At 38.7% G+C, this 576,716-nt stretch overlaps 3 protein-coding genes and 1 pseudogene across 4 annotated transcripts; 3 read left to right on the plus strand and 1 right to left on the minus strand.

The window, feature by feature from the left end:
* Window positions 1-125,142: 125,142 nt before the first annotated feature.
* On the plus strand, window positions 125,143-404,253 carry LOC149209136 (importin subunit alpha-9-like). 2 transcript variants are annotated; one of them, XM_089396297.1, is made up of 11 exons: window positions 125,143-125,453; window positions 125,918-126,137; window positions 189,197-189,350; window positions 189,484-189,586; window positions 244,976-245,160; window positions 260,186-260,265; window positions 285,396-285,546; window positions 360,705-360,786; window positions 360,967-361,025; window positions 361,145-361,450; window positions 403,637-404,253. In XM_089396297.1, the coding sequence occupies exons 1-11, from the start codon at window positions 125,390-125,392 to the stop codon at window positions 403,802-403,804; spliced, it is 1,572 nt and encodes a 523-aa protein (XP_089252423.1). In that variant the 5' UTR covers window positions 125,143-125,389; the 3' UTR covers window positions 403,805-404,253. The 2 variants fall into 2 exon arrangements, with proteins under 2 accessions (XP_089252423.1, XP_089252425.1); XM_089396299.1 differs by lacking the exon at window positions 125,143-125,453 and adding an exon at window positions 175,805-175,903 and having other exon boundaries at window positions 126,001-126,137.
* LOC149209137 (malate dehydrogenase, glyoxysomal pseudogene) lies at window positions 200,705-202,220 on the minus strand (annotated as a pseudogene).
* Window positions 385,534-386,476, plus strand: LOC149209138 (uncharacterized). The gene is made up of 3 exons (XM_089396743.1): window positions 385,534-386,042; window positions 386,147-386,317; window positions 386,458-386,476. The coding sequence occupies exons 1-3, from the start codon at window positions 385,534-385,536 to the stop codon at window positions 386,474-386,476; spliced, it is 699 nt and encodes a 232-aa protein (XP_089252869.1).
* Window positions 386,287-387,187, plus strand: LOC149209139 (uncharacterized). The gene is made up of 2 exons (XM_089396750.1): window positions 386,287-386,898; window positions 387,018-387,187. The coding sequence occupies exons 1-2, from the start codon at window positions 386,712-386,714 to the stop codon at window positions 387,185-387,187; spliced, it is 357 nt and encodes a 118-aa protein (XP_089252876.1). The 5' UTR covers window positions 386,287-386,711.
* Window positions 404,254-576,716: the final 172,463 nt, after the last annotated feature.

Consider the following 576,716-nt stretch of genomic DNA (forward strand, 5'->3'; position numbering starts at 1 on the left):
GTTTATATTTGGCTTATATGGTTGTTATATCCTTGATATTTCTGTTGGTTATATGTTGGTTATGAATGAGTTTTATGACAATGAATATGTGGCTTAATAGATGGTAATGCAATTATTGTGATGAGGCAACAATGCTTCTTAGTGATTTTACTATAAGCTTGAGACCCCCTATTCACATATATGTTGTTTAAACCTGTAGGATGCATATTTGTGACATGTTTGACGAAATCCCTGTCATGTTTAGTAGGGGTCCAGTTAAGTCCTTATTCAAGTATTTGCATACGTATCATTGTTTCGATGTTATTTTTAATTTCTGGAAGTTTCATGGAGTTTTGGGTAGTGGCCTGAGTCCTGGCCTTGAAAACGTGGCACAAAACTACTTGGAAAAGTCCCTAGTCACATGCATGCCTTGTTTTGGGAGTGATTGGAGGGTCCCAGTCGCATGCATGCCCATGTCAAGGGAGAAACAAAGGCTTTAATGCAAAAAAAAAGTCAGTTTGTCTCAGTGGTTGGTCACCTGGAAGGGTTGAATGTCTCTTGGGGGTTTTGTTGCATATGTGGAAACTTAAACTGTCCATGTTTCATCGGTTCCATTTCCTTAACTACTACATAGGAGGTTGAATCATATCATAAGTAACTATTCATCACATGTTTACCTAGTTGGTCGATTACTTGGGTAGATGTGGGAGGAGAGTGTTACAAAGTGATATCAGAGCATGGTTCACCCCTTGGACTGGATGGGCAGTGTGTTGGTCATGCATTCATGTCGGTTGCATATATGTGTTCCTTATGCTTGTGGTTTATGTTCTTGTTGCATATGCATGGTGTTGGTTATGATTGCAGTGATGTCACCATGTGAAGTTAATGGTGTTGTTGTTGGATGTGGTTGCCATGAGTGTATGTCGGTTATGCATTAGTTACGCATGTCAGTGCTTATATATCGTTGTGCATACATTGATGTGATTGTAGTTGTCATGCATGAGGTAATAGCAAGTGGTTGGTATGGTCATGCATTGATGACTGGATAATGATTGAAATGATGAATACATGTTGATACGATTATGTTATGCACATATGAAATGATGAATACATGTTGATATGATTATGTTATGCATATATAAAGTGATGAATAAATGAATGAAATGATATGTGTGTGCGTGTGTGTTGTGCTAATCTTGTTGGTCATGTAGACGAGGTGTCCTTCCCTGAAATACACTGAGGTACGTTCATTTATTTATATTTTGGTTTAGCTGACATGATATACCTTAGGGGAAGAAAAACAACAAAGATGACTAGCAAGATGGTAGACTATAGTTCTCGAGACTCTCCCCATGGATCAGGTGAGCAGCGTGATGTTGGACATTCTTCTGACTTAGCAGACACATTGAGGAGTTTGAAGGAATAACTAATTAGTTGCAGAGTAGATAATGATAAAATCACGCAGGCACATGAGAATCAAGTACAGGTTAATACAGTAATCCTTCAGAGTTTGTCAAAACTGTAGAGGTAGGGACCACTTCGGATCAATCATGGGCGGGAGGAAAAAACTAATGGGGCATATGGCAGTAGGTCTCCTAGTGGGTACATCTCAGATAGAGATGACACGATCAAATATGGAAGGTTCTTGGATACTCCGGATAGGAGAGGTGATGGAGACAGGTACTATTCTAGTTCTGGTTCTGACAGGTATCATGGTCATCACTGTTATCATCCTTACATGAGGAGTGATAGGGGATATTTTCCAGATGAATTCAAGAAAGCAAAGGCACCTACATTCGATGGGGAAATGAAGAAAACACAGGATGCAGAAGCATGGTTTCTTGGAATGAATAAGTTCTTCAGATTGCATGATTACTCAAAGAACATGAAGGCTAAAATAACTACATTCAATCTTAAAGGTAAAGCATATATCTGGTGGGAAGATGTAAAAAACATCAGAGATATTTATGAGGCGGAGTTGACTTTGAGTGAATTTCATAGATTATTCAGGAAGAAGTATCTATTGGAGAGGTACTATGACGATAGGGAAAAGGAGTTTTATGAGCCAAAGATGGGCTCTATGACTGATGAGGAGTACACTAGCAAATTTTAGAGTTGTTGAGGTATATGCCTTACCTCGAGGAGGAGAAGGCCAAGATTCAGAGATTCATCAATAGGTTGTCGATAACATTCAAAGACATGATTGATTTTGATGAGTTTGGATCATTGGAGGCGGCCATCCTAATGCTAAAGCATTGGTGTGAGCAATCAAAGTGTAAATCTGAGACTAAACTAGACTGAAAAGGTAATGATAAGAATAAAATGAAATGGGATAAGAAGTGAGCAAGTCCTTAGGCCACAGGGAACAAAGATAATGTATCACCGCACAAGAAGTTCAATACATCTGACAAAGGGCATGGATTTAGTTTGAGGAGCAGAACAAGGATGCAAGGTGGAAGCCTATACAGTGTTGGACTTGTGGCAAAGATAATTGCATGAGAGATTGTCCAAAACATCAAGGTGGTGGACCGCAGATCTATAGTGCTCAGGAAGTGCAGACAGTGGGGGATGTTAGACAGAGTTTCCTAGGATCTATGCAGCATTAGATAACAGGCAGGCAGATCACTAGGTGTCTATTATTGAGATGGACGGTAAGCTTTGTGATCAAGTTGTTTCTATTTTGATTGAACCTGGATCTAATTATAGTTATGTTAATCCTGACTTGGTGGATAAGTGTGGTTTGAATAAAGAAGTACATGCAGAGTCTTAGTTAGTGTAGTTGACTACGGGTACAAAGAAGCGAGTTCATCATTGGGTAAGAATTTGTGCATTTGAGTTGAATGGTATACCTACATCAACACATTTGAATCTATTGCCGTTGGGATCATATAATATGACTTTGGGTATGGATTGAATGTATCGCCATAGGACCAAGGTGGTGTGGGTTTTAACCTTGTACATAAATTACCTACAAATGAATTGTTAAAAAACATAAAATATACAATGGTGAGAAACACAAACCAAATACACAAATATTTTCCCCTGGATCCCAAAATTGAGACTACTAGATTAATTTTTCATTTATATTCCTTTCAATGTTACAACACATATATATACATGTTGAAGCATTCATAAACCCCAATCCATTAACCCTAGATTAGAACATAACCATAGTTCCCTTAAACGAATCTACAAAATACCATGGGTAGAAAACCATCATGCCTAAAACCATGTGCGAAACCCATGCACAAAACCATAGGGGTTTTTATTTTTGTTTTTGTCTTTTTGTTTTTGTTTGTTCCCCCTCCCCCCCCCCCCACTTTGCGCATCGAGCTAGTCATGCAAAGAATATAACACACACCCAACATTCTTCCACTTGTTGTTTTATTTCAATACATGGGGTCACAGGAGAGCTTAGTCATTGGTCCAGCCCTGCAACGCCCATTGTTTCTCTACACTAAGGAAACTTCTCAGTGCTGTACAATGATGTATGGTTTGACGGTAAGTCACATGGGCGAAGCGCAGGCAGATTGAAGTTCAAATCTCATTGAGTACAATGGCCTACTGTGGTGGCAGCTAGAGGGGCGGATTCCCCTTTCCCGTGAGTCTGCTCTTGCTAGGAACTTAGTATACCCGACTTGCAGGTGGTTGGTTATGCTCTTGGTGTTATGGTGGCAGCTATGAGGTTTGATCCTTGGTCTCCCATAGATTAGGCCTGGTAGTTACCGATTCACCATGTGGTTAAAAAAAAGAAAACTTCTTAGTGCTCACAGACTTTGTTAATGAATCTGCAACATTCTTCAAATTGTCCACCTTTACCAAGATCCTTCATGTCAAATTTGGAGGACAATTGGGTCTTCAAATCCCAGATAATTTCATTGTCATTTCTAATCAACAACATATCATCCACATATAAGACCAAATAAATAACACAATCACCAATTAATTTAAAGTACACACAATGATTTGCTTTGGTTCTCGTGAAGCCAAGTCCTTGTATAAATGCATCAAATTTCTGATACCACATCCTTGGTGATTGTTTTAACACATACAGAGACTTTTTTAACCTACATACCAATTCTTTCTTTCCCTTCACTGCAAAGCCTTCAAGTTGCTTCATGTAGATCTCTTCTTCCAAATCCTTGTGAAGAAATGTTGTCTTGATATCCATATGTTCTACCTTAAAATCAAAAGCAACAACAACAGATAAAAGTAATCTAATAGAAGCTAACTTAGCAATAGGAACAAAAATATCACCAAAATCAATTCCTGGCACCTGGGAATAACCTTTCTTCTACCAACCGAGCTTTGCATTTCTCCACCTTGCCTTTTGCATTCATCTTCTTCTTAAACACCCATTTGCTTCCAATGGGTTTCCTTCCAGCCGACAACTCCACCGGATCCCAAGCCTCATTTTTGTCCAAATATGTCATTTGATCAACATGGCCTCTTTCTAGAGTGTTCCATCCTCTGAATCTACTACCTCCCTGACAGTTCTAGGATCATCATCAGTAAGAGATAAGGAAAATTTGAACATAAAGTAGCTGGACTATACCTTTCTGGCTGCCTTCTTTCTCGAATTGATCTTCTCAAAGTTGGAGTTTGTGGCTCTTCATCTTTTGATTATTGTTTTGTTGTCGAGTTTGATTCTTCCTCCTTTAGCTCAAACTCTATCTTCTCAGGTTCCTTTAGTAGGACTTCATTTTTAAAAACATCTTTCACCTCTCAAAACACAACATCTCGGTTGTACACAACCTTCCTTGTTTATGGGTTCCAAAGCTTATAACCTTTTAAACCATCCTTATTCCCAATAAAGACGCACCTTTCATATTTACTATCCAACTTGGTTCTTTTCTCCTTTCGAACATGTACATATGGATCACATCCAAATACTCTCAGATGTGAAAGAGAGGGTTTCTTACCAGTCCATGTCTCATGTAGAGACTTATCCTCAAACATTGACGAAGGTGATATATTAACTAGGTAACATGCAGTCTCGACCGCCTTTGCCCATAATTATTGTCCTAACCTGGCACCACTGAGCATGCTTCTTTCCTTTTCCATCAACGTCCCATTGATTCTTTCTACAACTCCGTTTTGTTGAGGTGTGTATGGAGTAGTCTTCTGTCATGCTATATCACACTTCTTACAAAACTCTTAAAATTCCTTCTTGCAGAATTCTCTACCATTATCTCTCCTCAACACCTTTATCTTTTTATTTGTCTCATTTTCCACAATAGCCTTAAATTCTTTAAACCTGTCAAATACTTCAGATTTCTTCCTGAGGAAATATATCCATGTATTCCTTGAGAAGTCATCTATAAATGATACATAGTACACAAACTTACCCAGTGATGGAACCGACATAGGTCCAAACACATCACTATGCACAAGCTCTAATATCCCTTTCACCCTCTTAGCACCAGAGGGGAAACTCACCTGATTCTGCTTCCCATATACACAATGTTCACAGAAATCAAAATCCAGAGAGAAATTAGACATACCTTCTACCATACCATTACCATGTAGTATTCAAAGGCCCTTCTCTCCAATATGTCCAAGCCTTTGATGCCATAGCATGGTCTTTTCTCTAGATACCACAATGTTTTCTGCTCCACTTTCAGGAACCACAAAACTGTTGCACCCATCAATAACAGTGCTACCTAGAAGCTTGTACAAAGTTTTAATCCGAACTCCCTGCATCAATACCAATACTCCTCGAACCATCTTCCATATATCTTTCTTGAACACTGTTTTTATACCTACATCATCCATCTTGCTTACAAATTTCAGATTTTTGGCCAATGCAGGAATATGCAGAACACCCGAAAGTGTTATAATCCTTCCACCTTGAACCTTCAACTTGACTTTTCCACGACCTCTGATTCTATCCTTCCTGTCATCCCCTAAGAAGACATCACCACGATCATATTTCTCATACTCATAGAACCACTCCCTATGGGGAGTGAAGTGAAAGGATGCACCTGAGTCAATCAAGCATGCCTCATGATCTACATGTGTACCTGAAGAAGAAGCCAAGTACACATCCCCACCTTCATCTAAGGTGGTTTTTGCCTCTACAAAAGGAGCATCATCAGATCCCTTTCCTTTCCTAGGAACTTTAGATCTACAATCGTTTTTGAAGTGCACTTCCTTTCCGCATTTCTAACAGACCTTTAGAGGTTTTCCTGGAGAGTTAGATCTCCCTCTAGATTTAGATCTCCCACTCGAGTACTTAATTTTATTTTGGTTTTTGGACTATCCTCATACGGATAAGGCATCTCCATTTTGTCCCTCCATATTTCTGTCTCATCTCCTCCAACAACAAGGATGAGACTATTTCACCAAACTTCAAGGTAGTTGTATTACTACCTATTGCAACAACCATACTATCCTACGAATCTGGTAGAGAACAAAACAAACTGATGCACTTATCTTCATCTGAAATTTTAATATCAACAAATAACAACTGACTTACCACAGTATTAAAGGCGTTCAAGTGCTCTGTCACCGAATCTCCATCTTTCATCCTCAGGTTATACAAATTTTTTCAATCGGAACAATTTGTTCACTAGAGACTTCGATTGGTACAAAGTCCCTAACTTGTCACACAAAGCCTTCGTCGTAGCTTCCCCTGATACATTCAACAATACTCAAAACTCTGACCATTAAATTTCTCGATCTCTATCTTTGTACTGCTTGTCATCTTCTTTCATCACAAGAATCAGTCCCACATATCTCCCATTGAACAGGGTCTACCACAGGCCCGAGCAAAACCCCTCAACAGTAAAGGCGTCCCCTTGAAGTCGAAAAAAATCCGATACCAAATGTAGGTTTTAACCTTGTAAATAAATTACCTGCAAACGAATTCTTAAAAAGTAGAAAATATACAACGGTGAGAAACACAAACCAAATGCACAAATATAAATGTATAAAATTTATGACACCACATCCTTGGTGATTGTTCTAAACCATACAAATACTTTTTTAACCTGCATACCAATTCTTTCTTTTGCTTCACCGCAAAGCCTTCAGGTTGCTTCATGTAGATCTCTTCTTCCAGATCCACATGAATAAATGTTGTCTTCACATTCATCTATTCTACCTCAAAATAGAAAACAAAAACAACACATAAAAGTAATCTAATAAAAGCTACCTTAGCAACATGAGAACAAATATCACTAAAATCAATTCTAGGCACCCGGGCATAACCTTTTTCTACCAACCGGGCTTTGTATTTCTCCACCTTGCCTTTTGCATTCATCTTCTTCTTAAACAACCATTTTCTTCCAATGGGTTTCCTTCTAGTTGTAGGTTTTAACCCCATACAAAAATTACCTGTATGCGAATTCTAAAATACAAAAAATAAACAATGCGAGAGCATAACACATAAAACACATATACACAAAGATTTTCCCCTGGATCCGAAAACCGGGACTACCAGCTAGATTTTTCATTATATTCCTTTCAATGTTACAATATATCTATATATATATATATATATATATATATATATATATATATATATATATATATACATGTCGAAGCATCCAATACCATGGTCCAAAAACCACCGCGTCCAAAACCATGGACAGAAAACCAAAGGTAGGTTCCCCTAACCTAATACAGGGTCCAATTTGTTTTCTCCCAGGGCGCTACCCTGGACCTCGTAGAGGGGGCTACCCGCCCCCCTCAAACCGCCCAGACAGGGGGGTTTGCTGGCCCCCCAGTGACCCCCCCCCCTCCCCCCCCCGCGCTGCGTAATCGGCACAACAAAGGGGGGGATTCGCCCCCCCTCTAACTCCCCAAGTCCACTACATAGGTTAGTCGTGGAAAGAATATAACACAACCCAACATTCTCCCACTTGTTGTTTTCTTTCCACAAGGGGCCATAGGAGAGCTTAGTCATTTTTCTAACCCTGAAATGCCCATTGTTTCTCTACACCAGGAGAACTTCTCAGAGCTCACAGATTTTGTCAACGCATCTGCAATATTCTTCAAAGTGTCCACCTTTACTAGCAACACCTTTTTGTCTTCTATCATATCCCTCACAAAGTGATACTGAACATCAATGTGCTTTGTCTTTGAATGATAAGCAGGGTTCTTTGCCAAGAAAATTTCACTTTGGCTGTCATAGTCTATCCTTATAGCTCCCTGTACTAACGCCATACTTTAACACAATGTCTGTTACCAAACTGCTTCATTGCTTGCATGAGTGGCTGCCATGTATTCTGCCTCTGTAGTTGATAGTGCCACTACAGATTGTTTCTTACTCATCCAACTGACTGCACGTCCAAATAGGTTAAACACATACCCACTTGTAGATCTTCTCTGATCCAGATCTCTAGCCTAGTCTGCATCAACAAAGCCACGGATATCCAACACTCTGTCCAATCCTGATCTTCCTTGGTAGCACAAACCATAATCACTAGTGCCACGCAAATACCTGAAAACTCGCTTCACTGCTGTCCAGTGCTCCTTCCCTGGTTTTGACATAAACCTGCTCAATACTCCCACTGCATGTGCAATGTCTGGTCTAGTACAGACCATTGCATACATCAGGCTACCGACTGCACTTGCATATGGAACACGAGACATATCCTCTTCCTCTTCTTATGTCTTGGGACACTGTTCAACAGATAACTTTACACCTACAGGAATAGGAACCTTCACTGGTTTACTATCCTACATATTAAACCTCTACAGTATTGTCTTGACATACTTCCTCTGGTTTAACCAGAGCTTCCTCTTTGCCCGATCTCTTTTAATCTCCATGCCCAAAATGTAGTTTGTAGCACCAAGATCTTTCATGTCGAATTTGGAGGACAATTGGGTCTTCAAATCTTGGATAATTTCTTTATCATTTCCAACAAGCAACATATCATCCACATACAAGACCATATAAATAACACGGTCACCAATTAATTTAAAATACACACAGTGATCTGCTTTGCTTCTAGTGAAGCCAAGTCCCCGTATAAATGTATCAAATTTCTGATATCACATCCTTGGTGACTGTTTTAACCTATACAGAGACTTCTCTAACTTGCATACCAGTTCTTTCTTACCCTTAACTGCAAAGCCTTCAGGTTGCTTCAATTAGATCTCCTCTTCCAGATCCCCGTGAAGAAATGTTGTCTTCACATCCATCTGTTCTACCTCAAAATCAAAAGCAGTAGCAATAGATAAAAGTAACCTAATAGAAGTTACCTTGGCAACTGGAGAAAAAACATCACCAAAATCAGTTCCCGGCACCTGGGAATAACCTTTTGCTACCAACTGAGCTTTGTATTTCTCCACCTTTCCTTCTTCATTTGTCTTCTTCTTGAACACCCATTTGCTGCCAATGGGTTTCCTTCCAGCCAGCAACTCCACCAGATCCCAAGTCTCATTTTTGTGCAAAGATGCCATTTCATTAACCATGGCCTCTTTCTAGAGTTTTCCATCCTTTGAATCTACTGCTTCCTTCACAGTTCTGGGATCATCATCAGTAATAGATAAAGCAAAATTTGAACAAAAAGCAGATGGACTATACCTTTCTAGCTGCCTTCTTTCTCGAACTGATCTTCTTACACCCGGAGTTTGTGGCTCTTCATCTTCTGATTCCTCCTCTACTGTAGAGTCTGATTCTCCCTCCTTTAGCTCAAACTCTTCTCAGGTTCCTTTCGTTGGCTTCATGTTTAATAACATCTTTCACCTCTCTGAACACCACATCTCGGCTGTACACAACCTTCCTTGTTGATGGGTTCCAAAGCTTATAACCCTTTAAACCATCCTTATACCCAATAAAGATGCCCTTTTCAGATTCACTATCCAACTTGGTTCATTTCTCCTTTGGAACATGTACATATGCATCACATCCAAATACCCTCAGATGTGAAAGAGAGGGTTTCTTACCAGTCCATACCTCTTGTGGAGTCTTATCCTCCAACGCTGATGAAGGTGATCTATTGGCCAGGTAACATGCTGTCTCCACTGCCTTTGCCCAGAATTCATGTCCTAACCCGGCACCGCTGAGCATGCTTCTTGCCCTTTCGATCAACGTCTTGTTCATTCTTTCTGAAACTCCATTTTGCTGAGGTGTATATGGAGTAGTCTTTTGTCGTGCTATACCACACTTCTTACAGAATTCTTCAAATTCCTTACTGCAAAACTCTTCACCGTTATCTGTCCTCAGCACCTTTATCTTCTTCTCTATCTGGTTTTCCACCAAAGCCTTAAATTCTTTAAACCTGTCAAGGACTTCAGATTTCTTCTTAAGGAAATATATCCATGTATTCCTTGAGAAGTCATCTATAAATTATACATAGTACGCAGACTCACCCAGTGATGGAACATTCACAGGTCCAAATACATCACTGTGCACAAGCTCTAATATCTTTTTCGCCCTCTTACCACCAAAGGGGAAACTCACCCGATTCTACTTCCCATATACACAATTTTCACAGAAATCAAAGTCCAAAGAGCTATTACTCATACCTTCTACCATACCTTTATCATGAAGTATTCGAAGGCCCTTCTCTCCGATATGTACAAGCCTTTGATGCCACAACATGGTCTTCTCTCCAGAGACCACTAGATTTTCTGCTCCACTTTCAGGAACCACAGAGCTATTGCACCCATCAACAATAGTGCTACCTTGCAGCTTGTACAGAGTTCCAGTCCAAGCTCCCCGCATCAATACCAGTGCTCCCCGGACCATCTTGTTTGTATCCTTCTCGAACACTATTTTTACACTTGCATCATCCAACTTGCTTACAGAAATCAGATTTCTAGCCAATGCAAGAATATGCAGAACACTTGGAAGTGTTCTAACCATTCCACCTTGCAACTTCAACTTTACTTTTCCGCGACCAACGATTCTAGCTTTCCTGTCATCCCCCAGAATACATCACCACCATCGTATTTCTCATACTCGCAGAACCACTCTCTATGGGGAGTGAAGTAAAAGGATGCACCTGAGTCAATCAACCATGCCTCATGATCTACATGTGTACTTGAAGAAGCCAAGTACACATCCCCACCTTCATCTGAGGTGGTTTTCGCCTCTATAGAAGGAACATCATCAAATCCCTTTCCTTTATCAGGGGCTTTAGGTTTACAATCCCTTTTAAAGTGCCCTTCCTTTCCGCATTTCCAGCACACCACCTTTACAGGTTTTCTTGGAGATTTAGATCTCCTCCTAGATTTAGATCTCCTCCTAGATTTAGATCTCCCACTCGATGACTTATTTTTGTTTCTGTTATGGGACCATCCTCGTACAGACAAGGCATCACCATTCTGGCTCTCCATATTTTTCCGTCTCATCTCCTCCATCAGCAAGGATGAAACTATTTCATCAAAATGCAAGGCAGTTGCATTGCTACCTATTGCAATAACCAGACTATCCAACGAATCTGGTAGAGAACACAACAAACTGATGCACTTATCTTCATCTGAAATTTTAATATCAAAAGATGCTAACTGACTTACCACAGTATTAAATGCGTTCAGATGCTTTGTCACCAAGTCTCCATTTTTCATCCTCAGGTTATACAACTTTTTCCACAAGAACAGTTTATTCACCAGAGACTTAGATTGGTACAAAGTCCCTAACTTGTCCCACAAAACCTTTGTCGTAGCTTCCCCTGATACATTCAACAATACTTAACCTGAGACACATAATCGTATTGTGCTCTTTGCCTTCCGATCCAACTTCTTCCATTCTTCATCAGACACTCTTGTTGGTTTAGTACCCGGATCTACCGCGATCCACTGATCTTTATCCACCAACAGATCCTCCATCTTGAGTTTCCACAACTCAAAACTCTGACCATTAAATTTATCCATCTCTATCTTTCCACTGCTCGCCATCTTCTTTCACCACCAGAATCGATCTCGCAAATATTCCAGTGAACAGGGTCTACCACAGGCCTGAGTGAAACCCCTCAGCAACAAAGGCGTCCCCTTGAAGCTAAAACAACTCTGATACCAAATGTAGGTTTTAACCCCGTACAAAAATTACTTGCATACGAATTCTAAAACATAAAAAATAAACAATGCAAGAGCATAACACATAAAACACATATACACAGAGATTTCCCTTGGATCCCAAAACCGGGACTACCAACTTGATTTTTCATTATATTCCTTTCAATGTTACAATACATATATATATACATGCCGAAGCATCCAATACCATGGACCGAAAACCATAGGTAGGTTTGCCCAACTTAATATAGGGTCCAAAATTATTTTTTCCCAGGGCAACAAAGGGGGGCTGCCGCTAGTTGTGGAAAGCATATAACACACACTCGATAGGTGGACCATTATGACAAAGCTATTGAGTGTTTGGATGATAATGGAGAACATAGAATCTTACTTGGTAAGAAGAAAGCAACATCAGTTAGAATGGTGACAATTATGCAGGCGAAGCATAGTCGTAGAAAAGGGTGTGTGTTATTTGCAGTGCACATTTTTAGTGAAAAAGGTAAGGAAGTTGAGGATGTAGATGTCTTAAGCAGGTACAGGGTTTTACAACATTTTCAGGATGTATTTCCCACAGAGATTTCAGAGTTGTCACCCCACATGGAAGTGGATTTTTCTATTGAGTTGGTACCAGGGGCAACACCAACATCAAAAGCACCATACAGGATGAGAACTCCAAAGTTGGTAGAGCTAAAGTTGCAGTTGAAAGAAATACTTGACAAGGGATACATTAGTCCAAGTGTATCACCATGGGGGTGCACCAGTACTATTTGTGAAGAAGAAGGATGGTACTCTCAAATCATGCATTGATTACAGGAAGTTGAACAAAGTGACCATTAGGAATAGGTATTCATTGTTGATGATTGATGATTTGTTCGACTAGTTAAAGGGAGTAGCAGTTCTCGAAGATTGATCTGAGATCATGATATCATCAAGTAGGCATTAAAGAAGATGACATTCACAAGACAACTTTCTGGACCAGGTACGGAAATTATGATTTTGTTGTAGTTCCATTTGGTTTGTCTAATGCTCCAGCTACTTTTATGTGCTTGATGAATAGTGTGTTACATCCTTATCTGGACAATTTTATTATTGTGTTCATTGATGACATCTTGATATATTCTGAAAATGAAGAATAACATGCCGAACATTTAGCAACAACGTTGAGATGGCTAAGAGAGCATCAGTTGTATGTTAAGCTTACCAAATGCAATTTCTTTTAGACAAAGGTACATTACTTATAACATTTTGTTTCCAAGGAAGGTATAACAATAGATCCGGAGAAGATAAGGGCTATCATTGAATGGACATCTCCTAGGAATGTGGACAAGGTAAGATCATTTATGCAATTAGCAGGTTACTACAGGAGGTTCATCAGGAAATTCTCTCGCATTACATACCCTATCACGTAATTCTAGTGAAAAGGTAAGAAGTTTGAATAGATAGAAGAATGTGCAACAATTTTTTAGCAGTTGAAACAATTGTTGACAAATGCTCCAATGCTAAAGATTGCAGATCCGGACAAAGAGTTTATGATATGCACATATACTTGTAAGAGAGGACTTGGTGGAGTTCTTATTCAGGAAGGATATGTAGTATGCTATGAATCACAAAAACTAAATGAGCACGGGCAAAATTATTTGACACATGATCTTGAGTTGGCAGCAATAATCCATTCATTGAATATGTGCACGCATTATCTTCTTGGCAAGAGATTTGTACTAATGAGCGATCACAGTGGATTGAGGTATCTATTTGACCAACCAAATTTGAATGTCATGCAAGCCAGATGGTTGGCCACGATCAGTGAGTTCGACTTTGAGATCATCTATATTAAAGGTAAAGAGAACATGGTTACAAATGCTCTTAGTAGATGGATACAGGTGAATCACATAACAACTATGAGTTCTTATGGGATAGGTTTACAGGCTCGGATCTTACAGGCGGGTCAGCAAGATAACAGGTACATGGAGCTCAAGCACATGTCACAACAATTATAAGTATAGGAACAAGTACAAGTGTAGGTACAGGTGCACAAGATGTGGACTATTGTCTCACAACAGATGGCTTGATCAGATTTAGGGATAGGATATATGTGCTAGATGACAACGAGCTCAAGATGCTTATCTTGAGAGAGTTTCATGCGAAATCGTATTAAGGTCACCCAAGATATCAAAAGACATTGAAAGCGGTGAAGAAGTTCTACTATTGGCCGAACTTGAAGAAAGAAGTGGCAGAATTTGTGACTAGATGCTTGGATTTTCAATAGGTAAAGGCATAGTGTAAGCATCCAGGTGGGTTGCTACAGTTGATCTCAATTCTAGAGTGGAAATGATTGGTCATTTCCATGGACTTGATCACAAGTTTGTCAAGGACATCTAGACAACATCTCGATTATGGTTGTTGTGGGCATGTTGACTAAGGTAGCGCACCTCCTTCCAGTGAAGTCTACTTATTCAGCTAGTGATGTAGCACATTTATTCATCAAGGATATAGTGAGGTTGCATGGTGTACCAAAGAATGTCATATTAGATAGGGATGCCAAGTTCACTTCTAGGTTTTAGAAAGAGTTATTTACAAGTTTGGGTATAGATTTGGCCTTTAGCACAACTTATCATCCACATAAAGATGGACAGACAGAGAGGGTCGACAGGATATTATAGGATATGTTGAGGATGTATGTGATGCATCAACAACGAAAGTGGGAAGAATATCTTCCACTAGTAGAGTTTTCTTACAAAAACATGTATTAGGAGTCTTTGAGGATGAGTTTGTTTGAGGCATTTTATGGGCGGAGTTGTAATACTTCTATTAGTTGGAGTGATCTAGTTAACAGGGTATTGATAGGACCGGATATGTTGGCAAAAATGGAATAGGAAATGCACGTAATAAAAAAGAATCTAAAGGCAACACAAGATAGACATAAAAGTTATGCATATTAGAACAAGTTGTTTAAGGAGTTTTAGGTTGGAGAACAGGTGTACTTGTGCATCAAGCCCAAGAAGAGCTCCTTGTTGATTGGATCATGTGCCAAGTTGGTGCCATGTTCTGTGGACCTTTCAAAATTCTTGAAAGGATTGGACTAGTAGCCTATCGACTTGCACTTCCTCCGATAGTGACAATCCATGATGTTTTCCATGTGTCATTGCTTAAGAAATATGCTAAATATGTTGATCATATAATTGACTGGTTTGTATTGCAGATGGAGGCAGAAGGAAAATTCTAGTCGAAACCTCAGTGTATATTGCAGAGAAAGATGTTCATGCTCCGGAACCAAGCAATTGAGTAGGTTGAAGTGTAGAGGAAGCACTTTGGGCTTGATGAAGCTACATGGGAGAAGGAAGATCAGATGCGGGCTATGTATCATTCTATATTCGTTGGTTGAGTGAATTTTTGGCATATGTTTAGTATAATATTTGGTATATGTTTTTGGTATATATACGTATGTGTATGGATTTAAATACCACCATGAGTTATGTTATAAAACTCCAATAAGCGGTCTGGGTGTCATGTCGTTATTGTTGTCATGTTGGTTTAATTCTCAGCAGGTTGGTCATTGTAAATACTGCAAAGAGCTAAGTTATAAATCTCCATGAGAAATATATTTTGTTTACAACAGTTGTGTTGTTGTAGGTGTCATTGAACACCGAGGATAGTGTTCCCCCAAGGGGGAGGGTTTTGTAACAAACTTGGTAAAAAATCCATGTAAAAATTAATAAAGGTATAATAAGGCCTTGGTCACATGACACATATTCCAAGTTGAATGTTAGGAAAAAACAAAGTGATGGGGATCACTTGTAATTAATTGATGGCTATGGAAATTGGCAAAGGCAATGGCTAAGGTTTTGGAAAGGCAAAATGGAATTTATTGACATTTATTTATCAAAATAATGAAAATTAGGATGAAAGGAAGGTGAAAGGTCACATGTTGCACATGAGGAGGAAATTGAAGGAAAATAATGGGAAAATGAAGAAAATAAAGGCCTCATTAATAAAAACTCTTATGAGGATCAGTTCATGGCTTTTGATCAGTTTAATTTTGGAGCTCTCATTTCCTCTCTCTCTCTCTCTCTCATACTCTTGGACACTTAGATTTTGCTAGGAGCTCTCTTAGAGGAGTGTGCCATACTTGGGATTTGGGGCAAGAAGGAAAAAGAAAAGCAGGAAAGTGCCATAGGACATCGGGATCAACAGCTACAACAAATTTTGCTTGCAAGTACCGAGTTGCATCTACGATTTCCTTGCTAGTTTTGGCATGCATGGCATATGCATGTGGTTATTTGGTTATGATATATCATTGACATGGAGGATTTCTTGGATTGATAACAGTTTTGCCTAGCCTTGCCATTTCTTGGATAACCATGGTGTTGTGGCTTTTACTTTTGTTTTATGGTTGGTTTTCTTGTTCCTTTAGTTGTGGTTTGACTTATTAGTTCATGGAAGCCATGTAACAACTTGGGTTGAGTTACTTGTCCTCGAAGCCTTGGTTGAACAAACACTTTGGAAGCGCTTGGTGGGTTTAGTTACTAGTCCTGGAAGCGCTAGTTGGACAAACGTTCAGGAAGCCTAATGACATTTGTGGGTTGAGTTACTAGTCTTGAAAGCCCTGGTTGGACAAACATTCTGGAAGCCCGACGACAGTTGTGGGTTGATTTACTAGTCTTGAAAGCCCTGGTTGGAATAAACGCTCTAAAGCCCTGGATAACTTGAGTAGAGACCAATTTGGTGATGGTTAGTGATGTCCGACCGTGAGGTGGAATCACTGGTTGAGGGTTGAGGTGCTTTGGCCTCGGGAAGCCCTAGATAGTTTTGATTTATTTTTTTATGAGATCCCACATTCATGCTTGGAGTATGGCATGGAGTGGTTGGCTGAAAGAAAGGAAGATTTGGTTCAACCTAGTCTATGGTTGGGTGGTTCATGGAAGTCCCATACCTGGTCAGCTTATGCAATCATCAATAAGAGCTCTCTTTCTCCTTGGTATTCTATGGGTAAATATACTTGTTTATATGTGGCTTATATGGATGTTATATCCTTGATATTTCCGTTGGTTATATGTTGGCTATGAATGAGTTTTATGAAAATGAAAATGTATGCATGTCATCATGTTTTGGTTAATCATTGAATGTACAATGAATATGTGGCTTAATAGATGGTAATGTAGTTATTGTGATGATGCAACAATGCTTCTTAGTGATTTTCATATAAGCTTGAGACCCCCTATCCACAAATCTGTTGTTTAAACCTATAGGATGCATATTTGTGACATGTTTGACGAAATGTTTGTCATGGCTAATAGGGGTCCAGTCAAGTCCTTACTCATGTATTTGCATTTGTATCATTGTTTCGATGTTATTTTTCATTTCTGGAAGTTTCATGGAGTTTGCTAAAATTCCTTTTCAGAATATATTAAATGTGCATGAGGATTCATGAGATTATTTGCAAGTTTATATGTAAATTTTATGTGTAAAATAACATAAACAAATGACTGAACAACAACATATAATAGACATAAACATCACCATAAACAGTATCACAATAGCACATGATGAAGGAGTTCACCCTTCCTGTGCTACGTCTCTTTGGTCCAGCTTCCAATGGCTTGGCCCTCTCTATTATGCTTAAAAGTGTGAATACATCAGTTTACAATGCTCGAAAATCTCTTAAACATGTTCCAATGGCTCGAGAATGCCCAAAGATTCCAGTGTAGCCTCTTTCTACTCCTTATTTGGTAAAAAAACTGAAGAAGTTATGGCCTTTCCCAATATTTTGCTAATTGCACTGCAGATTCCCCAAAATCCGGCACCATCCTATAAATTTGCCGCAAAATGTGCTAATGGAGCGACAATTTCGCCGTATTTCATGCGAATTTGTTGGACGCGTTAAATGTCCTCTAACGCCTTATATCCAAAAAATGTGGCCATATGGGGGCTATGTGCCCCAGACTAAGGCCAACAACTTGCCCCGTCAGTCAAGCCCCCCGCTTCTCTCCGCCAATGGTCATGTGCTGGTGGTGCGACCAAGGGCTGGCCCAGCCCTCGAATGGCCCATTTATAATATTAAAATGTATGTTGACGACATATATAGTTTAGAACCATGGTGATAATGTATTAGTGGAAGGCTTTGGACTGTGTTGTGAGGTCACGGGTTCAAATCCTGTTGCTGCTGCTCGGACTTTGACCCATAATTTTGGTGGCCCATGGGCTACCACGTGGAGGCCTTCGGCTAGGCCATGTGTCAGCTTGTGGCAGGCCATCACCAACCAATCAAAAATTACCAAATTACACCCAATAAAAATGTGCCACTTGGCACAATACGATTCATTGAGCCCATTGACCAGTCAACCTGCCACATACACCTGCCCAGTCAGTGCCATGTCAGCAGTATGAACTGCTGACTGGGTTATCAATTTTTTTACCAAAAATTCACGTGTTTGGGAAAGTGAATAAAACATGATTCTGGGAGCATACGGTGTTCATTTTACGCAAAACGAGTTGCACTAGATTCAAGATGATGAGCACTACGCAATCATCTAGGTTCCACATTGATCCCACAACTTTGAATTTTGAGCTATTTTTGAGCACCTGATCATTCCTCCCTATTGGAAGCCTTTTGGACCCCAAAATATCACTTTCAATTGTCTAACAGGTGAGGGTACATTTCCCTCACCTTTCCAATCTCGATTCATTTGGCCTTTGAAATATTTGTTCCCCTGAGCCCCAGTCGAAGCTAATCCACATTCCCTCGTTTTGAAGACCTTGTTCATTTGTTAGGAATGGTATCTTGTTGTATTTCTTCAAGGTATTCAAGAGAAAAATCCTCAATGGAAGGAATTTGGACATTTCTCCTTGATTTTCAATCAAAGGAGGCTCGTACAACCTTAAGTTCTCAACATTAACAACAACATAAATTTGCATATATGAAGCAAATCCAACCTAACGACATTGTTACCAATCTTTTCCAAAATTTTGAATGGACCATATCTAGTTGGTTTTACTTTTTTACCTTCTCCTTGGAGCCTCTCTTTGCTAATATGGAGCCAAATTTCATCACCGACTTGGAACTTGTGATCTACACGATGCTTTTCATGCCTTGCTTTGTACTTTCCTTGGCTCTTTTCAAGCTGTTCTTGAACTCTTTGGTGTACCAATTGGATTTGTTCAATGAACCTTCTTGCTTTGTCTATGTAACTACGTCCATCAATAACAACATCTTTCTCAAAAATGAAATCCGAAGGAGACTTATGCAAGTATCCCAAAAATTCTTCAAATGACGATGTTTGTGTTGAAGAGTGCGGCCCGGTTGTAAGCATGTTGAATATAGTGCAAATGTTCATCCCACAACTTAGGATGCTTGCTGCAATACCCACGAAGAAGATGTATCACTGTCCTATTCACCACCTCTGTTTGACCATCTGTTTATGGATGAAATTTTGTACTCTTTTTCAATTTGGTGTCCATGAATCCCCACAATCTTGACCAAAAATTCCCAACAAAGCGAGAATATCGATCACTAACAATGGATGTGGGCAATCCAAAATGCACCCATACATTCTGAAAGAATAACTAAGTAGTTTGTTCAACTGTAACTTTCTTTTTACATGACACCAAAATACACATTTTGTTGAACCTATCCACAACTACATACAAATAATCATGACCTCTTTTTGACAATGGAAGAGCTCTTACAAAATCCATAGAAACAATCTCCCATGGTCGTGAAGGAATTGGGAGTGGTGTGTACAATCCTAACTTCCTGTTGCTAGGCTTACTGGCTTCACATAATGAACATCCTTTGATAAAACGTGACACAATTTGAAGCATACGAGGCCAATAACAATACCTTTGTAGATGAGCTATCGTCTTACTTACACCGAAATGACCAACGATAAGAGAAGTATGTGCCTCTCTTATGATGTTGATTCTTTCTCCTTGTGGAATACAAAGCTTGCCAGGATGGTACAACAAGTTATCATGTAAATGATAATTGAATTCCTCTACTTGGTTACCTTGACTCAAGCTTGCATAAACATCCTGAAAGTCATTGTCTAATGCATTTTGCTCAATATAAATTTCATGCAAAACAGAATTATGCTTGAGTAAAGTAGTTGCACTAATAATAGGCCTAGAAAGCGTATCAACAACTTTATTGTCGATACCTTTCTTATACATTATTACCAAGTGCAATTGTTGAAGAAAACCCATCCATCGAAAGTGCCTTGATTGTTGCAACTTAGATTGAGATTGCAAGTATTGCAATGGCTGATGATCAGTGTGAATGATTATTTCCTTACCCATCAAGTAGTGTCTCCACTTTTTCATACTTTGCACCAATGCACACAATTCCTTGTCAGATGTAGGATAATTAATCACTGCACCATTGAAAGTTTCCGAATGAAAATAGATAGGCTTACCATGTTGCATGAGGACTGCACCCATGGCATAGTCACTAGCATTAGCCTGGATCTCAAATGACTCTCTCAAGTCCTAAAGAGCAAGTAATGGAGTTGAACTGATATTTTCCTTCAATGCATCAAAGGCCTTTTGTTGTTTGCCTCCCACTGAAATACCCTTTTCACACTTGTTAATGCATGCAAAGGAGCTGCTATAGAATAAAAGTTAGCAATGAATTTCCTCCAATATTGGGCTGCTCCCAAAAAAATTCTTACCTTAGTAACTGTTTTGGGCCTTGGCCAATTCAAAATGAAATCAACCTTGAAAGGATCTATTTTCAACTCACCGCCTCCAACAATATGATCAAATTAAACTAAAGAAGTTTTTACAAACTCATACTTTGACATCTTTAGATACAATTGTTCTTTCTTTAAGACATCAAGTACCTTTCTCACATGCATAACATGTTCATCACGAGATTTACTGAAAATTAAGATGTGATCTAAGTAGACCATAACAAACTCATCAAGAAATGGCCTCAACACATCATTCATCACACACATGAAGGTAGCACGAGCATTACATAAATGAAAAGGCATAACTAGCCATTCAAACAAACCTTGTTTTGTTTTGAATGTTGTCTTCCAAATGTCTCCTTCAGCAATTCTAATTTGATGCTAGCCACTCCTTAAGTCCAACTTAGTAAAATACTTTGCATCTTTCAATTGATCAAGTAAATCATCTATTCTAGGCAGTGGGTAACGATTCTTTACCGTAATCTTGTTCAATGCACGGAAGTCCACACACATGCACCATGTTCCATCCTTCTTTAGCACAAAAATAATAGATGAACCACATGGCAAAGAACTTGGCCTGATGATCCCTTTATCCAACAACTCTTGAATTTGCTTTTTAATTTTTGCACTTTCCATCACTGACATCCTGTACATGCCAATGTTAGGAAGAGGACTATCTTGCTGCAACTGTATCTCATGTTGGATTCCTCTCTTGGGAGGCAATCCTTTTGGTTCCTGAAAAATCTCATCATATTGGTTAAAAACATCAACCAATTCAGATTTCATTCTTGTATCACAACCTTGAAAAGCTTCATTATCAACATCATTCTTGGGTTTGATCATTAGAAGCATAAAATTCTTACTTGAATTCACTAGTCTTTTAATGTGCCCGTCATTAACAAGTGAAAGATTTAGTTTCTTGATATGAGCTCTCACAATATATTCTACTCCATCTTTGAACAAATGATAATTGTTTTCATGTCTATGGAAGATAGCATTTCTATCATAGAGATAGGGGCTGCCCAAAACTATATCACATATGTCTAATGGCACAACATCAAGCTCCACTTCATCTATGAAATTTGTAGTAATGGCGAATTTCACTTTACACTTTCCAGTTACTTGCAATTGTGCATTGTCGCACACCCATCCTAGTGGATATGGTTTATGATGTGGAGTGGTTTCCAAGTTTAAACTCTTGACAATGTTTTCAAAGACGAGATTGGCTTGAGAGCCACTATAAAAAAGAGTATCAATTTTGCTATGTTTTGAGATTATCCTTATCTCAAAAAGTTCTATCCTCTTCTTCTTCTTCTTCTTCTTTTGTTAATTGAGTATATTTTGGGTTCTTATTTTTTTATTTTTTATTTTTTTATTTTTAATCTTGATTTTAATAGTTTGTTTGTTTGTTTTTTTTAAATCTAATTTTTATTTTTAAATACTTTTTTAAAAATTTCCTATTTTTAGTTACTTAATTTTATAGTTATTATTTTATTTTTTCCAAAAAAAAATTATGGTTTACGATATATATACATATAGATATATTTTTAAATGTCAAAAAAAAATTGACATAAAAAATTTTAAAGTGTTAAAAATGTAACAATTAAAAAAAATATCCATACTTAATACATTAAAAAATTTAAAGTGTAAAAAATTGTTAAATTTAGAAAATAATTATTTACATTTCATATGTTAGGGAACGGCCTTCTGTTTTATGTCTCCACGGAGACAACTTATGTATTTCGACAAATTATATCACCTTAATATAATTATATCATGCTTTTTTCTGTTGAAAAAAAAAAAAAAAATGTTAGAAAATTTAAAGTAAAAAAAATAGGTATTAAAAAAAAAGGTCTGATGCAGAATCACCACTTTTTTAATTAGCATGCAGATCACTAGCATTCTAAAACGTAATGTACATAAAAAAATTTAAAGTGCTAAAAACTATGTTCTAAAAAAAGTATGTGTGTTCTGCGTCGCCCCTTTTCAAAATCAGGTCACTTTTTTGCTATCTCTACGAAATATGTAACAGTATCAGTTCCCGTTTCAAAATTACATTGTTTCTTTTGGGATATTATTGGCCATCCATTTTCAAGGATGCCAAAAAATATGTTAAAACATGTGATAGTTGTCAAAGAGTGGGGAAACCCATTCCATCAAATGAGATGCCTCTACAACCACGGGTACTTGTAGAACCATTTGAAAAATGGGCTCTAGATTTTTTTTAGACCCACAAATCCTCCATCTAAACAGAAAAGGTACATACTTGTTTGCACGAATTATGTTACAAAATGGATAGAAGCTAAACCTCTTTTCTTTGCAACTGAAAATGTTGTAGCTACATTTATTTTTTAGGATATCTTTACTCGTTTTGGTGTCCAAAGAGAATTTGTAATAGATCAAGGTACCCAATTCACATCAAATTTGGTGCAGAAGATCATGGAGCAGTAAAAAATCAAGCATCAAAAGTCTACTCCATATCATCCACAAGCCAATGGACAAGTGGAATCTACCAACAAAGTTCTTGAAGCAATTCTTACCAAAACTACGCATTTGCATAGAAAGGATTAGGCAACAAATATTCCACGAACTACATGGAGGAATACAATTGGACATACTATTTATGAGCTTGTCTATGGAAAGCAAGTGTTGGTTCCAATTGAATTCCAAGTGGATACCTTGAGAAACATAGCTAAATTGGGCCTTGATCTATCAGAAGCTCAGAAGTAAAGACTGGCACAATTGAATGAGCTAGATGAGATCCGACAAGATGTCATTCAAAGAACCAACATAGTTCAGCAACAAAGATTTAAGTGGCATGACAACTTTATGAAAGCTGAAAAATTAAAGCAAGGTGATTGGGATCTTCTTTTTTATTCCAACTTCAAAGATTTTCAAGGAAAATTTCAAACTCATTGGCTTGGTCTTTATGAGAATGACATTATTTTTTTATAATGGAGCAATCAAAATGAAAACTATTGATGATGAACAAATTACTTTCCTTGTTAATGGTCATAGATTAAGGTTGTATCATAAACCACTAACAAGGGAAGAATTTGTCAAATATTTGCAAAAGAATTCTTAATTCAAATTGGTTAAGGAAGGGGATTCTTCTCCTCACTCTTCGACTTTATTGTAACACACACACACACACACACACACATACACACACATATATTTAAAGAGTATAAATATGAAAACCAATTATGTTGCCATTTTTTATACATAAAATTTTAGTTGAAAACCAAGATCTCTTGGGAGTTTAGATTTTCAAAAAATATTTTTCTTGTCCCTATTACAATTTGTCCTTCTCTTTCTTTTGAGGTGCCAAGCTATATTCATAAGGATCAGTACTTTTACTCATCATCATCATCAGCAGCAGAAACAATAAACAAGTCTTCTTTTGATCAAATAAAGAAAGTTCAAGAATAAAAAGTAGAAATGAAATTTCTATCTTTCTGCAGTCGATCTTCAATTTGTAATCAAATCCAATTTCTAGAGAAAAATATGAGGGAACACCAAAATAAAGGTATGTAGGAATGTTTGAATTAGATTTCATATAAGAGCTTAGGTTTTGATTCATGGATGATTACAATAATAAGTTGAAGACCTTATACATTTGTCATCACATTCATAACCATTATACCATATCATCTCATCATTACATCGTTGGTCACATCAAATCTTATTGGAATTAAAACACGACATCGATCCTTTGAAATAAGGTCTCGAAATTGTGAAGTACAATCTGGACGAAACACCACCTCTCCCATCAACACCTTACTTCGTCATCATTTAATCTTGTGTCATATCCATTCCGCTCACTCCTAATTTTCATTTCATTCTCTCTCGAAACTTCCATCTTCCTGATTGTCTAACTGGTTTGGCATTTTCTTGAATATAAATGTGATGCATACAAGTTTTAGGATCAATCCCTTTCATGTCAGTGTACTCCCATGCATAAGCAAAAGAGTGTTTTTGTAGCATCTATATCAATTTTCTCTTTTGAAATTCTTCCAAATTATTGTTAATATTCAATGTTTTATTTGGAAAAATTTCTACTTGAGAATTGCCAAAATTTTCCATAGAATGTAAAGCAATTTGGTGAGATGATAAATATTCAATATTGCATTGTTCCTGAAAAGTTTGATCTTGCTTACAGTATGAAAAAGAATAATTATTATTCATTGAATTTATGAATTGATCTTCTTCATCTAATTGCGGAAAAGTATAAACTGGTTGCAAATCATTAAAGTCTTCATTATCATCATCTATCTAAATCTCACTTTCTACTTCAGTTATTGTTTTTGCAGGAGGATACAAGGTAAACTTCTTAATGGAATTTCCATTAGAGATATACATATCACCAAATCTACAACTTATGAATGCATTAATTGTAGCTAGCCATGGTCTACCAAGGATCAATGGATGGCATCCTAAATTATCATTGGGAGTTAAAATCATGAAATCTACAGGATATTCCTAAGAATTTAGAGAAATAGACACATATTCTAATACTCCATCTGGTTTGATAACAAATCTATCTGCTAATTGTAATAATGTAGGAGTATATTGAATATTAAGAAGCTTAAGTTGCTCCATTGTTTGTTTGCTCATGATGTTAATGGTTGCTCCTAGATCAATTAAAGTTTTTGGAATATCACCACCATTAATATGAATTTTCACAATGGGACTACCACGATCTAGATATTTTTGAACAATAGGTTTTCCCATCATGATATCAACAATTTTCCCTACCAATTGAATTTTTTTAATATATTTTCTTTTTCTTCTTGGTTTTCTAATGCATAGCTCCTTTATAGTTTTTGCAAATATTGTTATTCCCTTTCTAGACTGTAATAAAGGAATTTTAATGTAAATATTCTTAAGTTCATCTAGCATATCATAATATGGTAAAACAATTTTCCTTTCTATTCCTTTATCAATTTTTAGCCTTTCAAGAAAAGGTGGATCTTGCAAAGAAATCAAAAGTTATTCTACTAGAAACAATGTAAACTTTGAAACGGGAACTATAAACTCAAAACGAGAACTCTCGCCAAAAAACTCCGTAAAAACATCAAAAACAGTGCTAAAAACGAAAAGTGTTGACGCTGGAATAACACCTTTTTTTTTTCTAGGGTAAATTTTCAACATGTTTTAAAACGAAAAGTGTTGACGCTGGGATAACACTTTTTTTTTTCAAGGGTAGAATTTCAACATTTCGAAATAATGACGTAAAATATTTTATCATGACCTCGAAAAACATTAAAGTTAATATATATATATATATATATACTAAAAAAATAAAAATCAAATCAAATATATAAAAAAAGACAAAAAAAATTCAATCACAAAAATGTTAAAAATAAATAAAATAATTTATAAACAAACAAATAGTAAAAAAGACATGTTTAAAAAAAATATTTTGTAAACCATAAAAAAAATTGGCAAAAAAAAAACATTAAAAAAATGGGTAAAAAAGAAAAATTAAAAAAACATTAACAAAAAAAACTAAAAAAAAAATTGAAAATTAAAAACAAACTAGATTTAAAAAAATAGAAAATTAACTTAAAAAAAATTAAAAACTACTGAAGTTAAGATTAAAATGTTGATTACTTAAAAAAAACAAATATAAATATATATAAATAAAAGACAAAAAAATATTAATTAATTATATATATATATATATAATATTATAATAATAATTTTATTTTATTTTATTATTATTATTATTATTTAACCATAAAAGAATTTGAAAAAAAAATAAAAATTAAGTAAAAATAGAAAAATTAAGCCTGCAGAGGTTTGGTCTCATGGTCAGCGGACAATCTGTTAAGTCGTCCGTGTTGCTGTGTAGGTCACGAGTTCGAGCCTTGTCTTATCCAAGGGCCGTCCTTGGGGTTGGGCGGTTCCTCCTAGAGGTTATAGTGGCAGTCGGTGGGATTCGACCCCTTGTAACGCGAGTACGATACCACTGCCGTTGTCGATTCCGCTAGTCAAAAAATAAAATAAAATAAAAAAACACTAACAAAAACTAGGAAAAAAATTTAAAAACAAACTAGATTTAAAAAAAAAAAAAAAAAAAAAAGAAGAAGAAGAAGAAGAAGAAGAAGAAAAAAGAAGAAGAAGAAGAAAAAGAAGAAGAAAGAAAAGAAAAGAGAAGAAGAAGAAGAAGAGAAAAGAAAAAAAAAAGAATAAGAAGAAGAAAAGAAAAAGAAAAAAAAAAAAGGAATAAGAAAAGAAAAAGAAAAAAAAAAATAATATATATATATATATATATATGAAAATGGCGTAAAAAATGTCTTTTCTATATATATATATATATATATAGAAATATGTATTTTTGATTAAAAAAAATTAATTAATTAATTATTTTTATTTTTTTAAATTAAACTTAATTTTTTATTTAAAAAAAAAAATTATTTAAAATATTTTTTTAAACAATTTTTAATTTTTTTTAATTTTTTTTTAAACGTTTCTTAAAAAAAATCATTAAAAATTTTATTTTTATTTTTTTAATTTAAAATTTAAAAAATTATTTATTCATTTATTTTTTAATTATTAAAAAATTTGATTTTTTTCTTAACGATTTAAAAAAAAAAAAGGCCCATGGCCCCTCCGCCCGCTCGTGGTGGCGCGGGCGGCAGGCGGGCAGAGGGGCGATTTACGCAGGCCCTTCGCCCAGGGCTGCGCCACCACGGGCAGTGGACAGGCGGAGGGGTGATTCACGCAGGCCCTCTGCTCAAGGCCGCACCACCACGGGTGTCACAACGCCGGAGCCACGGTAGTCTTTCAACCGCTCTTGGCGAGGTGCGGCACCACCTAACATTTTCTTTTCACCAATACTTATGTTCGTGGACTACGCCTAACCACTTATCCTACTTAGTTTGTGTTTTGCAACCAAGTAATTATTATGTTTCCTTTATACCAATGAACACCCATACACATTCATTATCAACAACAATTATACAAGAGAACACAATTGCACGATATAAAGGGAGGGGCAACTCCCTGGACAATGAGTCTGCCCGAATAACATATTATATAGTCTTTCAATATTACAAAGTTGTACAAGTATACTTGGAAACACCAAGTTTCATACTTAGCCAATTTTACAACTTCATTAAACCTTCGTGTGATAACCAAGATCCTTTGCCCAAGTCGGGCGGGCACGCCCTCACACGAGCTACCTTTCGCACTTCACAACCGAACCTTGCTTTCGTGCACGACGGGCGGGTGACTCCACCAAGTCACCAAGACACCCTCTTCGCACAACCGGCTTCACCAACGTTCCACCGTGCACCAACTTCGCACCGACGGGTGACTCCACCAAGTCCCCACTGTTTATCCTTGCACGAAGGGTGGGCGCTCACCCGAGCCACCCGAGACACCCGTGTCAAGTCTCGGCGCCTTCACCATGCCCTCCTTCACCAAACAACGGGCACTTCTTGCCCACGCCTTCCACCCGATACACTTTTATGGGATGTTCTTGTGCGGCCTCGCCCAAGTTTGGGCGCATAGAGCTGTGCCACCCTTGCTACGACTTCACTTTTCTTTTCTCACCGTTCTTGTATCCTTGATGAATGATCGAGTTTGTTGTGTGAATATCGAAGTTCAAATGATCCATCCATGCGCATAATATATACGCTCCATAAGTGGTCATGTCATTGATGGCCGACCTGCATTTTGTTTACCAAGCCGACGTCCTCATTTGTCTTCCCATTCAGTCGGCTCATTGCCAACGCCCAAACTAACAAACCTTCCACCATCGGTTTATTTCGATGAACGCCCTTGCTCACCTCTTATAAACATGTGACTTGCTCAACACTTGTACGCACGCACGCTCCAAGTGTTTGCTCATCCCTTTTGCAAGCTCGTGCGCACTTTGCCTTTAGCCAACCTTCGCACTTTGCATCAGCGGACGAGTCAAGGACTTGAACTCCTTACATCCTCCACCTGAAGTCGTTGTCGTCCTCGACAACATGCCGTCCACCAAGATCAAGATTTCCATATCCGAACAGTCTTATCCATGATATCAACTCCTCCACATACTGTAAACATCCCTGCAACATATGTAGAACTACCATCTCCATCATGTGTCGTCCCTCCGTAGGCTGCCTGTCAAGATACTCCACCTGATACGGACATCTGTCTGCACACTGGTACCCCTCATGACTCGAACTAGTTGGGTAACTAATCCAACCATACGCTGAAACCACAAGAATGCACATCCTTATGCCACCATAAGTCTTTCCCTGACTCCTGCTACATCTCGGACTCATCAAGAATCTGTCCAATTCCCATGCTCAGGTCCATGGAAACTCCATCCCATCTGCAACATGTTCAGCTCATGGCCTTGTTGCACAAGAGTGTACAAGCTCTCCACCAGCTCATATGTCTCTATGTCGCAACAGCATCTGCACAACATCCTTTGCTTCGGCATTCCCCGTAGATTGTCCATGAATGACACCTCTACGCATGCTCCTGCATAATGTCCCTGCATAACTGTCATGCTCCATGTCTCCAACCTAATGTCCATGACTCTAGTTGTCCATGATGTCCAACCCATGTAGACTTCATCCCAACATCTGGCCATCTACATCCAAGTATGTAATCTGTCATAAAGAAGCCTCCTCCCAAGGCCCCTTGTAAAGGTGGTGCAGGCCCTTCCAATCAAGGTCCCTGCACCAACCCATCTCCAAGGTTGTCTATAGAGAAAGGAGGGCCACGAAGTTTCCTCCCTGACTCTCATCTACCCATGTATCAGATTGATGTTGTGTCCTCAAATATCTATGCACAGCCTCAATCTCCTCACATGTACACCCAAGCTCCCTAAGCTTGTCCTTTGTCAACTGAAAGTCATATATGCCCATAGCATACCTGCAAAAACCACTGTACGAGCAAGATCTCTACCTCCATAATCTTCTCCAACGACTGGCTCTGAAGTAGTACTCAGACTCCCTTCTTTCACAACTCCATTGTGAAGATCATTAGTAGAAGATGTCTTTGTCAAGTGCTCCAAGGTTCGTGAGATTGGCCTCTCACTTACTTCATCCTTCCTCGCTCTTGCAACGAAGTTAATCAACTTCCCTTCCTTCGTTGTTTGAGTCATACTCCCAAGTCCTCTTTGCTCCACATCCTCATGCTTCACATTCAGATCTTTGAGATACAAAATCATAGAATTCATCCTCGGTCTATACCCCAAGCAACTCCTTCTATTCATCGGAACCATCATGGTTCTTCCCTCAGCTGTGATCAAGAGAATGTCCCGGTCCACCATTGGTATGGCTCGTGCAAGCCTCATGAAATCTTGCCCCAGCACCATAGAATGATCATTCATGTCCACGATCCTCAAGTCCAACTTTCCAAACCACGATCCCACTCTCACCTGAGTGTTTTCCATCACACCAATAACAACTTTCATGGTAGAGTTGACTGCTTTGAAAGCAAAAGACTTTGCTGCTTTCCCGCTTAAGAAGCTATGAGTAGCTCCCGTATCCACCAAAGCTGCAAATCTCTTGCCCTTCACGGTCACCTGTACAAAACTCAGCTTCAAGGAATTACCTCCTTCTGTCCGCTTTATCTTGTGTCTTACATCAGCAACCTTCTTCAAGAATTTGGCCTCAGAAGTGTCAATTGGCTTGTGCTCCTTGCTTGGCTCTTCTAAGCAACTCGATCCTGGTCTAGCTTGATTTCCCTCAAGCTTGTCCTCCATCGCATTCTGCTCAAGTGCACCAACCAAGTGTCCATTGACTACCTTCATAGAACTAAGCTTTCGAACATCCTCTAGATTGTCTCGGTAGTGAGTTCCTAGCCTGTTAATGTAGTCGAGCTCTTCCTGCTCAATTACAACGATCTTCTTACCAAGAAGCTTCTTTTTTATTTCCTCCTCAATTTGCTTGATTTCGGCTTCCACCATGGCACTTTTCTTCCTTAACCGGGCTCTTTCATCCAAGAACTCTTGAAGACCAAGACCACTTTGTCGGATCTCCTCATCAAGTTCCTTGAGTTCACCATCTGTCGTACTTTCGCATTGGCTTTTGAGTTCTTCAAGTTCCTTCCTTAGTTCCGAACAACCTTCCTGAATCTTCATGTTCTCAGCCTTCATCGAAACCCAGTTAGAACTCCATCGACCCATTTGTTCCAACACTTTGTACCGGAAGACCTCACCTGCATTATGGCTAGATTCACCCATCGTAGGTTCATCCACCATCTTTGCCTTTCAGCCTTCTCCAAGTTCCCTGAAAGAAATGAACCAGCTCTTGTTCCACTTGTATGTGAAATCAGCGTCCTTCACCTGCAAGTACCTGTCACCAACTTCCAAGTGTTTACACACTTGCTTCACCCAGCTTCCTGCAAGACTCCTCCAAGTCTTCAGACTAGCTCTGATACCACTTGTCATGACGCCAGAGCCACGGTAGTCTTTCAACCGCTCTTGGCGAGGTGCGGCACCACCGAACACTTTCTTTTCACCAATACTTATGTTCGTGGACTACGCCTAACCACTTATCCTACTTAGTTTGTGTTTTGCAACTAAGTAATTATTATGTTTCCTTTATACCAATGAACACCCATACACATTCATTATCAACAACAATTATACAAGAGAACACAATTGCACAGTATAAAGGGAGGGGCAACTCCTTGAACAATGAGTCTGCCCGAATAATATATTATACATTCTTTCAATATTACAAAGCTTTACAAGTATACTTGGAAACACCAAGTTTCATACTTAGCCAATTTTACAACTTCATCACACCTCTGTGTGATAACCAAAATCATTTTCCCAAGTCGGGTGGGCGCGCTCTCACACGAGTTGCCTTCTGCACTTCACAACCGAACCTTGTTTTCGTGCACGACGGGCGGGTGACTCCACCAAGTCACCAAGACACCCTATTCGCACAACCGGCTTCACCAACGTTCCACCGTGCACCAACTTCGCACCGGCGGGTGACTCCACCCAGTCCCCACTGTTTATCCTTCCACGACGAGCGGGCGCTCACCTGGGCCAATCGAGACACCCGTGTCAAGTCTCGGCGCCTTCACCGCGCGCTCCTTCACCAAACAACGGGCACTCCTTGCCCACGCCTTCCACCCGATACACTTTTATGCGATGTTCTTGTGCGGCCTCGCCCAAGTTTGGGCGCATAGAGCTATGCCACCCCTGCTACGGCTTCACTTTTCTTTTCGCACCTTTCTTGTATCCTTGATGAATGACTGAGTTTGTTGTCTGAAGATCGAAGTTCAAATGATCCATCCATGCGCATAATATATACGCTCCATAAGTGGTTGTGTCATTGATGGCCGACCTGCATTTTGTTTACCAAGCCGATGCCCTCATTTGTCTTCCCATTCGGTCAACTCATTTGCCAACGCCCAAACTAACAAACCTTCCACCGTCGGCTTATTTCAATGAACACCCTCACTCACCTCTTATAAACATGTGACTCGCTCAACACTTGTACGCACGCACGCTCCAAGTGTTTGCTCATCCTTTTTGCAAGCTCGTGCGCACTTTGCCTTTAGCCAACCTTCGCACTCTGCATCGACGGACGAGTCAAGCACTGCAGGTCCTTACAACGGGTGGTGGGTAGGCGGAGGGGCGATTCTTTGCATCGGCAGACGAGTCAAGGACTGCATGTCCTTACAACGGGTGGCGGGCAGGCGGAGGGGCGATTCTGAGAATTGCCCCTCCGCCCGTGGTGGCGCAGCCCTGGGTGGAGGGTCTGCGTGCAGGCCCTCCATCCAGGGTCGCACCGCCACGGGTGGCGGGCGAGTGGAGGGGCCACGAGCTTTTTTTTTCTTTTAATAAAATAAAATTCGTTAAAAAAATCATTTTTTTAATAATTTTTAAATTTTAAATGTTTTAATTTCTAATAAAAAATTACATATATATATATATATATATATATATATATATAAAAAAATTTGTTTAAAAAAATGTGTTAAATTTTATTTATTTATTTATTTTTTAATAATTAAAAAAAATTATTATTATTTTTTTTAAAATTTTTGTTATTAAATAAAAAATGTAAGCTTAATAAAAAAGTTTTTTGTTTTTGTTTTTGTTTGTTTGTTTGTTGTTGTTTGGTTTTTTTTTTTTTTTTTTAATTAAAAATACATATTTTTTTAAAACTTTAAATGTTTTTTGTTTTTGTTTTTGTTTTTGTTTTTTTTGTTTTTTTTTTTTTGTTTTAATTTGAAAAGAAATATATATTAAAGAGTTTAGACTTCTGTGATCCATACTTGATTGTTAGAGATTTCAGCAAAATCACATAGAGAATCATTTGTCGACGCGTTTCGAACCAACTTGTCCTGACGATGAACCACACTAGTTGGTTCGAAACGCGTCGACAAATGATTCTCTATGTGATTTTGTTGAAATCTCTAACAAAGAAATATATATTTTTAAAATTTTCCTATATATATATATATATCTATTTTTTTTTTTTTTTTTTTTTAATTTGAGTTAGTTTTGTTTTTTTTGTTTTTGTTTTTGTTTTTTGTTTTTTGTTTTTTTTAATATTAATTTTACCAGTATTTTTTTGGGGTTAATTTTCTATTTATTTTAATCTAGTTTGTTTTTAATTTATTTATTTTTACTTAATTTTATATATATTTTTAAATTTGTTTTGTTTTTGTTTTTTTCGGATTCTTTTATGGTTTATGAGACAATTTTAGCTTCTTCTTTTATATATATATATATATATTTTTATATTTGTTTTTTTTAAGTAATCAACATTTAAAAAAAAAAAGAAAAATAAAACAACTTGAAAATTCGTTAAGTAATCATAATTTTAAAAAAAATTGACATAATAAATTTTAAAGTGTGAAAAATAAGTCCTCTAAAAAAAGGTATGTTGCATCGACACATTGCATCACCAGGTTTCAAAATCAACATAAAAATCACTAACATTTAAAACCAAATATTTATATTTGATACATAAGAAAATTTAAAGTGTCAAAAAATATGCTAAAAAGAAAAAGAATTATACTCTTCATTACCACGTTTCAAAATCGGGTCACGTTTTTACTACCCCTACGAAACGGGTAATCGTATTGGGTATTTAAAGTGCCAAAAACCATGCTCTAAAAAAATATGTGTTCTGCATCGCCCTTTTTCAAAATCGAGTCAATTTTTTGCTATCTCTACGAAATGGGTAACAGTATCAATTCATCGAGCGCGCGCTCCTCTCTGCGATTAGGTCAAGCTGCGTGCTGTGCCGACGCCGCCATGGGAGCTCCAGGGGGCGGAGAGTCCTCTCCCCCCCCGCCAAACTCATCAACAGCCGCATTTCGGAACTTGCTGTCTCAGAAAGGGAGAAAACGACCTCCTCCTGAAGTACCGACATTCATTAAAAAACTCGAAGAAATACCAGAGATTGCTCTGCCTGAAGAACAGCCGATCAAAATAGCTCTTGCCTTGGCTGACAGAGGGCTGGTCGGGCAATTTATGGGTAGATGGCCTTCAACAAAATCGACAGATGAATGGGTCCAACGAAATTGGAGGCCTTTACTGTCGAACAACGTGATTTGTTATGCTGTCGGTAGAGGATTCTTCATTTTCGAATTCACTACCAAGGATGATCGTGACCTGGTGTTCAGAAACGGACCGTATTTCATGGGAAACCAAGGCCTCTTCCTGAACAAATGGACCCCTGACTTCGACCCTTCAGTCGATGTACCAAAAGAGGTTCCTGTTTGGGTCCGGCTCCCCAACCTGCCAATCCACTGCTGGAGTTATCAATCCCTTCAAAAGATTGGAAACGGGCTGGGTCGATTCATAGACAAAGCTGACAATAGAGGCCAATACACCTGCGCAAGAATCTGCGTGGAAGTCGACTTGGAAGCTGGTCTACCGGAAGCCGTTAAACTCTCAGTTGGAGATTGGCATCACTACCAGAAACTGGACTACGAGCAACTGCCCTTTAAGTGCAGAATCTGTCATGAGCATGGTCATTTCCAACGAAACTGTCCTAAAGCCCCATCAAAGGACAAGGTGGAAGAAGAAGGATGGAAAGAGATAAAAAAAGGCAAGGTAGTCTCAAAGCCTGCTGTTCAGACAAAAACTGGAACAATGGGGAAACCCCAGCCCATCTCTCAGACCAAACCAATCACAAAAGAAGGCCCCCCATCAGTTGAAAAGGTGATTGTAACAGAGAGTCACGAAGAAACTGAAGACCAATCGAATAAGCTGAAAGAAACCGAAGAAAATCCAACCGATCCTCTAGCTGCTGCTGATCAAAGGGGAAACGAAGGTACTGAGGAGCATATTAGCCTAGCCTCTGACTCGGGTGAAGAGTCAGAAGAGAGAGACACCGAATCAGATGGCTCTCAAATCACCCCTATCAAGTCGGCTAGGGGTCGGAAATCTAAGAAGAAACAGAGAGAGGAGAAAACTTATCTGGACGTCCTGCAAGGATCCCAGAAAACCCTCAAAGGAATGATGAACACCAGATCCGGACGAAAGCAGAGCAGAGCTCCAAAAGGAGCCACCACCTCCCAAATCAGTAAATAATGAAGTACGTCTCCTGGAACTGCAGAGGGTTAGGCAGCAAACTGAAAGAAGAAGCCCTGAAAGATATTGTCAGGATCCATTCGCCTGAAATCCTGCTCATCCAGGAGACAAAGATGGAGGATAATCTGCTCCTCCAAACTAGTAAGACATTCTGGCGCAAAGGTCCCGGAAGTGCTGTCAGTGCTAAGGGCGCCTCTGGCGGGCTTGCCTCCTTCTGGGACAGCTCCAAATATGAATTGATTCAAGAAGAAAACTGCTCTCATTGGATCTTCACCCAGCTCCTTCACAAAGACTCTGGTCAACAAGTAAGTATGTTCAATATTTATGCTCCGGTCCTTCCAACGGAGAAAAAACTTTGCTGGAACTCGATTCAGTCCTTTCTATTATTGCACAATCTAGAAAATATCATTATTGCAGGTGATCTGAATGTCACTTTAGCCATTGATGAGAAAAAGGGGGGTTCCCCAGTAAGGGACCCAGCTAGAGAATGGGTGGAAGACATTATGCTAGACTGGGATCTTGAGGATATCAAGCCCACTGCAGGGAAATATACCTGGACTAACAAAAGATTAGGGCCTAACCACATAGCTGCTCGCCTGGACAGATTCCTTGTCCAATCCTCTTTCCTTACTTGTGGTCTTTCAGCCTCTTCTAAAATCCTCCCAAACTGCACCTCTGATCATAAACCTATTAGCCTCGAGCTCTCCCTGGATGGAAACCTTGGCCCAATACCTTTTAGATTCAGTCCTATGTGGATCCAGCAAGATGGGTTTCATGAAGTGGTTTCAGAAGCTTGGAATCGGCAGATCTTGGGATCCCCATTCTACGTATGGGAAGAAAAATTGAGGGGCCTTAAAAGAAGACTCAAGGAGTGGGCCAAAACTCTGAAAACACCCGCTGCCAAGAGAAAAGAATCCTTAGAAAACCTTGCTGCCCACCAATCTGCAATGGAGAACTCTGTTGTTTCTCAAAGTCTGATTCAAAGAGAAGTTGAGTTGCAAAAAACTCTCCATAGAGCCAGCAGGGATGAAGAGGAATACTGGAGACAAAAATCCAGAAACTTATGGTTACAAGCCGGCGACAAGAATACCAGTTTTTTCCATAAGCAAGCCGAAGCTCGCAAGCAATTCAAATCTATTTCAGAAATTCGGTCCCACGATGCCATGGTCAAAGATCCTGAAGGCATCAAAAGAGCTGCCTTCACCTTCTTCAAAGAGCTTTATACGGCTCCTGATAATCCTCCTTTAGACTCCCAAGCCTATCCCTTCGATCTAATTCCTCATTGTGTTCAAGACTCTGTTAACTCTATGCTTACCGCTCCGATCAGCATGGATGAGCTCAAGAAGGCCTTGGACTGCATGGAGCCGGATAAAGCTCCTGGGCCTGATGGGTTCAATGCCAGATTTTTTCAGACCTGCTGGCCTATAATTAATAAAGATCTTTTGAGAATGGTCAGGAAGTCGCAATCATGTTCCAAGATTGGAGGCAGCACCAACTCGGCCTTCCTTGCCCTGATACCGAAGGAGAAAGGAGCTTCTGAATTTGGTAGATTCCGGCCCATTTCACTGTGTAATACAAGTTATAAGCTGATCACCAAAACAATCGCCAATCGTCTCAAGAATGTTTTGCCGGACATCATTCCGGAAAATCAAGGTGGCTTCATCAAAGGGCGAAAGATTCTGGACAATATTGTGCTGGTGCAAGAAGCAGTTCATTCAAGTTGCCAACGAAAAGAGAAAGGAATGGTGATAAAGCTCGATCTGGCAAACGCCTTTGACAGGGTGAAACATGATTTCCTCTATGTTGTTATGAAGAAACTGGGCTTCTCCATAATCTTCATTAATTGGGTGAAAGCCTGCATTGCCTCCCCTTGGATTGCGCCGCTGGTTAATGGCCGATCAACAAAGTTCTTCAATGCCTCAAGGGGCTTAAGACAAGGTTGCCCGCTCTCCCCGCTCCTCTACGCTATTCAAGCCTCGGTGCTCAGCTTCCAACTTGACTGCTGTCAACAAATCCAATCTCTGCCAGGACTCAGAATGGTTCCCAATGTTAAAGACATTAACCATGCCCAATTCGCCGATGATACTCTTCTGCTTGGAGGAGCGAGCATAAATTCTGCAAGATCTTTTAAGAAGGAGTTGGACATCTACAAGGAGGTCTCGGGCAGCAAGATAAACTATCTAAAAAGCACTATCTACAGCTGGAACTGCTCGGTCAAGGAACTTGCTGATATTGCCAGGCTTCTAGAGATGAAAGGAATTCAGACCTGGGAGTTTTTTAAATATCTGGGGATCCCAATCTTCAAAACCATTCCTAAAGTGGCCCACTGGATGCCTATGCTTGACAAAATAAAACTCAGAATTCAAGCTTGGGGAGCCACTTGGCTGAATAATGCGGGGAAGGTTATCCTGATGAAATCTGTCCTCACAAGTATGCCTCTTTATCAGCATTCCATTCTGCTTGCTCCCAAAACCTTCCTCAGTAAATTGGACAGTCTGCTGAGAAGATTCCTCTGGGAAGGGGGGAAAAACAATGAAAAAAGACTTCATTTAGTCAGATGGGACACTATTAAAAAGCCAACTCTGGAAGGAGGTCTTCATTTAAGAGATCTGGGTGCCCAGAATCTCTCCCTGGGCTCCAAAATTCTATGGAGTCTTGTTGCTGGGAAGGCTAGCTGGAGTAAGAAAGTGTTGTGGAAGAAATACTTCAATGGACAGCGGCTGAGATGCTTGGACCAGCCCCCAAAAACCAGTAAAGGCTCTCCGATTTTCAAACTCTGTCTCTCAGCTATGGAGCATTTCAGTCACAATCTATACTGGATACCAGGTAATGGGAAAAAAATCAGAATTTGGGATGACCCAATCCTTGGTGAACAGCCACTGAACCATGTTGAAGGTCTGACAAATATTAAAATCTGGCTACAGTCCAACAATCTGAATACCCTGTGGGACATCTCAACCTGGACGGAAGATACTGGAAGACGTTGGGCTAGTTGGAATCTGGGAGAGGTTCCCCAACAGCTGCAGGTTGAAGCTTCGCTTCTGTTAGATAAGCTTCAAGGAAAATCTCCAATCAAAGCAACAACCAAGGACAAAAGAGGGTGGGGCTCCCTCTCTGGCAATTTCACAGTTTCTGAAGGTTACAAAAGCAGGACAACGATTCCTAATGTTCCCCCTGATCCTACTCAATGGAGATTTATCTGGGCTTTTCCTTCGCTGCCCAAAATTGACTTCTTCTGCTGGACATTAGCTCATAACAGCATTCTCACTAGAGATAACCTGAGAAAACGTGGAATGGAAGGACCTTCCAGATGTCCTCTGTGTGTGTCAGAGGAAGAGTCCGCTAATCATCTGTTATTGCTCTGCCCTTTTGCCCGTGATGTCTGGAGGGGGGTCCTGAGATCAGGGGCTGACAAAGTCGAGATTCCTGGTAATATTCCTACCCTGCTTCACAACTGGGCCTCATTATCTCCGTTCGATCTCTCTAAAAAATGCCTCCTCAAGACAGCCTGGATGTGGATCCCTAAATTCACCTGCTGGAAGCTGTGGTTGGAGAGGAACAATAGAATTTTCAGGGATGAAAAATGTACTCCTGGCAAAATTATAACTAAAATCCAAGCTTTATTGGGAGAAACTCTGGATACCAAACATGCAATAAAAAATGAAGCAGCTTTGGACAGCGAGGAGGAGCTATGGCTCAAAGAACTGGTTCCAAACTACGATTCCAAGCCCTTGTCCCTTGCAGTCCCCCATGCGAATTGGGAAATCCGCCTGGAAGAACAGATGTTTATCAAATGGCGTTCTGCCTTGGAGGAACACTGCCTCTTCTTCGACGGGGCCTCTAAGGGTAACCCCGGAGCTGCGGGTGGAGGTGGGGTTCTACTGAATCCGGATGGATCTACTGAGTTTCGATATCAATGGGGGCTGGGCATCGAATCTAATAACAGAGCTGAGGCTTTGGCTCTGTGGCAAGGGCTTAATCTGGCCATCAAAAGGAACATTCTGACTCTGTCAGTCTTTGGAGACTCCAGGCTGATCATCCAGGCGCTGAATCTCAACACAAACCCCTCTCAGATCCACTTAGCTTCCATTTTCAAGAAAATCAGGCTTACTCTGGTCCTGTTCCGGAAAATATCCTTTTTCCATATTCTGAGGCATCTGAACGATCAAGCTGACCTTGAAGCCAATCTGGGCTCTACCCGTAGCAGAAGATCCCTGTTAGTCAACTCTGTTGAGGATTGCTGCACCATTCCTTAATCCCCTGTTGGTCGATATGCTCTCATTTTGACTTCAAAACCAATCCTGTTCCCCCTCTTGCAGTCAATGTTCCCGGTCTCTATATGGTCAATAAGCCATCATCTATCTAGAAAAGGGAAGTCTGATTCACAGAGAATTAAAATGGCTGAAGCAGATCAATCAGATTCCCAAAGTCTGCCTCTCTGCAAAGAACAAGAGGATGAAGGCACTGTTTTTCAGAACAGCCTGCTGGATCCATGCTCCTGAATGCGCTCTATCCGCCGATACTCTGCCTTCTGCTCGGATGTTAAAGCGCCGACCATAGATTTTAAAAGCAATGGTTCCTTACTCTGAGGATTCCTTGTTAGCGCTTCCATCTCATGAAATTCTGTATGAACCTATCTCGTTCCATTCCTCTCAATTCGTTGTGTTGAAGATTGGACGGGGAAGCTGAAGGACCTGTACAGCCTCTCTTTTGATGGAAGGGGGTTCTGTGAAAGTTAAGGCGGACTTTGGTTTAAAGGAGGTTTGCCACCAATCCATGCCAGAGCAAGGAACGAAAAGGTTAAGCTAGGTGTTTTGCAACTCTGTCATCAGACAATCCGGGGCTTGATCTCTGCTGGAAATGTTTCAAAAGCGAGATCCGCTTCTATGTAATAGGAATTTCAATCTCAGAGCTTGTTGTAATGCTCAAGCACGCGGCAGCTGGTTTGCCGCCTTTAATTCCAATAACCGTTATAGTCTAAAAAAAACAGTATCAGTTCTCGTTTCAAAGTTTACGTTGTTTAGAGGAATGGTAGGAGATTGCTTTATTTTCTCATCCTTTGATAGTATAGGAACATCTTCCTTTAGGGGAATGTTTTCTTGATCAAGACTCACATCTTTCTCAGGAACTTCATCCCCTTTAGATTTTTGAATGGTCGTTGTTGGTGACTTTTTTGGTAAAACCCTACGAAATTTAAGTTGAACATCATTTAGACCTAATGGGGTAATCTTACAAGCTTGAAATTTCTTTCTTTCAACATTTTAAATAGCTTGTTGAATTTTATTGTTTAGAATTAGAAGTAGTAGGGCAGGTAGTTGATTGGGTTTTTGAGGAAATGGTAATGAAATTGGTTGATTTGGATTTTGAAATCGAGAAAGTTGAGTTGGTTGAGGAGGATAATATTGTGGTGGAAAAGAAGGATATGGTTGTTGGAATTGAGGATATTTTCCATAAGGACTTTTTTAACCTTGAGCCCAAGATGGATTTTGAGATTGTGGGGGCCAAGGTTGACATGGCATGGGTGTAGTCCAATTGTTTTGTGGTTGTGCATATGATTGGGTATTGAAACCTTGAGTCATATTTGATTGTTGATTTTTACATGGTCTTTTAGCAATAAAACAAAGACATTCAACTTGGCTTGTCCCTGCTTCATCTTGAAAAACAACTTTAAGACGAGGTATTGAAGGGCATTCCTTTGTGTTATGATTTTCAACACATATGACACAAATTTCTATACTATCAAGGGGACATTTTCTTAAGGCATGTTACTTTCTACACTTTAGACAAAAAATAGATAATGCAACATTCTCTGCGTTTTGCTTATTTTGTATCTTAAGGGTATATATTTGTTTGCTAAGGCTCCCTAGGATATATGTTTTGAAATTATCAAGCAAATTGCCTATTTCAGATTTATTAATTTTAGACATCACAAGATCTCTAAGATTTTTGCTAGTTCTAACCTTGCCCCTTGAGATATGTTTATATAAATCACAAATTTCTCAAAATGAAGGTTGTGAAACATCTCCTTTGCTCATTAAATTAAGAAGATCAATCCATTCATCTTTGATGGAATTTAACTATATAGCTTTTAGTGTTTCACCATCCAAATTATACATCTTAGCTCTTTTGATGTTGTAAGCAAATATTTCAATTAGATCTTCAAGGCTTTCTTCCTCTTTTTGCATCATCTTAAAGACTTCATCCTTGAGGTTATGGGGCATACAGTAATCCTTGTATTTTTCTAAAACACATTTTCCATTTCATCCCATGTTCCAATTGTATGTGTTCCTAATCCCATAAACCATTTAAGTGCTCCATCTTTAAGAGTTGCTGGAAACAATTTCAACTTTTGAGGATCAAGTAAGTAGTCATAAGTTCTACATAGAAGTTCAAATTCAAAAAGAAATATTTAGGGTTCTCATGTCTTAAACCATGGAAATTAGAGATGATGGAGGGTGAGATGTTCTTCATTGTGGTTGTGGTGTCTTCATCAAAAATGGGAAATGCATAAGGATAGACAGATAGGGAGGGTCAAAAGGATATCAGATGATATGTTGAGGATGTACGTGATGCATCAGCAATGAAAGTGGGAAGAGTATCTTCCACTGGTAGAGTTCGCTTACAACATTGGGTATCATGAGTCTTAGAGAATGAGTATTATTGACCCTCATTTTCTATCAAATTTTGCTTATTAAAAAACACCTAATTTCCATCATTTTCAACCATATACCGTCCATATACACCTCATTTTGACCAATATATGCATATTCAAGTATATAAATTATTTTTTTCAATTTTTAGATATTTTTTGCAAAAATTGACTTTTTAGTGTATTTTTTTACATGACTAAAAATTCCCGTAATGGCTCCATTGAAGTCATACGTGCACGATACCTGTGCACGAGCTAAGCATAGATATGGAAAGCTTGGGAACCCAGGATGGATGTGTACCTATTGGTTCGGTCAAACTGAGCTAAAACAAGCCTGGTCAACTCTGGTCAAACATGACCTGTTGTTCAGAAAATCCCTAGGAATAGGCAAAATTTAGTATTTTTTGGGATTTTCCAAATTTTGTAGAACTTAATGGATGGATTCGACCAGGATAGATGGGATTATGATAGATAGGACTATTAGAGACATTTTAGTCAAGTTTGTTTATTATTTCTCTATTTAAGCGAAGACTATTGAAGGCTTATGCATGTAGAATTTTATGTAATCTGATTTTGAGACTCTTTGAAGACTGGAAGTTAATTGAAGAACCTGTTTCATTTCATTTGTTGTTCATGATTGAGAGAGTAACTAAGTTTTTGGTAGTTGATATCTCTTCAAGTGTGCAAGGCAAGGGTGGAGGGCCCCCACACCAAGCTAAGTGCACTTCTAGGTTAATTTAGCATAATTTTCATAAACTAGTTTTTGTTTCAGGTTTATTTAGATGTATGAAGATTTATTTTGATTGTTGAATGAATATTGATTTAATTATAATCTGCATATGAAGGGACAAACAAGAATTCAAGTTAAATTCTCCCTCTAGTTGATTATGAGTTATAATTGAAATTCATCATTATTTCCTTGTTGAGTTATTTTTGAGTTCTAGTTTAAATGCAATAATAATAATGATGAAATAAAATTGTAAGGATGGACAATTTGAACCTCCTTAGTTAGGAACCACTTCTCTCTACATTTTATGCATCATAAACTATTGTTAATTAGTTAACTTTTGTTTCTCTTCATGAAAGTGATATTGTAGGAAAGGATAACTTGGCTCTCCTTAGTTAGGAGCCTCTTTCCTCATCTATTGAATATTGAATCATAAACTATTAAGTTAGATTTTATATTGGTAATATGCACTTCCATCAATCTTTATATTTCATCTTCTAAAATTGACTGCAACTAAAATCCTTATACTTTGGACATGCTTCTAAGCTTACAAGCTCAGATTGATAATTAAATACTTGTGTTAATTTGCATAGTAAATTGACCAAACATTTTGGCACCGTTGCCGGGGAAGCATACTTAGCCAGAGTCAAGTAGGAAGATCATTAAAATATATATATATATATATATATATATATATATATATATATATATATATATATATATATATATATATATATATATATATATATATATATATATATAACAAAAACAACAAAAATTAAGTTTTTTTTAGTTATGTTTCTTTATGCCTAGATATAGAGATGAAAAGGGTAGATACATTAAGCAAGACCCCCCAACAACTAAACCATTGGCAAGAGCAGGACTACTTCCATTAGAAATAACTACACCAATTAATGGAAGACCAACTTTGGAACAATTAGAGGAAAAACAACAGGACAAAGGTGAACTCTTGTCGAAATACAAACTTTGTTAGCTTATGAAGTGAAGAAAAAACAAACACAAGAAGGAACATCTTCCATAAGAAAACAAAAAGAGACAAGAAAACAATTTGATCAGCCCATTCTTGAACAAATAGATCAACCTATTTTTGAAAACAAACAAGAAGTTGAATCTCAAATTGCTATTGAAATAGTTGAAACTACTAAAAAAGATATGACAGAAGAAGGGCAAGGATCTACCATCCTCACTCCTGAACAAAGGCTTCAATATGAAAGACAACAAAAAGAATGGCAAAGACAAAGAGAAGAAGAGCCAAGGAGAAAAGCAGAAAGAAAAAGAGAAGATGCTAGAAGAGAATATAATCACAAAATAAGAGAATATGAAGAGAATGATGAAGAAACTACTTTTGGATTTCTAATTATAGATACTCAAGCAATTCTGGGAGAAGAAGTAAAAACGAAGAATATTCCTCCTTTAATTTTACCAAATTTTCATGGAATGTCTTCTGAAGATCCTAATTCCTTCATGTTCGAATTTGACATCTTATGTAGAACTTATGGTTATACTGATGATATTCATAAACTTCATCTTTTTCTGCTACTCTTAAAGCAACTGCCTTGAAATGGTTTATGGGATTACAACAACACTCTATCACTTCTTGGGAAGAGATGAAGAATTTTTTTCTGAAGAAATATCAAGCCTATTGCAGGCCTAGAGATTCAAAAGAAGATATTTTCTGAATGTCTCAACAAGAAGATGAGAGTTTGGAAGAGTACTTGGAATGATTTTTGTATAACCTGCAAAAATCCAAACAACATTCTCTAAATCTAGATACCATTAGAACACTTTTTCTTAAAGGAATAAAAGATGAATATCTTGATATTCTAAATGTAATGGGTAAAGGAGACATTTCATATATACCATTTGATGAAATAACTGAATGATGTCAAAAATACTCTAGAGGTATATCTAAAACAGGAAAAACAGAAATAACTTCTAGAGCTTATAAATCAGCAGGAGGAGGAGTAACAAGAGAAGAAATAGGGAGGCCATTAGAAAACTTTAAAACATACCTTTTGAGCACTTTAGGAACACAAGTTGATGTGTTAAACGCAAATAAGAAACAACAATAAGAAAAACAAACAATGTCAATCTTTTGTCCTAAGTGTATGAAGAAACATCTTTTACGAGAATGTCCTTTGGATAACATTCAAGTGTGTGGACTTTGTACAGAAAATCATTCAACAGACATTTGTCCAAAGCTTAAATAATTGCAAATGGATCTAATAGAAGAATTACATGGAATAAATTCTCTTTACTATATGGCACTAAGGAGACCTTGGCAAAAAATGATTCCTCAACAATTCTTTCAACAAACTCCCCAAAATTATCAATATCCTCCTCAAAATTCATAGAATGCTCCAATGCCATGGCAAGCATGGCCTCCACAACAATACCATAACCAACCTGCACAAAGTTGGCGTTGATATAGTTATGGAACTCAACCATCTCAACAAATGTATCCTCAACAATATCAATATCCTCAACAACCATTTCAATATCAACAATTCCAGCAAAATCCGCAACCAATATCATTTCCACAACAAAATCCTACATTAACTCAACCACAACAGCTTCAGCTGCCTTCTAACCAACCCCCACCTAGACCAACTCAATTACCAGTTCAACCTGTAGCAAATCTGAGTAACAAAATGGAAAGATCAACTTATGATGTGGAAGAAGCAACATATTTTCCTACATATTCTATCCTTCCTATACAATTTGTTCACTTAAGGTCTGGGAAAGTATTACACAAAGATTCTCCACCGATCATAGAAGAACAAACTGAAAAAGGAGAACAATTTGAAAAATCTCATCAAGAAAATCAAATTCAGAAAGGAAAAGTTATTATGACTCAAACACCACCCTATCCAGAGAGGTTAATAGAGAAAAAAATAAAAATTCCAATTTATCTTCCTGAATTCGATATTTTAGATGAATTAAAGAACTCTTATGTCAAAATTCCTTTGCTGCAAGCTATAAAAGATATACCAATCTATGCAAAAACAATTAAGGAATTATGCATTAAGAAATCTAGTAAAAAGAAATGAGATCCACCCACAATCCAAGTCATTGGCCAATTAGCTAGTTTCATGTCTGCAAAGACCACAATTGAAAAATATATTGACCCTGGGATACCTATGGTTACAATTTCAATTAATGATTTTTCAGTTCCAAATACTCTAATAGATTGGGAGCAGCTATAAATGTCATGACAACGAAAACTATGAAATATTTGAAACTACCTAATATTCGACCTACTACTACAATTTTAGAGCTAGCAGAAAGATCTAAAGTAGTACCAGAGGGAATATTAGAAGACATCATTGTTTCTTTAGATTCATGAGAATATCCTGTCGAATTTTTGATCTTGCAACCAAAAACAAATTTGGGAAGCCATCTTTTAATTCTGGCAGACCTTGGTTAGCCACAGTAGATGCCTTCATTGGATGCAGATCATGAAGTATGGTCATATCACATGGAGATGAAAGGAAAAAGATTAAACTCTATCCTCCTGCACAATCTCCTTCTTTATTATCATGGCATGACAACAAATAAGAAAACACTCAGCCTATTTTAAGCATTATTCAAGCCTTCAATTTTAGAGAAGAGGAAGAAGATGAGGGTTTAATAGATCTTTTTTTCTTATAACCTAATATTTCTGAACAATTAAGAATAACACAATATGAAACTACAAATCATCTTTTAAATCAATGCTTTCAAGAAAATTGTATTATTCAATCATTGCAAAATTTATTTGAAAGCATTTTTCCTGTCAATTCCATTACCAATTCTGAAAGAAAAATCATTCAAATTGAACTTGGAAAGAGATTAAATATTGGTCATAATCTAGAATCATCACAAGAAAAACAGGTAATTGCATTATTACAAAAATATTCAAAAGCTTTTGCCTAGGATTATACAGACATGTAAGGAATTCATCCGAAAACATGTATTCACCATATCTATATTCATGATCATATCAAACCAGTAAGACAACCATAAAGAAGAATGGATCCTATGTTGAAAAAAATAGTGAAAGAGGAACTACAAAAACTGTTAGAAGTAAGATTCATCTTTCCTATTTCAGATAGTCAACGGGTTTCACTTCTAGTTGTTGTACCAAAGAAGAATGGAAAATGGAGAATATGTGTAGATTATAAGGAACTAAATAAAGCCACTTTGAAAGACCACTCTCCCCTACCATTCATTGATCAAGTACTAGATTCATTAGCTGGAAAGAAATACTTTTATTTTCTTGATGGGTTTAGTGGATACAATTAGATTGAGATAGCATTAGCGGCCCAAGATAAAACACTATTGACTTGTCCATGGGGAACATATGCATACAATGTTTTTCCCTTTGGGTTATGTAATGCAACTGCTACTTTCAAAGAGCAGCCCTTGCAATCTTTGCTGATCTAATTCATGAATGTGTAGAAGTTTATATGGATGATTTCACTGTATATAAAAATATATTTGATGATTGTTTGAAGAATCTTGAAAAAGTTTTAAAGAGATGCATAGAAACAAACATATCCCTCAACAATGAGAAATGTTTTATGATGTTAACTGAGGGGATAGTGTTGGGACACCACATTTCTTCTTCCAGAATCAAGGTGGACCCAGCAAAAATAGAAGTCATTGAAAATTTAATGCCACCATCAACTTAGAAAGATGTAAGGAGCTTCTTAGGATATGCAGGCTATTATAGAAGATTCATAAAAAAATTTAGTAAAATATCTCTCCCTCTATTTAAGTTACTCGCAAAAGACATTGAATTTCGATGGACTACTGATTGTCAAAATGCATTTCAAAAATTGAAGGAAAAATTGTCAATAACTCCCATTCTTCATGGACCGAACTGGTCATTGCCATTTCATATCTCCATTGATGCATCTGACACAGCAATAGGAGCATCACTTAGAAAAAAAGAAAATCAATTTAATTATGCCATATACTTCATAAGTAAAAACCTAACACTGACGGAATTAAATTACACAGTTACAGAAAAATAAATGCTAGAAGTAGTGCATGCAGTTAACAAATTTTGACATTATATAACAGGCTATCAAGTATTTATTCATACAGATCATTTAACCATTAGACACTTAATGAACAAAGCAATTACTAATGGCAGAATTACTAGATGGCTATTATTGATGCAAGAATTTAATATTACTGTTCTAGATCGACCAGGCAAAGATAATCAAGTGGCAGATTTTCTGTCAAGACTTCATTCACCTGGTGATCAAATCCCTGTTTCAGACAATTTTCCAGATGAACATTTATTTGCTATTACTACTAAAACCCCATGGTTTGCAGACATAGCCAACTATTTATCATCTGGAACATTACCATCCCATTTCACCAATAAACAAAAAAGAAAAATAATTAGAGAAAGTGCTAGATATAGTTGGGTCAATGGTGACCTCTTCTATACTAGTTCTGATCTATTGATAAGAAAATGTGTTAGAGAAGACGAAATTTTTGATATTTTGAAAGCATGTCATGACGAACCATGTGGTGGCCATTTTGCAGACAAGCGGACAACATACAAGGTACTCAAACTTGGCTACTACTGGCCAACCATCTTCAAGGACTCAAAGGCCTATGTTAAAAGATGTGACAGTTGCCAAAGAACAGGAAGACCTACAATATCAGATGAAATGCCATTAAAACCACAGGTACTGATAGAGCCATTTGAACAATGGGCTCTTGACTTTGTGGGACCAATTAACCCACCTTCAAATGGAAAGAAGTACATTCTAGTGTGTACATATTATGTTACCAAGTGGGCAGAAGCAAAGGCAGTGGCAAGAGCAACAAAAGACACAATGGTTTCATTCCTTTTTGAGGAAATCTTTGTCAGATTTGGAGTTCCCAGACAAATTGTTACAAATCAGGGAACACAGTTCACATCCAAACTTGTCCTGGATCTTACGGAAAGGTATAAAATTAAACACAAAAATTATACTCCATATCATCCTCAAGAAAATGGACAAGTAGAGTCCACAAACAAAGTTCTGGAAAATATCATGACAAAAATAGTCCATATGAACAGGAGGGATTGGTCAAAAAAGTTAAAGGATGCACTATCGGCATACAGAATTACATGGAGGAATACAACTGGATTCAATCCATATCAGTTAGTATATGGTAAGGAAGTTTTGTTACCCATAGAATTTCAAATTCAAACATTTAAACTTGCAGTAAAATTGGAAATGGATTTAATAGAGACACAACAACAAAGAGTCATGCAATTGAATGAATTAGATGAAATAAGATAGCAAGCAGTAGAACACACAACACTAGTGCAACAACAAAGAATTAAATGGCATGATTGATTTATTAAGAGTAAAACTTTTCACAAAGGAGACTGGGCACTACTCTTTGACTCCAAGTTCAAGGATTTCAAAGCAAAGTTTACAACTCATTAGCTTGGGCCATATGAGATAGAATAAATTTGTGATAATGGAGCAGTTAAAATCAAAACAATTGATGAACAAGAAATTTCATTTATAGTCAATGGACATAGGTTTAAGATCTATAATAAGCCTATCAATAAGGAAGAATTTTTTAAAAGAGTCTCAACAGATAACAATATGGAAATAATGGAACAACATAGTGATATGCCTTCCTTAGTTCCATAAGAATAAAAAATAAAATAATAAAGGAGTTTGGTTGTGAAAATCCAGGAAACTAGCACAATACAAACTCAAATTCATATTAGAAAACCAACTAGTTTGGCCAATATGAATTCCCCAATTTCTTTTACCATTTTCATTAGTTTATTTTGTAGAAATCATCCTCCATCATTCCAAGACTTGAAGACAAGACTTAAAATAATCAAGGGGGAAGATTCATATTAAAACTATGCAAATACTTTGAAGCAGTTGTATTGCAGAAGGGACCTGAAACAACATTCAAAATAACATTGCAGAAGGGACCTGAAACAACATTCAAAATAATATTGCAGAAGGAACTTGAACAATCAAAACTCAACAGAAGGGACCTAAGTCAATATCAGATGTGGAAACATAAAACAAAGAAGCAAATATTAGTGTTTACATTCCATCAAAAAATATTTTTGAAGAACCATCATTATGAGTCAACAATGAATCAACAAAGAACATCATCAGTCAGTATTGACATCAAGCTATTATGGAAGTACAAGTACAGTAAGTGTAAAAAAAAAATGTACCCTTAGAACCTTTGATTTTTGAATTTTTTTCTAGAAATTGATAAAACTAGTTTAACTTGATATGCATTCTATTACACTACCATTCTACATTTCATATTTACCCTACTCCATTACCTTCATCATAATAATCCTACCATACAATAATCCTATCCATCGTGACATATCCATTATCACACAATCCTATCCATCCCTACATATTTTATAAGCAATTTTGATTGAGAAATAAGGACTCAATGTTTCTCCCCTTCAATTTTTTTTGGTTGATCTATACACACTATACAAAGGTTAATGTCATAATAATACTAATTTGATTTTTAAAAATGACCTATCCTATGGTCATTTTAAAAACAAATTAAAGCGATAAAATGAAATGACAAACCATATTGTATGACATAAGGAGCGCAATATAAAAAATGCATGATTATAAAACAAATGATATATGCCTACGATATATGCAAAGAAACGAAATCAAATAAATGGAAATGGAAAGGTGGGCATAAAAAACAATGAAGACAAACATATGAACTAATGAAGGTGGCCATGAACGATATGATACGGTGTAGTAGTGATTTGACAAGCATGTACACCGTGGAGCCTGGAGAACGCAACCACAGGGAGGACATAGTCATGGAGGTACAAAACACAGGTCAGAAGGTGATTCGGCATAACTAAACGGTCAAACAAGTTCAAAACTTTGAGATTAGACATTTGCAAAAGCCCTGTATTATGTTTCTAACTCATACATTTGCAAAAGCTCTGTGTCACATTTCTTTCACCATCACAGTCGATTGAATCTCGGGGAAAGGGTGATAATGTTGTGCAACCAAGAGCACGCATTCAACAACTTGTGAAAGAAGATGGAGCCATATAAAACCCAAGAGAAGTGTTAAGAGAAAGAAGCCGTAGCCATAAAAAACACAGAGAGAAGTGCTAAGATAAAAAAGCCAGAGCTAAGCAACGCAACATAGAAATAAGTGAGGAAGTCGTGGAGAAATAATGCGATAAGGCATAGGACTTAACGCTAAGTTGAAGACCAAGTCCTCTATTTGCCGAGTAGAGTGAAACGCTCCAACAAATGCCACATATTGCGTAAGATAATCAGGTAATGATCAATTCCGGATTTCGCTGAGTCTTGAACGAATTTAGAGGATAAATGAACTCAGAATTGTTTTAAAGAGGTGTCACAAACTGGGTCTATGTCATTAGTTAAAAACATTGCCACCTTCAAGTCCAAAGTGAGCCTCTATTCAAATGATTTTTCTACCTATGAGAAGAACGAATCCTTGGTAAAGATTCAACAGGAGTTCTAATTGAATTTTTGTTGTGTCAACACAAGAAAAATTATTAACTCAAGTCATCACAAGATCACTCAGAGATCAGGTATCCTCATTAGAATTCAAAATCTCTCCATATAGATTCGATTCTTCATTAAAATTCGAAATATCTCCATGTATGAAAAAGTGGGTATATTTTTATACACAATAACATGATTTCCATACACGATGAGCACATCTGTGAAAATTACGATGCACAATGGACACATGTGAAGGATTTTCGAAGAGAAAAAACAAAGCATGAATTCATGAGCATTGTAAAATGATTTTACACAGTGATTTTTTAAAAAGGAGACAGAGAATTAGTTTTTTTAGGACAAAGAACTTGTTTTTTCGAAACAAAAAATGATTTTGACAAAACAGAGATAAAACATAGGGATTGGAGAGCAATAAAAACATTTGTTAAAATGTTTTTATGATCTTTGGATAAGAAGAATTCATTTTGACAAATAGATAATTCATCTTTACAGTGGAACAAAGAAAGTTGAGAAAGATTCGAGCAAGGAAATCATTTCGTTTTTATTCAAAAGATCAGGTAAGCCTCTTGACAATATCTATAAATCAAAACTACTTGAATAAGAAGGCATATATATGTGTGTGTGTGTGTGTGATTTTGTTTATAATGAGGATGTTGACTGTACAAGGGTACATAAAATGGTATACAGAGAACATGTCCACCGGATTAGAGCCAAGTGAATTCAAGGTGGAAAATTGGGGAAAAGAGACCATAGAAAAGCTATATTAGGTAGGGTTGATAGGATTCCTTCAGAAGTTCAAAGGGTGTAATGACAGGGTAACAAAGGAGTTCATAAACAATTATAGTCAAGGTCAAACAACAGTGCGTAACCTATCTATTCCACTAAGCCCATAATTCATTTCCGAAGCTCTAGATCTTCCATTAGAAGGTGAAGAATACCATAAAGGATTGCATTTTAAAGACAAATGGTGGACTTTCTTTTTGGAAAAACATAGAAAAGGATCATTTGATAGGACAAAAGGCATTATAAGGGAGTGGTTGAATGAACCTTGGGCAGAGCTGATGTTAAACATTCAGAGGTACTTTACATGTGATAACAGGTTCAATATAGTCTACCCCTTTCATATTAGATTACTTCAACATATCAAGGGAGAATAAAAAATCAATCTACCCTACTTCTTCTCTAAAACTTTAATCAAAATGATAGAGAGTGTGAAGGGTAAAATTGAAACTAAGGAGACACACATCTACCATCAGGGGCTTATTAGAATACTGGTAGAATATCAATAAAAAGTAAAGGTTTGACATGGAAGGAATTTTTAGCCCATCATCATATTGAAGAACAAAGAGTAGAGGAAAAATTTGAACTTAAGACAAGAAGCATAGTGAATTCTCCTTTGAACATGAGGACTAGGTCCAAGAAAAAGCAATATAGTATCATGATTGAGAAGGAAAAGTATTTTAAATATATTCCTAGGAGGCCTAGGAGGAAAAGCCAAGAAGAAACAAGTAGTAAAGGAAAGGAACCTGAAGTGCAAATTGTTGAACCTCCTGCCACTTCAAAAGAAGTTGATGAAATCTTTGAGAGATTGCAAAAGGGAGTCTATGAGGAACCTCAGGAGAGAGATTTATATTTTGACAATGTTGAGGTAAGAGCTACCTCATCACACTCAATTGCCAAAGATACAAAAGAGGAGGAAAGAGAGCTGCACCTCAAGAGAATCAAAGAGCTAACAGAGGAGTTGGAGGATATAAAAATTCTAGAAAGATATTTGAAGAAGGAAAAAAAATGTACAAGAAAAATAACAAAAAGATTATTGAAGATAATAAAGAGTTGACCACAAAAGTTAACAAACTTGAAACTAAAAACTCCCTCATAGCTAAACATGCTTACAGATGGCTGAAAGAGAAAAACACATGGCAATATAAGTATGAAAGGGAGAAAGTCAAGACCATCATTTACAAGGAATGGAAGTGTGAAGGCATTGATTATATTTTACAGCTTGCACAAACAGAGGCTTCAGGATCAAGGTCAATAGAGACAACAACACTCAGAAGGTCAAAAAGGAGAAAGCAAGCATGAGGACATGCTTGCACATCAACAAGGGGGAGATGTTGGCCCTCATTTTCTATCAATTTTTGCTTATTAAAATACACCTAATTTCCAAGATTTTCAACCATATACACCTCATTTTGACCAATTTATGCATATTCATGTATATAAATTATGTTTTCCAATTTTTAGATATTTTTGCAAAAATTGGGTTTTTAGTGTATTTTTGGACATGACTAAAAACTCTCGTAATGGCTCCATTAAAGTCATACTTGCAGGACACCTAGGCACAAGCTGAGAATAGATATGGAAAGCTTGAGAACAAAGGATGGATGTGTACCTATTGGTTCGGTCAAACTGAGCTAAAACAGGCCCGATCAACTCTGGTCAAACATGACCTGTTGTTCAGAAAATCCCTAGGAAATAGGCCAAATTTAGTAGTTTTTGGGATTTTCCAAATTTTTTGGAACTGAATGGATGGATTCGACCAAGACAGATGGGATTAGGATAGATAGGACCATTAGAGACATTTCAGTCAAGTTTGTTTATTATTTCTCTATTTAAGCCAAGACTATTGAAGGCCTATGAATGTAGAATTTATGTAATGTGACTTTGAGACTCTTTGAAGACTGGAAGTTAATTGAAGAACCTGTTTCATTTCATTTTTTGTTCATGTTTGAGCGAGTAACTAATTTTGTTGTAGCTGATATCTCTTCAAGTGTGCAAGGCAAGGGTGGAGGACCCCCACACCAAGCTAAGTGCACTTCTTGGTTAATTTGGCCAATTTTCATAAACTAGTTTTTGCTTCAGATTTCTTTAGATGTATGAAGATTTCTTTTGATTGTTGAATGAATATTGATTTAATTATAATCTGCATATGAAGGGACAAACAAGAATTCAAGTTAAATTCTCCTTCTATTTGATTATGAGCTATAAATGAAATTCATTCTTATTTCCTTGTTGAGTTATTTATGAATTCTAGTTTAAATGTAATAGTAACAATGATGAAATAAGATTGTAAGGACAATCTGGACCTCCTTAGTTAGGAGCCACTTCTCTCTACATTTTATGCATCATAAACTATTGTTAATTAGTTAACTTTTGTTTCTCTTCATGAAAGTAATATTGTAGGAAAGGACAACCTCGATCTCCTTAATTAGGAGCCTCTTCCCTCATTTACTGAATATTGAATCATAAACTATTAAGAAGCTTTCTATGGCAAGGAGGGAAACAAGAAAACAAAAAATTCAGTTTGGTCAGGTGGGAACAAGTAATATTACCATATGAACAAGGAGGCTTATCAATAAGGCTACCTGGCCTCATGAATGCTACTCTGGGAATGAAAATAATATGGAGAATGGTAACAGGAATGAAGAGCTGGTGGACAAAACCTCTCGCCTCAAAATACATGGACAAATCTAGAATAAGTTTGCTGAACGAAAATATCCCAATAAGGTTGTGCGCACAAGTCTGGAAACTTGTGAAAAAGACAATCCCTCTATTCAAAAATCATATATCTAAAATCCCAGGCAATGGGAAATCAATATTGATTTGGGATGATAGAATTATGGGGGAAGAGCCTTTAAAAACTCACTTGGAACTTGAGGGCATTAAAAAATGGATGACAGATAGAGGCCTCAACACTCTACACTCAATATCTGTTTGGAACCAGAGAGATTGGCAAGAATGGAAAAATATAAAAACTCCTTCAAATTTGAAAGTGCAGTGGGTAAAATAAAGGCAGTACCTTAAAGGAGCAACGCCCACAAGCTATGAGGAAGAAGATGACTTCCTTTGGGACCAAAGTGGAGGAAGATACACAGTCAAAATTGGTTACAAAGTCTTACAAGATCATCCAAATCAACATGATTGGGGCCTCTGGAAGACAGTTTGGAAGTCTGAAAGTTTACCCAAGATTAAAATATTCATTTGGACACTCTTAAAAGGAAAGATCCTAACTAGTGAAAACTTAAAAAAAAGGTTTCAAAGGCCCTTCTAGATGCTCAATGTGTTTGCAGGCAGAAGAGACCATTCAACATTTATTCTAGGATTGCATGCTAGCCAAAGAGTGCTGGAAATAGCTCTCAAGTCCCCTTGAAATCAACCTAAATTTCACAAAGCCTTTGCCGGAATTTTTCCAAGCCTAGGAGAAGGCTTACCCCTACACAACAAAGAAAAAGGTGACAATTCAGAGGTTCTGGAAATGCATCCCAACAGTCCTGTGTTGGCAAATATGGTTGAAAAGAAACAAAAAACAATGTATACTTTGAAACGGGAACTATAAACTCAAAATGGGAACTCTAGCCAAAAAACCCCGAAAAAAACATCAAAAACAGTGCTAAAAACGAAAAGTGTGTATATTGGAACGATGATTTTATTTTTTAGGGGTCAATTTTGAACATGTTTTAAAAATGGCAGTGACTACGAAATTTACTACGAAATTTTCATGCAAAATATAGCTTCAAAACGAAAAAGTGATGATACTGGAATGATGATTTTTTTTTAGGGTCAATTTTCAAACTTTTTAAAAAATGCTAGTAAAACCAAATTTTTATGTGCCAAACAAAGTTGTTTATGAGGAAAAAAACACATTAATGTTTTTGGTAGAATATCATTTTTTTTCCTAAGTATAAATTCAACATGTTCTCAACCATAACATGCTAGATACAAAAGAAATTGAAATTTTTTCAACTATAAAATTAAAAAACCATGACATGATGATCTGGAATGAACTTCAAAAATTGCAAACCTGATGACGGTGCCCATTCTGCAGTAGTTGAATACTTCTTGCCCCATATTAGTGTTTTCCCATCAATTTTTTTGATACAAAATTGATGTTGGAAGCTAATGTCATTAAGTTGTTCAATGCATTTCCCCTCACCATATGATCCCAGAATAAACCTTCGCATGTCAACAGTTTCTTCCAACACATCAAAAGTAGGCTCTCGCATGTATGATTTCTTAATACATTCAATTAGTGATGGCAAGCTCCCGACTTCCTTCCTCCTCAATGTGATTGAAAGACGACTGAACATCTGATCAATATGGTCATGAGTGTGCCGAACAAGAAGGAAACCAACCTTTACCTTTTGAAAAATTCTCAATTCAACAAGCATGTTTAGATATCCAAAAAAACCTAATTTTTGTTTTCACGGGAAGTGTTGTGACCCAATTATAGATACAAAACTTCATGAAGATTACCAGACCAATGAGAAATCACATCATGAATTATGGTTATGGTCAGATTTGCATCATTATGAATATTTGGAGTTGTGAAGTACACCCTTGGCAACATTTTACCATTGAAGACCATACAACCGACCAAGTGAAACTGAATAAATTTTCCTCCTGTAAATTTTTGGGTGTGCGAACAAAATGTGGTAAAAGTGTTTTCTTTTGGTCCATACCATCAATTATCAAACCCACACCCACCCTCCCACACCCGCCATACCATGGTAAAGGTGGCCGCACTGAACTTGAGATGCCTCTTCCTCCAATTTAAAATCGAATTTGCCTTGTGATTAGATTCTGCCCACAATTAGAGCGTTTACCTCACGATTAGATTCATGCATTGCTGCAAATTTTCATCGAACGGGACAATTTGGTGGCTCCATATTGTCTGATGAGCTAACGTCGACATAAATATGTTGGGAGGCAGCCACATGGCTCAGCTGCCCTGAAAATGAGCAAGAAGGAAGGTCAGCTTATTGTGGGCTCTGGCAACCCACTTATGGATATAGATTTTGATCTGCCAACCAGTACAAACATTCTCAGCGACAAACATCTATTAATTACCAGTTCACTTCTGAATATAAATTTTGATCTATATGCACAGTTCGATATACAGGTATTAGTCTCTGAGGAGGAAGAGGAACTCCTGTTCTGGAATTTCTCCGCTCAATGTCGTATTGGATGCTCAATAAGCATTGTTTGGGGCGATTCTTAGAATCGCCAAGCCACCTGGCGATCCTCAGAATCGCCCCATGTGCGCATGACGTAGCAACTTTTGCTCTGAAAGGGAACTCTACTATTCTTAGAATTCCCCATTTTGTATTAAATGTACCCATTCTATATTAAATGTACATACAATTGCTTTCAACAATTATTGGATTATGATGAGATAGACACAAATATTTTAATTCAGGCGAAATGATTCAAAATTTGAACATTTCAATCTGGCAATTTCATGTTTAATGACTCGTTATTTGCACAGTTACTTCACTCCAAAAGATCTCATTGTCTCTACAAACATTTCACTGTGGTTTATGTGTGCAGAAGTAGCTTTACGTTGTAGGTGGAGCTTAAAAATCTAGAAAATTGCCAACATTTTGAAAATTAATTGGGGGTTTTTGAATGTGTAACAGGCGGTGTAACATCCATGGACAATTTCCTCGAGAAGTTTTTTCCACATGTCTACCGACGAAAGCAGCATCACTTGCGTGAAACAGACTACTGCATACTATACATTATATATTCTCATATTTAGTGCAACTTCACGTTTTTGGAGTTGTTTTGTTGACATTATAACTTTGATATATATCGTACGGTGGTATATACATTACAATGCGTTGATAGGGTCGTCTGTGGAAACAACTTTCAAGAACGCTTTTGAATTTGTGCGAGAATCAAAACATACTATGGACAATACAATTGTGGAAACAACATTTATATTCATTCAACATATCAACGTTATATAAAGTGGCAGTGATGATATATGGACGACATTGATATTATTTTATAGCTTACACTCTACACATTTCTCTATTGTAACATTTCTAATACATCGCACCATTTTTCATTCATCGCATGAGGGTGTTGGCGCTCATTTCCACATTCGATTCCAACAACTGAACAGGAAACACAATCATCGACGTTGTTTATTCTCTTCGTGGATTTGGAGGCCTGAAGAGATAGGAAAAATGATGGTTAGTATCAATTGCACATGTCGTGATGCTAAAATTTCCAAAGACTATGGATGTTTTTCTCAGACATCCTTAAACGAAGAATACAATCGTTATGTTAATTTTTCCTAGATCCTAGGAATTTCTTTTGCCCCGATTCAATCCTAAAATGGTCCTTACATGGTCATTTATTGCTATTCTACCAACAAACAATGCCATCTGAGCTCGTTCACCCATCTGATCCCTAGCATCATATTTAAATAATCTTTCAATTGTATCAAAGTCTGTAAGGCATTCAGGTGGTACAATGGTAATGTATTTGAATATAACGCTAATAGTCTCATCGTTATATTGTTCGAAAGAATGATAATTTTCCTTTCGAATTATGGTCAAAAAAGCAATGTTATATATCCATTCGGCATGACATCTTTGCTGGTGCCTTTAACTTCCCCAATTTTCTTTTACATTGCGAAGAAGAATGCGTTTGGGGTGTCGTGGAGGCAACGAAACTCTCCAATCCTTTCAATACTTGTCATGTTTATATGCAGTATTGGTGGTTGATAGTGCAAATACAACAACCAGCTGCTCACTTTGTTGACTTCGTCTCTTTATCTTGCTGGCCTGGTTGCCACATTCGAGGCCTAGCATGTAACGCGAAGCAAGGGGCGAAGAGTAAGCATAATCGTCTGAGGCCTCAGTTTCCTCCTAGGAGCGATCTTGAATGTTGGAGCTGCGAATCTCGCCATGCTTATAGTCGACCGCATTCTTCTCGGCGTCGGCGTTGGATTCAGCAATCAGGTAAGTGATCTTCGGGTTGTGAAAATAGTGCTCAAATCAAACCCTATTTTTTTCTTGTGCTGCATTTCTATTTGCATCAAACCCTAATAAATATCTTATTTTCATGCATTGCTGCAAATTTTACCTCACGAAGAGGAACTCCTGTTATGGGATTTCTCCGCTTAATATCATATTAGATGCCCAATAAGCATTGTTTGGGGTGATTCGTAGCAGATGGGGCGATTCTGAGAATCGTCGGGTGGCGAGGCGATTCTGAGAATCGCCCCACCACCTGGCGATTCTCCGAATCGCCCCATGTGCGCATGACGTAGCAGCTTTTGCTCTGAAAGGGAACTCTGCTATTCTCAATTTTCCCCATTTGATTCAGTACCTGCCTCGACCTCCTACCTCTTCGCCCAAAGACATTAAAGCTATTGTTACAGCAGCAGCAACAAAAATTAGTTTAATTTTTCTGTAGAGAGAGCTGCGGGATGGCATTTCGTTTTATCGTATGGAGTTGACAATTCTGTTGTGAGATGGGTTCCCACGTGAAAAGATTGAAATGCATCTGCAAATTCCTTCACTGAAACGTATCGGTATGCTTGGCTCATGTTACACCAATACCGTTCTTGGTCTTTAAGCGAAGTTACCTATCCGCCCAAAAGAAAAAAGTTGAGCAGATTTTATCAGTTGTAGCTCAACTGTTTTATGAATATCCTACACAGACATGAATTTCTAAACAAATAAATGCACAGGAATTCATTTGTGGACGTAAAGATTAATACAAAATGAATGTACTGGAATTCAATTAGACCTATGCCAAAAGAAGGTTTTGGTAACAAGAGCTATGTACAAATCTAAATAAAGATATAACTTTTTAGGTGTAAGTCTACTGACCCCGTAGCATTATAATGTTACTGCAATTGCCATATTATCGTTACTAGGTTTATAAAATATTTTATTATTAAAAATTAGTTTAATATTCTGTCAATCGTTTGCACAGAGTAGAAACCCTCGTGGCATAATCAACGAAGGTGCTGGAGATAATGGAAACGATGAATATTCATGCATCGCTGCAAATTTTCATCGAACGGGACAATTTGGTGGCTCCATATTGTCTGATGAGCTAATGCCGAAGCAATATGTCGAGAGGCAGCCCAAGATGGATGGATTCCACCAACGTGTGATGGTTTTAAACCTGGCTAATTCCTCCTACCATGAACCTAGCTAATTGCTCCTTCAAATCCTACCTAGTTGTAGAAAGAATAGAACCCGGCCTCCTAGCACAGTGAGTGGGGTCTGCCCTCGAACGACTGACTGCACTTTTTGCAATGAATTGATAAATGCTACTCCTCTATGATTCAAGAGATAGAGAAGTCCAAGATATAGAAGTAGTTCCCACGATTGAAGGCATGGTTCCCACCATTGAAGCGACCAGGTAATTAGTAATTCAACCATGAAACCAAGCTGCTAATTAATTCCTTGTTCAAGGAGCAAGAATATTTGTGCTTATGACTAATTCAATTCCTTTCTAGGATTGGTGATTAATGACTTATATAAAATATCTAGGATATGCTATAGAGTTGTCGGACATGGCTCAACTGCCCTGAAAATGAGCGAGAAGGAAGGTTAGCTTATTGTGGGCTCTGGCAGCCCACTTATGGATATAGATTTTGATCTGCCAACCAGTACAAACACTCTCAGCGACAAACAGCTATTAATTACCAGTTCGCTTATGAATATAGATTTTGATCTATATGCACAGTTCGATATGTAGGTATTAGTCTCTGAGGAGGAAGAGGAACTCCTGTTCTAGGATTTCTTTGCTTAATAACGTATTGGATGCCTAGTAAGCATTGTTTGGGGCAATTCGTAGTAGATGGGGCGATTCTGAGAATCACTGGGTGGTGGGGCGATTCTGAGAATTGCCAGGTGGTGGGGCGATTCTGAGAATCGCCAGGTGGTGGGGCGATTCTGAGAATCGCTAGGTGGTGGGGCGATTCTCAGAATCGCCCCGCCACCTGCCGCCGGGTGGCAGGGCGATTCTGAGAATCGCCCCACCACCCGACGATTCTCAGAATCGCCCCATGTGCGCATGACGTATAACTCCACATTACTTTGCTATATATTCGTCTTAAGTGGTTGATAGGGAAGGAGTCTTCTAAAGAATGCGCCATTATCTATACAGTTTTTAAATGGATTTCTTTTAAATCCTATAATAAAGATTTTTTTAATTTGATTACGAATCAAATAAATGAGACTGCACACGAATTTCCTTTAGGAAATAACATTAACTTTTAATCCTTTCACTCTTGAATGACCTTCTATGGCATTTTGAAAATAACTCTAACTTTTAAAACATCTAATTCTTAAGTCAACTTCACTGTTAACGAATATGATGTGGGACAAATCGTATTTAATTCGAGGGAGAAAGATTTTGCATCCATCTACGAAATGTAATAGAGAAAGGTTAACACTACTCAAAAGAAATGTAAGAGAGAAAGTTCAACACTACTCCCAATATTGATTAAATGATCAACATAAAGTGTCACCATGAAAATGTAATGATATTGTGTACGGCTTCTTCAAGTGAACCCACTGAACACAATTCACATCACATTGCGAGACAGATGTTGAATATATGAAGTGAAGCAACATATCTCCCCATTATATAATATTGAATTGTTGATCACATGCAGCTTTTGCTCTAAAAGGGAACTCTGCTATTCTTAATTTTTCCCATTTGATTCAGTACGTGCCTTGACCTCCTACCTCTTTGCCCAAAGACATTAAAGCTACTGCTGTAGCAACAACAACAAAAATTAGTTTAATATTCCGACAATCGTTTGCACAAAGCAACATCAATGAAAATATTTTCTTAAAATGGTATTTGAAACATTTATTCAAGAAAATTTCTAAACATTTCAGCCTTTCATGATAAAATGTTCATTTTTACATTCTCTTGTATGTTTGTTTTGATTAGGTGTATTGAATCAAATTGGTTTTCAATAGGTTTGTTTGAGTATGTGAGGTTTCTAGTGTCTTATTAATTCAAGTGGAAGTGATCTTTCTTACATATCATTAGATTATGAAGTGACATTGGACATAATTAAGCTTTGGGCCATACCCTTTTAGAAACAACAACCCAAACTAAATGATTAGTTATTAGACCTTTTTATTTAGTCGATCTAAACTAGAAGATTATAAAAAAAAATCCTTTCATTGCTGCTCATAAACCAAGATAGATTGATTCATCCCTCCTTTTTAGTGTACAAAGAGGAGTGCTTGATTTTTACTCAAAAAGATGGGGTGTTGATGTATCTATATATGGGTGCTTAGATTTTTATATTAAAAATTTTATCCAGTGCTTGATTTGTAGTCAAAGAGATGCGGTGATAATGTATCTAGATATGGGTGTTGAGTTTTTTATATTGAAATTTTCTCTTTGTTTCAATTAGAATTAGAAGGGTTTGTTCTTTTTGTTTTCCTTATAATAAACTATTGTTCTCAATTGAAATTGGATCATTTGTATTAATGTTTCTTTTCAATGTAAGTTTGAGGTGCAAGTTACTTATTTTATTTTTAGACTATGATATTTAACACATAGTGACCTATGCTTAATAAACTAAAATTAGGAAGGTTTAATAACTTGCTTAGTTTTTTTTTTATGGTTTTGGTGTAGCTTGTTTGTAGAGAGACTAGAGATTTGTCCCTTAGGCAATAACATTCTCTTGCATCTTTGAAATCTTATTTATTGGTTCTATGTGCTTGCATTACCATCTTTTCTTAAATGGTATTTGAAATAGTTATTCAAGAAAATTTCTAAACATTTCAGCCTTTCATGATAAAATGTTCATTTTTACATTCTCTTGTATGTTTGTTTTGATTAGGTCTATTGAATCAAATTGGTTTTCAATAGGTTTGTTTTGAGTATGTGAGGTTCCTAGTGTCTTATTAATTCAAGCAGAAGAAATCTTTCTCACATATCATTAGATTATGAAGTGACATTGGACATAATTAAGCTTTGGGCCATACCCTTTTAGAAACAACAACCCAAACTAAATGATTAGTTATAAAGAATTAGAAATTTCACAAATATAGTAAACCAATATTAAGTGTGATTTATGGCCTTAAATGAGTTTTGGAGGGTAAACGTTGAAATGCCACAGAACTGAAATTAGAGGTCAATAGAGTGTGTGAGGTCCAATTATTGGGTAGAGTTCTTGAGAAAAAGCTCCTATAACATTAGAGTTAAACATGAGCCATCTCAGGTCAAGTGCCTAATGGTTAAGAGCATGTGTTTTCTCCTAAGAGGTCATAGGTTCAAAAACCAGAAGGGGTTAGAGTAGGTATGCCTTTGTAGACAGTAATCAAATCGTTGCATGGAGGTGGGTCTCTTGTCCCACAAACAAGGGGGTTTCATACACCAATTTGGTGTCTGGCTTGGCTATGACCTTAAAATTGGATAATAATAATACTTAGGATATAGATTGTTAGAAATTCATAATCTATAAGGGTGAAAGCATGGAGCTGGGTTACACTTTTTGGCAAGAGATGGCATGTTTGGGTGGAAAAAATGATTGCTCAATTGAGCCCTTTTTAAGCGCTCGATCGAGCCGTTTGAGCATTTAAACAATGTAACCCAATGTTATTTAGGAGCTCGATTTAGCCATGTCTTTGCGGTAATCAAATGAAGGAGATTGGGTTTTGGATCTATTTTTTGGCTCAGGTAAGTATTATTATATGGAATTAAATTTCAATATGTTATTTATTAATTTATATGTCATTGTACTAATTTACTTCATTATTTCTTTTGTGCTTAATAATTAGGTACAACACTAGCATGTTGCCTTCAAAAAGGAAAAAATTGCATTGCAATTGAAAAAGATCCAATACAGTGCAATTTGATTCAACAAAGAATTAATGCTCTTCAATTTCTTCCAGATGCAATGCAAGAAATTGGGTTGAAGAAAGGGGACTTTAGTAAATCACGTGTGGCAAAAAAGGCAAAGGAACCCCAACCACCATTACACGGAATGTTTGGAAAGACATACATTGAGAGATTCGCAGACATCAAAGATCCATTAGAAGAGGAAAATGAGCAAAAGGAAGCAGAAAATATTGTGGAAGAAGACAATGATGAAACTCTAGAGGACAAAGAGTTTGGATTACGTGACATTGTTTATTAAATTTAAGCTATGCTTGGAAATCAAGCTTTGCAATGTTTTGACTTTGACATTTTATGAGAAGAATAAACACTCAATTAAGGTTGTTATGCGTTCAATAATTGTAATATGTGATTTTCACATTAATTTTCAAGTTAAACATTATTTTTTGAAGAAAAAAAAATGATTATTATTATTTTTTTGACATGAAATTCATAAATATATATATATATATATATATATTATTTAACCATTTTTAGTTAAAATTTTCGTATAAAAATTGTGATTTTGACATGTCAATTCTAGCAAAAAATTATCAAAACGTGTAGTTTTTTTATGTTAAAAATGGTTATTTTTATGTCCATTGTTAAAAAATATTGTTTTTTAGAAACAATTATTTCATGTGGATTGAAAAATTAATTAAGCATGTATAAATATGTAGAATATCGAAAATTCAAAATATCGACCTTCTAATTTAAAAATGCAAAACAATAAAACCTCACTACAAAAAAATTAAAATTTAAAATATATATATATATATGAAGAAAATGACCACTTCAAAAATTATTAAATTTACAAAATAAATATTTACATTTCATACATTAGAAAATTTAAAGTCAAAAAATAGGTCTTTTAAAAAAGGGTCTGATGCAGAATATCCAATTTTTTAAATCAGCATGAAAATCAATACCATTCTAAAACGTAATGTACATAAAAAAATTAAAGTACCAAACACTATGATTTAAAAAAACATGTGTGTTCTGCATCACTATTTTCAAAATCAGGTCACTTTTTTGCTATCTCTACGAAACAGGGAACAGTATCAGTTCCCGTTTCAAAGTTTACATTGTTCAAAAGTATTTTCAAAATCCAAACCCCAAGAATAGGGAAAATTATTTCTAAAACTTGGGGCTTAACTTCTGAAATCCTAAATGCAAAAGGAACAACAGCAATAGACTACAACATCCTTCAATAAGAAGAGAAAGACTCGTGCAATAAAGCCATAATAAATAGTGCAGTGATGTGTGGTTTAACGGTAAGTCAAACGGGCGAAGCTCGGGAGACCAAAGTTCAAATCTCATGGAGTACAGTGACCTGCTGTGGTGGCGGCTAGAGGGCGGACACCCCTGACCGCTGGGTCTGCTCTTGCTAAAATCATAGGATCTTAGCATACCCGACTTGCAGGTGGTTGGTTATGCTCTTGGTGTTATAGTGGCAGCAATGAGGTTTGATCTTGGGTCTCCCGTGGATTAAACTTGATAGTTACCGATTCACCATGTGGTTAAAAAAAATAAAAATAAAGCCATAATAAATAACAATGGACAAACTGACATAAGAAAAAACCTTCAGCTCATAGTTGGAAAATTAGACAGAGTGAAGAAGAATTTGCAATTTGGAAAAAAAAAAACAAAAAAGACATTGTCTTTTCTTTGATGGGGCATAAAAAAATAACCCCGGAAAGCAGGGGCAGGAGGAATCTTACTTGATCCTGATGGGAAAGAAATAGTTTCATATGAATGGGGCCTCAGAGAAGTTTCAAACAATAAAGCTGAAGCTTACAGTTTGCTAATGGGGACAATAATAATTAAAACAAATATTGATTTGAGACCCAATTATAATAGGAGATTCAGCCATAATAATAGAGGCAATGGCTAGAGATAAAAATCCCAACAATGTATTCATAAACAGAGTATATAAGAGGATCAGAAAGAATTTAGAAGGCTCAGGAGTTGTGACTTTTAAACATGTATTGAGAAATCACAATAAACTGGCAGATCAATACGCAAATCAAGTAGTCAAAAGAGCAGAAGGGAACACACAGGAGAATGAAGAGATATATCACACCTCAGTTCCATAAGTCCACATCACATGTCATGAAGCATGAATCTGTTCAAATAAGAAACAACGAACATTCCGAAAAAAATTCAAAAGGATAGCAAGGAATCAACAGAAAGATATCACTGCAGAAGAATCACGAGATTTCAAAGGAAAAAGCAGGGGGAATCCAAAACCATCACTCAGTCTGAAAGGCAAGGACGATCGCGATCAAGCTCTCATGGATTTCGCAGCAAAACATCTCATCAGGGACAGGTATCATATCAATCCTTTTCTTTTAAAGCATCACTCGGTCTGCACTAACCCTTGCAGTGTTAATCTCAGACAAATCTGCTCCCATCATCTGCTCCACACCACCTTTGCATTGCCTCTTGCAATTTCGCCCTCTCTGAGCCTCCATTTGATTCTCTTCCTGCTCATCTGGCATCATAACAATCCTCATCTGGAGGCTAACATTAGACAACAAACAAGCAGTCCCTTGGGAAGCTCAGCTCACCAGCTTCAACTTTGCTCTCCTTCACTCCATTACGCTCTCATCTATCCTATAATCTCAGCTAGTTCGAGGCCCGTCGCAGGCTTGCCAATGCACAGGTCACCCAATCTCTCTCGCTCCTCCATTAGAACACACCTGAGTCCTCTACTCATCAACTCCCATTCAGTTATACTCCACTCTATTTTTTATACATCTTTTCAGGAACATCAGTATACAACTTCTTCAGCAGACAACATAGTCCCTCATTGCAAAAGAAAAGCATGCAGTCATAGTAGCAAAAGGACAATTTCAGGCAACAAAAGGCATAGGAACACCAACAGCAAAAGGAATAGCAAGTATTTCAAAAAGTCAGAGAAGGAAGGGAATCAAATAGAATTCAATCCCATAGAAAAAGCAACAAGGAATGATGCATGTCCAGCGTGCAATGCGAATAAATTCATGATTAGCAGACTCCAAGAATCGCTGAAAGACCTCAGGGCTGAAATGAGAATGGAGTATAGTTATCAAAAGAGAAGCATGGAAGGTCAAAAAGAAGAGATCATGGCTCTCAAAAACAAAGGCGTGCATTCAGAGGAGGCAGTGGCATATTTCAAAACCACCACCATGAGCCAAGAAGGCGAAAACTCTGTCCATTATGGCAAGAAGAAGCAGCCCTCTCAAGAACATTCAGTGCATAAGCCGTGAAAAACATCAAGAAAATCAATGTTATGTAAATTTACTCTACTTGCAGGTCAATTTGTAAGACAATACACTAGGATAGTTATAGAAATCTATAAAATTTTGGAATCAAGCACAGGAGAAGGGACTGCGTTCCCAGCACATTCTCAATGCTTGGTTTTCATTATCGCCGAATGTAATAGGAGCTTGCTCCATCTCATATTTTGGTAATATATCCACTACCTGACCTTCTTATATATATATATATATATATATATATATATGAAAATACGAGTTGAAAAAATAGTTTTATTATTTTATAGTCTTTTTACTTTTTTACTCCAAAAATGGTGAATCATCCCCCATGGTTGACATAATCATTTTGAATCCTATTGGCCCTTATAGAGTTTATTTTGGTTGTACAATTTTCTTAGGAGGCTTATTTTAGACCTCAAAATTCCCCTAATGCTCTTCATCCATCCTAACATGTGGTCGAACGGTCGATTCCCATTACAAGGATTAATATTATCTTTATGGGATCGTTAATGGTAGTCGCCTTTGCGCAAGTTATACAAATGCAAAAAAAAATTAAGACCAATGTTGCCCATTTGGCCATGTCCTTGCAACTCTTGGTGTTTAACTCCTACTACTATGGAACTAACTATGTGAACCTAGAGTGGGAGTAGCCTCGCCCATGGCAACTGCAACTACAGAATGTTGCATTATGCACTCCTCAAGCTCTGTGAAGTGGATGTGAGAGTTCAGTGGAGACGTTACGCAAGTCTCATGCAATGGAGGCCCTTGCATGAGGTCTAGATATATATTATTTGTTTTACTTTCTACTTTTAATTATTTATCTGCTATCTCATTTTCCGCCAAAATGGAACCTACGAGCCTTTGGTTGCATATGAAAGCTACTCAACTCCACAAAAAACTACAACAACAAAGGATTGATATGTTAAGAAGAAGAGGAATTGAATGAGGTGGAAGAAGACGCTTATTGTCGATAAAATCTGCATGAACTACAAAGACAAAGGAGGTGTATGGTGGTGAAGAACATGAATGGTACAACAAGTATATGAAACCATTATACGGAGGGCCTACATAAATATCTCTCATTGGATTCTATTGGCACTCTTGTTCTCCCATCCCAACCAACAACTCAAGTAGGTATTTCTCTTTAACTTTGATGTTTGATTTTTGTCTTTCTAGAAATCAAGGTTCCACCAACTAAGTAGGTATTAAAAGAGAAAATATAACCTAGGACACCATCTTTCTCACCTTTAAATTCCTTTGTATCTTCACGTTTATGTGTATATTGGGAATATAAGATTTGAGGAAACATGATGTTGATTTTGGATCAAGTTTTGAAGAGATATATTGGCAAGGACTGACTCAGGGATGGTCAAAATGGATGATAGATATCTTGCAGATGAATGGTTTATTTGAACTGTTCTCTTGAACACATAACAACACTGCAGATGGTTTGGTGACAATTGACTCAAAGCTAATACCCAGAAACCGGCTGAAGACTTTCAATATGGTTTGATTAATTGTCAGGCAAAGGATTTCCCCAACCCAGGTGAACAAAAAGTGTCGTGTTCAAGAGTGGTTGACAGCTTTTTACAAAACAAAGTGTAACAAACAAGTTTATTTTTCTCTCTTTTCCCCCACCATTTCTGGCAAGTACCTCTTTATTTTTGACAAGCTTGAGGAGGATAACATTTTCTTGTTTATAATCTCATCCTTCGGATGAGTCCAACTTAGTTTAAAATTTTAACGCTAAGAAGGAGCGGTTCGTTCCTGTTTAAAATTGAATAGGTCCTTTACTGTTAAATTTTAACGAGTCCAATATAGGAAAAACTCGGTGTTTTTCAATTTTAGGGAGTCAGAAGAAAAACTTAAGAAACTCCATGGGGGTAAATTTTCGTAAAATAATCCCTCAGATCCGAAAAAGGATAAAATAATACAGGAGGGATGACATTTCCAATACTTTAACGAGCTGGAAAAGACAAGCGCTCGACAATGTTTTCATATTTAATGAGTCTAAAAAGGGTTTAAAGAGGACTCTATTGACCGTAATTAGTCAACGTGTACCTTTTTCGTAAATAGTCCATTTCAGTCCGTAAAAGGGGTAAACTTATACTGAAGGGACAATTATTCATTTATTTTAACGAGTTTGAACAATCAAGTGCTCGGCAATCTTTTCAATTTTCAAGAGTCTGAAAAGAGCTTAAAGAGGACTCCAATATTTCACTTTTTCGTCAATTTTTTAGAGAGTCCGAAAAAGTGATAAAAGTATGCTCTTTGTTGAAAAATGAGCAATTTTCCGAAAAATCCAATATTCTGCACAAAAACACAAAACATTACACATACCTGTTTAAGATAAATAAAAATGATTTTAAAGTGAAAAATAAATAAATTAAAAATTCATTTATTCGAAAAAACTTATAAAAAGGGCTTTTCTAACTTCATTTTTAGCATTTGAGTTCAAAGTGAAAAGTGAGAGCTTTTGGGTAAAAAAGTTCCTGTGAAGATTTTGGAAAATCCGTCCGTCGGAATCGAAAACCGTCAGCTTCAGGTAATCCACATCCTCTTTAACTTGCATTTCATCTATTCACATTTCATTTTTAGGCTTTAAATTTGATTTTTGAAGAAAAATAGGTTTAGAAAGTTATTCGTGGGGGTCTGCGGGTGCAACACGCGTCCCTTGCAGACCTCGAATTTTTCTATAAAGAAAAAAGACGTGGGTCCGCACCTATTGCTCACAACCTATGCGGACCTATGCATTGTTTGTAAGCAACAGGTGTGGACCCCGCGCAACGAATTTTAAAATTCAAATTTCTCCATTTTCGCCCAAATTTTTTTGAACTAACTTGTTCTAATATGTCTTTTTATGCATTGTAGGACACTCAAAATGCTTATTTGGCGAGAACGCGAGCATGAGGATGTAGATTTTTCCGCATTGAATCATATGCCCACATTGCAGGCATTGAGAGCATGTGGATTGCTTAAGTTCTGGGGCATACAGGGCATGAGGGCCCAAGTAGACCTCTTGCAATGGCTGGTAGACAGATGGAACACACAGGACCAGTGCTTCGTGATCGGTGGCCACCGGCTCGAAATCGAGCTAAAGGACATATATTCTTTGACTGGTTTATCCAAGAGGGACGAACAATTATCTCTTTTCGGGACTAGGCCAGGTGGCCAGTCTGTCGCTAGTCTCCGATTGGAGTTTTGCGATGATCAAACAAAGGACAAGCGGATTGATATTAAAACTATCAATTGTCCTGAGCTTAAGGTTATTGCATTCACTGTTACCAGGCTATGCGAGAGTGCAACATTGCATGTGGCTACTGGATCCCAGATGCAGATGGTTGTAGACTGTTTTCGAGGCACCATATTCAACTGGTGCAAGGCTGTGTTGGAAAATGTGAAAGGCCAACTAACCAGAGCAAAGAATGGACAGCTAAAGAACTTTGGATATGGATTTATCGTAGTCAACTTTGCTCTAGAGAGGATCCCCATGTTAACCCCACAGCATATTCCTGTTGATGTTGGTCTTCCTCGAGAGCCTAGAATAGTTCGCTGGGTTGCTTTGATGGCCCGTCACCTTGAGGAGGGTACAGAGGTTGTTCGATTTCCGCCTGAGTATTTTCGTTGGTTGAACAACCAACTTTTTGTGATTCAGGATTTTCCATATGTCGGGATGGATTATCGCGGTGACCCAGACATGATTCTTCCACCAGGAGAGCAATGGGATGATTTAGGTAAAATCATTTTCAACACTTTCTAAGTTTTAATTTTTATTTTTATTTTAAATCGTCCAAAACTGATAATCAAAAGTTTAAATGCAGATGTGGGTCCATGACGACCGACCGCTCTCCAGCCTTACGAGAGGAGACACTCAGCTATAGCAGCACCAGCCCCACAGGACCAATCAACAGAGATCCTGACCGACTTGGAGCATCATCTAGAGCGCTTGACACTAGATATTCTAGAGACTAGCATAGATGATATTCCACTTAGGTTACAGAGATATGTGATTGGGGTTCCAGGACCTTTTAGGAGCTTCCTATGTAAGGTGGCCCGTGCAGTAGTTTCTTATCGTGATCATCACCAGGGATAGGATGATCGATTTTGTAGACTCACGACATTTTATCTTTTTGTATTGTCATTTTTGCAGATCATAAGGTGTTTTTCAACCTATGATCAAAGACGATGTATATTTTGAAACACACTTCTATGCTATGATATATCATTATTACCGGCTATCTCATGGAACATGTTATCGAATGTTATTAAATTTACTGTTTTGAATATTGCAAATGTCTATTTATCATACTAGAAGCAACTGCATCTGCTAATGTATTTAAATGTCTTGGAATATGCTGATATTCAATGTAGTCAAATTCACGTTCCAAGAGACGAACTCTCAAAAATAACCTTAATAACACTGGATTTCTAATGGCATAAACCCTGTTAAGCTATAATACAACGAGCTCAGAATCTAACCTAACAATCAAACTCCGAATCCCAAATGAGATGGATTTAGATAATAACTCAATCACTGCACTATACTCTACAATGTTATTCGTTGTTTGTCTGAGGCTTACCCCATGCATAGATACTAACTCATCAGAGGGTGAATAGATAACCCAAGCTGCGGAAGAAATGTTCCGTGTACTACGACAAGCACCATCAGCAAAACCAATGTATGTTTGAAGAGACATCGACATCTGCAATATCAAGAGTAAAATCAAGATAAGCAGGAATAATGATAAGAGAACTCTCTAAACTAGGCACACTTTTCTAATATAAAACACACCAGCTGTAAAGAAACTAATCTAACAAAAAATCTCCACCCAAAATTTAAGCATAATATCTCTTCAGATAAAGTCCATTTTTGGGTTTACCCAAAGAGACACTGTCAAAATCTATCAATTCATAAGCCCCTTTTGCCAGCTTTCGCTTAACAATGTAAGGACCATGCCACATAGGTACAAATTTTCCAGCCCCTAGCTTATCGTTTGCTTGATCATATAGTAAAACTAGGTCTCCTTCTGAAAAATTACGAGGTGTAACACTTCTGTCGTACTGAGCTTTCATTCGTTTCGCATGAGTCTCGTTTTCTATTGCAGTAGTGCGTCGATTCTCATCTAGCTAAGCTAAGTACAAAAAACATTTCTCCTCTTCAAAAGTAGCTGGGAGTAATTCTATGGCTAATTGTAATGACGGAATTTCGCATTCAATAGGTAGCACTGCTTCCAAACCGTAGACCATTTGAAAAGGAGTGAAACCAGTCGATGTTTTTACAGAGGTCCGATATGCCCAAAGTGATGAAAATAGCATGGTATGCCAATTTGATTTATGAATGCCAATGATTCGTTGGATCATAGTGACTAAAACTTTATTGATAGCTTCAACCAGATCATTAGCCTGCGGGTAATATGGAGTAGAACTATTGTGGTGTAGGCCAAGTTGATCTGTCAGTTCAGTCATCATGATGTTTCGAAAGTGACTTCCATGATCAGTAATAATAGCTTGAAGAACACTGAATCTAGCAATTATATGATTGAATACAAAAGTTGCAGCAGTCTAGTCGTCTGTCGAAAATGTAGGCATTGCCTCGGCCCACTTAGTAAAATAATCTACCGCTAGGATAATATATGCATGCCCCCCGGCCGAGTGAGGGTTACATGTAATAAAGTTAATACCCCACTTTGCGAAAGGACCGATAACAACTATAGGGTGAAGAGGAGTGGGTGGAGCACGCATCTTACGATAAAATTTTTGACAATTGTGGCATTTCCGGAATGCATAGATACAATCTTTGAATAAGGATGGCCATAAATAACCAACGCGCAATATCTTTTGGGTTGTGGCATACCCAGACATATGACGGCCACATGCTCCAGAGTGACAGTCATTCAAAACCTTTTCAGCTTCTTCATGAGATAAACAACGTCAGAAAACAGAATCCGCTCCATGACAATAAAGTGTATCACCAATAATATTGTATTGTTGGGATTGGAAACGTATTTTCCGTCGCTGAGATCATGAGATTTCAGGCCGAAAAGATTGGGTTTGGAGATAAACAATAATATCTCCATACCAAGGATCAAGAGTACTGATAAGAAACAAGGATTCATCTGCAATGGGTTCTTCCGCCACAGTTTCAGTATCAGTACGCGGGAAATCACACAGCCGTTTGGCAAAAACCAAAAATTTCTTTGCCTTGGATTTTTCAATTTCCAAGTCAAATTCCTGCAGGATAACTATCCATTTGGAATACTTGCCCCCTAGCAATTGTTTGGTCAAGATATATATCATAGGGTTACAGTCAGAAATTACTGTGGTTTTGTGTAATAAGATGTAGTGACGAAATCTTTGGACAGCTTGAACAGCTGCCAAGGCCGATTTCTCGACATGCGAATATTTAAGCTCAGTCAGATGCAAAGTTAGACTAAGATAGTAAATCACATGTTCATTGTTGAATTCATCTTCTTGAACTAAAACCATGCCAATGGTGGAATGAGAAGCGGCGAGATACAAAAAGTAATCCTGGTTGTAATTGGGAGGATGCAGTAACGGTGCATGGGTTAATGCATGTTTAAGTGCATCAAAAGATTTATCAGCGATCTCATCCCAAAAGAATGGAGTATTCTGTTTTAACAACCTGGTAAAACCTTTCATTATCTCGGCGTAGTTAGGAATGAAACGACATAAAAAGTTTGCTTTCCCTTGCAAACTTTGGAGTTGGCGAAGAGTCGAAGGAGGAGGTAGATTGATGATAGCTTCAACCTTCGAGGGATCGACATGAATGCCAGCCTTTGAAACGACAAATCCTAGTAAGCGACTCATTTCTACATAGAAAACACATTTTTGTGGATTCATCTCATAAAGATAGCTCATAGATGAGTGAGATGATCAGCTCTATGTAATGAATGTGCATGTAAATCATTGAGATAAGGCTGCACAATGCGCTTAATGTCATGAAATGCGTAAGGCATAGCCCTTTGAAAAGTTGCTCCAGCTTTCTTCAATCCAAAAGGTAATTTGCAATAAGCAAATGACCCCCATGGACAAATGAAAGTTGTTTTAGGTTGATCAGCAGGGAGTATGTTGATTTGATTGTAACCGGAAAAACCATCCATAAAGGAGAACATTTCACTGCCGGCACAATCGTCAATAATTTGATCGATATAGGGGGTTGGATAATTGTCTTTAGGACAAGCTCTATTAATATCCCTATAGTCGATACATATTCTTATCGTTCCTTGTTTTTTGTTAACAAGAACAATATTTGAAACCCAATCGGTTAAAGGAATTGGATAAATGAAACCTGTGCGAAGTAATTTCTCAACTTCAGCTTTGATAACAATGGCTTTTCTCGGATGTATCTGACGTAAACGTTGCCAGACAGGTTTAGCATCCGAGTATGTTTTAATTTCATGGACAACAATTGATGGATCAATTCCTGACATTTCTTCATATGACCAGGAAAACACGTCACGGAATACTTGAAATAGGGCTTTATAAGTTTGATTTCATCGTCCGTACAGGAAGCACCTATATGAATGTTTTCAATAATTCCGGGCTTAACTGAAATGTCAATAGGAACCGTTCGAGAGATATTTCCCAAATTTAACTCAAAATCAGAATGTTGCAATGGATTTTGTGGTTCTTTGACATAATCAGTAGTAAAAATAGAAGAAAAATCATTTTCAAAATGATCAAGCTCAGGTAAAAATGAAGATCGGTGATGAAGATCTTCCCATGGTAAATCATCAACAGACAAAAGTTCACGAATCTGCTCATCAGTATGAACAGGATCAGAAAGTGTTGTTGTAGCTGAGGTTGATATTGAAAGTGATTCCCCATGGACCACATTCATTGGATCAGTTTCAGTTGAACAAGAATCAGAAAACGACTGTACAACCTGATATGCAATTTCAAAGGGACTCAAAGGCATCGTGCCATCAAATGAATCCACCTCAGAATCGGAAGGTACGATCCAAGGATCATCAAAAGCAATAGTGTTCGATGAAATCATATGAATAGTTGCAATAGAAGGCGATACGTTAGGAGGAGGGAAGGAAAAAGTTCCCAGTAAACCAGAATCTTTAAACAAACCTACGCCAACATCCTTGTAAGGGATAGTTGTTTTACCGATGTGCTGAATACTATTTGTAGAGGTTGGGTTAGATGAAAAATAAGTCAGCTAGTCTATCGTAATGATATTTCCGTTATGAGGAAACTTGATAAGCTGAAAGACTGATGAAACAATAGCAGTCATAGCATAAGACCAACTGCGACCCAGGAGAAGGTTGTAATCTAGAGGTGCATCAACCACTTCCACATCTAGATTTACGGTTTTGCCTTCAACCCCTATAGGTAAATCTTGAAAAATAACAAAAATATGGAACCCTCAGCCATCAAAAGCCTTTAGAATTGTCGGAGACTGATTGAGTGTGGGAGAACCAAGCGATCTTCAACACTGGATTGACATAATACACGTAGAATCCCCTTCATCAATCACAGTCTGAAAGCAAGGTCTGTTTTTTATTAAAACTGGAATCTGGAAAGCCATATGATGAGGTAGGCGGGGTGTACTATTCTCTAAATCGAAGATTATTAGGTTTGAATCCTGAATATCAACAGCTCCTATAGCAGACAATAGTAATTTACGCTTTGCTAAGCATGATTGCAACACTTCCAAAGGCGACATTGTTGAAGGGGAATAGCTAAATCTTCAACAATGTTATAATTCTGAGCAGCTCTCGCATGTGGATTGAAAGTTGATTTACAAAGTATACCTTTAGTAGGCGTTTTGATTACTAAGTCAGGGTTGGGTTTCTTGATCTGTAGCGGATCAAAACCATGAGGAGTTGTAGTTGATGTGTTTGAATTAGAAGATTCTGCTTCTTTACCACCAACAGGATTTTTACTACCATAATCTTGTGATCGTGTCACAATCCTGACATGAGACATCATCATAATGGCTTCTTCTAAGGCATTTGAGGAAGAACCAATCATCTTACTATCTTGAGTAGGAAAAGGATCCTTCAAGACATCAGGCATTTGAGAACCTTTAATGATTTTCGAAACCTCTTCTCGATGTGGGCAGTCTTTGGTAAAATGATCCTCGTCGCAAATGAAACAAGGATAGCGAGGTTTATGTTTTTCGTCAATAGATTCATTTTTATCAGTTTCATCTTTTGAATTTTGTTTGTTTTTCTTCTTTCCCTTCTTTTTACTACTGGATTTTAATTTGGTCGTAGATGAGTCTACGACATGGATGTTGGCAAAAAATTTAGCGGAAGAATCTCCTTTCGAGGAATCAGATAAAGTTATTATAGCAGAAGATTTTTTTGAAGATTTCTTCTTACTTTTAGTACTAATCGAACCAATCATACCATCAGCGGCATGAGACCTTGAAGGAGCTGCAATTATTTGACCGTGTTTTGGAAGATCAGGGATTTTTTCATGTAAAGTACCTGATTGTGTATAGACGAGGTCAAAGTACTGAGCCTCAGCAATGACTTGCTACTCCTCCCTTAGCTACATCTTTAGTGATTTTAGGTAGCAATGATTTAATGAACAATTCCGCTAAAATTTGATCCGGAATGAAAACTTTCACTAAACGCCTTCTACGTCGCCATTCATGAATATGATCATAAATATATGTGGACGTGGATTGTTTCAGTGAAGTTAACAGTTCCGTGCTATTATCGTATTTGACAGGGAACTGAAAATGAGTTAAGAAAGCAATGGCTAGCTGATTGAAATTATAAAAAGAGGCTCGTGGTAACTCAATGTACCATTTGGTGGTAAGACCAATAAGAGTTCATTGAAAAAGAAACAATCTAATTGAATCAGCAATGATTGAATTAGATGCACACCAGAGGTGATAAGTCATAACGTGATTTGACGAATCCTCTCTTGACTTACCCTCGAATTTCGGGATATCACTGGGCAACTTACTAGGCATTGGCGGCCAATACGGAAGATAGTAAATCAGATCGTTCATAAGGCGCGACAAATTAGGTAAATCCAAAGTTGCAATAAATGGTAACTAACGGTTAGGGTCGCGAAAACCTTGAGTAATGAGACTAGTTCCAGGAGGAGGATATCCAGGATAACCTGGAATCGGATTTGCATTAGGAATGTTATAACCTCCTGGAAAACTAGGATTAACCGGACCAAACTGAGGTTGTTGAGGCTGTTGATAAGTATAGCCAGGATACGGTTGATACTGATAAACTAGGTTTTATACAATAGGACCGAATTGATACTGTCCCTGGTATGGATGATAGGTGAATTGTGGTTGACTTGTGACAATCGTACTTGGACCAGCTTGTCCTGCAGGCATCTAAACCGAAGTTTAAACTGTAGGTCATGACTGTGGCACAGAGGCTTGAGGAGTTTGCACTAATGCAGGGATAGTAGAAACAGAAGCTACAGATACTCTAGAAATAGGTGTGGTAGGTTGAACAGAAGTTGCAACAGTTTGAGGTGGAGTCTGAGGTGAGCTAGGCCCAGGCTGCTGAACTAAACCAGGTGCGGGGGTTTGAACAGTAGGTTGGACAGGTTGCTGGGTTGGACCAGAAACCAAAGGTTGTCCAGGTTGATTAGATAACTGCACATTAGGTTGCATAGTCTGTTGAGTTTGAGGCGGATTCCACACCATGTTCATTCCAGGGTATGGGCCCATAAAAGGTTGTGCATATGGAGGACCATAACCTGGTTGAACGTAGGGATGATAATTAAGCGGTACATTTCCAGCTCCTTGTAAAAATGGTTGACCAGGAGGCGGTTGGAAACCTTGAGTTGGGTACTGACGTTGAGGTTGATAACCCTGAGGCACATACTGAAACTGCGGTTGATAAGCATCCTGAGGAATATATTGAGTCTGGGGTTGACCTTCGAGTATGTACTGTCCTTGAGGTTGCCCCCCAGGCGGTAACTGACTACCTTGAGGTTGCCCCCCAGGCGGTAACTGACTTCCTTGAGGTTGGCCCCCAGGCGGTAACTGACTCCCCCCAGGCGGTAACTAACTACCTTGAGGTTGAAGATTTGGAATACTACCAGACATCATAAGGATTTGTTCTGCGTTCAACGCTTGAGTTCCATTACTACCAATTAATAACTCATGTTCAGTCGGTAGAGGAATTTCTCCTGAAAAAGTACTAGTGAGTGACTGGTACCCTGAAGGAATAGAAGGAAAGCCGTATAAAAATGTTTCCGGTGATTGGGAAAACATAGATGATTGTATTGACATGATCAATGAAGGATAATAACCTCTTGGTGTAGGATGAAAATGAATTCGAGGTGGTGAAAAACTAAGACCCAGGTTTTCTAAAAAAATATCAATGATACATACCAAGCGTCACTCCTAAAAGGACTGTAGAATATTGATTCACGCTCCCTAAGATTTAAAGTCTGTTGGCTTTCAGGAAGAGTTACATCTTTGTCTGGACTGACAAGTTCTTCAATAGAAATGAGGCCAGAAGGAAGATTTTGAGTAATGATATTTCCTACCCTAGGTGAACCAAGACCACTAGAAGTTGGAGAAGCAAATCCTGAAGTTGGAGTAACAGCAGGTTCAGTGTCAGGCTCAGAAATTTCAGGTTCTTCAGCTAATTCACTGGAAGGAGAAATACTACCAGTAACTTCGGAAAATGAAATTGGCTCTTGAATATACTCTGTTGTTTGTATTTGATAATCAGGATGAACAATTAAAGATGATTATTCAGCTTCTGGTGATCCAAGTCTACTGTCACTAGGTGATACAAGAGCTCGTAGCCCTTCAAGTTGGCTCGGTGTATACTCAGGAGGTTTCCCCTGAAGTCTACGAGATTGTCTTGGTAATTCAGCCACGATTAAATATTAATTAATCACACGCAAAAAAATAAAAATTTCAATAAAAACACCTAAAGTCTCTAAAGAAACAAACAGTTGAATCACACGCCTAAAAATCTAAGAATTCAAACCACACATAAACAGTAACTTCCTGTACTAAAAACACTAGTTGCTGATGAAATCCAACTTAGTAGAAGTTTAATACAGAAAAGGCGGTTGGAACAGTTACCCCGACAATCTGCTTAATGAAACAGATTGGCACAAGTTTCTTCACAAAACCATCTCGAGTGAAGAGAACCCCCAGAGAGTCCAAGTGAGTCTAGTCGACGTCTGCTCCAGGTACAGTGAGATCCTTCCTTCACCATCACCTTAGGAAATAATCTTAAGTTTATGGACACTAAGGTTACCAACAACAACAAATACAACTGGGGGAACAGTCTACGATCCGATCTACGCACAAGGGCAGAGTAACAAAGCTCAATCCCCTTGAAGGCTCCTCAACATGGTCAATTCAAGGTTTACCAACAAGTGACCCTAGGCTCCTCGACAATGATTAATCCGAGGTTTACCGTTTATAATACGTGCAAATCTTCTATCTTTCCCAATGAAACAGAATTGATTGTCTCAAAGGTTCAGACATGATCTCGTGATTGACTCCTTTAAGAGAAGCTTCCTAGAATGTATCAATTACAATTGGATTTATTTCCTACCGCAAGATGTATCTACTTGTTTGTTTTAACTATCTTGGAGAGTTAATTACTCCCTACTCCAAGATGCTAGCCTAAGCTATATAGGTAATAAGAGCCCTAGAAATAGAAAAGATTAGTAGATCAATTTTAATTAAGCGTTGCTTTTATGGGTTGTTCTTTAAGTCAATCGGTATGGAAATGAAACTTTGATGGTGTGAAGACTCGACTCCAAACACACTAAAAGAAATGCACCTAAAATGATAAGCAATTCGTTTTTCTTTCAATGAAATTCTAACTAAAAGAAAGAGTTCGAGAATGCAATTCTTTAAGAAACAATTCTTTCTTTCAATGTGGAAATGGAAAGAAAATCTTTTTGTCTCTTTTAATAAGAACTCAAAACGAGACTAATAATTAATGCTCACAATTAATCCCTTTCCCTTTTCAAAACTCGAAACTACAAAAAACAATTTGCTTCAAAAGAGATCTACAAGTTCTGGAAAAACACTCAAAACTACAAAAACTAATTTTGAGATCTAAAAACTTTTAAAAATCTAATTAAATAAAAGCTTCAATTCTTTTTGAGGACGTTTTGCTTAGTTGTTTAGTAAACTAAGGATTCATTTGTTCATAATAACAAACAAATCAAAAAACATCCAGATATGTTTTCTTTTGTAAAAATGAAATTCAGAACTTATAACAAAGTTTGTTCAAAGATTTGCAAGGAGAAAACTAAATCTATTTCTCACAAAGGATAGATTTCACAACCAAGTCAGACTCATCAAGAAGACGAAAAGACACCAGGGTGATATAAGGTTTCTCAAGCTTCTGATCTTTGAATCACTACAGAGACAAAGTGAAAACTACTCCAAGCATGCAAAACTTCTAGAAAATCATCTAAAACAAAAATACTATCGAAACTCACTCACAAGAGATTTTTGACAGGAAAAATACAGATCTGGGTAGACACTAAATATCTTAAATCAAAGCTAAACCTAAATGGAAGAATATATTTTTGGTTTTTCAAAAAAAATTACAGGGTCTGCAAACTCCAAAAGCAAAAGGTGTGGTTTCGCTCTGTTTACTAAAGGAAAAGTGCGGATATGCCCGCACTATCTATAAAGAGAAAGTGCGGTCCCCTGAAAACTTCGAAAAAAACAAAAAATACTTCCAGATTTAAAAACTACCCAAGCCAGTATATATCAATCAAAAACCAGAAAACAAAACAATTTTCTCAAGTCAAAACAAAGGAAAACCAAAAAGCAAATTCATCTCCCAAGCGGAGTCGCCAATTTGTTGCCCGGATAAATCGATCTTATAGACAAGACCAATCTCCCTAGTATTAGAAGATAGTCTAGCAACAAACAGATTTATCTTTCTCTAGACATATGAGATTTATAAATAAATACTACAAAGGTGTTAAGATCCTACCTTAGGTCCAGTGCTTGTTCGTAGTAGTCATCCTTCAATCGTTCGAAAGAGTTACCCTCCAATCGTTCAAAAGAGTTACCTTTGAGGACCTGCAATCACAAACAAGCAAACATTAAATAGCACCTGCATAGCAAATATCATAAATCATGTCTATTATGGTGATCAAGGAATCCATAAAATAAACCATGAATCAACGGCTTATTGAGAAAAACAAATTTATTTGTATTAACTTTGAAGTAGAAGAACCTTACAACCTTTTCAGCTTTGATGTTGAACAAGCTCTTCCTGGGGTTCGAAACAGGAATTTCCTTTACTTTGACAAGCCTTGCACTCTTCCAAATGAGATCATAGAGGTATGTAATCTCTCCTCATAAAAACTCAACTAAGAAGACTAAGTTCCAACAACATTTCACTTCAAAAATATTCAACTTTTAACCTCCACAGTAACCAGCCCAATGCTTCTTTTTATAATGCAGAGGAGGAGGCTACAGGTCCACCTATGAAGGGATAGAATCCTCCTTCAAAAGGATAAGCTCCTCACATCAAGGGGTTAGCTCCTTAAGGTATGGGATGCATGAAACTTAATAAAGCGAACTTGCCACCTCAAGATTCCTTCCAGAAGCTTCTAGAAATGACCGAAAGTGAGTTTTTTAAAATATGCTCGCGCCTTTTAACTTTTACAGGGGTCCGCACCTTTAGCACAGAGACAGAGCGGTCAAGTGCGCAGGAGACATGACAATTAGGTGCGGGACCGCAGGTAATACAAAGAGAAAGTGTGGAACCAGAGTTTTAAAGACTTTGAGGGCCTTTCTCTTACTTTCAAGGCTTGATATGAGGAACTGATGGAGGGGGAAAATATGAGTGGTAATGAACTCACACAGATAGCAGAATGTCAAGGTGACAATTTTTAGTGCAACAGATTGCCCCCTAAAGTGCGAAGTCTGTAATAGATGAAGATAGAGTCTGTCATTTATGAAGAGTGAAGTACTTTATCATTTCAAGGATCATCCTGTGGACACCCCAATCAGAACTTGTAAAAAAATTCAATGCAAAATATATATATGTAGACATATCATCGCTGAGGTAGGCATTCCCATACTTAGATCAAAACTGACTAGAAAATTGATTAAACTGTTCTGATACAGGAATGATTTTGTAATACATCAAGAGTATCGACACATGTAGATATAGTATGGACACAGCCATCTGTTTATGAATAGTCCACTATATAATGAATAACAAAATTCCTCGCAGCCTAGATGGTAGAAACTAGATCCAGGGTCTTGATTTCTGCTTCCTGAACTAGTACAATTCTATCCATGTGAATGAATGTGTCGAAGTCGAACATGGTAGAAATCACTTGATTACCAGCCAATGATGTGGACTGTTAACAAGTGTGAGAGAAACCACCAGTAATGCCAATTGCTCTCAAAGTACTCAGTACAATCAATGAAATGTGAATAAATGAGCTGAAGTTGAACATGTCATAGAATCATTTGATCGAAGGTCAATGATGCAGCCTATCGTCGAAGGTGAGAAACCTGCCATTAGGGCATGCAGATTTCAAGGTACTGACAATTTCTAGATCAACTTCCTAGATAATGAGCTGAAGTTGATAGAAAGAGATCCGTCGTAGGCAAGCCCACAATACGAAATCATAGATCAAGTTTTGAAGAAATATATTGGCAAGGACTAACTCAGGGATGGTCAAAATGGATGACAGATATCTTGCAAATGAATGGTTTGTTTGAATTGTTCTCTTGAACACATAATGACACTACAGATGGTTTGTTGACAATTGATCCAAAGCTAGTACCTAGAAACCGTTGAAGACTTTCAATATGGTTTGATTAACTGTTAGGCAAAGGATTTCCCCAACCCAGGTGAACAAAAAGTGCGTGTTCAAGAGTGGTTGACGGCTTTTTACAAAACAAGGTGTAACAAACAGGTTTATTTTTCTCTCTTTTCCCCCACCATTTCTGGCAAGTATCTCTTTATTTTTTACATGCTTGAGGAGGATAACATTTGCTTGTTTATAAACTCATTCTTCGGATGAGTCCAACTTAGTTTAAAATTCGAACCCTAAGAAGGAGTGGTTCGTTCCTATTTAAAATTGAATAGGTCCTTTACTGTTAAATTTTAACGAGTCCAGTATAGGAAAAACTCGGTGTTTTTCAATTTTAGGGAGTTAGAAGAAAAACTTAAGAAAACTCCATGGGGGTACTTTTTCGTAAAATAATCCCTCAGGTCCGAATTAGGATAAAATAATACAGGAGGGATGACATTTCCAATACTTTAACGAGCTGGAAAAGACAAGCGATCGACAATCTTTTCATATTTAATGAGTCTGAAAATGGTTTAAAGAGGACTCTATTGACCGTAATTAGTCAATGTGTACCTTTTTCGTAAATAGTCCATTTCAGTCCATAAAAGAGGTAAACTTATACTGAAGGGATGATTATTCATTTATTTTAATGAGTTCGAACAATCAAGTGCTCGACAATCTTTTCAATTTTCGAGAGTCTGAAAAGAGCTTAAAGAGGACTCCAATATTTCGCTTTTTCGTCAATTTTTGAGAGAGTCTGAAAAAGTGATAAAAGTATGCTCTTTGTTGAAAAATGAGCAATTTTCCGAAAAATCCAATATTCTGCACAAAAACTCAAAACATTACACATACCTATTTAAGATAAATAAAAATGATTTTAAAAATTTACCTTTTGAAAGTGAAAAATAAATAAATTAAAAATTCATTTATTCGAAAAAACTTATAAAAAGGGCTTTTCTAACTTCATTTTTACCATTCGAGTTTATAGTGAAAAGTGAGAGCTTTTGGGTAAAAAAGTTCCTGTGAAGATTCTGGAAAATCCATCCGTTGGAATCGAAAACCGTCAGCTCCAGGTAATCCACATCCTCCTTAACTTGCATTTCATTTGTTTACATTTCGTTTTTAGGCTTTAAATTTGATTTTTGAAGAAAAATAGGTTTAGAAAGTCGCTCGCGGGGGTCCGCAGGTGCAACACGCGGCCCCTGCGGACCCCGACTTTTTCTATAAAGAAAAAAGTCGTGGGTCCGCACCTATTTCTCACAACCCGTGTGGACCTATGCACTGTTTGTAAGCAGCAGGTGCGAACCCCGCGCAACGAAATTTAAAATTCAAATTTCTCCATTTTCACCCAAAATTTTTAGAATTAGCTTGTTCTAATATGTCTTTTTATGCATTGTAGGACACTCAAAATGCTTATTTGGCGAGAATGCGAGCATGAGGATGTAGATTTTGCCGCATTGAATCATATGTCCACATTGTAGGCATTGAGAGCATGCAAATTGCTTAAGTTTTGGGGCATACAAGGCATGAGGGCCCAAGTAGACCTCTTGCAATGGCTGGTAGACAAATGGAACACACAAGACCAGTGCTTCATGATTGGTGGCCACCAACTCGAAATCGAGCTAGAGGACATATACTTTTTGACTGGTTTGTCCAAGAGGGGCGAACAATTATCTCTTTTCGGGACTAGGCCAAGTGGCCAGTCTGTCGCTAGTCTCCGATTGGAGTTTTGCGATGATCAAACAAAGGACAAACGGATTGATATTAAAACTATCAACTGTCTTGAGCTTAAGGTTATTGCATTCACTGTTACCAAGCTATGCGGGCGTGCAGCATTGCACGTGGCTACTGAATCCCAGATGCAGATGGTTGTACACTGTTTTCGAGGCACCATATTCAACCGCTGTGAGGCTGTGTTGGAAAATGTGAAAGGCCAATTAACCATAGCAAAGAATGGATAGTTGAAGAACTTTGGATATGGATTTATCGTAGTCAGCTTTGCTCTAGAGAGGATCCCCATGTTAGCCCCGCAGCATATTCCTGTTGATGTTGGTCTTCCTCGAGAGCCTAGAATAGTTCGCTGGGTTACTTTGATGGCCCGTCACCCTGAGGAGGGTACAGAGGTTGTTCGATTTCTGCCTAAGTATTTTCGTTGGTTGAACAACCAACTTTTTGTGATTCAGTATTTTCCATATGTCGGGATGGATTATCGTGGTGACCTAGACATGATTCTTCCACCAAGACAGCAATGGGATGATTCAGGGAAAATCATTTTTTTTTTTATTTTTTTTTTTATTTTTTATTTTTTATTTTATTTTTCTATATTAAGACTAACCTACATACCCACGGGAGATTTGAACCGGTGACCTATCGCAAGGAGTGCCTTAACAGCGCACCCATTCACCGTCAATCCAAACCCCCGTGGGCCAGGGAAAATCATTTTCAACACTTTCTAAGTTTTAAATTTTTTTATTTTTTAAATCGTCCAAAACTGATAATCAAAAGTTTAAATGCAAATGTGGGTCCACGATGACCAGCCGCTCTCCAGCCTTACGAGAGGAGACACCAGCTGCAGCAGCACCAACCCCACAGGACCAATCAACAGAGATCCTGACCGACTTGGAGCATCATCTAGAGTGCTTGACACTAGATATTCAAGATACCGGCATAGATGATATTCCAATTAGGTTACAGAGATATGTGATTGGGGTCCCAGGACCTTTTAGGAGGTTCCTATGTAGGGTGGCCCAAGCAGTAGTTTCTTATCGTGATCATCACCAGGGATAGGATGATCGATTTTGTAGACTCACGACATTTTATCTTTTTGTATTATCAATTTTGTCGATCATAAGGTGTTTTTCAACCTATGATCGAAGACGATGTATATTTTGAAACACACTTCTATGCTATGATATATCATTATTAACGGCTATCTCGTGGAACATGTTATTGAATGTTATTAAATTTACTATTTTGATTATTGCAAATGTCTATTTATCATACTAGAAGCAACTGCATCTGCTAATGTATTTAAATGTCTTGGAATATGCTAATATTCAATGTAGTCAAATTCACGTTCCAAGAGACGAACTCTCAAAAATAACCTTAATAACACTGGATTTCTAATGGCATAAACCCTGTTAAGCTATAATACAACGAGTTTAGAATCCAACCTAACAATCAAACTCTGAATCCCAAATGAGATGGATTCAGATAATAACTCAATCACTGCACTATACTCTACAATGTTATTCGTTGTTTGACCGAGGCTTACCCCATGCATAGATACTAACTCATCAGAGGGTGAATAGATAACCCAAGCTGCGGAAGAAATGTTCCGTGTACTACGACAAGCACCATTAGCAAAACCAATGTATGTTTGAAGAGACGTCGACATCTGCAATATCAAGAGTAAAATCAAGATAAGCAAGAATAATGATAAGAGCACTCTCTAAACTAGGCACATTTTTCTAATCTAAAACACACCAGCTGTAAAGAAACTAATCTAACAAAAAATCTCCACCCAAAATTTAAGCATAATATCTCTTAAGATAAAGTCCATTTCTAGGTTTAGCCAAAGAGACACCGTCAAAATCTATCAATTCATAAGCCCCTTTTGCCAGCTTTCGCTTAACAATGTAAGGACCATGCCACATAGGTACAAATTTTCCAGCCCCTAGCTTATTGTTTGCTTGATCATATAGTAAAACTAGGTCTCCTTCTGAAAAATTACGAGGTGTAACACTTCTGTCGTACTGAGCTTTCATTCATTTCGCATGAGTCTCGTTTGCTATTGCAGCACTGCGTTGATTCTCATCTAGCTGAGCTAAGTACAAAAAACGTTTCTCCTCTTCAGAAGTAGCTGGGAGTAATTCTATGGCTAATTGTAATGACGGAATTTCGCATTTAATAGGTAGCACTGCTTCCAAATCGTAGACCAGTTGAAAAGGAGTGAAACCAGTCGATGTTTTTACTGAGGTTCGATATGCCCAAAGTGCTAAAAATAGCATGGTATGCCAATTTGATTTATGAATACCAATGATTCGTTGGATCATAGTGACTAAAACTTTATTGATAGCTTCAACCAGACCATTAGCCTGCGGGTAATACGGAGTAGAACTATCGTGGCGCAGGCCAAGTTGATCTGTCAGTTCAGTCATCATGATGTTTCGAAAGTGACTTCCATGATTAGTAATAATAGCTTGAGGAACACCGAATCTAGCAATTATATGATTGAATACGAAAGTTGCAACAGTCTTGCCGTTTGCCGAAAATGTAGGCATCGCCTCGGCCCACTTAGTAAAATAATCTACCGCTAGGATAATATACGCATGCCCCCCGGCCGAGTGAGGGTTACATGTAATAAAGTCAATACCCCACTTTGCGAAAGGACTGACAACAATTATAGGGTGAAGAGGAGCGGGTGGAGCATGCATCTTACGATAAAAAATTTGACAATTGTGGCATTTCCGGACTGCATAGATACAATCTTTGAATAAGGATGGCCAGAAGTAACCAGCGTGCAATATCTTTTGGGCTGTAGCATACCCAGACATATGACGGCCACATGCTCCAGAGTGACAGTCATTCAAAACCTTTTCAGCTTCTTCATGAGATAAACAACGTCGAAAAACAGAATCTGCTCCACAACGATAAAGTGGTATCACCAGTAATATTATATTGTTGGGATTGGAAACGTATTTTCCATCGCTGAGATCGTGAGATTTCAGGCCGAAAAGATTGGGTTTGTAGATAAACAATAATAACTCCATACCAAGGATCAAGAGTACTGATAAGAAACAAGGATTCATCCGTGATGGGCTTTTCCACCACAATTTAAGTATCAGTACGCGAGAAATCACACAGCAGTTCAGCAAAAACCAAAGATTTATTTGCCTTGGATTTTTCAAATTCCAAGTCAAATTCCTGCAGGATAACTATCCATTTGGAATACTTACCCCCTAGCAATTGTTTGGTCAAGATATACATCATAGGGTTACAGTCAGAAATTACCGTGGTTTTGCGTAATAAGATGTAGTGACGAAATATTTTGACAGCTTGAACAGCTGCGAAGGCCAATTTCTCCACATGCAAAGATTTAAGCTCAGTTGGATGCAGAGTTCGACTAAGATAGTAAATCACATGTTCATTGTTGAATTCATCTTCCTGAACTAAAACCATGCCAATGGTGGAATGAGAAGCGGTGAGGTACAAAAAGTAATATTGGTTGTAATTGGGAGGATGCAGTAACGGTGTACGGGTTAACACATGTTTAAGTGCATCAAAAGATTTATCAGCGATCTCATCCCAAAAGAATGGAGTATTCTGTTTCAACAACCTGGTAAAACCTTTCGTTATCTCGGCGTAGTTAGGAATGAAATGACGTAAAAAGTTTGCTTTCCCTTGCAAACTTTGGAGTTGGCGAAGAATCGAAGGAGGAGGTAGATTGATGATAGCTTCAACCTTTGAGGGATCGACACGAATGCCAGCCTTTGAAATGACAAATCCCAGTAGGCGACCCGTTTCTACATAGAAAACACATTTGTGTGGATTCAACCGAATTCGATAATCCCTACATCTCATAAAGATAGCTCGTAGATGAGTGAGATGATCAGCTCTATGTGATGAATGGGTAGGTAAATCATCGAGATAAGGTTGCACAATGTGCTTGATGTCATGAAAAGTGTAAGACATAGCCCTTTGAAAAGTTGTTCCAACGTTCTTCAATCCAAAAGGTAATTTGCAATAAGCAAATGTCCCCCATGGACAAATGAAAGTTGTTTTAGGTTGATCAGCAGGGAGTATGTTGATTTGATTGTAATCGGAAAAACCATCCATAAAGGAGAACATTTCACTATCGGCACAATCGTCAATAATTTGATCGATATAGGGGGTTGGATAATTGTCTTTAGGACAAGCTCGATTAATATCCCTATAGTCGATACATATTCTTATCGTTCCTTGTTTTTTGTTAACAGGAAAAATATTTGATACCCAATCGGTTAAAGGAATTGGATAAATGAAACATGCGCGAAGTAATTTCTCAACTTCAGCTTTGATAGCAGCGGCTTTTCTCGGATGTATCTGACGTAAACGTTGCCGGACAGGTTTAGCATCCGGGTATGTTTTAATTTCATGGACAACAATTAATGGATCGATTCTTGGCATTTCTTCATACGACGAGGCAAACACGTCACATAATTCTTGAAATAGGGCTTATAAGTTTGGATTTCATCGTCCATACAAGAAGCACCTATATGAATGTTTTCAATAATTCCGGGCTTAAATGAAATGTCAATAGGAACCGTTCGAGAGATATTTCCCAAATTCAACTCAAAATCAGAATGTTGCAATGGATTCTATGGTTCTTTGAAATAATAAGTAGTAAAAATAGAAGAAAAATCATTTTCAAAATGATCAAGCTCAGGTAAAAATGAAGATCGTGATGAAGAGCTTCCCATGGTAAATCATCAACACACAAAAGTTCACGAATCTGCTCATCAGTATGAACAGGTTCAGAAAGTGTTGTTGTAGCTGAGGTTGATATTGAAAGTGATTCCCCATGAACCACATTCATTAGATCAGTTTCGGTCGAACAAGAATCAGAAAACGACTGTATAGCCTGATATGCAATTTCAAAGGAACTCAAAGGCATCACGCCATCAAATGAATCTACCTCATAATCGGAAGGTACGATCGAAGGATCATCAAAAGCAATATTGTTCGATGAAATCATATGAATAGTTGCAATAGAAGGCGATACATTAGGAGGAGGGAAGGAAAAATTTCCCAGTAAACCAGAATCTTTAATCAAACCTACGCCAACATCCTTGTAAGGGATAGTCGTTTTACCGATATGCTGAATACTCTCTGTAGAGGTTGGGTCGGATGAAAAATAAGTCAGTTGGTCTATCGTAATGATCTTTCTGTTATGAGGAAACTTGATAAGCCAAAATATCGATGAAACAATAGCAGTCATAGCATAAGACCAACTACGACCCAGGAGAAGGTTGTAATCTAGAGGGGCATCAACCACTTCCACATCTAGATTTACGGTTTTGCCTTCGACCCCTATAGGTAAATCCTGCAAAATACCAAAAGGGTGGAACCCTCGGCCATCAAAAGCCTTTAGAATTGTCAGAGACTGGTTGAGTGTGGGAGAACAAAGCGATCTCCAACACTGGATTGACATAATACATGTAGAAGCCCTTTCATCAATCACAATCCGAAAGCAAGGTCTCTTTTTGACTAAAACTAGATTCTGGAAAGCCATATGATGAGGTAAGCAGGGTGTACTATTCTCTAAATCGAAGATTATTAGGTTCGAATCCTGAATATCGATAGCTCCTATAGCAGACAATAGTAATTTACGCTGTGTTGGGCACGATTGCAGCACTTCCAAAGCCGACATTGCTGAAGGGGAAATAGCTAAGTCTTCAACAATGTTATAATTCTGAGCAGCTCTCGCATGTGGATTGAAAGCTGATTTACGAAGTATACCTTTAGCAGGCGGTTTGATTACTAAGTCAGGGTTGGGTTTCTCGATCTGTAGCGGATCAGAACCAGGAGGAGTTGTAGTGCGGCGGCGCAGATCACTGTTCCAGAAACCCTAGCCATGGTCTCCAATTCTCTCTTGAGGAGGATTTTCATTCCATTAATCGGTTATATATATATATAGAGATATATATATATATATATATATATATATATATATATATATATATATATATATATATATATATATATATATATATATATGCTTTAATGTGGGTTATAAATCAAATATTTTAATATGTATCCATGTAGAGTAAAGATTTTAACATCAAAACACATATAGAAAGAGAAAGAGAGAGAGAATTCTTATTCCATTAATTGGTTATATATATATATATATAGAGAGAGAGAGAGAGAGAGAGAGGGTCATATGAATGTATCTTTTCTAGTTTTGATTATGAGGGGGTATGTATTAACATTTTATATATTATATAAAACAAGTGAAAATAAAAAAATTCTTATAGTTAAAACATTTTATTAGTGTGTTCAAATCCAACATAAATACATCTTAACTCTACATTTTCAAAGAGTTGAGAGGAAACAAATCCCTTCAGGTGCAAACCTTTCCTCAAGTTTTGCACTGTAACAACCCTTGGCCGATTTTATATGTAAATAAAATATAGGACCAAGGTAATGAGACACATATTTCAAGTTGAATGTTGGGAAAAACATAGTGATGGGGATCACTTGCGATTAATTAATTGCTATGGAAATTGGCAAAGGCATTGACAAAGGCAAAGTGGCAATAATTGGCATATTATTTATGAAATAAAGGAAAATAAGATAAAAGGGAGATGCAAGGTCACAAATTTGCATGAGAGGGAAATTGAAGGAAAAATGAAGGGAAATGAAGAAAATAGAGGCCTCGATAGTAAAAAGGCTTCTGAGGATTAGTTCACAACATTTTGTCAGTTTAGCTTTGGAGCTCTCTTTTATTCTCTCATTCTCTCATACCCTTGCACATTTACAACATTCTTGAAGCATGCTTGGAGCACTCTAGTATTCACTTGGATTTGGAGAAAGAAGGCAAAAGGAAAGCAGGAAAGTGCAAGGGAATAGTTGGATCAATAGCTACAACTGGATTGCTTTGCAGGTAATAGGTTGCATGTGTGATTTCCTTTCTGATTTATGGATGCATGGTACATGCATGTGATTTTTTGATTATGTGTTGTCACTGGAATGGAGGATTGGTTGTATTGACAATGGTTTTAGCCTTGCCTTGCCATTCCCTAAATAGCCATGGTGTTGTGGAGTTTTCCACTTGATTGTTTTTCTGACTGGTGCTCATGTTCGTTATGGTTGTGGGTTGGAACAAACACTCTAGAAGCCCTGGAACAACTTGGGTTAAGTTACTACTCCTGGAGCCTAGGTTGGGACAAGCACTTTGGAGCCTTGGTGGGTTGAGTTACTAGTCCCTGGAGCAGGGTTGGACAAACGCTCTAGAGCCCTGGAAGGTTATGGGTTGAGTTACTAGCTCCTGGAGCCCTGGATAGCTTGGGTAGAGACCGATCTAGTTGGTATTAGTGATGTCGAATTGTAGAGGTGGAATCACTATGGTTGAGGGTTGAGGTGGTTTGGCTTATGCAAGCTTTGGTTTGGTTTTGTCTTGGTTTATTCCATGAAATCTCACATTCATGCTTGGAATATGGCGCGGGGGTGATTGACTGAAAGAGGGACTTGGTTCAACCTAATCTATGGTCAGGTGGTACGTGGAATTCCTTGACTTGGTTAGCATTTTCATATATTACTAAGAGTTATTATTCTAATGTCATTCATTATATTTATATCGAATATGTTGGTGATATTATGGCAGAGTTGCCATGGTTCCTATGTTGGTTATATACTAGTTATTTGTTGGTTACATGTTGTATGTTATTTATGGCTCTGTTGAAGCCTTGGATTTCTGCTGCTCCAACATGGGGGATAACCACCCGGTCCAGACCTTAAAGACAACTCCTTTTCCATTTGAAGTGGTGGCTCCGACTGGGGATGATGGGACCAGTTTCCTGATGTGGGTTTTAAAATGAGAGTGGGTGGTTTTCAAGCGATTGCAATAAGAATAATGATAACTAAATAACCTATTCTAGCATGCAAATCCCTAGCTCACTTAATCTAATATAAACCCGCATATTCTGTGTGATATGTGATCTAAAAATATATATGTTTGACATGTGATAATAAAGAGCATTCACGCGTTAAACATAGATAATAACGTGTAAATATAATTTCTTTGACTAAATAGTTAGTCAAAGAAATGTATAAACTATATCGCATATATTAATGATCATATATGAAAATAAACACTTTCAACTAGGCATCATATAGTAGTGCAATTAACACATAACAAAAAGAACATATTCCATATATAATTCATGAAAACGAAATGTTATCACTAATTAAACAAAAACATAACTAATCATACAAGATAAAAGTACCATATGTGTGAGGTTCTGCTCATTTGACTAATGACATAGATGAACTCCTTTCTTCAAATCAAATTATTCTCCAAGTATACAATAGTGCATCAACAAAAGAAAGTAGTTTGATATTCAAAAGAAATGACCATGTTCCATAATTTCATCAAGGCATTCACAAACTTATATAAGTGCATCCTTTACAAATGTTTTTGATAAAATTCTGGACCCTTCTCTAAATGCATGAGAAGGGTATAAATACTATCTACTTAAAGTTCAAAAATAGATTATACAAAATATTCGAGGAGGTTTCAAACAACCTTCCTCTTAACTAGCAACTAACTCTAAAAATAAAAATAATTTGATAAGCAGAGGATAAAGATGACTTGTTCTTAGCCAGATTCTCCTTTAGATTGCATATATCATACATCGGTTTCACTTGAGGTTATAAAACAAGCTTGAACATTTTGATTTCTTTAATAGAGGGGTGGCCTGACAAGATAGTGTCATCTACAAATTGTTGATGAGTGGGCATCAACTTGATGGAGCTTACTGCCCTTTAGTTTTCCTTTGTTGATTGCGTTTTTGAGGTCATAACCCAATCCTTCATCCATTGAGCGGAATATGAAGGGGGATAGTGGGTACCCCTATCTTATTCCTCTAAATGGGGTAACAATTTTGTGGAGAACCATTGACTAGAATAGCAAAAAGGGATTTTGAAACAAGGGGCATGATCCAATGAACCCATTTTTCCAATTTTATGAGAATGCCACGCGTCTTGGTGACCTTTATAGAGTGTATTAATTCATGGCTAAGGAGAATGTTGTCAAGAATTTGTATGCATGTAACATATCCCATTTGATCAGGGAAGATGATTTTGGGAAGAATATGTTTAAATCTATTAGCTATGACTTTTGAGCCTATTTTGTAAATTACATTACATAGAGTTATGTATCTAAAGGACACTAGGAACTAGCTTTTTTTATCCTTTGGGATCAACACTATGAATGTGGCATCTAGAGCAGAGTGAATTGAGGTAGTTCTTCTTGAGTTTTCCACTACCTCTTAAATGACTTCTCCTATTACTAACCAACAAACCTAGAAGAAATTAACTACAAATATGTCAGGTCTTGACGATTTCCCTTTACTCATTTCCATTACCACTTATTAACCCCCTATTTTTAATATTCGTTTAGTAGAAATGTGTTTTGTTTAGGTGTAATAGAGTTGTAATGTGTTGAATAATTTTTTTTATGGAAAGCCACCTATAAGGGGTTGGTTCAATCAATAATTATTTGTAGAAAGAAACAAAATTTTGTTATGGCATGTCTTATGAGTTTCTACTCTATTGCCACATGAATATTTGATTAAAATGATTATGTTTTGATGTCAACTTTGAATCATTGATCTATGGAAAAACCTTGTGTTTTTCCCCTTCTATAAGCCACTAAACCCATGATTTTTGTTTCCATAGAATCTCTTATTGCTTATATCTTTCTTTTAATTGTGTTTGACTTTCTATCTCTTTTTTTAATAAGGTTTTTATCCGTCTTCCTACATTATTTATTGTTGAACACCAATGGTTTCCTTATTGAGAAGATCTTTGGCCTCTTGAGTTATTGCAGTAGTTGTTGAAAGCTATACTTAATTGTTCCATGGATGATCAGAGCTTCACTCCACAATATGAGAGATGCCTAAACCAAAAAGCTTCAAACCTAAAAATTTTATACTTATGGCCATTTTTCTAGTCTATTGATAAACTTAAGGGCCAATTATTTGACCAATAGCTTGGTAGTACCAATGATTCCATCTGTATGCCTTTTACAACTAACGATTTTGATATGAGAAACATGTTTGGACTCGAAGCAATTTGATATTCACCCCCTTTTTTGTTATTCCAAGTATAGTTATAATTTGGTGCTTCTATGTCTACCAAATTCAGTTCATCAATTAATTCTTTGAAATGTTGTGATTCCTCATCCATCTTAAAAAAAATGCAAATAAAATAAGTCAGCAAAATACTAGTTCTAAATGCTTTTAAACCATCAACCTGTAAAGGTTTCTTATCATAAGATGATCACATAATCATTCTAATCAATAATTCAATTAATCATAAGTTATTGAATCAAGTCAAACAATTCTTTAAACAATTTAATAGTTCGTGCATATAGCCTTTACTATGTATCCACACACAAGCTGTAAACAACATGCAATTAAAGGAATTAAATTAATACACATTTAATCGACTGAAATTGAAAGGAATTCATAACTAAAAATGAGTAGTGCACTCCTCACTCAAGGAGCCCTCCTAGCTCAGTGAATGCTAATGAGAAAGTCTTATAAGATTGAACGCGTAAAATTTAGTCTCAAGTCATAAACATATGCTTAACACTCAACCTGTCTATAGTCGATGCTTTCCTCTAGCTCTAGCTCTCCAAATGACTGATATCCTCTCATATTTATACATATAATTGATCCTTCATAAAATGAAATAAGTTACAACAAGGTAGAACTAATCCCTAAATAAGTGGATCTACAAACAACTTATCTTAGATGTAGGATAATGGATATCATGTGAATATCTTATGAAGGTTATGTGGAGATCATATGCATATCATGTGGAGATCCTAAGAAGGTGAAATGACATCAAACCTCCTAAATTCAATGTGTTCAAGTTGTACACAAGACTTGTTAGTCAGATAGGGAAGTGCATATTTTAGGGAACAAATTTAACAAATCCCTTTTGAAACCTCATCCAAACATCCCCTATTTTGTTCTTTATGAGGATTTTTATCTTGCACAATACCCATGTTTTAGATTTTCTTGTTTCATCTTCATCAATTTATAAATGATGTGGAAAAACAAGCTCTCCAACTGTCTATTATAGGTTTTCGTAGCTACATAAAATCTAGAAAACACCAAACCTTTTAAAAGAAAGTTAGGAAAAGACAAAAAACCATTATAGGTAACCATCAAATCATGTAAATCATCCATATTAATTTCATATGTTTTATGAAGTTTATATGTGATGAGAATGGAAAAATATATGGTAACAAAGGTAATAATGAATGAGGAAGAAAGAGAAATTATAAAATATTAGCTAAAATGACTTTTGAAATCATGTCAAAATAGAAGCCTAAGATCTCCCTCACGCCAAAGATTTTGCATGTCCTCATGCAAAATAGAGAGGTAGCTACCATTCCCAAAATTGAAGTTAATTGATCCATGTATTCACCTTTGTTTGGCTTATGGTATTTTGATCAATGTCTTATTAACAAAGCTAACAAGTTAGCTTTCTTATACCATTTATTGGCAAACTTGAACAATTGTTTGTTCTGAGATGGTAGTTTTGTATTGTTTTTGTATAGTTAAAAGTATTGTCCCCTTAAGAAATCATGTTTAGCCAAGATAATGAAAAATTTCAAACTTTGTTTTTTATCATTTCAAATTAGAGGACTCCACTTGATGGATTGATCATCTTTTGCATGTCCTCATGCAACAAAGGTATATGAAAGTTTATCGGGTCATGGTGCAGTGGATGATGATGGATGGAAACTGGGGTATGAAAGGCAAGGAAGTGGGATTATGAAGGGAGAAAAAACTTCAAAATCGTTATGTGCATGAAATCCATGATATATGACTGCTTAGAAAGAGAGATTGCTTACCGAACTTTACCTCTTTGCATAATGCTTTGAGAGACAAGCATTGAACTCTAGTTGCATGGTATGGAAGGAAAAACTCTGGAAACCAGCCAAAGATAAATCATTAAATAAAGCTTGGAAATTTTGGTAGTGGTTAACCATGTTGTCCATGAAAATATGAGAATGTTGAAACCAATTCTATACTTGATGACATGTTGATGGATGGTTGAAATAACTCTGTTGATGATATACATTGTGGTATCAAAATTCTTGTAGAAAACTTGTTTAGCTACTATATCCCAAACTACAAATTGATTTCTCATGAAATTTGGTGAGGTTGTTACCATTGCCTTTATGCATCTTCTGGAAAAAAATCACAACCAATGGATGCACGAATCTCGAGCAAAAATGAGAAATGGTTATAGGTGATGATGGCCAAATTCTTGAAAAATATAAACAAGAATTTCTTTGTAACTTATTGTATTTATTTAACATACCATGGTGCATTCATCCTACAAATTTTGAGACCAACAGATGCAAAATCTGTATCTTATAGTTAAATAAATTTATGTCATGTTTCATCTTTCATGTTGTCCAATGTTGCACAAAAATTTACTCCATGAACTCATTTAAAGCCCAAATTGGGTTCTTCAAAAAAGATACTGTGCATTTCTACCTATTTTACCATAGTATACCTTCAGAGTTTAATTTTGACGAAGAAAAGATACTGTTGTGCACAAATATTGAATTATAGTTTTATTTGTGCACAATGGTAAAAAGTAAAAAACTACCTTAAAAACTTGCTCACATTTGCTTAAATTTGTATTTTTTTTTAGTTTTGCTTGTGTTTCACTGAAATTGTTTTATAAAAAAAAAAAAAACATATCATATATTTTTCCAATTTGGTCCCTTCGATTGGCAAATGGCGTCGAAAGTTTCCCTTGTAAATAGGTTTCTAAGAATTTTTTGTGGCTACAATAGACTGCTAGTAGGTACTAAATTTATGATTTTGACTTTTGCTTTGACCACTTTCCCTTGAACACCAAATTTGAATTTGTTGTAGTCTAAAAGGCACCAAATCATGGCATTATCATGTAAAGCATCCTCCTACCATTGAATTTTAATTCAGAATTGTGCACATATTCAAATCAATAAGGGTGTTGCTTTCCTCAGGTTTACTTTTGTGTGGAGGTCAATATTGTATTATATGTTGAAACAAGATCCATGGAACATGATATATGTTGATTGAGGTCTAAATATGAGTTTTATTGCGTTGTTGCTTAAATTTATATTTATATCAAGATAGTACCCATCATTTACATAATGAAATTCCTTCCTCATTAAGGCACAATATCCTTCACTACCTCTAGTTTGCTATCTAACTTTGAATGCTACATGATCATGTTTTACCTTCATAGAGTATTGGACTGATAATGTGTGTTGAAGCAGGAACAAGAACATGATCTGGAAACTATGAGAATAAGCAAGGCCGATATAGATCCTGATAAATATATAGGGGAGTTGGATAAGTTGGGAGTCTTTATCCAATTTCTAATCTAAGGTTTTAGATCCACCTTTGATGGAAGGATGGGATCAAAAGATAAGGGATGGAAACTCCAAAGTAGGGTGGGATAGGATTCAGATGTTTTATCTGAGGTAAATGGTTGTAACAAATTATGGAAGCTTTTGGAATAGGAGGCTTCCAGAATTTATCTCTTTTTCCCGAATTTCTAGAACCAACATAGGTGCAAAGGGGAGAAACATGTAGGTGATCAACGCAGGCCATAGTGGAGCAACCTGTAGGTGAACGTTGTCCAACAAGAGGCCAGGGTGTGTTGGTCCTAAAACTGGCTCAGATGATGCAGTTTCAGGCAGAAACTATGGGGAATGAAAAAGGCATGCTTAGGGATTTGTGTAATGATAATGACAAGCGGGAATATGATGTCGATTGATCCCATTAGGAGGCCTATTGATCGAACATGACAAAATTTCCTATAACACTTGTATCCTGCAATTTCCCACACATACTTCAAAGAAAAATTGCTTTTATACTAATATGATCTGTAAATTGCCATGGGTATTCCATTATAAAAATTCATCACAATACATCTTACAATATTCTAAAATCTTAGATTTATGTAGGTTATTTCCTTAGACCCAACTTTATAATTTTCTAACTTTTTTTGAGTGTATGAAATAACTATGTAAGAAATGGAAAGAGCAGGGGCATACAAACACCATCACACAAATGAACACAAGATTTATCCTGGGAAACCCAATAGAGGAGAAAACATAGATCGAAGGTGAGACCTATCCTCTTCTCTCTTTGCTTCAATTATAAAAGTGCACATATAAAGTAATGGGCACTACTATAGAGTTACCTTTGACACAGTGGCATGAATGACTACTACATAATCCCCCTCTATTATGCTTTGAAAATGCCATTCCCATATGTTTTTCTTAGCTACGGAAAAATTACAATGCAAATGATTAGAACCTTGTCCTCCTAACAACCTGACATATAACATAACTTGATAACCATATAGGGTTAGGGGTTTAATATTCCCAACCCTCAATGTGACAAGGCTTTATACCTTCTAGAATATTCTTGGAAGTCCTCATTTGTCTAGCCCCACATGCTTATGTAATGGGGGTTGATGTGGCATCCACTCATACCATGGTGGTCAGCTAAGTAAATTAACTTGCATGAGGCATAACTTGTTAGAAAATCGATAATGGAAACTTATTATACTTATTTTATTTATCCTTGGTACTTGCATGTGAATATTAATATCTTATTTATGTTCTATAGTTAGATATATTCATCAAACAATATCAAGAAACAATAACAATAAAAGAGGACACACACATAGGCTCTCAGCCAGGGAAAAACCCCTCCAAGGGGAAACCCAAAAAATCTTCTCTTCTTAGAATCTGCTTCAAATGAGATACAAAGACCCAATCCCTAGTACCAAGTCAACCCTTTCTGAAGTCCTTCTTGAATCTGCACCAAACTTCTACACACTGCAACTTCGACTTGCCAGCTATAACACTGGTACTCGACCTGCAACTTTGACCTAGCTTCTTCGTCCTTACAACTTCTTGGAAACCCTAATACAACCTCCTCCTGAGACCTACTTAGAGTAAGACAACTCTCCTAAGGTCAATGAGGCCAAGACAAGGGTTTTCCCTCTTTTAGCTACAGATTCTGGACTTTTTTTCTCTTGCAACTCGAATATGCAATTTCGGCCTATTACTGCAACCCAAAAACCCTATAATTTCACATGTTTGAGAGAGATAGAGCCCAAAGACAAGATATTTCAGCCTTCCAACTTCTTATAGACATTTGCTCTCCTTTTCTGCTCCTTCCCAGCTACAGAACGAACTCTTTCTCGATCATCAAACTTATGAGTGTGTATATCTCCAAATGAAGTCGAAACTACTCTTCATATAGCCCTCTCAAGGGGGTGGAATTCTCTCCTTTAGGTCGACTTGAGGATCCTAGGGCCGACTTGTACTTTACTTCTAAGACTTTCTAGACTAAAAAATAATTCATTTTACAATTAAAAATTGCCCAAAAAGGTCTTATAAACATGATGTTGACTCCATTAACTCAAGACAATAAATCCTAAGACTTAACAAACCCTAAAAGAATGAAGAACATGCTTTTGCCTAGAAGATCATCAATAATGAACATGAAACTCATGCTTTATAATAATATTTTTTTCTTTCTCCTTTTCTTGTTTGTTACATGAGATACATATTGAAATGAGTACAACAATTATGAACATTGAAACTAGTTACGTTTCTCAACATAACTTTCATATATGAGCTTTGATTGAGGTTATCTTTGGACAATTGGAAAGGTATTAGAGTGTATAATAGCGTTGTGGGGATGGGAGCAATGCTCACAAAATTTTTGATTGCAAAAGATGACATTTGATGCCTAAATATGGCTCTAGAATGTTCCAAACCCCAAATTTTCAAACAAGGGTTTTCATTAAAATGGACCATGCAAGCCAATTCCTCCAATTTTTACACCTAAGAAGCACCGAGATAGATGTCGAATTATATGATGATCTAATCAAGATCAGAGATTCAAACATAAAAAATATAAAACTTCTATTTCTTTTCCTTTTATGCTAAAAAGTAGATGAAAACAAACATCTTAATCAAGAAACAACTAAAAAAGCAAGCTAAAATGATTTTGATATTATTTCTTTCATTTTTTTTTTATTTATAACAAAAAAACATCATATTGAAATTGTGAAACAAGTAACTATATAACTATGCAATTGTATAACCATAAAACAATGAAAAATGTATTGGTCAATAGCTTCAAGCTATGAGCAAACAAATCAACAAATGTGTAACCCTACACTAAATTAACCTATATAAGTACAAATGTGTAGAGAAATTGGAGATAGAGGTGTGTGAGTTTAAAGATAGGTTTCATGTGAGCTTTTGGTTGTTTTTGTGCAAGTATGTAGGATTTTGAAGGAAACTTAGATGGGCCAAACATAAAAGAAAAGGAAACCCGTGCTACAACAAACAAAAGAGAAAATCATGTACACATATATACACAAGGATTAAAAAGATATAGAGCATGCCTATGATAGATATAGGATGAATCTTGCACTCACATAAGCAATGGACAAAAATAAATGAGTGAAACCACCTAGAATTAAATTGAACGAGTGTAAAATAAATAATCTTTAAAAATTCCTCACTTTTGGAGTCATCATTACGTGGATGAAATAATTGAATACAAATGTAACATGACACTTCCACTATAGTGGATTGGGTCATGACATCACATATACAATTGGAAATACACTATGTAATCCCTCAACTAGTTAAATGTTCATGGAAGTAAATAAAAGGAAATATGAGATGAAAGAGTAAACAACATGAGTAGATGTGAATTTCTTCCAACAAAGGTCTTAAGTTATAGGAGTAGGACGAGGAGCTCATGAATACTACGATCTCTCAAAGCCTACACACTTGACAATGACAAACTAGAGCATATTTTGGTAAAAAAAAATCTAAATCCAAACTTGCTTGATATAAAAATGCTTAATAGACTTAATATTAAGTGCACGATTGCAAGTAAAATTGAATTGAAAGGATATTATTGGGGGAACGAACACAAATATCTATATTACTTGAATGGAAAAACATTATAGTGGAGGTCACATTCAATGTTATGTGGTAGCATTGAATCCACTCTTCTTCCATCCTCATTTGGGCTCTCTCCAATTCAACAACATCTCAATGGATTTTCTTAAGAAGTGAAGAATCTCGCATCATAATCTCTGTCTTTATCTTTAGAAAAGGATAATGGCACTAGGTCCAAAATGGACACTCAAGGAGAAGAATTTTTTTACATGATACAACTAGAATGATTAATTAAGGATTAAAATGGACGTGATAACTACATTTTCATAGATGATTTAGGGTTATATAAAATCATTCTTCTGCTTATTTTGGTAGAGTAATGATGGTAACTTCCAAAATGTATGCATTGATGGAACTATATGTTGATTATTTTCATATGTTATTAGCTTGAGCAGATTTGCATGATTGTTACACTTTTTTTTATGTATAGGCACACCAATTTCGAAGAAAAAGTCATAGATGCACTTTTGAGGGAATGATTAAGAGAACCCGCGTTATGGTTTGTTTGGACCAAGTTTGGATTTTTTGGCAGGTGAACATTTTGTGTTGTATGATGATTAATTTGGGTGTTAACACCCTTACATTTTATTTTATATAACTCCACGCTATTTGTGGAAGAAGACATTATTTTCTATATTAGTTATATTATGCAAGGACTGGCTTTGATCAATTTGAGGACTTAAGTATTGAGCTTCAAGATGAGTAAATTTGTCTAACCCCACTATATGACACATGGATATGTGATTTTGCAATATTAAATTATTTTTTAGAATTGATCACATTAATTTAATATTAACTTTACAGGTTATTGTTTACTTAATATATTTATATTAAATGAATTTATGCCACTATTCTGTATTTTATTATTATTAGTCTTTACAACACACAAAATATAGTTTTGTTTTTTCATCAAATGAATGTTGACTCTATATTACCATGCACTTTGTGTCGATTTTTTTATAATTTTTTATAAAAATTGTAAAATTGATATGAAACTTGATTTTTTAAAATTTAAAATAATTTTGCAGTTTTGTTTGTTTGTTTGTTCGCGAGGTAAATGTTTTATTTCCTTCTAAACATGAATGTATATGGATAGGAAAAATACTTTTAGGTCAATCTTTCATTGGGAAGACCGAACCATAAACAAAATTTCACTCTTCATAGAGAGGCATGGGATAACATAGTGTTAAAAAAACTAAATAAAATTATGCATATACTGAAAAGTAGGTCGAACTGGCCACTGGGATAGATTGTAATGCTAGAAAAAAAAGCTTGAGCATGACATAGGATTAAGCAGAGGGAGTTGAGTCCATGGCTACAACCTGAATGCGGTCCTCAGTGTTGCCAGGGGAGGAATACCAACGTGTTTCTCTATGCGATCAAGGCGTTGATCTAGGTCTCTCATATGACGATGCAAATGCTCTAAAGAGTGATGGATGTTTGCTCAATGATTAAAATGATCCATCAGGATTTTGCTAAGGAGAAACTTCATATGTTGGTATATTCAATGGTGTACATGTATTGGTTGAGACAAACACATGTGTGTCCAACATCCCACACCCATTCTGTCAGTTCCGTAAGAACCTCTATGTCCAAGAGCTAATGCCACTAGGAGGATCCTTCTCACTCCATATGGGTGAGCTCCTCCTGGATGGGGCCTAAGGTGAGATTCTAAAACTTGGCAGTTGTTTCCTCTAGATAGTGGTGAAGACATGAGTGTCCCTGAGAGGCTTGGTCTTAGTAATAGGCTGCTCCCTGATGAACACATGTATGCTAATAAGACATGTTGAGAAAACCAATATGGATTTGAAAAAAGACTGGAAAAGGGGAAAAGTTACAAGAGAAATACATAACATGAGGGCCACATGTAGAAAGGAGAGTCGGGAGGTTGGGCGACAAGGGAGGTCTAGTGAAGGAGAAAACAACTAGTGGTCCATGAAAATGATGACCTCACTTGCTCGAGAGAGAAAATAAAGACACAATTCCAACTAGAGAAAATTACAGAGGGAGACAAACAACCATGGGGGATAAACAAGAGAGAGAACACAGAAGCACAAGAGCTAGCAGAGAAGTGCAAGAAGAGAAACAAGTAAAAATACTACCACAAAGATACCAGTAAAGAATTTAAAAATGAAAACAATGACCAGGCTAAGGAAGTTATTCAAACCAAAAACTGTCAAGGGCACTCCCATAAGAAGTGTCCCACGTCTAGATAAACATTTATCATTCATGCACGGGGAGTCAAAATCGATGGCAATGCCTTAAACATCAAACCTACAAGGAGAGGGAAACAATCGAGCCAATCCTCTACCCTAGACCAAGAATTGGAAATTGCTTCTGAGACTCCATATTGAGAGGGAAAGCTACATAATTTTAAAGTGGAAATTACATGCCAAGGACAAAAGGGTAAGGCTCGAGAAGGTGGGTCGGCTAGTGATCCCAATTTAGAATAGTGAGAGTTGAGACTGGAGTAACAGGTTGGGAGGTTTGGTACCCAACGTCACTAAGTGAGGATTACATCATGAGAGAGAGCACGATAAGCAACATTCGAGTAGGAGTGGTTGTCACATGAACAAAGGCCCGACAAGCAGCTTAGCAAGACGATAGACATTCAAGACAATTGATATAACTAAACATTCATGATAAATGCAATCAACTTGCATGAAGTGAGGCATCAGGATAAAGAGCACCATAAAACTCCTTATGGGGGCATGTTACCACGTCCCCTACCTGTTTGGCTAGGTGGGGTGGTCCTCCCCCATCCCTCCCCCCCGCCTTTGCACCATAAACACCCCATCTGAGAAATCAAATTTATAAAATTATTAAAATTTGATATTCTCTTTTTTTTTATTGGTTGATAAATTAATTTGACAATATACTCTTTCTTTAAGGAAAATTGTCATAAATTAAAATTAAAATAAATTTTAAAAATCAAGAAATTGCCACTTAGATCTTAACTACACTTGGTGGAGAAAATGACAATGACGACCATTATGTAAAATAATTGGATGTTACCATTCACTTCCATGTAGACTAGCTAAACTACTCTACAAAGCCCACTACATTGATAAAGATGTTTGTGATAGCGTCTATCAAAATAAAATAATTACACATTATCATTTATTTTCGCACAAACAAGCTACACCACACAACGTTGTGAATATATGTATATTTCTCATATGGAATATATAACATTTTACCCGTGAAAAAAAGAAGTTACACTACCATAGGCATTAACATAAGCAATGCATTACATTACCCACTATACCAAATAACATTTATTCACACATGAACATGATTACGATTATATATAATAGACTTTGTTGTTGGAATTCATACCTATTTGAAAAAGTGTAATTTAATTATTTGACATTTTTCATGTTTTTTGGACATATTTTTTATTATCTATTATGTCCATAATTTGACAGGGATTTCATTGAATCGTAAGTCTGAGCTATGTAATTTACACAATTTGAGTGCTCTACGAGTTTTTCAAGGTGTTGAATCTATTTATGCATTCAAAAACACATTTTAAATAATGAAAAATCATAATCTCTTTAAAAAATTACCAGATTTTCACAGAAAAACCAAAATATTGAATAATTAACCTTAATATAAAATTTCCCTATTTCTTCCACATGATTCTTTTTGCAAACAACCCAAACTTCGTAGAAATAAATTAAATTGTTTGAAAAAATATGGGTCCGAAAATTGTATTGAATAGTATTCCAAGTGAAGAAGTAGCAGATATCTTAGTTCACAAGAAGAATTCATGTTCATGTTGGAGAAAAAAGAATGAAGAGATATTATTGCTATATGAATTTGACAAATGAAATGAGTTAGAGTAAAATTGAACTGATTTTAAGCTAGTGAATGCATATTGATATGATTTGTCAGTCATCTCCCTTTTCATTTCTCTCCCTTTGCAAAACAACAAACCACTCTATTATATAAACAACTAAACCGGGGAGATACCCCCTCTATAGGACTTCCGTTGAAAATAACTTTCATACATTCTTAGAATGTCAGTTTGCATCCCGTGTCTGGAGTGGCATATGTATTGCACTAAAATTCCTTACAGACACTTTGGAAACATGGTTGATTGTTATTTATGGTGGCTACAACACAACACAAAAGTAAGAGTTATTCCCTTTCTCATCACCTGGGAAATATGGCGTGCTAGAAACAAGCTTATCTTTGAAGGGATTCTGGTAAACTCTCATCTTATTATACACAAAGTTCTACTTAGTCTACAGGAGGTCAGAATCCCAATCCACACGATAAAGGATAGATCTCACATATTTGCTCCCAATGCAATTCATTTTCCAGCCAGTTACTTTGACGACATTGCTCATAATTCAAATTGTGGTTGTGGTGTTTGGCTTCAGGTGGACCATATTTGCCAGTACAGGTTCCATTGGAATGGTGGATATGGTACAAACATGAGGGCAGAAACTTTGGCTCTCTGGGGCCTATTGTGGATTTCCAGGCAGTTGTGTATTGATACTTTATTTATGTATGGGGACTCACAAGTCCTCATCAATGGCTTATGAAAAACTCGGATTTCTCCCTGTCACATCTTTCAACGTGGATCACCTAGATCAAATTTCTTAGCGGTACCTTTACATCAATCACTTTCCAACACATATATCACGAGAAGAACCAGGTTGCAGACTTGCTGTCAAAGCATGGGATTGTTGATTATTTTGGTACCATACATTACACTTATCTGGAGGGAGAGACAATTTCGGCTGAGGGATCCTTTCCCCTCCCATAGCTCCTAGTTTTGAATTTTCTTATTATATCTATGCTAAGTTTATATGGTTATGCTCTTTCTTTTTGACACAGTCAATTATGGCAGATGCCACTATCTCAATCATGGCAGTTATTGATGTTGATAACATATTTTTAAATATGAAAGGATATGTATATATCTATTACTTGGTCACCTGATAGAAACATTTTGAATATGAAAGTTTATATGAACCGATGCTTTTTTCATCTATATATATATATATATAATAGAACAACAAGATCCAAGTCAAAGAATTCCCAGTCCTCCGACATACACTGAAAAGAAACCTTTCAATCACATGACACACTAGCATTTATTATGGTACTTAGCACATGACAGTCAATTAAAGTTTTTTTTGAGTGACAGCCACATGTCCATGTGCCATATGTAAAAACCTAGAAAATCCGTTAATGTCAATGTAATAAGAAATGCAAAAAACCTACATATAAGTTGATTTGAACTACAACAAATTCATCATCACATTGAATTTGAAATTAATCAAGAAGTAAGATAACGATAAATCCAATTGTTGGGTTGGTGGATTAACAATAAGATGAATAATCCAATTGCTAACTTTTTGTTACCCAACATTCATATTAAAAAAATTCTGATTATCTCAATATTTAGATTAAAATAAATATAGGTTAAATTATTAGTTTTAATTTGTGATATGTATTTTTAAAATAATATAAATAATTAAAGAAGAATTCTAATGAGTTATTATTGTTATGGTTTGTAAAAAAAAGATTTGTATAGAGTATGAATTGAACTAAAACAAATTTGCATCTTGAATTTGAAATCTAATTTAGAGATAAATGATAAATCTGGTTGTTAGTTTGGATTGAAAATAGATGAAGAATCCAATCGCTCACTATATGTTAACTCAATATTTAGGTTAAAATAAATGTAGATTAGATTAATTTTTTAATTTGTGATATATATTTTAAAATAATATAAACAATTAAGAGAACTATCTTGATTATTATTAATATGGTTTATAAAAGTGAATTTTGGATATTAGTTTTTTTAAAGTCATAATGTAAGTAATCCTTGTTGCTACAAAGATTTTATGTAGTGTTTTTATGGACATTTTAGTTAATGGTCATTAAGGTAGTTTGATTATTTTAGGTTGAACTTGTCTTATTTAATTTCAAAAACAAAATCCAAAGATAATTCACACCCTACAACGATGAGGGACATAATTATGCAGGTCGTGGCATCAGTAGTAGTGAAACCTGCAAATAAGGACAAATACACTAGAATATTGATTCATCTAGTAATTGTGCACTTAAATTAAGATGGAGCTAAATTGTACTTGCATGACTTGTAGCTAAGCATTTTGTGGTTTGAGGTAGTTCGTGGCTTCAAAAATCGACCTATAACTAAGGGTTGAATTATCTTAGCCAGATTGTGGGCTTGAAACATTGATGGGAACAATAAAGACTAAAGTTGACTAAATAATTGAGATTAGAGTTGATAGGATATGGTCATGAGTCAAGCGAAATGGAGAGGGACTAAAATGAATGCAATCCAATAGGATTTAGAGCAAGCGACACCGACTGAGGTAGAACAACAAGACTTAAAGGAAATGAGAAAAAGTGAATACTCAAAAATAACCTATAAGATTTATATCAAAGATCGAGAGAACTCATAACTTGTAGTGGGGAGGGACATAAATTGTTATGAAACCAGCTCAAGAAAAGATAGAAAAGATAGATCAATGCCTTAGAATTCAGCCTCTTCGAGGGGGTAACCTCCTTTACATTACATAAATGAACAATTCTTGGATCATAGAAATGAAAAGACCTCCTTTCTATATATAGGAGTCTAAGGGGTCATAACATAATCAGAGCCGACATAACAATAATAATGTAAGGGCACAATAATAACACTAGTGGGCTTCTATGGGGCACAATAGTAACAATATGGACACTACATGGGTACATCAATATAATAAATGGGTTGTACTAATAACAATAAGGGGTTACACTAGTATTATAAGGGCCTAACATGCCCCTCTCCTTCAAAAAGCATTGTCCTCAACGCTTGAGTAGTTCTTGATGCTTTTGTATAAAATTCTTGTCCTCCCATGTGGAATCTTCAGCGGGTAAGTTCTTCCACTTGATGAGATACTCTGAAATTGATCGATTTCGTAACTGTCAGGTTCTTTTTTCTGTGACTGCTCCAGGTTCCAATATGATTTTTCCTTCTTCTTCAATTTCTGGCAATATTGTTTGAATTGGGATCTTTTGCAACTTTTGAATAAGTGGCCATACTTCTTCGTCCTTCTTCCATTCATCCCTTGCTTCGTTTACCCAATTTGGTTGGATAATGGAAATAGCACAAAACAATGCCTCCACATCCTCATCCTTGAAGAGTCTCCCCATTCGGTAAGGTTGCCATTTTTTAAGTGCATGTAGTATTGCCAACATTTCATTCTCATAAATATCTTGCTTGAGATGTAGCAGTAAAAATACCCAATCACCTACATCAAAACATTTTTCACTACGATGTTGATCTACATGTGGTTTCATTTGATTTTGCACCGAAGTGGCATTATTCTTTAAAAGTTGGAGAACTTGTTGTTGATGCTCGATGTGATCTTTCACTGCTTGAACCTTTTTCTTCTTGATATGTCCTTCTATCTCTAGAGTTTGAGGAGTGGTAATTTCTTCCAATCCTTTACAAGATATGGTCAGATTCATTTCTTGATGCTCGATGTGATCTTTCACTTCTTGAACATTTTTCTTCTTGATATGTCCTTCTATCTTGATAGTTTGAGGAGTGGTAATTTCGACCAATGAATTACAAGATATGGTTGGATTGATTTCTTCTTTCTCGATGTGATCTTTCACTTCTTGCAATTTTTTCTTCTTGATGTGTCCTTCTATCTTGAGAGTTTGAGGAGTGGTAATTCTTGCCAATGGTTTACAAGATATGGTCTGATTCATTGCTTCTTTCTCTGGGGTGGGGTCCTAGTGTATATCTTCTTCTTTTGATATTTCTTGATCATTTTCTTCCTCCTCTTCATATTCTATGTAAAATAATTTCTTCTCAGCACACTTATGACCTTTAGTGCATTTGCTATCATAATTGTAACAAAGCCCTTTTTCTCTTTTTTCTTCCAATTGTTGTGGTGTAACCCTTGCAGGTTGTGGAAGGCTAGGAGAAACAACACTTCCATCTTTATAGTTGTGAGGGGTATGCTTGCTGGTTTCCATAATTTTGCTTTCCACTATGTCACAAAGCCCTTTTACTCTTTCCAATTGTTGTGGTGTTGCTCTAAAGAAGGTGTTGCTCTTTGTATCCTCATAATGTGTTATCATTTTCTCCGTGAAAATTGACCACGTAACAAGTTGTTTACGAGAACGAAGCCCTTCATACCATAAAAATTGATCTGGTTTAAATATGAAGATGCAATACATACCTTTTGTAACAATGGTGCACCATGTAGATCAAAATATTGCTCCATCTGAAGTATCCAATTTACCGGATCCTTGCCATCAAACTTCTTCATCTTGCTTTTTCTTGATTTTAGGAGCTCGATCTTGAAACGACTGTAACTCTGTACTTTCGGATCTTTAAGTTATAAAATTGTGACTTGTAGTAGCCCTTGTGTCCTCTTTCCAATGCCACTAGTCTGATCCAAATTGGATTCTCCAAGGAAGAGTTATGCACAATCTCCCAAGATGACCTGATTATAGACTTGTTCAGTAGAGCGAACTTGTACGACGTGCCACGAGTCACTGCTTCGACCTTTGGATCTGAAAAATATATACAAGAAACTACAGTCCGTCCTCTTTCTATACCTTCTTATGAAATTTCAATCTAATACTCAGAGAGAAAGTTATGATGATTTTCCCCAGGTCACCTGTTTGGAATGTAATTCAGGAGTCCGCAAAAAGACCAACTTCCTTAGATCATATCTCCGCAAGTATAGCGCGAAAAGCTCTGAAATTGGGACCCGAGATTCAGCGCGATCTCTTCTCAAATGGGTTTTGTTTTTAGCTTCTGAAACGTCGCAAAAAAAAAGTTATAGTGAAAATGACACGATGACCTGTTTGGAGCAGCGAAACCCTAGAATCCAAAGCTCTGATACCAAATGTTATGAAACCAGCTCAAGAAAAGATAGAAAAGATAGATCAACGCCTTAGAATTCAACCTCTTCGAGGGGGCAACCTCCTTTACATTACATAAATGAACAATTCTTGGATCATACAAATGAAAATACCTCCTTTCTATATATAGGAGTCTAAGGGGTCATAACATAATCAGAGCCGACATAACAATAATAATGTAAGGGCACAATAATAACAATAGTGGACTTCTATGGGGCACAATAGTAAAAATATGGACACTACATGGATACATCAATATAATAAGTGGGTTGTACTAATAACAATAAGGGGTTACACTAGTAGTATAGGGGCCTAACATAAATATTCAGGTCATGTCATGAATAATAGTGAAACTTCCAAAGAAGGAATCCACAAACACATTAGATCATTGATTTGGCTAGTATTTATACACTTGAACTAGGATGAAGATGAATTTTACTCATGTGATCTGTAGTAAAGCATTTTGTGGCTTGAGGTAGTTCATGATTCGAGTAGTTGACTTCATGTCTCGAGGAGTTGACCTATAGCTAAGGGTTGAATTACCCTAGGAAAATTGTGGGATTATAGCCTCAATGGGAATAATAGAGATTCAAGCTAACTCAAATAATAGAGATCAAGACCAATGGGATATGGCCACAAGCCGGGAGAAATAGGGATGTGATCCAAGTGAAGGTGGGTTGATGGGATTCAATGTAGATGATGCCAATGGAGGTATAATACCGAGACATAGAACATATATAAAAGATCGAATACTTAGAGTTGACATGACTCAGAGCCAACATTCAAGATTTAGAGTATATATAAAGCTTATTTTGAAAGGAAAATATAGCTTGATGTATTTTCTAGCATGTTTCAAGTTGGTTTCCATGTTTCATGAAGTATTAACACATTCCCTCTTACAACAATTTAAATTTAGACCTTGATCGATTTCGCTTCTAATATAGGTTACAGGTTAAGTAGAATTATAATTGTCCACATTAGAAAGCAAGATTATAAGAGTAGAAATAGTATTAAGATTTTTTTGACATGAGAGGTAATAAGAGTTCCCATTCTAAATTTCAAATATTTAATTTATACATAGAAATGAAACAATTTATTTTCCACAACTCATGAACGTTGAAGTAAATAAGTTCCTTATGCTCCACACATGTTTCATATACATTTGTTTTGTCTTTATTGAGGACTAGGAGGTGACATGGACTTCACATGGTAGATCCACATGTAAATAATCTAGGTATCACACATTTGGTAAACATCAATATTGGGTGGATCGTGCACACATAAGTGGATCAAAACCCACCTCCATGTCCTCCTTTTCTAAGTGTCACTATTCGCTTGGTTAGTTGCAATGGTTGTGTGTAGAGTGCTTCAATCTTTGTGGTAGGTCAGTAGTTTATGTTGTTGATTTGGGGTTTTTGCTGCCTTGGCTTACTATTAGATTGACTAATCTATTCTCTTATCCAATTCTGTTGAGTACATTTCTTGTAAAATGGGTGGACTTTCCAACCCCGATGTGAATGGTCATGGCTCTTTTCCCCATGGTAGATTCGTAAAAAGGGAAAATGCAATGCATTCTCTTGATTTGGAACCTCCCATCTCTGCAAAGAAGAACATTAATACCCTTAAGGAAAGAGGGTTAATTGGTAAGTTCATTGATATTTTCCCCAGTTATCACTCTATTTTGAAATGGACCTCTAAAAATTGGGAAAATCATGAGCCCGTTCACATTTTATATTGTGGAAATGGTTATTTTGCTTCTCTTTTGAAAGTAAAGAGGGCAAGGAAGTTATCTTCTTAGTGGAGTTGGACTGAGCCCACGTCCCTAAACTACTACTCCCACTACTGAGACAACTTCTACTGGGCATGGAACTACTTTTCTTGCTTACGGTAACTATGACTCTGTTCCCTTTACCTATGCTTACTTTCTTGCTACCTACACCTCCCCCTCCTACATTCCCTTTACATCGTTTATACCAAGTCATATAAAAGATGTAAACACAATACTTAAATACCCATGTTGCCTTGATCTATAGATATGGGCCTTATATCATGGGCTCTGGGGGAATGTTTGTAGCCCACTGGATTGGAGTTTAACCATACAATAACAATTTTCTTCTACTCCTGTTTGGATTATATTATCATATCTTCCCCTTATTTTCTACGGTGATGGCATTTTCAAAGCCATATGTGACAAATTGGACTGATACATTACTAAAGGACAATAGCTTCTCTTGTGTTAGAATTTGTGTTGAAATGGATTTTGCAAAAGGACTCCTTGAGGCGATTTGGCTGAACTTCGAGGGGTGGTCCCATCTTCAAGTTTTGGATTATGAGCATATTCCTTTTAAATGCAATGTCTAACATGAGTATGGGCACTTTGCAAAAATTTGTCCAAAAGCTCCAACATCTCAGTCTCCACCTATCCCTTTTCCATATTCTCAAAGTAATGATGACCAAGGAGCATTGAAAACAATTTTAAGGAAGCCTGAGAATAATTCATCTAAGAGGCCTCATTCTAGTGTGTTTGAATCTAATCAACATACTCCCTCCAATAATAGATATGAAGCTTTGATGTCCTTAGAGTTTGTAGACATATATGAAGAAGATCAATCAAATCTAGATCAAGTGCCTTTAACGAACATTATTTCACCTATTGAGGAAGATACTTCTTCTAAGCATATTAACAAAATCCCTCCTTGATATAAAAAGGAAGAAGAAGATGGTTCAAAGTAAGCGAAGGAGGTCAATCCCTCCTCTTCTTCTCCTTCATATTCAAATGTTCTAAAAAGAAAACAACGATCTCCCCCCTTCCCCCCACCACCCAACCCCCCCATTAAAAAGAAGCTAAAAATATCAAAGTAAGAAACCCCCAAAATCTAGTACCTCTCATGGTCTCAGTGGAGTTCATTTTGGTTAAATCTTAGAAATGTTTTGTTTTTTTATCATCTTCAACAAGCAATTTGTAAAAAATCTACTCATGCTCTCAAGAAGCAATAGGATCAAGTCTCATAAGGTTTAGTATTGAATCTCCCATTCTTCTTTTTTTTGTTGGAAGAAGGATGTTTATTTAGAAACATTGAAGAAATTATCCCTAGTATTCATTTTGTTGTACTTCAATTGTGTGTTCTGATCATAGATTTTTTATTAATATAAAAATCTTGTTATGGTTAAAGGAAAAAAAAAACACCAATATTCATTAATATTGTTAACAAAGTTTTATCATTGCTTCTTTACTCCTAGTGCAACAATCCATTACTACTTATCCTCAAACTATTGGAATGATCTAGGTCGATATTGGTGGCCACCCACCTATCCCACCTAGACCTCCATTTAGTTACATTTGTTTCCTTGTTTATTTCAACATTTATTGTTTTTAGAAGTTTTTCAGGTCCTGAACTTCCTGAGTAGTTTTGACCCCCTAAATGACCTTTTTTTGAGGTCCGCAGCAGGCCCATAACCACAGGCAAGGGCCTGTAGTACTCAAAGAGACCTTTCCAACAAGGTATTGTACGCACCAAATGAAGATAATATGACCAAGTTATGACCCCGGGAAGTTGGTTGCCCAACTAACCCCAACGGGGCCCACAAAATCTTGGTGTTACATCTCCTGGGGTTAAGGTTTTGGTTGTTTAGGGTTTTCTCATGTTTTCCAATAATAAATAGGCCCCTGAGTCTCATCAATTCAGAGGCATGTAGCCACCACATCTCTTCTCGGAGATAAGCTACCATTGCCTGAGCTAGTCTTATTTCCATTTTGTTTGTAAGCATATTTCAGTATTTGATATTAATGAAATGAAGTGTTATTTTTGCTGCATCTTTGTGTTTATGGTTATATCTGTAATTTGTTGTGTTCCTGTTTAAATTCAAATCGGTGGTATCAAAGCGGTATGCTTGTTCTTTGTTTTTCTTTGCATGTCCCCAACGAGGTCGGGATATAAGAAGTAAGGGCTTGAACCAATCGAACCTTTGCAAGACCATCCTCACAAATCTTGACAAACTCCCAGGGCGGAAGAAAAGAAAGACGAGGGGCAGGAGATCCTATCAAAATCTTGCTCGAAGAAGACCTCGAGTGAAGAAGGAACGTGATGATGGACAACTTTGCCCAGATCCTTCAGTGACTACCCAGGGCGACATATCTCCTTCCAACAACTACTCTGGAAGTGCGACACCCTTTAAGGTAGAAGTTAACTTTGACATTCCTATATTTGAGGGTCAGATAGATGCAGATGCCGTAGATAAATAGTTAAATCTGCTAGAAGGATATTTTTCTGTTCATGACTTTTCCACTCGGAAAAAAAGATTACTTTTGCTCTTCTCAAAGCTGCCCCCCACATCAAGGACTGGTGGGAAACCTACTGCGAGTAGAAGGATGAAAGTACGCCCTCACTATTTTCGACCGCACCCACTTGGGATTCGTTCCGGGACGCCATCAAGGAGCAGTAATACCGCATTGGGAGCTATGAGGATAAATACATAAAGTGGACCACACTTCAACAAGGAAGGGACCAATACATGCCAGATTTTACCAATGTTTTTCATACACTTCGCACGAAGTTGGGTATCAAGGATTCTAAGAAGCATTTGATACTCAAGTATTGCAGTTGCGTACACAAGTACATCCAAGATGAGATGGAGTTCCTGGACATCTCCTCGTTTGGCACGACATACCTATATGCCGTCAAGATTGAGCAGAAGCTTAAACAGAAAAAGCGAGACTTTGGATCTATGAATCTGAAGCAAGGAAAAGGTGCCCCAAAACCGCAAAGCAAAGGGAAAAGCCAAGGTGAGGCGACCCAGGATAACTTGTCGAAGCCACAAGAAAAGAACAACACCACGAAGACAAAGAAGGACATGGGAAAGTGGTGTGAGTTCCATAAGAGCTCCACTCACAACACAAGTGAGTGTTGGGCCAAGCAATCACTGGTGGCCGAGCTAAAGGCTTCTGAGTCCGATGCATGTTCCAACTCTGAGTCAAAACTCGACATGGGGAATGACAAAGGGAAGCAGATCATTGACGCGGAGCCCAATGCCACTCTGGCCACCACCAAGATCTAGAATATTGAACCTGGAGATCTAGAAGAGGGGGAGTGCCTGTTCCACTCACAAATGTGGGTGAAGGGTTCTCCGCTGCAATTCATTGTCGACAACGAGAGCCAAAATAACCTCATTTCAGTAGAGTTCATGAAGAATCTGGGCCTACTGAATACAACACATCCACAATCGTACGCCATTGGGTGGCTTCACCAAGGATGATATCTTTGTGTCAACCAGTACTGATGCATTCCCTACAACATCAAGCCCTTCACAGATGAGGTACTGTGTGATTTTGCTCCTCTTGAAGTTTGTGATGCATTATTAGGACAACCATACTTATGGAAGCGACATTTTTATATGATTCTATACCTCGCTATGTTATTGTTTCTTTGGGTACTCAATTATATAGGATATCAAAGGTAGCCCCACCTATGACCATCTCTTTGATCTTTTCTAAGCTATGCAGTAATGTCATCTCCCATACTGGGAAAATTGTTTTCTTTCTTATTCGCTCTCAAAGTAAGGGGAAGGTCGTAGCCACGTCCATGGCCCCCGGGAAGGGTTCCTCCAAGTAGCAAAACCAGGTGGATGCGGTTGTGGAAGAACATAGGGACATCTTCTCCTCACCCACAGGGGTACCCTTGCATTGTCAAGTCAAGCACTCACTCGATTTGACTCTTGGAGCACCTCTGCCTAATTGGTCGATATATTGCCACTCCATTATGGTAAATGAAGAGATCAAGCGAAAAATCCAGGAGTTGCTACAAAAAGGGCACATTCGACCAAGTTCCTCACCTTATGCGAGCTCGATTGTACTGGTACAAAAGAAAGACAAAACTTGGAGGCTCTGCATTGATTATTGGGCCTTAAATAAAATCACTATCAGGAACAAGTATCCAATCCCACAGATTCATGACTTGCTGGGCCAACTCAAGGGGGCCAAGTATTTCAGCAAGATCAATATGAAGTCTGGTTATCACCAGGTTCAAATAGAGCCCACAAATGTATGGAAGACTGCCTTTAAATCCAAGGAAGGCATTTTTGAATGGTTGGTTATGCCCTTCGATTTTACAAATTCCCCCGCTACTTTTATGAGGCTAATGGATGACATCTTGTGCCCCTTCACCAACTCATTCGTGGTGGTTTATTTGGACGACATCCTCATCTTCAACAAGAGTTGGGAAGAACACTTGCAACACGTTTGGTAGGTCCTTCAAACCCTTCTGCAGCACAAACTGTGTGCCAAATTGAAACTGCACCTTTGGCATGAGTAAGGTCCAATACTTGGGGTACATAATAAATGAGCATGGCGTGCATGTGGACCCGACCAAGATCCAAGTCATTCGGGATTGGCCAACCCTGACCACTCTAACGGAGCTTCGTAGTTTTTTTGGGTCTTGCAAATTTTTATCGGAGGTTCGTGTTGGGATTCTCCCATATCACTTGGCCTTTGAGTCAAATTACTAAGGGCAGGGCGAAAGTAAAGTTTTCCTGGTTCTGGTCCTAACAGAAGACGTTCGTTGAGTTGAAGTGCCGCCTCTGCTCTTCACCTGTACTCACACTGCCAGACCTGAAACAACCATTTGAAATTGAGACAGATGCCTAGGACTATGATATTGATACAGTCCTTATCCAACATGGGCATCCAGTGTCCTATCATAGTGAGACACTTTCCGATACAATTCAGAAGTACCCCACCTATGATAAAGAAATGTATTCCATCGTGCAGGCTTGCCGACAGTAGAAGCACTACATTCTGGGGAAGGAGACGATCATTCACACCGATCGCTGACCTCTTCAGTTTATACAGACACAAGGGAAGTTGCAAAATGATTGCCATCAGAAGCCATCTACATATCTGTAATAATTCCACTTGAACATTAAATACAAAAGGGCAGCACCAATCATGTTGCAGATTGCCTTAGCCGATCCCTAGTTGCAACACTAACTACTGTTCTCAACTCTTGTGATCATGAGACCTCTGGATGGCTGCAACTATACAAAAATGATCCAGAGTTCACCTCCACATACCAGATGCTAGTATATGGGAGAAAGTTCCTGATTTTCACCTCTACGACGCATTATTATGCTACCTGGGCCACATTTGTGTTCCTTCAAGCGAGCATGCGAAACTGATTTGGGAGGCACACTACAGTCAGATTGCAAGACACTTTGGGGTGAAGAAAACTGTGGCTATACTACAAAAGTACTTCTATTGGCCCAAACCTCGATTGGATGTTGGGAAGTATATCAGGCCCTGCACTACCTCTGCCATTGCTAAGCCATCCATCAAGAAGCAAGGCCTATACACTCCTTTGCTTACTCCCAGCCAACCGTGGGAATCCATCTCCGTGGACTATATGTCTGGCATCCCTTCTAATAAATATGGTAATGACTGTGTAATTGTGGTCGTGGACAGATTTTCTAAGATGGCTATATTGGCAGCCTGCAAGAAGAGTATCACAACAGAGGACACTACCAAACTCTTCTTTGAATGAGTATGGGTACATTTTGGGATCCCGCAGACCATTATATCAGATCGGGATAGTAGGTTCCTAAGCACATTCTGGTAAAGTCTCTGGACACTATTGGACACCAAGCTCACCAAGTCGATTGCCTTCCATCCCTAGACTGATGGCTAAATGGAGGTTGTTAACAGGATGATAGAGCACATACTCCGCATGTACAACTCCAAGAATCCTTGAACCTGGGATGAGAGTCTTCTATATGTGCAACACAGTTATAATAGAGCTCTACGTAGCTCGACTGATTGCAGTCCCTTTCAAGTGGGTCTAGGATTTCAACTGTTGCGTCCAATTGATGTTGTCATGCCTCAGGCAACTACACAGACAAAATTCACACATGTATCGTCTGAGGCGGATAAAGTGACCAGATTTATTGAATGCATCCAACACATCCGCCAACAGGTTCATGACATTCTGGAGAAGTCAAATGCCAAGTACAAGCAACGACATGGTCAACATCGAGTGCCACACAAGTTTCAGGTGGGCGACAAAGGCTAGTTTCATTTTCAGAAAGAATGCCTTACCGAAGCCCATTAGAAGCTCAAACCACTTTGATATGGTCCTTACACCATTACTAAGATTGTTGGAGACAATGCATTTGAGCTCAACATTCCCCCATTCCTTGGTCTGCACCCAGTGTTCAATGTGGACTGCCTTTGATCATACTTCCCACCATTACTGGACACATCAGACATTGCAGAACAACTCACACCAACAAAGTTAAATCCAGAATGCATGGAACATGCCACAACCTCTGAAACCAGATTTGTCCAAGACAGGCCACGTGTCCGAATCCCACGAATTCGACACAATGCCATTGGAATTCGAATCCAAAAATGGGACACGATCGAATCCTAGTCGTGCCCCGATTTTGGGATTTGAATCCCAAAAAAGTGAAACTCGTGGCATAAAAACAACATTGTTCTTTTCATTATTTACCATTTCTCTCATTCATTTTTGCAAATAGTGAGTTGTGGGCAAGGAGCTAAGGGTTTGGAGTGTTCGGCAAGGAGATTCAAGAACCAGGTAAGTGTATTTCATCTCTATTTTTTTGCATTTCTATTACAACAATTTGTATATGATTTTTTTTACAAATTTGTGCATGTTTTGTTTATATTTTTTTACAGTATTCATGGCTCAATCAAGGGCAGCAGGTAGGGGGCAAAAGAAAGGGAAGAATGTCTCCATTGGAGATGCCCCTCCTCCCCCAATATCATCAGAGTCTACTGCAAGTAATGTTGAGGGAAGACTTCCTCCTAAAGACAGCCTTGAGAAATATCCCTTGTGGAAACATGTCACAAGAGAGGATGGGACAAGCACTAAGGGGAAGGGAGGAGGCAATGTAAATTGGAGATGCAACTTTTGCCATAGTTCTTTCAAAAGCACATATTACTGTGTGAAAGGCCATTTGTTGGCTTTACTAGGCTGTGGAGTTGGAACTTGTAAAGTTGTTCCTTTACAAAAGAGGAAAGAAATGGAGAAAAAGTTCATTGTTGGTATGACAAATGTGGCTGCAAAATCAAGAAAAACAAAGAATGAAGACCCCCTTCCATTTTTGAAGAAAGGCACCACCAAATTTCCATTTGAGAGTTCTGTTGGGGGAAAAGCAGCAAAAACAAAAGCAATTTCACTTGGTCCAATGGACAAGATTTTTCAAAAAGAGAAAAGGGAAGATCTTGATCTCACCATTGCCTTCTTTTTCTATCAAAACTTCATATCATTTAATGTTGCCTGCTCACCTCTATTTATTGAGATGTTTCAAGCTCTAACTCACGGGTCTCCATCATGGTATGTGTCTCCTAGTTTAGAGAAGATTAGAACCACATTGTTGACGAAGGCAAAAAAGAGGTGCAAAAAATGCTTGAGCCTATTAAAACATCATGGCCAACATTTGGGGTTAGCATCGTTTCTGATGGATGGACAGATCCATCATGACACCCACTCATCAACTTCATGGTGTCTTCCTTGAATGGTCCATTTTTCTTGAAAGTAGTGGAATACACTTGGAGAATACAAGGATGCACAATTTACGAGTGAGTTATTTATTAAAGTTATTGAAGATGTAGGTGTTGATTCTTGTGTGCAAATCATTACAGATAATGCACCTGTTTGCAAGGCTGCTGGCATGATTATGGAAGCTAAATATCCACAAGTGTTTTGGACACCTTTCATTGTCCATTCATTGAACTTAGCACTGAAATCCAATGTTTCTGATGTGCTTTGGATTGGTAACATTATTGAGGATTCACGATATATCCGTAACTTTGTGCAAAATCATACAAATGCCCTCACTATCTACAAGGAGTACAACAATCTATCATTATTGAAGATTGTTGATACACGGTTTGCCTCTTCATTCATCATGTTGAAGAGGTTGAGGGAGGTCAAGACCGCTCTTGGGGCCATGGTTATTTCTGAGTTTTGGTCTTTTTGGAGAAAGACAAATCAAGTAGTCTCTAAAAGAGTGAAGGACACAGTGCTAGATGATGCTTGGTGGGAGAGGGTAGATCTTATTATTCAGATCATGGACCCTATAATTTCTTTTCTTCGATTTGCAGATACAGACAAACCCATCCTAGGAGAGGTTTATGAGGGATGGGATTCCATGATTGAGTATGTGAGGAGCATTATTATATAGAGTTAGTGCCCCGAGTATGAGACCTCACTAGAGGCCTTCCGTGGTACTATACAAGAAATTCTTGTCAACAGATGGGACAAGAATTGCACACCTTTACATTGTTTGGCTCACTCGTTGAACCCAAAATACTAAAGCCATGAGTGGCTAAATGGTGGACCTTCCCGCAGATTCCCTCCTCACATGGATGATGAAATCTCACAGGGGAGGAAAGATGCATTCAGGCGGGTTTTCCAGGATAGAGCATTGCTTGATGAGGTGGAGGATGCCTTTGCAGAGTTTTCCACTGGCACTGGTCGATTTGCAGGATATGATGTGATTAGAGACAGGGGGGCTAAGAAGCCCTATTATTGGTGGGAAAATCACGGGGCAACAAGCCCTCCTCTTTAGTAGTTAGCCATGAGGCTCCTCTCTCAAGTGACTTCATCTTCTTGTTAAGAGAGGAATTGGAGCACATATGGGAATTTGTATAGTGTGAAGAAGAGCAGGCTTGAGCAGTCTAGGGGAGAGACAATGGTGTATGTGCACACCAACCTTCGTCTTATTTACAGGCAGAGGGTAGAGTGGTTGAGGGGAAAGACAAAGATGTGGGATGTCTTTCCTGATGATATGGGTCTAGACAACAGTGTTGAGTTGACATGGGCTAACATGGATCTCAATGATCCAGTGCTAGAGCCTGTTAATTTGATGACGATGATATTTTAGAGGGGTCATCCTCCACACCAGTAGATGCAGAGGTGACTATGGATACATGGGAGGAGGAGGACGCAGAGGAGAGCAGTGGTGACCATGATGATGAGGACACTGACGCTAATTCTGATGATGACTATGAGGATTGATGACTCATGAGTCATGGGCTACCTATTGCCTTGAGGCTTGTATACCTATAGTTGTTTTATATTTTCTATTTCTATTTGCCATTGGCATTGCACTACCTATGTAACACATTTTTATTTGATGACTTAATGAGAAAACTACAACTGTCAACGTTTTTATCCTACTATCTTGTAAGTTGTCTTTCATTTATGAATCATGTTTTATGTGACATGTATTTGAATTTTGTATGTACTATGCATGCTATAAGGTTACTAACTTACTTTGTAAACAGTAAAACTAACATCTAGATGAAGATCTATGTTTGAAATCAATGTATTTGTATCATTAATGAGAATTTGTGTAAGAAATATCTAAATTTTAATTTTAATATTAATATATATATATATATATATATAGGTTCACGGACACCTTCGGTCAATCGGTGGCGCTACGTCCACTAGAAAAATCTAGGCTTGACGCCTCGCGACCTACTGCAAGACCTGACCCCAAGAGCTTTCGGGAATTGATCTTGTGACCTCCCTCCCGGTTAGCCCAATCGGTCAAGCCGGGGCCTCGCCAGATGGGAGGTCACAAGATCAATTCCCAAAAGCTCTTGGGGTCAGGTCTTGCAGTAGGCCGCGGGGTGTCAAGCCTAGATTTTTCCAGTGGATGTAGCGCCACCCATTGACCGAAGGTGTCCGTGAACCCATATATATATATATATATATATATATATATATATATAGATATATAGACATGTAGGATTCGTTATATATATATATATATATAACGAATCCTACATGTCTATATATATATATATATATATATATATAAAACGAATCCTACATGTCTATATATATATATATATATATATATATAGACATGTAGGATTCGTTATAACGAATCCTACATGTCTATATATATATATATATATATATATATATATATATATCCTACATGTCTATATATATATATATATATATATATATAGACATGTAGGATTCGTTATAACGAATCCTACATGTCTATATATATATATATATATATATATATATATATATATATATATAGACATGTAGGATTCGTTTTATATATATATATATATATATATATAGACATGTAGGATTCGTTATATATATATATATATATATATATAACGAATCCTACATATATATATATATATATATATATATATATATATAGACATGTAGGATTCGTTATATATATATATATATATATAGACATGTAGGATTCGTTATATATATATATATATATATATAACGAATCCTACATGTCCTGTTCCGGGGGGTCAACGTGTCCGAATCCGACACTCGAATTCCCGTACCCTACAAATCCTGAATCCCCGTGTCAGGTTACTTAGGCCACAACTGATCGAATTATGGACACATAGGTCAAGAACACTCTCTAGTAGAAGATCCAACTATATTGGGTTGTCAAAGCTGGGCAACTCCTGCACCAAGGCAAGTGGCTCACCAGGGACCAGGTTCAACAGAAATTTCTTCACCTCATGGAGGCTTTGCACGCAATGGGGACCATTGCTTCCTAAGGGGGAGGAATGATCCAGGTGGATATTGGTGGCCACCCACCTATCCCACCTAGACCTCCAGTCAGTTTCATTTGTTTCCTTGTTTATTTCAGCATTTACTATTTTTAACAGTTTTTCGGAACCTAAACTTCCGGAGTAGTTTTGACCTCATAAACGACGTTTTTTTGATGTCCGCAGTAGGCCCATAGTTGTAGGTAGGGGTCTGCAGCAAAACCTATAGTACTTGGAGAGACCTTTCCAACAAGGTATCGTACACGCCAAACAAAGATAATATGACCAAGTTATGACCCCGGGAAGTTGGCTGCCCAACTAACCCCAATGGGGCCCACAAACTCTTGGCGTTACATCTCTTGGGGTTAGGGTTTTGGTTGTTTAGGGTTTTCTCATGTTTTCCAATAATAAATAGGCCCTTGAGCCTCATTGTAACACAGTTCAGAGGCATGTAACTGCCACATCTCTTCTCAGAGATAAGGTTCCATCGCCCGAGCTAGTCTTATTTCCATTATGTTTGTAAGCATATTTTAGTATTTGATATTAATGAAATGAAGTGTTATTTCTGTTGCATCTTTGTGTTTACGGTTATATCTGTAATTTGTTGTGTTCTTGTTTAAATTCGGATCACAGAATGTAGAAAAATTAGATGGAAACTTGGTGAAAGTTACTCAAAAGTTATTGAAATTGATCATACATCATCAATTTCAAGTAGTCTACAAGTGATGAAAGCATCATCATTTTCTTGAAAAATTGTTTTTAAAGTTTTTACTAAATGACCAACACATGTAATCTCTTTTGTGGCCATATGTACATTTGAAAGCCCCACACCTAGCTCTTGACCATATTCTTTCATCAAGGACAAATAACACATGACTATCATGTGTGTTTAACTTATAATTAGTGTTACTTGAAAATGGAAACATGGTTTCTCTTGGAAAAATCTTCTATATTTATTTAGAAATTAGTTATGAAAATGCTTAACCATAAAAAAAAAAAAAAACATTTTAATACATTATTCATGAACCATATTCAATAGATTCTCTATTAGGTAAATATTATCAAGAAACTTATTCAATGGATTCTTTATTTATTATCCATAAATCTTAAACACATTTTTCTTCTATTGGGACAACTTATCATTCTATTTTACTTCAATATTCCCTTTCCTCACTTCAAGAATATGCTAGTTACTTTAAAATAATGTATAAATATTAGACATTCTTGCTTTTGGGCTTTACATTTTTTTGGCAAGATTGTGAATTTTAGTTTTTAAATAATTTTAATAGCTTTATGGAGACATCAAAGATAGTTATGACAATATGTTAACATTGGTTCCTGGACATTGTCTTTTCAGTGAGGGGACTGTTAGAAGGTTGGGTCAAATAAATCATTATTTTGAATAAGAAAAGGATTGAATTGCAAAAGGCGAAAAGCAGGAGGCTCGTGGTCCCATAGACTATATTTAGTCTTGTGGACGTTAAAATTTCATTCATTCATTTCATTCAATACACATATTGATTTAATGCCATGAAAAACTCCTAAAACACTCAAATTCTACCAATTAGATACCAAAAATTCCTATCAAATTTATTCAAAATTAACAAAAAATAATGCAAAAAACTTCTTATTTTGTTTTTTGTTTTTTGTTTTTGTGGTTCACGGATCTCGACGATCACTATGTCCACAAAATATTTGCACCAAATAGATGCACCTAAAGAGATCACTGGAGCCTAATCATGAGGATGTTGAGAGAATTAAACCCATAACCTCTTGGTAGCAAAAGTGCATAACCATAAAAATGTTGAAAGAATTAAACCCATAACTTCTCCGTAGCAAAATTGTTACAATAAACTATAACCAATTAAACTTACCCTAATAACTAAAAGTTATAATAATTACTTTACACTACCTAAAATTAATTTAAAATTACTCTGCAACTTACGTGTAGTATCGGGTAATAATTTTTATCTCGTGGACCTACAGATGGGTGTGGCCGTCACGGTGTGTTTCCATAAGGAACACCACATTACATTTTCTAAAAGGCGTGAAAAATACATGTTTTTCATTTGGTTTTGAGTTTAAATTAATTTGTAAATTAAAAGGGTAAAGGATCAACTTCATGGTTTTTGGAATGGCCGCAGCTCCCTGCAAGGATTTTTTTAAACACACAGCATATTCATTAGAGGCATTTGATAGACGACAACTACGTCTCTGTATATATAAAACAGCTATTGGGGAATATCAAGCATCACTTAAGGGAGGCCTTCTCCTGAGAATTGAGAGAAATTGAGAGAACAGTGCACTGACCTGCACAAAAACCTACTTGAAAGCAACGGGACTTGGCAATTGGGTATATCTAAACTATGTCACACATGGCAGGGGAGACTGGTTTGCCTGCACACAAGCGCGATTCTATCAAGACACCAGGTGGGTATGCTATGTTTGAAAAGATAGCTTGTTTCTTTTTAAGAATTTATATTCTTTTAAATTTCACTGGTTTTGGTTTTTTGGTCTGCGGTCTATGTAACTACAATTGTTGGAAATCTATGATTAATTAATGTTGATGATCAGAATCTACATTTTTTTGTGGTCACGGGTCTCTCTCGAGAAATTCTTATATGGGTAGGATTTTTTTCAATGTCCTTGGAGTTCCTGGGGATTTTGTGTTATGGCTAGCTGCGTGTGCACTGTAAATTAGGTGAATAAAGCCATATTCCATAAAGCAATATAAGACTAACAGATAATGTGAATATCAGGTTCTCTGTGATTTGTTTTCCATTATTGGTGTTGGCAGTCCCTTAAAATGATATTCTATCTAGCATATATTTAACAACTTTTTATTATCTGTAGTACATATTTTCCTAGAAATTTGACCGTGTTTTGATACACAGTTGGGAATATTGCTGGACAAAGGAGGCGGCAGCAGGCACTTTCAGTCGGCAAGGAGAGAAGAGATGCAATGGTTCGGGCAAAGCGTCTTTGCAGGGTTGATGATAATGATGAAAGTACAAACATAGCCGACACTGATGTCGCTATGGATGATGAAATAGGAGCCTTGGAGGAACAAACTGTTCGTGCTGTCGAGGAATTGAAAAGAACGGCTTCATCTCTGTATGGCTTTTTCCTCTCATGTCGAGGATGAATTCTCTTCTATTTTTCGCTTTTTTGTCTATTTTTTATCAATAGTGACTCCATTTGGTTTTGAATTAAATTTGTTCTCAACTGTTAAAATATTTGGCCAACTTTGATCTCAAATGAAATACCTCCCTCTTAGTCGGTTACTAACATAAAGGAGGTTTTTTATTTAGTGATTAAAGGAAGGAGTTACTTCACTGAATAAGCAAGGTCGTGGTAGGATAGTAAGTGACCTGAAGGGGGTTTGTTGCTTCTGGTTAAAACAAGGAGTTTATACATTGAATAAGCAAGGTCCTTGTCGAATAACTTGGCAGTTAGAGTCACACACTCTGAGTGTCGACTTGAGTTTGGACCTTCAATAAGTAACTTATTCTGTTCTCATGGTTAAGCTCCTGTGGAGACTAGTTCCTAATGGATATGATCTTTATGTTCAGCCCTTTTGTTGATGAAGAAGAAATGATTGAGCTCCATTCTAATCTGTGCATCCATATGCGTCTGTGTTTGTTTCAATCTCTAGCTTGGCACGTGTGCTAGGAATGCCTACTTCAGTAATATTATCCTCCCTTATGGAGATAGGTTTGGTTCGGCCATAAACAACGGTATCAGAGTGAAAACAGATCTGTTCTGTAAATTGTAGAAATGTAGATCACCACTATAAGTGGAAACAACAGGCGATGGTAGGCAAAGTATGGATATGAAGATTAAGCGTAAGGATTTGCAAAGGAAGGTTTAGAAAAATGATTCATCACAAGTTTGAGGGAGTTGAAATAACAAGGAAAACTTATCTATAATGGTGAGTATTTGTTATTCTTGATCTTTTTATTTTTGCAAGTTGAGCTTTGCATTTAGATGCAAAGGATTGTAAAATATCATGAATACATTAGAAAGCTTCTACTAAAAATTGTATGACATGAAGTTAAACCGCATCATCTTCATAGACATTAATGTGTCCAAGACATAAAAGGATGCTCACCGCATCATCTTGATTGCACCGCTGCTCTCTGTCTTTCGACTGCTCCTGATGACGGGTGAAGAATTCAGTTGAAACTTTGGGGCGAAAAGATCTTTATGCAATGAAATCCATAAAGCATACAAACAAGGATACTCACAAGAAACAATGACTTTTATGATCTTGTTGGAAATTGATTTTAATGCAAATGATGATCTTTCCTATATGTGTGATAATCTTTCCTATATGTGTGTGTGTGTAGGGAATATGTATATATATGTGTGGGGGTGTGGGTGGGTAGGTTGGTTGGAGGGGAAGGGGGATACTAAAAACCTATGGATGTCATGAATACTTAAATACAACTTTAATTGAAAATGTATGACATGATATTATACTCGTGTGAGCTTGAGAAGCAAATGGTTTTAATGTTTTCTTACATAACAAGGATACCTACAGGAAGCAAAAGCTTGCCTGATATTGATGGAAAATTAGTTTTGGTGAAATGAGTATTGACCTTAGTGGTTGGTGGGAAAGGAAGGTGATGAAACCAAAATTCATATGAGAAGTTGAAACCCTCAAAGAATATGAAAATCAAAATCACTTGAGAGATGAAGAAGTGCTTGTGGAATTATGTACTAGCTAAGATTATGAAGAAGTGTTTGTGGAATTACGCACTAGCTAAGATAAAATCTGAAAATCATGTCCTGATTTTTCTCGTATTCATTGGAGAAATCTCTGCAAGAACACCCAAACTTTTTTGGAAATCATCGGAAAAGTGTGCAGCTACAGGAATTTTGGAGCACAGGTTTGCAGGTTGAGCACACATGGGGAGGGCCGAGACTTGTGAGGTCGAGTCCTAGCAAGTAGGACGTGAGTTTGGGGAGGTTGTGAGGGTTTATGCCAGATTTGGGAGGTGGCTGAGTTGCTAGAGGACCAGCACAGCTGCAAGCCAAATTTCTGAGGAGCCGAGTTGCCAAGTTCCATTGCTGTAATTTTTGTGTATTCTCTGTGTGTCGATTTCAATGTTGAAGGAGGCCCTAATCTTTCTGAGTAATAGAAAAGCGAAAAAGAATTTGTTGGGCATATTTTTTGCTATGTTTTGTGAGCGATTTTCCATTTATTTTCAGCTACAAATTTTATTTAAATTTAATACTAGTGCATTCATTTTCAATAGCTTTTAGAAAAAGATTTTACTGGGTGAAACATCTCCGAGCATAAAATAAATTGCTAGGAAAATCAAATCAGATATGGTATTAGAAAATTAACACTTCATTCACTTGATCCACAAATCAGGGGCTGTATTAGACCTTGACAATTATTAGAGAATCATGACGGACCACACTTTCTCCAAGCTCTATGCTACAACTCTTCATCTTATGTTATACGAAGAGCTTGAAGTGGACACCTTCTAGATAGAGGGTAGGCAGGATTTAGATCCGGCACTGTTGCCCACCACCCACCAAAATTGGTAACCCTATAGGAGAAATATTTTATAGCCAGCCAGACAACAACCCTACACATTTGCTCATTAATGATTACATGCTGGTTTTCTCCACCATCTGCACCAGTCATACACCTCTCACCATCCGACATTCCTCTTGGATAAAAGTGGGCTACCACAACAGTTACTTTGATCATTTTGCAATCAAATGTTTTTACTTTAAGTTTCGAGCATTGAGTATGGATAAAGGGGTGATCTAGATGATTGACTGATCTTGACTATAAACTCATTCTCTCACCTTACCAGCGGGGTTAATCTTTAGCCCTTGTCTAGGGGGGCCTCCCCTAAGGCCTTAGGGTTATAGGAGAGACACTACTTGGAAAACTTGGATTGAAGTAGCGTGTGCATTCTCCTTTTGCATACTTAACATTTTCCATGTCACATCATTTCCTTTGATATCATCTCCATTATTTGGGTAAACTGTCATTGGTTCATTGGGATTTGGCACTCACATATCCACACACTGGTGTTGGGCCAGAAAACATCACCATGGAGGTTGATGTAGCTAAAAGTATGAAAAAGTATAAGATGGCCACAATGAAAGAAAAATAAGTCAAAATGCAAAAGATGGCTAGGACATAAGTTAGCACATGGGAAAAAGCCTAGCATAAGCTCAACCCCCCTTCTTAGCAATCATCTGGTTCTTGAGCACTTGCTGCTCCATCTCTCCAAACGGAACCCTTGCATGTCCCAACCTTGATGAGCGAGAAATTGCCTCATCTTCAGGGACAAAACAAATGCTATAGAACAAGCTTTGATCCTTGAGCTATGCATCAATTAAAAAGCATTATCAAGAAGAAATAAAAGGCTCACCAAAGGGGTGGAAAAACTAGGCAGAGAGGGGTAACTCATGCCTCCACGATTGCTCCCTCCATTACATCTATACACTTAGGATGTGGACTCTCATTAGCTAGTCCCTTGACCATGGCACTTGGCCATGAAGTCCTTCCCCTCCATTGACACATATTCTCACTAATATGGATTGAAGGGTTAACCTTGGAAATGCTACCTCCCCTTGGGGGCTGGAAGCACCTAATAGGGTTGAGTACATAGCCACCCCTACAAAGATAGGGAACACTTTTACGGGACTTGGTCTAATTAGATATTTGAAGGTTATGCTGGTTTGAAGTATTAATACGGCCTTAACACTTAAGTATGGTCCATCTAGATGCATTTATGATCTTAATTTATAATGAATGGTTTCTTTCACTTGAGTTTGAGATGGCTTTGTCAGGTGGTCCAAAGTAGCCGAGTCTTGAGGGCACCCTACTTGTAGTGTCCCTGGCCTCTAGGCGGGCAACACTACGCCCCTTCTACCCAAACTTTGTCTAGTATTCATCAACATTTTTGCGGAACTTTATTTATTCACAAAATTTATTGGCAGTCTTCATACATATAATTATAACTCAAATAACACATAATCGTTAATTATTGCACAACAGAATAATAACAGACATTTGTACAAGGAACACGATTATTTATCATATGAAATTCATAATCATAGTTGAGAGTAGAATTATCAGAAACCCAGAATTAACAAAAATAACAACAACGAATTACATAACCGAAAAGCCAGAGTTTATGGCCATTTTACACATAAATTGTATAGACATAATAAGCAACGGAAATAAAAGAACGTTAACAACCATTAAGCCTGAACCTATGAACTAGGGTTTAACAATAAAAATAGTAAATAAACGTGGCATGCGATACTCAACAACCACAACAAATACTTGAGTTGCTGAAAATTGGTAGCTAAGGGATGAATTTCCTTGAATAAAATCTCATTTCTGACTATTCTAGAGTAACTTTCTAAAAATAGAAAGTCATGTCTATCATTTCAAGCATGACTTTCGAAAAATATTAAATCACCTTGCTTCAATTGGTAATCAAGTATAGATGATGGAAAATCACCTAAGTTACCAGGATTTGGATACGGATACGGATACGGATACGGATCCGGATCCGGATCCGGATTCGCTAGTTTTTTGAAAATCCAGGATCCGGATACGGCAAGGATACGGCAAGTACAAAAAATATAATAATATTAAAAATATAATAAAATTAATAATAGACACAAAATCATCCATTTATATATATATATTAAAGCTAAATCATTGTCATTCATTTTGTGCTTTTACCATATATTCAAGTTCATCTTTAATTATCTCTTCAAATTAACAAATTGTTGTTTTTTAAGTTTGCATTCATAAAACACCATCATTAGTTTATGCCCACACACCATACAAGAGCCATTAAATTCAAATATATATATAATTATAATTATTAAATTTGTAATCCTTTATATACACATAAACATTATTATATTTAACATAAAATTTAATTGAACTTAATATGCATATTAATATGATATTTTTTAATATATATAAATAAAGAAAATAAATTATTTATAAAACAATTTTAATGAGAAAATATATTCAAATAAAATTTAATATATAATTCGTTATTATGAATATATTATTGTTTTTAATATGTATAAAAGAATATGTATCTCAAAGAAAATTATAAAACCATATGAATTAAAAGAAAATTATAAAACCATATGAATTCAAATTAAAAAAAAGGGGTAAAAATGAAAAAGTTAAAAGCTTGTTGACTGAATTACCATCGTGTCTTTCGAGGGCATAACCTACCGAAGTTTGCAGTGGCGTCTCTATGCGACTGTAGTTCCGTCAATCATAGTTTTTACATTTTTGATCTACAAATCGTCAAAGGCCAATACATTGAAGGCTCTCTTATGATAGCCAGCATTTTTTGGGAAAACCGCCCGATGGCTTCTGAAACTGCCGGAGTTTTTTGGGAAAACCGCCCGATGGCTTCTGAAAACCGCCCGATGGCTTCTGAAACTGGCTTAGATGTATGCGCACATTTTACGCGGATTCGAATGACGCGGATATATGCGATGTATGCGATGTATGCGCACATGTTCCCGGTTCTTGGGCGTATTTACGCGGATCCGGATCCGAATCCGGATCAGATCCGTGGATCCGTGGATCCTGTACCCCAGAGGGCCGGATCCGGTAACTTAGAAAATCACTTAACTTATCCTTAATCAATCTCATTTGTTCAATTTTTATTTAATCATCAATATTGTCATTATTATTATCCTTATGATACAATAATATTACTACTTTTAAAATGGAAATACATTTCATCTTTCCTACTTGGCACTCAATCATGCCACTTTGTACCTCTCTCTCTCCTTGATGGCACTCGTACCCCTCTCTCTCACTTAATGGATTCATTGCACTCCTCTTACACTCTCTTATGCGCATTAAAAACTCGTCATAGCACTCCTCTTACTCGCATTAAAGTCTCGTCATAAAAGATTCCTCTTATGCTCTCTTCAATGCATTAGTTACACTCTCTCCTTCAAGGCATGCATACTCCTCTTTATGGCATGAGTTACAAAGGCATGCGTGCTTCCTTAATGGCATGAGTTACAAAGGCATGTGTACCTCCTTAATGGCATGAGTTACAAAGGCATGTGTATTTTCCTAAATGGCATATATAACTCCCTCGTAAGGCATGCGAGTTACTCCTCTCCTTCATGGCTCGAACTCCTTGCTCCTATATATATGTGCCTCTCATCTTCACTCTTACTCACTTGTGCATTGTGAAAGGAGACTTCGAACTTGTGAAAGAGAGAGTTGGAGAGACTAGTGAAGGATTGAGAGAGTGAGAGAGAGACTTGGAGAGTAAGAGCAAAACTTGGTGAGCCAAAGTGATTCAGTGTTTGCATCAACTGCAACTATCAAAGATCTTCTTCAAATTTGGGTGAACTTCTTCATTCTCTCATTGTATTCTGTTTCTTTGTTGAACAATTGATTTCTAATAGAAGAAGAATCTGGTTGGGTTTTCCCCTTATGGGGTTTGCCCTGGTCATTGGACCTAAATTTCTGTGTTTCTTTGTGTTCTTGGATGTCTTCTGTTTTACATATGGTTTATATGATGTATGTTCTATCTACAATTGTTTAACTGAATTTGCAATTGGAAGAAGTTTTATTTTAAGTAATTGTTTCAGCATAGAACATTAAGCTTTCAACATAGTATCAGAGCTTTGGTGAAGACAAGTCCAAGAAGTTGAGAGCTTCTCCTAGCTCATTTTCTGCTGAAATATCTCTTGTTGTCCCTTCTAGTTGCAACTTATTTTTTGCTGAAATATTACTTGATGTCCCTCCATATTTGCTGTTGAAATATCTGATTTGCTACTGAAATATCTCTTCTTATTTGCTGCTGAAATATTTCATTTACTATTGAAATATCTCTTGCTGTCCCTTCCTATATGCTGCTGAAATATTACCTGCTGCTCCTTCTACTTGTTGCTAAAATTTGTTGAGCAGATCAAGATGTCTTTCTCTTACTTTAAGAATGAAGAGAAGTTGGTTGATGCTTCAAATTTCTTCCCTTGGAAGGCCAAATTGGATATTACTCTTGAGGAACATGATGTACTGGAGTATGTTGAAGGAGAGGTAGTAGAACCAACAAATAACTCTAATGCTGCCATCAAGGCCATATACAAGAAAGATGATGTCAAGGCTAAAAAGATTATCCTTAATTCTCTTGGAGACCATCTCAACATATGTCTCTAACTTGAAGAAATCCAAAGAAATGTATGATAAGCTAATTGGAATGTATCAAGTGAATAACTTGAGCCAAATTCTTGCTTTGAAGAATCAACTCAAGGATATGAAGATGAATAGAGGAGAGACCATTCAAGCATACTTTATGAGGATCTCTAAAATTAAAGATCAACTGTCTACAATTGGTGAAATTGTATCTGATAAGGATATTGTGCTTATTACACTTGGAGGTCTTTCTCCATCTTGGGAAACTTTTATTACCACCATCAACAACAATGACAAGTTTCCTACATTTGATGAGCTCTTGGGAAAGTGTAGTCAAGAAGAGGCTCGAATGATTTCCAGAGGAAGAATCCCCAAGCATGAGGAGGGAGAACCTACTGCCTTTGCTGTCCAAGGCAAGAAGCAGAAAGGAAGAAGAGGCCATCATTGTTCGGGAAAGTCTGCTCCTAGATCCAACAATTCCTTCAAATGGAACAAAGACTTATCAAAAGTCCAATTCTACAATTGCCATAAGCATGGTCACTATGCTTGTGACTATCTAGAAAGCAGAAGAGCACCAAGATCCAACTGCAACAATCGTTCCAAAAAATCTGATTATAGAAGAAGAAGAAGAGAAGCTCCTTCTGCTCATAAAGAAAGCTACCATTCCTCAAGGAACCTCAGGTATGATAACAATGCAATTGAAACTCAATCAACATACTTTCTTGTTTCTGCTCTTTCTAGTTCCCCTCTAGCACATTCTTGAGACAGTTGGTTGGCTGATAATGGTGCCTCGAGGCACTTTACTGGTTATAAAGAAGTGCTCTCAAATGTGGTTGAGAGGGAGACAGATTTGAAAATCATTCTTGGAGATACCTCTACATATCCTATAAAGGGATCTAGTTCTATTTCTTTCCATCTGGATCAAGGTTCAAGAAATTTTTCATGTACCTAGTTTGAAAAAGAATATTGTATCCATATCTTCTTTAGAAGATAAGGGAATGAAAGTTGCTTTCATAAATGGTAAAGTTCTCACTTGGCCAATGAGATCTAGCATGAGAGATGCCTTCACTCTGGGATCAAGATGTGAAGGTTTGTATAAAGTCAATGGAAGACCAATCCATGCACTGATCCATGATACAATCATCAAAGTGAACTTTGGCACTGAAGGTTTGCTCATTTGCACTATAAAGCATTACCTCATGTGAGAAAGATGGTTTCCGGAATGCCAGAGATTAGAGCAAATCATGATGGAGTTTGCCAAGGATGTGTTAGTGGAAAGCAAGTCAAAGGACCATTTCCTCCAAGCAAAAGCAGAACCAATCAGGTACTTCATCTTGTACATTCTAATTTATGTGGACCTATGCATATAACTTCTCTTGGTGGCTACTTGTATTATATAATCTTTGTAGATGATTTTTCTCGCAAGACAAGGATTTATTTTTTGAAAAATAAAAGTCAAGCATTTAACATGTTTAAAGACTGTAAAGCTCTAGTAGAAAAACAAACTGGAACGCAGATCAAAATCTTTAGATCTAACAATGTAGGAGAGTTCACTTCCAATGATTTCTGTAAAGAAGTTGGAATCAGGAAAGAGACCAATGTGCCATATAACCCAGAACAAAATGGTGTGGCCGAAAGGAAGAATAGAACTATCATGGAAGCAATTAAAGCTATGTTGCATGGTAAGAAATTACTAAAATTCCTATGGGGAGAAGTTCCTAACACAATTGTCTATGTCCAACTAGATTCCCTCACCGTGCCTTAAACAACAAGACTCTTGAAGAAGCCGTCACTGGTGAAAAGCCCAAGGTTGGGCATCCAAAGATCTTTGGCTGCCCTGTCTACTTCCACGTGCCAAAAGAAAAGAGGAACAAGCTGGAAGCTTCATGTAAGAAAGGTATGTTTGTTGGTTATTGTGAGAATTCTAAAGGTTACAAAATATATGTACCTGGTCAAAGAAATATAGAGTTTAGCAGGGATGTAACATTTGATGAAGATGCAGCTCTTGGAAAGGCAAGAGTCACTCTTCTTCTTCCTGCTAATGTTGATAGACAAGATGATGATGTATTTGAAATATAAGAAGATCCTGAAGCTAAAACTGATCCTGCTGATGAAATCATGGAGACCATGGACCCCTTGGATTCTCCTCCATGTGATCCTCTTGCTAAAAAGAGGCCATTATGGCTTCGCGACACTCTTCAAGATGCTGATAAACATGTTCCCTAAGTAACCTTTAGAGAAAGCAAGAAACCATGCTGGTTCCAGGGATATGTTTTAGCCATGAGCAACATTATTCAATTTGAACCATGCACTTTTGAAGAAGCTGTGAAAGATCAAGTGTGGAAAGATGCAATGGCTAAAGAATATGATTCCATCATTCATAATGATATATGGGAAGTAGTTCCCAGACCCCAAGTAAGTCTGTTGTGTCTTCTAAATGGCTTTATAAAATTAAGCATGGTGCTGATGGTTGTATTGAAAAATATAAAGCTAGATTTATGGCCAGAGGTTTCTCTCAGAAAGAGGGAATAAACAATGATGAGATTTTAGCACCTGTTGCCCGATACACCACCATCCGATCTATTGTGGCTCTAGCTTCTAGCTAGGATGGAATATTCAACAAATGGATGTGAAGATTGCTTTTTTGCATGACTTCCTTAAGGAAGAAGTATTTGTGGAGGCCACAAGGATTTGAAGTACATGACCGAAAAACTCATGTGTGTAGACTGGAGAAATCCCTCTATGGTTTGAAGCAAGCTCCAAGAGCTTGGAATGCTTGCATTGATAACTTCTTGATGAAACTTGGCTTTACTAGAAGCAATGCTGATCCCAATCTTTACTTCAAAACAATCCAAGGTATGCCTTTGATTTTGGTATTATATGTTGATGATTTATTTTTGACCGGTGGTGAACCTCTTATCCTCTAGTGTAAGAGGGAGTTAGCTTCTGAATTTGAAATGAAAGATCTTCATTTGATGCACTACTTTTTGGGTCTAGAAGTATGGCAGAGACTTGGTGAGATTTTCCTTTCTCAAGGAAAATATGTTGTTAAACTACTAGAAAGATTTGGCATGACAGAATGTAAGTCCATGAATACTCCAATGGAGATGAATTTCAAGAAGCTATGTGGTGAAGCTGCAAGACTTGATTTGGCTAATCCTTCAGAGTATCATCAACTGATTGGGGCACTGATGTTCTTAGTGAACACTAGACTAGACATATGTTTTGCAGTCAATACTCTGAGCCAATATATGATTAAGCCATCACATGCACACTAGATTGCTGCAAAGCATGTGTTGAGATACCTACATGGGACCATCAATCTTGGATTGAAATATATTGTTGGAGATGTAAGACTACATGGGTACTTTGATGTTGATTGGGCTGGTAACTCTACTGATAGAAAAAGCACATCTGGGTGCTGCTTCAACTTGGATCTGCTATGATATCTTGGATGAGTAGAAAACAAAAGTCTATAGCCCTTAGCATAGCTGAAGTTGAGTACATTGCTGCTAGCATGGCTAGCTGTGAGGCAATATGGCTAAGGAAGCTCTTTGGAGAGCTGTTTGAGCATGTATTAGATACGACAGTAATTTATTGTGACAATAAGAGTGGGATTCAACTTGCTGAAAATCCTGTGTTCCATGACAAGTCCAAGCACATTGAGATCAAATATCACTATATCCAGGATATGGTGTAGAGAGGAGCAATGAGACTCCATCATATTGCGACTAATGATCAAATAGCTGACATACTTACCAAGCCTTTGCCTAAAGGAAAGTTCTTAGTTTTTAGAGAGCAACTTGGACTGACAAATGTGACCTTTCCTAAAGGGGGCAATCATGGATGACAAAGATAAGACTTGGTTGTGTGTGATCCTTGTCAAGTGGTAATCCCCCCAAGCAAAGACTTGGTTGTGCGTGATCCTTGACAAGTGGTAATCCCCCCAAGCAGAGATGAGACTTGGTTGTGCGTGATCCTTGTCAAGTGGTAATCCCCCCAAGCAGAGACTTGGTTGTGTGTGATCCTTGACAAGTGGTAATCCCCCCAAGCAGAGATCAAACTTGGTTGTGCGAGATCCTTGTCATGTGTTGGCAAGTGGTAATCCCCCCAAGTGAATATAGGGTGATGGATGAATCTCCCCTATGATGATTCTTCTTCATTAGATTGTAACATCATTGTTCCAAAGCAAAGATCCTTGTTTCATAAAGAAATTCCTCCCTAGCTGAGAGGGAGTGTTGAAAATTGGCAGCTAAGGGATGAATTTACTCGCATAAAATTTCAATTGACTATTCTAGAGTGACTTTCTAAAAATAGAAAGTCATATTTATCATTTCAAGCTTGACTTTCCAAAAATAGTAAATCACCTTGCTTCAATTGGTAATCAAGTATAGATGATGGAAAATCACTTATCCTTAGTCAATCTCAATTGTTCAACTTTCATTTAATCATTAATATTATCATTATTACTATCCTTATGATACTATAATAATATTATTATTAAAATGGAAATACATGTCATCACTCCTACTTGGCACTTGGCACTCAATCATGCCACTTTGTACCTCTCTCTCCTTGATGACACTTGTATCCCTCTATTTCTCACTTAATGGATTCGTTGCACTCCTCTTACACTCTCTTACATGTATTAAAAACTCATCATAACATTCCTCTTACTTGCATTAATGTCTCGTCTTAAAAGATTCCTCTTACGCTCTCTTCAATGCATAAGTTACACTCTCTCCTTCAAGGGATGCACACTCCTCTTTATGGCATGAGTTACAAAGGCACGCATACCTCCCTAATGGTATGAGTTAAAAAGGCATGCATACTTCCCTAAATGGCATATGTAACTCTCAAGGCATGCGAGTTACTCCTCTCCTTCATGGCTCGAACTCCTTGCTCCTCCTATATATATGTGCCTCACGTCTTCACTCTTACTTGTGCATTGTGAAAGGAGACTTCGAACTTGTGAAAGAGAGAGTTGGAGAGACTAGCGAAGGATTCAGAGAGTGAGAGAGAGACTTGGAGGGTAAGAGTAGAACTTGGTGAGCTAAAGTGATTCAGTGTTTTCATCAGTTGTAGCTATCAAATATCTTCTTCAGATTTGGGTGAACTTCTTCATTCTCTCATTATATTCTGTTTCTCTTCTGAACAATTGATTTCTAACAGAAGAAGAATCTGGTTGGGTTCTCTCCTTGTGGGTTTTTCCCTGGTCATTAGACCTAAATTTCTGTGTTTCTCTGCGTTCTTGGTTGTCTTCTATTTTGCATATGGTTTATATGGTGTGTGTTCTATCTACAATTGCTTAACTAAATTTGCAGCTGGAAGAAGTTTTATTTTTGAGTTGGGGTTCAACATAGAACATCAAGTTTTCAACATGAATAAGGCTTTATAACTAGAACCATAAATTTACATAAAAATATGCAGAAAGATATCATAGAATAGGGTCCTAAGTTGTATTAATAGAGCCGATTGGCTACGGGCTCTCCACGTTCCTCCCAACCATAGGCCTACTGGTTCATAAGCTCAACCATTGGGTCACCCTCGAGTTGGGACAACAACTCCAAAGGCAACAATCGTAAAACCAATGCAAACTCTGGTTGAGGTCCAATATGCCAACCCAATAGCCATGTTTCTCCAAGGCTCCAAGCATCCCCTTCGGCCAACAAACCGACACCGAGTTCCAACCAAAACTCCATGACACTAGGTCATAACAGAGCCAACAAACCCTTGGAGCTCTAGGCTCCCTAGAGTTAGCATAGGGGCTCAAATCATAATAGGATGCATCCATACGACACAATTAACTTAATAACTGCACGTCGGCTAGTCCAAAGTCCAACCTTAGGACTCACTGACCATTAGTGAGTCTGAGAGTCCACCCGAGGACTCATTAACTAATCAATAACCCCTTGAAGGATTAATTGAATGAATGATCCCCATAACATGAACCTACACTCCTTTTTATATGCATGGCTCCAACTGGCCATGTGGCACTTCCTTGAAGCCACGCGGGCCCTAGAGTGCACTATTAACCGAAAACCCAATTGTTGCCTTTTTTCTCTGGAGTTGCCCCCCCATACTCTTTTTGTGGAGTGGGCTCCATAACCAACCTTATCCAACCTTATTTTAGTATTATATTATTTAATTACGATATAATTAGAAATCTAGGCTCAAGGCCTAATAGCCTTTACATGCATATCCATCCAGGCACACTGGCCCCACAACCCATTTATTATCGCTACATGGGCACGCAAGCCCCATAATATCATTTCGGCTCACTAGCCTATTAGTTAGAAACATTTAAGCTCACTAGCCTAAATATCAATGTATATCTTATTACATCATGAACGGTGGGGGTATTACATTCCTCCCCCCCTTATTTTATGCACTATCCTCAGTGCATGATATGTCCACAATGTGAGTCTGCTGTAGTAGACTCTCGCAATCCATGTCCTCTTCCTTGGCTTCCTCCTGGGCTTCCTGACACTTTTGGTGCCCTCTGCACAACACTAGATCAGGAGGTTCTTGCCCCATGCCAATGAGCGTGCACTTGCAGCTCCACCAACATGATACCTAGAGGACAACAATCAAATAACATTAATATCAACAACAATTAACCTTGATTCATATACCCATGTTCTTTAATTTCAAAGAACAACATCAACCATATGTAGGCAAACATTCATCTAAATACTCAAACATAAATTGCAATTTCTCATGTAATATAGCAATGATGCACAAATTCATGCCATGCTGGCATTCTTGTGCCCCAACCATGAGGAAGCGTTGTTCTTGCATGCCAACAATGTATACCATCCCTGTATACAATTTTTTGCATTTGACTCTTGCATACAATCATCTTGTAGTTTCACTAACTGAGGTTATTGTTCTCAAATCCTGTATGCAAATAATCTCTCTGCTCACTACTCCAACCTTTCTGTTTGTCATTATATTTGTTGCTTTTCCTTAATTTCAAATGATAATTAATTTGCTCAGCTGACACAACTGTTGCAGATCCTTCTTGTTACTTGATTGCTAAATCGTCCACAATCTGTTAAAATCATTTTGAGCTTCACATTGCTCTAATTCTTGGCATTTCTACTCAAGTTTAAGCATTTCTTTCTCCAAATCCCTACTAAGCTGCTTATTTTCTTCATTGCGGTGATTAATCAGAGCTTGGACTTCTAGTCGAACTCTATTCAGGTCAGTTGCCAAAGCTGCATCAAACTTGCTATGACCAGTGACAAAATCCTGTCATAACCTGTCATTCGTTTTTGCCATACACCTAGCATGGTCCTGTGACTTGTCAAGACCTGTCAAGAGGCCTATTACAATTTGCATACAAAACTTGTCATGGCTTGTTAAAGGTCTATCTTAACCTGTGGCATACCTGTCACCATCGTGTGATAACATCTGTCACGATCTTGTGTAACCTGTTATACCTCTATCACATACCTGTGACCACTTGGCATAACTCGTTACCTACTGTCATCCGATTCAATTGTAGGAGATCTAGGAGTGTATTTGGTTACATCACTTACATCCCTGCAACAAAACCTATATAGGACTCTGTTGCATAATTTGTCATTAAAATTCTTGTGACAACTTGTTATGCACTGATTAAAATTCTTTTATAGTCCATTGTAACCTGTCATATATTTATCAGGATTTTATCATAGCCTTGCAAGTATAGACCTGTTGTATATAACCTATCTTGCAGCCAAAAATGCTGTTTTTTCAATGCATAGGCTGTGCTATTGCACAACCACATTCATATCCTTGCAATAAAACCTATGCACAATCCCTGCATATCTATACTATTTCACTATGGACCATCCAACAACAGTTTGACTAACATCTTTACCAGAACCAATCCTAAGTTATGTGATAATAATAAGCTCCTGTCCATGAAACCAATAATCGGTATGCAAATATTCTATTCTTACAAATTCGATTCACATATCATACATCCCAATATACAAGAATAAACTATGTTGCTGAATCAATACTTATCTTGTAAGAGTCAATGGAATGTTGACTCCATGGCTATTCAAGCCATAAACTAGAGCCATCAAGTTGTCAAATATCCTAGATATAGTGATATTTGATCTCAATGTGCTTGGACTTGTCATGGAACATAGGATTTTCTGCAAGACGAATCCCACTCTTATTGTCACAATATATAACTGTTGTGTTTGGAACTTGCTCAAATAGCTCTTCAAAGCAATGTTGCACGATTCGTACTCGTATAAGACTCGTTTGGCTATTGACTCGGCGACTCATATAAGACTCAGGAACGACCCGTATAAGACTCGCCAAAATTTTCCCACCATTTTCCTTTCCCTCCACATGATCTCCAAAAAAAAAAATCGAATTTTGAGGGTCTCCACGGGTCTTATGCGGGTCTTCACGGGTTCAATGTGGGTAGTCGAGTTTTATGCAGGTTTTGGCGAGTACGGGTAGAAACCGCGGGTTCTATTTGAGTGACCCGTCTCGCTATAAAACCCGTCAAGACCCGCGGGTCCTCGCGAGTCTTAAAAGAGTCGTGCTACACTGCTCCAAAGAGCTTCCTCAACCATATTGCATCACAACTATCCATGTTAGTAGCAATGTACTCTGCTTTAGCCGTACTTAGTGCAACAAACTTCTTCTTTTTGCTCATGCAAGAGATCATGGCAGATCCTAAGCTAAAGCATCACCTAGAAGCGTTCTTTCTTTTAACAAAGTTACCAGCCCAATCAACATCAGTATATCCATGAAGTCTTACATTTTTAATAGTATATCTCAATCCAAGATTGATGGTCCCATGCAGGGATATCATCAAATGCTTTGCAACAATCTAATGTGCATGTGATGGCTTAATCGCATATTGGCTCAAAGTATTGACTGCAAAACATATGTCTGGTCTAGCGTTCACTAAGAACATCAATGCCCCAATCAGTTGACGATACTTAAAAGGATTTGCGAAATCAGGACCGACAACTTCACCACATAGCTTCTTGAAATTCATTTCCATTGGAGAATTCATGGACTTGCATTATGTCATACCAAATCATTCCAGTAGCTTGACAATGTGTTTTCCTTGAGAAAGGAAAATCTCACTAGGTCTCTGCCATACTTCAAGACCCAAAAAGTAGTGCATCAAATGAAGATCTTTCATTTCAAATTCAGAAGCTAACTCCCTCTTACACGAGAGGATAAGAGGTAAACCACCAGTCAGAAATAAATCATAAACATATAATACCAAAATCAAAAAGCATACCGTGGACTATCTTGAAGTAAATATTTGGATCAACATTATTTCTAGTAAAACCAAGTTTCATAAAGAAGCTACCAATGTAGGCATACCAAGCTCTTGGAGCTTGCTTCAAACCATAAAGGGCTTTCTTCAGTTTTAACACATGAGTTTTTCGGTCATGTACTTCAAAGCCTAGTGGTTGTTCCACAAATACTTCTTCCTTGAGGAAGCCATGCAGAAAAGAAATCTTCACATTCATTTGGTGAAAGAACCATCCTTGGCTAGCAGCTAGAGCCACAATAGATCAGATGGTTGTATAATGGGCAATGGGTGCAAACATTTCATCATAGTATATTCCCTCTTTCTGAGAGAACCCTCTGGCCACAAATCTAGCATTATATTTTTTAATACTGCCATCAATGCCATGTTTAATATTATATAGCCATTTAAAAGACATAACAAATTTATCTTGTCGTCTTGGAACCACTTCCCATACATCATTATGAATGATGGACTCATATTCTTCAACCATTGCATCTTTCCACATTTGATCTTTTGACTGCTTCTTCAAAAGTGTATGGTTCAACGTGAATAATGTTGCTCATGGCTACCACATATTCCTAGAACTGACAAGGTTTCTTGCTTTCTTTGAAGGTTCCTTGGGGAGCAGCATGTCTATCAGCATCCTGTAAAGTGTCATGAAACCATAATCATCTTTTTCTAGCTCATGGAGAAGGATCCAAGGAGTCCATGGGATCCATGGGTTCATCAACAAGATCAGGCTCAAGCTTGGGATCTTCTTGTGCATCAAAGGCATCATCCTGTCTTTCAACATTAGCATAAGTAGGAGTGTTTATAGCTTTTCAAAGCGCTGCATCTTCATCAAATGTTATATCTCTGCTAAAATCTATATTTCTTTGTCCAAGTACATATATTTTATAAGCTTTAGAATTTTCACAATAACCAACAATCATAGCTTTCTTACCTGAAGCTTCCAGCTTGGTACTCTTTTCCTTTGGCACATGAAAGTAGATAGGGCAGTGAAAGATCCTTAAGTGCCCATTTTGTTTTGGGTTATATTGTACGGTGGCCTCTTTCCCGATTCCAACTTCTTTGCATAAGTCTTGAGCTCATGTCCACTTCATGTCCACTCAATTCATGGGATGGCTCGACACCTTCCTCAATCCGATACAAAGGACTTGGTTATCAAATGTACATGTTGATCCTAGAACAAGAGCAAGGGCAATAATAGCAAAGTAAATAAAGATAATGAAAGTATACCTGGTGATGAGGCAAGTATTTCTTTCTTTTCTAGATGTGAGAGGTTTTTTTCATTATCCTTGCACCGACTTCCTCTTGGAGTTTACTCTTCCTGCACTATTTTGCACCCTGACGATCTTCAGGATTTGTTTTTCTTGATTGCATCCTCATCAAACAGTTAGTGAAAAAATCATTCAAATACTCATGCAGGAAGAATAATCAATGATCTATAAAGATAAATATAAACAAGAGCAGTGACACAAAGAAACAACATAAGACTTGAAAATACTTATTTTTTAATGTTAGCTCCCTCTTGATCCGACCTCTATAAGTTACCATTGTCCATTAGTCATATGTCATTGGTAGAAGAAATGCATCTTCTTGAACACCACTTGGCAAACTCCATCATGATCCACTCTAATCTTAGGCATTTCAGAAACCATCTTTTTCACATGAGGTAATGCTTTATAGTGAAGATGAGTGAACTTTTGGTGCCACAGTTTATATTGATGATTACTTATCATGAATCAATGCATGGATAGGTCTTCCATTAATTTTATAAAGATCTTCAAATCTTGATCCCATAGTGAAGGCATGTAATAATAATTATACATATTGACTTCATTGTCTGCAATGATATTAGATATAATCCATCTTTGATCGCTGCAAAAGAGCTTAGTTTAGAAAACTATCATTCCATCTTTTGCAAAAGTCATGATCCTTACCTACAACCACTATTGTTAGTAAACTCTAATATCAAAATTACCAAAACCCATAAGATTATGTCCTTTCTCATATAATGTGAGAGAATCAAAATCAATCTATCTTCAACATTCAATTTCTATCAGTTATTCTTTCATAACCTTCTATGCATTATACTTCTTTTCAAGGCAACACTTTCTTGCACATGCATAAACAGAAGTAAAACTATTTTTTACTTTTACATGCATCAACAAATACCAAAACCATAATTATCAAACACATGCAACACCTTAATTTTAAACCAGGTACATACAAAACTTCTTGATCTAGATAAAAAGAAACAGAACCAGATCCCTTTATAGGATATGTAGTATAATTTTCAGATCTATCTCCCTCTCAACTAGATTTGAGAGAACTTCTTTATAACCAGTAAAGTGCCTTGAAGCACCACTATCAACCAACCAGTTTCACAAAAATCTGTGGGAGAGGAACTAGAAAGAGTAGAAACAAGAAAGTACTCTAATTTTGGTTCTGTTTTCAGTAGCAAATAGGACAACAAATAAGATCTTATTTCAACAGCAAGCAAGGAGCAACAAATAAGATTTCAGCAGCAAGGAAGGAGCAACAAATAAGATTTCAGCAGTAAGAAATAAGGGGCAACAAGTGATATTTTAGCAGCAAATGAGAAGGGATATTCCAACAGAAAATGAGTAGCAAGTAAAAGGAACAACAAGAGATATTTCAATAGAAAGAGAGCTGCAAATGGAGTGGACATTAAAATATATTCCAGTAGAAAGAGAGCTGGAAGTGGAGTGGACAACAAGAAATATTCCAGCAGAAATAAAGCTGCAAATGGAGCGGATAACAAGAGATATTTTAGCAAAAAGAGAATTGGAAATGGAGTTTGTCTTCTTGAGCTTTTCTTCACCAAAGCTCTAATACCATGTTTAAATTCTGATTTTCTACACTGTTACAATCACTTAAATCCAGAACTTCTTTATGCTGCAAAATAAGTTAAGTAATTATAGATAGAACATAAACCATATAAACCATATGCACAATGGAAAACAACCAAGAACTCAATGAGACACAGAGAAGTTAAGTCGATGACCAGCGAGAAACCCACAAGGGGAAAACCCAACCAGATTCCTCTTCTATTAGAAATCAATTGTTCAACAAAGATACAAAGTACAATGAGAGAATGAAGTTCACCCAAATCTAAAGAATATCTCTGATGGCAGTAGTTGATGTAAACACTGAATCACTTTGGTTCTCCAAGATCTGCTCTTGCTCTTCAAGACTCTCTCTCTCAATCTTCTTCTAGACTCTCCAACTCTCTCTTTTTCAAGTTCGAATTCTCTTTTCTCAAGCACAAGTAAGTGTATCAAGTGAGGATAAGAGACACAAATATATAGGAAGAGCAAGGAGGTTGAATTCATGAGGGAGTAACTCTTATGCCTTGAGGAGGAGTTACATATGCCAAAATAGGAGTGTAAATTATGCCATAAAGGAGAGCAGTGTAACTTATGCATTTAGGAGAGAAGTGTAACTTATGCATTTAGGAGAGAAGTGTAACTTATGCAGTAAAGAAGTGTAAGATGAATCTTTTTATGACGAGTCATTAAAGTGTGTAAGAGAGTGTAAGAGGTGCGTAAGAGCATTAAAGAGAGAGAGGAATGAATCCATTAAAAGAGAGTACCATATGCATTAATTGAGGGGAGTTACATATGACATGATTGGGTCTCATGATTAAGAGACTTGGATTTTTTTTGATAATAATAATAATAATAATAATAATGATGATGATAATTAAGTTGAAATTGAACTATTAGGATTGATTGATGATTAGAAGGGATTTTCCATCAACGGTACTTGATTACTAATCAATGCAAGGTGATTTACTATTTTGGAAAGTCATACTTGAGACTTTCTATTTTTAGAAATTCTATTTGTAGACTTTCTATTTTAGAAATTCATCCTTGAGATGCCAATTTTCAATAGTTTCTCAAATACTCAAGCTTCTTATTGCGAAGAGATTTAATCAAAATATTAACTACCTGTTCATCTGTTGAGATATATTGTAGCTTTACGACCCATCTTGTACCAAACTTCTAATATAATGGTACTTATTATTAATATGCTTTGTTCTAGCATGAAACATAGGGTCCTCAATTAACCTTATGCTACTCTGGTTGTCACAAAATATCACGGTGGGATCCATTGGTCCTCCAAATAGGTTTGTAAGAAGCTTCCTGAGCCAAACAACTTCTTTTCCAACCTCACAAGTTGCAACATATTCAGCTTCAACACTACTCAAAGCAACAGAATCTTGTTTTTGACTCATCCATGAGATCATAACAGATCCCAAACTAAAGCAACCACTGGTAGTGCTTCTTCCATCTGTCTCACTGCCACCCCAATTAGAGTCTGTAAAGCTTGACAATAGTATCTCATTGCCATCATATTTTAGGCAACGATGAATCGTCCCACGTAGATATCTCAAGATATGTTTGGCAGCTACCCAATGTTCATGACATGGCTCCAACTGAAACTAACTGAGGACATTTATTGCATAACATATGTTAGGTCTAGTATTCACTAGGTACATTAGGGAGCCAACCAACTGACGATAGCTTGTGGGATCAACAAGGCTAGAATTTGAACTCTTCAATTTCTTCAAATTTGTGATCATGGGAGTTGTCATGGGCTTACTATCCATCATGCCAAACTTTTGCAAAATCTTGATCACATATTTTCCTTGACCAAGATATATTTCGCCTGGTTTCTGCCAAACTTCCAAGCCCAAATAATAATGCATAAGCCCAAGGTCCTTCATTTCGAACTCAACTGCCAACTTCTTACATTCTTGAATTCGATGCTCTACACCTGTAATGAGTAAGTCATCCACATACAATAGTATGATGACAGGTTCATTCTTGACTACCTTGATGTAGAGATTTGCATCTGCAAAGCTCTTGACAAATCCAATTCTTAATAAATAGGCATCCATTCTTGCATACCAAGCTCTAGGAGCTTGTTTCAAGCCATATAGTGCCTTCTTCAATCTGCAAACGTGAGTTTCCCTACTATGGATCTCAAATCCTTGAGGCTGCTCAATATATACTTCTTCATCTATAGTCCCATTCAAGAATGTTGTTTTGACATCCATTTGATGGATATTCCATCCCATAGTGGCAGCTAAAGAAATCAAAGATCTAATAGTAGTGTACCTGGCGGTAGGAGCAAAAGTTTCTTCATAATCAATTCCTTCCTTTTGAGAGAAGCCTCTAGCTACAAATCTTGCCTTGTATTTATCAATGCTCCCATCCACTGCATGTTTGATTTTATAAATCCATTTGGAAGTGACAATTGATTTGTCACTAGGTCTAGGAACAATTTCCCAAACTCCATTCTTCATAATAGATTGGTACTCTTCTTGCATTGCTTTCCTCCATTCTGCATGTTTAGTGACTTGTTCATAGGTGGAGGGTTCATCTTCAATAAGCTTCGTCATATACATTGCATAACTAGAATACCTTTTAGGTCTTTTACTTTCTTTGAAGGTTCCTTTTGCTGCTCCATGACCTTCAACTTCTTGTAAAGTTGCTCTTAACCAAGTTGGCCTTTTTCGAACTTCTAGAATGATAGTTTGTTGAATAGGTTCACTTGGTCCTTCAACTTCTTGATTGATTGTAGGTACTTCATTGTTGTCATGATCTTCTTCTTCTTCAAAGAGGGGTACTTCTTCTTCATCAGAGTCAACAGGAATGTCCTTGGACTTTTTGTATGCAATGTTTTCATTGAAAATGACATCTTTGCTGACTTCAATATGACAATCTTCCTTAATATAGATTTTGTAGGCCTTTGATGACAAGCTATAGCCAACAAAGATTCCCTTCATACTGGTGGAGTCCAACTTCTTCCTCTTGTCTTTTGGAATGTGAATGTAAACGGGGCATCCAAAGATTCGAAGATGATCTACATTAGGCTTCCTTCCTGAAAATGCTTCTTCCAGAGTCATATTTTCAAGAATTCTATGTGGGCTTCTATTTTGGATGTATACTGCTGTCATTGCTGCTTCTCCCCATAAGAATTTAGGAAGATCTTGATCATGGATCATGGCTCTAACACATTCTTCAATTGTTCTATTCTTTCTCTTAGCCACTCCATTTTGTTGAGGATTATAGGGAACTATGAGCTCCCTCTTAATACTTGCTTCCTTGCAAAAAGCTATAAGTTCCTTGGAGGTGTATTCCCCACCATTGTCAGATCTTAGAGTCTTTATCTTCCTTTCTGTCAAGATCTCCACTTCTGCCTTGAATTCTTGGAATTTTTCAAAAACTTCATCCTTAGATTTGAGGAGATAAATCCATGTTTTCCTTGAATGATCATCAATGAATGTCACATAATATTGATGACCTCCAAGATATTTTTCTGCCATAGGTCCACATACATCAAAATGAATGAGGTCTAATATTTCTTTAGACCTGGTATCACTGCTTGTAAATGGCTTCTTCACATTTTTGCCTAAAGCACATCCCTTGCAAACTCCTTCATGGTCTTCTTTCAAATTGGGGATGCCTTTCACCATTTGACTTAAAGAGGGCAATATTTTATAGTGAAGGTGGCCATACCTTCTATGCCATAGTTTAGAAGGGCTAATATCCAAATGTACAAGAGCTTGAGGAAGAGGTGTTAATAGCCTATACAACCTCCCCTCACAAATCCCAATAACCTTAGCTTTATCAATGCTAGAATCCTTTCCCCAAACAAGAACCTTGCCATCTATAAAAACAATTCTATCCCCTTTATCTTCTAGACAAGAAATAGAAAGTAAATTTTTCTTCAAACCTGGAATGAAGAGTATGTTATTGAGATGAATGTTTCCACCACCTTCTAGCTCCAAAGATGTAGACCCAACGCCCTTGACCAAATAACTCTTTTTGTCTCCAAGCTCCACTAAATGAGAGGTGGTTCCCTTTGATATAGTTTGTAGTTGTCCACATTCTCCTGTCATGTGTCTTGAGGCTCCACTGTCAATTATCCACATGTTGTCATCTTCAAAAGTACCTGGAAAATAATCCTCCATCTTTGACACCTTTTGATAGTTTGGAGATGACCTTGATAACATATTCCTTTGCAACTTCCAAGAGACTCCAAAGAGTCTTGAGACCCTTCTTCATGTAGCTTTCCATTGATGAGAGATGCTAAAGTGATCTTCCTTCAAGGATGTATTCCTTTAAGAGAGTGCCAACAAAGTGATCTTCAAGTAGTCCTTCCTTCACCTTAGCTTTGATACCATGTTGAGAAATCAATTTGGGTAGAAATTAGGGTTTTGATTCCTCTTTTCTTGATAATTACTTGTGATTTTGTGTTGGCCTTTAATTCTTTATTATTTCTTCTTTCATCAAGCAATTACCAAATCATAAATGTATGAAGATCACAAGAACAAAAGACATAAGATGTAGGCTCTTAGCGAGGGAAATGCCTCTGCTAGGGGAAAACCCAGTCAAACTCTTCTTCTTCTTATAGAACCAAGTCAAAATGAGACATCCAAGACCTCTAGACCAAGACCAAGACCTTCTCCAATCACCAAGTCAACCCTCCAAAAGATCCTCCTTCAAATGAGTCAAAGTCTCCCAAAGTCAACGAAGGTCAACTCTATCAAAATCTGATCCAGTCAAGGTTTCGACCCTCTTGAACAGGTTTGCAACTCAGCCTGCAGTTCTCAGCCCTACAACTCGCACAATAACCCTAGAAACTTCGCTCGCGTGAGAGAGAGGAGGCTCAAAAAGTCAGATTTCTTCTTCTCCTTGACTTTTCCTCTTTTTCTTCATCTTCGCACTTGTCTTTTTATTCTTCTTGTTGTAGATTGAACTTGTGATGGATGGATGCCAAAGAGGTCAAAGTCATCATCAATATATAACCTTTTCATGGGGTCGAATAGCCCTCCATAGGGCCGACTTCACATAGGTAGGGCCAACTTGGTGATGGAGGTCTTTTTGAATTTCTTGACTCAATAATTTTTTCTTTCATGATACAAATGCCCAAGAAGGGTCTTATACATATGATAAGGACTCTTTTGACTCATGTAAACCCTAGAAGCATGAAGAACATGCTTGACCTAGTTGATAAATAAAAGGAGCATGAAACCCATGCTTTAGAAATAATTTTTCTTTTTCTTCTTTTTATCTTTTACAATAAATATATAATGATATAAGTACAATAACAATTATGAAGACCGAGCATAGTTACATTTTCAACACTAGAAAAGTTTCTAAGTGATCTTAGCCATTGATTAGATGAAGATCATTTCAAATCTAGATCTTGGCTGCTAATTTCTCAATTAGAGATTATAAAGGAAATCGATGGGCAACCTTGGAGATCATGATCATGGTTATTGAGTTTGACACCAACGAGGATTTCAACAATAGTAGAAGCAATGCATATTTTCTATGGTTTTCTTTCATCAATTTTCTTTCTGTTTCCGAGATCCGAAGCAGGAATTCTCCTAGAGTTCTTCTGCAGAGAGGGAGGCCAAGTTATTGAGGCAGTGAGGATTCTAGGAGGGTAGTGTTTTCTTTGAGAGAGGTCAAGATTCTTTGTGGACGTCGTATTTTTTAGGAGGAGGTTGTACGAGATTGCCAGGAGGGTCGTATGAGTTGCCAGAAGAGCCGAGAGGCTGATTCCATCCAAGCTGTGAGCATTAGAGGGTCTAGGAGCCGCGCGTGTGAGGCCGTACAGGCTGTATTTTCCAATGTGAGGCTGTGTCAGGTTGTAGAGGGAGGCCGTGAGCCTTCCAGGGGTTAGATCGACTTGTGGAGGTGAAGAAATATTTTTCCGGAGCTTTGCTGGGGTTTGGCAAGCAATATTGTAATATTTATCAATTGTAGAATTTGTTGAAGATTAATAAAACCCTCAGATTTGAAGAACTGGTTTTCCCTTCGAGGTTTTTCTAGGGATGTTTTGTCCAAAATATTGTTGTCCATTTTGTGATTGGTTTTTCCTCAGAGTTTCCATAGTTTATTTTTTGGTGAATATTGCAATCGTGTTTTATTCAATATTTGCAGTAAAATAATTTTGCTCAGGAATCAGGATTAAATACATTGGATGGCTATTGGTTGATTGCAATTAGGATATTATTATTGATTTTTCTCATAACTGGGAAAGTAGACAATTGTAATTGAAACATGTCTTGCTGCAAATTTTGTTTTTTTGCTAGGCAATGTCTGTAGAATCTACACCTTCACGAATGCACTGAATTTTGCTATAATATGTAGTCTCGTAAGAGTGCTAATAGAAGATGTCAGGCTCGGGGATTACATTGTAAAACTTCTCGTGTATATGCTGTGACCAGGCACAAATTTAAGACAAATTATACTCATTCCCATTTTTTTTTAAATATCATAAAGTTACTTTATTAAATTATAAAGTTACTTTATTAATTTTATAAAGTTGCTTTATTAATATATAATTAAAAATAATAATAATTAATTAACAAAATAATATTTTATTGAAAATAAATGAGGTGGGTCCCCGAAGAAAAAGACTAACCCCGATTCTATTACATGTCGAATTACAACAAATTATATATGTCGAAGCGACGTGCGCAACTGGAGAAAATCCTTTTCATTATGCTTTGAGGACAAAGCATCCCTGAAGAGGGTGGCAATGTAACAAATATAAATATATTTTAAATAATAATTAGTTATTGAAGAGACATGTCCCAAAGGACATGACTATTTGTGAAGGGGCACCTTGCCTAGTATATAAGCAGGCCCTGGTTGTACCATTCAAGGATTCTATTCATTCTATCAAAGATTTAATATATATTTTTATGATACATTTATCTACAATACAATCTAAATACAAACAAGGCATTGTTTGTTTACTACACAAAACCTCTAAAAACTCATCTTTTACCTCTCTTTCTCCTATTTTCAGACTTCAAGGCAAGTTGCAAGGGCTAGGGCGAGGGACAAATTCAACTAGGGCTTGCTTTAAGACAACGATGGAGCTAATTTGGCTGATTTTCACCTTGCTTGACTTTGTGAATTCAAAGTATAGCCTTTCCCTTGGTGGTTTTTGCCTATTTAGGGCAAAATTTTGTTCTCTTTGAAACCCTAGTTCAGCAAAAGGCTTCAACTTAGGGCTATTTGAAGGATCGTCACTCCATTGGTTGATCATATCTTTCTAAGCAAACCTTTTCTTTGTGCTTGCATGCATAGATGTATGGTGTACCATTGCGGAACTACATATTGAAACTCTAGGCTTCAAGCCCTATTTCCTAAACTTCTTCTTAGGTATGCTATTCCTTTATACAAAGAATTGTGCCTGGTTCCAAGTAAGAAGTATCTTGGTCAAGCCTCTTAAATATCACCTTGATCCTATTAGCATAGAATATTCTTAGGTGATCTCTTTTGGGAAGTCTCCCTTGTGGTGAAATTCCACTAAACATCAGGAGGTTTAGTGCTAAGGTGACAGTGGCAACCACCTCATTGTTCCATTAGGGTCTAGCCCTCGCTTTGTGAGGCCTCTCACAAGGCCTGCTAGATTTTGAGGCAACAGACACTAGACCATTGATGATATCCTCACACTCTAAGCCATTTGTTAGGAGGTTAGGGACTAATCTTAAAGTCTTTTGTTGCTTTGTTGACTTTTGAAGGCGTTTGACTTGGTTTTGAGAGATGCTATTTTCCAGGAACTTAGAGACATTGGCATCTCAAAGGGCCTCATCATGACGATTATGTGCCTTTATGGGTTCGTGCTTGGTAGACTCCACATAGCTTATGAAGTTTAAAACTTTATCAGGATCAAGAAAGGGGTAAAGGTAGGGATGCCCTCTTTACCCTACATTGTTTAGGATTTACATCGATGAGTTGGAGTCTTCTGTTTAGGAGCATATACAACTAAGGATGGGTGCCTTCCCAACTAGGTGCTGTTAATCTTCATTCTCCTTTTTACTGATAAAATGATCCTCTTGTCCTCCACCTCAGAAGGGTTACAGAGATAGCTTGACGCTAGCTAGTTTTTGCGCTCTTCGTTAGTTGACTATCAACTGTGGTAAAGCCAAGGTAATGGTCTTCAATGGGATGAAGAATGTTCTCTCATATTACCATTTCTACTTCTAGGGGTGGAGGTCGAGATCACAACTGCACAATACATACACATACTTAGGGGTTTAGTTCTCTAGGTTCAACTTGAGGAAAACTCTCTATCTTCAAATCAACAAAGGATATGACTCCCTTGCTCTCTTCAAGTGCCAATGCTTTTAGAACCACTTTTTGGACATCTCATCCAACATGGATCTCATGGACAACATTACGTTCTCTACTTTCTAGAGGCATGGGGACCTAGTTTACTTGAGTTGGATTGGGCCATCATAGAGAGTTTAAATCCTCATGCCTTGTTGCATTATTAGAGGTGAAAGGATTGTTGTTAAAATTGGCAACTAGGGCCAAACTCCATGTGGGTCATCTTATTTATAACAACTGATATTTTTCTTGGATTCCTCTCGTCGAGAGGTGTAGGATTGATCTAACGATCATCCGATTCCAACATGTATTCATGGAGATATGAATTTATTTGTATTCTTGACAATTTGTCAAGGTCGTCTAGCAAGCAAAACAGTCAGTTTTGCCCCTCAACTTAATCTCAACGTTGCATATAAAAGGAGACATTGTGTCTCATTTCACCATGACTCAGCACATAATTTTCTCTCTCCTAATTTGATTGGGCAAGCGTAGGAGCAACTCATCTCTCACACGTGTGAAGAAGAGGACGAATTCTCTGTTAAGGCAAGCGTTCACTGAAGTTTGACCGAGCTGTAGGATCGTTGACCAAGCTACAGGGTGATGCGTTGACCTAGTGTTGACCAGATCTTGATTGCGGATTTTTGTTTTGGCATAGCATTGACCAGTGTTGACCAAGCATTGACCAACGTTGACTGGTTAGGGCTGGCCGCAGTCTTTGACTTTCGTTGATTGCTGTTTGACTGTTGACCAAGGAACGTTTTGGGCTGCATATACTTGTTGTTGGAGGCCGAGTTGACCAAGTTTGACTTGAGGTCATTTGTGAGCTGTTTGACCAACGTTGACTTTGTTGGTTAGGGTTTTGTTGCCACTATCATAAAATTACAGATTTGTGTAATTGTACTATCTCTCTCTCTTTGTTGAATTGTTGAAGAATATAAGAAGAATTGATCAAAGGGTTTCCCCACATTGTGTTCTCTTGTCTTGGCTTGTCTTCTGTGATTTATGTTTATGTTCTATCTGCACTTTACTATCATGCTGATGTGATTGCTAATTTGGAAACTGATATTGGGCTAATAAGAAATTTGAAGTAAATTGCACTCAAGCATAGAACATACCATTGTTTGCTAAAATTAACATGGTATCAGAGCTGAGGTGAAGACAAAGCCCAAGCAAGAGCAAGAGCAATCACCGAAGATATTTGGAAAAAGTCAAAAGGCTTCATGGGTTCCTCAATGCACTTCCCCATCGAAGACAAGCTCCGTGAGAAGTTTGACTATCACGGATGTAAGATGTCTCTTGATTTGACATTGGAGGAGCAGGAAATGTTGGACTATGTGAGGGGCAGAATTACAGAGCCTCCATCAAATGCACCCGCTGCTACAAGGAACAAGTACACTAAGGGTGAAGTCAAAGCAAAGAAGATCATCCGGGATTCTATTGACAAGCGTCTGGTTAGGGCTGGCCGCAGTCTTTGACTTTCGTTGATTGCTGTTTGACCGTTGACCAAGGACTGTTCTGGGCTGCATATACTTGTTGTTGGAGGCCAAGTTGACCAAGGTTGACTTGAGGTCATTTGTGAGCTATTTGACCAACGTTGACTTTGCTGGTTAGGGTTTTGTTGCTATTGTCATAAAAGTACAGATTTGTGTAATTGTACTGTCTCTCTCTCTTTGCTGAATTATTGAAGAATATAAGAAGAATTGATCAAAGGGTTTCCCCACATTGGGGTTTGTCCCTCGCTGGTGCCACATCTTGTGTACTCTTGTCTTGGCTTGTCTTCTGCGATTTATGTTTATGTTTTATCTGCACTTTACTATCATGATGATGTGATTGCTAATTTGGAAACTGATATTGGGCTAATAAGAAATTTGAAGTAAATTGCACTCAAGCATAGAACATACCATTGTTTGCTAAAATTAACATGGTATTAGAGCTGAGGTGAAGACAAAGCCCAAGCAAGAGCAAGAGCAATCACCAAAGACAGTTGGAAAAAGTCAAAAGGCTTCATGGGTTCCTTAACGCACTTCCCCGCCGAAGACAAGCTCCGTGAGAAGTCTGACTATCACAGATGTAAGATGTCTCTTGATCTGACATTGGAAGAGCAGGAAATGTTGGACTATGTGAGGGGCAAAATTATAGAGCCTCCATCAAATGCACCGGCTGCTACAAGGAATAAGTACACTAAGGGTGAAGTCAAAGCAAAGAAGATCATCTGGGATTCTATTGACAAGCGTCTGGTGGCCTACATTTCTAAGTTGAACACCTCCAAGGAGATCTACGATAGACTTGTAAGCTTGTTTAAAGTTAGTGATGCAAATCAAGTTTTGTTCCTCAAAAATAAGCTGAAGGATATTAAGAAGGGCAAGGATGAGGATATTCGATCCTACTTCTTAAGGATCACTGGGATCAAGAATGATCTCCTATCGATTGGAGAAGTGATTTCTGACAGGGAAGTAACTATCACTACCCTTGGAGGTCTCCCATCCGAATGGTATGTATTTAGAACCACTCTTCTCAACAATGATCGAATTTTGAGATTTGAGGAATTGATGGCGAGATGCATTCAAGAAGAGACAAGGATGGTAGAGCAAGAAATGCCTTCAAGCAAAGGCAATCCCACTGCTTTCTTCTCTCATGCCAAAAGGAGAAATTATTTTGGGTCTAAGGTAATACCAAAGGTAAACATCAAGTGCTATACTTGCAACAAATTTGGCCACTATGCGAGGGAGTGTCCTAATAGGAAGGACACATCACATGATGATGATCACAATCAAAGGAATGGCAGGTTCAATGGTAAACGAAAGAGGAATGCGGGAAATCAAGGCAATGATCAACCCTCCAAGAAAGCAAGAAACTCCAGGTATGAATCAAATGTTGTTAACAATAAGCAAGATGATTATTATTTGATATCGGCCCTCTCCACTACCTCTCCTCCGGATTCATTGGGCATTTGGCTTATTGATAGTGGTGCCTCAAGGCACTTCACTGGTTACAAGGAAGCTCTCCCTAATCTAATAGAGAAGGAGACAAACTTGGAGATTATTCTTGGAGACTGTTAATTTATGGTATGTTCTATGCTTAGTGCAGTTTACTTCAATTTCTTCTTATTAGCCACTGTTTAACAATCACATAAACATAAAGTAAAATGCAGATAGAACATTAATAGATTGATAGAAAACAAGCCAAGACAAGAGACACCAGATGTAGCGGCTAGCCAGGGACAAACCCCAATGCGGGGAAACCCTTTGATCAATTCTTCTTTAATCTTCAATAGTTCAACATATAGAGAAATAGTACAATTGTAAAGATCTGTAATTTTTATGACAACAGTAATAGAAACCCTAACCAGCACTTGCAAAGTAGATCAAATGGTCCACAAATGACCTTGAGTCAACCTTGGTCAGCTCAACTTTGAACAACAATGAAGGGCAACCCAAAACAACCGAAAAGAAATAGTCTAAACAGGTCAACGTATTGGCAGCCCTGCAATTTGCTCTAACCAGTTAGCGCTGGTCACTTTGTTGGTCAAATCAGGTCCTCGGATGGCAGATCAGGATTGTGGCTTGCTTGAGGGAGACTCCCCACACTAGGCTGTAGACAAAATGCCTCCCTCGCTGGTCAACACAGTCCTCCCTTGCTTGCTGCACCCAGGTCAATGAAAGTCAACGCAGAACAGACTTGCGTCCTCCTCCTACTACGTCTTCCTTGCTTCCTTGCTGTGTCCTTCTTCTCCCACGTGAGCTGCTCCTTGTTAACCCAAACAAGTAAGGAGAGAGAGAGAAGAAGATAAGATGAGATGAGATGATGGAATAATGCCTCCACCTATCTTGAATTTATATGAGACGTTGAACATGTGTGCCACACATTTAGCTGCTGGCCGACCTTGACAATTTGTCAAGTAATTACAAATAAATTCATATCTCCATAAATACTTGTCGGAATCGGATGATCGTTAGATCAATCCTACTCCTCTCGACAAGAGGAATCCAAGAAAAATATCAACTGCCATAAATAAGGTGACCCACATGGAGTTTGGCCCTAGTTGCCAAATTTAACACTCCCTCTCAACTAGGGAGAACTCCATCTGCTAATCCATCTGACTGTCGGTACTATCTCTGCCATCAAATGCACTGCCCTGCATTGCTCGGCTCTGCTCTGCTCTGCTGAACTATGAAGAAGAAGAAATGATCGAGGATGTATCATACCATCCTCCACTGACCCGAAGTTAATCCCAGAGAGTGTGTCAAACCACTCTTACTGATCCCAGATCAATGGAGGTCATCCTAGCATAGGGAGTATGGTAGATACAACGATGCGTCTATCGATAGTACTACTATGGTCCCTAACCCCATTTCCCTACTTATTGATCAGATGAGAGGTACTTCCTATGAGTCCTAGACTACATGGGTAGGATGCCTCGATAGGGGAACTAATCATCCTATCCATAAGTCGCCACAGGGTATCCTAGGGGAAGGTTGAACCTTTCACCTTGTACATAGCGCACCACTAGGAGAGGGTGAGTCACCCTGTGGTCACATTTCACTCCAAGAAGTACCCCAAGCCCCCCGGAGCTCCCAGAGCTCAGTGTATGCATCATACACGACCCTCATAAGAGGGACTCTCAACGACACGAAGTCATTCTCGGAAAGTCAAGAATTTGACCTTTCCTAGGGGCTTCGTCAAAATGTCGGCGACTTGCTCATTTGTACCGATATGTTGGAGCCTTATTTCTCCCTGCTGCACCATATCCCGGATATAGTGGTACCTGATATCGATATGCTTGGAGCAATCATGAAATATGAGATTCTCTGATAAACGAATCTCGCTTTGGTTGTCACACAGGGTCACGGTAGTATCCAATGTAAATCCAAACAACTCACTGAAGAGCTTCCGCAATCAGACAGCCTCACAAGAGGCCATACTCGCAGCAATGTACTTTGCCTCAGCGGTGTTCAAAGCCACCGACTTCTGCTTCGAGGCAGATCCCAAAGAGAAACAACACTTAGAAGTGCTCTTTCGGTCCACCACACTGCCTGCCCAATCAGCGTCAGTGTATCCATGTAGTCTCACATCTTCAACAGTTTATCTCAACCCATGAGTGATTGTGCCACAAAGGTATCTCAACAGATTCTTGGCACCAATCCAATGTGTGTGGTGAGGCTCAACCATATGTTGACTGCAAAACATATATCCGAATGGGAGTTCACCAAGAACATCAATGCTCCGATGAGTTGACAATACTCGGTAGCATTTTGCAAAATAGGTTCGGCAACACTACCGCTTAACTTCTTGAAGTCAAGCTCCATCGAGGTAGTCGCGGGCTTGCAGTCCACCATACCAAATCTCTCCAATATCTTCACCACATATTTTCCTTGAGATAGGAAAATCTCCCCTACCTTCTGCCAGAATTCTAGTACTAGGAAATAGTGCATCAGTCCCAGGGCCTTCATCTCAAACTCAAAAGCCAACTCTCTCTTACATTTGTGAATGAGAGGGTCTGTACCTGTCAGAAAGAGGTCGTCAATGTACAACACCAGTATGAGAGGTTTGTCATCTTCAACCTTAAAGTAAAGGTTAGGGTCGGCTTCACTCCTAGTGAATCCCGACTTCATCAAGTAACTATCTATCCTTTCATACCAAGCTCGGGGTGCTTGCTTTAGCCCATAGAGGGCTTTCTTCAACCTGCACACGTGAGATTCCTGATCATGAATCTCAAATCCTTCGGGTTGTTCCACATAGACTTCTTCTTTGATTGAACTATGCAAGAAAGTAGTCTTGACATCCATCTGATGTAGGTTCCATCCCTGCAAAGCAGTAAGGGCTATCGAGCGAATGGTGGTGTATCGGGCAACAGTTGCAAATATCTTGTGATAGTCTATACCTTCCTTCTGAGAGAAGCCACGAGCGACAAAACAAGTCTTATACTTTTCAACACTTCCATAAGCTCCATGCTTTATCTTGTAAAGCCATTTCGAAGTGACAACTGTTTTGTCCTGGGGTCTGGGGACCACATCCTAGATTTTGTTCTTCATGGTGGACTCATATTCCTCTGTCATATCATCCTTCCATACTTGATGCTTGACAGCTTCTGCGAACGATGAAGGCTCATTTTGAATGATCGTGCTCATGATGGTCAAGTGTCCCTGATACTTGGCCGGCTTCTTACTTTCTCGGAAAGTCCCTCTGGGTGCAATGTGTCCTTCGGCATCATCAAGTGTCCCCCTAAGCCATGAAGGCCTCTTCCTAGGTTCTTCTACATTGGGCATCGTCTCATCTTCCTTTTTCTCTGGTTTCCTGGTGTAAGCTTCTCCAACTTTCCTTAGTATAGGAAGATTGTCAACTTTGCTAAGAGCCATATCTTCGTCAAAGGTGACATCATGGCTAATCTTGACTTCCCTTTGACCAGCCACATAGATTCTATAGCCCTTAGTGTTTTTGCTATAGCCCACGAAGATTTCTTTCTTTCTAGATGCACCCAATTTATTTCTTTTCTCTTTCAGCACATGAAAATATACAGGGCTCCAAAAATTCTAAAATGAGATACGTCAGGTTTCTTACCAGTGAACATTTCTTCGGGAGCTTTGGAACCCAATGCTTGATGAGGGCATCAGTTTTGAACATATACGGTGGTATTCGCAGCTTCGACCCATAGAAACTTCGGAAGCCTTTGATCATGGAGCATAGCACGAACAACTTCCACAATCATACGATTCTTCCTTTCCGCCACACCATTCTGCTCAGGAGTATATGGTGTTGTAGTCTCCCTCTTAATGCCAGCCTCTTTGCAAAAGTCATGGAACTCATTGGATTCATACTCAATCCCATTATCAGTCCTTAAGATCTTGATCTTCTTTTTGGTTTGATTCTCGATCAAGGCTTTGAAGTGACGAAACTAGGAGAACACTTCATCCTTCTTTTTCAAGAAGTATATCCAAGTCTTGCGAAAATAATCATCTTTAAAGGTGAGGTAATATAGATATCCTCCCAAAGAATTCACAGGTACCAGATATGTCGGAGTGAACCAACTGCAATATATCGGAGGTCTTGCCATGGCTTGAGGGGAATGGTCCCCTTTTGAGCTTTCCTTCGGCACATCCCGGACATACACCTCTTTGCTCTAATTTGTACTCGGGCATCCCGGTCACCATTTGTCTCACATCGGGTAAATCTTTATAATGAAGGTGGGCAAACCTCCGGTGCCATAGTTCGCACTGAAGAGATGTGTCACAAGTCATGACACCCAATGGACTTCCTCCGACATGCTATAAAGAGTCAACCCGAAACCTAAGAGTGAAAGCATTTTTTTAATTTTTTTTCCATACACGTACCTTGCCATCAATGAAAGCCACCTTGTAGCCTTTGTCTTCCATTGTCAAAATGGACACCAAGTTCTTTTTGAGATCAGGTACATATAGGACTTCTTGCAAATGAATTGTATTACCTTGATTCAATTGAAGAGAGACATTCCCTACGCCTTTCACGGGATATTTGGAGTTGTCCCCAAGAATAATTTCCAGGTTGGTCTCCTTCTCTATCAGAGTAGAGAGAGCTTTTTTGTAACCAGTGAAGTGCCTTGAGGCACCACTATCAATAAGCCAATTTCCCAGCGAGTCCGGGGGAGTAGTAGAGAGGGCTGCTGGTAGATAATATTCATCTTGCTTATTGTTAACAACGTTAGATTCATACCTGGAGTTTCTTGCCTTCTTGGAGGGTTGACCACTTCCTTGATTTCCGACATTCCTCTTTCCTTTGCCATTGAACTTACCCTTCCTTTGATTATTGTTGGAATTACCCCGAGAGTGATTTTGGTCATCGTCATGAGATGTGTCCTTTCTATCAGGGCACTCCCTCGCATAGTGGCCAATTTTGTTGCAAATGTAATATCTACCTTTCCTTCCACCTTTCGGTTCAGCCTTTCCCTTAGATTTCGCCCCAGAATTATTTCTCCTTTTAGCATGAGAGGAGAATGCAACGGGATTGCCTCTAAGTGCAAGCATTTCCTGCTCTTCCATCCTTGTTTCTTCTTGAATGCATCTCGCCATCAATTCCTCAAATCTTGGAATTACATTATTGTTGAGAAGAGTGGTTCTGAATATATACCATTCAGATGGGAGCCCTCCGAGAGTAGTGATGGTCAGTTCCCTGTCAGGAATGACTTCCCCAATTGATAGGAGATCATTCTTGATCTCGGTGATCCTTAAGAAGTAGGCTTGCATACTCTCATCTTTGCCCTTCTTAATTTCCTTCAGCTTATTCTTAAGGAACAAAACTTGATTTGCATCATTAACTTTAAATAAGCTTACCAGTCTATCGTAGATTTCCTTGGAGGTGGTCAGCTCGGAAACATAGGCCACCAGGCGCTTGTCGATAGAGTCCCGGATGATCTTCTTTGCTTTGAATTCTCCCCTGGTCCACTTGTTCCTTGCAGCAATAGATGCATTTGATGGAGGCTCAATGATTTTGCCTCTCACATGGTCCAACACTTCCTGCTCTTCCAATGTCAGATCAAGAGACATCTTCCATCCGTGATAGTCGGACTTCTCATGGAGCTTGTCTTTGGCGGGGAAGTGTGATGAGGACCCCATCAAGTCTTTAGGATTGCTTCAACAACCTTCGGTGATTGCTTGTGCTCTTGCTCTTGCTTGGGCTTTGTCTTCACCTCAGCTCTGATACCATTTTAATTTATGGTATGTTCTATGCTCAGTGCAATTTACTTCAATTTCTTCTTATTAGCCACTGTTTAGCTATCACATAAACATAAAGTAAAATGCAGATAGAACATTAATAGATCGACAAAAAACGAGCCAAGACAAGAGACACTAGATGTGGCGACTAGCCAGTGACAAACCCCAATGCGGGGAAACCCTTTGATCAATTCTTCTTTAATCTTCAATAGTTCAGCAGAGAGAGAAATAATACAATTGTACAGATCTGTAATTTTTATGACAACAGTAATAGAAACCCTAACCAACACTTGCAAAGTAGATCAAATGGTCCACAAATGACCTTGAGTCAACCTTGGTCAACTCAGCTTTGAACAACAATGAAGGGCAGCCCAAAACAGCCCAAAAGAAATGGTCAAAACAGGTCAATGTATTGGCAGCCCTGCAGTTTGCCCTAACCAGTCAGCGCTGGTCACTTTGTTGGTCAAATCAGGTCCTCGGATGGCAGATCAGGATTGCGGCTTGCTTGAGGGAGACTCCCCACACTAGGCTGTAGACAAAATGCCTCCCTCGCTGGTCAACACAGTCCTCCCTTGCTTGCTGCACCCAGGTCAATGAAAGTCAACACAGAATAGACCTACGTCCTCCTCTTGTTGCATCTTCCTTGCTTCCTTGCTGCATCCTTCTTCTCCCACGTGAGCTACTCCTTGTTAACCCAAACAAGTAAGGAGAGTGAGAGAGAAGAAGATAAGATGAGATGAGATGATGGAATAATGCCTCCACCTATCTTGAATTTATATGAGACATTGAACATGTGTGCCACACATTTAGTTGCTGGCCGACCTTGACAATTTGTCAAGTAATTACAAATAAATTCATATCTCCAAAAATACTTGTCGGAATCGGATGATCGTTAGATCAATCCTACACCTCTCGACGAGAGGAATCCAAGAAAAATATCAGTTGCCATAAATAAGGTGACCCACATGGAGTTTGGCCCTAGTTGCCAAATTTAACAGAGACAATTCCACCTATCCTGTAAATGGTGTAGGGAATGTTACTCTTCAATTAAATTAGGGTAACACAATTCATTTGCAAGAAGTCTTATATGTACCTGATCTCAAGAAGAACCTGGTGTCCATTTCGGAAATGGAAGACAAAGGCTACAAGGTGGCTTTCATCGATGGCAAGTTATGTGTATGGAAAAAGAATTTTAAAGATGCTTTTACTCTTGGGTTTCGGGTTGACTCTTTATATCAAGTTGGAGGAAGTCCAATGGGAGTCATGTCTTGCGACACATCTTCACAATCTGAACTATGGCACCGGAGGTTTGCCCACCTTCATTATAAGGCTCTACCCGATATAAGACAAATGGTGACAGGGATGCCCGAGTTCAAAGTAGAGCATGAAGGTGTATGTCTTTGATGTGCCGAAGGGAAACTTAAAAGGGGACCATTCCCCTCAAGCAATAGCAATATTTCTGATATATTGTAGTTGGTTCACTCCGACATATCTGGTATGATGCCCGTGAATTCTTTGGGAGGATATCTATATTATCTCACTTTTACATATGATTATTCTCGCAAAACTTGGATATATTTCTTGAAGAAGAAGGATGAAGTGTTGACCTGGTTCTGACACTTCAAAGCCTTGATCGAGAATCAAACCGAGAAGAGAATCAAGATCTTAAGGACTGATAATGGGATCGAGTATGAATCCAATTATGATTTTTGCAAAGACGCTAGCATTAAGAGGGAGACCACAACACCATACACTCCTGAGCAGAATGGTGTGGTGGAAAGGAAGGATCGTACGATTGTGGAAGCTGTTCGTGCCATGCTCCATGATCAAAGGCTTCCAAAGTTTCTATGGGCTGAAGCTGTGAACACTACCGTATATGTTCAAAACTGATGCCCTCATCAAGCGTTGGATTCCAAGACTCCTGAATAAATGTTCACTAGTGAGAAACCCGATGTCTCTCATTTTAGAATTTTTGGAAGTCCCATATATTTTCATGTGCCGAAAGAGAAAAGAAGCAAATTGGGTGCATTTGGAAAGAAGGGAATCTTCGTGGGCTATAGCGAAAATTCTAACGGCTATAGAATCTATGTGGCTGGAAAAGGGAAGTGGAGATAAGTCATGATGTCACCTTTGATGAAGATATGGCTTTTAGCAAGGTTGACAATCTTCCTATTCTAAGGAAAGATAAAGAAGTTGTCACCAGGAAGCTGGATGAAAAGGAAGATGAGACGATGCCCAATTTGGAAGAACCTATGGATCCTATTGATCCCCCTCCGCAAGAGCCTTCCTCTTCTAGGAAGAGGCCCTCATGGCTTAGGGGGACACTTGAAGATGCTGAGAGACATATTGCACCCAGAGGGACTTTCCGTGAAAGTAAGAAGCCGACCAGGTATCACGGATACTTGACTATCATGAGCACCATCATTCAAAATGAGCCTTCATCATTCGAAGAAGCCGTGAAGCATTAAGTATGGAAGGATGCTATGAATGAGGAATACGAGTCCATCATGAAGAATGATGTCTAGGATGTGGTCCCTAGACCCCAAGACAAGACAGTTGTCACCTTGAAGTGGCTTTAAAAAATCAAGCATGGAGCTGACGAGAGTGCAGAAAAGTACAAGGCTCGCTTTGTTGCTCGAGGCTTCTCTCAAAAGGAAGGTGTAGACTATGACGAGATATTTGCCCCTGTTGCACGATATAACACCATTCGCTCCATCATTGCCCTTGCTGCTTTGCAAGGATGGAACCTACATCAGATGGATGTGAAGACTACTTTCTTACATGGTTCAATCAAAGAAGAAGTCTATGTGGAGCAACTGGAAGGGTTTGAAATTCATAATCGGGAATCCCATGTATGTAGGTTGAAGAAAGCTCTCTATGGGTTGAAGCAGGCACCCTGAGCTTGGTATGAGAGGATCGATAGCTACTTGATGAAGTTGGGATTCACTAGGAGTGAAGCCGATCCAAACCTTTACTTCAAGGTTGAGGATGACAAGCCTCTCATACTGGTGTTGTATGTTGATGACCTCTTTCTGACTAGTGCAGACCCTCTCATTCACAAATGTAAGAGGGAGTTGGCTTCCGAATTTGAGATGAAGGACCTAGTACTGATGCACTACTTCCTAGGGTTGGAGGTCTGACAAAATCCAGGCGAAATTTTCTATCTCAAGGAAAATACGTGGTGAAGATATTGGAGAGATTTGGGATGGTGGACTACAAACCCGTGACTACCCCGATGGAGCTTAACTTCAAGAAGTTATGCTGTTGGACCTGAATTGGGGAATGCCTTTGAGTATCGTCAACTCATAGGAGCACTAATGTTCTTGGTGAACACTCGTCCGGATATATGTTTTGCAGTCAACACATTGAGCCAATATATGGTTGAGCCTCATCACTCACATTGGATTGGTGCCAAGAATCTTTTGAGATATCTTTGGGGCACAATCACTCATGGGTTGAGATACACTGCCGGAGATGTGAGGCTGTAGGGTTATTTCGATGCTGATTGGGCAGGCAGTGTGGTGGACCAAAAGAGCACTTCTGGGTGCTGTTTCTCTTTGGGTTCTGCTTCGATTTCCTGGATGAGTAGGAAGCAAAAGTCGGTGGCTTTGAGCACCGCTAAGGCCGAGTACATTGTTGCGAGTATGGCCTCTTGTGAAGCTGTCTGGTTGCGAAAGCTCTTTAGTGAGCTGTTTGGTCATACATTGGATACTACCGTGATCCTCTGTGACAACCAGAGTGGGATTCGTTTATCAGAGAATCCCGTATTTCATGATCGCTCCAAGCAAATCGATATTAGGTGCCACTTTATCTGGGATATGGTACAATGAGGAGCAATAAGGTTCCATCATATTGGCACTGATGAGCAGGTTGTCGACATTCTGACGAAGCCCCTGGGAAGGGTCAAATTCTTGACTTTCCGAGAACGACTAGGAGTCATTGAGAGACCCGCTTATGAGGATCCTTTATGATGCATACATTGAGCTTTGGGAGCTCCGGGGGGCTTAGGGTACTTCTTGGAGCGACAAGCAACCATAGGGTGACCCACCCTCTCCTAGTGGTGTCCTTTGTACAAGGTGAATGATTCAGCCTTCCCCTGTGATACCCCGTGGCGACATGTAGGCAGGATGAGTGGTTCATCCTTCTCCTGCTAAGAGTAGCCTGAGACATCCTACCCATGCAGTTTGGGACTAATGGGAAGTACCTCTCATCTGGCCAATGAGTAGGGAAATGAGGATAGGTACCATAGTAGAGTGATTGACGCATCGTGTATCTATCGTACTCCCTATGCTAGAATGATATTGATCTAGGATCAATGAAATTGACTTCGGGTCAGTATGAGTGGTTTGAGACACTCCTTATTTGAAACTAACTTCGGGTCAGTAAGAGTGATATAACTCACTCTCTTTTGGAACTAATTTCGGATAAGTAAGAGTGTTATTAGACACTCTCTTTTGGGATTGACTTCGGGTTGGTAGAGGATGGTATGATACATTCTCGATCACTTCTTCTTCTTAATAGTTCAACAGAGCAGAGTAGAGCATAACAGAGTTGAGCAATGCAGGGCAGGGCATTTGATGGCAAAGATAGTACCGATAGACAGATGGATTAGCAGATGGAGTTCTCTCTAGTTGAGAGGGAGTGTTAAAATTGGCAACTAGGGCCAAACTCCATGCGGGTCATCTTATTTATAGCAATTGATATTTTTCTTGGATTCCTCTCGTCGAGAGATGTAGGATTGATCTAACGATCATCCGATTCCGACATGTATTCATGGAGATATGAATTTATTTGTATTCTTGACAATTTGTCAAGGTCGGCCAGCAAGCAAAACAGTCAGTTTTGCCCCCAACTTAGTCTCAACGTTGCATATAAAAGGAGACATTGTGTTTCATTTCACCATCACTCAACACATCATTTTCTCTCTCCTAATCTGATTGGGCAAGCGTAGGAGCAGCTGATCTCTCACACGTGTGAAGAAGAGGACGGATTTTCTGTTAGGGCAAGCGTTGACTGTGTTGACTGAAGTTTGACCGAGCTGCAGGACCGTTGACCATTGACTGAGCTGCAGGGTGATGCGTTGACCCAATGTTATTTGGGAGCGAGAGCAAAAGCGGGGAGCGGGAGTGACATTTTCAAAAGCTCCCGGTATGGGAGCGAATCCCGGAGCGTTTTTTATATAATATATATATTTTTTATATTTTGATACATATATGTCAACAAAAACATGTAGAATAATGAATTAGATATAAAAAACATAAAAAAATATAGATTGAACCATACAACAACAATCATCTAGAAGTTATAATCTTCATCAACCACGTCCACAAGTTAGTTACATAGTAACATACAACATATTGAGTCTCATGATTCATCAATCATAAAGTTTCAAGCTTTCAAAATTCAATATATAACATTTATCATCATTGATCACCAAAGTTGTACTTGTAAGCTAAGTGTAACCATTACAACAAATAATATCTAACATGAAATGAAATGTTATAAAATGAAATGAAATGAAACAACTTTCAACTTTCATGAAGCATCATATTCATAATTCATTACTAATGAGTTATAATTGCCAACTTCAAACTTAAATTGTCATATATTGTTAAAAAAAATATCATAATAAATATGAAAGAGTCAATAGTTATAAAAGTTACTAGAAACTAGAAAAGAGAAGTAAATCTATTATCTATTTCTTATGCTTGGGCCTCTTGCCACCACGAGAAATGTCTAATTAGGCCGATAGGCCTTTCCTATTGAAACAGACTTTCGTCGTCCTTTTCAATCTCACGTTGACACCTGGACCGTCTACACTTTTGATCTCCGTCTGACATTTGTGCACAGTTTTTTAGCGCGACCCGTCTGCTTTCCACTGACATCTGTAACGCATTTTCAGGTTTTTAGCGCCACCCGTCTCGTCATGGTCTTCATCATCCTGTCTCGTCATGCTCTTCATCATCCTTCAGACGAAATGGTAGGAATTTCTGTTACGACCTTCATCCTTCATAGGTATTTCTGTTATGGTCTTCGTCCTTCATGCAAAATGATATCCATTTGTGTTATGGGCACCAAAAACCGATGGATTCCTTCCTCTCAATGCAGAGATGGTAAATTGCCCTTCTCTCTCAAAATCCAGTCACTTCAGCTGCGGAGATCTTGAAACACGCACAACCTTACCCCTAACACAGAAGCCTAATTCGATGCATTCGAGCAGTGAGCAGGAGCCTTATTCTAGCGGGGAAGAGCCGAGCATATACATACAGTGCGCGTAGGCAGTAGGTATAGGTATGGTTTCTTGAAAGATAAGAGAGCAGTTCTTCTATTAGTTTGTATTTGAGTAGTTTTTCCATTAGAAGAGCCTACTGACAAGGAGACAGTACAGATGGAGTCACGCTCCAACCACTACTCTTCGAAAGGCATGCGAATTCGAATAACTGCCCAAGAAGCTGCTGGTATGGTGCGGGGACTTTTCTGAAGAAGCTGAGTTTGCATTGCATGCCACAATCGCCTCGCTTTAAAGGCAAAGCGTAGAGATCAACGTTTCAAGGAAAAGCGTAGAGATTAGTTGCCATTACCTTTTAACCCTCTCAATTCAGGTAATTCTCGTCTGCTTCAGATATGCATGTTTTTAATGTTTAAAGAACACGTTCTTGCTAAAGGAAAATTGACAGAATTCATTGTATTTAGTTAAGTTGCAGTAACAGCTTTAGTTTCTCCAATTCGGATTAATTTGATAATATTTGGTTCAAATGTTGGTGCGTGAGCATTTCTGTGTTTAGTATTTGGGGAATCATCTGCTGAAAGAAAGCTCTAGGGAAAGGCAATCTGTTCAGCACATTCGTAGAAAATTTTCTTGAACGTTGTGGTCTTGATGTACACTGCAATAATCCGTAGGTTCTGTTTGTTCGTAGATTTAGGTTTATTTCTAAGAACGAATATCCAGTAGTGTTTTTGAATTTTTCGTTAGGTAAAGAAATTAAGAATTTGCGGATTCTTTTTTTCTGTTCTGGTCAATTTGCTCATGCTACATTCGACCTGACTGACGGGTTTTTGTATAAAGACTCTTATTCAGGGTAAATATATTGGAATTTGCCACAGCATAGGAATCTGCGCACGCGTTTGGAGCCTCATTTTTTCGGTATCTGTGTGGGTCTATTTTTCTTTTAGTCATGAATCAAAATTTTCTATTTGAACGAGTCGAACTGTCCGCTACAAAAATTAGTGACAAAATCGGTATAAATTTAGGTTTGCAACTGTGGAGTTGTTGTTAATCTCGTTCAGAAAGAAATCTTGCAAAGTGCGTCGACTGAGAAGTTCGGCTCTGTTAGCTTTTCAGATGGTAGAATTTTATAAAGCTTCTTGTTGTCCCATGTGTTGAAATTGGATCCCCAAAAGCCACTCGAACCGTGTTTCTGCAAAATAACCATCATATTTTGATTGATTGAGCGGTTGTAGAATTAGGTTTATAAAATGAACCCAGATTGTCAAAATATCAATCATAGTACTGAATTGTGAACTCTGACACTTTGTATCCTCGGATTTTGGCAACTTTAGAGGGATTTGTTGCAAAACTTCAGTTCTTCATGGAACTATGACTAACACATCATTTCCGCCCAAATTTTACCGTATTAATCAAAAACTTGTTAGTTCGGGATGATAGTTAGTGCACACCTCCTGTGTGTGCTTGTTGTCACGTTTAACTGCAATGGCATACCTAACAAACATCTTCTCACAAGGTAGAGCCAATATATTTGACTATTATATTTTTGAGTAAGTAGATAAATTCAACTTCTTTTGGCAGAAATTATTCTTCAAATTTAGTAAGAATTCTGTTTCATGTTGGAGCTCTAGATGATTGATGGGAATTTTGATCTCGAAACTCTTCCTTCCAGGGTTTTGGTCTATTTTAAGATGATCTATATTGTTTTTTGTGAAATCAGAATATTTATATTATGATTAAAAACATGAGCATACATTACCAAATGTTTCTATTGGTCTGTCACTCGGAAACCAGACCAATAGCATAGACCCAATATTTTGAAATTGTTCATATCGTTCATAATTTGAGGATTTGATAGTGCAAAAGCTGCTAGGAGTGCTACATAGAAAACATAATAATATAATGCTCCTCCTCTGCACCGCTGCCCCTCGAAGAACGTAATGCTCTTTGAGAGGGCATCTTTGTAGTCAAAATTGCCATTGCCAGGGAAAGAAGAGTCTAGCACCTCTCTGAATCTACTCGTTGCTTCTATTTTGTTCATTTCTATAGATAGAACAAATAATAATATATCGAATTTATTCATCTTTCTTGGCTGGGTAGACACGGTACTGAGCACTAACCTATAATGACTATGAATTTGTAGAGCCATTTCAGGAAAGTTCATCCGAGGGAGGGACATGAATTTGAATAGGAATGAGCTATGTGCTAAACTAATGGAAAATTGAGGTTAGTGTAAAATGTGAATCCCTTCAATTTGAATAGGAATGAGCTATGTGCTAAACTAATGGAAAATTGAGGTTAGTGTAAAATGTGAATCCCTTCACCCCTCTCGTAACAGGTGAGGCGATAAATCGTGACAGGGTGGTTGTGGCCGAAGACATTCCACGTGCATGTAGCATTTTGGTGCCAACAGAAAAAGATTGCTTTCAATACTTATACCAATGGTAACTCTATATATGCAGAAACTTACAGCTTCTTTATCTAATCTGCTGGGATCAACCCACTTACACCCCAATTTCCACTACAAAATATCAATAAAATACCTAATAAATTTAGTGAAATCTTGATGGTTTTTATAAATTTGATCTTCTTCGCCTCCGTTTGTCAGTACATAATACGAATTTACTGCATTTTCATCAGTTTCTTTTACTATTAATGAATTGTCTCGCAAAGTGGTTAAACTTTACACTATATTTGAATGTATGAACTTTTCGATAGGGTTTGGAGAGTATCAAATGGTCTTTTACAAATTTAATATAACTTTGCCTAATATTGTCGGTTTGTTAGATAATCTGAATTTTGCAGAAGGTTCATTAAAACTGATGGTTATATTTAAGAACAACTTAATTTTAGAAAAGTTGTAAACACAGAGTATGAAATTACTCTGCGTCGTGGATTTCTATGGACCTTGGGTTCATAGGGCAGAATCTTGGAATTTTTTAACATTTGTCGTTTGTTTTTGCAATATTTTTGCCAAATCTTTATAGTGAATATTTTTGGAATTACAAAAATTTATCAAAGTTTCTACATTTACAACAAAAATATGGTTCCTAAGGTTTTCTCTGACCTCATTTTACTGGGAAAGCGAAGTTGACCACAAACACCAGTTTGTGATTTCATTGTACATGAAATTTTGATCATATAGACCAGTTGGACAGTTCTTGTTTTGGGTATCTTAAATAACGGGGAATTTGTAGCTCAAACCTCACGGATTTTGGACATATTTGACTCGCTTTGCATTGGATTAGTGTTCATGAATGTTGAACGAAATTATATGCAGGGACCATATATAGCTGGGGAGAGGCCTACGGATTCAGCTTTTGTGTTGGCACCTAAGCTTCGCCACGCCCGAGTGGCCTTCGCCCACTTCATGGAATTTCAATTTCCCTAGGAGCTCAGCGCACTGCAGAACTACATGAACGTATGTATATGTACAGAGAATCATCCTTGCTCGTGCAAAATCATCGTTGTCGATGAATATTCTCAATCCGAATTTGGAAAAAGTTGTCCACCCGTGTTCCCGTGGCTTGTCAATAAAGTGTCTTACTCGTGAAGATAATAAAGATCCTCATACGAGGAGATATCGTTGTCTTAATGAAATTGGTGTTTCATTGATCTGACGGTAATGCAATTATTTAATATTCTTAGTTTGAATATTTGTGATTATTTCACCCTTCAGTTACTGGCGGAACTCGTCTTGGCCTTCATTTCTGTTATGGGGTCCTTCATTTTTATGGGCTGAATACATATGATATACATATCTATAATGCATTTTTTGTACCATTTTTTCAATTTTCATACTATTCTTTTAATTTAAAAAATCTATTGTCTTAATGAAATTGGTGTTTCATTGATCTGAGGGTAATGCAATTGAGAATTTGTAATTATTTAATATTTTTAGTTTGAATATTTGTGATTATTTCACCCTTCAATTACTAGCCAAACTCATCCTCGCCTTCATTTTTGTTATGGGGGTCCTTCATTTTTATGAGCTGAATACATATCTATAAATGCATTTTTTTATCATTTTTCCAATTTTCATACTATTTATGCAATTGAGAATTTGTGATTATTTAATATTCTTAGTTTGAATATTTGTGATTGAGAATTTGTAATTATTTAATATTCTTAGTTTGAATATTTGTGATTATTTCACCCTTCAATTACTAGCCAAACTCATCCTGGCCTTCATTTTTGTTATGGGGGTCCTTCATTTTTATGAGCTGAATACATATCTATAAATGCATTTTTTTTATCATTTTTCCAATTTCCATACTATTTTTCTAATTTAAAAAATCTATCGGCCTCTTTTTGCACTTTTTAGGGCAATTGCTAGTTTTTTAGTCTTGTTGGAAAATCAGGGTCTTTGTCATTAATATCACCCTCTAAGCATTAACATAAGATAGAACAAGCATAGCATGTCAAGTCAAGATTTTGTTTGAGTGATGCGTACATTTTTAGGAGGGTCATGATAGAGGAGTTCGACAACCAATGTCACTAACATCAAGGTATATAGAGGGATTGGTGCTCTTGATTAAATACGAGTTCCATACCCTAATACATGACAAAATTCAATGGAAACATTGCAATCCCCCAAATCCTGAAATCCTGAAAAACTGATAAGTCTGCTGGATTTTGAATGAAATCTAAAATTCTACTTTCTCCATATGAAATCCAATGAGGCCGGAACCACTTTCAAACATCCTGAGTCATTTCATGGTAATGTTAAAAATTTAAGTAAAAGGATGAATGTCACTTTTACTTTAAGAATTTAACATTACCATGAATAGCATATCAATACTAGGGCTTAGAATTGATCATTAAGCTGCCCCACTCAAAAATTATTTGTTTCCTTCAAAAAAAATTGCATTTCAAACATTACTACAAAAAAAAATTGCAAAAAAGGCAAAACGCTCCCGAAAAGGTAGGGAGCGGAATTTTTTTTAGGGAGTGCGCTCCCGACCCGCTCCCGAGTCGCTCCCGCCCGGAGCGCGGATTGGGAGCGGGAGCGAGGGGGGGGGGGAGCGCTCCCCTGCAACTCTGCGTTGACCAGATCTTGACTGCAGATTTCTGTTTTGTCATAGCGTTGACCAGCGTTGATTGGTTGGGGCTGACCGCAGCCTTTGACTTTTGTTGACTACTGTTTGACCATTGAAAGAGGACTGTTTTGGGCTGCATATACTTGCTGTTGGAGGCCGAGTTGACCAAGGTTGACTGAGGTCATTTGTGAGCTGTTTGACTAGCTTTGACTTTGCTGGTCAGGGTTTTGTTGCTTCTGTCATAAAGTTACAGATTTGACTAGCTTTGACTATCTCTCTCTCTGCTGAATTATTGAAGAATATAAGAAGAATTGATCAAAGGGTTTCCCCACATTGGGGTTTGTCTTTGGCTGGTGCCACATCATGTTTACTCTTGTCTTGGCTTGTCTTCTGCAATTTATGTTTATGTTCTATCTGCACTTTACTATCATGCTGATGTGATTGCTAATCTGGAAACTGATATTGGGCTAATAAGAAATTTGAAGTAAATTGCACTCAAGCATAGAACATACCATTGATTGCTAAAATTAACAATAGCTCCATAGGCCATTGTTTAAGCATAGTTTGTAACTCTTCAAGATTAAAACTATTTTTGGTTTGGTCTCCCTCTTGCATCAGGTTTGGTGCTATGCTCACTCATCCAGTGATAGAGCTTGCTATCCTTACCTTTCTTATTTCCCTTTGGAGGCTGTAGACATTTCTTGCACTTTTGGCCAGGCTCACAGTTGGTTTGCGGATGTCACTTGTGTACTTAGTTAGTTGGGATCTTGATGGGTTATGCCCCTTTAAAATATTTTGTTAAGTCCCTCAACCAACTCTTATCGATTAAGCAGGAGTCGAATAAGATTATTAGAGAGAACATCTTTAGACTATATATCGAGCTGAACTGGGTAGATCCTCTTGGTGGGTTAAGCCCCAAGATGTCCTTTTATGCAGAGCACTCCATGGCGCTAAGGGATGGCCTTATTGGTTGGCCCCCTTATGCACTTAGATGCTGGATTCATGCTCTTAGTATTCTGCGCTGGCAATTTCGAATGGGCTGTCATAGGCATCTCATCTAGACATATCATCAGATCACATGGGATGCCAAGATATGCTAAATTTGCTGTCTTCAAGAGATCTAGATTGAGGAACCCTTTAACTTCAAGTGTGCCATATATTATGAGATTAGAGGGCAGTTTCACTATTGTTTTGGGGAGTCTTGGAACTCTTTTTCCATCTTCTTTTGGTTCCTGTACCAAAGATGTCTAGCTGTATACATGTGGGAGGCCGTTGGCCTTAGATCTCACTCTATCTGACCACTCTTGTCTACGTTGAACACTTTTAGGCCAATCGCTTTATTCTTTTTGGTGCCTCACATTAGACAAGGCACCGGGAGGTAGACGATAGTAGCACTTTATTAGGCATTACTAATTAGATCCGTGACAACCAGGGAGATTATTCGGTTGCAGACAGTGAGGACCTTACGAAGGTGGTTTTAGATCCTGGGACAGTTGGCAACACAGGTAGATAGGTGGCTTCTTCCATAACTTGGCTTGGGGCTACCTCAATAGTGCAGACCTGATTTTCTAGCTCTCGCTGATCTTTTGACCAGTCTTCTATATTACTTTGTTCACTTTCACCTCAAATGTTAGGAGTGAGAGCATCAGGGGTGGTTGAGTAGCTCACCTCACCTAAGACATTATCTCCACCCCCTTATTGGAGGAGTTATTCTTGGGTTCTCTACGGTATTTTCATGTTTCTGCGTCGTGGATCTGCTCTCCCATTTCATTGTACTAGAGTACATCTTATCTAGTATAGCATAGTTTAGATCTGCTTTTACCTTGCTGCTATATATACATTTTATAACAGCAGACTTTGTGCTCCTACTTTGTATTCCAGACTATTGTACTTAGCAGTCCCTTTGACCTATTTGTGATCATCTTGTTGGACATTAATAAGGTTGTCTTATCTATCAACCAACAATCATAGTGATGTATCCAGGAACTCCATTAATAAACAATACATTCTTCCTATATTTCTTGTGTCTCATGTTTATGGTAACGTGTCTCTAACAACCAACGATTATAGCGATGTGTTTGGGAATTCCATTAATAAACCTATGTTCTTCGTATATTTTTTTTGTCTCATGTTTATGGTTGTGTGTCTCTGTCTCATGTTTATGGTCATGTGCCTCTAACATCCAGCTATTGTGTCAGAGACATGCACATGCTCAGGCTGTGATCAAGGGTTCATGCGGGGCTAAGTATGAGAAATTAGGAAGGCTTGAGGAAAGGAGAGCATTCTCGAATGAAAAGGCAAGTTATTCGATAAGTTTATTTTTTTCGCAAAAGGGCAAAAAATGTGTTCCCAACCTTATAATATATAAATCTTATTTCAAAGAAAGACATCATGTGCTATTGATATACTCCACATGATGGAGGAGCAGATGAAAACTGGTTTAAGACTCAGACCTGTTGACCCAATGGAGAAGACAAACAAAAACCATATGGTTTAGCAATGTGAACAGTAGATCTCCTTTTGAGGCAAAGTTAATAAAAATTAAAAGACAAACTATTAAATAAGGAGGCAGAGGATGACAGTATTTTGCATCCAACATTGATAACTGTGGAGAATGAATTAGTGGCTTGGAATATGAAAAGACTACAAAAAGCCCAAGGCTATGACATATCCATATGCAGAATATTATTAAAGTGCCAATTGAACCAACAGTGGCATTATACAGTTTGATCCAACAATAGACAGTGGCATATCAACAAGCATATTTATTCTCTGTAGAAGAGTGGTAACATTCCATTTAGAGGCAAATAATTATTCCATGTCAGTGGTTTTGCTTGAAGAGCATAAAAAGGCAATAACATAAACGACTAACATTCTTCCAGAATCAATCAATTTGCCACCAAATGAAAACAAATTATAATACTAGCCAGTGAGAATATAATATATGTAGAACCCAATTAGTGACTTAAATTTCCTCATTGTGAGAATGCTTCAATTCAGTATATATAAATGATATTCAGCAGGTCGAAAATTTAAGGCATATGTGCTATTTGTGAAATTGTCCTGCAACAGTGATGATGATGTTAAGTAGAAGCAGACGCTTTTATAGCAGAATCAGGTAGACGCAGACCCAGAATTTCCAGGCATTGCAGATCGTATTTTGAGAGATTTATATGATTCACAGTCAACATTCAAAGAAGTCTGCAGTTATAGACAGTAAGTTTTTAAGTTACTTAAGTTTTAAGAGGTTGAGCAGACAACCTGGAGGATATTCTTTTAATTGAAATGGAAGCCCCTCTTTAAAAAGCTATGTTATAATTTCCATAACTGGAAGGTCAAAACTCAATTGCTTATAATGGATAAAAATATTTTGGGAATAGTTAGTGGGACAGGGTCAAAACCTACAGAACAAGATAAAATCATAGCATGAAAGAATAGGGACGGCAAAGCCAAATCCACCATTGCGTTTGGTATAATTGACTCTGAGTTGCACCATCTTTACTTATTAAAGTATCAAAAGAACTTTGGGATGCGTTGAAACTTGAATGGACCTTTTGGATTAAAAAAATAGAATGCTAAAGTTTCTTTGAAACAACGGATTTTTAGGTTGAATTGCTAGTGGCATAGCTATGTCAAATAACATAATGAGTTGAGATCCCTAATGAAAATATTAGCATAGATAAGATAGGTTAAGATAATTTTATTATTGTCCATATGTGACCAATAGGGTAGGTCAATGGGACTAGAAAACACGGCAAGTCAAATACAAAATGTGGGAGTGCCAAGGCTACCGCTGCAATGTAAAAGATAAAGAGATACAAGGTATAACTGAAAGTGAAAGAAAATTGACTAAGAAGGGGTAGCTGTAAATGTTGAAGAAGAAAGCCCCAAAGCGATATACTTAAACAATTTACCCCCAAATGTGACATTCACATTCACTCAGTTGCCTTCACAGTCCTCGGAAACAATGATATCAACCCTTATTGCAGAAGAAAAACAATTGAGTGGCGAGGATAATAACTCCAGAAAATTCCATTCTTGTTATAAGCAAAGTGAAGCAAAGCAAGAAAACACGTGAAGTCAAAGTTAGCAACAAAGAGGAAGAGGGACACTTCACTTACTGTGGAAAACCAGGCTGGATAGCCTGGAATTGTAAAATGAGAGCAATTGATCTTCTCAAAGTAGAGATTAAAGAAAAGAGAGGAATACTGTTGTCATTGATAACACTACTCCCAGAACGAGGATGATGACACTGATGTGACAAAGCTGATAATGATTTCTTGTCTTGAATGATTGTGTATGTGTAGGTGGGTCTCTAGACAGTGGGAACAATAAAGGGATTGCTTGATATGGATGACTGTTAAGGGAATTCAATGGCATGGCAGGATTCTACTTTTATAAGGGCGACAACAACCTGATGGAGCACCCATGGGAGTGCCAGATTGGTTGGAGGAAAAGAGCAACTAGCAATCAAGATTTTGTAAATCATCATCTTGTCAGTAAAAATTTGACCTTCTGATTTTTTGTTTGGGGTAACACAATAAAATATTTTCAGAGGGTCACAATAAATGTTAAGGACCCAACATTAAATATAAGTTAGTTGAGGAGGTGATTAAATAACTCATCACTTTGATGTATAAAAATAAGCTTATGTGATAGATTTAGTAACTAATTCATAATAAAAGATACATTCTTTGTGTATTTGTTTCTCCTATGTTCATGGTTGCTAGTCTCGAAAAGCTAACACACACAGATAACTCAAGATAATATTTCTTAATTATGAAGAAGGATTGCAATGACAATTCCTGGTAGCTATTCATCACCATGGTAAGCTCTCAACAATATTTGTTAAATGCCTATTCATTGCTGAAAATGTAATGAGTAAAGGTTTTCTGTCTTGTGCCTTAGCCAGTGAAGACCTCGATTTGTCTTTCTCTTAGTATGAGTGCGAGCTCATGAGTTAGACTTCAGTTAGGATGAGGTTATTTCCAGTTTATAGGAATAATCATCAAGATGGCATGCGTAGAGTTGGAGCTTCAGTTGAGTGGAGTCTTCATCAGTTTGACTACAGAACGAGGTGGTAGTGACAAGTTCAATTAGTGCGAGTTAGTCTTCAATCTTGATTGAAGGGAGAATGAGTTGAGACTCCAAGTTTTGATAGGAGAGAGAATCAGTTGGACTCTTAGTTAACTCGCAATCAAAACTCGAGCTTCTAAATTGAGTTAGGCACCTTGCACGCTCAAATTGGGCCTATAAAGAGGAGGGCGAAGGCACAAGTAATCACACAACAGTTCACGAGTTTGTGAGATCATCTTTGATTATGGAGAGTGCAAATTTTAGAGCTCGTGTCCTAGGAAATAGGACATCACAAGTGCACAAGGATTTAGGAGATTTGTGTAGAATTTAGAGCTTGTGTCCTAAGAAATAGGAAGTCACAAGTGTGCAAGAGAATAGAAGCCTCAAATGCATAAGAAAATATGGATTTGTGCGCTAGGAAATAGGGGCAGTTGTGCACTAGAATTTAGGAGCCTCTTGTGCACTAGGAAATATGGACCTAGTGCGCAAGGAAATAGGGGCTTCAATGTGCAAAGATTGTTATGTAAAAATTAGTTAGGATTATGTAAAATTAGATTAGCTGTAGTATTTAGGCAAAAGGGCATGACCAAAGATCATGCCCTTTCACCAAGAGGCACCTAAGGTTGTATATAACCGGGCCTCTCTCTAAAAATGTAATCATCAATTCAGTATTCATTTTATTAATAAAGATATTTATATATATATTTCTGTTGCCATTGAAGTCTGTTACTTCATCTGGTATCAGAGCGGTTCTTTTCTTGGTAGATCGCTGCACAACTCACTGTGCCTATCATACTAGGCTCACTCGTTTTCCCGATTCACTGTACATCAATTCCTTGTCCCCCGCATTCACTCACGCCCCACACTGCCCCTGCGCTCTAGTCACGTTCCACCCTCTGCGTTGCCTGCTCATTCTCTGCTTGTCGTCGCTGATCTTCCATTCCTTGTTCGAGTGACATGTAATCACCAATCGACTCTCTTCGACCCTACCCGCAATCAACTTTTGCTTCATTCCCTCGACCCTATCTGCCATCGTGCCACTGCCTACGTCCATCCGCTCTTCGAATTCTGCTGTCCCTTTTGCGCGTTGTTCGTGCTTCCGCCGTTCCCTGTCATTACACCGTGTCCATTTAATTGCCGTTCGAATTACCATCATATTTTGCCATTGACCACGTTTGCGGTAATATTCCCTAAGTTTTTGAACCGTCAAAAAGTCCATCAATCAATGTGACTGTTCCAATTAATTATATATAATATATATTTATATTATTAATTTATATATATGACATTAATTTATATATGTAAGTTATATAAATTATATAACTTAATCTAATATAAGTTATATATGTAACGTCAATTTAATTAATTAATTTTTTAATTGAAAAAAAAAAAAAATTTAAGCTGGCAGATAAATACACGCCCCCACATACTCGCTCAATGTCAATGACAATGGCTGATTTCCAGAAAAAATTGATTGACACAGAGCATAAGGTAAATAACAACCACGATGAGGTCAATAAAAGATTAGATGAATTCCAGATCAAGCTTGAGGGGCAGGCTGACAATATAAAAAATCTTCAGGATACGACAAATCGAATAGAAATAAAGATGGAAAATCAACATGTCCAAACAGAAGTAGATCTCAAAGAGTCCTTAACATTGCTGAAACTTCTGTGTAAAAAGATGAATTGTACACCCGCACAACTACTACAAGAAAATGAAGAGAATCAAGAGCACAACTCATCAGATTCAACAAAGTCAACAGACTCATGAAAAAGCTGAATCCCCAAAAAAATCAACGACACCCCACCAAGAAGTGAGTAACGCGACTCTTACAAACAAGCAACTCTGGGATACCTTTACCAATCAACACCCTTTTTTCGCTCAACCATTAGCGACATACCAGCAAAGGGCAAAAGTCGAGATGCCTAAATTTGACGGAAACGAAAAAAACAATGTTGCATGGATAAATAAAGCAGAAGAATACTTTGAGATATATGACATCAATGATGATGACGAAAAGCTCAGGCACGCATCCATGAAAATGGAAGGGGAAGCATATAATTGGTATATGTGGTGGAAAAAGACAACACACGTCATTAGCTGGAGAAAATTTAAGGATGCATTCTTTAAAAGATTCCAAGGTGTAAAGGAAGAAGAATTCTTTTCAAAACTCATCAAATTACAACAAAAAGGAAGTGTGGATGAATACACTCAAGAATGGGAGACGTTAGTAACACGACTACCTGGGTTATCAGAATCTCTTCTAATTCAATCATACATCTCGGGACTCAAAACCCATTAAGTAGAACTTGAGATGCATGACATGTCATCAATAGAAGTAGCAAGACGAAAAGCAAAAATAGCCGAAAAGAAATTCGAACAAATATTTTGGTCAAAATCCGAAAAAACATATTCAAGATGAAGAATACCCCAGTATGCGGACGCAAACAATACAAGATATGTTCCACCACATCGTCATGAAGATGAAAAATCTAATGTGGAAACGCAAAGGATAAAAGAGGGTAAATGCAAACGCTGTGGTGAGAAGTGGGACCCCAAACATAGGTGTGCTAAAGGAAAAGAACCAAAGAACCTATATAATTGTGAAGCAACCAATGATTCAAATAGTGAAGATTCTGACATAGAAGAAACAGAAGATGCCCCAAAATTCTCACCAAAATTAGATGACGAAAGTATTCCGCAAGTGTCATTATCAGCTATGACAGGTATATCACAACCTCAGACTTTAAAGTTAAAAGGACACATAAAGAAGAACAACGTAGTGGTTCTCATCGACTCGGGTAGCACACACAATTTTTTAGATGCAACCGTGGCAAAGAGACTCAATATTTTTTCATTTCCCTTACCAAACATGAAGGTGATGGTAGCTGACGGTAAGAAGATTGAAAAGGTGGGGAAATGCCATAAGGTTAAATTGCAGATTCAAGACTTCAGTTTAGAGTCTCCGTTCTTCACGGTACTGTTAGGAGGAGTAGATGTAGTCTTAGGTATCCAATGGCTATGAACTTTAGGTACTTATGTCGCCAACCACCAAGTACAATTTATAAAATTCAAATGGGGAGGTCATAAATACAAATTGCACGGATTCCAAGCACCAGAGAATCAAATTGTATCATCATCTCAGATGATGAAGACGATTCGAAAAGGAGCACCTGCTTATGTAGTACAATGTCACCAATTAGAAATGTTATCTACAAATATGACCAGTGAAGAGTCACCAAAGATACAAGATCTAATTTGGAAGCATAAAAAAGTATTTCAAGACCTACCTATGAAGATGCCGCCTAATAGAGAAATTGAGCATACAATAGAAGTCAAGGCATGATCAGGCCCTGTCAACATCAAGCCATATCGATATCCACATCACCAAAAAGCGAAAATTGAGAGATTAATCGAAGACCTCTTAAAGTGTGGGATCATCTCGAAAAGTAAAAGTCCTTACGCTGCTCCAGTGGTATTGGTAAGGAAGAAAGATGGTTCATTCAGGCTATGCATTGATTATAGAGGATTAAACAAAATAACAATCAAAAACAAGTTCCCAATCCCCTTTATCGACGAAATGTTGGATGAGCTGCATGGTGCAAAAGATTTCTCAAAATTGGACTTAAGATTAGGCTACTATCAAATTAGAATCAGGTTAGAGGACATACCAAAAATGACATTCCGAACACATGAAGGTCACTATGAATTTAAAGTAATGCCGTTTGGATTAACCAATGCTCCAACAACGTTTCAAGCAAACCATGAACGAATTATTTTGTCCACATCTTAGGAATTTTGTATTAGTATTCTTTGACGATATTCTAATTTACAGTAAAAATTGGAAGGAGCACTTGCAACATTTGGACAAAGTTCTTACACTACTTAAAGAACACCAATTTTACGCAAAAATATCCAAATGCACCTTCGGAAAGGAAGAAGTAGAATACCTTGGATACATTATATCCCATGAAGGCGTAAAGGTGGACCCTAATAAAATCAAAGCTATAAAAGAATGGACCAAACCTGCTAATATATCCAAGCTAAGAGGGTTCTTAGGTTTGACTGGATATTACCGAAGATTTATTAAAAAATATGCACATATAACTGCACCTCTAACAAATCTTTTAAAGAAGAATTCGTTTCTATGGGATGAGGAAGCAGGAAGGTGTTTTGAAAAATTAAAGGAAATTATGTCTAATGCTCCCGTATTAGCAACACCAGATTTTTTTAAACCATTTATCATTGAGTGTGATGCTTCTGGATTCGGTATAGGTGCAGTATTAATGCAACAAGGACATCCAATAGCTTTTGAAAGTAGGAAGCTCAACAAAAGAGAACGCCTCAAATCCACATACAACAAAGAAATGCACGCTATCATGCATGCACTAGCTAAGTGGAGGCAATATCTTTTGGGCAATAAGTTTTCTATTCGAACAGACCACAACACTGTCCAGCATCTCCTTCAACAAAAAACACTTTCCGAAGAACAACAAAAATGGATTGAAAAAATTACCGCTTTTGGCTTGGAAATACTACATAAAAGAGGTAAAGACAATGTAGTAGCAAATGCCCTATCTAGGAAAGATGAAGAACCAACACTACTTGCAATTTCGGTTGTTGTCCCTAAGTGGCTTAACGAAATTCGAAGTGAGTATGCCAAGGATCCAGAAATAACGGCAATAATCAATAACCTTCCCAACAACTCAAAATTTGAGTGGAAGAATGATATCCTATGGTACAAGGGAAGAATCTATCTAAATACAAATTCCAAGTTTAAGTTTAAGATACTCAAGGAATCACATGACTCACCGTCAGCTAGACATGTAGGATTCTTTAAGACTTACTACAATGCACGTCAATCCTTCTTTTGGAAGGGAATGAATCGTGATATTCAGAAGTATGTAGCAGAATGTGACACATGTCAAAGGAATAAAAGTGAAAATATTACGACACCAGGATTACTTCACCCTTTAAACATTCCAAATCAGAAATGGGAAGAAATCTCGATGGACTTTATCGAAGGATTACCAGTATCTAAAGGCAAGGACAAGATTTTTGTAGTAGTCGACAGACTCACCAAATATGCTCACTTTATGGCAATAAAGAAATCATACTCAGCAAAAGAAATCGCTGAAATATTTTGCAAAAATATATATAAGTTACACGGTTTTCCGAAAGTCATTGTGAGTGATGGAGATGCCAAGTTCAAAGGTAATTTCTGGAAGGAATTGTTCAATCATATAGGAACCTACCTAAATATGAGTTTCGCTTATCATCCTCAGACAAATGTCCAAACAGAGGTTGTCAATAAATGTTTGGAGGCCTACCTACGTTGCTACACTACAGAAAAACAAAATAAGTGGGCTCAATGGTTACATCTTGCTGAGTGGTGGTATAATTCCACTTATCATACGTTAGCAAAAATGATGCCATTTCAAGCTTTATATGGGTATGAACCCCCGAAATGGAAGGATCTAGCTATTGTCCAGACAAATCTACTTGCCGTTAAAGATCAACTAGAAGAAACCCAAAAAATCATCCAAATATTAAAAGAAAACTTGAATAATGCAAGGAATCGTATGAAGCAACAAGCAGACCGTAACAAAACCGAAAGAGAGTTTGAAGTCGGAGAATGGGTGTTTGTCAAGCTCCAACCATACAAATAATTATCCTTAAAACAGAAAGGAAAAAACATATGGCACCAAAGCTTTATGGACCTTATTAGATCAACAAAAAGATTAGCCAAGTTGCGTATGGTTTAAGCCTTCCAGAGACAAGTCGTGTTCACAACGTCTTCCACGTATCTTGCCTTAAAAGGGCACTAGGTAACAATCAAACAATGCAAACAATGCTTCCATCCTTAGATGATGAGGGAAGAGTCATTCTAGAACCAGAAGGTGTTTTGTCTACTAGAGAAAGAAAGCTTCAATATCGTACTATCAAGGAATATCTTATCAAGTGGAAGGACTTACCCGAAGAAGAAGCTTCTTGGGAGAATGAATCATTTTGTCAACAACATCTGTCGTTACATATGCTTTGAGGACAAAGCATTCTTTCGAGAGGAAGGCAATGTTATGTAAAAATTAGTTAGGATTATGTAAAATTAGATTAGTTGTAGTATTTAGGCAGAAAGGCATGACCAAAGATCATGCCCTTTCACCAAGAGGCACCTAAGGTTGTATATAACTGGGCCTCTCTCTAAGAATGTAATCATCAATTCAGTATTCATTTTATTAATAAAGATATTTATATATATATTTCTGTTGCCATTGAAGTCTGTTACTTCAAAGATCAAGGAGCAAGATGCGGGGATTTGCAGGGCAAGTCAAGACTATTCAGCAGATGAACAATTGCGTGCTAGAGGGCTGAGATCAAGCAGTGATCAAGGCAAGCCGAGATCAATTGTATGAACTGAGATTTGTGAGAAGAAACAAAACGATTTCTCAGAGACAAATTACTTTGTAATAGATCAATTGCTCAAAGAAAAAATAATGAAATACCACAACAAAGAAAACAGGTTTTCCTGTTTGGGTTACCTATGTAAATAATCATGTCAATTTGTGTGCATATGTTTTTATCTTTCGATTATTTTCCGTTGCTTATAAATTGTTAAGAAACTTTATATCTTTGTGAAAGTAAATTTGGTTTTAGTTTTCAATTGCCGCCTTGTTTCTAGTAATTCATCTATGTAGTTGCAGAGTTGCAAGGAAATTTAACATGGTATCAGAGCAGAGATCAACATAAAGACCACACCAAATTGATCAGTCAGTGAAGAGTGGATATCAGGTAGAAGGCTTGTGCTAGAGTTTTGAAGACCATTCTTTGGATAACAATATGGCATTCCAAGGACAAAGACATATCATAGTTTAGAGGGAGCCTCAAACTTCTGCTCATGGAAGGAGCAGATCTTAGTGGTGTTGGAAGATAATGGGGTGCTAGAAATTGTGGTGAATCAAATAAATCCGCCTCAAGATGCCCAACAATTGATCCAACATAATAAGAATGACACCAAGGCGAGGATAATCATTCTTGAGGGGTTCAACAATCATATTATCCCTCATCTCCATGGGAAGAATACAACATATGAGATGTGGAAAGCCATCTGAGATTTGTATTAGGGTTCCAGTGATGTCAGGAATCTTGCCTTGAAGGAGAAGCTAAGAAGTATCCAAATGAGCAAAGGAGAGCCCATCATTACGTATCTTTCGAAGTTCACTCATGTTCTGGATGACCTAGCTGGAGTGGGCGATACTGTAGCAAATAATAACCTTGTGAGTCTTGCATTACTGGGACTTCATAAGTCTTAGGAGAATTTTCAGGATACAGTCAATGGCAGAGAGAATCTTCCTAGCTGGGAAAGGCTGTGGTCAGATTGCTTCCAAGAAGAAATCTAGAGGAGAACAAGAGCTGGTAGATCAACTACAACAAAGGACAAGGATAACTTTGCCCTGACAGGCAAAGATAGCAAAGCTAAGGGCAAGAAGGGCCAAGGAGAGGTCGAGTCCAGTTAGAACAACGAGAAGAAGAAGAAAGATCTGAGAAAGATCATGTGCTTCCATTGCCATGAGTTCGGGCACTATGCCACTAAGTGTCCTAATTAGGAGTCCAGTAAGGATCATGTGGCTGCATCAACTGAGATAGATGTGTTTTCTTCTCAGTTCGAGAAAGATTTCTCATTGATAGATTTCATGGCAAGCTTAGCAAGCAATAATGTATGGTATATTAATTCGGGAGCATCCCTCCATATGACCAGAAACAAGGAGAATTTCAGCAAGCTGGAGGAGAAGGACATGCAGTTTCACATAGAGCTAGGAGTCAGCTAGCTCTCTCCATCTCAAAGATGTCCTCTATGTTCCAAGCTTGAAGAAGAATCTTGTTTCAATGGCTACCCTAGAGGATAAGGGTTATGATGTCATCTTCAACAGAGGTAACACTTACCTCAAGCACTTAGCTTCTGGATGTATGAAACAGATAGGTGTGAGGATGAAGAATCTGTACAGGCTACAGGTTGAGATAGGCGCACCCTTGAGTAACAAGGTAGGAAATGCACATAGTAAAGACGTGAGGTTTGAGGAAAGTAGAGCTTTGAGGGAGTCCTTAGAGTGAGAGCATGTTGGAGTACCTGAGGAGGAGCTTCACGCTCCCAAGAAGGAGGCTTAGCCCGTTTCACAGATTGAGTCTCAGCTAGGTGGCAAGAGGACCGCTCAGGAGGAGAGACGAAGACGAGCGGAGGCAACCACTCATTCAGTGACGCCCAGTACAGGGAGAGTTCGAGTCAGGTGGGCAGAAGAGTTGTTTAGGGAGGATCAAGAGAGAGTTGGACCTCTCAATACCACATTCAGACAGAGCAAAAAACCACATAGATACACCAAGTATATGGCATTGATGACTGAGTTGGTAGACTCGGAGCCTTCTAGTTTTGAGGAGGAAACGTCTTAACAGGTTTGGCAAGATGCCATGGTGGAGGAAGCTTCCTCCATCACGAAGAACGATTTTTTGGGAGATTGTGCCACGACCAGAGGGAAAATCAGTAGCAGGCTCAGATGTGGTGTGAAAAGTGAAGCATGGAGTAGAGGGAAGTGTGAAGAAGTACAAGGTTAGCGTCTTGGATACAGGAACAATGTCAGTTGCCAAGGGGGGCAGGTGGCAAGGAAGAGTGATTCTTCAGGTACTACTAAGAGCCTCAACTTGTATGATATGACATTGTTAGATGCCCGAGATTAGGATCCTAGGAGCATCGTTGGAAGGAACAATTCTTCAGATCAGGTTCCACAGTAGGAAGTAGAGAAGTCTTCTAGTTTAGAGGGAGAAACTACAACAGTGGATAACGTGGTGGTGTTGGAGACAGATCTAGGTGGAGGAGGTTCTTCCAAATGTTGTGAGTAAAGGTCTTTTGGCTTGTGCCTTAGCCAATGAAGACCTTGATTTGTCTTTCTCTCAGTATGAGTGCAAGCTCATGAGTTAGACTTCAGTTAGGATGAGTTTATTTCCAGTTTATTGGAATAATCATCAAGATGGCATGCATAGAGTTGGAGCTTCAGTTAAGTGGAGTCTTCATCAGTTTGACTACAGAACGAGGTGGCAGTTACAAGTTCAGTTAGAGTGAGTTAGTCTTTAGTCTTGATTGAAGGGAGAACGAGTTAAGACTCCAAGTGTTGATTGGAGAGAGAATCAGTTGGACTCTCAGTTAACTTGCAGAGGAGCAGTTGCATGCTAGAGGGCTGAGATCAAGGAGTGATCAAGGCAAGCCGAGATTAATTGTATCAACTGAGATTTGTGAGAAGAAGCAAAACACTTTCTCAGAGACAGATTGCTTTGTAATAGATCATTCGCTCAAAGAACAATCAATAAGATACCACAACAAAGAAAACAGGTTTTCCATTTTGGGTTTTGTGGGTAAACAAGCGTGTCAATTTGTGTGCATGTGTTTTTACCTCTTGATTATTTTCCTCTGCTTATAAATTATTAAGAGACTCTGTATCTTGGTGAAAGTAAATCTGGTTTCAGTTTTCAGTAATTCATCTAAGTAGTTGCAGTGTTTCAAGGAAATTTAACATTCATTACTGAGATGAGCTGGCAATGGCAACTGTCCATCCATTGTACCAAATAAGTGACCTAGACATGGTAAGTTGGTGCAGCAACAGATTGGTCAGTTTAATCATGTGAGTTTTGCTGGCAGGAGAGAAGGCAATGGACAGCAATGCTGGCACTGACCATATGAGTTTTGACCATATGGGAGGGATGTTGATGGCCATATTCTAACACCTTATTCAAGGTATGTAGTTTTAGGATTGATCACTGTTGCTTTTCCCCATGGAGTTTGAGTAGGTTGCTTTGCATGCTAATTTCTTTTCATTGTTTGGGTTTTTCTCTCATGGCAACATGGAGACTGGTCTGTAACAGTGATATCAGAACTTTAGTGAAATTGCATCATTTCCCCTAAAACTCATCCTTCTACGCAAATCTGCCTCTGTAAAAAAACCCACCCTTTTCAAAATCCTTTATTCCATTAAATTCCTTAACTTTCTAACACATGACTTTATTATGAACAATAAGTTCCCTCGAGGTCAGAGAGATGCTATGGTTCAGATTGCTCAGAGAAGAAATCATAACTGTGTCTCAATTAATATGAGAGTAGGCTGACAGATACTCAGAATTGCAGCACATCACACATGCAAACAGGTGGACTTGCATTATATCGTACGGATCCTCGGGTCCACTGTCGTGAATATAAAACAAAGACATGATATCAAACATCAGTATGAAGTGCATTTTAGATAATCAGATTTCACATTGGAGAGATATAGGGTTGGTCTCATAGATTCTGATCATATTTTACCATTCATTTTTTACTGGTTGCGATTGTGCATTTGATTTATGTTTCACATACCATCCATTTTTTACTGGTTGCAAGTGTGCATTTAATTTTTGTTTCACAATCATATATTCTAGTGTTTCTGTTTGTAAATTTTGTTTCGATGTCTTTATTTGTCTGTTCTTTGACACAGAGGCAAGGGTTCGTTCAAGAAGAAGATGGAAGTCCTCCGGAGCTTGAGAAGGCTGCTTTCACAGACTGTAGTACCTCCAGTGGATGCTGCTGTACGTGCTGGTGTTGTCCCTGTACTGGTTCAATGCATTTCGTTTGGCTCCTCAGATGAGCAGGTCAGGGATTGAGATACATTTCAACATTTACAATTCCCTTTTTTGGTTGATTGATTGGGAAATTTGGAATTAGTTCATGGATAACCATGATGAAAGAATTTGGAACATATGTTGATTATTTATTGTGGTGCAGTTATTGGAGGCAGCTTGGTGCCTCACAAATATTGCAACAGGTGACTCGGAACAAACAAGAGCCCTTTTACCTGCCTTCCCATTGCTGATTGCGCACCTTGGTGGTGAGTTGCATGAGTTTTTCCTAGTGTATCCCTGATCTTGTGTTAAACCTTCAATTTTCTTTTGTGCTTTGAAGAGTATTTTTCCTCACCTATGGGATGTCTTAGGGGAATGCTTTTGCCATTTGCGATTCCAAGACATATTACTTCTACCTACCTACTGTTAGTGAGTATTCATCAGGTCAAAGACAAGGAATAAGTGAGTAGCAATCAGGATTTGGTACCTTATTGACATGACATTCTTGGGACCTTAATTGTAGACTATGTCACAGGGTTTTCCAAATTCAAACCTTGAGGTTCAAAATTCGGTGAACCTCAAAAAAAATTGAAATTCGTTCAGATTCGCTGAACCTCAAGGACAATTCTCAAAGCCAAACCTAAACAAATTCGAATCAGCTTCAATTGAAGCCTCAGCCTGACTTTAAATATGAATTTTTCTATGGGTTCAAGATTTAAGGTTTCATTGTTTTCTGGTTTAAGTAAATAATAATTGGGCCATGGACATAATTGTCCATTCCTGCCGTGACGCACACAGACTTCCCATTCCTGCCACACTACATAGACTCTTTCATTTTGCTGTGCCCTATCCAGCTCGAACCTTGCTGGACTGTTTTTCATTTCCTCATTTCTACTTCTTCTTTAAATTGATTTCGCTGGACTGTGGATAGGTATTTTATGTTGAAAAGTGTAACTAGGTTTGGTCTTCATAATGACATGTAATTGTGATTTTTGTAAATGATGAAAAGAAAAAAAATAAAATTATTATTGTAATACTTGCTTCATGGGTTTCATGAGCAAGATATATTATTTTTAGATGGCTCCCATTGAGAGCCTTTAGGATTTGTCATTAAAGTCAATGTCATGTATGAAGAATCCTTCTTGGGCATGTTACAAATGTATAGGAGTCAATAGAATGGTCTAGTAGCCCACCAAAGACAAGCACAAGTTCTCCTCTTCAAGTCGGCCTTTAGATGAAGTGAAGAACTCATGTCGGCCTCACCTTATGGAGACACACCTATTCATATGCACATGTCAGCTTATTTATATAGACAAACCACTATATATATGTGGGAAGGGTCTTCTCATTTCCACAGAAGACAAGTTCGGATATGTCTCTGAAATTCGGGTGGATAATTACAGTGACTAGTTCGGATGTCATTACAGTCAAGGACCTTAGATATCATTACAATCAAGGAGTTCGGATGTCATTACAGTCAACAGTTCGGATATCATTACAGTCATGAAGTTCAGATTTCTGTGAGAGAGTCTTGGTGCTATGAAGAAGCCACAGATCAGTGCTATAATGGAGACCACAGATTCGGTGCTATGAAGAAACTACAGTTCAGTTATATATCACAGAGATTCGGTGCTATCTTGGCTTCGATGCTGCTAAGTAATCACAGTTCGGTGACATTACAGTGATGTGTTTCTGTGCCATCTCAGTTCGTGTTAATTCTATGTCTTGGAGCTAAGAAGGTCGAAGTGGAAGAGGAGTCAAGAAGAAGGTTGACTGTCTAGAGAACTTGTGTCTTGGTCTTGGAGTGGCAGATAGGTCAAGGGTCTTGGTCTTGGTATTCGTCAATTGGAATCTCTATAAGAAGAATTTGTGTTGGTTTTCCTCTCAAAGAGTGAGAGGTTTTGGCCCTGGCTTATAGCCTACATTCTGTATCTCTTGTCTATTTATGTTCATGCATTGGTAGCTGTTTGATGAAGAAGAACACTAATAACTTAAGTAAAGAAGATCCTAATCTAAAGAAGTAGATAGCACTCACAAGAAGTTACTAATAGAAGAGAAATCACCTAAGTATCGATGCCCTAGATTTCTCAACATGGTTTCAGAGCTAAGGTGACAGTTAAGGAAGGGCATCTTATCAAAGAGACACTCAAGGACCGAGTTTCAAGAAAAGCATCAAAGCAAGTCGTAGTATATCAAAGTGAAGCTGAGATCTACATCAAAGAAGAAGTCTACACCAACAAAACCTTTTGATCGTCTAGTCATCATCAAAACGACCACAAAGACCCTCATCAAGTTGAAGAGATCTACAAAGCAAGGTAGCCCAAAGTATAGACATCCAAGAGAAGCACTTCAAGGACAAAGATCATATCATCTTGGAAAAAGTTGAAACCCTAGAAGCATTTCTGGATCTGCACTCATTCACCACCGAAGAAGTTGAAGTATCTTGAAGGTTAGTTATCCAAAGAAGGCTAAAGGCATTATCATCATCTTCAAAAGGCTATAAGGCAAGTTCCCTCTCATTGAAGCAAGGACCCCTCCCTTATCCTTAAAGAAGATCATTCGAGGAAGCATCAAGACATCCTCATCAATCACCATCAACAAAGGGAGCTAGATCAAAAGGCATTGTCATCATAAAAGGGGCAATCTCCTTTTTATTGAAGAAGGGATTTCATTTGGAAGAAGATCATCCAAAAGGGCACTAATACATCTTCGTCAACCACCATCAAAGGGATCAAGTTGAAGATTTCATCTTCACTTGTCAAGTAAGTATCTTTTATTCTATAATCTAATCTAGTAAAATGACTTCATTTTGCAAGGAGATCTATAAGTTGGCTGGGTCATTGAACTTCCTTGCATGAAAAAGGAGGATAGACATAGTCCTCAAAGAAAGTGAAGTCATTGATCATATCTATGGAAAAGCCTCCAATCCCTCCGAAGCTCAAGCATTATCTGAATACATTGAAAGGGATCAAAGGGCTCAAGCGATTCTCATGAAATCAGTCAAAGGTACCCTCATTCCCTATAGAGCACGATTGGAGACATCAAAGGAGATATATGATAAGCTGGTAAAACTATTATCTGAAGATACGATAAAGAAGGTCATATTACTTAGAGCTATTGAAGGTATCAAAGGATAAAGGATTATCTTCATAAGATCTCAACTACAAGATCTGGGAGAGATGATTTCAGATATGGAAATGATCTCCTTTGTTCTAAATACACTAACTGAGAACAAGGTAAAGAAAGCTATTTCATTCAACAACTTGTGGTTTCTATGCAAGATAGGAGAAGACAAGTCGAGGGCAATAGGGTGTTCAAACATTTGCCGGAAGGAAGGAGAAGTTTAATTTTGTCCTCGGAAAGGAAAGAAGAACATAGCTAAGATTCAATGCTATGTGCATTACAAGAAAGATTGTCCTAAGCTTAAGAAGGGAAATAACAAGAAAGATAGAGAAGAAGCCCATTTCACCGAAGAAGTGGAGGAAGCTGAAAAGAAGAAATCCTAGGAAGAGGAAAAGCATTAGAAGTAAGAGCTCGTGACATCATCATAGGAAACATGAAGGATGTCTGGAACAAAATCTATGGTAGTCAAATATGAAGGATATAGCTCTTGGGAACCTCATTGAAAGCTCAAGTAACACTTATGGGAAAAAGGAAGAAGTCATCCAAGACAAGGCTCATCATACATCAGTCAAAAGGTAACATCTGTTGGATAGGGATATGCAAGATCCTCAAGATTCTCTGATGGAATCTTCATCGGAAGGTTCACCAATCTAGAGAGGAAGCAAGTGTTTCATCAAGAACTCCAACTTATGGAATTCATGGGATGATGTTATGATGACATAAGAGATGAAGCAGATCAAGGGGTTGAAGTTCTTTTCAATCAAGGAAGCTGCTGAAAGAAGCCTAGATGACCTAAAGGTAAATGAGGTATGTATGCTTGTATTCAATATTATAAAGTCATGTTGTATGGTTGCAGGTAACATGGATCACTGCTCTATCTTGAGAAGCATGATCAAAGGAAAGGAATCTCCTCCTATGAAAGGATGCCGGAAGGCATGGGTCACACTAGATGAAATCAACATAATATGTCCTCATATGAAGTATGAGGTGGTTGACTACAATTGAGGAGCTCTGATTGGAAGCTCTTGGGAATGAAATGTGTGAAGAAACAAAGGAAGAGATCGTGAGATATGCAACCTTGGTAAAGGCAATCAACATTTGGAAGACCAAGAAGATTTGACTAGGATATCTCCATGAAAGATATGAAGACTCTAATGGAGTCTGAAAAAGAAAGAGACCCTTAACAACATATATCTTTGGGAGATGTGTCGATATGTATGCAGGATGCCGATGCAAACTTGTAGATGTCATGATGAAAGACCATCAGAAAGGTAATGCTGATTTTAAAGTTCATTCCTTTATTTTTGAACAAATATCTGCAGGGCTTCCAAGGGAAGGTCTATGGATGTCTTCCACCACGGATGCACATGTAGTAGGATGAAAGATCCTCAAGTAAACATGGCATGAAGGAAGGCCAGATATGGACTGATGGATCACATTCTGGTGATGACATGGCTGACTCAGGGATGAAAGCAATGGATGGTCGGTGCCCTATGTAGAAGTCCCAAACATGAAGATGTGAAAATTCCTACACTCGAAGGAACCCCTACTGTTGCAAATCTGAATCTACTTCACCTACTTGATTTTTAAATTACATTTATCAAGTTATTCTTCTGAATACTGAAAGAAATTACTTATGCAGCCTACACTAATTAAATATTTGATCTCATGAAACAAAAACTAGAGCAAAGAACAAGATATATAGGACACACTTATTTTTGGATACAATAGTCCCCGGAAAAGCCCAATGCGGGAAAACCGATGCAACAGTTCTGAGGGTTTATTATTATGTAGGAGAAATATTTGAATACAAATCTAGGATGATCATCCAGTAATCCTTTACAGAGAAAAATACTGGTGGAAAATCTTAGTGAGTTTTACCTCACTTCACCCTACAGAATTTCGGCTGATTCGGCACAAGACTGGCTAACTCCGGTTATTTTTGCGTTGGCTCTGTGTCAGCCCTACATCAGCTTCTCTGCCCTTTGCGTCAACTCTCCCGACTATTCCGACAGTTTCGACAGTTCCTGACAATTCTGGCAGTTCTGGATTTTGCTTTTTGCGTTGGCTCTGCGTCAACTCTCCTGGCTACTGCGTTGCCTTTGTGTCAACTCTCCCGACTGTTTCGACAGTTCTCGACAGTTTCGGCAGTTCCTGGTAGTTTCGGCTGTTATGTCAGTTCTGGATTCTGTGTGACAGGCAGTTTTTCTGCGTCAGCTCTCCCGGCTACTGCGTTGCCTCTTTGCAAGCTCTCTCCGCCTCCCTGTTCTATATTCTCCGGAAAGTCCTCTTGTATTCTCTCTGCCCCTCAGCTGTAAGATCTCCCTAATCGATTTTCCTCCTGAGAACTTCTCACCTCAGAAAATTGATTTCCTAAATCTCTCTGTGTGTCTTTCCAAATGAACTCAAGCCTCCATTTTATACTTTTCCTGTTGAGTCTTCAACGGCTGAGATTAAGTCTCTAATCAACGACTAAGATTAAAACATGACTTGATCTGCTTTCTAGATCATTCTCACCCATATTTTGATTAATACCCATTAATATTTTAATTTCCCTACGTTTAGACTTAGGAACTTCATTAAAAATATTAATTATTTTAATAAAATACAATTCGGGTGGAATTTCACCAAACGATTACGGGTTATTTAGAACTCATGTGCCTCAACCTTTCCACCAATTTTCAAGGCTAGAGCACTTCTGATGCTACCAAAAACTAACACTCCCTCTTAGCGAGGAAAGTGCTCTAGCAACAATGTTCACCTGCATGCTGCTTTGTTTCTGAAGCACTTCCTTTTTGCACTTCTATTGCCACCAACACTGTGCTGCTACTGCTACTGTATTGTTGCCCATGACACTGCCATTGCCGCTACTTCATCTGTACTACAACTCCCTCTCAAACGCTGCATCTGCTATGCTTCTAGCATTGCCACTGCTAACACTGCATTCGTATTGCAACTCAGTTGCTGAGAGAAGCAATTGAAAAACATCCAAAATTAACTGAACTTAACTGTGTTCAGCATAATACAATGAATGTTGGAATCTGACTGCTACTAGTCTCTGACCCTCTGAATCTTCTGTGTTGTTGCTGACTTCTGCATTGTGCCAACTGCACTGCTGCCAACCTTGCTTTGCGCTGATCAGTCTCTGGTCCCAAGCTACTGCATCTGTCCTCCAAACACTCCACTGCATCATCTGACACTAAGTCCATCTCGATACTGCTGAATCTTGGGATCCCGTAGCAAGGAATTGATCCAAGAGGTGGAATCCTCAAGGATCTTGCCCACATGTAGTCCTCCCGACTACAACTCAATATTGCTCCATCTCCCTCCTGGAGATGTGTGGGCACTCATGGCAACTCATCCTTGTCAATCTTTGCTTAAGAAACCTTAGGATCATGTTTCTCATCCTTGTCCTTTTTCTTCAAAGGACACTGGGATGCATAGTGGCCCATCTCACCACAACTGAAACATTTCACCTTCGAAATGTCCTCCTTTTGTTTCGGCTTCTGTTGTCCCTTCGATGCTAGAGCTACGTTGTCCTCCTCCTCCTTCGTCTTTGTGCCACTCCCACTGCTGCCACTGAGGCTGACCTTCTCTAGGTCCCTCCTTAACTCCTTTTGAAGAGCCGCCCACATCTCCTCCCATGAAGGTAGTTTTTTCTCTGCCCGAAATGCTTTGGATGAAAACTTGCCATTCATCAGAGACTCCATTCAGGGCTATCCTCACCATTGCGGTTGGTTGAGGAGTGGACCCCACTGTAGCAAGCTGGGCTCTAGTGTCCTGAAGACGTTGAAGATAGAGGTTCACCCCTTCTCCTTTCTGCATCAAAGTCTATTGTAACTTCTGCTCCAAATACATCTTTCACTGTTCGGAAGAGCCTTCATACAGAGAAGAAAAGGCTTCTCACATTTCTCGAGCTGTATCCTTGACCTGCAAGTGTGAGACCACATGATCTCAAACTCCATCGAGGATGAGCCTCTTCGCCTTCCACAATACTCTTGACGTAGGCTTCGAGATCATGTTCCTCCAAAAGAACTAGGATTTTGGCCTTCCATATGACATAGTTGGAGGCTCCTTCCAACCTGTCCTGATCTCTGAGCCCATGCGATGCCATTTCACCCAACTGCCGAACTAACTCTTCTAGTCACTGCTTAGCACTGCTCAACAAGTGAGAAATTCGAACTTTTTGGCAGAAAGTTCTCTGCGGAGAAAATTCCCCTTCTACGTGTCTTCGTTCTTTTCCAGACTACGCCCTTGAAACACTGTGTTGAGGCTCTGCGTCACTCCCTTTGCCTCTGCAAACTCATGAATTGGAAATTGTACCTCTCTGCCATCTCACTCAGAGAGAAATTTCCTCAGATCTGCTTCTTGGCAAGGATTGCGCAATCCCTTTAAGGGGATTCGAATTGCTGCCAAGTGCAACTTTCGGCCTCACTGCTCAACACTGGATCTACTCTTCCTGTTTCAAAATCAATCCTCTGATACCATGTTAAAATTCCTACACTCGAAGGAACCCCTTCTGCAACAAATATGAATCTACTTCACCTACTTGATTTTTAAATTACATTCATCAAGTTATTCTTCTAAACATTGAAGCAAATTACTTCGATAGCTTACACTAATTAAATATTTGATCTCATGAAACAAAAACTAGAGCAAAGAACAAGATACATATGACGCTTATTTTTGGATACAATAGTCCCCGGAAAAACCCAATGCGGGAAAACCGGTGTAGCAGTTTTGAGGGCTTATTATTATGAAGGAGAAATATCTGAATACAAATCTAGGATGCTCATCCAACAATCCTTCACAGAGAAAAATACTGGCGGAAAATTTGAGTGAGTTTTACCTCACTTCACCTGGCAGAATTTCGGCTGATCCGACACAAGACTGGATAACCCTGGCTATTTCTGCGCTGGCTCTGCGTCAGCCTTGCGTCACCTTCTCTGCCCTCTGCGTCAGCTCTCCCGACTGTTCCGACAGTTCTCGACAATTCCGACAGTTCCCGACAGTTCCGTCAGTTTTGGATTTTGCGTTCTGTGCTGGATCTGCGTTAGCTCTCCCAGTGGTTCTGACAGTTCTCAGCAGTTCCGACAGTTCCTGACAGTTCTGGATTCTGTGTGACAGACAACTTTTTTGCTTTAGCTCTCTCGGCTACTGCGCTGCCTCTTTGCAAGCTCTCTCCACCTCTCTGTTCTATATTCTATGGAAAGTCCTTCTCCCAGAGTCTCTCTGCCCCTCAGCTGCAAGATCTCCCCAATTGATTTTCCTCCTGAGAACTTCTCACTTGAGAAAATTGATTTCCCTAATCTTTCTGTGTGTCTTTCCAAATGAACCCCAAGCCTCCATTTTATACTTTTCCTCTTTAGTCTTCAACGACCGAGATGAAGTCTCTAATCAACAACTAAGATTAAAACATGACTTGATCCGCATTCTAGATTATTCTCACCCATATTTTGATTAATACCCTTTAATATTTTAATTTCCCTAAGTTTAGACTTAGGAACTCTATTAAAAATATTAATTATTTTAATAAAATACAATCCGGGTGGAATTTCACTAAATAGGTTCTGGGTTCTTTAGAACTCATGTGCCTTAGCCTTTCCACCAATTTTCAAGTCTAGAGCACTTCCGATGCTACCAAAAACTAACAGAAGACTCCTAGATAATGAAAAGGAGTTCATGACATAGTGAGGAGGAGGTCTTCAAGCAGCTAGTTGTCCCATCATCTCCACCCAAGCAGCTGCTGTAGGTCCCTAATTAAGAGGGAGCCTGGAAACAAGTTTCTTACTTGGAAGAAACTTGGAAATTCCTAAGCCAAGAGGGAGCTTAGGTACATTCCTTCTGTAGGAATGAGTACATTTCTTTATTGGAATAGATATGTCCTCCCTAATTAAGAGGGAGAGAGATACATCATTCTGGTCTTCATCGGGAAGACAGAATGGAGGATTGGGTAAACAACTGGCATCCGATGCTCTTTGAGGATGAGATAGGGCATCCAAGATAAGAGTAGTCGTAGAGGACTGATGTTCTTTGAGGACTGGGAATCCAAGATAAGAATAGTGCTGATCGAACACACCCTGAGAACTCGAGTGGGGTATGTTCCAGGAGAGACAATGATTAGGGTGTCTATAAATCATTGGTCTCGCCAACATTGAGCTCAGATCTTGTGGAGAGATAGAACTGTTAGTCAAGGGCTTGTTATGTGACAATGCTAGTTGATATGATGCTATACAGATGGGTTACCAATCCGATTCTTCTTATGAGAAATTCTATAGATTCAGAATGACCAAGTACCATAATGAATACCTCCCTAGTTAAGAGGGAGTGTTGAAAAGTGTAACTAGGTTTGGTCTTCATAATGACATGTAATTGTGATTTTTGTAAATGATGAAAAGAAGAAAAATAAAATTATTATTGTAATAGTTGCTTCATGGGTTTCATAAGCAAGAGATTTTATTTTTAGATGGGTCCCATTGAGAGGCTTTAGGATTGTCATTAAAGTCAATGTCATGTATGAAGAACCCTTCTTGGGCATGTTACAAATGTATATGAGTCAATAAAATGGTCTAGTAGCCCTCCAAAGACAAGCACAAGTTCTCCTCTTCAAGTCGGCCTCTAGATGAAGTGAAGAACTCATGTTGGCCTCACCTTATGGAGACACACCTATTCATATACACATGTCGACTTATTTATATAGACAAACCACTATATATATGTGGGAAGGGTCTTCGCATTTCCACAGAAGACAAGTTCGGATATCTCTCTGAAATTCAGGTGGATAATTACAGTGACTAGTTCGGATATCATTACAATCAAGGAGCTTGAATATCATTACAATCAAGGAGTTCAGATATCATTACTGTCAACAGTTTGGATATCATTACAGTCATGAAGTTCAGATTTCTGTGAGAGTCTCGGTACTATGAAGAAGCCATAGATCAGTGCTATAATGGAGACCACAGATTCGGTGCTATGAAGAAACTACAGTTTAGTTATATATCATAGAGATTTGGTGCTATCTTGGCTTCAGTGCTGCTAAGTGATCACGGTTTGGTGACATTACAGTAATGTGTTTCTATGCCATCTCAGTTCGTGTTAATTCTATGTCTCGAACCTAAGAAGGTCGAAGTGGAAGAGAAGTCAAGAAGAAGGTTGAGTGTCAAGAGAACTTGTGTCTTGGTCTTGGAGTGGAAAATAGGTCAAGGGGCTTGGCCTTGGTATTCGTCAATTGGAATCTCTATAAGAAGAATTTGTGTGTGTTTTCCTTTCAAAGAGAGAGGTTTTGGCCCTGGCTTATAGCCTACATTCTGTGTCTCTTGTCTATTTTTTTTTTCCAGTGGAAAAATCGGTAACTTTTTATTTAAAAAATGAAAAGTTACACTAGTAGATGCTTGAAGCATTTCCATAAGACGCCCATTGGGCTCGAGTGCTTTTGCACCCCACGCAACGTTACAAAGCTAACGTGCAGATGAAGAAGAAGAAAGGGAAAAAAAGAGAAAAAAAAAGGAGGAGGCAAGAAAAACTGAGTTCGGTCACACTTCAAGTTTTTCTTCCCTTTTTCTTTTCGACCTTGCGCCACTCTCCTTGGGTGGGCTCGATCGAAGCTATGACTAACTGTGTTTCTGCTTTCTGAGATCCTGCTTCCTTGTCTGAATCCGAGGTATCTGAGTGGTGATGTCGTTTGATCCCTCCCATGCTCTGATCCTCGTTTGCCTTCTCTGCCTGATTTGGATGACGCTGTAAAGCCTTGTTGTCTGATGTAGTTTCCTTCTGTGTCTCCATTTCTTGGGATACCTCAGCATTCCCTGCGGGGGTATCTTCCTCTTCTGCTTCTGATTCTTCGTCTTCTGAGTTATGGGGAGAAAATTGCCATCCTTTCCTCTGCTTCCCTTTCTGCTTTCTTTTACTGTTTGCTTTCTTGGCTTCTGGACATGTGCTTTGCAAGTGCCCTGTTTGCCTGCATCTGAAAGCTGTGTTTTCGTAGTCTAGTGCTTGCAGCCAATTTTGTTGTTTGTAGATCAGCCTTATGTTGTCTGGCAGCCCTTTACTTAGATCTACTTCCACACAAATGCGTGCAAAAGTGTAGACCCTTTCATCAATCCTCTCCAGATCTGTTTTGATGTATTTCCCTATGCTGTTCCCAATTCCTTCCAAAACTCGTTCACTCCAAAAGTGAAGGGGAAGGTTGTATAGACCGACCCAGACCGGCACTTTGGACACAGTCATTTTGTTTGGATCAAAATCTGGAAACCATGGAGTCATGAACAACCCTGACGTTCCCCAGAACCAAGGTCCAGCACTGATGATTGTGTCTCTGACTTCCCTGGATGCAAATCTAACTATGAAAAACCCCTTGGAGCATAAATGTATATCACATTCCATGGTCCAACTGGTGAAAATCCAGTGAAATAGATCCGATGGTTTTGGCCAAAAACTGTTGAAGCGACAGATTAGAGCTTGCGTTTCATAAGACTTAACGAAATCATCAAGCCCTGTAGAATCAAGGTTAAGGGCTGGAGTTTGCCCTAGCTGATCTACTATGTATGGCCTGGATATATATCCGCCTTGATCTGGAGAGGACCCTGAATCTCTGTTACCTTGTAGAATGTTCTTGTAGGAGAACCCTCCCTTGGGTTGATGCTGAGATGCTGTCTTTTTCCCCTTGTCTCCTCCTGAGAAGCTTGGCTGTCCCTGAGGCAGAGCTCCTCCTCTCAGCCTGAGGTTTAAAACAATGGTTTTTTCTGGACTAATCTCGTAGCTTCCCAAAGTTCTACTGTCCTGGAGAGACCACCTACCACTGACCAAATGTTGGATCTGAACAGGATATCCGGTCAAAGCCCAAATTTGCTGTTTCAGCTGCATGATAGTGCTTCCTGCATGTACCCATACTATACAGGATTTCCCTTCAGGGGTTTTAATAAAAATCTGAAAACGAGTTGTTGTTACCTGAAGTCTGGGTTTTGGCAGAGTTCCTGATCTGCCTAAGCCGATGTCGCTGCTGATTGCCATGTGCTCTGGCTGTAGGCAATCTTCCAGATCTAACCTCTTATTGGGTCGAACTTCCATTTGCATGTCAAGATCTGCATCCCCTCTGCTCGATTGATGCATATTTCCACCGATCTGCTGCCTGGGTTCTGGTTGTCTTCTAATATTGGTCAGATCGGATGGATCCTGCCCGGATCTGCAGTATTTGTGCCAATCCATTGTGAGAGGGAGCAGATCTGCAACATGCAGATAGACATCGGCTCTTTTGAAAACCTCGGCTGCAGTTGGCACAGTGGAATTGACTGGATTGCTAATAATATTCACAATTGCATTGGGACAACATTTGGCTACCCCTACGCACAGGGTGCGGACGATTCCCGCATTAATATTGAACAAATCGTCCCTAGTCATCCCGGGTTTCCGTGGAATTCCTGCAGGGATGATCACTAGATCCATTCCCACCAACGCTGCTTCCAGCTGCTCTTTGCCCACAAATCCACGCACAACGGCGGTGGTGTCCATATGGCTGATATCTGCAGTGACGCCGGGGGTATTGACGACATCATAGAGGTGAAGGACTGAGACCAACGGATTCATTTTCATGAGCATGGAAAGGGGTTGTCTGATGCCGCCTGAGGCTCCGAGGACAACCACCTTGAATCCAGACGCCCTGCCTTTCGATCTGCAATCGATGCGCCCGAGTACTCCTTCATTCTGCAGCTGTGAATGCCCTGGATGGACGAGGTGAGCAGCAATTCGAGAAATTCGATCTCTGGTCCTGTGATCCATGGCGTGAGATTCTCTCGACAAAAAATCATCTCTTGTCTATTTATGTTCATGCATTGGTAGCTATTTGATGAAAAAGAACACAAATAACTTAAGTAAAGAAGACCCTAATATAAAGAAGTAGAAAGCACTCACAAGCAATTATTCATAGAAGAGAAATCACCTGACTATCGATGACCTAGATTTCTCAACATTTTACAGTTGTTTTCACGTGTATTTTGTTTAATTTCTTAGCAAGAATAAAATATGTAATTTGCTGAGAGATTAATGTGATAATAATATTATTTTTAAAACATGAAAAAATATAAATTAAAATTATGAACAAATCATTACATGTTATAGTTTAAATTTTATTACATATTATAATATTGATCTATTCTAAAGTTAATTTTGAAAATTTTAAAATTCTATTAACAATCGAAAATGAATTATTTTTATAATGACAACGAGAATATTGTTTTTAAGATTAATTTTGATTCAAAATTTTAAAATAAATGAAATTTTAAATTTTGATATACTCCTCTTCCTCAATCACCTGATTGAGGAAGGCAATCTTCACATCCATCTGATGTATCTTCCACCCCATCTCTGAAGCAATAGAAATGACTGCCCTAATAGATGCATATCTGGCGACAAGAGCAAATGTCTCCTCATAGTCTACTCCCTCCTTATGGAAGAACCCTCTCGCCACGAACCTTGCTTTATATTTCAAAACACCGCCTTTAACTGCATGCTTGATCTTATAGATCTATCGAGAAATAAACAGTAACTTCCCCTCAGGCCTTGGCACCATGTCCCAAACATCGTTCCTCATGATGGAACTATACTCTTCCACCATGGCATCTCTCCAAACTTGCTGGTTTACTGCCTCCTCAAAGGTAGAAGGCTCGAACTCACTGATGCGGCCAAATAACTGGAAAATCTGGATGGTGGTCTACTTGTTAATTTTGAGGGCTAGATTGTTCTTTGCTTTAGATAATTGCATTTACAACCTTTTTCATTATTTACATATTGGATTCACAGTTCACCCCATAACATCATAACATCATTAGCAATTATGTACAAAGAACAATAACATCAATAGTGTAACAAAACAATAAAGAACAGTAGAAGAAAAGCATACACAATAGGGACACTAGGATTTAGGTCAGAGACCAGGGTAAAACCCCACAAGAGGGAAAATCCAACCAGATTCTTCTTTTATTAGATACTCACAATTGTTCAAATGAGATACAAATTACATTCATAATGAGATACGTCAATGTTACGTGGGAGTGGGAGCGAAAGCGGGGAGCGGGAGCGACATTTTCAGAAGCTCCCGGTTTGGGAGCGAATCCCGGAGCGATTTTTTAAAATATATATATATTAATTTTTGATACATATATGTCAACAAAAACATGTAGAATGATGAATTAGATATAAAAAACATAAAAAAACATAGATTGATCATTGAACCATATCACATCAATCATCTAGAGGTTATAATCTTCATCAACCATGTCGACAAGTTAGTAAAATACATATTACAACTGCAACATATTGAGTCTCGTGAATCATGATTCATCAAATTCAATCTTAAAGTTTCAACTTCAAGCTTTCAAAATTGAAAATTCAATATATAACATTTATCATCATTGATCACCAAAGTTGTACTTGTAAGCTAAGTTTAACCATTACAAGAAATAATATCTTAGATATTTCTAAGTCCTAACTTCTAACTGTTAACATGAAATGAAATTTTATAAAATGAAACATGAATAATGAAATGAAATGAAACAACTTTAGTCTTTCACGAAGCATCATATACATAATTCACAATCATTACCAATGAGTTATAATTGCCAACTTCAAACTTCAAATTTTCATTGTCACAGTCATATATTGTTTACAAAAAATATCATTATGATATGAAAGAGTCAAGAGTCAAGAGTCAAGGACTCAAGACTCAACAGTTATGAAAACTAATAGAAACTAGAAAAGACAAGTAAATTGTAAATCTACATGTGGCCCTTGCCACGAGAGTCTCCAGGAGTATAAGCAGGTCGTGGTGGTCTTCTAGGAGTCTCCCACACAGACCGACGACTAGAACTAGAAGGCACATGCCCTCCACGTGAGGGTGTAGATGGAGGTGGCGACAGCAAAGGAACAAGACTCGGAACTCGAGCACTGCTACTGGATGGTGGAGGTGGCATGGCTGTTGTAGCTGCTTCATCTTCATCCCTTATAAGTTCCTCTTCCAGTTCTTCAAGATGTATAGTGCCATCCTCCAAATTTTCATCCTCTGGGCGATTGTCCCAAATTTTATATGTGGAATCCTCATAAGCCCGATCACAGTAATGACTCAACAACCTCAAGTTGTAGTGCACATAAACCAAGCTTTCTGCTCGGTTTTCATTGAGTCTGTTTCTTTTCACATTATGTATGAAGCTGTAGGTGCTCCAACACCTCTCTGCAGAAGAAGTATTTACAACCTGTGATAGAACTTTTTTTGCCAATTTTGGCAAAAGTCCCTGGCCGCCATATGTTTCCCACCATGTGAGAGAATCAAATCTGTCTCTGTCTTCCATTGCATGGAAGTTACCAAACAAACCAGTGCCACTGAAGTATTTGCCTATTTCAAGGCGCACAACTGCACATTCCTCCCTGTCAGGTATCAACTTTTCTAATGCTTGCAAATATCCACTAGTTACCTCTGCATCTAAATGGGGTTTGGTCTTAATCCCACCCCCTGCTGCAGGTTGGCCCAACCAAGATGTAGAGTAGTATTTTGGTGTAAGGATATACGCCAAGCAATGTAGTGGAAGATTAAGTTTATTCCACCATTCACACACACAATCATGAATCAGTTTGTACAAGTCGGGATCTCTGTTATGAACAATATCTTTTATTTGCCCCAACATGGTATCCATCTGCTCATACACCTCGCCAATCACTGGTTTATCTGTATCTGCAAACCGAATCATGTGATAAATGGGCTTGGTGAAATCCAATACTTGCCTCACACTTGTCCAAAACTGACCATCAAGAGCGGCCTCCTCCACCAGTTCAAAACCTCGCCTGTCAACTGCATTTGTAGCCCTTTCCTTTAATACCTGCCAATGTGGACTTGGTACCATGCTAGCCAATGACTCTCTTACCTTCAAAAGGCGCTTGAAGGTGAGGTAATAGCTATCAAATCTGGTCTTTGCAATCTTCAACAACTCCAATCTCGACTGACTGCGGAAAAGGCCATGGGTATTGCTATGATTTGTAATAAATTTTATCATTTGTTTGCCTTTCTTGTACAAATCACCAATCCATTTGTATTGTGCATTTTTGTTCTTGACAACATCATGCATCAGAAGGTTCAATGTGTGAACCAAACATCCAGACCAAAATATGTTGGGGTATCTATCCTCAATAATTGCTCCGGTTGCCTTACAATTAGGAGCATTATCAGTGATGACTTGGATGACATTGTATGGCCCAATACGGCCAATTGTTTCAAGTAATGATTCTGCAATGTTGATGGCAGTCCTAAACTTGTCTGAGTAATCATGTGCAGTTAGAAAGATGGCACCACTAATAGACACAGCAAGAACACTGATCAATGGCTTGCCTTTTACATTTGTACATCCATCAGATACAATGGACACCCCATGGTCAGTCCAAGAACTTGTCATTCTATTCAAAGAATGTGATATTTTTTCTTTTTCATGATCAAGTCCAACGGTTCTTGCCTTGTCATACCCAGGGCTCTTGTATCCTTTAGGGGCATCATTTATGGCAAAAACCATTTCGTGCCAATAAGGTGAGCGAAGAACATTGAATGGTATCCCACATGCATAGAGAAACCTGTAAACCTTTGAATCCACATCATTCCTACACCCCTCATCAAGGAAATCTGATATGGTTCTACGCCTTAAAGCTGATGACCCTGTGCCTCCATATCCACTGCCTTGGGAGGATGCTGAAGGAGTTCTTTGTGCTTGTGATTGTGAGCTTGGTTCAAAGAAACCCCTTGATTTTTTAGATTTGTATTGGGCTTCCTCCTCTTCCCTTATGTATTTGGCTCTATCCGCTGTTGACACCGCTGGACAAGTTTTGATTCCTATTTGTTTATCTCCATCCCATGGCCTTTTCCCGCAGAGGTGTTTTCTGGCACGGGTGTATGAACCTGTGTAATTATTGTTGCAATGGGGGCAATGAAATTTAGTGGTTCCACCCCCTCTCCCTGCTTCAGGCCTGTTAACATATTTCCACAATGGGGTTTGGTCTTGTTTAGTTTTTTGAGAGTCATGTTCACCCTCCTCCAACTCCTCCTCACCGGGGTTTTCATCAAATCCACTTTCTCCAGCTTCTTCATCCCCCTCTTCATTTTGCCGCTCCGTTTCCTACTCTCCAGCACCATAATAACCATAAAAGGGACCAAGAAGAGGAAAATGCCAAGAAATATAGCCAGGTCCATGATGTTTGATATTTGTAGGCTTTTGAATCTGCAAAATTTAATGGGAATGGGAATGGGAATATGAATGAGAAAATTAATTTAATTTATTTAGATTAATTAATTTAATTTAGATTCATGATTTTTTTACTAAATAAAGTTAATAAACTAAACTAAACTAAATTAAACTAACTAAACTAAACTAAATTACTACCTAACTAAGGTTTAAAATACTAAATTACTAAGTTACTAACCTCTTTGCAGGCTTGCTCCTTGCTCCTCGACGCTTGCTCCTTGCTCCTTTGCTCTTGCTCTCCAGCTTCTACTTAACGCATTCAAGTGACAATGATATTTTTTTTGCCCCCAAGTCATTTTAAAACATAATTTTTTTTTTTTTTTTAATTTTTTTTGGTCGTTTGCGCGGAACGCCCCCAGCGTCACTCGAATTGCTCCCGGAGCGAAAAGTAAATGCTCGGGAGCGATCGCTCCCTGATTGCTCCTGAGCTGTAATTTTCGCTCCGGGAGTGACGCTCCCGATTTTAGCAGGGAGCGCAAATTTTTTTATCGGCAGTGCGCTCCCGAACCGCTCCCGCCCGGAGCGCGGATTGGGAGTGGGTTCGAGGGGGGGGGGGAGCACTCCCCCGCAACTCTGAGATATGTTAATCACATGAGGCCTCCTAGGGCTAACCCACGTCAGTTCACAACTATGTTTGTGAACTGAACGATCTGATCTTATGAGAGCTGCTACCATATCTCTGTCACAAATCAAAACTGTCAAATGACATCAAATGCTATCAAGAATCATCTTTGTCAAGAGTCACAAGAATAGGTGCCAACACTGATATATACACTAAAGGGCTTCTGCCAAGTCGCTGCATCAAGCACACTGACAAGATCACTGACGTATCATTGCCTTCCATCATTATCATACTACTACCAAATCACTGTCATGACGTTGTCACATCAAGACATACTTCACTGTAATATCAAGTTATACTGTTATGTAACAAAGTCGCTGCAACAGGGTCACGGTTATGGATGCTGTCAAACTAGGTCACTGCCATATCTTAAGTTACTGTTATATCAGATCTCCACTATCATTAGAACACTGTTAGACATCCCTGTCATATGTCATATACATATCCATACACTCATGAGGATTTCCAACATGCTCAATGTATACATATATATATATATATACCATATCAGATGACATTGTCATACAAAACACTGTTACACTTCGAAGGCACTGTTGCACAATTTACAGCCATGCCTCTAACACATAGATCACTATCATAAATTATAATAGATCACTGTCATAATAGATTAATGTCATATCTTGTCAACTGTCATTCATCAAGGTCAAGGGTCTATAGTCAAGTCAATGTAATATAGATTGTTGTCCTTCATCGAATTGCTAGCCATAGGAATATATAGCCAACCGCAGAGATACAATGCGAAACTAAGCTATATATTGATACCACAATAGCTATGTCACTGTAAAGTAATACATATCACAGAGTATAATGATAGTAGCGATGCCACTGCAAAGATAAATGCAGGTCACTGTATGCGGACCACTATAATACATAACACGAACCATAAAATGATCCCTGTATGGAATGCGAGCCACAAGTCATAGGGATAATACACAATCTATAGTGAAAGTAGTGAGATTTAGATAATACATATACGAGTCTTAAAGATTAGTGCGAGCCTCATATATGCACCACTGAGATGAGAGTGAACCATTGCTATACAAAGAATGCGAGCCTCAACAAAATGCTCTCCACTGTATTATATAGCGTGAGCCTTAACAGGATGAGAGCCACTGCGGAGATAAGTATGCTGAGCCTCCACAGGAGTAAATATGCCAAGCCTCCACAAAAGTAAATATGCTGAGCTTGCACAGAAGTAAATATGTCGAGCCTCCACAGAAGTAAATTTGCCAAGCCTCCACAGAATATTATTGAGATCTATCACTGAATATCCATCAGAGAGGCTGAAAATGTTGCACCAAAATGATGGAGGATTAGCGCCAATATATAGTTGAATGATCATACGAAAGGTCACCTCTTGTGGATGAGCCGACTTGTTCTATTTGAGGGCTGAAATATAATTTTGGAGGGAAATAATTGAATTCAGATTACTCATAATAATATTTTCTTGGACCATATTAAATAATAATCCTTTTGTGCAAATTCAATTCTTCTTTTGACCAAATTTGAATTTTGCTTGGGGTATACTAGATTTCCTTTGGGGCAGTGGGGTTTTCCAAGGGAAATTCATCCCGAAGCTGCCCAATTTTCAACACTCCCTCTCAGCTAGGGACGAATTTCCATTCACATCATAAGTCTCTGTGAAATTTTCACTATTGTAACTACTTGAAATTATTCTTCTAACTGAATATTATTATGTGTAGTTTATTTGCTATTTCGACAAACAACGAATAAAATCACTACTGCAATTTTCACCAAAAATAAAAACACTGCAGTTAAAACTGGAACTGAAAAAATAGAGCAACATAATAAAATTGACACCGTTATTTTTGGACAAAAGTCCCCAAAAAAACCCAATGTGGGAAAATCAGTGCAACAGATGAGGGTTTTATTATTATTATGTAGCCGTGAAATCTGAGTACCATATCAGGATGCCCAAACTAGCAATCCTCGACAAAATAATCTGGGCAAAAATTAGTGAGACAATTTTTGTCTCACTCAACTCGCTCAAACTGACTCAAACTCGCTGCTCAAACAGCCCTGCATAAGTCTCTGCGTAGGCCAATTTGTACTGCCTCTGGAACTGCTCTGATGTTGTCATTCTACCCAACTCAGCCTTTGAGAATGACTCGCTTGGCCTTCTAGAATTTTTCTCGGCCACCAACAACTGAATCCACCCTCCCTCTTGCTAAATCGAACCGTCCTCTGAAGTTGCCTACGCAGTCCCTGCGCAACCTCACTGAGGAAAACTTGGCCCTCTTGCTGCTGATTCTCCGGCACTAGAAAACTCCACCAAAATCACTGTCTCTACTCCCTCTCAGTCTTTGCGTCCCTTCTGGCTCGAACTCTTCTTCCTTGCATGACCTCTGCAACTGGATAGCTCAATCTGCCAAGGAACACTCTCTTTGATGTGTCTTCTCCATCCCCTTTGTCCTACTCTTATATGTTGAAGAATGTAACTAGTATTAATCTTTATAATTATATTTGAAAAATACGGAAACAAATAAAAATTATTATTAAATAAATTAACTTATTAAAGCATGGGTTTCATGCTTGGATCAATTGTTTATAGGTCAGAGTCTCCATTGCAGGCTTCTAGGGTTTATGTCAAGTGTACTTGTCCATGTCATAACGTAAAGAACCCTTATTCGAATTTATCTGTCAAAATAGAAATTTATTTTATTGCAAAATAGGTGTTCTAGGCCTCCTCCACCAAATCAGCCAAAAACTGGACAAGTCGGCCTAAACAGAGGGGCAAAATCTCTTATATAAAGGCAACAACTCGACCTCATTTGTCACTTACGCTCACAAGTTCGATCTACAACTTTTGGGGCCAGAAAAGTGTGAATTTCAAGGAAAGAAAAGTAAAGGGCTAGTGAAGAAGAAGGAGATCTCTCTCAAGCATAAGAAGTCGAAATTATTTCTCTCTCTCCTGCACGTGTGAAGTTGCTGGAGGAGCCGAAAACTATAGTGCCGAAGCTAGGCCGAAATTTTGTAGCTGGGGGTCGAAATTTTGTAGCTGGAAAGTCAAATTTTTGGGTTGTTGCTGGGTTGAAGCAGTGATGATAATATTGGCAATATATCGCTGAATATTGGAAATATCGTGATATTTTGGCTCTGGAAAATATCGGAGATGACAGAAAATATCGCCGGGCGTGTTATGCCGCGGCTAGAAAAAGGGAAAATCGTTTTTTTTCTTCATTTTTGTTTCTGAGTGTTGGAGAAGGAAGGGGAAGAGTTTTGTGGTGGTTGTCAAGGAGGGTTTGAGGATCAAACAACGATTATCACCAGTACCACCAACTAAGATTTTTTTGTGGATCAAAGATTGAAGAACACTGAGACAAACTTCATGTCTTCCATTAACAACTATGTTCTTAAAAACCCCTATGTTAATGATTTTTTCATAGATTTAAGGTTATGCTTGCTTGCCTCTTTGCCTACCAACATTTTGTTTCTTTGTTTTTTTTCCATTTGCTATGATTTTCATGCCCATGAGCCAATGCAAGGGTTTTCTCCATATTTGGACAGCAAGCTTCATTTTTTTTTTTCAACTTTCTTATGCACCCTCTTATTTCCATTTTTCATTCACATTGCAAAATGCAAATAATATAGTAATTTTTTTTAAATGAGGTGGTTATTACTTATTATTTTTTGTGTTGGGGGGTTTAATGCCATTTTTTTGTTTTTTTTCTGCGCTAGGTTTGAATTAGTTCATTACAAATGTCAAATATGCCAAAAGCCTTGGACCCATTTTGGGAGTATAGGGAGGCTGTTGGTGGGGCAAATCGGGCATATATATCATGCAAATTGTGTGGGACCAAGATGTCAGGAGGGGTTACACGATTGAAATACCATCTGGCTAGACTCCCTGCACATGACGCAGATGTAATGCCTAGTATGGTTTCTAGTGCGGAGGTTATACAAAAAGCTTTTGAAGCAATTGCTGAACAAGACAGAAAGAAAGCTGCTAGGGAGAGGCCAATGGTCTCAGATAGATGGCTGCTAGTTTTATTTGTTTTGCAACTTTTGCTACATATAAGTTTATAACTCATGATGATGAAATACTTTTAAAGTTTTATATATGTGATTTTATTTTGTTTGAGTCCTTGATTGGACAATTATCAGGGATCAACAGGATATGTGATGTTATTTTGTTTGAGTCCTTGATTGGACAATTATCAGGGATCAACAGGATTTGGTATCGCTTTTGAGTTTGATGTATCATTTCTATTTGGCATCACATATATCAGTGCTTTCTTCATATTTATGTGCCAGTGTGTTTAGTTCATGTTGTTATTGCTTTATATGTTTAGAAATCTGAAAAAAATGAATATATTATGCGTTTTTTATGCTTGCCAATATTTGTCGATATTTTTGCCGATATTGCGAATAAGATGTTTTCTAGACCCTCGCCAATATTTTGCCGATACTGATATTTTCAACACTGGGTTGAAGCTGCTGGATAAGAAGAGACTACTAAATCATCTTGGAAGGTTGACTTGGTGGGGGAGGAAGGTCTTTTGGTCTAAGATCTTTGTCAATCTCATTTTTGTATCTATTGAAGGAAGAGTTTCCGACTATGTTTTCCCCTATATAGGGGTTTTAGCACTGGTTGAGTGCCTATTTCTGGTGTCCCTGATCTTCATGTTTTTGCTTTGATGATTGCTTGATGAGAAGAAGATAACGAAAGAACATAAAGAAGTTAATAAGAACATAATAATATCACAAGTATTTATCAACATAAGAAAATCTTGCAGCCTTTTCGATTTTCTAACATGGTATCAGAGCTAAGGTGAAGAAGAAAGAAAAAGGAAGGTTGAAGATCTATTGAGGAAATGGGAATCGAAGGAAGGTTATTAAGGAAAAAAGATCATATATGGAGAGAAGCCTACTATCTACAAGAACTATGTTGAAATCAATGAAGGGAGAAAACAAACTAGAAGGTTCCTCCAATTACAGGGTTTGGAAAAAGAGAATAGATCTCATTCTTGAGAAGAACAAAGTTTTGGATCTTGTTCAAGGAAAAATCAAGAAACCTACAGATGAATCAAGTGAAGTAGAAAAAGCAAAGTTTAGAGAAATTGAAACCTTAGCTATGAACCTAATAGTGGATGGAGTTAAGGACAACCTAATACCATACATATCCAACATAAATTCTGCTAAAGAAATGTATGAGACTGTTCAATTTTGGTATGTTCTATGCTTTGAGCAAATTAACTTCAATTTTCCATATTAGCTCAATATCAATCCCAGATTAGCAATCACATTTAGCACTAAGTTGCAGGAAACGCAGGTACAGGGTCCGTTTCCGTACGGAAACGAAACGGAAACGCGTTTCCGCGTACCGTACGGCTTGGAAACGCGTTTCCGGCCGTACGGCCACGTTTCCCGAAACGGAAACTTGGCCGTACGGCCGGAAACGCGTTTCCAGGCTGTCTGTGCCACGTTTCCCCCAAAAAAACACTCTTTTTTTAATTTGTTTTTTTTTTTTTTTAATTTGTTTTTAATTTTTTTTAGGGTTTCCAGGTAGTAAATGTGATGTAAATTTAATCTTAATGTTTAAATGTTTATGTAAGTAAATGTATCATTCATGCTTTATGATTGCACATATATATAATAATAATTTTTAAATATTTTTAATATATATATATATATATATATATATATATTATTATATATATTTGCGTTTCCCCGTTTCCAAAATTTGGGGAGGTCGCGTTTCGTTTCGCTTCCCCGTTTCGTTTCGCTTCCGCGTTTCCCCGTTTCGTGCAACTTAGATTTAGCATGATAGTAAAATGCAGATAGAACATAAACATAAATAGCAGAAAACAAGCCAAGACAAGAGGACACAAGATGTGGCGCCAGCCAGGGACAAACCCTAATGTGGTGAAACCCTTGATCAAATCTTCTTATGATCTTCAATAGTTCAACAGAGAGAGATAGTACAAATACATTTGAAGTCAACACTTTGACTTGCCAAAATGAGAGATCAGACATCAGAGATCTTCACCATGAAGATGACACAATGAGGTTGTAGATCTGATGACAAGGACTGCAGTTCTGAACTCAGGTGAAGGCATACTTATCAGTCCTCATTCTTCAACTGATTCTCCAAGGTGATTCCATCACCATGCTGCACCTTGCTAGCTGACTAATCTTCAATGCAATAATACCAACCCATGACAATAGCTCTGTCCATCTCATATTGCAGCAGCATCATACAACCCTCTAATGGCTTCAGCAGTATGACAACTCCATGTATTATGCTAATGATCTGAGCCCTCAAATACCCATACGAAATATTGACTGTGGTGTTATGGCCTGCGGCCTAACACACAGTTTTCCTGTAGCAGCATAAACCTCTGCTGCTCACAAGGAAGTCTGCACCTTCATATTCTCTTACACGATCAGCTCATCAATCTACCTTCTATCAATGACGAAGCTCCACCAAGGTCACTAAACATAGGCCTATATTAATCTGCTCTCTAATAGTCCCCTTTGTTGCTCCAAAGGTAACTGTACTTAGAGTTTCCAACTGAGGTCTTCAACACAGTGATTTCTCTTCCACAGAATTCACTGTTCATAGCCTTCATCAAGTTCAGGATCTCACACCCCTTGCTCCATCCAAGTGACTGTACATAGCTTCTAAATCAAGGTCTACAACATACAACAATTATGCTCTTGCATTTATTGTCAACATAGCCCTAACATATGCTATCTAAGCATGCCTTGTTGGATAGACTTCAATGCATACCCTTCAACACTCTTCTCCACGTCATACAAGCCGCTCACACTGATTTTCAGACCTTCCTTATCTGCCTGAAGCTTGATGCTGTCCCTGTCCAAGTTTGAGGTCAGATTAGGCATCATTTTGCTGTGGTAAGACTCCTCTTTTCTCTGTGGCAAGGGCATAGCTTGACCCTTCATTCTCTGCAGCCATATTACTCCTTGTTGGACTGCGGATGAGGGCTTTTGAGGGCCTCCCCTTGCTACATACAAACCCTCAATGACTGCGGCCTAGGACATTGTATTAGGGCTAAAGCTTTGCTGTAGTTAGATCTCCTTTAGGGCTGAGATTAGGGCTTCTCCTTACCTGCGTTTAGGGTACTTTAGAATAGCGTCATAGGGTCTCTTCTAGACTTGCGTTAAAGCCTCTCCTAGCTGCATTAAAGCCTTTCCTCTATGACTGCGTTAGAGTCCCTATGACCGTGATAAGGTCTCTCCTCCATGACTGCGTTAGAGGGCTAGGGCATCTCCTCTAGGGCAGCGTTAGACCTTCTCCTAAGGACAACGTATTCTCTTAGAGACTTCTCCTTCCACCAAAACCCAAACAAGTGGAGAGGAAGAGATCACAAGAGGTGTGTCTAAAATGACTTGCAAGCCACCTCTATTTATAGTGCAATGTTGAGGATAGATGGGGGTAATTTGGTTGCTGGCTGACCTTGACGAATTGTCACATAACACAAAATAAATTCATATCTCCATGAATACATGTCGGAATCGGATGACTTTTAGATCAATCCTACACCTCTCGATGAGAGGAATCCAAGAAAAATATCAGCTGCCATAAATAAGGTGACCCACATGGAGTTTGGCCCTAGTTTCCAATTTTAACAGAGAATCTTTCCAAGTTATTCACAATCAAGAACGTCGGTCAAATAACAAGTCTCAAGAGTGAATTAAGTACTATTAAGATGACAAAAGACGACACTGTATCATCCTACTTTATAAGGATATATAGAATCAGAGATGAACTCCAAGCAATAGATGAAGTTGTCCTAGAAAAGGAGCTCATAGTTACTGCTCTTCTAGGACTGTTACACACCATTTTGTGGGTGATATCCCTGGGAGAAATTTTTTCTCCAAGATGGTCCTCAGCCGACAACCAACAACCCCTTGTAGCCACCAACTAGTTTGGTGTGCCATTTCTCCGCCACCTGAAACAACCATGTGGTCCCTCACCCATCTGTCATGATCGTATGTTTCAATGTGGGCCTCTCGAACCTAAAGGTATGCCTTGTCATTTGGTAATTGAGTATTGTAGTTTGCTTATCATGGATACTTTTGGGCATGGATTAATGGGGGGATTCGGCAGAAAGCGTGGGCTAGGTCTATGCTGTTGTCCCCTAGACCTCTTTTTGATGTTAAACTTGGACCCTAGTCATGTGGAATCTCTTTTACTGACCTTTGGGCTTTAGGGATGGTACTACATGGGAAACCCTGATTTTGGTTGCGTGGTCCCACTCCCTCATCCACATATAACACTCCCCTTCTGCACATTATAACCCTATTCATCATTTCTCCCGTCTGGGTCCACATTCCTCTATTGGGTCCACATAGGGTTAGGCTTCCCCCTCCCCTTGCCTTAGCTGAAAAGAAAAGTAAAAGCATAATTGGCCACATTCGATAGGAGCAAAAGATGGCCAGGACAAACACATTTAGCACATGGGCAAAAGCTAATACATGAGCTCTACCCCGTCATCATGGCCATCACCTTGGTTTCTATAAGCCCTAGATGAGCCTCCTTTATCATTCACGAACCCATCATTGTCCCAACCCCTAGTAGGCAATGAACCACCCTAACTTAAAGGGGTTATCCACTGCTATACCATACACATCATGCTCTTATCCCTTGAGCCCTGAGCAGTTAATTAAAGAAAAATCATAAAAGGCAAAATGCATATAAAGAAGGGTGGAAAAATCAAGACTGGGGCACCTCATACACCACGATTGCTCCCTCCTATACATTATATACCCAAGTGTTGGCTTCCCTTTTATTAGCTAACCTTGTACTATAGCATGTGGCCCAGGGCTGCCCCTTTCACTCCCTACTTTGTTCATCTCTTTATCACAGGCCACCACCCTTTGAAGGATGTACCTTGGACATACCATCGCCTTTAAAGGTAGAAACCACCTAATAAGACACTGGGTTAACCCCATTTGGAGCTTGGAGACCTTAGCACATGCAAAAACCCATTATGGAAGGGCATGCCATTATGAAGTGCCCACCTGTTGTCCATGGTTTGTAAGCTTTTTAACTCAATTTCCTTTGATGACTTGTTATACTAGAAGGTTAGGGGACGCATTGGATCTTATGTAGGATTGCAAATGGTTTCCATTTTGAGTTTGGTCTCCCTATATGGGGTCCTAAACCTCCAGAGGGCTACTTTGGCACATATAGCGTGTGTGTTGAGAGCCACGGGCCTCAACAACAGTAGACAACACTCCATGGATCCCTAGAGATGTTCATAGATTGCTCGAGATTCACCTATTGGACGAGGAAGATGCACTTGGTTCACCATGCCTAGCTGACCCCACAATTGTACCATGCACTTGGTAGATGACCCAGGACTTGTATGCTGATGTGGCATCGCTTATACCATCATCTAAGCCCTTACAGATGGTCTACAAACATCTTCGATCTACTTGGAGACCCATGAGGTTACTTGTGCGCCCTCACACCCATTGGGCGCACCACATGTTTATTATTTGGAGAACAAGTGGCCAACCCCTTGTCCACTACTTTTGGGAGTCCTATTCATCATTGTGGCACTTATGGACTTCATCAAGCTTCTTAGAAAGGCTCAACGACATGTATTATTGATCATTCGACCTCTTGAGAGGCTTATTCTTTTGTTTATGAGTTAGTTTGGTGGGCTTGTCACCAAAAGATTAGTTGTTTTGCATATTATTTTATTTTAGGGGCTAATGTAGGCCCAAGTAGCTAAATCGAACTCATTAGAAGTGTATAAATAGAAGCGATGAGGATTCATTTTAGCATCATCACTTGGATTTGGAATTTGTGTCTCTTTAGAGATTTTTGCTATCCTTCTTGGAGGACAAATTTTTGGAGCATGGCATGAATTTTGATGTTTGGATAATTTTCGTATGTCTTGGAGCTTCTTGATGGCAAGTTTTTTTGGATGGTTGGATATATTCTTATACATGTAAGTGCATTTTAATGCTATTCTTTGTTTCTAATTTTGTTACATACAGCATTGCTGGGATTTCACTATATTAGGGCTTATTTGTTGCATCTCTTATGCGAAGTTGTGGAAATTTTGTTTCTGGATAGTAAATGCTTCATGTATGGGCCATGTAAAATGTGTTAGTTTTTGTAGCATCGAATGTGTTCTAGCCACGAAATTCTGTGGAGAGGCTAGAATACATGAGATCTCCAAAACCCATAAATCATTTATGGAAATTCATCCTAGAAATGACTTAATTAGATTATTAACCAACTTTTAAATATTTCCTAAGTCTAAACTTTTAGGGAATATGGTTAATTAATTGGTATTAATTAAGTCAAGGCGAGAATCATCTAGAAACTCACACGGATCGAGCCAGAGATGATTCTAGCCATCGATTATGTTTTAATATTGGTCGTTGGTGCTCCAACAGAGGATTATAAGAGGAGGTCGATGTGGTGATGGAGAAAACACTTAAACAGTTCGATTTCTAAAGTAGTAGAAGTCAGTTGCCAGAGAGAGAGCTAGAGGTCGGAGCAGTGAGAGAGGGGCAGAGATAGTGATGTTGGAGGAGGCATTCCAAATCCAGCGAGTGCATTTGTAGAGAGGCAGAAGAGCCACAGAGAGGCTCATGCTGAGGCAACACAACAACTTCTAGAGGCAAAGTCGAATTGCTAAGAGGGATTGACGTTTTTAGTTCCAGAGGCATCCCAAAGTTCCAGAGAAGCATATTTCCAACAAACTGAGAGCAGAACGACTTCATCAGAGACCAGTCAGAGGATTGACGTCAAGCAGGCTACGCAGAGGCTGATGCAGAGGGTTAGAGGGCCGAGTTTCTAAAGGCAAGTTGTTAAAATTGGCAACTAGGGCCAAACTCCATGTGGGTCATCTTATTTATGGAAACTGATATTTTTCTTGGATCCCTCTCATCGAGAGGTGTAGGATTGATCTAAAGATCATCTGATTCCGATAAGTATTCATGGAGTTATGAATTTATTTGTGTTATAAGACAATTCTTCAAGGTCTGCCAATAATCAAATAAACCCCACATGTGCTCAACGTTTTAGTATAAAAGGAGATGACTTGAGAGTAATTTCACATACACTTCTCACTTGATTTCTCTCCACTTGTCTTAGGTTTTAGTGTTAAAGAAATCTAGGAGGAAGAAGCCCTAGACGTTGGAGGAAAGGAGGCTGCCCTAGCCACAGCAAAGATGACAAGCCAACAAAGCCATGGAAGGAACCTCTACGCTAACCTAAAGTTGCCCCAACGCTGTCCTGAGAATGCCCTTGCTGCAGTCCTAAGGATGCCCTAGTGCAACGCATACCTTGGAGAAAGCTCATTGAAGGAGGATAAGTCGCAGCGAGAAGAGGCCAAGGTAATGAGGGATGTTCAACAATCCCTTACACTGTCCTAACACTACAATTCTGGATAACGTGATGTGGAGGAGATTAAGGAGGCTGAAGGAGGCCTTAGAAAGCCCTAGCCGCAGTCCTAGCAAGAGCAAGAAGAGGCCAAGACAGCGAGGAGATCAGGGACTGTTTTAAGGGCTAAAACAAGGCACCAAGCTGCCGGAAGGAGGCTGAGGTTACTTGCTGGGTAGGTCGAGCTGGAGACCCCTACTAATATTTGTATGGTGCAGGCCGCAAGCTACATAAGTACTGTGTGCTAGGCCGCAAGCCATAACATCACAATGAGGACTTGCGTAAGGTGAATTGAGGGCTCAAATATGCCCAGAACAACAACGTGCTAGGGGAGGTATGTTGCAGTCCTTGAGCGTTGTTTGTGGACTGATAGATGGGTGTGTAAGGGCTGCCAGATGCCCTAAGAAGTCTCAATATAAGCAACAGTAAAGGTAGACTTGGAACAACAGTGTTGAAGGGACAACAATGCTAGTAAATGGGACAACTAGGCAATGGAGCTTGGTGTAGCCATGATACATGGGACAACGAGGTGATTAGTGCAGCAAGATACATGGGACAGTTGGGCTACATAGTGCTGCAAAGATACATGGGACAATTGGGCTACATAGTGCTGCAAAGATGCATGGGACAACAAGGTCACATGGTGGATAATATTGATGAAGCATTATGGTTGGCTACAACAGTTGATGCAACATGTTAGTATAGTGCTGCATAATGATCGAGTGCAGCCTGGTGATGGGAGCATGTGATGAAGAGCAACTTAATGACAGTGGTGCAGCGTGATGATACTTTGCAATATACATTGAGCACAGTGATGGGTACAACCATGACTAGTGAAGCATGATGAGATGCAACATAGTAATGATGGGTGCAGCATGGTGCAGCACAATGAGGTGTAGCATGATGATGAGGAGCAACACAATGATGGGTATAGCAAGGTGATGGAGAATTAGTTGAAGCAATCCGTCTTCAACTGAGTTCAAGAGTTCAACTACCTCATGTATCATCTTCTTAGAGATGATCTATGCTCTTATTTAGATAAGTCAAAGTGTTGACTTCTATTGTAAATGTACTATCTCTCTCTCTCTATTGAACTATTGAAGAACATATAAGAAGAATTGATCAAGGGTTTCCCCACATTGGGGTTTGTTCCTGGCTAGCGCCACATCTTGTGTCCTCTTGTCTTGGCTTGTCATCTGCGATCTATGTTTATGTTCTATCTGCTATTTACTTTAATGCTGATGTGATTGCTAATTTAGAAATGATATTGAGTTAACTGTGAAAATTGAAATAAATTGCTCTAAGCATAGAACATACCTAAAAATAACACAAGTTGTGTCGGGGATTGCCTGTGGGGTGAGGAAATTCCTCACTAGATTTTTTGCGAATATTTTTCTCTGTAAGATTGCCAGATTTCGGCATCCAGTTTTACTTAGAATTTCTCCTTGTTGCATAATAATAAAACCCTCATTTGCTGCACCGGTTTTCCCATGTTGGGTTTTTCCGAGGACTTTTGTCCAAAAACAATTGTGTTATTTTTATGTGTGCGTACTAGCATTTCTCAGTTTCGAGCGCATTATTTTTTCCGCAGTATTTATTTGTGAAGGTTGTAGTGTAATTATTTTGATATTTGCCGTAGTAGATAAATTGTTAACTAATTAACAATTAGGAGAAATAATATCAGTGGCTGCAATAAGATTCCAGTTTGGAATTTTCACATATTAAATGAATGTTCCTAGGGATGTATCATTATTGAAATTCATCTTGATAGCCATCTATCTTGCAAAACGAAGTACAAAGTCTTTGAAGCTGCTTTTGTTGTTGCCTTAGTGCCAAGCGAAGTTGTCTTTGAGGCCTCTTTGACCTAGAAAATTCGAAGGTCCATAGTCATAATTCTACCTTACTCCAATCTCCCCAAACGATTAGGCACTAGTCCACCCAAAGGTGATCACCTTAAACCTATTTTCCTTCTCCCCTGTCCTCTTCTCTTGGTTTAGTCCTCTAGGTCACCTAGGGCATCAATTATCTCACTATCTAACCATCCAAATACTTTGATTTTTGGTCCACAATTGCGCTGGTGTGTCCTCAAGAAGCGCTCCAAATTTCACTAGATTCCGACAGTGGGATCTTGAGATATTGCAAGCCCTAGATCGAAGACCAATTCTTGCCCCTGATTTCCCTTAGGCTAGAAACCTCACTGAGGTCCTTGCATTGCCTTTCATTGAAAATTCATTCCTTGATCTCTTTCCCCTCCCTAATTAGGTCAAGCATATCATTGGTTGCTAAATCCTATCCCCGTGACCTAACCTCGGGTCCACTTGGTCCCGTGTGGTTCCATACACTATCAAGGTTAATTCTTTGAAGATCACCTAGAACCCAAGTTTCCACAAGAATTCTAGGTTTAGGGATCTCCTTTTAAGACACATAATCAAAACCTAACCCTTGAAATTCTCCCCAATCCCTTCCTTGAGAGCCTTCCATCTTGTCTTCCAAGACAAGCAAGCCACATATTTGAGCCTCTCTTGTGAATAGGCTTCCAGGATGACCCCTCGCCCTATCATAGGTCCATCCATTTTGTGATCCTTATCATAACGAGTCTCCTCCTATCAGTGAAAGTCCGTAAAGAGTAGGGAGCCTTAGTCCAGGTGATAGTGGGCTATCACTCCATTGTTGCCCTTAACTTTGTAGTAGCCCTTCAAGGATCCCCGTTTAGGACCCCTGCTAGTTTGAGCGGTGACAAGGACTACCAAAATCTTGGAGTGCCTTTGCATCAGGACTTAACAGTTGGAAGGATACACCAACATTTGAGCAAATGTGGAATGCATGCAATCAAGAAGAAGCTCGAGTATCATTAGTAAACAACAAGGAGGATGAAGAAGAAAACATCTCTAATGCCTATTCTGCTCATCACAAGAAGAAGGGAACCTTCAAGAAGTTCAAAGGACCAAAGAAGAAGGTTGACCTATCCAAGATCGAATGTTACAATTGTCATAAGATGGGTCACTACAAAAATCAATGTCCAGAGAATCTAAGGAATTAGAAGAGAGATAGGGATCAAGCAAATGTTACCGATGAAGCTCCACCAAAGAAGAACAAGATCGAAGAATTATAAGTCAAGGACTTATACTACTAAGTCCTCTCTCTCTCACATATCCCTCTTAGTCTTCTTTTTTTGTTTTGAATTGTTTTCCTTTATTTTTTGATTTCTAGAGTTTATAGGTCTAACATGTCTTGTTAGAACATTTTAAAATTATTTCGATAAGGTTGTAGGTATCCCTCAAAAGGATTGGGTTAAGAGGGAGCCTCCACCATTTTACCAAAAGATAAGTATCCTATTCTTTGTTTCATCTTTTCATGTTTGGTTTCCTCCTCACATCAAGACTTGTTTGTATTGTATGCTAATAACCTTTCTCCTTATATTTTCCTTAGTTAGGAAAGCTTGCTGAATGCTCAAGGGTTATGGAGGGGAATTCAAAGGATAGATTCGAAGCATGGAAGAAGTTTTACCCTTTAAAGAACTGGTGTCCTACAAGGTTTGCTAAGAAACAACTCAAGGTATGTCTTAGACTATAAGCTTTGTTATAAAAGTTCTCTTCATGTAAAAGGTACCATCATTCTTCTTTTGAAATTTACTTTACATCATTGACATTGTTTTGTCTAGGGTTTTGAATCACAAAGATTCTTGTTAGGTTGATTAATCATTAGATTGAATCTACCACCTCGATCTCTGGGTTAATGGTTAGCAAGTAAGCCTGATGATACCTAGACTAGCTAAAAGCTTGAGTCCATCTTACTCGGATAGATTACCGTGGTTAGATATATAGTCTGCATCACTGGTTGTGCTAGAACTCTTCATAGTTCATTTTGAGATCTTCGATGTACCCTATATATATGTAATTATGAATACGCCCCTAGTTAAGAGGGAGTGTTGAAGAATGTAACTAGTATCGATCTTCATAATTATATTTGAGTCATTATGAAATGTATTTGTCAAAAGAAAAAAGAAAAAAATATTATTAAAGAAATTGACTTATTAAACCATGGGTTTCATGCTTGGGTCAATTGTTTATAGGTCAAAGTCTCCATTGCAGGGTTCTAGGCTTTATGTCAAGTGTCCTTATCCATGTCATAATGTAAAGAACCCTTCTTGGGATTATTTGTCAAGAAAGAAATTTATTTTATTGTAAAATAGGTCTTCTAGGCCGCCTCCACCAAATCAACGAAAAACTGGACAAGTCGGCCTAAATAGAGGGGCATAAACTCCTATATAAAGGCAACAACTCGACTTCATTTGTCACTCACACTCACAAGTTCGATTTGCGACTTCTGGGGCCAGAAAAGGGGAGAATTTCAAGGAAAGAAGAGTAAAGGGCTAGTGAAGAAGAAGGAGATCTCTCTCAAGTATAAGAAGTCGAAATTATTTCTCCCTCTCTCGCACGAGTGAAGTTGTGAAGCTACTGGAGGGGCCGAAAACTGCAGTGCTGAAGCTGGGTTGAAATTTTGTAGCTAGGTGTCGAAGTTTTGTAGCGGGGAAGTCGAATTTCTGGGTTGTCATTGGGTTGAAGATGTTGGATAAGAAGAGACTACTAAATCGTCTTGGTAGATTGACTTGGTGGAGGAGGAAGGTCTTTTGGTCTAAGGTCTTGGTCTATCTCATTTTTGAATCTACTTAAGGAAGAGTTTCTGACTAAGTTTTCCCCTATATAGGGGTTTTAGCCCTAGTTGAGTGCCTACTTCTGGCGTCTCTAATCTTCATGTTTTTGCTTTGATGATTGCTTGATGAGAAGAAGATAAAGAAAGAACATAAATAACTTAATAAGAACATAATAATATCATAAGTATTTGTCAACATAAGAAAATCTTTTTGCCTTTTCGATTTTCTAACATTATAATCTCTCATTGGTGAACCAACGACCATGATTAGATCTTCATCAATGACTAAGATCATCTCAAACTCAATCTGTGTGAGTTTCTAGAGCATTCTCACATTTCCTTAATTAATTCCTATTAATTAATTAGTTTTCCTAAGTTATACCTAGGATAAATTTAAATGATGGTTAATTAATTTAATTAAGGCATTTCGCAAGCTTATCTCGCGAAACCTTTTCTGGGTTTTGAAGATCTTGTGTTCTTAGCCTCTCTGACACAAGTCGAGACTAGAACACTTGTTTGATGCTACAAAAACTAACACTCCCTCTTAGCGAGGAAGGTGTTCTCTCCCATAACATCTTCCCTCATGCTGCTGATGTGTGACATTTGCGACACCAGGCCATTGCCCACCAAGCCACTGTGGATACTTTGATTCATCTGCCAACTTTGTAGCCGAACGATTCTACATCTGTGCTGTTGCTGACACTACATTGTACGCTTCCGTACTGCTGCCAACACTGCTTTGCGCCGCCACTGATCTCATGCTGTTGCTTTTGCTGCAACTACTGCAACTGAGAACTATACTCTGAATCAACTGTGTCCTTGAATTGGCTTTGCAACTGTCTCCTGAGTCTCTGATTGTAACTAGTATTTGCACTAAGAACTGAGTAACTGTTTGCGCCCTAACTGGTTCAGCGCTCCTCAATAACTGATTGCAACTAATTCTGCAACTGTCCCTCAAGATCTGACTGTGCCATCTCACACTGATCCATCTGCTATTGAAACGGGTTCTCCACTATACCCATATGTTCTTTGAAATAGACAAACTTAGCTCGTCCTAGAGCTTTCATGAGTGTATCAACAACCTGCTCTTCTGTGGAAACGTGTTGTAGTTGAACTGCTGCACGCTGAACAAAATCTCTGATGAAGTGATATCGGATGTCTATGTGTTTCGACCTATCATGAAACACTGGATTCTCAAAGAGCCTGACACAACTTTGATTATCATAGTAGATACTGGTCGCTTCCAACCTTTGACTGAACAAGCTTACTAACAACTTTTTCCCTTCCTCCCAATGCTAATATGCTGTTGAAAAATGTGTTGCAAAATCACTGCACCTAGATCTGATCAACGAAATCTCTGATCTGCTCACTGAAACTGCTTCTCGGAAACACCCCTGCTTGCAAATCACGACAACAGAGGCTTTTCAAATTTTCTGCTGCCTGCAAACTGAAAATCGAATCTTGCATTTGCTAATTCACATTCCTAGGCTAGCTTCTGCACATATACATAAATTTTGCCCAGAGACTCCTTCTGAATTTGCAAAATTTATCCCTCGTTACTGAGTCATTGAACTGTCTTCAAACACGCTTTGATAACATGTGAAATTTTCACTATTGCAGCTACTGGAAATTATTCTTCTAACTGAATATTATTATGTGAAGTTTATTTGCTATTACGACAAACAACGAATAAAATCACTATTGCAATTTTCACCAAAAATAAATACACCGTGGAAATAAAACTGGAACTGAGAAAATAAAGCACACAATAAAATTGACATTGCTATTTTTGGACAAAAGTCCTTGAAAAAACCCAATGTGGGAACACTAATGCGACAAATGAGGGTTTTATTATTATTATGCAGCAGTGAAATCTAAGTACAATATCCGGATGCCCAAACTGGCAATTGTCAACAAAATAATTTGGCCAAAAATTAGGACAATTTTATTCTCACCCGACATTGATCTCAGCTTCGAAACTGGCTACTCTAACATCCCTGCGTCAACCTCTCCGCATGCCAATTCGTATTGCCTTTGGAACTGCTAAGATGTTGTCGTTCTTCCCAACTTAGCCTCTGAGAATGACTCACTTGACCTTATGGAATTTTTCTCAGACACCATCCACTGAATCAACCCTCTCTCTAACTAAATCGAACCCTCCTCTGAAGCTGCCTACATAGTCCCTGCGTAACCTCATTGAGGAAAACTTGGTCCTCTTATTGCTGATTATCTAGTACTGGAAAACTCTACCAGAATCATTGTCTCTACTCCCTCTTAGTCTCTACGTCCCTTCTGGCTCAAACTCTTCTTCCCTGCTCAACCTCTACAGCTGGATAGTTCGATCTGCCAAGGAACTCGCTCTCCTGATGTGTCTTCTCCATCCCCTTTGTCTCGCTCTTATAATCTCTCGTTGGTGAACCAACGACCATGATTAGATCTCCATCAACGACTAAGATCATCTCAAGCCCAATCTGCGTGAGTTTCTAGAGCATTCTCACCTTTCCTTAATTAATTCCTATTAGTTAACCAACTTTCCTAAGTTAGGAAAAAACTAAATTATGGTTAATTAATTTAATTAATGCTTTCACAGCTTTTCTGGGTTTTGAAGATCTTGTGTTCTTAGCCTCTTTGACACAAGTCAAGACTAGAATACCTGTTTGATGCTACAAGAACTAACAGTCTCATCATGGATGAGATGTCTCAATATAATAAGGTAGGCAACTGCATCATCATTGCATCTAGACTCATCTCATAGAAGAAGAATAATTCACAATCAATGGTAGGGGAGATTGATCCTCCAAACCCTACTAGTCTCCAGGTCAGGTTTCATGACCTTCATCTCAGCTGCATCAACAAGATAACCATCTCATCACATATTGTCTCAACTTGTCTCTCCTCTGATCATCATCTAAACAATGATGTCTCTATCTAAAGAAGAAGAATCATCACAAAGGAGCTCCGACTTACACCCTATATCCATGGATAACAAGGGAGATTAATTTGCCACCCTATATATCCGATTGACAATAGGCGAGATACAACTTGCCAGACAAGGATCACAACCATCCTGTTGTCTAATGACAATAGGCGAGATACCACTTGCCATGAGAGGTAAGGATCATATCCATCCTATTGTCCAATGACGATGAGCGAGATACAGCTTACCATGAGAGGTAAGGATCCTATCGTCCAATGACAGTGGGTGAGATACAACTTACCATGAGAGGTAAGGATCACATCCATCCCAATGTCCGCTGATCTTCCGACCTTGATCCTCAAGAATCAAGTGGTAGAACACCAAGCATCCTAGACTTAGGGAGCTCAGTTTACCAGATGCACCCATCATGGGTAAAGAAGCAAGCTACTCCAACCTAAGACCCTTCCCTACTAATTGGCCAGATGAGTCTTACTCCCCACAAGCCTAACTTGTGGGTAAGATGCATACTGCAGTATACTTTGTCAAGTCCAATTTGATGGTAGGGATGATTGCCCAATTTGTCATAAATGCGAAGGATCACACCTTAGAGTGAGAATAGGCATGATAGCCCAACTTGCCATAAATGACAAGGATTGCACATCCTATTATCCAAAGATCCCTCAACCCCAGGAGCCCTCCGTGCTCCATTCCCTCCTTGGAAGCTCAGACAAGGGGGAAGAGCATAACTCAGTGTTCTTGATCAGTCGTGACCTCTTCCTCTCATCAGTGCCTTCACTAGGCTTACAATTGTTAGTCCTAGCCATAGTGCATGACACCTAGAGAATATCGGGTCAACCACAAGCTTACATGCTGCAACACAAGGATCCAATTGTCTGCCTACTCATCAATCAAAATGTGATGGAGTCTCATTGCTCCTTTCTGCACCATATCCTAGATATAGTGATATCTGATCTCAATGTGCTTGAACCTGTCATGGAACACATGATTCTCTGCATGTTGGATCCCATAATATGTCACAATATATCATAGTCATGCCCAACATATGCTCAAACAACTCTCCAAAGAGCTTTCTCAACCATGCTTGTGAAAATTTCAAGTCTGAAATCCTATTGCAACAATTGGTATTATTTCTTCTAACTGTTAATTAAATTCACAACTTATTGCTACGACAACAACGAAATAAACACACTGCAATCTTTACAAAAATATTGCGGAAATAATAGTGCTGGAAACTCAGAAGTATTCTAGCACACACATAAAAATTGACAATTATTTTTGGACAAATGTCCTCAGAAAAACCCATCTTGGGAAAACCGGTGCAACAGCTGAGGGTTTTTATTATTATGCAGCAGTGAAATGATCATAGTACAATTTGGATGTTGAAAACTAGCAATCTTGCAGAGAAAATACTGGCAAAAATTATATGAGGGAAATTACCCTCTACCCGAGCAATCTCGATATTTGACTGCCTTTGAAAAACTAGTTGTGCAACTGGGCCTGCACAGGTTCTGCGTCACTCTGGAGCTGCTTGTGACACGTGCTGCCTGAATCGACTGTCAATCAAGCCATCCTCCCTGCTGTTGACTAGGAAAATGCTTCTTTGACCCTCTAGAAACTCTTCTCGATCCCTGGAACTAAAAACATCTTCTCCTCCAGCAAAATCGAACTGCTCACTTGAGGGTTTGCGCTGCCTATGTGCAGCCTCTTGGAGAAAATATCGACCTCTCTACAAAGTATTCACCGGATCTAAAAAAGCTTCCTCCGACCTCACTGTCCCTGCACGTCTCTGTCTCTGCTTCCCTTCTGAAGCTCAAACTCTTTCGACAACTGCTGTTGCTCTCTGGAAAATTGAACTCTCTAAGGAAATCGATCTCTTGTGTGTATTCTCCATATACCCATCGAATTCTTCTTATAATCTTCTTTTGGACCTCCAACGACCAAGATTAAAACTTAATCAAGGGCTAAGATTATTTCCCAGTCGATCCGTGTGAGTTTCTAGATAATTTTCACCTTTCTCAATTAATTCTGATTAATTAACCCCTTTTCCTAAGTTTAGACTTAGGAAATATTTAAAAATGGGCTAATAATCTAATTGAGACACTTCTAGATGGAACACTTCTAGGTGGAATTTCCAGAAACGAGTTTTGGGTTATGGAGAACTCCTGTGTTTTAGCCTCTCCACAAAGTTTCGAGACTAGAACACCTCCAATGCTATAAAAGCTAACACTCTCTCTTAGCGAGGAAGGTGTTCTAGTGTTGCACGACTACTACAACACCCTGTCTCTGTATCACCCTTTGTCATGCCGCTAATGTTTGGCCATTGTGGCTGCCTGCCACTTCCCATCAACCATTGCACAACTCTGATGCTGTTGCTGACACTGCTATACTGCTGCCAACTCTGCATCTGCACTACAACTCACTCTCATCTGTTGCTGCAACAACTGCAACTGAGAAGCATCCTAAATACCGAATCAACTGTGTCTGCTACATCTGTCTCTCGAGTATCTGGCTAGTACTAGCCACTGCACTGCCCACTGAAGAATCTGGGTTGCTGCTGACTCTGCTATTGAGCCTCCTGCTCTGTTGCCAACATTGCATTGTGCTCCTTAACACCTGACTATAACTAGTCTGCAAATGTCACTCCAGAATCTGATTACATCACAGGCAGTGGCCCATCCTACTAATGAATATTGTGGGCCCCTGTAGTCAGATAAAGATCCATGAGGAGGACACCTCAAGGGACCCTGCCCAAGTCTGTGCTACTTTGGGACTATAGCTCCATATCGCCCCACCTCTCTCCTGGAGGTATAACTGCAAACATGGCAAAATCTTCCTCCAACCTGGAGGAGAAGTTATCTATCTTTGTGGATGCTGTCACCTGGACTTGCTTCTCCCACTTGTCCTTCTTCTTGAGAGGACACTGGGTACTGTAGTGGCCAAGCTCACCACACCTAAAGCACTTGACCTTAGATAGGTCCTTTTTCTTTTTCTTCTCCCCCTATCCTTGGCTGGGACCCTTTGATGCTAGGGCCACATTCTCCTCTTCACCCTTCACGCCCTTGCTGCTGCTCCTGCTGATGGTACTCTTCAATAGATCACGCCTCAACTCCTCCTGTTGTAAGTCAAACCACATCCTGTCCCATCTGGGCAATGTATCTTTGCCCAATATACTTTGGACAAACACTTGCCACTCCTTTGAGACACTGTTCAGTGCCAGACGGACAAGCTCTATTGGTTGAGGTGCCTCCGCAAAGGCCGCAAGCTGATCTCGGACCTCCTGAATCCTGGTGAGGAAGGAGTCTATGCCTTCACCCTTCATCGTCCTGATGCTTCTCAACTTCTTCTGCAGGAACATCTTTCGCTGCTCGGAAGTGTTTTGATATAGCTGGACGAGGGTATCCCGCATTTCCTTGGTCATTCTTTTTTCTGTCACATGTGAGACTACATGGTCTTGGAATCCATCTAGGATCAATCTCTTTGCCTTCACCATCACCTTCCTGTACTCCTTTAGCTGATCTGGATCCTGAGGGATTGATACCACATTGTCCACATAGGCTTTCAGGCCATGTTCATCCAACATGAAGGTCATCCTTCCCTTCTAGATGACAAAGTTGGAGGCTCCCTCCAACTTATCCTGATCTAAGACCAACTGTGGCCATTTTTGAATCTGGTCGAAAATCTCCCTCTTTCCTTTTGCTCGATTGCTGGATCTGCTATTCGCACTCCTTTCCGCAGTGAGGAAATTTGCCCACAACTCTTGCCAATTTGCATCAGGAAAATCAGATTTCTAAAACTTGAAACCCCCTGAGAGAAATTTTCCTCTGTCTTCCTTTCTCTTCCACCCAGTGTTGATTCTGCTGATGCAAAACCTTTCTGCGCCCAAGCAAGGAATATGCTCAGGGAAAATCCGATCTGCTTCACTGGAATTGCTTTTCGACTTTGCTACTACCCGCTGGAATCAGTCCTAGGCTCTGTGAATTTTTTCTGCCACTTGCGTTGGAAAATCGAACACTTTGCACAACAGTTCGATCTCCTAAGCCAACTTCTGCGCAAATTTGGAAATTGTGTTGCCAGACTTCCTCTGAATTTGAACGATTTCTTGCTTTCACTTTTGAGCTTCCCGCTTGATTAAAATCACTCTGATACCATGTGAAAATTTCAAGTTTGAAATCCTATTGCAGCAACTGGTATTATTTCTTCTAACTGTTAATTAAATTGTTAGTTTATTGCCACGGCAACAACTAAATGAACACACTGCAATCTTCACAAAAATACTGCAGAAATAATAGCGCTCGAAACTGAGAAATATTCTAGCACACAAAAAATGACAATTATTCTTGGACAAATGTCCCCGGAAAAACCCAACTTGGGAAAACAAGTGCAACAACTGAGGGTTTTTATTATTATGTAGCAGTGAAATGATCTGAGTATAATTTGGACGCCGAAAACTGGCAATCCTACACAGAAAATACTGGCAAAAATTATCCGAGGGAAATTACCCTCTCTCCTAGCAATTCCAACACTTGACTACCTTTGAAAAACTAGCTGTCCAACTGGGCCTGCGCAAGCTCTGCGTCACTCTAGAGCTATTTGCCCCACGTGTTGCCTAAATCGACTGTCAATCAAGCCATTTTGCCTGCAACCATATTTTTAAAAACCAGAACCGGTGACCAGACTGGTCCACCTAATAAATTGGGTTTCAAACCGAAACCGATCAAACCGGGACTGGTCAGGTCTAAATGAACCGGTTTTTAAAAAAATACATTAAATAATTACTTTTTAATGAAAACTATTTTAAGATTTAAAACCATGGTTCCAAGCCAATAGAGACAAAATATGCAAAGTTTGCTCATTTATATACCATGTAAAGGTGAATATATCAAAATGGCATCGAGTGCAAGACATATCATCGACAAAATACATAAGCAATGAGGCTCTAAATGGCCTATAAAGTCCAAAAACAATGCTACAAGCTATGAGGCTATTGGCTACAAGTCTAGACTCTAGACTTTAGAGTCTACACATGATCAATCATCAAATTCATCACCACTACTAGATCTGGGAAAATAATTCTAGAAGCTTCATCTCTTTGCTTCGGCCCTGCTGCTTCTATTCACACTACTTGAGGAATGCACAAATTTGCTCCTACTTGCCTCAAGATTGTTGAGAAATATAACTAGTATCGGTCTTCATAATTGTATTTGAGTCATGATTTAATGTATTTATCAAAAGGAAGAAAAAGAAAAAATATTTATAAGCATGCATTTCATGCTTTATTTATTTTGTTTCTAGGTCAAGCCTCCATTGAAGGCTTCTAGGATTGAGTTATATGTCATTGTCATTGTCATGTTAAAGAAAGAAAATTTATTTCATGTATTTTGGTCATTCATGCCTCCTCCACCAAGTCGGCCTGCCCTCTCTACAAGTCGGCCTCATTGAAGGGAGTTGACCTCCTCAAAGACTATATATAAGCAAGCATTCGACCTATTATGGTATTGATTGAAGAATAAGTTCGATCTGAGTTAAGATGGAAAAGAAAAGGAACAAATGTCTAAGAGGAATCAAGAAGACAAAAGAAGAGTCCGAGATTTAAAGTTTACATCCATCTCTCACACGTGGGAGCATTTTCTAGGGTTGTTTTTCACATACCCTACTTTCCAACTATCTTTTTCATATAAAAGGACATTTAAAATTTTTCCCGCCTATTAGTACATTTAGCACAATGTTTATATATTTCTCTATTGTAATTCATGTTGTCTGCAAATCAACATTATAATTCACCTTTCTACCATGAGGGTAACAACACTTGGCATTTTCACTTCTTACTCATGGTAGGTAAATTTACCCAATCACACATATGTCAACTTTAGCTATGAATTATTCAACTTTCCATTGACTCTGGTCATACTCATAAGTCTATCTCATTGGCCTTGACAACTAACTAGATGGTTTATGATGGAACAGGTGGGATTGACCATAAACCGGCTGGTTCTGCCCTAAACCGGTCGATTAGCACCAATTTCTCTGTTTTCTAAGCCAAGGGAGGGGTCGAACCCAGTTTTTCTGCCAGTTTGACCTCATCGGCTATTGAACCGCCCGGTTTGACTGGTTACCAGTTCAAATTGGCCGGTTTATAAAACATTGCCTACAGTTGACTGGGAAAATGCTTCTCGAGCCCTCTGGAAACTCTTCCTAGCCTTTGGAACTGAAAACATCTTCTCTTCTGGCAAAATTGAACTTCTCACTTGAGGGTCTGCGTTGCCTCTATGCAGTGTGTTGTAGAAAATCTCGGCCTCTTTGCAAAGTACTCACCGGATTTGGAAAATCTTCTTCCGGCCTCACTGCTCTTGGCCATCTTTGTCTTTGCTTCCCTAATGCTCGAACTCTTCTGACAACTGCTGCTGCTCTTTGGAAAATCAAACTCTCCAACGAAATCGATCTCTTGTGTGTATTCTCCATCTACCCATCGACTTTTTCTTATAATTTTCTATTGGACCTCCAATGGCCAAGATTAAAACTTAATCAAGGGCCAAAATTATTTCTCAGTCGATCCATGTGAGTTTCTAGATAATTTTCACTGTTATGAACATAAATGATGTAAAAATAGATAATAAATAATAATCATAATACTATAAATATAATAATAAATAATAAGTAAATTAACTAATGGTTAGTTAATAATGAAAAGGTTTCTCAGTCGATCCATGTGAGTTTCTAGATAATTTTCACTGTTATGAACATAAATGATGTAAAAATAGATAATAAATAATAATCATAATACTATAAATATAATAATAAATAATAAGTAAATTAACTAATGGTTAGTTAATAATGAAAAGGCATGTCTTAGAGACATGCCTGTTCGTGAAAGGGTACTTACCTGGCTATATATGCAAGACCCTCATTCTCAATTGTACTCATCCTACATCAATTCTTTTATACAATATACAATTTACAATTATTATCCTACAATGGATGTCTTTGTCTACGAAGTATTTTAATATTTCCGCTGTGTATACGACTAGTGGTCTTTACATTAGTATCAGCGCTGTACGATCCTTTGGATGCTCACCGCTGAAGAGAACCAGTCTGATCCATCATTTGGCCATTAATCCTTCGTCAACCTTGTTTTTGTCACAATTGAAACAATTTGCTACACAAAGTTGGAGTTTCTCTGTTTCGCCAGTTTCGTCATTCAGAGCTTTGGCCATTAAACAAAAAAAATAAAGAAAAAAGAAGATTGTCAAAAAAAAGCAAAGAAAAGAAAGTACATATAAAGATTTAAAAATAAAAATAAAAATAAATTAAAGAAAAAAATCATATAAAAATATATACTATTAAAAAAAGAAGATATATATAGTCTGGTGCAAATTTTGAAGGAGAAAATTCATATATATATTATAAGTGCATGATAAAGTTAAAAAGGAATACAAAATCTCTTTATGGGAATGGTAATTTTTTATGTGGTAAGAGAAGGAAGAGTAGATAATATTATCTTGATTCTTCATTAAGTGGTTTACAAGCCCGTGGTTTTAGCAACCCATGGTAATTGCCCATGGTATTTTCAAGGTAAAAGAAAAACAAAAGGAATACAAAAACTCTTTATGTGAATGATAAGTTTTACTTTTTACGTAGAGAAAATTAACTGAGTCAAAAGCACATAAGTGGACATATATTTTATATTATACCCCAAAGAGGTGAATAGCCACGTTTCACTAGGGTTGTAACTTTTCAAAAAGAAAAAGAAAAGATTATAAATAAAATATATGTAAAGAGAAGTTTTATATTATAAAGGGGTATTTTAAAGAAAATTTCAAGTCATAAAATTATTGAAAATATATATAAGTACAAAGCGGGTATTATTATAGAAGGTTACTTAAAAGATCCATATATTAAAGTATATAAAGGGTTAAATCTAGAACTATAAAGAGACATAAGGATAACAAGTTATAACAAAGGAAGAATACTTTTTAAAAGCATTATAATAAATATAAGGTGTGGTTTATATAAATAGTGGGAGCTATATTAACTTATTTTAAAGTGGAAAAATATATATAATTGAGGAAAATAAAAGTTAAAGGAATTTATAAAGGTGTTCAAGTTTATCAAATAAAAGAGCACTTATTTTAAAGAAGAGGTCTATTTTTGAAGAAAAAAGCAAATGGAGCCTAATTCTAAAATGATGAAGGAAGGGCAATTTTCCTATAAAAGTGTTTTAATCACACGTCACAAGTTAACTACATTAAGAGGGATTATCCAAAGGAAAAAAGTTAATATCGCTATTAGTACAAGCAATGACGAAAATTACATAAATATTAATCTGACGAATTGACTGTTAATTTCAGATGCCAATGTAGGCGAAACAACAGATCTTTTTGGAAAAAAATATGAAATTAATGATTTACAAATAACAGTAGATCATTATGAGTGCATATCCCAATTTTGTGTTGTAAAAATGTATGACATGGAGGTTGACATAATTCTTGGTCAACCTTGGTTTAGAGAATTGGGTGCGTTCATGTTAAACATAGAGAAAAAAATGTTGATGTTTTCTTATAAGGGAAGGATGATCACATTTCGAGACATGACAATGAAGTCAAAATCGATAATGTCCTCGTCAGAAGACTTTAAAGATGTTACGAAATTAATACCTCAAAGGAATCAAAACTCAATATTGGAGAAGCAAAAAGAGCTTGAGGAGGCCATATCCAATAAAAACGACGAAAATTCTTGTTTAAAAGATCATATCCAGAAACTACTTGCACAAGTCAAAAAGTGTAAAACTAAGAAGCAAAAGTTAGAACAAGAAAAAGAAAGTTTTAATGAGAAGCTCAACGAAAGTTTATCAAAGAAGGAAGAGGAAAATTTACACTTAAAGAACCTTAATAAAAAATTATTAGAACAAATTAAAAAATTAAAAGATCAAGAGAAGGATAATAGCGACAAGATTAACGATTCAGAGAAAGAACTTTTACGTCTAAAAAAACATAACCAAAATCTTCTTAACTAGATTAAAAAACTTAAGATTGAGAAGAAATCATTGACGAATAGATACAAAGAACTTATCGCAAAGGGAGCATCAAAATCTCCAGATGTAGCAGCCCAAGCTGAAGAAACAAACATCGATCCCACTAATCTCACAGTTCGGGCAAATCCAAATCCTACTGAAGTAAAGACGTACTCAAAGGTTGCAGTTCAAATGATGGACACCCCAAATGAGGATTCAGTGGTCAAGTCAAAAACAACAATGCCTGAATTAAATCGGGAAACTGCCATAAAAATGTTTAAGGAAGTACAAACAAGAAAAATTCCTTATCTACATCTGAATCACAAGGGTAGACACCTTAATCAATCTACAAATCTATATCACGCAAAACATAAACAAACTTATGTTCTGAAGAATATTGAAGTGAGTTCAATTCGGTCTTACGATAACTATTCACCACACATCTCCAAGGATTAGAAGATTCCCCAAAAGATTAATCTAGGATGGTCCGATCCGTTTTCAATACGACAATTTTGTCTATCGCTCAGAACATCATATCGTCTTGTATCAACAAAGATAAAAGCTCAGAAACAAGAAGATATTCTGAATGACAGAAGAGATCCGATCCTTCATCAGTAAGCTTTGAGGACAAATCTTTTTGAAGGAGAAGGCAATGTTATGAACATAAATTATGTAAAAATAGATAATAAATAATAATATAAATATAATAATAAATAATAAGTAAATTAACTAATGGTTAGTTAGTTAATAATGAAAATGCATGTCTTAGAGACATGCATGTTCGTGAAAGGGTACTTACGTGGCTATATATACAAGACCCTCATTCTCAATTGTACTCATCCTACATCAATTCTTTTATACAATATACAATTTACAATTACTATCCTACGATGGATGTCTTTGTCTACGAAGTATTTCAATATTTCTTTTGCGTATATGACTAGTGGTCGTTACACTCACCTTTCTCAATTAATTTTGATTAATTAACCCCTTTTCCTAAGTTTAGACTTAGGAAATATTTAAAAATGGAATGATAATCTAATTGAGATACTTTTAGGTGGAATTTCTTGAAACGATTTTTGGGTTATGGAGAACCCCTGTGTAGTGATGATAATATCGGCGATATATCGCCGAATATTGGAAATATCGCGATATTTTCTCGGCCGAAATATCGCCAAGAAAATATCGCGATATTTTGGCTCCCGAAAATATTGCGATATTTTCGAGATATTAACGATATCTCGGCAAAATATCGCGAGACGACAGAAAATATCGCCGAGCATGTTATGCCCTGACTAGAAAAAGGGAAAACTGTTTTTTTCTTTCTTCATTTTTGTTTCTGAGTGTTGGAGAAGGAAGGGGAAGAGTTTTGTGGTGGTTGTTAAGGAGGGTTTGAGGATCAAACAACAATTATCACCACCAACTAAGATTTTTTTGTGGATCAAAGATTGAAGAACAATGAGACAAACTTCATTTCTTCCATTAACAGGCATGTTCTTAAAAACCCCTAAGTTAATGATTTTTTCATAGATTTAGGGTTATGCTTGCTTGCCTCTTTGCCTACCAACATTTTGTTTCTTTGATTTTTTTTTTCCATTTGCTATGATTTTCATGCCCATGAGCCAATGCAAGGGTTTTCTCCATATTTGGACAGCAAGCTTCATTTTTTTTTCAACTTTCTTATGCACCCTCTTATTGCCATTTTTCATTCACATTGCAAAATGCAAATAATGTAGTAATTTTTTTTAAATGAGGTGGTTATTACTTATTAGTTTTTGTGTTGGGGGGTTTAATGCCAATTTTTTGTGCCCTAGGTTTGAATTAGTTCACTACAAATGTCAAATATGCCAAAAGCCTTGGACCCATTTTGGGAGTATGGGGAAGCCGTTGGTGGGGCAAATCGGGCATATATATCATGCAAATTGTGTGGGACCAAGATGTTAGGAGGGGTTACACGATTGAAATACCATCTGGCTAGACTCCTTGCACATGATGCAGATGTAATGCCTTGTATGGTTTCTAGTGCGAAGGTTATACAAAAAGCTCTTGAAGCAATCGCTGAACAAGACAGAAAGAAAGCTGCTAGGGAGAGGCCAATGGTCTCAAATAGATAGTTGCTAGTTTTATTTGTTTTGCAACTTTTGCTACATATAAGTTTATAACTCATGATGATGAAATACTTTTAAAGTTTTATATATGTGATGTTGTTTTGTTTGAATCCTTGATTGGACAATTATCAGGGATCAACAGGATATGTGATGTTATTTTGTTTGAGTCCTTGATTGGACAATTATCAGGGATCAACAGGATTTGGTATTGCCTTTGAAGTTTGATGTATCATTTCTATTTGACATCACATATATTAGTGCTTTCTTCATATTTATGTGCCAATGTGTTTAGTTCATGTTGTTATTGCTTTATATGTTTAGAAATCTGAAAAAAATGAATATATTATGCATTTTTTATGATTGCCAATATTTGCCGATATTTTGCTGATATTTTCGCCAATATTTCCGATAAGAGGTTTTCTGGACCCTCGTCGATATTTTGCCGATACCGATATTTTCAACACTGCTCCTGTGTTTTAGCCTCCCCATAAAGTTTCGAGACTAGAGCACCTTCGATGCGACGAAAACTAACAATGCACGCTGCCTCTCAAAGCAACAAATTTCTATGTGAGGAAATCATACAGGAAATTAGGGCATACCTAAGGCAACACTCAGATTTGCTCTTCCGGTCAACAACATTCTCAACATCAGTGTATTCATAAAGTCTCAAGCATCGACAATGTTTCTCAGTTCATGAATGACGACATTGTCTAGGTATCCCAATACCAACACCAATATGTTAGTTTTTGTAGCATCAGACAGGTGTTCTAGTCTCGATTTGTGTCAGAAAAGCTAAGAACACTAGATCTTCAAAACCGAGAAAAGGTTTCACGAGATAAGCTTTTGAAATGCCTTTATTGAATTAATTAACCATCATTTAAATTTTTCCTAAATCTGAATTAAGAAAACTGGTTAGTTAATAGTAATTAATTGAGGAAAGGTGAAAAAGCTCTAGAGACTCACACAGGTTGAGTTTGATATAATCTTAGCCGTTGATGAGGATTTAATCATGGTTGTTGAAGCTCCAATGGGAGATTATAAGAGTAGGTCGATGTGGATGAAGAGAATACACTTTAGCACAATTGTGAAACACAGAGAGAGCGAGTTCCTTGGCAGATCGAACTATCCAGTTGCAGAGTTCGAGCGAGAAGGAAAGTAGAAGCGAGAGGGAGTAGTCGCAGTGATTTCCGGTGGAGTTCCAGTGCCGGAGAGTCAGCAACAAGTGGGCCGCATTATTTCCTTAGTGAGGCTGCGCATAAGTTTCAAAGGGCAAATCATTCCAGCTGACGAGGAGGTCTATTCAGGTGCTGGTGGTGAGGAAAATTTCTAGGAGGCCAAGCAAGTCATCTCTAGAGGCAAATTCAGGCGAAATGACAGTTTCTGGTTAGCTCCTCAGGTAGTGCAAGTAGAGGCTGTGCTAGGCTTGTACAAAGGCTGACACAGGGGCATTCGAGTGGCCTAGATAGAGCTAATTGTAGGAGTTGGATTAGTTGCCGAGTGAGACAAATTGTCTCACAAATATTTTGGCTAGATTATTTTGTTGGAGGATTGCGAGTTTGGGCATCCGGATTTATGTACTCAGATTTTGCTGCTGCATAATAAAAAAAAACCTTCATTTGATGCACCGATTTTCCCTTCGAGGTTTTTCCGAGGACTATTGTCCAAAAATTTTGGTGTCATTTTTATTGTGTGTGTGTGTGCATCTATTTTCTCAGTTCTAGTTTATTTTTTGCGGTGTAATTTTATTGTGGATAATTGCAATGTGATTATCAAATTAAGAGAAATCGTTGACACTTGTTGCCCCCTAGATTTTTCACCATATGGTTGGGGAATCCAGGGATCTGAGTGACGAGTGGATTACTCCACTTCTCGTTGAGCAAGGTTACGATGGAGAATGATCCCATTCTTTCCCAGCCTGACACATGGGGAATCACTGAGATCATCATCATATGGCGAGGCAAGTGGCTGCTTAGGATTGAGGCTAGCCGTAGAGTTGTGGACTCAAGCATTGTTGAGTTGCCCTACCAGGTTGGGTATAGCGCTGATCATGATAGATATAGTGGTTGAGCGTTACCAGAGAGGAGAATCCGGTACGAGTATGTTGAGGAGTTAGGCATGAGTGGAGTGTCATGATGCTAACATAATAGGTTCATTCTGCGATGGTAGGGGATTCTGGCATAGCAGGACTTAGTAGTTTAGCTACCTGTAGAGGTGAGCTGGTTTCTATAGGTGAAGGTCATCCTGATTTTCCATTGGGTTTTAGTGATTCATTGATGGTGTGGGGGACTACACCAGTGTGGCAAGGTGATCAACAGGGGGAGATTAGGGGAAGCTCATGTGGATGAGGGTTCAATCCCATAGGGATTGGATTGCATCTGTGGGGTTCTACTCCTAAAGTGCACGAGAGGGACTATTTAGTAGAACAGTGTCACGAGGAGATGATCAAGATTTTATTCTACCATGATGCTTTACTTAGTGGCAGTATGCAGAGGATGTTTAGTGCCCATGCTAGGTTGGGCAATGAGTGGAGCGAGGGATGCTTCATGGTGATCCGAGTGGCTTGGGATCCTGTTATCAAGGGATTTCCCCATGGCCGGATAATGCAGAGATCAGGGATGACTCAGTGGCACATTTGGGACCCCGGTATTGTTTGCAGTGATTGATCAGCTGATCGAGAGGGTGCTTGTTCAGGCATTGCTTGAGGACAAGCAATTTTGGTGCGGAGGACCGTAATATCCCCACTTAATTAATTGTGTTAAGAAGAATCTCCATTATACAATTTGGCAATTGGGAGATATTTTGGCCTTAAAACTTAGGAAAGTGGATAAATCAAAAGAAGATATAATTTTTGGGTAAAGAGGGGGACCCACTTAGAGAAAAAAGGAAAATCATGGAGCTAGTGGAAGGTGGGGGTCACTCCATGACGGAATACGCACCCCTTGGAGAGAGAAGGGGGAAAAAGGAAATTCATTGGGTGAGGAAAGAGAGGGGGCAAAAATTATAAATGGGAGGTGGAGCACTCATTTTGGGGACTTTTTGCTAATTTGATATCCGAATCGTTGTTTGCTCAAGTTGGCTAGCTGGGTCAACAGAGTGCTTTTGAGCACACGAGATTTCCGACGGGAAATCTCAACTCCTACTTCAGTGGACTTCGAGTGCCACCCTAAGGGAGCCTTGTTGCACTCTTGGAGTTGTTCCAAAGGGTTTACCTAGTAAATTCGAGCTATTGAGGAGCAGGCTGGGTGCAGTAAAGGACCACGCACATCTCAGGGGAGTGAGCTTCATGTTAGTGTTGGTTCTGAAAATTTAGAGGCCCATTTGCATGGCACATAACAACATTTTTGCAGTGGTTTGAGGGGTAGGTTGAGTGGACTACATACAGGCCAAAATTCTTCTTCTTGGGCCAACGCAGAAGTGCTATTGACTGGGCCTGTGCAGTCATTAGAGGAGCACCTTGGTTGTGCGAGCTTGAGCCAGAGTTGGGTGTGAGGATTTTCATGGCGGACACAAGGAGAATTCTTGGAGGAGTTCTCAGCTAGGCTTTGGCAGTTGTTTCTTAGGCAGTATGACTACTATGAATTACCCATCTAAAGAGGGAGCTCACACAATTTGGGGGTAATTTAAGAAGGTTGGAACGAGGTCCAACCCTTTCTGGGTTTTTATGGGTGTTTGAAGGAGAGTTTTCAATTAGATTTACAGAATTTTCAGGGTAGTATTCAGGCCAAAAATCCCCTTTTGTTCAACAATGCGTTTTGCTAATCATTGACTCAGCTGGTATTTTGCACCATTTTGTGAGTTTTCCAGTGTGAAGGATTGGGACCAATTCCTTTCTGAGTTCTGTGGAGAAAATTAAGAGGAGGCTACAACAACAATTTCAAACCATTTCGGGCATTCGAGTGGGAGGTTCGAGCTATTCTCTAGCAGTAGTAGCAACTAATTTCCTGGTTCAACGTAGAGGCCATCTGGGGTCAAAGTTTCTACTCATTGGAGACATTTATCTCACCTGGGTTTGCTTCAGCTTGCTTATTCAAGCCCAAGTGCACTTATTGCTTGCTATTGTACTCCAATATATTCTAGATTTTAATAGAATGTCTTAGCTGTTGTTCTGAAATTGTGTTGGGTGCTTCTCCTTGGTGTTGTTTATAACTTCTCTGCTATTGTCTAGTGCATGCTTCTGTTTACACTTAATATTTCCATTTAGGAATATTACAAAGACAATGGGCAAGATCAAACCTACCTCAATGCGTAGGGATGGGAACACCAGGGTCCTTCATCCCAAATACAAAAAAGAGGTTTTTGACATTTTCCTACTAGAAGAAAAAAGTAACACTATAGGACATTACATTGAAACCGAATTCTGTAACACCAAAAGACATAAAATATATCTCAAATATAATCCTCCAAGAAGGTCAAGTCTATGCAAAATATGCAGAAGGAAGTTGACAAGATTATCACAGACAAAATTAAGAAGTTTCCCATGTAAAAAACCATAGCGAAAAAATACTTGCACAGACCAAGAAATACAAGGCTAAGAAGCAAAAACTAAAACAAGAAAAGGAATGTTTTGGAAGAAACTTAACGAGACTCTATTAGAGAAAGAAGAAGAAAATTTGCACTTAAAAAACCTTAATCAAAGTTATTAGAACAAATAAGAGATTTAAAAGATGAAAAGCTTGAATGTCAAAATAAAGTTGACTCAGAAAATGAAGAACTCTTACGTCTCAGAAATCACAATAAAAATCTACTCACTCAAATTAAGAAACTTAAAAATGATAAGAAATCATTGAAAAACAAACTAGAAGAACTTATCATGAAATAAGCATCGAAGTCTTCAAATGTAACAATCCAAGTTGAAGAAAAAGGAATGAATATTGATCTAGTCAATATCACAACTCAAGATGATGACAAACCAGTGGAAGTAAAAACATATTCAGATGTTGCAGTTCAAACGACAAAGATTTCAAGTGAAGATCTAGCGATTAACCAAGCGACTTCCACACCTAAAGGAAATCAAATACTTCAAGTAAATCAAGAAATCGACACAAACAAGATAAGGGGATATGAGATCACAAGAACTCCTTATCTACACTCAAATCATAAAAGCAAACATCTCAGCCAATCTACAAATCCATATCACTTAGACCATAGACAAGTGACTTATGTCCCGAAAAATGCCGGTGTCACTACAATTCTGCCTTATGATAAAAAGTCATTTGAAATAACCACTAACTGCAAGATTCCATAGAAGATTGATTTAAGATGGTCAGATCCCTTCTCAGTTCGACAATTTTATTTATCATCAAAGATGACAACTTGAAGAACTCCTGAAGATTACAAGACAAAGAAACATATGACATGCCTTGTCAACAATAAGCTTTGAGGGCAATGCTTTTTTGAAGAGGAAGACAATGTTATAAATATTATATATATAAAAATAATATAAATAATGATAATCATATATAATGATTAATTAACTAACAATTAGTTACTAAAGGGGCATGTCCCTAAGGACATGTCCATTCATGAAGGGGCACCTGCCTAGGTATGTAAGCGGGCCCTCATTTGTAATCAATATCATATTTCATCAATTATTTTAAACACTATTCAAATATATATTTCTATCGTCAATGGATGTCTTTGTATTCCAAGTGTTCTGAAGATTATTGTGAAGTATGAATTTTGTTCGTTACATTGGTATCAGAGCGAATTGAACTTTGTTTGTTACACTAATTCCTAGTCTTATTTGAAGAATAGGAGCATTTATTCTTCTTTTTGTTCAATGAAGAGAAACCACTTGGGACACACAAAGACAAAAGACTTAGTGAAAGTTTATCCACGCATTCTAGTAAAAGATCCAAGAGCAGATGAAAATGCATTGTTTACCCTGAATAAAGAGAGTAAGTTGTAGCCTAGAATTACACAATAAGGAGCTTGAGTTTCTCGAATAGTATGATTCACTCACACATTCATTTGGAGGACAGGAACAACTTTGTTAGTGTTGGAAAATTGGGAGGCTTTATGATTAGATTAGATTTTCCTTTCTTTGGTAACTGCTTGTGAAATCTGTTGGCTCTTTATTCATTTAATTATGTTTTTATTCATCAAACAATTATCAAAACGTAAATATGAAGATCACAAGAAACAGAGAACATAAGATATAGGCTCCAAGCAAGGGCAAAACCCCTCCAAGGGGAAAACCTAGAAAATTCTCTTCTTATAGAATCAGATCAAAATGAGATATCCAAGACCCATAAACCTCTAGATGCCAATTCAAACCTTTCTATCTGCACAACAAAATCCCCCATCAAGAGACTAGCAATATATCTTCAACAAGAGCTGTAATAAGGCAGAACTTCCATATATTTCACTTCAAGAGAAAACCCTTCTTTTCCTCAAACTTTTGGCTCTCCTTGCTTCTGCGAAATTTCATATCAAATCCAGTGAAATTGTATATGTCCAAATGAGCTCCAACTTCTTTATTTATACTTGTCTAGAGGGGTGCGAATGGACATGTCCTTTGGAGCAGGGTTGACTTGACAAGTAGGCCGACTTGGCATCTAGAGGGTTTTTGACCCAAAAATACATAGTTAAAATTCTTTTTGTTTTTCTTTTACAATAGGTCCAAATAGGACTTTGACTCTTTGAGTCATAAACCTATAAGCATGAAGAACATGCTTGTTTAGAAGAATAATAATAATTTCCTTTTTTTTTCTTTTTCTTTTTACATAAAATACATAATGGTACAAATTATGAAGACCAAAACTAGTTACATTTTCCAACAGTTAGAGCCTGTTCAAGAGTCAGTTCCAGATCTAGCAAGATCTAGGATACAAGGTGGGCCCTTCCAGGATATGGGATGAACACACAAATGATGCCATGGGTCTGGACAAGGAGATTGAACCACATGGGCTTTTACCTGTGATTCCAAATTAGAATCCCTATAGATGAGCCAGTGCTTGAGAGCAATGATTATCTGGAGAACCTCTTGACCGAGGTTATAGAAGATGAAGATGATGCATATGGCTTAGAGGTCTTGACTGAGGCTATTTGGTATTTATAAATTTTCATTGTTGGCTGGTTCAGGGATTAACAAATGCCATTGGACTTTTTTTCATTTTATTTTATGTTTTAAGTTTTCCGTCTCACATAAATATCAATTCTGTTTTATAAAATATTAAATAATTTTCACATATAAAAGAGTTTATATGTGATGCACCTGAACTTAATCTCACGCCCTGATTCCCAAAAGTAATGTCCCAGTTCCTGTTCCAGCGAACCCTGGTAACTTCATGCTTTGCTTTTCTCTTGCAAACAGCATATACATTTATTCCTTGTCCTAAGATTTGGCTTTTATATTTTCTGAGTATCTGGATTCTGACTGCAACAGAGAGTATATTGATGGTGTTTTCTATGTGGGATCTGTTCCTAAAGATTATTCACAAAAACTAGCTTTTAAATGTTAGTGCTTGCATTCCCGTGATTAATGATTATTAATGAGTTTCACATTCATTGGAACAGAAAAGAGTTCAGTACCTGTGGCTGAACAGTGTGCATGGGCTTTGGGAAATGTTGCTGGAGAAGGAGAGGAGTTTAGAGACATTTTATTAGCACAAGGAGCATTGCTGCCTCTTGCACGGCTAATGTTATCTAACAAGGCTTCAACAGCAAGAACTGCAGCTTGGGCTTTGTCTAATCTCATTAAGGTTTTACTCTGCTCTAGCCTCGGTGTGGATGGATAGATCTGTTTTTGGGTACATTTCATATGGAATTTTCCAGAATAACCTGTTTTTCAAGTAAATTGCATGGAAAGTTGCTCATTCCATAACATGGGTACTTTTCTTTCCAAGTTAGTTCATTATCAGTTGTTTTGCTTACGTTATATCTTTTGTGCATGCTCTCCAAGCTTCCGTGGTATCTTTTGATAAACCTTCTGGTAAGGAGCTTTTCATCATGATGTTATTTTGCAGTTGTACTTCTGCCATCATTGATTCATTTAGTTTTGCGACTTCACCTATTATATTTGTGTACAGACACAATTTCTGTTTGTCCACTTTTTTGAGAATGATATAATGGCTAATTATTATTTGGACATACACATCTCAACATATATTGCATAATATCATCGAAGCCATTGATCTCCTTTCTTGATGCACCTCACCCTTCAATACCTTGTATTTAGTTGAATGCAATTTTTGTTTCATATGAGGAATCCTTGGCATTCAAAAACTCATCTTGTAATTCTGTGGGGTTGTTTTGGTTCTCTAAGGACTTATGGCCTAATATGAGAGCATGGATTCCGTGTTATCCTTTCAGCAAAGCAAAAATACAGTTTCATTACAGCTAGCCAACAAGAGGCATTTCCAATTATGTCATTGCCATTGAACATATCATAGGTTTTTCCTGCATTATTGACATTCTTGTTGTAGAAAACATGTATGTAAAAACAAAACATATTTTCCTTGGTTGAATAAATAAGCAGCAAAAGAAAAACCTATGCTCATCTCATGATTATTATTTTCACACACAAATTAGAAAATTATAATGTAGATGGCAGAGAAGAGGAAAAAGGTGCAAACCATCAGAGAAAAATTTGCCTCGTGTTTGAAACTTGCAGCAATTGTAGTTTAGTCTTTTATGTTGATGTTTGTAGCATGGGAAGGTCTTCTGCAAAGCCTAAGTGTCTAGCATGCAGGAGAGTCCTCTTTAGGTGCTTGCTCGAGAGGAGAAAGTATTATGATTTCTTTCCTAAGTTTTAACTTAGAAAAAACAAATTAATTAATTTATTGATTAATGTTGGCTGTTGGGCTAAAGTTTCTATGGATAAATAATCTGTTAGTTTTAGATAACAATGGTATGTGCTATGCTTAAGAGCGATTTACTTTAATTTTTCTTATTAGCCCGATATCAATTTCCAGATTAGCAATCGTATTAACATGACAGTAAATGCAGATAGAACGTAAATAAAACGCAGAAGACAAGCCAAGACAAGAGGACACAATATTTGGTGGATGCCAAGGAAAAACCCCAATGTGGGGAAACCCTTTGATCAAGTCTTCTTATTATTCTTCAAAAGTTCAGCGCAGAGAGAGAGTACAATAGACAAAATTCACATGCCCAAACATAGTCAAATCTGTCCAGTGAAACTGCAGTCAAAAAGATGCCCTAACCAGAAAGTCAACGCTGGTCAACTTAGCAGAATTACTCTTCCAAATCAGCTCAGTCAAACCTAGTCAATTCGGCCTCCAAGAACAGTCCGAATTAGCCCAAAACAGTCCAAAAAAGGTCAGGCAAACTTGGTCAATGCAGAGTCAAACTTGCGGTCAACGTTGGTCAAACAGCCTAGAAAACCTCGAATTCTGTGCCAAAAAATGCGGCCTGCCCAAACAGAATTTCTCCCAAGAAAAATGCAGTCAAACAAGGTCAATTGCTGCCCGGTCAACATTGGTCAAACTTTCTGCAACTTGGTCAACGCAGAAAACAGAAAAGTATAGTCAGCCCTTCGCACATGTGGAGGAAAGAAGCTGCCCATAAATCCGTACGACCCAATTAGATGAGGAGAGAGAGAGATATGTGAGTGATAATGCGTGTCCAAATGAGGTAGATGCTCCTATTTATATGCAACGTTGAGGGTGAAGAGAAATGACTTTTGGGCTTCTGAGCCTACATTAGATTGCGAGCCGACCTTGACAATTTGTCCATAAAAGAAATAAATTCATAATTCCATTTGTACATGTCATAATGAGATGATCTTTAGATCAATCCTACACCTCTCGGAAAGAGGAATCGAATAGAAATATCAGCTTCATCATATGAGCTGTCTAAGGTGGAGTTTGGCTCTAGTTGCCAAATTTAATACTCCCTCTCAACTTGGGAGAACTCCATCTGCCAAATCATCGGTCAATCTGTACCATCTCTGACATCCCTGTTATACTCTGCTCTGCTCAACCATGGAGAAATAATGAAGAAGAAATGATTGAGAGTTTGTCATTTCTCTCTCCACTAACTCGAAGTCGGTCTTCATTGATCCTAGATCAATATCAAACATCCTAGCATAGGCAGTACGGTAGTACATGATGTATCCATTGGTACTACTATGGTCCATATCCTCATTTCCCTACTCATTGGCCAGATGAGAGGTACTTCCCATGAGTCCCAGACTACATGGGTAGGATGTATCGATAGTAGATGGTGAACCACTCATCTTGCTTATATGCCATAGGAGAAGGTGAACCACTCATCCTATGCATATCTCAACCATCATGGGGTATCACGGGCGAAGGTGAACCACTCACCCTATACACAACGCACCACTAGGGGAAGGTGAACCACTCACCCTATGGTCGCTCATCGCTCCAAGAAGTACCCCAAGCCCCCCGGAGCTTCCAAAGCTCAACATCCAACTCAAACGGGACCCTCATAAGAGGGTCTCTCCATGACTTCAAGTCATTCACAAAAGTTTAAGAATTTGACCTTCCCCAGGGGCTTTGTAAGAATATCTGCGACTTGATCATCAGTCCCAATGTGATGGAGCCTTATTGCTCCCCATTGTACCATATCTTCGATAAAGTGGTACCTGATATCAATATGCTTGGAGCGGTCATGAAACATGGGATTCTCAGAAAGACGAATCCCACTTTGGTTGTCGCAGAAGATCACGGTGGTATTTAGCACATGTCCAAACAACTCACTAAAGAGCTTCCTCGACCAAACAACTTCACAAGAGGCCATACTAGCAGCAATATATTCGGCCTCGATGGTGCTCAAAGCAATCGATTTCTGCTTCCTGCTCTTCCAGGATATCGAAGCAGAACCTAGAGAGAAGCAACATCCCAATGTGCTCTTACAATCCACCACACTTGCCAACCCAGTCAGCATTAGAATAACCATGGAGCCTTACATTCCCGACATTGTATCTCAGCCCATAGGTGATTGTGCCCCGAAGATATTTCAAAAGATTCTTGGCAACAATTCAATGTATGTGATGAGGCTCGACCATAAACTGACTCAATGTATTCACTGCAAAGCATATGTCCAGACGGGGTTCATCAAGAACATCAAGCCCCCCACGAGTTGATGATACTCAGAAGGATTTCCCAAATCGGGCGCAGCAACACTTCCGCATAACTTCTTGAAGTTAAGTTCCATTGGAGTAGTCACAGACTTACAATCCACCATCCCAAATCTTTCAAGTAACTTCACAATGTATTTTTTTTGAGAAAGGAAAATCTATCTCACCTGACTTTTGCCAGACTTCCAATCCTAGGAAATAATGCATCAGTCCTAGGTCCGTCATCTCGAACTCGAAAGCCAACTCCCTCTTACATTGATGAATAAAAGGGTCTGCACCTGTTAGAAAGAGATCGTCCACATAAAGTACCAAGAGGAGAGGTTTGCCATTCTCAACCTTAAAGTAAAGGTTCATATCAACTTCACTTCTTGTAAATCCAAGCTTCATCAAATAACTGTCAATCCTCTCATACCAAGCCCAGGGAGCTTGGTTCAACCCATAGAGGGCTTTCTTCAGCTTGCATACATGTGTTTGACGATCTTGAACTTCGAACCCCTCAGGTTGTTCTACATAGACTTCCTCCTTAATTGAACCATGCAAGAAGGTGGTTTTGACATCCATCTGGTGTAGATTCCATCTTTGTGAGGCAACAAGGGCTATAATCGAATAGATGGTGGTATATCGAGCAACTGGTGCAAATATCTCATCGTAGTCCACACCTTCCTTTTGAGGGAAGCCTTGAGCAACAAATTTGGCCTTGAACTTTTCAGCACTTCCATCAGCTCCATGCTTGATCTTGTAGAGCCATTTCGAGGTGACAATGGATTTGTCCTTCGGTCTAGGAACCACATCCCAGACATCATTCTTCGTAGTTGACTCATACTCTTTGTTCATAGCATCTTTCCAAACTTTGTGCCTTACAACTTCTTCGAATGTGCAAGACTTAAATTGAACAATGGCGTTCATGGAAACTAAGTACCCTTGGTACCTATTTGGCTTCTTACTTTCATGAAAAGTTCCCCTTGGAGCAATATGATTCTCGGCATCTTCGAGTTTCCCTTAGACATGAGGGTCTCCTTTTTGAGGAGGAGGGCTCATGAGGAGGCGGATCAATGGGATCCATTGGTCCTTCAACATCGGGCATTGGCTCATCCTGCGGTTCTCCCTGCATTCCTGTATCCGCTTCTTTGTCCTTCCTTGGAATATGAAGGTTACTAATCTTCCCAAGGGTAACATATTCATCAAAGGTGATATCATGACTTATCTCTACTTCTCTTTGACCAGGCACATAGATTCTATATGCCTTAGAAGTTTCACTGTAGCCCACAAATGTTCCTTTCTTCCCAGATGCATCCAATTTGCTTCTCTTTTCTTCCGGCACATGAAAATACACAGGGCTACCAAAAATTTTAAAGTGAGAAACATCAAGTTTCTTAGCAGTGAAAACTTCTTCGGGAGTTTTGTAGTCGAACGCTTGATGAGGGCATCTATTTTGAACTTACACAACAGTGTTGGCAACTTTTGCCCATAGGAACTTCAGAAGGCTTTGATCATGAAGCATGGCATGAGTGGCTTCTATAATGGAACGATTCTTACTTTCATCAACTCCATTTTGCTCGGGAGTATATGCGGTAGTAGTCTCGCTCTTAATGCCACCTTCTCTACAATAGTCATTGAACTCATTTGATTCATATTCGGTTCCATTATTGGTCCTCAATATTTAGATCTTCTTCCTTGTTTGATTTTCGACCAAGGTTTTGAAAGAACGAAACCATGTGAACACTTCGTCCTTCTTTTTCAAGAAATAAATCCAAGTTTTGCGAGAGAAGTCATCCACAAAGATAACATAATATAAATATCCTCCTAGTGATGTCACAAGCAACATACCAGATAGATTAGAATGAACCAATTGCAAAATGTCAGTAGTCTTGCTATCACTTGAGGGGAATGTTCCCCTTGTATGTTTTCCTTCGGCACATCCCTAACAAACACCTTCATGTTCTACTTTAAATTCGGGCATACTTGTCACCATCTTCCTCACATCGGGTAGAGCCTTATAATGTAGATGAGAAAACCTCTGGTGCCATAATTCGGATTGAAGAGATGTGTCGCAATACATAGCTCCCAATGGACTTCCTCCAACTTGATATAGGCTATTAACCCTGAATCCAAGAGTACATGCTTCTTTGAAATTTCTTTTCCAAACACGTACCTTTCCATCGATGAATGCCACCTTGAATTCTTTGTCTTCCATCGCCGAGATAGATACCAGGTTCTTCTTTAGATCAGGTACATATAGTACTTCTTGTAGATGAATGGTGTTACCTTGATTCAATTGAAGAGTAACATTCCCAACTCCCTTCACGGGATAGGTGACATTGTCCCCAAGAATGATTTCCAAATTTGTATCTTTTTCTATCAGATTTGAAAGAGCTTTTTTATACCCAGTGAAGTCCCTTGAGGCACCACTCTTAATCAACCAATTTCCCAAGGTATTCGGAGGAGAGGCAGTAGAGAGGGCAGATATAAGATAAAATTCTTTTTGTTTGTTGTCTACAACATTAGATTCATCACTTGGGGTAGCATCGAATGTGCTCTAGCCACGAAATTTGGTGGAGAGGTTGGCGCATATGAGATTTCCAATACCCAGAAAGGGTTTGGATAGATTCTAAACAGTTCAAGAGATATTAAAATAATTAATATTTTTAATGGAGTCCCTAAGTCTAAACTTAGGGAAAATAAAATATTAATATGTATTAATATGAAACTGTGTTAGAATGGTCCAAAAGACATGGATCAAGCTAGATCTAATCTTAGCCATTGATTAGGGACTTAATCTTGGCCGTTGATATGTCAACAGGAAAAGTATAAGAGGAGGCTTGAGGGTTACTTGGAGAGTACACTAGAGTGATTAGTCATTCTATTCTCTAGAGTGGGGTTTGCTAAGAGAGATAGAATTAGTGGTCGGGGGATGCAGCTGAGGAGCATTTGAGTACAGAGAGACAGAGAGGCAGAGATAGTGCCGGGAGAGCAGTGCAATAGTCGGTGAGAGTGACGCAGAGCCAGCCAAGGTTCACACAGGGCCATGCAGAGGCAGCCGGGAGCTACGCAGGGCCTCAGAGAGGCTGACGCTGGGGTTTCTGGGGCAGATTTGTGTTGAGTTGGTGCTAGAAGGATTATTCGGGGTTTCAGCTAGGAGATTTGTCAGAAACTGAGGTATTACTACCAAGGAAATTCTCTGTTGGGTAGGCCAGTTTTGACACCTAGATTGTATTCTGATATTGCTTAATAAGAAACGCTCAGATAGCTGCACTGGTTTTCCCACATTGGGTTTTTTTGGGGACATTAGTCCAAAAATAATGGTGTCATATGGTGTGTTTGTTTCTGTTTCTTTTAGTTGCTGATCTGTAATATGTTGAGCATGCACTAGTGTTTATTTTCAGTATTTAAATTGTAAATAACTTGTTAAGTAAAATAACAAGCAGGTAGGAATAAATCAGATAAAGTGCATGGAGGGTTTCTAACTAAGTAAACTTATAAACTTCAACACATCATACGTGGAGTTTCTTGATCTTTTAGGAGGTCGACCATTTCCATGTTGAGTAGCGGGAGTGTTGAAATTTCTAAGTCTGACACGTTAGAAATCCCTACTGCATTATCTGGTTTATTTTCTCCCACTTGTTCTTTTCCTTAACAAATTATTTATAAATATAAACACTGAAAATAAACACAAATGCAGCCTTAACTCATATACAGATTAACCACTGAAATAACTAAGACACACACACCGGACAATCGTCCCCGAAAAAATCCAATGTAGGAAAGCCGGTGCAACAGATATGAGGGTTTTATTATTATGCAGTTTCTGAATACATCTAGGGTGTTAGAAATGGCTCACCCAACAGACAATGCCCTCGGCAGTAGTACCTCTCCTCAGAGACAGATATTCCCACTGATCAATCACCAGATGAACAATCCCACAACAACTATGGCAGCTTCCACTGCTCTACGTTACTCTGCAGGAACTACGTCACCCTTTCCGTCTCACTAGCACTCAGTTTTCCCCACGAAAATTCTTTCAGTGTTGCCTCTTGGCCCTGCATCAGCTCTGCTAGCCTCTGCGCAGCTACTGAAGCCTCTACGTCAGCTCTCAGACCCTTTGCGTCAACCACGCTGGCCTCTTTAGCCTCTGCGTAGCTCCCAGTTGCCTCTGCGTAGCACTCAACTGCCTCTGCATCAACCTCTCCAGGCTCTGCGCTGTCTCTCTGGTACTATCTCTGCCTCTCTGCTATGTATTCTCGGCCTCGTGCCGAACTGCCCCTCGCTGCAACAGATCACTAGCTCGATTCTCTCAGCAAAACCCCGCTTCAGAAAATCGAACTTACTGATCAATCTTGGTGTGTCTCCAACTGACCCTCAAGCCTCCTCTTATACTTTTCCTGTCGAGTCTTCAATGGCCAAGATTAAATCTCTAATCAACGACCGAGATTAACTCTCTAATCAACGGCTAAGATTAGATTTGGCTTGATCCATGTCATTTAGAACATTCTCACTCAGTTTTATATTAATATCCATTAATATTTTAATTTTCCTATGTTTAGATTTAGGAACCATTAAAAATATTAATTATTTTAATATCTCTCCAACCGGGTGGAATTTCCCCAAACTATTTCTGGGTCTTGGAGATCTTATGTGCCTTAGCCTCTCCACCAATTTTCAAGGTTAGAGCACATCCGACGTACCACAAATCAACAGGGAACATTCGTTTTTCCTTTGTTGTTGAATTTGCCATTCCTTTGATTGTTGTTGCCCCTGAAATTGTTGTGGTTGTTGTCATCATCCTGAGGTGTATCCCTTCTATTAGGACACTCCCTAGCATAGTGGCCAAACCTGTTACAAATGAAGCATCTTCCCTTCCATCTTCGAATCCCGGTCTTCCTTGACATTGCTTCTTTGAACCTGCATTGTTCTTCCTTTTAGCACGAGTGGAGAATGCAATAGGTTCATTCCTATTTGAAGGCATGTCTCTCTCCATCATCCTTGTTTCTTCTTGAGTGCATCCAGTCAACAATTTATCAAAACCTGGAATCCTGTCATTGTTGAGGATAATAGTGTTGAACATATGCCATTCACGAGGGAGACGTCCAAGGGCAATGAGAGTGAGCTCCCTATCAGCAATAACTTCTCCAATTGAAAGAATATCATTTTTGATCTCGGTAATCCTCATCAAGTAGGATTGGATATCTTCACCTCTTCCCTTCTTTATGCCCTTCAACTTGTTTTTGAGAAAGAGGACTTGGTTTGCATTGTTAACCTTGAACATGCCAACCAACCTGTCATACATCTCCTTAGATGAGTTCAAATCGGAGATGTAAGCAACCAAATGCTTGTTAATAGAATCCCTGATAATCTTCTTAGCTTTGACTTCACCTTTCTTGTACTTTGTCTTAGCAGCAAACAGTGCATTTGAAGGAGGTTCAATAATCTTTCCCTGCACATAGTCCATAACATCCTTTTCTTCCAAAGTCAAATCAAGAGACATCTTCCATGCATGATAATCAGATTGAATCTTGTCCTTGTCCAACAAATTTCAGTGATTGCTCTTTTCACTCTTGCTTGGGCTTTGTCTTCACCTCAACTCCGATACCATGTTAGTTTTAGATAACAATGGTATGTTCTATGCTTAAGAGCAATTTACTTCAATTTTTCTTATTAGCCCAATGTCAATTTTTAGATTAGCAATCACATTAACATGACAGTAAATGCAGATAGAACATAAATAAAAAGCAGAAGACAAGCCAAGACAAGAGGACACAATATTTGGCGGATGCTAGGGAAAAACCCCAATGTGGGGAAACCCTTTGATCAAGTCTTCTTATTATTCTTCAAAAGTTCAGCAGAGAGAGAGAGTACAATATACAAAATTCACTTGCCCAAACATAGTCAAATCTGTCCAGTCAAACTATAGTCAACAGGATGCCCTAACCAGAAAGTCAATGTTGGTCAACTTAGCGGAATTACTCCTCCAAATCAGATCGGTCAAATCCAGTCAATTTGGCCTCCAAGAACAGTCCGAATTAGCCCAAAACGGTCTAGAAGAAGTCGGTCAAACTCGGTTAACACGGAGTCAAACCTGCGGTCAATTTTCCTGCAGTCAACGCTGGTCAAACAGCCCAGTAAACCTCGAAATTTGTGCCAAGAAATGTGGCTTGCCCAAACAGAATTTCTCCCAAGAAAAATGCAGTCAAACAAGGTCAACTGCTGCCTGGTCAACGCTGGTCAAACTTGCTGCAACTTGGTCAACACAGAAAACAGAAAAGTACAGTCAGCCCTTCGCACATGTGGAGGAGAGAAGCTGCCCAGAAATCCGTACGACCCAATCAGATGAGGAGAGAGAGAGATATGTGAGTGATGATGAGTGTCCAAATGAGGTAGATGCTCCTATTTATATGCAACGTTGAGGGTGAAGAGACATGACTTTTGGGCTTCTGAGCCTACATTAGATTGCTGGCCAACCTTGGCAATTTGTCCATAAAAGAAGTAATTTCATAATTCCATTTGTACATGTCAAAATGAGATGATCTTTAGATCAATCCTACACCTCTCGGAAAGAGGAATCGAATAGAAATATCAACTTCATCATATGAGCTGTCCAAGGTGGAGTTTGGCCCTAGTTGCCAAATTTAACATAATTTAACTATTTAAGTGACTTAGATATAATCTCCACCGCTAGAACTAAGTGGGTTAGAATTTAATCCTAGCCCTTATCACTTTGGAGATTAGGGGTTTGGCTCAAGTGAAATTGTAAGGAGAACCTAAGGAAGAGGTTGGAGATACATTATTTTGAGGAAGCAATTTTCTCATGAGTGAGAGGCTCTAGTAATTGAGGAGGAGGAAGAGTGTTCAGCAGATTTTTGGAAGAAGTTGTGTGAGTGCCGAGAATCTTGAAGGGAGCCAAGAATTGGAAGGGGAGAGAGGGTGAAAAATCTGAGCAGACCAAGACAATGAGAGAGGGCTGAAATTTCCCGCTGGTGGGCCGAGACTCGGAGATCGAATTTCCTTGAGCAGGCCGAGAATTCCAGTGCGTACACTTACATCTAGGAGCGCCAAATTTTTGCAGGTACAGGCTGAGATCTGTCAGGGCCAATTCATCTTCGAAAGCAGCCATCTTTGAGGGGCTGAATGCTTCCTTGGGTCAAAGTATTAGGGCCGAATTTCAGGTTCTAATATTGCTGTATTTTCTGTGAATAGGCCTTTAAAATTTCCAGATTTAATAGAAAGTGAAGGGAAATTTATTGGGCAGAATTTCTGCTCTCTTGTGGTAATTTCCTATTTAATTTTCCGCTGCATATTTTATTTCTGAAGTTGAGAACACCAGTGTATTTATTTTTTCACAGTTTCAGAATTAATTTGAGCATAAATTATTTGGGTGATAAAACAATTGTGAGAGAAATAAATCAGAGCTGGTGTTAAAAGTGCAACATTTTATCTGTATTACTTGGTTGGTAAAAGCCTGGAACAACTTTTGGCATATCACTAAGAAGAGACATGTTCCAAAATGCAATCTTCAAATTTAATTAGTCTACAGGTGAGGTCGGAATGTGTAATTTTTTCTGAGTGAATTAGTAATAGGTTCAGTGTCATAAGTAGAATACCATAGTCATTCAAGCTCAAATGTTATAATAGGTTTTAAAATGTTGAATTGTCATAGCTCATATTGTTGATCATACATAAATGTTTATTATAGACCAAGTTAATAATAAAGTGTTCTCAATGGATGAATTCTAAAATTAAAGGCTGTATCTTGAAAATTCTACAAGAATGGAGGTTGAACTATTTTGAAAACATAAATGCAACTTTAGTTGTACTCACAGAGACAAGTGCAATTCAGTTTACTAAATATTAGTTTTGTTCTATACTAGGGCTATATCTTGAAAATTCTAGAACAATGAAGGTTGAACTATTTGAAAACATAAATGCAACTTTAGTTGTACTCACAGAGACAAGTGCAATTCAGTTCACTAAATATTAGTTTTGCTCTATACTAGTTGAAAAGTTTAGAAATTGTGATGATGGATTGCTAAAATGACTTCCTGATGCGAGCAATAACAGAAATGTCAGAAAATATACTCACAGACAAGAAAAATACACAACAAAAAGTATGAGAAGAGATTTTTGGTATTGCACACATGCTGTACACTCATTTCTATTGATATATATATATATATATATAGTGTACAAAAATGTGGGGAGAGTTACCAAAGTTGACCAAGCCTCCAATAACATACAAATAAGGATAAAAAGAGAAGGATAAAGTGCAAAATAGAAAAATACAAATATAAAACATGTTCAATCAATTAAATCTCATCAATTTATTTCTGTTGAGAGGACATTTTTCCTGACTACAAAACAGCTGTGGCTTAAGAAAACTGCTTGTTTGGCTTGGGATGAACAAGGATCAATTGCTTATATGTGTCAAATTATCTTGCATGTTAGAAAGTAAATATGGCATCGACATCCTTCAGGATCAATACAACTGCTAGTTGGAAGTGGGAAGTGATTGCCATGATTTCCATCATTGGTCTTCCCGTCAACATAAAGAATCATGAGTTTATCATGGTTGTGATGGTCAGTTAACTAAAGCAACTCACTTAATACCTATCTGACCCACCCACGCATGAAGCTTCTAACATTGCAAAATTCTCTATGAAAGATGCTGCAAGCTTGCATGGATTGCCAAAAATAATGTTTCAAACACAGACATCTATTCTGCATTGAACTTCTGTAAAGGCTTTCCAGAGAAAGCACTCAACCAAACTTTAGCATGAATTTTCAATTATAGACAAATGGACAGACTGATTAAACCAAGCAATTGAAGACATGTTGATATATGCTAAGTACAAGTTGTTCAAGTGGGAGAAATAACTTCATCTTGTGGAGTTCTCTTATGATAATGGTTACCATGTGTCACACCTCATATTATATGAGGTTCCACTTTGTTATTTTCTTCATATTGATGGAGATCTGCTGCTGGTTCCTTGTAGCTCTTTGGATTTGGGGAGTCTCGCTTCTCCTTGGTTGAACAATTGTGCTTGCTGCTTGTTGGCCTGCTCACCGGTTCTTGCATTGTTGATCATCCCTTAGTTGCAACTTTTGGATGGTTGTGGAGCATCCTATATCACTATGGTATTGTATATTTGCTCAACTTGTCATTTGTGGGAGTTGAATGTGGGCGGGGAGGATAAGACTCATTCTTCCCAGCCACCTGAAATAAGCCAAATTGACTATATATATATATATATATGGATAAAATTTTCCCCAAATTGTGCAATGGAGTGGTTTTGGATGGTGTTTGGAATTTTTTTACTTCATCTATTTTGTTTTCCCAAATTATGTAATGTAGTGATTGTGGCAATGTTTGTAAAAACTTAGGCACAACAGAAAAGTAATAATTGAAATGGCCAAATGTTGTGTTGTGGCGAAGGGCCGAGTTCAAAGAAGCTCTGAAAATATGTGGCCAAAGGTCTAGTTCAGATAGGCTTTGATATCACTATTATGGACAAACTTGTTTGATGACTATAAAAGCATCCAATCCAAATATAAGAGGAGAATGAAATTGATGTGTGTGTGTGTGTATTATAATGATAAATGCCATGAACTACAAGAGCTCTCGTTGCAAGACAAGTACTCGTTGATTGGTCAAGAGGTTGAAGTGTAATGGCCTTTGGGGGTTGATTTGATATATTATTAATATGTATATAATGACCATGTAATGTGTATTTATGTACATTACAGTGTCGCTTATGATTTTGATAGACCAAGTTTCATTGGCGTATTGAGTCATGTCAAATATGGGCAACTTTCACGCAGGGCTAACCAACATAGTCAATGAACAAGTTTCCCAAGTGATTATTATGTTTTCTTATTATAGTTCATACTATCTAATATGGGTCATTTATTGATTCCCATATCAATAGGTTTATTAAACCCTATCCTCATCGTCTTGTACAAATATGAGCCTTGTGAATCTTTGCAACCATGGTTTTAAGAAACGGCCGTTTCGAAACCGAAACGGCCGGGTTGATCCGAGCCGGCACCTCAAACATTGAAACGGCCTTTGGAACGGTCCGGTCGGCCGAGTCAGCCATGACTCGGCCGAGTCATTGAATGACTCGGCCGAGTCATGGCTGACTCGGCCAACTCGGCCGAGTCACAAATAGTGGCCTGTAACACTAGTAAAACAGCAATTTAACAATTTTTTAGTGATTTTTTAAGGTGTTTGCTGATTGGTTTGGACTCCAATGTGTTGTATGAATTAGTTAAATGCTATTTAGGGTCCATTTCCCCCTCCAAAACCTATTTAACACACTGAAATGCTCTGTACTATTGATATGCTATTCAAATTTCATGGTAATGTTAAATTCTTAAAGTAAAAGTGACATTCTCCTTAATCTTCATTTTCATCCTTTTACTTAAATTTTTAACATTACCATGAAATGACTCAGGATGTTTGAGAGTGGTTTCGGCCTCATTGGATTTCATACGGAGAAAGTAGAATTTTAGATTTCATTCAAAATCCAGCATACTTATCAATTTTTCAGGATTTCAGGATTGCAATGTTTCCATTGACTTTTGTCATGTATTAGGGTATGGAACTTGTATTTAATCAAGAGCACCAATCCCTCTATGTACTTTTATGTTAGTGACATTGGTTGTCGAACTCCTCTGGGATTCGCTCCCAAACCAGGAGCTTCTTAAAATGTCGCTCCCGCTCCCGTTTTCGCTCTCGCTCCCCACTTTCGCTCCTACTCCCAAGTAATACTGAGGCAATTGATGTTGGCAACTCTAGCAGTAGCCAATAGTACTAGTCACAGACTTTTGTTGTAGAGGCCATTTATAGCCTCCTTGGTTATGTGTTTTTGTTTTGATCTCTATATCATCATCGTGTATGTATTGGACAATGCACTGGGTGCCATTTTGATATAATGGATATATTCATGAGCCTACTTTGATCATATGTTGTCTTCTATCTATATTCTAATGCTGTGTGTTTGGAAACATGAATGAAAATCTTTAAAATTATATGTTTTTATAAAAAATAAATATTTAATGTATTTTTTACAATGACCGAGTCATTGAAATCGAGCCGGCCGAGTCGGAGTCGGAGTCGGAGTCGACCCTCGGCCGAGTCGGAATCGGAGTCGGAGTTTTAAAACATTGTTTGCAACATGATGAAGCCCCTATTGATATGAAAAGTAATTTAAAGATATAATTTTTCACGTACATTAAGTATTAAATCGTTATAATTATTTGTCATGAGACTGTACTAGTATATACATTGTTTCTTGTATGGATTATTTACATGCAACAACCTTGCTAACATGTTATACACTATCTGTGGAATATGTACATAAAACAATTGATTGATAGCAAGGGAACATTGTATGGAAAGTAGCTAGCTTCTCTTGGATGGTTACTTTATAAAATTTGTTTGTTTTTGAACAAGTTCCTCATAACTTTTGTCTGCAATATCGATAAGTTGAAATTTGGTTAGAAAGAAATTATATCTAGCTTTGATTGCTTTGAAACTCATTGGATGTGCCTTGCTTGTATGTTAGAGATTCTTTCAATCATTGCAAATTGATTCTTTTGCGAGATCATGTTACCAATGCTGTGTTTCTTTTTGTGTCTTTGTAAATGTGTATGCCTTGTTTGTGTAGGGGCCAAAGCCTAAGGCTGCGACCGAGCTGATCAAAATGGATGGCATCCCTGAAGCTATTGTCCGACATATGCAAAAGGGGTAAATGAAAATAGTAGGATATCATTTGGTTTTGATGAGTTCATGTCATACAAACACATTCCGTTATTACATTTCTGATCTACTAGCCTCTCTCACTAATATATTATACTTATAGTTTTGTTACCTCTAAGCCTTGAGAAAATTCTAAAATATTATCTCCCAAGTAAATGTTAGAAAAATGGATTTGAATTACAATTGATTGATAAAAATAATAAGGTATCTCCTTGGCAGAAAGACATCTTTTTGAGAATAAAATGAAAATTAAGTGAAGCAAGACAAGATATTAAAATGATTTGTCTATTTGTTGATTTATATGAAAGTGATATGCCCTATCTATGGGTATATGTCACATCCTTTCGTAGCAATGGTTTCGAATATAGAGGTAACTGATCATACATAGATCAACTGGTAGCCTTGGGTCTAGAGCTGACACAGCTACGCCTAGATCAAGAATCTGCTCTATGAAAAATACTGATATGCTAGAATCACTTTTGGACAAATTCGAACTTTTCCGACCACCTGTCTCTGGAAATCGAACCCCTGTCCAGTGTTTTGCCTGGAAATCAAACTGCTAGACTCCCTTTGAATTTGGACGTTTTCTTCCTTCCACTTCTGAGCTTCTTGTCTGATCAAATTTGCTCTCATACCATGTGAAAATTCGGTTGAAAAAGTAGCAACTGAAAATTATTTTTTAAACTGATATTATTATTATGTAGTTTATTTTGTTACTTGCAAAATAACAAATAATTCATATTGCTAATTCTTCGCAATAAAACACTGCAGAAAGTAAATTAGAAACTGAGAAATAATATGCACATACACAATAAAGTTTGGCACAGTTATTTTTGGACAAATGTCCTCAAATAAACCCAATGCGGGAAAACCTATGCAACATATGAGGGTTTTATTATTATGCAGCAACATTATTTGAGTACAAATCTTGATGCCCGATTGGCAATCCTCCAACAAAATACGTTGCCAAAATATATGGGTGCATTTCCTCCCTCTCCCAAAATAATTCGGCTTTGTTTTGGCCTGCTCGCACTGCATGACTAGCTGCTTGCACTCTTGGCCTGGGCAAGTCATACAGCCAATGGAACTTCTCCAACTGGGGTTTCTAGATTCCCTCTGTCACTGAAAATAAGTCGCTCTGCCTTTTGGGTGATCTCTCGGCCTCCGACAACTGAAACGACCCTCTTCTGACACTTTTTTTGGGTTTTTGGCTTACTTGCTCTTCCTGGATGGCTTTCTTGCAGAATAATTTGGCCTCCCGACTACAACTGCTCTGCTGCTCCCTCAATCCTCCTTGTCTGGCCCAAACCTTCTTCCAACACTGAATCTTGCACTAGATAGCTCGATCTGCCCATGGAACTCGCTCCCCTAGCTTTCATTGGCTCTCATAAATGTGATTCGATGTGTTTTCACTCCAACCCCATTGACATCCTCTTATAATCTCTAGTTGACCAATGACCATGATTAAGTCCTCATCAATGGCTGAGATCATTTCTGAGTTGATCCATGTGAGTTTGTAGAGAAATCTCACCTCTCTCAATCAATTTCTGGTAATTAATCATTTTCCCTAAGCTAGACTTAGGAAAAATTTAATTACTGACTAATTAACTTAATTGAGCTAGTTCTAGGTGGATTTTCTAGAAATGATTTATGGGTTTTGGAGGCCTAGTGTTTCTTAGCCTCTTTGACCAAAGTCAAGGCTAGAACACCATATGATGCTACAAAAGCTAACACTCCCCACTAGCAAGGAAGGTTTTCACTCGGTCTCCATAACATCCTCCACACACGTCGCTGATGACTGACAACTGTGACCACTGCCACTGCCCACCAGCTACTGTGCAACTCTGATTCATTTGCCACAACTGTAGCTGAACCACCTTGCATTTGTGCTACTGCTAACACTGCACTCTACAAATGAATCGTCGCCAACTCTGCCACTGCATTGCAACTGATCTCATGCTGTTGTTGCTGCAACTATTGTAAATGAAATCATGAATACTGAATCAACTGTGTCCATATGCTACAACTGTCTCTTGAGTCTTTGACTGCTACTAGCCTCTGCGTTGGCCACTGGGTTTGTCTGCGCTGGCCATTGGGTTTGTCTACGCTGCAATTGCACTGCGCTCCTTAGCTTTTGACTGCAATTGCCCGTCAAGAACTAACCATTGATTCAACATGCTACTGAATACTGCGGGCCCCTATAACAAAGGTAATGATCCAAGAGGAAATACCTGTCTGATGCTCACCTCAATGAACCCTGCCCAACTCTTTTCAACTCTGGAGTCTAGAGCTCAATGTCTCCCCACTTCTCTCCTGGAGGTATAGCTATATACAAGGTGAAATCTTCCTCCAACCTAGAGGACAACTAGTCAATCTCTGCTGAAGCTGCTGCCTACTCTTGCTTCTCCTTCTTGTGCTTCTTCCTCTGAGGACACTGAGTGCTATAGTGTTTGAACTCACCACTGTGAAAATTCTGAAACCTGAAATCCTATTGCTATAATTGGAAATTATTAACCTAATTGTTAATTAATTTTAACAATCTATTTACCGTTTCCTATAACAAACACTGAATAACTCACACTGCAATCTACACAAATAAAATTGCGGAAGAATAAATGCTGGAAGAAGTGCTATCACACACACATAAAGTAACACAGTTATTTTTGGACCAATGTCCTCGGAAAAACCCATCTTGTGAAACCCGATGCAGCAGTGAGGGTTTTATTTTATTATGTAACGGTGAAATCTGATTACATCTATGGATGCCCAACTGACAATCAAAACAACAAAAAAATCTGAGCAAATTACTGAAGGGAATTACCCTCCTCCCACATGCAATCTCTGACTCGACTTTCCCTATTACAACTCGGCCTTACGGAGCACTGTGTTAGCCTCTGCGCTGCTTTGCATAGCTGGCTGGATGGCTTGCCTCTGACTGGGCTCTGATGAAGTCGTTTTGCCTCTGGGCGCTCAGAAAATCTTCTCTCCGGTTCTTTGGGACTCCTTCCCTGCCTCTGGAACTGAGAACGATTTTTCTTTTCTCCAAATCGAATTGCCTAACTGAAGCAACTACGCTGCCTCTCTGGGATAATTCGGCTCACTTGTTGCTGCCTCTCTGGATTTGGAAAATCTTTCCTCCGGATCACTGTATCTGCCCCTCACTCACTGCTTCTATCTCACTGGCTCTGTCTCTGGCAACCCACTGCCGCTACTCTGGAAATCGATCTGCTCATGAAATCGAACCTCTCAGGTGTATTCTCCAAGTTCCCATCTACTTCTTCTTATAATCCTCTGTTGGGACTCCAATGACAAAGATTAGCTCTTAATTGATGGCTAGCATTAACATGAAGTCGATCCGTGGGAGTTTCTAGAACATTCACACCTTGACTTAATTAGTTATGATTAATTATTCATATTTCCTATGTTTAGACTTATGAAATATTTAAAAACTGACTAATAATCTAATTAAGTCACTTCTAGGCAGAATTTTCAGAAATGATTTTTGGGTTTTGTAGATCTCATGTATTCTAGCCTCTCCACAAAATTTTGTGGCTAGAACACATTCGATGTTACAAAAACTAACACTCCCTCTTAGCGAGGAATGTGTTCTAGTGCTCTATTGCACATCCTGTGTCGGCACCCTACCTCTGCATCATCCCTGTCACGCTGCTGATGTCTGGCTGTTACTGCCCACCAACCACTGCACAAATTTGATATACGTTGCATTTGTGTTGCTGCTGACCCTGTTGAACTACTGCCAACATTGCATCTGCACTGCAATTCCCTCTCATCTGTTGCGGCTGCCACTGCAACAACTGCAATTGAGAAGCATCCTAAATGCTGAATCAGTTGTGATCAACATGATGCATTTGTCTCCCGAGTCCTAACTACTACTAACATCTTTGCATTGTCATTGAAGAATCTACACTGCTGTTAACTCTGCATTGTGCCAACTGGCACTGCTGCCAACTTTGCAATGCACTCCCCAACATCTGACTGCTACTAGTCTGCAACTGTCACTCGGCCTCTGACTGCATCTACTGTCACTGATCTATCCTGCTACTGAATACTGTGGACCCACTAGCAATGTATTGATCCAAGAGGTGGACTCCTCAAGGATCCTGCCCATTTGTAGTGCTCTGGGGCTATAGAACCAAATCTGCCCACCTCACTCCTGGAGGAATGCTAGCAAACATGGCGAAGTCTTCCTCCAGCCTGGAGGAAAGCCTATTGATCTCTGCTGATGCTGCCTGCTGGTCCTGCATCTCCTCCTTGTCCTTCTTCCTGAGAAGACACTAGGTATTGTAGTGACCAAGCTCACCACATCTGAAGCACTTGACCTTCGACAGGTCCTTCTTCTTTCTCTACTCCCCTTGTCCCTGATTGGGACCCTTAGATGATAGAGCCACATTCTCCTCCTCCTTCACCTGGTTTGATCCTCTGCTGCCACTGATGGAGCTCGTTTCAACTCCTCCTACTGTGAATCGCCCCACATCCTGTCCCAACTTGGCAAGGTATCTCTGCCCAAAATACTTTGGACGAATACCTGCCACTCCTCGAAGACACTGTTTAGTGCCAATCGCATTAGCTCTGTGGGTTGAGGCGCTGCCCCAACAACTAACAATTGATCTCAGACCTCCTGAATCCTAGTGAGGAAGGGGTCTATGCTTTCCCCCTTCTGCATCTTGATGCATCTCAGCTTCTCCTCTAAGTACATCTTCCACTACTCAAAAGTGCCTTGGTATAGCGTGGAGAGAGTCTCCCACATCTCTCTGGCAATACCTTTACCAACTATTTGTGAAACAATGTCATCCCGAACTGCATCTAGGATCAACCTCTTCGCACGCGCCATCTCCTTTCTGTATTCCTTAAGCTGATTTGCATCTGTGGGAATCACTACCACTACATCTATAAATGTCTTCAGGCCATATTCATCTAGAAGGAAGGACATCCTTGCCTTCAGATGACATAGTTGGAAGCTCCATCCAACCTATCTTGATCTCGAAGCCTAGTAGTGGCCATCTCAACAAATGTCGAAAATCTCCTCTTCCCTTTTGATCAACCGCTGCAAGGCTATTCGCACTCCCTTCAGGAGTGAGAAACTTTGCTCACAATGACTACTGATTTGCAAGGGAAATCAAACTTCTTGAGACTAGAAGTTCCCCGAGGAAAATTTTCTCTTAGTGTGTGCTCTTCTTCCACTCGACGCTAGCTCTTCTCTAGTAGCTGCTGCAAAACTACTGCGTCCAGCTAGAGATCTTCTCTCCAAAAATACTGGGTTCCTCCCTCCGCCTCAGGAATCCCTCGATCTGGAGAGATCAAATTTTTTCTGTCCCTCACTCAGAAAAGTCGAATCTCCTCAAGAAACTCAGCCTCTTGACAAAGTGATTGCACTGCTTATGGGATTTCGATCTGCTGCCCAAACTGAACAACAAAACTCCCTCTTTCTTCATTACTGAGCTCTTCGGTTGATCATCTGCGCTCCGATACCATGTGAAAATTCTGAAACCAGAATCGTATTGCAGCAACTGGAAATTATTCTCCTAATTGTTAATTAATTTTAACAATCTATTTACTGTTTCCTACAACAAATACTGAATAACTCACACTGCAATCTACACAAATAAAATTGCAGAAGAATAAACACTGGAAGAAATGCTATCACACACATAAAATAACACAATTATTTTTGCACCAATGTCCTTGGAAAAACACAACTTGGGAAAACCGGTGTAGTAGTGAGGGTTTTATTTTATTATGTAGCAGTGAAATCTGAGTACAACTATTTATGCCCAACTGGCAATCCAAAAAGCAAGCAAATCTGAGCAAAATACTGAAGGGAATTACCCTTCTCCCATAGGCAATCTTTGGCTTGACTTTCCCTATCAAAACTCAGTCTTCTGGAGCACTTCATCAACCTCTGCGTAGCTGGCTAGACGACTTGCCTCTGATTGGGCTTTGATGAAGTCGTTCTGCCTCTGGATGCTGAGAAAATCGTCTCTCCGGCTCTCTAGGACTCCTTCTTGGCCTCAAGAACTGAGCGATTTTTCTTCTCTCCAAATCAAACTGCTTGACTGAAGCAACTGCGCTGCCCCTCAGTGTTGCCTCTCTGGGATAACTCGGCTCACTTGCTGCTGCCTCTCTGGATTTGGAAAATCTTTCCTCCGGATCACTGTCTCTGCCCCTCACTCACTGCTTCGATCTCACTGGCTCTCTCTCCGACAACTGACTGTTGCTACTCTGGAAATCGATTTACTCATGAAATTGAACCTCTCAAGTGTATTCTCCAAGTGCCCATCAACTTCTTATAATCCTCTGTTGGGACTCCAACTACCAAGATTAGATCTTAATCGATGACTAGGATTAACTTGAAGTCGATTCGTGTGAGTTTCTAGAACATTCACACCTTGACTTAATTAATTCTGATTAATTAGTCATATTTCCTAAGTTTAGACTTAGGAAATATTTAAAAACTCTCTAATAATCTAATTAAGTCATTTATAGGCAGAATTTCTAGAAACAATTTCTGGGTTTTGGATATCTCATGTATTCTAGCCTCTCCACAAAATTTCGTGGCTTGAACATATCTGATGTTACAAAATCTAACAACCACACATGAAGCACTTGACCTTTGGCAGTTGTTTCTTCTTCTTGTCTCCTCCCTGTGAGACTTGTCCCTGACTAGGACCTTTCTTTGCCTTTCCCTTCGATGCAAAGGCTATGTTCTCCTCCTCCTTCACACTCATCGATACTCTATTGTTGCCATCGAGACTACTCTTGACTAGAGCAAGTCGCATCTCCTCATCCATGAAATCTGCCCACAATCGATACCATCCAGGTAGCTGATCTCGTACTGTGATGCGTTGGACGAAAGTAGCCCACTCCTCGGTGAAACCATTGATAGCCATACGCATAAGTTCAACTTCTTGTGGTGCCTCTCCTACTGCGGCAAGCTCATTCTGGATATCCTGAATTTTGGTCAGATAGGGGGTAACTCCTTTTCCCTTTTGGATACTAGTGGTTCTCAGCGTCTCCTTCAGTAACATCTTTTGATTCTCGGAAGGATTTTGTAATTGTGTTGCGAGAGCATCCCACATTTCTTTGGCTGTCTTCTTTGCTGCTAAGTGTGAGACTCTATGATCTTGAACTCCATCAAGGATCCACTGCTTTGCCTTGGCCATATCTTTATTATAGTTGTCTAGCTGTTGTGGATTTGTAAGTATGACTATAACTCATTTTGTGTACGTCTTCAGACCAAACTCATCTAGAAGAAAGCGCATCCTTGCCTTCCAAATTATGTAGTTGGATGCACTATCCAATCTGTTTTGATCTCTAATCCCTGCTTAGGCCATTTTCTGCAAAACTCATAACTGGGATAAAAACAAGAATCTCCTCCTTTCCCTGCTAGTGTGCCTGCTCTGCTACACGCATTTCCTCTAGGAAATGCACAAATCTACTTTGCTGCTGTCCTCTGTTTCTGGAAATTTCAGATTTCCTTCAAGGCTGAAGTTGGAAACCCTCTGAGCAAAATCCCTGACTGTGTGCAATTTCTCTTCACCTTGGCGCTGATTCTGCTATTGCAAAAACAACTACACCTAGATCAAGAATCTGCTCTACGAAAAATACTGATCTTCTCACTTACTGTCTGCTGGAATCACTTGTGGATAAATTCAAACTTTTCTGGCCACCCGCATCTGGAAATCGAATCCTTGTCCAGTAATTCACACTGCTTGGCAAGGCCCTGTGCAGACCTGGAAATCGAATTGCCAGACTACTTCTAAATCTGGACGATTTATTCCTTCCTCTTCTGTGCTTCTTGTCTGATCAAAGTTGCTCCGATGCCATGCGAAAATAGTGAGAGAATAACTTTTTAAATTTTTTGCAAAGCCCTCTTGCATAAGATTTTAATTAGATCAAGACCCGGAGCCAAACAAGGGTGTGATCCCCTCACAATTTCTGTACTTGGAGGCCAAGGGTTGGAGCAACCTATAACTCAATGCACTTCAAATGATAGATTACTAAACAATAGGGGTTTGATTCATACAATAGATCTATAATCCTAGAGATACCTAGTAGACTTTGCTATATCTAGAGTATTTACTCTCACCCAACACCTAAGGCAAGATACTTGTACCAATAGATGTTCCTACTACTGGCAATTGAAATGATAATCAACATTATAGTTCAAATATATCAATCAAACATCCAACACATACCACAAATCAGCAAATGAGAGACACCTTGAATTGAATCCCAAAGACTTTTTATTATGTGCAAAAAAATTCTAGCATAGCCTTGCTTAGTACTTCAAATAATTGTTACATCATCCAAAGATGAAATGAGGAGCTTCATAACTTCCTTATATAGAAAATGAGAGAAGAAAACCCATCCAAGTGGAAAATAACAACTAGTTGGTTTGATCCTCGTCAAAATAATCTCATCCATTGATCTTCAATTGAAATAAGTTGATTTCCAGTGTCGATTGGATTTTTGTTTTTTTATTTTGAGGAAAATTTAAAATTTTCTTAAAACCCCTTTTCTATTAATAGAAAAAATAATATTTTGGAATAATATCCTCCAAAAACTTACTAGTTAACCACCAAGGTCCAAGGGCCCAATTTCTCTTAAAAAATCCATTTTTTCTTTGGTGGAGGACCTTCAAAATTTAATTCTTTTTTGACCCACGAACTTTTGATGGTTTTCCACTTGGAGAGAATTTAATTTCTCTCAAATTATTTTTTTGACTCACAAATAATTAATTTTTTGGCTAACTATTTCTTTTTATTTTTTTCTAGAAAAATTAATTAAATGACTCGAGGTGAATAATATTTTTCAACCCTGCAAGTGTGTCTATAATAAAATAATTTAGCCATGGTGTCTAAATATGAGTAACCATGCACAAATGATTCCTAAACACACTTTTACATCAAATATTACATTCAGCCCTTAGAAGGGGAAATACACATTGACACAGACCCTAAAGACTTTACCCAATTCAGCGACAAGACATATGATCTGGTATGAAAATACATAGACTCGATAAACACTATGACTAGACTAAGACGCTGTCAAAGAATTCCACCCTAGCTTTGGGATACATCTGGGACAAAAACTCTACCGATTATCCGTGTTTACAAACACATAATTCAGAGAGGTTAAAAAAATCCATAGGATGAAACCATTTGAGAAGAATCATAGGGTTACCTATGTGTTATTACATGGCTTAATAGTCATACTAGAATCATTGACAATATGAACTTGTGGAAATTGGGTTTACAATGATGAAACTGATGTTGAATGATGATGATGATCTTTGAAAAAAATTGTCCACTACTTTGTACTTCGCTTCTCGGACTTTTGACATGTACATGGTCTACAAGACCTTAAGGAGTTGGAAGTGTATGAAGAACTGGATATGAAGGCAAAGTTGATCATCTTAGACATGGTCAAGGATTCCCTAATTCCTCATCTGTCCTAGAAGAACATTGCCCATGAGAATCGGGTATTGGTATTGGAGGATAAGTTGAAGGCCACCAAGATGATACTGGGTGAAGGGGTGACTTCGTATTTGATGAGGTTGTCTCGGGTTCGAGATGAGCTTGCCATCGTCGGTGTGACTTGTAGATTCTGAGATGGTGAGGATTACCTTGAAAGGTCACCTCCGCACGATAAAAACAGATGGACAGGGTTGTGGAGGAGTACGAGGGCATTTTTACCTCCCCTGCAGGGGTGCCTCTGCACTTTCAAGTCAAGGGTTTACTCCAGAGTGGAAGCCGTTCATCAAGGAAATCATTGCGACGGACGAGTTGCCAAACTAGAATAGGCTGTGGGACGACTTCATTTAGGAAGAGTTGTGAGACAAGGATATTCATACGAACAAGAAGGCTTCAGATGATGTGGCACTTGCAGCGAGAATGAAGGGCAAATAGAAGAAGGACTTGAGTAAGATCAAGTGTTTCAACTGTGGTGAGATGGGTCATTTTTCAATGAAATGTCCGATGAAGAAGAAGGGAGATGACGAGAAGAAGAAAGGGAAGCAAGTCACAGGTGTCACCACTTTTGTCGAGATAGATGATCTCTCCAGGAGGTTGGAGAAGGAGGACTTTGCTTTGATCTCTCATTTCTTGCAGGGTACCATCGACGAGGTTGCATGGTACGTGGACAGTGGAGCGTTGAAGCATATGATAGGGTCACAAGAGGTGTTCGAGACTCTAGTTGAGTGGGACTCGAAGTTGCACATGGTGTTGGGTGATAAGAGTCGAAAAGAGATTAGAGGATTAGGGGTTGTTCCATTCAGGATGAAGTCAGGTTAGATGATGCAATTTTAGGATGTACTATTTGTACCAAGGCTCAAATATAACGTGATATTTGTCTTAGTGATAGAGCAGAAGGGGTTTGAGATGTTGTTCCAGGATGGGTAGGTGAGATGCAGGCCGAAAGGCTCTAGCTCTGCAGGTTTAGTGATTGGAGTTAGAGAGCATGGTCTATACAAGTTGACGAGTAGGCCTATAGATCATGGGAAGAAGAAGCAGAACCAGGGACAAGTTCCACAGAAGCAGGTGCAGGTTTTAGAGGAGCAAGTACAGGTTCCAGAGGCTCAGAGGGAGTTGTGTTCTAGAGAGAGTTTGCAGGTTTAGAGGGAGAATGTGCAAGCCAAGAAGAGTGCGTGGTCAGTGTGGAGCAAGGGTGCTTCTACATCTGCCAAGAGGGAATCATGGAGAGATTGGAAGACATTTCAGGAAAAGAAGAAGGAGGAGGCTTCCAGTGACATTGACACTTCAAAGAGAAGCGTAGTCCATGCTACAGGGATTGCTGCAGTGATGGGTGCCAAGAGTTGGGCAAGTGTTTCGAGCAATGACAGTGATGATGACAAGCTACTTCCTAGTCTTGGAAGTACCTCCTTCGCTAAGAGTGAATGTTGAGATTTGGTAGCTTGTGAGGTACTCCAAGCCCTAGGGTTTGGGGTTTGAAGGTTGGAGCGTCACAAAAGTACTTTGTGGGCTTTGCACCTAAGCTGGTGGTTGTGGAACCACGAGGCATTTGAGTGATTTGACACATGGAGGTGTTAGATGACCCTTAGAGCAGAAAGGGGCAAGGTAAATCACTTAAATCTGAGGTGTCTATGATGACATATTAATTTTTATGTGTGGTTATAGGTTAATGTGGCATACAAGTCAGGTTGGCTTGAGGTTTATGTGTGCCACATGGGCAGTTTGATGAAGCCACATGAAAGTGTATAAATAGAAGTGATTGTGTGAGGCATTTTCACATCATCCAAGTGCATCTTCTCATAAGATAACACAACTGAGGCAACCGAGCTTAAGAAGTGGACATGATGTGTAGGAAGAGGGACTATTTTGGGTGAGTTTGACATTCACAACAAGGCCGAGTAGCTGTAGAAGGACAACCGCTGTCTTGAGGTCAAATCTGGGCAGATTTATGTGGTGGTTTATGTCTATTGTAGGTCCAAATTGAGTGTAGGAGGCAACCACTTGCTTGAGGGTGAGTTGTGACTTGGTTTTTCGAGTTAATTGTGTGGTAGATCTCTTGTTTGGTGGGTCACAGGCTTCCTGTAGCATTTTAGGAAGGTCGAGCCTTGTTTAGGTAGCCTTAAGGGAGGCCATAACCCTGTCTTAAGGAGCAGACCAACACACAATTGAAATAGAAGGTAGGTAACAAATAGTAGAGGGCAGCTGGAGCAATTTTTGAGGGTTGCAATAGGGTTGTTGGGTGCCCTAACTCGTGAACAGTCATCTACAACAATTTATGACAACCCAACAAGAGTCAAGGTCTATATAGTTTGGTGTGCATATGTTGAGTGGATGCTAAGTGGATGTAGTAGTCCTAGGAGAGGACATTTGTATTGGACACTTATGATTTGTTGGAGGGCAGCGTGAGAGTGGACCAAGTTTTGCCTAGAATAGCACCTTGATGGACTAAGGTGGCTATTAAGAGAGGCAGAGAAGTGGAGCTCAAGGATTGGCCAACCAAGAGAAATTTGGTATAGCTTGTGTTCATTGTTGGAGAAGTAAGATTTGATAGTGATAGGTGGAAGCTCTCCTGCCCTATGTTAGTCTTCATTGGAGCAGCGCAAGAAGACTATAGTGGGAAGAAGTCCCTGAGTAGTTGAGGAGCAACAGTGGGCAAGAAGTCTCAAAGTGTTGTGGCCTTGAAGGACGAAGGAGCAGCTAGTGAGCGTGAAGTTCCTATATGTGGGCTGTAGATGGACTTATGATCAGCTAGAGGGAAGATTTGAGAGCTGAGTTCATTGGCTTAAAGGAGTTGGTGCATTGATAAAGGCAGGTGCTATAGAATGGAAGCCAAGGACCCATAGTGTATAGGATACGACAAAGCAGATTTGATTTTGCACTACATCTTGCTAGACCGTTAGTGTATCTTGTATCTTGTACTAGTGGATGTATGAGGGCCATTATCCCTGGTATGGGAGCTCTAGACTGTTGTATTATTAGTCGATTAATATAACAAAGTTGGGTTGTTGATTAAATTTGTAAAATGTTGTGTTTATTTTGTGCACTAGTAGATTTACTGCTGTATATTGTTCCTTTTTGCAAAGTAGTCTTGTTGTGATACTTGGATATGTAGTGTCATTGATTGTAAGATTCTAATCTAGACTCTAGTATCGTGGAAAAACAAAACTCCCTAGGATAAGATTGCTAGGGTTTTGGTAATTCCAAAATCTAAGTTCAAAGGAAAATCCACCAAACTAACACAATCAAGGGATTACTAGGTGATCTTAAAGAGAAAACCCTAGAAAAATGATTTAACGGATTTTAAGGGAAATAAGGTTATGGAAAATAGAAGATAAGTGCCTTGGCTTGCCAATATATATTTTTTTTGGCGAGGCATATGTAGTCAAGGAGCAAGACAATTGGGGAGTAATGGAGATGCATATGGGTGCAAGGAACCAAGGGAGACAAACTTGTGTCCCTTAGATCTCCAACCCTAGCATGCTTCAATCTTCAAAGATGGGATAAGGGAGTGAGCTTAGCTTAGGCCATCTCAAAGGATTTGGTAAGAGGTTCAAAGAGGCTTAGAGCAGATTTAGCCTCGAGGACTAGGGCACACTAACCTATGTACCCTAGGCACCTTGCAATTTTCGAAGATAAAATAAGGGAGGTAGCTTAGCCAAGGTCACCTCAAAAGAACTTGAAGAAAATCTTGCCCAAAGAGAATAAAGAGATAAAATTACCAACAAAATTATGGTCAATATTTAATAACCCTTTTCCATTAATGAGAGACAAGATTGCAGAAAGATAACTTTCTCAATTTTATCATGCATCCATCAAAATTCACCAATAATCATCCATGAAAAGAAGTCTATCCACCGCATTAAGTCCGCCCCATCAAGATCTACCAATATCCATGAATAACAGTGAACTATCCGCATCAACATGTACTCCCCAAAAAGTTGTTCAACTCAACCATCCATCGCCAAAATCAAGACGTAAGAGAAAATTTCAGAAATTTCATACCTGTTAAGGGATTTCTCCCCCCATGAGAAAATGAGAGGAAGTGCACCTTTATTTATGGAGGAGGTGCTCAACTACCCTCACAATAAAATATTAATTTCTTAGACTACAATCCCCTATTCTAGCCTATGGAGGGGCAAAATTAACCCCTCTTCAACAATTAAATGATCAAAACTAATACAATCTAGGGGCATTCATGCTACATGTACAAAGATAAAGGGCACAAACCTTAAAAAGGTGACCCTTCTCCATAATGGAAGGGAAATAGGGGGTGTTAGTGTAGCATCCAACCTCCAAAGGTGTTTCAAAGTTTTTTTTTTCTTCCACCAAATGAGAAAGTACAATTCAAGTGTGGACAAGAAGAGTTCAAAATGCTTCTTCCACCCTCCTTTTCATCCCCATTGTTGGAATTTTCACACACCTTAGGTATGGTCTATGCCTTAGCTAAGAGCATAAACACACTAAGATGCCCAACTTTAAACAACTTTGCACAACAGAATATAACAACAATGAGATCAGTAATAATACACAATGTTTATGGCCCAAAACATGTTCCTTATTAGTCCTTTAATAAGAAAACTGTAGGGCTCCTGTACCAGGGATCATGGTCCTTTACAAACCCCAATACATTCATATAATACATGTCTATTGTTTTACCAATACAATTAAGGATGGGACTAATTCCTTTAGGTCCTCTTCTTCCCAAAATACAAATGCACCTACATTTATCACATCATATAGCTGTAGCACTACTAGGGCTTATTACCCACCACCTATGGGTAGTACACATAGGAGAAATTTTTTCTCCTAGATGGTCCTCAAATGACAGCCAACAACCACCAAATAGCTTGATGTGCCACTATCTCCGCACCTGAGCCAACCATATGCTCCCTCGCCCATCTATCATGATTGTATGTTTGAAGGTGGGCCTTCCAACCCCGAAGGTATGGCTTTTCATTATGTAGTTGGGTATTTTTGTTTATTTATCATGGACACTTTTGGGGATGGATTAGTGGGAGGATTAGGCGGAAAGAATGAGCTTGGTTTGTACTCCTGTTTCCTATGTCCAATTGATGGTTAACCTTGTATCCTAGTTTTTTGGGATCTCCTTTATTGGCTACTAGCTTTAGGGTTGACACTACATGGGACACCTTGATTTTGGTTGCGTGGTCCCACTCTCGAAACCATATACATCACTCTCCTCCGCTCATTATAACCCCATTCATCATATTTCCCATCCAGGTCCACATTTGTCCATTGGGTCCCCCAGGAGTTAGCTTCCTCCTCCCCTTGTCCACACCTTGGGTTGGGCCTAAAGTGATGCCCCAAGGGTTGATGCAGCTAAAAAGAAAGAAAAAAACATAATTTGTTCACTCTCAACAGGAAATGTACCATAAAATGCAAAAAGATGGCCGGGACATACAAATTTAGCACGTGATCAAAAGCCAAACATGAGCTCTACCCATATCATTATGGCCATCACCCTGGTTCCTAGGGCCCCCTATATTGGCCCCTTTCATCAGTAAGGAACCCATGATTGTCCCAACCCTTGGCGGGCGATGAATTCCCTGACCTTAATGGGGTATTCACTGATATATCTCATGCATCATGCTCTCATCCCCTGGAGCCCTGAGTAGTTATAAAAGAAAAATCAATAAAAGACAAAAGGCATATGAAGAAGGGTGGAAAAACAAAGGCCGGGGTAACTCATGTACCATGATTACTCCCTCCTATATTCATACACCCAAGTGTGGACTTCCCTTGTACTGTGGCATGTGGCTTGGAGCCTTCCCTTGATGCCCCACTCCATTCTATCATTATATCACATCCCACCTGCCATTTGGTGGATGTACCATGGACATATCACTGCCCTTAGAGGCTAAAACCACCTAATAGGGTCCTTGGTTAGCCTTCTTCTTGAACTTAGAGACACTTGTACATTCTAAAGCCCACTATGGAAGGGCATGCCACTATGAAGTGTCCACTTGGATCCATGATTTGTAAGCTCATTTACTCAATTGCACTAATGTTTGGTTGTATTGGAAGGTGAGGGGATACATTAGATCTTATATAGGATTGCAGGTGGGTCTTCATCTTGGGTTTGGTCTCCCTATACGGGGTTTAAGCCCTGCAGAAAGTCATATGGGAATTTGTAAGGTGAGCGTTGAGAGCCATGGGCCTCCACCATAGTAGAGAGCATATTGCCACTTCATGGGATCCTTCAGTTCCACTCATTGGTTGCTCGTGTTCCACCTAGTTGACAATGATGATACACCTGGACCACCTTGCTCAGCTGGCTACACTCTTGCACCACACACTTGGAAGTTGATCGAGGGCTTAGATTAGGATGTGTCTCATCACGAGAGACAGTAGGAGGGATTTCATCATTCTTCCAGGCCTTATAGATGGGATACATGCTTGTTCGATCCATTTGGAGACCCATGAGGATGTTTTGTGCCCCCATAGCCACTTGGGGGCACCACAGGTCATTTGCTTGGATATCAAGGGGCCACCCCCTTTATCACTATGTTTGGAGCTCATTCATTCATCTTGGCACACATTGGACTCCACTAGGCCTCTTCAATGGCCCTTCGACCTATTGTATCTATTATTTTGCCCTCTTGGGAGGCTTATTTTTGTATTATGGAGCTATCTTGGTGGGCTTGTCACCAAGGAATGTTATTTTTGCACATTATTTTATTAGTTGGGGCATTATTAGGCCTTATTAGGCAAATCGAACCCCTTAGGGAGGATATATATTGATGTGATGATCATTTCATTTGATCATCACTTGGATTTGGATCATTATCTCTTGAGAATTTTGCTAGACCTATTGATGGACGAATTGGAATCTTGATGCATTTTGATGTTTGGAAAAGCTTGTCTTTAATCTTGGAGCTTCGATTTTTGTCTCTATTGATGATTGGAAGATTTCACTATACTTGTGTCTTTTTATGGTCTATTTCCCATTTCTTGCACTTGTATAATGTATGAAGAATTTTTGCTCATGAAGTTGGTGTAGCTACCTTAATGAAATGCGAATTTGTTGATCTTGTCTTTGTGAGGGTTTTTCATATGTTTCATGCAAAGTATAGTGAATGAATGTCCTAGGGGTATATGATTATTCATAATTGCCTTGATAAGTCATCAATTGCAGCATCAAAGAAGTATAAATTTTCCTAGTAACCTAGTTGCTGCCTCTAGGGCCATGCAAAGTTGTTGGGGAACTCCTTGATTGGGTATAAGAATCTCTAAACATTGAATCTCATTGACTCCATTCTCCCAATAGGCTAGGCATTGGTCTAGTCCTAGGTGATCACCAAAACGAAGATTTTTCTCACCTCCTTTTCTCTTTTCCAAGCCCTAACCCTAGTAGGCTTCCTAGGGCATCATGCAAAATTGATTGTAGCCATCCAAACTTGGTGAATTTTGGTCTAGAGCTGCGCTGGTGTGTCCTTGAGAGGTCTGTTAAATTATGCAACTACTGTCAAATTCCACTTTGGACAACTTATTTGATGGAGATGATGATTGCATTGAATTCCTCTTTTTGAGAGGACCAAAATCGACCTAAAGATCACTCAAATCGTATAAGGGGAAGTGTACTTATGAAGGAAAACCCACACATGCACATTTGGACAAGGTCGACCCTAAAGCAAATTGGTCACCCATGGAAGCCTATAAATACAAGTGACGTCAAGCTCATTTGGATATCACTGAGAATCTTCTTCTTCTCTTCTTCATTGATTGGTTCACACAGGTCTGAGGCAGGGACGACAACAAAAGTTCGCAAAAGTCTGAAATTACAGGGTTCGAGGCTCACATCTGTTTTAGGGTTTTTGAATTACAATCACAGGCACGTGACAGGGAAAATTCGACCACAATTGCTGGCTTGCAGGAATCAAGGGTGCAACTAGATGCCTCCAGTCGCTCACAAAACTACTACATGCGACCATAAGTTTGACTCAGATTTGATCGAAGACTGAAGTTGACCGTAAGTGACCGCAGATAGGAAAAATTTGTCTATGATATATTTTGATGCTGGAAACATATTTCTGAATGTTGTTGGGTTTTTTTGCTGGATGATATTGTATTGGGCTCATTGTACTCTCTGCTGAACATTTTATGACAATCTAATAGAAGAAGAATTTCAAAGGGTTTTCCCCCTTGTGGGGTTTTCCCCTAGTCTTTGACCAAACCTGGTGTCTCTTGTTGATGTGTTGATTGTCTTCTTTGTCATTGCATTTATTGTTCTATCTTCAATTACTGTTGATGAATGGAAAGACTAATTGTAATTGGAAAGATTGCTAATTGAAGTATTGAATTGGGCTAAAGTAATTGATATAGCATAGAACAATCTAAAAATTTAACATGGTATCAGAGCTAAGGTGAAGGACAAGCCCAAAAGGAGACAAGCATTGAAGCAATCATCTTTGGAAAGTTGAAAGAGCCAATCTAGCCAAGTCAAGATGACTTCCTTCTTCAAAGAAAATGAGAAGTTGGGTGACTCATCCAATTTTGCTGCATGGAAAGTCAGGTTGGAAATCATAGTTAACAACTTAACAACAATGATGTTCTGGACTACATTCAAAGAAATGTACCTGAGCCTTCGACGAATGATTCTGCTGTTGCCAAGAACAAGCACAAGAAAGGTGAGTTAAAAGCAAAGCAAATTATAACTGATGGTTTGCAAGATAATTTACTTGCATATGTTGGAAACTTGAGAAGGTCTAAGGATATGTATGATAAGATAGAGGGCATGCATGAAGTCAACAATTTGAATGAAATCATCTCCTTGAAAGATCAACTCAAAGACACAAAGATGAACAAAGGAGAGTCTATGCAATCCTACATAATGAGGACATCTCGTCTTAGAGATCAATTGCAAAGAGTTGGGGAATTTGTGCTTGACAGGGAATTGGTGGTCGTGACTTTGAGAGGTCTCCCTCCTATTTGGGAAACCTTCATTACTACTATAAGCAACAACAATGTCCTCTGTCATTCATTGAAATTGTTGGAAAGCTCACTCAAGAATAATTAAGGATGACATCGAGAGGAAGGATTCAAAAGCATGAAGAAGGAGAGCCCGCTACATTCATCACTCATGACAAGAAGAAGAAGAAAGGAAAAGGAGGTCCAAATTCAAGAAAGCCTCCTCCTCGAAATCTAGGAAAATAATACTTGCACATTGAATGCTACAATTGTCACAAGAAAGGCCACTATGCTTGAGATTGCCCCAAGAAGAAAAATGGACCATGCTACAATACTAGAAGCAATGACCACAGGTTCAATGATCAAAGAAGAAGAGATGGCCGAAGGAATGACTGTAATGGAAGAGATGAAAGAAGAAGAAGAGATGCTCCAAGTGATCATGAAGAAGATTGTTGTCAAAAGAGGTCAAGATTCTCCAAGTATGAAAGTCATGTTGCAAATCAATCTGAATATATTCTTATTTCTTCCCTTAATAGTTCTGTTGATTTGGGGTATCATCGGATGTGCTCTAGGCCTCAAATTTTGCAGGGAGGCTTGGGCACATGTATTCCAAATAACCCAAGAAGTGTTTTTGGAAATTCCACCCATAGACAATTTTATTAAAATAATTAATATTTTTTAATGGGACCCTAAGTCTAAACTTAGGAAATTAAAAATATTAATGGGTATTAATCTAATTGTGGGTGTAACTTCTAGAAGAAAACGAAGATCAAGCCAAAATGATCTGAGCCTTTGATTAGGAGTTAATCTAGGCTGTTGGTTGTCTAACAAAAAGATATAAGAAGGGGCTTGAGGGTCATTTGGAAAACACATGGAGAGATCAAGAGATAGAATTCCTGAAGTGAGAAGTTCTCAGGAGGAAATTTTGATTGAGGAGATTTCTTGCAGTTGAGGGTTAGGGATAGCATCCAGAGAGAGATTTTCTTAGCCGAAGAATCATTAGCAGAGAGGCAGAGAGTGATCCAGAAGCCCAGACTCAGAGGCTGACGCAGGGCCACGAGGGCCACGCAGAGGCAGCGTAGAGGGTCTGGAATTTTGTTGAGGAGAGTCAGTTTCAGAAGTCAAGAGCTGGGGTGTGAGACCCAGGAGGTTGAGAGTAGAGACTCTGGGCAAAAAATCGATCAACAGACTGGGTGACACAGACCCTAGAGAGTTTGACGTAGAGCAACATAGGGCCTCCCAGAGGCACTTCATTCAGTATCCGGATCAGCGGGGATTTTCTTAGTGATTGTGTGAGGTAATCTCACAAATCTTTTTGCCAGTATTTCTCTCTATATCTGAATATCCTGAGAGGTATTCAGAGGTATTCAAAATTTGCTACTGCTTAATAATAATAAACCCTCAGATCTGCTGCACCGGTTTTCCCGCATTCGTTTTTTCCGGGGACATTTGTCCAAAAATAACGGTGTCTATTGTATTGTATTTTCTTTCTTGCTCAGTCTCTTGTTTTCGCATAATATTTAATTAAGTGAAGGCTGTAGTGTATGCATTACGATATTTTTCGTAGCAAACTACAAGTAATTTGTTTAAAGGAATTTAACAAATAGGAGTAATATCATCAATGGCTGCAATAGGGGTTCCTGTTGAGGAATTTTGACAAGTTCATCTCCTCCGGACTCGTGGGATAGTTGGTTGGTTGATAGTGGGGCCACTCATTACTTTCTAGTTATAAGGAAGTTCTCTCTAAGTTGGTAGAGAGGGAGTTAAATTTGAAAATGATTCATGGAGACAACTGCACTCATCCCGTTAAAGGTTTTGGATTTGTCGAATTTCATTTGAATTCGGGAGAATTTATTTTGCTCCATGATGTGATGTATGTGCCAGGGTTGAAGAAAAATTTGGTATCAATATCCGCTTTGGAAGACAAAGGGATGAGGGTTTCCTTCATCAAGGGAAAGGTTCTTACTTAGCATGTTGGATCACCTATGAGAAATGCATTCACATTGGGATCTAGATATGAAGGACTCTACAGGGTTACTAGAAGACCACTTCTAGCATTGGTCCATGAAACTAAGCATCTAAGCGAGCTATGGCACTAAAGATTGGCCCATCTACATTATGATGCTCTTCCGAAATCAGAGAAATTAGTCTCAAGGATTCCCAAGGTTCAAGCTCAACATGATGGAATATGTCCAGGTTGTGCCAGTGGAAAGAAGACAAGGGGACCATTCCCCTCTAGCGAGAATAAGACAAATGACATCCTCCATCTCATTTATTCCGACATATGTGGTCCAATGCCCATGCATTCTATTGGTGGCCATCTCTACATCACCTTCATTGATGACTTCTCAACAAAGACATGGATATACTATTTGAAGCACAAGGATGAAGCCTTCGAAATGTTCAAGGAGTTCAAATCTTCGATCAAAATCAAATAGGGAAGAAAATCAAAATATTAAGGTCCGACAATGGTGGAGAGTACACATCAAAGGAGTTCATTGATTTTTGGAAGAAGGAAGGTATCAAGAAAGAAACAATTGTGCCCTATCTCCCAAACAAAATAGAGTAGCTAAAAGAAAGAATAGGTCCATTATATAAGCTGCCCGTGCCATGCTCCATGATCAATGGTTGCCGAAGTTCCTTTGGGGAGAAGCAACAAATGTGCTGTACATGTTCAAAACAGGGTACCTCATCAAGCATTTAACAACAAGACCCCTGAAGAAGTGTTGACAGGTGTCAAGCCTAATGTTGGTCATCTCCGTATCTTTGGCTGCCCTGTATACTTTCATGTGCCGAATGACAAAAAGAACAAGTTGGAAGCCTCCGAAAGAAAAGGTATATTTGTTGGATATTGTGAAAATTCTAAAGCATTTAGATATATATTCTTGGTCAAAGGAAGGTTGAAATTAGTAGGCATGTTACATTCGATGAAGATGCTGCCCTTGGAAAAGCAAGGGACCTTCCTTTGCCTCCTCCTCCTGAGAAGAATGATGATATGGATATTTTAGATGGTCCTTTCGTGCCCAAATCTGAGACAGATATTGTTGATGATCCCATGGAGCCCATGGATCCCTTAGATTGTCCTCCATGTGATCCTCCTGCCAGGAAGAGGCCACTTTGGCTTTGTGATACTTTACAGGATGATGAGAGACGTGTTCTCGTTTGAAGATCATTTAGAGAAAGGAAGAAGCCATGCAGGTACGAGGGATATGTTGCAGCCATGAGCACTATGATTCAAGCTGAACCTCCCACATTCGAAGAAGCCGTGAAGGAACAACTTTGGAAGGATGCTATGGCTTAAGAATATGAATCAATTATGAAGAATGATGTATGGGATATTGTGCCGAGATCGAAAGGGAAATTCGTGGTGACTTCAAAGTGGCTATTCAAGATCAAACATGGAGTTGATGGTAGCATTGAGAAACACAAGGCAAGGTTCGTGGCCCAAGGTTTCTCCCAGAAAGAGGGAGAAGATTATGATGATATATTTGCACCCGTGGCTTGATATAAAACCATTCGTTCGATAGTTACCCTTGTCGCAAGTCAAGGATGGACCCTTCATCAGATGGACATGAAGACTGCATTCCTCCATGGCATGTTATAAGAAGAAGTGTATGTTAATCAACCACAGGGATTTGGAGTAGAGGATCGAAAGACACATGTTTTCAGGTTGAAGAAGGCATTGTATGGTTTGAAGCAAGCCCCAAGAGCATCATACGTCCGCATAGACAGTTATTTGGTGAAGCTGGGATTCACAAGAAGCAATGCCGATCCCAACCTCTACTTCAAGGTAGTCCAAGGCATGCCGTTGATTTTGGTTTTATATGTTGACGATCTATTCTTGATAGGTAGTGAGCCTCTGATGATCGAGTGTAAGATGGAGCTAGCCCCTGAATTTCGAGATGAAGGACCTTGGACTCATGCACTACTTTATAGGCCTTGAGGTGTACCATGTGGCAAAGGCTCGGTGAGATTTTCCTTCCCAAAGAAAATATGTTGTGAAGTTGTTGGAACGATTTGGAATGATAGAATGCAAGTCACTACCCACATCGATGGAAATGAACTTCAAGAAGCTATGTGGAGAAGCTGCAGGACCCGATTTGGCGAATCCATCCGAGTATAGATAGTTGATTGGGGTTCTAATGTTCCTAGTGAACACCCATCCAGACATATGCTATGCAGTGAATACGTTGAGTCAATTCATGACTAAGCCTCTCCATGCACACTGGATCGCTGCCAAACACATTTTGAGATATTTGCAAGGAACGACAGTTCGACTTCATGGATACACCGATGCTAATTGGGCAGGAAACATTGTCGACAAGAAGAGTACGTCTGGATGTTGTTTTAGCCTTGGATCTACCATGATATCTTGGATGAGTAGGAAGTAGAAGTCCGTAGCATTGAGTATCGCTGAAGTATAGTATATTGCCGCTAGCATGGCTAGCTGCAAAGCAGTTTGGTTGAGGAAGCTCTTTAGAGAGCTATTTGAGCAGGTCCTAGATACTACAGTGATATATTGCGACAACAAGAGTGGGATCCGTCTAGCAGAGAATCTTGTATTTCATGACAAGTCCAAGCACATAGAGATCTGATATCACTTCATTCGAGACATGGTGTAGAGAGGAGCCATTAGACTCCATCACATATCGACAGATGAGCAGATTGCAGATATTCTCACCAAGGCTTTACCGAAAGGGAAGTTCTTGGTCTTCAGAGAGTAGCTTGGACTAATGGATGTGACCCCTCTTGATAAGGGGCATCGCTGATCGAGGACACTGAGCTAGCTCTTCCCCCCTGTTTGAGCTCCCAGGGTGTGGAATTGAGATAGAGGGCTCCTGGGGTTGAGGGATCTCTGGACAATAGGGTATCACCCCTATTTGTTACCCATAGGGTTGGAGTAGTAGCTCCCCTATCTTGGTCTTTGCAGAGTATACCCCAGTTGGCATCATACCCACAAGCTGGGCTTGTTGGGATTGTCCCTCCTCGTCTGGCCAACGGGTTGAGGAGGCTTGGGGGCGTGTGATCCTTACCTTTTGGTAAGTCGGGTATCTCGCCCAAGCTCGGATTATGATGCAGGTGTTCTACCACATGACTCTTGAGGGTCATTGTTGGGAAGATTGGTAGGCAATAGGATGGGTTGAGTAGTAGCTCCCCTATATCACCTATTGCTCGATATGGGGTCGGAGATATTTAGCTCCCCCATGAGATTCCAGGTTGAGATGTACTCCTTGATGTGGTTTCGGATTGAGATATGCTCTTTGATGATGTAGAGGGTGGAAGCATTAGCTCCCTAATGATTCTTCTTCGTTAGATTCGGGAATGTTTCAGCAGATAGAGTTGAGTAGAGATAGGACATGATATGACGACAAAATATACATGACAGATTGATCAGATGGAACTCTCCCTAGTTGAGAGGGAGTGTTAAATTATGCAACTACGTTCAAATTCCACTTTGGACAACTTATTTGATGGGGATGATGATTGCATTGAATTCCTCTTTTCGAGAAGACCAAAATCGACCTAAAGATCACTCAAATCGGATAAGGTAAAGTGTAATGGCATCATAGCGACAGGGCATTGCTCAAACTTTGCCTTGGCTTCTGACTCTTCCTTTATATCCCTTATTTTTTCCTTTGCATTTTGTCTTTTACATTTTGCTCTTTCCTTTTTTTATTTAGCTGCATCAACCTAGAGCTATGAAGCATGAACCTTTCTGCGGCATTTGACATTTTGTGAAGCTTATAACTGATCTCTGTAATATGGATCATAGAAAACAAATTCTCCTCGAGTTACCCCTAGAAGTGAGGGGGTAATAGGGTGGATTGCACCTGAAAATTCAGATAAACGAGGATGATTTATTTAAATAAACTTGTTTGATTGTATTGACATGATGATCAGAGTTAGAGTCTAATTCTTTTTTTTGAAAAATAAATATGTGACACTTCGAATCTAAATGAAATCCTACAAAACCAATCCGAGGACATACACTTCTGACATGTCTTCCTCCTACACCTTTTGTCCACTATCACAGATTAATTCATCACCTAAAGCAATTAAACAGTCTATGCTCAATTGAAACCCCAATTGTATTGCTATCTTTTAGAAAGCACTTTGACGAAAATGTGTAAAAAAGAATCCCTTGTAGTAGATGATCAACAATCGACAAACTAGTTTTAAAATGCAGCTGTGGTTCTTATCCAACATCTGATATTTTATGTGGCAACTTTCAATGATAGAGTTATCATGTATACTCAGGTCAATATTTGACCAACTTTAAGAACAGTAACTGAAAGGTTATGCACTCACGTGTAAATGAATTATGAGAGGCTTGTTATTACAAATTTACATGTAAGATATTTTCTGTCAATAAAAATGCTTTGAAAATTAATATTGGGGTCTTCACTCTATTACACTGCAATTTCCAATTAGCCTAGCTTTGTGAGAGTGGTCAATAATTTCTTAGCAGCATTTTGTGATAAACAATAACAGGTCCTTGATCTAATTTGTAAATGTTTCCTTATTACATGGTATATTTTACCTGTGTTTTTCCCCATTATCTGGTAAATTTTGTTATACACCTTCAATTTTACGGCACATACACATGCATCGACACACACAAAGAGTGGAAACACATGCATCGATACACACAAAGAGTGGACCAAACCTTGAGACATTCATCTTTTTTTTTGAATACAGGGATGAAGAATTGGCCACAGAAATAGCATGGGTAGTTGTTTATCTTACTGCTCTTTCAGAGATGCATTCTGGACTAATGATAAAAGCTGGGCTACTTCCACCATTTATTGGAAGACTTACTTCTTCTGACCAACTGTCATTGCTAACTCCTGTAAGAAAAATGTTGATATTCTTGATTTATAATGCATTAGTTATATTTCTCTTTCAAAATCAAGACAATTTCTCGGTTTATGTAGTACTTACACGCAAAATGTCCCTCATCAGGACTTTGCCACTAACTCTCTATTTTTATTTTTCTTTTTAACACACACACATTGTTAGCTACTTTGGGTTTAGAAATATTCCTCGTATTCAATGAATATATCTTGATCCTCTAGAAGACTTTGTTAATGTTTTTCCATGCTTTTAATTCTAAGCTCAAGTTTATATAAATGTAGTTTTTTCAAATTGGACAGGCCAAAGTGCAACTTGTAGAGAAGCAAAATAGTTGCTTAATGCTTTCGAGCCATAAACAAAAAGAGTGTTTGGGCTGATTGATTCTAGATGTGTTAGTATATGGTTGCTAATTTGGAAGCTCAGGGACAAATTCCCTCTTTCGGACAGCCTTCCTCATCCGGAGAAGACCACCTTTGCTCTTGGAAGAATTTAATTTGGTCAAGGAAAAATATATTTTTAATGTGAAAACCCACGTGCTCAAAAGTACAGGTCGGCCTAAAGACAAAATTGGGTCTTCAAAATCACATATAAATACAACTCAATGGCACCTCATTTGGACACACATCTCACACATCCTCTTCTTCTCTTCAGAGGTTTGTACAATCTGAAATTGCAGGTCTTCTTTTCACACGTGCGAGAAGGAGAGAGAGAATCTCAGGAGGGCAGAAATTTGTCTTGGATAAGCCTTTGGCCGGCGTTGACTTTTTTGGCGTTTGGGCATACTTTGACTTGGTTTGACTTCTGATTTGGATCTGTTCTTGGAGGCCCCATTCTTTGGCAAAGAGATCGAGGTTTTTTGGGCACTTTGACTGTAGTTGACTGCAGACTTTGACCACAGGTTTGACCGTGGACTTTGTCTCTCCATTGGCCAAGTTTGATTGAGTTGTTTGGGCTATGTTACCGGATCCAGCAGCCGCTGGTCAGAGATCTCCGTATCCTCGGATCTGATACGGATCCGGATCCGGATACGGAGAAATACCTGGAAAAAACGGCACGTGGCGGATGGCAGATTTTGGAAACGGCTCGTCCTTCCCGGAAACGTATAGCTAGTCAAATGTCGGAACCCGCATACCTTAAAACCGAAAAAGTAAAACAACTATATGCGTTGGAGTTTAGTTTAGGGTTTTTGCTTTGATGTATGCGTAAAAGGTTGGTGGTCCCCCATTGGTCGGCAGTCAGGCGGAACAGAATAGAACAGCGGAACAGCGTTTGGCGTTTTGCTTTGAATTTCTTGGCATTTAGCTTCAGGGGGCCCAGCGTTCCATTTCAGGTTTCAAAGTGTGTCGGCTGGACCAGAAACCGCGGAAGGTATTTTAAATTTTTAATATTATCGCCATTGGAATGTGCCGCATTGTTTTTATCGAGGGTTCCAAACTTCCAAGTGACTGTGATATATATTATAACCATTGTTACAGTTCCGGGTTTACCACAGTTGCGCTAATTTTTTTTAATTTATCAGCGTTTACATTACAACTTTACCCATCGATATATATTTTCCGTGTTTACCACAGCTACGTTAATTTTTTTTAATCCGACGTGTTCCCAAGACAAGTCCACAGGCAGAAGCATAGAACGGGTCCCTCTATCCGCATCTGTGTGTGGCTGTCGAGTATGATATGGTCTAAATTTTAAAACTTGTTCCAATGTCATGTCCCTACCGGTGGTGACCTTGGGGATGGGCACATTTGTGAGCTGCCCTTTCATCGAATTAGCGTAGAGACCATAGGGGTTTTGAACCGTATATATAAATTTATTAAATTATAATAGCAATACCCTTAAGCATATAAATATTACATGCTTTTGGATTTAATTGATAGCGTCTTCTACTTTTAATTCTTTACTTTTTGCTATAGATTCTATAGATCCATTTAGTATAATTAGGTGAATTAGGTGAAACGCTCAAGTACATGCTATTTCTAGATTTTTTTGACCATACTCTAATAGGTTCAAGTGGTATTAGAGGATTGTTTTCTGTCAGGCCAGGGTAACTCCACATTGAACAAAGGAAAACTGAGATATTATTTCATAAGAGAACAATTGTTTATATACACAAAGTGGACGGAACAGTTCATCTTCTTGATGACTGTTCACGTTCCAGTTTACCCAACCGCCTTCGGATTAGGTGTCAACATTCCCCCCCTTAATCTGAAGGGATGGTGGTGAGTCCAAGCATCGTTCTGAATCTTTCAAGCTTTTCTCTTCCAAGCGCTTTGGTGAAGATGTCTGCAATTTGCTCATTTGTGGAACAATGACGGAGATGGATTGTTTTGGCCTCAACATGATGTCGGATCAGATGATATTTAGTATTGATGTGCTTAGTACGATCATGAAACTTTGGGTTCTTGGCCAACTTTATTGCAGAGGTGTTATCAATCATGAGTGGAGTTGATTGTACTTGTTTTACCTGCAAATCTTCAAGAATTTTCCTGAGCCACACAATTTCTTTCGTTGCTTCAGCTGCTGCCACGTATTCTGCTTCTGTTGTGGAATCTGCTGGTACTGATTGTTTGCGTGATCTCCAGGAGACAGCTCCTGATCCAAGACTCATAGCATATCCTGAAGTAGATACCCCAGTTTCTTTGTCTCCATCGAAGTCTGAATCAGAGTATCCAATCAAGTTGAAGTCGTCCACCTGTGTATACTTGATTCCAAGGTCTTGAGTTCCCTTCAAGTACCTTAGAACTCTTTTTGCAGCAGACCAATGTCCCTCACAAGGCTTTTGCATAAACCTGGAGAGGATTCCAACAACAAATGAAATGTCTGGTCTGGTAGTAGTGAGGTAGATGAGACTTCCTACAAGCTGTCTATACTTTGTTGCATCTTCAAATTCCTTTCCTTCAATAGATGTGAGCTTCAAGTTTTGTTCCATTGGAGTAGAAAGAGGATTGCACTCTGTCATGCCAAATCTGTTTAACAAATCTCCAATGTATTTCTTTTGAGAAAGAAATATGGACTTTGGATGTTGGGTTACTTCAATGCCAAGATAGTAATGAACATAGCCCAAATCAGTCATTTCAAAATTTTTTCCTAATTCTTTCTTTATGGATGCAATATAGCTTTCATTGTTCCCTGTCATTAAAAGATCATCTACATATACCACAAGATATACAACTGTTTTGCCAACTTTCTTGACAAATAAAGTTGCATCATCAAGATCAAAATGATTGAAGTTGAGTTTCAGAAGATGCTCAGTTAGTTTTTCATACCAGGCTCGTGGTGCTTGTTTGAGGCCATACGAGGACTTCACAAGTTTGCATACTTTGTGTTCATGTCCTTTCACAGCAAATCCTTCAGGCTGGGACATAAAAACATTTTCTTTTAGATCTCCATTCAAGAATGCAGTTTTTACATCCATTTGATGGACTTTCCAACCGTTCTGAGCAGCTATTGCAAAGAGTGTCCGGATGGTGGCCCATTTTGCTGTGGGAGCAAAAGTTTCCTCATAATCGACCCCTTCCTTCTGTGCAAAACCTTTTGCCACAAGCCTAGTTTTGTGCTTGTCAAGTGAGCCATCAGCTTTGTACTTGTTCTTGTAGACCCACTTGCAGCCAATTGGTTTGGTTCCAAATGGAGGATCAACCAGCTTCCAAGTGCCATTCTTTATGAGGGCATCATACTCCTTCTGCATCGCTTCTTTCCATTCATCATGAGAAGCAGCTTCTTTGAAGGAAGTTGGTTCAAAATCTGTAGACAAGTTCAATTCACAATCATAAGTAACATCCATATCAACAGGTGAATTAGAGTTATCTACATCACCTCCATCTTGTCGGTTTGTATTTCTGGTTCCTGTTTTTCCAATTTCATCAGGATGAACACTTTCAAGTGTCTTTGTCAGCCATTTTGGGGGACCTTTTTGAGATGGTCCAGGCTGCTTTGTTGATTGAGTTGGGTCTGAATCAAGATTGAGTCTCCCAATTCTATCAATTACATCACTTAAAGCATCATCCGTTGTTGGAGTGTCATGCAGGGGAGATTGTTCTTCAGAAGGAGATTCCACATGTTGATCTAGTATAGGAATCCCCCCTTCAAGATGTGGAATCTGATTATCAAACTCTTGGAATGATTTCGGTTTTGTGAATCTATCCAAGCGATCAAGTTGCCGCTCAACAACACTGTCAGATTTGGATGATTCAAGAAAAATGACATCTCTAGATAAAACAAACTTTTTATCTACTTCATCATAGAGGCGGTATGCTTTAGATGTGTTTGAATACCCCAAGAAGATACACTTACGACTTCTAGCACCAAGTTTGTTTCTATGTACCTTTGGTATTAAAGCATAACAGGTGGAACCGAAAATCCTGAGATGTTTTACCGAAGGAACATGTCCATACCACAATTCATAAGGAGTCTTGTTTCTTATAGCACTAGATGGACATCTATTCTTTATATATGCAGCACATAGAACAGTATCAGCCCAAAACATTGTCTTTACATTTTTGAAGAAAAGCATGGATCGTACCATATTCAAAATTGTTCTGTTCATTCTTTCAGCTACACCATTCTGTTGAGGATTATAAGGCACAGTTGTTTGATGTTTAATCCCATGTTGGCGAAGATAGTGTTCAAATTCATTTGATGTATATTCTTTTCCATTATCAGTGCGAATAGACCCAATATGAGATTGTGCATCATTTTCAATCCACTTATGAAAATTCTTGAATGTTTGAAAAGCATCAGATTTGTTCTTCAATAAATAAACCCAACACATTCTGGTGTAATCATCAATAAATGTCATGATATACTTATTTCCATTTGCAGAAGAAACAGGCATTGGACCACATAAATCTGAATGAATGAGTTCAAGTTTCCTATGTGCTCTTGAATGTGAATCATGAAAAGACTGTTTGCTATGCTTTCCTAGAATGCAAGCATCACATTGCTTATGTTTTCTAGGAATTGTAGGCAAACCAGCAACACCATTTTTCTTTAATAAGCGAAGACTGTCATAGTTTAAATGTCCAAATCTAGCATGCCATAATAAACTTGATGGAAGTGTACCTTCTTCATGATGAGAAATATATGAGAAATATTGTGCATGAGCAGAAGTTCCTTGCAGTTTAAGAAGTCTTTCTTCTTCTATACCCCTCATGACAAGTGAGTGGTCAGATGCCTTTCTTACCTCAAGCTTGCCATCAAACATATGAATGGAGTGACCTTGCTGGCGAATGTGGACCAGGGACAGCAAGTTTCTCTTGAGCTGTGGGAGATATAGAATATGATCCAGAAGAAAGTCTGGAAGACCAGGCAGTTTAAGCCTGATTGTGCCAAGCTCTGATGGCTTGATTTTTGACTGATCTGCAAAGTATACTGCTCCATCAACATTGTCAGTGAAATCTTCAAAAAAATCTTTCCTATGAGTCATATGACAGGTTGCTCCTGAATCAAGCAACCAGTCATTTTTCGAAGAAGCAAGTGAAGCATTAAACAAGTCTTCATTTACTCCAATGTTACATTGTGCCTCAATATAGTGAGCGGATTCAGGTGCTTTACCTTTGTCTGTGTCATCAGTTTTACCTTTCTGCTGATTTCTTCTCCGCTCAATCTTTTCCCATGGTAGCTTGCATGTAGAAGCATCATGAGATCCATTTCGTTTGCAGCGAATGCAATGTAAGTCTGCCTTTTCTTCTTGAGAATGTCTGCCCCCTCTGCCTCTGAAATATCTTTCTCTTTCTTTTGAATGCATACTATAACAAAAATTATTTTTGCTGATAGAAAAATAATTTTGCTGATAAAAAGAACTTCTACTGATGTACAGTGAAACTATACTCAAAAGATTTCTGTGGGAAATAACTTTGCATTAGCGTCTACAATATAAATCCCTTTGATTCTCTAGACCAGCTGTTCATCCATACCCATATCATAACTTCAATATCTGAATACTTAAAAATTACAATGATGCAAACTCGGAAATGTTTGTCAATATTTGAACAGTTTGTTAAAAAAATGCTAAAGAGCTGCTGCATCGCATCTCATTCATTCCCGAATGAATCAAGCAACCAGTCATCGAATGCTTTGACCACGCTCATCGAATGCTCTGATGATTGGGGTTTAGGTTAAAAAAAATGCTAAAGAGCCGCTGCATCGAATACGAATGGGTTGGTCTTAACAATTTGGGGCTTCTTAGACTCCCGCAATTGTTAGCCGACAGGTAATGCGGAGATGCATTAGCGTCTACAATATAATATTTGTGCTTGTTTTTACACCATTGTTAGCATTTTTTTTTTAATGTCAGACATCGATATTGATATGAAAATTCAATGACATCAATAGGAAGTTCGAGTTCTGCTTAGAAAAACACCGATATTCTTAAAACACTTGAAGCATATACAGCCAACCTTATGTAGCTTCTTTCTGCGTCTTTTAGACTCAATTGGAAACCGCCTCAGCATTAAAAATATCCTTCCTCCATATAGCAGGAAACCCAATGCTGCAAAAAATGATATAACTGCAACAAACAGTTTTGCAATTGCCTCCGCAACATGCTGTCATCAATCCAAAGTTATATCTAAATGCAAATCTGAATAAATTACACAGCTCGCTGACTCATTGCTAGACAGATGGATCATGAAAAAATTAACAATTCGGAGATCGTGACGGCAATTAAATTCATGTTGCAGAGTCAGCCTAAGAATTCGACCATTAAACACAGCTCGGGCTTCCAGTTCCGCGTGCATTAAATGAGCACCGGCGGAGGCATTGAACCTTGTCAAACATGTTCTATACCTCTCCCACAGCGACACTGCTTCGTCGATGACAATGGCGAAGAGAGACTACGACAGCATCACAACAATGGCGGTGTACATACTGTTACTGGGATGTCTATGCGCAAGTGCGGAGGCTTCTACTCCCAGTGGAGGGATCCACGACATTCCGGGGTTTGAACACAAGAAAGAGATTCAAGACCTCGGACGCTTTGCTGTCGATGAATACAACAGGCAACAGAATGCCAGTATATCTTAAAGGAATTTGAAGCGTCAGGTATTCATGCGCAGAGAGGTGTATTCATGCGTAGAGAGGCAGCAAAAAGGTATAACAACGCTTCTATGCATTCAATATAAAAAACGCATCAACGCTCAGGTGTATTGCACATTCAGCAGGGCAGAGGGCGCAGTGTCAGGATAGAGGCAGCGCTGGTGCGCCAGAGAACATTATGGGCAGATGCGTTGGCAGTGCTCAGGGCAGAGAATGAAACGCATGACAGAGGCAGCGCTTAGGTATGAGCAGCTCTCAGGACAGCAGGAGTTACAGCTATTTCTGGGACCTGTGCTCTGATACCATGTCAGGCCAGGGTAACTCCACATTGAACAAAGGAAAACTGAGATATTATTTCATAAGAGAACAATTGTTTATATACACAAAGTGGACGGAACAGTTCATCTTCTTGATGACTGTTCACGTTCCAGTTTACCCAACCGCCTTCGGATTAGGTGTCAACATTTTCTGTTCCTAGTTGTTAGTTTCTATATTCAAATGATGGAATTTTCTAACTATTTGTTAAATAGTGTAAGCAGCAATTTCTTGTTATTCTTTGTGTGCTTTTCTAACCATATTAAAATATTTTCTTCCCTGCTTCATCTACTCCTTACCACTAAATGTCTTTGTTCACTGGTGATCTAGAAATTTACCGTCTCAACAAATACAAAAAATTATCAGCGTTTATAAATTATTAAATTATTAATTTATTACTACCAGTTTGATAAATCATAAATTATCAGTTTTATAAATTATCACTATCAGTTTGATATATATATATAATATATATGTAGCTTTCAAATGAATATTTAATTTTTTAAAATCTCATATATATTTTAGTTTTTGTTTATAATATATATATATATTAGTTATTTAATTCAAATTGTGTATGGATAATTAATATTATTAAATTTTAATATGTTATATTTTGAATTTTATATGCAGTTGTGAGTAACGTAATTTATATATCATTATGGAGCCATCACAGCGCGAGCAGAGTGAAGGGGAAATCATCAAGACAGACCCAAAATCTCCTCTATGGTAGTATGTGGAGATTATTGGAAAAAATCCCGGAGGTGGTTCATTTAAATGGAAGTGCAATGAATGCCAAGATATAAAAAATGGCTCATATACTAGAGTGAAGGCCCATCTCACTGGTCAAACTAACACAGGGGTGCAAGTATGCACCGGACCAAAAGATGCAAATGGCAAACTTGGCAAAGGTTTGAGTCCTGGAAAAATGCAATTCTATGCATCTTTGCAAGACGTTGCTGATAGGAAGCATGCTAAGGGGAAGTACCCTGTGCAAAGCTCTACAACTAGGCCTCCATTGCCATCTAGGCCTATTGCCACAACTAATAAAAGGCCCACTCTAGGCCCTCTTGAAGCATCATTCAATAATCAAGGTAGAGAGATAGCTGATGAACATGTAGCTCGTTGCATCTATGCAAATGGGCTAGCATTCAATTTGGTGCGTTCCCCTTATTGGCAACAAATGATCAAAGCAGTGAATGAAGTGCCGAAAGGGTACAAAAGCCCTGGATATGAAAAGGTCCGCACTACTTTGTTGGCATCAGAAAGACAATCTGTGGATAGACAACTACAGGCAATCCGGGATACATGGGCAGAAACAGGGGTGTCCATCATTTCTGATGGATGGAGAGATCAAAGAAACCGTCCATTAATTAACGTTGTTGCAGTATGCCCCCAAGGGGCAATGTTTTTGAAGGCTATTGATTGCAGTGGAATAGAGAAAGATGCATCTTTCATATCCACAATTCTTATTGAGGCAATAGAAAGTGTGGGGCCACATAATGTTGTCCAAGTCATTACGGACAATGCACAAGTTTGTAAAGCTGCAGGTTTGATTGTGGAGAGTCAATATGATCACATCTTTTGGACTCCATGTGCAGTACATTCACTGAACCTTATGCTTGCCAAGATTGGTGAGATTGAATGGATTAATGAAATATATGTAGCAGCAAAGGAAATCCAAATGTTCATAACCAATCATTCAATGTCCCAGGCCATTTATAGAGGTTTTGCAAAGTTGGAGCTACTAAAGGTATTCTCTTTTAATCAATATTATTTGTATTGGAAATTCTTTTAATTGCAAATTTATATATGATTTCTCATTTCAATTTGAGATTTGACTTTTGTACTTTTTGAAACTTGTAGGTTGCTGAAACTCGTTTTGCCTCCCACACTCTTGTCATAAAGAGGCTTGTGGAGGTGAGACAAGCATTACAAGCAATGGTCATTGACCCTCTTTGGGAATCATGGAGGACTTCCACTTCTGATAGAGGGCAAAAAATCAAGTCCATCATTCTTGATGATGCATGGTGGGACAAGGTCCAATATCTTCTACGGTTCACTGAACCAATCTTGACCTTGATCAGGGCATTTGATACAGATACACCTTGCTTGGGGGAAGTTTATGAAAACATTGATAGTATGTTAGAGAGGATAAGGGAAATTATCAGGGCAAGTGAAAATGACCTTGATGAAACATTCTATTATTTAGTGAAAGACATAGTTACAGAAAGGTGGAACAAAATGACCACACCATTACACCTTCTGGCATATGCATTGCACCCTAAATACTATCATTCCAAAGTTTTGTCTTTACCAGGTAGAACAACACCAAACAAGGATTCTGAAGTGGTACAAGGATACAAAACAGCTTTGAGGAAAATTTATAGAGATATGGGAGTTGCAATGGAAGTCCGCAAGAATTTGGAGGGTTTGTACCAGTGTTGCGAAAATCTCGATAACATCCCGATATTTCCCGAAATCACGATTTTTTAGCTTAGCCGATGTTTGCAGATTTTTAAAGAAATTTTTATGGTATCTTAATTTTGCCGATGTTTGCCGATTTTTATCGATATTTTCTCGATTTTTACGATTTTTTGGTTTTCTGGACCCTTGCCGATTTTATCCCGATGCCGATGTTCGCAACATTGGTTTGTACAGTCTACAGGTAGCTTTTCAGATCCAGTAGCTATGGACGATCGAGGACATCTTGATCCTATTACTTGGTGGGGCTTCCATGGTGGGGATAGCATTCATCTCTCTACTTTAGCCACCAAGTTATTATCACAGGTTGCTAGTTCCTCATCAGCTGAGAGGAATTGGAGTACATATGGCTTCATCCATTCAGTGAAGCGAAACAGGTTGGGAGCGGCAAAGGCTGAGGATCTTGTTTATGTTCATTCCAACCTCCGTCTTCTATCACATGTTGAACCAGAGTATAAAAAAGGTCCGAATAGGATGTGGGATGTGGAGCCTGAGATCTCTGACTTGAACCTGACACTAAATGCCATGACTCACCTCAACCCACTTGAGGACATTGTTCCACCACCAGTCCAGCCTACTGATGCAACTTCCTACATTCCAGGACCCCCATCATCTATTCATGATGTAGAGTTGCAATATGCAGAAGATAGAGATCCATTTGAAGATATGTAAATGTATTTACTGTTAACATTTATGATATTATGATCTTTTTTGTTACTTTGTATGACGGATGATGCATCATTTCAGTGTTTCAGTCTTCCTATTCATAATATATCTAATGGTTTCGGTTCTAAAAGTGTTTGATGGTTCAATGGAGTAATTGATTTTTGAACTCTAAAGTGTTTTTTAAAATTTTAAAAATATTATTATATTTTATTTTTTTGTACGTGACGTATCCTTGCCGTATCCGGATCTTGCATTTTCAAAAAACTAGCGGATCCGGATCCGTATCCGTATCCTGGTAACTTAGTGTTTGGGACTGTTTTGACTGAATTTTGACCTGCTTGGAAGGCTGAATATTTTGACCAATGACCTTTGACTGTTGACTTCTGACTGGTTAGGGCATCTTTGACTGCTGTTGACTTTGGCTATGTTTGATAGTTTGACCAGATTTGACTTTTGGGCTCATCTCTTGGATTCTTGGATAATGGTTGATTGGAAAGTCAAAGCTGTTGACCTTTGACTCTTGGTTGATGAATTGGATAATTTTATTGTTGGAAAATTTGGAGACTTGCATATTATAACTTATTTTCCTTAACTTGATAATTACTTGTGATGTTAGATGTTTTTAATTACTTCTTTAATTCTGTTCGTCAAGCAATTACCAAAACAAGAAGATGACCAAGAGACAGAGTACATGAGATATAGGCTCCAAGCAAGGGCAAAACCCCTCCAAGGGGAAAACCCAGAAAATGATTCTCTTCTTCTTTAGGATCTGCTTACAAAATAGACTTCCACGACCCAAAGGCACAAGCCAACAAACCCTCCAAGACCCAAGGCAACCCCTAACAAGATCTTCCTTGAGAAAACTTCCGATACTTCGATACTGCTACATTGCCATTGCAACTTCGACCCTTGCAACTGAATTTCGACCTCTTATAGTTGGCAACTTCACAAACCCTAGCGAGATAGAGAGAAAGATAATCCTTGACAAAATTCTAGTTCAACTCTTCTTCTTTGTCCTCTAGCTTCTCTTCTTTCCGTTGTTTTTCCATGATCCTTGTGTCTACGATAAAATTTTAGATCACTGACGCTACCAAACCAAGAATCACAATGAAGCCACTTTACACAATGGAATATAAACAATAGTAAATCTACTAGTGCACAAAATATACACAACTTTTTACACAATATTGTACAATAACCCAGTCTTGTGATATGTACCAGGGATTATGGCCCTCAAATATCCAATGGTACAAGAATACAAATACATGATAATTTGATGGTCTAACTGATATAGTCGATGATCACAGCTTCTTTATCTTATCCTATAAACTTGCAGGTCCTTTCGTTGCCAATCTGCAACACCTGCCTCTATTAATGCTCCAAGTCCATTTGGGCGCTGAATCTTGACTATCCAATTTACTCTCACGTTGATCGTTTGTCCATCAACGCATCAACACATCGAGACTCTTGTTGAGTTGTTCACAACTCCGTTTGTGAACAACTCACAACTGCGCACTGCTGCTCCTCAACTTCTTAGGGTCGTCTTCCCACTATATGTTGATTTCTGGTAGCATCGGATGTGCTTTAAGTCTCAAATTTTGCAGGGAGGCTTCGACACATGTATTCCAAACAACCCAGAAAGCATTTTGGGAAATTACACCCAGAGATAGTTTTATTAAAATAATTAATTATTTTTAATGGGTCCTTAAGTTTAAACCTAGGAAATTAAAATAATTAATAGGTATTAATATAACTGTGGGTGTAACTTCTAGAAGAAGATGAGGATCAAGCAGAAATGATCTTAGCCATTGATTAGCTTCTAATATGGGCCGTTTAATGTCAACGAGAAGATTATTTAAGGAGGCTTGAGGGTCATTTGGAAGACACACAAATAGTTGATCAGTTAGATCGAATTGCTGAAGCTAGAGGCAGCGCAATGATTTGTATTGATTACGCAGAGAGGGGTAGTGGGAGTTTTGGTTGGAGGATCTTCTCCGGAGCCAAGAATACTCAGTAGAGAGGCAGAGAGACACACATAGGAGGCAATGCAGCGGGCAGAGAGGGTGACGCAGAGCCAGGGATTGCTCCTGAAAACATGGTCTTGTCCCCTCCTTAATGCTGCCCAAACAGACTTGCGACTTCCTGAAATCTACAACCACCCTGCAGCTCCTTGAAAGAAAGAAGAAACAACCCTTAGGTCACTCCAAATCAGCCCAAAATTCACCTAGGAGCTGCGTCCTACCTACTCCTCTACTCGGACCTGCATAAGTGACAAATCTAACCCAAAACAGTCCTATTTACCTCCATGCCTTGCCCTCATGTGGCTGCAACTACTCCTATAGTTGTATCTCTACGAAATGTTGCTCATGGGATGCTCAAAATCATTCACAATTACCTCATATTTATATCCAACATGAGGGCTCCAACAAATCACATGTGTGGGCTTGACAACTTTTCAAGTGACATAAAATAACTCTCGTTGACTTGAACAATTCCTGTACAAACCCAACAACTACAATAAAAAATTCATTTCTCCATGGAGATGAGTACTTCTAGAGCTACTCAGGGTACTTGTTAAAATTGGTAACTAGGGCTAAACTCCATATGGGTCACCTTATTTATGACAGCTAATATTTTTCTTGGATTCCTCTCTCCGAGAGGTGTAGGATTGCTCTAAAGATCACCCGATTCCGACATGTAAAAATGAAGATATGAATTTATTTGTATTATTGACAAATTGTCAAAGTCGACCAGCAATCAAAACATGCATTTTTACCCCCAGTTCATCCTCAACATTGCATATAAAAGGAAGAGACCTCAAGTCATTATTTTATCATCTCATCTTCACTCATATCTCTCTCCTCACTTGATTAGGTACACAAATATGGCAACTTTCTCTCACACGTGCGAAGGAATGAGGACTTTTCTGTTTGACTGCATTGACCAGGTTTGATAGAGCTGTAGGAAGATTGTTTTGGGTTGCGTTGACAAGCGTTGACCTCTCTTTGGCTGTGGCTGCTTCTCCTTGGCAAACCACAGATTTCGACACAGAAACCGAGGTGATCTGACCTCTGGTTTGTCCAACATTGATTGCCCTAGTTGCTGGCTGTAGTTTGACTTTTGTTGACCAGCATTTGACTCGACTTTTCAGGGCTGTTTTGGATTGTTTGGGTTGTTGTTGGAGGTCGAAGTTGATTGGGTTTGACTAAGCTGCTTGAAGGAAAAAGTCTGCCCTGTTTGACTAACGTTGACTTTTCTGGTTAGGGCTTTACTGCTGTTGTCATAAATTATTAGATTTGTAAATTTGTACTATCTCTCTCTGCTGAACTATTGAAGAATATAAGAAGAATTGATCAAGCGTTTCCCCACATTGGGGTTTGTCCCTGGTTGGTGCCACATCTTGTGTCCATTTGTCTTGGCTTGTATTCTACTGTTTATGTTTATGTTCTATCTGCATTTTACTATCATGCTGATGTGATTTCTAATATGTATATTGATATTGGGCTAATTAAGATATTGAAGTAAATTGCTCTTAAGCATAGAACATACCATAATTAACATGGTATCGGAGCTGATGTGAAGACAAAGCCCAAGCAAGAGTGAAAGAGCAATCATCGAAGATAGTTGGACAAGGACAAAGGCTCAATGGGTTCCTCATCCTATTTCCCGGTTGAAGACAAGCTCCATGATAAATTTGACTATCATGGATGGAAGATGTCTCTTGATTTGACCTTGGAAGAAAAAGAAGTGATGGATTATGTGCAGGGTAAAATCCCTGAGCCTGCTTCAAATGCATCGGTTGCTGCAAAGACCAAGTACAAAAGGGCTGAAGTCAAAGCGAAGAAGATTATCAGGGATTCCATTGACAAGCATCTGGTGGCCTATATCTCCGAATTGAAGACCTCCAAGGAGATCTATGATAAGTTGGTTGACATGTTCAAGGTTAGTAATGCTAACCAAATTCTATTTCTCAAGAATAAGTTGAAGGATATTAAGAAGGGAAAGGAGGAGGACATTCAATCCTATTTCTTGAGGATTACTGAGATCAAGAATGATCTACTCTCGATTGGAGAGGTCATTCCCGATAGGGAACTTACTCTCACCACACTTGGAGGACTCCCACCTGAGTGGTATGTATTTTACTATTTAGAACCACCATACTCAACAATGATCGAATTCTAGGGTTCGAAGAATTGATGTCGAGATGCATTCAAGAAGAAGCAAGAATGGCGGAACAAGAAATGCCTTCTAATAGAAGCAACCCCACTGCATTCTCTGCTCATGCCAAGATGAAGAACAATGCAGGTTCAAAGAAGCAAAGTCAAGGAAGACCAGGATTCAAAAATGGAAGGAAGGGAAGATGCTTTGTTTGCCATAAGTTTGGCCACCATGCAAGGGAGTGTACAAATAGAAGGAACACATCGCATGATGATGATCACAATCATTCCAGTGGGAACTTCAACAACAATGATCAAAGGAATGGCAGGTCTGATGGCAAAGGAAAAAGGAATGCGGGACATCAAGGAAATGGTCGACCCTCCAAGAAATCAAGGAACTCCAGGTATGAAGAATCAAATGTTGTTAACAATAAGCAAAAAGAGTACTATCTTCTATCGGCCCTCTCCACTGCCTCTCCTCCGGACACTTCGAGAAATTCGCTGATTGATAGTGGTGCCTCAAGGCACTTCACCGGATACAAGGAAGCCCTCTTTAATCTAATAGAAAAGGAGATAAACTTGGAGATCATCCTTGGAGACGATGCCACCTATCCTGTGAAGGGTGTAGGGAATGTTACCCTTCAATTGAATCAAGGTAACACTATTCATTTGCAAGAAATACTATATGTACCTGATCTCAAGAAGAACTTGGTGTCTATTTCAGCCATGGAGGACAAAGGATTCAAGGTGGCATTCATCGATGGAAAGGTACGTGTTTGGAAAAGAAATTTTAAAGATGCTTTTACTCTTGGGTTCAGGGTTGACACTTTGTATCAAGTTGGAGGAAGTCCATTGGGAGCCATGTCTTGTGACACATCTCTACAATCTAAACCATGGCACCGGAGGTTTGCGCATCTTCATTATAAGGCCGTACCCAATGTGAGACAGATGGTGGCAGGTATGTGCGAGTTCAAAGTAGAGCATGAAGGTGTATGTCTGGGATGTGTCGAAGGAAAACTTACAAGGGGACCATTCCCCTCAAGTAATAGCAAGACCACAAATATATTGCAATTGATCCACTCCGACATATCTGGTATGATGCCCGTAAACTCTTTGGGAGGATACTTATATTATCTCACCTTTACAGATGATTATTCTCACAAGACTTGGATCTACTTCTTGAAGAAGAAGGATGAAGTGTTCACCTGGTTCCGACACTTTAAAGCCTTGATCGAAAACCAATTCGAGAAGAAAATCAAGATATTGAGGATTAATAATGGGACTGTGTATGAATCCAATGAATTCCATGACTATTGCAGAGAAGCTGGCATTAAGAGGGAGTCCACAACACCAATACACTCTCGAACAGAATGGTGTGGCTGAAAGAAAGAATCGTACTATTGTGGAAGCTATTCGTGCCATGCTTCATGATCAAGGGCTTCCGAAGTTTCTATGGGCCGAAGCTGCAAATATCGCCGTATATGTTCAAAACCGATGCCCTCATCAAGCATTGGACTCCAAGACTCTCGAAGAAATGTTCACTGGTAAGAAACCCGATGTCTCTCACTTTAGAATTTTTGGAAGTCCCATATATTTTCATGTGTCGGAAGAGAAAATAAGCAAATTGGGTGCATTTGGGAAGAAAAGAATCTTTGTGGTTATGGTGAAAATTCTAAGGGATATAGAATTTATGTGGCTGGTCAAAAGGAAGTTGAGATAAGTCGATGTCACCTTCGACGAAGATATGGCCCTCTCGAAGATCAACAACCTTCCGATCCTAAGGAAGGACAAAGAAGCAGACATCGGAAGACAGGGTGAAAAAGAATATGAGATGATGCCGGATGTTGATGAACCTATGGATCCTATTGATCCTCCTCCTCATGAACCCTTCTCCTCGAAAAGGATACCCTCATGGCTTAGGGAGACTCTTGAAGATGCCGAGAGACACATTGCACCAAGGGGGACTTTCCGTGAAAGCAAGAAGCCGAACATGTATCAAGGATATTTGACCGCCATGAGCACTATCATTCAAAATGAGCCTTCATCATTCGAAGAAGTCGTGAAGCATCAAGTATGGAAGGATGCTATGAATGAAGAATACGAGTCAATTATGAAGAATGATGTCTGGGATGTGGTCCCTAGACCCCAGGACAAATTGGTTGTCACCTCTAAGTGGCTCTACAAAATCAAGCATGAAGCTGAGATTCACTAGAAGTGAAGCCGATTCAAACCTTTACTTTAAGGTTGAAAATGATAAACCTCTCATACTGGTACTTTATGTGGACGACCTCTTTTTGACAGGTGCAGACCCTCTCATTCACAAATGTAAGAGGGAGTTGGCTTCCGAATTTGAGATGAAGGACCTAGGACTGATGCACTACTTCTTAGGGTTAGAGGTTTGGCAAAAGCTAGGAGAAATTTTCCTATCTCAAGGAAAATATGTTGTGAAGATATTGGAAAGATTTGGGATGGTAGACTGCAAGCCTGTGACTACCCCGATAGAACTTAACTTCAAGAAGTTATGTGGTAGTGCTGCCGGACTTGAATTGGGAAATGCTTCTGAGTATCGTCAACTCATAGGAGCACTGATGTTCTTGGTGAACTCCCATCCTTATACATGTTTTGCAGTTAATACGTTGAGCCAATATATGGTTGAGCCTCATCATTTACAAGAATCTTCTGAGATATTTTCTGGGCACAATCACTCATGTACTAAGATACACTGCCGGAGATTTGAGGCTGCATGGTTATTCAGAGGCTGATTGGGCCGACAGTGTGGTGCATGACAAGAGCACTTCTGGATGTTTTTTTTGGGTTCTGCTTCGATATCTTGGATGAGCAGGAAGCATAAATCTGTTGCCTTGAGCACCGTCGAGGTCGAATACATAGCTGCTAGTATGGCCTCCTGTGAAGCTGTCTGGTTGAGGAAGCTCTTCAGTGAGTTGTTTGGACATTTGCTGGATACCACCGTGATCCTCTGTGACAACCAGAGTGGGATTCGATTATCAGAGAATCCCGTATTTCATGATCGCTCCAAGCACATAGATATCAGGTACCACTTTATCCGGGATATGGTACAACGAGGAGCAATAAAGCTCCATCACATTGGGATTGATGAGCAGGTCACCAACATTCTGACAAAGCCCCTGGGAAAGGTCAAATTCTTGACTTTCCGAGAACGATTAGGAGTCGTGGAGAGACCCTCTTATGAGGGTCCTGTATGATATGGACATTGAGCTCTGGGAGCTCCGGGGGGCTTGGGGTACTTCTTGGAGCGATGAGAAACCATAGGGTGAGTGGTTCAGCCTTCCCCTAGTGGTTTTCTGTGTACAAGGTGAGTGGTTCAGCCTTCCCCTGTGATACCCCATGGCGACATGTAGGCAGGATGAGTGGTTCATCCTTCTCCTGCTAAGACATCCTACCCATGCAGTCTGGGACTCATGGGAAGTACCTCTCATTTGGCCAATGAGTAGGGAAATGAGGATAGGGACCATAATCATTGAGCTCTGGGAGCTCCAGGGGGCTTGGGGTACTTCTTGGAGCGATGAGCAACCATAGGGTGAGTGGTTTAGCCTTCCCCTAGTGGTTTTCTGTGTACAGGGTGAGTAGTTCAGCCTTCCCCTGTGATACCCCAAGGCAACATGTAGGCAGGATGAGTGGTTCATCCTTATCCTGCTGAGACATCCTACCCATGCAGTCTGGGACTCATGGGAAGTACCTCTCATTTGGCCAATGAGTAGGGAAATGAGGATAGGGACCATAGTACTACCAATGGATGCATCGTGTACTACCGTACTCCTTATGCTAGGATGATATTGATTTGGGATCAATTGGAACTGACTTCTGGTCAGTAAGAGTGGTATGACACACTCTCTTTTGATTGGAACTGACTTCGGGCCATTGAGAGTGGTATGAGACACACTCTTTTATCTGGGACTGACTTCGGGTCAGTAGAGAATGGTATGATACATTCTCAATCACTTCTTCTTCTTCATAGTTCAGTAGAGCAGAGCAGTGTAGTTCAAGGCAGTGCATTGATGGCAGAGATAGTACTGACTGGCAGATGGATTAGCAGATGGAGTTCTCCCTAGTTGAGAGGGAGTGTTAAAATTGGCAACTAGGGCCAAAGTCCATATGGGTCACCTTATTTATGACAACTGACATTTTTCTTGGATTCCTCTTTCCTAGAGGTGTAGGATTGATCCAAAGATCATCCGATTCCAACATGTAAAAATGAAGATATGAATTTATTTATATTATTGACAAATTGTCAAAGTCGGCCAGCAATCAAAATAGGCATTTTTACCCCTAGTTCATCCTCAACGTTGCATATAAAAGGAGGAGACCTCAAGTCATTATTCCATCATCTCATCTTCACTCATCTCTCTCTCCTCACTTGATTGGGTACGCAAATCTGGCAGGTTTCTCTCACACATGCGAAGGAAGGAGGACTTTTCTGTTTGATTGCGTTGACCAGGTTTGACTGAGCTACAAGAAGACTGTTTTGGGCTGTGTTGACCAGCATTGACCTCTCTTTGACTGCGCTTTGGGTGTGGCTGCTTCTCCTTGGCAGGCCGCAGATTTTGGCACAAAAACCGAGGTGATCTGACCTTTGGTTTGACTAGCGTTGACTACCCTAGTTGCTGGCTGCAGTTTGACTTTCGTTGACCAGCATTTGACTAGACTTTTCGGGGCTGTTTTGGACTGTTTGGGTTTGTTGTTGGAGGCCGAAGTTGATTGGGTTTGACCGAGCTGCTTGAAGGAAGAATTCTGCCCTGTTTGACCAACGTTGACTTTTCTGGTTAGGGCTTTACTGTTGCTGTCATAAATTATCAGATTTGTAAATTTGTACTATCTCTCTCTGCTGAACTATTGAAGAATATAAGAAGAATTGATCAAGGGTTTCCCTACATTGGGGTTTGTCCCTGGCTAGTGCCACATCTTGTGTCCTCTTGTCTTGGCTTGTCTTCTACTGTTTATGTTTATGTTCTATCTGCATTTTACTATCATGCTGATGTGATTGCTAATTTGGATATTGATATTGGGCTAATTAAGAAATTGAAGTAAATTTCTCTGAAGCATAGAACATACCAAAATTAACTGTACTTCTAGAGCTTGGAGTACTTGCGCTCCAAATACCTCCCAAGCTACAAAAAATCAACACTTTCACCTTCACTATTGCAGATCGAACTAGCTGGAGATGAGTGTACAAATGAGGTAAAGCTCCCTTCTATTTATAGCCTTTCTTGAGGGTCGAATAACCCTCCCTTAGGTCGACTTGTCCTTGCTGTTGGGCTAACTTGGTCTTGGGCTTATCCATGGCTTTTACAAGATATAATAAATATTTTCCTGCATTGCAATGTGTCCAAATGGGACTATATTATTCTTTATCTTAGAAAGACCTAGAAGACCTAAAAGCACGAAGAACATGCTTTTGACTCAAACTAGAGTATGAAACCCATACTCCAAAATAAAATATAATTTCTCTTTCTTTCATTTTTCTTTGTTTCTAAAGAATATACAGTGTCATCAATTACATCATAATGAAAACTGAACACAGTTAAAATTTTCAACATTTATCTCTTTGCTGAACATTTTATGACAATCAAATAAGAAGAAGAATTTGAAAGGGTTTCCCCCCTTGTGGGGTTTTTCCTTGGTCTTTGACCAAATTTGGTCTCTCTTGTTATTGCTCTTGATTGTCTTCTACTGTACATTGCATTTACTGTTCTATCTACAATTGCTATTTGTTACTGGAAGATTAAATTGATTTGTAATTGAAGAAAAGAATTGGGCTAAAGTGATTGTAACAACATAGAATAATGGAAAATTAACATGGTATCAAAGTTAAGGTGAAGACAAGCCCAAAAGAGACAAGAGACTAAAGCAATCATCTTTGGAAGAAGTTGAAGGAGCCTATCTGATTTGATCAAGATGTTTACCTCTTTCTTCAAGGATAATGAGAAGTTGGGTGACTCATCAAATTTTGCAGCTTGGAAGATCAGGTTGGAAGTGATATTGGATGAAAATGATGTACTGGAATATGTGGAAGGAAAAGTTCCTGAGCCTCTGGAGAATGCTCCTGCTGCCACCAAATCCAAATATAAGAAAGGTGAGATCAAGGCTAAGAAAATTCTTATTGATTCCTTGCAAGATCATTTTCTTGTTTATGTTTGAAAATTGAAGAAGTCTAAGGAAATCTATGATAAGCTGGTTGGGATGTATGAGGTCAACAACTTGAATCATATTCTCTCCTTGAAGAATAAACTCAAGGAATTGAAGATGAACAAAGGGGGATCTTTTCAATCCTATGTCATGAGGGTATTACCAACTAAAGGATCAATTGCAAATTGCTGGAGAGCATATATTTGATAGAGAGTTGGTGATGGTCATTCTTCAAGGTCTTCCTCCTATTTCGAAAACCTTCATTACTACTATAAGCAACAACAATATACTCTCGACATTTGATGAGCTCGTTGGTAAATGCACTCAAGAAGAGACTAGGATGATTGCAAGAGGGAGGATTCAAAAGCATGAAGAAGGAGAACCCTCTGCATTTGCTGCCCAAGACAAGAAGAAGAAAGGAAGAGGGAGACCATCTAAAAGACCTCCCCCAGATTCCAAGGACTCCAATAGAAGACTCAAAAAGGAATTGTCAAAAGTTGAGTGCTACCACTGCCACAAGCATGGTCATTATGCCCGAAAATCACTGGAAAAGAGAAATTCTCCAAGGTCCAATCATCGCTTCAACAACAACAGGTTCAATTATAGAAGAAAAGTGGATGATAGAAGAAGGAAAGATGATAGAAGGAGAGATGCCCTTGATGATTAAGAAGGTTATCGTCCGCAAAAGATATCAAGGAACTCGAGGTATGAAATCAATGTTGCTGCTTCTCAATCTGAATATATTCTTATTTCTGCCCTTTCTAGTTTCTCTCCTCCATATTCTTGTGATAATTGGTTGGTAGATAGTGGGGCTTCGAGGCATTTCTCTGGGTACAAGGAAGTCCTCTCAAATCTAGTTGAGAGACAGACAAATCCAAAGATCATTCTTGGGGACAACTCTACATATCCTATGAAGGGCTTTAGTTTTGTTAAATTTCATTTAGACTTTGGTGAATTTGTTCTTTGTCGTGAAGTAATGTATGTTCCAGGTGTTGACCACTACGTATCAACGACCCATAGCAGTACACCCCCTTTTCCGCAAAAGGGATAATGCTTGATCGATGTGTTTGTGCCGTCCAGCTATCATCATCAACTTGATCATCATCTTATAATGTAAAACCATTATGCATGTGTATAATGTAAATAATCTCAATAGATCCATGTCGTGTATGTAATTACCTACGTAAACCTATTTTTCTGGTGACGATCTACATTCTGGGAGATTTTTTGTCTCACTGATCCATTTTCAGATGGTCGGCAGAGTTTTCTTTCAGCCTTACCCCAAAGCCGGAATGGATTTTGTCACTGGGATCTTAGGGGAGTTCTACTGTTTTAGATCAAATCTATGTAAAAGTGATTTGGGAATAATCCTAACTATTTGATTAGGTTATTTTATTACAAATTGTTTGATTTGCTAGATTATATTTGTGTCGCAGAACTGGGTAGTCTGTGAGGGTTTTTTGTAAATGAGTTTTTCCCCTTGAGATGTAAAAAATGTAAAAAATCATGATGTAAAGTGTCTTGAGGGTTAGAAAAATAATTTATCCCCTCATAAGTTAATTAATTAAATTTTCTAGCCAAAATTAATTAAAATCCTAAGCCAGAAATTTAATTAATTATAGGTCCTAGGTAAATTTAAATTTTCCAAAGGCAAAATTCGTGGGTCCTTTAAAAATTAAATTTTAAAGAGGTCCAGGGACTAAGGTTAATTGATTATTTTGCTAAATTTTAAGCCTTTGGTCCCTGGGGTTAAGTCAAAGTCAAAATTTTGAGGAAATTAATTCAAAAATTTAATTTTTGAATTAATTAAAATGCATTTAATTGAAAAATTCGAAATTTCCTCAATAATTTAAAATTTCGACGAATGAGATTAAAAGAAATTTTGATCTTCATCAACGGTCGAGATTGCTTTGACGAGGATCACTCGAACTAGTCGTTGGAAGATTTATCTTTAAATAGGAGGTCATTTGTCAGTTGAGATCATCCGATCTCTGGATCGTGTACTAAGCTCTCAAGCTCTCTTGTATACTTTTTTGAATTAATGCAAAAGTCTTTGGGGTTTCAACATGCTGTGGTGTTCCTCTTCATGAATTTATGGTAACATTGTTTTAATTTCTGCTTAATATTATGTGAAAACTATCAATCAATAGCTCTCTTAGAATAATTTGAATATAGGTATCTTATTCAGTTTGTTGGATCTAGGGTAACATTTTTAATTTTGATTGAAGTAGCAGGTATCTCTATTTCTTCAGAATTTTATTGTTGTTCTATTTCTCTACTTGATTTGATGGTTGATTTAGTGTTTGTAGAAGATCTCTCAGGTTCTCATTGAGCATTTGGGGATAGTTCTCGGTTGGACCAACCAACTCTCAACACATATTTTCTGAAGAGCCTACTTCATATAAGCCTCGGGATTTATCTAACGATAATCTTTTTTCTGCAAGGTGTTTTTGGGCTAGTACCTCTCTAAAATTTCAAAATCTTTTAAATATTTTGTGGAAATTTTGATAGATCTAGCTATTAAGAGCTTTAGATTATCGGATCTGGGAGCAGAGTTGGACTCATACTTATCAGATCTGATAGATCTATTATTTATTTGTATAGATCTGTAAATTATTTGTATAGATCTGTTATTTACTTTTGTAGATCTAAAATTTTTGTAACATAATTTTGAATTTTTAACACTTGGGCAGTGTTGCGGGGGAGCGCCCCCCCCCCCCCCCCTCGCTCCCGCTCCCGATCCGCGCTCCAGGCGGGAGCGACTCGGGAGCGGGTCGGGAGCGCGCTCCCTAAAAAAAATTTCGCTCCCTGCCTTTTCGGGAGCGTTTTCGGGAGCGTTTTGCCTTTTTTGCATTTTTTTTTTTTGTAGTAATGTTCGAAATGCAATTTTTTTTGAAAGAAACAAATAGTTTTTGAGTGGGGCAACTTAATGATCAAGTCTAGGCTCTAGTATTGATATGCTATTCATGGTAATGTTAAATTCTTAAAGTAAAAGTGACATTTTCTTTAATTTTCATTTTCATCCTTTTACTTAAATTTTTAACATTACCATGAAATGACTCAGGATGTTTGAGAGTGGTTTCGTCCTCATTGGATTTCATATGGAGAAAGTAGAATTTTAGATTTCATTCAAAATCCAGCAGACTTATCAGTTTTTCAGGATTTCAGGATTGGGGGATTGCAATGTTTCCATTGAATTTTGTCATGTATTAGGGTATGGAACTCATATTTAATCAAGAGTACCAATCCCTCTATGTACCTTGATGTTAGTGACATTGGTTGTCGAACTCCTCTATCATGACCCTTCTAAAAATGTACGCATCACTCAAACAAAATCTTGACTTGACATGCTATGCTTTTTCTATCTTATGTTAATGCTTAGAGGGTGATATTAATGACAAAGATCCCTATACAGATACAAAGGTAATGACAAAGATACCTCTGGATATTAATGCTTGGAGGGTGATATTAATGACAAAGATCCTGATTTTGCAACAAGACTAAAAAATTAGACATTTCTCGTGGTGGCAAGAGGCCCAAGCATAAGAAATAGATAATAGATTTACTTCTCTTTTCTAGTTTCTAGTAGCTTTTATAACTATTGACTCTTTCATATTTATTATGATATTTTTTTAAACAATATATGACAATTTAAGTTTGAAGTTGGCAATTATAACTCATTAGTAATGAATTATGAATATGATGCTTCATGAAAGTTGAAAGTTGTTTCATTTCATTTCATTTTATAACATTTCATTTCATGTTAGATATTATTTGTTGTAATGGTTACACTTAGCTTACAAGTACAACTTTGGTGATCAATGATGATAAATGTTATATATTGAATTTTGAAAGCTTGAAACTTTATGATTGATGAATCATGAGACTCAATATGTTGTATGTTACTATGTAACTAACTTGTGGACGTGGTTGATGAAGATTATAACTTCTAGATGATTGTTGTTGTATGGTTCAATCTATATTTTTTTATGTTTTTTATATCTAATTCATTATTCTACATGTTTTTGTTGACATATATGTATCAAAAATTAAAAAATATATATATTTTAAAAAAATCGCTCCGGGATTCGCTCCCAAACCGGGAGCTTCTGAAAATGGTCGCTCCCGCTCCCGCTTCCGCTCCCGCTCCCCGCTTCCGCTCCCGCTCCCAAGTAACATTGCACTTGGGTTTTTGAAATTTTCTCTATTTTGTACATATTGGGTATTGGGTTTTTCTCTTTTCACTTGTGTAGGAATAGATCTGAGAAATCAGCCAAGAAAATCCTCAGATTTGAGCTAGATCTAGACCCTGGAGGGCAAGATCTGGGTTCAAAGATTGTTTGCAAGAATAGATTTGAGAAATCAGCGTAGTAAATCTTCAGATCTGAGCTAGATTTAGACCCTGGAGTGCAAGATCTGGGCTCAAAGATTGTTTGCAGGAATAGATATGAGAAATAAACCAAGTAAATCTTTAGATTTGAGATTTTTCAAGTAGATCTGGGGGTTTTGAGACAGATCTAGGCCCTGGAGGGCAATATCTTATCCCAAATCTTTTTACAAGGCCAACCATTAAAGATTTTGCAATAAATCTGAAGATTTGAAGCAAAATAATTTTTTTCAGAACAAGGGTTTCAAGTTTTGGGGCTCCTAAGCCCAGATCTGCCTTCTCCTAGCCCAACGCTAGTTCTATTGGGCCTAGTGCTAGCTCTCATTGGCCCTAGATTCCCTTGCTCCATTTTTGATTTGAATATTTGATTTTCTGAAGCTAATCATTGGTGGGTTTTTGCAGAAAATTTGGTAAAAATTTGTGTTTCAGATATTGATTTTTTTTGGCAACTTGGGCAAGTGATCTTCAAGGCCTAGGGCCTAAGGGTTTGATCTCTAAACCATCTTTTTCCTCACTGTTTGCTACAGTAGTCATATACCTTTCTAATAATGGTGAAAAACACATCTAAATGGTTTGAAATTAACTAAAAAATTGCTAAATACATTAATAAGTCATTTATGTTTGATGTGTATCAAGAATTTGGCCTAGATCTACATTTTGGGTCACTGTTTTCTCTGAATAAATTTGTTTCTGAAGTCTGAAATATAACAATGGAAAAATTTCATGTGGGTTAGCCTAAAATCAATTCTTAAGTTGTCTAATACATTAAGGAATTAATTTCTTGAGTTGGGCATTCATCATTAGGCTTATTTCATGTTTTAATTGTTGGCTGTAATAAGTATATCAGATCTGGTATAAGTTTGGAAATCACATCATAATAGACTGAATTTTTTTTATAATTCATGTGGGCAAGTTCGGATAAATTTCGGTAAATTTTTGGCATAAATATATCATTGATAGCTTACTGTTTTCATTGTCATATTGCTGCTGTCATAAAGTTTTTCTTACTGTTGTCCTAAAAATTAATTTCTGAAAATTAAGTACTCTATCATGGAATTGTGATAAAATGCATATCCTTTGTTTCATAAACTGAGTATTTTTTTTGAGCATCTGTTGACATTGATATCGAATTGCAAAGTTGTTTTTGTTCTCTTTGAGCTAAATTGTATCAAGAAGATTTGAAATAAGCTGGTGTTTTAACTATAGTATCTTCAAGAGTTTATTTTCTAAGTCTTCATCTAAAAAAGGGCGAGCATTTCATTTGGGTAATTGAGGGCTTTTGCGGCATAAGTGTTTTCCCATTCTCGAGTCTAACTTCATCTCATCTTTCAGTGCATTTGCATATAAGTTAACTTTGCATAAATAAAATTTACTTCCAAGCATAAGCTTGATCGATAAATAGAGAGATCTCCATCCGTCTTTTCTTGAGAAGCCTGTTTTAATAGTACTTCAAACAGTGACCTTGCAATCATTAGAGCCACAGTTCTCTGCAGCGCTGGAGGCACCGGGTATGTTAGAATTTCAGGAGAGGTATCGCGAATCACACCTTAGTGTGCTTCTCCTGATCTTCTCTCTGCCAATTACTACGAAATCAGGCTCAACATAGAAAGGATTGAAGGGTTCACATTTAAAAAGGCATTTAAATAAAATTAACCAAGATTCTTGCATCTCACATTAGTTTTAGGATCTGCATTTCATATAAAATAGACATTCATCTAAGCAGCAGTTGCTAATCGATTACCTGGTCTTAATTTCCCTAGCAAGATCATTGACTCCATAAGGCACTGGTATCAATTGTTTAAAATCTAATCAAATCCTATAAGTCTTGCTAAATCTTAATCAAGTATTTGATCACTTCACTGTGTCCCCTAAACTGGCTAGTTCCCAACTAGTTCTTCTTCATTCCACTTTTCCATAGGGTCTACCCCCCTTAGCCTGCTATAGGGAGACAACTTAAACGGAGAGATTGGGGATCACGGTGACAACCCCCGATCTGAGCTATTGTCGCGGTGCCTAGACATTTTGTGCGACAGCACCAGGATTAAAGAAGAACTTGGTATCTATATCTTCCTTGGAAGACAAAGGGATGAGAGTAGCCTTCATAAGAGGAAAGGTCCTCACCTAGCCTATGGAATCTCGCATGAGGGATGCTTTTACCTTGGGATCTAGAATTGAAGGACTTTATAGAGTCAATGGAAGACCACTGTAGCATTAGTTCACGATAACAATCATCAAAGTGAGCTATGGCACCGAAGGTTGGCACATCTACATTATGAAGCCCTGCCTAAAGTAAGAAAGCTAGTTTTTGGGATGCCTGATGTTCCATCTAGTCATGATGGTGTTTGTTCGAGATGTGCTAGTGGAAATAAGATAAGGGGACCATTCCCCTCCAACAAAAACAAGACTAATGATATTCTACAACTCATCCATTCTGACCTATGTGGACCCATGCCAATGCACTCTCTTGGTGGCCATGTCTACTACATAATCTTTATTGATGACTTCTCCAGGAAAACATGGATATTCTATTTAAAGCATGAATATGAGGCATTTGATATATTCAAGGACTTCAAGGTGTTGATAGAGAATCAAAGTTTTCAGGTTTGACAGTGGTGCATAATATACCTCAAATGAGTTCATTGACTTTTGCAAGGAGGTTGGAACCAAGAGAGAGACTATTGTACCATACAATCTTGAGCAAAATGGTGTGGCTGAAAGAAAGAACAGGTCTATCGTGGAAAATGCCTGAGCCATGTTTCATGATCAAAAGATGTTGAAGTTCTTTTGGCTAGAAGCCAGAAATACAACGGTCTATGTTCAAAACAAGGTGCGTCATCAAGCTTTGGATAACAAAACTCCCGAAGAAGTGTTCATAGGTGGAAAGCCTGATATTCGACATCTAAGGATATTTGGCTGCCCTGTATATTTTCATGTGTCAAAGGACAAGAGGAACAAGTTGGAAGCCATCATAAAGAAAGGTACGTTTGTTGGGTATTAGGACAATTCTAAAGCTTTTAGAATATATGTGCCTGGTCAAAGGAAAATTGAGTTTAGCAGGGATGTAGCTTTTGATGAAGACGCTGCTCTTGGAAAATCAAGGGACCTCCCTCTGCTGCCTCTTGTTGAGCAGAAGGATGATGACATGGACCTACTAGAAGGTCTTTTTGTGCTGAAATTTGAGAAGGATATTGTTGGTGATCCCATGGAGCTTATGGACCCCTTGGATCCTCCTCCATGTGATCCCTTTTGCCATGAAGAGACCTCTTTGGCTTCGTGACACATTACAAGATGTTGAAAGTCATGTTCCTATCAAAGGGTCCTTTAGAGAAAGCAAGAAGCCATGTTGGTACCAAGTATATGTTGTAGCTATGAGCTCTATCATACAGGATGAACATCCCACTTTTGAAGAAGCAGTGAAAGAGCAAGTTTGGAAGGATGCCATGACCAAAGAATATGAGTCGACCATGAAGAATGATGTATGGGATGTTGTATCGAGACCTAAAGGAAAATCTATTGTGACTTTGAAATGGCTATACAATATCAAGCATGGAGCTGATGGAAGCATCGAAAAGTATAAAGTGAGGTTCGTGGCTAGAGGCTTCTCCCAGAAAGAGTGAGAAAATTATGATTACATTTTTGCACCAGTTGTACGATACACTACTATTTGTTCTATTGTTGCCCTTGCTGCTAGTCAAGGATGGACCCTGTTGCACCCATTTTGTCACAAGTCCAAGGAAGCAGTTGTAGAAAATTTTCCAAAGCATAGAATCATCAGCTAGCCAGTTATCATGTCGTCGTAAATCCAATTTCTACAAATTCTAATGTAAATGATGCTAGTACGACCGTTTACTTATGTAACAACCTAGGTTGATTTTGGTGACGAATTTCATCCTAGGAGGTTTTTTAATCTCACCGATTACCTGTGTTTCTAAACATGACTAATCAGAAGAGTTTTTTCTCTCTATCTTAAACCCCAAAGCTAGGGTAAAAGTTATTGACAAAGTCTTAGGTGAGTCTTAGTGTTATATCAAGTTTGCGTTAAAACACTATCTTGAGGCTTTTTGTTTTGACACTCAATATGAGATAAGGCATCCGAAGCTTGCCAATTTAACTGTTGCTTAGAATACATCAGCAGAATTAGAGAAAGATAAGAAGGCTTCATGTAAGTCTGAGATTCCTAGTTTTGAAAGAGGTCCAGTGAAGAGTAAAGTAAAGGAAGTTAAGGAGGTAGAGTATGATCCCATTAAAGAATTAACGCAAATGGTTAAGGAAATGAGAATTGAACATGCTCAACAAATAAGTGCCATGCAGTCTAGGTTGATTCAGATGGAACGAAATCAAGCTTAGAATATTCAACCTATAAATAATAATAACAATAGAGGAAACAATAATCCATGGCCAAGAAGGAGTCCTCCTAATGATCAGAGACCCCCTACTCTTGAGTCTACCAATGTTGTTGATCAACCTATCCCGTTTTGCAGATCATGTGCTATTGCTAGAAAAATCTTGGATGAAGCAACAAATGAACAAATAAATAACATAAGTCAGAATTCTTCCAAGGAAAGTCATTGCACAGATATGATTTCCTACTCCGTGATCAATAACTTCAGTGATGAAAAGGATCCCATCACACAAATATATGGTGAAACTCCATCTCGAGAAAAAAATCTAGAAATTGCTAGAAGTAAGGGTTATACTTATCAGAGAAAAGGTAAAGGGCAAAGTCAGAATAAATAGGTTGCATCTGAAAGGTATAAATCAAGATTAAAAGTTGATTGGGCTGCATGGATTAACAGTATAAAAATGTCTGTCCCAGTGCTTGAACTCTTAAAGATTCCTTCTCAAAGGGAAACATTCTTCAAGGCTTTAGGCATGGCCCAACAGGATAAGGTTGATACACATCCAAAAGACAAAGAAATTAAGTTAAAGGATTTGAATTGCTACATGACTAATGAAGATCATCAACCTTTCTTTCTCATCATGGATATTAATGATTGTTTACTTCATAATTGCATGTTGGATTCCGGTGCTTCAACGAATGTTATGACTAAAAAGGTTATGGATCAGTTAAATTTAATAATTTTTAGGCCTTATCATAACATTTGTTCTATGGATTCGAAGAGAATTGAAGTCCTTGGCGTAGTTACAAATTTATAGGTTTCCTTCGCTAACTATCCATACAAAATTATCATCATGGACATAACAATCATTGATTTTCTAGATGTGTGGGGAATGCTTCTCTTAAGGAAGTTTGTAGCCGATTTAGGAGGATGTATTAAGATGAATCTCTCATATGCTACTATTCTTGCAGCAGCTAGTGGCATGGTTAGATTGTATAGAGAAGTAGAAAGAAGGTATCATGTTGAAGTTCCAAAGAGGTTGGAAAATGGTGAAGAGATTGAACAACAGGGTTATCCACTGCAATATGAGGCCAAGCTCATTCAGTCGATTTATCACTTTTCTTCATCTCATCTTCCATCCCAATTTCCAAGCAAGAAGAGAAGCAAGCTTGAATTTGACAGAGATATGCAGTACTGTGATCAGAATCTTCATTTACCAAAAAGGGTGAGGTTTCAACAGGGGACATCTGACAAACAACCTATGGACCTACCAATAAGCAGACAAGTGTTCCAAATTGTGCCATAGGGATGACATCGAATGTCACGGGGCATCCTTTGTATAGTATCTCTAACCCTACTCCCTTTCATTTATGTCATTAGTTCTCTTTTTATGCACTTAAGTTATATATATTTCAGTTTGTTAGAGTAGATTTTTCTATTCCACTAGATTTTCTATATATGCATGATGATTTCAATTTTGAATGGATATCTATTTGATGGAGTTCTGTTTTCTTGGATACAGGATTCCAGATTCTCACATCACTTCGAGGAAGCAACGTGTCCCCATATGGAGCCAGATGTTGGACCCATTTTGTCACAAGTCCAAGGAAGTAGTTGTACAAAAGTTTTCAAAGTTCATAATCATCATCCAACTAGTTATCATGTCATTGTAAATGCAATTTTTGCAAATTGTAATGTAAATGATGCTAGTACGACCGCTTAATTATGTACCAACCTAGGTAAGCCTATGATTTTGGCGATGAATTTCATCGTAGGACACCAATTACCTGTGTTTCTAAAGACGACTAATCAGAAGAGTTTTTTCCCTCCTGCTTAAACCCCTAAAGGGGGGTGAAATTTATCGACAAAGTCTTTAGGTGAGTCCTAGTGTTATATTGAGTCTTTGTAAAAGTGGTTTGGGAATAACTTAAGCTATTTGTCTAAATTATTTTACTACAGATTACTTGGTCTACTAGATCATATTGTGTCGCAGAATTGGGTAATTATTAGGAGGGTCTATAACGAATGGGTATTCCCCCTTTGAGGGTTGAATTTATAATATCTCATGTAAAAAATATTTTAGTGCATGGTCGCTCGCAATTAGACACCATGGGTAAAGTATTCGAGGTTGGAAAAATTAATACCCTCGTGTCAATTAATTAAATTTTTTTTGGCAAAAATAAAATTAAACCCTTAGCCAGAAAAGTAATTAATTTAGAGTCATAAATTAAATTTAGACAAATTAATTTCTCCAAGTGGAAAATGATCAGAAAATTTGTTGGTCAACAAGAAATTAAATTTTGGAGGACCCCACTAAGGAAAAAATGGATATTTTAAGAAAAATTAAGCCCTTGGACCTTGGTGGTTAAGTCAAAGTCAAATTTTTGAAGAAATTAATTCAAAAAATCAATTTTGAATTAATAAAAAATGGTTTTGATGAGAAATGCGAAAATTCCTCAAAAATAAATATTTTTGACGACAAAGATTAAAAGATGATCAAATATTTTTTGACGGTCGAGATTATTTTGATGTGGATCAAGCCAACTAGCTGTTATTTTCTACTTGGAGGATTTATCTATAAATTAGAAGTCATTTGCTTCTCTAGTCATGATGAAAACTCTGACTTTGGTCTATGTAATTTGGTAACGCTGGTGTTGTTCCACTGATCTGCTGGGAACGTTTGAAATATCATAATAAAAGACTTTGGGGTTCAGTTCATGGTGTTCTTTGTCCAATGATCTGTGGTATTTTCTGCATATGTGCTTTCCTATATTGTGCTTAAAATTTTATAAGCTTGTTTATTCATTAGATGGTGATAAGAACACTCTATTGGTAGATTTTGGGTCTACATTAGGTGATCTGATTCGTCATATGTCTAACAAGTTCTCTTGAAGAAATATATATAGTTTGCAGGTACCCCAACCCTTGGACTCCAAGTTCACAGGCTTTGGAGAAGAGCCGACCTTATTTGGGCTCCAAAAATTTTGTTTGATTTTCTTACTTTGCTAAGAATGTGGGAAACACCATAACTTTGGAATCTTATTTGATCTATTGTCAATGTTCATCATTTAAAAAATTATTTCTCAAAAATGTTTTTAAGCATTGTATATTTGTATATAAATTGTAAATTATTTTTTTGTATAATAATTTTTTGTAAATAATTTTTTCTAACCTTTGTTTTGCATCTACTGGAGTTTGGGGTTTATTTTCAAATTTTTGTACATATTGGGGTTTTGGGTATTTTTATTTTCATTTGGGGTTTGAGCTAGATCTAGGCCCTTGAGGGTAAGATCTAGTGTCTAATTTTTTTTTGCAAGGCCAACATCAAGAAATTTTGCAGTAACTGGACAAATTTGAAGATCTTGAGCAAATTGAATTTTTTGGCAAGGGTTTCAAATTTTTTTTAGGGCCTCCAGGCCTAACAAGCACTCTATACCTAGCCGTTGACCTTGTCCACCCTTCCTTGGATGGCCCTAGGATTGAAAAGGCACCTAAGGCCTTGCCGCGAGCCCTTTTCCCCTGCCGTCATCTTTTTGGGCCCTCTATGTTGGAAAATCAGAAAGGCAGAAAGATTTTCTCTAGTTGATAATTACTTGTGATATCTTTGAATTCTTATTATTTTTCTTATGTTCCTTTTTATCTTAGTTCATCAAGCAATTACCAAAACCAAAACACAAAGATTAGGGACACCAGATATAGGCACTCAGCTAGGGCTAAAACCCCTATATAGGGGAAAACCCAGTCAAGAACTCTTCCTTCAGTAATCCAAATTGTTATGGACCAAGACCTTTCTCCTCCACCAAGTCAACCTTCTAAGATGATATAGTAGTTTCTTCTTATCCAACAACTTTAATCCAATAATTCGACTTCCTAGTTGCAGAATTTCAACCCCCAGCAGCAAAATTTCAGCCTCCCAGTTACTGTGGAATTTCAGCCCCCTTTCAGCAGTTGCACAACTTCACATGTGGGAAAGAGAGAAAAATTTTCGACCTTTTATGCTTGAGAGAGACCTTCTTCTCCTTCTTCCTTGAAATTAGAAATTTTTCTAAGCTCAAAAATTGTAGATTGAACTTGTTGTGAGTGAGTGACAAATGAGGTCGAGTTGCTGCCTTTATATAGTGATTTTGCTGCCTAGTTTTAGGCCGACTTGTCTAGTTTTGAGGTTGACTTGGTGGAGGAGGCCTAGAAGACTAATTTTAATATAAAATAAATTTCTTTCTTGACAAATAATTCCCAAGAAGGGTTCTTTACATTATGAAATGGACAAGGACACTTGACACAAACCCTAGAAGCCTACAATGGAGGCTTTGAGCTAAAAATAATTGACCCAAGCATGAAATCCATGCTTTAATAAGTCAATTTTAGTAATAATAAAACTTCTTTTTCTTTTTTTTGACAAATACATTATATTGTGACTTAAATACATTTATGAAGGTCAATTTTAGTAATAATAAAACTTCATTTTCTTTTTTTTGACAAATACATTATATTGTGACTTAAATACATTTATGAAGACCGAACATAGTTACATTCTTCAACACTCTAAGTCTTGGCCGTAGGCCTTAAGGCTTCTCTCTAGGCCTTTGCTAGCACTTTCCCTCTCTGCCGTGGCCTCCTTCCCTTCCTTCAGTCCTTTCCCTCCATCCTATTTCTTGCCGTAGGCCTACTAGGGCCTCTCCTCCTAAAGCATAAAAACTGACAGCTTGTAGGCTTGAATGTAAAAATACACAGGAGGTATTTAATAATAATAATTTATTATATACATAAAATGTATAAGTGATATGAAAGTTACAATGAGGCCTTGCTTTTATACCTAAGCAGGGGACCTTTCATGATTAGGCATGTCTTTTAGACATGCCTTTCCACTTAACTAATGACTATTTAACATAATCAATATTTGATTATTTAATATTTATATTAATTTTATTTATCTCACTTGTTATGAATTATATTCATAACATAGCCCTTCCCTTCGAAAGCTTTGTCCTCAAAGCTTTAATGTTGTCGATTTTCTTCACTTAGTGTCTGTCGTCTCGATGTATACAATCTGGTCATCGTTTCGTCATGTAGCTCATCAGTAATGTTCCCTAGATTTTTTTTTTTCATTTATTTATTTTTTATAATAATGTTGTTTTTATTTTTTCATTTATTTTTTATAATAATGTTTTTTTTTAAATAATAATATTTTTTTTTTAATCATATATATATATATATATATATATATATATAGATATATTTATTTATTTATTTTTTAAATTTAATTAATTAAAATATATTAATGAATTAAATTATAATTACATATATATTTGTTATATAATTATATATTATATATTTATGTATCATATATAACTATAATTATATAGTATATAGTATTTGATTAAATTAATTTAACTCCAACTTTGCTGAACGATTGTGTCGACGGTCATGAAGGTTGACCTTGACCGTGACTCCCCATTCTTCCGGGCGTTAATATCGTGGCTTCTGCTACGTCTACCAATCATGGCATCATGGTTGCATGGGGACAGAGGCACCAGTTGCAACGACGAGAGGTTGTTCGATTGGAAGGCGACTGGATAATTGTAGAGGCGGTGGTTGCATGTAAGGTGTCGGGTAGCAGATGGTGTGGAGCAGTCGTGGAGTTGCTGAGACGGACGCAAATGCAGGATGACGTTGAGGATGGTAGACTGGTCAGAGACAAGTTTCCATGGAACTGTATTGCGACTGGGCTAATGTCTGGTCGGAGCAGTGAATAGAATGCGGGATAGTGGTGTAGACGTGGGGGATAGGGTGGATGATGGACAGGAACAAGACAGGGAATGTCGGATGGGTGATTTGCGAATGGCAATGTGACTTGGTGACGCGTCCATTGTAGGGACATATGCCTCACGCATGTGACCGAGTTGGCTGCGTCTTTGGAGAAGCTCAGGTCGACGCAGCAGCGCAGGCCGTTGAGGTCCATTCCACCTCTGTTGTTTGCCAGCCAATGAACTCACCGCGCCACCCACAAACATTGCGTAACTTCTTTGTTTTGAGCAACAATGCTACGTGGTTGAATTAGCACCAACGCTTCTAGACTTCGGTGGCGACGACGACTGCAAGGAGCAACTGTCATTGTAATTTCTGATTAGCAGTTGCTTTAACTTGGGCAACACTTTATCTTTTTGTTTCGAGTTTTTTTAGTCGAGAAAATGCATGGGGTTGCCCCAATTCCCGTGGAATCTCTTCACAACTTCCATTGTTTGACAAGCAGAGTATTTTCAGGTTAGGAATATTTTGGAGGGCTTTAAGATGATTTGCCCCAATGCTGTCATCTCCATCCAACACCATTTCCCTCAATTTGTCATTTTCTTCCATCCACTTCTCATGATCTTTTCCTTCCTGCAATTTTCCTTCACACTGCACATTCCTTGATTCTGAGTCATTGGTATTAACAACGTGTGCATTCTCGACCTTATTGTCTGTAAGGTACTCTAAGTCAGTGCTAGGCTCATCTTCCATCTTAGCCGTGGCAGACTCTGTTTTCTGCAAAAATTCACATCTTTGAGTTGATTCATTGCCTTCAATTGGCAGCTTGAATGCTGGAAGCAATAATTCCTTTTCGGAAACAAGGCCCTCCTCATTTTGGACAATAAGACCAGCTTCTGGAGTGTTATCAGTTTCCACTAATTTCCCTGCTCTCTTGTTATATCCTTGAGTCAAGACTTTCGACTTTTGCTCAAGATGTACAGCTCTACTGGTCTCACTTTCCATATGATTCCTCACATTTTCAAAATCATTTTGTGTTGCTACGAGTTTATTAGTAACACTGGCTACAATACCTAGACCATAGTTGTTACGACCTAGGAAGTACATCATATCTTCAAGACAAGCATCATGAACTTCAGAAAAGTCATCGACTGAAGCATCTTCATGTCCCATTCCCACTCACAAAATTGAGACTTCTCCTTCAATTAGATGTGCAGCCTTATTTAATTCTTCTTCATCAAAATCATCTACATAAGGAATTGGAACCTGAAGCCTTCCATTGGGAGTGCCCTTACTGCCCTTTTTTTTCTCCTTGACTGAGTTTTCTTCAAGGGGATATTTTGCATAGTCGTGCTCTAGTAGGGACACCAACTCTTTTTGGATCACTTCATCGGCTTGCTCAATGAAATTTGTTGGTGTAAAAGAATCTTTATCACCACCAATATCTTCTTCTGCATCTTCCTCATTGTTATGATATTGTTCATCCTGATCTATATCAGCTTCATCAAAATCTTCAACATTATAATCATCTAATGCTTCACCTTGTTTTGTTTCACCATCGCTATCATCTTCCTTATTATCGATTTTTGCGTAACTCTCCTTAAAACATGTTGCAGCTTCGGCACATGATTTTTCCAATTAAACTGTTCAAGGCATTCAAGACGTGAACGTAATGGCACATTGTGCGGCGAACAACGTTTAAAGACCTGCATGATTATATTGTGTGCCATGGATCTGATACCACTGAAGCATAAAAACTGATAGCTTGTAGGCTTGAATGTAAAAATACATAGGAGGTATTTAATAATAATAATTTATTATATATATAAAATGTATAAGTGATATGAAAGTTACAATGAGGCTCTGCTTTTATACCTAAGCAGGTGACCTTTCATGATTAGGCATGTCTTTTAGACATGCCTTTCCACTTAACTAATGACTATTTAACATAATCAATATTTGATTATTTAATATTTATATTAATTTGATTTATCTCACTTGTTATGAATTATATTCATAACACCTCCCCTCTGCTGTCTTCAACTCCCTCTCCCGTGGCCTTTCTCCTTAGCTGTCTCCCCCTCTGTTCCCTTGCGATACCCTTATTTCTCCTCCCCTTAGTTCCCCTTTCTCCTCCTCCGTTTAGCCTCCCTCTCCCTCGGCTGCCTCCATCTCCTTTAGCAGCAGCCCCTTTAAGTCTTGCGAGCCTTTAAGGCCTTAGAACCCTAGGTTGTATGCCCTAGGGCTTTCTCCAGCCCCTCGACCCTTCCTTTAGCCAAGCGACAACCCCTCCAGAGCTTGCCGTGGACCTTCGTTGGTCTCCTGACCCTAGCCACAGGCCTGTAAGGCCTTGGCAACGCTAACGCAGGTCTATTTGGCCATGTGTCCCCTCTTTCCTAGCCCTAACCTTGCCTCATTTGCCCTCTCTTTTTCTCTGTGGGTGATTATTCAATTTCCAAGCTAATCTATTGATGTTTATAGTGGTTTTCAAGTAAATTCTTTAGGCTAACATTGGTGGATGTAGGTAGCCTAACCATTGGGAGAAGATGGGCAAAGTTTCTTCAAGGCATCAAGGCCTAAGGGTTTGATCTCTAAACCTTATTTCTCCTCACTGTTTGCTACATCAAGATAATTGTTTCATAACCGTGACATTTGACTCATTTAATTGACATAAATTTAACTCACACATTGTCTAATGCATTGCTAAATCAATTGGATAAGTTGGGCACTCATATTTTGGCTTATTTTATGAAAAATAGGTGACTGTCATAAGTTCACTGAGGTCTGATCTATAACAATGATATTAGCACCATAAGAAGGCCTAGCTCATTCATGAATTTGGTCTTGGCAAAGTGGTTTTGGTAGTGGATTGTTTCATTTGCATTTGGCATCTCATTTTGCATCTAATATTGCTCTAAAGTACTCTAACTCACTCTCTGCTATCATAGAGCTCACTCATTGCTCATTTGGATAACATTGGAACATAAGTAACATAAGTTTTCCATTGTTTCGCGCCCTAGTTCTCTTTCTTGCCATTAATGTCATTTTATGGTTATTGTGGATCTTCGGCATATTGGTGATGTTTCCTTTTAAGAGCATATATCTTGTGATTATTAAGCAATTGTATCATCTTATATCTTGTTGGGCAAATTGTATCTTGGTTATTTCTTGTATATTTTGAGCACTTGTTATGTTGGAACATTATCTTGCGTATAAGATTGTCTCTTAATTCATTGTAGAGTACTCTTGTCATAATTCTAATCATAACTAAGTACTTAAAGCCATTAAGCAATCTTAACTCAAGAACCACTCAATATTCTTGCATTCTCATCCTAGAGCTAGCCTTGCATTAATAATTTACCTCCCAGCATAAACTTGGTTGATAGAAAGATATGAACAAACTGCGCTGCAGCTTCTATGTCGTATCTGGTCCTGTTGGTCCTTTGCTCCCATACTGCTCACTAGCTACACCTTAGTCCTTCAAAGGACAACACATCGAGACTTCAGGAGGGCTGCCACCTAACACTGCTGTAAGTCACTTCTGTAGCATGTACACGGGCTGATCCAATTTGCTCTCTAGGTAGGCCTAATTCTGCGAGCTCTAAACTGCCAAGCTACCAATCACCTTTGTCCATCAAGGTACTGCACTTCGGCACCAATCTTCACCCAACCTTCAGCTCATCTTTGTCACTTCAAGATATCTCGTCTAGGGCTACTTTGGGCTATCAACACGCTGCCCTCCACCAATCCAATGATGCCCAATACTTCATTGTAGATTTTGCTCCTAGGATGGACTTTTCACCTCCACGGAAAGTCCTCCAAATGGCACCTACAGGCTACAATGTAAACTGATCCAAATCTGGTCACTTCCTTGACCCAACACACATCTAATGCTGCCCTCCAAATCTGTTGTTCCTACTGTCCTTTGACTGTTCTGGTTAGTAGGGCAAGTGACCATGCTATAACATCCCTTCAACCCACTCAACAGTCCATCGGCAACCCCCAATTTGCTGCGGCCTATGCAAGAAGGTATGCCCTCTTCGTGGGCTATTGTTCTGGGCAAGTAACAACCCTTAACAACCCAACACTGAACTGTTTTGGAGAGGCTAGGCCTGCGGCTTACCTTAGCTAGCTACGTATCCCCAACAACCCTACAAAACTACCCTCCGTTGCCTTGATTCTGCCTCCAAAAGACCTGAAAAGACTTACCTCTGCCTCGGCCTCCCTTCTAGAAGCTCTGCCCTCTAAACGGACCCTTGAAACAACCCCTAATCACCCTCGTTGTCCAATCTTCTTGCTGTGGCTAAGTTCAGAAGTAATCCCTCACCAACGACCTCTTCATCAAGGTATGCGTTACACTTTTTGGATGAGTTAAATTGTCCTCCATCGCCTTCTATTTATACACCAATAGAAGCGATCCATGAATTTAGATGAAGAGACATGTCTATTGGACAAATTCCTCAAGCCTAAATGACTTGATTGTCCAAACATTAATTGTCAACTTCAAAAATTCATAACTTAGTTTTTAGAACTTTGGTTTGAGTGATCTTTGGAGTGCTGGAATCGGCATGCCAAGCTCTATCACCTCAAATTTTCTCATGCTCAAATTCTTCATGGTTTTGGCCCAAATCCCAATGGGTGCAAAACCCCAACCTTGGGTTCCAAGCCCATAAGTGACCCTTGTGGTGCTTTGCCCTCCAACCCCGAATCCTAGGGCTTGAAGTACCTCCCAAGCTACACAAATCAATACCCATAGCCTGTTGTTGGGAGATAGCTAGAATGGAGAGGTCGGGGATCAAAGTAACAACCCTTGACATGAGTCATTGTCGCACCGTGCCAGTATAATCTAAGCGACAACATTTTTTGGTGCCATTGCTGCGGACATCGTATTCTCGGTGCTTCAACAACATCTCCTTAATATTTTTCTCATTATCTTATCATTTCTTATCCCATCAACACCACACTTTCTGGTGCTGTGGGGATATTTTCCTCATCTCTTCATCTTTTCATGACCTTATCCTTTGTGCTCTAACTAATCCATTCATCTTTGGTATCCACACCTTTAGCACCTAGACATTATGGTTGATTTCCTGTTTGGGCGACGACTCCACTTGTTCTTCCATTTACAAGAACTTAGTCTAGAAGAAATCTTGGTAGCTTGGTTAACCCCGATCTCGATCTTGAAAAGGCTTTGAGAGCTCGGTTAAACAAATTACATTCTAGTAAGCATTTAATCTTTCTCAAACAGGAAGCCCTCCTTGATATCCAATTGTTTTTCATTAATCTCGCCAATCAAGATTTCATTGATTATTACAGGCCTTGCAACTTTTCCAACATTCAGGGGTATCCTCACGATCTCCCAGATGACTCTACTATGAACAAGCTTCCGAATTTCTAGGGGAATAATGCAATCAGTGCTGAGGCTCGCATAAAAAAGTTTGCATCCTTTTTACAAAGATATGCCCATGCAACTGCATATAATCATGAAGATGTTAGAATGAGACTCTTTGTCCTTACATTAGAAGAGGATGCATTGCAATGGTTTCATGACAAGCCTGACAACACTTTTGATTCCTTGCAAGCTCTCACTAATGCATTCAAAGATAAATATGGGGACAAGAGAGAAGGTAAATATTTGGTCAAAGAACTTAACTCCATCAAGAAAAGGGAAAATGAGACAATTGAAGAGTTTAATCAGAGATTCAATGGTATCCTCAGAGACATGACTCAAGATTACAAGCCACTTGACAAGACAGTGTTAGAACAATATCTTGAGGCTTTTTGTGTTGACACTCAATATGAGATAAGATGTACCAAGCCTACCAATTTAACTGCTGCTCAGAATACAATGGAAGAATTAGAGAAAGATAAGAAGGCTTCAAGTAAGTTTGAGATTCTTGGTTTTGAAAGAGGTCTAGTCAAGAGTAAAGGAAAGGAAATTAAGGAGGTAGAGCATGATCCCATTAAAGAATTAACGCAAATGGTTAAGGAAATGAGAATTGAACATGCTCAACAAACAAGTGCCATGCAGTGTAGGTTGAATCAGATGGAACAAAATCAAGCTCAAATTATTCAACCTAGAAATAATAATAACAATAGAGGAAACGATAATCCATGGCTAAGAAGGAATCCTCCTGATGGTCAGAGACCTCCTACTGCTCTTGAGTCTGTCAATGTTGTTGATCATCCTATCCTGTTTTGCAGACTATGTGAAAGTTTCCATGAAGAAAGTGCATGTGCTATTGCTAGAAAAATCTTGGATGAAGCAACAAATGAACAGAAAGATAATGTGTTAATTTTAGGTATGTTCTATGCTTAGAGCAATTTATTTCAATTTTCATAGTTAGCTCAATACCTTTTCCAGATTAGCAATCACATCAGCATTAAAGTAAACTGCAGATAGAACATAAACATAAATCGCAGAAGACAAGCCAAGACAAGAGGACACAAGATGTGGTGCTAGCTAGGGACAAACCCCAATGTGGGGAAACCCTTGATCAATTCTTCTTATATGTTCTTCAATAGTTCAACAGAGAGAGAGAGAGTACGTTTACAACATAAGTCAACACTTTGACTTATCTACATAAGAGCATAGATCATCTCTAAGAAGATGATACATGAGATCAATTGAAGACATGCTGCTTCAACTGATTCTCCAAGGTGACTCCTTCTCCTATCATTATACTGCATTTCGTCATCATGCTGCACCTCACCACACTGCACCATGCTACACCCATCATCACTATGCTGCATCTCATCATGCTTCATTAATCATGACTGTACCCATCACGGTATTGCATTATGTGCCATTGTTGCACCATGTTGCCATATTGACCTATGTGTTCACTGCATCTTGCTTGCTTGTTGTCCCTTGTTTGCTTGTTGTTCCTAGCATGCTTGTTGTCCTTAGCATGCTTGCTGTTGCATGCTAGCTGTCCCTTGCATGCTAGCTGTAACATTGCATGCTTGGTGTATTTGTTGCTAAGTACCATACAACTGTCCCAATGTTAGTTAGTTGTCCCTTGCATGCTGCTCTCCTTCGGAGACAGATGCACTGCCGGAGATGCTCTGGTTGTTCCGACAGTTCCCGGCAGTTTCGACTGTTCCTGGAAGTTTCGGCAGTTTCGGCTGTTCTTGACAGTTTCGACAGTTCTGGCAATTCCGGTTGTTCCTAGCAGTTCTGACTTCTACCCTCTGCATCAGCTTGCCCACCTGTTCCGACGGTTCCCGACAGTTCTCGACAGTTTCGACTTCTGCCCTCTGTGTTAGCTTTCTCGGCTGTTCCGGCTATTCCTGGCAGTTCCGACAGTTCTCGGCAATCTCGACTATTCCCGGCGGTTACGGTAGTTCCGACTATTCCTGACAGTTCCGACTGTTCCCGATGGTCCCTGATAGTTCCGGCAGTTCCCTGCAGTTCCGGCTGTTATGGCAATTTCAGCTGTTCCCGGTAGTTCCGGCTTCTGCCCTCAGGATTAGGGCAGCGTTATCCCTTAGGATCTCTCCTCTTACTAAAACCCAAAGACAAGTAGAGAGGAAGAGATCCCAAGTGTGTGTTGAAATGACTTGAAGGCCACCTCTATTTATACTAAAACGTTGAGCACAAGTGGGGTTTATTTAGTTGCTGGCCGACCTTGATGAATTGTCCCATAACACAAATAAATTCATATCTCCATGAATACTTATCAGAATCGAATGATCTTTAGATCAATCCTACACCTCTCGATGAGAGGGATCCAAGAAAAATATTTGCTTCCATTAGTAAGATGATCCACATGGAGTTTGGCCCTAGTTGCCAATTTTAACACTCCCTTTCAACTAGGGAGAACTCCATCTACTGATCCATATGTCCGACTGCACTATCTCTGCCATCAGTGCCCTGCACTGCTGAACCATGAAGAAGAAGAATTGATCGAGAATGTCTCATACCATTCTCTACTGACTTGAAGTCAGTTTCATCTGAAGAGAGTGTCATATCACTCTTACTGGCCTGAAGTCAGTTTTATTGATCCCAGATCAATATCACAAGAGAGTGTCTCAAACCACTCATACTGATCCCAGATCAGTTTCATTGATCCCAGATCAATGAACGTCATCCTAGCATAGGGAGTACGGTAGATACATCGATGCGCCCATCGATAGTACTACTATGGTCCCTAACCCCATTTCCCTGCACATTGATCATATGAGAGGTACTTCCCATGAGTCCCAGACTGCATGGTTAGGATGCTTCGACAGGAGAAGTAATCATCTTGTCCACAGGAGAACGAATCATCCTGCCCCACAGTTGCCACGGGAGAACTAATCATCTCGGCCCACAGGAGAACTAATCATCCTGTTTCACAATTGCCACGAGAGAACTAATCATCCCAGCCCACAGGAGAACTAATCATCCTGTTCCACAGTTGCCACGGGAGAACTAATCATCCCGACCCACATGAGAACTAATCATCCTGTTCCACAGTTGCAACGGGAGAACTAATCATCCCGGCCCATAGGAAAACTAATCATCCCAGCCCACAGGAGAACTAATCATCCTGTTCCACAGTTGCCACAGGAGAACTAATCATCCTGACCCAGAGGAGAACTAATCATCCTGTTCTACAGTCGCCACGAGGTATCACAGAGGAAGGTTGAACTTGTCATCTTGTACACAGCGCATCACTAGGGGAGGGTGAGTCGCCCTGTGGTTGTATGTTGCTCTAATAAGTACCCCAAGTCATTCGGGAAAGTCACAGATTTGACCTTTCCCTGGGGCTTTGACAAAATGTCTGCTACTTGTACATCAGTCTCAATGTGATGGAGCCTCCTCGCTCATCGACTTACCATATCCCAGATAAGGTAGTATCTGATGTCTATCTACTGGAGCAATCATCTAATATGGGATTCCTCAACAATCGAATCCCCCCTGGTTGTCACAGAGGATCACGGTGGTATTCATCATATGTACAAACAAGTCATTGAAGAGCTTCCACAACTAGGCAGCTTCATACGAGATCATACTCGTAGCTATGTATTCGGTCTCGACGGTGCTTATAGCAATCGACTTTTGCTTCCTGCTCATCCATGATATCGAAGCTGAACCTAAAGAGAACCAACGCTGAGAAGTGCTCTAGTGATCCTCCACACTGCCTGCCCAGTCAGTATTCGAATAATCATGCAATTTCATATTTCTGGCAGTGTATCTCAATCCATGAGAGATTGTGCCCCGAAGATATCTCAGAAGATTCTTGGCACCAATCCAGTGAGGCTCGCCGCTCAACCAAATATGAGATCACCATGCTAACTGCAAAACATATGTCCAAACAGAAGTTCACCAAGAACATCAATGCAATTGAGTTTATGAAACTCAGAGGCATTTCCCAAATCTGGTCTGACATCATCACCATATAAATTCTAAAAGTTAAGATCCTCGAGGTAGTCACGGGCTTGTAGTTTACCATTCCACATCCGGAATCCAACTCCCTCTTACTTCTGCAAATGAGAGGCTCTGCACCTGTCAGAAATAGATCGTCCTCATAAGGTGCCTGTATGAGAGGTCTATCATCCACAACCTTCGGGTAATGGTTTGGATTGGTTTCACTCCTAGTGAATCTCAGCTTCATCAGACAACTATCAATCCTCTCATACTACGCCCGAGATGTTTTGCTTCAAGCCATAGAGGGCTTTCTTCTGCCTGTATACATGAGATTCCCGATCATGAATCTCAAACTCCTCGGGTTGTTCCAAACCTGTGGACCTGCTGCATGAGGGGAATGGTCCCCTTATAAGATTTTCCTTCGGTACATCTCAGACATGTACCTTCATGCTCTTCTTGAATTCAGGCATCCCTATCACCATCTGACTCACATCAGGTAGGGCCCCATAGGTAGACCTCCGGTGTTATAGATGCGATATGTCAATTGACATGATCCCCAATGGACCATCCTGCAACTTGATACAAATTGCCAACCTTGAACCCATGAGAAAAAGCATCTTTGAAAATTCTATTTTTTAACACGTACCTTTCCATCGATGAATGCCACCCTGAAACCTTTGACTTCCATTTCCGAGATGGACACTAGGTTCTTCTTGCGATTAGGTACATAAAAGAGATTCTTGTAAATGAATAGAGTTACCCTCATTCAATTGAGGGGTAACATTCATTACACCATTTTTGGGAAAGGTGGCATCGACTCCAAGTATAATCCCACGGTTGTTTCCGTCTCTACCAAATTCGAGAGAGCACCCTTCTATTCGATGAGGTGCCTTGAAGCACTATGATCAATAAGCTAGATACCCAAAGAATCTGAAGGAGAGGGCCAATACAAGATAACACTTCTTTATCTTATCAGAAACAACATTTGATTCTTCATACTTGGGGTTCCTTGCTTTCTCTTAAGAGTCGGCCGTTTTCTTGATGACCTGCATTACCTGTCATTCCTCTGATAATTGAAGATGTCCCTGGAATGATTGTTATCATCATCAAGTGATGCGTCCCTACCTCAGACACTCCTTTGCATAATGGCCGAACTTATTACAACCAAGGCATTTTCCTTTCCTTCCTCCCTTAGATCCGGACTTTCGATTGAAGTGATCTTTAGGTAGGCCATCAGAAACTTCCGCTGCACCATTCTGATAATATTCTCTGGTTCGACTTCACCCTTAGTGAATTTGAAGAGGGATGAGGAATCCATTGATCCCTTTTTTTTTCCCAACTGTCTTCGGTGATTGCTCTTTCACTCTTGCTTGGTCATTGTCTTCATCTCAGCTCTGATCCCATGTTAATTTTAGGCATGTTCTATGGTTAGAGCAATTTATCAGGAAAATTAGTAAGTGTTTTGGGGATAAGGAAGAATGGGGAAGTTAGAAATGTCCAGCTTGAGCTCCTGCAGATGAAAACTGCCTCCAACTTGTGATCTTACTTAATATGACATTTGACAACATGAAATGGATCACAAGCCATGATTCTACAACCACACAGCTACCTACCCAGCCTAGTCACCTAACATTTTTTCTTCTTTTTGGTTTGGGTGCACTTAGACTTGCAGACCCTGATTATCCTTTTTTTTTCTTTTTTTTGACTGCCCTCCTATCTAAATCTACACTTATTTCTGCCAAGGGCCCAGATTAAGCAGTTGGGCTCCTTTGATTCTCTACCTATCTACAAATCTGCCAAGATTAAGCTGTTTGGACAGATATCATTCTCTATATTCTAAAACAAGAAATTGAAACCTAGGGAGGCCAAGATTAAACTTTTTGGCCCTCCATTAACTGAAAACTCATCAAAATTAGAATACAACAGTGGCACTTGGACTGACACACTTTTATGGCCTTTTCTTTGACCTCTTTTGGAAATATGGAACCTTGCAGCATGAAAGATGACATATTTGGCATGTAAAAATGTCAATCATGAAAGATGAACACCTGTTGCAACAAGAGGCTAACAGACACTTTTCCACAAAGTATCTGCACAAGAAGGTCGGTAACAAGCCCTTAGTAGGAGCAACAGGTGAGGCTCTTGCTTCACAATTCGAATTGGATTTTAACCTCATCACTTACACGGTTTCATCAGTGACGGGTAGTGTGTGGTACCTAGACAATGGAGCTTCATTCCATATGACGGGTAACAAATAGCTCTTCAGTAACTTGGAGGAGAAGGATCTTCATATGCATATCGATATGGGTGATGATGGGAGGTATAGCACAATCGAAATCGGTATTTTTACCTTTCAAAGGGAGTCTGGTTCTCCCCTCACTTTGAGAGATGTCATGTATGTTATGGGTTTGGAAAAGAACTTGGTTTTTGTTGCCATGTTGGAAGATAGAGGCTATGATGTGATATTTAGTTAGGGAAAGGATTTCCTTCATCACATAGCCACAAGACAGGTGAAGTGGATAGGGTTTCGAGTGAAGAACCTCTACAAATTGGAGGTAGAAGATTGCGTTGCTTTGAGCACTAAAGCAGAGAAGGTGCAAAGCTGAGACATCAATGAGTTGTGGCATAGAAGATTTGGTCACTTGCACCATGGAACTTTGAAGATCATGCAGAAAATTTATACAGGACTTCCCAAGGGTACACTAGAGTAGAGAGACACAAGAAAAGGGTATTCATTGGGGAAGTATACCAAAGCTTTCTTTCATGACAAAGATAGTCAAGCACAAGCGATCCTTAATCGAGTTCACTCAGATGTGTGTGGACCGTTCTATACAACATCCACGACTAAGAACATGTATTATGTAATATCTGTTGATGATTTTTCTCGTAAGTGTTGGATTTTATTCATGTAGAAGAAAGATCAGACGTTCGCAATTTTTTGCGAATTTAAAGCACATTTCGAAAAATATATTGGGAAGAAAGTTAAAGCTCTCATAAGCGATAAGGGTGGAGAGTATGTGTCAAATGAATTCAATAACTTCTATGAAATAGAAGGCATTAGATGGGAGCTTATAGCATCTCATAACCCACGAAAGAATGGGGTGGTGGAAAGGAAGAACATAAGTATTGTGGGAGCAGCATTTCAATGTTGCATGATCGGGGCCTACCAATACACTTGTGGGTTGAAGCATGAAACACAGTTGTTTATTTGCAGAACAGAAGCCCTCATCGAATCCTTAGGATGAGTACATTAGAAGAGGCTTTTTTCAGGGAAAAAACCAGATGTGCACACTTTAGGATATTTGGTTCATTATTCTATTGCCATGTTACCAAGGATGCATGGAAAAAGCTAAAGCCAATAGCTAAGTTGGGCATATTTGTGGGGTACTAATACAACTCACAACTATCGGGTGTACCTGCCAACCAACAGGATGATAATGGTTCGCAGAGATGTGAAGTTCGATGAAGAGAAGGCCATGAGATGTTCTCTTTAGAGGGAGCTTTAGCTACATGCAGTTGAGGATATTTTATCTCCAAAGGAGGAACCTCAGGATGATGTGGAGCAGCCATATGGAGAGGAGCAGAGAGTGGAAAAACCCACTCATGCAGAGACTTCTAGAGATGGGAGAAAGCACACCGGAGAGGTTGATAGGTTATTGCATGATGCTAGAGAGAATGTTAGATCACCCACATCATGGCGCAGGGAGAGGAGGTCACCAAAGAGGTACACTAGCTACATGGCTCTGATAAGCGAGAGTGTAGAGATTGAGCCATACTCATTCGTGGAAGAATTGCAACAACTAGTGTGAGTTGATGCCATGGTTAAGGAGTGTGACTCAATCATTAGAAACAATGTTTGGGAGGTGGTTCCAATACCAGTAGACAAGTAAATGGTGAGTTCCATATGGCTTTACAAGGTAAATCAAGAAACATATGAGAGTATGGACAAACACAAGGCCATATTTGTGGCCATAGGGTTCACTCAGGTGTAGGGAATTGATTACGATGAGAATTTTTCTTGTGTAGCAAGGTACTCATCAATTAGATCTATTCCAGCACTGTCAGCACAAATGGGATGGAAGATACATCAGATGGAGGTAAAGACAACATTCCTAAACAACATGATTGAGGAAGAGGTGTATATTGAGAAGCCTGGAGGATTTGAGACCTTCAACAGAGAGTCGCATGTGTGCAGACTCAAGTGAGCATTATTTCAATTTTCACAGTTAGCTCAATATCTTTTCCAGATTAGCAATCACATCAGCATTAAAGTAAATTGTAGATAGAACATAAACATAAATCGCAGAAGACAAGCCAAGACAAGAGGACACAAGATGTGGCGCTAGCTAGGGACAAACCCCAATGTGGGGAAACCCTTGATCAATTCTTCTTATATGTTCTTCAATAGTTCAACAGAGAGAGAGAGAGTGTACGTTTACAACAGAAGTCAACACTTTGACTTATCTAGATAAGAGCATAGATCATCTCTAAGAAGATGATACATGAGATCAGTTGAAGACATGCTGCTTCAACTGATTCTCCAAGGTGACTCCTTCACCTATTGTTGTGCTGCATTTCCTCATCATGCTGCACCTCACCGTGTTGCACCATGCTGCACCGGTCATCACTATGCTGCACCTCATCATGCTTCATTAATCATGACTGTACCCATCATGGTATTGCATTATGTTCCATTGCTGCACCATGTTGCCATACTGAGCCATGTGTTCGCTGCATCTTGCTTGCTTGTTGTCCCTTGCTTGCTTGTTGTCCCTAGCATACTTGTTGTCCTTAGCATGTTTGCTATTGCAGGCTAGCTGTAACATTGCATGCTTGGTGTATTTGCTGCTAAGTATCATACAACTGTCTCAATGTTAGTTAGTTGTCCCTTGCATGCTACTCTCCTTCGGAGATAGATGCTCTGCCGGAGATGCTCTGGCTGTTCCGGCAGTTCCTGGCAGTTCCGACTGTTCCTGGCAGTTCCGGTTGTTCTTGGCAGTTCCCGACAGTTTCGGCTGTTCCCGGTAGTTTCGACTTCTGCCCTCTGCGTCAACTTTCCCACCTGTTCCGGCAATTCCCGGCAGTTATCGGCTGTTCCGGCTTCTGCCCTCTGCGTCAGCTTTCCCAGCTGTTCCGGCTATTCCTGGCAGTTCCGGCTTTTCCCGGCAGTTCTGGCAGTTCTCGACAATTCTGACTATTCTCGGTAGTTCCGACAGTTCCGGTAGTTCCGACTGTTCCCGACAGTTCCAGCAGTTCCGGTTGTTCCGGCAATTTCAGCTATTCCCGACAGTTCCGACTTCTGCCCTCTGGATTAGGGCAGCGTTATCCCTTAGGATCTCTCCTCCTACTAAAACCCAAAGACAAGTAGAGAGGAAGAGATCCCAAGTGTGTGTTGAAATGACTTGAAGGCCACCTCTATTTATACTAAAACGTTGAGCACAAGTGGGGTTTATTTGGTTGCTGGCCGACTTTGATGAATTGTCCCATAACACAAATAAATTCATATCTCCATGAATACTTATCGGAATCGGATGATCTTTAGATCAATCCTACACCTCTCGATGAGAGGGATCCAAGAAAAATATCTGCTTCCATTAATAAGATGACCCACATGGAGTTTGGTCCTAGTTGCCAATTTTAACATAATTTAAGTTGAAATTCTTCCAAGGAAATTTGTTGCAAAGATATGATCTCCTCCTCCTTCGTGATCAATAACTTCAGTGATGAAAAGGATCCTATCACGCAAATATATGGTGAAACTCCATCTCAGGAACAAATTCTGGAAATTTCTAGAAGTAAGGGTTATACTTATCAGAGAAAAGGTAAAGAGCAAAGTCAGAATAAGCAGATTGCATCTGAAAGGTATAAATTAGGATTAAAAGTTGATTGGGCTGCATGGATTGACAGTGTAAAAATGTCTGTTCAAGTGCTTGAACTCTTAAAGATTCCTTCTCAAAGTGTAACATTCTTCAAGGTCGTGGGTCAAAAAGAAGTCAACTTTTGGAGGTCCCCCACCAAGTCAAAAATGGATTTTTAAGAAAAATCAAGCCCTTCGACCTTGGTGGTCAAGTCAAAGTCAACTTTTTAAGGAAATTAATTCAAAAAATCAATTTTTTCGATTAATAAAAAAGGTGTTTATGAGAAATTCGAAAATTCCTAAAAAATAAATATTTTCAATGACAGAGATTAAAAGATGATCAAATATTTTTCGACAGTCAAGATTATTTTGAAAGGGATCAAGCTAACTCGCTGTTATTTTCTACTTGGAGGATTTATCCATAAATTATAAGTCATTTGCTTCTCTAGTTATGATGAAAAGTCTGACTTTGGTCTATGTAATTTGGTAATGTTGGTGTTGTTCCACTGATCTGCTGGGAACTTTTGAAATATCATAATAAAAGACTTTGGGTTCCAGTTCATGGTGTGCTTTGTGCAATGATTTGTGGTATGTGCTGTTGAAGAATCTAGGGCATTCAGAATTAATGAGATTCTTTTTAGCATGATAACAATTTGTGAAGTGTTTTTACAATTTTATCTTAGCTTGATCTTCTTCTTAAAATTAGTATGTGTGTTTGCTTCATCAAACTGCTATCAAAACCAAAGAGACAAGAACACAAGATATTTGGCTTTCTGCCAGGGCCAAAACCTCTCCCTCTTGGAGAGGAAAACCCGCACAAAATTCTTCTTATAGAGATTCCAATTGACGAATACCAAGACCATGACCCTTGACCTCCTAGGCCACTCCAAGACCAAGACACCAATCCTCTTCTTTGTCACTGCTGAGATCATCATCTTTGCTGCACCACTGAGGTCATCACTACTGCATCACTAAGATCTTCATTATTGCTGCTTCATCATGTCAACGAGGTCTCTTGTCTTCATTGAGATCTTCACTGTGACCTTGATTCTATGCCTTTATCAAAGCATCGAGAGCTTCATTATGACCTTGTCTAGTATGCCAAGTATATTATTGTGGGATCATAGTTATGCCAAGGTAGAGATCAGTTGTCTAGAGAGTGTATCATCTCCCATTTTCTCCATCACAAATATAGTGATCAACACTACATTGAGACAGTCACTATTTTCCTTGCATTGAGATTATCATCATAGATATACTGAGAAAATCATTCCCGAGGAGGAGAACTTGTAGTTACTTACTATTATTATCACTGAGATCACAGATATGTTTTAGCCCCTGTACTCATCAAAGTACTATACCTCTGTCCTTATCCAAAGCGATTCATCCAAGATTTTTGACTTATAGTTATTCGAGACTTTGCTGCCACATAATTCTTAAGTATACCGAGATTGTATCTCTCCATCCACAGGTATGCCGAGATTGTATCTAGTATTGAACTCATTGTTACAACAAAATTGCGTCCTTTTGTCATGCGTATTTCTGATCCCTGTAATCATGCGTATTACCATGTGATAGAGTCAGACTAGCCTGAGTTTCTTCCTGCACCTTATACCCATCCGAGGTTGCAGTCAAACTGGAATTTTGTCCATCCGAAAACTTCAGACAGAATGCGAGTTTTCTTCTACCTTTTTGCGCTGACCCTGACAGGGTTTTTATAGCGGTTTGTCTCCTCTTTTGAGCCGACTTTAACAAGTGAACCGACATGTCTTTTTATTGAGCTGACGTGACTGCCATTTAGCTATTTAATTCAATTTTGATGCCGACATGATGATCTCCTTATCGTTTTTCTTGCAGACTTCTTTTTGCTTGCTTTGGAGGATTGATCTTGGTCTTGGAGGGCTGCTTGAATACATTTTTACATAGGCTCATGAAGAGCTTCTAAAAGAATGTTGAATGAATTGATTTCAAATGAGCAAAACAGCTCAATCATAATACAGAGATATTTACAATAATAGAAACATCAGGTTTCTATGTAGAATATAGAAACACTCAGTTTCATCTAAGAAACTGCTAAAAGAATACAAATAGCAACAGCTAAATACAATGAGCATTAAATACTAAATAGAATACTAAATAGGAATATTCTAATACCCTCCCTTAATGCTCAATCTATTTACAACACCAATAGACCCTCTGAATTTTACAAATTTATCAGGACCAAGAGGCTTGGTGAAAATGTCGGCGGGCTGCTCTGTTGTGGGAACATATTGTAACTGAACTGAGCCGTCTTCAACAAGCTTGCGAATGTAGTGGCAATGAGTTTCCACATGCTTTGTTCGTTCATGAAAGACTGGATTCTTGGCAAGTTTGAGCACTCCCTGATTATCACAAAACAAAGAAGTAGGCCCTGTCTGGGAAACATGCATATCTGCAAGCATACGTCGAAGCCAAACTGCCTCACAGGATGCCTTAACTGCTCCCCGATACTCTACTTCTGTTGAGGAGAGAGCCACTGCTTGTTGCTTCTTACTAGTCCAAGTAACAACACCGGATCCTAGATTAAACACATACCCAGCTGTAGATTTACGGTCATCAACCGAACCGGCCCAGTCAGAATCAGTGTAACCACGGAGTATAGGTTTGGAACTTCGAGTGTATAGGAGACCATAATCAGAAGTGCCACACACATATCGTAGCACACGCTTTGCTGCTTGCCAATGATCAGCTTTAGGAGCTGACATGAAACGGGAAATGTAGCTTACTGCAAAACTGATGTCAGGTCTGGTAGCAGTAAGGTAGATGAGACTGCCCACTAATTGCCTGAATAAAGTTTCATCCACAAGGGAGAGGATGACTGTGCTGAAAGTTTGAGCCCTGGTTCCATAGGAGTCGTGGCTGGTTTGCAATCCTGCATTCTGAACCTGTCCACAAGATTTCTGGCATACTTGGACTGAGAGAGAAAGATCTGATTTTCAGTCTGCCAAACTTCAACCCCCAGACAGTAATGAAGAAGTCCCAAGTCGGTCATCTCAAAAGTTCTGCATAAATCTTGTTTGATCCTATGGATCAAATGTGCATGATTGCCAGTAATGATAAGGTCATCCACATAGACAACCACAAACAAGATATCATCACCAGTATGCTTGATATACAGATTTGCATCAGATGGACTCCGCTGAAAACCCTGATCTGTCAGGTATTGATCAATTTTCATGTACCAAGCCCGAGGAGCTTGTTTCAATCCATAGATTGCTTTAGCTAACCGACACACTTTCTGTTCTTGACCAGCAACCTTGAATCCTGGAGGCTGCGTCATGTAGACTTCTTCTTGGAGATCACCATTTAGGAAAGCACTCTTTACATCCATCTGATGAACTTTCCAATTGAACTGAGCTGCTAGGGCGAGCATAAGCCTTATGGTACTCATCTTGGCTGTAGGAGCAAAAGTCTCCTCATAGTCAATGCCTTCCTTCTGTGAGAACCCTCGAGCCACAAGACGAGCTTTATACTTGTCTATGGTTCCATCAGCTTTGTATTTCACTTTATACACCCATTTGCAACCTATGGGTTTTTTGTCTGCAGGAAGATCAGAAAGTGTCCATGTGTGATTCTTCTGAAGGCTCTGGAATTCGGCTTCCATAGCCTGTTCCCACTCAGATGTACCCTTAGCCTCTGAATAGGTTTGAGGCTCAAAAGTACTGTGTAGGTTAGCCATAAGAGCAAAATTGACTGTAGACTGTTGTCTGTTCTTATGTCTAGAAGTTCTGCCTTCAAGGAGCTCATCATCCCGGAGATCACCAATGGTTTTAGCCCACCATTTTGGCCGAAGAGTAGAAGAAGCAATAGCAGGAGTAGAGGAACCAATATCAGGAGGAGGTGGAGAAGACTCAAGAGCAATAGGGGCCGCAAGAGGAGGGTTATTTTCTGGAGGAAGCTCAGATAGAGTATTATCAAATACTGAGGCTACATCATCCCTCCCATCAGGTGGACCGACCGGAAGAAGAACGCTGTGAGGCTGATCCTCAGAACACTGCTTAGAAGAACACTGAAAGAATCCTCTGTCTTCATCAAATACTACATCCCGACTGAAGCTAAGACGACTAGTGGCTATATCTATCAGCCTATAGGCCTTGTGATGATCACTGTACCCTGTCATCATGAGTTTCTGGCTTTTGGAATCCAACTTAGATCGCTTAGCAGCTGGAATCCAAACATATGCAACTGAGCCAAATACTTTGAGATGACTGATCTTAGGCTTACGGCCAGACCAAACCTCTTCAGGAGTCTTCCCTGTAACAGCCTGAGTGGGTGATCTGTTAAGAAGATAAACAGCAGTAAATACTGCTTCAGCCCAGAATTTGTTTGGAACACTCCTGTGTTGTAGCATGGAACGAGCCATTTCAACAACCGTGTGATTGCGACGCTCGACAACACTGTTTTGCTGAGGAGTGTAAGGAGTGGTTAATTGACGTTTGATGCCATGAATATCACAGAAGTTGGCAAACGCTGAAGAACAAAATTTCCCCCCATTGTCGGTCCTAAGGGTCATGATGTTACAACCAGATTCTTTTTCCACTAAGGTTTTAAACTTCTGAAAGGTACTAAGAGCATCAGATTTATTTTTTAAAAAATATACCCACATCTTTCTACTGAAATCATCTACAATAAGTAAAAAATATTTGCAAGCAGTGATAGAAGCTGTATTCATAGGACCGCAAATATCAGCATGAAGTAACTGAAGTACCTTAGATGCGCGCCAAGATTCTCCATTTTTGAATGAAGACCGATGTTGCTTTCCCGCTTGACAGGCGCTGCATACCCCCAACTGCTGAGTCTGAATATCAGGTAATCCAGACACAAGTCCCTCCCGAGAGAGCTGAGAGAGATACTGCATATTGAGATGCCCATATCGCTGATGCCATAGAGTGCTGATAGGAGAGATACGTGCTGCTAGAGCCACTTCTGGAGAGTCACCGGTGTCAAGTAGCCTGTATAGACCATGATCCTCTAGGCCAACAGCAACTGTTAAACTAGTCTCCCTGTCAATAATGGAGCACTTGTGGGTACTGAACACTACATCAAGTTGAGGAGAATTCCTCATAATCTCGCTGACAGATAGCAGATTAATTTCCATACCAGGAACATAGTATACATTCAGAAATATAATTGTGCGCCCACCAGACTGAATTTGAACTGTACCTCTGCCAGCTACTGTGTACTTTTCACCTCCGCCAAATACCACGGAATCACTGAAAGGTGAGAAGTCAATAAACCAGTCACGCCTGTGAGAAAAATGACGTGATGCGCCAGAATCAATGTACCATGCAGAGGAAGGAACAGGATCTGAAGACCTTTTAGCCATAAAGGCGTAAAAGGCAGACTCTGTCTGCTAGGAATGTTCTGCAACATTTGCTGTCTGATGTGGCCCTCCCTGTTTCCTCTGTTCAGAAGCAATCCTCTGTCGACAATCTTTCTTCATGTGACCGAACCTGTGACAGTAATTACACTGCACACTTTTCTTCCGAGCAGGATCAAAAAGCTGAGAGGAGCCTTTCTGCTGAAAGGACTGAGAGGACTGATATTTTGCAGAAAATGCATTTTCCGAGGACACTGATGAAGCACTACTACCAAACTGCTGTTTCCACCGATCCTGCTGCAGAAGTTTGGTACATAAATCTGGAAACTTCAGATCAACATTTGTGGTGGTAATGTTGAGTGTTTCTATGAAGTGTTCATAAGATTTCGGTAGACTTTTCAAAGTAATGACTACCATATCTTCCTCCTCCATGGTCCGACCAATGGCTTCGAGCTGATCTCGAATGTCTTTAATTTTGTTGAGATGTTCCTGTAAAGACATATGTTCGTCCATCATGATGGAGAACAACTGATTTTTGAGAAAAAAAGTTCTGCTTTTGTCAGATGTCTCATGCAGTTCTTTCAACTGTTGCCAGATTTCAGCAGCTGTCTTGCCAGAAGGGATCTGTGGTAACTGATCATCAGCGACAGAGAGCTTGAGAAGCATAACAGCCTCTCGATTTCGATCATCAAATTTATCTTGATCGGTCCCAGCTGTACTGGGACGAAGCTCTTTGCCCAAAATGAGTTGATCAAGACGCCTGTACTCAAAAATGGTCAACATTCTTTGTTTCCAAATGTTATAGTTGCTGCCATTAAAGCGTTGATTTCCTTCTAACATCAGATTGGTGAGCGTGGCCATTTTCCCAAAGAAAATACAGAAGTCCAGCAAAAATATCTTTAATAAATGTGACAGGTCCAAATCATAAAATAAAGTTTGAGGTTCCTTTCTCTGTCCAGATCTGAGTTTTGTCCTAAGATAAGCACAGGTCTGAGAATACAGTTTCCCACAGGTCTGAGAATGCAAGTCTACCACAAGTGTATACTGATGCAATGTCCGAGCTATAAACAGATGTCACAGGTATGCTTCAGGTCCGTGGAGCTCCACCATAATCCGACCCCACAGCTAGCACCATAATCCGAGCGGCAACAGATAATTTCAGGTCTGAGTTTGTAATGGAGGCTGTCAGGATCACGAGGAAAAAAATCCGCTGATTGGGAACACACTGCCGGCAAACAGAACCGTTGATGATAAAGCAAATACGAAGATTTAAAAATGGACCCACGTGAGCTGTCAAAGCTTCACGTCTCAGCTTCACGTCTCAGCTACGTGGTATAGTTCCACAGGTGTATACGCGTGTTTGAAATATCCACGGTATATACGAGCTTTATATATACGCGTTTGAAATATGTTCCGAGGCGTATACGGGTTTGAAATATCCACGGGTTTGAAATACAATGAACCAACACACGCGTATCCACGGATTTTAAATATATTTGACAGGGTGTATCCACGGGTTTGTTTGACAGGGTTTCAAACAAAAAAAAACAAATAGACTGTTGCCCGCAGATCGAATTTTCAGACCACGACTCCGATTTTCAAAAAACAAATGAGTTTTGAACGAGAGAAAACACCTGGGTCACGTTTGCCGAAGAATTCCACGTTGTGGCCGAAGAAAATAGCTGGATTCAATTCACGATAGAAGAATTCCACGTTGAGTTCGAGTAGCCGCCAGGCGAAGAAGAAAATAGCCGGATTCACGATTCCAAACCGGAAAAAAATGACTTTCACGATTCCAAGCAAACTGGCCAGCCAAGAAAAAAATTCCGCTCCCACGAAACAGTCACCGCCACAAAGTTAATTCCTTAGAAAAATGATCATGCAGGGGAAGAATCCATTTCTGTATCGAGATGGACGACTGTAAGCTTTTATCACAGCGAGCAAAGCCGAGGCTAAGACTCAGTGAAGGCTACCTGGCTTACAGAGGGCTCGACCTTAGAAAGGACTCAAGAGATTACGATGCAGAGAGAATAACTGTTCAAGAAATCTCTTAACTTGGCTCTGATACCATAAAAGAATGTTGAATGAATTGATTTCAAATGAGCAAAACAGCGCAATCATAATACAGAGATATTTACAATAATAGAAACATCAGGTTTCTATGTAGAATATAGAAACACTCAGTTTCATCTAAGAAACTGCTAAAAGAATACAAATAGCAACAACTAAATACAATGAGCATTAAATACTAAATAGAATACTAAATAGGAATATTCTAATAGCTTCTTCATATATGACATGACTCTTTGACATTATGACAAATTCTAAAGACATCAAGAAGAAGTCTTTGACCAATGACACTTCTTGCTCATGAAACCCATGCAACAAGTTATACAAAAATAAATTTATTCCCTTTTATTACATCATTAGCCATAATTACTTGTCATTATGAAGACCGAACCTAGTTACACTTTCTTCAACACTCCCTCTTAACTAGGGAGGTATTCGTAATGGTACTTGGTCATTCTTAATATGAAGAATTTCTCATAAGAAGAATCGGATTTGCAATCCATCTGTTATAGCATCATTTCGACCAACATTGTTTTCATTTTGCAAGGCCTTGACTAACAACTCTATCTCTCACTTAGATCGGAGCGCACAATGTTGGCGAGACCAATGATTGATAGACACGCATCATCATTGTCTCTCTTAGGGTCATACCCACCCTGGTGTTCTCCAAGTATGCCCTACTAGGACTATTCTCAGTTTGGGTTCCCAGCCCTCAAGAATACCGTTCTTGCCCACTCTTGTCTTGGATGCCCTACCACATCCTCAAAGAGTGTTGGATGCCAGATGATTACACAATCCTCCATTCTTTCTTCCAAACTGAAGACAAGAATGTCGTGTCTAACTCTCTTTCTTAACCAGGGATGAGTTCCAAGTTTCTCTTCACTCAGAAACTTACTCAAGTTCCTTTACTCATAGGAACCTCCCAGAGCTCCCTTTCACACGGGGACTCTACCATCAACACTTTATAGGGTCTTCTAGTTGCCTGATGATCCAACACCTTGATGTCATCACTTTCTTCATATGTAGGGTCCAACCATTCATCACTTTTCTTCATCATGTCATTTCTTCTTTTCCTGGAAAGTATCCTCCTTGGCTTTACATCTGGGACTTCCTTCATAGGGCCATCTATCTTCACTTTTCCTTCAACGGTGATTGCTCTAGATCACAAGGTACATAGTTGTGACATCCTTCACAACTCTCCTTACCACAGCCCTACACACATACCAAACTTTCTCCAAGAGGTCAGAAACCAAAAACAAATCACATATTACGTTTTGGTGATGGCCTTTTCTAGTGACATCTTCCTGTAGGTATCAACATCCTGCATACATGTTGACACATCTCCCAAAGATATCTATTGTCAAGGGTCTCCAACCTTTTTAGACTTCCTCAGAGTCTTCATATCTTTCCGAGAGATTTCCTAGTCAAATCTTCCTGATCCTTTGGATGTTGATTGCCTTCATCATTGTTGCATATTTCACGATCTCTTCCTTCCTCACACGTTCCATTCTCAGGAGCTTTCAGTCAGAGTTCCTTAATTGTAGTCAACCACCTCATACTTCATATGAGGACATATTATGTTGATTTCATCTAGTGTGACTTATGCCTTCTTGCATCCTTTTAGAGGAGGAGATCCTTTTTCTCTTGATCATTCTTGATCCATGTTACTTGCAACCATATGACATGATATTACAATATTAAACACAAGCATACATACCTCATTTGACCTTTAGGTCATCTAGGCTTCTTCCAATAACTTCCTTGATTGAAAGGATCTTCAATCCCTTGATCTGCTTCATTTCTCACACTATCGTCTCATGAATTCCATAAGTTGGATTTCCTAATGAACCACTTGCTACCTCTCTAGATTAGTGAACTCTCTGTTGAGGTTTCCATCAGAGAATCTTGATGATCTTGCATATCCCCATCTGGAAAATGTTTCCCTTTTGACTTGATGTATGATGAGCCTTGTCCTAGAGGACTTCTTCATTTCCTTTAATATCCAATGAGGTTCCCAAGAGCTATATCCTTCATGTTCGACTACCATGGATTTTGTCCTTCATGATTCCCATGGTGATATCACGAGCTCTTGTTTCTAATGCTTCCATGATGCCAAGATGCATCTTATGATCATGGTCATATTAGTACCCTTCATCAATACACATCTATCACGAGAGTCTCTTATCTTTCCGACCACCCTTATCGGGGCGGTACCTGAGTGTGTCAATAACCAACGACAAAAACAAATTATAACGAATTGTCGATTACCTAAACTTAGCGACGTGCTCCAACAACCGTCGTTGTCACAACTATATTAATTACTTGATATGCAAATTCAATATATATCAGCAAAGAAATTTCAGTCTATTTTAAAAGCCAATAGATGAAAGGCATGTTGCAAATGATTACCTTGTTGATTTTATAAAAAATAATAATAAAGAAATTGTCGCATATTTAAAAAAGCCAATAAATGAAAGGCATGTAGCAAATGATTACCTTATGCCTAAGTCGGTTTTCAGTTTTCAAGACAGACGTGCAAATTCGACGGTCGTATAACACAGCGGCCGTAACTCGCAAAAATTAGGCCTGGAATTTGACGTTCCACAGAACGTATTTTGTTTTTAAAATAAAAAATTAAAATGTCAGAACACAGGTAAAAAGAATTTAAAACCCTAAATTTGTCATGTATACATCTAAGTTAATCGTTCGAAACAAAAGTTTAATAGATGGTCGTAAAATTTTAATGGCGGGTTAATAGAGGGTCGTAAAATATTTTTTTATATTGTTTTTTATTTAAGTTTTTGTCATAGTTTGTTTTTTCATCTGATCTTGATGAGGAACAAGAAAAATTTAAGTTTTTTTTGTCATAATTTGTTTTTAAGTTTGATAGCGTATTTTTTTTAATATAATTTCTATTAAAAAACTTTACTTAATTCTTCTTTTCAATCAATCAAATAATTTCAAATACTACAAATAATAAGCCAGTGAAAATGGTTAATATTCTCATTAACTTCTATTTCCAAGGTTTGTCCATCATTTACCTCAAATCGCTACTAAGAAGGTTAAGGCAAATCTCTTACATATCAATGACAAAGTTCTATTTTAATAAGCCAGTGAAAATGGTTAATATTCTCATTAACTTCTATTTTCAAGGTTTGTCCATCATTTACCTCAAATCGCTACTAAGAAGGTTAAGGCAAATCTCTTACCTATCAATGACAAAGTTCTATTTTATTTTATTTGTGGGTATAGATATAAATTGTTCATTAACAAAATTTGAATTAGTTTTATTTTATTTTATTTGTGGGTATAGATTTAAATTGTTCATTAACAAATTTTGAATTATATTTATTCTGTATTTTATGTGTCATTCCAGGTGAAGTTTCTCGTTCGAAATTTGGAAAATTTTAAAGTCAAAAAATTAATACTAAATTTTCACCAGCAAAAGCTATAGTCTATTTGTTTTATATTTCCTAAAAAATTTGGACCTTTTTTCTCCATCAAATTGGTTTAAAACTTAGTCAAAATCTATTAAAATCACAAATTAATTTATAAACTTTGCATAATTATAATGCCTTAAAGTTTTTCAAGACACTAAATTCATTTAAAAAGATTTTACACAACACTGAATCTATTTAAACAGAAAATAAAGAAAAATTTATTTAAAAATTGTTTCACCAAATTTATAGTAAAATTTTAAAAAAATAAAATAATTAAACAATACCCAAACAAAATTATTTTACATTTTGAAAATCTTTTGAACAATTTTTTTGATTAAATTTATTTAAAATCCAGTACAAACTTATTGAAATCACAAATTTAATCCTCTTAAATTACTAAATCCATTTAAACAAATTTTAAATTATACTCAATCTATTTAAAAAAACTAAAAAAAATTAACTAAAGATGGTTTCACCAAATTCCATTCAAATTTTTCAAAACCCAAAATAATTAAATAATCTGTAAACAAAATAGATATCTTTGATTTAATCACAATTATATAATTAAATATGAAATGCTGTTGCGTAGAACTTGGATATAACCTGAAAAATACTAATGAATCTGAATAAAACTTAAAATAATGCTCATGAAAAACAATTAACTGTTATCAAATTTTGACTAACAGTCAAAACAAATTCGAAATTCCAGGCCTGCTCGCCAGTTCAGCTGGCCTTTCGCAAATGAACAGTAATCACTATTCACAACATCGATACCGAAGATTGAAAGAAAATTTCAGCTGTGAATATGGCATAAACATACAGATAACTATCATAATGGTAGATGCGAGACTTATACAAATACCTAAGTCAAATATTTGTCTTGATCCCACATCGATCCATAAAAATATACAGAGATATATACAGAGTCCGACAGCATTTTTACATATGTTAATGCACATAATATTAATGGGGCATCTACAATTCTTCCATTTGCAAGCGGAGTGATGAACTTTTATGTGCTGACTGCCAGCCTTATGACACAAATAAAAATAAAACTGGTCATCCCGGAAGAAAATGCAGATGCAAATCAACTATCTATCAAGAAAATGATAAAATAACCCGCACATTCAATACAGCAATTAAAGACTCAGCAACTAAGTAATTACAATCCAGTGACAGACAGTAATGGAAAAAAAATTATTCGCCGGTTCCTCGATTCACCATTTCCATGTAGCGAGCGAGCGACTGTTCCCTCTGAAGCTTCATATCATTGTTCATCTTGGCAATAAAGGCCTCCACTCGTCTATTCAACTCGTCTTCGCTGGGAGAGGGCTCTTTTCTCAACCCCAGGGCTAATTCAGGTCCCTGCTGGAGGTCGACGGTTCGACTCCTGGCGGTGCTCAATGTCTCGGACTTTCGAAACACTGCAGAGTCGTGGGACGCGGCCTCCGTAGCGTTGCCGCGGTGGACAGATTCCCAGGTCTCAGATTTCCGAAGGTGCCGCGCCAGAGGAGGGCCTCGGCCTTCTGTTATAGCCTTCCACGTGGCCTCCAGAGTGCCCGCCTTCTTCTTCTGCAAAAGATTTTGGAGCTTATGATAGGACTCTTTTGTGAGGGACACCATCTCACTCATAGTAGAGGTCTGTTACTCCCTCTTTCCTCGGCCTTTTTCTTCAGCGTCCTCCATCTTTTCCGGCGATATGAGATTCTTTCCATAATCTTCCCATAGCATTGAATCTTAACTATTCTGTCTTGTTTGAGGACCACACTTCCCTTTCCTTTCTGCACATGTTTAAGTCCTTTAACCTCCAACACTTTTGTTCACAATTTGTCCTTTTTTCATCTTGCATAAATATCGTAAGATATTAAATGATGAAACTTCCTTGTCCCAAGGACACTTGCCATCTTGCTCATAGATGATTATCTTCTTATCATTTTTCTCAGATCTCCCAATTGAGATCTCATGAAGATATTTCTCCATTCTTTGATACCTTCAATCAGGTCCAAGTGATATGACCTTCTTTACTGCATTTCAGAGAGTATATCTTCTAGCATTTCATATCTCTTTTATGTCTCCTTTCTTGCTACATAGGAAAGAGAGGACCTTAAGAGTTCCCTCTTATGAATTCAAAGGAGACCTTGATATGTTCACAGACTTCTCTTCTCCATAAGGATTATGTCAATCCTTCTTATTCCATGCAAGGACCTTTGATGACTCATCTAACCTATAGATCTCCTTGCAGTCAAGAAGTCATTGAACCAAACTTGATTATAGAATGAAAAGATACTTACTTGATTGTGAAGAGTCTTTCCTCAATAGAAAAGGTTGCTCCTTTTGATGAGGATGATTTGCTGCTTCCTTGGGTGATCTTCTTCTAGGGCTAGGAGATGATCCTTTGAAGATGTCCATGCCTTATTGCCTTCAATTGTAGTTTAGAACAAGACTGCTTCTAGCACTTCGATCTTTTTCGAGATGATATAGTCTTCGATTTGAGGTCCTTTGAGCTTCATTGCTTTGTAGACATTTTGATGAGAGTCTTGGTGGCCTTTTGATGGTGACGGTGGAGTCAAAAAGATCTTGCTGTTGTAGATTGTCTCCTTGATTGCATAGACAACAACCCTTGTTATTGAATACTGCTGTTGTAGGCTGATCCTTTGATCTAGGGTTTGATCACAATTAGGGTTTGATTCTGCAATGGAGATCTTGATATTCTTCAGCTTGCATTGATGCCTTGATCCTTGAATGTCTCTTTTCTGCCCTTCCTTTGACTTCTGAACCCTCGCTCTGATACCATGTTGAAGAATCTAGGGCATTCAAAATTAATGAGATTCTTCTTAGCATGATAACAATTTGTGAAGTGTTTTCACAATTTTATCTTAGCTTGATATTCTTCTTAAAATTAGTATGTGTGTTTGCTTCATCAAACTGCTATCAAAACCAAAGAGACATGAGCATAAGATATTTTGCTTTCTGCCAGGGCCAAAACCTCTCCCTCTTGGAGAGGAAAACCTGCACAAAATTCTTCTTATAGAGATTCCAATTGGCGAATACCAGGACCATGACCCTTGACCTCCGAGGCCACTCCAAGACCAAGACACCAATCCTCTTCTTTGTCACTGCTGAGATCATCATCTTTGCTGCACCACTGAGATCATCGAGACTGCATCACTGAGATCCTCATTACTGCTGCTTCATCATGTCAACGAAGTCTCGTCTTCATTGAGATCTTCACTGTGACCTTGTTTCTATGCCTTTATCAAAGCACCGAGAGCTTCATTGTGACCTTGTCTAGTATGCCAAGTATTTTACTGTGAAATCATAGTTATGCCGAGGCAGAGATCAGTTGTCTAGAGAGTGTATCATCTCCCATTTTCTCCATCACAAATATAGTGATCAACACTACACCGAGACAGTCACTGTTTTCCTTGCGTTGAGATTATCATCATAGATACGCTGAGACAGTCATCACGGAGGAGGAGAACTTGTAGTTAGTTACTGTTATTATTACTGAGATCACAGATATGTTTGAGCCCTTGTACTCATCAAAGTCCTGTACCTCTGTCCTTATCCAAAGTCATTCATCCGAGATTTTTGACTTACAGTTATTTGAGACTTTTGCTGCCACATAATTCTTAAGTGTACTGAGATTGTATCTCTCCATCCACGGCTATGCCGAGATTGTATCTAGTACTAAACTCATTGTTACATAAAAATTGCATCCTCCTGTCATGTGTATTTCTGATCCCTATAATCATGCGTATTACCATGTGATAGAGTCAGACTAGCCCGAGTTTCTTCCTACAGCTTATACCCATCCAAGGTTGCAGTCAAACCGGAGTTTTGTCCTTCTTTGATGCGGATCTCAGACCTTGTATCCATCCGAAAACTTCAAAGAGAATGTGAGTTTTCTTCTACCTTTTTGCGCTGACCCTGACAGGGAATTTATAGTGGTTTGTCTCCTCTTTTGAGCTGACTTTAACAAGTGAACCGACATGTCTTTTTATTGAGCCGATGTGACTGCCATTTAGCTATTTAATTCAATTTTGAGGCCGACATGATGATATCCTTATCGTTTTTCTTGCAGACTTCTTTGTGCTTGCTTTGGAGGTTTGATCTTGGTCTTGGAGGGCTGCTTGAATACATTTTTACATAGGCTCATGAAGAGCTTCTTCATATATGACATGACTCTTTGACATTATGACAAATTCTAAAGACATCAAGAAGAAGTCTTTGACCTATGACACTTCTTGCTCATGAAACCCATGTAGCAAGGCATACAAAAATAAATTTATTCTCCTATTACATCATTAGTCATAATTACATGTCATTATGAAGACCAAACCTAGTTACACTTTCTTCAACATGTGCTGCATATGTGCTTTCCTATACTATGCTTAAAATTTTATAAGCTTGTTTATTGATTAGATGGTGATAAGAACATTCTATTGGTAGATTTTAGGGATATCTGTTTCATTTCATTTGAACTATGGTCAAATCTTACTTCTACATGTTGTCTTATATGTGTTGGGATTGAAGAACCTTGTCTCAATTTCTTCTATGGAAGACAAGGGTTTCAAGGCTGCATTCATCAATGGGAACATCCTTTCTTGGCAAAGGAGAACTAGCATAAGAGATGCCTTCACTCTTGAAACCTGAAATGAAGGCCTATATAAAGTTTATCGGAGCCCTATGTGAACTTTGGTCCATGATGCTTCTCATCAATGTGAGCTGTGGCACCAAAGATTCACTCACCTTCACTATGAAGCCCTGCTTAGGTGAGAAAGATGGTTTTTGGAATGCCTAAGGTTCAAGTAAATCATGACGGAGTTTGTCAAGGATGTGCAAGTGGAAAGAAGGTGAAGGGACCATTCCATCAGAGTAGAAGCATAACTAGTGGAATACTTAAACTCATACATTTCGATCTATGTGGACCCATCCTAGTGACTTTTCTTCGTGGATACTTGTACTATATAATCTTTGTGGATGACTTCTCCCGCAAGACATGGATTTTCTTCTTGAAGCACAAGGACCAAGCATTTGACATGTTCAAGGACTTCAAGGCACTAGTAGAAAATCAAACAGGAAAGAAGATCAAAGTCTTTAGGTTTGACAATGAAGGAGAATTCATTTCAAATGAGTTCATTGACTTTTGCAAGAAAGATGGAATCAAGAAGGAGACCATTGTACCTTACAACCCTCGAACAAAATGGTGTAGCTGAAAGGAAGAACATGATTATCATGGAAGCAACCCGAGCTATGTTGCATGATCAAAAGTTGCCAAAGTTTCTATGGGGAGAAGCTACTAACGACCACACTCTATTTTCAAAATAGGACTCCTCATCAAGCCATGGGTGACAAGACTCCTGAAGAAGTTTTCAGTGGTGCAAAGCCCGAAGTTGGACATTTGAGGATCTTTGGCTACCCTGTCTACTTTCATGTGCCAAAGGAGAAGAGGACCAAGCTGGAAGCTTCAAGAAAGAAAGGTACTTTTATTGGTTACTGTGAAAATTCTAAAGCTTATAGAATATATGTACCTGGTCAAAGAAATATAGAGTTTAGTAGGGATGTGACATTTGATGAAGATGCTGCCCTTGGGAAAGTAAGGGACACTCCTCCCCTTGCCAATGTTGGAAGAAAGGATGATTCCATGGATGAACAAGAAGAGCCTCCTATGCCTAAGCCAGAGCCTGATCTTGCTGATGATCCCTTGGAACCCATGGACCCCTTAATCCCCCTCCGTGTGATCCTCTTGATAAGAAGAGACGATTATGGCTTTGTGACATTCTACAGGATGCTAAGAGACATGTTGCTGCAAAAGGAACCTTTAAGGAAAGTAAGAAGCCATGCCGATACCAGGGATATGTTGTAGCTATGAGCAACTTTATGTAGGCTAAGCCTTGCACCTTTGAAGAAGCAGTGAAAGAACAAGTATGGAAGGATGCTATGGCCGAAGAATATGAGTCCATTATGAAGAATGATGTCTGGGAAGTGGTTTCGAGACCCAAAGGCAAATCTGTTGCGACTTCAAAATGGATCTACAAAATCAGGCATGGTGCTGATGGAAGTATTGAAAAGTACAAGGCGAGGTTCGTGGCTAGAAAATTCTCCCAGAAAGAGGGAGAGGACTATGATGAGATCTTTGCATTGTTTGCCCAATATACTATCATCCGATCTATCATTGCTCTTCCTGTTAGTTAGGGATGGACACTACACCAGATGGATGTGAAGACTACATTTCTTCATGGCATTCTCGTGGAAGAACTATACTTGGAGCAAATATAAGGTTTTGAGGAGCATGACAGGAAGACTCGTGTGCAGGCTGAAGAAGGTGCTTTACAGATTGAAGCAAGCCCTTAGGGCTTGGTATGCCCACATTGATAACTACTTGATGAAGCTTTGATTTACGAGAAGCAATGCTAATCCGAATCTCTACTTCAACATTGTCCAAGGTATGCTCCTGATTTTGGTATTATATGTTGATGATTTATTCTTAACAAGTGGGGAACCTCTTATTCTCCAATGTAAGAGGGAGCTAGCCTTTGAGTTTGAGATGAAAGACCTTGGTTTGATGCACTACTTCTTGGGCTTAGAGACCTGGTGAGATTTTCCTTTCTCAAGGGAAATATGTTGTCAAGCTATTGGAAGGATTTGGAATGGCAGAATGCAAGTCCATGGCCACACCATTGGAGATGAATTTCGAAAAGTTATGTGGTGAAGTTGCAGGACTTGACTTAGCAAATCCCCCTGAGCACTGACAGTTCATTGGGGCTTTGATGTTCTTGGTGAACACTAGACCAGACATATGTTTTGCTGTCAACACTCTTGAGTCAATTTATGATAGAGCCACTACATGCACTCTGGGTTGCTGCCAAGCATGTGCTGATATACCTGCATGGGACAATCAATCACGGATTGAGATATGCTACCAAAGATCTGAGACTTCATGGATACTGTTGCTGCACAAACTAGCAGGCCTTGCGAAGAGGAAAAAAGATAGAGGGAACAACAAGACTTGGGACAGAGGCCCACTGTTAGCACAGCCTAAGTCCCCTGCTCTTCTCAGATTTTCACTGATGGGAGGTGTCCATGTACTACTCACTTGTGATAAATGTCTTTGTGGTAGGTTTGAAGTGAGGTAAGGTAGCTCATTCAATGGAAAGTTCAACAAATGGTGGAAGCCTTGGGAGAGACTAGTAAGACTTCCCACCGAAAACCCCTTTGAGAATAACTACACAAAACCTAGGGTTGAAATTTAACACTAGAAAAGGGTACATCCGAGACTAGGGTAGATGACAGAAACAACAATGCATGATTTACTTCACCAAGTACTAAAGTATTTGGCTTCAAAGAATCCCTAAGTTGAAGGATTAACTTCTAGGGTTCCCACTTGATGTGACGACTAGGGCAACAAAATTTACGGAGAATCCATCGTGGGAATTACATGAAAAGTTAAGGTCCTCTAGAGGAGACACAAAGGGAGAGTTCTATCCAAATAAAATTTGCAAATGACTCCTCCAAGAGATTTAACACCAAGCCCTAGATGAGCCTCCTTATCCTTGAAGGGATGAATTTTTGGAAGAAAAAAGAAAGAAAATTTATGGATTAAATTTAAGTTTGACCACCAAGGGACTTGATTAGTGCCTAGACCATTGGGAGTATGGAGTCATGGGTGCTTATTGGCTAAATTGACCCTTAAGGAGGCTAAAAGAGGAAGTCCTAGTTACCCCTTTCAACAATTACCCTCTTTAGTATTAATTAATGGAGTTTCATGGATCAAATGCAATCATTATCCACTAGGAACATTCTTTCCACATCATCAATGGGTAACACATGCAAAACTTCCCAAGATTACAATTTTGAAAGATATTCAATAAAACAAAGTGCAAATTCTCATCATGAGAACAAATTTCATGCATTAGACATTATTTGCAAGATAATTTCACCATAAAGAAATACTTACAAGACAATGTAGAGTATATCCATCCATCAACAATACATTAGAGGCTCCAAAAAGATAGCAATAAAGATCCAAACATCAAAGTTCATCCCAAAAACATCTAAAAGTCTCCTTAAATTGCAGGCCTGAATTCTCTAATGAGGCTGAAGTGTGTTGGTTTGAGATGAGAGCAAGTCTCATCTATTTATACAAGTGTTATCCATTCAATTTCCTAATGACAAATCCCCTAAAACATGTCTAAGATGCTAAGTAACCCATCGATGGTTACACCCAACTATGATAGCTTTTAAAATTATTTTATCTCTCTCTCTCTAGTCCACGCAACACTGACGTCATGCATGCGAAGATGCCTAGAGAGGCAGCGTTGAGGCCTCTTGTGCTAGAAATAGAGAGCCTCAAAAATCATGATGAAGAGGGTGCCATCATCCTTATGGTACAAAACATCTCTGGGACCCCTATTTTGGGCTTTGGGCTCCAAATGGGTCTCATGGGTAACTAGCTTAAAATCATGTCCATGCTCCATCAATGAGGGCTCAAAGGATGGCACATGCCCTCCTATGTCTCCCTAGGAAAGATACAACCTCCTCTGGGTCTTGGATCAACTGCCAAGTGTCGGGTGCAATGTGTAGCCGGTTAGGGCATCCTGGTCCAAGTGCATCGTCATTTCGAATAACTTGGGCAACAAACAAGCAAATTATGGTGCTGAAGAAACCCATGGTATGGAAACGTGAAAATTCCTGAATCTAACACATCAGAAACCCCTACTGCAATCACTGGTTTACAATCTCCTACTTGTTCTTTACATTAACAAGTTATTTAATTGCATAAACATCGAAGTAAACACTATTGCAGCCTTCACAATATACAGATCATGCACTGAAATAAACTGAGACAATAACACAAGGGACACCGTTATTTTTGGACAATCGTCCTCGAAAAAACCTAATTCGGGAAAACTGATGCAGCATATAGAGGGTTTGTATTATTAAGCAGATTTTGTGAATACAACTAGGGTGCCATAAATGACTCACCGAACAGAGAATATCCTCGACAGTAGTACCTCTATCCGGAGACAGATATTCCGACAAATCAACAACTGGATGATAAGCCCCACAGTGACTTCGACTGTTCCCTATGTTGGAAAACGAAAGCTGCTCAAAGCACTGCTCTGGAACTATGTCACTCCTCTAGGAGCTGTGTCACCCTTTCCCGGCTCAAAATTTGTTGATCTACTCCCAGTCCGTCCCACATAATCTGCCCAACACTACCTCTGAGGTCTAGCGTCAGCCTCTACGGCTTCTGCATCACCTGCATCAGCCCTCTGCATCCTCTGTGTCAGCTCTTCGGCTTCTGCATCAACTCTTCTAGGGCCTGCGCTGTCTCTCCCGACATTGCGCTGCCTCTCTGCTATGTATTCTTCAGCCTCGGATGAAAAGCCCTTGCTGAACTGCCTCTCGTTGCAACTCTGATCACTAACTCGATTTCCTCAGCAAACCTTGCCCCAGAACATCGAATTCTTTGATCACTTGGTGTATCTCCAACTGACCCTCAAGCCTCTTTTTATACTTTTCCTGTTGATGAACCAACAACCGAGATTAAGTCCCTAATCAACGGCTAAGATTAGAACTGGCTTGATCCTCCTCACTTAGAACTTTCTCACCCATATTTTATTAATAGACATTAATATTTTTATTTTCCTAAGTTTAGACCTAGGAACTCATTAAAAATATTAATTATTTTAATAACTCCTCATCCGGGTAGAATTTCTCCAAATGATTTCTGGGTCTTGGAGATCTCATGTGCCTTAGCCTCTACACCAATTTTCAAGGCTAGAGCACATCTGATGTTATTGAAAATCAACAGGAAATCAATGCTCTGCATGAATGGAGGCCCATGGCTCTCAACGCTCACCCTACAAATGCCATCATGATCCTCTGGAGGGCTTGGATCCGGTATAGGGAGGCCAAGTCCAAGATGAAACACACCTGCAATCTTGTATAAGATCCAATTCATCTCCTCACCTTTAGGTACAATAATTCATTAGTGCAATTGAGTGAATAAGCTTGTTAATCAAGGGCATATTTGAGACTTCATAGTGGGTTTCCCTTCCAATTTTGGGCTTTGAACATGTAATAATGTTACCTCCCTGGGTAGGAGTGGTTAATGAAGGACCCTATTAGGTGGTTTCAACCTCTAAGGGAATGACATGTCCAAGGTACATCCTTCAAATGGAAGGTGTCATGTGAAATAGTGATGGGATGGAGTGGGGACAAAGGGAAGGCTCCAAGCCACATGCCATGGTAAAAGGGTAGCTATGATAAGGGAAGCCCACACCCTAGGTATATAAATGTAAGGAGGGAGCATACATGGATGCATGAGTTACCCTGACCTTTGTTTTTCCACCCCTCTTATGCCTTTTGCTTTTTATTGATTTTTCTTTTGTATTACTGCTCGAAGCTCCCAGGATAAGAGCATGCTTTGTATGATGTGGCAACATTTATTACCCCCTTAAGGTGGGGTAGTTCATCGCCCACTAGGGGTTGGGACATGCAAGGATTCCTTTCCATAATGTGGTAGGGCACAATTGGCCCCAGGAATCAGGTGATGGCCATAGATGAAGGGGTAGAGCTCATGCTTGGCTTTTGCCCACGTGGATTTTGTGTGTCCCGACCATCTTTTGCATTTTATGATTTTCTTTTCTTATTGGTTCTTGCTTGTGGCCATTTCTGCTTTTAATCTTTTTTTATTGCATCAACCTCCCGAGGCATCATTTCTAGGCCCAACCCAAGGTGTGGACAAGGGGAAGGGGATGCTAACACCTTGTGGACCCAATGGACAAATGTGGACTCAGATAGGAAAATGTTAAAAGGGCTTGTAATGAGTGGAGGGGAGTGAGATATATGGTATCGAGAAGCAGGACCACGCAACCAAAATTAGGCTTTCCCATGTAGTGCCCTTCCTAAAGCTAATGGCCAATAAAGGAGATCCCATAGGATTAGGATTTAGGATTAACCCCTCCCTAATTAAGGCAAGGGAACAGGACTACAGTCAAAACCCTTCCTCCTTCCAAGCCACCCAGTGATCCATACCCAAGTGTTCCAAAGAAAAACAAGTAAAAGCACCCAATTACATAATGAAAAATCATACCTTTAGGATTGGATGCCCCACCTTCAAACATGTGATGTCAACAGATGGGCGAGGGTACATGATCGCTGGCTCAGGTGGCGGAGATAAATTAGCACATCAAAGCTATCAGATGGCTGGCAAGGGTTGCTACTACTAGCTGAAGAAGAATACATCAAGGAAAAGCTCTCCAAAGGGGTACCCCACTTTTGGTGGGCTACATATACATTGATGCCAATTGGGCCGGAAATGTTGTTGATAGGAAGAGCACATCAGGGTGCTATTTTAGCCTGGGGTCTACCATGATATCTTAGATGAGAAGGAAGCATAAATCTGTTGCCCTTGGTATGCCCAAATCTAAGTATATTGTTGCGAGCATGGCTAGCTATGATGCAGTATGGTCGAGGAGTTGTTTGAATAGGTATTGGATATGGCTGTGATATATTGTGACAACAAGAGTGGGATCCGACTCTTAGAGAATCCCATATTCCACGATAGGTCCAAGCATAGTGAGATCATATATCACTATATCCGGGATATGGCGCAGAGAGGAGCTATTAGACTCTAACACATCTCGATAAATGAACAAATAGCTAACATTCCTACCAAGCCTTTGCCGAAAGGGAAGTTCGCGGTCTTCAGAGAGCAACTTGGACTGGTAGATGTGACCCTTCCGGGAAGGGGTCATAGCTAATCACAAACACTGAGCTCTATGAGCACTTCGTGGCATGGGGTACTCCTTTGGATCTATAGGGTTGGAGGATCCTTGTCTTTTGATAAGTTGATCTCCCCTAGTCAAGTCCGGGACTTGACGGAGTACATACCCCAACATGCATCCTACCCACAAGTCGGGCTTGTTAGATTGCCACTCATATGGCCAATGAGTGAGGAGACTTAGGTTTGGAGGATCTTTACCCATGGTGAACACATTTGGTAAATTGATCTCCCTAAGTCTGAGATGCATGGTGTTCAACCACTTGATCACTAAGGATCAAGTTGGGTGACATAGGGTTTGGAGGATCTTTGTCACTTGTGGCAAATCGATTTACCCTAGTGGTAAATTGATCTCCCATATTATCTGGATGGATTGTTCGATTAGTTGGTTAGACATAGGGTTTGGAGGATTTTTACCCTAGTGGTAAATTGATCTCCCCTATTGTCATTGGATATAGGGTTTGGAGGATCTTTACCCTAGTGGTAAATTGATCTCCCCTATGATGATTCTTCTTCTTTAGATCGAGACATCATTGTTCAATAGTGAGCAGAGATGAGCAAAGATATGATATAATGCAGCGATGATGATGAGACAAAGACATCCGAGATGAGACTTATGATGCAGTCCGAAATAACTCCCTAGTTGAGAGGGAGTGTTGAAAATTGACAGCTAAGGGAGCAATTTCCCCATTTGGGAAGCCCGAAAACCCCTTAAGAGATCCCACTTGACCTTGGAAAAAAATAATTTTTGCACATGGAAAAATATTATTTTATTGCTGGACCAAGTCAACACAAAAAGTACAAGTTGGCCTAAAGGAGAAATTTGTCCACCTAGGCCACATATAAATAGTAAATACACCTCACTTGGCATCACTTGGAGGCATCACATCACACATTCATTCTTCCTCATTCGTTGAAATTTCAGGGTCGAAGTTCACACGTGTGAAGGAGGGAGAAGACATTTCTGTTGACCAAGTTTGATTTCTGTTTTGGGACAATTTGACCAACATTGACTTGAGGAGAGTTTGACTTTGTTTGACTGATTTTGAATCTATTTTGGAAGGCCGAGCTGACTGAGGCTTTGACCAAACTTTTCTGGACACTTTGACCAGCGTTGACCACAGATGTACAGCTAGGGTTTTCATATGTTGACTTTAACTTTGACCAGAATTTGTGGAATGTTTTGACCAAGTTTGACTGAGCAAAAGAGATTGCATTCTTTGATTGGTTGACCAAATCTTTTGGAGCTGATTTGACCATTGACTGTGGACTGGTTAGGGCTGCATTGACTTCTGTTGACTGACTGAAAATACAGAACTGGTATTTGACCAAATTTGACTTTTATGTTCATATTTGATTGGATATTGATTGGTTGACTGGTTGGTCAAAGCTTTGACCTTTGACTAGTTGATTTACTTGGACTATGTATCTCTCTGCTGAACATTTGATGAACATCTAATAGAAAAAGAATCTAGTTGGGGTTTCCCCCTTGTGGGGTTTTTCCCGGATCTTTGATAAAAAATCTGTCTCTATTGATCTTGGCTGTTTTCTATTGTGCATATTGTTTACTGTTCTATCTACAATTGCTTGCTGCTATTGGGTGATTGAAATCTAATAAAAAAAGTGATTGCTACTGAAAGAAGAAATTGTTACAGCATAGATCATTGGAAAATTAACAAATTTTAGGAGTTGCGCTTGCACTCCCACATTGTATTCATGATGTTTGTACTCTTTAGTTCCATTTACATACTTTTGTGGTCATTTGTTGGACATTAATATAATTATCTTATCTTATTGGCTATATTGTTGTGTTCCTGGGATACAAGTAATTGTCTAACAAACTTTGAAAGAATGGTCATGACTCTTATATTAATGGAGAATCACTCGTAATCTCTGTGCTCTATCCATGAGAGTCTTATATAGATATGTTGCTAAGATTTAGATAGTTGTATTGACCTGCTGAATAGTATGCCTCCATCATTTACAGGTGCTAAGGAGCATAGGAAACCTTGTAGCTGGAGACAATCTGAAAACAGATGCAGTTCTTGCTGCAGGGCAGGGTATTCCTGGTTAGTTTGTTGTTTATCCAATATAGATATTCATTTTGTTGGATTTCTAAAGAATGATCCATGGTTTCTAAATAACTTATATTATTAGATAACAGTTCTACTGAGTGTGGATGGTGGTTCCAGTGCTATATTGATTCTAATATTGTTCTGTTTTTGGTGAATGGACTAATTTATTTTTAGGATCTGTGATTGGTGCCTTGATTAAGTGTTTGGAGAGTGAACATCGTACTTTGAAAAAGGTATTGTCTAAGAAGTGTCATAATGTTTGATATGATATTTACTTATTTGGTATATGTGAGTATCTTTTTTGTATGTTTCCTCATACTTTGTCTTATTGGAATTTGACTTTTTCTTGCAGGAGGCTGCGTGGGCAATTTCCAACATTGCTGCTGGGACATTGGCTCACAAACAGTTGATCTTTTCAAATGGCGCAGTTTCTCCACTATTGCACTTGTTGGCAACTGCTACATTTGATATACGAAAAGAGGTGGCATTTGCTTTGGGCAATCTTTGCGTTACTACAATAGGAAAAACAGGTGAAACAAAGCCTGTTTTGGAACACTTGACAGTGTTTGTTGACAGAGGATGCCTTCCAGGATTCATTAATTTGGTAAAGTCACCAGATATAGAGGCGGCAAGGTTGGGGCTCCAGTTCTTGGAGCTGGTAAGTTAGATCCCTCTATCTTATATATAACAGCCACATGATTCAAGTATTTATTTAATTCATAATAGGGCATGTGCATGGCCACTGATTGTGGGTTCATGTGTGCTTGGAAAACATTAACCCATCACTAATGTTCCTAGATGCTTTAATATGGTTATGTGGGGATGGCTAGGATACTGAAATTCTCTTCGATTCTTATTTGCAGCCTTTGTTGCTCATTGTTGAAGGTCCTTAATGGTTTGGTACTGTTTAATTGTTACTGGACTGTATAACCTTTTTGAGCCTCAAAGACTGATTTGTTTCTTCACTATAGTATTTATATTTGTTAAATGGATAAAATGGATATTATATTAAATTGGGACAAATTTAGGAAATTTAGAAAGCTATTAGTAGAGATAAGTGTAGCTTTCCCTTGCTATGTTGACAAACGCCTTTTATACTGCTTATCACCTGTACATACCCATTAATTTGTCAAAAAATTTACACTTGGGTCTTTTCCATAATTTTTCTCAACTGTCTTGTCCTAATTTATTGCGACTATTTGTAACTTTAACTCAACCAAAATAACTTGTGCGAAATCCCAAAAATTTTACACAAGGACAAGAACCCATAAACTAATATTTGACAGACTGACTGGTAACTTTCTCTTAGTCATTTTATACAAGTAGGCTGCCAAGAATTTTCTGCTCTCTTGAGGTGCTTGCTTCTGCTATGTTAAATTTAGATAACAATGGTATGTTCTATGCTTAGCACAATTACTTCAATGTTCCTTTAGCTTAGTGACAATTTCCAATTTAGATTTCCAATAACAATTACATTAACCATTAATTACATTGACAGTAAAAGTAGATAGATCATGAAACAAAATGCAGAAGACAAGCCAAGACAAAGAAAACCAGATTTGGTGGATGCGAGGGAAAAACCCCAATGTGAGGAAAACCCTTTGATGAATTCTTCTGATTATTATATCAAAATGTTCAGTAGAGAGAGAGAGAGAGTAAAAAAGTCAAATTGACTTGCCAAATTCAAAGTCAAAACAGCCCTGTCAGAATCTGCAGTCACCTGCAGTCAAATCAGCCCTAACCAGAAAGTCAAAGATGGTCAAAGTAGCAATATAATGTCCTCAAAACAGCTCGGACTTCCCCATTCAAACTCGCACTGATCAGGAGGTCAAAGTCAACCCAAAACAGTAACACAGTCAACATTCAAACTTGGTCAAACCGCTATTCTGAAATCTACGGTAAACCTGCAATTTTGGTCTGCAGTCAAAGGGCTCAGAATACCTCAGTTTCTGTGCCAAAAGATGGACTATAAAGAGATGAACACTCCGATGATCACAAACTTGAACTAAGGAGTTCCAAATCAAGCCCTATGGATCCTTCCAGATATACAAAATTGATTGGCTCATTAATTTCCTTGGTGAATACTCGTTCGGACATATGTTTTGCAGTAAATGTACTTAGTCAATTCCAAGTGGAGCTGAAGCATGATCATTGGGTAGCAGCAAAACATATCTTGAGATATCTACGAGGAACCATCAACAAGATGGGAGAAGCACTACAGGAGGATGTTTTAGTTTGGGATCACCTATGGTCTCATGGATGAGCAGAACACAAAACATCGTTTCTTTGAGTAGTGCTGAAGTAGAATATGTTGTAGCATGTGAAGTTAGCCGGGAAGTAGTTTGGTTAAGGAAGCTGTTGACTGACCTATTTGAAGGACTGATGTGTTATAGAATCTAGGGCAACGTAGTGTTGTGATGATTCTTCGTGATTTGATAACAATTTGTGAAGTCTTTTTACTTTTCTTGTTAGGTTATTATTCTTCTTCTTCTTATTAGTGCATATGTGTGTGCTTCATCAAAATGCTACCAAAACAAAATAACAAGAACACAAAATTTGGCTCTTTGCCAGGGACAAACCCTCTCCAGTCTTGAGAGGAAAACCCAGTGTTACTTGGGAGCGAGAGCGAAAGTGGGGAGCAGGAGCGAAAACGGGAGTGGGAGCGACATTTTCAGAAGCTCCTAGTTTGGGAGTGAATCCTGGAGCGTCTTTTATATATATATATATATATATTATATTTTGATACATATATGTCAACAAAAACATTTAGAATAATGAATTAGATATAAAAAGCATAAAAAAACATAGATTGAACCATATAACAACAATCATCTAGAAGTTATAATCTTCATCAACCACATCCACAAGTTAGCAACATAGTAACATACAACATATTGAGTCTCATGATTCATCAATCTTAAAGTTTCAAGCTTTCAAAATTCAATATATAACATTTATCATCATTGATCACCAAAGTTGTACTTGTAAGCTAAGTGTAACCATTACAACAAATAATATCTAACATGAAATAAAATGTTATAAAATGAAATGAAATGAAACAACTTTCAATATTCATGAAGCATCATATTCATAATTCATTATTAATGAGTTATAATTGCTAACTTCAAACTTAAATTGTCATATATTGTTTAAAGAAATATCATAATAAATATGAAAGAGTCAATAGTTATAAAAACTACTAGAAACAAGAAAATCGAAGTAAATCTATTATCTATTTCTTATGCTTGGGACTCTTGCCACCACGAGAAATGTCTAATTTTTTAGTCTTGTTGGAAAATCAGGATCTTTGTCATTAATATCACCCTCGAAGCATTAATATCCAGAGGTATCTTTGTCATTACCTTTGTATCTGTATAGGGATCTTTGTCGTTAATATCACCCTCTAAGCATTAACATAAGATAGAAAAAGCATAGCATGTCAAGTCAAGATTTTGTTTGAGTGATACGTACATTTTTAGGACGGTCATGATAGAGGAGTTCAACAACCAATGTCACTAACATCAAGGTACATAGAGGGATTGGGCTCTTGATTAAATATGAGTTCCATACCCTAATACATGACAAAATTCAATGGAAACATTGCAATCCCCCAATCCTGAAATCTTGAAAAACTGGATTTTGAATGAAATCTAAAATTCTACTTTCTCCATATGAAATCCAATGAGGCCGGAACCACTCTCAAACATCCTGAGTCATTTCATGGTAATGTTAAAAATTTAAGTAAAAGGATGAAAATGAAGATCAAGGAGAATGTCACTTTTACTGTAAGAATTTAACATTAACATGAATAGCATATCAATACTAGGGCCATAGACTTGATCATTTAGCTGCCCCACTCAAAAATATTTGTATCTTTAAAAAAAAATTGCATTTCGAACATTACTACAAAAAAAAATTGCAAAAAAGGAAAAACACTCCCGAAAAGGCAAGGAGCGATTTTTTTTTTAGGGAGCGCGCTCTCGAGTCGCTCTTGCCCGGAGCGCGGATTGGGAGCGGGATCGGGGGGGGGGGGCGCTCCCCCGCAACACTGGGAAAACCCTTTGTAAGATTTCTCTTATTGAAGCTTCTTATTTGAACAACTGCCAAACCCTAGACCCTTGACTAGGATATCCTCCAAGCATCAGTCAAATCCTTCCTCTTTCTGCACTGTCACTTCCGGCACATCTTCTGACACTTCTTCTGACACTTTGTCTTCCAGCACTTTGTCTTCTAGGTTAGGAAACCCTAGAATATTAGGGCTTCTTTACTTCATTATAGATAGAGGCTCCTTTGCTTTCCTTTGGATACCTTGTAGGCCTAGGTATACATCTGAATGAGGCTATTCATGTTGCTGCCTTAAACTGCTGTAAAATCTGTAAGTGTTGTCTTGCTGCACGTGTGAACAGGAGCCCTAAAACAGTCCTTTTATTCTTGTTGACCCTTTCTTCCTTCCTCGCTGATGAGAGAGGCCTTGTAGGCCTAATATGAATCGAAAAATATTGCGATATGATGACCTGCACTTTTTTGCTCCTATAGCTGTAGACAGACCCTTTCCCTTTGCACGTGTGGTCGTAGGTTCACCCTATATATAGTGTTCGTTTTTCCTTTCCTTCGCTGCCCTTACCAGGCTTCTTTTCCTCCTTCGTTGACCTTCTTTTCTTCCTTGTACTCTCGCAGATTTCAGAGTGAGATTCCACATTGAATGAGGAGTGGACAACCTCTATAAATAGAGGTCTGTCCCTCCTCTTCAGGCCGACTTATATTTTTGCTCTATAATTCAATTTTACTCATTGTTTTGCTGCTTGTAGACTTCGTTGCTGCTAGGAGAGGATTTAACCATGCTTGGAGGTGTTCCCATGACCTTGTATGATGACTTACATGATGTAACATGCCCTCAAAGGGTCTTATCATAATTACATTTTGACTTTGACTCTCTAGAAGCACTTCAAAATGTGCTTGACCTATTTTCAATGAGCAAGAAACTCATTGACAAATAATACAAAAATAATTTCTTTTTTCTTGAATAAGTACAAATATCAAAATTACATTTATGAAGACCTAGCCTAGTTACATTTCCTTCAACACTCCCTCTTAACTAGGGAGGTATTCATACAACATTACAAGGTGTTTGGCAATTTTCAATCTTGAAGAATTCACATAAGAGAAACCGGATTTGCAATCCATCTGTTATAGCATCATATTCATTAGCATTGTCATAGTGCAAGGCCTTGACTAACAACTCCATCTCTTTATGAGACCATGAGCTACAATGCTAGCGAGACCAATGATTTATAGACACCTTCATCATTGTCTCTCAAGGTACATACCCACTCGGGTGTTCTCGAGTATGACCTTCTAGGACTATTCTTATCTTGGGTTCCCAGCCCTCAAAGAATATCGGTCCTCTTGCCTACTCTTGTCTTGGATGCCCTACACATCCTCAAAGAGTATCAGATGCCAGATGATTACCTAATCCTCCCATTCTTTCTTCCCAAGTGAAGACAAGAATGTTGTGTCTATCTTGTGTCTACATTTCCATTCATGGCCTTCATCTAGACTTACTGCTGTTAGTCCTGGTCTAGTGCATGACCCATGAAATGGAAAACACAATTGTCGCTCCTTTGTAATCAAGGGTGATTCGAAACTCCCTCTTGATCAAGGACCTGTTAGAGCTCCCTCTTAATTGGGGACTCTTTCCTTCATCAACACCTTCTTCTTCGTGGGTCTTTCAGCTACTTGATCTTCTTCTTTTGTTGATGTCATGAAGTCTTTGTTTGAACTTCTTCTAGGTAGGGCACCATCCATCGATCACTTTCCTTCTTGGTTTTGTCATGTCATTGCTTCGTGGAAAGTGACTATCAAGTTTTTCTTGTCATCTTGGCTACTCCTTTGTCATCTTGTCCATGCTTCGGAGTACTCTTCTCATGGATGCTTCGATGTACTTGCTAGGTTACATGTTTTGACCTAGTAGTCCATCATGACTTCATCCTGATATTCCTTTAACATTGCTTTTTCTTTTGTTGGATGGCTTCTTCATCACTACATCTTTGTTGAGTAGAATCAATTATTTGCACCTTTTGTATCTCCAAGGCCTTCATAGTGTCAAGGGTCCTTTCTTCCTTTATCAGAGTTGTCCTGCCTTATTTTGGGGGATATCTTCAAGGCATTTTGTCAGATAGTGATGATCGTGGTATTCTTCACATGCTTGATCTTCATTTGTTTCTTCTTAGATAGATAGGTCAACCATCTGATGCTTCTTGTGAGAGCATTCCTTCATTGCTTGCTTTCTAGACTTGTCAGCATTTCTTTTTGCTTCTTAGACAGCAATCTTATACTTCTTATGTGAGCATATTCTTTTGTTGACCTTCATCGCATTTTAGTGCATTTCTTCGAGCATGTCCTTGGTGGAAGAGATTCTTTCCTGTTTGATCATGTTATAGAACTATACCCGTGACTTTAATAATATACAAGTGATAACATGACTTTAAACTTTGATGCATACATACCTCATCTTGATTCTCCTTTGATCATCCTTTGGTGTAGCCCTTCTTGCTTCATCTTAGTTTGCCTGCATATCATTCTTTTCTTGAAACCCATGAATGGGATTCCTAATGAGACACCTGCTTTGGTCTATGAACCTTCTTTTGAAGATTCCATCATAGGATGTTAAAGATCCTTACCTTACAAATGTTTCCTTTCTTTTTGATGATGCAAGTTTTCTAAGATTCTTATCATGATCAATCTTCTTTCATCATATATGAGGTCCTATACTAGGTATGTTTCTTCTACACGAGTATCTTGAGCTATATTTGTCATGCTCCTATATTCTAGAAGATATTTCTACTTATGCATTTTTGTTCTTATCATAAATGCTATATCGACATGAGTGTCTGGAACTCTATGTACATCATGCTGCTATATTCTAGAGGGTGATTCTAGCAAAACAATTTTATTTATTCCTATATGCTCCTATTCTACTCAAAACTTTGAAAGAAGTCTAGAAGTAAAGAGTTTTGACCTAGTCATAGTAGACATTTGGAGGATCTTCCTTCTTTTGCTTCTTTCCTTCTTCTTTCACCTCTTGAGTCAAGTGAGCTTCTTCCCTCTTCCTTTTGTTGTTGTTGTCCTTCTTAAGCTTAGGACAATTCCTTTTGTAGGGTCCATATTCTTGGCATCCAAAACATTGGATCTTGGACATGTCTTTGTTGTTTGTTCTTTATGGACCAAACTTGCCAAATTTACCCTTTCTTTTGGCCATGGTAGCAAATGCTTGCTCCTTTAATCCCACATCTTCTTTTGCCTTAAGTCTGGTTTCCTCTGTTCTGCATAGAGACCACATTTCACTGAGAGTAGTTGCTTCCTTCTTGGCATATATGCTTGATGTGAAGTTTCCCACTCCTCAGGTAGAGCATTGAGTACAACAATTGTCATTTCTCTGTTAGACATGACTTCCCCAAGCTCTTGAAGTTGATCTCTCATTTCAGAGATTTTCATGAAGTAGGGAGCTATTCCTTCCTTTGTTATCTTCATCTTGTGTAATTCATTCCTCAGAGATATTACTTCTTCGATTGTAGATACTGAGAATAGCTCTACTAGTTTATCATAAATTCCTTCTGATGTCTCAAACTTGGAGACATAAGGAATGAGAGAGTCCTTGATTGATTCTATCAGAATCCTTTGGGCTCTTGTGTCATCCTTATTGTACTTGGCTAAATTTTGAGTCTGTTCCTTAGCAAGGATAGTGATGTTCCCTTTGACATGCTCTAGGAGTTCATTCTCCTTGAGAAGTAGATCAATCGTCTTCTTGCATGCAAGAAATTTATTAGTACCTACCAATTTATTGCTTTCCTTGCAAAAAAGACATTGAAATATATTCAGAAGGGGACATATACTTGATAGATTTTAAGGTGTAATGGATTTGCTTCTTCCTTGAAAGCTCGATGGCTTGTCTTTCCTGGATCTTGATGTTCTTCAAGTTTCCTTCTCCAAGTGGACTTGCTTGGTGATGAGGTTTGCTTGAAGACTTGTAGCTTGATGTAGGTCCTGCTTCAATCTGCTCTTCTTTGTAGGTGCCTTTATATAAGGCTCTTTTTCTAGCTTTGTAGACCTTCTTGAAGAATGATGGATTGTAGACCCTTCTTGTTCTTGAAGTGATTGAGACTTCTAGTCTTGATGCTTCAACTTTGTAGATGCTTCTTCTTGAAGAGTGTTCTTGAGTTGCCCTTTCCTTGATGTGTCACCTTAGCTCTGAAACCATGTTAGAGAATCTAGGGCAAAGTAGTGTTGTGATGATTCTCCGTGATTTGATAACAATTTGTGAAGTCTTTTTACTTTTCTTGTTAGCTTCTTCTTCTTCTTCTTCTTATTAGTGCATATGTGTGCGCTTCATCAAACTGCTACCAAAACAAAATAACAAGAACACAAAATTTGGCTCTCTGCCAAGGACAAACCCTCTCCAACCTTGAGAGGAAAACCCTTTGTAAGATTTCTCTTATTGAAGCTTCTTATTTGAACAACTTCCAAACACTAGACCCTTGATTAGGATATCCTCCAAGCATCAGTCAAATCCTTCCTCTTTCTGCACTGTCACTTCCTGCACATCTTTTGGCACTTTGTCTTCCAACACTTTGTCTTTTAGGTTAGGAAACCCTAGAATATTAGGGCTTCTTTACTTTGTTATAGATAGAGGCTCCTTTGCTCAGGGTTGCGAGGGAGCACCCCCCACCCCCTTCTCTCGCTCCTGCTCCCAATTCGCGCTTCGAGTGGGAGCGGCTCCGGAGCGCGGTCCCTAAAAAAAAATGATCCCTGCCTTTTCAGGAGCGTTTAGTCTTTTTTGCAATTTGTTTTTTTGCAGTAATATTCTAAATGCATTTTTTTCAAAAAAAATAATAATTTTGAGTGGGGCAACTTAATGATCAAGCCTATGGCCCTAGTATTGATATGCGATTCATGGTAATGTAAAATTCTTAAAGTAAAAGTGACATTCTCCTTAATCTTCATTTTCATCCTTTTACTTAAATTTTTAACATTAACATGAAATGACTCAGGATGTTTGAGAGTGGTTTCGACCTCATTGGATTTCATATGGAGAAAGTAGAATTTTAGATTTCATTCAAAATCCAGCAGACTTATCAGTTTTTTAGGATTTCAGGATTGGGGGGATTGCCATGTTTCCATTGGATTTCGTCATGTATTGGGGTATGGAACTCTTATTTAATCAAGAGCACGGATCCCTTTATGTACCTTGATGTTAGTGACATTGGTTGTCAAACTCTTCTATCATGATCCTCCTAAAAATGTACGTATCACTCAAACAAAATCTTGACTTGACATGCTATGCTTTTTCTATCTTATGTTAGTGCTTAGAGGGTGATATTAATGACAAAGATCCCTATACAGATCTAGAGGTAATGACAAAGATACCTCTGGATATTAATTCTTAGAGGGTGATATTAATGACAAAGATCTTGATTTTCCAACAAGACTAAAAAATTAGACATTTCTTGTGGTGGCAAGAGGCCCAAGCATTAGCAATAGCTAATAGATTTATTTGTCTTTTCTAGTTTCTAGTACACTGGAGTTTTTATAACTATTGACTATTGTCTTTCATAGTCATTATGATATTTTTTGTAAACAATATATGACAATTTAAGTTTGAAGTTGGAAGTTGGTAATTATAACTCATTAGTAATGAATTATGAATATGATGCTTCATGAAAGTTGAAAGTTGTTTCATTTCATTTCATTTTATAACATTTCATTTCATGTTAGATATTATTTGTTGTAATGGTTACACTTAGCTTACAAGTACAACTTTGGTGATCTATGATGATAAATGTTATATATTGAATTTTGAAAGCTTGAAACTTTAAGAGTGATGAGTCATGAGACTCAATATGTTGTATGTTACTATGTTACTAACTTGTGGATGTGGTTGATGAAGATTATAACTTTTAGAAGATTGTTGTTATATGGTTCAATCTATGTTTTTTATATCTAATTCATCATTCTACATGTTTTTGTTGACATGTATGCATCAAAATATAAAAAATATAAAAATATATTTATATATATTATATAAAAAACGCTCCAGGATTCGCTCCCAAATCGGGAGCTTCTGAAAACGTCGCTCCCGCTCTAGTTTTCGCTCCCACTCCCAAGTAACCTTGCTTTGGATACCTTGTGGGCATAGGTATACATCTGAATGAGGCTATTCATGTTGCTGCCTTGAACTGCTGTAAAATCTGTAAGTGTTTTCTTGTTGCACGTGTGAACAGGAGCCCTAAAACAATCATTTTATTCTCCCCGACCCTTTCTTCCTTCCTCACTGATGAGAGAGGCCTTGTAGGTCTAATATGCACCCAAAAATATTGCGATATGATGGCCTGTTCTTTTCTGCTCCTATAGTTGCAGACAGACCCTTCCCCTTCGCACATGTAGTTGTAGGTTCACCCTATATACAATGTTTGTTTCTCCTTTCCTTCCCTACCCTTACCAGGCTTCTTTTCCTCCTTCGTTGACCATCTTTTCTTCCTTGTACCCTCGCAGATTTCAGAGTGAGATTCGATGTTGAATGAGGAGTGGACAACCTCTATAAATAGAGGCCTGTCCCTCCTCTTTAGGCCGACTTACAATTTTGCTCTATAATTCAATTTTACCCATCGTTTTGTTGCTTGTAGACTTCGCTGTTGCTAGGAGAAGATTTGACCATGCTTGGAGGTGTTCCCATGACCTTGTATGATGACTTACATGATGTAACATATCCTCAAAGGGTCTTATCATAATTACATTTTGACTTTGACTCTCTAGAAGCACTTCAAAATGTGCTTGACCTATTTTCAATGAGAAAGAAACTCATTGACAAATAATACAAATACAATTTCTCTTTTCTTGAATAAGTACAAATATCAAAATTACATTTATGAAGACCTAGCCTAGTTACATTTCCTTCAACACGATGAACCGTATAGTGATACGTTGTGATAAAACCAGTTGTATTCGTTTGTTTGAGGACCCAGAGTTTCATGGGAAGACAAAGCATATCAACAACAAGTATCACTATATACGAGAGCTAGTACAAAATGATGTGGTGCAACTACAGTATATCTCCACTGATGAGCAGGTAGTTGGCTTATTGACAAAATCACTTCCAAACAAGAAGCTTGTATACTTAAGGGACAAGCTTGGTTTGGTGGAGTTGTCTTCTCGGATTGAGAGGGAGGGATAGACACAACATTCTTGTCTTCACTTGGGAAGAAAGAATGGAGGATTGGGTAACCATCTAGCATTCGATACTCTTTGAGAATGTGGTAGGGCATTCAAGACAAGAGTAGTTGTGGGCTGATATTCTTTGAGGATTAGCTACCCAAGATAAGAATAGTCCAACGAGAGGTCATACTCTGGGAACACCTAGGTGGAGTGTGCACCTTGGAGAGACAATGATGACGGTGTCTACACATCATTAGTCTTGCCAGCATTATGCTCTGATCTTGTGGAGAGATAGAGCTGTTAGTCAAGGCCTTGCTATATGACAATGCTGGTTATTATGATGCTAGATAGATGGGTTACCAATCTGACCCTTCTTATGAGATCTCTTCAGATTGAGAATGACCATGTACCTCCTATGAATACCTCCCTAGTTAGGAAGGAGTGTTGAAAAATGTGTAACTAGGTTCGGTATTCATTAGCATGAAATGTATTCTTGTATATATAAAATGAAAAAGAAATTATTTTTATCATTGGAGCATGGGTTTCATGCTCAAGTTCTTTTATTTTATAGGTCAAGCACCCATTGAGTGCTTCTAGGGTTTGTCCTAGGTATAAGAGTCATTGTCATATATGGAAGACCCTATGGGCACATTGTAAATTGTAAAAGAAAATTTATTTTGTCTTGAAAATGTCAAAATACCTCCAAGATCAAGTCGGCCTACATAAGCTGTCAAGTTAGCCTACATGAAGAGCCACGTCCACCCTTGAAGGAAGCTTATATATAAGATCTCGTCCTCCATTTTTTTCATTCACTCACTCATCGCTCATAGGAAGAAGGAAGCAGTAGAAGGACTAAGAAGGAAGTGCAGAGAAGAAGGACAAGAAAAGTCGAAGTGTTTTGGGTCTCTCTACTTTCTTTTGGGAGTGTGAAGTTATGGTTTTTGCACTGGGCAAGTCCAAGGTTCGATTTTGAAGCAAGAAGAGCAAGAAGGAAAACGAAGGTCTCTTAGGGTTTCCTACTAGCCCTAAGACTCAAATCAAGGCAAGCGAAGTCAAGAGAAGAGCAGTTAGAGGGAGATCGAAGTCTCCTAGGGAAGAAACAACAGTTGCAGCAGTTGCTAGGGGCATAATTTCAGATTTACTAGGAGGTCGAAGATATTGCAGTAGGAGGTCGAGGAAGACTTGATCTTGGAGGGTATTTGTTTGAGTCTAGGTCATGGTATTCGTCAATTGAAAGATCTGAAAGATAAGAAGAGATTTTACGGGTTTTCCCCTCAAGAGGAGGGGTTTTGGCCCTGGCTTGTAGCCTACATACTGTGTCATTGTTCTTACTGTTTTGGTAGCTGTTTGATGTATTGCACATTGAAATAAGAAAGATCAAAGCTAATAAGTAAAAAGCTAACACAATTAGTTATCAAGTTAAGAGAATTAACATATACATTGCCCTATTGAATTCTCAACACGGTATCAAAGCTTTGGTTATCCAAGGGCATCATAAAGACCTCCTCTATAATGAAGAAGGTCATCAAAAGGATTGCAAGCCATCTGAAGAAAAGCATCAAAAGGGTATGGAGTCTCATATTATCTTCAAAGAAGGAATCAATCATAGAAAAGGATGAAGGACTCTTCTCTGCTCTCTTTGGGACATTTCAAGACGAAGACATCTGGGTAATTGATAGCGTGCATCAAGGCACATGACTAGTCACTCTCACCAATTGAAGACCTTATCAAAAGGGAAATCCGCATACTTTGTGGAACTTGGAGACAATAAGAGCTATCTTGTGAAAGGCATTGGATCATCATCCATAAAGCTCGAAGATGGAAGCAACATCCACCTCAACATCATCCTGTTTGTTCCAAGTTTGCACATGAATCTACTTTCTATTTCAAGCTTAGAAGATAAAGGAGATAGAGTAGCCTTCATTGATGGAAAGGTAGTTGAATGGGCAAGAGACTCAAATATAGAACAAGCTAAAGTGATTGGTATTCGAGAAGGAAAGCTCTACAGATTAATATCTCTCGTAAATCATGCCCTTGTTCACACTGAGATTAGTCCATGAGAACTTTGGCATAGAAGGTTTGGTCATCCACATTTCAAAATTCTTCCAACCCTAAATCCGTAGTAGATGGAAAACCAAATCTAAAGGAGGAACATGAAGGTGTCTACAAAGCACGTGCATTAGGCAAAAATACCAAGAGAACATTTGGAAGCAGTGCTTCATGGTCGAAAGAAATCTTGGATCTCATTCACTCTGATGTATGTGGCCCAATGACTCCAAAATCACTTGGAGGACATCTTTATTATGTCATATTCATAGATGATCACTCAAGAAAGAATTGGGTTTACTTAATGAAAACCAAGGATGAAGTATTTACTAAATTTCAAGATTTCAAAGCTGAAGTGGAGAACCTTACAGAAAGAAAAATCAAGATACTAAGATTTGATAATGGAGGAGAATATACATCCAAGGAGATCATAGCATTCTGTAAGGAATCTGGGATTAAGAGGGAGCTGATAGTTCCATACAATCTCGAACAAAATGGAGTTGCAGAAAGAAAGAACATGTCCATTGAAGAAAGTGTAAAAGCAATGATACATGATCAAGATCTACTGAAGTTTCTGTGGGGTGAGGCAACTAAGACAACAATCTACATACAAAATCGATGTCCTCATAGATCTTTAGACAATAAAACTCCAAAAGAAGTGTTCACTGGGAAGAAGCCATCTGTCGATCATCTCCGAATCTTTGGATGTCTTGTGTATATTCATATACCAAAGGACAAAAGAAAGAAGCTGGATCCTTCCAGTGTGAAAGGTATATTTGTTGGGTATAGTAACTCATCGAAAGCCTATAGAATCTATATGAAAGATGGACATCACATTGAAGTTAGTTGTGATGTCATATTTGATGAGAGCATAACATTCAAGAAATCAAAAGAACTTTCTATAGATTCTGATGACAAAGAACTTCCTATGTTTGAGGAAGAAGTTGACAAGGAAGAAGGATCTCACCATGATGAAGAAGGACCTAGTGAACCTATTCAACCCGTGGTCATTCAAGAAACAAGGAAAAGACCTAACTGGTTGAAATCTACATTACTTGATGCAGAAGGTCATGGAGCAACTCAAGGATCATTTAGAGAAAGTAAAATACCCAAGAAATACTCTGGGTATGTTGCATACATGACAAAGTTAATAGAAGAAGAACCATCCACTTTTGAAGAGGCTATAGAACATCGAGAATGGAAAGATGCCATGAATGAAGAATATCAATCTATAATGAAGAATGGAGTTTGGGAGATCATACCAAGGTCTGAAGACAAATCTGTAGTTACTTCCAAATGGATCTATAAGATCAAGCATGCAACTGATGGAAGTATAGATAAGTATCAAGCAAGATCTGTGGTAGGACGGTTATCTCAACTTGAAGGCATCGACTATGAAGAAACTTTTGCTCCAACAACAAGATAGACAACAATTCGATTATTAGTCTCTCTGGCAGCATCGATGGGATGGAACATCCACCAAATGGATGTCAAGACCGCGTTTTTGAATGGCACAATAGATGAAGAAGTCTACATAGAACAACCCTTGGGATTCAAAATCAAAGATAGGAAGGAATATGTTTGCAGATTAAAGAAAGCATTATATGGCCTCAAGTAAGCACCAAGGGCATGGTATGCTAGAATGGATGCATACCTACAAAGACTAGGCTTCACAAAGAGTTATGCTGACTCAAATCTCTATATTAAGGTTGTAAACAATGAACCTGTAATTATTCTTCTGTATGTAGATGATCTTCTCTTGACAGGTGTAGAAGGTCGAATTGAAGAATGTAAGAAGCAATTGGCAACAGAATTTGACATGAAGGATCTGGGGCTGATGCATTACTATCTGGGACTAGAAGTCTGGCAGGAACCTAATGAAGTCTATTTAGGTCAAGGAAAGTATGTGATCGAGATTCTGAAGAAGTTCAACATGATGGACTATAAAGAGATGACCACTCCAATGATCACAAACTTGAAAAGACTAAGGAGTTCTGAATCAAGCCTTGTGGATCCTTCCAGATATAGACAATTGATTGGCTCATTAATGTACTTGGTGAATACTCGTCCGGACATATGTTTTGCAGTAAATGTACTTAGTTAATTCCAAGTGGAGCCGAAGCATGATCATTGGATAGCAACAAAACATATCTTGAGATATCTGCGAGGAACCATCAACCACTGCCTGAAATATGATAAAAGGAATGATGTTCAATTGAATGGTTATACAAATTCCGATCAGGGAGGCATTGAACAAGATGGGAGAAGCACTACAGGAGGATGTTTTAGTTTGGGATCATCTATGGTCTCATGGATGAGCAGAAAAAAAAACACCGTTGCTTTGAGTAGTGCTGAAGCAGAATATGTTGTAGCATGTGAAGTTAGTCGGGATATAGTTTGGTTAAGGACGATGTTGTATGACCTATTTGAAGTATCGATGAACCGTACAGTGATACGTTGTGATAACACCAGTTGTATTCGTTTGTCTGAGGACCTAGTGTTTCATGGGAAGACAAAGCATATCAACAAGTAGTATCACTATATACGAGAGCTAGTACAAAATGATGTGTTGCAACTACATTATATCTCCACTGATGAGCAGGTAGTTGGTTTATTGACAAAATCACTTCCAAACAAGAAGCTTGTATACTTAAGGGACAAGCTTGGTTTGGTGGATTTGTCCTCCTGGATTGAGAGGGAGGGATAGACACAACATTCTTGTCTTCACCTAGGAAGAAAGAATGGAGGATTGGGTAACCATTTGGCATTCGATACTCTTTGAGAATGTGGTAGGGAATTCAAGACGGGTAGTTGTGGACCGATATTCTTTGAGGATTAGCTACCCAAGATAAGAATAGTCCAACAAGAGGTCATACTCTGGGAACACCTAGGTGGGGTATGCACCTTGGAGAGACAATGATGATGGTGTCTACACATCATTGGTCTCGCCACCATTGTGCTCTGATCTTGTGGAGAGATAGAGCTGTTAGTCAAGGCCTTGCTATATGACAATGCTGGTTATTATGATGCTAGACAGATGGGTTACTAATTCGACTCTTCTCATGAGATATCTTCAGATTGAGAATGACCATGTACCTCCTATGAATACCTCCCTCGTTAAGAGGGAGTGTTGAAAAATGTGTAACTAGGTTCAGTCTTCATTAGTATGAAATGTATACTTTTATATATAAAATGAAAAAGAAATTATTTTTATCATTGGAACATGGGTTTCATGCTTAAGTTCTTTTATTTTATAGGTCAAGCACCCATTGAGTGCTTCTAGGGTTTGTATTAGGTATAAGAGTCATTGTCATATATGGAAGACCCTATGGGCACTGTTGACCACTATGTGTCAACGACCTATAGCAGTACACCCCCTTTTTTTGCAAAAGGGATAGAAAGAAAAATGGTGCCCAATGAAATCAATGTGTTTGGAGTGGTTGTGGAACATAGGATTCTCTGAAAGGCGAATCCCACTTTGGTTGTCGCAGGAGATCACGGTGGTATGCAACATGTGCTTAAATAGCTCACTAAAGAGCTTCCTCAACCAAACAACTTTACAACAGGCCATATTAGCTACAATGTATTCGGCCTCAGCGATGCTTAGAGCAACCGATTTCTGCTTTTTGCTCATCCAAGAAATTGAAGCAGACCCTAATGAGAAGCAACATCTAGACATGCTCTTACAATCCCCCACATTGCCGGCCCAGTCAACATCAGTATATCCATGAAGCCTCAAATTCTCGATAGTGTATCTCCGTCCATAGTATATAGTGCTACGGAGATATCTTAAGAGATTCTTAGCAACAATCTAATGTATGTGATGAGACTCGATCATAAATTGACTCAACGTATTCACAACGAAGCATATGTTAGGACGAGAGTTTACCAAGAACATCAGGGCCCCACAAGTTGTATATATTCGGAAGCGTTTGCCAATTTGGGCCCAACAACATTTCCACATAGCTTCTTGAAATTGAGTTCCATTGGAGTAGACACAAACTTGCAATCCACCATCCCACGTCTCTCGAGCAGCTTCACAATGTATTTTACTTGAGAAAGGAAAATCTCACCTGGCTTTTGCCAGACCTCCAGGCCTAGGAAGTAGTGCATCAGACCTAGGTCCTTGATCTCGAACTCAGAAGCCAACTTCCTCTTGTATTGATAAATGAGAGGGTCAACACTTGTTAGAAAGAGATCATCCACATAAAGGACCAAAATGAAAGGAATGACCTTTTCAACCTTGAAGTATAGGTTAGGATCCGCTTTGCTCCTTGTAAATCTCAGGTTCATAAGATAACTATCAATCCTCTCATACCAAGTCCTGGGGGCTTGCTTCAACCCATAGAGGGCTTTCTTCAATCTGCATACGTGTGTCCTTCGATATTGTACTTCAAATCCCTCAGGTTGTTCTACGTAGACTTCCTCCTTAAGCGAGCCATGTAAGAAAGCAGTCTTAATGTCCATTTGGTGTAGGCTCCATCCCTGAGGGGCAGCGAGAGCAATAATAGATCGGATAGTGGTATATTGGTCAATTGGTGCAAATAGCTCGTCATAGTCCACTCCTTCCTTTTGAGAGAAGCCTCGAGCAACGAACTTCGCTTTATATTTTTCAGCACTCCCATCAACTCCATGTTTGATTTTGTAAAGCCATTTAGAAGTAACCACAAACTTGTCCTTGGGTCTAGGAACCATGTCCCAAACATCATTCTTCCTAATAGATTGACATTCCTCATTCATCGTATCCTTCCAGACTTGGTGTTTTACGGCTTCTTCGAATGTACATGGCTTAGATTGAACAATATTACTCATATCAACTAAGTACCATTGGTACTTGTTCGGCTTCTTGCTTTCACGGAATGTCCCTCTTGGAGCAATATGTCTCTCAACATCTTCAAGAGTATCTTTGAGCCGCAAAGGTATTTTCCTTGAGGTAAAGGGATCACTAGGTGGTGGATCAATGGGATCCATCGGGCCTTCAACATCAGGCATATGTTCATCTAAAGGAGGTTCATCCTATTTTTCCGCAACATCATCATTATTATCCTTCCTTGTAATGGGGAGATCCCGGGCCTTCCCAAGGGCAGTATCTTCATCGAAGGTGATATCATGGCTAACTTCCACATCTCTTTGTCCAGGCACATAGATTCTAAATGCCTTTGAATTTTCATTGGAACCCACAAATATACCTTTCTTCCCAGATGCTTCCAACTTGTTCCTTTTCTCTTTAGGCACATGAAAATATACAGGACAACCAAATAGTCTAAAATGAGAAACATCGGGTTTCTTACTAGTGAGAACTTTTTCGATTGTCTTGAAATCCAGTGCTTGATGCGGGCTCCTATTTTGAACATACACGACAGTGTTGACATCTTCCCATAAGAACTTCGGTAGACCTTGATCATGGAGCATAGCACGGGTGGTTTCCATGATTTTTCGATTCCTCCTTTCAGCAACACCATTTTTCTCAGGAGTGTATGGACTGGTTGTCTCCCTCTTAATGCCAACCTCTTTGCAATTGAATTCATTTGATTCATATTCGGTTCTATTGTCGGTCCTCAATATCTTGATCTTCTTCCTTGTTTGATTTTCCACCAAGGCTTTGAAAGAACGAAACCATTTGAACACTTCATCCTTCTTCTTGAAGAAATAGATCCATGTTTTGCGAGAGAAGTCATCCACAAAGATTGGATAGTATAAGTATCCTCTCAAATGATGTTACAGGTAATATCCCAGATAGATCAGAATGGACCAATTGAAGAATGTCGGTAGTTTGAATTTCACTTGAAGGGAATGGGCCCCTTGTAAGTTTCCGAGCTGCACAACCCTGACAAACGCCTTCATGGTTCATGTTGAACTTAGGCATACCTATGACCATCTTCCTTGCTCGAGATAAGACTTTGTAATGAAGGTGAGCAAATCTTCGGTGCCATAATTCATATTGAAGAGAAGTATCGGCAGTCAAGGCTCCTAAAGGACTTCCTCCAACTTGATAGAGACCTTCAACCCTAAATCCAAGTGTAAAAGCATCTTTAGGGTTTCTTTGCCAAATATGTACCTTTCCATCAATGAATGCTACCTTGAAGCCCTTGTCTTCCATCGCAAAAATGGACACCAGGTTCTTCAAATCAGGCACATACAACACTTCTTGTAGATGAATGGTTTGACCTTGGTTCAAGTGAAGAGTGACGATACCTATTCCTTTCACGGGATAGGTGGCATTATCTCCAAGTATGATTTCCAAATTAGTCTTCTTTTCAACCAAATTTGAGAGGGCTTCCTTGTACCCTGTGAAGTGCCTTGAGGCTCCACTATCAATCAACCAATGATCCAAAGTATCCGTTGGAGAGGTAGTAGATAAAGCATAAGATAAAATTCTTTTTGTTTCCCTACAACATTATTTTCCTCATACCTGGAATTTCTTGTCCTTTTGGGAGGTCAACCATTTCCATCTCAAACAACGGGGGCATTCCTCTTTCCTTTATTGTTGAACTTGTTCCTTTGATTGCCATTGCCTTTGTAGTTGTTGTGGTTGTTGTTGTCGTCATCCCTTGGAGTACCTTTCTTGTGAGGACACTCTAGCATAATGGCCAAACCTGTTGCAATTGTAGCACCTTCTTTTTCTTCCCCATTTGAATCTTGGCTTGAATCCTTGACCTTGTCTCTTTGGACCAGCATTGTTCTTCCTCTTAGCATGAGTGGAGAAAGCAGTAGGTTTATTTCCATTTGAAGGCTTGTATCTCTCCATCATCTTCGTCTCTTCTTGAGTCAATCTAGCCAATAATTTATCGAAACTAGGAATCTTGTCATTGTTGAGAATGGTGGTGTTAAACACATTCCATGCCCTTGTAAGACCTCTGAGAGCAATGAGAGTGAGCTCCCTGTCAGCAACAACTTCTTTGATAGGTAGAAGGCATTCTTGATTTCTGCAATCCTCATGAAGTAGGATTGGATAGACTCCCCTTTATCCATCTTGATATCCTTCAACTTGTTCTTGACAAAGAGGATTTTATTTGCATTGTTTACTTTGAACATCCCAACCACCTTATCATACATCTCCTTAAATGTTTCTAAATAAGAAATATAAGCAACCAAATGCTTTTGAATAGAGTCTATAATGATTTTTTTAGCTTTGACCTCACCTTTCTTGTATTTTGTCTTTGTAGTTGTAGGTGCATTTGAAGGAGGCTCCACCACTCTTGCCTTCACATAGTCCATGCAATTATGCTCTTTCAAAGTCATCTTCCATGCATGATAGTCGAATTTTTCCTTGAGCTTATCCTTAGATTTGAAGTAAGATGTAGTAGCCATTGAAGTTAGACCAATATTCTTGTCTAACAACTCTCTCTTAGTGATTTCTTTTCTCTCTCTTACTTGGGCTTTGTCTTCAACAGGGCTTTGATACCATGTTAAATTTAGATAACAATGGTATGTTCTGTGCTTAGCACAATTACTTCAATGTTCCTTTAGCCCAATGACAATTTCCGATTTAGATTTCCAAGAGCAATCACATTAACCATTAATCACATTGACAGTTAAAGTAGATAGAACATGAAACAAAATGTAGAAGACAAGCCAAGACAAGAGAACACCAGACTTGGCGGATGCGAGGGAAAAACCCTTTGATCAATTCTTCTTATTATTATATCAAAATGTTCAGCAGAGAGAGAGTATAAAAGTCAAATTGACTTGCCAAATTCAAAGTCAAAACAACCCTGTCAAAATATGCAGTCAACAACAGTGAAATCAGCCCTAACCAGAAAGTCTAAGATGGTCAAAGCAGCAATAGAATGTTCTCAAAACAGCTCGACATTCCCCAGTCAAACTCAACCTAATCGGGAGGTCAAAATCAGCCCAAAACAGTAACAAATTCAACAGTCAAACTGCTGTTCTGAAATCTGCAGTCAACCTGCAATTTTGGTCTGCAGTCAAAGTGCTCAAAATACCTCGGTTTTTGTGCCAAAGATGCAGCCTGACAAAACAGATAATATCCAAAAAAATCAAAGTCAAACTCTCCTTGGAAGGTCAAAGTCGACGCTGGTCAATGGTGGTCAAACTGCAGAATTTTCTGAGATTTTCGGCCCTGCAATTTAGCTCTAAATTTCGTCGTGCTTGTTCCACATGTGTGTGAGAGAGAGAATGCCCAATGTGGTACGAACCAATGAGAGGAGAGAGAATGAGTGAGTGATGAAGTACCAAATGAGGGTGGAGGTCTCTCTTATTTATACAAGTTGTTGAGGGTGAAGAGTCATGTCCATTGGGCTTCATGAGCTTACATGATGATGTGGTTGACCTTGACAATTTGCACATATGAGGGCATAAATTCAAAATCACACTTCTGCTTGTCCGAATGAGATGTTCTTTATATCAATTGTGGTCCTATCGAAAAGAAGAATTTAATGCTATCATCATATCCATCAAATGAGCTGTCCCAAGGTGGAATTTGGCCCTAGTTGACGATTTTAACATGCTGTCTTCTGCTCTGTTATTGCCATTCTTGCTGCCCATTCCTAACTTGCTTGTGTTTTAGTGGATACATGTTTAAAGGGACTGGTCTATTGTCATAATTTATGTTACAATCTAATCAATAATTCAAAACCCTTAATACATATCTCCATGATGGGATCCATGTTTGCTTCCTCTTTTCTAGAACCTTTGTAACCTTAGCCTTAATGCTACTTGTTGCCTCAATCTAGCAGGCCTTGTGAGAGAGCTCACAAGGCAGAAGCCAAACTTGTGTGCAACAATGAGGGTGATTGCCACTGCAACCTCAAGAATCATTCTCTTGTGCTTTCGTGGAATTGCACAACAAGGGAGGCTTCCTAGTGATTGTTGAGAAATTATAATGCATGTAGATTAGGATAAATTTCTCGTACTTGATAATTGCTTGTGAATGTTCGTTGGCTTCTTATTAAATTTTATATTCTCTTCTTCAACAAGAAATGATCAAAATACAAAAACATGAACATCACAAGCAGTGAAACAGGAATCGGGAAAAAATCGGCAAAATCGCGAGTTTTAATCGACGCGGCGGCTAAACGATCCGATCCAAAACGTCCCGAGTCAACTCGCGTTGACCGATTTTGAATCGTGGTCAACGCGAGTTTGACTCGCGATTCTGAAAAAAATCGCCGGTTCTGCGTTTTTTTGGCGAGTCCCGCCAGTTTTATTTTTTCTCGGGTTTCGGAATGGCGGGTAAATCGGATTTCGGGTTTCACAGTTCGCTATCGGGGCCGAGGTATTTCGGGTTTCACAGTTCGCTATCGACGCCTTGTATTTCGGGTTTGCTATCGACTGAGATTCAGTCTTCGACGCCGCCGGAGATTACGTGAGTTTCATAGTTCACTATCGAGTATCGACGCAGAGATTCGACCGATCGCTGAACGGTGAACCTGCGTGAGCCCAAACCTGCGTGGTTGATGAACGGTGAACCTGCGTGAACCTGTGAGTGATTTCAATCTATAGAGGACCTGCTTTTTACATCGCATGTATGTGATAAGTTACACAGGATATATATTTCGTGATTGATATTCTTTAGTCGAGGAGGAAAGTACTGTATTCATTGTTAATTTTATTATTATGGTTAAATTCACCAGAAACAGTAACCATTTGTGACTGTGCAGTAGCACTTGGGTGCACGCATCTACAAGGGGTGTGGACCTGAGTTCATCTTTTGCACACCCTCACCAAGGTGCTGGAGGAAACACCCGTGAATTATTGCGCATGATATTCCCCTCTATATCTGTGGATTCTGGATAGAATAGGAGCTGTTGACCCCTGTAACAGATGCCCCCCGAGACTTTTTGGGGACCCACTTTACATCTGTTGGCAGGATATGAGGTACACCAGTTCTCTGTTAATAACCCTTCTCTGCCAAGTTCATCTCGATTCTCATTAGTAACTTCTTCAGATGCTCCTACTATACAATCTCTACTTGCACCAATCCCATTTCTGCATAGTGACAGAGGAATCTTGTTTCCATGCTGAACATGAAGCACAATTTTCCACGATGTGACTATTTGACCTCCCACCCCAAATCCAGTAACCATTATGTTATATTTAATGTAGTTATCTAATGGCATAGCTGCTAATAAGATTGCATGAATGCATTCTAGTTTTGGTTTACACTGTACAGTGTACACAAAGGAACCGGAAGTTGAATACTGCAAGCCATCTCATGCTGGATTGCCATTTCTTTTTCAGCATTGACCATTCTAACCATAACACAGTCAAGAGTCTGGAGTTTGTTATGTGGGTACTATTTACTTTTAATAAAGGCTGAGACATAGTTCCTGCTGTATTTCAGATTTCTTACTGCAGAGCTGCCATACAGGTCTAGCTGAGGCCAAACTTTCATGGAACACACATATACAGTGGAAGCCTGAAGGAGATATTCCAATTTCCTACAGATTGGAGTACAGTACTAGCCCTGTCATCTTGTGTTATGATTTGTTGAAAGAGATATTCCAACTTTACAGACTGGCTAGGCTATTTTAAATTTTTGGATGATTTTTAAATTTGATTTTTTCTTGTCTTTCACAGGAGCCACAAATTAAATAGAAGCCGGACTCCAAATCTTAACAGAAGCCACAAATTAAACACAAGTTCAAAGCAACAACAATGCCGAGAGAGAAGGACTTTGCTTGGGCTTATTGTGACAAGATTCCTGGAAAAGCCTTGCTCCTTTGTAAATTTTGCAAAAAGGAATGCAGTGGAGGCATTTATAGATTCAAGTTCCACCTTGCAAAAATACCTGGCCATGATATAGGTATTTGCACCAAGGTTGACGAGAATGTCCAATACCAAGCAGCCTTGGCCCTTGAAATGTTAGAGCAGCATAATGCCAAGAAAGCAAAGCAAACCGCTGAAATAGGAAATGTTGGAGTTGATAATTTTTCTGTCACTAGCCCCATGTCACCTCAATCTGTTGAATCCTCAATGCCGTTCCCCTCTTTTCCACACATGCCTCCAAGGCCAAGTCAAACTCAAAGCCATGCTAGTCCTTCAACTCCTTCCTTGAACACTGGAGGTGGAAACATAAACGCCTTTTTTGCTCCCCGCACAAAACCCGGTTCCCAACCTACCTTGGATGGCACTGGTTGGAAAAAAAATGTCCATAGTCAAGCAAGGAAGGCCATTGCTAACTTTTGGTACTATTCTGACATACCTTTCCACTGTGCCAGAAGTCCTTATTGGCAAGCTATGATTCGTGCAATTGCTGTTGCAGGTCCAGGGTTCAAAGCCCCTACATCAGAGAGCCTTAGGACAGATATGTTGTTAGAGAGTGTTGAAGATGTCATGCTTGTGCTAGCTGAGTTTCGTTCATCATGGGTAGAAACAGGGTGCACCATCATGAGTGATGGATGGACAGATCAGAGGAATAGAACTTTAATAAATTTCCTTGTATCTTGTCCCGCAGGCACAATGTTTCTCAAGTCAGTGGATGCTTCAGATAAGGTTAAGAATGCCCAACTTATCTGTGAAATGATGGAGGAAGTTGTTCAAGAAGTGGGAGAAGAAAATGTTGTACAAATTGTCACCGATAATGCAGCGAATTATATGGCTGCTGGTAGACTTTTTGAGATGAGGCACCCCACTATTTTTTGGACCTCTTGTGCTGCCCATTGCATAGATTTAATGCTTGAGGACATTGGTAAGCTTCATTGGATACATGAGGTTGTGGAGAAGGCAAAATCCATAACCAAATACCTATACAACCACACTATTGTCCTAAACACTATGAGAATATACACTGAAGGTAAAGAAATTGTTCGACCTGCAGTGACTAGATTTGCAACAAATTTCATATCTTTGCAATCTGTGGTTGAGCAAAAGATAAATCTGAAGAGGATGTTCTTGGGACCTGAGTGGATGGGATCTAAACATTCCAAGACCCCTGAAGGCATCGAAATTGCTGCACTTGTGTTTAATGATGGCTTCTGGAAAGATGCTGAAGAGATTATTGCTGTGACGGAGTCCCTTGTTAGAGTTCTCAGGTACTTTTAGTCTTTTAACTTTTTCATTTTTTAAATTTCATTTCAAGCTTCTTTTTATTTACAATGTTTCATATTTCTTTAAATTTGAATGCTTGAACTTTCAGGATGGTTGATGGTGACAAACCCGCTATGGGTTACATTTATGAGGCGATGGATCTCGCAAAGGAGGCCATCAAAAGAAGATATGGGGATGATGAGACAAAGTATATGCCTCTTTGGGACATTATAGATGCACGTTGGGATAGGCAATTGCATTCCCCCTTACATGCTGCTGGGTACTTCTTAAACCCACAATATTTTTATGATAAGAGCAAATTTAATGAGGATGGGGAGGTTGGCAGAGGACTTATGACATGCTTGGAAAGGTGCTTCCCTGATCCAGAACAACAAAGTCGTGTCTTTTCCCAACTACAAGATTACAGGACACCATCTAAATTGTTTGCCTATACCAGTGCTATAAGACAAAGGTCAAAGATGTTGCCAGGTACCCAGCTTGAAGGCTTCATCAATTCATTAAATTTGTTTAAACTTTATTTTGTATGTTAAATGTTTTATTAAATTTTCTTTTCTTTTTAAGTTTTTACTATTTACTAATTTGGTACTTCTAGTCTTCTACTCACAAACCCTTACCACTTGCTAGGTCTTTGGTGGCAAAACTTTGGTAGTGATATGCCAGATTTGAAGAGATTTGCCATTCGAATCTTAAACCAAGCATGCAGTGCTTCAGGTTGTGAACGCAACTGGAGCATGTTTGAGAAAATACATTCTAAGAAGCGCAACCGATTGACACAAAAGCGCTTGAATGACCTTGTATTTGTCCATTACAATCTACGACTTCGCAACAAACAAATACAAGGTGAGATTCGAGAGCTTGAATTTGAAGGTTTCATAATCTAGTTCGTACTTTAAAAGTTTAAAGTTCAAACTTCAAAGTGAAATTTTAATTCACATTTCAATGTCTCATGATAATGACAGGTATTGATCATTCACCAATTGACCTTGAAGAGTTAGATTTGCAAGCTACAAATGCGGCAGAATGGGTTCAATTAGATGAGCCTCCTCTTTTCAGCCTTCATGACTTGGAGAACTTTGAGAGTCAAGCAAGTGAAGGAGCGGGAGGAATTGCTTCTAGTTCTCACTCTTAAGAGTCTTAGACTCTTAGTTGCTGATTTGTTTCTGATTAGTATGCAATTTTTAACTTTTTTGTAAACTTTTAGAAGCATATGCTTCTAAGGACTCAAGACTCAGTGCTTTGGATCATGTGTGGACTCATAACATATATGAGATACTTATTTATTCATGATATTTTGGACATCTATTGATATTATGCATTGTTTGGACATACCTTTACCCAATATTAATGAAAAATGGTTTTTTAAATTCAATATATGTGTATATTTTTATTTAATGAATTTGCCGATTTTTTCCCGATTTTTTCTCGATCCGATTAAAACTTTCGCTCTTTTGCCTCGCCGATTTATTGCCGATTCCGTGTCTGGTAACATTGATCACAAGAGACAAAGAACACAAGAAATTAGGCTCCAAGCTAGGGCAAAACCCTACAAGGGAGAAAACCCAAGAAAAATTCTCCTTATAGAATCAGATCAAAGCAAGATACCTAAGACCAAGACCAAGACTTCCACAAAGACTCAAGTAAACTCTATTTCAATCCATCTTCAACAAATCATAGTCAATAGAAGTCATTGCTTGTCAAATCACAAAAATCTGGTTATCTCCTGAAATTTCGGCCCTGAAATTTCAGGCTTGCAATACCACAAAATCTGCCTCAGAAAACTCGCATGTGTGAACAGAAACTAGGGAAAAAAACATATATTTCTCTCTCATTTGACTTTGCTCTCTCTCCTTCGACTTTCAATGAAATTGTCCTTGCACAAAAATCGAAGTGTGTGAGTGAGTGATCAAATGAGGTTGAGCTACCTTCTATTTATACATGTCTAGGAGGTCGAATAACTATCTTTTTGGGCCGACTTGATCTTGTGGAGGACAAATTGACTCCTTTGGCTCAAATAAAAATAATTTACCTTTTCTTCTAAGAAGTCCAAATGGGAGTTTGACTCAATTACATTTCTTTGACTCAAGATAATTTTTCTTTTGACTCAATAAACCCTATAAGCATGCAAAACATGTTTTGACCAGAAATAAAATTAATATTAAGGATCATAACAAATGAATATAATAATTACAACAATAGTACATTTGAATTTCATTATGAAGACCGAAATTAGTTACATTTTCAACATTCCCTCTTAACTAGGGAGGTATTGATAATTACACAACATGAGACTCTCAAATTGAAATATTCCCATAAGAAGGGATTCAGATTGATAGGCATCATCATAACATCATAACCAACGTTGTCAAGCATAGTAAGGCATTGACTAAAAGATCTATCTCTCCACTATATCATAGCACAATGCTGGGAGGCATACATTTGGACACCACCACCGCCTCTCAAGGTACATACCCCATCTGGATGTTCACCAAGTATGTCCTTACAAGACTATTCTTATTTTGGATATCACCCATCCTAAAATAATATTGGTCCTTAGGACTACTCTTATCTTGGATACTCTATCCTCAAATAGTATTTCTCCTCGGGACTACTCCTATCTTGGATACATTTCCTCAAGAAGTATCAATCGCAGATGCTTATCCAATCCACCAATCTTCCTACCAATGCCTTCACTAGGCTTACCACTGTTAGTCCTAGCCATAGTTCATGACACATGGAGAATATGGTGTCCACCCTCACTCCCTCTCGACTAGGGAGGAAATCCTCACTCCCTCTCAAACAGGAACAACCAGAAGCCTAAGCTTGTTTCATAAAATACTGATCAATGCATTGGCTACATGTTCTTCCGTGGAGATCTATTGTAGCTGCTTGGCTCCTATCCGCATCATACTTTCAAATCATAAAGTATTTCGACCTTCCTGGTTCTCTGGCAATCTTCATGCAACTTTGAATCCACCATGTCATCTTGTCATCAATTAGTTCATCAAACACTTTATGGAGCCAATACTTCTTCATAGCTAATTGTACAAGTCTTCACATCTTCTTCCTTTGAAACAAGATTTTGTTGTCATGCTTTTCCAAGAAATTATATCAACTTCCAATTTCTATCAGCATTAGTAATGTGTTGTACTTGATGTTAACCTGGATGTCAACTTGTGTTAAAATTGGCAACTAGGGCCAAACTCTATGTGGGTCATATTATTTATGGTAGCTAATATTTTTCTTGGATTCCTCTCGCCGAGAGGTGTAGGATTGATCTAAAGATCATCTGATTCCGACAAGTATTCATGGAGATATGAATTTATTTATGTTATGGGACAATTCGTCAAGGTCAGCCAGCAACCAAATTTCCCCCACTTGTGCTTAACGTTTTAGTATAAATAGAGGTGCCTTGACTCTTCATTTGGATCAAGGTAACTCAATCCAGAAGTTCTTTATGTACCTTATCTTGGGGTCCATTTCAACAATCGAAGACATTCATCAATGAAAAGGTACGTATTTGAAAAAGATGTTTTTAAAGATGCTTTTGAGTTCAGGGTTGGCAATTTGTATCAAGTTGTGGGAAGTCCAATGGGGACCATGTCGTGTGACACATCTCTTCTATGGCACCGGAGGTCTGCCCATTCATTATGGGGCCCTACTCGATGTAAGTCAGATGGTGATAGGGATGCCTGAATTCAAGAAGAGCATGAAGGTACATGTCTGAGATGTATCGAAGGAAAACTGACAAGGGGACCATTCCCCTCATATAACAAGTCCATAGATTTGGAACAACACGAGGGGTTTGAGATTCATGATTGAGAATCTCATGTATGCAGGTGGAAGAAAGCCCTCTATGGCTTGAAGCAAGCACCCCGAGCTTGATATGAGAGGATTGATAGCTGTCTAATGAAGCTGAGATTCACTAGGAGTGAAGCCGATCCAAACCATTGCATGAAGATTGTGGATGATAGACTTCTCATACTGGCACCTTATGAGGATGACTTCTTTCTGACAGGTGCAGACCCTCTCATTCGCAAAATTAAGAGGGAGTTGAATTCCAGATTTGGAATGGTGAACTGCAAGCCCGTGACTACCTCGATGGAGCTTAACTTTAAGAAGTTATGTGGTAATGATGCCAAACCTGATTTGGGAAATTCCTTTGAGTTTCATAAACTCATACTAGCATTGATGTTCTTGGTGAACTCTCATCCGGATATGTGTTTTGCAGTTAGCATGTTGAGCTCATATATGGCAGAGCCTCACTGGATTGGTGTCGAGAATCTTTTTCCTTGGGGCACAATCTCTCATGGATTGAGATGCACTGTCGGAAATGTGAAGCTGCATGATTATTTTGATGCTGACTGTGGAGGCAATGTGGAGGATCCCGTGAGCACTTCAGGGTGCAGGTTCTCTTTGGGTTCTGCTTCGACATCCTGGATGAGCCGGAAGCAGAAGATGGTTGTTTTGAGCACTGCTGAGGCCGAATGCATAACTAAGAGTATGGCCTCCTATGAAGCTGTCTGGTTGTGGAAGCTCTTCAGTGAGCTATTTGGACACATGCTGGATACCATTGTGATCTTCTGTGACAACTAGAGGGGGATTCGATTGTTGAGGAATCCCATGTTCTATGATCGCTCCCACCATATAGACATCAGGTACCATTTTATCTGGGATATGGTACAACAAGGAACAAGGGGGGACCTGTGTATTGGAATTGATGTGCAGGTCGCTGATATTCAGATGAAGCCCATGGGAAAGGTCAAATTTATGACTTTCCGAGAACGATTAGGAGTCGTGGAGAGACTCTCTCTTGAAGGTCCTGTATGAGATGGACATTGAGCTTTGGGAGCTTCGGGGGGCTTGGGGGTACATCGTGGAGCGATGAGCAACCAAAGGGTGAGTGGTTCAGCCTTCCCCTAGTGGTCTGCTATGTAGGCAGGATGAGTGTTCATCCTTCTCTTGCCGAGACACAAAATCATAAGGTGAGTGGTTCAACCTTCCCCTAGTGATTTGCTGTGTATAGGGTGAGTGGTTCAACCTTCCCTTGGGATACAATATGGTGACATGTAGGCAGGATGAGTGGTTTAGCCTTCCCTTGGGATACCCCATGCCGACATGTAGGCAGGATGAGTGGTTCATCCTTCTGTTGCTGAGACATCCTACCCATGCAGTTCGAGACTCATGGGAAGTACCTCTCATCTGGCCAATGAATAGGGAAATGAGGATAGGGACCACGGTAGTACTGATGGACGCATTTTATATCTATCGTACTACCTATGCTAGGATGATATTGATCTGGGATTAATGAAACTGACTTCGGGTCAGTATGAGTGGTTTGAGACACTTTTTTGGAATTGACTTCGGGTCAATAAGAGTGATATAACTCACTCTCTTTTGGAACTAATTTGGGATCAGTAAGAGTGATATGATACACTCTCTTTGTTTGGAACTGACTCTGGGTCAGTAGAGAATGGTATGAAACATTCTCGATCAATTCTTCTTCTTCATGGTTCAGTAGAGCAGAGCAGTGCAGGGCACTGATGGCAGAGATAGTACAGTGTGGCAGATGGAGTTCTCCCTAGTTGAGAGGGAGTGCTAAAATTGGCAACTAGGGCCAAACTCCACGTGGTTCATCTTATTTATGGGAGCTCATATTTTTCTTGGATTCCTCTCGTCAAGAGGTGTAGGATTGATCTAAAGATCATCCGATTCCGACAAATATTCATGGAGATATGAATTTATTTGTGTTATGGGACAATTCGTCAAGGTTGGCTAGCAACCAAATTGCCCCCACTTGTGCTCAACGTTTTAGTATAAATAGAGGTGCCTTGAAGGTCATTTGCACACACACTTCTTGTGATCTCTTCCTCTCCACTTGTCTTGGGTTTTGGAGGGAGGAGAGATCCTAAGAGACAATGCTGCCCTAATGGAGATGATGCCTTAAAACACAGTAATGGAAGGAATGCCGTAATCCTATATGCTGTTATGGAAGGGTTCCTAATACTCTACGCTGTCATGGAGGAAAACCCTTGCCCTAACGCTACCCCATGAAGAAGCCCTAACATGAAGGGCAGTGGTGTAGCACTCAACAAGAGCTTATTGTAGGTGAAAGAGAACTCGATCAAGGGAGCAAAATTTTCTGTTGCAGATGTAGTAAAGAGGCAAAGACAATGAGGCAGTTTGGGGACTGTTTTAGGGCTCATTGAAGGATATCCGAGTTGTTGTTAGATGGCCGAAGAGTTGGCTTGAGGGCCGAGTTTCAATAGAGGATAACGTAGGTCTGTGGGGCAGTTTTAAGGTGGGTTATCCATGTGTTTGTGTGGGCCGAAGGTACAGGAGGAGAGCTATAGTAGGAAGGCTAGTCGTCGTGGATGTTATCTATAACAATCCTATATACAATCTCTCTGAGGTATGACTTCAGACAAGGACAATATTTGGATCTGCCTGTATACCTGTGATATATATATATATATATATATATATATATATATATATATATATATATATATATATGTCTGCACTCTTTCATGGTTTGATGACAGTAAAGTTTTAAAGACATTCTCTTTAGCATTGCTATGTGCTAGGCCACAGCCCATAGCACCATATCTAGGACTACCTTGGTGTCTTAGTTTGAAGGCAACATGATGTAATGGGGTACAACATATATTACAACAGTATGATGGTGCAACATAGTGCACAGTGATGGAATAGTGCAGCATAGTGCACAATGACAGTGGTGCAACACAGTGATGCTTAGTGCAGTATGATGCAATACATAGTGCAGCATGATGAATAGTGCAACATGATGATGAAGAGCAACATGTTGGGTACAACATGATGAGTGCAACATGGTGCAACTCAGTGATGATGGACATGGTATGATGGTACAACATGGTGCAACACAGTGATAGGTACAACATGGTGATGGAGTCACTTTGGAGGATCAGTTGAAGCAACATGCCTTCAACTGAGTTCAGTTAAGCTACTTCATGTGTCATTTTCTTAGAGATGATCTCTACTCTTATTATGACTACTTAAAATGTTGACTTCTGATGTATATAAACTATCTCTCTCTCTGCTGAACTTTTGAAGAACATTTAAGAAGAATTGATCAAGGGTTTCCCCACATTGGGATTTGTCCTTGGTTGGCACCACATCTTGTGTCCCCTTGTCTTGGCTTGTCTTCTGATGTTTATGTTTATGTTCTATCTGCAATTTACTTTGATACTGATGTGATTGCTAATCTGGAATAGATATTGAGCTAAATGGAAAAATTGAAATAAATTGCTCTTAGCATAGAACATACCAAAACTTAACATGGTATCAGAGGTGAGGCGAAGACAAAGCCCAAGAAAGAGTGAAAGAGAAATCACTGAAGACAGTTGGAAAGGATCAATGGGTTCCTCATCCCTCTTCAAATTCACCAAGGGTGAAGTCGAAGCAAAAGAGATTATCAAAGTGGTGCAGCAGAAACATCTAGTGGCCTACCTACAGGTCACTTCAATGAGAAGTCCGGATCTAAGGATGGTAGGAAAGGAAGATGCTTTGCTTGCATCAAGTTTGGCCATTATGTGAAGGAGTGGCCGAATAGAAGGGACACATCACTTGATGACGATAACAATCATTCTAGGGGTCGAAGGAATGACAGGTACAATGGCAAGGGAAAAAGGAATGTAGGTCATCTGGGAAATGACCAACTCTTCAAAGAAGCTGGGATCTCCAGGTATGAAGAATCAAATGTTGTTTCGGATAAGCAAGAGGAGTTCAACCCTCTTCACTACCTCTCCTTCGGACACTTTGGAAAAGTGGTATATTGATAAGTGGTGCTTCAAGGCACTTTTACCGGACACAGGGAAGTTCTCTCTAATCTGAGAGAGAAGGAAACAACTTGGAGATTATTCTTGGACACGATGCCAACTATCCCATAAAGGGTGTAGGGAATATTACTCTTCATTTGGATCAGGGTAACTCAATTCAGAAGTTCTTTATGTACCTTATCCTGGGGTCCATTTCAGCAATGGAAGACATTCATCAATGAAAAGGTACGTATTTGAAAAAGAAGTTTTTAAAGATGCTTTTGAGTTCAGGGTTGGCAATTTGTATCAAGTTATAGGAAGTCCAATGGGGACCATGTCGTGTGACACATCTCTTCTATGGCACCGAAGGTTTGCCCATTCATTATGGGGCCCTACCCGATGTAAGTTAGATGGTGACAAGGATCTTTGAATTCAAGAGAGCATGAAGGTACATGTTTGAACCGAAGGAAAACTGACAAGGGGACCATTCCCCTCATATAGCAAGTCAACAGATTTGGAACAACCCAAGGGGTTTGAGATTCATGATCGGGAATCTCATGTATGCAGGTGGAAGAAAGCCCTCTATGGCTTGAAGAAAGAACCCCGAGCTTGATATGAGAGGATTGATAGCTATCTGATGAAGCTAAGATTCACTAGGAGTGAAGCCGATCCAAACCATTGCTTGAAGATTGTGGATGATAGACCTCTCATACTGGCACCTTATGAGGACGACCTCTTTCTGATAGGTGCAGACCCTCTCATTTGCAAAATTAAGAGGGAGTTGAATTCCGGATTTGGAATGGCAAACTACAAGCCTGTGACTACCTCAATGGAGCTTAAATTTAAGAAGTTATGTGGTAATGATAGCGAACCTGATTTGGGAAATTCCTTTGAGTTTCATAAAATCATACTAGCATTGATGTTCTTGGTGAACTCCCATCCAGATATGTGTTTTGCAGTTAGCATGTTGAGCTCATATATGGTTGAGCCTTGCTGGATTGGTGCCAAGAATCTTTTGAGATATCTTCAGGGCACAATCTTTCATGGATTGAGATACACTGCTGGAAATGTGAAGCTGCATGATTATTTTGATGCTGACTGGGCAGACAGTGTGGAGGATCCCAAGAGCAGTTTAGGGTGCTAGTTCTCTTTGGGTTCTGCTTCAATATCCTGGATGAGTAGGAAGCAGAAGACAGTTGTTTTGAGCACCGCTAAGGCCGAATACATAATTAAGGGTATGGCCTCCTATGAAGCTGTCTGGTTGTGGAAGCTCTTCAGTGAGCTGTTTGGACACGTGCTGGATACCATTGTGATCTTCTGTGACAACCAGAGGGGGATTCGATTGTTGAGGAATCCCATGTTCTATGATCGCTCCTTGCATATAGACATCAGGGACCATTTTATCTGGGATATGGTACAACAAGGCAAAAAGGTTCCTGCGTATTGGAACTGATGTGCAGGTCGCTGATATTTAGATGAAGCGCCTGGGAAAGGTCATGTTGACCACTATGTGTCAACTACCCATAGCAGTACACGCCCTTTTTTCGCAAAAGGGATAGCGCTTGATCGATATGTCCATGCCATTTGACTGTCATCATCAGCCCGATCATGTTATGTTGTAAACCCAGTCTGCATGTGTAAATTGTAAATAATTTTAGCAAATCTGAGTCATGTATGTAAATTGCCTAGGCAAACCTAATTTTCTAGTGATAATCTACGTTCCGGAAGGTTTTTTGTCTCACTGATCCATGATCGGCAGAGTTTTCCTTCAGCCTAACCCCAAAGCCGAAATGGATTTTGTCATTAGAATCTTAGGGGAATCCTAGTGTGCTTCGAGTCTATGTAAAAGTAATTTGGAAATAACTCTAACTATTTGGTTAGGTTATTACAAATTGCTTGATCTGCTAGATTATATTTGTGTCGCAGAACTGGGTGGTCTATGAGGGTCTATGTCAAATGGGTTTTCCCCCTTGAGATGTAAAATTGTAAAAGTCATGATGTAAAGTGTCTTGAGGGTTAGAAAATGTTTTAATCCCCTCATAAGTCCTAGGTCCTAGGTGATTTTTCCGAAGGCTAAGTTTGAGGATCCAATAAAAATAATAAAAAAATATAAATAATAAAAAATAATAAAATTAAAATTAAAAAATTAAAAAATAAATAAAAATAAAAAAAAAGATAAATAAAATTTAAAAAAATAAAATAATAATAAGTCAAAGTTTTGAGGAAATAAATGCAAAGTTTTATTTTTTAATATATTAAAATGCATTTAAAATTTCGTCGGATGAGATTAAAAGAAATTTTGATCCTAATCGACGGTCGAGATCATTTTTACATGGATCACTCGAACTAGCCGTTGGGAAATTTTCCTTTAAATAGGGTGTGCTAAAGAAAGCTCACTTGTAGTCATTTTTTGTGCAATAAAGAAAGACTTTGGGGTTGAAAATCTTGCTGGTGTTACTCTTCTAGAAATGCTGTAAGATGTTTTATTTTTCTGCATAATTTTATTTTTAGCCATTGATGATAGCTTGATGAAGATTGATTTAGGCACAGATATCTTGTCTGATTTCTGGGGTTTGAATGATAGTTTAATTTCTGAAATATAATGGTAGGTATCTCCATTTCATTTGAATTTCACTATTGTTTTTTCTCTCTATGTTAATGGTTGATTTAAGCCGCGCAGGATATCTTTAGTTTTGAGTTTATCGGGTGTTAGGGGAAGTTCTCGGTTGAACTAGCCAACTCTCGGATTGCATTTTCTGAAAGAGCCCAGCCAATTTTAATCCCGGGCTTATCATGAGAATTTTTGTTGCAAATGCATGAAGGGTTTTCTGAAGCACCTCACATTAAGTTTAAAATTCTGAAAATATTTCTGTGGCATAATGGCAAATCTGGCTATTTAGAGCCTTTAATTTGTAAACACTGTAATTATTTAGCTAGGGTTTTAAGGTTTCATTATTAATTTTGTTTCTTGCACATTTTACTTGTGGGTGTTTGGTTTTTGTAGGTTGTAGGTACACTTTTTTTTTTTTAGGGTTTCCATCAGGCAATATGGAGCAGGAAAGATTCAAAATTTTAATTAAGTTTCTAGACTACGAGTTTGCTACTGCGTTTTCATTTTTCACTGCTGCCTGGCATTTTATTGCTGCAGAAAAATTAACGGTTCACAGGTTTTCTGGAGAATTTCTTCATGCACAGCTGCATCAACTTGCTGCCACCAGCCATCGCTGTCTTAGTTTTTTCTATTCACGCTGCCTCCACTCCAAAACCTGCAAAATAAATCCACACTGTTACCATTTTTCGCTGGCAAAGATTTTCAAAAAAAGAAAAACCTCCACGCTGCCCACTGTTTTCCTCACTACCCAAATTGCGTTTTACCTCAACCCGCAATTCGCTCCTACAACTTCCATCACACGCTCAAACGCTGCAGCCTTCTCCCTCACTATCCTTTCTTCCACGCTGCCATCCTCGCATGCAGTCTTCAGCTCCCTGCGCAAAGCTTTCCCATTAACAAACATATATCCACGCATTTTTCATTACCCTCTTGCTCACACTATTCCTCTGCACAGCTCCTCACGCTACCCCTTCCATCGAATCCATTCATCAAGTTTTCGCTCCACGCAACCAGCTCCATCACCTGCGTATTTTTACTCCCTTCGTCGAGCTATCCAACCTGCACACGCCCACACAACGCAAAAAAAATGCTGAAACAATACAGCATAGGTAAGATTATTCGATTTTTTTATGATGGGTCTGGGTTTTTTTATGCGTAGGCAGTAAACCATAAAAGAAAATTCGATTTTTAGCTTTTGAATTGTATTTAGTTAGCGTTCATATTTTGTTAGGTGTTAGTTTAATTTTTAGATTTTATAAATTTCACTTTTTGCATATATTAGATCTCGTTTTAATTTTTATTTAGCATATAGTCTTTAGATATGTTATAGTTTAGTTTTGTTTAAGTTTGATTTTGAAAATAATATCAAAAAAATCATAAAATTTAAAAATAACAAAGGGCATAAAGAATTTGTTTTGTTTTAGTTTTCTTTTATTTAGTTTTAGAGTGAAATTTTAGATTTTAGATTAGACTTTACTTTAGATTATATCTTATTTTTATTTAGGATTTCAGTTTTGTTTTATTTTGACTTAAAATTTTATAAATATATAAAAATATTTTTTTTTTGAAAAAATTAACTAAAAATTGAAAATATTTTTGATGTCTTTCGTGGTATCTATGTTCCGCTTTTCTATAGTTAAATGTGCTTAAATATTTATCTAAAGTTAGCTATATGAAAGCGGTAATCGGTTAGCATTTAAATTGTATGGTTGTTTAAAGCATTCAATCTTTAGAAATTTAATTGTTGGATCATTATTAAACCGTTGAGTTTATTGAATAGCTTGTATCGCTTGGGATATTTGATGATAAATGATTGTTTTACAAGGTTTATATTTCTGCAACATTTAATAAATAATCATTTAATCATTAACTCCGTAAGGCACTGGTACATTGATTTCTAAAATCAATCAGGTGCTAAATTGCCTTGCTGTGTCTCCCAACCCAACTGGTCCACAGTTGGTCTTCATTCATCCCATAGGGTCTACCCCCCTTAGCCTCGGGAGACAGCTTAAACGGAGAGATTGGGGATCAGGGTGACAGCCCTCGGTCTGAGCGTTGTCGTGACAATCTGTGCGACAAAAGGTCAAATTTGTGACTTTCTGAGAACGACTAGGTATCATGGAGAGACTCTCTCCTGAAGGTCCTGTATGAGATGGACATTGAGCTTTGGGAGCTCCGGGGGGCTTGGGGTTACATCGTGGAGCGATGAGCAACCATATGGTGAGCGGTTCAGTCTTCCCCTAGTGGTCTGCTATGTAGGCAGGATGAGTGGTTCATCCTTCTCTTGCAGAGACACAAAATCATAGGGTGAGTGGTTCAGCCTTCCCTTAGTGATTTGTTGTGTACAGGGTGAGTGGTTCAGCCTTCCCCTGGGATACCCCATGGCGACATGTAGGTAGGGTGAGCGGTTCAGCCTTCCCCTGGGATACCCCATGCGACATGTAGGCAGGATGAGTGGTTCATCCTTCTCCTGCTGAGACATCCTACCCATACAGTCTGGGACTCATGGGAAGTACCTCTGATCTGGCCAATATGTAGAGAAATGAGGATAGGGACCATAGTAGTACCGATGGACGCATCGTGTATCTATCATACTCCCTATGCTAGGATGATATTGATCTGGGATCAATGAAACTGACTTCGGGTTAGTATGAGTGGTTTGAGACACTCTCTTTTGGAATTGACTTTGGGTCAATAAAAGTGATATAACTCACTTTCTTTTGGAACTGATTTGGGATCAGTAAGAGTGATATGATACACTCTCTTTGTTTGGAACTGACTTCGGGTGAGTAGAGAATGGTATGAGACATTCTCGATCAATTCTTCTTCTTCATGGTTCAGCAAAGCTGAGTAGTGCAGGGCACTGATGGAAAAGATAGTACAGTCTGGTAGATGGATCAGCGGATGGAGCTCTCCCTAGTTGAGAGGGAGTGTTAAAATTGGCAACTAGGGCCAAACTCCATGTGGGTCATCTTATTTATGGCAGCTGATATTTTTCATGGATTCCTCTCGTCGAGAGGTGTAGGATTGATCTAAAGATCATCTGATTCCGACAAGTATTCATGGAGATATGAATTTATTTGCATTATGGGACAATTTGTCAAGGTTGGCCAGCAACCAAATTGCCCCCACTTGTGCTCAACGTTTTAGTATAAATAGAGGTGCCTTGAAGGTCATTTGCACACACACTTCTTGTGATCTCATCCTCTCCACTTGTCTTGGGTTTTGGTGGTAGGAGAGATCCTAAGAGACAATGCTGCCCTAATGGAGATGATGCCTTAAAACACAGTCATTGAGATGATGCCCTAAAACGCAGTCATGGAAGGAATGCCCTAATCCTATACGCTGTTATGGAAGGGTTCCTAATACTCTACGCTGTCATGGAGGACAGCCCTTGCCCTAACAGTACCCCATGAAGAAGCCCTAATAAGAAGGGAAGTGGTGTAGCACTCAATAAGAGCTCGTTGTAGGTGAAAGAGAACTCGATCAAGGGAGCAGAATTTTCTGTTGTAGATGTAGCAAAGAGGCAAAGACAGCGAGGCAGTTTGGGGACTGTTTTAGGGCTCATTGAAGGATATCCGAGCTGTTGTTAGATGGCCGAAGAGCTGGCTTGAGGGCCGAGTTTCAACAGAGGATAACACAGGCCTGTGGGGCAGTTTTAAGGTGGGTTATCTATGTGTTTGTGTGGGCCGTAGGTACAGGAGGAGAGCTGTAGTAGGAAGGCTATTCGCCGTGGATGTTATCTACAACAATCCTATATACAATCTCTTGGAGGTATGACTTCAGACAAGGACAGTATTTGGATATGCCTGTATACCTGTGATATATATATATATATATATATATATATATATATGTCTGCACTCTTTCATGGTTTGATGACAGTAAAGTTTCGAAGACATTCTCTTCAGCATTGCTATGTGCTAGGCCGCAGACCATAGCACCATAGCTAGGACTACCTTGGTGTCTTAGTTTGAAGACAGCATGATGATGAATGCTGCAACATGATGTAATGGGGTACAACATATATTACAGCAGTATGATGGTGCAGCGTAGTGCACAGTGATGGAATAGTGCAGCATAGTGCACAATGACAGTGGTGCAGCACAGTGATGCTTAGTGTAGTATGATGCATAGTGCAGCATGATGATGAAGAGCAGCATGTTGGGTACATCATGATGAGGTACAACTCAGTGATGGTGCAGCTCAGTGATGATGGACATGGTATGATGGTACAACATGGTGCAGCACAGTGATAGGTACAACATGGTGATGGAGTCACCTTGGAGGATCAGTTGAAGCAACATGCCTTCAACTGAGTTCAGTTAAGCTACCTCATGTGTCATCTTCTTAGAGATGATCTCTGCTCTTATTATGACAAGTCAAAATGTTGATTTCTGATGTATATGTACTATCTCTCTCTCTCTACTGAACTTTTGAAGAACATATAAGAAGAATTGATCAAGGATTTCCCCACATTGGGGTTTCTCCTTGGCCGGCGCTACATCTTGTGTCCTCTTGTCTTGGCTTGTCTTCTGATGTTTATGTTTATGTTCTATCTGCAATTTAGTATGATGCTGATGTGATTGCTAATCTGGAATAGATATTGAGCTAAATGGAAAAATTGAAATAAATTGCTCTTAGCATAGAACATACCAAAACTTAACAACTTGTCATGGTTTTGTCACAATTTTGTTACATCATTTCATCATGATTTTGTCACAATATGAGACTGTTGGTATGCATGCAAAATTGATGTGCCTAGCTGGGTCATGGATGTAGGATGTTTCCTCGTGATTGGAAAAGTATTACAGGTGTCCTGATGATTATAGAGGTGTCTTGATGATTGCATATGAGTTGCAAAAGCTTGCACAAGTTTTGGATTAGTTGCAGAAGGATGGACAAGGATTGGAAAAGGTTTACTGTGGTTTGTGAGGTGTTATTGAAGCCTTATCAAAGCTTGATAGGACTCTCAGGAGTTGGAGAAGGCATGTCAGAAGTTGGAGAAAGTTTGGGCAAAATTTGATTGTGTTTTGACTGATTTCAGGGCATGGAGACTGTTGTAACTTTTTTTTACAATATCAGGTGCGAAACAGACTTGGGAGGGACTCAAGTTCACAAAGAAAAATTTAGACAGATTGGAGGTTTGTGACATCCCTGTTCTATGGATCTATAAATGTCTCTAGTGTGTTGATAATCTTTTAGCTTTATGTCCACATGAAATATTTTGGCAGCATCATTTAAGTGTAGCTATTTCAAATTGCCCTTGCTTCTGCCTGGATGCCTTCATGGTGATATTAGTGGTGTAATGCTGCCTAACAATTTTCTTTCATTATTATAATCTTGCAGCATTATGAGTTGTTTGTGCTCATTTTTTACCACAGAACAAGCACAGAATTAGATGCTTGCAGAGGAACCTGACCTGATATAAGTGAGGTAAGGTGGAGACCGGCTTCTATTATGTCTCTTGAGCTGCTCCTTGCCAACTAAAACACTTTGTGTTCAAGTCCTTGCCCCTCTCTGCACGTCACTAACAAAATTTGCTCTTCAATGGCTTGATTCCTATGTTTCACAGTGGTTGAGTGGGGAGAGGGGAGGACTAGGAGATGCATTTTGGGGATGGATGGAGTTTTCAAGCTATTCCTAGAAAATATTAATGGAATCAGACAACTCAGATTTTGTCTTTGCAGATCAACATTGTAGCAAGATTTGTAAATGTCTGGTTTTAAGGTTTCATGCACTTCTCATACATTATTGCCAATATCTGTGAAGGTTTTGGCATTTCAAACACTCTAGAAAGATAATATATAAGCACAACACAACAGTTTGCATGGATTTCCGTACAATCAACATTTCTGATATGGAAATGACACGGAAACAGCTGGAACTAGCTGGCAATTATTTCCAAGCATTTTCCTGTATAAAAACTTCTATTTCTATCACAATTTTTTTTTTTTCAATTCATGTGTCTTCCCAATACTCTGTCATGGCTGACATTTTGCCTATCGTATCATATAACATTGATTCTGTTCCTATCCATTTGTTTATCATTGACAAAAAATGATGTGTGTGTATATGCATGCTCAACAGTTTGTGTGCGAGTGATTTCCCTGTTTTGAGAAATTTTGAAGTGTTGTTTTTGAAACTCAGCCATTAACTAGAAGGTATTTGGGATATCCTTTTTGATAGGTTCTGAGTTTTTCCAGAGGTTAGCATTTGATGAGGTTTGTGGGCTACGGGTTTTTTTGTTGATCAATGATGCCAATAATATCTTTTGTAAGGGCCTATTCTGACCTAATCTCAGCACTAGTTGCAATTAGGTAGAGGTGCCCTCCATTTATTTCTAAAAAAGAAAAATACTACATATCAAATGTCATCATCGCTTTACTAATAGCAGACATTGGAACAATTGTTACTAACCTAATCATTATCAAGCCTTCTAGGATGCATTATTTTGGGGAAAAATGTCATCATCACTTACTAGATAGCAGACATTGGAGCAATTGCTGCTGACCTAATCATATCAGGTATTGTTCCCACCCATTATTTTGGGGAAAAGAAGATTAGCATCTTACTGAAAACGGGCAATAAATGCTTTAGAATGATGACTCCTCCATATGTCTGCTGAACAAATCAGCTAATCATAAGATATAATCTTAGCATTCAGCAAAACACAAATTTCAAACTCTAGAAAAAGCGAGATGGTTGTTTTTGCAAGTCGGATTTTAAAGAGGCTTTTTAAATTGGTATAAAGGATTGGTATCTGTGGAACTCCATAGTTCTAGTGTACATCAAGGTAGTACAGGATTTAAGATTTTGCTTTTGATGAGCAGCAGGTCCTTTTTGTATTGAAATGTGAATTAAAATAACATATAAAGTTGAAACCACCTCTCTGTATCAAAATATGATATCAATCGATATAAAAAATTGAAACAAATTCTATTCCATGAATGTTATGACTTTTATATTCGGGTGTATTCTTATCTTTGCTTTTGTGCTCTTTGTAATGATTCTAACTTCTACCTATATTTCAAATATGTTTGATTCAAATAGATGTAAAGTTCCGAATTTACTATGTCTAATGCCTTTGATTTTTGGTTAAAAGAGCTCAATTTGGTCTCTGTTGATAAACTGTGAATAATTTTTATCTTTCAACACATTTTTCTTGTAGGTTATGCGTGCATTGCCCAATGGTCGAGGTCCAAAGCTTGTGGAAAATGAGGATGGGATTGCTGCTATGGAATTATTTCAGTTTCATGAGAATGAAGAGCTCCGAAACATGGCTAATGGACTTGTAGATAAGTATTTTGGAGAGAATTATGGGTTAGAGGAGGAATAGGAATCTGATGGAGAAAAATCCGCTAGTGCTAAATGACAAAACATGGTTATCCTCCTTCGAGAAGTGGGATGGTGGATGCATGAGTCTTCCATAAATTTCATCAGTGGAGAATATTGTATAGTTTTGATTTGTTAGGTCACTAATTTTTTGTGGAAATTTGTTGTTTGTTCTTTGCAGGCGACAGCCCTCTTTCTATGAAGACCTGCAATGACTAGACAGGGATTTAGTTCTTATGTGAGTCCTTCTTGTCAATTTTGTTACTTGTGACACTCAATAAAGTGTTGTATGAGTCCTAATATGAGAGGGCTGTAGCAAATTTTTATAACCCATTATTAAATATAGGTTATGTGAGGTGGTGTTCCGATAACTTAATAATCGATGTATAGAAAAAAGGCTCATGATGATGCATTCAACGACTCGACTAATAAACAATACATTCTCTGTACAAATCTTTTTCTCTTGGTTATGGTTGTGCATTTCTAAAAGCTAACAATGGTATCATAGTAACCCCTTGATTCAAGTATACAAGAAAGCACATTGAGACATTTTGCACAAAATTTGGAGTTATTTCAGTTCGGTACACAGATTCCCCATGAAGGGAATCAGAGTTACTATATACTAATTTGGGTTTGGATTCGAATTCAATATGATTTGATAAAAATCTATTAGAAAAATCCAATTCGAAAAAATATAGAGTATGCAACTCATCAATGCAGAAAGAAAGAAGATTATTCAAAATTTAGTCATGAGGTACATCCTTGCATAGAATGAGGCTCAAGTCGTTTGTGGAAGAGAACCACAATACTTGAACTCACAAGAGTGTCTATACTTGGCACAATTAAAATGCACTCATTAGGGCACAATATGCTTGTTCAGTATAGGGATTCCAATATTCAAACATTAAGATGCCAAAGAAAATTTTTTGACCAACATGTAATAAACCCAGAATGTGTTGTGTAGATAGAGGTCAGAGGAGGCCCAGATTCAAGATACTTGAGAGATTGGTACATAATTATCGATGTGATTCCCCGTCAGAGACACTTGAGTTTGAAGAATTAGAGTTTCCCTTGCCCAACACATTGAATTCTTAGCAAATGCAAAAGATAGTCTGTATTCAGTTTGAAAATTTGGCATGCTAGGGTTTTCGAATTGAATCCAGATTCAAGAAAAAATTTGGTTGAATTGAATGTGGCCAACTCCTTGTATGAAGAAGTCCAAATTTTAAATGCAAAGGCAGGTGATGAATTATAAATGATTTCCAAAACTTGAAAAAATATTGAGTTGTTTGAAAAGGGAAAGATATATTGCACACATTTAAATTTTTTGTTGGCTCTTAGTGGTGGCTTCGAGAATAAATATAATGAAACAAAATCATTATGGTTAGCAAAAAATACAAATTGACAATGCAGAGTTCACCAAACCATATATACATCATGTGATGCTGCTTTGCTTAACGATAGTGCTCCTTAAGAAACCGTTAGCCTTATGGTTGGTAGTGGTATTCATAACTTTAGATCAAGTAAAATATTATGAAAAAACAAAAAATAATTATAATTGTGGCAACATTATATATAGTGGAGAATTTGAATAGTAGCAGCAACATGACTTCGTAAGCAACAATCATATTTTTGTTAAATAAGTAAATGTAGTAAATGTGATCTAAGTCATGAATGTGAGAGAGGCAAAATGGGGTCTCAACTATAATATGTCAAATGGATATCTATAATGGGCTAGAGTGTACAATATAATGAAATAAATAGTCCCATGTATAGCCTCTTGGAGCAAAGAGGCTAGGAATGGCATCATATATGTTGCTAATTTGAATACACTGGAGCTGATCACCCCTTGTAGTGGGGAGGACAACCTAAGAAACCCTACTAAATAGGAAACAAGCTTTGAATTATATGAAATAAATTAATTGAGGGGAAGCCAAGCCGAGGGATTTGAGAACATCATAACTGAGTGATTCAAATGAAAGGAACTACATTTGAGGTTGAATCATGTAGAATGGAAAGCTAAAAGATGGAACACATGGGGGAATTACCTCAGGGGAACACCCTCATGAGGTTTGAAACTACTCACACATGTCCAGGGATTTTAGTACAATCAATTAAAGCACTAAACCATCAAATGTACTATTCTTAAGCATGCGATGATGCACTGAAGTTGAGCACATGCAAAATAACCAAATCAAATAACACTAATGTCTCTCACTATTTGGTCCAAGGCACCCAACAATGATGAAGATGAGTCCTTGAAACCAAGCAGAAAGTATGATGTCACTGTTAGAGATTGACATCAATAGTGAAAGGGAAGCTATTGAGAGGTAGACTCAATACTTCGCTTGCTTAGAGAATACTGCAAGAATAACTAGGTAGTGATTAAAAATACAGACTCATTATAATACAATTCAGCTTTTCTTTCTAAAAAAACTAGGTAGTGATTAAAAATAAACCATGGGGAATGGTTAATTACAAGGCAAGGGATTCAAGGCCATATGAATGAACCACGAGAACAACTAGAAGCCAAATTTCAATAATGTAATTATGACCCACAAAGGGTTAATGTGGAACTAAATAAACTCCATGATACATAAAGGTGACTCATTGCAATGCTCTAAACAAAGGCAACAAAGTGATGCTACCATAAACTAATCCAATTGTTTGAGAAGCAAAAGGTCCTCTTGGCATGGCCTAAGGGGTGCTAAGAGGTGAAGTATCTATGTGGAATTCGATAGTGGATACCAAAGGGAGATATGTAGGGATAATGAGATAGTCACCTAAGAAACAACCAAATTATGGTAATATTGAAAGTGAAATTGCAAATGGAAGTGGTCAGTGGCAGGGGCATTAATGGGAAACTCCTTAAGGGTGCGTGAATGGTGACATATGAAGGTGGAATTATCACTATGTGGATGAAGTGGACAACTTATGATAACTGATAATCCAATGAATACCAACCAAAAGTGGGGGGAGTTTGGGTGTAAAAAAGTTGTCAAACATGATGAGAAGAAATGCATGTGGCTCCAACTTTGAAATGTAGACTAAGCATACTCTCGATATTAAGGGCATTAAATAACACAGGCACCAAAATTCAATGAGGGTCACTATTCTAGGGAACTCATGGAAGGAAGGCTCTTCCAATTGATAGATGGAATATGTAAAATAGGGATGGGTTGATCCCATTTACCAAAGTGACAGGGTTCCTACAAGAAAATTCTAGATAATGACAAGCAAATATAATGAATTGAAGAGAAGTGCTCTACACTAAATGCCAAGGGAAATAACATTTGCAAGGGACCCAAATCCATGAACAAATATAGTTAGACATGGTGAAATTCCATGCATAAATCATCAAATACAAGAGCAAAATGTCTCCCAAGTAGGAGAGGCAAAACAATACAATTCACGAAAAAAGAACATGATTGAAAGCTTCTTTGTAAAATTGGCTTCTACGTGAAGTGTTAAGCTCAATAGTTTGAGAAAGGTTTAAAAAGGGCTAGAGGGGCCAAAGATAAGTGCTTTAATGCTTCTTGGAAAAATAGATTTTGATGAAGTATTAAAGCAATAAATTACAAAGGGATAAACTCCCACCAAGTCAAACATTTGGGGACAAAATGGTAAGTGTGGTGTTGCTAATCTATTATTGGATTGCATATAGTAAACTATTTCAATAGATGTTATTGATCGTCAAATATATACAATGTACATATAGCTCACTGGAGAGGCTAGTGTTAAATAATGTAACTACGTTCGATCTTCATAAATTGTATTTGAGTCATAATGAAATGTATTTATCAAAAGAAAGAAAAATAATTTATTATTATTATTATTATTACTTATTAAATCATGGGTTTCATGCTTGTGTTGTTATGTTTTAGGTCAAAGTCCCCATTGAAGACTTCTAGGTTTTATATTAAGCCATTAGAGCCATTGTCCATTTAATGGGATCTTTCTTGGGCCTTTGAATAATGTAAAATTAATTTTTATTGAGTCAAATAAGTCTTTTGTCACCTCCACACCAATTCAACCCTCACTTATCAAGTCGGCCTACATCAAGGTAATTCGAACTCCAGAAAAGGCTATATATTCAGTGCAGTTAATTCATTCGGAGATCACTCACACAAGTTAGATATTCAAGAGGAGCAGAAGAATATGAAATTGCAAAAGAAATAAAAGGAGATTTGTTGGAGAAGAAAATTGAAGTTTCTGGGTTACCTCTCTCTCATAGATGTGAATTTGCTAGGCTATTTCTGGAAGGTCGAAGTACTACATCAGGATCGAAGTTCTTTTGCTGTTGGGTCGAAGTTCTGTCGCTGGGGAGGTCGAAATTTTGTTGTTTCAAGATCAAAGTGTTAGGTCGAAGTTGCTGCTGGAAGGTCATCATCTACAAATGTAAGGAACGGTTGACTTGGTGATTGGAGGAAGTGTGTGTTTATGTCAAGGAATCATGGAGCATCTCATGAAACTAATAAAGGAAGATTTGTTGGCTGGGTTTTTGACTAGATAGGGCTTTATCCCTGGTTGTCCGCCTTCATCTGGTGTCTTTGATCTTCGTGGTATGGTTTTGGTAATTGCTTGATGAATTAAGTTAAAAGAAAAATAGAAGAAAGTTAATAAAAACATAAGAATATCACAAGTAATTATCAACATAAATAAAATCTTTCTACCTTTTTGATATTCCAACAGCTAGTAGGATAGATTGCCTAACAAATGAGAGAAGAATATGCCTAAACTAGGCCTTTGGGGTTGTTGCTCGCATTTTGTCAAAGTTCCAAGGAAGTGGAAGTACCAATTTTTTTGGACAGAATTGGATCATGTATCAACAATTCAAATGTCATTGTAAATGCATTCTGCAAGTTATGCAATGTAAATGATGCTAGTAAGACTGTGAATGTATGTAACAACCTAGGTAAGCCTATTATTTTTGCAAGAATTTCATCCTAGGAGGTTTTCGTCTCACTAATTCATATGCGTTTCTAAATACATATGGTTGGCAGATTTTTTCCCTCTAGCCTCACCCTTAAGCTAGGGTGCAATTTTTCGTCAAAGTCTTAAGTGTCATATTGTTCTAGTTGAGTCTTATATAAAGTAATTTGGGAATAATTTAAGCTATCTGGCTAAATTATTTTATTACAAATCACTTGGTCTACTAGCTCATATTGTGTCGCAGATTGGGAATGTTTTTTGAGGGTCTAAGTCGAATGGGTATTCCCCCTTTGAGGGTTGAAATTGTAAATCTTATGTAAAAAAATATTTTAATGCATGGTCTCTCATACTTAGACACCATGATTAAAATATTAGAGGGTGGAATTAATCCCCTTAGGTATCAATTAATTTTTTTTGACAAAATTAAATGAAAATCCTAAGTCAAAAACTTAATTAATTAGAATAAAAAATAAAATGTCTTAGGATATTTCAAGAAAAATTGGACTCTTGGGTCTTGGTGATTAAGTCAAAGTCAAATTTTTGAGGAAATTAGCTCAAAATAATTAATTTTGAGCTAATCACTATTGACTTGTTATCCATTGAATCTAAGGTGTTTTCCTCACTGTTGTTATAACTTTCTTACTGCTGTCATAACAATCACATATCAAATCTTAAGAGGTCTGAAAATTGTAATATTACATTGGATAAACATTGAGAAATTTTCTAGCTCATAAGTTTTGGCGATTTACATGTTAAAGTGGTCTCACTACTGTTGTTATAAAATCAGTAAGTGTTGAAATTTTATGGTTGATTTTGGAATTTAAACACTTGCTTATCTTGAGAATTTGTTAACTTGACACTTAACACTCTCAACATCCAAGTCTTTAAATCTCATTGGTGGTTTAAGTTGTTTGAGCATTGACATCATTGTGTTTGACATCTAATTAAGACATTGTTAAGAAAACATTAGATAATTGCTCTAAGCTAAAGATCATAACCTTAAGAGGTTTTGATATCTTGGTTGTTTATCTTAAACAATTGGAATCTTAAGTTTCATTGGTTATCTAAGTGAGCATTTCAATATTGGTCATTGACATATATCAAGTAATCATTGTTGAATTAGACATCTATTTTAAACATCTTGTGGAATATTGTTGAATATTGACACGTGTATCTTTAAGCATGTATCTTGTCTTAAGATTGTTATCTAATCATTGTTAAGTACTCTGGCTGTAAGATAATTCACACTAAGTACTGCAATAACATAAACAATCTTAACTCTAGAAGACTTCGCTCAATCTATCTTTCATCCTAAGACTTGGTTTGCATTCATAATTTACCTCCGAGCATAAGCTTGGTTGATAGACTCCTAGGGCAACCCTTTTCCAATTAGCTTGAGGGATTCAACTCTTCTTAGTGGTTAACACTGTGACCTTGTAGTCGTCAGAGCCATAGTCTTTGCAGCACCGGAGGCACTGGGTGGGTGGAACACAGGGGGAGGTATTAATCAGGCCACTGCTTGATTCCCGTTGGCTTCCATTTCACAACCTACTCTGAAGACTGTTTCTCAAAACAGTTAAGGGAGAGGTTCAACTTAGACTTGACATTTAACCTAAAAATAACCAACATTCTTGCATCACACCTAGCTCTTAGCAATTGCATATCATGTAGGATAGTTTATCATATTAAGCAGCGGGTGTCTGGTTACTTCGTTTTAATTTATAGTAAGAAAGAATTGTGGCTCCATAAGGCACTAGTCTCATCTTAAAATCTAATCTAATCTTTAATCTTGTTAAATTCTACCGAGTAGCTAGGCTGCTCATTTGTGTCTGCCAAGCAAGTTGGTTCCCAACTTGTTTTCCTTCACCTCATTCCATAGGAACTACCCCCCATAGCCCGTTGTTGGGAGACAACTAGAATGGAGTGGGCGGGGATCAGAGTGAAAACCCTTGCCTTGAGCAGTTATCGTGGTGTCTGTACAATCTGGGCGACAACATTTTTTGACACCGTTGTTGGGGATAGATATTCCCGTCCTTGGTCTTCACGACATCCTTTCTTATCATATCATTTTGTGATCTTCCATTTTTCGCCATTCATTAATCTGTCAAGTGACACGTCATTTTTTGGGGCTTATCTTTCATCATTATTCATCTTCTCATTACCTTATCTTTCGTTCTATCACTAATTTTCTCATCTTGTTCATTCACACCATTAGCACCTAGACATTTAGGTTGGTTTCCAGTTTGGGTGGAAACTCCATTTTTTAATTCTTTCACAAGAACGTACTCTAGAAGGAATCCTGGTAGCTTGATTAACCCCACTCCTGATCCTGAAAGGTTCTAAAAGCCCGATTAAACAAATTACATTCTAGAGATCATTTGAATTTTCTCGGTCAGGAAACTCTTCTTGATCTCCATTCTCTTTTTATCAACCATTCTATAAATCAAGACATCATGGCTGACTTCTACGGGCCTTGCAACTTCACCAAAATTCAGGGATATCCACATGATTTGCTGAATGAATCCACTATGAGAAAGTTGTCACTTTTCCAAGGAAACAATACTATAAATGCCGAAAGTCACATAAAGAAGTTCAATTGCTTTATCCAGAGATATGCTCATGTTATTGATTATAATCACGAGGATGTTTGAATAAATTTATTTGTGCTTTCTCTAGAAGATGATGCTCTGGACTAGTTTCAAGGTAAAGCTGACAATGCCTTCGACTCTTTGAGTTCTCTTCTTAATGCATTCATAGACATGTATGGAGATAAGAGGGAAGAGAAATATTTGGTTTAGGAATTCAACACTATGAAGAAAAAGGAAAGTGAAACGGTTGAATAATTTAACCAAATATTTAATAAACTATTAAGGGATATGAATCAAAATTACAAGCCTCTTGACAAGACGATTCTGGAATAGTATCTTGAGGCTTACCCTGTAGAGACGCAATATTTAATAAGATGTGCTCATCCCAATGCTTTAGCTATTGCCCAAAGCACAACTGAGGATTTGGAAAAAGATAAGAAGGCTCAAGGAAAGTTAGAAATCCCCGGTTTCAAAAGAGTCCAAATCAAAGAAAAGGAATCTGAGACAGTTAAAGAATTGACCCGATTTGTGAAAAAAATGAAGATTGAACATACCAGATAGATAAGTGAAATGAAAAACTCCGCCTAGAAATTAAAGGTATAGAATGCAGAGTATTTTTCCTAGAAATAACAATAACAACATAGGCAACAATAGCAATCCATGACCAAGAAGAAATCCACCAAATGATCAAAGGCCTCCTACACTTGAGTTTTCCAATATGATTGATGAGCCTATTCCTTTCTGTAGACCTTGTGAGAGTTTCCATGAGGAAAGTACATGTGCTTTTGCTAGAAGAATATTGCAGGAAAGTAGAAACCAACAAGATCATAACGAAAATCAAGAGAATTCCAAGGAAATTTGATGTGTCGATATGATCTCTTCAAATTTTTCCATCAATACTTTTAATGAAGAAAAATACCCCATTACTCAGGCATATGGTGAAAAACCATCTCAAGAGAAGATTCTAGAGCTTGTAAAGAGTAAAGGCTATACAAGGAGAGGTAAAGATCAAAGTCAAAATGGACAGGTTCCTACCAAAAGGTATAACTCTGGACTAAAAGTAGATTCGGCAGCATGGATCAATAACATCAAGATGTCAGTTCCAATGTTAGAGTTGTTGAAGATCCCATCATAGAGGGCCTCATTCTTTAAAGCCTTAGGCATTTCTCAATAAGAACGGCTTGATACTTAGCCCAAAGATGAGGAAATCATATTGAAGAACTTAAACTGATATATGACTAATGAAGACCATCAACCTTTCTTCTTGATATTGGACATAAATGATCGTTTGCTCCACAATTGCATGCTTGATTCCGGTGCATCTACAAATGTTATGACTAAGAAAGTTATGGAATAGTTAAACTTAAGAGTCTCTATACCTTATCATAACATTTACTCAATGGATTCTAGAAAAGTTGAAGTCCTTGGAGTGGTTAAAGATCTACAAGTCTCATTGGTTGATTACCCATACAAGATCATCACCATGGACATAATAGTGATTGACGTGCCAGATGTATGGGGAACAATGTTGCACTAATTGTTATCGGGATAATTTCGGCATGGGGAAAAAATAAGAAAAAATCGTAAAAATCGGGAAAAAATCGGTAATAATTGGGAAAAAATCGTAACATACAAAAATTTTCATTTTTTTCATTTTTTTAATATCTAAACCATCTACAACATAAAATAAATACATTGACACATAACTATGATAAAAGAACTAATATATAAAATGTTTAATATCATTTCTAGTGCTACATCACACATAACAGTGAATCATGAGCCCCAAGGGTTAGCCCAATCGGTCAAGACGAGGCCTCACCAGATGGGAGGTCACAGGATCAATTCCCAAAAGCTCTTGGGGTCAGGTCTTGCAGTAGGCCACGGGGCGTTAAGCCCAGATTTTTCCAGTGGACGTAGCGCCACCCGTTGACCGAAGGTGTCCGTGAACCACGAAAAAAAAAACAGTGAATCATGTCCTGAATAGTAAGTCCTGACTCCTGAGTCCCAACTCAACGACAAAATGTCGACAAAAAATATAATAATGTATCTCATGAGTCATAATGTCATATACAATGAAATGAACAAAATAACTAAAGTCTAATACTATTGATTTCTTGTGCCCCTCTTGCGAGAAAATGCCATAGCTTTCCCTTTCCCTCTAGATGTAGATGCTGGTGCTGGTGGAGTTGGTAGCGGACTCTGCTATGCTCTAGAAACTGAAGAACTAGGAGTAGGAGCTATAGGAGGTAGACCACGTCTTCTACTGGTGGCAGGGGTAGCCCGGGCAAGTGGTGTCACCTCCTCCTCCTCTCCCTCCACTACATCCTGCACTAACTAATCATCAGCAGACTCCATGAGAGGCCTCTCGGCCTCAACCCTCCATGCAGTAGTGGTGTCAATCCCATCCAATGAGATGGTCTCCATATCAGGGGTCCTCTCAAGTTGCCTCACCCACAATTGAAGATTGTAGTAGACGTAGACCATGTCATTAAGTCGCTGGGACTCCAACCTATACAAAGATCATGAAATAATAATTATAAAAAAGATATTGTTTAATGAATTTAAAAAAATTATTTGGAAATTTGCAATATTTTAAATTTTTAAGTGTTAACCTGTTGCGCTTCTTGTTGTGTATTTTTTCAAATACACTCCAGTTGCGCTCACATCCCGAAGAGCTACATGTTTGGCTGAGGATTTGAATGGCAAGCTTTTGCAGAAGGGGTACTCTGGCACCATACATTCTCCACCATGCATCTACAACAAAATTACAAATAAAATTTTAAATAAACATAAGAAAAAAATGGAATTTGAAGTGACAACGAAATTTGAAACAAACTAAAAAATACCTGGCATTTTAATCGTCCTATTAGTCATAGCCATGTCAAAGCCAAATGTGCCACCTGCCATCCTATATGTCTCAATTTCTTTAGAGATTTTTGTAAGTTCTGCTGGAGATCGTACCATCCTCTGGACACAGGGTAAGAATCCATCTATGATCTCAGCATCAAATATGAACCCACATGCGTAAGAAAATGCGGGGTTTAGATAGGTCCCGACAACATAAATGGGACGATGGAGTGTGTTGTTCCATCGTTCAACAATCACTCCCCATAGGAGGATTTGTCTCTGAAACCCCTCATCTCCCTTATCATCATAGTAGGCCTGAATGGATTCTTTCGCCCTGTCCATGGCCTCATACAAATAGCCCATTGCAGGCCTTCTCACCATCAACTAATCGAAGAACCTTTACCAAAGATTCATTAACAGCGCACACCTTCTGCAATCCCACCCAGAAGTCTTCCTGATATGAAACTAGTCTGCATATGGCCTCTCCCTCTGGTTTGTGATTGTCAAAGCATGCCACTCCTCTGAAAGAAACATTCTCTTCACATCCCACATAGAATTCAAGAGGGATTAAAGAAATATGAAATTCGTGGCAAACTGTGTAATGGCGGGGCGCACCAACTCTTTGTTGTTGGTGAATTTTCTCATCAAACTAAGCACATATGTATGATTATATATAAATTTTGTAATGCTTTTGGATGACTCAACAATATCTTTGACAAAGGAAATTTCCCTACGTCCTCCAACATCAAATCAATACAATGTGCAGCACAAGGTGTCCAAAAAAAAGTAGGATGCCTGTCCAAGAGCATTCTGCTAGCAGCAACATAATTTGCAGCATTGTCTGTTATGACTTGGACAACATTTTCTGCACCCACCTCCAAAATAAACACATCTAGCAAATCACATAAAGTTCTTGCATCTTTGATTTGTGCAGATACATCAACAGATTTGATAAACATAGTCCCCTTGGGACAACTAACCAAGAAGTTTATAAGGGTTCTTCTCTTTTGGTCAGTCCAACCATCTGACATCACAGTGTATCCTGTTTGTGCCCATGATTCCCTAAAATCCTCCAATATTTTGGTGCAGTCAAGCTTTTCATTTTGAAGAATCCAACTTCTAATGTCATGATAAGAAGGGATTTTGTACCCTGGGTCAACAGTGGCAATAACATCAACAACAGGTTGGAAAAATGCATTATTCCTTACAATGCTGAAAGGAATATCACTCAAAAGGAAAAATTTGGCCATCAACTTGTCAACTTGTTCTTTTTCAGTTTTTTTAAGCATTGAAGTGATAGATGGCTGTGAATCAGGTGTGGTTCGAGGAACAAAAAATGATGAGGCAGCTACCAGGTTGGTTGATGCTGCAGTAGAACAACTGCCACTTCCTTGTTCAGCTGACTTTTTTAGTTGCCTCTTCATTTCTGCTTTGGCCTCTCTAGTGTGGTCTAAATTTTCCAATGATTTCATGGCTCTTCGGATGATTTCAAGATTTGTCTCTGTGCAAGGCTCTACATCAAATCCAGGGATTTGTACAAGGTGATACTTCAATTTGTACACCTCCTCGGACATATGGAGCCCACACAACTTGCAAGACAAGTTTATTCTATCATTCCCTCCATTAGGTTCACCAAATTCCCACAGAGGGTCCAATTTCTTTGGCATGTTTGACTTTGAACTTTGAAGTTGAAAACTTGAATAGGGTTTCGGTGAACCTTTGGCAAAATAAGGATTACAATTTACAAGTTACAAACTTATAATTTACAATTTTACATTGTACAAAATCTAAAAAAATATTACATACAATTTAAGAAACTCCATTCCAAACCCAACCAAAAAAACCAAAAAAAATTACATTGGACAAATGTCAAAAACCCCATTCCAAACCCAACCAAAAACATAGAAAAAATGGGTTATCCAGATTCCAAACCCAACCAAAAACAATGGAAAAAACCAAAACAAAGTTACAAAACAGTGAAAACACAAAATGTTGGTGCCCATACCGGTTTTATGGAGAAAATTCGTCTCCTCCTTAGCGCTCACTTCGTTTTTCTTCTCCAGATAGCGGATTCAGCTCCAAAATTATAAAGTGCTCACTCCAAGACTCCAAACCCCTGTCGCGCGCCTGTCTGCTGTCCAAATGAAAAAGAAAAATCGTGTTTTTCACTTAAAATACGCGTTGCTCGGCATACCAACGATTTTTTCATAAAAATTGGCCAAAAAAATATGCGTTTTGTCGTGTGATATTATCTTTTTTTTTTTGAAAAATTGCGATAAAACGATTTTATCACGATTAGTGCAACAATGATGGGGAATGCTTCTTTTTAATAAGTTTGCAGCTGATCTAGGTGGTTATATTTAGATGGATCTATCTTATGCCATTATTCCAACAACAACAGGTGGCATGGTCAGGTTGTACAGAGAAGTGGAGAGAAGGTATCATCTAGAAGTCTCGAAGAGATTAGAAAATGGTGAATAGGTTGTGCCACCAGAGCATCCACCTCATTTTGAGTCAGAGTTTGTTCAATCAATCTCTTTTATTCGTTCCACCACCCATCCCCTCCTCTGAGCAAAAAGAGAAACAAATTTCAGTTTGACAGAGATATGAAACACAGTGATGAGTAGGTACACCGACCAAAGAGGGTAAAATTTAAGCAAGGGACATTTGACAAACAACCTATTGGTCTACCTGTTAGCGGCTAGATGCCCGAGATTGTGCCTCATTAATGACATATGATGCCATAGGGCATCATTTTGTATAGTATCTCTAACCTTACTCCCTTTTATTTCATGTCATTTGATAGTTTTATTTCACACATTTTTATTATGTTTTCTATATTTCAGTTTGTTAGAGTAGAATTTTCTATTCCAACGATATTTTCTATATGTATGCATGATGATTTCGATTTGAATGGATATCTATTTGATGGACTTATGTTTTCTTGGATGCAAGACTCTAGGATTCTCACATTACTTCATGGAAGAAACGTGTCCCCATATGGAGCCAAATGTTGCACACATTTTGTTAAAGTTCCAAGGAAGCGGAAGTACCAAATTTTCTCAACAAGATCAGATCATCTATCAGCAGTTCACATGTTATTGCAAATCCATTCTTCAATTTATGTAATGTAAATGATGCTAATAAGACTGTGAATGTATATAACAACCTAGGTAAGCTATTATTTTGGCGAGAGTTTCATATTAGGAGGTTTTCGTCTCACTGATTCATTTGTGTTTCTAAACACAGATGTTTGGTAAAGCTTTTCCCTCTAGCCTCACTCCAAAGCTAGGGTGGAATTCTTCATCAAAGTCTTAGGTGAGTCCTAGTGTTTTAGTCAAGTCTGATGTAAAAGTGATTTGGGAATAATTTAAGCTATTTGGTTAAATTATTTTATTACAAATCACTTGGTATATTAGCTCATATTGTGTCATAGATTAAATATGTTTTTTGAGGGTCTAAGTTGAATGGATATTCCCCCTTTGAAGGTTGAAATTGTAAATCTTATGTAAAAATATATTTGAATGCATGGTCCCTCATACTTAGACACCATGGTTAAAATATTAGAGTGTGGAAAAAATAATTAATCTCGTTATGTGTCAATTAATTAAAATTTCTGGAAAAATCAAATTAAAATCCTAAGATAGAAATTTAATTAATTAAAGTCAATTAAAATGTCTTAGGAAAATTAAATGCTCCAGGTGAAAAATTCGTGGGTCTTAAAAGAATTAATTTTTGTAGGTCCTCCATTAAGGGAATATTGGATATTTCAAGAAAAAATAGACCCTTGGGCCATGGTGGTTAAGTCAAAGTCAAAGTTTTGTGGAAATTAACTCAAAATAATTAATTTTAAGCTAATTAATATGGAATTAAATGATAAATTTGAAAATTCCTCAAAAACAAAAATTCAATAGCTAAGATTAAATAATCAAGTATTTTTTAACGACCAAGATTATTTTGACAAGGATCAAGGAAAATAGTCGTTACTTTTCACATGGAGGATTTATCTATAAGTTAGAGAGTCATTTGTGTTAAAAAATGTAACTAGGTTTGGTCTTCATAAAATGTATTTGTCAAAAGAATTATTATTATTATTATGATGACTTATTAAGCATGGGTTTCATGCTTGGGTCATCATTTTATTAGTCAAATTCCCCATTGTGGACTCTTAATAAAGAGTCATTAGAGTCATTGTGTATTTTATGAGACCCTTCTAGGGCTTTCAAACAATGTAAAAGAATTATTTTTGAATAAAAAATGAATTATATAACCTACACACCAAGTCGGCCTCAAGAAGATCAAGTTGGCCTCGAGGAAGGCAATTCTACCTCATTGGAAGGCTGTAGAAATTCTGCAAATTTTCTACAAATCTACCTCTAAGATCATGTAGAAAATCTGATTATATATTAACCCGATAATGCAATATAACTAAAGCAAAATACTATAATCTACTTCTACTATCAATTTTCTTTGCAGAAGCTTAAAGATATAGCTGAATCAGAGTTGAACACATATAACCATAAGAAGAAGAATCAATGCACATGAAACACAGAAAATACTCAGGGGAAAGCCTCAGCTAAAAACCCCACTATCTATATTATCATACAAGGTGGAAATACATCAGAATTATACAAAGCCTTAGCTCTCATAGCTAGCCAGCTTTCAGTACAATCCTCCTGGATGCTCACAGGAAAACAAAGCTTCTCGCAAGCCTTCTCCTCTGCCCTCCAAGCTCCTATTTCCTTGCGCAGTTTCTCCTGGGTGATCCTGCTATTACCAAGTGGAAGACTCTCAAACAAGCGGAACACTAATCCCACACACTGCTCCAACACAATGTCAGAACTGCGCAATCCTCAAGGAACCTTATTCCTTCTACATGCATGAGTTTACTTTATAGGAGAAAACATGCAACTGATAGTACACTGTCTTTGACTTTAATCTCAACTGGGTATTTCTCAAAATAGACATGCATGAGTTAGTGACGAGGGAATCTTCAGTTTTCTGGAGTACACTAGTTGGGTGCATGCATGCATCAACTGATTGATAACTCACAATTAGTTCTTCAAACATTTTGGAACTAATTTAACTGGACTTAACTCAGTAAACTAAGCTAAATAATTACAATTCAAATATAACTCAACCTTATCTCCTTAGTTAAGGGATAATCTACTTAATTTAAGGGATAACTGTTGCATGACTTCAGAAAGACTTCTATCTTGAATTTATTCAACTAATTAATCCATAATGAATTAATTAATTATTTCCAAGTAGCTGGTGAGACTAAATTTGATTTTAATTCACAATTTTAATTCAAGGACAAATTAAAATTGGAATATTCTGGATTCTATTTTTATCATTTCTTGTGCTATTTTCAACACTCCCTCTCAACAAGAAAGGAATTCAACTCGATTTCGATCATGAACCTTTGGAATGTTATGCATGCAACACTTCTCTCTAGTGTTGTTGCTCTAGCAACTTCAAAAAAAAAAAAAAAAAACATCCACCCTAAATCATTATGATGCATCTGTCATCAAAGTCTCTGACTGCTATTTTTCCTCTGTGAACTGAAAACTTTGATTGCATCAATCCCACTGATTCCTCTTGCTACTATGTACTTTGGGCTCCCGTAGCAAGGTACAATCCATGAGATAAAACCTCTCAATGGACCCTGCCCAATTTCAGCCTTGGGACTATCACTTCACATCGCCCCACCTCACACCTGGAGGTATGGCTGCATGTGATCCCTCTGCCCACTCTTCCAATTGTGGCTCCTCCACAATTTTCTGAGACTTCTCCTGCGGCTGCATATTGAGAGGTAACTTACTCTCCCTTTCAACCACCAAGTATCTAACATTTTCCTTGCTTCTCAAGGCTTTGCATGCATCTTGAACCTCAAGAGCATACTTGTTCTTAACTCGTGAACCGATCTGTTTCACCTGTCTCATGGTGATGTGTCTAAGGAAAACATTTCCCTTACTAAAGACAACATCGTAGCCTTTGTCCTCCAACATCGCGACTGATACCAAGTTCTTCTTCAGTCTAGGCACATACTTCACATCTGTCAAGGTGATAGGAGCTCCATGATCCCTTTGAAAAGCAACCGTGCTCACTCCTGAAACATTATACCTTTCGTCATCACCCATCTCTATGCGCATCTTGAGGTCTTTCTCCGCCAAGGCATTGAATAAAATTTTATCGCCAGTCATGTGGAATGAGGCTCCATTGTTAAGATACCAACCACAACCCATCATCGATGACACCATGCATGTGATGAGGGTAAAGTCCATCTCGAACTGAGAGGCTAATGACTCACCTTCCGATCCTTTCGAGGATCCCTTCTTGGACTTTTTTGATGGGAAATTAGTCGCATAATGTCCCATCTTGTGACAATTAAAGCATCTCACTTTAGACTTGTCACCCTTCTTCCCTCCATGAGAAGAATTCGATTTGGAATGGGAAGGCTTCCCTTTCCGTTTCCTTGCCTCACTTGCTAAGGCTAGATTTTTTTCATCCTCATCCTTAGATGAAGAACCATCTCGAGTGCTCCTCCTGATCTCCTCCTTCATGAGATCTGACCACAGTCGTTCCCAATCCGATAGTTTCTCCCTTCCATGCACAGAGTCGCCGTATCTATTCCAACTCTTTGGAAGGTCGAGGAGAGCGAGGCTCACCATATCATCATCGATAGTAGTTATTCCCGCACTGCCAAGCTCATCTCTGTAGGTTGTGAGCTTGTTTAGATATGTGGAAATAGTATTTCCCTTCTCCATCTTGATTTTTCGAAGCTTATCCTTGAGTGCCAATTTCCTCTGGTCACTACTGTTGTGGTAGAGGTCCTTCAATGTCTTCCACATTGAAAATGGAGTATCCTTCCCATGGAGACTCGAGACAATATGGTCTCGAACTCCCTTCAGGATGATCCATCTCGCCTTCGCCACACACTTCTTCCACTCAGCCAACTCTTGTGCATTAGTTGCAACTGGCTTTGGGATTTCTTGATCAATGAAATCCTTCAAGCCATTGTCTTCTAATACAACCTCCATTCTATCCTTCCATGCTATGTAATTCGATCCACCTTCCAAGGAATACTCGAGTCTCAATCCATAGAATGCCATTGGCCAACCTAAAGTATGATATGAATTCAATTTTCACCTGCAACCCTGAACTTCAAACTTTGAATTCTCTTCTCAGTATACTGTTCATAATGTCGATAACCTTTGCTCTGATACCATGTAGAAATTCTACAAATTCTCTACAAATCTACCTCTAAGATCATGTAGAAAATCTGATCGTAGATTAGCCCGATAATGCAATATAACTAAAGCAAAATACTATAATCTACTTTTACTATCAATTTGCTTTGTGGAAGCTTAGAGATCTAGCTGAATTAGAGTTGAACACATATAACCATAAGAAGAAGAATCAATGCAAATGGAACACAGAAAATACTCATGGGAAAGCCTCAGCTAAAAACCCCACTATCTGTATTATCATACAAGGTGGAAATACATCAGAATTATACAAAGCCTTAGCTCTCACAGCGAGCCAGCTCTTAGTACAATCCTCCTGGATGCTTACAGGCAAACAAAGCTTCTCACAAGCCTTCTCCTCTGCCCTCCAAGCTCCTATTTTCTTGCACAGTTTCTCCTGGGTGATCCTGCTATTACCAAGTGGAAGACTCTCAACCAAGTGGAACACTGATCCCACACACTGCTCCAACACACTGTCAAAACTGCACAATCCTCAAGGAACCTTATTCCTTCTACATGCATGAGTTTCCTTTATAGGAGAAACATGCAACTGATAGTACACTGTCCTTGACTTTAATCTCAACTGGGTCTTTCTCAGAATAGACATGCATGAGTTACTGACGAGGGAATCTTCAGTTATCTGGAGTACACTGGTTGATGCATGCATGCACCCAACTAGTGTACTCCAGATAACTGAAGATTCCCTCATCAGTAACTCATGCATGTCTATTCTGAGAAAGACCCAGTTGAGATTAAAGTCAAGGACAGTGTACTATTAGTTGCATGTTTTCTCCTATAAAGGAAACTAATGCATGTAGAAGGAATAAAGTTCCTTGAGGATTGCGCAGTTCTGATAGTGTGTTGGACTAGTGTGTGGGATCAGTGTTCCACTTGGCTGAGAGTCTTTCACTTGGTAACATCAGGATCACCCAGGAGAAATTGCGCAAGGAAATAGGAGCTTGGAGGGCAGAGGAGAAGGCTTGTGAGAATCTTTGTTTGCTTGTGAGCATCCAGGAGGATTGTATTGAGAGCTGGCTAGCTGTGAGAGCTAAGGCTTTGTATAATTCTGATTTATTTCCACCTTGTATGATAATACAGATAGTGGGGTTTTTAGCTGAGGATTTCCCCTGAGTATTTTCTGTGTTTCATGTGCATTGATTCTTCTTCTTATGGTAATATGTGTTCAACTCTAATTCAGCTAGATCTTTAAGCTTCCGTAAAACAAATTGATAGTAGAAGTAGATTATAGTATTTTGCTTTAGTTATATTGCATTATCGGGTTAATCTATAGTCAGATTTTCTACATGATCTTATAGGTAGATTTGTAGAGAATTTGCAGAATTTCTACAAAGGCTATATATAGAAGGCAGTTCGACTTTATTTGAAACATATCTCTCACTCACATAGTTCGATATCTGAAGTTGGATGTTGGAAGCTGGGAAAAAGTGCGAAGGTGAAGAAGGAGGCTGAAAGAGGTGCAAGTTTCGTCAAGGAAGAAGGGAAGAACAAAATCGAAGTTTTGGTGTGTGTGTGTCTCTCTCTCACACATGTGGGCTGGTTTAGGAGATCGAAGTCTCCTTGTCAAGGTCGAAGTTGCTGCTCATGCCGGAAGTTTCCAAGTCGAAGTTGCTAGAGTCAAAGTGTTGGTACTTCTAGGTCAAAGATTGGATCGAAGAAGGATTAGGAAAGGCTGGCTTGGTGTGGAGGAGGTCTTTGTCTAGGTTGAAGAGTCTCAAGGAAAAACTATTGAAGAAAGAGATTTTGACTAGTTTTTCCCCTAGATAGGGGTTTTTCCCTGATAGAGTGCCTACATCTTGTGTCTTCTGGTTTGTGATCTTTATGCACATGCCACATATAATTTGGTAATTGCCTGATGAAAGATAATATAACAAATAAGTAAAATAAGTCAACATAATTCACAAGTATTATTAAGACAAAGAAATCTAACCCTAATCCTACTAGCATTGATTTCTTAACAATTTGAGTCTCTAGCCATCTGATTTCTCGCTAAGAAATTGCTGCTAAAACATTTGTGTAAACTATTGTTCTGCTAGGAACTATTTTTTCTACCATAATAAATAATTTGGGGTGAAACTTGAGGTGTCCATATTAATTGATTTGTTGTATGTACTGATTACAAGCTTTCTTATGTTGTGTTAATATATGGTTGTCTTGAGATAAATACATAGTGTTTGTAGGTACTTCAGTCCTTGGTCTCCAACTTCGCATACTGTGGACTTAGTCATCAGGTTCAAGTTCGAGTTCGAGTTTGGCGACCATGAAATTCTAATAAAGTTCGGCAACTAAAATTTTGTCGATAAAATTCGACATAAAATTCGACATATAGAAATTCGAAAAAAAAATGTATATTAAAGATAGATATGCATATGAGAAATGGTATGGCAGCAAGTCCTGTGAGCAACCATTCATAACTGTTCAAAAAATAAAATACATCTGAATATTAAAATAATTCAATCTTTTAAAGATAGATTGGCATAAAAAATATACAAAAACAGTTTTAAAGAATTTTCATTGTCCATATGACACATGATACATGAATACATCCACTAACACATACAAATAGATATTCTTTTGGCAGTTCAATGAAAAACTCTGCATTATAATTTATAAGATACAAAGATGGTTTAAAGTTTAAACTTTAAAGTAGCTTGGCAGTTTTAGAAAATTGTTCATGCAAAAACTAAACTAGAAATCTAAAACAGGAACACAAGTTTTATTCTTGATGTTCCTGTTGCCCACTTGTTATATCAAAAATTTCTATGTCATCAAGAGCAGTATGAGATGTGAATCCGCTAGATGCTTTAGCACCAGATTCTGTTAAACACACATGGGGAGCGAGAGAAAATATGAAAGATAAATCATGCAGTACATTTTTTTATTAACAATTGATATACATTTATAGTACATTGTTGTGACCGCTGGGTTTCACATCCCAAGGTCTCTTGGACTACTTAGTCTATTTAGCTTCCACACTAACCCATTAGGATTAGGTGTCCAACATTCTCCCCCTTAATACGAAGGGTTATGTATGAGTCCAAGAAGAGAGCTGTAATACAAAATGTGCAAAAAATGCATGGCAGCACTAGGCTGAATGTGCTCTATGAAATGTTGGTATAAAGGGCGGTGGTTTAAGGATGACCACCAACACTGGAACGCTTAGTGCAGTTCCCGGAACTCTTCCAAAACTGGCAAGAAACTGAAGTTTTCTGCTAGAGGAAGTGATCCTATTGTTTTAAAGAGGGAAACCTTCAACCATGAAAGGGAGGTCTCACCTCGCATAAAAGGGATAACTTCAACCTGAAAAGGGAAGTCTCAACCTGTGATGGTTTAAGGATGACCAACAACTCTGGAATGCTTAATGCAATTCCTGGAACTCTTCCAAAACTGGCAAGAAGTTGGTGTCTTCTGCTAGAGGAAGTGTCCTCAATTTTGTTACTAGAATTCTTCCAAAGCTGGCAAGAAGCTGAAGTCTTCTGCTAGAGGAAGTGTCCCAGATTGCCAACTGAAGGCATGTTCACGGGCATCTTTTTCTCTGGCTACAACTCTGAAACTGGTGTGGCAGGTTGTGGCTTAGGCTCGCTTGATGTGACTTTGAAGCTTGTAGATGACCATCTTTCCCCCCCTGTCAGATACAAGGTGAGATGATGGAGGAAACTCAACTGCAAGACTGTTCAATATTCTGGAACAAGTTCTGACATGCGTTTGGAATATTTTCTTGGTTGTTGATGCCCATTTCCAAGAAGTGATCCATCCAGGATGAATCTTTGTTCTTGCAAGACGTTTGTTTCTGAAGCATCTGTGTGAAGAATGGCTGGTTTTATGACAGTGCTCACATGGATGAAGATCAAAACAGTGATCTTTCAGATGGCCAACTTGGTCACAGTGTTGGCATTTTACAATCTGTGGTTGTTGTTGTTGCTGTGGAAGAGGAGTAGAATCTGGAACAGCTGGAGGTGAACTGTCATGAGGAGCAGGTGAACTATCATGAATGAATCCAGCACTCTGAAATTGAATGGGCTTTGAGTAGTCTGGAATATGAAAGGACAAGTCCTTGTCATATCCAAGACCAGTTCTGTGCTTGTTGTGGACAAGCTGTTCCCAAGGTCTGATGATGGGCTTGGAAAGTGCACACTGAGTTTCTGCGTCTGCATGTACTACTGCTGCTTTATTGGGCACTGGATCTATATGAACTTCAACAATATTGTCTTGCTGTTTATGGGAGTCTGCTTCATTTTTCTGAACAGAAACAGGTTCAGAATGATGACTCCTCTGTTTTAATTCTTCTTGCTGTAGCTGAGTTTCGAGCTGCAAAAAATCAATTTTGTCATGTACATCTTGTAAACAACTGTGAATATCGGTGAGAAAATCCTTGCTGATTTTGATTGTATTACCCATAGTAGAGAGTATTAGATTGTCCAGTGACTCTAATATTGCACCAATTGGAGCCATTTTTCAGCCTTGCAATAGATTCACAACACAAAGAATGGTGATATCCAGAAAACAGAATTTAACTCTTCATCGACTGACGCTGAAATCAAGGCATAGGCCTTGTTGTTCTTGTTTTCCCATATGGCGAGTTCTTTTTCTGAAGTGGGCTTCTCAGGAGGATTGCCTCCTTCTCCTTCACTAACTCCTTTCCATAATTCATTAAAAATCAAAGTATGCTTTATCTTCCTTGGCCATTCATGGTAGTTCTCTTTGACATATGGAGATGAGTGAATGCATCATCAAAAAATATTTTCTACTTTTGATTTCAAAAATAATCATAGCCTTGCTCTCTGCTTTTTTTTTTTTTTTTATTGATACCTTCTATTTAAGTAAGACACTTATTTAATATGTAGATGGAAAATCTTCACTCTTCACTACACTATGTCAAAACTTTTAATATGAGCATATATTCTGTGCACATACATTGTCACATAATATATATCTATACCACCACTCATATATCATATATCATGCTCCAACTTATATAAGGATTTCAATATTATGCCCATCTCACATATATGTTATGGCTCCATTCATTTATGTACTTTCGCATACTAACACCTTTATGGATATATGACTCAACGTAATATATGCCATTACATATAATATAACCATAAAAAACTTTAATGAATTGTGAATACACCAGCACGGTCTTCAAGGGAGGAATTCAAAGCATATTCATACAATACGCCATAGCTCCAACACTTATAAATGACTCAAAGCATATAAAATTCAACACACGACCCTCATGTACAACATTGATTTTAAATTAACGCAGGATAGAATAATACCAGTCAACACATGGATTTGGCATATCAATTCGACGCTGTTAATTTTAACATATCATAACCAACACATCGTTTTGTAGGACTACTGCACAATAGAACATCCACATAGAAGGTTCAACGCACTACAGGCTCACCATACACCATTACACAGTATCCATGCACCGAACGTAGCATACCATACCACTCCAATTCAACGCAGAGAAGTAATGCAACCAGATTTTGTGGGCTTCGACAGCATTTTAACGGCAGACAATGATTTGAAAACCCACGACGAACTCAAGCTTGCACGACAAGAGATTTCAAAATTGCAGGAGGATAACAGGGCTTTGGAAAGACTCACAAAGTCCAAAGAAGCAGCCCTCCTCGATGCAGAGAGGACAGTGCAGTTTGCTCTGGCAAAAGCTTCGATGGTTGATGATTTACAAAATAGGAACCAGGAGTTGATGAAACAGATTGAAATATGCCAGGAGGAGAACAAAATATTGGACAAAATGCATCGGCAAAAGGTTGCAGAAGTTGAGAAGTTATGTCAAACAGTTCGTGAACTAGAGGAGGCTGTCCTTTCAGGCGGGGCTGCTGCCAATGCTGTGCGTGATTATCAGCGGCAAGTGAATGAATTGATTGAAGGTAAGAAGACACTTGAGAGAGAACTAGCTCGGGCAAAGATAACGGCAAATCGAGTTGCTTGTGTTGTTGCCAATGAATGGAAGGATGGGAATGACAAAGTCATGCCTGTAAAGCAGTGGTTTGAAGAGCGTCATTTCCCTTTCAGTTTCCCTGAACAGCTAGAACAAGGCGGAATGGTCGCTGGGAATGGGTAAGCCTTGGCAGATTGGAGCCAGCAATTTGGAATATGGACAGACCAGTGTCAGACCAGCGTTATGAATAGATACGTTATGGCCAGAGGCAGCGCTGGTGCGCCAGAGAGCATTATGTCAGGACAAATGCGTTATGGCAGAGGCAGCGCATTATGTCAGGGAAACTGTTACACTCAAAGACACCAGAATTTGAGATGCCACATAGAATTAACAGACTTGGAATAGAGATGAGGATTCGGTATGCTGTGAAAAATGTCGTGGTATAAGTCAAGGCATAAATAACGCTCGCTAGAATAGGAGACAAATTTGGACAGCGCCAGAATAGGAAACACATCTTCACAGCACCAAAATAGGAAACAGGTCTGGACAACAAACAGGTCTGGACATACTACCACACAAATGGGTATAACGCATCCCAGTGACTGAGACAGTGACACAGATATTACTAGTAACCACAAAGCTTTCAATGGTTTAGACTGACAGGCACTTTCTCACGACTTGGCTCCGATACCATGTTAAACACACATGGGGAGTGAGAGAAAATATGAAAGATAAATCATGCAGTACATTTTTTTATTAACAATTGATATACATTTATAGTACATTGTTGTGACCGTTGGGTTTCACATCCCAAGGTCTCTTGGACTACTTAGTCTATTCAGCTTCCACACTAACCCATTAGGATTAGGTGTCCAACAGATTCATCAGTGAATTCCCTGTCAGTGTTTATGTCACTATCAATGTACAAATCAACATCATCCATTGTTGCATTTGGAACAGGATCGATCCACGGAGTAGAAGAATTGGATGACTCTTTAGCCACATTCTTCAATGCCCATTGCAAGTTACTACGAACATAAACAAGATCTTCTAATTTTCCAGATGACAATCTATTTCTTTTTTTGGAATGAATGTGATCAAAGGAACTCCAATTCCTTTCACATGCTGATGCACTTGTTCCCTGGCTTAAGATACGAATTGCAAAATTTTGCAATTCTGGTGCCCCTGAACCATAAAATTCCCACCATAGTGCTGGATCACTTCTGCTCCTATCATACTTTGCTGATTTTGTTCCAAATAATCCTTCTTCTAACCTGTATGCTCTCAACTGACTTCTGATCAAACCTACAATCTCTGGATCTGGATTTAGCTTCTCAATAGACTGGATAAGTCCATTCATGATTTCTTCGTCCCTATGTCTTGGTAACCCAAACAATATAGGGTCCAAATAGCATGCTGCTACGTGTAATGGACTATGCATCATCTTCCATCTATGATCAATTAAATCCCATATCTCCTTGTAATCAGCTTCCACATTATCAAAAGCAGTTGCAATGGCCTCTTTGCAACGATCAAGGCTTTCATAAACAAAACCCATACAAGGTTTGTCACCATCAACCATGCGGAGCACATTAACAATTGGGCCACAAATTTTTAAAACCTTGTTTGCATTTTCCCAAAAGCCATTATTGAGCACTATTTGTTCAACATTTTTCCCCTTAGTCTCTTTTGAGAGGGTAGATCTCTCCCACTCAGTGTTGCAAAAAACAGCTCTTAGGCTCGCTTTTTCCTCAACAACTCTTTTCAGAGTAATATAAAAAGTGGCAAACCTTGTATCACAAGGCCTCAACAACTCTTTTGATGCATTCTTCCTGTATATGCTCAAAGTGAGATGATGGTTGATGATGAAGTTTGAAATTGTTTTGGCTCTTCGAATTGTTTCATTGACCCAAGGAAATTTGGCTAAGTCATGCAACATTAAATCCAAGCAATGAGCTGCACAAGGGGTCCAATAAATCTGATTATATTTTTCCATAATCAGCTTCCCTGCACCAACATAATTTGATGCATTATCTGTAACAACATGGACAACATTTTCCACCCCAACCTCTTGAATCGCTTCATCCAAAATTCCAAAAATAAATTCTGATGTCTTCAATCGATCCATTGCATTCACTTCCTTCAAGAAAAGTACCCCTTGAAGACAATAAACAAGCACATTGATCAATGGGTGATGACACAAATCTGACCAACCATCACTCAAAATTGTGCATCCTGTAGGCTTCCAGGACTCTTTAATATCAGCCAACTTTCCTGTCACTCTGTCTTTCGCTCTCTTTAGCAAAGTTGTCCTTAAAGCTTTAGATCCAGGAGGAACATAGCCCTTCCCAAAATCAATGGCCTTTTTAATTACATTTTTAAAATATGGACTCCTCACCACATTAAAGGGAATTGCACATGCATAAAAATACTCAGCAACAACATCATCAACTTCCTGTTTCTCAACAGGTTTCCAGAATTGATTTAATGTTTTCGGCCCACCTGTTTTTGCTTGAGGAGCTGTAGAACTTGATCCACCAATGTTTGAAACTGAATTAATGGTGTTGGAGGAAGACATGGCAATCTCCCTCTCAATTCGCTGCCTCTTATTCACCCTTTTCTGCTTTTGCATCTGTGAATTGGAATGGTCTTTCTCCACTGTGGCTTTTTGTTCATCGGTGATCTTAGTGCAAGCTTCAACACCACCTCCACTTCCATTGCTAATACCAAGAAGGTGATTCCACTGCTCTAGTCAAAGTGCCAGTGAATTTATGTCCACACAGCTGACATGAAAGATTAAAACCATCTTTTTGGACAAAATTACAAGCTACAGCAGTTGATTTTGGGGGTGCCATTGGAATTTAGAAGTCTGAAATGTCTGGCACTGCAATGTCTGAAATGTATGCAATTTTTTTTGAAATTACATTTTCGTTAGTTAGAATTTAGAAAAAGGAAAAGTGATTAAAAACACTTTGCAGTTTGCACACATATTTATGCTTTTGTATCAGTATGTTTCAAGATTTAGGCTCACAGGCCTGTAGGCTGTAGGCTGTAGCTATTACACGAATATATAGATGAAGATCTATGTAAATATTTATATAATGCAGTGAATTGTTTTTTGGGCAAATTCCAAGTCTAGCATTTGTTACAGGCTGGCGTACACACAGAGCCTTGATTCCTGAACAGGTGTTATATTGGCTGCTGTTTTGATGGCACAATTATACTGCTAAATGTTCTTATCAGCACTTTTTAATTTATAGTTTTACTAGCAGTCTGGCAATTGGAATTTGGATGCATCATGCAGTAAGTTAGTAACAATTTGCCACCAACTTCTGTTTGCAATGCCTCTTCTATTTTATTTTATTCAAGGAACAAGACTTCAAGGGTAATAGTTAGGAGATAGACCCCTTACTAAGTTACTTCCATATCATCTACAGACTGAGGTAAGGTCTGTGGTTTCCTGCGGTCAGATATGAGGTATGGTCTGTGGTGATATTCCGATAGGGCCGAGGCACTGTTACAGTGCTGCATTATTTCCTTTTCTTGATATTTGGAGTAGGCAGAGTGTTTGAAAGGTTGGCTAGGAACCCTTATAAAGACCAAACCTCTTGTGAAGATTCTGAGGTATAGACTATAGTTTCTTAGTTGTCTTTACTTGGTGCCTGTAAAAGGCTAAAATCCATAGCAATATAGATAATAGAGCTAGGAGAACGTGTGGGCCTGTGGCAGAACTCCTTTTCGAGTTGGAAGTTGGAACCAAAAAATGTAGCAACCTATGTTTTGCTATCAAATATGTATGCAATTGCTGGCAGATGGAATGACATTGAAAGAGTGCAAAAAAAGATGAAAGACAAAAGTGTAAAGAAGAATCCAGGTTGCAGCTGGATTGAAGTCAATAAACAGGTGCATTTTTTCATTGTAGGAGACAATTGATGCTAACAAACACAGGAAAATTATGCAAAGTTGATAAACTCATTACAGAAATGGAATCAGGATATCTACCCAGCAATAGATTTATTTTGAGGGACATGGAGAAACAGAAGGAAAAACTTCTGTCACTAAAACATGAAACATGGATTTGTATTTGTCATTAATGGGACGCCTGTTAATTTATTTCAACTTGTGGTGATTGCCATTACGCCAAAAAAATCCCGTCTTCAACATCGTTGATCGAGAGATTATTGCATGGATGCCAATTATTCATATAATTTCAGGATAAATGGTGCCGTTGCAGAGGTTATTGGTGCACAATAATGTGGGCTTGGATTATACTAATACAATACCCTGCATATTGATAGTTCGCCATGAAGTTTGAAGTTTGAACTCCTACCTGAAGGTTGAACCGTGAACGATGAGCCCTTGTGAACTTCACACTGCACAGTGATACTGATACGCGTCGGCAGGCTGACAGCTGAGAGTCGAGACGCTGTAGAGTCATGCTATAGAGTCGTTTGCAACTTTGTTGTGAGTCGTGACTGGAGTCCGGTAGTGGTGAGTATGGAGTCTGTTCCGCCAACGAAATGAAACCCTTCGCACAAGTTGTAACCCACAACAATGAAACCGACGAGCAATAAAACCCGCGGGCCGCAACCTAAAGCCTAAAACGCGCGAAAAAAAACAAATTTAATCGAATTGCAGGTGAATTTAATCCAATGTCCGACAAATTTCATCGAATGTCAGGCGATTTTGTTCGAAAAAAGTCGAATTCGGCTTGAAATTCGAGTTCGCCATTAAATTCGGTGAACTCGAACGAATATGTTCGTTTCTCAATGAAATTCGCCGAATTTCGAATTTAATGGTTGAAATTCGCCGAATTTGGTGACTAAGACTGTGGGCAGAGATCAACTTTTCTTATCTCTTGAATATTTATGTGGTGGATTAAATATTCGTTAAGGATATAGCGTGCATGGGGTTTCTGAAGCATTTTTAGCCATTTATCAAAGAAAATAGCCACAAAAAAATTATTTCTCAAAAAGTTATATTTTCAAAACCCTTGTTTATTTGTATATTTGTAAATTATTTATGCTAATTGGGGTTTTGGGATTTTAAGATTTTATATTATTTTGGGTGTGGGTGTTTTATTTCATTTTTGCAGGGGAGATCTATTTAAATCAAGAGAAGAGGCCGAAGTAGAGCTAGATCTAAGCCCTTGAGGGTATGATCTAGTCTCTAGATTTTTTTTGCAGGGACAAGCATTGAGAATTTTGCAGCAAAATTCAGATCGGGAAGAGATTTTTTATTTATTTATTTTTTGTTGAAGTAATGGTTTCAATTTTTAGGCCTCTTAGGCCCAGATCCAACCTCCTCTAGCCCAACGTCAACCTCTAAGGCCCTAGCGCCAACCTTTTTTGCCTCTGCATTAGCTTTTTCAGCCTCTTGGAGGCAGGTCATAGCCTCTAAGGGTCTCGACCCTCCTTCCTAGCCCCTGCATTGGGGTTTCTAGGCCATTTTTGGCCTAGCCGTGGCCTCAGGAAGCCTCAACCTCCCTTCTTTGCTCCAAATGGTTGGTCGTGGGCTTTTCAAGCCTTGATCTACCCTAAAACCCTAGCTGGCCCCTTTTTTTCGACCTCCTAGCCCCATTTTCCAACCCTTTGGGGCTTTCCTTACCTCATTTCCCTTTGTTTTTCCTTCCTTGGCCATTTTTGACCCTTGATACGCCTTCCTTTAGCCTCCAAGCCTCAACACTAGCCCTATTTGTTAATTTTTCAGATTGTTCTATGTTGTTTCAATTACTTCAGCCCAAATCAAATCTTCATTTAGCAATGCATCCAATTATTAACAATATTTCCAATCATAAACTGTAACTGAAGATAGAAAAATATATGAAATGACAAAGGAGACAATAGCACAACCATAAGAGACACCAGATTGGTCAGAGACCAAGGAAAAACCCCACTTTGGGGGAAAACCCTTTCAAATATTCTTCTTATTAGATCGTCATAAAATGTTTCAGCGAATAGTATAATGAGTCCAATACATAATCATCAACAAATATTTACCTAATACAAATTAGAAACAAACTTCGAAAATTAGTGTACAACACATAGAAACTCTCAAACCTGCGGTTAATTACAGTCAACTATGATCAACTATCAAACCCTAACTCAGAACCCTGGCCGCACTCATGAAGATAATTTGCGAGCGACTGAGCCTTCCCAGTCGCTCCCTGAGACACTATAAGCGAGAGATTATGAATTCCTGGTCACTCACTGAATTGTGGAAAGTGAGAAATTGGACTCTAGACCTCCCGAAACTACTTATGCGCCCTAGTCGCTTCCTTTAGGGAGTTGTGCGAGAAACTATGGCTTCCCAATCGTTCTCTGGAGCACTGTGAGCGAGTGACTGTAGCCGAATCTGTCCTGTGATGAGTGTGCGATTAGAAGACATAAACCCTAGACACGTGCGAGCCTCATATCTGTAATTTTGGACCTTATGCGAAACTTCCTCTGTCAGACTTGTGCGAACCAAACAATAGAAGAAGAGAAGAGAATGCTTGATGATGGTGTCCAAATGAGCTTGAGGTCTCTTGTATTTATAGGCTTCCATGAGGGTCCACTTGATGTTGAGGCCGACCTGTCCCAATGTATATGAGAGGGTTCATTAATTCAAATACCAAATTTTGCTTGTCCAAATGAGGTGTTTCTAAGGTTGATTTTGGTCCTCTCGAAAAGAGGAATCCAATGCAATCATCATCTCTATCATATGAGTTGTCTAATGTGGAATTTAACCATAGTTGCATAAAATTAACACTCCCTCTCAACTAGGAGGAATTCCACCAGCCAATATCTTGTAATGTTGTGTCCATCTTTTCTCCACTCTATCTGTTGAAACATTCTAGAATCTAAAAGAAGAAGAATCGGGGAGCATTAGCTTCCACCCTCTATCTCATGGGGGAGTCACATATCTCAACCCCATATCAAGCAATAAGATATCTAAATACACAGGAGGGCACATCTCAACCCTGGAATCACATCGAGGAGCTCATTCTCAACCCGGAGCCACAAAGGGGAGAAAATCTCAACCCAATCCTATTTCCTGCCGATTTTCCCATCAACGACCCTCAAGAGTCATGAGGTAGAACACCTGCATCATAATAAACTTCGGTTGTACACCCGAATTACACTCTCAATGTGTTAGCCAAATGATGAGTGGTATTCCCAACAAGCTTGGCTTGTGGGTATGATGCCAACTGGGGTATACTCTGCATAGACCAGATAGGGGAGAAACATCTCCAACCCTATGCGTAGATAGGGGAGCAGCATCTCCAGCCCTATGTGTAGATAGGGGAGCAACATATCAAACCCTATGGGTAACAGAAAGGGGTAATACCCTATTGTCCAAAGATCCCTCAACCCTAGGAGGCCTCTATCTCGATTCCTCACCTCGAGAGCTTAGAAGGGGGAAGAGATGGCTCACTTTCCTTGACCAATGTTTCCCCTTATCAGGAGGGTTCACATCCATCAGTCTAAGTTGTTCTCTAAAGACCAAGAACTTCCATTTCCACAAAGCCTTGGTGAGAATATTTGTAATCTTCTCATTTGTTGATATGTGAAGGAGTCTAACGACTCCTCTTTGCACCATGCCCTGAATGAAGTAATATCAAATCTCTATATGCTTGGAATTGTTATGAAATACAACATTCTCTTCCAAACGGATCCCACTCTTGTTGTCACAATATATCACTGTAGTATCTAGAACCTGCTCAAATAACTCTCCAAAGAGCTTCCTTAACCAAACTTCTTCACAACTAGCCATGCTAGCGGAAATATACTTTGTCTCGGCAGTACTCAATGCTACAAACTTCTGCTTCCTGTCCCCCAAGATATCATGGCAGATCCAAAACTAAAACAACATCCGGACATATTCTTCCCGTCGATAACATTTCCTACCCAATCAACATCAGTGTATCCATGAAGTCGAACATCTCCAACAGAGTATCTTAGACCAAGTGTGATCATCCCATGCAAAGATCTCAAGATGTGTTTGGTAGCGATCCAATGTGCATGGAGAGGCTCGGTCATGAATTGACTTAGCGTGTTCACTGCATAACATATGTCTAGACGGGTGTTCACTAGGAAGATTAGAGCCCCAATCAACTATATATTCTCAGATGGATTCGCCAAATCAGGTCCCGCAACTTCTCCACATAACTTCTTGAAGTTTACTTCCATCGATATGACTTGCATTTTGTCATTCCAAATCTTTCTAATAGCTTCACAACATATTTTCCTTGTGAAATGAAAATCTCACCAGGTCTTTGCCACACCTAAAGACCTAGAAAGTAGTGCATGAGTCCAAGGTTCTTCATCTCAAATTTAGAGGCTAGATCCCTCTTGGACGATCATCAGAGGCTCACTACTTGTTAAGAATAGATCGTCACAATATAAAACCAAAATCAACGACATACCTTGGACTACCTTGAAGTAGAGGTTGGGATCAACATTTCTTCTTGTGAATCCTAGCTTCACCAAATAACTGTCAATGTAGGTGTACCATGCTCTAGGGGCTTGCTTTAATCCATATAATTCCTTCTTTAACCTACAAACATGTGCCTTTCGATCCTTTAATTCAAATCCCTGTGGATGCTCAACATACACTTCTTGTAACATGCCATGGAGGAATGCAGTCTTTACGTCCATCTGATGAAGAGTCCATCCTTGACTTGCGGCAAGGGCTATTATCGAACGAATGGTTGTGTATCGAGCTATAGGTGAAAATAGATCATCATAGTCTTCTCCCTCTTTCTGGGAGAAATCTCGAGCCACATAACTTGCCTTGTATTTTTCAATGCTACCATCAGTTCCATGCTTGAACTTGAATAACCACTTTGAAGTTACCACATATTTCCCCTTCAGTCTCAGCACAACATCCCATACATCATTCTTCATAATCGATTCATATTCCTCAACCATAACATCTTTCCAAACTTCTTCTTTTACAACTTCTTCGAATATGGAAGGTTTGGCTTGAATCATAGTGCTCATGGCTGCAACATATCCTTGGTACTTACATGGCTGCTTCCTTTCTCTAAATGATCTTCGAACAAGAACATGTTGTTGATTTTTGTAGCTTGGTAGGTACTCCAAGCCTTGTGGATTGAGGGTTTGGAGGAAGGAGCTCCACAAGTGGCCTTGTGGGCTTGAAACCTAAGCTTGGGGTTTTGCACCCATCATGATTGTAGGAATTTACAGGGTAAGTTCCTTAGATAGAACACTAAAGGACACCGCTCACAAACAGATCATAGATCAATACACTAGTATTCTTGACGTGGTTAAAACCCTCAAAGAGGGAAACAATCCACGGCCTGAGCCAAGACGACCACTTCAGGCAATTTATTAATAAAAGAATGAAAATTTACATAAGCTTCTATCATGAACGGTTACCCTACAAATGACCCTCCATGCTCTTTAAATAGAGATCATGGACAATTTGGGTGTTAAGCCACGGATCAAGTGTCGGTAATACCGAGGAGAGAATGAACCATCTGATCACTACATATCGTGACCGTCAGATTGTAAGTTACAAAAATACATAGTAAAGAAACACACTTTACCTAACTCTACACTAGACCAAGTTATACTTAACTATTTCCTATGTGTCGGAATATCCTAACATCCCCCCTTAAGAACAACTTGGGATAGAATTGAAGGATGTACAGATATGACACAATTGGAGAAGGAAGGAGGCATTAGAGCCTATCCCCCCTTAGTGACAACTCACTGAACTCCAACCATAAATTGAAGTTTAGTAAACTTCGACTCTGTGAGAGCCTTTGTAAAGTTGTCTGCAACTTGATCATTTGTTGAAAAATATTTCACTTCAAGAACATGGTCATGAATGAGCTTTCTGATGAAGTGCATGTGCAATTTAATGTGTTTTCTACGCTGATGTTGGATTGGATATTTGCATAGTTGAATGGCACTTTGATTATCACACCAAAGTGTAGTCGGATGCTACTACTGAAAGCCAAACTTTGACAGGATCTGACGAAGCCATATGGCTTCCTTACTAGCTTCTACAGCACCACGATACTGTGCTTCTGCTGAAGAAAGAGAAATGGCACTTTGTTTCTTGCAAGCCCATGTAATAGGGTCTGAACCAAGAGTGAACACATAACCTGCAGTGGACTTCCGATCATCAGGGTCACTAGCCCAATCAGAATCAGTGAAACCAACCAATAGAGGAGATGCTTTGGCTTTGTAATGAATCCAAAACTGAAATGTACCTCGAACATAACGAAGTATTCTTTTAGATTCTTTCCAATGACTTTCATGTGGGTTTTGCATAAACCAAGAAATAAGGCCAACAACAAAGGAAAGGTTAGGACGAGTATGGGTCAGATACAAAAGTTTTTCTACAAGTTGACGGTATAAGGTAGCATCAACTTCAGGGGAAGTACAAGTGATTGAAAGTTTGGCTCCAGACTGAAAGGGAGAAGGGGCTGTCTTATAGTCTTCCATGTGAAAATGGTGTAGAAGATCATAGGCATACTTGGACTGGGAAAGGGGAATACCTTCCTTGGATTGCAAGACTTGAAAACCAAGAAATAATGCAAGTGTCCTAAGTCTGTCATTTCAAACTTTTTTTTTAAGGATGGACTTCACATGGTTTATAAGGTTGGGATCACTAGTAACCAGTAAGGATAAGATCATCAACATAAAGAACAGTAATTAGTCACTTTACGACTACCTCTCATGGAAATGGTCATACTTTGAATGACTTACTTAACGCAGTTGAATCCCAAAAATGATATCTAATATAATGCACTGCGTAAATCCCCCACACTTAAATTCAAAAAGAGTCAAGGGATCTCTACTTGAATGGTTCATGAGGCACAATACTTGCTAAGGTTTTGCAAATGGGGTAGCAAGCTAAGTGGGCTTGATTGTGGGGAAAAACTCCACAGTTAAGCGCGCTTGAGCCAGAGGAGTTCTGGGATGGGTGACCTCCTGGGAAGTCCTGGTTACCGGGTGCAAGCCCCGGAAGTGATGATTGATGCTATGTGATTCGTTCTCCACATTTCACTAGTTTCAATCCCACTTCTTCACCCCTGTGAGCATCACCCGATGCAATGAGTGCTAAGTGAACTATTCAAAAATCATGAGAAATTAGTCACTTTACGACTACCTCTCATGGAAATGGTCATACTTTGAATGACTTACTTAACGCAGTTGAATCCCAAAAATGATATCTAATATAATGCACTGCGTAAATCCCCCACACTTAAATTCAAAAAGAGTCAAGGGATCTCTACTTGAATGGTTCATGAGGCACAATACTTGCTAAGGTTTTGCAAATGGGGTAGCAAGCTAAGTGGGCTTGATTGTGGGGAAAAACTCCACAGTTAAGCGCACTTGAGCCAGAGGAGTTCTGGGATGGGTGACCTCCTGGGAAGTCCTGGTTACCAGGTGCAAGCCCCGGAAGTGATGATTGATGCTATGTGATTCGTTCTCCACATTTCACTAGTTTCAATCCCACTTCTTCACCCCTGTGAGCATCACCCGATGCAATGAGTGCTAAGTGAACTATTCAAAAATCATGAGAAATTAGTCACTTTACGACTACCTCTCATGGAAATGGTCATACTTTGAATGACTTACTTAACGTAGTTGAATCCCAAAAATGATATCTAATGATAAGAGACTTGCCCACTTTCTTGGTGTAGACAGTATTGTCAGAATGACACCTAGAAAAGCCAGTTTCTAAAAGAAAGCTATCCATTTTGGCATAAGAAGCCCAAGGGGCTTGCTTGAGACCATAAAGGGATTTGTTAAGCCGACATACAAGGCTGGAGTCTGTTTGTATAAAGCTAGTAGGTTGTTCCATATAGATTTCTTCATGCAAGTCCCCATGCAAGAAGGCAAATTTAACATCCATCTGATGTACTTCCCATTTGAAAGAGGTAGCAAGGGAAAGAACAAGGCAGATAGAGTACATTTTGGCAATAGGGGAGAAGGTTTCATTATAGTTAATGACTTCAACTTGTGAAAAACCCTTAGCAACAAGACAAGCTTTATGTTTATCAACTTTTCCATTTGGTCCATACTTGGTTCTGTAAACCCATTTGCATCTAACAAGTTTTTGTCCCTTTTGAAGAGGAACAAGATCCCATGTATCATTTGCCAATAATGAACGATATTCTTCATTCATAGCTGCATCCCAATCTGGATGGCTTGAAGCTTCTGCAAAGGTGTCAGGATCATAATTTGCTGAAGATTGAGCCAGTAAAGGAGAGGCTCTATCAAACTGAGAATGTGTACGTCGTTGATCTATAGGATCACTGACAAGAGCACCGACTGCATCCTGAGTAGCACAAACCCATTTTGGAAACTGCGAAGAAGGATGAGGATTTTGAGAAGGCGGGGGAGGATTGTCATCCTCGCTGTCATCATCTGAAGAAGAAATATTTTCAGAAGTAGAAGGGATAGAAAGAGGTGGCACATCTGCCAAACTAGGCTCGTAGGCCGATATATTTTCAAAAAAATTTACATCTCTTCTAATGATAACATTTTTGGACTTAAGTGGAATAAGTCTATATCCTTTGACATCTTTAGAATATCCAACAAAAATACATTTTTCACTCTTAGGTTCTAAAGATTTATGTTTCTCATATGGAATATGGGCCCATGCTTCACTTCCAAAAACACGAAAGTGACTTACATATGGTTTAATTGAGCTCCATGCTTCTTTTGGAGTGATATTCTTTAGAACCTTAGTAGGAGTGAAATTTACTATGTAATTTTCATAGTTAATTGCTTCTGCCCAAAAATTAAGACTAAGTCCTTTAGATTGAAGCATATAATTAGCCATTTCCTTTAAGGTGCAATTCTTCCTTTCAGCTACACCATTTTGTTGTGGAGTATATGGAACAATATGTTGCATCTGAATTCCATTCCCTTGTGGAGTATATGGAACAACATGTTGCATTTGAATTCCATTCTATAAATTGAAGTTCTGAAGGCCTTTTTGAGTTAGTTGTTGCTCTCGTAACAACGATTTTAGGATGCTCATCCTCTAGCCTATTGTAAATTACTTCCCAAGATGTTGTGTAGGAATTTGAATTTACAGGGTAAGTTCCTCAGACAGAACACCAAAGGACATCACTCACAAACAGATCACAGATCAATACACTAGTATTCTTGACGTGGTTAAAACCCTCAAAGAGGGAAACAATCCACAGCTTGAGCCAACGCGACCACTTCAGGCAATTTATTAATAAAAGAATGAAAATTTACATAAGCTTCTCTCATGAACAGTTACCCTACAAATGACCCTCCATGCTCTTTAAATAGAGATCATTTACCAATCGGGTGTTAAGCCACGGATCAAGTGTCGGTAATACCGATGAGAGAATGAACCGTTGGATCACTACATATCGTGACCATCAGATTGTAAGTTACAAAAGTACATAGTAAAGAAACACTTTACCTAACTCTACACTAGACCAAGTTATACTTAACTATTTCGTATGTGTTGAAATATCCTAACAGTGATTTGGGCCAAATCCATGAACACATTTTGACATGCGATGAATGAGGATGATAGCTCTTGTCGAGACGAATCTGACACAACAAAGATCATTTGATTCCGAGTTGTAGAAATGGAGTTATGAATTTTGAAGTTAATATATGTGGTTGTGGATTAATTTGGGAGAAAAGAGCAGGTCGACTTGTGTCCAAATTAGACGTGTTGACACCACATGTATGTTGAATTTCCACAACCTTAGGTCTAGGTTAGAGTCTTAAAATCACCGATGCTACCAAACCAAGAATATCAACCATAAACTACTTTGCACAACATAAACATAAAGAAATAAATCACACATGCTCAGAACATAGATGACTTTTTAATTTTTCAACCCAACTTTGTTATATTAACAACATATAATACAACACTCTAGGGCTCTCGTACCAGGGATAATGACCCTTAGTACAAGATACAAACTTGTTGTCAGTCCATCAACAACCAATCTGTCCTCAATAAGATACTCTGACCATTTGGCTAATGTAGTGCTCTCTCTCAGCTCCTCTCGGTCATACCCTGTACCTTCTCGGTCCTTCTACTCTTGATTTACAACTCTTGCCTCTATCTATGCTCCAAGTCCATCTAGCCACTGAATCTTGGCTGTCTAATATACTCTCTAGTTGTGCCTTCGTCCATTAAGGCCACAACACATCGAGACTCCTGCAGAGTTGTTCACAACTCCACTTGTGAAAAACTCTTCACTGCCCACTGCTGCTACTTAGCTACTTAGGGACTTCAACCCACTATGGTCTTCCTGTGCTGCTCCAATGAAGGCCAACAGAGGGCACAAAGGGCTTCCACCTATCACTGTAAGATTTCCCTCTCCCACAATGAACACGATCTATGAGGACTGCCCATCATTTGATGTAGAATTCCTTCTCCATACACAAGTCTCGGGCTTCAATATGCTAATCTAGCAATCACTTTCATCCATCAAAGTGTTTCACATAAGGCTATAATACTTCACCCAATCACGCACCAACAACGTCCTTCTTGTCTTTTGCTCTAGGGCTACTTTGGGTAGCCAAATCGCTGCCCTCCAACATACCTATTACACCCAATCCATCATCCAAGGGTCCATTCACAACACACCTTGCCGTTGTCCTCTTTCCTTCCGATCTGATGTGCCTGATGTCACCTTGGCTGATTGTTAGGCCTCCCAACAATCCACGTGGGCTCCTCCAAACAACTCCGAAGGCCTCCTCCAGCTTCCCATCAACTGATTCACGCAATAATCAACACTTTGACCCAATACACGACAAAATATCACTCCAAATTTCCTGCACAATCATTGTGGAATCTGTCACTAGTGTAAGGCATTTAATCACCAGATCTACCCCTCCTTGACTTCCACAGGTTGCCCTTAATTGATCCAAATCTGATCTAAACTAAGATCCAATACTTGCAAACATTCACTAAAATACATACCTCTGTCCACTGTTTGAAGGTTGCTCCACCACTGCAAACTAGGGCATCATGACAATCCCTTTTCCAACCCTTATTCCTACCCAGAATTTCCCCTAAGGACTGTGATTGTCCTTTAGTGAAAGGATCTCCCTCCATGCTGCAATGTATGGGCAATTTCTAGCCCTTAACAAAGACTGTCCTCCCTGTTATGACAACGGTTGTCTTACAACCCTTCAAACTGCCTGCGATAGCCTATTTTGAGGGTTGTCCCACCACAAAAAACCCTCAAACAGACCCCTCCTCCTGCGGCCCTCCAACAAGGCAGTGCAACCTTCACTCCAACATCTCGGTGCTCTTGAAATGCCTTCAAAACAGGCCTGTGAGGAGCCTCCTCAACTTGACTTAACCTCTAGCGCTTTGGTCCTTGAGACAACCCTATTCTCGGACCTGTTTGCACCCTCAAACCAATCCGCACTCCCCACAACTCAGACTCCAATTTGGTCTCTCCATGCTGTCCTGAAGTGACCTTACCACATTGTCTGAGTTCCTCTCCTTGCTGCGGCTAGGGCACAAAAGTATCTCTCTCCACTGAGTTCTTGTGAGGCAAGTGTTGCTATCTTTTTGGATGACTAAATAACTCCATATCACTTCATATTTATACACATTTGAAGGCTCAACGAATTGATGAGGAGACCCATCAATTCGATGATTTTTACACCAAACCTACATGAATTGGTAACCAATAATTACCTTGTCAACTTCGAAAATTCATTTCTCTCTAACCACAACTCAGATTCGAACGATTCTCATTATGTTGGAATCATATCTCCGAGAACTATCATCCTCATCCATCACATGTCATATCTTCATCATGGTTTTGGCCCAAATCACGATGGGTGCAAAACCCCCAAGCTTGGAACTCAAGCCCACAAGCCGAATTGTGGAACTTTGACCTCCAACCTTTGAACACCAAGGCTTGGAGTACCTCCCAAGATACACAAAAATCAACACTCCCTCTTAGCGAGGGAGGTACTTCCAATACTAGGAAGTAACCATCATCATCTGGCGACGACACTAGCCCATCTGGCATCCATCACTGAAGCTTACCCTATAGATGAATCCGACAATCTCGGTTATGCCACTACCTTATCACATCCCAACTTGAAGATCTTGAACCTCCATAGGGATTCTCCCTCTGAGGCTAGACTCCCTCTGAGCCTACATGATCTCCACTGGCTCAGTCCTGCAAGTACTCATCCTCTTGGATCAAATACCACTCGTGAAAATCCCTCCAATATTGGATATGCAACATCACGATCTGATGAAGACTCTAGCCTTCCAACTTGTAGTCCATCACATGAATCCATCTCGATCAAGTTGATCTCGTCCATGCCAAAGAAACCCTTGAGCTGCCCCAACCATCCATGACAAGACATAGGAAGTCCACGATCTACAAACCACCACACAACATATTGAAGTGCACCAGGTTTACCACCGATCCACTAGAACACTTAACCCATGTCATCATGTAGTCTATCAAGACTAGATCTCCATGTCTCCAGCTGAACCCTCTGCTCCTTGATCTAGACACTTACAACTACCTTTGAGTTACTTCACTGTGCACACTCTAATTCATTGTCCCTCAAAGTAGCTCAGATATGCTTTGATACCATGTTGAATTTCCATGAACTTGGGTCTAGGTTAGAGTCGTAAAATAACTGACGCTTCCAAACCAAGAATCTCAACCATAAACTACTTTGCACAAAAGAAATATAAAGCAGTAAATCACACATACACAATACATACACAACTTTTTAATTTTTCAACCCAACTTCGTTATATTAACAACATATAATACAATAGTCTAGGGCTCCCGTACTAGGGATAATGTCCCCTAGTACAAGATACAAAACTGGGACTTGGTGTGAGTCCATCGACAACCAATTTGTCCTCAACAAGAAACTCCGACCATCTGGTTGATGTAGTGCGCTCTCTCAGATCCTCTCGGTTGTACATTGTACCTGCCCAGTCCTTTAGCTCCCGATATGCAGCTCCTGCCTCTATCAATGCTCCAGGTCCACCTAGCCACTGAATATCAGCTATCCAATCTTCTCTCTAGTTGTGCCTTCGTCCTCAAGGCCACAACACATCGAGACTCCTGTCGAGTTGTTCACCTCCCCACTTGTGAACAAGTCTCAATTTCCCACTGCTGTTCCTTAGCTACTCAGGGACTTCAGGCCACTATGGTCTTCCTGCGCTACTCCAATGAAGTCCAACATAGGATACGAAGGGCTGCCACCTATCACTGTAAGATGTCCATATCTCACAATGAACATGGGCTATGAGGACTGCCCATCATCTGATGTAGAAGTCCTTCTCCACACACAAGTCTCGGGCTACAATCTACCAATCTAGCAATCAATTTTGTCCATCAAAGTGTTGCACATAAGGCTGCAATATTTCACCCAATCACGCACTAACAATGTCCTTCTTGTCTACTGCTCTAGGGCTACTTTGGGTAGCCAACTAGCTGCCCTCCAACAAACATATGACAACCAATCCATCATCCAAGGGTCCATCCGCAATACACCTTGATGTTGTCCTCTTTCCTTCTGATCTGATGTTCCTATTTTCACCTTTGCTGCTTGGTAGGCCTCCCAAAAATCCACGTGGGATCCTCCAAACAACTCTTAAGGCCTCCTCAAGCTGCCCATCAACTGATCCACACAATAGTCAACACTTTGACCCAATACATGACAAACTCTCGTTCCTAGTTTTAGACCCAATCACTATGGAATTTGTCACTAGTGCAGGGCATCTAATCATGAAATATTCCTCTCCTCCTTGACTTCCACAGGCTGCCCTTAACTGATCCAAATATGATCTAAACTAAGACCCAATACTTGCAAACATTCACTAAAATACATACCTCTATCCACTGTTTGAAGGTTGTTCCACCACTACAAACTAGGGCATCATGAAAGTCCCCTTTCCAACCCTTATTCTTGCCCATAATTTCCCCTAAGGATTGCGGCTATCCTTTAGTGAAAGGATCTCCCTCCATGTTGTAATGTATGGGAAATTTTCTAGCCCTTAACAAAGATTTTCCTCCCTGTTATGACAACGGTTGTCTTACAACCCTTCAAACTACTTGCAATAGCCTATTTTGAGGGTTGTCCCACCACAACAAACCCTCAAACAAACCCCTCCTCCTACGGCCCTCCAGCAAGGCACTGCGGCCTTCACTCCAACATCTCAGTGTTGTTGAAATGCCTTCAAAACAGGCTTGCGAGGAGCCTCCTCAACTCGGCCTAACCTCTAGCACTTCGGTCCTTGAGACAACCCTGTTCTCAGACCTGTTTGCACCCTCAAACAACCCTCAAACCAATCCTCACTCCCCACAACAACTCGACCTCCAATCTGGGCTCTCCACGTTGTCTTGAAGTGACCTTACCACGTTGTCTCAAGTCCTCTCCTTGTTGCGGCTAGGGCACAAAAGTATCTCTCTCCACCGAGTTCTTGTGAGGCAAGTATTGCTCTCTTTTTGGATGCCTAAATGACTCCATATCACTTCATATTTATACACATATGAAGGTTCAACGAATTGATGAGGAGACCCATCTATTGGACAATTTCTACACCAAGCCTACATGACTTGGTAACCAATAATTGCCTTGTCAACTTCAAAAATTCATTTCTCTGTAACGAAAACTTAGATAAGGATTATTCTCATTGTGTTGGAATAGTATCACCGAGCACTATCGTTCTCATCCATCACATGTCATATCTTCATCATGGTTTTGGCCCAAATCATGATGGGTGCGAGACCCCCAAGCTTGGACCTCAAGCCCACAAGCCCATTTGTGGTGCTTCGAACACCAGGGCTTGGAGTACCTCCCAAGCTACACAAAAATCAACAAGACTTGTTGACACCACATGTATCCCTCATGTTTGTGTATAAATATGAGGTGAGGGAGGATCATTTTAACACATCGAAAAAGTGCGATTTATCTCTTGAGAAAATATGACCGAGCAGCAGCAACGATCGAGTAACAACAACTGAGCGATGATCAAGTTGTTGGAAAATTAGAAAGGAAATAAATATTTTCTTGATCTTGATAATTTCTTGTGATGTTTTATTATTATTATTATTATTTATATCTTCCTTCTTTAGTTCATCAAGAAATTACCAAAAGCAGCAGCACATAAAACAATGGAAACAAGATGTAGGCACATGTCAAGGAAAAACTCCCCTCGTGGGGAAAACCCAATCAAAGTAAATCTTCCCTTCAATAGTATTCTTTGAGACTTTTCACCCTAGACCAAGACCAGACCTTCCCTCCACACCAAGTCAGCCTCCAGAAGTTAGACCTCTTTCCAACAACTTCAACTATGCAGCAACTTGCAGCGGCTAACAAATTTTGGTAGCAGTCCAACTTGGAAGACTTTGATCTCCCAATCCAGAGCACGAAACAGAGAGAGACTACCACCAAAATTTTCGATTTTCCTTCACTCCTTCGACTCACCCAAACTCACATTCACTTCGGCTTCCCAACAACAGACTTTCCCAGCTACTCACTTCGCACTTTTGCCCAACAACAAGATTTTCACACTTCTGCCCAGTAGTGAGAATTCAAATTTGATGAGAAGTGATGCTCCAAATGAATTCGATGTCCTTCCTTTTATAGGTTTCTTGTGGGGTCGAATAGGGTCTAAGACCGAGTTGATCTTCTCTTAGGCTGACATGGTGTGGAGGTTCTATAATTCATATTTGACTCAATACTTAACCTTTTTACATGATTCAAAAGCTCAAGAAGGGTCCCTTTAAATGTACAATAATTCTATAGACCCAGAACAAATCCTAGAAGTCCCGAATGGGGAATTTTACCTAAAACATGGTGACCCAAGCATGAAATCCATGCTTTAATAAGTCACAATAATATTAATAATAATATTTTTCCTTATTCTTTTGACAAGTACATTACATAATGACTCAAGTACATTATTGAAGACCGAACATAGTTACATTTTCCAACACTCCCTCTTAACTGGGGAGGTATTAATAATGTACATAAACAATTAAAGACCTCAAACTATATGAACCATGAAGAACTTTAGGCACCACAATGCCATGGACTAGATTCTTGTCCATGGCAATCTATCCAACCAGTCACTCAACGATTTAAGCACCAAAATCTATCTAAGTGGGACTAAGGTGGACTCTCATACCCTGTAGGTACCATCGGGCTTACTTTCTAACCATCAACCCAAAAATCCAAGTGTGTATCCAAAATAGAGCTCTTTGATCAACACCACCTTTCCAACTTCTAGACATCAACACAATGTGTTGGCCAAATGTCCTCCGAGGCAATGCTTCACTTACAAAGCCTCAACACCCCTTGATCCAGTAGATTGGTAATCAACATGCTTTCCTTCGAGAGATTCACTTGTACAAAAACAACCCTAATCAATAATATACTTCTGCATAAACATAATCAAATACAAATCTTCGGGGTTTTTCTAGAGACAACTTGATGCTTCTTCTCAAATTTCCATAGTAGGATTATCAACCGAATTTTTGATAGAATATTCCTTAATCATGTGTTTTCCTTCCTACTTCTCATGCAACAACATATCCTCTAAAATTCATTCTTCAAAAACTACTAATCTATGCCGTCCCTCTTAACCAGGAAGCACCTCTTTATCTGGACTCCCTCTTAATCTTAGGGAGATATTTTCTATTCATGCTTCCTCAGGGAGATCATCTTCTTCCTTTTCGATATCAAAGAATCTTTCATGGCCCAACCATTTCATTAGAGTTATCATCAACCTCACCATGCTTATCACATCAACGAGAATCTTTACCAAGTTGAAGACTGTGCACTTGCACAACTTTAAATAGCAAGTACAACACAAAATATAGAAGCATGATGTTTTCCATATCAGAATCATGAAAGAATTTCATATTTATACATATCAGATACCCAAACTCAATTACAAATAAGAGACATACTCTTTAACAACTTGTTAGGGACTTTTGTTATACACCCTAGTCTAACAATATTCATTCCATCTAGGGTTTCAATGTGTCTTCCAAAGGTATGACATACCTTATTACAACATATAACAAACCCTAGAAACAATTCACACAAATGTAGATCTACAAAGTATCTAACAATATTTGAAAAATACATATGTTAGACTTCTCACTAGGGATTCATACAAATCCTAGATTTCAGACAAAATCAATCAAATTCAATCACAATTTAGTCATTAACTTGACCAAATTCCACTAGGGTTAGTTCCAAACCCATAGATTTTCAAGCAACCATCAGTCAGTTGCTAACATGACCAAATATCACTAGGGTTAGTTGTAGACCCTAGATTTATGAGCAATCATCAATCTCAACCAAAAAATAAAATTTCAACAAATCTCTCACACATATGAAGCTAACATTCATCAGAGATTCCTACTTCAATTAAGGTTCAACTCCAAAACCCTAAAATTTCACAAACTCAAACATTATACAAATCTCGAATCATCATATTCCAGAGATTTTACTTTGACTAGGTTTAATTCCAAAGCCCTAGAATTCCATTTTCACAATCTCAACAATCATTACATACATAGATCTCAGATTGTTACATTTCAAATTAGATAATGTCACTACTAGGAGCTAATTACAAAACCCTAGATTTTCATTTTCAACAATCATCTAATATATTTCAGATTGTTATATCATACATACTATACAATTTTAACTTCACTAGGGTTTACCTATACCACCCTATTTTTTCAGATATTGTCATCCTAGAATCTTAGACAAGGACTTCCATTAAATCTTAGAATTTATGATCATCAATGACTAGGTCAACACATATCTAGGAATTCATAACCATACATAAGCATATCATATGTCCAATAACATAAATGCATTTGACCTAGACCAACCTTGGACTTCAACCAAAAGGAGATATCTATATATGCCTAGATTTTATCACCATGAAAAAATACATTTCATATCATGTGTTAGTCAAACGCAACTTCACAACAATATCAAATAAGAGTTAGACATACAATTATTTTGATTACACTAGGGTTTGATCAGACAAACACACACATACTAAAGAAAACATTTTTAAGACAATGTAAGGGTCTTTCTCACACATTCCACCAAACCCTAATGAGCTAGGGTTCCAATGTAGAACATACATTCCACCAATCCCTAATGTGCTAGGGTTCCAAGGTAGAAACATAGCAAACCCTATATTACCAAAACTTCAAAGGTTATGGGATTTTAGACCTTATCACTCAATCCTCACAAGTTAGGATTTCCTGATCACACCAAAATTCCAAACATGACATCGTCAATAAAGCATTTCACAATATCACTAATGATTTCAGACATTCACATTAGCATACCCTTCGGTTAGAGTTTTCCAGAACCCGTCTAGGGTTCTTCATAGTCAATCAAGAATATGAGTGGGGTGGGTAGATTTATCAAGAGATGAGTCACCCAAACAAGAATCACTAAGATTCAATACGTCTAGTCATAACAAAGTTAGTAATAGATCATCAAAAGAATAATCATTTCAATCAATTTATTCAAAGCATACCTTTGTTTCTTGACTAACCTTGTCATGAAAGATCCTCCTTGCAGATGTTTTCCTAATCAAGACAACAAAGGGAAAAATGTGATTAGTATTCAATATAATCAAAATTAAATGAGTATATGAACCCAAAACTGAAAAAACATGAAATACTTATCTTTGGAAGTTGTTGAGAGCTCCCTCCAAAGCTTGAGGGAAACCTACAAACTTAAAGCAATACAAAAATGTCTTTTTCCAAAATATGTTAAAACCTATAAATTATAAAACATATAAAAAAAGTTATGTAAATAAAATGACTTGATAGTGTAAGTCCCTAATGTCAGATTCTTCAAGCTTGACTTTCTTTGAGTTTCCTTCTTCAACAAAGTTGGCTTGATCTCTTTCTCTTTTCTCATTCTTTAGAATCTCAGGACAATCATTCTTGTAGTGACCTTTCTTATGACATTGATAAAACTCTCTTATACATGTCAAATTTCTTCCTTGGTCCTTTTGATCTCTTTCCTTTATGATGAGAAACATAAGAATTTGATACTCCTTCAGGATTGGAAACTATTGAAATCCTTAATTTTTCTTGACTACATGCGGTCCATAATTCTTCAAAGGTGGGAGCTACCTTCCAACTGTTGAGACCTAAAGTAAATGCACCCTAAGAGGGTTGCAATCCTAATATAGCAATGATCACCAATTCTCTGTCTGGAACAATCTCATCGATGGCCAAAAGATCATCCATGAGTCTCACTATCTTCACAAAGAAGGTTGCCACAATATCTTCTTTAGTCATCTTCGTATTCCTCATCTCATTCTTCAAACTTGCTACTTCAACAATGTTCTTAATAGTGAACAACTTTGACAAGGCTTCATACATTTCTTGAGCATGATCAATGTGAGCCATGAATGGGACAAGATTCTCTTATATCCCTTCTACCATCAAAGTCATAGCCACCAATTCTAAATCTTTAACTTCACTTTGTCGACCTCACTGGATTCTTCTGTAGGCTTCTTTACATTTCCTTTTACCAAATCCAACACCTTGTTCTTCTTGAGAATTTGGTCAATCCTCTTCCTCCAGAATCTAAAGGAAGATGCTCCTTCAAGCTTGTTATCACCCTTGATAGAGTTAGACATCTTCCTTGAATATGATAGACTCTTTCCCTGAGATAGTGCCTACGAATGGATCTGCCTTTTTCTTCTTTCTTCACCAAAGCTCTAATACCATGTTGGAAAATCAGAAAGGCAGTAAATATTTTCTTGATCTTGATAATTACTTGTGATGTTTCTTATTATTATGATTCTTTATATCTTCTTTCTTTATTTCATCAAGCAATTACCAAAAGCAGCAACACATAAAACAATGGACACAAGATGTAGGCACATGCCAGGGCAAAACCCCCCTCAAGGGGAAAACCCAATCAAAGTAATTATTTCTTTCAATAGTATTCTTTGAGACTCTTCACCCTAGACCAATACTAGACCTTCTCTCTACACCAAGTTAGCCTCCAGAAGTTCAACCTCTTCCCAGCAACTTCGACTATGCAGCAACTTGCAGCAGCTAACAGCTTCTGGTAGTAGTCCAACTTGGAAGACTTCGATCTCCCAATACAGAGCAGGAAACAAAGAGATATTACCACCAAAATTTTGATTTTCCTTGACTCCTTAGACTCACCCATTCTTGCATTCACTTCGAATTCCCAACAGCATACTTTCCCAGCTACTCACTTCGCATTTCTGCCCAACAACAAGATTTTCGTACTTTTGCCCAGTAGAGAGAATTTGAATTTGATGAGAAGTGATGCTTCAAATGAATTCAATGTCCTTCTTTTTATAGGCTTCTTGTGAGGTCGAATTGGGTCTAAGGCCGAGTTGATCTTCCCTTAGGATGACATGGTGTGGAGGTTCCATAATTCATATTTGACTCAATACTTAACCTTTTTACATGACTCAAAAGCCCAAAAAAGGGTCTCTTTAAATGTACATTAATTCTATAGGCCAGAATAAATCCTAGAAGTCCTCAATGGGGACTTTGACCTAAAACATGGTGACCCAAGCATGAAACACATGCTTTAATAAGTCACAATAATAATAATAATAATAATAATAATAATAAAATTATTTTCTTTATTATTTTGAAAAGTACATTACATAATGACTCAAGTACATTATTAAATACCAAACATAGTTACATTTTCCAACACGAGTAGTAGCAATGGCTGAGTAGCGATAACGACCGAGTAACGATGGTCAAGTAGCAGTAGTGGTCGAGTAGTGGCAGCGGCCGAGTAGCAACAATGACCGAGTAACAACAACTGAGCGATGATCGAGTAGCAGCAATGGTTGAGTAGCGACATTCCCCGAGTAGCAGCAACGACCGAGTCATAGCAGTTGAGTGACGACGAAGTAGCAATGATGGAAGAGTATCGAGAACAATCGATAGCAGCAGCAATCAAGTAACAAAAGTTGAGCGACGACCAAGTAGTAGCATCCATGTAAAGGAAGTCGTCAACCTTTAAGGACTTGCAGAGGTATGTGGTTTGGTAGAGTTGATTGCTATTTGGATGGCTGTCCAAGGGTTGGATAGCTGATGGAGTCTGTTGGAATCCAAGAGGAGGGTTTCCTAGGTGTGAGGATGCCTGACCAGAGGCATATGCTATGACAAGGATTGGTCTCTCGTGGTCTATTGGAGGGCAGTGTGAGAGTGGACCAAGTGTGGACGTGGATTGGGAATTTATGGTCTACTTGAGGACAACGTGATAGTGCCCAAGTTGGAGAAATGTGTGCAACACTTTGATGGACAAAAGTAGTTGTTAGAGTGGCAATGGTTGAGCTCAAGGCTCCGATCAACTAGGAGTAGTTTGTGTAGCCATAGACTTGTGTATGGAGAAGGACTTCTATAATAGATGATGGGTAGTCCTTCAATCCAGTGCTCATTGTGGGAGATGGACATATTGCAGTGATAGGTGGTAATCCTCCATGCCCTATATTGGTCTTCATCACAACAACAAAGGAAGACCATCATGGGCTGAAGTACCTGAGTAGCTGAGGAGCAATAATGGGTAGATTGAGAGTTGTTGACAAATAGAGTTGTGAACAACTCAATAAGAGTCTTGATGTGTTGTGCCCTTGATGGATTAAGGCAAAACTAGTGAGCAGATTGATAGTTGAGGTTCAATGGCCAGATGGGCTTGGAGGATTGATAGAGGCAGGAGATGCAGATTGGGGGCCGAAGGGCTGGGTAGGTACAAGGAGAAACTGAGAGGAGCTAAGAGAGCATGCGACAACCATTTGGTGAGAGTATCTTGTTGAGGGAAGATTGGTTTTCGATGTACTGATACCAAGGTCCAGTTTTTATTCTTGTACTAGTGGATGTATGAGGACCGTTATCTCTGGTATGAGAGCCTTAGACTGTTGTATTATATGTTGATTAATATAATGAAGTTGGGTTGAAAAATGTAAAAATTTGTCTATATTTTGTGCACGTGTGATTTACTGCTGTTTATATTCTGTTGTGAAAAGTAGTTTCGTAGAGATTCTTGGTTTGGTAGCATCAGATATTTTAAGACTCTATCCTAGACCCAAGGTCATGGAAATTCAACATGGTATCAAAGCATATCTGAGCTACTTTGAGGGACAATGAATCAAAGTGTGCACTGCGAAGCAACTCAGAGGAAGTTGTGGGTGTCTAGATCATGGAGCAAAGGGTTCAACTGAAGACATGTAGATGTGGTCTTGAATGGCTTGGCAGCGAGATTGGCTGGGACTTCTGGTGAATTGGTGGTGAGCCTGGTGAAAAAAAAATTGTTTTTGGGAAGATTGTTGATCATGAAATTTCGTTGATTTGTCATGGATGGTTGGGACAAATCAATGGTTTATTTGGCATGAACGAGATCAAGATGATCGAGACAACTTCATATGATGGACTACAGATTGGCAGGCTAGAGGATTGTGATGTTGCATGTCCAAGATTGGAGGGATTTTCACGAGTGGTATTTTATCCAGGAGGATGAGTGATTGCGGGACTGAGCCAGTGGATATCCTGTATGCTTAGAGGGAGTCTAGCCACAGAGGGATCAGCCCTATGGAGGTTTGAGATCTTCAGGTTCATATGTGATGATGTAGAGGCACTACTGAGATTGTCAGATTCATTCTACAGGGTATGCTGCAGTGATGGATTCCAGATGGGCTAGTGTCACCAACATTGTTGATGGTTGCTTGCTAGTATTGGAAGTACCTCCGTTGCTAAGAGGGAGTGTTGATTTTTGTAGTTTGGGAGGTAATCCAAGCCTTGTGGATCGAGGGTTTGGGGGAAGGAGCTCCACAAGTGGCCTTGTGGGCTTGAAACCCAAGCTTGGGGTTTTGCACCTGTCATGATTTGGGCTAAAACCATGAGAAAATTTCGACATGTGATAGATGAGGGTGATAAATCTTGTCAAGAGGAATTCAACGCAATGAAGATCATCTGATTCTAAGTTATAGAAATGGAGTTATGAATTTTTGAAGTTAATATTTGTGGTTGTGGATTAATTTGGGAGAAAAGAACAAGTTGACTTGTGTCCAAATTAGACTTGTTGACACCACATGTATCCCTCATGTTTGTGTATAAATATGAGGTGAGTGAGGATTATTTGAACACATGCAAAAAGTGTGATTTATCTATTGAGAAAATATGGCTGAATAGCAACAATGGCTGAGTACAATAGTTGAGCAATGATCGAGTAGCAGCAGTGGCTGAGTAGCAACAATGACCGAGTAACAACATCGGTCGAGTAGCAGTAGTGGCCGAGTAGCATGTTAATTTTTCAGATTGTTCTATGTTGAATCAGTTACTTTAGCCCAATTCCAAACTTCCATGATCAATATTAACAATAGCTCCAATTACTTTTAATCTTTCCATTCATCAACAATAATTGAAGAAAGAACAATATAAACAATGACAAAAAAGACAATCATCACATCAACAAGAGACACCAGAATTGGTCAAAGACCAGGGCAAAACCCATGATGGGGAAAACCCTTTGTAATTATTCTTCTATAAATTTGTCATAAAATGTTCAGCAGAGAGTAAAATGAGCCTAATACAATATGATAAAAAATAAAACCCAATAACTTCATAAACCTATATATAGTGGCTGAATATATCAGAGACAACTTGATTCAACCTTTAGACAACTTCAGAAAACTTCGGAGTATAGTCAATTGTAGTCAAAATCCAGAGTCACTCTCATGAAGTTAGCATGAGAGCGACTTTAGCTTCCTTTTCGCTCTCTTGCCTATAGCATGGCAGTGACCATAGTTAAAATTTCCCAATGTTGTGGCAACGACCATAATAGAAACCCTAACTTTTCAGCGACCTTCGGATCTGAGACTTCGGACCTCCATTTGACCTTTTCTCTCACCAATGTACCAAACCAAATCATATAGAAGAGAATAAGATGCTTGATGATGTGATGATCAAATGAGCCTCAAAGTCACTTGTATTTATAGGCTTCTAGGGGTGTCCAACAAGGTCCACTTGATGTTGCTGCCAGCCTATCCAAGTGTGCATGTGGGTGAAGCCGACCTAGTCTAATATCCATGAGTGGGCGCATAAATCAAAAACCAACTTCTTCTTGTTCGAATGAGGTGATCTTTAGGTCGATTTTAGTCCTCTCAGAAAGAGGAACTCAATTCTATCCTCATCTCCATCAAATGAGAAGTCCAAATTGGAATTTGACTGTAGTTGCATATTTTTAACAATCCCTCTCAACTAGGGAGAATTCCACTTGTAGAACTTGGCCATTGATCAATGTGTCATCCTGTTCATTATGTGTACAAATATGATCAACTCTATCTGTTGAAACATTCTCAAATATAAAGAAGAAAAATCATGGGGAGAAAAACGCTACCACCCTCTATCCATCAAGCTACAACCTGTAAAATATGTCATTAGGCTACTACCTGGAAATGTCATCGGGCTACTACCTGGAATATCATTAGGCTACTACCTGGAAATGTCATCGGGCTACTACCCGGAATATCACGGGGGAGCTATAAAACTCAACCCATATCCAACAATAGATGATGTAGGGGAGCTACTACTCAACCCATTCTATTGCCCACTAATATTCTCGACAACATGTGGTAGAAAATCTTCATCATAATCGCCTTTGGTTGTAGACCCCCAAGTACACTCTGTTGTTGGCCAGACGAGGAGAAGTACTCCCAACAAGCCCGACTTTTGGGTATGATGCCAACTGGGGTATACTCTGCAAAGACCAATATAGGGTGAGCTACTACTCCAACCCTATGGGTAACAGACATGGGTAAAACCCTATTGTCCAGAGTTCCCTCAACTCCAGGAGCCCATCTCGATTCCTCAACTTGGGAGCTCAAACAGGGTAGGAAGAGTTGGCTTAGTGTCCTTGATCAGTGGTGCCCCTTATCAGGAGGGGTCACATCCATTAGTCGAAGCTGCTCTCTGAAGACCAAGAACTTCCCTTTTGGCAAAGCTTGGTGAGAATATCTGAAATCTACTCATTTTTCGATATGTGATGGAGTCGAACTGTTTCTTTCTACCATATCACAAATGAAATGATATAAAATCTTTATGTGCTTGGAATTGTCATGGAACACAGGATTCTCTTCCAGACAGATCCCACTCTTGTTGTCGTAATATATCACTATAGTGTCTAGGACCTGCTCAAATAGCTCTCCAAAAAGCTTCCTCAACCAAACTGCCTCACAACTAGCCATGCTAGCGGAAATATACTCTGCCTCAATGGTAATCAATGCTACAGACTTTTGTTTCTTACTCATCCAAGATATCATGGTGGATCCAAGACTAAAACAACATCTAGATGTACTCTTTCACTCGATAATATTTCCCTCCCAGTCAACATTGGTGTATCCATGAAGTTGAACATCTCTGACGGAGTATCTTAGACCAAATGTAATCATCCCCTGCAAATATCCCAAGATGTGTTTGGTAGCAGTCCAATGTACATGGAGAGAATCAGTCATGAATTGACTCAACATGTTCACTACATAGTATATGTTTGGATGGGTGTTCACAAGGAACATCAGAGCCCTAATCAATTGTCTATACTCATATGGATTCGCCAAATCAGATCGTATGGATTCTCTACATAACTTGTTGAAGTTAATTTCCATTGGTGTGGGTAGGGACTTGCATTCTATCATTCCAAATATTTCCAACAACTTCACAACATATTTTCCTTGTGAAAGGAAAATCTCACCGGGCTTTTTCCACACCTCAAGGCCTGGAAAATAGTGCATGATTCCAAGGTCCTTCATCTTGAATTTAGTGGATAACTCTCTCGTACACTCGATCTTCAGAGGCTCACTACCTGCCAGAATTACATTGTCTACATATAAAACCAAAATTAACGACATACCTTGGACTACCTTGAAGTAGAGGTTGGGATCAACATTGCTTCTTGTGAATCCTAGCTTTATCAAATAACTATCTATGCGGGTGTACCGTGCTCTTTGGGATTGATTCAAACCATACAACGCCTTCTCCAATCTACACACGTGTGTCTTATGGTCCCCTACTTCAAATCCTTGTGGTTTTAAAACGTATACTTCTTCTTGTAACATGTCATGAAGGAATGATGTCTTTACGTCCATCTGATGAAGGGTCCATCCTTGACTTGCGGAAAGGGAAAATATCGAACGAATGGTTGTATATCGAGCCACAAGTGCAAAAATATTATCATAATATTCTCTCTTTCTGGGAAAATCCTTGAGCCACGAATCTTTCCTTGTATTTTTCAATGCTTCCATATGTAGGTTTTAACCCTATACAAAAATTACCTACATATGAATTCTAAAACATAGAAAATAAACAATGCGAGAGCATAACACATAAAACACAAAGACCCAGATATTTTTCCTTGGATCCCAAAACCGGGACTACCAGCTTGATTTTTCATTATGTTCCTTTCAATGTTATGATACATATATATACATGCCGAATCATCAAATACCATGGACCGAAAACCATCGCGCCCAAAACCATGTGCGAAAACCATGCACAAAACCATAGGTAGGTTCGCCCCACCTAATATAAGGTCCAATTTTTTTTTCCTTGGGGTGCTACCCTGGACCTCATAGAGGGGGGCTACCTGTGCCCCTCAAACCCCCTAGATAGAGGGGGATGTCGCCCCATGTGAACCCCTGCTGCGCAATCGACACAACGAAGGGGGGACTTCACCCTCCCTCTAACCCCCCGGTTAACTAGGGGGGCTAGTGGTGGAAAGAATATAACACACCCCAACATTCTCCCACTTATTGTTTTCTTTCCATAGGGGGCCACAGGAGAACTTACTCATTTATCCAACCCTACAATGCCCATTGTTTCTCTATACCAAGAGAACTTCTCAGAGCTCACAGATTTTGTCAATGCATCTGTAGTATTCTTCAAAGTGTCCACCTTTATCAGCAACACCTTTTTTTCTTCTATCATATCCCTCACAAAGTGATACTGAATATCAATGTGCTTTGTCTTTGAATGGTAAGCAGGATTCTTTGCCAAGAAAATTTCACGTTGGCTATCACAGTCTATCCTTATAGCTCCCTGTACTAACCCCATACTTGAACACAATATCTGCAACCAAATTTCTTCCTTGCTTGCATGAGTAGCTCCCATGTATTCTGCCTCTGTAGTTGATAGTGCCACTATAGATTGTTTCTTACTCATCCAACTGACTGCACCTCCAAATAGGTTAAACACATACCCACTTGTAGGTCTTCTTTGATCCAGATCTCCAACCCAGTTTGCATCAACAAAGCCACAAATATCCAAAACTTTGTCCAATCTCAGTCTTCCTTGGTAGCACAAACCATAATCATTAGTGCCACACAAATACCCAAAAACCCGCTACACTGCTGTCCAATGCTCCTTTCCTAGTTTTGACATAAACCTGCACAATACTCCCACTGCATGTGAAATGTATGGTCTAGTAAAAACCATCACATACATCAGGCTACTGACTGCACTTGCATATGGAACACAGGACATGCCCTCTTCCTCTTCTTGTGTCTTGGGACATTGTTCAGTAGATAACTTTACACCTACATGAATAGGAACCTTCACCGGTTTACTATCCTGCATATTAAACCTCGACATACTTCCTCTGGTTTAACCAGAGCTTCCTCTTTGCACGATCTCTTTTAATTTCCATGCCCAAAATATAGTTTGCAACACCAAGATCCCTCATGTCGAATTTGGAGGACAATTGGGTCTTCAAATACTGGATAATTTCTTTGTCATTTCCAACTAGAAACATGTCATCCACATACAAGACTAGATAAATAACACGGTCACCAATTAATTTAAAATACACACAGTGATCTACTTTGCTTCTAGTGAAGCCAAGTCCCCATATAAATGTATCAAAATTTTGATACCCCCTCCTTGGTGACTGTTTTAGCCCATACAAAGACTTCTTTAACTTACATACCGGTTCTTTCTTACCCTTCACCGTAAAGCCTTCAGGTTACTTCATGTAGATCTCCTCTTCCAGATCCCCGTGGAGAAATGCTAGCTTCACATCCATCTGTTCTACCTCAAAATCAAAAGTAGCAACAACAGATAAAAGTAATCTAATAGAATCTACCTTGGCAATGTTAGAGTCGGTCTAGTAGCCCTTCCTCAGCGATCAAAGCTCTTTGCATTTGCATAGGTAGGTGTCTCATCAGTGTCATGTTTTGCATTCCATTAGGCATGCCATAACCCTGATGGAGGAGCTGGTGTCTTTGTACCCCTCTTGGCATTGCTGGATGAGGTCATTTCAGTCATTAAGTTCTTTCAAGCTTGTCTTGTTTTGTCTTGAAGTCAAATTCCTAGGTCTAGGGTTTTGGTCATTTATCTCTGCAAGGTCATGTCTCTGAAAGTCCATAAGTGCTCAGCAAGCCAGAGGAAGGATTGTAAAGATGTTTCTTCAATATTTTTATCTTGTACAGTTCATTTTCACCTTGGATTTAAAAACTCTGTTTTAAAGCCAAGGTCATTTTAAATTTTTGTAAAAGTGGTGAAATTTCAAAAGGCTTCCAAGGACAGCATGTAACCCTGGCACCCTTGCCAAGATCCCTCATATGCTATCCCTGCAAAAAGAATCAAGCAAAAGCACTAAAAGAGTCAATTTCAGGACAAAGGAAGCCAAAAAGTCAGTTTTATAAAGTGTCAAAGATAAACTTTAGAAAGTGGGTTTGAGCATGAAATTTTTTCAAATGGAGTTTATAAAAGCTCAATTTCCCTCCTATTATTCTCATTGTGCATCCAAGGCATTGTTGAGAGAGAGTGAGCAAACATCAAGAGCTTTGGATGAAAACTGGTCGAATTTCGGGCTCAATACAGGCGCGTGACCCGTCAGGCCAGGCGCGCGACCCGTCAGGTGCGCGCGACCCGTCAGAAGCCATCCAGCAGTTCATTTTTTGAACGGGCGCGACCCGTCAAGCGCGCGCGACCCGTTGGGAGGGGCGCGCGGCCCGTCAACTTGTTCGCTGCAACCTCCTTTCAAACTTGCTCAATCTTCCTCCAAATCATCAAATTTGTTCGAGGTAGGCTCTCTACACTGCAAGTTGGTTGTTGGTTATGAGTGAAGGCCATCATGCTTGTGTTTAAAACTCAAATCATGCAAGTGGAAGAGACAATATATGACTGCAATGTTAATGGTTGAATGTGATAGGGTTTGTGTTGTTTCAAGGTTTTGTTCCCTTTGTAAATTGTTTCCCTCCTTCCCTTTTTGCTCACATTTGCATTTATATTTATTTTCCCATGCTATGTTGTAAACAAAATGCAAACCCTCCCCTTTCCCTAATCACTTAAAATACAAACCCTACCCCCTCCCAAAACATCAAAAACTCAAACCCTACTCTTGCTTCACCATATGCATGTTATAAACATAAGAATTGTTGGTGAATATGTAAAAGGTTTTGTAAATAAGTTTCCAAATATCCCTTTGTTACATACATGTATTCCCTTATGTTCACTGTTTATACATGTATTCCTATATGCAGTGATTTTGCAAATGATTCCCTATATCCTTGTTATGTACATGTATGCCTGTATATATGCAAATATTTGTTTGCAATGTATTCCCTAAATTCCCTGTTATTCATATATTCCCAATTCCTTGTGCAAGAGGTCCCTCCCCTAACATTTCCCTCATGTCATTGTCCCCTTGAAACAACATAGAGTTCAGCACTTTTACAAGCAGAAACAGCAGTACATTCTGTCCACTCTGCTCCTCAAACATGTCAGAAACCGAAACATATGAGCAGAGTGATGACCAAGCATCAGTGTCCGAGGTTGAGGTACAGAGGAGATTAGAGGGGGCACAATGGACCATCACATACCTTGAGCAGCGCAATAAACAGTTGGAAGATGAGCAGGCACTTGATGAGTTGTGGAGGATTCGTAGTGACCGAGTCCTGAACCGAAGAAGACCCGGTGATCCATTGCCCGCTGATCGAGAGTCCATGTTCATCCAGGAGAATGCACACTTAGAGAGGCTGTTGGCTAAGGCCAACCAAGAGAAGAAATTGCTGAGGAACATGAAAAACCATTACTGGGCAAGAATGCATGTGTGCAAAGTCAAGATGAAAATGTTTCAAAGGCGGTTGTCCGAGGCCCTTAAACGGAAAAAGAGGACTAATCCACTCCGTATCTTGGCTGAGGCTTCCCTCAAAGATCAAGGAACTAATTAGCCCAGCCACAGCACAAATCCCAAAAAAATTTGAGAATTTTGGGTGAATTTTGACATTTTCAGGCAATTTGCAGGTTTTTCCCATTAACGGGTCTCACCCCGCGCGCGACCCTTCATCATGGCAACTCCTTTTGGCGAAAAATCAGCATTTCTAGATTTGTCATGCAAAGTTACATATGCTCATGGATGGACTTGAGATTTTGTGTAGTTTTGGTCCCCCAAAAGGTCAAAAAACTACCAAAAAATGACTTTCTGGCCCTTTTTTGAGTTGCAGAAACCAGTCTTGGGAGAATTAAGTTGTGACAGGGCAAATGACCTCCAAATTCAAAAATTCCAGTTGGGTTGGAAAGTAGACTCACAGAACTTTCCAACAAGCCTACTCTTGCCCAATTTGGACACCTGCAAGTGCCCCAAAAGTGGCTCCAAAGGCGCGCGACCCGTCAGGCAGGGGCGCGCGACCCGTCAGTCATATTTTGCCAAAATGCACTGTACAGCTCAGAAAACGCAGATTTGACCCAGTTTGACTTTTTGGGGTGAATTATGATTCTCTTTGATGTAATTATTTTACTTTTAAGGCACTTTTACTCTCATGTAACACTTCTAGAAGATTCATTCATGTAAAGGGTAAATATTTAATGAATGGATTGGTTTCCTAGCTTATAGAGGCAAGTTGTTTTGACTGCCTAGATTGTAGTGCTTAGTTTAGAAGTGGTTGAAACAGCTCCTAGGATAGTGAGCTTGACCCATGGAGGCAGGGAAAGAGGTTAGATCATCTATATTATGTACTTTCTTGTTCATTTTCAGGGTTGGACTCTTGAGGGAGAAGCTATCATTGTATTATTCACTGTATCTCTGCAATTTTTGGCTAAGGAAGACCAGGGTTTTGCAGTCCTTTTTGGGATTCTTGTGGTTTCATGTATTGATGGAGTGCTTCTTAATGTTCTTGTAAGTGTGTTATGTGATTCATCTCCTTTATTTCCTTCTGCATATTAAACAAATGAAGTGTTAAAGTAAGAATTCAGGCTTGCCATGCTCTGCTTTTAAATTTGTTTAATTTCTATGTTTTCTACTGTTTAAGGAGAATTCAAAGTATTAATTGCTCTCCTTAGCTCCTCACCGGTCTTTTCCATTCACTCACCTCAAACAAAGGCATCAATACGGTCTCCTACCTCGCCCCAAAGAACCCCCTGCAGAAACTGTGTCAAATCCCCGCACCCAAAATTGCAATTCCTCAATTTGCCACCAAAAACCCAAAAAACCCCAAATCAACCTTTTTAATCAGTTTACTAGCCTAATATCAGTGTTACCTTGTTGGTCATGTCATCCCATTGAAGATCTACCGAGATTGACCGGAGAGAGCCTTCTCCTGCCCCGTAGGGCTAGCTACGAGGCTGAATGGTTTGATGTTGCCTTGAGGTTTGACTTTCTCAGCCTGAGGTGAAATTTCAAGCGCTAACATACTGGCGACCATACTGGGGAGAACAAATCGTTTGTGGATTGATGTGTTTGTTTCATAAGTCTTAGACGGAGCCTGAAGTTATGCCAGGTAGCCTTCGAAACGCTTTTTCTTTGCATAAGCGGAAGTAGATAAACGTTGCTTCAGTCCATCTCCGTGAGCTTGTGAATACAACACTTCATTTGCATTTTACCTCAGTACATGTATCAAGTTCAGATCTAATTGTTGATAGTGGACAACGATCAGACACTTGAAAGGCTGAAATCATTCACTTGGCGACTCTAAATCATTTTTGAGATTAGATCCATAGACTCCACTGGAGGATGATCCCGACCAGCAAAAACATGAAAGGACAACATGGACAGGTCAGGTACTCAAGTTGGAATTTCATCCAAGATATTTTGTTCTTTGTTCTAAATTATTTCTCCTCTTTTCCTGAGAATGTAAAAAGGGCTTTGCAAAGTATACTGTATTTGAGAAGAGATCCTCGACCTACAGTTAATTCTTTTCCTTCGAAGATTGTGAATACCAAAGATTTGCATACCTTTGAGCTTGATCAAGACCTTTCTTCCGAATTTTGTGATGGCCATCTTCAAATTGATGAACCTCAAGTGACCAAAACTAATTCTATACCTATACCTTGTAAAATTCCAGATCGGTATAAACCTCTTGTTTTACCTTCTGTTCTTCATGCTTTCCCCAAAAACTATGATCTATACTTGTCGAGGTTTGACGGCGAAAGTAAGAATGTCAACGCTGAGCAACATGTGCAGAATGTTGAGAATTTTCTAGATCTTTTTGAAGTTGATGAAGAAGATGTCAGTATTAGGCTTTTTGCTCTTTCTTTGCAAGCCAAAGTGAAGAGTTGGTTCAAAGCCCTGCCTGATGCGAGCATCTCAGATTCCCAACAGTTCGTCAAAGTTTTTCTCGACAGGTGGATGATCGGGCAGAACCTTTTCTTGATTGTAGAAGAGTATAACCAGCTGAAAAGATTACCAGGGGAGACAGTACAACAATTTTCAGCCAGATTTAACCAAGTTTATTATTCAATGCCAGTTGATATAAGGCCTACTACTAGATCTGCTCTCTTGCACTATCCGGGTGCCTTTGATCCGGAGATGGAGTTTCAGCTGAGAGAAAGGGATATTGCAACACTTCACGAGATGCAAAATAGTGCAGTAAATGTAGAGGCGCATCTGCTGATCCGACGGGCAAGAATGAAGGAAGAAGAGATGAAAAACATCGATCCAGAAAAATCAACATCTCTAGAGGTAAAGCTTGACGTTTTGGTAAGTGCAGTGGAAAAGATGATGAACAAGATCAACGCAAGGAATTCTTATGATGTTCAAGCCCATGGCGCGCTGATTGAAGAAGAACAAGTTGCTGATCCAAAATATTTTGTTTCTGATCCCAGTTGTCATAGTGATTGTTTTATAGATCATTGTGAAGAAGAGAGAGCTGTTGATATGATGTGTATGTTTGATGATGATTTGCCTTGGTTTGATCAGTATGATGATGATTATGTTCTCCAAACAGAAGCTAATCTTGTAGATAAATCAACAGCTAGTTTGTGCAAGGAGGAAGTTTATTTTCAGCAGCTTGAATACAATGTTCAGCCATCACATATCAGCTATGACAGTAACGAGGAAAGAGCAACAAAGTTTGAAGTAAGTGAAGGATCTTTGCCTTTTTGTTTTGATTCGTTTCAGTTCATCAGAGATAACTACCATGCAATCAGAAATCAAATGTCAACAAGTCTTGATTTGAATCATCTTGAGAGCAATGAAAATTTTGTTCAAGACTTCTCATATTCAGATTTGCAACCCCCGAAAGCCATTGACTGTCAAGTTGCAGCTGAAGACTTGGATGTGCACACACATGATGTAATGATTCAAGATGACTCCGTACCATTCTGTTTTGAATCATTTCAATTTTTGAAGGGTAGATTGCATAGTACATCTTCAAATGAACAGCCTATAACAAATCAACAATCTCTTAGTGTTAATGTTGAGGATGAGACAGATAACAAACTTCTTGAGCAGCCTGTAGCATCAGATTTGCAGCCACCAAATGAAATTGAAGGGCAGATTACAGATGAAGCTGTGGAAGACGAAATACATGATTTGATGATGCAGGAGGATTCTATACCCTTTTGTTTTGAAGCATTTCAGTTTATAAGGCAGAATTCTCGTAAAATCTCTCAAGAAAAAGATGAACAGCTAGAAGGATGTCATACATTTTCAATGGATACATTACAGCAGTCTTTTCACGTTTTTCATGATCCAATAGCTGATGTTTTGGATGAGGTTTGCAGTAAAAGTCTTTCTCCATTGACTACATGTGAGCTTGAAACATGTGTTGATATGAATTTGATCCGGCAGCCAGTTTCTTTCTCATTTTGAGCAGAGGACTCGTCACAAGGCTCAGATCAAAATTTGCATTCATGGTATGAGGAAAAGAGAAGTAATCCATTCGATGAGCTAAGTTCCAGTGTGCTTGAATTTCAAGATCCTTATGCAGTGTTTTTGGAGGTGGGGAGAGAATTCATATCATTTTACGGATCTGTTTCTAAGTTATCATGGGAGTTGCCTTTCAGTAGTTCTCTCTTGTTGGTCATAAGTGAGCACTTGCGGAGAATTCGAACAGCAGACGGGATACTTACTTGGTTACATTGGTTGTTTCATTTCACTTGATCAGGTGATGAATGAAACTGTTAGAGTAGGTTTTGATGAATAAGCTCCACTTTGAGCATCATTTTCAGTTTGTCGGTTGTTTTCAAGTATTGAGTCAGTTTTTAGTTGAGTGAGTTTTTCAAGTTATTTCAGTTTGCCATCGAGTCGGTTTGAGTCAAGTTCCAGTTAAGTTTCAGTCAGTCTTCAGTCAAGTTTTCATTCAATAAATGAGTCAAAGTCTTATGTCGATTGCCGAAATAATGGACTCCATAGCCCAATGGACGAAGGCACTGGTCTACTCTCCCAGAGGTCTGAGGTTCTTGGCACCTCCAAGGAGCTACCATCCCCATTGGAGCCAATGTTAGAGTCGGTCTAGTAGCCCTCCATCAGCGATCAAATCTCTTTGCATTTGCATAGGTAGGTGTCTCATCAGTGTCATGTTTTGCATTCCATTAGGCATGCCATAACCCTGATGGAGGAGCTGGTGTCTTTGTACCCCTCTTGGCATTGCTGGATGAGGTCATTTCAGTCATTAAGTTCTTTCAAGCTTGTCTTGTTTTGTCTTGAAGTCAAATTCCTAGGTCTAGGGTTTTGGTCATTTATCTCTGCAAGGTCATGTCTCTGAAAGTCCATAAGTGCTCAGCAAGCCAGAGGAAGGATTGTAAAGATGTTTCTTCAATATTTTTATCTTGTACAGTTCATTTTCACCTTGGATTTAAAAACTCTGTTTTAAAGCCAAGGTCATTTTAAATTTTTGTAAAAGTGGTGAAATTTCAAAAGGCTTCCAAGGACAGCATGTAACCCTGGCACCCTTGCCAAGATCCCTCAGATGCTATCCCTGCAAAAAGAATCAAGCAAAAGCACTAAAAGAGTCAATTTCAGGACAAAGGAAGCCAAAAAGTCAGTTTTATAAAGTGTCAAAGATAAACTTTAGAAAGTGGGTTTGAGCATGAAATTTTTTCAAATGGAGTTTATAAAAGCTCAATTTCCCTCCTATTATTCTCATTGTGCATCCAAGGCATTGTTGAGAGAGAGTGAGCAAACATCAAGAGCTTTGGGCGAAAACTGGTCGAATTTCGGGCTCAAGACAGGCACGCGACCCGTGAGGTGCGCGCGACCCGTCAGAAGCCATCCAGCAGTTCATTTTTTGAACGGGCGCGACCCGTCAAGCGCGCGCGACCCGTTGGGAGGGGCACGCGACCCGTCAACCTGTTCGCTGCAACCTCCTTTCAAACTTGCTCAATCTTCCTCCAAATCATCAAATTTGTTCGAGGTAGGCTCTCTACACTGCAAGTTGGTTGTTGGTTATGAGTGAAGGCCATCATGCTTGTGTTTAAAACTCAAATCATGCAAGTGGAAGAGACAATATATGACTGCAATGTTAATGGTTGAATGTGCTAGGGTTTGTGTTGTTTCAAGGTTTTGTTCCCTTTGTAAATTGTTTCCCTCCTTCCCTTTTTACTCACATTTGCATTTATATTTATTTTCCCATGCTATGTTGTAAAGAAAATGCAAACCCTCCCCTTTCCCTAATCACTTAAAATACAAACCCTACCCCCTCCCAAAACATCAAAAACTCAAACCCTACTCTTGCTTCACCATATGCATGTTATAAACACAAGAATTGTTGGTGAATATGTAAAAGGTTTTGTAAATAAGTTTCCAAATATCCTTTTGTTACATACATGTATTCCCTTATGTTCACTGTTTATACATGTATTCCTATATGCAGTGATTTTGCAAATGATTCCCTATATCCTTGTTATGTACATGTATGCCTGTATATATGCAAATATTTGTTTGCAATGTATTCCCTAAATTCCCTGTTATTCATATATTCCCAATTCCTTGTGCAAGAGGTCCCTCCCCTAACATTTCCCTCATGTCATTGTCCCCTTGAAACAGTATAGAGTTCAGCACTTTTACAAGCAGAAACAACAGTACATTTTGTCCACTCTGCTCCTCAAACATGTCAGAAACCGAAACATATGAGCAGAGTGATGACCAAGCATCAGTGTCCGAGGTTGAGGTACAGAGGAGATTAGAGGGGGCACAATGGACCATCACATACCTTGAGCAGCGCAATAAACAGTTGGAAGATGAGCAGGCACTTGATGAGTTGTGGAGGATTCGTAGTGACTGAGTCCTGAACCGAAGAAGACCCGGTGATCCATTTCCCGCTGACCGAGAGTCCATGCTCATCCAGGAGAATGCACACTTAGAGAGGCTGTTGGCTAAGGCCAACCAAGAGAAGAAATTGCTGAGGAACATGAAAAACCATTACTGGGCAAGAATGCATGTGTGCAAGGTCAAGATGAAAATGTTTCAAAGGCGGTTGTCCGAGGCCCTTAAACGGAAAAAGAGGACCAATCCACTCCGTATCTTGGCTGAGGCTTCCCTAAAAGATCAAGGCACTAATTAGCCCAGCCACAGCACAAATCCCAAAAAATTTTGAGAATTTTGGGTGAATTTTGACATTTTCAAGCAATTTGTAGGTTTTTCCCATTAACGGGTCTCAACCTGCGCGCGACCCTTCATCATGGCAACTCCTTTTGGCGAAAACTAAGCATTTCTAGATTTTTCATGCAAAGTTACATATGCCCATGGATGGACTTGAGATTTTGTGTAGTTTTGGTCCCCCAAAAGGTCAAAAAACTACCAAAAAATGACTTTCTGGCCCTTTTTTGAGTTGCAGAAACCAGTCTTGGGAGAATTAAGTTGTGACAGGGAAAATGACCTCCAAATTTAAAAATTCCAGTTGGGTTGGAAAGTAGACTCATATACCTTTCCAACAAGCCTACTCTTGCCCGATTTGGACACCTGCAAGTGCCCCAAAAGTGGCTCCAAAGGCGCGCGACCCGTCAGGCAGGGGCGCGCGACCCGTCAGGCAGATTTTGCCAAAATGCACTGTACAGCTCAGAAAACGCAGATTTGACCCAGTTTGACTTTTTGGGGTGAATTATGATTCTCTTTGATGTAATTATTGTACTTTTAAGGAACTTTTACTCTCATGTAACACTTCTAGAAGATTCATTCATGTAAAGGGTAAATATTTAATGAATGGATTGGTTTCCTAGCTTATAGAGGCAAGTTGTTTTGACTGCCTAGATTGTAGTGCTTAGTTTAGAAGTGGTTGAAACAGCTCCTAGGATAGTGAGCTCGACCCATGGAGGCAGGGAAAGAGGTTAGATCATCTATATTATGTACTTTCTTGCTCATTTTCAGGGTTGGACTCTTGAGGGAGAAGCTATAATTGTATTATTCACTGTATCTCTGCAATTTTTGGCTAAGGAAGACCAGGGTTTTGCAGTCCTTTTTGGGATTCTTGTGGTTTCATGTATTGATGGAGTTCTTCTTAATGTTCTTGTAAGTGTGTTATGTGATTCATCTCCTTTCTTTCCTTCTGCATATTAAACAAATGAAGTGTTAAAGTAAGAATTCATGCTTGCCATGCTCTGCTTTTAAATTTGTTTAATTTCTATGTTTTCTACTGTTTAAGGAGAATTCAAAGTATTACTTGCTCTCCTTAGCTCCTCACCGGTCTTTTCCATTCACTCACCTCAAACAAAGGCATCAATACGGTCTCCTACCTCGCCCCAAAGAACCCCCTGCAGAAACTGTGTCAAATCCCCGCACCCAAAATTGCAATTCCTCAATTTGCCACCAAAAACCCAAAAAACCCCAAATCAACCTTTTTAATCAGTTTACTAGCCTAATATCAGTGTTACCTTGTTGGTCATGTCATCCCATTGAAGATCTACCGAGATTGACCGGAGAGAGCCTTCTCCTGCCCCGTAGGGCTAGCTACGAGGCTGAATGGTTTGATGTTGCCTTGAGGTTTGCCTTTCTCAGCCTGAGGTGAAATTTCAAGCGCTAACATACTGGCGACCATACTGGGGAGAACAAATCGTTTGTGGATTGATGTGTTTGTTTCATAAGTCTTAGACGGAGCCTGAAGTTATGCCAGGTAGCCTTCGAAACGCTTTTGCTTTGCATAAGCGGAAGTAGATAAACATTGCTTCAGTCCATCTCCGTGAGCTTGTGAATACAACACTTCATTTGTATTTTACCCCAGTACATGTATCAAGTTCAGATCTGATTGTTGATAGTGGACAACGATCAGACACTTGAAAGGCTGAAATCATTCACTTGGTGACTCTAAATCATTTTTGAGATCAGATCCAAAGACTCCACTGGAGGATGATCCCGACCAGCAAAAACATGAAAGGACAACATGGACAGGTCAGGTACTCAAGTTGGAATTTCATCCAAGATATTTTGTTCTTTGTTCTAAATTATTTCTCCTCTTTTCCTGAGAATGTAAAAAGGGCTTTGCAAAGTATATTGTATTTGAGAAGAGATCCTCGACCTACAGTTAATTCTTTTCCTTCGAAGATTGTGAATACCAAAGATTTGCATACCTTTGAGCTTGATCAAGACCTTTCTTCTGAATTTTGTGATGGCCATCTTCAAATTGATGAACATCAAGTGACCAAAACTAATTCTATACATATACCTTGTAAAATTCCAGATCGGTATAAACCTCTTGTTTTACCTTCTGTTCTTCATGCTTTCCCCAAAAACTATGATCTATACTTGCCGAGGTTTGATGGCGAAAGTAAGAATGTCAACGCTGAGCAACATGTGCAGAATGTTGAGAATTTTCTAGATCTTTTTGAAGTTGATGAAGAAGATGTCAGTATTAGGCTTTTTGCTCTTTCTTTGCAAGCCAAAGTGAAGAGTTGGTTCAAAGCCCTGCCTGATGCGAGCATCTCAGATTTCCAGCAGTTCGTCAAAGTTTTTCTCGACAGGTGGATGATCGGGCAGAACCTTTTCTTGATTGTAGAAGAGTATAACTAGCTGAAAAGATTACCAGGGGAGACAGTACAACAATTTTCAGCCAGATTTAACCAAGTTTATTATTCAATGCCAGTTGATATAAGGCCTACTACTAGATCTGCTCTCTTGCACTATCCGGGTGCCTTTGATCCGGAGATGGAGTTTCAGCTGAGAGAAAGGGATATTGCAACACTTCACGAGATGCAAAACAGTGCAGTAAATGTAGAGGCGCATCTGCTGATCCGACGGGCAAGAATGAAGGAAGAAGAGATGAAAAACATCGATCCGGAAAAATCAACATCTCTAGAGGTAAAGCTTGACGTTTTGGTAAGTGCAGTGGAAAAGATGATGAACAAGATCAACGCAAGGAATGCTTATGATGTTCAAGCCCATGGCACGCTGATTGAAGAAGAACAAGTTGTTGATCCAAAATATTTTGTTTCTGATCCCAGTTGTCATAGTGATTGTTTTATAGATCATTGTGAAGAAGAGAGAGCTGTTGATATGATGTGTATGTTTGATGATGATTTGCCTCGGTTTGATCAGTATGATGATGATTATGTTCTCCAAACAGAAGCTAATCTTGTAGATAAATCAGCAGCTAGTTTGTGCAAGGAGGAAGTTTATTTTCAGCAGCTTGAATACAATGTTCAGCCATCACATATCAGCTATGACAGTGACGAGGAAAGAGCAGCAAAGTTTGAAGTAAGTGAAGGATCTTTGCCTTTTTGTTTTGATTCGTTTCAGTTCATCAGAGATAACTACCATGCAATCAGAAATCAAATGTCAACAAGTCTTGATTTGAATCATCTTGAGAGCAATGAAAATTTTGTTCAAGACTTCTCATATTCAGATTTGCAACCCCTGAAAGCCATTGACTGTCAAGTTGCAGCTGAAGACTTGGAAGTGCACACACATGATGTAATGATTCAAGATGACTCCGTACCATTCTGTTTTGAATCATTTCAGTTTTTGAAGGGTAGATTGCATAGTACATCTTCAAATGAACAGCCTATAACAAATCAACAATCTCTCAGTGTTAATGTTGAGAATGAGACAGATAACAAACTTCTTGAGCAACCTGTAGCATCAGATTTGCAGCCACTAAATGAAATTGAAGGGCAGATTACAGATGAAGCTGTGGAAGACGAAATACATGATTTGATGATGCAGGAGGATTCTATACCCTTTTGTTTCGAAGCATTTCAGTTTATAAGGCAGAATTCTCGTAAAATCTCTCAAGAAAAAGATGAACAGCTAGAAGGATGTCATACATTTTCAATGGATACATTACAACAGTCTTTTCACATTTTTCATGATCCAATAGCTGATGTTTTGGATGAGGTTTGCAGTCAAAGTCTTTCTCCATTGACTACATGTGAGCTTGAAACATGTGCTGATATGAATTTGATCCGGCAGCCGGGTTCTTTCTCATTTTCAGTAGAGGACTCGTCACAAGGCTCAGATCAAAATTTGCATTCATGGTATGAGGAAAAGAGAAGTAATCCATTCGATGAGCTAAGTTCCAGTGTGCTTGAATTTCAAGATCCTTATGCAGTGTTTTTGGAGGTGGGGAGAGAATTCATATCATTTTACGGATCTGTTTCTAAGTTATCATGGGAGTTGCCTTTCAGTAGTTCTCTCTTGTTGGTCATAAGTGAGCACTTGCGGAGAATTCGAACAGCAGACAGGATACTTACTTGGTTACATTGGTTGTTTCATTTCACTTGATCAGGTGATGAATGAAACTGTTAGAGTAGGTTTTGATGAATAAGCTCCACTTTGAGCATCATTTTCAGTTTGTCGGTTGTTTTCAAGTATTGAGTCAGTTTTTAGTTGAGTGAGTTTTTCAAGTTATTTCAGTTTGCCATCGAGTCGGTTTGAGTCAAGTTCCAGTTAAGTTTCAGTCAGTTTTCAGTCAAGTTTTCATTCAATAAATGAGTCAAAGTCTTATGTCGATTGCCGAAATAATGGACTCCATAGCCCAATGGACGAAGACACTGGTCTGCTCTCCCAGAGGTCTGAGGTTCTTGGCACCTCCAAGGAGCTACCATCCCCATTGGAGCCAATGTTAGAGTCGGTCTAGTAGCCCTCCATCAGCGATCAAAGCTCTTTGCATTTGCATAGGTAGGTGTCTCATCAGTGTCATGTTTTGCATTCCATTAGGCATGCCATAACCCTGATGGAGGAGCTGGTGTCTTTGTACCCCTCTTGGCATTGCTGGATGAGGTCATTTCAGTCATTAAGTTCTTTCAAGCTTGTCTTGTTTTGTCTTGAAGTCAAATTCCTAGGTCTAGGGTTTTGGTCATTTATCTCTGCAAGGTCATGTCTCTGAAAGTCCATAAGTGCTCAGCAAGCCAGAGGAAGGATTGTAAAGATGTTTCTTCAATATTTTTATCTTGTACAGTTCATTTTCACCTTGGATTTAAAAACTCTGTTTTTAAAGCCAAGGTCATTTTAAATTTTTGTAAAAGTGGTGAAATTTCAAAAGGCTTCCAAGGACAGCATGTAACCCTGGCACCCTTGCCAAGATCCCTCAGATGCTATCCCTGCAAAAAGAATCAAGCAAAAGCACTAATAGAGTCAATTTCAGGACAAAGGAAGCCAAAAAGTCAGTTTTATAAAGTGTCAAAGATAAACTTTAGAAAGTGGGTTTGAGCATGAAATTTTTTCAAATGGAGTTTATAAAAGCTCAATTTCCCTCCTATTATTCTCATTTTGCATCCAAGGCATTTTTGAGAGAGAGTGAGCAAACATCAAGAGCTTTGGGCGAAAACTGGTCGAATTTCGGGCTCAAGACAGGCGCGCGACCCGTCAGGTGCGCGCGACCCGTCAGAAGCCATCCAGCAGTTCATTTTTTGAACGGGCGCGACCCGTCAAGCGCGCGCGACCCGTTGGGAGGGGTGCGCGACCCGTCAACCTGTTCGCTGCAACCTCCTTTCAAACTTGCTCAATCTTCCTCCAAATCATCAAATTTGTTCGAGGTAGGCTCTCTACACTGCAAGTTGGTTGTTGGTTATGAGTGAAGGCCATCATGCTTGTGTTTAAAACTCAAATCATGCAAGTGGAAGAGACAATATATGACTGCAATGTTAATGGTTGAATGTGCTAGGGTTTGTGTTGTTTCAAGGTTTTGTTCCCTTTGTAAATTGTTTCCCTCCTTCCCTTTTTACTCACATTTTCATTTATATTTATTTTCCCATGCTATGTTGTAAACAAAATGCAAACCCTCCCCTTTCCCTAATCACTTAAAATACAAACCCTACCCCCTCCCAAAACATCAAAAACTCAAACCCTACTCTTGCTTCACCATATGCATGTTATAAACACAAGAATTGTTGGTGAATATGTAAAAGGTTTTGTAAATAAGTTTCCAAATATCCCTTTGTTACATACATGTATTCCCTTATGTTCACTGTTTATACATGTATTCCTATATGCAGTGATTTTGCAAATGATTCCCTATATCCTTGTTATGTACATGTATGCCTGTATATATGCAAATATTTGTTTGCAATGTATTCCCTAAATTCCCTGTTATTCATATATTCCCAATTCCTTGTGCAAGAGGTCCCTCCCCTAACATTTCCCTCATGTCATTGTCCCCTTGAAACAACATAGAGTTCAACACTTTTACAAGCAGAAACAACAGTACATTTTGTCCACTCTGCTCCTCAAACATGTCAGAAACCGAAACATATGAGCAGAGTGATGACCAAGCATCAGTGTCCGAGGTTGAGGTACAGAGGAGATTAGAGGGGGCACAATGGACCATCACATACCTTGAGCAGCGCAATAAACAGTTGGAAGATGAGCAGGCACTTGATGAGTTGTGGAGGATTCGTAGTGACCGAGTCCTGAACCGAAGAAGACCCGGTGATCCATTGCCCGCTGACCGAGAGTCCATGCTCATCCAGGAGAATGCACACTTAGAGAGGCTGTTGGCTAAGGCCAACCAAGAGAAGAAATTGCTGAGGAACATGAAAAACAATTACTGGGCAAGAATGCATGTGTGCAAGGTCAAGATGAAAATGTTTCAAAGGCGGTTGTCCGAGGCCCTTAAACGGAAAAATAGGACCAATCCACTCCGTATCTTTGCTGAGGCTTCCCTCAAAGATCAAGGCACTAATTAGCCCAGCCACAGCACAAATCCCAAAATTTTTTGAGAATTTTGGGTGAATTTTGACATTTTCAGGCAATTTGCAGGTTTTTCCCATTAACGGGTCTCACCCCGCGCGCGACCCTTCATCATGGCAACTCCTTTTGGCGAAAACTCAGCATTTCTAGATTTTTCATGCAAAGTTACATATGCCCATGGATGGACTTGAGATTTTGTGTAGTTTTGGTCCCCCAAAAGGTCAAAAAACTACCAAAAAATGACTTTCTGGCCCTTTTTTGAGTTGCAGAAACCAGTCTTGGGAGAATTAAGTTTTGACAGGGCAAATGACCTCCAAATTCAAAAATTCCAGTTGGGTTGGAAAGTAGACTCATAGACCTTTCCAACAAGCTTACTCTTGCCCAATTTGTACACCTGAATGTGCCCCAAAGGTGGCTCCAAAGGCGCGCGACCCGTCAGGAAGGGGCGCGCAACCCGTCAGGCAGATTTTGCCAAAATGCACTGTACAGCTCAGAAAACGCAGATTTGACCCAGTTTGACTTTTTGGGGTGAATTATGATTCTCTTTGATGTAATTATTGTACTTTTAAGGCACTTTTACTCTCATGTAACACTTCTAGAAGATTCATTCATGTAAAGGGTAAATATTTAATGAATGGATTGGTTTCCTAGCTTATAGAGGCAAGTTGTTTTGACTGCCTAGATTGTAGTGCTTAGTTTAGAAGTGGTTGAAACGGCTCCTAGGATAGTGAGCTCGACCCATGGAGGCAGGGAAAGAGGTTAGATCATCTATATTATGTACTTTCTTGCTCATTTTCAGGGTTGGACTCTTGAGGGAGAAGCTATCATTGTATTATTCACTGTATCTCTGCAATTTTTGGCTAAGGAAGACCAGGGTTTTGCAGTCCTTTTTGGGATTCTTGTGGTTTCAGGTATTTATGGAGTGCTTCTTAATGTTCTTGTAAGTGTGTTATGTGATTCATCTCCTTTCTTTCCTTCTGCATATTAAACAAATGAAGTGTTAAAGTAAGAATTCATGCTTGCCATGCTCTGCTTTTAAATTTGTTTAATTTCTATGTTTTCTACTGTTTAAGGAGAATTCAAAGTATTACTTGCTCTCCTTAGCTCCTCACCGGTCTTTTCCATTCACTCACCTCAAACAAAGGCATCAATACGGTCTCCTACCTCGCCCCAAAGAACCGCCTGCAGAAACTGTGTCAAATCCCCGCACCCAAAATTGCAATTCCTCAATTTGCCACCAAAAACCCAAAAAACCCCAAATCAACCTTTTTAATCAGTTTACTAGCCTAATATCAGTGTTACCTTGTTGGTCATCTCATCCCATTGAAGATCTACCGAGATTGACCGAAGAGAGCCTTCTCCTGCCCCGTAGGGCTCGCTACGAGGCTGAATGGTTTGATGTTGCCTTGAGGTTTGCCTTTCTCAGCCTGAGGTGAAATTTCAAGCGCTAACAGGCAACAAGAGAAAAAATATCACCAAAATCAATTCCCGGCACCTGGGAATACCTTTTGCTACCAACTGAGCTGTGTATTTCTCCACCTTTCCTTTTGCATTTGTCTTCTTCTTGAACACCCATTTGCTACCAATGGGTTTCCTTCTAGCTGGCAACTCCACTAGATCCCAAGCCTCATTTTTGTGCAAAGATGCCATTTCATCAACCATGGCCCCTTTCCAGAGTTTTTCGTACTCTGAATCTACTGCTTCCTTCACAGTTCTGGGATCATCATCAATAATAGATAAAGAAAAATTTGAACAGAAAGCAGATGGAATATACCTTTCTGGCTGCCTTCTTTCTCGATCTGATCTTCTCACAACCAGAGTTTGTGGCTCTTCATCTTTTGATTCCTCTTCTGTTGTAGATTCCGATTCACCCTCCTTTAGCTAAAACTCTATCTTCTCAGGTTCCTTTGATGTGACTTCATGTTTAATAACATTTTTCACCTCTCTGAACACCACATATCGATTGTACACAACCTTCCTTGTTATTGGGTTCCAAAGCTTATGACCCTTTAAACCATCCTTATACCCAATAAAGATGCACTTTTCAGATTTACTATCCAACTTTGTTGTTTTCTCCTTTGGAACATGTACATATGCATCACATCCACATACCCTCAGATGTGAAAGACAGGGTTTCTGACCAGTCCATACCTCTTTTGGAGTCTTATCCTCCAACCCCGATGAAGGTGATCTGTTGACCAGGTAACATGCTGTCTCCACCGCCTCTACCCAAAATTCCTGTCCTAACCCGACAACGCTGAGCATGCTTCTTGCCCTTTCCATCAACGTCTTATTCATTCTTTCTGCAACTCCATTTTTCTCAGGTGTGTATAGAGTAGTCTTATGTCGTGTTATACCACACTTCTTACATAATTTTTCAAATTCCTTGCTGCAAAACTCTCCACCGTTATCTATCCTCAACACCTTTATCTTCTTCTTTGTCTAGTTTTCCACTGGAGCCTTAAATTCTTTAAACCTATCAAAGACTTCAGATTTCTTCTTGAGGAAATATATCCATGTATTCCTTGAGAAGTCATCTATAAATGATACATAGTACAAAAACTTACCCAGTGATGGAACCTTCATAGGTCCAAACACATCACTATGCACAAGCTTTAATATCTGTTTTGCCCTCTTACCACCATAGGGGAAACTTACCCGATTCTGCTTCCCATATACACAATTTTCATAGAAATCAAAATCTAGAGAGCTATTAGTCATACCTTCTACCATACCTTTACCATGAAGTATTCGAAGACCCTTTTCTCCAATATGTCCAAGCCTTTGATGCCGTAGCATGGTCTTCTCTCCAGAGACCACTAGATTTTCTGCTCCACTTTTCGGAACCATATAACTATTTCACCCATCAATAACAGTGCTACCTTGCAGCTTGTACAAAGTTCCAATCCGAACTCAGCGCATCAATACCAGTGCTCCCCAAACTATCTTGCAGGTATCTTTCTCGAACACTGTTTTTACACCTGCATCATCCAGCTTGCTTACAGAAATCAAATTTATTGCTAATGCAGGAATATGCAGAACACCCGGAAGTGTTCTAATCCTTCCACCTTGCAACTTCAACTTAAATTTTCCACGACCAATGATTCTAGCCTTCTTATCATCCCCTAAGAAGATATCACCACCATCATATTTCTCTTACTCGCAGAACCACTCTCTATGGGGAGTGAAGTGAAATGATGTACCTAAGTCAATCAACCATGCCTCATGATCTACATGTGTACTTGAAGAAGCCAAGTATACATCCCCACCTTCATCTGAGGTGGTTTTCGCCTCTGCAAAAGCAACATCATCAGATCCCTTTCCTTTGTCAGGAGCTTTAGATTTACAAATAGTGCCCTTCCTTTCCGCATTTCCAGCACATCTTTACGGGTTTTCCTGGAGATTTAGATCTCCCACTCGATGACTTATTTTTGTTTCTGTTTTGGGACCGTCCTCATATAGACAAGGCATCACCATTCTGGCTCTCCATATTTTTCCGTCTAATCTCCTCTGTCAGCAACGATGAGACTATTTCATCAAACTGCAAGGAAGTTACATTGCTACCTATTGCAATAACCAGAGTATCCCACGAATCTGGTAGAGAACACAACAAACTGATGCACTTATTTTCATCTGAAATTTTAATATCAACAGATAATAACTGACTTACCACAATATTAAATGCATTTAGATGCTCTGTCACTGAGTCTCCATCTTTCATCCTCAGGTTATACAACTTTTTCCATAGGACCAGTTTATTGACCAAAGACGTAGATTAGTACAAATTCACTAACTAGATCCACAAAGCCTTAGCTGTAGCTAAATTCCCTGATACATTAAGCAATACTAAATCTGAGACATGCAATCGTATTGTGCTATTCGCCTTTTGATCCAACTTCTTCCATTCTTCATTGGACACTCCCGCTGGTTTAGTACCCGGATCTACCGCGATCCACTGATCTTTATCTACTAACAGAGCCTCCATCTTGAGTTTCCATAACTCAAAACTCTGACCATTAAATTTCTCTATCTCTATATTTCCACTGTTCACCATCTTCTTTCACCACCAGAATCGATCCCGCAGATCTCCCACTAAATAGGGTATACCACAAGCCCGAGCGAAACTCCTCAGCAACAAAGGTGTCCCCTTGAAGCCAAAACAACTTTGATACCAATTGTAGGTTTTAACCCCGTATAGAAATTACCTGCATACGAATTTTGAAACACAGAAAATAAACAATGCGAGAGCATAACACATAAAACACATATACATAGAGATTTTCCTCTGGATCCCAAAATTGAGACTACCAACTTGATTTTTCATTATGTTCCTTTGAATGTTACAACACATATATATACATGCCAAAGCATCCAATATCATCGACCGAAAACCATCGCGCCCAAAACCATGTGCGAAAACCATGCATAAAACCATAGGTAGGTTCGCCCCACCTTATATATGTTAGATTATTGCTCTAAGTTAAAGATCATAATCTTAAGAAGTTTTGATATCTTGGTTGTTTATCTTAAACATTTGGCATCTTAAGTTTCATTGGTTATCTAAGTGAGAATTTCAACGTTGGTCATTGGTATATCTCAAGTAATCATTGTTGAATTAGACATATGTTCTAAACATCTTGTGGAATATTGTTGAATATTGGCACGTGTATCTTTAAGCACATGTCTTCTTTTGTTATCTACTCATTGTTAATTACTCCGCCTATAAGATAATTTACACTAGTACTTAAATAACATAAAAACCTTAACTCAAGAAGACTTCACTCAATCGATCTTGCATAACCATCCTAGGAATTAGTTTTCATTAATAATTTACCTCCAAGAATAAGCTTGGTTGATAGAATCCTAGGGCAACCTGTTTCTAATTAGCTTGAGGGATTCAAATCTTCTTAGTGATTAACAATGATCTTGCAACCGCTAGAACCATAGTCTCTTGTTAAAATTGGCAACTAGGGAAAAACTACATGTGGGTCTTATTATTTATCGAAGATGATATTTTTCTTGGATTCCTCTCACCGAGAGGTGTAGGATTGATCTAAAGATCATCCGATTCCGACATGTATTCATGGAGATATAAATTTATTTGCGTTACTTGATAATTTTTCAAGGTTTTCCAGCAACAAAATTATCCCGACTTATCCTCAACGTTTTATTATAAATAGAAGAGGTCTTCAAGTAATTTCACACACACTCTTCCTCGCACTGCTCCCTCTGCCATGACAAGCTATCTATCTAGAAGCCCTTATGTTATCGAGAAATCTAGTGTCCATTTAGAGCTGCTAGTCCCACTAAGATGGGTAGCTATCTTAGAAACAAACAAACTAAATTTACTTATGTTTTCCTTTATGAGAAGTAGATGAGAGAGAAGAAGAGAGTACTAACCTCAGTCTTTTGCTTGGATCCTTGTTTGTTTCCTCTCCCCTCTGACAGATCTTTGCCACTCCTCCCTTGCTTGTCCCGCTTCAAAGAGCACCTATAAAGTCAAAGCAGCATAATACCATCAAAGCACAGAGATCTACAATCATAAACAATATAGGACCAGATATATATTGACCACACAAATGCATATATCAACTCAAACATACAAGAATGTGGAGGAAAACTCAAATAGCTTTATTGATAGAAAGAGTAGAAGAGAGGATTACAACCCATTGATCTGACCCAGCGTCATCCTCCCAGCATGAAAGCCCTTCTTCACCTCATGAAAAGCTTAGATCACCCAACACTATGATGTTCCACAAAGAAACCAACAACACTTCCTTACAAAATACAAGATTCCAGCCTTTGGATCTCTGGGATGAGGGATCCATATATAGATGTTTGCAGGTGGGTGAGTCAGCTTCTGGGATTTTGATTAGTGTCCTCTCTCTGATAGTTCTTGGTTCCACTTGGAGATTCATGATCTCTTACTCATCCCTGGGCGAATTCAGAGAGGCAAGTGTCAAATGGGCAGTTTCTAGAAGATTCTCTGGGTTTCCACCTAGCCAACTGCTTTTTCCATTTGTCTGCTCTCGCTCATCACACCCCACAGAAGGGATTTTCAGTATGCATCACACTTTTTGCATGTGGCAGGTGAGATGCATCGCACCCTTAGCACTGAGCAGTCTGTATGGTCCAGTTTTGACCAGTTCTGAGCAGTTTTTCATGGAGAACTTCTGGGAGATGATGTAATCAGCTGACCTTGTTCCTTTAGGGTATGAAACAACACTTTTAGGGACTTAGAAGCCCTTGGTTTATGGACATATGTGATTGGGGTTGCAGTGCCCAAATATGTCTATAACAGTTGCCCCCTAAAGCATGAGGTCGTAAATCTTTTGACGTTGGATGAAATGCTTTATCATGAGGATCCGAGGTTTTTTCGAACTGGAAGGCGACCTGTAATAAGATAAAATACAGTACATTATCTTCATAATATTTTCATGATCTAGCTAAGACGGGCATTCCCATGCTCAGCTTTATAAATTTATTCTCATGTACATAGGACAGACAACCGTCTGTGTGGCAGATTGATGATTCTGGTAGAGCCATCATCCTTTGGTTTGGATGATTATCTGTGCAACAATGATGTACATTTGATGTCTTTATTTTCCTAAATATATCACAGCCTGGATGGATGAAACTAGATCAGGGGTCTTCAAACTCGTTCAATATTCACCCGTAGTACAATTCGATCCATGTGAAAAGATGTTCTGGAGTCGAACATGGAAAGACATCGCTTGATTACTAGCCAATGATGAAAGTTGTTAACAGGCATGAGAGGAATCACCGATAATGATAATGACCCTCAAGGTACGACAATACAATTTACGTGGTGTGAAAAAGGGACTTGGCATTGAACACCACGCAAAATCTTTCGGTCGAAGGCCATTGATGTAAACCTGTCGCCGGAAGTGAGAAACTTGCCATTGAGGCATGCAAACTTCAAAGTACTGAAAGGGTTGTTCCTAGGTCGACTTCTTGGATAATGAGCTGATGTCGACAAGAAGTGACTCATCGTAGGAGGGCATTAATGAATCCCACATCTACGATGCAGAACAGAGAAAATGATTTTGTGGAGGTGAAAATGATCTGATGATACCAAGTTCAGGGTGGCGGTCATGAAAGAATGAAGTGTGAAGGTATTGCAGCGGATGAGACACAAGCTGGGTTGGTGAATTCTCTAAGTGACTTCTCTTGAACATATTGGCAACATTGAAGTGGATTGGTAGCATTAACCCCAAAAATGGATGGTACGGTGGACCAATGGTAATATGACTGGTGAACGGAATAACCCAACCCGACTCAATCATGGTGATGGAGTGAAAGTGTCATGTTCAAGGGCGACTTGCTACCAATAAAGTTTCTTCAAGTTTTCTTCCCAATTTTTCCCCAGTCATTGCTGACCAGTACCTCTTTATTTTTTTCAAGCTTGAGGAGGATAACATATGCTTGTTCTATAATTTTCCCTTCGAGCAAACTCGTCGCTATGTTTTAACAAGCCCAGCGACATTGAAACTCCTTCTTGTTTGCATGGACAAGTTTGTCGCTATTGGTTTTAACGAGTTTAATGACAAAGATAACTTGGTCCTTTTTTAATTTTAGAGAGTCTGAAAAGGGACGGAAAGGAAACTCCAGCAATCCTTTTTCGTCATATAATCCTCTAAGTCCGAAAAAGTATAAAATAATATGAAAGGGATGAGTTTTCGATAGTTTTAACGAGCCGAACAAGACAAGCGCTCGATCTTTTTGTGTAATGATCCCTCAGGTCCAAAATGATTAAAATCTAGAGGAGGGATAGCACTTCCGATCGTTTTAACGAGTTGGAGAGGCCAATTGCTCGACAATCTTTTCACATTTTACGAGTTAGATGAAAAGAGCTTAAAGGAGACTTGTTTTTTGAGGAACGAGTGATATTTTCGGGTAGCAGCTGGTTCCAGGTAAGTTTTGGAACTCCCCAATCACGACAGTGTAAAGAAGATGGCTAACAGAATCACTCGTCGCCGCTGTTCCTCAAAAGGGGTAAACAATCAAATGGAGGCATATGATCAGCTAAAATAGAGTGGAGGTGATGGTAAGAACACGACCAAGGCTCAAAAGCTGATGATAATGCGTTCGCAATGGTTATTTACTGGAGGTGGGTTCATTTTTTTTAATGATCTTAAACTCTGGTGGAACATATGCTCATTGCTAGGTTTAATTTTTAACGAGCTTGAACTTTGCGTAAAACTGCTCGTGCCAGCTGTATGATAAGGATGTCTCATTGATAGGTTCATTTTTTAGGGAGCTTGCCCCATTCGAAACTTTACTCCGGAGCCTTTCGTATGCAGGCTAGGAACGACCAACTACTGTCCTAGGGGTTAAAGAACTACTAAGGCTAGGTAGGATAGCTTCTCGGTGGGAAATATCTCCTTTACTTTGCCATTTCCGTTGGTCCCGACAAAGGTGAATGGTTGATCAGACCAATCACCTAACTTAAGTAGTTGAATTCAGTAAAAACTACGAGGTTAGAGTTACGTTGGTCGCTTTTCACTTGCATGAAAAAATGTTTGCATGCCCCCAGGTATAACGAAGTAGAGTTTCCAGGTTACCATTCAATTTGTAGACAAAACACTTCCTTGGCTCTGTCGGGAAAGGCATAGCTTCTGATAGAGGTATCTTATTCTAGTCTAATCCCATTTTCCTAAATGGACGGGTGTGTCAGACTAGTCATATTCCTATGCGGAAACCTACCTTATAACTGGGGTTTTCCTGCCGAAGCAGACCAGGGCGCATGCCCCCTGGGTTTCAGTCACAATCACCGAATCACTCGCGCTCATCAGGTGGACAGACTGGAGATTGATGAGACATTCCTTGCGTAAAAAGACCAGTTAGGGATGGAATTTGACTATTAGCTATGTGTGAGACGGGGAATGAAAGCTGGTCTACGAGCTGGACCACTCTCCCTTCATGCGGAAAACACATCACTCGAAAGAGTGAGGAGACAATGGATCCCATGCTATAAATGTAGTCACGCCCAAGGAGTATATTGTAATCTAAACGTCCTTGGACTACCATTACGTTTAGATAAACAATTTTCCTTCTCAAATTTATAGGCAAATTTGGAAGGATCCCTAACGGTTGACTGGTTCCTTTGTCGAAGCCTATTAGATTTCGCATCTCAGGCAGAAGCGAACCAAGCGCTTTCCAAGTAGTTGAGGAAAGGATACTCACAGAAGCCCCTTCATCTATGATGGTACCGACCATAACCATTCTGTAAGATTGTACAATGATTGAGACTGGTACATTAGACGGTAAATGGGGTCTGCTTAGTAGATTCCAGTCGAAGGAAACGACTAGGTTACTTGGAGGTGGGACCGAATAAACCTATATCCTCCTGCCCAACCCTTGCTAGAACATGATCTACCTCTCTGTTTGGAGGAGGAAGATGAGGATGAAGTTTATTCTACACCGCTTTGTTCATTAGAAATCGCCATGGGGGGAAACAACAAGATGAGGATGATATGATTGAAAATTTGATTCAAAATCCACCTCCCAGTGTATCACCATTAGAAGACATAGTAAGAGAAACCAAAAACAACCCCTCAATTGATCTCTGTGTGGCCAATCCTACTTCTCTCCATGTTAAGAATATAGAGTTCGGCCCAGAAAGAACCTTGAAAATCAATCCATCCATATCCACTTCCCAGGAGAAGGAACTGTGCAGCCTACTGAGAAAACATCTAGATGCCTTCGCCTGGAGTTATAAGGAGATGAAGGGAGTGCAACCTTCAATATGTACTCATCATATATACATCAAGGAAGATTGCAAACCAGTCAGGCAGCCTCAAAGGAGGATGAATCCAACACTTAAAGATATTGTTAAGGATGAACTACAGAAATTGCTTGATGCAGGATTCATCTATCCCATCTCTGACAGTGAATGGGTCTCTCCATTGGTGTTAGTGCCAAAGAAAAATGGTAAGTGGAGAATCTATGTTGACTATCGGGAATTAAACAAAGCCACTAAAAAGAATCATTTTCCTTTACCTTTCATAGATCAAGTGTTAGATGGTCTAGTAGGGAAAAAGTTTTTCTCTTTCCTAGATGGGTTTAGTAGGTACAATCAGATTCAAATCAGCCCGGAAGACCAAGATAAGACTACTTTCACTTGTCCTTGGGGTACCTTTGCATACCAGGTCCTTCCTTTTAGTCTGTGTAACGCTCCAGCCACTTTCCAAAGAGCGGTATTGAGTATATTTTTTGAACTAGTTCATGATGTAGTAGAAATATACATGGATGATTTTACTCCTTATGGTTCTGACTTTCAGGAAGCTTTATCTAACCTAGGAAAAGTTCTAGACAAGTGTATTGAGATGAACCTATCCCTCAATTCAAAAAAATGTGAATTTTTGATGACTGAAGGGACTGTGTTAGGTCATACAATATCTCAGCAAGGATTGCAGGTGGACCCCAACAAAATTGCCATCATCCAAAGGGTCCCACCTCCTCAAAAGGTAAGAGATGTCAGAAGTTTCCTAGGCTTAGCTGGATATTACAGAAGATTCATTAAAGATTTCAGCAAGCTAGCCTCTCCTTTGTTTGGCCTCTTAGGAAAAGAGGTTGAGTTCACATGGTCGAAAAACTGTCAAGAAGCCTTAGATACCTTGAAGAGCAAGCTAGTGATTGCCCCAATTCTCAGAGGCCCAAACTGGGCCCTGCCATTTCACATTCATACAAATGCCTCAAACAAAGCAATAGGAGCAACCTTAGGAAAAATTGATGAAAAGTTACCTTATGCCATATACTTTATAAGAAAAAAACTTGTCAAAGGCAAAGTTAAACTATATAGTGACCGAGAAAGAACCCTTAGATGTCGTGCATTCCTTAAACAAATTCAGACATTATATCACAGGCTATCAAACCTTTGTGAACACTAATCATGCTGCAATTAAATATTTAATGAACAAACCAGATGTAAATGCTCGCATTATTAGATGGTTGCTTTTACTACAGCAGTTTGATTTGACCATTATTGATAAGGCTGGTAAAGAAAATGTTGTTGTTGACTTTTTGTCTAGAGTAAATTTGCCTGCAGATGAAGAAGGAATGGTGGATGACCAAATGCGAGATGAATATCTGTTTGCTATTTCAGTACTCTCTCCATGGTTTGCTTATATAGCAAACTACTTGGTTTCAACATAGTTCCCACCACACCTATCTTCAAAAGAGAAGAGCAAGATAGTAAGGAAAAGCGCCCCTTTCACCTGGATTGGGGGCAATCTCTTCAAACTTGGCCCAGATCAGATCTTGAGAAGATGTGTTAGGGAGGAGGAAGTCTTTGATATCCTCCTTACTTGTCATGACGGGCCTTGTGAAGGTCATTTTGTAGCAAAAAGAACTGCCTTCAGTATATTGCAAGCAGGCTACTACTGGCCCACTCTTCATCAGGATGTGAGGAGATACATTAGCCAATGTGATCGGCTTCAATGGATGGGGAAACCTACTCCAAAGGATGAGATGCCCATGCAACCTCAAGTGACCTTTGAGCCATTTGAGAAGTGGGGCATGGACTTTGTGGGTCCTATCAGCCCTCCTTCAAAGCAGAAACAATACATCATTGTGTGCACCGATTACCTGACAAAGTGGGTAGAGACAAAAGCAATCAAAGCAGCGACAGAGGAAAAAGTAGCTGAGTTTTTGAGAGAAAACATATTCTACAAGTTCGGGTATCCAAGAGAGTTGGTCACAGATCAAGGCAGTCAGTTCACTTCCAATTTGATTGAAGACCTACTCACACATCATAAAATCAAGCACAGGACTTCCACCCCTTACCATCCACAAGCCAATGGGTAGGTGGAGGTCACTAATAGAGCATTGGAAGGGATCCTGACCAAGGTAGTGAGCAACAACAGAAAAGACTGGGTGGACAGATTAGTTGAGGCCACTTGGGCCTACAACACAACATGGAAGACCACCACAGGGTTTACACCCTATAAACTGGTCTATGGGAAGAAGGCTTTGCTATCAATAGAATTTGAGTTCAATACACTAAGGATGGAAGCTCAGCTGGACCTAGACCTCAGCCATGCATATAAGGAGAGATTACTTCAACTCAATGGATTGGATGAATACAAATTGCAAGCCCTTATCCATACAGAGGTAGTTCAGCTTCAGAGAAAGATATGGCATGACAAAAATATCAAGAAGAAGCAATTCCAAGAGGGAGATTGGGCACTACTCTATGATTCAAGATACAAAGATTTCAAAGGCAAGCTGAGGACAAGATGGCTGGGACCCTACACTGTGGAGAAATGTAATGATAGTGATTCAGTTCTGATCAAGACCATTGATGATGAAGCCATCCCCATGCTTGTAAATGGACATCGGTTGAAAGTCTACAAGAAACCCCTCTCTAAGTGAGAGTTTATTGAAGGTCTGAATAAAACAGTGATGGTAGTGGAGCATGTCTTAGCTTCCACTTCACCCACTCACTGAAGAAAAAAATAAAAAATAATAAGGACTCAAATGAAAACCTCCATGAGGCACTTGAGTCCCATCATTAGGTTGAAAACCTCTTCTAAGGTGGCCCAGTAATGCAAAAAAAAAAAGAATAGAAAAAAGAATAAGATCCCTGGGTGAAAACCTCCCTTGGAGGTGCCCAGGGCAGGAAATTAGGGTGAAAACCTCTCTGAGGCGCCCTAGTTGTTTTTCAAAAAAAAAAAAGAAAATAAAAGAGAGAAAAGAAATGAATTTTTGTTGCATTGCAGGTTTGCAGGAGGACTATAGGGAGCAGAAGAAGGTGCCAAAGGGACCTTGACATTCACACCAGCATCCATATCACCTTCTCCACACCTTCATCCATCATATTTGGCATTTCTTTCACCCCACTGTACCTCTTTTTCAAAAACTGTGTTTTCTACAGGAGGCTTTGTGTTTTCTACAGGAGGCTCCTGTAGGAATTACAGAGAGCCATAAATGGCTACAAAAGGTAGTTTGAGGGACAAAGAAGCTTCATGAAGGACCTATAATCCCTCCTACAATCTTCAAACCTCCTTGCCATCATTTCCAAGCCTGCATCACACCCCAAGCATCATTTTTCTTCCTGTCCAAGAAAAACACAGAAAAAAAAGAAAAAAGAGAGGAAGCAGCACCATCCACCTCACCTGAAGCCTACCTACTACCTCTCCATCTTTATCTACACCTCTGGTAGCATCCTCAAGCTCCAAGCACAGGAAGAAGCTGAAGTTTCAAGGGGAGAAGCAGCTATAGGACCTCCTATAGGAATTCCTGTAGCAACTGATCCCATTAAAATCCAGCACCAGTAGCAAGAGAGTTTAAACATGAAGGTTGAGAAGACACCTGAAGCTCGGATCCAACCAGAGAAGAACCTGCACAAGACACAACCACACATCAGCAAGCAGACAGCATGCATCGAATGAAATAAAGGCATGCAGTAGAGAGAGAGCCACAACACCTCACAACAAATACATTCAGATCATAGGTAAGTAACTATATCACTCCTTTGTTTGCATTTTTGTAATTGAAAGTCATGCAAAAGCAACGAGATGGTTGAGGTTGAACGAGGAAAAGGTGGCTAGTTAACTTGGCCACCTTCATCTAGTTGACTCCACTCATTCGAGATGTCACCCACACGTGAGCACAGTCAACTCAAGAAAATATGTCAAGGACAGGTAGTGGAGGAAGTGTGAACTCCGATGTAATGATGGGAGATGATTACAAGGAGAAGCCATGATGACCAAGCAGGTGGGGACCAATGGTCTAAATATGGCCAACGTATACCTTGCCAGCTCACCCCTCATCACTGGAAATATCCACAAAGGGTAATAAGTACTCCTCCCCGAGCATTCTCACCACCTTTTCCTTCATTCTCTCCTTGTAACTCAGCTACATCAGTCTCCTTGTGCTCCCACAGCCTCGTAACCATCATTCTCCATCGATCTCTCCCATATTCCTACTCTCATCGTTTTCTACAGGAGCACCTACAAGAATTCTATAGGAGGGACAACAAGCTTCGATAGGAGGGGCGGTGAGTTGTTTTGAAGGGAGAAAGCACGAGTTTTAGAATGATTTTCAGTCTGAAGAGGTAGGGTTCATGCATGCCCCCTATTGAATATCAATATATGCAAGAAGTGGTTTCAATTTGAGGAGGAAATAATGTCTTTAGGAGAGGAGAAAATACATATTTTTTTTTTTGCTTATTTAAAAAAACAAAGTCTCCTCTGTTTCTCTGTTTTTCTCAAAATTTGTTGTCTCCATCTCCACATTTGGTTTCCCAAAAGAGTATAAAAAAATGACAGGAGGGTTTATGAGAAAGGAGCCCACTAACTCCACTAGGCTCCATGCACATCCACAAGTGGTGGACATCTTCACAAGGGCGAATTGGATGAATTTATTTGAGAAATTCCAAGGGTTTGATGAGGAAATTTCCCAAGAGTTTGCTCTCTATGGTACCCCACACAAGAACTCATGCCACTATCACCTTTAGAGGTCTTTCCATGGAGATCACCCCTGAATTTATTAGTAGGGTACCCTTCCTCTTGGGCTGCCTTGGAGTAAGGATGACAAAACCAATTGGCCAGGCTAACAAGAAAAACTTTTTCCAAAACAATGAAATCCCTGTAGAGGATAAAAATGGCATTAGAAGGGCTAGCATACCACATCCTTGGGATGAGGTTAGCTATCAAATAATCAAATACATTTCCTGTGAGGGAGGTACAACATTGTCTATGGTTATCACTTTAGAATCCTCCGTGAATTAAGGTATAGCATGAACACTCCAGCACCTCAGAAGCTTAGTATCCCCTACTTCCTCCAGCAGTCCCTCATTGACTCCAGCACTAAGTTTCAAGCAGGAAATTCAGAGAAACTAGGTCACCATGGGTTAATCAAAATCCTAGTGGAAAAAGCCCTCTATAAATTTACACTCCCTATAGCATGGGAAGTTTTTCGAAACATGATAGCTGAGGATGATATAAAGGCCTTAACCTATGATGTCAGTCCTACTGGCAGTGAGGAGGAACAACAACAAGGGGGAGAAGGTGAAGCCACTGGTGACTTAGCAGAACAAGAAAGGAATGAGGAAGAAACTGAAATAGAGGAGGAGAGAGCTAAAGAAATAGAGCAGGAAGAGACAGAAGGAGGAGAAAAAGAGGCAGAAAAGGTAAAACAAGGAGAAGAGTCCCCTGAGACTCTGGAAAAGAAGGCAACAACTGCTATCACTGCCCTCAGTACACTAATCAAGCCAAAGAAAAAGAGGAAAAGAAAGGCCTCCATGTATTTCAGGGCTAGGAAGAGCACAAGAATCAAAACAGGCAAACCTCAACCCTCTTCAAAAATGCCAATTACAGTTGAAGATTCACCCTCTGCCAAGGGGAAAGAATCCCCTTCCAAGACACCTATCACATATGAAAGGGGGACTCCTAGATCTTCCACATGGAAGGAGAAGGTAGTACTACAGGACCCAAAAATAGTCCTACAGGAGTCTCAGACAGTTCTATAGGAGACATTGTCAAAACTACAAGAGACCCAAAATCTTGAGAAAAGGATGGAAGGATAGCCATAGGTAAAGGAGGAAGCAACAAAGCTACAAGAATCTAATCCCCAGCTTAGTCTTGCCTCCTATTACAATCTACTTGAGGGTGGAAGGATAATCCAACAAAAATTTGCAATTCCACTATTCTTTGAATTAGAGAAAGAAAGAATAAGAACACATAGGTGGATGCAAATAGTCAAATCCAAAGGAGTTGAGGATGTTGGTCATATGGAAAACAAACTCAGAGAAATGGGTAAAGAGTCAAGTGCTCTTAGAGACAGGGAAGCAATTACAAGAAGCCACCTTGAAATTGAAAATGAATTGTTAAGGAGGAAGCTACAAGAGAAAGAAACTCAGTTGGCATGCATGGCCAGTGTATCCATGGAGGCATTGAAATGTAGAACACCAGTAAAATCCTAGTGGCCTCTATCTCAAGGACCAATGGTTACAATTCCAGATAAAGACTTTGGCACAAAGAGGCACAATGTCTTTCCAAGATTACAGGGAGTTTATGGATCTATGTGACTAAAGCACATTAGAGGATAAGGCAAAGATGGCAGAATTATACCTACATAACATGGCCCTCACAAACATGAATGTGTGGGACCCCAATGCCAAGCTAGGGGACCTGCAATTAATGTCCATGGCCTCATGGATGAACTATGAAGAATTGAGGGTAACAGAAATAAAAATATTGATCGTAAAGGAGCAGAATGAGCCACTAATGATAAGAGTTGAGCCATCAGATCCTATGGCACTCATCAGCACACACAACCTGCTTGCTAATGACCCTCAGATTGCCCCTAGATATCTCACCAATCAGGCACAAGCCATTGCACACTTTGAGGATATGCAAAGGCTACTTGGGGATAACTATGTGCATGCATGCATGAGGAGATGGAACACCTTACCACACAGTTTGCAGATTAGGGAATACCATTCCCCCATGAGGCTGAAGGAGGCATTGAAAAGAGTGAAAATGTACAAGAACTCCATGCAGAGGGTGAAGGTCAACTGGATTGGCCTCAAACTGAGTCCCCCACTGTTGTTAGGCATGTTGGAAGGCAGGAGAGAAGAAGAAGAGGAGGAGCAGTGGAAAGAGATAGACAGGAAGGCAGAATTCTATGGCAAAGAAGAGTAGACCACATCAGAAGCCTGAGATGTTAGGGAGGCCACCAAGGCCATAAAGGATGAGGAGATTGACTAAGTTGCTCAGAGGATGAGCAACACTTTCAGTAGGGGGTGATGATGAGCCTCATAAATGGGTAATTATATGGGCTCATTTTACCTCCTAACCTAGTCAACACAACCATTCTCTTAGCTTATTGTGTGATTTTCTGATTATATTTATGCTTATAGAGTGAGTTGAGTTACTTATTGTGCCATGTGGTCTAACATGTACTTAATGCAGATTATTGATGAGTTTCGAGGTTAAAGTCAAGGATCCAATGGAAAAATGGCAGTGATAACTCAAAGTGGACAAAGGAGAGGAATTATAGGATGGAATCCCCCTTATTTATTACTCCTCACTTCGAATTCCCCTTCATTCAGCTCGGAGTACAAGCAACCGAATCATGCACTAGAAGGCAATCGAGAAAGTGAAGGATGACAGATGATTATCTCGAGTTTTGGGAGCCAAGCCTCCTTGATTTTAAGAAAGTTGTTGGTAGCTTCATTTGTATAAGTAGAGGGGCCTAGGGCCTCACTAGGGTTGGATTTTTGTTGGATTTTTGCTTATGTAAATTATGCTCCAACTTCGAGCTTATTATTTTGTGACAATTTCATGTAATCTTGTTATTGTTTTGATAATAAAGATGGAATCCTTTTTGAGCTAGCATTGAGTTACCTCAGAGGGCTGAAACTCTTGGGTTAGGGCCCAATCCAAGCAGCCAAGCTCCTCTTTATTTGTATTTGTATGTTTTATTTCAGTTTGTAGACTAAGTTACTGTTAGATGTATTTCTTTTATGATTAAGAATAAGTTGTTTTTGATGTATCAGAGCCATGGCACACGATATAATCATGCGGGCTTTTGAACGTAGTTTGTCGCATAATGTGCCATTACATTTATGTCGTTAATGCGCTGAACATTTTAGTGAAATTCAAGAAGCATTTCAGCATTTAAAAAAAACAATTGCAGAAGTTAAAGCATGTCGAGAGGAAAATGTGTAAGAAGAAAAAGAAGAAAAATTTGATCAAAATGTTGATCTTAATAGCAATGAAAATGATCGAGATGAAGGTGATGTAGATAAGGACTATCTCGAAAAACAAGAAGATGAACAATATCATAACAATGAGGAAGATGTTAAAGAAGACATTAATGATGATGAAGAATCACTACATTCTGCGGAAGATCAGAAAAAGGTTATCGGTGAGGGTAAGACCAATCCAGTGCATCAATACAGTCTCCGATATTTATTGTTTTAGACGGCCAAAGATCTCTTTTCCATAGGAGGAAGGGATCCAGGTAACAAAGACACTGTGTTACTAGCACACGCAGAGAATATACCTTGGATATTTTTGCTAATTCTTGGAAATCGCTTGGCATCCTTGCTTAAACGGTGTTTAATTTGTAACAAAAAGCTCCTTGTCACTATCTCCAGGTTATGTAACTATGGCAGTAAAATACGTTTTCATGTGCGAGGCATTCCAATTTATATTGTTAGCAAGGTGTTACATAACATTATAAATGGAGATAAATACATGATTCCTTTGTGGTTAGGAGAAGGTCTTCTTGAAAGGAATCAGAGTGGCCGCGACCCGTATGAGATGGGAAGAATTTATGCCAACATTTTAGCCGATCGTTGTTTGATCGACCCTCTTCTCACAGACGTCAATGGCCATGTGGTCCATTTCAGGATGCATGACATCCTCCGTGGTTTGGCCATACAAATTGGTGAGCAGGAAGAAAAGTTCTACTGCCGCGCAGGTAATGGCTTGACAGATCAGTTGGTTGAAAATGAGTATTCAGAATGCACCAGGATTTTCTTGAATGACAACAAATTGAGTTCGCTTCCCAACTCATTCAGAACTCCATATATATTCTCACTGTTGATTGCTCACAACAATTTTACAAAAATTCCAAGAAAGGCAATTGGGAATATGGGCTCTCTAAAAGTTTTGCATTTGAGTGGCAACGATATGGAGTCATTGCCAAAGAGTTTGGGGAGTTTGAAACAGCTAGTATCCTTGCACTTACGCTGGATGCCCATCAAAAGGTTGCCTGCAGCTCTTACAAATCTTGCAAGTCTCCAAGTCCTGGATCTGTCTTACTCCAACATCACAGAATTACCGTTTGGCATTCATAAGCTAACATCCCTGCGGCATCTGGACCTTTTTGGATGTCACGATTTGCAATGCTTCCAACGTGTTCGCTATTACCGGTCCTTAGCCATGCATCTGGTTGTTAACGTTCGTTCATGTCTTTCCTCTCAAGGGAAAAAGGCGGAGATCAAGAAGAGAGTCAGTTTCTCTGAAGATGTTGTGGAATCTCGTGGCAATGGAAAAGAATGGAGGAAGGGGCTGAAATTTAACAGGAGGAAAACTTTTACTGTGCCAGATACCCAACTACCACCGGTAACCTTAATTGCAACTGGAACTATTGTACTTGGTATTTCTGTCGCAACGCTGATATGGGCGATCACCTCTTTTTTTCATCTACATATTCTTCGTGGCGCATTTTTACTGCCCATTTCTTCCTTCATGTTTATATGGGCCATTGCCTCCCTGATTCGTGTTTATGATGTGAGTTGTTGGCACGATGTCAACTTTGAGTTAACTTAATCTACAAGTCTTTTGGCGTGTGACAAGAATGAAGAAATGATGAACATGAACGGAGTAGTTAAAAGGCGTGACCCCGTATCTATGAGAAACGACAGTTGCAGCGGTATAAGAATTAAAAAAAAAAAATTATATAATTATAATTACATTATACATGTAACTTATAATTATATAGTATTTGTATATATATATTATTTAAAAAAAAAATTATTATTATTAGAAAAAATAAAATAAAATTATAGAGTTTTAAAAATAAAAAATATATAGTTAAAAAAAAAATAGAAAAAAAAAATTAGATTAGTAAAAAAATAAATAAATTAAAAATCAGTATTAAAAATAAAAATAAAAAAATCCAAGGAAATAGTACTGATAAGCTTCCTGACAAATCAATGACCAAATTATATACATCAACAGTGACTAAGTGAAGAAAACCCCAGTATTAAAGCTTTGAGGACAAAGCTTCCGAAGAGAGAGGCTATGTTATGAATATAATTCATAACAATTAGCTAAACAAAATAACTATAAATATTAAATAATTAAATATTATTTAGGTTAATTAGTCATTAAAATTAAGTGAAAAGACATGTCTAAATGACATGCCCATTCACGAAAGGTCACCTGCTAAGGTATAAAAGCAGGGTCGTCATTGTACATTCAAATCATCATATACATTTTATATAATAATAAATTATTATTTTAAAACACCTTCTATGTATTTTAACATTTAAGTTTACAAGCTATCAGATCTTCATACTTCAGCATAGTTTTTATGCTACATGTGATTTACTATTGTTTATATTTCACTGTGCAAAGTAGTTTCATTGAGATTCTTGGTTTGGTAGCGTCAAAGATTTTAAGACTCTATCCTAGACCCAAGGTCAGGGAAATTCAACACATGTCTCTCAACATCTTGCAGAGTGTCATAGAGCCAAAGTGGTATCTTTCTAGTAGGAGGATCACTTGGAGGAGGATCTAAGGGATCCATAGGTTCCATGCGATCATCAACAATATTAATCTCAGACTCGGGCACAAAATGACCATGTAGAATATCTCTATCATCATACCTCTTCTCTGGAGGAAGAGGTGGAGGAAGATCTTTTTATTTTCTAAGAGAAACATCTTCATCGAATGTTACATCCCTGCTAATTTCAACCTTCCTTTGACCAATAATATATATTCTATAAGCTTTAGAATTTTCACAATAGCCCCCAAATGTACATTTCCTTCCAGTTGTCTCCAACTTGTTCCTTTTGTCCTTTGGCACATGAAAGTATACAACACATCCAAATATATAGTGATGAATTATGTTGGGTTTGACACCTGTGAACACTCCTTCGGGGGTATTGTTTTCTAGTGCTTGACGGTGCACCTTGTTTTGAACATATATAGAAGTATGCATTACTTCTCCCCAAAGGAACTTTGGCACCTTTTGATCATGGAGCATGGCATGGGAAAATTCTAATATAGACTTATTCTTTCTTTCTACTAATCCATTTTGTTTGGGAGTATATGACACAATTTTTTACTTCTTGACTCCTTATTTCTTGCAAAATGCTATGAATTCATTTGACATGTATTCCCCACCATTGTCGGACCTGAATTCTTTGATTCTCTTCCCTATTTGATTTTCGATCAAAGATTTGAATTATTTGAATATTTCGAAGGCTTCATCCTTGTGCTTCAAATGCTATATCCATGTATTTCTAGAGAAGTCGTCAATGAAGGTGATATAGTAGAGATGGCCACCAATATACTACACGGGCATTGGACCACATATATTGAAATGGATGAGATGGAGGATGTCAGTTGTCTTGTTCTCGCTAGAGGGGAATGGTCCCCTTGTCTTCTTTCCACTCACACAACCTGGACATACTCCATCATGATGGGCTTGAACATTGAGAATACCAAAGACCAATTTCCTTAATTTTGGAAGAGCATCATAATGTAGATGAGCTAATCTTTGGTGCCATAACTTACTTAGGTGATTAGTATTGTGAACCAATGCTAGAAGAGGTCTTCCAGTGACTCTATAGAGTCCTTTAGATCTTGATCCTAATGTGAATGCATCTCTCATAGGTGAACCAACAGACCAAGCTAGAACTTTTCCTTTGATGAAGGCAACCTTCATCCCTTTATCTTCCAAAGCGAATATAGATACCAAATTCTTCATTAATCCTAGTACATACATAACATCATGCAACAAAACTGATTCCCAAAAATTCAAATGAAATTTGACGGACCCAAAACCTTTTACGGGATGAGTAGAGTTGTCTCCAAGAATAATCTTTAGCTTAGTCTCCCTCTCTACTAGATTAGAGAGAACTTCCTTATATCCAAAGAAATGATGAGTGGCCCCACTATCGACCAACCAACTATCCCATGAATCTGGAGGAGAAGAACTAGTAAGTGCAGAAATAAGAATGTATTCAGATTGATTTACAACATTACTTTCATACCTGGGAAATCTTGACTTATTTTGAGGACGATGATCTTCTTCACGGTTGATTGAGGTATCCCTTCTTCTACCTTCATATCTTTTGTTGCAGTTATTTCTTCGATCATCTTTTCTACTTTGATTATTGAACCTATTGTTAGTGTTGTAACGTGGCCCTTTGTTCTTCACGGGAAAATATTGTGCATACTGACCCTTATTGTGACAATTATAGCATTCAATATGAGGCAATGTTCTATCATCCTTCCTTTTTTCATTTCGAGGAGGAGGCTTCCTTGATGGACCTCCGTTTCGTTACTTCTTCATTTTGTCATGAGCGATATATGCAGCGAGCTCTCCTTCTTCATCTTTTTGAATCCTTCCTCTTGATATCATCCTTGATTCTTCTTGTGTCAGATTTCCAACAATTTCATTAAATGACGAGAGGAAATTGTTGTTGCTTATGGCAGTAATGAAGGTTTCCAAAATAGGAGGGAGATATCTTAGAGTCACGATCACCAATTCCCTGTCAGGCATAGATTCTCTAACTCTTTGAAATTGATATCTAAGACGAGATGTCCTCATTGTGTAGAATTGCATAAACTCTCCTCTATTCATTTGGGTGTCTTTGAGTTGACATTTCAAGGAGATGATTTCATTCAAATTGTTGACTTCATACATGTCAGCTATTTTATCATACATGTCTTTATACCTTCTCAAGTTTCTAACATATGCAAGTATCTAGTAAACGATCAACTTTAATTTTCTTTTCTTTTAACTCATATTTCTTGTTCTTATTTTTGAAAGCAACGGAAGAATTCTCAGGAGGCTCAGGGGCTCTTCCTTGGATATACTCCAAAATATCATTGTTATTAGCTATGATCTCCAACCTGACTTTCCATGCAACAAAATTGGATGATTCACCCAACTTCTCATCACTCTTGAAGAAGGAAGTCATATTTTCTTTGACTAGATCGACTCTTTCAAATTTTCGAGGATGATTGCTTCAATGCTTGTCTCCTTTTGGGCTTGTCCTTGACCTTAACTTTGATTCCATGTTAATTTTTTAGATTTTCCTATGTTGTTTCAATTACTTCAACCCAAATCAAATATTCATTTAGAAATGCATCCAATTATTAACAATATTTCCAATCATAAACAATAACTGAAGATAGATAAATATATGCAATGACAAAGGAGATAATAGCACAACCGCAAGAGACACTAGATTGGTCAAAGACTAGGGAAAATCCCCAATTGTGGGGGAAAACCCTTTCAAATATTATTCTTATTAGATTGTCATAAAATGTTTCAAAATAGAGTACAATGAGCCCAATACATAATCATCAACAAATATTTACCCAATACAAATTAGAAACAGACTTCCAAAATTACTATGCAACAGAGAGAAACTATCCAATTTGCAGTCAACTGCGGTCAACTGTCAAACCCTAGCTCAGAACCCTAGACGCACTCATGAAGATAATATGTGAATGACTAAGCCTTCTCGATCACTCCTTGAGACACTGTAAGCATGCAATTATGACTACTTGGTCACTCCCTGAAATGTGGAAAGTGAGCGACTGGCATCCAGACCTCCTGAAATTGCTTTTTCACCTCAATCGCTTCCTTCATGCAGTTGTGCAAGTGACTGTAGCTTCCCAGTCGCTCTCTAGAGCACTGTGAGTGAGCGTCTGCATTCGAATTTTTCCTGTGATGAGCGTGTGACCGGAAGACAGAAACACTAGAAATGTGCGAGCTTCAAACCTATAATTTCAAACCTTGCATGAAACTTCCTTTGTTAGAACTGTGTGAACCAAACAATAGAAGAAGAGAAGAGAATTATTGATGATAGCGTCCAAATGAACTTGAGGTCTCTTTTATTTATAGGCTTCCATGAGGGTCCACTTGATATTGAGTCCGACCTGTTCAATTGTACATATATGTGAGGTCGACCTATCCCAATGTATATGAGAGGGTTCATAAATTCAAAAACCAACTTCTTCTTGTCCAAATGGGGTGATTCTTAGGTCAATTTTGGTCCTCTCGAAAAGAGGAATCCAATGAAATGATAATCTCTGTCATATGAGTTTTCCAATGTTGAATTTAACCCTAGTTGCATAAACTTAACACAATGTGGCCTAGCGTTGGCCTTCTCTAGCCTTAGTTTGGTCCTTGTTCATTTTGGAAGTGTTTAGGGCTAATTCCTTGGTGGTTTTGGAGGAGAAATTTGTTCAAAAGTTTTATTTTCGAGTTGCATCTTCATCCTAAAATTTTGGAAAACTTGGGCAAGTTCATCTTCAAGGCCTTAGGCCTAGCATTTTCTCTCTAAACCCTCATTTTACCACTATTTTATTACACCAGTGATAACAATGATATAATAGCCCTAAAATCATAGTTAAATTGGTTAAAATCACTCAAAATTACAAAATTTTAATTCTCCTAAATTTTGGCCACTTGGGCATCTAGGATCTAGCTTAGATCTAAATATTTTCTTGCTAGAATTTTCTGCATAAGTCACTGAATCATATGTGAAATTTCTAAATCACACACCTAAAGAGGGCTCAAAAAATTGATTTTTCAGTTTTGGTAATTTTTTTCTATTTATGGGGCATATTGGGCATTGATTTTGACATCATTAGCTTGTTGATATATTGATTTTTTTACTGTTGTTATAAGATATACCAGATTTGATCTAGCATTGAATACTGCATCTTAAAGTGGCTTAAACCTCCTAGTTTACTTTCAAGTTGTTGGGAATTTCACTGATCATTGCTAATCACGATTGACTTATTATCCATTGAATCTAAGGTGTTTTCCTCACTTCTTTTATAGCATTCTTACTGCTGTCATAATAGTCACATATCACATATTAAGAGGTCTGAAAATTGTAAATTTACATTGGATAAACACTGGGAAATTTTCTACCTCATAAGTTTCAACGATTTTCATGTTAAAGTGGTGTCACTACTGTTGTCATAAAATTAATAAGTGCTGAAATGAAATGGTTGATTTTTTAATTTAAACACTTTATTATATTGAGAATTTGTTAACTTGGCACTTAACACACTCAACATCTAAGTCTTTAAATATCATTGGTGGTTTAAGTTGTTTGAGCATTGGCATCATTGTGTTTGACATCTAATTAAGGCATTCTTAAGAAATCGTTAGATAATTTCTCTAAGTTAAAGATCATAATCTTAAGAGGTTTTGATATCTTGGTTGTTTATCTTAAGCATTTGGCATCTTAAGTTTCATTGGTTATCATTCTAAGTGAGCATTTCAACATTGGTCATTGGCATATCTCAAGTAATCATTGTTGAATTAGACATATGTTCTAAACATCTTGTGGAATATTGTTGAATATTGGCATGTGTATCTTTAAGAACATGTCTTGTCTTGTTATCTAATCATTATTAATTACTCCGCCTATAAGATAATTTACAATAAGTACTTAAATAACATAAAAAAACTTAACTCAAGAAGACTTCACTCAATATATCTTGCATAACCATCCTAGGAATTAGTTTTCATTAATAATCTACCTCCAAGCATAAGCTTGGTTGATAGACTCCTAGGGAAAGCCTTTTCCAATTAGCTTGAGGGATTCAAATCTTCTTAGTGATTAACAATGACCTTGCATTTGCCAGAACCATAGTCTCTTGTTAAAATTGGCAACTAGGGACAAACTCCATGTGGGTCTTCTTATTTATGGCAATTGATATTTTTCTTGGATTCCTCTCACTGAGAGGTGTAGGATTGATCTAATGATCATCTGATTCCGACATGTATTCATGGATATATGAATTTATTTGAGTTACTTGATAATTTTTCAAGGTCGTCCAACAACCAAATTACCCCAACTTATCCTCAACTTTTTATTATAAATAGAAGAGGTCTTCAAGTCATTTCACACACACTCATCTCTTGTGATCTCTCTCTCCACTCGTTTGGGTTTTGGTGGAAGGAGAAGTCTAGTAGAGAAGACCTATACGTTGTCCTAGAGGAGACATATAGCTGCAGAGAAAGAAGTCACCTAGCTGCAGTCAAGGAGGATTTTATATGCAGTCAAGAGGAGGCTCTTCTATGCAGCAAGGAGAGGATTTCTATACGTTGTCTAAGGGAGCTTCAACGCTGTCAAAGGAAGCCCTAAAAGAGCCCTAGCCACAGGTCTAGAAGAGACCTTAATCCGATGTTAGAGGAAGCCCTAAAAGATCCCTAACCATAGACCTTATTGTATCATGAGGCCCTAATTAGCAGCAAATGAAGGCCTAAAACTGCAATTAGAGGAGCCCTTATCACAACATGAAAGGGACCCTTAGACGTAGCTAGAAGAGTGGACCTAGCCGCAACAAAAGGAAGTATCTCATCAGCGTGAAGGGTCACATTGCTGTAGGTGACAACGTGGTATAATGCAAGGTTGTTTGGGCATGATAAGGTTGGTCTTGAGCTCGATTTGAAGGGCAGAAGAAGCCGCTGAAAGGAGGAGCAAGAAACTATTGTTTTAAGGCTGATTGGGTCATTGTTTGAAGGAACCTAAGTTGCAGTCCATTACTGGGCTAGGCCGTAGGCCATAAGCAACAGTTGGAGGCCTTTTAGTTGTTGCGTTCAGAAGGTAAGCATCCTTATAAGGCAACATATCATTAGAGGACTATATGAAATCTATCTACAGGAAATAGGTGGACTGTGGGGTGTGTTTAGGGTGTTGTAGAAGACTGAGTTTTTTCCCTAACCAATGATCAGGTTTTCCAAGATATGCTTCAGTCCTTGCAGCATATGAAATGTGCCAGATTAGCAGCCTTTTCATGATCAGTGAAGCAATGAAGGCCTTAGCATTTTGGGTAATTGGTTGAGCTGTTCTAGGTTTATCATCTGCTACATATCTTTATTCCTTGGTGTCAAAATTCCAACCTCATGGAGAAGATCTTTGATCTCCTATTTTGGAAAGTCAAGGATTGACTTCAAATCATTGTACTCTATCTCTTTCTCTCTGCTTAACTATTGAAGAATATAAGAAGAATTGATCAAGGGTTTCCCCACTTTGGGGTTTGTCCCTGGCTGGTGCCACATATTCTGTCCTCTTGTCTTGGCTTGTCTTCTGATGTTTATGTTTAAGTTCTATCTACACTTTACTATCATGCTGATGTGATTGCTAATCTAAATATTGACATTGGGCTAATATGAAAAATTGAAGTAAATTTCTCTAAGCATAGAACATACCTAAATTTAACATCTCTGCAACACTGGAGGCACTAGATGGGTGGAACACAGGGGGAGGTATCATTAATCAGGCCACTGTTTGCTTCCCGCTAGCTTCCATTTCACAACCTACTTTGAAGACTGTTTCTAAAAATAGTTAAGGGGGACGTTCAACTTAGACTAGGCGTTTAACCTAAAAATAACCAAGATCCTTGAATCACACCTAGCTCTTAGGAATTGCATATCATGTAGGATAGTCTATCATATAAACAACGGGTGTCCATCCAGTTACTTAGTTTCAATTTATAACAAGCAAAAATTGTGACATCATAAGGCACTAGTCTCATCTTAAAATATAATCTAATCCTTAATTTTGCTAAATTCTACTAAGTAGATGGGCCACTCACCCGTGTCTCCCAAGAAAGTTGGTTCCCAACTTGTTTTCCTTCACCTCATTCCATAGGGACTACTACCCATAGCTTGTTGTTGGGAGATAGCTAGAACAAAGTGGGTGTGGATCAGAGTGACAACCCCCGCCCTGAGCAGTTGTCATGGTACTTGTACAATCTGGGTGACAACAGGGGCCTAGGTTGAGAGTGGTTAGTGATTAATTTTGAAATTGGATAAATGATCCATCAGGCCCCCAAGCATGGGATTCTCCCCCATCAAGAAAATTATCAGGTATGGCTAAGAGGGCATGATTCCTCATGTTGTATGTAGCATGCCGTAGATGATGGTCATATACATATGCATTATGGATGCAGTTTTAAAAAGACAAAGGTTGAGTGCTAGTCTATTATTTACATATGAGTGGAATGGAATTAACTTATAGGTTCACAAATAGGTATCACCATACTAATGATTGGCTATGGTGAACAAATTCTTGGCCAAAAATATTTTGATACAACAACATACTAGTTAGAGGGACTAGGTCGTCGTGGTAAGAAGTAGGAATGATGACATGGATCATCCTAAGGGAAATATATAATGGTATGTGAATTTATAATATTTTCATTGGGATGAAATTTAGTGGAACTAGAATCATCACTACTGGATAAAGTGGTGGAAATTAGATGGGGAATTGAACCTTGAAATAATGTTAGGGGTACAAGAAGTATGGTTTACATACACAATGTGGATAGGGATATACTAAACACTAGTGGATGAAGGCTCCACTAATGTTGAGTTTGAATCAACATGAGGCATGCAAGGGATGCTATGATGTATGCTACTATAAAAAAAAATGTTTTCCCAATGATATTGGTTCCATGAAAGTTGATTGATAAAGGATTTGCATGACATTCTCATCCATCAAGATATCAGGAAGACCAATTTCCACAATGGGTTTGGAATTTCCCTGAAAGAAATGAATGCGGAAAAGAAAAAGGCCATCGATTATTGGAGTGGGATTTTTTTTGCATGGAATAATCATCCATTAGGACATTAGGAGGACCAATTTCCATAATGGGTTTGGCATTGTCTTAAAAATACTAGTGGTAATGTGCAAGGTCCTTAGCTATGGGAGTGAGATTGTTTTAGGGGATGAGTTCAATTGATGCATGATTTCAAGGGAATCAAATAATTGGGGTAGATTAGGACAATGGTGAGAGTAATGACCATAAAAAATGCATAGAGCACATGGATGATTTGTATATAAGGACTTGATGCATTTAAATTACTCATGAAGTGTAACTTGGAGCATATGAATGAATGGGTCAAGTCATCCAAATTAAGAAGTTCTTTGAGTTCAAAGAGTGATGAGAAATTATTGGTAGCATGGCTAGTGAGATCACATAGAGCACATGAGGGGCTTTAATTGTAGTACTTGGGGTGACCATAGCTTGTTCAACATTCTTAGTACCCCTTTTTCCTAGATTTTCTCCCTTTGTCAATTACTTTCCCAACCATTGTTTTTTTTCTTTTGTATTAGGAGAACCAATAGACTTGTCACCTGTCATCGAGGAGTCTTGGGGTCAATTTGGAGGAACCTCCCCTATACTCTCAAGCTTAAAGAAACCACCCACAAGCACATTAGGTAGGTTAAATGAGTTTTGAAAGTGGATGGGGCCCAAATATTGGCTATCAAATGCTTTCTGGTGCGGGATGTCCACCATTCAACCTAACCTGATGGGCTAACTCCTTTCCCAACTTTGATAGGATTGGCCTAGGTTAGCATAGGTATTCTTGTAGCTGTTGGAAAATATAATATGGAAGTAATTAATTTAGATTTTCCTTAACCTTAATACTTTCTTGTGAACTTTATTAATCTTCTTTTGTTTCTTTTCATCAAACAAATATCAAGAGAAAAACAGTAAAGATAATGGAAACAAAAATTAGGCTCCAAGCCAAGGTAAAACCCCTCCAAAGGGAGAACTTGGAAAATTTCTTCTCTTCTTATAGAATTTTCTTCAAATGAGATAACAAATACCCAAACCCTAGATCAATCCCTCCTCCAAATACCAAGTCGTCCCTTCCAGTTAGATTATATTAACCAAGCCTTAATCCTGCTTCAACCAACTTCTAGTTGGAACTTCGATCCCCAACTTTGACCCTGCAACTTCGATCTACAACTTTGGCTTGCAACTTCGGCCCTATAGCTACTGCAGAAACCCTAATTCAGTTCTTCAAGAGGTCCTCCTTGATTAAGACATATCCTTCTAAGGTCAATGAGGTCAAGATAGAATATTTCCTCTCCCAACAACTTGATACTGCAACTTGTCCTTTTGCGATTTAGACCTGCAATTTCAACCTTCCTGGAAACTGCAAAACCCTAATTCTTCACATGTGTGAGAGAGATAATGCCGCAAAAAAATCTCCAATACTTCTTCTTGCTTCCTTGATCTTCTCTCTAGCCTTCTAAGTCTTCCCAGCTTCAAATCAAACTATTTCTTGAGAGATAGAACTCGTGAGTGAGTGAGTTGAAAATGAGGTCGAATCTGCTTCTTTATATAGCCTTTTCAAGGGGTCAAATTCATTCCTTTATTCCGACTTGAAGTTGCCAATTCCAACTTTTACTTTGGAGTTTTCCAGGACCTTCTAGACTCAAATTAATTTCTATTACATGATATATTTTTCCCAGAAGGGTCTTATAAACATGATGTTGACTCTTTTAACTCATGACAATAAATCCAATGACCGAACAAACCCTATAAGCATGAAGAACATGCCTTTACCTAGAAGACCATTAATAAGAAGCATGCAGCCCATGCTTTGAAATAATAACTTTTTCTTTTCTTCTTTTGTTTGTTACATAAGATACATATTGAAATGAGTTCAATAACAATTATGAAGATCGAAACTAGTTACATTTCCAACACTCCCTCTTAACTAGGGAGATATTCATAATTGTTTAGCTAGTGCAACATCATTCTCAAACTGAAGAGTTCTCATAAGAGGATTTGGATCGATAAGCCAACTGAAAGAATCAACATTATGACCAACACTATCTTTGAGGCCTAACTAGACAAGCTCATCTTCACTCAAGAGCATTATGCTAGGAGGATTTACGTGTGATACCACACTACCTCTACAAGGCACATACCCCATCCAAATGTTCACAAGGTATCTCCATTTAGGACTATTCTTATATTGGATTCCCAATCCTCAAATAATATCGATCCTCTTCGACCACTCTTGTCTTGGGAACTTGTCCTATCCTCAAAGAGCATCTGTCCCTTACCTTTTCTGGATGCTTTATCCTTAAGGAAATCACATATACTTATCCAATGCTCCACCATTCTCTCTCCAAGACCTTCACTTAGACTTATGGCTGTTAGTATTGGTCAAGTGCATGACACATGAAGCAAAGAATTAAAATGTGATGTCCAACATCACTCCCTCTCAATGAGAGAGGATACCCCCATTCCCTTTTCATTAGAGAATAGATTCTTCCTCCTATTCAAGGAGAATCTTTTACTCCCTCTCAAATCTAGAGGATATTCCTAAATTCCTTTTTTCTGCAAGATTTCTATCTTGTTTGCATAAGAGTATCAACCACATGTTCTTCACATCTCCTTATACCAAGCTTGCTTCCTTCCTAGGTGTCACAAAGCGATATTCTTCCTCAATCTTGTGGCATGGTTTAGGTCATCAATCTTGCACATCAATTTCATCTTGTCATCATCAATAAAGTCATTATATTTATCCTTTTCATGTTGATCATAACTTCCTCATGAAAGTGATATCCTTTGTCATTATATGAACTTGACCTTCAGGTTGTCTTTTTGGATTGCTACCTTTTAATCCCAAGATGAACGCATCTTGACTTCATAATTTCCAAAATCATAATTGCCTCAACATTCATTACATATTCCTGCAGTATCCTTCCATGTAGAAAAAAAAGCAAGTTATTCAGATAACTAATAACAAAAAAATTAGACTTACCTCATCGTGACAACTCTCTCATCAAAACATCAACATCCTCATGGTCCATCTCCATACAAATATTCATGCATAGGAGTGCCCAAGGATCCAACTTGATTACCAAGTTACAATATTTCTTCCAGAGACTATATTGGATGTTAATCATTATTCTATATAATCTAGCGAGAAATTCTTGATATTTTATTCATTCTAGAGTAAGTCAAATTATTCTTTTAAGCATCATATAATCATATAGAAGACTTATAAAGCATATTTTTATGACAAACTTCTTTTAGAAGATTATGTACATATGATTTTTACCCCCCAAAAAATTACTTCAAATATGCATTCTATTGCTTCCATGCAATCATCTAGCTATATGCCCTAAAATGATCCTATAATATAAACTTAAGGAGAAATATATCTCTTTCCTTAAAACACTACAAACTGACCAACTACATTCTTTCAATATTTAAGAGTAATTTTTCCATATTATATGGTGATCTGAATTGGATCATTATAATTTTTGTCATCTATTTCGATGCATTTGGAGTGGAAAATGTGGAGGAATCAACCCACAGGACCGTTTTACTGGTGGGACCTTGTTTGGTGAAACAGGGTCTGAAACCTTTCGGGAGCATTTTGAGGCATCAAACAACATTTTTTATGCTATTCTACACACACAAAGCTTTACAACAGCACAAGAATAGTGTCAATTAGAGTATGTATGCAAAAATTATGCCACTTAGAAATTGACCTTCCTGTTTTCACACCTATAGTTCAGGAGGATGCCACGTCACCGCCCATTATTCATGGAAAAGGGCCTAGCGACATGTTTTTGATGTAAAAGACTCTAGACGAGTCTTTTTTGCAACTCTAGTTAAGAGTTTAAGTAGTCAAACTTAACCACTAGTAGGCTATCGAGTGGTGTTATAACCGGGCCACTAGGGGGAAGAGGCATTCCATTCTTTCGAGAGAATTTTGTTCCATAGTTGAGAAAAGATATCCAGGAGAGATAGGATGTAGAGAACACAGAGAATGTTTGTGAACCATAGCAGCCCACGGGCCACAAACATTACTTCCTTGTTGTTGGAGAGGCAAATCCCCTCTACGGATAGAGGCGATCCCTACTAGCCCAGAATGGGACTAGCAACAATCAATCAATGCTACTGTGCAAGTTCCTAATTGCAATTAAACAAGAGGCAGAGAACACCTACTTGGATTCCAACGCTATCGTTTGATGAAGAGATGCCGCTCTCGCTCCTTCGCTCCAGCCGGTCACGATCTACCACGATCTCCGTGAATAGATACCTGCACACACGAAGAGACAGACAAACACAAGCGTGAAATCTAATAAAAGCAACTATACATCAGTCAGAAAAGATGTAATTCACATTAATCATTGCAAGACAAACGAGAATGGAACCATAACAGTAGTCATCTATTATTAAATCAATAACAGAGAAAGGTACAACCAATGTTCTGACGCTGAGTCCTTCTCTTGAGGGTCCAGACAGCAAGTCTCATAAGCATTCACCTTTGGAAATGGATTCTCCCAACACAAAAACTCTCTCTCACACAAGCAACACTCACAACCTTCCTTAAGCTTCCTCTAGCAAAACCACACTTGTCACACCAATACCTACTAACAACAGCAATCCAAGCACTATGAATTCCACACTATCCAAAACTAGCTGCTCATGGTAATGGTGGAGGTTTAAGTAGAGAAGGAGTCTCCATGAATGATGGGAGGACAAGCTTATCTTCAAGGGAAGTGGTTGCAAAGGGTCGAACAGACATGCCATAGAAGGGAGGCGATACTCACAAGGCCAACAACCAAGTCTAGAGTTATCTGGAAGGCTGGCTGTTGGAACAAATTCGCCCAAACTGGATCAGCGTGGGTGCATAACTGGTCTGGCGCGCTGACGTCGCAAGGCAATAACGGTCAAGCTGTTGTCAGCGCGGGTCAATACAAACAGAGGCTGCGCTGGTCATGAAATTCGACCAGTGCGGAAAAGTCGTGTGCTTCCGCGCTGGCAGCGCATGCGGTCTGTTATGAAGCGCCAGTCAGCGCGGGTATTTTAGAAACAGACGCGCTGATGAGGAAAACTTTGGGAAAGTGGGTTTTTTGGCCAATTCAGAAGGCATGAACTTGATTATTGTGAACTCCTGACACAGTAGGGTGACTGATAGGGAGACAGTGACAAATTACTGTGTAACACTTGTATCTGCAACTATATTTCAAGACAGAGAAAGAGAGAAAAGCAGCCTCACCTTCTAGCTAGGTTTTCTCCCTAAAGGGTTTCCCAGAGAGCATATCTTGTGTATTATGTGTGTGTGGGCTTATTTTGTCATTCTCTACTTTTCTGCTTGATTTAATTTTACATGCATGCACTAATTACAATTAATTTTACAGATCTAGAAATTAAATAAAACTGTAATAGTGTAGAATCTCATATTTTTAATATAATATTATCAAATCTGCTGTGAAGAACTGTCCAATTGAATATACAAGGTGGTTTACCGATCATTTGATATAAGAGAATATTTCTTTGGGTATTTTGTGGATATTGTAGGGATATAGAACAACAAGGCCACAAATCATAAAAAATTAATCATGGGCGACGAATCTATAAATGAACCTTGTGATCCTATAGAGGTGAGGTTTTCGCGGCTCGAAGAACAAGTCGCGGATATAAACCACAATGCAAACCTCCTCATGGTGGCCCTAAGCAATAATATAGGTATATTTGGAGAAGAAGGGGGCTTGAATGCAGAGGAAAAATTAGAAGGGGGATCAGGAGATTGGGAAGATGCAGATAACCAATCGAAGAAACAACTAGGAAAAGATCAACCTAGTTTGAGTGCTCTGAACCAATACCTATTTAAAGTGGAAGAAAAAGTCGATATCAAGCCATACCATGGTGAGATCAACGCTTTGAAGCTGGACCACTGGTTCCAATGACTGGAATTTTATTTTAGTGTCCATCAGATCGAGGAAGGGCAGAAGATCTCATTCATGTGGCTGAAATTGGAGGGCCATGCACTGACTTGGTGGGAGAGCCACACGGAAACCATGAGAATGGAGGGAGAACCTCCAGTGACTAAGTGGGAGGATTTCAAAGCCCGCATTAAGTCATAGTTTTATCCCATTGGGTACGTGGAAGACCAGTGAATCTAGTGGCGTTACTTCAGGCAAACGTTGGGCCAAAGTGTGAAGGAGTACACCACAAAATTAAGATAGATGGATATAATGTTGGTATCTCTCCAAAGAACACATATGTAATCCTCAAGTATTTGGGGGGTCTGCAATGCCATCTACATGAGAAAGTGATGTTGTTAAATCCCAAGATGGTGGGTGAGGCTTGTGTACATGCATAGTGCCTGGAGAACATAGGCCTGAAAAGAGCGCAATCAAGTGGATCGAAGCAAAAGGAGAAAGAAGATGCTTTTAAGGAGGGGAAGAAGAAGAAAAAATGGGGAAATATAAAAATACAATGGCCACAATGCACCAGTGAAAATATCCTATCAACCACTCCAACCATTGCAACATTGATGGCCATACAGAGGAGAAGTGTTGGAAGTTGCATCCAGAGCTAAACCTGAAGAACAAGAAGAAAGATAATAAGAAGAAGAATCTCATGGTCACTGATTCGAGAAACCAAGTTGAAAGAAGCTCATATGTGGATGAGAAAATCGTATGTACATCAGTGCAGAAGGAGTTGAATCTGAGTAGCCTTCAACAACGGGAAGAGAAAGAAATGACCAAACTGTTCCATGTAAAGATACAGGTCAAGAAGACGATGGTTGATGCTCTGTTTGACTTAAGATTGCAAGAAAATCTCATTGCAACATATCTGGTCAAGAAGTTGGGGCTTGAAGTTCCTGATCATCCAAACCCATAACCACTGGGATGGGTACATAAGGATGCAGAGTTGAAGGTAACAAAATAGTGAAAAAATAGATTTGTTATCAGTGTTGATTTTATTGATGAAGTAGATCTGGATGTGGTTCCCCTTGATGTATGTGGATTCGTGATTGGGAATCCATACATGTACATGCGTGATGCAATATTTATGAGGAGAGCTAACTAGTATCGACTCGTCAAGGATGGAAAATCATTCATCATCAATGCATACAAAGGTAAACAAATAATTTCACTGGTAAGTTCCAACTAGGCCAAGAAATTGACCAGTTCCAACAAGAAGTCTGTTTTATTGTTTTTAAGAGAAGGTCATTCTATAGAGGAGTCAATAAGAGGCAAGGAATCCCTAGAGGGATGTACTAAGAAACAAAACAAAATTTGGAGGAGTTTTTACAGGCATACAAGGACGTGTTCAGTGAGCCTAAAGGGTCACCCCTAAGAGAGAAGTGTAGCATGAGATCCAGCTATTGCCAGACTCCCCATTTCCAAAAATTTGGCTTTACAGGCAGCCTGTTATAGAAGCAAGTGAGGCGAAGGAACCATTGTAGCAGCTACTAGAACAGGGTGTCATTCGATCGAGTACATCACCATGTGGGTCACCCATCATCATTGTGCCAAAGAAGGGTGGGACTTGGAGGATGTGTATAGATTATAGGGCGTTGAATAAAATCACACTTAAGAACAGATACCCCTTGTCCAAGATAGATGATCTGGTAAATCAGTTGTAGCAAGCAAAGTATTTCACCAAGCTATACTTGAAGTCTGGATATCGCCAAGTTTGAATCAAAGAAGAAGATACATGGAAAACTGCCTTCAAAACTAGCAAGGTTTTTATGAGTGGTTAGTTATGCCTTTTGGCCTATGTTAAGCACCAGCTACATTTATGAGATTAATGAATGATGTATTGCGCCCTTTTTTAGATTCATGTGTTATTGTCTATTTGGATGATATACTAGTATATAGTGCTGCTTGGGAGGATCATATTTCACATTTGAAGCAATTATTGGAAACATTGAAGAAGCACCAACTACTAGAAAATCTCAAGAAGCGCGAGTTTGCACAAAAGTCCTTGGTGTATTTGGGATATGTGATTGGTGGAGGAGAATTGAAGATAGATCCTTCCAATATGGATTCCATCATGAAATGGTTGGTGTTGGCATTATGATAAATATTTGGCACTATGACACAGGTGTTGTCCTTGATGGCAACTCACATAGATGACAGATCACAGTTTAGGATCATAGAATGAAGAAAGAAAGGTATACGTAGGTTCCCCATTGACCAAGCTGTGTGTACATGCGGTTTCGCAGACCAAAAGGCGCGTATAGCATACACATGCATTTTCATAGAAGGAAAGGCGTGTACATGTTGGAAAAATTAGTTTTGGTTCGTGGTATTTGGTCCATGGTATTTTGATCCATGGTATTGGTCCAAGGTATCTTGTCCAAAGTGTTGACCTCAGGTATTTGGTCCAAGGTATTGATTCTAAGTGGTTTTGGACCATGGTATTGAGTAAGGCCTAAGACTATAAAAAGAGGAGAAGATAATTAGGCAAAGGAACTCATGAATTGAATATCTAATGAAGAGCAAGATCTAGAATACAGGTTACTGGGTTGTGGTGCACAACTGGATCTGAATCAAGGATGAACCTGAATCCTTGATGAAGGATAAGTTCTATTGATGGGTCAAGATCTTAAGGTTTGAAGAGAAGTATCTTTGTGTGGTTTTGATCTTTTATCTGAATAACTGGCGCATATTGTAATCTGTAAATATGATGATGTGGGTATAACTGATGTTTGGAATTATTGTAAAGTTTAAATAATCATTTACAGATCTGTATGAAGGTTCACCTTAGCAAAGGTGCATATACACACTGGTTCTACATATCAAAACATCGTATATGTAGGTTCTCCTTGACAAAACGACGTATGTATGTAGGTTTGACACATTGAAGTAGTGTATATGTTGGGTCCCTATAATACTAGTGATTACCCCATTACTATTGTAGTTATACCCCTTATTTATATTGTTGTGCCCCTATTACCCCCATATTGTTATTTCTGTGCCCCATAGAATCCCTCTATTGTTATTTTTGTGGCTTTATATTATTATTGTTAGGTCGGCTGGATTATATTGTGACTCCTTAGACTCCTATATATAGAAAGGAGGTTTTGTCATTTGTATCATCCAAGAATTTTTCATTTATGTAATGTAAAGGAGGTTTCCCCCTCGAAGAGGCTGAATTCTAAGGCGTTCATTTTTCTTTTCTATCTTTTCTTGAGCTGGTTTCATAACATTTGGTATCAGAGCTTTGGATTCTAGGGTTTCGCTGCTCCAAACAGGTCATCGTGGCATTGTCACTATAACTTTTTTTCTGTGACGTTTCAGAAGTCGCAAAAAAAACCCATTTGAGAAGAATTGGTGCTGAACATTGGGTCCAAATTTCAGAGCTTTTTGCGTGATATTTTCGGAGATATGATCTGAGGAAGTTGGTCTTTTTGCAGACTCCTGAATTACATTCAAAAAAGGTGACCTGGGGAAAATCGTCATAACTTTCTCTCTGAGAATCGGATTGAAATTTCGTGAAAAGGTACAGAAAGAGGACGGAATGTAGTTTCTTGTATGTGTGTTTCAGATCTAAAGGTTGAAACAGTGACTCGTGACACATCGTACAAGTTCGCTCTACTGAACTAGTCTATAAGCAAGTCACTGTGGGAGATTTCACATAACTCTTCCTTGGAGAATCCAATTTAGGTCAGACTTGTGGCATTGGAAAGAGGACACAGAGGGCTACTACAGCTCACAAATTCAGAAGTAGATGATTGGAAAGTACAGAGATACATCAGAGGCAATATCGAGCTCCTACAAAGTGAAAAAAGGTGTGTAGATTTTCTTAAATTTTTGCTTAAGCTTGGTTTGAAAATTTATTTTGAAGGAATTCAAAGGGCATAGTAGAGCATTATTATCGGTAACTGATGCCCCAAGGAAAGAAAATTCAAACACCTAGTAAGGAACCTGAAAGCTCTAGCATGACTCATGAAGAAGAGGAAGAAATGCAACATGATATATCAAAATTACAAGACCAAGTGCAACAACTGTCCCTTGCACAAAAAGGAACAGAATCTAAGATGGATGGTTTAAAGAAAGGTGTAGAAGCTAAGATGGACTGTTTAAAGAAAGGCGTGTTGGCATTATGGTTCAGGAATGGCTATATGTTACAGGTGTTGTCCTTGATGGCAACCCATTCAGGTGATAGATCACTGTACTTCAAGTCAGCAGCAGAGGTTGATGATCAGCTATCAATTATTGAAGAAAATAAGGGGTACGCAGGTATAACTTACAGAAAGTGCATACCCGCAGGAAAACCATGCAGCAACCGCGTCCCGAGACGCAGGCCAGCCGTTCAGGAGGTGCGTCCACCCAGTGCACACATTTCAAGGCAGAGAAAAGCACACGTGGGGGTTTCTTGTGTTTTACTCCTGGTATCTAGCCGACGGTATTGTGTTATTATGGTGTCGGTTCGTGGTATTGTTCCATGATTTGAGGAGGAGCTTGCCTATATAAAGCAAAGGAGATCACTTGGCTAAGTATCTTTTTGCAATTGAATATCTTTAGATCTGAAATTTTGGGTTATGGTCTTAAAAGCTTGATCTATATGAAAAGGAAGTTGAAGGCGAATCTGTGAAGGGTGACCTTCGAGCGCATGATCAGATCTGAGTATCTGTGCCACTCTAGTGAACTGTCTATTCAGCCCTAATCAGAAGGTCGCAGGTGTTTATCAGAAAAGCTGCGTGGGGACGTAGTGCAGTAACAGGAGACCTGCGTGGGGACGCAGGGCAGACCAAGTTCAGGTGCGTTCGGGACGCAGTGCAGTAACAGGAGATCTGCGTGGGGACGCAGAGCGACTAAGGTTCAGGTGCGTCCCTGGAGCAAAGTACGCGGCGCGATAGTGTTTCTGGGTGCGTCCCTGCAGCAACAGGACGCTGTGCAGTTCAAGGAACAGGGCGTGGGCACGCAGTGCAGCAGAAGGATACCTACGGGTGTACGCAGGAAAGTCGAAGGTGAATTGCGTCGCGACGCAGGCCACAGAAGGGAAAACTGCGTCTCTGTCTTAAGATGTTCTGTTGATTGAATTTCTCTGTTGATAAGGTGTTCTGGGTTAGTTCTGTTATTGCTGATCTGATAACTGTAGTGAACTGTAACTGTTATATACTTGATGATCATTTGATGCTTTATGAAAAGAAGTAGGGGGTTGTAGCTCCCTTCCAGGAGAAGACTGGAAAACGAGAGAGAGTTGTAGCTCTCTGCAGGTTGCAGCCTGCGTACTGGTAAAGGACTGCACCAGTACAAAGTCATTGTAAAAGGAGTTTCTAATTTGAAAGAAGATAGAGACATATTGCAGCAGGTGGTTTTCACCCACATTGGGTTTCCACCTTACATCTTGTGTTCTTTGGTGTGACTATCTGTTTTCTTTGTTCATGCTCATTATTTTATGGTACTGACATGCAAAAATAATTCAAAGATCAAATAAGGAAGATTTATTAATTGCTAGATAATACTGATTCACCCCCCCTCTCAGTATTATTTCCAACAATTGGTATCGGAGCAGGTCCTTCAGAGAAGCTTGATCACTTGAAGGTAGATCGTTCATCATGAGCAACTACGAAAGAGAAGCATCAATCAGGCCAGCGGTTTTTGATGGGACAAACTTCAATTATTGGAAGGTAAGAGTTACTGCATATCTTCAATCTCTTGGTACAGAAGTTTGGGACATTGTAGAAACAGGCTACGCTTTTCCTTCAGCTACTCCTACAGATGCAGCTGAGAAAAAGAAGTATGAAACAAATGCGAAAGCAGTCAGTACTCTATTAGGATGTATATCCCAAACAGAATTCATGAAGGTAATGCACTACAAATCCGCAAAAGAGATATGGGACAAAATTGTCACGAGCTATGAAGGAGATGAACAGGTAAAGCGTGCTAAACTTCAAACTCTCAGGATTCAGTATGAGACTCTCAAGATGTATAATGATGAAAGTGTGGCTAATTATTTTCTTCGGGTAGATGAGATTGTTAATTGTATGAAAAATTTGGGTGAAGAAATAAAAGAGGCTATAGTGGTTGAAAAGGTTCTAAGATCATTGTCCCCCAAGTTTGAGTCTAAAGTATCTGCAATAGAAGAAAAGGAAAATATACGAATTCTCACTATGTCTCAGCTACATGGAATTCTAATGGCTTATGAAATGAGAAAGGGAGGTCCATCAGACAGAAGAGAAGCTGCTTTCAAGGCATCAGGTAAAGAAGATTATTATGAAGCAAGCCACGTCCCAGAAGAAGAAGAATCAAATTTTGTCAGAAATCTTCAAAGGGGTTCTGGAAGATTCAGAGGTAAGTTACCTTTTAAATGCTTTGCTTGTGGAAGAGTAGGTCATTATGCTGCAAAATGTCCTTATAAGGATAAAGGAAAGGAACCTGCTAGATGGAACAAGAAACAAAGTGCAAATAAGAAAAGTTACTACACCCATGAAGATAGTGATGGTCTATCGAACAGTGATGAAGATGAACGAGGTAATGAATATAAGTTGTTAATGGCATTTGAAGATGATGATTATATGGATGCTGTAGATGTGGATAACCTTTATGAGGAAATTACTAGACTCAAGAGATGTATAGAAGAAAAGAATGTGATCATTGATACTCTACAATTTCAAATTGATGAAAAAGAAAAACATCTTGAAAAACTAGAAGGTGAAATTGTTGGTCTTAGAAAAGAGATTGAGAAAACAAAAGCTATTAATCTTAAGTTTGTCAAAGGATCTGAAACTTTGGATGAGATTATCAATGTGCAGCGGTCTCCTCTAAACAAGACAGGTCTGGGCTATAATGGAGAAACCTCTCAAGCATCCACCTCAAAGAGTTATCTTGATGCGGCAAGAAGAAATGGGCAAAAGAACAATGAAGATCATCAGGTAAAGCAGGGACGAATTACAAACAAAAACTATTAGGGGAAATCCATCTTAAGGGTGAACAAAAGCTACAACCAGCCACAGGTAAAATCTTCTCAATTTGGTTCAAGAATAGATGAAAATAGAAATTACAATCAGTTGGCTGGTAGATTCAATAACCGCAGAAGTTTCTTCAATGGACAATGCTTTTCTTGCCATAACTTTGGTCACAAAGCATCTCAATGTGTTGCATATAAAACGATCATGACTAGGGAAGCTCAAAAACAAAGAAGTATGACAGGGATTACAAAAAGGACCTATAACAACTTTTCGGTTCTTGAAAATGAAGTTGAATGTTCTATTTGCAATAATTTTGGTCATGAAGACTCTGAATGCAGGAGCAGGTTTCAGCAGAAAAAGGAACAAGCCTCAAGCACCAAAACATGGAGAATAAAGGAACCTCAAACAGAAAGATGCGAGATAGCTTTTTATGCAGAGGGACAGGAAAATCTATGGTATATTGACAGTGGATGTTCGAAGCATATGACAGGTGATAAAGAAAAACTTGAATCTTATTCTGCTCTAGAAAAGGGAAAGAAAGTCTCTTTTGGAAATGATACTCCTGCAACTATAAAAGGAAAAGGCATTTCTCAGTTAAAAGAAAAGGTCAAGGCTGGAAATGTTTTGTATGTTGATGGATTGAAGCATAATCTTCTAAGTGTCAGCCAGATGTGTGATCAAAGAACCGAGGTTATATTCAGATCGAATGGATGTCTTGTTCGTGATCTTGATACAGGTAAAACAGTGCTCAAAGGCAAAAAAACTCCAAATAATCTGTACATATTTGAAGAAGGACAACAACAATGCTATCTGAGCAAGGATGAAGAGCATTGGTTATGGCATCGAAGGTTGGGACATCTAAGCTTCTCACAAATAAGGAAAGCATGCAAATATCAGGCAGTTCGCGATCTTCCAGATATCAAAATTCCTGACAACACCATATGCAAATCATGTCAGTTCGGAAAACAAACCAGAACTAACTTTCCAGAGAAAGAAGGATCAGCTAGCATGCCTCTTGAGCTAGTACATACAGATACATGCGGTCCCTTCAGAAAAAGAACACCTCGAGGAGAAGAATACTTGATATTATTCATTGACGATTTCTCCAGGTTTGTCTGGTTAGGACTTATGAAGCACAAAGATGAAGCATTTGAAAAATTCAAATCCTTCAAAGCCTTGGTTGAAAATGAATCAGGTCACAAAATTAAGTGCCTCAGATCCGACATAGGTGGGGAATTTACTTCAAATGAATTTTTCGATTTCTGTGAAGAACATGGGATAAGAAGAGAATTCTCTACAGCAAGAACTCCCCAGCAAAATGGAGTTGTGGAAAGAATGAACAGAACAATCCAACAAATGGCTCGTGCTATGCTTGATGAATCAGGAACTCCCGCAACTTTCTGGGGTGAAGCTGCACATGCTGCGGTTGTTATTCTCAACAAAACAAATGTCCGGGTGAACAACACTCAAACTCCTCATTAGCTTTGGAGTGGTAGGACTCCTTCGGTAAAGCACTTCAAAATCTTTGGGAGAAAATGCTATATCAAGAATACTGATGAGCAGCTTGGCAAACTTGAACCTAGAGCAGATGAAGGCATTCTTCTTGGTTACTCTCCATATAGCAAAGCATACAAATGCTACAATAAAAGACTTGGCAGAATTGTTGACAGCATTGATGTAGTGGTTGATGAGAAGGGATACATTCCTAGGCAAGTACATCGTGAAGACATCGAAGAAGATGAAGGCTACCCTCAAAGACAGAATGATGAAGAAGAAGAATCTCAAGAAGAACCTCAAGAGGAACCAGAGGAGCAAACAAGAATAGAAGAAAAGACTCCATCCAGATATGTTCAGAAGAACCATCCAGAATCTCAGATTATGGGACAGAAAGAAGTAGGTGTACAAACTAGAAGAACAGTTGCAGAAGCTTCAAGCTATTTGGCATTACTCTCCTCAACGGAACCACAAAATGTGAAAGAGGCATGCAAAGATGAATGTTGGGTGAAAGCAATGGATGAAGAACTTGAGCAGATCGAAAAGAACAACACTTGGGAGCTGGTTCCTAGACCAAAAGATAAGAATGTTATCGGGACAAAATGGGTCTTCAAAAACAAATTGAATGAAAATGGAGAAGTAATTAGAAACAAAGCCAGACTTGTTTGTAAAGGGTATGCGCAGCAAGAAGGAATAGACTTCGAAGAAACCTTTGCTCCTGTTGCAAGACTTGAGGCCATCCGAATGTTTCTTGCTCTCTCAAGTTTTCAAAACTTCAAAGTATTTCAAATGGATGTGAAATCAGCCTTTCTGAATGGAGACTTGGAAGAAGAAGTATACATTGAACAGCCAGATGGGTTCATTCTTGGAAATGATCCAAACCTTGTATGCAGATTGAAAACGGCTCTCTATGGTCTCAAACAAGCTCCAAGGGCTTGGTACTACCGCTTGGACAAATATCTTCATCAACAAGGTTTCTCAAAAGGTTCAGCAGATAGCAATCTTTATATAAAAGTTGAAAATGACAAATTGCTAATACTTGTTGTGTATGTAGATGACATTATTTTTGGCAGCAATGAAGAAGCTATGAGTCAAAGCTTTGCCTTGGTCATGCAGAAAGAATTTGAAATGTCCTTACTAGGAGAACTAACATATTTCCTTGGTTTGCAAATCCAACAAAAGGAAGGAGGAATCTTTTTATCTCAAACCAAGTATCTCAAACAGATTTTGAAGAAATATGGCATGGAAGATGCAAAACCAGTATGTACACCCATGGTCACAGGATGTAGCCTTAGTGTAAATGATGAATCTGCAGCAGTACATCAACCAACCTACAGATCTATGATTGGAAGTTTACTTTATTTGACAGGTACCCGACCGGACATCATGCATGCAGTTGGAATAGTTGGAAGATTTCAGGCAAATCCGAAGGAGACTCATCTTCAGGCAGTGAAGAGAATTTTCAAATATCTTCAAGGGACTCAAAATTATGGCTTATGGTATCCTAGAGATACAGATCTTACACTTCATGCTTATACAGATGCAGATTGGGCCGGAAGCGTGGATGACAGGAAAAGCACAAGTGGTGGTGCGTTCTTTATGGGTTCCAGACTGGTATCTTGGTTCAGCAAGAAACAGAGTTCGATTGCCTTGTCTACAGCTGAAGCGGAATATGTTGCTACTGCATCTTGTTGCACTCAACTCCTTTGGATGATGCAGACTTTGCAGGATTTTCAAATCACTTGTACACCACCTATCCCCATCTTATGTGATAACACAAGTGCAATCAGCATCTCAAAGAATCCGGTTATGCATTCAAAAACCAAGCACATACCAATCAAGTACCATTTTCTCCGGGAACAAGTACTTGAACAGAAGGTCAAGTTGGAGTATGTTCCTTCTAAGGAACAAGTTGCTGATATTCTCACCAAACCATTGCCCAGGGACACTTTTGAATACCTCAGGCAAAAGCTGGGGGTTGTTGATGCATCATCTTATTGTTGAACCTTTCTGATTGATGGTACAGGTTCAGGGGGAGCATATAATGCATTGTTGGCATTATGGAGGATGGTCAGAAGGAGATCTTGGAAATAGCTGCAATATGTCTCTATCTCTTTCATGGTGGATTATGGTTCTTTGCTGCAGATCTGGTTCATTTTCAGGGGGAGCATGAGCTTAGGGGGAGCATACCCCTTTGCCCTTGATGTCAAAGGGGGAGAATGAAGCTGAAGTTTGTGAGGTTGCCATCAAGTCCAAAGGGGGAGATTGTTGGCATTATGGTTCAGGAATGGCTATATGTTACAGGTGTTGTCCTTGATGGCAACCCATTCAGGTGATAGATCACTGTACTTCAAGTCAGCAGCAGAGGTTGATGATCAGCTATCAATTATTGAAGAAAATAAGGGGTACGCAGGTACAACTTACAGAAAGTGCGTACCCGCAGGTAAACCATGCAGCAACCGCATCCCGAGACGCAGGCTAGCCGTTCAGGAGGTGCGTCCACCCAGTGCACACATTTCAAGGCAGAGAAAAGCACACGTGGGGGTTTCTTGTGTTTTACTCCTGGTATCTAGCCGACGGTATTGTGTTATTATGGTGTCGGCTCGTGGTATTGTTCCATGATTTGAGGAGGAGCTTGCCTATATAAAGCAAAGGAGATCACTTGGCTAAGTATCTTTTGCAATTGAATATCTTTAGATCTGAAATTTTGGGTTATGGTCTTAAAAGCTTGATCTATATGAAAAGGAAGTTGAAGGCGAATCTGTGAAGGGTGATCTTCGAGCGCATGATCAGATCTGAGTATCTGTGCCACTCTAGTGAACTGTCTATTCAGCCCTAATCAGAAGGTCGCAGGTGTTTATCAGAAAAGCTGCGTGGGGACGCAGCGCAGTAACAGGAGACCTGCGTGGGGACGCAGGGCAGACCAAGTTCAGGTGCGTCCGGGACGCAGTGCAGTAACAGGAGATCTGCGTGGGGACGCAGAGCGACTAAGGTTCAGGTGCGTCCCTGGAGCAAAGTACGCGGCGCGATAGTGTTTCTGGGTGCGTCCCTGCAGCAACAGGACGCAGTGCAGTTCAAGGAACAGTGCGTGGGCACGCAGTGCAGCAGAAGGATACCTGCGGGTGTACGCAGGAAAGCCGAAGGTGAATTGCGTCGCGACGCAGGCCACAGAAGGGAAAACTGCGTCTCTGTCTTAAGATGTTCTGTTGATTGAATTTCTCTGTTGATAAGGTGTTCTGGGTTAGTTCTGTTATTGCTGATCTGATAACTGTAGTGGACTGTAACTGTTATATTCTTGATGATCATTTGATGCTTTATGAAAAGAAGTAGGGGGTTGTAGCTCCCTTCCAGGAGAAGACTGGAAAACGAGAGAGAGTTGTAGCTCTCTGCAGGTTGCAGCCTGCATACTGGTAAAGGACTGCACCAGTACAAAGTCATTGTAAAAGGAGTTTCTAATTTGAAAGAAGATAGAGACATATTGCAGTAGGTGGTTTTCACCCACATTGGGTTTCCACCTTACATCTTGTGTTCTTTGGTGTGACTATCTGTTTTCTTTGTTCATGCTCATTATTTTATGGTACTGACATGCAAAAATAATTCAAAGATCAAATAAGGAAGATTTATTAATTGCTAGATAATACTGATTCACCCCCCCCTCTCAGTATTATTTCCAACAAGGCGTAGAAGCTAAGATGATTGACGTGGAAGCTAAGATGGATGATTTGAAGATAGATTTGAAGACAGACATGGACGAATTGAAGATAAATATGAATAAGTTGCTACAAGAAATGGTCACTAAGGGTGAAAGAGTAGTAAAGGAAACTCATGATGAGAACAAAAGAAATGTTAATCATGATTCCATAGACTCTAATGTTGGATCGAAGACTCACCATGTTCCAAAAATCGATATGAGGAAGTTTGATGGCAAGGATCCCGCCACATGGATATTACAGATGGAGCAATTCTTCGATCTCAATAATGTGCAAAACACACAAAAGGTACGTATGGCAACTTTATATTTGGAACCAAATCAGTTTGTATGGTATCAATGGCTTTGTTCTCGTAAACAATTTATCACTTGGGCAATTTTTACGGAAGAATTGATAGCACATTATGAGGATACAAAAAGCAACACTTTTTTTAGCCAATTGATAAGTCTCAAACAAAAGGGTTCAATAATGGAGCACATTGAGGAGTTCCAAAAATTGAACATAAGGGTAAAAGATATTCCAGAGGAGCATAGGATTGATGTGTTCATAGGGTCTTTAAAGGATAATATCCAACATGATGTGCGCCTTTGGGAACCTGATTCATTAGAGAAGGCATTCAGGTTAGCAAGAAAAATGGAAAGCAAAATTATGGCAACTAGGAAGCATACCATTCACAACTATAAAGACGGAAGTGTTGTTGCCCATAGTCTTCCACAACCTACAAGGTTGACACCACAACAATTGGAAGAAAAAAGAGCAAAAGGGCTTTGTTACAATTGTGATAGCAAATACACAAAAGGTCATAAGTGTGCTGAGAAGAAATTATTCTACATAGATTGTGAAGAGGAAGAAGAAAAGGAGCAAGAAAGGTCAAAAGAAGAGGATATATTCCAGGAACAAAGCCTAGATGAAGAACAAATAAATCCGACCATATCTTGTAATGCATTGGCGGGAATTACCACTCCTCAAACCATCAAGATAGAAGGACAAATCAAGAAGAAAAAGGTAATAGTGTTGATTGATTCAGGAAGCACCCACAATTTTATTCATTGTAGGGTAGCAAAAGAATTGAATTGCTTCCTATATCCAGCACCAGAGTGTCAAGTGATGATTGCAAATGGAGGAACAATAAATTGTTCTGGAAAGTGCCATAATATCAAGCTATCCATGGGAGAATATGTATTGACTAGCCCAATGCTTTCCATTCCAATGGGAGGTGCTGATGTTGTACTAGGAGTCCAATGGCTACAATCCTTGGGTACAATAGCTTTTAATTTTCAAGAACTTTTCATGAAATTTTCTGTGGAAGGAAAGGAAGTTGAATTAAGGGGTATTGCAGGGAAACCAGGAAAGATAATCAGCTCTAATGGCATGACAAAGCTTCTAAAAAAGGAGCAAAGAGGTGTAATTGCACAATTATGTTCGCTAGATGTTTCCACATTGGAATCATCTATTTCTCCAGATCTCCAAAAAGTCCTGGACAATCATTCCAAGGTATTTGAGACTCCCAAAGGTCTCCCACCTATGCGTGATCATGATCATGCTATTCATCTGATTCCAGGAAGTGTTCCTCCAAACATCAGGCCGTACAGATATCCCTATGTCCAAAAAAGTGAAATTGAACGTATGGTTGCAGAAATGCTAGAGGCTGGTATAATTCAACCGAGTCAAAGTTCTTTCTCAGCTCCAGTAGTATTGGTGCACAAGAAGGATGGATCATGGCGCATGTGTCCAGATTATAGGGAGCTCAACAAGCTCACTATTAAAGATAAGTTCCCCATTCCTGTCATTGATGAATTACTGGATGAATTGCATGGATCAATTTACTTCACCAAGTTGGATCTTCGTTCGGGATATCATCAAATCAGAATGAAGATTGAAGACATTCCGAAAACAGCATTTAGAACTCATGAGGGTCATTATGAATTTTTGGCCTTACCAATGCACCTTCAACATTTCAAGGTTTGATGAATTCAATTTTCAAACCATTCCTTAGAAAATTTGTGTTAGTATTTTTTGATGATATACTAATCTACAGCAAGTCTTGGAAGGATCATGTTGAACATGTTGACAGGGTGCTACAACTATTGGAGGAGAAACAATTATATGCAAAAAGATCCAAATGTTTCTTTGGAGTCCAGGAGGTGGAATATTTGGGTCATATTGTATCTCATGAAGGAGTTAAGGTAGACCCTAGCAAAATTAAAGCCATTAAGGAATGGAAAATCCCCACATCCATAAAGCATCTGCGAGGATTTCTTGGGTTGACAGGGTATTATCGCAAGTTTGTTAAGAATTATGGGAGAATAGCAGCACCTCTAACAACATTATTGAAGAAAGATTCATTTTCATGGACTCCGGAAGCAACAAAGGCCTTTGAACATCTTAAAGAGGCAATGTGCCAAGCACCGGTCTTAGCTACACCGGACTTCACAAAAACCTTTATTGTGGAATGTGATGCTTCAGGAAATGGAATTGGTGCTGTTCTAATGCAAGATGAAAGACCCATTGCTTTTGAAAGTCGTCCAATCAAGGGAAAGTTTTTAAGCAAAGCTATTTATGAGAAGGAAATGTTGGCAATACTCCATGCACTTAAGAAATGGCGACCCTACCTAATGGGAAGACACTTCAAGGTAAAAACGGATCATGATAGCCTTAAATACTTTTTAGAACAAAGATTATCCTCTGAAGAGCAACAAAAGTGGGTCACAAAGATGTTGGGTTATGACTTTGAAATCATCTACAAAAAAGGGAAGCAAAATGTGGTGGCAGATGCACTCTCAAGAAAGGATGAGGATGTGGAAGCATTGTTGTGTGCCATTTCTATTATCCAACCAGATTGGATAAACGAAGCAAGGGAGGAATGGAAGAATGACGAAGAAGTGTGGGCACTTATTCGAAAGCTACAACAAGATTCCAGTACTTCTGATACATTTAGCTGGAAAAATGATTCGTTATGGTACAAAGATCGCTTATACCTCTGTAAGAATTCCCAGCTAAAACAAAAGATTCTTATGGAATTGCACACTTCTCCCTTAGGAGGGCACTCAGGATTTTTAAAAACTTACCACAGGGTTAAGAAGGAATTTTTTTGGGATGGCCTTAAATCAGATATTCAAAAGTTTGTGGCGGAATGTTTGGTTTGCCAACAAAATAAAGTTGAAACAATTAAGACACCGGGTCTATTACAACCTTTATCCATTCCAAGCCAACGTTGGGAGGAGGTTTCAATGGATTTTATCACAGGTTTACCCAAGTCTGAGGGAAAGAGTGTCATCATGGTGGTAGTTGACAGACTTACCAAGTATGCACACTTTTGTGCATTATCACATCCATTTAAAGCCAGTACAGTTTCTACTGCATTTATGGAAACAGTTCAAAAGCTACATGGAAACCCAAAGATTATTGTAAGTGACAGAGATCCCATTTTCACTGGAAATTTTTGGACAGAATTATTTTCTTGTCTTGGTACTCAGTTAGCTCATAGCTCATCTTATCATCCTCAATCTGATGGGCAAACTGAGATAGTAAACAAATGTTTGGAAGGATATCTTCGTTGCTTTGTATCTGATAAACAGACACAATGGGTCAAATGGTTGCCTCTGGCTGAATGGTGGTATAACACTTCCTTCCATACAGCAACAAAAATGACCCCATTTATGGCACTTTATGGGTATCAACCACCATCCATCACATCATATTTAAGAGAAAATTCTAAGGTTCAGGCAGTGGAACATCACATCGAACATCAACAACAAGTCCTCCAACTCTTAAAGGATAACCTCGTGTTGGCACAAAATAGAATGAAACAACAGGCAGATCAACATCGCAGTGAAAGAAGTTTTGATGTAGGTGATTGGGTATTCCTACGGCTACAACCATATAAGCAAATGTCCCTAAAGCAAGCTAAGAAGGATAATAAATTATCACCAAAGTATTATGGTCCGTACAAGGTGTTGCAAAAGATTGGTACTATGGCATACAAATTGGAGCTTCCTGCAGCTTCTCGATTGCACCCAGTTTTCCATGTTTCATGTTTAAAGAAGGTTATAGGCGACAAGCTCCCAGTTCAAACAATATTGCCAGAACTTGACGAGGAAGGAAAAATTATATTGGAACCGGAAGCAGTCACAGAAACAAGAACTCGACAGCTACGAAATCGATCAATTTCAGAGTATCTTATCAAGTGGAAGAACTTATCCGCTGAAGATTCCACATGGGAGGATGAGAATTTTATGCAGAAGTATCCAGAACTACTCAAGCGTTGAGGACAACACTTTTTTGAAGGAGAGGGGCATGTTGGGTCCCTATAATACTAGTGATTACCCCATTACTATTGTAGTTATACCCCTTATTTATATTGTTGTGCCCCTATTACCCCCATATTGTTATTTCTGTGCCCCATAGAATCCCTCTATTGTTATTTTTGTGGCTTTATATTATTATTGTTAGGTCGGCTGGATTATATTGTGACTCCTTAGACTCCTATATATAGAAAGGAGGTTTTGTCATTTGTATCATCCAAGAATTGTTCATTTATGTAATGTAAAGGAGGTTGCCCCCTCGAAGAGGCTGAATTCTAAGGCGTTGATCTTTCTTTTCTATCTTTTCTTGAGCTAGTTTCATAACAGTATACCTAATAAAATATGCTTTAGCTACTTCTGTTTGCTGTTGCAGTGTTCTAGATTCTAGCTTGGGTTCTAGTTACTATTACTATATTCTGGTTATAGCATTCTGAGAAGTGATTGATTGATGCACTTTTGGTTGGTGCAAAGGAGATTGATTGATACAGATATATTTGATGTTATTGATGGATCCAGTTTGAAAATTTATGAAACGTGGTCCCTGGAGGAAAAATAGAAGGTTGTAGCTTTCTGTAGGCTAGCACCTATGTACTAGTAAACACATCAAATAGTACAAGAGCTAGGGGGTTGTAGCTCCCTTCCATGAGAAGCTGGAGAATGAGAGAAGGTTGTAGCCTTCTGCAGGTAGAAGCCTGTGTACTGGTATAAGATTGTACCAGTACAAAAATTGTAAAAAGAAGTTTCTTATTAAAAGAAGATAGAGACAATTGCAGCAGGTGGTTTTCACCCACATTGGGTTTCCACCTTATATCTTGTGTCCATGTGTGTGAATGTTTATTCTGTTTTTACTGCACCTGGTTACTGTTTATATGGTTTTGATACACAGATTAAAGATCAACATATGATGAATTAACTAAGTTATAAGTTTGAAGGGTATATGCTAGCTGCCTTAAATACAGTTGCACATTTGATTAATTGAAGTAGCGTATATAAATCTGAAATGAAATATTATTAACTTGCTAATACTGATTCACCCCCCCCTCTTAGTATTATTTCCAACAATTGGTTTCAGAGCAGGTCCTTCAGAAGAACCTTGATCACTTGAAGGAAGATCTATCATCATGAGTAACTAAGAAAGAGAGGGATCCATTAGACCACCAATATTTGGTGGGAGCAACTTCGTTTATTGGAAGGTAAGAACCACAACCTATCTTCAATCTCTTGGAACAGATGTCTGGGAAATCGTGGAAGGAGGATATACATTTCCATCAGCAATTCCTACAGATACGGTAGGTAAAAAGCAATATGAAACCAATGCCAAGGCTGTCAATATATTATTGGGAAGTCTGTCACAATCAGAATTTGTCAAAGTTATGCAACTCAAAACCGCCAAATAAATATGGGACAAGATCATTCTAAGCTATGAAGGAGACAATCAGGTAAAACGTGCAAAACTACAATCTCTCAGAATTCAATATGAAACTCTCAAAATGCAAAATGATGAAAGTATAACTAATTACTTCTTACGTATAGGTGAGATTGATAATTGCATGAAGAACTTGGGTGAAGAGATAAAAGAAGTTACTTTAGTTGAAAAGGTTTTAAGATCCTTTTCTACTAAGTTTGAATCAAAAGTTTATGTTATAGAAGAAAAGCAGGATCTTCAGAGTATCACTATGACACAGTTGCACGGAATCTTAACTGCTTTCTAAATGAGAAAAGGAGGTCCATCAGACATGAGAGAAGCCACATTCAAAGATTCAGGAAGAGAAGAACTCAATGAATTAGGACATATTTCAGAAGAAGGGGAAGAAGCAAACTTTGTCAAGAACCTTCAACGGGGTTCTGGAAGATTCAGAGGTAAACTACCTTTCAAATGTTTTGCTTGTGGAAGAGTCGGTCACTATGCTGCCAAATGTCCTCATAAAGATAAGCTTGATAAAGGTAAGGAATCAACAAAATGGAATAGAAAACAAATTATAAGTAAGAAGAGATACTATACGCATGAAGATAGTGATGGTTTATCAAATGGTGATGAAGATAATAATGACTATAGACTTCTGATGGCTTTTGAAGATGATGATTTCTTGGATGATTTAGATGAAGATAATCTTATGAAGAAACTTCTAAACTCAAAATCTGTTTAGAAGAAAAGAATATGATTATAGATACTCTAACATTCCAACTTGCTGAAAGAGAAAAACACAATGAAAAACTAGAATGTGAAATTGTGGGTCTAAGGAAAGATATTGAGAAAACAAAAGCTCTCAATCTCAGATTTGCTAAAGGATCAGATACTTTAGATGAAATTATCAAAGTGCAGCGTTGTCCTCTGATAGAGATAGTTCTTAGATATACTGAAGAAGCATCTTAAGCACAGAAGCCGTCAACCTCCACTAAAAGCTATCTTGATGCAGCAAAGAGCAGTGAACAGTTTGAAAATCATCAGCAAAGGCATAAAGTAGTTCACCAAGTAAATCGGGTTCAATCTACTTCAAGGATGAATAGAAGTTACAACCAACCTCTTGTAAATCATACTCAATTTGCTTCAAGAATGAATGTCAATGGAAACTACAATCATCAGGTCAGTGGATTCGATAATCGCAGGAACTTCTTTAATGAACAATTTTTTTCATGTCATAACTTTGGACACAAAGTTGCTCAATGTGTTGCCTACAAGACCATCTTGACAAGAGAAGCATGAAATCAAAGAAATGTGACAGGGATCATGAAAAGGACCTACAATAACTTTTCGCTTCTTGAAAATGAAATAGATACTAACTCGATAATCGCAGGAACTTCTTTAATGGACAATGTTTTTCATGTCATAAATTTGGACACAAAGTTGCTCAATGTGTTGCCTACAAGACCATCATGACTAGAGAAGCATGAAATCAAAGAAATGTGACAGGGATCATGAAAAGGACCTACAATAACTTTTCGCTTCTTGAAAATGAAATAGAATGCTCTATCTGTAACAACTTCGGTCATGAAGATTCTGAATGCAGGAGTAAATTTTGGGAAACATCTCAGAAGGAGCAAACTTCATTGAGTCCCAAAATATGGAGAAAGAAAGAACCACAAACAGAAAGATGTGGTATAGCCTTGTATGCAGAAGGATAAGAAAATTAGTGGTACATTGACAGTGGATGCTCGAAACACATGACAGGTGATAAAGAAAAACTTCAGTCATACAATGCCTTAGAAAAGGAAAAGAAGGTCTCATTTGGAAATGACACTCTTGTTGTCATAAAAGGTAAAGGTTCTGTTCTCTTAAAAGAAAAGGTTAATGCTGGGAATGTTATGTATGTTGATGGCCTAAAGCATAACCTATTGAGTGTCAGTCAAATGTGTGATCAAGGAAATGAATATTATTTCGATCAAATGGATGTATTGTTCGTGAGCTTGATACAGGAGAAACCATGATCAAAGTCATAAGAACTCCAAACAACTTATACATTCTCAAGGCAGGACAACAACAATGCTATCTAAGCAAAAATTATGAACACTGGCTATGGCACAGAAGATTGGGGCATCTAAGCTTCCCACAAATAAGGAAAGCATGCAAATTCCAGGCTATTCATGATCTTCCTAATATCAACATTCCAGAAAATACAATATGCAAATCATGTCAATTTGGTAAGAAAACTAGAGCATTTCCCTGAGAAGGAAGGATCAGCTAGTAAGCCTCTTGAACTTGTTCATACTGATTTATGTGGTCCATCAAGGAAAAGGTCACCTCGTGGAGAAGAATACTTTATATTTTTCATTGATGATTTTTCCAAAATGTGTTGGATAGGACTTCTAAAGCATAAAGATGAAGCATTTGAAAAGTTCAAAGCCTTCAAAGCTTTGGTTGAAAATGAATCAGATTGCAAAATAAAATTCCTCAGATCTGATTGAGGAGGGGAATTTACCTCGGATGAATTCTTCGACTTTTGTGAAGAACATGGAATAAAAAGAGAATTCTCCACCGCAAGGACTCCTCAAAAAAATGGAGTGGTAGAAAGGATGAACAGAACTGTTCAACAAATGGCTTGTTCCATGCTAGATGATTCTGGAACTCCTACAACCTTTTGGGGTGAAGATGCATTTGTTGTCGTCACTATCCTCAACAAAGCAAACGTTCGGGTAAACAACACTCAAACTCCACATGAACTTTGGTATGGTAAGACTCCTACTATAAAATACTTCAAAGTTTTTGGAAGCAAATGTTACATCAAAAGGACTGATGAAAAACTTGGCAAGTTTGAACCTAGAGCAGATGAAGGCATTCTCCTTGGTTACTCTTCCCGAAGTAAAGGATATAAGTGTTATAATAAAAGACTTGGGAAAATTATTGAAAGTATTGATGTTGTGGTTGATGAAGCAGGCAAAAATCCAAAGCAGGTAAAAACTGAAGAGTGTGAAGAAGATGAGGATTATCCTTCCACATCAAATCAGACTAATTATGAAGAAGAAGAAACCAATGAAGCACCAGAAGAACAGATAACGGCAGAAGAAAAGACTCCATCCAGGTATGTTCAGAAAAATCATCCAGAGACTCAAGTTTTGTGACAAAAAGAGGCAGGTTTGCAGACAAGAAGAACTGTTACAGAAGCTTCAAGCTATCTAGCATTGCTTTCCTCCATCGAACCTCAAAATGTAAATGAAGCTTGAAAATATGAATGTTGGGTCAAGGCCATGAATGAAGAAATTGAGCAAATTGAAAAGAATAATACTTGGGAATTAGTTCCTAGACCTCATGATAAGAATATCATAGGAACCAAATGGATATTTAAAAACAAGCTGAATGAAAATGGTGAAGTTATTAGAAACAAGGCCAGACTTGTTTGTAAAGGATATGCTCAACAAGAAGGTATAGATTTTGAAGAAACTTTTGCACTTGTTGCTAGACTTGAAGCCATAAGAATGTTCCTTGCTCTTTCTAGCTTTCAGAAATTCAAAGTATACCAAATGGATGTAAAATCTGCCTTTCTTAATGGAGACTTAGAAGAATAAGTATATATTGAGCAACCAGATGGATTCATCCTTGGAAATGATCCAAAACTTGTATGCCGACTCAGAAAGGCTCTCTATGGTCTAAAACAAGCTCTAAGGGCCTGGTATTACCGTCTTGACAAATACCTCCATCAACAAGGTTTTTCAAAAGGATCAGCTGATAGCAATCTATATACAAAGATTGATAATGATAAATTGCTAATACTTGTAGTGTATGTTGATGATATCATTTTTGGTAGCAATGAAGAAGCCATGAGTCAAAACTTTGCTTTGGTAATGCAACAAGAATTTGAAATGTCCCTACTTGGTGAGCTCACATATTTTCTCGGCCTACAAGTTCAACAAAATAAAGATGGTATTTTTCTGTCACAAACCAAGTATCTCAACAAATCTTGAAAAAATACAGCATGGAAGATTCTAAACCAGTATGTACCCCCATGGTAACAAGATGCAGTCTCAGCTTAAATGATGAATCAGCAATAGTACATCAACCAACCGATAGATCCATGATTGGTAGTTTTCTTTATCTAACAGGTACCCGACCAAACATCATGCATGTAGTGGGAATAGTTGGAAGATTCCAAGCAAATCCAAAGGAATCACACCTTCAGGCAGTCAAAAGGATCTTCAAATATCTTCAAGGAACTCATAATTTTGTTTTATGGTATCCTAGGGATACATATCTTAGAATTCATGCATATACAGATGTAGATTGGGTAGGAAGCGTGGATGACAGAAAAAGAACTAGTGGTGGTGTATTTTATATGGGTTCCAGATTAGTGTCTTGGTTTAGCAAGAAACAAAGTTCAATTGCATTATCTACAACTAAAGCAGAATATGTGGCTGCTGCATCTTGTTGCACACAACTCCTTTGGATGATGCAAACATTGCAAGACATTCAGATCACATGTACTCCACCCATCTCCATTCTATGTGATAATATCAGTGCAATTAGTATTTCAAAAAATCCAGTCATGCATTCCAAAACCAAGCACATACCCATTAAATATCATTTTCTACGTGAACAAGTGCTTTAACAAAAGGTCAAATTAGAGTATGTTCCCTCCAAAGAACAGGTTACTAATATATTCACTAAACTACTGCCCAGAGAGACATTTGAATATCTCATACAGAAGCTGGGAGTAGTTGATGCATCATCTTGCTGTTAAAACTTATCTATTTCAGAGGAAAGTGGTTGTACACAAGTTTCATGAAGCATATCTGCATACATATGCCGGTTTCTATGGATACAGTCGCATATATGTTGGTTTGAAGAAAAATAGTGGATGAAAGGAGTCTGATATGGGTCTGACAGTGATCATCTGGCACAAGTTCTGGGGGAGCATATACTTATAGTAATGCATTGTCGGCATTATCTTAGAAGATCTTGGTACAAATTCACAGTTGTTTTTGATTCAGGTGGAACAGGTTCAAGGGGAGATCATGGTTGCTGTTCTAGATGGTGATTGACAGATGCTGCTGAAGTTAGTTGTTGATAACTATCATAGTCTTGTTTTAGATATTTGGTATCTATGTCATGTATATCTTTTATTCTCAAGGTCATGAAACGACCTATTTTGTTTCCCCACTATGCATGGGATGGATGATGTAATGTTCTTGTTCTGACATGTATAATCATTTGGTATATACCCACTTGGTTGGGTGGATGAATCAAACTTGGTATATCCCCACTTGGTTGGGAGATGGATGTATGTATGAGTCAATAGTGATAGGAAGGTCATTTATGATGTATGTATAGAATCATCTTTTTGCAGACCTTGCTTATATTCAGGGGGAGTATGGACAACACCTTTAGCATATTAGAGAATTCAGCATGTATTCATGGGGAGCATAACCCTTTGCCCTTGATGACAAAGGGGGAGAGTGACTTGGGGTTGCCATCAAGTCCAAAGGGGGAGATTGTTGGCATTATGATACAGATTTGGCACTATGACATAGGTGTTGTCCTTGATGGCAACTCACACAGATGATAGATCACAGTTCAGGCTCATAGAATGAAGAAAGAGAGGTATACACAAGTTCCCCATTGACCAAGCTGCATGTACACGTGGGTTTGCAGACCAAAAGGCATGTATAGCATACACACGCACTTTCATGGAAGGAAAGGCACGTACATGTTGGAAAACTTAGTTTTGGTCCGTGGTATTTGGTCCATGGTATTTTGATCCATGGTATTGGTCCAAGGTATCATGTCCAAAGTGTCGACCCCAGGTATTTGGTCCAAGGTATTGATTCTAAGTGGTTCTGGACCATGGTATTGAGTAAGGCCTAAGACTATAAGAGGAGGAGAAGATCATTAGGCAAAGGCACTCATGAATTGAATATCTAACGAAGAGCAAGATCTAGAATACAGGTTACTCGGTTATGGTGCATAGCTGGATTTGAATCAAGGATGAACATGAGCGCTTGATGAAGGATAAGTTCTATTGATGGGTTAAGATCTTAAGGCTTGAAGAGAAGTATCTTTGTGTGGTTTTGATCTTTTATTTGAATAACTGGCACATATTGTAATATGTAAATATGATGATCTGAGTATAACTAATGTTTGGAATTATTGTAAAGTTTAAATCATCATTTACAGATCTGTACGCAGGTTCACCTTAGCAAAGGCACGTATACACGCTAGTTCTGCATATTAAAACAACGTATATGCAAGTTTTCCTTGAGAAAATGGCGTATGTACGCAGGTTCGGCACATTGAAATAGTGTATACCTAATAAAATATGCTTTAATTACTTCTGTTTGTTGTTGTAGTGGTCTGGGTTCTAGCTTGGGTTCTGGTTACTGTTACTGTATTCTGGTTACAGCATTCTGAGAAGTGATTGATTGATTCAGTTTTGGTTGGTGCAAAGGAGATTGATTGATGTAGATATATTTGATGTTTGATTGATGTTATTGATGGATCCAGTCTGAAAATTTATGAAACATGGTCCCTGGAAGAAAAAGAGAAGGTTGTAGATTTCTGTAGGCCATCATCTACATACTAGTAAACACATCAGCTAGTACAAGAGCTAGGGGGTTGTAGCTCCCTTCCAGGAGAAGCTGGAGAATGAGAGAAGGTTGTAGCCTTCTGTAGGTAGAAGCCTGCGTACTAGTATAAGACTGCACCAGTACAAAAATTGTAAAAATAAGTTTCTTATTAAAAGAAGATAGAGACAATTGCAGTAGGTGCTTTTCACCCACATTGGGTTTCCACCTTATATCTTGTGTCCATGTGTGTGATTGTCTGTTTTGTTTTTACTGCACCTAGTTACTGTTTATATGGTTCTGATGCACAGATTAAAGATCAACATATGATGAATTAACTAAGTTATAAGTTTGAAGGGTATACACTAATTGTCTTAAATACAGTTGCAAGTTTGATGAACTAAAGTAGTGTATATAAATATGAAATGAAGTATTATTAACTTGCTAATATTGATTCACCCCCACTCTCAGTATTATTTCCAACAGTTTGTTCCTACTAATGTTACTGAGGTTAGGAGTTTCATTGGGGCAACACAATACTTGAGGAAATTCATAGCCTCATTTTTAGTAGTAGCAGCACCACTCCATGCCATAATAACAAGTGGCAAGAGTTTATAGTGGGGAAAAGGGAAACATAAGGCTTTCTATGAGTTAAAGAACAAGATCAGTGAAGCACCAATTTTGGAATTACCAAACTTTCAATGACCCTTTGAAGTGGAGACAGATGCGAGTGGGTATTCTATGGGAGTTGTCTTGATGTAAGGAGGAAGGCCCATTTGCTACCATTCTAAAGTATTTCATGGGGTAGTTCTTAACTACCCTACCTATGATAAGGAGCTCTATGCCATGGTTCAAGCTGTGAAGAAGTGGAAGCACTATCTGATGGGAAATGAGACAATAATCCACACAGATCACCAGTCGTTACAGTACTTGCAAGCCTAGAGTAAGCTACAACAGACCAAGCATTACAAGTGGATGGGGCTTTTACAACAGTTTCATTTGGTGATCAAGTATAAGAAGGGCAACACAAACAAGTTCCTTGGTATGCTTTCAAGCCACCCACATCAAATATTACATCTTTGGGGACTCTTATGCACATGGAGCCATTCACCCATGATGCATATAGAGAGGCATATTCAGAAGATGAGGACTTCAAGGAGGTGTATCAGCAGTTGTAGAGTCAGAGTCATGTGCATGATGGTGACAATATCGTTGACTACCATCTCCGAGATGGGTTACTCTACAGGCTAGATAAGCTATGTGTTCCTAAAAGTGAGCATTTGCAGCTGATTAGAGAGGCTCACACCTCCAAGGTTGCAGGGCACTTTGGTGTAGGGAAGACCATGGCTAACTTGCATAAGTATGTGTATTGGCCCAAGATGAAAGAGAAGGTAGGTAGGTTCATAAGAGGATGCATGCTTTGTTGTACCATCAAGCCTAGCAATAAGAAACAAGGTTTGTATCACCCCTTACGTATACCTACTCATCCTTGGGAAAGAATTTCTATGGACTTTGTGGGAAGTTTACCGACAACCAGGAAGTTACATGACTACTTGTTCATAGTAGTTGACAGGTTCATCAATATGTGTGTTCTGATACCCTATAAAAAGACTATCAATGGACAAGAAACAACAAACTTGTTCTTTGGATAGGTCTGGGTACACTTTGGGATGCCAAGGAGCATCATTTCAGATAGGGATACAAGATTTCTTAGTGCATTCTGGATTACATTGTGGGAGAAGATGGACACGAAGTTGAAGAGATCTACAACATTCCATCCATAGACAGATGGGCAGAAAGAAGTAGTCAACAAGACTTTGGTGCCACATTAGAGAGGTTACAACCATAAGCATCCAAATACCTGGGATGAAAATATGATATATATACAACATTCTTATAACAGATCAATCCACACTTCTACATGAAAGTCCCCATTTGAAACTTGTTTTGGATATTTTCCTCCTTCACCTTTGGATATTGCATATGGGCAGTAAGGAGGAGTGAAGGAAGACCTTACAGGAGATGCTTTGAGGGCTGAAAATTTATAGAGAAGATCAGACAAATCCATCTATAGGTATAGGAAACACTACAAAAGTCATAGGTGAAGTATAAGGCCATGCATGATAAGCACAAAACAAAGAAATCATTCAAGGTTGGAGACAAAGTATGGCTATAATTGAACAAGGAGTGGTTGCAGGGGCCTGGTAAGAAAATCAAGGCTCTAAGGTATGTTCCCTTTGAGATACTTGAAAAGGTGGGTGATAATTCCTTTCAACTCATTTTAGCACCATATATGTGCATTTACTCAATTCTAAATGTAGATAATTTGAAACTCTACGAGATTTCCATGCTAGATTAGTAAGAGGAACATGTCCTACCTTCTGTGGAGGATTTGGCACCAGACGCTCAGGAAGAGTTGATAGAAGATACAGTTTTGCAGAAGAGGTGCAAAACTACAAGATAAGGGCAACAAGACCTTTGGCAGATTGGGTTGAAGGGACAACTTCCAGGCAAATCTAAATGGTACACCAGAGAGATGGTGGAAGAAAATTTTCCTTACCTCATTCAGTAAAAGATTTTGGGGACCAAAATCCTCCCAAAATGGGGAGGTGTGATCTGAATTGGATTAGTATATTTTTTTCATCTATCTCAATGCATTTGCAGTGGAAAAAGTGGAGGAATCGGCGTATGGGACCATTTTTACTAGCGGGACCTAGTTTGGCGAAACGGGGTCTGAAACCTTATCGGAGTATTTTGAGGCATCAAACTATGTTTTTTTGGGGTAAATATTTTCCGCTTAATTGCAACACATTTTCATGTTATTCTAAAAACATAAAGCTTTCCAATGGCATAATAATCATGTCAATCAGAAGTTGACCTTCCAGTTTTCACACTTATAGTTTGGGAGGTGTCGCGTCAATGCACATTATTCATGGAAAAGGGGCTAGCCACGTGTTTTTGATGTAAAATATTCCAAAAGAGTCTATTTTGTAACTCTAGTTATTTTTTTAGAGTTGATGTAGTCAATCTTAACCACCAGTAGGCAATTGGGCTGTGTTATAACCGGGCCACTAGGAGGAAGAGACATTCCATTATTTCAAGAGAATTTTGTTCTATAGTTGAGCAAAGATAGCTAGGAGAGATAGGAGGTAGAGCACACAGAGAGGATTTGTGTAGTGTAGCAGCCCACGGGTCACAAACATTACTTCTTTGTATCTAAAACCATATTTCCAGAGAGAGAAAGAGAGTGAAGTGACCTCACCTTCCAGCTGGGTTTTCTCCCGAAATGGTTTCCCAAAGAGCATATCTTGTGTATTATGTGTATGTGGGCTTATTATGTCATTCTATACTTTTCTTCTTGATTTAATTTTACATGCATGCACTAATTACAATTAATTTTACAGATCTCGAAATTAAATAAAACTGTAATAGTGTAGAATCTCAGTTTTTTAATATAATATTATCATATATGTTGTGACGAACTATCCAGTGGAATATCCATGCCGGTTTATAGATCATATGGAATATATATTAACCTTTTCATAATTCTTATTCCAAGGACCTTCCAATAGTAACGGCTCTTATAAGATCTTGATGATCCATCTTAGAAAAATGACTACTTCTAACATAATGTTAGAAACTGTATGGATGAACATTATGCAAAATGGTCCCACGCATCTCGTTCTTGAAATACTATATGATTTCTACCTAAGAAACTTAAAGTATACTATCACATGCTTCTATCTATGATGCCATACAAAATCAAGACTCTTCTAGAGTAAACAACGATGCATGCTATTCTAAAGGAAATACCATCTTTGCAAAGAACCTGTTAGAGAGGATGCCTTCTTCAATAGTAAAGATCTTTGACATCTTCTTTCATAGGATTCTTCTTAGGTTCTCCCATTTCTTCAGCTGTGTGAGCTTCACTTCTTTCCTTTCTTTTGTAACTATTCTTCTTGTTTGGATAGTCCCTCTTAAAGTGTTCATATTCATTGCATCCATAGCATTTAACTTTGTACATTTCTAGCTTCTTCTTGGACTTTCCAAACTTTCCATTCTTCAGATTTTTGGTGTTAGAAAATGTGAAATGGAAGCTTATTAAACTTGTTTTCTTTAACCTTGATACTTTCTTGTGAATCTTAATTATCTTCTATATGTTCTTTAGTTAGATATTTTCATCAAATAATATCAAAAAATGGCAACAACAAAAGAGGACATGATTACAGGCTCTTAACTAGGGAAAACCCCCTCCAAAGAGAAAACCCGAAAAATCTTCTCTTCTTAGAATCTGATTCAAATGTGATACAAAGGCCCAATCCCTAGACCAAGTCCTTCTCCCAGTACCAAGTAAACCCTTCCTCAAGTCCTTCCTTGAATATGCACAAAACTACTACACACTGCAACTTTGACCTACCAACTACAATAATACTACTTGACCTAAAACTTCAACCTTGCTCTTAATACCTACCAAGAGAAAGATGACTCTTCCTAAGGTCAACAAGGTTTAGATAGAGTTTCCTTCCTCCCATCTACAACATTTCACTCTTCATCCTACTACAGTTCAGTTCTACAACTTCAGCCTCTTCCTGCAACCTAAAAACGCTAGAATTTCACATGTGTGAGAGAGATAGAGCACAAAATAAAATAAATTTCGTTCTCCTTTCTCTTTGTCCTTCACTCTCTTTTCCCAGCTTCCCAACTACAGATCAAAATCTTTCTTGTATATCAAACTTGTGAGTGTGTCCAAATGAGGTTGAACTGCTTCCTTTTATAACCCTCTCAAGGGGTCAAATTCCCTCCTTTAGGATGACTTGTACTCTTGGAGATTCCAAGACTTTATAAACTAAAAAATAATTCTTTTTACAATTACAAATTTCCCAGAAGGGTCTTATAAACATGTCATTGATGTCTTTGACTTGTGACAATAAATCCTAAGACCTAACAAACCCTAGAAGCAAAAAGACCTAACAAATACCATCAATAATGAACATGAAATCCATGCTTTAATAATAATAATATTTCTTTTCTTTTTCTTGTTTTTTGCATAGGATACATATTGAAATAAGTGCAACAACAATTATGAAGACCAAAACTAGTTACATCTCTCAACACTCCCTCTTAACTAGGGAGGTATTCATAATTGTACAACTAGCACAACATCATATCTCAAAATAAAGAGTGAAGAAGAGTAAGATTTATAAGCCATATTGTAATCATCATCATTATGACCAACACTGTCCTTGAGGCATAACTAGACAATCTCTTCTTCATTTAAGAGCATTATGCTAGGAGGATTTATGTGTGATACCAAACTACCTCTACAAGGCACATACCCCATCCGTATGTCTAAAAGGTATGACATTTTAGGACTATTTTTATCTTGGATCTCCAAACCTAAGTCCTCAAAGAATATTCGTCCTCTTTGACTTCTCTTCTCTTGGATTCTTGTCCCATCCTCAAAGAGTGTCGGTACCTTTCCTTTCTTTTATGTTATATCCTCAAGGAAACCACATATGCATATCCAATCCTTCATTATTCTCTCTTCATCATCTAAAGAGGAGAATGCACATGTGATGTCCATCATCACTCCCTCTTAACCAGAGAGGATATCCCTATTCTCCTTTAATATCGAGAATATATCCTTGCTCCTATACAAGGAGGATCCTTTTACTCATTCTTAAATTCATAGGAGATTCCATAATTCCTTTCTATTTTGGGAATTCAACACCACAAGCCTTATTTATTGTCTTTGTGATATTATCATCTACCAATTCTCCATAGCTTCTAGGCTCCCTCTTTCCTTTGCATCACTAGTATCAAGCTTTCTTTACTTTTGAGGTATCAAGGAGCCATCTCCACTCTTTGTCTTGTGACAGGATCTAGGTCATCTATCATCACTTTTTTCTTCCATATGAAGGCATTGAATTTGAGCCTTCCAAATCTTCAAATTGATCATGTCTTCCTCATGCAAGTGATCTTCTTTGAACTTCAGGTTATCTTCTCGCACTACTACCTTCCAAGATGAACACATCTTGACTTCATAGTTGCCATGTGCCAGATATTGAGGTTCCATCAATACTTTTTATCCATACAGTTGACTTTGCCTCAACTATCATCATGTATTCCTACAACATTCTTCCAAGTAGAAAAATAATATGTTAACTAGATAACCAATCCATAAATGAAATAGACTTACCTCACAATGGTGACCTTCTCGTACCATAAACATCCTTATTTACCATCTCCACTTGAAACTTCCTTCATACAACAGAGTGCCCAAGGATCGAACTTGATTATAAAGTTATAACTTTCCTTCCAGAGATTATATTAGATGCTATTTATTATCTTACATTTTCTAGAGAAAGTCCTAATCTTTTATACATTCTTAAGTAAGTCAAATCCCATCTTTTCAAGCATCACAAATACATAAGCATATTTTCATAGCCAAGTTTATTCCACAAGATTCTTGTATATATGAATCTTATCCAAAGTTTACTTTTAACATGCATTCCTATGCTTTCATCCAATCATCTAGCTATCCATATATCTCACAAAAAGTTTGTATCCCGACCCATTACATTCTTTCATCCCTTTGCCAGTATTGATTTCACATTACATGGAATGTCTAGTAACCTTGTCATGGTGTTATTCCCAAGGGCCTTCCAAAATGATGGTCCTTCCCAAATCACGATGATCCATTCAAGCAAGATGACAACGTATAACATAGTGCTATATAATATTCGGATGGGCGATATGCAAAATGGTCCAACATGCTATCCTAGATTATCTCTACCAAGCGTCTTAATCATGTAAATTCAAACATGCTACCATTATATGCTTCTATCCTATGATGCTTATGAAAAACATATCATTGAAAGAAAACTAAAATTCATAAATAACCTAGAAGTTAGTGAACCTTATTTAGTAGTAACGATCCTTCACTTCTTCCTTCTTTACCTTCTTCTCAGGTTCTCTGACTGCTTCAACCACACGAGCTTCACTCTTATCCTTTCTCTTATTGTTTTTTTGTTGATTTGGACAATCCGTATTATAGTGTACAAACTCATTGCACTTAAAGCATTTAATATTGGACATGTCTTACCAAACTTCCCCTTCTTCAGCTTCTTGACTCGGGTTAGGAATGCTTGAGATTTCTCATTTGATCCAATGTCATCTTTGACCTTGATCCTTAATTCTTCAAATTTTCACTATGCCCACAAGTCTTTTGAAAGGGAGTTGAATCCTTCTTGGAGTAAATTATTGTTTCAAAGATGCTCCATTTTGGTGGAAATGCATTCAATACGCAAATGGTTACTTTCGAATTAGTAATAGGTTCCCCAAGTCCTTGCAGGCGGTCTCTTAGTTGAGATACTCTCATGAGAAAGGATGCCACATACTCATCCTTTGACTTCTTCATTATATAGAACTTGTTCCTCAATGACACCTTTTGACCTATTCTACTTATTGAGTACAAATTTACTAGCTTGTCATACCTAACCTTGGAAGTTTTTAAATTTGCAATGAATGGAACAAGAGAATCTTTAATGGGTTCCACTATGATCCTATGTGCCCTTACTTATCCTTTCTTATATTTTGCTAGTTATATGGTTCAGTAAATTCTCTAGTAACATATCCCATTACTTCTTGCCTTGATAACCAAGATTATTCTTGATGATGTCTCCAACGTTCATGATTCTTTCAAGAATTTTCTAGGGTTCTTGAAGATGTTCTTGAAATATGTTCCCTAGGATTCCTCCACCAACAACTTCCAAGATTGATGTCTTGTATATACACTTACGTTTTGCGAAAATAACGCCCTCCTTTTGGGATTGATGTAGTCTTGATCTTATTTAATGTAGAAACCCTAGATCAGAGGGTCCTCTACTAACGAGTCTTTAACCAAATCTCTTCAAGAGACAAATTTTCCTTGTAGTATTCTTCTTTTAGGCTTTGAGAGCTTCCTATATTTTGATCAACAATTATTTCTAGTGTCCTTCCGGATGCCTTCCTTGTTCACCTTAGCTCTCATGCTATGTTAGAAAATGTGAAATGGAAGCTTATTAAACTTATTTTCTTTAACCTTGATACTTGCTTGTGAATCGTAATTATCTTATTTATGTTCTTTAATTAGATATTTTCATCAAACAATACCAAGAAATGGAAACAAAAAAAGAAGACACAGATATAGGCTCTCATATAGGGAAATCCCCACGAAGGGGGAAACCCAAAATTTTTCTCTTCTTAGAACCTGATTCAAATAAGATACAAAGACCAAGTCCTTCTAGTACCAAGTCAACCCTTCCTCAAGTACTTCCTTGAATCTGTGCAAAACTGCTACACACTACAACTTCAACCTGTCAGCTATAATACTGCTACTCGACTTGCAACTTTGACCCTGCAATTTCAGCCTTGCGACTCCTTAGGAAACCCTAATTTAGCCTCCTTTTGAGACCTACCAAGAGAAAAACAACTCTTCCCATGGGTAACAAGGTCTAGACAGAGTTTCCTTGCTCCCAACTACAAGATGCTACACTTTTTCCTACTGCAATTCGGTCTTGCAACTTCCGTCTCTTCCTACAACCTAGAAATCCTATAATTTCACACGTGTGAGAGAGATAGAGCCCAAAAACCAAGAAATTGTGTCCTCCTTTATCCTTTTCCTTCTCTCTCTTTTCCCAACTTCCCAGCTACAGATCAAACTCTTTCTTGTATATCAAACTTGTGAGTGTGTGTTTCTCGAAATGAGGTAGAATTACTTCCTTTTATAGCCTTCTCAAGGGGTCAAATTCCCTCCTTCAAGATGACTTGATGTTCCTAGGGCTGACTTGTATTCTTGGAAATTCCAAGACTTTCTAGACTAAAAAAAATTCTTTTTACAATTACAAATTGCTCAGAAGGGTCTTATAAAGATAATGTTTAAATTTTTAACTCATGACAATAAATCCTAAGACCTAACAAACCCTAGAAGCATGAAGAACATGATTTTACCTAAAATACTATCAGTAATGAGAATGAAACCCATGCTTTAATAATAAAAATATTTATTTTATTTTTCTTGTTTGTTATATAGGATACATATTGAAATGAGCACAAGAACAATTATGAAGATTGAAACTAGTTACATTTCTCAACACTTGGTTCTTGCAATGAAGGCTTGAGACTGTTCATTTGATTCAATATCATCCTTTTCATTGATCCTTGTTTCTTCGAAGATAAAATGAACCCACAACTCATCAAAAGGAGTTGAATATTTCTTATATTAAATGCTCATTGCAAAACTGCTCCATTCTCGTGGCAAAACATTCAGTACATATATGGTATTTTCAGAATAAAAAATTGTCTCCTCAAGCACATGCAACTCATCTCTTATTTGAGAAATATTCATTAGAAAGGAGTCCATGTCCTCATCCTTTTATTTCTTCATTTTATATAGTTTATTTCTCAAATACATCTTGTGACCTCATGTAGTTATAGAGTACAAATTCCCTAGATTTTCACACATAGTCTTAGAAGTTTTCAAATTAACTACAAAGGGAACTAGATGATAATGGATTCTACAATGATCCTTTTTGCCCTTACATCCACTTGTATTTTTCTAGTTCTTAAGTCTTGCCTTTTCTAGGTTCAGTAATTTCACCAAGCACATATTCCATTACTTCATGTTTGGTAAGTGTCACGTCAATCATTTTCTTCCATGCTAGGAAATTTGTTGAGCCTGTTGGAAATACTGAGAAGGGCGGGGGGGGGTTGAATCGGTATTACTTTTCAATTGTTACTTTTATTAGTTAGATCACTTATATTTAGAACACAAAATGAACAATAAGAATAAATTATTTTATTAATTTATCCAATAAATCAGTTACACTATATGTAGGGCTCCAACCCTTAGATGAAGACACCAATATTCAATCTCCTAGGCTCCAACCTGTATTTTCCAAGCACCAACTTGGTTTCCAAGGCTCCAACCTTGTCAATTATGAGGCACCAATCCCAAGGGCTCCAACCCTATATCTAGTTCAGACTCTAAACCTGGTTTCTTGAGGACTCTAATCCTCTAGGGCGCCAACCCTATCTTCCAAGGCACCAACCTTGTCTTTTCGAGGCTCCAAACTCTTGGGCTCCAACCCTTGCTTTACTTCATTAATATATATTTGGTTATACTTCACGACTCCCAATGTATTCTTCAATGAGACCTGTCAATATTCAGCTATCCCTTCACTTAGTCTCCAAGTCACATCATCAATGACAACATTGATCTTCACATGAAGGTCTCTCCGATGTTCTTCATGGTGCCTAAAACAAAATTCGCCAAGGTCACCTCATGATGACATCACCATTGCATCATGGTCTTCAATAGTCTTCACAAAACTTCAATTTCTACAATGAACTGCACTAAGCCTCAAAGTCTACACCAAATAATTATTCTAAGAATTCTTTAATATACCTTAACATCGTTGCTTCAAGGATGCTTCAATATGTCTCCAAAAGATTGCTTCAATACTTCAACCAAGCTTGTTGCAACTATTCCTCTTCAATTTTTCCTCAACAAGATTTTCAAGCAGTCAACCAAGGTGATAATAAACTGTAGATATGAATTCTTACTCCATAGGGCTGAGGTATAGGACAATTCCAGTTCTTTTTACAAATCTGAACTTACAAACTTCTGTTTATATGTAAAGAAGATGTTCTATATAGGTCGAGGTTAGTTTCCATAGATCTGAGTGATTAATCTCCAATGGACTGAGGTATCTTCTTCCCAAAACAGAGGTCTGTCCATAAATATTCAATAGGGTAAAAAAAGAAGACTTGAACCTCCTTTACACAGGGCCAAAATCACAGATCCGAAACTGTTCCAAATGAACTCTCATATCTGAATTATGCTATCACTGTCTTGGGCTGCTACAGGTGGCTTCGAGCTTTAGATTCTTTGCAAAACAATGATGTAGTCTACACTTAAAATATTAACCTTCGTATCCCTATTTTCAGATCCAAATTATGTCACTGTTTCACCGAGATATCTACTTTTAGAGTGAGGAGCACAAACCTATATATATACACCCTTTTATGAGTCGAATTGTTATGTATGAAGGAGAGCGGACAATCATATTTTTGGTAGCCGACATATCTTTAGGATATTGTAACAATTTCTTTTTTTTATTTGTCTTCCATGTGATGTATGCATTACATCTATCTTCCATTTGATGGATAATATAGGACCTTGTTTTCCATATGAAAGATGAATCATATAAGAACTATGGAAAAGGCCTTGTCTGCCATGTGAGTGATGTCTAACACCATATTGCTGCATTATACATTATGTCTACCATGTATGGTCATAGGGAACCATGCTGCCTACATTATACATTATGTCTGCCATGTATGGTCATATGTATGCCATGTTTGTCTGCCATTAAACAAATCCATTTGTTAATAAGGAATTTTTGACATTATTTCAAAACATATTCGTTGCCAAGGATTATGTTTGTTTTAATAATGTTTAGGATTTATAAAAACAAGTAGACATTAGTATTTAGGGTCATAATGTCATCATGATATGCTTCATCCATGTCACCTTGATATGTCATAGTGTCATCATGTACTGGTGTAGTGATATGACATAGGTAGCTTCATCATTAGGAAAGTTCCAAGATAGTAAGATAGTCTTCCAATCATCAAATGAGATCTTCCATGTCATCATCTAATCTTCCAACCTTCATTAAGTACCATCATTAAGTGTGGTCATTCAAGAGTATGACATCATCAAAAGTATGGCTTCATCAAGTATAATCCTTCACATCACGAGGTTGTATATTGGCACTTAGGATCTAGATCATCAATCAAGGCACATGATTGGCACTTGGAAACATCATAGTTAATTCAAGTACTTCTTAGGGCTTCCTTCATTAGTGGTTTGACTTCTTCGTGACTTGACATCTTCATTGATGTTATCCTAGTCAACCAATGACCAAGAGTCATGGCATCATTGTCTAGAACCAGGCATGTCAAGAATATTGACATCTCAGTTAATGCGATATTGACATCAATCAAAATCTTGCTTAATAGAGCCAACAAGATTATTTCTTTCCTTGTAGAAAGAACCCATATGACCTGTAGATTTATTTATAAAGTAACAATAGGATACTTCTCAACCAAGATTCTTTCCTTATTTGATTATATCTCCAATTATCTCGAGGCTTTCAAGATCTTCAAAAAGACTTCAACTACTTCCAAGGGTGATGATTGATGTCAAGATCCTTTGATGCATCCTTCAAGGATGTCTTCCAATGAGCCTTGGAATAGGTCTCCTTCCAAGAGAGATAAAAAACCTTATTGAAATATTCCTCTTTAATATTTCCTTTAATGAGGGCTTGATGTAGTCTTTTGCAAGAGATTTTCTTTTGCAAATCCTTCTTGTTTCCACAAGATAATCCTTCCAACTGCCTTCTTGTTCACCTTAGCTCTAATACCATGTTGGAAAATAGAAGATGGAAGCTATTAATTCATATTTTCATTAACCTTTATACTTGATTGCGAAATTTATTAACCTTCATGTGTTTCTTTATTAAATCCTTTTCATCAAACAAATATCAAGAGAAAAATAGTAAAGACGTGGACACATAAATTAGGCTCCAAGTGAAGGAATAACTGCTCCAAGGGGAAAACCTAAAAAATCTCTTCTCTTCTTATAGAATTTTCTTCAAATGAGACAACAAATACCCAAACCCTCGACCAAGTCCTCCTCCAAGTACCAAGTCAGCCCTTCCAGTTAAGTTAGATCAACCAAGAACTAATCTTGCTTCAACCAACTTCTAGTTGCAACTTCGATCCCCAACTTCAACCCTGCAACTTTGACTTGCAACTTCGGCACTACAGTTACTACATAAACCCTAATTTAGTTCTTACAGATATCCTCCTTGATCAAGATAGATCCTTCCATGGTCAACGAGGTCAAGATAACATATTTTCTCTCCCAGCAACTTGATACTACAACTCGCCCTCCTGCAATTCATACTTGCAATTTCAACCTTCTTGGAAGCTGCAGAAACCCAATTCTTCACACGTGTGAGAGAGATATGTTAGAAAATCAGAAAGGTAGAAAGGTTTTCTTGTCTTAACAATTAATTGTGGAAATTATTGTATTCTTATTAACTTATTTTATGTTCTTTTCATCAAGAAACTATCAATTCAAAAGCATGAAGACCATTGACACCAAATATAGGCACTCAGTTAGGGAAAACCCCCTATGAAGGGGAAAACCTAGTCAAACTCTTCCACTAGTAGATTCAAATCATTGAGACAATACAAGAGCTTAGACCTAGATAAATAACCTCCTTCTATGTTAGATGATCCAAAAATGAAATATTATCATAGGTTATAAAGTTGGAATAAAATAATTATTAATTTAAGATATTAAATTAATAATTATTAATCTAGAATATTTAATTATTTAATGGAGACATTTAGAATTAGTATATTGTTGTAACAAGATATGAATCTACAAATGTGTCGTATCTTAGGCTCTATTTTAGGAGATTTGTTAGCAAGTTGTTTGAATATCATTTATTGTAAGTGGACACTTGTTATTTAATAAGTGATCCATAATTAGAGGTAGTTAGGACATTTGAGCTTATAAATAGCTCATTGCAAGAGTGTTTTGTTGTTCGGATGTAAACTCTTGCAAAATTCCAGACGTAATTGTTTTTTTCTAATTAATAAAATTACGTGTATGAGGACACTTCTGCCATTATTGTGGTATTAGAGCTTCAGTAATGCTGCAGTTGATGTGAGGAGGAGATTCCAGCTCTACAAGTTTTTGGAAAACTCCATTGAATTGATCAGCGAATGATTGGTATGGAAATTTTCCAGTTTTGTGTTCAAAAAAAATAAAAAATATTATCTTATTGATTTTAGATTTTTAATTTGAAAATCAATTTTTGTATTATTATAAAATTGTTATGTCTTATTTGCTCAGCTTCAACCATTTTTCTGTGTCTTAATCGTTGTTTTATTTATTCACTGCATGGCCTTGCCTTGCCCTAATGCCTCTGAGCGCTAAATCAATCCAACATCTCAACCCCGGACATATTAATTCCCATTTTTTGGTAGGATAAATCATATCCGTGAAATCCCACATGGTCCTGCCCCACCAACGTTTCCGTCAAGCTTGACATCTCCATCTTCTCCCCAGCTACTACCCCACGAATTCCTTCCCTGGAATGGAACCAATACGCAGATTCGCAAATTTGATGGCATACTCAGATTTGCTGGCATACACAGATTGAAATTAAAAGTTGGGTTTGACTTGCAATGTTTCTTAATGAAACTCAATCGTACTCCGATCACTGATTCAAATGCCGACTTCAATTCACATTGGGATCTGTCCTAACTTGCTCACTATTGTAATCATTTTACAATGTTGAAACAGCTTGGACGTCGACAAATGTGTTATTGTGAAAAAATTTGGCAATGATAATGCTCAAAAGGAATTAAAAATTATGAAGATGTTGCAATTATCTCTGCTTCAGTTTGCATATTTCCTGTGTGCGCACCCCCATATACAATACAATCAGTCTCTGTCGTGGTAATATTTTACAGCCAACGTCACAGCCAGCCAGTGTGACTACAGCCAGCCAGCACAACCAGCCAGAATGACAGCCAGCCAGCGTGAGCATAGCCAACCAACGTGAGCCAACCAGCAAGACAATGTGAGCCAGTAAGCAAGCAGTGTGGAAACCAGCAAGACAGTGTGAGCCAGTAAGCAAGCCAACGTGCAGAAACTGAATGCGTGGACGTTGCCAGCTTGAAAATCTATTAGGAAAATAGCTTGGAGATAAGTGGCTGAATGGGTTAAAAATTTTGTGTTGTGCATATATATTGGGTGCTATGTGCTAAAAGTTTTTTTTTTAATTAAGTGCGTGCTATTACATTTCAAAAAAGTGGGGAGATACACATTAAATTATCTCCATTCATTTTCAAATGCAAGTTTTAGAGACTTTCATAAAGTCCTTTTAAATGAATGAGAGTTTTAAAAGAACTTAAAATGGATTAATGTTAATGGAGAGATAAGGTTTTTTCTTTGGTTTGTAATTTGTAATATGGAGAAATAAGGAAGTTTCTATTTAATTATTTTTGGAGAAATAAGGTGTGAGCAGGTGTAAGGTTTATTTATAAATATTGGGGATAGTAAATTTTGTTAATTTGTGGAGTAATAAGGAGATTTTATTTGTAATTTGTCTTTGGAGAGATAAGTGTGGCATTGAAACTCAAAGTAATTTTGCTTTGGGAGAGAGGGGGGGGTAATTTTTTTTACCAAGATTTGCAAGAGTATTGGAAAAGTCAAATTTCGAAAGTTACCTTGTAAATTTTTGAGAAATTGACTAGAGCCAAGTGGTGGGCTCCAGTATTGTAGCAATAATGCTACAACTCCTGGAGCTTCCTTCTCTAATTTTATCAACCCGGTAGTTCGTAACAAACTTGGAAGCGACGGTGCTGTATGCACAAGTACTAGCTCTTGTCGCAGCTGTCACTTGGTCAGCTGGCACAAGTCCGCTAGGGCTCAAGCCAACTTATATATGTTCTCAGAAGAAGCTTTCTAAATGATGAACGAAGGCTATCTCAAAGGAAATTAACCTACTTTGCAAGAATGAACTGAAAGCCAACCAAACATGGAAACCCTAGTAAACCCTAATATGACTAGCTTAATCTCTATGATGCAATGGTGGGAATGCAACTTCTAGAAATGATGCCATTACTTCTAGTGAGATGAAATGCATGAATTTAAACTACTTCCATTGAAGAGGACACGTTTTTGTATTTTTTGCTCAAGTGGGTGGAGTTATTGTGATTGTGCTTCTTACTGGGTCTTGACTGTGCAGGGGTAGTTCAAGGGGAAGGAAGGCTTGGGAAAGGTCAGGAGGACTCTGAGAGGTTCTAGGGGGCCCCTCACATCATTCCACAGAATTCCACAACGTTCAGGTGCTTGGCAACCGTGTTTGCAGGCTTCTACAGGATGTCTGCAGGGGATCCTACAGGAAACTCGGGATTTCTACAGGAAGTCTGCTAACTTCTACAGGATGTCCTACAGTCGAAGTTTTGGGTGATGGAGGAGTGAAGGAGCTGTATGGATGGATAGGTAAGTTGAAAGAGGAGCTTGAGATGGCCTATGGACAGAGAGATGAGATGGAGAGAGAGAGGATAAAGCTGGTTGGTCGATAGAAGGGTAGAGTAGTGGAAGGTCAAAAAGATTGAGCAACATGGACAGTAGAAGGTTTGGAAGGCAAATGAGCTGAACAAAGGATGAGTAGGTGGCTTAGGCACGGTTCAGAAGGATAAGAACACGATGAAGTGGTGCTGCGCAGTGTAAATGAAACAAATCACCCTTATCTTGCATGTAAACGAAAGTTCACCAACCTATTCTAACCGTTTTATTAGGAATCAATGAACAGCAATGTAAGTTGAAGGGAATTCGTGCATGATGGTGAACCAAAGAGTCATTACTCAAGATATAATCGCGTGAACAATTCTCCAATCGAAAACATTACATCAATACTTGCATGCATATGTTAAAACAGTGTTTTTGGCAGTTGGCACGGTCTACACATCTGGTCCCCAAACAGAGGTGAAAGTGAGCATGCATTCAACCTTTTTGAACTCAACTTAACTTCAATCTCCCTACGCTAATTCTGAACTACTGAAACAACTGCATTCATGAAACTAACCTACATAACCAAACCGAAACAGTCAACTCAGCAAACTGTATTTTTCAAGTGCATGTAAAGGAAAGAAATGCAATGATAAAAGAAAGACAAGTAACAATACAAAGGAAATGAGGTCTATTGATCTCAGGTTGGGCCCTAACCTGAGAGCTATAGCTCCCCTAAGAACTCAGAATCGAATCCAAATCTGCCTGCCTTTTATTAAAAGATCATAATCATGAGTCTAACAACATGCCAAAATTGGCTTACAAAGAGAAAAAACAGAGCTATAGCTCGTAATCCAAAATCTATAACAAAAGTTCAAGAGTCTCAACGAAGGCTACAACCTCAATATTTATACATGATGAGGGCCAAGCTGGCCTCCTCAATTAGTGGAGCTTGGTTGTCCAACTAAAAGTAAACTGTTGTTCCTGTAGAATCCGTTGGCTGCCTTCTAGCTCGGTGGTGATAGCTGTTGGAGCTCGGAGTTGGGGTGGAGATCACGAGGAAGGTCATTCAAGGCTGTGGACAACCTCCCTATAAACCCACAATGCCACCTTGGCTGTCTCCTTGTCTCCATTTGCGTGGTCTTTGCTCCATTTAATGCCAAAAAACCTGAAATCATCATGTATTAGCCACATAGGCATAATGACTGCCCTTCTTCCTACAAATAACACGAATATACTAAGAAATGATGCATAAGTGATAAAAAATGAAGGGTTGAGCAAGGTAAGTAGGCCAAATGAGCCCAAATTGTTACCAAAATTTGGGGCTCATCACCAAGTGCAAAGCTCAATCATTTTTCTCCTGTTTCAACGACTATACGAGGGTCAAGGCCAAGCCCCGATAGATCATTTTTTCTTTTTTTGTGCAGTGTGTTGCGTGTTGTGTTTCCCATATTGATAATTTTTTTTTTTGAGTCTGATTCTTGGTGCGAAGCTTCAACACTACAATGTCAAAGTTGATTAATTTGTTTTCTGATTCCAACAAACTTGAAGGTACAAAATCTAATAAAACGTGGCAACGCCTCATTGAAAGCACTCTCATTTATAATGAACTGTGGTAGGGTATATGTGATGGTGATATTAAGCCAAATAAACCCACAGATGCAGCTGCACTAGCAAAATGGGAAGTTAAGAATGCCAAAGCATTAGCTCTCATTAAATCTTCTGTCAATGATGAAATGTATGTCCATATAGAAAATGCTACAGATGCATGGTCTGCTTTGAGAACTTTTAAAGAATTCTTCGATACTCAGCCTGAATCAAAGAAAGTTGATCTACAATTAAAATTGTTGCAACAAAAATTGACTGAAGGAGGTGATGTTCTTGAATATATCTCAAGACTTAAGAATATTAGGTAGGAAATCATTAATGTTGGTTTTCCAGTAGTAGATGATAGTTTTATGGTCACAATTTTAATTGTTGGACTTCGTTCTTCCTACACACAATTTTTGGAGACTCTACAATTAACTGGAAAGTTAGAGAAGCTAAAGTTTGATGAGCTCTGCAAAATGTTGACCCAACGTGATAAAACCTTTGGGAAGAAAAAGAAAGTTGGTGAAGATGTCTTTTTCATAGAGGCCAACACTAGTAAATCATCAACTGACAGTTCTCGAAGCAGAGGCAGATGGAATTTCAATCAGAATCAAGCAGCACATAATGTACAAAGTCGAGGTCGAAGCCAAAGCAGAGGAAACAACTTTAACAGTGGCAACAATTCAGGCAGGAGTAATTTTCAAGGTAGAGGAAACAATCGAGGAGGAGGATATTTTCAAGGAAGAGGAAATAATAATCAAGGTAGAGGACAACCTCAAAACTAAATTCAAAGCAGAGGCAGAGGACAATCTCTAGGAAGAGGAAGAGACTTAAGTCAAATTGTGTGTCGAAGATGTAACAAAGTTGGACATTATCCTGAAGATTGTCGAACTTCTCTTAATAAAATTGCCAAGTTTCATCAGCACTCAACACAATTTGCAAATGGTCAAGATGATGATAACTCAGAATATCTTTTTACTTCTTCGCTGGCATTACAACTTCCATCCCATCTTCGAAGTGATTATGAAGATGCTTGGATCTTGGATTCAGGGGCAACTCAACACATGACTTGTCGAAGAGATTTTTTTTTGGAATTTTCAAGATTGCCAACTTAATTCCATTTTTCTTGCAAATGATACAAAACATACTCCTTATGGAAAAGGAGCAGTTAAAGTTTTTCTCCCTGGCCTTGGAGAAAAAATGATTTCAAATATATGGTATGTACCAACCTTTAAGAAAAATTTGCTATCTTTAGTCACGATTCGATAAGCAGGACATCAGGTAATTATGGAAGATGGCCTAGTTAAGATTAATTCAGTGAAACAAAGCTTGAAAACTATGATGAAAGGTTATGAAGATGGAAAATTGATAAGGATTAATGGGATAGTTATTCCAAGGCATTCTGATTTTGCAGGGGCAGTGACTACATGAATTTCACCTATAAGATTATGGCATGTAAGATATGTACATTTAAATTTTGATGGTCTTTCTCAATTGCATAAAAAAGGGATGGTTAAAGGACTTCCCACTTTCAAAAAGGAAAATGAAAAATGTGAAGCTTGCATTTATGGAAAACAAAGTCGAGAAATCTTTCCAACAAGTTCATGGCGCGCAAACAGGCTCCTGCAACTAGTTGACAGTGATGTTTGTGGACCACTACAGGCTTCATTCGGTGGATGCAAATATTTCTTACTATTCATTGATGATTTCAGTAGAATAACTTGGGTTTATTTCTTAAAGCAAAAGTCAGAAGCATTTGAAAAGTTTAAAATTTTTCGCCAACTTGTTGAAAATGAAGTCAAAGAAAAGATAGGTACTCACAGGACAGATAATGGGGGAGTATTCACTTCAAATGAATTCAAAATTTATTGCAATGATAATGGCATAAGAAGACATCTTACAAATGTTTACACTCCATACCAAAATGGAGTAGTAGAAAGAATGAATCGCACCTTGTTAGGAATGGCCAGATCTATGTTAACTTTCAAAAGGTTAAGTCCAACATATTGGGTAGAAGCAATTCATACAGCTGTCTACTTAAGAAATAGATGTCCAGCTGCTTTTTTAGATTGAATCACACCTTATGAAGCTTGGTTTGGTTTCAAACCTTGAGTTAAACATCTTAGAGTTTTTGGATCAGTATGTTATGCCTTAGTTCCGAAAGAAAAATGAACTAAGCTTGACTCAAGAAGTTTGAAATGCACAATGATTGGATTTTGATGAGAAGAAAGGGTACCGTCTTTTGACCAATGGAAATTTATTGTGAGCAGGGATGTAATTTTTGATGAAACAGAGAGTAAGAGTGCTGAAGAAATCGAAAGTATTCTTCAAAAGTTAGAAATTAAAGGCAGTCAAAGGAAAGGAAATATGAAAAGTCAACCAAATTCACCAAATTGGTATGAACTTGATTTTCCTTCATTTGAAGATGATTCCTCCAGTCCATCTACTTCAACAACACCATCAGGATCTTCTAGCATTCATCCACATCTTCAAGCAACAACAGTTCTTCTGACAGTGATTCTCCATAATCTTCATTTGATCGACGAACATTAGTTTACATTAATCCTCTTTACAATGATGGTGACTTTTCAGAATCTCAAACAAGTGAGCATCAACTACCAAAATGGGCAGTTCAACTTTTGAAATATGTAAAACCTGATGAGCAGAATAAAACAGGAACAAGGAAGTCACATAAAAGTGAAGGAAATTTTTCCTTGATAGCAAATGATTTTACTGAACCTTCCACATACAATGAAGCAGTAAGACATAAATAATGGCAACAGGCTATGATTGAATAATATCGAGTAGTAATTGATAACAACACTTGGAAACTTGTTGATTGTCCTCAAAATGTTAAACCCATAGGATGCAAATGGGTTTACAAAATTAAGTACAATCAAAAGGGCGAACTTGAAAAGTATAAAGAAAGACTTGTCGCTAAAGGTTTTGCGCAGCAGGAAGGCATTGATTATGAGGAAACTTTTGCTCCTACAACTAAATGGAACACCATCCAGTTAACACTTGCATTGGTCGCTCAGAAAAGGATGGAAATTTCTTCAAATGGACGTGAAAAGTGCTTTTCTCAACGGGAATTTACAGGAAGAAGTGTATATGACACAACCACCAGGTTTTGAAATTGAAGGGCAGGAACATAAATTTAGCAAATTGATCAAGGCTTTATATGGGTTAAAACAATCTCCCCAAGCTTGGTATGCAAAAATGGATGAATACCTTAGGAAAGTTGGGTTTTCAACGAAGTGAATCTGATGATACTTTATATGTACGACAACAGGGCAAATATCTTGTGATCCTTGTTATGTATGTAAATGATTTGATCATCACTGGAAACAATGATGATCATATTGCCCAAGTGGAAAAAGGAGTTACATGCAGGTTTTAAGATGACAGATTTGGGATTACTTCACTACTATCTTGGAGTTGAAGTCTTCCAACGTCCACATCATATTTTCATTTCTTAGAGTAAGTATGCCGCAAGGGTTCTTCAATGATTTGGAATGCACTATTGCAAGCCTATTCTTACCCCCATGGAGCAAAACTTGAAAGATTCAAAATTTGAAGGGGGGGAATAGGTGGACAGCACTACTTACAGAAAATTGATTGGTAGCTTGATTTATTTAACAAACACTCACCCTGATCTATCTTATGCAGTCAGTATTCTTTCACGTTTTATGTAGGAACCATGAGACAGCCACTGGAATGCAGCCAAAAGAGTTCTTTGATATATCCAAGGAACAAAATATTTTGGTCTTCTTTACACAAAGACTAAAAACTTTGTACTTGGTGGATATTTAGATGTCGGCTTTGCTGGAAGTATTGATGATCGAGAATCAACATCAGGTTATTCAATGAACATGGGGTCAGCAACAATATCTTGGAGTTGTAAGAAACAAGCTATAGTGGCCACTTCTTCAGCAGAAGCAGAGTACATTTCAGCATGGGAAGCAGCATGTGAAATTTTTTGGTTGTGCAGAATTTTGTAGGACTTGGGCATTTCTTAGGAAGAAGCTACATCATTATTCATTGACAGTCAGTCAGCCATCAAACTTGCCAAGAACCCAGTTTTTCATTCAAAGACAAAGCATGTGGACACCCAGTATCATCATATCATATCTCTCATTGCCAAAGATGTCCTCAAGCCAATTTATTGTCCTTCAGAAGATTAGATCTCTGACATTTTCACAAAACTACTTGGCAAAATATTCTTTCCACCAAGTTAGCCTCCAAGATGATTAACCAAGCACCAAAATTCAACTCCAGTCAAATTGCATCAAAATTGTATCCAATATAACATTTCGGCCCTATTGCAACAAAACTTTGGGCCTGCTTCAAATATGCAATTTCACCTTTCTTTGTAGTTGTATAATCTTACACATGTGAAGTAGGAATAAGAGAAAAAATGGTTTTCTTCTTTCACTAGGGTTCCTATTTCTTCGTTTTAGGGTTTCTCCTTCTTTTCTTGAAATTTCACTCTTTTTCTCCTTCTCCTGCAACTGTAGATTGAACTTGATTGCTTGATATATTAAATGAGGTCGAGTAACTACCAATCTATAGTGGTTCAAAGCTTCTATTGAGGCTGAATTGGTGGAGCAGGGATATTTGACCAAAATACATCAAAAATGATTTTCTTTCTTGATATACAAAGCCCAAGAAGGATCTATTAAATGATGACAAGGACTCAAACTCTTGACATAAAACCTAGAACACTACAATGGAGGCTTTGACCTAAAAATAAAATAATAAAGCATGAAACCCATGCTAATAAATGTTTTTTCTTTCATAATTAAATTCCTTTTTCCTTGTTTTGACAAATACATTACATCATGACTCAAATACAATTATGAAGACCGACACTAGTTACATTCTTCAACACTCCCTCTTAATTAGGGAGTTATTCTAATTATATATACATAGGTACAAGGATGTACTCAAAATGATATGTTCTATGAAGAGTTAGCATACATAATGTTAGGGACCAGATACTTGACCAAGGTATAGGTCTAGTTGGGACTAAGGTGCTATCCGAGCTTTTGCCACTATAGGTACCATTAGAATCAAAATCTAACACGAACCCATAGGCATCTACGTATCATATCCAAGGTAAGAGCTCCACAACACCATTGATACCCTCTCTACTTCGAGATCTACACATCATCACAAGCCAGCGAGATTTCATCCCAAGCATCATACAGGAACATAACCCCAAGATGCTTCATTTCTCCCTATAAACTAAATCAAATATATTCGTCGATCCAAACATGCTTCTAAATATTCAAAATTATTATGGAGAGATCTTGCACAATCAAACTTTCAATATATATGTGTTAGTACAAACCTTCGGGGTCTTCAATCATTCTAATGCTGCTCAGGTCATCACAATATCTTATCTCTATGGAAGCTTCTTTCTTTGATTTCTTCAGCAGCATCAACCTCAGTGTAAGTATTATGTCCAAGTTTTGTTTGCAATTATATCAATTAAGAGCAATCAATTGTTTTAGCTATTCTCCGATCTTATTCTTTCCTTATTGATATTCTTCATATTTCCAAGATCATGTCATCTTTCTCAATTATGGAGGATATACACTATCCTTTAGCCAAGCTCTCTCTCAACTTAGGGATATCAAGAACTTTCATTAGGGGAATTTTGAGGTCTAAAATGGGGCTCGTAAGAAAAATGTACAACCAAAATAAACTTTATAAGAACCAATAGGATTCAAGATGATGATGTCAACCATGGGGGTTGATTCACCATTTTTGGAGTAAAAAAGTAAAAAGATTAAAAAATAATAAAATAATAACACTACTTTTTCAACTCATATTTTCAACTTATCCCCCTAAGGTTTTACTCAAATTTCAAGTGGGAGTACTCGTTGGATGTAAAATTTAATTCCTCATCTAAGGAGCACCCATGATGCATACTTTTGATGGACTCTACTACATGAAAAATGAGAAATACATGAAAAAACGTGATTGCAATCACATTTTTCATATATTTCTCATTTTTCGTGTAGCAGGGTCTATCGAAAGTATGTGACATGGGTACTCCTTGGATGAGGAATCAACTTATGCATCCAATTAGTGTTTCCTCTTGAAATTTGATTAAACGCATAGGGAGATAAGTTGAAAATACAAGTTGAAAAAACTAATTTTTCCCCCCTCCAAAATTTGATGATGTAGTCTAATATCATTTTATTATTTTATGTATTATTTTATAATTTCCTTAGAAGTCCCATTTTAGACCTCAAATTTCCTGTAATTATTCTTTCAGTTATACAAATTCTTTCTTTTTGCATCATCATATTATCGAAGAATTTTAATTTTCCAACAATTCATTATTTCATATGGCTACAAGGTTGTATTTCAATCATTAATATGTTATCAATATTCTTTTAGCTCCCTCTTTCCATCATGGTCAACATCATCATCAAGTTGTCAACAAGTATGAGGTAGGAAATCATATTCAACATCTTGAATACCATATACCTGCAATTCTCTAACAACGAGGATAACCAACCACGCGCGCACACACACACACACACACACACACACACATATATAAGAGAATAAAGTAAACTCTATCAAAATAGGGTTAGCATGTTATTATTATGGGATCATCAAGAAATCAAACTTTAGACATTCAAAACCTAAACTTAGTTAGGTTTTATAAATAATAAAAGGTTACATCCCCTAGGCTTCTTGCAACAACATTTGCTAGGGTTTCATCACAAACCCTAGATTTCATCATCAAAACTAAATCATAGACATCAATAATCAAGTTAGAATTCTAATCATAGTGAAAGCATTATACTTCTAGGGTTTTCATTATCATACCCTAGAATCTAATTTCAATCTTTACTAGGGTTTTATTGTAAACCCTAGATACATAAAACTTTAATGTTAGATATACAATAACTCGACCAAACAAGGGTTTTAGGCATACAAAAGCACATACACCTAGGGTTTCATTCCTAGGATCTTACATTAACTATTACAAGGGTTTCGCCATAAACCCTAATTTATCAAACCTTAAAATTCTAGAGTTTTATCATATAGTATAAACATTAACAACAAACCCTAAAACTCTAGGGTTCCATAACATCAACAAATCCTAAACATCAAGAGATTAGGATTTTATCATATGTTCTAGATTTGATAAAAAAACCCTAAGTAGGTTGGGGTTTCATTATATCATCAATAAACACAAAGTATCTAAAGGTTAGAGTTTTTATAAAGAACCCTAAAGGTTATGGGTTTTACCAAAATCAATCAAACACCAAGAGATAGTATGATAAGGGTAGATTCAATCTAGAGATTAATCACCCTAACAATATAGAATCTTAATGATTCTATAACAAAACCTACAAATGAGAGAGAGTAATATAAAACAAATTTCAAATGAAGAATGATCATACCTTGTTTGATGAAGAATGTCTGCAAAAAATCTTATAGTCTAACACATACCTTGAGTTGTTCTCTAACAAACCTTGTAGATTTTCTGTTGTAGTAAGATTATTTTAATACTTTTATGTTGATGTCTCCCTCTAAATCTATCCATAATCCTTATGTATTTTTGCAACCTTTCCTACCAAGGAAAATACAAAGAAAGAATTATAAGTATGCAATACAAACAAAGCTAGATGTATAGAGGAAATCAATCATGAAAGAGAAAATAAAGAACATGATACTTATCTTTTGTAAAATGGTGGAGGCTCCCTCTTAATCTTTCATCAATTTAATCTTTATGAGGGATGCCTATACCTTACCAAAACAACTCAAGAATTTCTAACAAGACATATTAGGTCTATAGACTCTAGAAATCAAAATATAAAAGAAAACTTCACAAAACCTAAAATAATAGTTTATGTTATAAGTAGAAGGATATGCAAGGGATAGTATCCCTAAAAGACCCAATAATATAAGTCTTTGAATTTAGATTCTTGAGCCTTGTTCTTCTTAGGAAAAGCTTCATCTGCAACTATAGCATGTTCTCTTTCTCTTTTATTGCTCCTTGGATATTTAGGACATTGGCTATTGTAGTGTCCTAACTTATGACAATTAAAACATTCAATTTTGCATAGATTAATTTTCTTCTTTGGTCATTTGCATTAGATGTGTTGTTCTCTTCATCTTCCTTCTTATCACTTGCTAATGAGATGCGAGATTCTTCTTAACTACATGCATTCCACATTTCTTCAAATTATGGTGTCTCTTTCCAACTACTAATACCTGACGCAAAGGAACTCGATGATTTTGGCAGACCTATGCAACAATCACATGATCTTTATTTGGTATGACTTCATAAATATCTTGGAGCTCATCTTTTATTCAAGAGATCCTTACAAAATAAGAAGACTCAGTGTCATCTTTTGTCATCTTCACTGTTCTTAGTTCATTCTTGACACTAGCTACTTGTCCAATTTTCTTGCTGGTGAATAGTTTGGAGAGAGAGTCATACATCCCTTTTGTAGTATCTATATTATATATGCAGGAGATTGAGTTATCCTTCACTCTATGAAAATTTGGTGAATCTGAATCCTACTGCAGCAACTCATAATGTTTCTTCTATTTGTTAAATTAATCAAACAAATTACTTGCAGCTTCCTACGACAAATATGTAAACATATACACTGCAACCTTCACAAATACAATACTGCGGAAGAAATAAGAACACTAGAAAAATAGATGCACACACACAATAAACACTGTTATTTTTGGACCAATGTCCCCAGAAAAACCCAACTTGGGAAAAACAATGTAGTAGCTGAGGGTTTTATTATTACACAGTAGTAAATCTGAGTACAAATCTATGGAAGCTCAAATATAGCTTTCCATACAGAGAAAATTACTGACAAAAGTCTACATAGAAAAATATCACTTCCATCGGTGATCTGACACTGAACTTAGCTCAAGATGAGCTTCTCCTTACTACCTCTGCATCACACTACACAAATCCATGTCAACCTTGCTTGGACCAGTGTCTCTCTCACTCTGTTGATCATCTGCTGCTATGGAAACTTGATCTTCTGGCCTCTGGGCTTCCACTCCGGCTTCTACCAATGAATCTCAACTTTTCCTCAATAAAATATGGATCTCCCTATGAATCTCTACGCTCCCTCTCTGCACTGTGTTAGCCTCTTTGTGGAGTATGTTGTCTTTTTGCTATGCACTCACTAGACTGGAAAAAATTCATTCCAGACTTACTATCCTCCCCCCCTCTCTCACTTCTTTGAAACTACTGAATCACCTCCAGAAACACATAACTCCTACTTTGGAGTTTGATTTCCCAACAATATCGAATTCCTGGTGGCTCCAAGTATGTTCTCCAACCCCCATCGAATTTCTTCTTATAATCTCTTGTTGAGGCTTCAACGACTAAGATTAAAACATAATCGATGGCTAAGATTAACTAGAACTCGATCCATGTCTTCTTCTAGAAGATTTCACCATGAATTAATTTATACCCTTTAATTAATCGGTTATCCTAAGTTTAGACTTAGGGACAATTAAAAAAAGATTAATTATTTTAATTAAGTCGTCTTTATGTGGAATTTCTAGAAACGATTTCTGGGTTTTGGAGAATACATGTATTCTAGCCTCTCCACAAAATTTTGTGGCTTGAACACATCTGATGCTACAAAAATCATCATTCCCTCCTAGCGAGGAATGTGTTCTAGCTCTGCAACCCACTAAAGAAACACCCCGTCTTTGCAACACCTTCTGTTACGTTGCTGATGTTTGGTTATTTTTGCCCACCAACTACTGTGAAACTCTGATAAACGTTGCAGCTGTGCACTGCTGGCCCTATTGAACTACTGCCAACACTGCATCTGCACTGCAACTCCCTCTCAATCTGTTGTTGCTACAACTACAACAGAAAAGCATCCAAAATAATGAACCAACTGTGGTCATTATGATGCATTTGTCACCCGAGTCCTAACTTTTGCTAGAATCTATGCTACCACTGAAGCCTCTACGCTGTTGCTAACTTTTCTCGGTGCTAACTGCACCACTACCAACTCTGTTATGCATTTCTCAGTCTCTGACTGCTACTACCAACTACATTTGTCACTCTGGCACCTAACTGCACCAATTACCACTAGTCCATCTTGCTGCTACATGATATGGACTCTTGTAGCAAGGTATTGATTCATGAGGTGGACCTCCTCAATAATCCTACCCATCATGTAGCTCTATGGGGCTACAAAACCAAATCACCCCACCTCACCCCTGGAGGTATCTCGGTGATCATGGAAAAATCTTCCTCCAATCTGGAGGACAACCTGTCAATCTCCACCGATGCAGCCTACTAATATTTCTTCTCCGCCTTGTCCTTCTTTCTGAGAGGACTTTGAGAGTTGTAGTGGACATGATCACCACATATGAAGCAATTGATCTTGGAAATGTCCTTCTTCCTCCTACGCTACTCCTACTACCCCTTTGATGCGAGGGCCACATCTTCCTCTTCCTTTACTTGCTTCATCTCACTACTACTGATGCTGCTATTGATGATGGTCTTCACCAAATATTGCCTCATCTCCTCCCATTGTAGATCAACCCACATACGATCCTAGTTTGGAAACTTTTCTCTGCCCAAAATACTTTGGATGAAGACCTGTCATTCTTCGGAAACATTGTTGAGAGAAAACCATACCAATTCTATAGGATGAGTTGCTGACCCTATTGTACATAGCTTATCTCGGATATCCTTAAGCTTGGTCAAGAAGGAGTCTATGTGATCCCCTTTCTGCATCCTTATGCATCTTAGCTTCTCCTCAAGATACATCTTCCATTGCTCGGAACATCCTTTGTACATATTAGCAAGTGCCTCCCACACCTGTAGTGCAGTATCTTTGCTAGTTATGTGAGACACCATGTGATCTTTAACCCCATAGAGAAGCAACCTCTTTTCTTTCGCCATCTCCTTCTTATACTTCTTAAGCGAATCTACATCTGTAGGTACAATTACCACACTATGGATATAAGTCTTGAGATCATGTTCATCTAGAAGGTAAGAAATTCTAGCCTTCCAGATCACATAGTGGGAGGCTCCCTCCAACCAATCTTGATCTCTCAACCCTATTGATGCCATCTCTCAAAAAATGTCGAATTCCTCCTCTTCTCGTTTGCACAATTGTTTCCCAGCTATTCACACTACCTTCTGGAGTGAGAAAATATGTACACAACTATTATTGCTCCGTTAGGAAAATTTGAACTTCTGTACTAGAAGCTCCCTGAGGAAAGAATTCCCTTAGTGTGTGCTCTTCCTTCCTCCTAACACTATTTGCACTAGAAAACTGCTGCAAAATCCACATCCAAGCTGAGGAACTGCTCTGCAAGGAAAATATTGTTGCTCCCTTTTTCCTCTAGTAAGAATTAATGTGGAAAATATAATTTCTCTGTCGATTCACTCAGAGAAATAGACCTTTCCTCAAAACTTGACCCTCCTAGCCCAAGGACTGCGTTGTCTCTTTGAGGGTTTTGAATTCTTGCCTACGCAAAAATTTAAACCCCTTTCTCCTCTTCTGCTACTGAGCTCTTCGGCTTCTATCTGTGCTCTGATACCATGTGAAAATTTGGTGATCTAGAATCATACTACAAGAACTGATAATGTTTCTTCTATTTGGTAAATTAATCAAACAAATTACTTGCCATTTCCTACAAAAAATATAGAAACATATACATTGCAGCCTTCACAAATACAATAATTCGGAATAAATTAAAACGTTGGAGGAATAGATTCACACACATAATAAACATTGTTATTTTTTGACTAGTGTCCCCATAAAAACCTAACTTGGGAAAATCGGTGCAGCAGCTGAGGGTTTTATTATTATGGAGTAATAAATCTAAGTACAAATCTATGGAAGCTCAAATCTAGCTTTCCATATAGAGAAAATTACTGAAAAGATTCTAGTGAGAAAAATATCACTTCCACCGGTGATCTACCACTGAGCTCAAGATGAGCTACTCCTTACTGCCTATGCGTTGCCTCTACGTCACATTATGAAGATCTGCACCAACCTTGCTTGGAATAGCCTATCTCTTACTCTGTTGATCAACTGCTGCTCTGGAAACTCGCTCTTTTGGCCTTTGAGCTCCCACTTTGGCTTCTTCCACTGAATCTTGACTTCTCCTCAAGAAAATATGAATCTCCCTCTGAAGCTCTATGCCACCTCTCTGAACTACGTCAACCCCTCTGTGGAGTACGTTGTGTCTCTGCTATGCACTCACCGTACTGAAAAAACTTCCTTCTAACCTTACTATCCCTGCCCCTTTCTCACTGCATCGAAACTATTGAATCACCTCCGACAAAAAAACAAATTCTACTTTGGAGTTCAATTTCCCAGCAACATCGAATTCCTAGTGGCTCTAAGTATTTTCTCCAACCCCCATTGGATTTCTTGTTATAATCTCTCATTGAGGCTTCAATGACCAAGATTAAAACATAATCGATGGATAATATTAACTAGAAATCAATCCATGTCTTCTTCTAGAAGATTTCACCATGAATTAATTAATACCCTTTTTTAGTCAATTTTCCTAAGTTTAGACTTAGGCATAATTATAAAAAAAAATAATTTTTAATTAAGTCATCTCTAGGTGGAATTTCCTGAAACAATTTTTTAGGTTTTGGAGGATACATGTATTCTAGCCTCTCCAGCAAAATTCGTGGCTAGAACACATTTGATGCTACAAAAATAAACACTCCCTCTTAGCAAGGAATGTGTTCTAGTGTTGAACCCACTGAAGCAACACCCTATCTTTGCAACAACTCCTGTTACGCTACTGATGCCTGGCTGTTGCTGCCCACCAAATACTGCACAAATCTGATAAACGTTGCATTCGTGCTGCTGTTGGCCCTACTGAAATTCTATTGGCACTACATCTTCAATGAAACTCCCTCTCCATCTGATGTTGTTGCAACAAATTTAACAGAAAAGCATCCAAAATACTGAACTAACTGTCGTCAGTATGATGCATCTATCACTCAAGTCCTAACTGCTTCTAGAATTTGCATTGTCACTGAAGCCTCTGTGCTTCTACTGAATCTGATCTTTTCCAACTACGCTTCTTCCAACTTTGCTCTATGTTGTTCAATCTTTGACAGCTACTAGCTACTACATTTATCGCTCTGGCACCTAACTGCACCAACTGCCACTAGTCCATCCTACTACTGCATGATATGGGCTCGTGTAAAAAGGTATTGATTCATGAGGTAGGCCTCCTCAAGAATCCTGCCCATCCTGTAGCTCTCTGGGGCTACAAAACCAAATCACCCCACCTCACCCCTGGAGGTATCTCGGTGATCATGAAAAAATCTTCCTCCAATCTGTAGGAGAACCTATCGATCTCCGCGGATGCATCATGCTGATCCTACTTCTCCTCCAAGTCCTTCTTTCTGAGAGGACATTGAGCACTGTAGTGGCCAAGCTCACCACATCTGACGCACTTGATCTTGGAAACGTACTTTTTCCTCCTGCACTACTCCTGCTTCTCCTTTGATTCTAGGGCTACATCTTCCTCTTCCTTTACTTTCTTTGTCACATTGTTGTTGTTGCTTCTAGTGATGGTGGTCTTCACCAAATCTCACCTAATATCGTCTGGTTGTAGATCATCTCACATATGATCCTAGTCTGGCAAGTTTTCTCTGCCCATAATACTCTGGACGAAGAACCTGCCATTCTTTGGGAACATTGTTGAGAGAAAACCACACCAATTCTGTAAGCTGAGGCATTGACCCTACTGCAGACAGTTGATTTTAGATATCCTAAAGCTTGGTCAGGAAGGAGTCTATGTACTCCCATTTCTACATCCTCATGCATCTCAACTTCTCCTCAAGATACATCTTCCATTTCTCGAAAGATCCTTTGTACAACATAGCAAGTGTCTCCAACATCTGTTGGGCAGTATCTTTGCCAGCTATGTGAGACACCATGTGATCTTGAACTCCATCAAGAATTATCCTCTTTGATTTCGCTATCTCCTTCTTGTACTTCTTAAGCAAATCTGCATCTGCGGGTACATATATCACACTATCGATATAAGTCTTGAGATCATGTTCATCTAGAAGGTAGGAAATTCTAGCCCTCCAGTTCACATAGTTGGAGGCTCCCTCCAACTAATCTTGATCTCTCAACCCAGCTGATGCCATCTCTCAATTTTTTTTGAATTCCTCCTCTTCTTCTCTATCCAGCTACTGCCTAGCTATTTGCACTCCCTTTTAGAGTGAGAAACTATTCCCACAACTACTGCTACTTTGCTAGGAAAATTCGAACTTATGTGCTAGAAGTCCCCTGAGGAAAGAATTCCTTCAGTGTGTGCTCTTCCTTCCTCATGACACTATTTTCACTAGTAAACTGCTACAAAATCTACGTCCTAGTTGAAGCTCTGCTTTGCAAGGAAAATATTGTTTCTCCCTTCTACCTTTGTTAAGCTTTGATCTAGAAAATCTAATTTCTATGTCGACTCACTTAGAGAAATAAACCTTTCCTCAAAACTCGACCCTCTTGGCCGAAGGAATGCGTTGTCTCTTTGAGGGTTTCAAATTTCTACCTATGAAAAAATTCAAACCTCCTTCTCCTCTTTACTACTGAGCTCTCCAGCTTTTATTTGTGCTTTGATACCATGTGAAAATTTTGTGACCCCGAATCCTACTACAACAACTCATAATGTTTCTTCTATTTGTTAAATTAATCAAACAAATTACTTGTAGTTTCCTATGACAAATATCTAAATATATACATTGCAACCTTCACAAATACAATAATGCAGAAGAAATAAAAACACTAGAAGAATATATGCACACACACAATAAACACCGTTATTTTTGGACCAATGTCCCCAGAAAAACTCAACTCGGAAAAACCAATGTAGCAGCTGAGGTTTTTATTATTATGCAGTAGTAAATCTCTGTACAAATCTATGGAAGCTCAAATCTAGCTTTCCATACAGAGAAAATGACTCACAGAAATCTACATAGAAAAATCTCACTTCTACTATGATCTGACACTAACCTTAGCTCAAGATGAGCTGCTCCTTGCTACCTCTGCGTCAACCTTTCTTGGACTAGCGTCTCTCTCACTTTACTGGCCAGTTGCTACTTTGGAAACTCAATATTATGGCCTCTCGGCGCCCACTTTGGCTTCTGCCACTGAATTCCAACTTCTCCTCAGCAAAATATGGGTCTCCCTCTGAAGCTCCTCGATTACTCTCTGCACCGCGTTAGCCTCTCTGTGGAGTATGTTGTCTCTCTACTATGCACTCACTGGGCTGGAAAAAATTCCTTCCAACATTACAATCCATGTACCTCTCTCACTGCTTTGAAACTACTGAATCACCTCTGGTAACACACAACTACTACTCTAGAGTTCGATTTCCCAACAATATTGAATTCCTGGTGGCTCCAAGTATGTTCTCCAACCCCCATTGAATTTATTCTTATAATCTCTCGTTGAGGCTTCAATGGCCAAGATTAAAACATAACTAATGGATAAGATTAATGAGGACTCTATCCATGTACTCTTCTAGAAGATTTCACCATGAATCAATTAATACCCTTTAATTAATCAGTTTTCCTAAGTTTAGAATTAGGCATAGTTAAAAAATATTAATTATTTTAATTAAGTCCTCTCTAGTTGGAATTTCCACAAACGATTTCTGGGTTTTTGATAATACATGTATTCTAGCCTCTCCACCAAAATTTGTGGCTAGAACACATCCGATGCTACAAAAATAAACACACTCCATATAAAATTAGATTCATGGCCAAGATGTTTGTTCCCTGTATTTTTGTTTTCCTGCATCATCTGAGGGTTCCTTGACTTTTTTGAGTACAAAATCCAATACTTTTTGCATTGCAAGGATGATATATATCCTCTTCTTCCATGATCTATAGTTGGTGTCTCCTTCTAGTTTGTTTTCTGTCTTCATTGAAGATGCCATAGATTTTACAATGTCTCCCTTACTTGATATAGATAACATTCCTTCCTCTTCAAAAATATTATATGTTCCTTCTCCTTGTGATCTTCCTTGAAACCTTTTCTTGACCCTTCCTTCAATAGATCTTGAAGCTCCCTTTTTCCTTCTCTACCTTCACCTTAGCTTTGAAACCATGTTAAAAAATTAGAGAGGCAGAAATATTTTCTTGTCTTGACAATTACTTGTGGAAATTCTTGTATTCTTATTAACTTCTTTTATGTTCTTCTTTTATCTTCTTTTCATCAAGAAAATACCAATTCAAAAGCATGAATATTAGTGACACCAGATATAGGCACTCGACCAAGGAAGAAATCCCTATGAAGGGAAAAACCCAGTCAAACTCTTCCACTAGTAGATTTAAATCAAATTTAGACAATTCAAGACCCTAGACCTAGAAACAAAACCTCCTTCTATCCAGAAAGACAACCTCCAAGATGATTAACCAAGCACCAAATTCAACTCCATTCAAACTCCATCAAAACTTGATCTAGTATAAAATTTCGGCCCTACTACAGTAGAATTTAGGCCCTGCTTCAGATCTACAATTTCAGCTTTCTTTATAGCTGCAGAATCTCACATGCGTGAAGTAGAATTAAGAGAAAGATGGTTTTCTTCTTCTGCTAGGATTCTTGTCTATTCATTCTAGGGTTTCTCCTTCTCCTACAACTGCAGATCAAACTTGATTTCTTGACATACCAAATGAGGTCGAGCAATTGCCACTATACAGTGATTTGCGGCTCTTATTGAGCCCAGCTTGTAGATCTTGAGACCAACTTGGTGGAGAAGGACTATTTGACCAAAATACATTAAAAATGTTTTTCTTTCTTGATATAAAAATCTCAAGAAGGGTCTATTAAATGATGACAAAGACTAGGACTCATGACATAAACCCTAGAAGCCTACAATGGAGGCTTTGACCTAAAAATAAAATAATAAAACATGAAACCCATGCTAATAAATCATTTTTATTTCATAGTAAAAATTCCTTTTTCTTTCTTTTGAAAAATACATTACATCATGTCTTAAATACAATTATGAAAGCTGACACTAGTTACATTCTTCAACAAGATAGGGCCCAAAAATAAATATCCAAGACTTCCCCTTGCTTCCTTAATCTTCGCTCTAGCCTTCTTATTCTTCCCAACTTCAAATCAAACTATTTCTTGAGAGATTGAACTTATGAGTAAGTGAGTTGAAAATGAGGTTGAATCTACTTCTTTATATAGCCTTTTCCAGGGGTCGAATTCCCTCCTTTAGGTCAACTTGAAGCTGCCAAAGCCAACTTGTACTTTGGAGGTTTCCAAGACCTCGTAGACTCAAAATAAATACTTTGCAATATATATTTTTCCCGGAAGGGTCTTATAAACATGATGTGAATCTTTTGACTCATGACAATAAATCCTATGAGCTAACACACCATAGAACCATGAAGAACATGATTTTACGTAGAATAACATAAACAAGAAGCATGGAACTTATGCTTTGAAATAATAAAATTTTATTTTATTTTATTCTTTTGTTTTTTACATAAGATACATATTGAAATGAGTTCAACAACAATTATGAAGACGAAACTAGTTACATTTCCAACATTAGCCACTAGGGTAGTTTTTATTCAATAGATAGGCGTTAATACTAAATAAGTAGTCTTTGCAATGGGTGGAGCAAGGCTAGGAGGATCTCAGTACTAAATTGGAAACCATAATGTAAGGTTAGGAAAATTCAACATAGCCATGATAGGGGTATGCATTACTCCAAGTAGTGAAAATAAGAAAGGAATTTAGTTGAAGGGGTAGTATTTAAGGGGGGAATTCTCTTAGACATGAGTGTTGGAGATGCAATAGGTTAAGAAAACAAATATAGGGATGAACCTACAAGCATATTGGAAAATTGGGAAGGTAATACAATGCACATGCTAAAAGATCTTGATGGATCACTAAGAGGTAGAGGACCATGATATGCACCAAGTAAAGTAGATAAACTCTAGGGATAATGTCAAAAAGGGAATGAATGACTTGGTTCCCACCATGGAGGAAATGATGGTCTCAAGGTTGAGTTGATCCATACTGTTGTGGCATGTAGGCTAGCTAATGGTGACAATATTCCCATTATGGAGGAACCTCATGGTAAAGTAAACTAAAGAGATAATCTCCTTCATGGCATATGTTGTAACTCTATAGACAACCCCTGGCTGTAGGAGGTCAGTGCCCAGGACATCCAAAAAACCAATAAAGATTAAATATCTACCTGGAGACAAAATACCCTCGAATGTAATGTCAGCTTGAACTCAGAGACAAACTTAATGGACCAGGATGGCCTTTACTTTAATGACTGCAGATTTCAAATTCATAAATGAAAGAAGAAATAGTTGGAAACAAAGTTTCTCACATTGGGCCAAAAGGAATCCAATGCTTACACCCTGAGAAGACAATGATGAATGAAAGATCACAAACAAAGTAAATGAGATTGATGATGCCATGGAGCGCCCTTCCAAGATTTGTATGAATAAACCCAAGTATTTTCTTCTATAAACCATAACGTAAATAAATTGTGAATGCTCAAGAAAGACCAGTTGCATCATACATCAACCTCACATGAAGAAAAACAGGCATGAAAAGAATACATAAGAAGTAAACAAGACATACTGCAATGCATCAAGGAGTTGGAATCACACTGATATTTTCATTAATCTCCAAGGAAATTTCACTTTGATTTTTTCCCAGAATTGCTTGATCTTAGAACCCTTACAAAATGTCACTTTCAAACTTTTATTCCCCCCCTCCCCCCACCCTAGCCATTCCAAAAATTATTTATAAAACAAATTAAACAATTATAAATTATTTAGAAACAAATCATTTTAAAGACTTAGTCAACTCCCATAGAAATATAGCCCGCCTCTTTAAAATATTTTACAACAATTTTTGTACATGTTGGTGTTGATTTGGGGTAGCATCGGATGTGATCTAGCCATGAAATTTTGTGGAGAGGCTGGGGAACATGAGATATCCAATACCCAGAAAGGGTTTGGGAAGATTCTAAATAGATGAGGAGATATTAAAATAATTAATATTTTTAATGGAGTACCTAAGTCTAAACTTAGGGAAAATAAAATATTAATGTGTATTAATATGAATCTATGTTAGAGTGGTCCAAAAGACATGGATCAAGCTAGATCTAATCTTAGATTTTTATTAGGGACTTAATCTTAGTCATTGAGATGTCAACAGGAAAAGTATAAGAGGAGGCTTGAGGGTCACTTGGAGAATACACCAGAGCGATCAACCATTTTATTCTCTAGAGCAGGGTTTGATAAGAGAGATAGAATCAATGATCGAGAGAGAAGCTGAGGGGAATTGAGTACAGAGAAACAGAGAAGGTAGAGACTGTGTCGGGAGAGCAGCGCAGCAGCCAAGGAGGGTGACATAGAGCCAGCAAGGGCTCACGCAGGGCCATGCAGAGGCAGCTAAGTGTTGCATAGAGCACCAGAGGGGCCAGCATAGCTGACAAAAAGGCTCCCAGAGCTAACGCAGGGCCTCCTGGGGTTGAATCAGGTCAAGGAAGGCTGATGCAGGGCTAGCTCTAGTCTAGGAGAGGCTGATGCAGTCCAGATTGCGTAGACGCTGGGGTTGTAGAGTAGTTTTGTACTGAGGAACTGCCGGAAGGATTTTCCGGGGTTTCAGCCAGGAGATTTCATTCAAATTGTGAGGTATAGCTGCTAAGGAAATTCTCTGTTGGGTAGGCGAGTTTCGGCACTCAAATTGTACTCTGATACTGCTTAATAAGAAAACCCTCAGATAGCTGCACCGGTTTTCCCACATTGGGTTTTTCTGGGGACATTAGTCCAAAAATAATGGTGTCATATGGTGTGTTTGTTCTTGTTTCTTTTAGTTTCTGATTTGTAATATGTTGAGCATGCACTAGTGTTTATTTTCAGTATTTACATCGTAAATAACTTGTTAAGGAAGAAAACTAGTAGGTAGGAATAAATTAGATAAATTGAATGGAGGGTTTCTAACTAAGTAAACTTAGAAACTTCAACATGGTATCAGAGTGTGATTACAGATCACAGGAGGACTAAGAGACATCAGCTGAGCAGAGCAATAACAGCAGAAAATAATTGTCGGGAGGTGACAGAAGCTGTTTCTAGCAGCGCAAAAACTAAGAAGTGTGATGCAGAGCCAGACAGAGCCACACAGAAGAAGCCGAGAGCTGTGCAGATCCTCAGAGAGGCCAACATTGCTGACATAGAGGGCCAGAGGGCTGACGCAGACCCATTTGTGGTGACGCAGAGCTAGTGTGAGGCAGAGAGGGGCTGACACAGTTCACATAGAGGCAGTTGTTGGGGTTTAGAAGGATGCAGGAATATTGCAGAGTGGAGCTAGTGAGGTATTGTAGTCAGAACAGTACCTGACAGAGTAGGGCCAAAGGAGCTGTTACCGAGGGTTTCTAGCCAAGGCACCCAGATCAGAAGTGCAGCTGCATAAGTCGATTAGAGTAGGGGACATCTCAACAAGCGGCAGAAGGATTTCCAGGAGGGAAATCAGAACTCAGAGGGAGTCCAGAAGAGAACTTCTAGACGAGAAGTAGAGACTCAGAGGAGTCGAAAAAACAACTTCCAAGAGGGAAGTAGAGGAGCATCATGGCACTACACGGGGTAAGAGACCAGGATTGACTGGGCGGAGCATCAAACTTCGCAGTTTGGAAGGCCAGAATCTTATCAGTGCTTGACCGGAATTGTGTCAAGAACTTCACCTTGAAGGTTATAGCTATCCCAGTTGACCCCAATGATAACGACAAGTACGAGAAGGCAATGGCGAGGGTCAAGAGCATCATCCTTGATGGGGTCAAGGACCATGTAGTTCCACCCATTACCGAGAAGGAAACGACATATGAGATGTGGGAGGCCCTCAAGAAATTGTACGAACATACTTCTGTGCAGAGAAGAATGCTACTTGAGAATGAGTTGAGGTCATATTAGATGAAGAAGGGAGAACCAATTGACACCTTCCTTAGAGGACTGAATGAGATCCGAGATCATTTGACTACTATAGAAGCCACGCCGGATCAGGAGCTGATGGTGAGGACAACCCTGAATGTTGTCTCTGAAGAATGGGAAGTATTTGTCCATAGTATACTGGGCAGAGGGACACTTCCACCTTGGGATGAGAAGTGGGCACGTCTTCACCAGGAAGAGATCAGACGACAGTCGGAGGTGGGTAGCAGCAACAAGGGGATCAAAGTCAAGTAGGAGGAGGAAGATGTGGCCCTAGCATATGAGAGAAAGTAGGAGAAGCGGAAGAAGAAAGATCTCTTCAAGATCAAGTGCTTCCACTATGGGGAGATGGGTCATTATGTGACCTAGTGTCTAAGGAAGAAGAGTAAGGGAGAGTCTTCCGAGACTAAGGCAACACCATCACAGGTAGAGAAGGAAGTTTTGACAGACGATGACTATGCCATGAGTGCACACACACCACTTGAGTGGAAGTGGGGAGACATCAAGCTATAGTCAGGTGGACTACATGCGATGAGGGGTAGGATCCTTGAGGTACCCAACCTCTTGGACTAGAACTTGCTACGGGAGCCCCGAAGAGGAGCAGCAAGACTGGCTGATGTGGGTAGAGACAGATGTGGATGGAGTGGAAGAGAGAGTTATAGTGTAGGAGTCCCAAGACAACACAGAGATAACATGCTTCAGCAGTGCGACAGGCATAGGAGTGTTTCACCAGTGCATGAAGGCATAAAGAGGTGTGCAACTGTGCGAGATGCAGGGAGTTGTTGCAACAACACAGAGGTCAGAGAGAGGGAGAACTTGTCAGCGACACAGGGAGCTTCAACATCACTGGGTGTTTCTAGCCCAACACGGAGGTCAGATTGGGAGATCAATTACTTCTCATTAACTGAGTTGCAGTGCAGTAGTGGGTGGCATGATGCAACTTTATGAGAAGAGGTGAAATGTGGATGCAGTGTTGGGAGAAAGGGCCAGCAGCAGCATGGATGTAGAGGGAGCTATCATAAAAATGCAGCAGTGGCAGAACCATGGGTAGAAATACAGGAGGCAACAATGCAGAGGATGTTGGGCAGGAAGGCCTAGCATCAACAAATGTACTGTTGGGTGCAGGATCCCCCAAGGCAATTCTTGGGGCTTAAAGCCCAAGTTTTGATTACGTCTGATGTAAAGGCTCTGCAAAGTGTGGGTGCAGAGTACAAAGTTGTAATTGAGTCACAGGGTTGTCCGCCCTTACTTTTGTAATATAATGTTGGCTTGAGAGTTCTACCCATGGTCCACGGACCATGGGATTGTATAAATAGAGCGAGGCTCTAAGTTGTAGAAGGGGATGAAAAAGAAATTAGATCTAAGAATCTAAGTGAAAAGTCATGTCTTTGGGTCGTAGAGTAGGAGAAGGCTCTGCAACTGAGTGTGAAGAGGCCTAGTAGCCTGCAGCTGAGTGCGCAAGGTGAGTCAAGTTCGTAACTGTTGGAGAAAATAATAAAGAGAAGTTTCTTATCATTTCTGTGTATCCTTTTCTGTTTTATGTGTTGAATTATATTGGGTATGAATTGCAAGTTTACTGTTTATTTGCTACGAGAAATTATATGAATGTGTTGGAATAAGCAAATATAGGATAAGTATCTGTTTACGCAAAGTTAACTAATAGTTATAAGAAGATAAGTAAGATCCATAATGTAACTTAGGGAAAGAGCACAGATCGTTGCCTTAGCAACGCAAAATCACCTCAGCCCTGGATTAGGGCTGCACGAAGGAAATTATAACAAAGTGCATAGGCCTTGCTGGATAAGAGAGTGCGTGAGGTCATTCCTAGTTGGATTAAGGCGACTCGTCAGACATCTCAAGGGTGTGGAAACTTGGTTCCAACATCCCCCCATACTACTTCGGGTGAGACCTCAATCTGCGCTCTACGGGCTATTGTCGAAAGGGCCAGTAGTACAGGGATTTGTTTGGCTAATTAACTCCAAACCTGGGTTAGGTCCCATCAAGCCAACATGTACCAATGCTAGATGATCAGAGTAATACTTAGTGAGGAGTATTGCCAGAGCACAGTCCTCGCTAAGAGAGAGTGTTGATTTTGTGTAGCATCAGATGTGATCAAGCCATGAAATTTGGTGGAGAGACTGGGGCACATGAGATCTCCAATACCCAGAAAGGGTTCGGGTAGATACTAAACAAATCAGGAGATATTAAAATAATTAGTATTTTTAATGGAGTCCCTAAGTCTAAACTTAGGGAAAATAAAATATTAATGTGTATTAATATGAATCTGTGTTAGAGTGGTCCAAAAGACATGGATCAAGCCAGATCTAATCTTTGCCATTGATTAGGGACTTAATCTCAGCCATTGAGATGTCAAAAGGAAAAGTATAAGAGGAGGCTTGAGGGTCACTTGGAGAATACACCAGAGTGATCAGTCATTCTATTCTCTAGAGCGGGGTTTGCTAAGAGAGATAGAATCAGTGATCGGGAGAGCAACTGATGGGCATTGAGTACAAAGAAATAGAGAAGGTAGAGATTGTGCCGGGAGATCAGTGCAACAACCAAGGAGGGTGACGCAGATCCAACAAGGGCTCACGCATAGCCACGTAGAGGCAGCCAAGTGCTGCACAGAGCACCAGAGGGGCTAGTGTAGCAGATGCAGAGGCTCCAAGAGCTGATGCAGGGTCTCCTGGGGCTGAAGCAAGCCAAGGAAGGCTGACATAGGGCCAACGTTGGGCTAGGAGAGGCTGACGCAATCCAGATTGGGCAGATGCTGGGGTTGCAGAGCATTTTTGTGCTAAGGAACTGGTAAAAGGATTTTTCGGGGTTTCAGCCAAGAGATTTCTCTCAAACTGTGAGGTATAGCTACCAAGGAAATTCTCTGTTGGGTAGGCTTGTTTCAGCACCCAGATTGTACTTTGATATTGTTTAATAAGAAAACCCTCAGATAGCTGCACCAGTTTTCCCACATTGGGTTTTTCCGGGGAAATTAGTCCAAAAATAATGGTTTCATGTGGTGTGTTTGTTCTTGCTTCTTTTACTTGCTGATATATAATATGTTGAGCATGCACTAGTGTTTATTTTTAGTATTTACATTGTAAATAACTTTTTAAGGAAGATAACAAGTAGGTAGGAATAAATGAGATAAAGTGCATGGAGGGTTTCTTACTAAGTAAACTTAGAAACTTCAACAGTTGGGATTTTAATTAAAACAAACCAAATTAATAAAATTTGAAGGTAATAAGGGGCCATAGGTTTTCATCATACACATGCCATTAGCCAAAATGGTTTTATTAAACCCCAAACTGTTGAAAAAGGTAACTAGGCTTGGTCTTCATAAAATGTGTTTGTCAAATTTTATTACAATGACTTTTAAAGCATGGGTTTCATGCTTGTGTCAAATGTTTATTAGTCAAAGTCCACATTGTGGACTTCTAGTATTAATAAAGAGTCAATAGAGTCATTGTACATTTAAAGAGACCCTTCTTAGGCTTTTGACTCATGTAAAAAGGATTCTTTTTTGAGTCAAAAATGAATTATGTCACCTTCACACCAAGTTGGCTTCAAGAAGATCAAGTCGGCCTCAAGAATGGTAATTCGACCTCACCATAAGCCTATATATTGAAGTAGTTTGATTCATTTAGAGGACAATCACTCACACAAGTTTGATCTCCTAGAAGAAGTCGTGAAAAAGTGTGAATTTGAAGTGGAAGAAGGAGAATTGAAGGATCAAAGGTTTTAGGTTACCTATCTCTCTCAAAGGTGTGATTTTTTGGGCTATGACATCAAGGTCAAAGTTTTGTTACGGCATCAGGAAGTTCTGTTACGAGATCAAGGTCGAAGTATGGCATCAAGGTCGAAGTACGAAATCAAGGTCAAAGTATGACTTCAAGGTCAAAGTGTTGCTCCAAGGTAGAAGTGTTGCTTTAAGGTCGAAGTGCTAAGTGCTTCAAGGTCAAAGTTGTTGAATTAAGATCGAATTTTCTAGGTTGAATATACTACTACATCGAAGTGTTGTTGGTGCTACTGCTACATCTCAGTCGAAGACAATACTACAAAGTGATCATCTGCTGAAAAAGGAAAGGGTTGACATGGTGTGGAGGAAGTTTATGTCTATGTCAAGAGTCTTGTATTATCTCAGGAAAAATATTGAAGGAAGATTTGTTGAATGGGTTTTCTGCAAGATTGGGGTTTTTCCCTGGACTTCCGCCTACATCTGGTGTCCTTGATCTTCATGCTATTGTTTTGGTAATTTCTTGATGAACTAAGATAATAGGAGAACGTAAGAAAGTTAATAATAACACAAGAATATCACAAATAATTATCAAGTATAAGAAAACATTTTTTCCTTTCCGATTTTCTAACATGGTTTCAAAGCTAAGGTGAAGAAGAAAGAAAAAGGCAGGTTGAAGATCTATTGAAAGAAGACTAAGGAATCTCAAGAAGTTGAGCAAGGTATCATATAACAAGATCTTACAAGCAAAGGAGTTTATTACCTTCAAGTACAATGTCTAGCTTCATAAAGGGAGAGAACAAAGTATAAGGAGCATCAAATTACAAGTCA

Source organism: Pinus tabuliformis, chromosome 1_2, assembly GCF_031772625.1.
Source record: "Pinus tabuliformis cultivar Carrire ecotype Pingquan chromosome 1_2, CPIR1, whole genome shotgun sequence".
Taxonomy (NCBI): Eukaryota; Viridiplantae; Streptophyta; class Pinopsida; order Pinales; family Pinaceae; genus Pinus; species Pinus tabuliformis.

Coding starts and splice junctions, on each gene's coding strand:
- LOC149209136 (XM_089396297.1), top strand. CDS start 125,390: ATGTCACACATGGCAGGGGAGACTGGTTTGCCTGCACACAAGCGCGAT. Junction 285,547..360,704: donor AACTGTCATTGCTAACTCCT/GTAAGAAAAATG, acceptor CATCATTTACAG/GTGCTAAGGAGCATAGGAAA. Junction 360,787..360,966: donor TGCAGGGCAGGGTATTCCTG/GTTAGTTTGTTG, acceptor ATTTATTTTTAG/GATCTGTGATTGGTGCCTTG.
- LOC149209138 (XM_089396743.1), top strand. CDS start 385,534: ATGGAGGAAGTTGTTCAAGAAGTGGGAGAAGAAAATGTTGTACAAATT. Junction 386,043..386,146: donor TCCCTTGTTAGAGTTCTCAG/GTACTTTTAGTC, acceptor TTGAACTTTCAG/GATGGTTGATGGTGACAAAC.
- LOC149209139 (XM_089396750.1), top strand. CDS start 386,712: ATGCCAGATTTGAAGAGATTTGCCATTCGAATCTTAAACCAAGCATGC. Junction 386,899..387,017: donor TCGCAACAAACAAATACAAG/GTGAGATTCGAG, acceptor TGATAATGACAG/GTATTGATCATTCACCAATT.